The following is a 576,716-nucleotide window of genomic DNA, read 5'->3' as shown; positions in this document are numbered from 1 at the left end:
CTCGCCTCAGATACCAACTCCTGAAGTTTGCTCTTTTGGTTTTCAGTATCCCATCTCTGTCTTTGGCTCTAATGCCCAGCTGTTGGCTGTGGAGAAGCTTTAAGAGAGGCAGTGGTCACACTCCAGACCAGAGGCAGACTGGGCTAGGCAGGCTTGCCCCATGTTGTAGGGCCCTGATCATCCCTGCTGTAGTCATTTCTTAGCTGCTCAGAGAAGCTACTATGAAGTCAGTTCCTCCTGGATGGGTGGTTTACAATGAGTGAACAAGAGGTCTCCATGAATGTGAAGATGGGGCAGAAACTGAACAGCTTTGACAAAGGCAGTATACTGTGGTCCTGTTCTGTTCCTTACTTGCTGAATCTAAGCTGAATTTAACAGGGTTGTTTCTGAGGGCTATAAAGCAAATAGTAAATCGGACTTCAGACTGAGCCTTGGAGACAGGAACCTGAGTTGCTGGTGAAAGAGGAGGAGGAGGGGAGAAAAACAAGTGATAGATCTGAGGTGCCACTGCCTCACAAGCCAGTGCCCAATAGCCTAGGCTTTGGCTGTCTAATAGACAAGCTGGCCTAGAGCCCGTCTTCTCACAGACAGTAAAGTCAGGGAGCTGGGGTGGGGGTGGCGGAGTGCTGAGCCAGTGGACTGATGGGAGGGCCAAAGCCAGGACAAGCACAAGGACGGTCCTGCTTAGAAGCCAGAGACACTTATTTCTGCCAGGAATCAAGGGTAGGAGAGGATGTAATGAAATCACATTACGTGAAATCACATTTCCCTTCCAACTCAGGGAAAGAGAGAATAGTGTGATCACATCAAAGCCAGAGTAAGGGACTAATTTGTACCTGATGTGGAGTAAGCAGGTGACTTGGCAATGCCTTGGCAACTGGACGCGAAGGCAAGGAAGGGGGAGGGCTGGTTTGGTGATATAGGGCCTTGCTGGCCCCAGAAATGTCCCTGGGAGCCAAGGATCCCTGCTCCCTGCTACCTCTGGAGGAAGGTGGGGAGAATGAGTTGCCTCCTGAGCCAGAGTGGTGTAGGGCCATTTTGAATGCAGCTATTTGGGGAGAGTTTGTTGCTGCTTTGTGCTTATTTTCAAGTCACTTGGGTCATCCTTTCTCTGGAGACAGCAGCATTTGTTCAATGAGCTTGTCCTGAGCCTCTCTCATGAATTGAATACTGTGAGGAAGGAAGGCCCAAACCTGAACTTGCTCCTGAGGAGCTGATGGCCTCTGATAGGCTGTAAGAGGGAGTGACACAGAGGGGTTAAATGAGTTGAGATGAGAGAGTGATGAAGGTGAGAGCTGGAGAGGTCAGGACTGGAAAGGTAAGCTTGTCTTAAAACACACAAAATTTTCTGAAGTAAAAAGAACTGGAAGAACATTCCAAATGGAAGGGAACAGTATAAGCAAAGACAAAGGTTTGAAGGGGCTGTTCAGGCTTCCCAAATCAAGCTTGTCTGTTACAAGTTTGGATGAAGATGTGTACATAGGGGCACCAAGGCATGGGGAGGTTGGTAGCTGGTTGGTTAGAGCCAGATCATGGAATTTTTTTCTTTGGCTGCATTGGGTCTTGGTTGCTCTGCATGGGCTTTCTCTAGTTGCGGCGAGCAGGGGCTACTCTTCGTTGCAGTGCATGGGCTTCTCATTGCGGTGGCTTCTCTTGTTGCGGAGCACGGGCTCTAGGTGCATGGGCTTCAGTAGTTGCAGCACGTGGGCTCAGTAGTTGTGGCTCACAGGTTTAGTTGCTCCACGGCATTTGGGATCTTCCCAGACCAGGGATTGAACCTATGTCCCCTGCATTGGCAGGCAGATTCTTAACCACTGCGCCACCAGGGAAGTCCCAGAGGGCATGGAATTTTAACGCCAGAGAAGAGGTTGGTTGTGATCCTGTGGGCAGTGAAAGTTGGTGTAGGCTTGGGCACTTGTCCTGTGCTTACATTACTTGGCAAGATCAGACCTGGCCTTGCTTGGGTCTCTATGTTCTGAGGGAAGGATGAAGGGAGGCCAGGGGCCTGATGATAGCCTGTCTTCCTCCACTAGATTGTAAGCTCCAAGAGGACAAGGGTTTCTGTTCATTGAGGTATCTCTGACACTTAGAACCATGCCTCGCACATAGAAAGTAAGGTAAATATTTGTTTGGAGCATGATATAATCCTAGGGCAGCCACCAAAGATCCAGGCCTAACTCATCTCACATGGCTATCAGAGCCCCAAAGTCTGACCACAGGGGTCAGCCCAAGAGTGTGGTTTCACCAAGGAACAGAGGACAAGGTGCCCTGTGGCAGGGAGGGGTGGTGGTAAAGTCTATGGCTGGCTGGTCCCACTTCTGAGCCACATTGTCTTCTTTTTTGGGAACCCTAGAACTGCCTGATAAAGAGGGATGAGAATGGTTACTCTGCAGTGGTAGGTGACTTTGGCCTGGCTGAGAAGATCCCTGATGTCAGGTGGGTAGCCTTAATGGGTGCTGGGGTCACAGAAGGGACTGAGGCAAAGGGAAGACTCCAGCTTCCTTCTCAGCGGCCAGGACTTGGTCACAGCCCAACCTCAGCTCCCTAAATTCAGTCAATTCTAGTGTGTGCCCATCCTTGGGGGAGAGGAATTCCCAGTGGTCAGATATCTCATTGCACCTGCCAGCGGCAAGCTCATTTTCCGTGTAATCTCACCCCACAGCATGGGGAGTGAGAAGCTGGCTGTGGTGGGCTCACCCTTCTGGATGGCACCCGAGGTTCTCCGAGATGAGCCCTACAATGAAAAGGTGAGTCTGGGGACCCCAAGGTCTGGTTCTCTGTAGAATCCATTCTTAGCAGAAAGTGTCCTGAGTCACACTTCATGTATGGGGTGAGGATCTACATCCTTCGTGCCAGAAACAGGGCTGGTACCTGTCAGCTGCCTAGTGAATGAATTGAATGAAATATGGACAATAGGGCCCAGGCCTGGGCTAGTGGACATGGGGGACAGAAACCCCACCTCTCACCCCATTGAGAGGGAAACTGAGATCTCACTTCCCACCAGGCGGACGTGTTCTCTTATGGTATCATCCTCTGTGAGATCATCGCCCGCATACAGGCTGATCCAGACTATCTTCCCCGAACAGAGGTGAGCTCCAGGATGGGATCAGTGCCCCTGGGATGGGGCTGCTTTTGAGGCCATGGAATTGTTTTTTTCTTGGGTGGAGTTGCTGGAACTTAGTCTGTGGTTACTTCTCTGGGGCAGTTCCCACTCTCCTGAGCAGGCCAGGATGGGTGGAGGGATTAATGACCTGGCTACCAATGTCCCCTGGTCTTTCCTCACCATACCCGTCCACAGAATTTCGGGCTGGACTATGATGCTTTCCAGCACATGGTGGGAGACTGTCCCCCAGACTTTCTGCAGCTCACCTTCAACTGTTGTAATGTGAGTATCTTTTTCCTCTGGCTTTGGTTGGGGCTGGCTGAACCCTGTTCACCTGGTTAGGACCTTAGAAAGAGGCTGCTAATTAGCCTCACAGGGACCTGTTTTTCACTGATGAGTGACAGTGCCCACATTCCTTCCTTTAGGCCTGCCAGACTCTGGTCCAGAGCCTTGGACCAAGGAAAGGAAAATTGCTTTGTATTATCCTGTCCTCAGCTTGTAGTGTAGACCTACCACCCCTTGCCTTAGATATTGATGGAGCTCCGGTCAGGTTTTAGTTGGACTGTGCGTCCAGCTGGTCCAAGACCCGTGAGAAAAGCTCTTGTTAGCCTTTATTTTATATAGCTCTGGGGTTGGACCTACCTGTTATGACTAAGGAGGTAGCTGGGCCTTGTCCAGGTAGCTTCCAGAAACATGTTAGCTGCAGAACTCAACAAAGAATAGAATCAACCAATGTGAACATACCCTTTTGGAGGGTTCTCTGCCAAACAAGGGGATAAGACATATACAGAAAGGCTGCTGAGATAGGGGAGGGTATTAGACAATAGCATCTTCCCTGACCTTAATTTTGGGACTCACTCTTGTGGTCTGGGGCCTTCAGAAAAGAACTCTTAGATGCACATCTGAATCTTAAAAGATGCCAGACAGACTCAAATGCCATCCTTGGGATGGAAGATGGGAGGGCAGGGCTAATGGCTGGTGTGGATGACTACAGATGGACCCCAAACTGCGCCCATCCTTTGTGGAGATTGGGAAGATCTTGGAGGAAATTCTGAGCCGCCTAGAGGAGGAAGAGCTGGAAAGGGACAGGAAGCTGCAGTCCACAGCCAAAGGTAAGAGATTAGACCAGACTGTCCAACCTGACCCCAAGGGAGGATATTAGGATGGTGGGGGGAGGGGGATTTCCCTCTAGGGCTGTGATTACAGGATCCCATGTCCAGAAGAAAGGCAAAGGAGCAGGGGATGACTGAAAAAGTCCTGGAGCTGTGGTCTGGCATATTGCCTCCCTTCTGAGTCTGTTTTCTCATTGGTGCAATGGGGACAACAGAACGTACTTTGCTTTCCTGAGTGGTGACACTTTGTGGTATGAAGTGCTGCTTCTATTTTTTATGACTAGTGAGAGTAACACTGACTTGACTCACTATTCTTCAGGACTCTTGGAGAAAGGACCTGGGGTGAAGCGACTGAGCTTACTGGATGACAAGATCCCTCCCAAGTCCCCACGCCCAAGACGTACTATCTGGCTGTCTCGAAGCCAGTCAGACATCTTCTCCAGTAAGCCCCCACGTACAGTGAATGTCTTGGATCCCTACTACCAGCCACAACGAGGTGATGCTGCCCGAGCCCCCAAAATCAACCCTTTCAGTGCTCGCCAGGACCTCAAAGGTGGCAAGGTCAAGTTCTTTGACCTGCCCAGCAAGTCTGTCATCTCCTTGGTATTTGACCTGGATGCACCAGGGCCTGGAACTATGCCCATGGCTGATTGGCAGGAGCCCCTCGCCCCACCTGTTCGCCGGTGGCGTTCTTTGCCTAGTTCACCAGAGTTCTTGCATCAAGAGGCTTGTCCGTTTGTGGGCCGAGAAGAATCACTATCTGATGGGCCCCTACCACGCCTCAGTAGTCACAAGTACAGAGTAAGGGAGATCCCACCATTCCGAGCATCTGCCCTACCAGCTGCTCCAGCCCATGAAGCCATGGACTGCTCCAGTCCCCAGGAAGAAAACGGTTTTGGGCCCAGGTCTCAGGGGGCCAGTCCATGCCTTGCAGGTGCCCCTGAGGAGATGGAGGTAGAAGAAAGGCCAAGAGACTTGGCTCCAGTCCCCTTTTCTGTCTCAGGCATAGGCCTGAAAACCCAGGGAGAGCTGGATGGGTAAGGGGCGTTAACCCCCACCTCACCTTGGGGATTGACCTTCAGCTGAAGCCACAGGGCCCCCTTGCTGCAGAGCCTTGCCTCTTCCCTGGGGCCCACAGAGCAGGCAGGCTAAGCCAAGCCAGGCTCAACTTCGGGGTTCCCAGTGCCCAATGGCTATGTATGAGGTGAGGCAGCAGTGAGACACCTTCCTAGTTAGGGCAAACAGCTAATACCAAGCCTCTGAAATCCAGCAAGGAGCTCTGGCCCCCACCCAGACTTCCCCAGACAGGACCAGAGGACTCCTAGTTCTAGTGTGCACTGGCAGGCAGCTATTACCCCAGGTTCTTCTCCTATCCCAGGTCTGTCTCCTTTCCTTTCCTGGGGCATATAAGCTAAAATGGATGGAACCTGGAGCTGACCAGGAGACCATAAAGGGCATGGCTATTTCTCAGACCTGAAGACTGGGGTGCTTCTTGCCAGAATGTTTAAGACACTTGAATAATTGCTGTTTGCACTTACTGCATGGTCAGACCACGTCACTACACTTTCTATGCAAGGGGAGGGCAAGGCAGAGTGGTGGTCATGGCTCTCAGCTAACCTATTCAAAGATCTTTTCCAGTTGATTAATCTATTTTCATATTTATGAAGGAGTCTTAATGTTCTGCCCTATAAAACTTTCAACTTTGTGTTGGGAGTAGGGCTGGTTTTGTAGGCCCTAGGGCCTGCTCTATGTATTTGTCAACACGTGATACACCCAGTTGGTTAAATGGTTTATACGTGGACTGATTTCTTCCCTTTCTGCTACAGCCGGAGCTATGGGAAGAGTCTGTCCTTATAGAGCCGCAATAAGAAATAACCAAAGATGAAGCTGGTCAAATATTTTCATATCTTGTTTCTGTTGATTTTTTTTTTTTTGAAACTTTCCCAGGACACTTTGAGATTTAAAAATGAATAAAGTCTGTGTTACAGGTGCTGGTCAGCCTTCTTACTTGTATCCTTGTTCCTCATCCTCTGGAGTAAAGGCAAAGGTCCATGAGTGATGCAGCAGTATCTCTGCCAGGACCCTGTCCCCGTCCCCTAGTAGTTGGGAGTAGGACACTCACAGGCTAGAGGGATCCAGACCCCTCTGTTCCACCCTCAGCTTCTCTTCCTGGGCCCTGAGTGCTGGGTAGAAGTTGGGTCAGCTGCTGCCCCAAGCCAGCTTCATCTTCTGGTTGTGGGCTTTGGAAGAACGGGAGAACTGGCTCTTAGCCACTGTGAGGGGGACAGCTTTGCCACTCAGGTATACCTTGTTGTGGCATTCAGGTAGCCATGGTTCAGTGTTACAGGGCTGGGGTCCTTGGCCCACTCCCACGTAGGCCATCACGTAACCTGTCATAAAGGCATCAAAACCAGCCCGATGCAATCCATCCCCAGGCACTGGGTTAGGATTGACTTGACTCTCTGGAGCTTCCGAGCTGGCCATGTCAGCTGTGTCAGGCCTTGCTGCTCTCTGCTCCATCTCCAAGTCATTTTTGTGACCTTGCTTAGAGCCAGGTTGGTTCCCAGTCTCATCCTCAGCCACCTCCTGCTCAATTTCCTCAGGCTTGAGGCCAACCCTACAGACCTGCTTGGTGGGAGGACCATCCTCGGTTTCCCCAGAAGTCTGTTTCTCAGGCAGGCCCAACAAAGACCTCCGCCGTTTCTCTCTACGTCGTCGCCGTCGCCTCTTGTCCTCCACCACAGCTTCATCAGTGTCAATGATAAGGTCAATATCATGGGACCGAGGACACTGTGGTCCCAGGGGGCACCAGCCATAGGCCTAGAGGTAGGAAAAAAGCTTAGAGAGGGGTTCCAGGCATCAAACGTCCCTCCCCCAGGAAATGGGCAGGTGCTCTCACCGAGAAGTTGTCACAGATGCTGGTGGAATGAATACGGTAGGTTGCAGGGGGCATGCAGCAGCGGTAGTCAATATGGGCCCTCATGCTAGAAGGATAGCTGCAGAACTCCAGGGTGAGGTGTGGGCTGCCAGCTGCCCGCTGCTTCCCATTTTCCCGCTCACTGTAACATCGCAAGAGGGTATTGGTCCACTAGCATATAAGCTCCATGAGAGTAGGGGTTTCTGTCTGTTTTGTTCACTGCTGAACCCTCAGCACCTAAAACAGTGCCTGGCACATGATAGGTGCTCACTAAATATCTTAAGTGAATGAAATAGTCAGGCTTATACCAGGCCCCACCCCATTCTCTCAACCAGTTCCTCACCATTTCCGGAAGGCATATTCTAGGTAGGAGGCCACGAAGCGGGCGTGAAACTCAGCAGCATATTTGGTGTCATAAATGCCAGCTGGGAACATTTCACATAGGTCAGCAGTAAAGGTACCCAAGCTCTCAGGCAGGTGTGCATAGAAGTTCTGGTACAGGAACACCAAGTCTATAAGACCGTTGTGTAGTACCAGGGGCCGGCGGGCCCGGATTAGCTCCAGGAATAGTGTCCTCACTGATTGGCTCTGGCTCTCATCACCCTGGGTGGAAAGAAAGGGGTCATCAGGAAGGACAGAGTCCCCTAGGGAGCCTTGCAGGACACTTATCCCAGGGTCCCTCACCTGGAAAGCTGTCCCTTGCTTTCACCTAATTCAATGCTATTCACCAGTGTAACAGTGTTGTTTCCCCAGCTCTGTCACTAGTGATTCCCCATACTCCCTAAGAAGCAGATCCTCCCCATGCACCCAGCCTACAGTAGTAAGAAATGAAGTCACAGAAGGGGCAGTCTCTAGGCTGGAGGCCTACCTTGTCATTGCCCTTGTGGTAGGGGATACCCTGGGCGTACTGCTGGTTGAAGTTGAAGCCATGCTGTACCAGGAACTGCACAGACTTTGGTTCTATGACATACTCTTCCATGCACAGCAGGGTCAGATTGAACACCTGGGCCAGGTATGAGTGTTCACCCTGGGAGAGGAAGAGATTCTGCTACATCCAGCCTTGGGAGAAAAAAACCTCATAGCTGATGTTCCCCAGGATCTCAACCCTCCTCCCCCCAGCCACAGACCTGGGATGCAGGTGAGATCAGCCCATACCTTGTCTGGCTGCTGCTTGAAGCAGGCGAGGCCCAGGGAGAGGATAGAACGGGTCCTGGCAGCATGACACACGGCCTTGTAACGTTCCTCGATGCACCTTGGGGTTGGGTTTGGGGGTGGCTGTGGCTGGGAGTTAGCTTCATGAAAGACCCAAACCACCCAGGACTGTGACCTCCACTACAGGGTTGAGGTCTGCCCCTCCTTCCAAGGCTAGGACTAAAGAGATCAGGGCTTATACTTACTGGTTCAGCAAACTCTTCCTGTCCCCAAGCCCACTCAGTTCCTATGGCGCAGTAAAGGGAGAGTTGTGTTAGGTCCACAGTATCAGCCCTTTCACAACCACCTGCTCTCCCAACTCCCAACTCTCACCGTGTCCACAGCCACAAAGCTAGCCGTCTTTATGGCCAGCAGGAGGGATGGCCACATCTCCTTGAAGTTGTCACTTTGCACATCCACCACGGGAACCTGGACTACTAGCTCCTCCCCAGATTTTGTGCTTTGGCTGGCACCACCTGGGGATAAGGAGGGTGATGGATGTTAATGCTCAGGCAAGGGCCTAAGAGAAAAGATACCAAGCTAGGCCATGGCTGGGGGCAGGGGCAGTTTCCCTCAAGGCAAGAAATGGCAGCTTTCTCCTCAAGCATATCACATATGCTCTATACACAGGCCTTGGAGTGAACAGTGTCCTGAATTTGGGGAGAGAAAGCCTGGGTCTTCCAGTGGCTTATGTGAGACTCTGGGAAAATTTCTTCCCCCTCAGCATGAACACCTGTAAAAGAGGAAGGTAGAACTAGATAGATAATCTGTGAGGTTCCTTTTCCTCACATCCTGCAGGAAATAGTTTGCAAGGCTTGATGATTTCGGCCCCTTTAATATCCCAAAGGCTCTATACTACTGTTCATGGCCACAAGCGGCGGCAGTAGCCAGTATGCCCCAGAGCCTGATGAATAACGCCCCAACACATCCCACTTCCTGTGGACCACAACTCCCAACCTCCTAACTTAACAGAGCCAAGAACTCCAGACTACATCTCCCGACATGCCCCCACATGCCCTGCGCCCAAGACTAGGCTTTTGCAGGCGGAACTGCGGTGCACATCGGGACTTGTAGTCTCCTCGTGGCTGGTTCAGACAGAAGGCGCTAGTCCTCTGAAACTTGAGATCGGTTTCTTAGAACTACGAGCCCGAGACCCTCCCCCCACCGGAGCGCACAGGCTTTTAAAGCGGCCCCTGGGAAGCCACTCACCGTCAGAGACGGCTGGAGCTGAGGCTACGCCATCGTCACCGTCGGCGGCCATGACACCGAGGTCCCTCGCTTGTATAGTCAGTGTGCACGCGGGACTTCCTCTTCGTCTCCTCACTCCGCTCCTGCAGTCGGGGACGGGGCGGAGCTTCGCCCCCGGAATCGCCGACCGGTCGGACTTCCGTTCAGACCTCTCGGGTCTGGCGCGGTGGAGTCAGCCTGGCGCGCGCTAGGAGCCTATTGGCTGGTGTGGGCCGATTCACCGCCCGGATTGGATGGAGCCACGCCCCCTGGAGTTCGTCTGGGAGCTGGGCGCTGGAGATCGCGCAGGAGGTAATTTTTTCTCTGCGTACAACGCAATTGGAACGTGGGCCTTCGCGTTACCCTGTCTTCATCGATTCGGCCACGGGGTGGGGATCCCCGGAGGATGTGGCGCTGCCTGAGCTAAGCTTAAAGCACGCGTAGGAGTTATACAAAGACCCGGGAGTGTAGGGGAAGGAAGGATATTTGGGAAGGGGCAAGCTGCCAGGGAGGGTGGAGAGCTCACGGCGTTCCAGGAAGTGAAAGAAGCCGGGACGGAGACAGGAGATGAGGCTGCGGAGGTTGAGAGCGACCGGCTAGCAGGAACACTTTTGAAACAATCCGTTCGCGTGATAATAGGGATTTGAATTAAGCCTCCGGTAGGGACAGATTGTAAGTAATTAGGAGATATAGTTGACCTTGAGGGGTTTTGGACATGATTCCTGCTACCGTGAGTGTTGTCCCTACCGTAAACTAGCCCTTTCCCAAGGGCTCTGCTTCCCACCAAGGACTCTCAACCCTTTATCTCTTTGATTATTTGCTGTTTCCAGTCCATCTTCAACCTTTCTCTCGAGTCTTTTCATTATTCTGAATTGTTTGGATTTTTCCCATTCTGGAAAAAGGGGAACCTCCTTTTACTCTACCCCATCCCAAATTAGTTAACAAGTATTATATACAATTTGCCTGGCACCGTGCTCGGCTCTGGGGACACAACAGCCAACAAAAGATACCCAGTCCTAGCTTATATGGAGTTTTACAGTTAAGTGGGGGAAGCAGACACTGATCAAAGAATCACAAATAAATATGGAATTAAAATTGGTATAAGGGCAACAATGGAGGGCAACACAAGAGGGTAAGACTGGGGGGGATCAGATTTGGACATTTAAGTCAAGACCTGAAAAATGAGTAACTGTTAGGTAGAACATAGAAGAGCTCTCCAAGCAGAGGAAATGGACTGGGTGAGGCCTCAAGGAGAACAGACACTTGGGGGTTTTGAACCAACTATTTCAGGACAACATAGCTGTTCCGTAGTGAGCGAGGGGGATGGGGCTTGTTGGAGCCTACAAAGCTTATGTTAAGAGGATTGGCTTCTAAGAGAAATGGGTGTGACAGCCAAAGCCCTCTCCAGTGGCCTACAAGGTACTTTGTAGTCCTAGGCTCTCCACTTTCTTTACCTCTCTGACCTCATCAACTCCTCACCCCTTCCTTATTCCATTCTAACCATGCTGGCTTCCTCATTGTTCTACAAACACCAGGCAGCCTCCTTAGGGCCTTTGCACTAGCTTCTTAGGATTCCTTTCCCACAGGTATCCATTCACATGGCTAACTCCTTCAACTGCTTTAAGTCATTGGCCAAATATCACTTTAATAAGGCCCATCTTGACCACCTTCTTTAAAATTGCAACACTCCCACACCCCTACCCACTCATCCCCTTCACTGCTCTACTTTTCCTCTTTATGTTAGTATTTATCACCTAACATCCTATATAATTTACTGATTGTATGCATTATTTATTTCCCGTTAGACCCTAAGCTCTGGGACTTCCCTGGTGGTCCAGTGGTTAAGACTCCATGCTCCCAATGCAGGGGACACGGGTTCAATCCCCGGTCGGGGAACTAAGATTCTGCATGCCACACAGTGTGGCCAAAAAATAAAATAAACCATCTATAGACTTCAAATAATGACATTAAAAAAAATAATTATATAAGCTCCAGGAACCTTTGATGTTTTATTTACTGAAGTATTCCAAGTACCTAAAACTGCTCCATAAATATTTGTTTAATGAGTTAATGGGAAACCATTGAAGGTTTTAAGTAAAAAAGTAACATGATCATGTCTTAAAAGATTGCTTTAGTCTTTAGAGAACGGATTGTAGAATGAATGATGGAAGTCAGCAAGTTTGGTTAAGGAAGATTGGCTAGGAAGTGGAGGGGGTGGGTCTTGTGGAAGGGATTGGAGGAGGGGGAGGGAACATTCCTCCATATAATGGGATAAAGGACAAGGAAAGTGCAGATGGAGGTACGTTTGTACATTCATTCATTCTTTTCTCGGAAGGAGGAAGCAATCTCTTTTGATGAAAATGAGGTGTGAATTAAAAAGTTTGAGGAGAGAGTTTGAACCAGAGGCTCAGCAGGGACTGCAGTATAGCCAGGTGCAAGCTCTGCAGGCAGACCTTCGGAGTTTGAATCGAAAAGTTGCTTAATCACAAGCCTGTTTCCTTATAACTGAAATGGAGGTAATCCTAGAACAATCCTCATGGAGTTGTCAGGAGATTGAGAAATCTGGTAAAGCACTTAGCATAGGATCTGACATATAACACTCACTAACTGTTAGCCACTGTTCTGTTAGGCAGCCAGAACAATAAGGGAAGAGTGAAGATCAACCAGATGTGTTTTCTCATTCATTACTAATGGATAGGTGGCTATGATCTACTAAATCAGGAGATTAGGAATAAAAATAGCTCATCTCCGTGCCCGCCCTGCCTCCCCCGCCCCCCCCCCCCCCCCCCCCCCCCCGCACAGTTTGCCATCTTCTCTCAGGCAAATCTTTCCCCTCTCTGATCCTTGGTTTCTCCTTTTTTTTTTTCCCCTTTGCATTTTATGTTTTAAATCATTATCATAGAGGTTTATCCTTTCCATAGAATGAGGGTTTGGACTAGATGATTACTAAATGCTGTTTCAGTGTAAATGTGCTACATCTCTAAGCAGATAAACCTCTACCTACACCTGTACTCCCAGGGATACACAGGTGCTCCCGCACAGGAGGCTTTGGTCCTTGACTCAGCCCAGCCCTGGCCTCTTATTTTGTTTATGTCTCCAAGACTACACTAATGCTGGTCCCTCTGAGGCCACTTGCAGGACCTCAGCCCTACTGGTCATACCTCAGTGCCACAGGCAGCCAAGAGCAAACCCATGAGCATCTGGGGAGTGCTTGGAGAAAAGCTAGACACTTTATATGAATGGTGTGGGGAGGGAGGTAGCTTTACCTTCTGTGGGGCCCTAAGATTTAGCCTCATGGCGACTGACTACTTTGGCTGGGCCTTTCCGTTCTAGTCAATCATGAGGAAGCCACGAGCAGCTGTGGGAAGTCGAAGTCGTTGCAGGAAGCAGGCATCCAGCCAGGAGGGAAGGGAGAAACGTGCCCTCAGCAGCAGCCAGGCCAAGCTGTCTGCACCTGACGGTGAGGAGCTTGGTCTTAGAGACTCAGGGGCTGGTTTAATTGGCCATGAAAGGGGACAGATTCAGGCTGGGAAGGGAGCGTGGTATGTATCAAGGCATTAAGGAACTAATTAAGGTTCTAATTCTGACTTTCCTCTGTGGCTTTGGGATAATTGCTCTGAATAGCTGCTTTCTTACCAGTGACATGGCGTAGTAGTCTGTGCATTTCCTTCCTCACTTGACTCTCATGGGATCAAATGAGTTTATCAACCTGTCAGTGTTTTGTAAATGGGAAGGCCCTGCACAGGTATATATTATGCTTGGCTGAAATATGGATTTTCATTATGACCCAGAGACAAAGGAGCCAGGGGTATCACCCTGGGAAATGAAGGCCAGAAACTTGGCTAAGGCTACCCAGGGCTAGAGACTCCAGGTCCCAAGCTTAAGCAAGGGCTTGGGGGTGGGGGAAGCTTTAAGTGGAACAGACTGAAACCAGGCCACAGTGCCCCAGATTGCTGGTGCACAGCCTGTGCAAGGACGATCCCTGAGTTTTCTGAGGCTCCAGCAGGCCTGGCCAGGCAGCAGGAGGAGGTGAGATTGCAGGCCCCTGTCTCCCCGTACCATCTATTCGGAGACACAGCTGAGGTGACAGTCTTCCGGAAGAGCCTGCTGAGCTGGTATGACCGAGAGAAGCGGGACCTACCCTGGAGAAGGCGGGTAGGTGGTTGAGGGATGGGGACGGTGGAGTGGGGGAGGCTGGTGCCCAGCCCCCTCCACACTAACTGCCCATCTGGAATTTCATTGGCAGGTGGAGGGTGAGGTGGACCTGGACAGGCGGGCATATGCTGGTGAGTACATCTCCTGAGAGCAGGGCTGCTTTGCCTGGACGCTCTCAGGTCTGGGTCTGTGGGCTAGGAGCAGGGCTGGTTAGCCGTGTCCTCATACCAACCCCTCTTCCCCAGTGTGGGTCTCAGAGGTCATGCTGCAGCAGACCCAGGTTGCCACGGTGATCGACTATTATAACCGATGGATGCAGGTGACTTCAGGGAATGAAGGGGAGGGTCATGGTCCAGACCCCAGATGACTCCTTTGGGGTGGGAATAAAGAAGGCTTCTTCCACCTCCTTCACCTTTGGCCTCATCTCTTTTTGCCTGCCTTCGGGCTGTAGAAGTGGCCAACGCTGCAGGACCTGGCCAGTGCTTCCTTGGAGGTGAGAGCCACCCTAGGGTCGGGGAATGGGGACTACTGAGGACCGACCTCTGATCCCTCTGACCTCTGACCCCACCTACAGGAGGTAAACCAGCTCTGGGCTGGCCTGGGCTATTACTCTCGAGGCCGGCGGCTACAGGAAGGAGCCCGGAAGGTAAGAGGGTGGCGGGGAGCGTGGGAGCCCCAGGGCCTCAGGTATCTTATAACCTTAAGCCTTCGCATCCCAATCAGGTGGTAGAGGAGCTAGGGGGCCACATGCCACGTACAGCAGAGACCCTGCAGTGGCTCCTGCCTGGTGTGGGGCGGTACACAGCCAGAGCCATTGCTTCCATTGCCTTTGGCCAGGTGAGCCCATAGCCCACCCCCATATTGTGTGTGCCCGCCTTCCCTCCTCCCAGACCAGGCTGACTCCTGGACTCCTCTGTGCCAGGCAACCGGTGTGGTGGATGGGAACGTAGTACGGGTGCTATGCCGTGTCCGAGCCATTGGTGCTGATCCCAGCAGCACCCTTGTTTCCCAGCAGCTCTGGTAGGATATTGGAGTAATGGGGGAGATTGGGAGAGTTGTCTCCAAAGGATCTTTGGCTCACAGCAACGTTCCCTTCTTGTAGGAGCCTAGCCCAGCAGCTGGTGGAGCCAGCCCGGCCAGGGGACTTTAATCAAGCAGCCATGGAGCTGGGGGCCACAGTGTGCACCCCGCAGCGCCCGCTCTGCAGCCAGTGCCCTGTGCAGAGCCTGTGCCGGGCACGCCAGAGGGTGAGCCATCTGGGGAAGGGGCAGTCAGGGGTCCTAGGGAGTGACCCCTGCCCCGTGACATCCTGCCCTGTCTCTGACTCTCAGGTGGAGCGGGAGCAGCTCTCAGCCTCACGGAGCCCGCCAGGCAGTCGTGACGTGGAGGAGTGTGGTGAGTGCCAGCCCTAGCCCTTCCCTGTACTGTCGAGGAGCTGCCTGTGGCCGCCTCATTCCATTTCATTCTACAGTCTAAGATTCTACAGAGCTGGGCCAAGGCCTGCTCTCTGGGCTTGGCACCTAAGCGCACCTGGCCTGAGTGGGGCTCTTGGATCTCTGTTCCCAGCTCCCAACACTGGACAGTGCCAGCTGTGTGCGCCTCCCACAGAGCCCTGGGACCAGACCCTGGGAGTGGCCAACTTTCCCAGAAAGGTCAGTCGCAGGCCCCCCAGGGAGGAGTGCTCTGCCACCTGTGTTCTGGAGCAGCCCAGGGCCCTTGGGGGTGCCCGAATTCTGCTGGTGCAGAGGCCCAACTCAGGTACCTTGATCCTCGGAGTGCAGGGAGGTGGCATGAGCAACAAGGAAGAAATAGAGGCATCAGTAGCTAAGGCCTAACGGATACCTGGCTGCCCTCCCTCTCAGGTCTGCTGGCAGGACTGTGGGAGTTCCCGTCTGTGACTGCAGAGCCCTCAGGGCAGCACCAGCGCAAGGCCCTGCTGCGGGAACTGCAGAGTTGGGTTGGGCCCGTCCCGGCCACCCGCCTTCGGCACCTGGGACAGGTGAGTGAGCAGAGGAGGGGCCAGGAATGATGGCTTCTGTGGCCACATCCACAGGTCTGTTTCAGCCTCTTGACGCTCCCCCCAGGTGGTCCACACCTTCTCTCACATCAAGCTGACATATCAAGTATACGGTCTGGCCCTGGAAGAACAGACCCCAGTGGCCATTGTACCACCTGGAGCTCGCTGGCTGACCCGAGAGGAGTTTCACACCGCTGCTGTCTCCACCGCCATGAAAAAGGCACTACCTTTGTTGTCTTCGTTGTACTTTTTGTGTTTCCTACATGTTCTAAGTGAACCTGTTACTATGTAAGCAAACAAAAAAGCATATCTTAAACAAAGGTGCTGGGGTATGAAGTTAAGGGCTCTTTGGGGTCAGATGCCAGCCCTGCACTTTCCTCCTCTCTTCTTGTCTAGGTGTTCCGTGTATACGAGGGCCAACAGCCAGGGACCTGCAAGGTGAGTGTCTTGGCCCTCACCCAGCCATCTCTCTCCAGGACCAAATCCACAGGTTTTCAGTGAGGTAAATGATGCACGTTTGGGTGAACAGTCTCCATGACAGACTTCACTGGGGCGAGAGAAATAGTTCTTGACCAGACTTTACAATCTGGGTCCAGCGTAGAGAGGGGACAAGAGCAAATGATGGAGACAGTAGTGTCACAGGTGTGTGAAATGTTTGTACAAGATTTTGTGGGATATGAAGTGGGGAGCTATCATTTTTATCTAGGAGGCAAGAATCAGGAATGGCTGCTTGGAAGGAGTGGCTGGTAACCTGGGTCCTGGAAATGAATTGTTTTCTCCAGGTTTGGAAGGGGAATCAGCTGTAAAGACGTTCTTTCCAGGCCCAAGAGTAGTGTGAGCAAAGGTGGGGTACAGTACAGTCTGCAGCGCTCAAGGAGCTGTGAGCATTTGGTTTAGTTGGAGCGGTGAGCAGGGCCTGCCCAGGCCAGTCAGGAACGTGAACGCCAGGCCACTGAAGCATTTTAGGTGGAGAGAGGAGTCATCTTTGCATCTTAGGAAGACTGCCTCAGGCTGCCTTTTTAAATTAATTAATTAATTTCTGGCTGCATTGTGTCTTCGTTGCTGTGTTCGGGTTTTCTCTAGTTGCAGCGAGTGGGGGCTACTCTCTGTTGCGGTGCGCGCGCGCGGGCTTCTCATCACTGTGGCTTCTCTCGTTTCAGAGCACGGGCTCTAGGGCTTTAGGTGCGTGGGCTTCAGTAGTTGTGGCTCGCGGGCTCTAGAGCGCAGGCTCAGTAGTTGTGGCGCACAGGCTTAGTTGCTCTGCGGCATGTGGGATCTTCCCGGACCAGGGCTCGAACCCATGTCCCCGGCATTGGCAGGCAGATTCTTAATCACTGCGTCACCAGGGAAGTCCTCAGGCTGCCTTTTAGAGAGTTGATCGAAGAGTTAGATACTGGTAACAGGATGGAAGCTTTACAATGTAAGGCTAGAATCTGAGCTAGATCAGTGGTGTGGGGGGAGGGGTGGAAGGAGAAGATTCTCTGTTGCCGCCTCAGTACCTCCTTCCTTCGGCTTCTGCACAGGGTTCCAAAAGATCCCAGGTGTCCACCCTGTCCGGATGGAAAAAGCCCAGCGCAGGCCAGCAAGTCCTGGATAGTTTCTTTCGGCCCCACATCCCCTGCTGATGCACCCAGCCTCAACAGTGCAACACAGTGATGCCTCTGGAAGCCCCCACCCCCTGAGAATCCTGTTTAATAAAGTGCTGATTTTTGTAGTCATCTGGAGACTTTCCACCTTCTCCTTAGCCCCCTCACTCCTCACCTCTGAGGGACCCAGGAAGTGGTAAAGTCCTGCTTGGTCCTGACTTCCACTGCTGAGCTCCTAGCCAGCCCTGGGCAGATGGAGGAAGGGAGTGTTCTGTCCTGAGTGATCTGTCCTCCTCCAGCCCCAGAAGAGAAGAAGGCAGCTGCAGGGAGCCCCTGCCAGTGGCTGACATCCAGCACTCTCAGTCCATGTCTCTGGTCAGCTCTGATTGGAGTTGTGTTATCACCCTAGAGCAGGTGGTTGAGCTCAGCTCTGACTCAGCCCCTCCCACCTGCAGTGGCTGGTCCCTAGGGAGAGGGGAATCACAGAGGAGGATTTGTTTTGTCTTAGACTCCTACCTCAAATAATAAACCATTTATTTTGGGATACATTACATATGCAGTGAAACAATACAGAAAAGCAGAGGGTTTTTAATCATAATATTGGGAGTGTGGTGGAGAGAAATGGGGTCAGAGAAGGACACAAGGAGGGTTCAAAAATATTGGTTATGTTCTATTTCCTAATTGTGTAATTCCTTTATTCTTTACATTTTGCATATATGTTAGATATAGACAATATGAGAAACGTTTCACAGTTTAAAAAAAAGTCCCATCTCTTTGGACCCCTGTGAGATTCAACTTCTGGCAAGATGAGATGGAGGCCACACCTGGCTCCTAAAGACAAAGCCTTTCACTCCAGGCCTCTGTGGGTGTCTCAGTTCCAGCAGGCCCTGTGCTGGACTCCCCAGTGCTCCAGGACAGGCGGCTACACCCAGCTTCAGCCCTTCTCAGGCTTCCTGGACCCTGGCAGCTTGCTCCTGCATGGACTGCCACAGGGCCCGAATGTTGCCCTGGCCAAATCCAGTGGCCCCCTGCCTCTGAATCAGCTCCAGGAAGAAAGTGTCCTCTGCAAAGAGGGACTTGGTGAAGACCTGAAGCAGAAACTTGCCTCTGTCACCATCTAGCAAGACCCCCTGTCGGGCCAGCAGGCTAGGCTCTAGCCCTGCAGCCAGGATCTGCTTCTCCTTGCCTGGCTGCTGGTAGTAGGCCTCAGGAGGAGTCAGGAGCTGACCCCCGGCCCCTACCACACCCTCAGTGGCTTTCATGATATTTGGTGTGTATAACCCCACGTGCTGCAGTCCAGGTCCCCCGTTCCGGGCCAGGAACTGCTCCACCTGGTCCTGTCGGCTGGTGACCCCCAGCAGGGACTCGGCCAGCACGAGGGTAGGGACAGCACTACCCGTAGGGGCCCGCAGGGCGGTGAGCCTCAGCCCCCCGGGCCCGGACTCTGCTGCCACCTCCAGGCCCAGCTCCGGATCCTCACCTGGGCTCAGCGGCAGGTGGTGAAAGCCTAGACAGTCGTGGAACCAGCGCATCAGTTTTGGGGAGCTGCTGGGGGTGCAGGCCAAGGTCAGGTGGTCCACGTGGCTGACCCAGCCTGGGCCAGGTGCGGAGGGCACAGGCCTAAAGCCGGGCAGAAAGGGCCCGCGGAAGCCAGTGCGGTCCAGCAGCGTCAGGCTGAGGTTGCCGGCTGGCGAGCTGATCACGGCGTAGGTGGCGGCGCCCTGCTCATCCCGCATGCTGACAGGGGGCACCGGCACGCTGCAGCCGAGCGCCGCCAGCGCCCGGGCGGCGGCGCCCGCGTCCGCCACGTCGAAGCACAGGTTCGTGGCACTGGGCACCGCATGATGCGGGTCCAGGCCGTACAGCGGCTCTGCGGGCCCCGCGCCCTCGTTCACCAAAAAGACCGCGTCGCCGCTCCGCAGAGCCAGCTGCCGCCAGCCGTCTGCTTCCCGCACCGCCAGGGGCTGGAAGCCGAAGAGGCGCTGCAGATCCCGGGCGAGGGGCAGCCCCGCCGGCACGTGGAAAGCGATATGGCACAGACGGCGGGCGGGCGCGGCCATGGCGGTCTGGATGGCGTCCCCGGCCTGTCCTTCCCCTGGGGACAATCACTTGTCCGGGACTCGGAGACTCTCAGTCCCTGGCTTGTCGTCAGAAGCCGGTGGAGTCCAATTTTGCCTGCAGACCGCGTTCCTCGATCTTCTTCGGGGAGAAGCCACAAACGGACCACTTGGGGGCTTGCGGTTCCCTCTGCCGAAGCACGCCAAACTGGAGTTGCCTGGAGACCACCGAGTCTGAGCTGCGGCTCTAGAGAACCACGCGGAGCCAGTACAGGGGCGGGGCGAGAGAGGGGGGCGGAGCCAGTGACTGCCACTCTCCACCCTCTCGCTCAGCCTGTGTGGCCGAGAGTACACCGGGGACATAGGACTGACCCTTCCCATGACCTCTGGCTGGGCCTCACTCTTGGACACTGACCTTCCCACGGCCTCTGGCTGGGCCACACACCTTTGGGCACTGAGCCTCCCATCCCCGGACCCTGGAGATCACAATACCTGCCTTCACTAGGTTCCAAGTACTGGGTTCCCACTCATGCCCCAACCTCAGAGAAAAGGGAATCAGCCCTAGTCGGGGGAAGAGTCCGAATTTTCCCTCTACAAGCACGGAATTTCTTAGCAATTTCATGTTTTAGCTTAAAATTTTTGGAGAATTTTGCTTTTAATTGCCTAATGTTCCTTTAAAACTTAAAATAGAATAAAATGCTTTAAGTTACAGATTTTCACTTTTTCCCCAAAATGGTCCAGAGAAATTTATGTTATAGGAAGATAGACCATTTATATAGCTCCTAAATGCATCTCTCTTTTGGGAAAACTTTCAGCTGCACCTTTTCAACCCCACTTCTCCCTTAACATTTTTTACGCCCTTGTCCCAAACAAGATTTGGAGAAAAAAACAGTGGCTCAGGATCTGAAAGGAACAGCTGCACAGGCACCCTTTCTCACCCTCCTGACTCTATTAGGACTAGAATAAGCCCTCTTTGCTCTTTCCAGCTTCCTGACTGGGTATTAGGCCAGAGGAGCTTTCTGGGGGCATTTCTGGCCTTGCCACTGAGAACTGTGTGAGATCACTGGATTGAGGAAATTAGGAGTCTTCTGGAACTTCACCTGGTAGCTCTTGAAGGGTTTGGAAGGACATTCCACGAAGAGCAAATGGCATAAGCAAAAGCTCAGTGAGGAATGTGAGCCAAACCCTCAGAGGAGCAATGGAGCATAAGGTTGGGGAGACAGTTGGGATGGATGCCTGTGGTCTGAGGCAATGCAAAAGAGATTCATTTGTCAGGCAGCCTGGTGTGATGACTTACTGTTGAGTTTCATTGGCAGGAGGGAGAAGGATGTGATGAGGGGACAGGGCTTAGAAAAACACCTGGCTGGGTGTTCAGGCCTACAGCCAGGAAGGCAGTACCTGAAGCAGTGGTGAAAGGTACTTGGTGCTACTCTGCACTCCAGTGAATTGGAGAACATGGACTCCAAAAGCCAGACAGACCTGGGTTTAAAAATCTACCTCCAACACTTATTAGCACATGTATAACTTTGGGCAAATTGCTTAACTTCTGAATCTTAGTTTCGTCATCTATAAAAATGGGAATAATAATAGTACCTACTTCGTGGGATTGTTTTGATTAAATGAAATAGTATATGGTGCAGCCTGGCAAAAGATCCAGGTTTTAGCCTGTGAACCTGGGCCTGACTGTGGGGTCAGGGCATACAAAGGGCTACTCCTCCGTAGTCTTGAGCACTGGGAAGGCACTGGGAGGGCTCTGGCTTTGGTGGTGGATTCTGGGGGAGGGGGCCCTGGGAATAGGGATCTGAGAGGGCTGGTACAGAAAAGACAATGCTCTGCCCGAGCTATCATGATTGGGGCCCCAAGGGAGCAGCTTCCAGGCCTTTGGTCCGGGAGAAGGAATTTCCACTCAAGGGCTCCAGGTATGGACAGAGGGAACAGAAACAGGACCCCTGACCAATCACTTCTGACCTGGGGGAGGGTAGATTTCTGGAAGCTAAGTGGGGGTTGTCTTAAAGAAAAGGATGGGGCTTCCCTGGTGGCGCAGTGGTTGAGAGTCCGCCTGCCGATGCAGGGGACACAGGTTCGTGCCCCGGTCCGGGAAGATCCCACATGCCGCGGAGCGGCTGGGCCTGTGAGCCATGGCCACTGAGCCTGCGCGTCCGGAGCCTGTGCTCCGCAACGGGAGAGGCCACAGCAGTGAGGGGCCCGCGTACCGCAAAAAAAAAAAAAAAAGAAAAAGAAAAGGGTGACCTTGTCTGGGGTACACTGCCCAGCAAGGGCACTGTGCTTGACTTTGGCCCAGTGCACAGACGGCTCTGGAGACCAGTTGGGGTTAGAGAACTAGACTCTACTTCCTGCAGCCCTGCTGGCGTCTTGGCCGTGACCTCCTGGGATCAGACTGGTGTCCTCCTGCGATCAAGACCCTGCGGAACTTTCCCAAGATAGGTCCTCCGAGCCTGGCCGCGGTTGCACTCCTGGAGCTATTGATAACGAGGGTGGGCGCGCAGGTCGAGACCTGAGGGAACCGGCCAATACCACTGGAGGGCGCGCGCGCGGGTCGGAGAGTTTAGGTGGTGACGCCTCTCCTATACATCCGCCTTCTACAACGACAAGGTCAGCAGAGGTGGAGGTGGGGGCTGTGGAGGGCGGAGGAGTTGAACTCCCGGAGCTCGCAGACCCGAGGCACACTCGGCCCCTACAGAAATCCTCACCCCCGCCCGCTCCCCGCTCCTTCCTCTCCCCTTCTCCCTTCTCCCTTCTCCTCCACCCTCCCTCTCCCAGCCGCAAAGGAGGCCCCAAAGCTCGCACCTTTCAGGGCCCACCTCTCCCCTCCCCTCCTCCCTCCCCTCCCCTCCTCCCTCCCCTCCCCTCCTCCCTCCCCTCCCCTCCTCCCTCCCCTCCCCTCCTCCCTCCCCTCCCCTCCTCCCTCCCCTCCCCCCCTCCTCCCTCCCCTCCCCCCCTCCTCCTCCCCTCCCCCCCTCCTCCTCCCCTCCCCTCCCCTCCCTTACCTCACCCCGCCCCGCCCCTCCCTTACCTCACCCCGCCCCGCCCCTCCCTTACCTCACCCCGCCCCTCTCAAGTTCCCTCCTTCCTTCCTTCCCCTGAAATCCGCTCCCGGAAACTCCCGCCTTTCTGGCCGCGCCCATCCGGAGCTCCCTCCCCATCCAGGAGGCGACCTCAGATGCTCCCTCCTTTCTGGCCTTGCCCTTGCCCTGCCTCCCCGTGATTCTGTTCTTCTCCTTGAGCCCTTGACTTTTTATAAGGAATGACCTGGAAGACCTCAGAGAAGGTGACTTTGTGTGTTTGTGTGTGTGTGTATGGTAAAACACACATAATATTCACCACGTTACATTTTTAAGGTACGGTTCAGTGGTATTAAGTACATTCATGACGCGCAACCATCACTTCATCCATATGCTGAACCCTTCCTCCACAGCTGACACTGTACCCTTTAGATAGCTCGCCACTCTCCCCTGCCCCCGCCCCTGGCAACCACTGTTCTATTTTCTGTCTCTGTTATGATTTTGACTACTCTAGGTACCTCATGTAAGTGAAATCGTGCAGTGTGTGTGTGTGTGTGTGTGTGTGTGTGTGTGTGTGTGACTGGCGTATTTCACTTAGCATAATGCCTGTAAGTTTCATCCATGTTTCATCCATGTTGTAGTATATGTCAGAATTGCGAGAAGGTGACTTTTGAGTTAATTCCTGAAGGAAGTGAAGGGGCAAGAGGAACAAATGTAAAGGCCCTGAGGCAGGAATGGGGCTGGTGTAATGGAGCAAAAGTCCAGTGCAGCTGGAATAGGATAGGGAGGAGGGGGAATAGTAGCCATAAGGCAAACTTTGGCCTCTCAACAAGATAGGAAGCCACTGGAGGTCACCTTTAAGCTGAAGGGTGACCGGATCAGACTCCACATTTCTATTGAACCTCGCTGGCTGCTGAGTTGATAATAGGATGGAGGGTAGCAAGGGCAGAATGGGGAGGCCAGTGAAGAGGCTGTTGCTTCTAACATTGTCTGGAGGACTAGGGAAGGCTTCCCAGGAGAAGCTGAGACCAGAAGTTTGAGTAGGAATTGACAAGGTGAGGGGTACCTTTATGTGTCAGAGGTTGGGAGTGAAGTATTCCAGGTGGAGGACACGGCTTATACAAAGGTGTGGAGGTGAGAGCAAGTGTAGTTGATTGGCAATTGTTAGTACAGTTGGCCCTTTTCTTAAAAAAAGTTTTTGGCCGCACTGTGCAGCATGCAGTTTATTAGTTCCCCTGACCACGGATTGAACCCGCATCCCCTGCAGTGGGAGTGTGGAGTCTTAACCACTGGACTGCCAGGGAAGTCCCAGTTGACCCTTGAATAACACGGGTTTGAACTTACATGCGGGTCCACTCATATGCAGGGTTTTTTTTCAGTAAATACATACTACAGTAGTACATCATTCGTGGTGCGTTGAATCCGAGGATGCGGAACTGCAGGTGTGGAGAGCTGACTCTAAAGTTATATGCAGATTTTACAGGGATTTCCAACTGCACAGGGGTTGGCCCCCTAACCCTACCACCCCCCACCACGTTGTTCAAGGGTCAGCTCATTAAACCCCTAGATTGGGAGCTTCCTGGGGAAGAGATGTATTTTCATTTCCATAGGGCAGGGCCTCTACAGGCGCTCTGAAGACCTGCTGATACCACCCTCTCCTCCCCTGTCACTGTGAAGTAAGAGTGCCACCTGGGTTAGACTAACCAGGGCTCTGGGTCTCACCAACACTCACATCATCAGTGAGCTTGCTTTACTGATTTTCCTCTCTCTCCTATATATCTTCATTCTGTCCCTTTTAAGAGAGATCATCAGGTCTCTTTCATCTTAAAAAAAAACAAACCAAAAAGCCCTCCCTCTATCCTGCTTACTTCTACAACTATTTTTGTATAACTCTCCTACCCTTCACAGCCAAACTTATAAAAATAAGGATTTTTAAAAATTAAAGTATAGTTGATTTACAATATTGTGCTAGTTTCATGTGTACAGCAAAGTGATTCAGTTATATATATATATATATTTTTTCAGATTATTTTCCTTCATAGGTTACTACAAGATATTGAATATAGTTCCCTGTGCTCTACAGTAAATTCTTGTTGCTTATTTATTTTATGTATAGTAGTTTGTATCTTTAATCCCACACTCCTGATTTATTCTCCTCCCGACCCCCGTCCCTTTCCCCTTTGATAACTATAAGTTTGTCTTCTATGTCTGAGAGTCTGTTTCTGTTTTGTATATATATATTCATTTGTGTTATATTTTAGATTCCACATATAAGTCATATATATTTGTCCTTCTCTAACTTCACTTAGTGTGATATTCTCTAGGTCCACCCATGTTGCTGCAAATGGCAATATTTCATTATTTTTGTGGCTAATATTCCATTGTATATATATATATATATATATATATATATATATATATATATATATATATATACACACATATATATATGTATACCACATTTAAAAAAAAAGATATTTATTTATTTGGTTACACCGGGTCTTAGTTGCGGCAGGCGGGCTCCTTCATTGCGGCTCCAGGGCTCCTTAGTTGCGGCATGCATGTGAGATCTAGTTCCCTGACCAGGGATCAAACCCGGGCTCCTGCAGTGGGAGCACGGAGTCTTATCCACTGTGCCACCAGGGAAGTCCCATATACCACGTTTTTTTTTAATTTAACATTTTATTTCATGGAACTAACATATACAAAGTAAAAAAAAGTGTCTGAGAACAAAAAATGATTTTCCGAGTACTTTTTTCTTTCTAGTGTTTCATTTATTTAATAAATATTTGTTTTATTCATACTACGTATGGGGAACTTTGCTATCTGCTAAGAACACACATACACACTTGGCATTGCCCCTACTTTTAATTTAATTATGGATAATGGCTATTTGTAATAAGAACAAAGGCTTCTATGCTTAACACACATTAACTCATTAAACAAAAATACTATAATCATGTCCACTTTGTAGTTGGGGAGACTGAGGCAAAGAAGAGTTAAATAATTTGTACAAGGCAGACAGCTGGTAAATGGAGAGGATGGAATTTCAAATCTGGCTTAGTTTTTAGTTTTTAGTCTCTTAACCATTATAGTGCATTTATTCTCTTAGCTCCCCGCCCAACGCTGGCGCCTCTCTGCTTGTGGGATCTTAGTTCCCCAGCCAGGGAGTGAAGCCAGGCCCACGGCAGTGAAAGTGCTTTCTTAACCACTGGACTGCCAGGGAGTTCCCTGCATGTATCTTTTTGAATTAGAGTTTTCATCTTTTCTGGATATATGCCCAGGAGTGGGACTGCTGGATCATACGGTAGCTCTATTTTTAGTTTTTTAAGGAACCTCCATACTGTTTTCCATAGAGGCTGCACCAATTTACATTCCCACCAACAGTGTAGGAGGGTTCCCTTTTCCCCACACCCTCTCCAGCATTTATTGTTTGTAGCCTTTTTGATGATTTGATTTTTGACCATTGTGAGGTGGTACCTCATTGTCATTTTGATTTGCATTTATCTAATAATTAGTGATGTTGAGTGTCTTTTCATGTGCCTGTTGACCATCTGTATGTCTTCTTTGGAGAAATGTCTATTTAGGTCTTCTGCCCATTGAAAATTAGTTTTTAAAGACATAAATTATGTAAAATTTCACTGTACATGCTTGCAATAAATATCCAAACATACAGGGACTTCTCTGGTGGTCCAGTGGCTAAGACTCCACGTTCCCAATGCAGGGGGCCTGGGTTTGATCCCTGGTCAGGGAACGAGATCCCACATGCCTCAGCTAAAAACCCCACATGCCGCAATGAAGATCTTGTGTGCTGCAACTAAGACCCAGCACAGCCAAATAAATAAATAAATATTTTAAAAAATCCAAACATGAAAAAACATAAAATCAAAAGTAAAATTCTCCTTCGCTGACTACCCTGCAGAAATAACCACTGTGAAGAGTTTCTTGTGTATCCTTTTTAAGCATTTTCTATGCATTTATACAAGCATATATGGCTGTCCTTTTTCCTTGATGCATCCAGTCTTTTTTTTTAAATTAATTAATTAATTAATTAATTTATTTTTTTGGCTGCATTGGGTCTTCGTTGCTGCACGCGGGCCCCCTCTAGCTGTGGCGAGCAGGGACCACTCTTCATTGTGGTGCATGGGCCTCTCAATGCGGTTTCCTGTCTTGTTGCAGAGCATGGGCTCTAGGCGCGTGGGCTTCAGTAGTTGTGGCACATGGGCTTAGTAGTTGTGGCTCACGGGCTCTAGAGCGCAGGCTCAGTAGTTGTGGCACACGGGCTTAGTTGCTCCACGGCATGTGGGATCTTCCTGGACCAGGGCTTGAACCTGTGTCCCCTGCTTTGGCAGGTGGGCTCCCAACCACCGCGCCACCAGGGAAGTCCTGATGCATCCAGTCTTGATGCATCCATTTCAATACATATAAATCTAGCATGTTATTTTTTTAAATTTAATTTATTTTTTTATACATCAGGTTCTTATTAGTTATCTATTTTATGCATTAATGTATATATGTCAATCCCAATCTCCCAATTCATCCCACCAACACCACCCCCAGCATGTTCTTTTTAACAGATATATAATATCCTGTTGTGTGGCTGTTTTATAGCTAATTTAACCAGTCCCCTGTTGAGTATGCAAATTGTATTTCACTTTAGCTATTTATAAAATGCCACAGTAAATATCCTCTCTGTAAGTCTTTGTGCATGGGTGAAGTACATTTGTAGGCTAACTTCTTGGAAGTAGAATTGTTGGGGTAAAGGCTGTGTGTATTTTTAATTTTCATAAATTCTGCCTAATTGCCATTCAAAAAAGTTGTACCTAATTACACTCGCACTGATAACTTTGATAGTTTAGCCACATTTATTGAAAGAGTTGTATACAGTTGCTTTCTCCACCTCTTCACCTCCTACTTACAGCACAACTCACTCTAACTTGGCTTCTCTCCACCACTTCACTTTAAAAGGATCTAAGGAGAGGTTGACTGCTCTCTCCTTTCTGAAACACTCTTGCCCTGGCTTTTTTTTTTTTTTTTGCGGGACACGCAGGCTCAGCGGCACATGGCTCACGGACCCAGCTGCTCCATGGCATGTGGGATCTTCCAGGACCGGGGCACGAACCCGCGTCCCCTGCATCGGCAGGCGGACTCTCAACCACTGCACCACCAGGGAAGCCCTTGCCCTGGCTTTTATAATACCGTACTTGCCTGGTCTTCCTCTGCCGACTTGTGAATGTTGGTGCTGCTTAGGGCTTCAGTTACAATCTGCATGCAGATGACCCCGACATTATTTCCTTCTTCCTAATCTTTATCCACCTGCTTATTTGCCATCTTGATGTGCACGCATGACCCACAGGCACCTCAGATTCAACATGCCCAACATCTTCCTCCTCTGGTGCTCCCTTCTCAGCAGCTGTTCCACTGCTGTCCAGTGGTCCTAGCCAGAAACCTGCAAGTCATTTTTGAACCTCACTGTCCCTCAACCTTCACCTCCAGTCAATCACCATGTCCCTGCCCATTCTATCTCCATAATGCCTCTCAAACTATCACATCTCTCATCATCTCCCCACACTACCCAAGTCCAGGTCCTCACTGTGTACCACCTGGACACTGCAATGACCTTCTAATTGCCTCCCTGGCTTTAGACTTACTACTCTCCAAACCAGTCTCCACCCTGTAGCCAGAGTGAGCTTTGAAAAATGCAGATCTGATTATGTTACAGTCCTGCTTAAAACCCTTCACTAAGTTCTGATTGCACTTAGGGTAAAGACAAATAAACCTCCCTTGGCTGATGAGGCCTTGGCAACCTAATTGTCACCACTAACAATTGTTAGTCACCAACTGTTGTCACTACTAACCTCCTCCTTCATACTGTAATTAGTTTCTTGAATGTTTTATGCTCCTTCCCACTCAGAGTTTTTGTCTTTGCTGTTCCTTCCTGCCTGGAATACTCTCTCTTTCCCTCCTGCCTTGACCTGGCAAACACCTTCTCAATAAGTAGGTCTCAGCGTAAATTTAACTTGTTTGAGGATGCCTTCCAAGACCCTGAGACTTATGCCCAGTGCCTAACACAAGTGTTGGTACGTGTTGAGAGCTCAATAAATATTTACTAATGAACAAGCGAAGGCCTCAAGGGCCAGGTGGGTGATTACCAGACTGCAGTTTTTCACATGACCTCTGGGTGTCACCCTTGGCCTCAACTTAACCAGGTCTTGGCTGGGAACCCAGAAGGAAGGGCAGATTTGATGCCCAGCCTGGCCCCATCCATCCAGCAAACTGGGAAAGGTTATGGGAAGCCCAGCTACTTCCTGGGTCTGACACGTTCTCCATCTGCTGTGGGTCAGCTGGCTTGATAGGGTGACCGATCATACCAGTTTTCCCAAGACTGAACTGCCTGTGCTCCCAGGATGTGGAAATTTTAGTCGTAAATCTGGGACAATCCCAGGCAAATCAGGATTGGTCACTGAACCATGGACAGAGGGGTTGAAACCCCCACCAATGCACTAGACTAAGGTCTAGGCCTAGCAGCAGAGCTGGCTCCAACCCAGCCAAGCTCCTTGCAGCAACACCACTGGTGGGCTGACCCTGTAGCCTGGTGGTTGTAAGAATTTAGGGAGAGAAAGTATATATACTTTAAAGGAATATAAAGAGACCAACTTATGTCTGACAATGTCTACCATTTATTCAGTGCTGCTGGGCATAACATACTTATACATATCTTTTCTAATCCTCACAGAAACCCTAAGAGTACAGAAGATTATTTTCCTTTCAGAGATTAGAAAACTGAGACTCGAGACCAGACTCAAGTAACCAGACCAAGTCACGCAGCTGTTAAGTAACATGGTGAAATTCAAACCCTTATCTGTCCGAGTACAAAGCTTCAGCTATTTTCACTGAATCTTTAGCCTGGCCATTTCCTTCCTTCTCTAGTCACCATTTGAGAGCCCCAGGAGTGTGAGTAGGAGGCAAGAGGCAGGTGTGGGTGGAAAGGGTTGAGGAAGAGGGTCTGTGATCAGGGCCTGAGTGGGGGGTAGGGGATCCACATAGCATTGACAGCTTGCCTGTCCACATCAGAGAAGTCTCTGCTGTCTTGAACTAGGTGTGGGCATAGCCTGGGGACTCCAGGGAGGCCCCTTCACAGGCTGTCATCCTGACACCAGGCTGTATATTCATCAAGAAGCCAAGGCTATGTTTCCCAGAGTCCAGGATGAACCCAACCAGGCCTTATCTGATTGCAAATGGACATCTGGACATGAGAGAGGCACAAGGGAGGGGCCATCAGGAGCTAGCCATAAACTCAAGAGATAAGTGAGGGGTGGGGGGATGGGTGGGGATGTGACAAGGGTCATGGTAAGTACAGTGCCTTGCCCAGAGTTTAGGCTCAGTGAGTGTTGCAATTAATGAGATAGCCAACTGCCCCTCTTTCCTGGAAATATTTGTAAGGCTGAGTTTTATTTTTGCCCAGATGGTTGTTTAGGAATTGAACTGCTTTTGAATACAAAACAAGAGTTGGTTGTGTAGAAGCATGAGCAGAGGCCTGACTTTGGTTGTGTGGAAGAATGGGCAGAGGCCTGACTAGGCTGTGCAGTGGTTAGAGCCCTGATGAACACTTATTGGTCTGGCAACCAGATATCCGCTCCACAGGAGGTGTGATAAGCCAGACTCTGGGATTCCTTTACATTAAAAGACAAAATGCAGGCATCCTTCAAGAATTTTAAGTTCTCCGGCAGGAAGGTGCTTTGGGCTGTGCTGTTTTACTTTATTTTATTGGTGATGTCCAAAGATTTTTAGGGTGCAAGATCTGTCCTGGATCATCTTGGCCTCAAACCTGCCAGCCCCTGGCACTGGTATGGCCTGGCACCCCATGGCCAGGTTCTTCCCTGTGGCTCCACTCTGCCAGCCAAGCCATCAGATGGGTGGTACTTGAGCAAGTCTTACCCAGAGTTGGGCCATGTCTCTGCTCTTCCCTAGCTGGCTTTCCAGCTTCCACTAGAGAACTGGACCTTGTACATTCTAGGGAAGGCTGAGGATCTGGGCATAAAGCAGGGGCAGAGAGAAGAGAAACTTTGCTTAAGCTGCCTTGTCCACAGGATTCCTCTTTCCTTCATTCTGAAAATACCTAGTTCCAACTGTGATGAAAGGGAAGAGGAATTTGTGAAAGTTACCAATACTGTACCATCACATTGATGTGGGACCTCTTGCCAAGAGCTCATGGAAGACAGTGACCTGGTGCAGTGGAAAGCACAAGACTTTAGGGTCAGTCAGAATTGGATTCTGTTACTTTCTTGCTGGGTAACCTTGGGAAAGTTATTCAACCTCTCTGAGTCTTGACTTCCTCAATTGATAAATAGGGATAATAATAATAATGATAATGTCTACATCATATGTTTGTTTTGAGGTCTAAATTTGCTGACCAATGTATATAAAAATATAATATTTATTGAGTGCTTATTATGTGGTAGGTCATGTTTAAGTGCTTTATAAGCATAATATGAACTCACATAACCCTATGAGTTGTGTACTTCCATTGTCCGTGCTTTATAGATACAAAACTGAGACTCAAAGAGCGTGAGTAACTTGCCCACACTGGTAAATAGCAGAGCCAGGATTTGGACCCAGGCAGTCAGGCTCCAGTTCACATGTACTTAACTACTAAGCCATGATGCCATATGGAGTAGGACTGAATAAAGAATAGCTATTATGATCATAGTAATTTAGTATTAAATGCTTTTTATATCCATGGTGTTAAGTGTTAATTATTAGCATATTTGGATGCAACGTTTATCCCTTTTGTTCCTATTTCTTCCACAGCCATGGCAACAAAGGGCCTTGTGCTCACTACAGCAGAGCATCCTGTCTTTGTCCAATCCAGCCCAGAACATCAGTCTCTGCAAATAACAAAAGATGTGGCCACTCGGCCGCCTGTCGGTGCCCCCACCGGAGCACTGAGAAAGGTTGAGGCCTCTCCAACTGGAACTGAACTAGGAGAGCAGCAGACAGGTACTACATATCGGTTGACTGGGAGCAGGGCTTACAAAAGAGAGGTCATGCTTAATAAACCTGATTAATTTCTTTGAGTGGCAACAATGTAATCAGACAGGAGTGAAAGGAGGGATAGTAATTTATCCTAATTCCAAAGCACAGGAGTGCAGCTAAAACCAACACACAGATTTTATGGAGATGCTGCTGGGGCCTGGAGGGTTCTGGTGGCATTCAGCCTTGGGGGCAGCCAGAGGGAAACTCAGTGAGTTGCTCACAGTGACCTAGTGAAGAGGAAACCCAGAGCAGGGACAGAGCACAACCTGCCTAAGCCATCTAACCTAGACACAAATCTGCCTGTTAATTCCCTTCCAGTGGCTTCCTGCCGCCTATATATAATAATGTGGATGATAATAAAACAATGATGGCTGCATTTATTTGATATCTACTATGTGTACGGTACTATACAAAAAGGAAACTGAGGCAGAAAGCTTAAGAAACCTACCCAGTCACATACGTATTAACACACAGCTGGGCCTCCAACCCAGTCTGCTCTCACATTCCAGTCCATTTGCAACTGTGTTTAATGATGCGTCTCTTCCATCAGACAGGAAGCCCCTCTGTAGCAGGAACTGATTCAACCTTTGCTCCTTTAGCCCTCAGTAGATGGAAATGCTGAAGCTCCCACGTCCTCTGTGCTTCTCTTTCTGAACACTCTTCCCTGGGTGAGCTCATCCTTGCTTTTGGCTTCAGGTCCCACCTCCTGGAGGAAGACTTCTAGAGAAGAGAGTCTAGAAGACTCCCTAACCTCTGACGCACCCCAGATGAGCACCCCAGTCTGAGCCCATCGTATAAATTCCTTCCTTCTTGCCAGTAACTGGTTTAGGAATGGGGTTATACCCAGTGAGACTAAGAGGACACTTGCTGGGGGGCTTCTGGGAAAGGTTTTCTCACTCCTAGGAGAGAATCACTGGAAGCGACATTCCCAGTGGCTCTCTTCCTGGGAATGTTGTCAAGTCTAGATATGTCCTGGACCTACTGAAGCTGGTGTGCTCCCAAGCTGAGAATGGAGCCAACAGCAGGGATGGCAGAGTGGAGAGCTGGAAGAAGTCTTTGTCCTTGAGGGCATGGGTGCCCTGCCATCCCTGGAGGCCACCCTAATGCTGAACAAGGGAAATTAAATATTGTCACTGCTGAAGCTATTGAGAGTGGACTTTCTGATATTTTGTGGTAGAAAGCATCCTTACTAATATAACCAGGGCAGCAATACGACTTTTGTGGGCCCCTTCCTACAGAACAATTTCATTTTTTTTTTTTTTTTTTGCGGTATGCAGGCCTCTCACTGTTGTGGCCTCTCCCGTTGCGGAGCACAGGCTCTGGACGCGCAGGCTCAGCGGCCATGGCTCACGGGCCCAGCCGCTCCGCGGCATGTGGGATCTTCCCGGACTGGGGCACGAACCCATGTCCCCTGCATCGGCAGGCGGACTCTCAACCACTGCGCCACCAGGGAAGCCCAAACAATTTCTTTTTAAATTATGTTTTATGACTGCATTGGTGTAAAGATGAATATATTAATATTATCTATTAAAACATCTTTATTAAAACTTTTTTCTGGGACTTCCCTGGTGGTGCAGTGGTTGGCAATCTGCTTGCCAATGCAGGGGACACGGGTTCAAGCCCTGGTCTAGGAAGATCCCACATGCCGCGAAGCAACTAAGCCCATGCGCCACTACTACTGAGCCAGTGCTCTAGAGCCCGCGAGCCACAACTACTGAGCCCACGTGCCACAACTACTGAAGCCCATGCACCTAGAGCCCGTGCTCTGCAACAAGGGCAGCCACCGCAGTGAGAAGACTGCACACCACAACGAAGAGTAGCCCCCGCTTGCCGCAACTATAGAAAGCCTGCACGCAGCAACGAAGACCCAAGGCAGCCAAAAAAAAAAAAAAAAGAAATAGAAGTATCTTTAAAAAAGTAAAATAAAATAAACTTTTTTTCTGATTTAAAGGAGATTAAAGCATTTTTTTTTTTTTTTGAGGAGCCCTAAGAGTATTGGGGCACTAATAGGCCTACCCATGCCTAGTAGATAGACTGGTCCTGGATACGACTCCCAAATAGTCATGTCCAGGCCATACCTCCCTTTTGACCTTCAAACCTGCGTACCCCACTGCTTATTGGATAGTTCCACTTGAGTGTATTACCCCAAATTCAGCATACCTAAGGCTGAACACACAGTTTCTCCCACACCTTTTCTTTGTCCAGTGTTCCCTGTCTGAATGAACTATGTACTGACCAGCTAGTTGTACCAGCCAGAAACGTGGGACCTCAACTTCTGCCTCACCCTGTGTCCAATCTATCACCAAATGCTGTCACTTTCCCTCTTAAAGGGCTCTTAAAAGCATTTATTTATTTCCCTCTCCATTCCTTTTTTTTTTTCTTTTATTTATTTGACCATGCCATGTGGCATGCAGGATCTTAGATCCCCAACAGGGGATTGAACCCGTGCCCCCTGCAGTGGAAGCACAGAGTCCTAACCACTGGACCACCAGGGAAGTCCCTCCATCTACACTCCTACCTCCACTGCTATTGTCCTAATCCATGTTACCTGGATTACTGCCATGGACCCTAATGCTCTCCCTACACTCTCCCTGTAATCTTTTATCTACACTGTCCTCAGAAAGAGTTTTTTCGAACGGCAAACCTGATTCCGTCATCTCCCTGGTTAAAACCTGATGGCTTCCTGTTGCTCTTATGACATAGACCCAAACCTTCAGCGAGGCCTCCGAGGCCCTGCCTAGCATAGCCCCTGCCTCAACTTACCCTTCTCTCCTCTTACTCTGGGCTTCAGGCACATGATCTTCCCTTAGCGCCTCACATGCAAAGGCTCCATCCTGCCATTGGATCTTTGCACATGCTGTTCTTCCATTTTCTAGTCCTCTCTCAGCTCAAATGTGCTTTCTCAAGGAGGCCTTCCCTGACTCTTAGGAAGGTCAAGTGTCACTATGTGGTATTGGGCAAGTTTCTTAATTGCTTGGTGCCTCTGTTTTCTCATCTGTAAAATGAAGATGATAGTAATGCCTAACTCAGGTTTGTTGTGAGGATTAAGTAAAATGCTGCATGGGAACCACCCTGAGGTCGGACTGGTACAGTGCTCTGCTTGGACAATTGTCCTGCCCTCTGGCTAGCTTTCTAGATGAGGACAGTAGTGGAGAGACCCCGCCCCCACCTCCACTAACTCTAGTTCATGATATTGGGGTGAGACAGACCCTAAAATGTTAGGGCTTCAAGAAAGAGCATCTACACAAGGGTACTCAAAGATTTCTGAGTGTTTTGAATGAGACCAAGGAGCTAGTTGTGCCAGGAAGTCATTGACAATGCCTGAGGTTAGGGTGGGGTGCTCAGAGAGAGGGAGACATCAAGGGAACCCTCAAAGGTCAAGGAGAGAGGAAAGGTCAGTGGGAGCACACCACAGTTTTGTCAGATCTCTGAGTGGCCCAGAGCCCTGAGAATGAAGGACATTGGTTACCATGGGGTCTCTATGTTGGGTAAACCTAGGCTCCCATCCCACCCTGTCACTTGTGGGCTGGAAGATGGGGAAGTCATTTCACTTCTCCTTGCCTCAGTTTCCTTATCTATAAAATGGAGCTAATAATTTATTTTTTAGATTGATAGGAGGATTAAATGGGACTGTATTAACTTGCTTGGGCTGACATAACAAAGTAGCACAAACTGGGTGGCTTTTTATTTTTTTGCGGTACATGGGCCTCTCACTGTTGTGGCCTCTCCCGTTGCGGAGCAGAGGCTCCGGACGTGCAGGCTCAGCGGCCATGTCTCATGGGCCCAGCCACTCTGTGGCACGCAGGATCCTCCTGGACCGGGGCACGAACCCGTGTCCCCTGCATCAGCAGGCGGACTCTCAACTACTGCGCCACCAGGGAAGCCCTAAACTGGGTGGCTTAAACAACAAATTTATTGTCTCATAATTCTGGAGGCTAGAAGTCTGAGATCAAATTTTCTGTAGGATTGATTGCTTTTAAGGGCTCTCTCCTTGGCTTATTGATGGCCATGTTCCTCCTATGTCTTCACATGCCCTTTCCTCAGTGTGTGTCTCTGTCCTAATCTCTTCTTATAAGGACGCCAGTTATATTGGATTAGGGCTCACCCATATGACCTCATTTTAGCTTAACTACCTCTTTAAAGACCCTATCTCCAAATACAGTCTCATTTCAAGGTACTGGGCATAAGGACTTCAGCATAGGAATTTTGGGGGCACACAACTTAGCCCATAACAGCGATGTAGACATAGGTTAAGTAACCAGCACGCAGCAAGGGCTCAGTAATGCTAACTCTTTTTTCTCTGTCGTGGTAAAAGCAGACAATGGCAATGCACTCAGCCCCAGAACTCCACAGATAAATGTGGCTTTAAGCCATTTGGTGCCTATGACTTTCCCAAACACTGGAGGCAAGGACTTTGTTCTTCCTCTCTCCTCCTTGGGCTGGGAATTTTGATAAATCACATCGTGTCCAAAAGCAATTGGGAACTCTGGGAGTTATTTTTAGTATATTGACTTAGCTAAAAAAATCTAAAACATTACACTGCCAATCACCAAAGCAATTCTACTCTGACAATATCTGCTTGCAGCCTTTGCTAAAATGAACCTATAACTGATTTGAGTAAGGTAGCCCAAACTCAACCCACTAACTAGTCAGTGTTTACCAAGTGTGAGTTTTTGTGCCAGATGCTGTGGAAGACACAAAGAAATCCAGGACACAGTCCCTGCCTCAGGACCTAGAGGCTTTGATTGGGATGTTAGCTCGTGTCTCTAAAAGAGAATAGAAAGCAGCCCCTGATGTGAGTGAAATGAAGGATCAGATAGAGTTTGATGTGCCTGTGGGACATCCAAGTGGAGCTGCCCAGGGGCCGGTTGGATGGACACCTGTGGAGCTCCAGAGGCTGGTCTGCTTATAGATGTGGGAGTCATTATAATAGATGAAGCCACGGGGAAGGGTGGTAGCTTTGAGGGATGGTATGGTACGTGTGGAGAGAAGAGGGCCAAAACTAAGTCCCAGTTTCATGGGAGAGAAATCTGACTGGCCCAGCTTGAGTCCAGTCAGCTGGGGTTAAGGGGTTAGAGTCAAGTCAGATAAACATGGCTTCCAGGGCCCCAGGGCTCCAGCTGTGTAGGTGGATTGGGAAAAGGCTATTCTCAGGGAAGGCAGTTGGTGAGCTGAGTTCGCATCTAAAAGATGGTTACCAGAGAGAGCATGCACTGATGGAGTTGGCACTCACGTTTAGTAAACACTCAACAAACATATGCAGAATCAGTGAGTATATTAGCAAATCAATGAATTAATGAAGGGATGAGTAATCCTGCCACAGACTTTTTGGTAACACTATTTTTTCTTTTTTTTGGCCGTGCCACGTGGCCTGCAGGATCTTAGTTCCCTGACCAAGGATTGAACCTGGGCCTCTGGCAGTGAAACTGCCAAGTCCTAACCACTGGACCGCCAGGGAACTCCCAGTAACACTATTTTTTAAAACTGATTTGCAGTTCACACACTATAAAATTTTCAGGAATTCCCTGGCGGTCCAGTGGTTAGGACTCAGCGCTTTCACTGCTGGAGGCCCGGGTTTGATCCCTGGTCGGCGAACTAAGCCATGTGGTGTGGCCCCCCCAAAAATTAATTTTAAATTGTACAGTTCAGTGGTTTTTAGTATTACCACATATATTTGATTTCGTGCTTCCTTCTATGAGACACAGATTTGACTAGAGTCCTCTGTGGACATAGAGTACCAGTATGACTTCGTGTTTAGTTTCCCTTACACAGAAGGCAGTTTAAGGAAAGGAACCCCCTTCCCTTCTTTGGAGGATGCCTAAGGACAGGAGCTGGAGAAGGCCCAATGTGGGAAAGCTACAGAAGGGCAATGAGGAGTCCCGAAGTTGCACACAGCATCATTGCACAGTGTCACTGCCCCCAACCCATCTGTGAGGCTGCAGCAGGCAGGATGTGCAACCAGATGGCCCTGGACAAGGAAATACCCATGGACAGCAAGACCTTCCTCAACAGTGGAGGCTGGGACATTCAGAGAGCATGGACGGGCTTGGAAAGAGTTCATATTTATTCCTTTATCCCCTCCGTTGGAAGAGTAATGGACCCTCAAAGATATTCACATCCTAATCCCTGGAACCTGTGACTGTGTTCTGTTATATAACAAAGGGGAATCAAGGTTGTTAATTAGCTGATTGATTATCCTGGTGGGTCCAGTGTAATCACAAGGGTCTTTAAAAGTGGAAGATGGAGGCCAAAGAGGAATGAGAGTCAGAGAGGGAGGTGTGACAATAGAAGCAGAAGCTCAAGTGATTCTATGTGAGAAATGATTCAACCATCGCTGGCTTTGAAGATAGGAGGGAGCCACATGTCAAGGAATGGGGCTGCCTCTGGCAGATGGAAAAGGCAAGGAAATGGATTCTCCCCATTTCCACAGTCCTGCCAATCAGTCAGTTGATTTTAACCCCGTGAGACCCTTGTCAAACTTCTGATCTCCGGAACTGTAAGATAACAAATTTTTGTTGCTTTAAGCTACTAATTTTGTGGTAATTTGTTCCAGCAGCAATAGGAAACTAACACACCCTCCTAGATAACTAAAAGGGACAACAACAAGATTCACTTTTAGATCTTCGTTTCTTTTTATTCCTTTTGAGTAGTCTCTATTTTCTCTAAGATCTGCTCTTTTGTCCTCCTGGTCCCCATTTTTCACTCCAGGCAGAGGACCTTTTGGGATGTTGCTGAGTCCTTGATCCCAAGAACATGCCTACCCAAGTCCATTTGTCCTTCCAAGGCCTGTCCCCAAATGCCACCTTCTGCTTGAAGCCCTCATCATTTTCCCCAATGAATACGATTTCTCCCTCTCAATCTCTGCACCACACCCCTCACTGCGACACCTCTACATTCATGACTCGACTCTTCTAGGAGTCTACAGTTATTTTTCCTTTGCTATTTTAAAATGCCAGGGACTTCTCTGACAGTTCAGTGGTTGAGACTCCACGCTTCCACTGCAGGGCGGTGTGGATTTGATTCCTGGTTGGAGAACTAGGATTCTGCATGCTGCATGGTGTGGCCAAAAAAATAAAAATAAAAAAATAAAGCCAGCCTTTGTAATCAGGGGAAGTCATGTATGGATGTCCCTCATTATCTGTGGGGGATTGGTTCCAGGACACCCCCCTCCCCTGTGTGTACCAAAATCCATGGATGCTTAAGTCCCTTATATAAAATGGCAGAGTACAGTCAGCCCTCCAATTCCACGGATGTGGAACCCGTGGCTTTTGGGGGGCTGACTGTACTTGGTCTTCAGTTTGGAGAGAGAGCTCAGCACAAGATAAAGAACAGAGATATGTTTCCTTAGGACTCTAATCTAGCTGTTTCTTGTCCCTGCCAGCAGACGAAGTCAACCACCATGAAAAGACAACAATTAATCCCATGCTGAAGGCCAGCTAGTGTTGGCTATCTCTTGTGCTCACCTCATATCCTCTTGGTCCTGTTTTTTTTTTTTTTTTTTTGCAGTACGCGGGCCTCTCACTGTTGTGGCCTCTCCCGTTGCGGAGCACAGGCTCCGGACGCGCAGGCTCAGTGGCCACGGCTTACGGGCCCAGCCGCTCCGCGGCATGTGGGATCTTCCCGGACTGGGGCACGAACTCGTGTCCCCTGCATCAGCAGGCGGACTCTCAACAACTGCGCCACCAGGGAAGCCCCTCTTGGTCCTGTTTTGACACCATCATTGCTGGGGAAGCAGCTTCACACATGTGTCATGTAACGGCACCTCACCTAAGCTCCTCCAGGCATCTCTCTTTCCTTCTCAGGCTTCTGTGGGAACCACCTGGCACTCACACTGGTGCTTCTGGAAGTGTGAGGGTACTAACAATTCATGAGAAAACCCTTGACCCAACAGGATGGGAGTTGAAGGATAAATTCTCCCCTCCTCTGGCCTATAGGCAGATAATTTTGAGGTGGTTTTCACAGTTCTTCAGAAGGTTCCAGCACGATCAAGCCCCAGTTTCCACAGCTGTGATCAACTCAAGTATGGACCCTTGAATTAGCTTTCCCTTCTGTGTTTCCCTATCCCTAGTCACCCCCTTTGGTCCCTGGGATTGCTTCCTATAGTGAACTACTTGCCCCTGAACAGTAATCTCAGGCTGTACCTTCTGGGGGAATCCAGCCTAAGGTGTCCACCTTGTGGCTAGAGTCATAGCTGTACCACATGACTGGACTGACCAATAGGTGAACAGCCCAAAGCCATTTTGAGTGTCAGCCTTGTAGGTCTGACCCAGATACAGAGTCTGTAGGAACCACTTATCTTCATATATCACTTCATCTAGATGCAGCAGCCTCTGAGGTCCCTTTTTTAAACACATTTTAAGGACCAAGTAAGCCATCGACAATTTCAGCAAAGGCAGAAAGAGCCCCAGGCTATTCCTTACTATTTTGGAATCTTCTGTATTTTATTGCATGTATCAGGTACTCAATCTAAGTAAACTGAAATACCATACCTATTACACAGTTCCCTTCACGTGTTTCCAGGGAAACGTGTTTCTATTCCTGCCTAACACAAACAGTATGGTAAAATAATAATAATACTTTTGAGTATTTATTATGTTCCAGAACTAAGTGCTTTATGAACATTATCATAGTTATTGTTAACAACCTCCCTTTGTAATAGATATTATTTTTAACACCATTTACGGATGTGAAAATTGAGGCTCTGAGAGGTTAAGTAATTGCCTAAAGTTGTACAGCAAGTAAGTAGTAGAGCCAGGATTCAAATTTAGCATTCTGACCCCAGAGCTCAATGACAATGATCTACTGTCATGAAAAGAAAGACTACTGGAATAGATCAATGGAATAGAATTGAGAGCCCCACAAAAACCCATACAACTGTGGTCAATTGAGTTTTGACAAGGATGCCAAGAGTATTCAGTGGGGAAAAAAGTTTTTTCAGTAAATGATGCTGGGGCAATTGAACGTCAACAGCAAAAGAATAAACTGGACCCCTAACTCTCACCATATAAAAAATTAACTCGGGCTTCCCTGGTGGCGCAGTGGTTGAGAGTCCACCTGCTGTTGCAGGGGACACGGGTTCGTGCCCCGGTCCGGGAAGATCCCACATGCCGCGGAGTGGCTCGGCCCGTGAGCCATGGCCGCTGAGCCTGCGCGTCTGGAGCCTGTGCTCCGCAATGGGAGAGGCCGCAACAGTGAGAGACCCTCATACAGAAAAAAAAAAACAAAAAAAACAAACACCTCAAAATGGATCAAAGACCTAAATGTAAAACTCTTAGAAGAAAACATAGTATAAATATTCTTGATGTTGGATGAGGCAATGGTTTATTGGATATGACACCAAAAGCTCAAGCAACAAAAGGAAAAATACCCCAGATAAATTGGACTTCATCAAAATTAAAAATTTTTGTGATTCAAATTACATTCCCAAAAAAGTGAAAAGACAGCCACAAAATGGAGAAAATATTTGCAAATAATATATCTGATGAATCTAATGTCCAGAATAAATAAAGAACTCATAACTCAAGAACAAAAAGACAAATAACCCAATTTTTTAAATGGGCAAAGGATTTTTTTCTGTGTGGAAGAAATCTAAATATATTCATAGGGCTTAAAATTTTTTTTAATTTATTTTTTAGTGTGATGCACTTTATTTCCTAGCCTATTCAAATTTATTGGGGATTGGGTCAGTTTTACATTATTAATTTTTATTATTTATTTATTTTTATTTGGCTGCACTGCGTGGCTTGTGGGATCATAGTTCCCCTGACCAAGGATTGAACCTGGACCCGTGGCAGTGAAAGCCCAAGCCCTAACCACTGGACCGCCGGGGAATTCCCATTACATTATTATTTTTTTATTGAAGTATAAGTATAGTTGACTTACAATATTATATTAGTAACGGGCAAAGGATTTGAATAGACATTTCTCCAAAGCAGCTCAGTATCATTAGTCATTAGGGAAATGCAAATCAAAATCACAGTGGGATACCACTTTACATCTCCTAGGATGGCTGTAATAGTTTTTAAAATGGAAAATAGCGAGTGTTGATGAGGGTATGGAAAAAATTGGAACCTTCATACATTGGTGGTGGGAATATAAAATGGTGCAGCTGCTGTGGAAGACAGCAGTGTTGTAATAATAATTGCTATCATTTTTTGACCACTCTCCATATGCCAGGCACTGGGCTGATTGCTTTAAATGCTTTATCTCTTTAAATCCTCAAAAAAGCCAATGAGGTTCAGTATAGGAAACAGAAACCATTCAAATGGAACAAAAAGGAATTTAATGTGGGGAATTAGATGCTTACAAAAGAGCACCTGTAGGATGAGAAAAATCTAGGATAAGCCTCAAGGAATGATCCTCAGAATACTGAAGAAGTGACTTGCCACGGAAGTTACTCTGTCACAGTAAGGTAGGTGGGGAATCAGAAGTCTGTCACTGGAATCACTGAGTTTGAGAACACATAATTGTAGATGTATTCTGAGGACCAGGAAGCTGCTGTAGCTGTTGCCACAATGGCTGTTTAACTCATCAAGCTGATGACTGGACATTGGAACATGTAGTCCAGTTATCACCTTTGCTGCTACTATTTTTTGACCCCCACTATGCAGACTGGAACTGGAATAGTGCTGTGGTAAAACTCCATGTTACCATAACCTTGAAAACAGCCAAAAGCCTAAGTTGACTTCCATTTTATGTAAGTGCGTTAATTAATGGAACCCAATTCTCATCCAGAACCCTACCTGCAAGGACATTTGGGAAATATAGTTATCTCTGTGGTACAGAAGGCATGCTAGAGGGAGACAAAAATGGATTATGAGTGAAATTGACTAAATCCTGATGTATCTGCTCTTCAGGTGAAAAAATGAAAGGCTTATAAGCATCAACTACTTTGTCCAAGATCATGCAGTCAGTCGGTGGCAGGGTTGGGATTTGAATCTAGATGTTTTCCCAAGACCCATATACCTTAGAAGACTATCTCTGCTGGGTTTCTGTTTGTGAGTGGGGAGTGGGAGCACTGGGACCATGGTGAATAGACACTTTCCCAGCATCCTGACTGAGCATAAACCATTGTAATAGGCATGCAGTTATCATGTGTACCCTAGAGCACATCAGAGGTGACATGTATGACGCTCTCTAGAGGGAAAGGCTCAGTAATTTGTAAAGGATATTGAAGAAACTGTGCAAAATAATTTTCTTTTTTTCTTTTCTCATTCAAAAGACAGCAGGCTTTGTGCTTTGATGCTTTGGGAGAGGTTTGGGACAAACCTTCCTGGTTTCTCTTTCCATTGAGAGAATAAGGCTGGAGGAAAGAGACATGTCCCCCAAACTAAAAATAGATTCTCTTGGTATGAAGGAAGGAGAGGCCTGTGTTTTCCCCAAGTAAAAGGGCCTCTACCCTCCCCTCCAGAGGTGGCAGGACTCTGAGGGCATGGCTGTGTGGTCATCCCAAGACTATGGGCCTAGGCATAGTCCTATACCCCAAGCAGGGCAGGAAGCAGCCGAGTGGCAGATCTGAGAGGGTTTGTGAGCTGTGTCTTCACAGAGACAAGCCATATGGGCAAGGGACTGATCACTGATGACCAGAGGGGACTTCTGGACACTTTGACCCTGGAATCTTCATGTAACCCCACAAAGGTTACACAGGTTAAGTTTCCTACATGCCCATTAGGAAGTTGCTTTATAGAAAATAAAGAAATGTGACATCTCTTTGAGGAGACAGAGACTTACCAGTACAAAAAGGCTTTATACAGATCTTACTCTCCTCCTCAGACTTCACTACAATCCCAACCCCCCCAACAACTCAGCAAAAGGAAGAGTTATATGTAACTATTTAGTAGTATTGGATCATTGCTGTTTCTTTTAAGTACTGTATGTCTCTGAAATAAAAGAATAAAAATATGCATATAATTGAAAAACAGAATGCTCTCTATCCATTTGTATAAGAGAAGGAATAATTTCATTACTTTTTTGTTTATGGGTACTGTTTTGTTACTTTTCTTTCATTTTTAAAAAATGGGGATGAAATTCATATAACGTACAATTAACCATTTTGAAGTGTCCCTTTTGGTGTCATTTAGTGCATTCACAATGTTGTAGACAACCACCTCTCTCTAGTTTCAAACTTTTTTATCACTCCAGGAGACACCCATTGAGCAATCCCTCCCCATTCCTCCTCTCTTCCAGACCCTGGCAACTACTAATTTGCTTTAATGTCTTTATAGATTTCCCATTCTGGATATTTCATATAAAATGAACCATGCAGTGTGTGCTAGTTTCTGTCTGGCTTATTTCATTTTGCATGCTTTTGAGGTTCATCCAAGTTGTAGCATGTATCAGTGCTTCATTTGTTTTTATGGATAAATTATATTCCACGGTATGGATATACCACAATTCTAAAAATCCATTCATTCACCTTTTTGGCTATTGTGAATAGTGCTGCTGTGAACCTTCATGGACAATTTTCTGTTGAAGTACTTGTTTACTTTTTCTTTTTTTTTTTTAATGTATTTTTTAAGAAGTCTTTACTGAATTTACCACAACACTGCTTCTGTTCCATGCTTTTTGGTTTTTTGGCCACGAGGCACTCTGGTATAAAAACATTTCCAAACTGAAAGTTTTTCTGAGAAAGAGACAAAAAGCTCCAGTCCAGACAAGACATTTACAAACACTGACACATGAAATGTATAGTTCCAGTTTACATTCAGATGGCCACCATCTCATGTACTAGTGCTGGCTACACACATTAAAAATCTTTCATGGCTATGGACATGGTGTTCTTGCTCTTCCTAGCATTCTCTGCCCAGAAGTCTCCTCTGCTCCCTTACATCAGCATCATTAAAAAGAATTGCCCATTAACATCCTCAGGTGAATAATTGTTGCAAAAAATTGTTAGTGGCATTAACTTTAGAAATATTGTCAAAAGTGCAGTAGGGGTAGTTCTTGACTTACTTACAACCTGTACTTTTGTACGTTACACTTTGATACCTCTAAATAAAGCATTTTGAATGTTTGCACGTTTGCTGATAAATGAACGTTTTGATCCATCACGCAATGCCAAGCAACAGTTTGGTCTTTCCATTTTTGCTGGTACAGTAATATTTGTCCAACGTTGAATTTTTTATGTATTTTACTGGTATTTTATATAAATAGGTGGAAAATTGAAAAATGAAATTGCTGATAGTGGTGATAAAATATAAACATATTGCAGTTGAGATAAAATAGTTACCATTCAGTTAAGCTGGAAGTGCTGACTTTATTCTCATTTGGATGAGAATGTAACTCAGTTCATTTTGTGTTGATTTGGATGGAAAAATAATTAAAGAATAGGTTAAAAATGCTGGAAATATATCATCAGATATGTAATTTGAGATTTTATACATATTTATACACATATATTTGCACATTAAGAATAGATGTCTTTCTCTTCCTTGATAAATAGAAAGTTAAATTTTCACACATTTAATTTTTATACAAGATTTTATGAACAAATCATGTATGAAAGTAGATTATTTACTGCTTACACTTTTTCCTGGGACAGCACTGATCAAAACAGGCAAGGAAACTTGAGGGGAAATTGGGAATTTTTCAGATCCTAAAGGCACAATAATAATAGTAGTAGAGGTAGTAGAGTAGTAACTCCTGTTTAAGTGCTTGCTGTGTTTCAGGCTCTATGCTTGCTGTGTCACAAGTCTAAAATCATTTCATTCTTACAATCCTTAGTTGAAATCCTTAGTTATTATGTAACCTCCCATTTTATAAAGTAGCATCCTAGAGTTCATAAAATTGAAATGACTTGTCCAGAGTCACAGCCAGTATGTAGAGGGGTTTATTGATTCCAAAGCCCATGTAGTAATCACTACCTTGTTTTACTCTTCTGTTTGCTCAATAGTCAAGTTTGAACAAACCTCTTTTTTTTTTTTTTTTTTTTGAACAAACCTCTTTTAAAGTCAGATTATGACCAGATGATAAAACCTGTGTGAGAAAAAAAAACGGCATAAGTCTCTGTGTCTTGTACGGATAGATGAAACATTTTCAGGAACAAGAAATAATAAGCTTTGTTATAACACCTCAAAATAATTTTAATAAAAGTATTGAAAAGGGAAACAACAGAACACCCAATATATTATGAGTTAATGATAGGACATTTTGCAGAAGACTGGGGCCAATGAAACATTTGCTTTGCTAACCTGCAATATATATAGGAATGCTATAGGTAAATAGAACCAAAAACACAATAAGTGATTATCAAAATATTACTGTCATGTTGCATAGTTACCTGTCTCTACCTTAAGAGTGAATCTGATGCAACATTGTAAAACAACTATACCCCAATTAAAAAAAAAAAAAGACTGAGTCTGAATGAATGTTTGCATTCCTTTTTTCTAAATTGGCCTCTTACTTACAATGTGAAAGCAGCCCTTTTCCAAACTTATCTGGAGAAGAATTTGTAAGAAATGGAAGAACTGTGTTATTAGCTAATAGCCACTGTTGCAGCTATTCCACTTGCAGAGGCAGAAATGCAAACCCCAAATGTTGACCAAATGAAAACATGCCAGAAAGATTTTGAAAACGGTGTACAGACCACAGGGAGGCAGCTGGGTTTCTGATGAGCAGCATACTCCATCAAAAGCCATTTCCATTCCTTCTGGAAATACATCAATTAAAGGAGCAAAGGAACATGAGGGAGGAAAGAGCATGTTCCAGTCTTGGCTAACCTTCTACTTGGAGGAGCCAATGCAAATTCTAGAAATAACAGCAGCAGAAGCAGAAACTGATGGCAGTAGTAACTCAGAATATGAGATCCATTAGATTAAGTCTGAGTCAATCTTGCTCTATTTTTCTTAAAGATCTTTTCTAGAAACGAATGCTGTTTGTATTTGACAGTTGAGAAGACATAATGAATGTATTTATTCAGTCAGTAAACATGTACCAAGTGATGGGGATGGTGATGCTTGAGTGAGACTTGAAGTTGGGTAGGATGTGTGGGCCATGAAGGGGATTGGGAGGAGTGTGGAGGCTGTTCCAGGCAGAGGGAACAGTATATGCTGAGGCACAGAGGCAGATGTTGATGTTAAAGGAATGATTTTCTCTCTGGAGTGGGAAGAAATTGCTCTTCAGAAAAAAAAATCATGGCTCATTTTCACTTTCAGGAGATAGATAGCATTTCATGGCACAGATAGGTGGTTCTTTTGGTTGAGGAAAACGATGTGTGATTCTCAGGGGAGGGAAGAGGAATGGTTAGGGAGAGAGGAGGGCAGAAGAGATGAGATGAAGATGGAAAAGTTGTTCTGCCAGAGAAAGTAAGAAGTGAGGGGAATTTGGAGTTTGGGGGCAGCCTAGGGGAATTGGCCTGGACAACTTGGAGAGACTGGAACTTTGAGAAGAAATGAAAAGATGGCAAGGCCAGGTCCAAGAAAGATACTTGAGCAAAATAAAGAAGTCCTTGTGAACTGGAGAACAGGACAATCAGTGATAAGGAGAACATGAGTTCTTCCCAAGGAATATACAGAACACTGCCACAGACTTCTACATTCTGTGGGGCAGTGGCTTGAGTAATCTTTATTTGGATATTAAAGAGTAACTAATCCCAGCAGGCAGGAGGACTCAGGGTGGTTGCCAAGTGACATCGTATTCTTATATTTGTAAATTTTGATGGCTTTTTCTGACTGGCAAACAATACTCTGTTCTTAAAGTTCTGCAGTTTGTGGGCTCCATTTTTTTATATTTAAAAATAATTTAGGGCTTCCCTGGTGGCACAGTGGTTGAGAGTCTGCCTGACGATGCAGGGGACACGGGTTCGTGCCCCGGTCCAGGAGGATCCCACAGGCCGCGGAGCGGCTGGGCCCGTGAGCCATGGATGCTGAGCCCACGCATCCGGAGCCTGTGCTCCGCAACGGGAGAGGCCACAACAGTGAGAGGCCCGTGTACTGCAAAAAAAAAAAAAGGAAAAAAAAAATTTAAATTAGTGAATTTGTAATTTATGTTCTGAATTTAAAATGTTTTAAAACATAATATGTAAAATAAAATAATCTTTTTCTTTTTTGGCTGCCCTGCACAGCATGTGGGATCTTAATTCCCCAGCCAGAGATTGAACCCATGTCCCCCTGCAATGCAAGTGCAGAGTCTTAACCACTGGACCGCCAGGAAGTCCCTAAAATATAATAATCTTGAACAAATAAAGTTATATACAAGCTTATGTTCTTAACCGAACAAAAAAGAATTCCATGTATTTAAAATATTTTCCCCAATGTCTGGTTAAAAAGCACCTTCTCTCTTATTTAAATATTTCTTCGGAATTTGCAAGCCTAACCTGCAGGCTGAATCAGTTCTCTGATCTAGAGGAAGGGCATTACAGATGAAGGATGAAGCAAAATACCTGTTACTGTGTCTCTGCTTCATTAGTCCCTTAAAAGAGACTGAACCATCCAGGCTGCATGCTCCAGGGACTATAAAACAGTGTATTCTCTATGTTCTCCGTCCTCTCCACTCCCAGTCCAACCTGTCCCTCCTGTTTGATTTGGACACACCAGCATTCACTCCCACTTCTCTGACCCTGGACTCTTGTTCTGTCTTCAATGCCATGAAATGAGTAAGCAGAAAATGTCAAGTAGACAGAGTGTTCAGAGCTCAGAAGGGAAGTCTAGGTTGGAAACATAAATTTGAATTATTGATATATAGCTAGTTATTAAAGATATGGGTGTGGATGAAATTGTGTAGAGAGAGAAGGTTGAGTGAGAAGGGAAATGCAATAAAAATATTTACAGTCCGGGTCAGGGAAAATGAGTTGGCAATGGAGAAAGAGAAGGAGTAGGTACAGAGGTGAGAGATCAACCAGAAGAGTGTGGTGCCACAGAAAGTAAGAGAAAGTGTTTCAGGAAGGAAGGGGTGACCAGCTGAGTCATACTGCTGAGACATCTAGTAAGATGGACCCTGGAGTATGTCCATAGGACTTGGCAATGTGGAGGTTATTAGTGACCTTGGTGAGAGAAATTTTGGTAAAGTGGTGTGGGTAGGAACCAGGTTGAAGACTATCAAAAAGTGAGTAGAGGGCTTCCCTGGTGGCGCAGTGGTTGAGAGTCCACCTGCTGATGCAGGTGACACGGGTTCGTGCCCCGGTCTGGGAAGATCCCACATGCTGCAGAGCAACTAAGCCCATGCACCACAACTACTGAGCCTGCGCTCTAGAGCCCACGAGCCACACTTACTGAGCCCATGTGCCACAACTACTGAACCCCGTGCTTCTAGAGCCTGTGCTCCACAACAAGCGAAGCCACTGCAATGAGAAGCCTGTGCACCACAACGAAGGGTAGCCCCTACTCGCTGCAACTAGAGAAAGCCCGCATGCAACAATGAAGACCCAAAGCAGCCAAAAATAAATAAAATAAATAAATTTATTATTTTTTAAAAGTGAGTAGAATGCAGAAAATTGAGAAAGTATGAGAAGATAATTCTTAACAAAACTTGGCTGTTGAGGGGAGAAGAGAGATAGGCTAGTAGGTGGAAGGGGTATTGGATCAAGGGAGGGATTTCCTATTTTAATGAGAGGATCCTAGCCTTTTGAGTTCTGACGGAAACAATTCAGTAAAGGATGTATTAGTTAAGATAATGTTAGCTGCCAGATAAACCTTCCCAATTACGCATAATGGCTCAAACATGATGGAAATTTATGTCTTTTTTTTCTTTTTTTTGCTTCTTCCTCGTTCCTTGTCAGAGTTCAGGGAATGTGATACATTTTATTGATAATACAAGCTTTAAGGAGTTTTGTTTTTTGAATTTTATTTTATTTATTTTTTTATACAGCAGGTTCTTAATAGTCATCCATTTTATACACACCAGTGTATACATGTCAATCCCAGTCGCCCAATTCATCACACCACCCCCCCATCCCCTCGCCGCTTTCCCCCCTTGGTGTCCATACTTTTGTTCTCTATGTCTGTGTCTCAATTTCTGCTGTGCAAACTGGTTCATCTGTACCATTTTTCTAGTTTCCACATATATGAGTTAATATACGACATTTGTTTTTCTCTTTCTGACTTACTTCACTCTGTATGACAGTCTCTAGATCCATCCATGTCTCAACAAATGACCCAATTTCATTCCTTTTCATGGCCAAGTAATATTCCATTGTATATATGTACCACATCTTCTTTATCCATTCATCTGTCGATGTACATTTAGGTTGCTTCCATGACCTGGCTATTGTAAATAGTGCTGCAATGAACAATGGGGTGCATGTGTCTTTTTGAATTATGGTTTTCTCTGGGTATATGCCCACTAGTGGGATTGCTGGGTCATATGGTAATTCCATTTTTAGTTCTTTAAGGAACCTCTGTACTGTTCTCCATAGTGGCTGTATCAATTTACGTTCCCACCAACAGTGCAAGAGGTTTCCCTTTTCTCCACACCCTCTCCAGCATTTGTTGTTGTTTGTTCTGATGATGCTGATTCTAACTGGTGTGAGGTGATGCCTTGTCGTAGTTTTGATTTGCATTTCTCTAACAATTAGTGATGTTGAGCAGCTTTTCATGTGCTTCTTGGCCATCTGTATGTCTTCTTTGGAGAAATGTCTATTTAGGTCTTCTGCCCATTTTTGGATTGGGTTGTTTGTTTTTTAGTATTGAGCTGCATGACCTGTTTATATATTTTGGAGATAAATTCTTTGCCTGATGATTCATTTGCAAATATTTTCTCCCATTCTGAGGGTTGTCTTTTTATCTTGTTTATGGTTTCCTTTGCTGTGCAAAAGCTTTTAAGTTTCATTAGGTCCCATTTGTTTATTTTTGTTTTTATTTCCATTACTCTAGGAGGCGGATCAAAAAAATATTTGGCTGTGATGTATGTCAAAGAGTGTTCGTCCTATGTTTTCCTCTAAGAGTTTTATAGTGCCCGGTCTTACATTTAGGTCTCTAATCCATTTTGAGTTTATTTTTGTGTATGGTGTTAGGGAGTGTTCTAATTTCATTCTTTTACATGTAGCTGTCCAGTTATCCCAGCACCACTTATTGAAGAGACTGTCTTTTCTCCATTGTGTATCCTTGCCTCCTTTGTCATAGATTAGTTGACCATAGGTGTGTGGGTTTATCTCTGGGCTTTCTATCTTGTTCCATTGATCTGTGTTTCTGTTTTTGTACCAGTATCATATTGTCTTAATTACTATAGCTTTGTAGTATAACATGAGGTCAGGGAGTCTGATTCCTCCAGCTCCGTTTTTTTCCCTCAAGACTGCTTTAGCTATTTGGGGTCTTTTGTGTCTCCATACAAATTTTAAGATTTTTTGTTCTAGTTCCATAAAAAAATGCCATTGGTAATTTGATAGGGATTGCATTGAATCTGTAGATTGCTTTGGGTAGTAGAGTCATTTTCACAATATTGATTCTTCCAATCCAAGAACATGGTATATCTCTCCATCTGTTGGTATCATCCTTAATTTCTTTCATCAGTGTCTTATAGTTTTCTGCATACAGGTCTTTTGTCTCCTTAGGTAGGTTTATTCCTAAGTATTTTATTCTTTTTGTTGCAATAGTAAATGGGAGAGTTTCCTTAATTTCTCTTCCAGATTTTTCATCATTAGTGTATAAGAATGCAAGAGATCTCTGTGCATTCATTTTGTATCCTGCAACTTTACCAAATTCACTGATTAGCTCTAGTAGTTTTCTGGTGGCATCTTTAGGATTCTCTATGTATAGTATCATGGCATCTGCAACCAGTGACAGTTTTACTTCTTCTTTTCCAATTTGTATTCCTTTTATTTCTTTTTCTTCTCTGATTGCTGTGGCTAGGACTTCCAAAACTATCTTGAATAGTGGTGAGAGTGGGCTTCCTTGTCTTGTTCCTTGTCTTAGAGGAAATGCTTTCAGTTTTTCACCATTGAGAATGATGTTTGTTGTGGGTTTGTCATATATGGCCTTTATTATGTTGAGGTAGGTTCCCTCTATGCCCACTTTCTGGAGAGTTTTTATCATAAATGGGTGTTGAATTTTGTCAAAAGCTTTTTCTGCATCTATTGAGATGATCATATGGTTTTTATTCTTTAATTTGTTAATATGGTGTATCACACGATTGATTTGTATATATTGAAAAATCCTTGCATCTCTGGGATAAATCCCACTTGATGATGGTGTATGATCCTTTTAATGTGTTGTTGGATTCTGTTTGCTAGTATTTTGTTGAGGATTTTTGCATCTATATTCATCAGTGATATTGGTCTGTAATTTTCTTTGTTTGTAGTATCTTTGTCTGGTTTTTATATCAGTGTGACGGTGGCCTCATAGAATGAGTTTGCAATTTTTTGGAAGAGTTTGAGAAGGATGGGTGTTAGCTCTTCTCTAAATGTTTGATAGAATTCACCTGTGAAGCCATCTGGTCCTGGACTTTTGTTTGTTGGAAGATTTTTAATCGAAGTTTCAAATTCATTACTTGTGATTGATCTGTTCATATTTTCTATTTCTTCCTGGTTCAGTCTTGGAAGCTTATACCTTTCTAAGAATTTGTCCATTTCTTCCAGGTTGTCCATTTTATTGGCATAGAGTTGCTTGTAGTAGTCTCTTAGGATGCTTCGTATTTCTGTGGTCTCTCTTCTACTTCTCCTTTTTCATTTCTAATTTTATTGATTTGAGTTCTCTCCCTCTTTTTCTTGATGAGTCTCCCTAATGGTTTATCAGTTTTGTTTATCGTCTCAAAGAACCAGTTTTTAGTTTTATTGATCTTTGCTATTGTTTTCCTTGTTTCTATTTCATTTATTTCTGCTCTGATCTTTATGATTTCTTTCCTTCTGCTAACTTTGGGTTTTGTTTGTTCTTCTTTCTCTAGTTCCTTTAGGTGTAACATTAGATTGTTTATTGGAGATTTTTCTTGAGGTAGGCTTGTATAGTTATAAACTTCCCTCTTAGAACTGCTTTTGCTGCATCCCATAGGTTTTGGACCGTCGTGTTTTCATTGTCATTTGTCTCTAAGTATTTTTTTTTTTTTTTTTTTTGTGGTATGCGGGCCTCTCACTGTTGTGGCCCCTCCCCGTTGCGGAGCACAGGCTCCGGACGTGCAGGCCCAGCGGCCATGACTCACGGGCCCAGCCGCTCCGCGGCATGTGGGATCTTCCCGGACCGGGGCACGAACCCGTGTCCCCTGCATCGGCAGGCGGACTCTCAACCACTGCGCCACCAGGGAAGCCCCCTCTAAGTATTTTTTGATTTCCTCTTTGATTTCTTCAGTGATCTCTTGGTTATTTAGTAACGTATTGTTTAGCCCCCATGTGTTTGTGTTTTTTACGTTTTTTTCCCTGTAACTGATTTCTAATCTCATAGCGTTGTGGTCGGAAAAGATGCTTGATATGATTTCAATTATCTTAAATTTACTGAGGCTTGATTTGTGACCCAAGATGTGATCTATCCTGGAGAATGTTCTGTGCGCACTTGAGAAGAAATTGTAATCTGCTGTTTTTGGATGGAATGTCCTATAAATACCAATTAAATCTTTCTGGTCTATTGTGTCATTTTAAGCTTCTGTTTCCTTATTTATTTTCATTTTGGATGATCTGTCCATTGGTGTAAGTGAGGTGTTAAAGTCCCCCACTATTATTGTGTTACTGTTGATATCCCCTTTTATAGCTGTGAGCAGTTGCCTTATGTATTAAGGTGCTCCTATGTTGGGTGCATATATATTTATAATTGTTGTATCTTCTTCTTGGATTGATCCCTTGATCATTATGTAGTGTCCTTCCTTGTCACTTGTAACAGTCTTTATTTTAAAGTCTATTTTATCTGACATGAGTATTGCTACTCCAGCTTCCTTTTGGTTTCCATTTGCGTGGAATATCTTTTTCCATCCCCTCACTTTCAGTCTGTATGTGTCCCTAGACCTGAAGTGGGTCTTTTGTAGACAGCATATATATGGGTCTTGTTTTTGTATCCATTCAGCAAGCCTGTGTCTTTTGGTTGGAGCATTTAATCCATTCACGTTTAAGGTAATTATGTATGTGTATGTTCCTATGACCATTTTCTTAATTGTTTTGGGTTTGTTTTTGTATGTTCTTTTCTTCTCTTGTGTTTCCCTCTTAGAGAAATTCCTTTAGCATTTGTTGTAGAGCTGGTTTGGTAGTACTGAATTCTCTTAGCTTTTGCTTGCCTGTTAAGCTTTTGATTTCGCCGTCGAATCTGAATGAGATCCTTGCCAGGTAGAGTAATCTTGGTTGTAGGTTCTTCCCTTTCCTCCCTTTAAGTATATCATGCCACTCCCTTCTGGCTTGTAGAGTTTCTGCTGAGAAATCAGCTGTTAACCTTATGGGAGTTCCCTGATATGTTATTTGTCATTTTTCCCTTGCTGCTTTCAATAATTTTTTTTTGTGTTTAATTTTTGCCAATTTGATTACTATGTGTCTCAGTGTGTTTCACCTTGGGTTTATCCTGTATTGGACTCTCTGCACCTCCTGGATTTGGGTGGCTATTTCCTTTCCCATGTTAGGGAAGTTTTCAACTATAATCTCTTCAAATATTTTCTCTGGTCCTTTCTCTCCCTCTTCTCCTTCTGGGACCCCTATAATGCGAATGTTGTGTTTAATGTTGTCCCAGAGGTCTCTTGGGCTGTCTTCATTTCTTTTCATTCTTTTTTCTTTATTCTGTTCCACAGCAGTGAATTCCACCATTCTGTCTTCCAGGTCACTTATCCATTCTTCTGCCTCAGTTATTCTGCTATTGATTCCTTCTAATGTAATTTTCATTTCAGTTATTGTATTGTTCATCTCTGTTTGTTTGTTCTTTAATTCTTCTAGGTCTTTGTTAAACATTTCTTGCATCTTCTCGATTTTTGCCTCCATTCTTTTTCCGAGGTCCTGGATGACCTATCATTATCCTGAATGCTTTTTCTGGAAGGTTGCCTATCTCCACTTCATTTAGTTGTTTTTCTCAGATTTCATCTTGTTCCTTCATCTGGTACATAGCGCTCTGCCTTTTCATCTTGTCTATCTTTCTGTGAATGTGGTTTTTGTTCCACAGGCTGCAGGATTGTAGCTCTTCTTGCTTCTGCTGTGTGCCCTCTGGTGGATGAGGCTATCTCTGAAGTATATGTCTTGAAAACTTAAAATCTAAAGCATCAGATTTGCTCCAGACTGTAATTCAGGACCATGAACTCCTACATCTTGTGACTCACTCACCTTGAACAAGACTCCTATGGTTCCAAGCTTGTTTGCATCAAGCCATGAAAGGGAAAGGAGCATGAATGATATCCAAGGGATGTTTTTATGGGTCTGGCCTGGAAGTTGCAGCTATCACTTCAGCACAGATAACATCAGTCACACGGAACCATACTCCATACCTAACTGCCAGAGAGGTTGGAAAATTTAGTCTAGCTGTGTGCCCAGGAAGAAGAAGTAATGGGTTTGGTGAACAGCTAGCAGTCTCTGCTATAGAGAGAGAAGTTAAAGATGTGTGAGATGGTGTGGGGGTCGGAGGAGGGGATAATAGAAAGAGTGAGCTTTCTGAGAAAGCAAGAGAGATAGAAACTAGGCTCTAGAGCCCATGAGGATAGATTTTTTTTCCCAGCCAGGAAAAAGGGGTAGGGTGGTCAAGGGTATTTACAAGAGAATGATCACAAAGATAGAACAAGGAGGGTGCTGATGGACAGAATGGAGCAAAACTAATAAAGTTGGAGGTTCTGATAAGGCCAAGAATGGCTTCCATGGGGATTCTTAAATAAATAAGCTGGAATGAGAGGGTCTTGTGATGTTTGCCCTCTCAAAAATGAGATGTTTGAACAAGTTATTTAGGCAGTGATCGGATTCTGATGATGACAAGGTCCATATGTAACCATGGATGTGGGAGGCTGAGATGGAATGGAGAAAATAGTCATTGACAGTGAGGAAGTCAAGGAAACTGAGAGCCCAGGGCATTTGAAGGTTTAGCTGTGTGGGTACTGGTACTACCCAGAAGGGTAATAGGAGTTGTAAATAAGAGGAAGTCTTGAATCATATGCCAAAGTCTTTAGAGGATGGAAAATGATAGTTTTGTGGCGGGGGAGAAGATGGTGGTAAACCTGGATGAGGTGAAACTTCAAAGGCACATAATTTTTCTTTTACAAGAGGGAGAAGTAGTAACGGTCTGGAAGTTGTACATGGTGGTGAGAAGGACATTGATTTCACTTTCCAATTTTCAGTAGATGATCAATTAGAGAGGAAGCTTTGGCAGCAGGCAAGGGTTGGGGAGGGGGAGAGAGAGAGAGAGGGAGAGATGTGGTACTCCCAAGGGGCTACCAGGCTTTAGTTAGGCAGAAGGTAGAGGTTCCAGTCTAAGAAAAACTTGGGAATGTAGGTATCTAAGGGAGTTTATAGGTTTCAGAATGGAAGTTCAAGAAGATACAAAGGAATGATTGGGGAGCAAGACCAGGAAGGAGTGCTGGATCAGTTGAGGGGATATAGAGAATAGGTGAGAAGGAGAGTTCCAAAGGTAGGGTGACCCTTTTGGATCGGATTCGTCCTGAGAATTCCTTGGTGAAAGAAGTACACACCGGTTGAGCATAGCTGGGAGCCTTCTTGTGGTGATTTGGCAATAATACAGTACTGTGACCCCTGCAGCTTCACATGGGGGTGCAGCACGCAGAGGGAGGTTAGACGACTCAGGGCATCTGCCCCCAGGTTCACGTGGAACAGCCACTCAGACCCAGAGCCCAACTCATGGTAGGTCCCTGCCTCTCTCACCACCCTCCTCTCACTTCATTGCTCTCTCTGCTCCAGACACTGCAGCCACCATTTAGGTCCTCCATCCTCGGATGTTCTTCTCTTCTCACAGGAGAACATGCCCTTCTCTCTGCTCTCTCTCTCTCTCTCTCTTTTTTTTTTTTTGGCCTCGTGGCATGGCATGCAGGATCCTAGTTCCCTGACCAGGGATCGAACTCACACTCCCTGCAGTGGAACCACAGAGTCTTAACCACTGGACCACCAGAGAAGTCCCTCTCTGCCCTCTCTTATTCATCCTTCAGATCTTGACTAAAACATCCCTCCTTCAGGACACCCCAGGCTCCCCTATTATTCTCTCTTATTCATCACATTGTGTACTTTTCCTTCACAGAGCTTATCACAGTTGTAATTTTGCAATTTTTTTGTGTGCTCATTAAATTAAAGCCTCTCTCCTCCTCTTGTCTGTAAATTCTACGAGGGTCATGTCTGTTTTATACACATGGTATTCTAGTATTTGCACATAATAGGTGTGGTGGTTTTAAAATATGTCCACAAATGCTTTGACACTCCCCTTTCAAGGCAGAAGTCTAATTTTCCTCCTCTTGAATGTGGACCAGACTTAGTGACTTGCTTCTAACAAATAGAATGTGGTAGAAGTGACAGTGTATGACTTCTGAGGTTATAGAAAGAATACGGCTTCATCCTGGTGCTTTCTTGCTCTTGGATCACTTGGTCAGGGAGAGCCAGGGCATGCTGTGAGGTCACTCAAGAAACACTGTGGTAAGGCCCACGTGGAGAGGAACTGAGGTCTCCCACCAATAGTCAGCACCAAGTTATCAGTCATGGGAGGAAGGCACCTTGAAAGTAGATCCTCCAGCCCTGGTCTAGGCTTCAGATAGATGCAGCTCTGACCGGCATCTGACTACAACCTTATGAGAGAATCTAAGACAGAACCACTGCAACAAGTTGCTCCCTATGTGAGATAATATATGATTATTATTGGTTTAAGCATCTAAGTTCTCGGGAAATTTGTAACACAACAATAGATAACTAATATAATAGGTTTTTAATGAATACTTACTGGATGAATGAATCAGCAAATTCATGAACACCTTTGTTGTTTGTTTTCTTTTTTTTTCTGGTTTGGCATCAATCAATAATGACATCAGTAATGATTCTAATTGGTGCCTGAAACTTCCTGTTACATCTTCTCTGCATTTCACTTTGTATATATACTTTTCATCCTTATGAATGGGAGGAAAAAATGCAAACAAGTCAGCAAAAATACTTAAACCTTAAAGACTGCATTTATCTGAGTGATTTCAGTATAAGGAAAGATTAATTATATTTGCTCTTCCATTACACACTATCAAAGATTAGTTGGCATAAAAGTAAAGCAGACAAGGCAAAATTCTTAAGGATCTTCAAATCATGATGAAATTTTGGTCAAGAGAGGTTTTTTAAAAAAAAATCTCTAGGGACTTCCCTGGTGGCACAGTGGTTAAAGACTCTGCACTCCCAATGCAGGGGGCCCAGGTTCGATCCCTGGTCAGGGAACTGGATCCCACGTGCATGCCGCAACTAAGAATTCACATGCCACTACTAAGGAGCCGGCGAACTGCAACTAAGTAGCCAGTGAGCCACAGCTAAGGAGCCCACCTGCTGCAACTAAGACCTGGCACAACCTAATTAATTAATTTAAAAAAATCTCTACTGTAGATTTTTTTACACAGTTTTTATGTCAATAAAGTTGACTTACATGTTACTGTATGCTTTGATCAAATGTTTGCACCTTTTGGGTTTAAAAGGCCAAGTACTTAAGGGTCATTAACCATTGCAACTGCTTTGTTTTTGCCTATGTCAGCAGAACCCCCAGGATCCTTTCAGTCTCACAGAGACAGAGGGAATTTTCAAAGGGAATCTTGACCTAGTAGGATGTAACATTCATTGTTCCCTGTTATAGCCGCAGCACAAAAGCAATGGCTGGCACACAGCAGGCATTGAAAACATATCTGTTGAATAAGTGAATGAGTGAATAAATCTCTTCACTTGTCATAATGATTGAGATGTTACAAGCTGTTTCAGTTGCCTGAGTAGGCAAGAATACACAACTAATAATGCTATCTGGCAAAAAGAGAGGAAGTCTGAATTATGTAGCATCAGTCTGACAAGTGCAGTGAACTACTGTGTTATTGTTTGCTCATATTTACATTTTCTTCACAAAAATATAATTTCTGTTTTACAACTGTGTGGTCGATTAGGAGTGTGGCTAATTCTGTGGACTGGCTCATTCATCATCTGTTCCAGTCTCATTACTGTGTGTCTTCCTGGAAAGAAGAGACTGAAAAGTTTAAAACTACATTTCCCAGAGTCCTTCGCTGCTAGGGTTCTGAATGAGACAAAGGTTCCTTCATTCACATGCATTCACCGGGAACCTGAAAATGAACAGTTAAGAGGGAGAGTTTGAGGCATCTGTCTTGCTGGTTCTGATGGTTTAGAGGGAAGCAGTTTGATCTGGACCTGCAAGCAGAGGTGATGGCTCCCTAATTTGGCAGGTAACTTCCTGGTATGGAAGAGGTGGCAGGATTCCAGAGCTAGTGCCTATGGGCGGTTACTCCCTGATTCAGCAGGTGAGTCTCCTGTTTTGGTAGGAGCAGCAGCCTCCTTCACAGCCCAGTTCTGCCAGGTGCATTGGAGAACTCACCCATGATGATCAGCCTGGAATCTGTTTCCTTAGCCCATCTAGCAACATTGTAAACCATTTAATACCTTGCACTAAATCCCTTTCTGCCCAAGTGAATAGTTTTCTCTGCCGCTGAACCCTAACCAAAGCAAGGGGCCAAGAATTATTATACAAGTGACAAAATGACGTATTACTATGTGGATCATTAGAATATGGATGTACTTTAATATTTATGAAATACCACATACTCTATTGTCAGGAAGATCCAGTTTCAAACAAAAATATGTGCTCTTGCTCAACATCATTAATCATTAGAGAAATGCAAATCAAAACTACAATGAGATATCATCTCACACCCATCAGAATGGCCATCATCAAAAAATCTACAGACAATAAATGCTGGAGAGGGTGTGGAGAAAAGGGAACACTCTTGCACTGCTGGTGGGAATGTAAATTGATACAGCCACTATGGAGAACAGTATGGAGATTCCTTAAAAACTAAAAATAGAACTACCATACGACCCAGCAATCCCACTACTGGGCATATACCCTGAGAAAACCATAATTCAAAAAGAGTCATGTACCAAAATGTTCATTGCAGCTCTATTTACAATAACCAGGAGATGGAAGCAACCTAAGTGTCCATCAACAGATGAATGGATAAAGAAGATGTGGCACATATATACAATGGAATATTATTACTCAGCCATAAAAAGAAACGAAATTGAGTTATTTGTAGTGAGATGGATGGACCTAGAGTCTGTCATACAGAGTGAAGTAAGTCAGAAAGAGAAAAACAAATACTGTATGCTAACACATATATATAGAATCTAAGAAAAAAAAAAAGGTCATAAAGAACCTAGGGGTAAGACGGGAATAAAGACACAGACCTACTAGAGAACGGACTTGAAGATATGGGGAGGGGGAAGGGTAAGCTGTTACAAAGTGAGAGAATGGCATGGACATATATACATTACCAAATGTAAAATAGATAGCTAGTGGGAAGCAGCCGCATAGCACAGGGAGATCAGCTCAGTGCTTTGTGACCACCTAGAGGGGTGGGATAGGGAGGGTGGGAGGGAGGGAGATGCAAGAAGGAAGAGATATGGGAACATATGTATATGTATAACTGATTCACTTTGTTATGAAGCAGAAACTAACACACCATTGTAAAGCAATTATACTCCAATAAAGATGTTAAAAAAAAATGTGTTCTTGCAACAATCTATACATTGATTTAAAAAAAAATCCTACAAAATTTGAATTCTACTGAAGAACTTTTTTGTTACTTACTAATGCTATTAGGACTGTAGTTTGCATGCTACAGAGTTCTACTGGATTTAAGCAAAAGAAAAATGAATTTATATAATGTCCTCTCCTAGAACCCAAGGGCAAGGATGCAGCTGGACCTCAGGACTGACCTGGAGCCGGTGATTGCAAAGCTATTGAAAACCCAGGAATCCCCTCTCACCAGCTCTCACCATTGTTTCTCTCTGAATATATGCTTCATTCTTTCTCTCTACTAACTTTCTGTGTATTCCAATAAACAAGAATTAAAAAAAAAAAAAAGCTCCATCTCCACGTATGTATCCTCCATTTAAGAGAACAGATGGACAGACTAAAACAGGAGTCTCCTAGACCTAATTCTAGAATCTTAAGGAAAGGCTATGAGTAGTCCACTTTAGTCAGGTACCCAGTTCAGCCAAGTTCACAGCTTAAGGAGGCCTTCACCTTGTTTTCCATGTAAAGGGCAGCCCTGGGGCACAACATTCTGTGGAACAGAATGTGAATGATGCCCCTTGGAGCTATGCCACCACCCTGAACCAATCTGCTGGAGTCCGGAGTCAGAGTCCCGTTATGAGAGCCTGGTAGTGGGTGCTCTGCTCCTGGCATCATATAGATTGTGGGGAGGGGGAGGTAGATCTGGAGGAAGGGGAAGTTACCACATAAGAGGGAATTATTGGGCGCTCAGGTGACAAGCTCACTGATGTCCATTACAAGAATGATATGCTGATTTTAACTATATTAGATAAAGGGTAGGTAAACTACAGCCCACAGGCCAAATCCAGTCTGCCCCAGGTTTTTGTAAATACAGTTTTATCGGAACACTATCATGCCTATTTATTTGCATGTTGTCTATGGCTGCTCTTTTTCTGTACTGGCAGAGTTAAGCAGTTGCAGCAGGAATCATACAGTTCACAAAGCTACAATATTTACTGTCTGGCCCCCTACAGAAAAAGTTTGTTCACCCCTGTATTAGACCCCTGCTACTCAAAATGAGGTTCCCCAAGCCAGCAGTCTCAGCATCACCTGGGAGCTTGTCCGACCTTCACTTGGAACTACTGACTCAGAACCTGCTTTTTTATTCCCCATTGAGGCATTTTATTTGCATTGTATGTATTACATCCCTAGAAAAAGAATCCCAAGATTTTTCCTCCCGTGTGTTTTCGTCTCGCTTCTTCGTGGTTCATGCTGCTGGCTAAGGTTATCAGTATAATGAAACCAAACTGTCTGGATGGGAGCAGGTTATTCTGCCATTTTTCTAGATCTTTGAGGTATATATCAAACATGGGGCTGATCTCCGCACTTGTGTAACCTGCCTGTGAGGTTCACGACAATTTTCCAAGCCCTGTGATCATCAGTGATTTCAAATTGGCCTATATAACCACGCTTCATCATCACAGCTAGAAACTGGACGATGGCTTTGGAGCACAGCCTAATAAGAACCTAGCATTTGCCTTTCTTTTTGGCATTGTTGATGCTCTTGAGAATATCAGGCAGGACATTCATGTGCACCATTATGACGGCACAGAAAGATGGCAGGCAGAACCTGCATTCTAACAAGAGCCCTAGGTGACTTGGAGGCACGTTAAGGTTTGAGAAGCGCTATATTAAACTCCTCAGTGGCACAATCAATATTATTGAAACGTTTGTTTCACACAAGCCCCTTTAACCTGTGGGACATGATGCAATCTCCCAGGCACATTAGACTAGTGTGCCACCATCTCAGGATTCCATTCAGTGAGGGTTTTTGGGACTGTGTCACGGCAGAGTATCATTGCAATCAGCCAGAATCAGTGCAGACAAAGGGATACCTGGCTACGGTTTGTTAGTTACCTACTCATTCATTCACTTATAACAAGTATTTATTGAGGGCACACTCTGTGCCAGGCATTGAAGTACAAATGGTGAACAAATTGGCCCAGTCTCAGCCCTCACAGCTGTGAGGCTTTCACACATCACCTCACTTAATTCTTCCTATAATCTGTGAGGTGGGGACTTCAATCCCCATGAGTACACTGAGGCTCAGAGAGGTTAATGACTTGCTCAAGCTCATGTGACTGGTGAATGGCAGAGCTGAAAATAGAACCTATGTCTATCTGACACCACAGTTTATGCTTTTTCCTATGTGGCACTGCTAGACATGGTTCTAGGAGATTATAATCTAAATTAGGTCTACAGCCAGAGAGCCAGTGTTCTATAGATAAGAAGCAGAGTACTCTTATCTCCCACTTCCCAGATACAGCCAAGGTGATGCTGCAAGATTGGGGAAGGCTGGAAACTAGAGGACCTTCTCTTCAAAGTGGCAGACTTGGCACCTTTATCTGTAAGAAAGACAGATGACTTTGGTTCAATTACTTCTTCCAGACACTTAGAATGAGGGATTCACCTAAGGTCCTAGGGTAGGACAAGAATAGCACTGCCCTGGGGAGAAAAGAGTCAGGGTTAAAGCTTCCTCCTCCAAGAGACTCTCAGGATGAATCCCATTCACTGGTGTCCCCCTGCCTTTCTGACCCTCCTCTAACCTGTTCTATACATCCCCTCCACTGACCCAGCCCTTCTTCCTTGCCTTGCTTCTCCATCATTCCATTGTACCCTCTTGAACTTCCATTCTGAGACCTACAAATATACCTCTCCTATGTCCCTATATCCTCAACTAGAGGAGAGAGATGAGGTAGGGAGAAGGAGGTGAGAGAGGTGGGAGGGACCACAATGGAGAGAGATCTTGGGCTAGGCCCGGGTAGTGAGGGAAGGGACATGAGTTTGAGGAAGTGGCTGGATAGGAGGAGGGGGAGGGAAGTGCAGGAATGACAGGCATGTAGTAGGGTGCCGTCTGCTGGAGCAGGAGGAAGGCAGTGAGAAGCCTGCAGGGATGAGCGAAAAACAACAGCAAGATTATCATCCCATCCCCATCTCAGTAACAGCAACCTTGTGAGATAGGTACTATTACCAACTCTAATTTATAATTGAGGCAACTAATAACTAGATGGATTGGGTAAATGGTTCGAGATCACATGGCTGTAAGTGGTGAAAGCAGATTGAAAACAGAGGCAGGCTGGCTTCAAAATCTGCCATTTTATATCTACCATTTTATATCGTTTCATAAGGGTACCTCACGGAAAGCAGAAAGACGTGTTTCTCTTCAGCTACCTCTGGTCCCGGACTAGCCTGCTTGCTTTCATTTCAAGCAGTGCATTTGCATTTTATTAATAAGCAGAAATTAAAAAACAATTACCTCAGTTTATTGTCACAACCTAAATCAAAGCACCCAGCATAAGCAGTGGTTTTTTTTAAACGAAAACTGTCAAAATTTAAATATCTAAATGTAATAAATTATTGGATTTGTTTTTCTAGCTGATTTCTGGTTCACACTGAAGAATTTATTCTGACACTGTTACAACTTTATGTATCTTGATTTGACCTGTATATAGTTCTCAGTTAAGGGGTAATACAAGGTTTCCTGGGAGGTGATGAGGATTAATCAGATCAAATGTAAGAAGGACTTCCAACCATTCAGCCCATTCAGCAGACATGCAATGAGCAGTTCTGGTGTGCTGTGAGCAAGGAAGACAAGGAAGACCAGGGCATCAGCTCTGAGCTGTTCAAAGTGGGCCAGGCAGACCTGCAATTAGAAAGGCTTCAGGATAGTATGAAGAAGCCTCCAGGAGTTGGAGCAAAGCAGGTGGAAGGAGGGAGCACAAACTGTGCCTGGGCTTGAGGGAAGGCTTTGCTGATGCTGCACAAGGAAGACCCTCTGTCTTAGTCTGTGCTCCCCTAAGTAGCCCCGGAGAAAGCACAAGGAGCTTATTTGAGGGTAATCCCAAGAAGTATGGTGAAGGGGTAGGAAAGTGAGACAGAAAAGGTAAGAAAGCCAATAAAATGTTCATTCACAAGATGGTTACAGCTATGGGCAACTAGGGCTCCATCCTGCTGGGTGCCCTTGGAGGGAATGTGTAGAATGTACCTCCAAATTGTCCCATCAAAGGATGAGGAAGCTGGGGTATTTTCCACCAACGGCCACCCCGCATTGGTTGAGGATTGCTCCTGAGGGTGCTAATTCCCTATCACCTCAGCCTGCTCCCCACATGGGCCGAGTCCTCCTGCAACAAGATAAAGCCTTCAGGCCTAGAGATGCCGGTGTGTGTAGCATAAGGCATCCATAGTCTTCAGAAGCTGCAGGTGCCTCTGGGCTGAGCCAAGGGCACATAGATGGAGCACCAATACCTTTGGTTACACCCTCAATTAATGTTTGTTTGTTTGTAACATCTTTATTGGAGTATAATTGCTTTACAATGGTGTGTTAGTTTCTACTTTATAACAAAGTGAATCAGCTATACATATACATATGTTCCCATATCTCTTCCCTCTTGCATCTCCCTCCCACCCTCCCTATCCCACCCCTCTAGGTGGTCACAAAGCACCAAGCTGATCTCCCTGTGCTATGCGGCTGCTTCCCACTAGCTAGCTATTTTACATTTGGTTGTGTATATATGTCTATGCTACTCTCTCAGTTCGTCCCAGCTTCCCCTTCCCTCTCCCCGTGTCCTCAAGTCCATTCTCTACATCTGCATCTTTATTCCTGTCCTGCCCCTAGGTTCATCAGTACCCTTTTTTTTTTTTTTTAGATTCCATATATATGTGTTAGCATACAGTATTTGTTTTTCTCTTTCTGACTTACTTCAATCTATATGACAGGCTCTAGGTCAATCCAGCTCACTACAAATAACTCAATTTAGTTTCCTTTTATGGCTGAGTAATATTCCATTGTGTGTATGTGCCACATCTTCCTTATCCATTCATCTGTCGACGGACACTTAGGTTGCTTCCATGTGCTGGCTATTGTAAATAGAGCTGCAATGAATCCTGTGGTACATGACTCTTTTTGAATTATGGTTTTCTCAGGGTATATGCCCAGTAGTGGGATTGCTGGGTCGTATGGTAGTTTTATTTTTAGTTTTCTAAGGAACCTCCATACTGTTCTCCATAGTGGCTGTATCAATGTACATTCCCACCAACAGTGCAAGAGGGTTCCCTTTTCTCTACACCGTCTCCAGCATTTACTGTTTGTAGATTTTTTGATGATGGCCATTCTGACCGGTGTGAGGTGATACCTCACTGTAGTTTTGATTTGCATTTCTATAATCATTAGTGATGTTTAGCATCCTTTCATGTGTTTGTTGGCAATCTGTATATCTTCTTGGGAGAAATATCTATTTAGGTCTTCTGCCCATTTTTGGATTTGATTGTATGTTTTTTTGATATTGAGCTGCATGAGCTGCTTGTAAATTTTGGAGATTAATCCTTTTTCAGTTGCTTCATTTGCAAATATTTTCTCCCATTCTGAGGGTTGTCTTTTCATCTTGTTTATGGTTTCCTTTGCTGTGCAAAAGCTTTGAAGTTTCATTAGGTCCCATTTGTTTATTTTTGTTTTTATTTCCATTTCTCTAGGAGGTGGGTCAAAAAGGATCTTCCTTGTCACAAAGAAAGAAAACTACAGGCCAATATCACTGATGAACATACATGCAAAAATCCTCAACAAAATGCTAGCAAACAGAATCCAACAGCACATTAAACGGATCATACACCATGATCAAGTGGGGTTTATTCCAGGAATGCAAGGATTCTTCAATATATGCAAATCAATCAATGTGATACACCATATTAACAAATTGAAGGAGAAAAACCATATGATCATCTTAATAGATGCAGAAAAAGCTTTTGACAAAATTCAACACCCATTTATGATAAAAACCATGCAGAAGGTAGGCAAAGAGGGAACTTTCCTCAACATAATAAAGGCCATATATGACAAACCCACAGCCAACATCGTCCTCAATGGTGAAAAACTGAAACCATTTCCACTAAGATCAGGAACAAGACAAGGAAGCCCACTCTCACCACTATTATTCAACATAGTTTGGGGAGTTTTAGCCACAGCAATCAGAGAAGAAAAGGAAATAAAAGAAATCCAAATCAGAAAAGAAGAAGTAAAGCTGTCACTATTTGCAGATGACATGATACTATACATAGAGAATCCTAAAGATGCTACCAGAAAACTACTAGAGCTAATCAATGAATTTGGTAAAGTAGCAGGATACAAAATTAGTGCACAGAAATCTCTTGCATTCCTATACACTAATGATGAAAAATCAAAAGTGAAATTAAGAAAACACTCACATTTACCATTGCAACAAAAAGAATAAAATATCTAGGAATAAACCTACCTAAGGAGACAAAAGACCTGTATGCAGAAAATTATAAGACACTGATGAAAGAAATTAAAGATGATACAAATAGATGGAGAGGTATACTATGCTCTTGGATTGGAAGAACCAACATTGTGAAAATGACTATACTATTCAAAGCAATCTACAGATTCAATGCAATCCCTATCAAACTACCAAAGGCATTTTTCACAGAACTAGAACAAAAAATTTCACAATTTGTATGGAAACACAAAAGACCCCGAATAGCCAAAGCAATCCTGAGAATGAAAAATGGAGCTGGAGGAATCAGGCTCCCTAACTTCAGACTATACTACAAAGCTACAGTAATCAAGACAGTATGGTACTGGCACAAAAACAGAAATATAGCTCAATGCAACAGGATAGAAAGCCCAGAGATAAACCCACGCACATATGGTCACCTTATCTTTGATAAAGGAGGCAAGAATATACAGTGGAGAAAAGACAGCCTCTTCAATAAGTGGTGCTGAGAAAACTGGACAGCTACATGTAAAAGAATGAAATTAAAACACTCCCTAACACCATACACAAAAATAAACTCAAAATGGATTAAAGACCTAAATGTAAGGCCAGACACTATCAGACTCTTAGATGAAAACATAGGCAGAACACTCTATGACATAAATCATAGCAAGATCCTTTTTGACCCACCTCCTAGAGAAATGGAAATTAAAACAAAAATAAACAAATGGGACCTAATGAACCTTAAAAGCTTTTGCACAGCAAAGGAAACCATAAATAAGACCAAAAGACAACCCTCAGAATGGGAGAAAATAATTGCAAATGAAGCAACTGACAAAGGATTAATCTCCAAAATTTACAAGCAGCCCATGCAGCTCAATAACAAAAAAACAAACAACCCAATCCATAAATGGGACAAAGACCTAAATAGACATTTTTCCAAAGAAGATATACACATTGTCAACAAACACATGAAAGAATGCTCAACATCATTAATCATTAGAGAAATGCAAATCAAAACTACAGTGAGATATCATCTCACACCGGTCAGAATGGCCATCATCCAAAAATCTACAAACAAGAAATGCTGGGGCTTCCCTGGTGGCGCAGTGGTTGAGAGTCCGCCTGCCGATGCAGGGGACGCGGGTTCGTGCCCCGGTCCGGGAAGATCCCACATGCCGCAAAGCGGCTGGGCCCGTGAGCTATGGCTGCTGAGCCTGCGCGTCCGGAGCCTGTGCTCCGCAACGGGTGAGGCCACAACAGTGAGAGGCCCGCGTACCACCAAAAAAAAAAAAAAAAGAAATGCTGGAGAGGGTGTGGAGAAAAGGGAACCCTCTTGCACTGTTGGTGGGAATGTACATTGATACAGCCACTATGGAGAACAGTATGGAGGTTCCTTAGAAAACTAAAAATAAAACTACCATATGACCCAGCAATCCCACTACTGGGCATACACCCTGAGAAAACCATAATTCAAAAAGAGTCATGTACCAAAATGTTCATTGCAGCTCTATTTACAATAACCAGGAGAGGGAAGCAGCCTAAGTGTCCATCAACAGATGAATGGATAAAGGAGAAGTGGCACATATATACAATGGAATATTACTCAGCCATAAAAAGAAACGAAATTGAGTTATTTGTAGTGAGGTGGATGGACCTAGAGTCTATCACGCAGAGTGAAGTAAGTCAGAAAGAGAAAAACAAATACCGTATGCTCACACATATATATGGAATCTAAGAAGAAAAAAAAAAGGTCATGAAGAACCTAGGGGTAAGATGGGAATAAAGACACAGACCTACTAGAGAATGGACTTGAAGATGTGGGGAGGGGGAAGGGTAAGTTGTGACAAAGTGAGAGGGGGCATGGACATATATACATTACCAAATGTAAAATAGATAGCTAGTGGGAAGCAGCCGCATAGCACAGGGAGATCAGCTCGGTGGTTTGTGACCACCTAGAGGGGTGGGATAGGGAGGGTGGGTGGGAGCGAGATGCAAGAGGGAAGAGATATGGGAACCTATGTACATGTATTACTGATTCAGTTTGTTATAAAGCTGAAGCTAACACACCATTGTAAAGCAATTATACTCCAATAAAGATGTTAAAAAAAAAAGAATAGGATCTTGCTGTGATTTATGTCATAGAGTGTTCTGCCTATGTTTTCCTCTAATCAATTAACATTTGAATGAATGAATAACTGAATCAGAAAATGGAGTTGACATTTGAGCTGGGTCAAGGAATGGAAGCTGAGTGCAGTGGGGCCAGAGTGGGAAGGTAGGACAGACTGCTATAATGGAAAGACATGTTTTAAGTTCAGATGAACATGGATTTAAATCTCAGCTTTACCGTTTCCTGAGTGACCTGGAATATTACATTTAAACTCAACTTTCTCATTTGTAAAATGAGAATAACAATATCTACTTCATAAGTCTGTTGTCAGGATTAAATACAATAGTATCTGTAAAGTTACTGGCACATGGTAGGTGTTCTATACATAGTGACCAGGATTGCAATAAGTTGTCACAAAATGGCAGCTACAATTGTTAATCCCTGGGAGCAGGACTGATGCAAGCAAATATTTAGTTCAGGGAGCAAGTGAGCTATGTCTTGGGCATAGTGACCTGTTTAGCTTGGCTAGAGGCTGGAAATACAGGTTGAGGCCTTGCATGTCTTTTTTTTTTTTTTTTTTTTTCATCTTTATTGGAGTATAATTGGTTTACAATGGTGTGTTAGTTTCTGCTTTATAACAAAGTGAATCAGTTATACATATACATATGTTCCCATATCCCCTCCCTCTTGCATCTCCCTCCCTCCCACCCTCCCTATCCCACCCCTCTAGGTGGTCACAAACCACCAAGCTGACCTCCCTGTGCTATGTGGCTGCTTCCCACTAGTTATCTATTTTACGTTTGGTAGTGTGTATATGTCCATGCCACTCTCTCGCTTTGTCACAGCTTACCCTTGCACGGCTTTAAGACTCAGCTCAAATGGTACCTCCCCTTCACTTCTCACCACTGCATTCAGCCTTTGCTCCCACCTCCTATTAACACTGCTCTTACTAAGGCCAACTACACCAATTTAACAGTCTATTTCAAAAGGTCCTTTCTTCCCAACTTTAACAAATTATGAAATATCACTGCATGCAAAAGACAATAGAAAATAAAATAATGCTTCTCCATGTGTTCCACTATCCAGTTAAAGAAGTGAATTATTACAATATGTGAAGCCCTCCTGTATCCCTTTTTTCCTCCAATCTTCCTGCTCTTTTCCGGAGGTAACCAAATTCCTGAGTGGATTTAGTATTTAATATTCACGTGTATATTTTTATAATCTTACTACATAAGTATACCAAAGTAATGTATGGTATTATTTTACATATATTCAAACTTTATGTAAGTGGTATCATACTATACTTATCCTTCTGCGACTTTTTTCATTCAACATTCTAGGTTTGAGATTTATCTACATTGGTGTACATCCTCTGCTTTAGTCATTTTACTGCTGTGTAGCATCATTCTAAATGTAACTAGGGACTTACCCGGTGGTCCAGTGGTCAAGAATCCACCTTCCAATGCAGGGGACGTGGGTTCAATCCTTGGTTGGGGAAATAAGATCCCACATACCATGGGGCAACTAAGCCCACATGCCACAACTACTGAGCCCACGCGCCTCAAGTAGAGAGCCCACGTGCTGTAAACTTCAGAGCCCATGCACCACAACTTAGGGAGAGAAAACCCACATGCCACAACTAGAGAGTAGCCCTGCGCATGGCAACGGAAGGTCCTGACGCAACAAAGATCCCGTGTGCTGCAAGTAAGACCCGACACAGCCAAAAATAAATAAAAAAGGTAAAAAAAAATACAAATGTAACTAATACTTTGAACAAGCACAACATTTAGGAGGTCACGTTAAAGCAGCTTTATTTTTGTTTTCCACTGACCCCTTAAATTTATTCTACAGAGTTACTTCTTCCCTTGCTCCTAGATAAAATTTAGGGTGGGCCCCCTAACTTTTCTGATCACACTTGGGTAGTGAAAAGTGTCCTGGTCCCTTTAGTTACAAAACACAGTCTCAGAAGGCATTTGAATCTGTGTCATGCGGTGCTTTGGTGAGTTCTTTGGAGACTCACCTGCCCATAATGGAGATCTCTCACTGGCATTTCTCTGATGTGGGCAAAAACACCTTTCTCAAATCTGGACAGCCGCATGTAAATCAATGAAGTTAGAACACTCCCTCACACCAAAAATAAACTCAAAATGGCTGAAAGACTTAAACATAAGACATGACACCGTAAAACTCCTAGAAGAGAACATAAGTAATACATTCTCTGACATAAATCACAGCAATGTTTTCTTAGGTCGGTCTCCCAAGGCAATAGAAATAAAAGCAAAAATAAACAAATGGGACCTAATCAAACTTATAAGCTTTTGCACAGCAAAGGAAACCATAAACAAAATGAAAAGACAACCTACAGAATGGGAGAAAATGTTTGCAAATGATGCAACTGACAAGGGCTTAATTTCCAAAATATATAAACAGCTCATACAACTCAATAACAGAAAAACAAACAGCCCAATCAAAAAATGGGCAGAAGACCTAAATAGACATTTCTCCAAAGACATACAGATGGCCCATGGGCACATGAAAAGATGTTCAACACTGCTAATTAGAGAAATGCAAATCAAAACTACAATGAGGTACCATTTCACACCGGTCAGGATGGTCATAATTTAAAATGTCTACAAATAATAAATGTTGGAGAGGGTGTGGAGAAAAGGGAACCCTCCTACACTGTTGGTGGGAATGTAAGTTGGTACAGTCACTATGAAAAACAATATGAAGATTCCTTAAAAAACTAAAAATAGAGTTGCCATACGATCCAGCAATCCCACTCCTGGAGAAAATATATATCTGGAGAAAAGTATAATTCAAAAAGATATGTGCACCCCAATGTTCATAGCAGCACTATTTACAACAGCCAAGACATGGAAGCAACCTAAATGTCCATTGACAGATGAATGGTTAAAGAAGATGTGGTATATATACAATGGAATATTACTCAGCCATAAAAAAGAATGAAATAATGCCATCTGCAGCAACATGGATGGACCTAGAGATTATCATACTAAGTGAAGTAAGTCAGACAGAGAAAGACAAATGCCATATGATATTACTTATATGTGGAATCTAAAATATGCTACAAATGAACTTATTTACAAAATAGAAACAGACTCACAGACATAGAAAACAAACTTATGGTTACCAAAGGGGAAAGGGGGTTGAGGGGGATAAATTAGGAGTTTGGGATTAGCAGATACAAAGTACTATATATAAAACAGATGAACAAGGTCCTACTGTATAGCACAGGGAACTATAGTCAATATTCTGTAATAAGCCATAATGGAAAAGAATATGAAAAAGTATGGCTCACACGTGCATTCTTTGCCCAGACCAACTCCTAGAGCACAGGTCCATTCTAACATGATTTCCATACCTCTCCTCTTTCCATCTCCAATTCCCAAGCCTTTTGTTACCCTCAATGTGGTACAAAGTAAAGAATTAGGACTGGTTTTCAAAAATCTTTTTGACAAGCCCTGCATGGTGATTCTGCATTTCACTTTGGAATGAGACTAAAACAGTTCAATTTTAACATCTGTCACATATTTGATAAAGATACTATATTTATCCAGTCTCCTGATTATCATTTAAATCATTTGCAATGTTCTACTGTCATGAATAATGCATCAAGGAATAGTTCTGACTTCTTTTATTCATATCTCACATGTACATATACATGCAATTTTATTTTGCATATATATCTAAGAGTATAGTTGCTTGACCAGAGGTATGTATATCTTAACTTTTACTAGATATTGTCAGATTGTTCTTCTAGATGGTTTTATGAGTTTTTACTCTCTAGAGCAATGTATGAGAGTTCCAATTTCTCCACATCTCCAAAACTTGCTCTTGCTAGACTTTTAGATTTTAGTCAATTTGATGATGATGAGGTTTAGGGCAGGCCACCCCCAAATATGCCACTTTGGCATAATGATTATTTTAAATTAAATTGAATTACTTAAGAAACAGCTGATGCAAAAAGGACCTTCTGGGGGACTTCCCCGGTGGTCCAGTTAAGACTCTGTGCTCCCATTGTGGGGGGCCCAGGTTCGGTCCCTGGTCAGGGAACTAAGATCCCACATACTGCAACTAGAGAGCCCACACACTGCAGCTAGAGAAGCCCACGCACCACAATGAAGACCCAGTGCAGCCAAAATAAATAAATAAATAAAGAACAAGGACACTCTGACCCTCCTTTGTATCCCTACAAATAGAAAGTAAATCTCCCAGGTGAAAGGTACCCACCCTGTACCAGGAGGTAGAGAGAAATCCTCATCATCAGCGATAGAGAATTTAGAGCCAAGAAGGCTGTATAAACAAAGCTTGTTACTTCTTTACTAAATTACTACCCCAAGACCAAACTTCTTTGTCTTGTCAATTCTTCACAAATTTATTTTTTTTCTGTTTGTTTGTTTTTGTTTTTTGTGTAAAAGGTATAAAATTTGCCTTCTTTGGTCATGTCTTTGGGTCCTATACTTATGAGACCTCTGTATATAAAAAATTAATTTTTTTCTCTGGTTAACTTGTCTTGTGTCAATTTAATTATTAGACCACTCAAAAGAACCAAGAGGAGTAGGGGGAAATTTTCCCCTCCCTGACAATGGTATGTTAACATATTTCACTCTTGTTTTAATTTTCAGATTTATTCATCATTTATTTTGTGGTTAGAACTTTTGGAGTCTTGTTTAAGAACTCTTACTGTACCCTGAGGTCAAAAATATTCTAGATTGACCCCCTTTTTTTTTTTTTTTTTGCTGCATTGGGTTTTCGTTGCTGCGCGGGCTTTCTCTAGTTGCGGCGAGCAGGGGCTACTCTTCACTGAGGTGCACGGGCTTCTCATTGCGGTGGCTTCTCTTGTTGCAGAGCAGGGCTCTAGGTGCGGGGGCTTCAGTAGTTGCAGTGCATGGGCTCAGTAGTTGTGGCATACGGGCTTAGTTGCTCTGCAGCATGTGGGATCTTCCTGGCCCAGGGATCTAACCCGTGTCCCCTGCATTGGTGGTCAGATTCTTAACCACTGTGCCACCTGGGAAGTCCCCAAAAAATTCTCCCATAGTTTCCTCTCAAACGTTTATATACTTTTTTTTCGTATCAAGTCTGATCTACCTAACATTGATAAGGATCTACTTTCCCCGCATATGGGTAAGTAATTGCTCCCAAAATATTTGTTGAATAATCCATCATTTTCCCCACTGATTTTTTTTTTTTTTTTTTTTTTTTTTTGCGGTACGCGGGCCTCTTGCTGCCGTGGCCTCTCTCGTTGCGGAGCACAGGCTCCGGACGTGCAGGCCCTGCGGCCATGGCTCACGGGCCCAGCCTCTCCGCGGCATGTGGGATCCTCCCGGACCGGGGCACGAACCCGTGTCCCCTGCATTGGCAGGCGGACTCTCAACCACTGCGCCACCAGGGAAGCCCTTCCCCACTGATTTTTAAGGCCACCTTGCTATATATTAAGTTTCCATTTAGGTGTTGGTCTTTTTCTGGGCTTTTTATTCTATTTCCTTGTGGACATTTAAGTCCTTACCTTACTAGACTTCTTGGCATTGGATCCTACTGACACTCTCCTAAACATTACTCTCCTGACCTCAGTAATGGTTCTTGTCTTTTTTCCTTTCTCTAATTGCCATGTACATGTTGGTTTTCCCCAGGGGCAATTCTCTGTTCATGGCTTTTCTCACTCTACACCCATGGAGAAAAATCTTTTTTGCCTAAAAGCTAATTCAAGGAAAACATGTTTACTGACTACATTTAAAAACTACACTTTTTGTTTTGCAATAGTTTTAGATTTGCAGAAAATTTACAAGGATTGTACAGAGACTTTTTGTAGACCTTCACCCAGTTTCCCCTACTGTTAACATCCTATGTCACCATGGTGCATTTTTTACAACGAACTAACCAATATTGGTACATTACTATTAACTAAAACACTTTATTTGGCTTTCACCTACTTTCCCCCAAAGCCCTTTTTATGTTCCATGATCCCATCCAGGATATTACATTACATTTAGTCATCATGTCCCCCTAACCTATTCTGGCCTGTGGCAGTTGCTCATACTTTCCTGTCCTTGATAACTTTGACAGTTTTGAGGAGCACTGGCCAGGTTTTCTTGCAGAATGTCTCTCAGTTTGGGTTTGCCTGATGTTTTCTCATGGTTAGAGTGTAGTCATAGGTTTTGGGGAGAAAGACCACAGAGGTGAAGTGCCATTCTCATCACATCATATCAAGGGTACCTGTTTTTAACATGACTTATCACTGATGATGTTAATCTTGATTGCCTAGCTGTGTCAGTGTTTGACAGGTTTCTTCACTGTAAAATTGTACCCCAGCCTCTACCTCCATCACCCCTTTCTAAGTGCATTTTAAAAACTCAAATGGAATGAAAAATGAAATAAATCTTCATTCAATACCATGGAGAAAAAAATTATCATTATTTAGGTTACTCACTTTATTGACCAGAAGATTGTCACAAAGAAATTGACATTCCTTTTTATCCATTAATATTTTAATGTCTGGGCATATTTGATTTATCATTTATCCTGCTTTTAACTGTACCTATATGCTGATGACTCACAAATCTTTCCCAGCCTTGACCTCTCCCCAGATCTGCCACTTCATGTATTCAAGTTCCTGCTAACTATTTCCCCTCTGATGTCTCAGAGACACTTCAAACTCAATATACCCCAAACTGAATTTTCATATCCCCTCCATTACTCTCCCGTCTTCTCCTTCAATGTTCTCTTGCTCAGTAAATGGCACCAAGTCTAACCATTTGCCCAAGCCATAAATCCACCCTCCACCTCATAGGCTGAGTGACTTTTCTAAAACACAAACCTGTCTATAGCACCACCTCCTTGGTTATAATATTTAATCCCATTCTAGGCTTCTGTTTCCCTCTTTGGTCTCATCTCTTAGCACTCCCGGTCTGTCCTTTACCCTCCACAAATAACAAAAGGCATGTGGTTCTTTGCACAGGTCCTGAGGTTTTGTGCCTCTGTGTTTTTATTCAGGCTGTTACCCTGCCTGGATGAGTTCCCTCCTCCACCTCTGCCCTATATCTTCTTATCCTTCAAGACTCAGCCTAGCCATTTCCTCTTTGTAAGCCTCAAGGCTTCTTACCCCATTCAGTCTCTTCCACTATACTGTGACTCCTGAAGGTGGGGACCATATGTGATTCATCTTTGTACCCGCCTCCCTCTCAGCTCAGCATAGGGCCTGCCAGTCAGACTGAAGTCGCTCAGAAAATGTTTGTGACCAAGCCGGTCTTCCATTGTGCTCTCGGGACACTTAGAACAGTCATTACCTCCTACCGTAATTATTAGTCAAAATGCCTGGCGTGCCACTGGAGGGGAGCTCCAGGAAGACAGGCTGAGTCTGATTCATCCTAAAGGCCCAGTGCATGGAATGCTTAATAAGTGTCTCTTGGATGAATGCTTAGAGTAGGAACATTAAAAATTGAATTGCTATGACTCTTCAACGAAACTTCAGCCAAACCATACTAAGGGAATTTTTCTTTGTCAGGAAGGCATTACCCAATCCACTTAAGTACATAAGAAATACATAGCTAAACATGGTGTGAAAATGGCTAAATAGGTAATGTGAGCATCACTGGGCAAAAAAATTTAAAGCTAAATTATTTCTCATAAAAGTAACATTACAAAATAGGCATCAGGGCTTCCCTGGTGGCGCAGTGGTTGAGAGTCCGCCTGCCAATGCAGGGGACACAGGTTTGTGCCCCGGTCCAGGAAGATCCCACGTGCCGCGGAGCGGCTGGGCCCGTGAGCCATGGCCGCTGAGCCTGCGCGTCCGGAGCCTGTGCTCCGCAACGGGAGGGGCACAACAGTGAGAGGTCCGCGTATGGAAAAAAAAAACAAAAACAGAAACAAAATAGGCATCAATTTCCTTTCGCCAGCTACAGTAATCCACAATAAGGTAGAATTAATCTATGCCTAAAACATTACTGTTCAGAAAAAGTAAAAAGGTAATTGAAAAGTTGCAAAATTCAGCAACTGGAATCAGGAGTGCTCCAAGAATTAGATCTAAAGGCGACTGAGAATCCAGCACTCGGAAAAGGAGAGGCTGGGCATGAATGGGAGGAGATGAGGGTAGGGGTGATGTAAGACTAAGTAGAAGAAAGTTTGGCAATCAGGACAGGAAGGAAATAGTTTGACGGTGGAAAGTGCCTCGCAAGTAAAATGAGAACCTGGCAAGGGCAGGACAGGTGACAAATCAATTACAACAGATCTTGCCTGCCATTGTCTGGGCTTCGGAAATAAGTTGATGAGGTTTGGATTTAATAAATATTAAAATTCTAAGAACACTTAAGAACTGCTGAGGGAGGCTGTGGAACAATCATCATATGAGTAGATTTCTAAGCCTAGACTAGAACCCATCTATTATGGATGGTTTGAGACCAACACATCCATCCTGCTACCACAGAGAGAATTTAATGACCCTGCAGGCCTTCTTTTCAAACTTCTGAAAGGCTGGGGTGGGCAGGGAGTAAGGTTAAATGGTGCTAACTTTCATTCTTCTGTTTTATCATGGATTCCCTGCTATGATTATTGTATTAATTCAGGTACAACTGACAAGCATTTTCTCTCTAAACAAAAGAAGAGATTTTTTTTTTGACGAATCCTTTCCAATTTTATTTTTATTTATTTATTTTTAATTTTTATTTTATATTGGAGTATAGTTGATTCATGATGTTGTGTTAGTTTCATGTGTACAGCAAAATTATACATATACATATATCTATTCTTTCTCAGATTCTTTTCCTATATGGGTAATTACAGAACATTGAGTAGAGTTCCCTGTGATATACAGTAGGTCCTTGTTGATTATCTATTTTATATATAGTAGTGTGTATATGTTAATCCCAAACTCTTAATTTATCCCTCCCCCTGACCTTTCCCCTTTGGTACCCATAAGTTTCTTTTCGAAGTCTGTGAGTCTGTTTCTGTTTTATAAGTAAGATCATTTGTGTCATTCTTTGGATTCCACATATAAGTGATATCATATGATATTCGTCTTTCTCTGTCTGACTTCACTTAGTATGATAATCTCTAGGTGCATCCATGTTGCTGCAAATGGCATTATTTCGTTTTTTTTTATGGTTGAGTAATATTCCACTGTATATATGTAACACATCTTTTTTTTTTTTTTGCAGTACACGGGCCTCTCACTGCTGTGGCCTATCCCATTGTGGAGCACAGGCTCTGGACGCGCAGGCTCAGCAGCCATGACTCACGGCCCCAGCTGCTCTGTGGCATGTGGGATCTTCCCGGACTGGGGCATGAACCTGTGTCCCCTGCATCAGCAGGTGGACTCTCAACTACTGCGCCACCAGGGAAGCCCTTTTTTTTAAAAAAAAACATCTTTATTGGAGTATAATTGCTTTACAATGGTGTGTTAGTTTCTGCTTTATAGCAAAGTGAATCAGTTATACATATGTCCCCATATCTCTTCCCTCTTGCGTCTCCCTCCCTCCCACCCTCCCTATCCCACCCCTCTAGGTGGTCACAAAGCACGGAGCTGATCTCCCTGTGCTATGCGGCTGCTTCCCACTAGCTAGCTATTTTACATTTGGTAGTGTATATATGTCCATGCCACTCTCTCACTTTGTCACAGCTTACCCTTCCCCCTCCCCATATCCTCAAGTCCATTCTCTAGTAGGTCTGTGCCTTTATTCCCGTCTTACCCCTAGGTACTTCATGACCTTTTTTTTTTTTTCTTAGATTCCATATATATGTGTTAGCATACAGTATTTGTTTTTCTCTTTGTGACTTACTTCACTCTGTATTACAGACTCTAGGTCCATCCGCCTCACTATAAATAACTCAGTTTCGTTTCTTTTTATGGCTGAGTAATATTCCATTGTGTATATGTACCACATCTTCTTTATCCATTCCTCTGTTGGTGGTATTTAGGTTGCTTCCATGTCTTAGCCATTGTAAATAGTGCTGCTATGAACATTGGGGCACATGTATCACTTATTTTTAACATCTTTATTGGAGTACAATTGCTTTACAATTGTGTGCTAGTTTCTGCTGTCTAACAAGGTGAATCAGCTCTATGTATACATATATCCCCATATCCCCTCCCTCTTGCATCTCCCTCCCACCCTCCATATCCCACCCCTCTAGCTGGGCACAAATCACCGAGCTAATCTCCCTGTGCGATGCAGCTGCTTCCCACTAGCTATCTATTTTACATTTGGCATGTGTATATGTCAATGCTACTCTCTCATTTCATCCCAGCTTACCCTTCGCCCTCCCTGTGTCCTCAAGTCCATTCTCTACGTCTGCATCTTTATTCCTGTCCTGCCCCTAGGTTCGTCAGAAACTTTTTTTTTTTTTTTAGATTCCATATATATGTGTTAGCATACGGTATTTGTTTTTCTCTTTCTGACTTACTTTACTCTGTATGACAGACTCTAGGTCCATCCACCACACTATAAATAGCTCAATTTTGTTTCTTTTTATGGCTGAGTAATATTCCATTGTACGTATGTGCCACATCTTCTTTATCCATTCATCTGTTGATGGACACTTAGGTTGCTTCCATGTCCTGGCTATTGTAACTAGTGCTGCAATGAACATTGTGATACATATCTCTTTTTGAATTAGGGTTTTCTCAGGGTATATGGCCAGTAGTGGGATTGCTGGGTCATATGGTAGTTCTATTTTTAGTTTTTTAAGGAACCTCCATACTGTTCTCCATAATGGCTCTATCAATTTGCATGTATCTTTTTGAACTACGGTTTTCTCTGGATATATGCCCAGGAGTGGGATTGCTGGATCATATGGTAGCTCTATTTTTAGTTTTTTTAAGGAGCCTCCATACTGTTCCCTATAGTGGCTGTACCAATTTACATTCCCACCAAAATAAAAGATTTAATTGTTGGTCTTTATTGCTGTCCAATTTTTGTATATGGTCTTTGCCCTACATTTACATACCCATAACAGTAAAATTCCACTTGATAAGTATATTTGGAATTTGCAGTAACTTGATCAGGGGCTGGGTTAAAGTTGAATTTTGCTTAGCAAACCCTTTCCATCATGGATTAAAATTCAGATTTAAACAAAATTTGAGAGTACATAGGATCACAGGTATCCTTGAACACTCTGAGAGCACTATTTCTTGATAGGAAACTGAGGTGATGGTTACCCTCTGCAGCAGCATTTTAGGAGAGATTGTCTGTTCCCATGTTTATCTTCCCACTAGACTCTGAACTCTACAAGGGCAGGGGCTCTGGTTTATTTGCTGGGTGTTCCCACCATTTAACCCAGGCTGGCACATAAAGAGTGTACAGTGAGTTTTCTGATAAAATCAGTCAATCAGTAGAAAACCTGCTGGGATTTGGAAGTCCTGTCTTAGGACAGGATGAGAACTATCTTATTTTAGGGAATTTTACTAAAGTTTATATCCAGGTTCCAGCAATTACTGACAAATGTGTGATCTAGGACCTTCACTCAACTTCAGAGCCTCAGTTTTCTCATCTGTAAAGTAAGGATAGTGGTAGTACCTATCGCATAGAGTTATTTTGAGGTTTCAGTGAGATAATGCAGTGTCCTATCAGATACCAAGTCTTCTATAAAGCAGGGTCTCTCTACCTCAGTGCCACTGACACGTGGGGTGGGATAATTCCTTGTTGTGGGGACTGGTCTGTGCATTGTAGGGTGTTTAGCAGCATTTCTAGCTTCTACCCTTAGATGCCAGTAGTAACCCCAGCCCCCTTTATGACAGCCAAAAGTGTCTCCTGATTTGACAAATGTCTCCTGGGAGGTAAAATCACCCTTAGTTGAGAACCACTGCTATAAAGTTACAGTAATTGATGTGTAATTGGTGCAAGGATAGACAAATAGATCCATGGAACAGAAGAGAGAGATCAAAAATAGACTCCTGAATATATGGAATGTGATATATGATAGAGATGGAATTACATATCAGTGGAGAAGAGACAGACTGTTTAGTAAATGGTGCTGGAGCAATTGCCTGAAAAAATTTACAATTCTATCTCATACCATTCATAAAAACTTATAGAAGAAAATAGGGGAGAATATCTTCATTATTTCAGGGTAAGAAGTATTTCTTAAACAGGACACAAAAAGCACAAAACATGAAGGAAAATGTTTATATCTTTTATGTCAAAAATTATGTAGGTCAATGGCATCATAGACAAAGTGAAAATCTAAGTGGAAAATTGGAAGAAATTTTTTGTGACCTGGTATCCGACGAAAGATATGTATTTAGAATATAATGATAAAGTACCAATCAATACCTAAAGGCTGCTGTATTAGTTTCTTAGTCATGCTGTAACAAATTACCACAAACTGAGTGGCTTAAAACAACAGAAATATACCCCCATAGTTCTTGAGGCTAGAAGTCCAAAATCAAGGTGTCAGCAGCTCTGGTTCCTTCTGGAGGCTCTAAGGGAGAATTGTTCCATGCCTCTTTCCCAGCTTCTGGTGGTTGCCAGCAATCCTTGGCATTTCTTGGCTTATAGCTGCATAACTCTAATCTCTGCCTTTGTTTTTACATCTTCTTCTTCTTGTGTCTCTGTCTGTGTCTTAACACGGGCTTCTTAGGACACTAATCATTATATTTGGGGCCACCCTGATCTAGTATGACTCCAACTTAACTTGATTGCATCAACAATGACCCTTTCTCCAAATAAGGTCACATTCTTAGGTTCTGGCGGACATGGAGTATTTATTTACTTACTTATTTATTTATTTATTTTTAGCTGCCTTGGGTCTTCATTGCTGTGCATGGGCTTTCTCTAGTTGTGGCGATCAGGGGCTACTCCTCGTTGCGGTGCATGGGCTTCAGTAGCTGTGGCTCATGAGCTCTAGAGCGCAGGCTCAGTAGTTTTTGTGCATGGGCTTAGTTGCTCTGCGGCATGTGGGATCTTCCTGGGCCAGGGATTGAACCTGTGTCCCCTGCATTGGCAGGAGGATTCTTTTTTCTCTTTTTAAAAAAATGTTTATTTATTTATTTTCTTATTAGTCATCCATTTTATACACATTGGTGTATACATGTCAATCCCAATCTCCAAATTCATCACACCACCACCGCCACTCCCTGCCACTTTCCCACCTTGGAGTCCATACTTTGTTCTCTACATCTGTGTCGCAATTTCTGCTCTGCAAACTGGTTCATCTGTACCATTTTCTAGGTTCCACATATGTGCATTAATATACAATATTTGTTTTTCTCTTTCAGACTTACTTCACTCTGTATGACAGTCTATAGGTCCATCCACGTCTCTACAAATGACCCAATTTCATTGTTTTTTATGGCTGAGTAATATTCCATTGTATATATGTGCCATATCTTCTTTATTCATCTGTCGATGGGCATTTAGGTTGCTCCCATAACCTGGCCATTGTAAATACTGCTGCAATGAACATTGGAGTGCATGTGTCTTTTTAAATTATGGTTTTCTCTGGGTATATGCCCACTAGTGGTATTGCTGGATCATATGGTAAATCCATTTTTAGTTCTTTAAGGAACCTCTGTACTGTTCTCCATAGTGGCTGCATCAATTTACATTCCCACCAACAGTGCAAGAGGGTTCCTTTTTCTCCACACCCTCTCCAGCATTTGTTGTTTGTAGATTTTCTGATGATGCCAATTCTAACTGGTGTGAGGTGGTACCTCATTGTAGTTTTGACTTGCATTTCTCTAATAATTAGTGATGCTGAGCAGCTTTTCATGTGCTTCTTGGTCATCTGTAGGTCTTCTTTGGAGAACTGCCTATTTAGGTTTTCTGCCCATTTTTAGATTGGGTTGTTTGTTTTTTAGTATTGACCTGCATGAGCTGTTTATATATTTTGGAGATTAATCCTATGTCTGATGATTCATTTGCAAATATTTTCTCCCATTCTGAGGGTTGTCTTTTCATCTTGTTTATGGTTTCCTTTGCTGTGCAAAAGCTTTTAAGTTTCATTAGGTCCCATTTGTTTATTTTTGTTTTTATTTCCATTACTCTAGGAGGTGGATCAAAAAAAAATCTGGCTGTGATGTATGTCAAAGAGTGTTCGTCCTATGTTTTCCCCAAGAGTTTTATAGTGCCCGGTCTTACATTTAGGTCTCTAATCCATTTTGAGTTTATTTTTGTGTATGGTGTTAGGAAGTGTTCTAATTTCATTCTTTTACATGTAGCTGTCCAGTTATCTCAGCACCACTTATTGAAGAGACTGTCTTTTCTCCATTGTGTATCCTTGCCTCCTTTGTCATAGATTAGTTGACCATAGGTGCGTGGGTTTACCTCTGGGCTTTCTATCCTGTTCCATTGATCTATATTTCTATTTTTGTGCCAGTACCATATTGTCTTGATTACTGTAGCTTTGTAGTATAGTCTGAAGTCAAGGAGTCTGATTCCTCCAGCTCTGGTTTTTTCCCTCAAGACTGCTTTGGCCATTTGGGGTCTTTTGTGTCTCCATACAAATTTTAAGATTTTTTGTTCTAGTTCCATAAAAAAATGCCATTGGTAATTTGATAGGAATTGCATTGAATCTGTAGATTGCTTTGGGTAGTATAGTCATTTTCACAATATTGATTCTTCCAAACCAAGAACATGGTATATCTCTCTATCTGTTGGCATCGTCTTTTATTTCTTTCATCAGTGTCTTATAGTTTTCTGCATACAGGTCTTTTGTCTCCCTAGGTAGGTTTATTCCTAGGTATTTCATACTTTTTTGTTGCAGTGATAAATGTTTCCTTAATTTCTCTTTCAGATTTTTCATCATTAGTGTATAGGAATGCAAGAGATTTCTGTGCATTAATTTTGTATCCTGCTACTTTACCAAAATCATTGATTAGCTCTAGTAGTTTTCTGGTGGCATCTTTAGGATTCTCTATGTATAGTATCATGCCATCTGCAAACAGTGACAGTCTTACTTCTTCTTTTCCCATTTGTGTTCCTTTTATTTCTTTTTCTTCCCAGATTGTCGTGGCTAGGACTTCCAAAACTATGTTGAATAATGGTGAGAGTGGACATCCTTGTCTTGTTCCTGATCTTAGAGGAAATTCTTTCAGTTTTTCACCATTGAGAATGATGTTGGCTGTGGGTTTGTCATATATGGCCTTTATTATGTTGAGGTAGTTCCCTCTATGCCCACTTTCTGGAGAGTTTTCATCATAAATGGGTGTTGAATTTTGTCAAAAGTTTTTTCTGCATCTATTGAGATGATCATATGGTTTTTATTCTTCAATTTGTTAATATGGTGTATCACATTGATATATTGTGATCAAATATTGTGATCACATATATATCACATTGGCATATGGTTGCTTATAGTAATCTCTCATGATCCTTTGTATTTCTGTTGTAACTTCTCCTTTTCATTTCTAACTTTATTGATTTGAGTCCTCTCCCTCTTTTTCTTTTTTTCTTTTTTTTTGCGATACGTGGGCCTCTCACTGTTGTGGTCTCTCCCGTTGCGGAGCACAGGCTCCTGATGCACTGGCTCAGCGGCCATGGCTCACAGGCCCAGCCACTCCACGGCATGTGGGATCCTTCCGGATTGGGGCATGAACCCGCGTCCCCTGCATCGGCAGGCAGACTCTCAACCACTGTGCCACCAGGGAAGCTCTCCTTCTTTTTCTTGATGAGTCTGGCTAATGGTTTATCAATTTTGTTTATCTTCTCAAAGAACCAACTTTTAGTTTTATTGATCTTTGCTATTGTTTTCTTTGTTTCTATTTCATTTATTTCTGCTCTGATCTTTATGATTTCTTTCCTTCTGCTAACTTTAGGTTTTGTTTGTTCTTCTTTCTCTAGTTCCTTTAGATGTAACATTAGATTGTTTATTGGAGATTTTTCTTGAGGTAGGCTTGTATAGCTATAAACTTCCCTCTTAGAACTGCTTTTGCTGCATCCCATAGGTTTTAGATCATTGTGTTTTCATTGTCATTTTTCTCTAGGTATTTTTTGATTTCCTCTTTGATTTCTTCAGTTATCTCTTGGTTATTTAGTAATGTATTGTTTAGCTTCCATGTGTTTCTGTTTTTTATGGTTTTTCCCCCTGTAATTGATTTCTAATCTAAACGCATTTCTAATCTAATAGCATTGTGGTAGATGCTTGATATGATTTCAATTTTCTTAAATTTACTGAGGCTTGGTTTGTGACCCAAGATGTGATCTATCCTGGAGAATGTTCTGTGCTCACTTGAGAAGAAATTGTAATCTGCTGTTTTTGGATGGAATGTCCTATAAATACCAATTAAATCTTTCTGGTCTATTGTGTCATTTTAAGCTTCTGTTTCCTTATTTATTATCATTTTGGATGATCTGTCCATTGGTGTAAGTGAGGTGTTAAAGTCCCCCACTATTATTGTGTTACTGTCGATATTCCCTTTTATAGCTGTGAACAGTTGCCTTATGTATTAAGGTGCTCCTATGTTGGGTGCATATATATTTATAATTGTTGTATCTTCTTCTTGGATTGATCCCTTGATGATTATGTAGTGTCCTTCCTTGTCTCTTGTAACACTCTTTATTTTAAAGTCTATTTTATCATATATGAGTATTGCTACCCCAGCTTCCTTTTGGTTTCCATTTGTGTGGAATATCTTTTTCCATCCCCTCACTTTCAGTCTGTATGTGTCCCTAGACCTGAAGTTGGTCTCTTGTAGACAGCATATATATGGGTCTTGTTTTTGTATCCATTCAGCAAGTCTGTGTCTTTTGGTTGGAGCATTTAATCCATTCATATTTAAGGTAATTATCGATATGTATGTTCCTATTACCATTTTCTTAATTGTTTTGGTTTTTTTTTTTTTTTCTTTGGCGGTACATGGGCGTCTCACTGTTGGGACCTCTCCCGTTGTGGAGCACAGGCTCCGCACAGGCTCTGACGCACAGGCCCAGTGGCCTTGGCTCACGGGCCCAGCCACTCCGCGGCATGTGGGATCTTCCTGGACCGGGGCACGAACCCACATTCCCTGCATTGGCAGGCAGACTCTCAACCACTGCGCCATCAGGGAAGCCCTTGGGTTTGATTTTGTATGTCCTTTTCTTCTCTTGTGTTTCCCACTTAGAGAAGTTCCTTTAGCATTTGTTGTAGAGCTGGTTTGTTGGTACTGAATTCTCTTAGCTTTTGCTTGTCTGTAAAGCTTTTGATTTCCCCATTGAATCTGAATGAGATCCTTGCTGGGTAGAGTAATCCTGGTTGTAGGTTCTTCCCTTTCCTCCCTTTAAGTATACCATGCCACTCCATTCTCGCTTGTAGAGTTTCTGCTGAGAAATCAGCTGTTAACCTTATGGGAGTTCCCTTGTATATTATTTGTCATTTTTCCCTTGCTGCTTTCAATAATTTGTCTTTGTCTTTAATTTTTACCAATTTGAGTGCTATGTGTCTCGGCATGTTTCTCCTTGGGTTTATCCTGTATGGGACTCTCTGCGCCTCCTGCACTTGGGTGGCTATTTCCTTTCCCATGTTAGGGAAGTTTTCAACTATAATCTCTTCAAATATTTTCTCGGGTCCTTTCTCTCTCTCTTATCCTTCTGAGACCCCTATAATGTGAATGTTATTGCGTTAATGTTGCCCCAGAGGTCTCTTGGGCTGTCTTCATTTCTTTTCATTCTTTTTTCTTTATTCTGTTCCGCAGCAGTGTATTCCACCATTCTGTCTTCCAGGTCACTTATCCGTTCTTCTGCCTCAGTTATTCTGCTATTGATTCCTTCTAGTGCAATTTTCATTTCAGTTATTGTATTGTTCACTTCTGTTTGTTCTTTAATTCTTCTTGATCTTTGTTAAACATTTCTTGCATCTTCTCAATGTTTGTCTCCATTCTTTTTCTGAGGTCCTGGGTCATCTTCACTATTATTATTCTGAATTCTTTTTCTAGAAGATTGCCTATCTCCATTTCATTTAGTTGTTTTTCTGGGGTTTTATCTTGTTCCTTCATCTGGTACATAGCCCTCTGCCTTTTCATCTTGTCTGTCTTTCTGTGAATATGGTATTTGTTCTACAGGCTGAGGACTGTAGCTCTTCTTGTTTCTGCTGTGTGCCCTCTGGTGCATGAAGCTATCTAAGAGGCTTGTGGAAGTTTCGTGATGGGAGGGATTGGTGGTGGGTAGAGCCAGCTGTTGCTATGGTGGGCAGAGATCAGTAAAACTTTAATCCACTTGTCTGCTGATGGGTGGGGCTGGGTTCCCTCCCTGTTCATTGTTTGGCCTGAGGTGACCCAACCTGGGCTCTGTGGTGGGGCTAATGGCGGACTCTGGGAGGGCTCATGCCAATGAGTACTTCCCAGAACTTCTGCTGCTGGTGTCCTTGTCCCTTGGTGAGCCACAGCTGCCTCTACCTCTGCAGGAGACCTTCCAACACTAGCAGGTAGGTCTGGTTCAGTCTCCTATGGGGTCACTGCTCCTTGCCCTGGGTCCTGATGTGCACACTTGTTTGTGTGTGAAACTGAGTGGAGTCTCTGTTTCCCCCAGTCCTGCCGAAGTTCTGCAATCAAATCCCACTAGCCTTCAAAGTCTGATTCTCTAGGAATTCCTCCTCCCATTGCCAGACTCCCAGGTTGGGAAGCCTGACGTGTGGCTCAGAACCTTCACTCCAGTAGGTGGACTTCTGTGGTATAAGTGTTCTTCAGTTTGTGAGTCACCCACCCAGCAGTTATAGAATTTGATTTTATTGTGATAGCACCCCACCTAACGTCTCATTGCGGCTTCTCCTTTGTCTTTGCATGTGGGCTATCATTTTGGTGAGTTCCAGTGTCTTCCTGCCGATGATTGTTCAACAGTTAGTTGTGATTCCAGTGTTCTCGAAAAAGGGAGTGAGAGCATTTCCTTCTACTGCACCATCTTGAACCAATCTTGGCAGGTGAATTCTTAACCACTGCGCCACCAGGGAAGTCCTTGGACATGGATTTTTGAAGGACACTATTCAACCCAGTACAGTCTGCTCTTTGAACCCCCAAATTCACATCTGTGCCATGTGCAAAACACCTTTACCCCGTCCCAACATCCCCAAAAGTCTTAACTCTTTCCAGCATCAACTCTAAGTCCCACATCTCATTGTCTTAATCATCTAAATCAGGTATGGGTCAAACTCTGGGTATGCTTCACCATGGGACAAAATTCCTCTCCATCTGTGGACCTGTGAAGTTAGAAAACAAGCTTCTTGTTTCCAAATACGAGGGTGGGACAGGCATAGGATAGACACTCCTGTTCCGAAAAGGAGAAAACTGAAATAATAAACAAGTCACTGATCTCAAGCAAGTTCAAAAACTAGCAGGACAATTTCCATTAGTTTTCGAGGCCTGAGAATCATTATTTGTGGCTCTGTCTGCCCTCTGAGCCCAAGGAGGTCTCTTCAGCTCCTGATTCTGGGTGCATCTCTCTGGCCTCTCCCTCTGTGTTCAAGGTACTGTCCTTGGAATCATTCTTCCTTTTACTCGAAGGATAGCACATATTTGCAGCGGAGTAATTCTGGCAGCTCATTTCCTGCCTGTAGAACCCCTGAAGTCTGACAGCCTTCCTTCATTTCATTCTGTCTCTGTCCCCTTCAGTCCAGGTTGGCAGTACATCTGTTGATATGACATTCTCAAAAACCTTTGTTAGTCTTCTGTGTATGTCAAGGGGATCCATGCCATTACACAAGAGGGTTCTCCACAGATCCCTCATGGATAACCCATCTGTATTCCTGGATTCTGCTGAGGTGGTTGATTTGATCTGTAAGTCACACATCTAAACTCATCCACAACAGTGTGTCCAGCTACACCCTTGGCTCTGTTTCCAGAGTGTACATGTTATCTGAATATGCTGAAAAATTTCCCAAGTCATCAAGTGTTTGTTCCTTTTTGTTTAATACTTCTTTCCTCAATTTATATCTTTCTGCTTACATTTTACTGTAAGCAGCAAGGAGAAATCAGGTCACACCTTCCACACTTTTTCTTGGAAATCTCTTGAGCTAAATATGCAAGTTCATTGTTTACAATTTCTACTTTCCACCCAATAGTAAAACACAATTCAGCTAAGTTATCTGCCATTTTATAATTAGGATTGCCATTTCTATCTGAGACCTCACCAGAAGTACCTCAACCTCTGTATTTCTAAAACAGTCTTTTCATGGCAATCTAGGCTCAAAATTCTTCTGGCCTCTACCCATTACCCAATTCCAAAGCCATTTCCACAATTTTAGGTATTTGTTACAGCAGCACCCCACTTCCTAGTACCAAAATCTGTATCAGTCAGGGTTCTCTAGAAACACAGAACCAATAGGGGAGATTCTCTCTCTTCCCTCCCATCCCCCATATATGTTACTCCCACATTAGTGGGTGTAACCTCCTTTACTTAAAGTCAACTAGTTGTAGATGTTAACTACATCTACGAAATATCTTCACAGCAATACCTAGATTAGTGTTTGATTTAAAAACTGGGTGTTATAGCCTAGCCAAGTTGACATATAAAACTAACCATCACATAAACCTTGGAAAAATGGACAAATAATAAGAAGAATGGCTGATTCATAAAGGGGGAAACTGAAATAGTCAAAGCACAGTAAACTGGTACAACCACTTGGAAATATAGTGAAGTTAAAGATTCCTGTGTAAGTCGGGAAAACAGGAACCATTCTATGTTTTCCAGGTATGAAAGGTTTAATATATGAATTAGGGGCTTATACTAGGCTAGGTTAGGAACACTTTTCAAGCACTCAGTATTTCCTCTTTATAATAATTACATTTATAATTACTATTCCGTGTTTCATTTCCCACTAAACTGTAAGCACCTTGAGAACAGGGGCAGTGTTAATACCTAACATAATCCCTGGTATGTGAGTGGTGCTCAACAAATATTTATAGATTATTCATAGATGAATATGGAAGTAAAGGTCAAATTTGATTTAGTTCAAATTGTTGAATAACTGTGGCTCAACCTTATTTGTTGATTAATCTATACATTACCTATAATTTATAATAACTCCTTTTTCTTGTATTCTTATATACTAAGTCTCTTTCCAGGCAATATCTTCAATCCCATTGCTCTATTTCCATGTAATTATGCCAACATCATGCTGTTTTTAAAAAAATAAACGTTTATTTTGGGATAATTTTAGATTTACAGAAAAGTTACAGAGAGAGTACAGGGAGTTCCCACACACTCCACCACCCAGTTTCCCCCACTGTCAAAATCTTACATTACTGTGATACATTTGTCAAAACTAAGAAACTAACATTGGTACATTATGGTTAACTAAATGCTAGACTTTGATTTTCACCAGTTTTTCCATTAATGTCCTTTTTCTGTTCCAGGTCCAATCCAGGGTACCACATAGCATTTAGTTGCTATGTTTTTTCAATCTCTCTGGTCTGTGATAGTTTCTCAGTATTTCTTTGTTTCTCATGACCTTGATGGTCTTGAGGAATACTAGCTAATTATTCTGTAGAATGTCCCGCAATCTGGGTTTGTCTGATGTTTTTCTCAAGATTAGACTAGGCTTACGGGCTTTTGGAAAGAGTATCACAGAAGTGAAGTGCCCTTCTCATCATACTCTATTGGGGTAAATGACACTCATATGACATCTCTGATGATGTTAAGTTTCATCACTTAGTTAAGGTCATGTTTGCCAGTTTTCTCCACTACAAAGTTACTATTTTTCCCTTTCCCTGTCCTGTCCTTTTATAGAGGGTCAGTAAGTACAGTCCACTCTCAGAGCAGAAAGGGCAGGAATTAAGCTATATGTCCTAAAAGTGGGATTTGCATTTACATAATTATTTGAAATTCTTCTGAAAGGGAGACTTATCACTGTATTAATTATAGCTTTTACCACATTTAAAGTTTCTGTGAAGAGGTAACCGTCACTCATTTTTTATTTTATCTTCCTGCAGAAGATAGTCAAATTATCTTTAAATCATGTTATAATTTAAAAATCAATTAATATGATGACTGATTAGAATTGCACTTAACAATATATTAATTGGGGAAGGACTGACATCCAGGAGTACAGTACCTGTCTCCATTTAGTCAAATCTTCCTCTGGATCTCTAGGAATTATTATGTGCTAATAATTAAATTCTGGAAGCACATAAGCAGATATGCAAGAATCTGTTTTGTAGTCAGACACTGCAGTCCCGTGGCTTGACGGTCATTCTGAAGACAATAGAAATGATGTCCAGGCCACCCCAGGGAAGAAACTTATCAGAGATATAAAGTTTGATGTTGTTACTGAATTTTGCTACATCAAAGTAAAATATACAGAAAACAAGATTATGAAACTCAGAATGAAGTTTGGGGAAAAGGCTGCCAAAAAAATGCATTCAGTGAGGTCAGGGACCAGAATTGATTCATCTTTGTATTCCCCACTCTAGCACATGCTGGCACACATGAGCACTTGCTGAATGTCTGTTGAATACATGAACAGATCAGTGAATAAATATTCACTTACAGTCTTGGCCTTAAATTGTTGGCCACACCAAAGACGTGTTTTGATCCTTGTTATGATACAGCAGCTTCCACGGATGATCCATTTTACATGCTCATATTATTTGAATGACTTGTCTGATTTTTCATTAGCGTCAAGCGTATTTCACATGCAAGTTTAAATGATGACAGAATCACTAAAAATGGCATAAATTTAACAGCATTAAACGTATGCCTACTACCAGTCCAACATATTGAGATATAATTCTATAGAAAATTGTGTTTAAAAAGCAGCATCTAAGATCACATCCAAACGGTTATTTTAATGACAAAACAAGTCGTTTGCACGTGGTAACAGGCATGTATTGTTTATGCTGCTTAGCATCCATTTTTTCTTTTTCCTAAGAGCACATATGTTTTGTTTTGAAGGAAACCACTTCTCACCAGTTCTCAGCCATGTGTTGGGTCCTGATAATTCAGGTCAGTCTGAACATCACCTCGCTGGCAATAGTGGCTGGCTCAGGGTTGGACAGGTAACCCAGTCGGAGCCTATTTGCTAGGGCTTGTTGAGGTGTGAGGATGTGGGGTCTAGAACTTCTGCAGCTATTTTGCCACCACACTGGGAGGGCCTGGAACTTGCTAAGGTCACCATATGGAGCCTGAGGATAAAGCAACACAGTGGTAGGCAGAACAGTGTAGTTGAAAGAAACGTGGTACTTACTTGGTGACTTAGTTCAAGCAGCTGGGTCAAGCCTCATATGAAACTAGACTTATCAACAACCCCTTTATTGTTTAGTCATTTGCAGATGAAATACCTGATAGATATACAGGCAAGGACTTGAAGGGAACAGGGGAAAATGAAGAGAGTTTTCATTTGTTGCAGTGCTGAGACAGAGAAATTTTTTTCTTTCCTTGACTTCTACTAATGTCCTTTATATGACTGACAAGGGTTTCTGGATGTTAAAAACAAAATCTTAAAAGACAAAAGGTCATAATAGGCATAGTATTATAAATGTTGTACATTTAAAATATAGCATTTACGTAAATATTATGACAGTTCTCTTAATTCTAACTATATTAAGCAGGAACAAGCAGGAACAAGCAGGAGGCTCAGTGTTAGATCACATGCCCTCAGAATGGAAGCAATTACACAAGTGCATATACTGAATATATAGCTTACCAGTGGCCTTACCAGTATTCGGCCCTTTTCGAATCTTAATAGAAAAAACAAAGACTGTAAGCACTAAATTTTGGTTTGTCAGTACACTAGAAGAATAGAATGCAACTGCACAGCAAACATTTCACAAGTAACCATGCTTCATTTTGCTCTCAGATCCCTGCATCGCTGACACCTCTGCTGAACACCAACTCCAGCTCCCAGGAGTCAAGGGCTGAGCCTCGCTCTCTGGCATCCTCCTTTATGAGGTATGATCCAAAGTAGTCCCTTACCCCTTTCAGCTGTCCGAGAGCTGCATTTCAAAGATACTTTTGGCTTCTGATTACTTAGGAGAAGAGGGGGAATACAAGACAGAAGAAATACTCCAGGGACAGAAAACGGAGGGAAAAGTGACAAGAGCCTCTTTAAGTAGAAATGCTTAAAGTGAAGGACACTAAGAAATGACAAAAATACTTTGTCTTTATAAAGACTAAGCAGTTTATAAAAGCAACACAGGCATCTTTGAAATGTTACTGGATTTTGTTAACACTGTCTCCAAAATACAGTATACGTAAATTCAACTAACAGAAGTAACCCTAGGAGTGAAGAAAAGACAAGACCTTGTAATTTCAATTCCTCACTTTGTATATATGGACATTAGCCAAGGTGCCTTTAGGTGTGCTCAGTAGCAAAGCCACTCTACCCACTCCGAGGGCTGTGTCTGTCTCATTTATGGCCATGATACTGGACACTTTGAGGTTACATCTTTGAGTTTGACCCATTCGGTTTGATTCGAGCACCAAAGCCTTTATCACTTCTCAATGAATTAATATTTCTATTATTATTTATGTTTAAAACTCTTAAATATTTAGGCCCTGTACAAAAACCCCACAGCAAGAACCTGCACTCTGTTTGACCTAAAACTTGACTAAAATAGTGAATGGTTTTAGTGAATCACTGAGTTTGGAAGGATCTGAAAATGTGAGGTTTTTTCTGGTTTGTTTACAGAAGTTTCATGTATTTAACAACATAATTATATCATTTAGCTCATGCCTCCCCTTAACCCCTTCAGCACCCAGACTTTCCCTCTCAAAATAGCACATAACAACACTTTAGATTTTATTCAAGTATTTGAGAAGCATTTTTTTTTTTTTTTTTTGGCGGTACGCGGGCCTCTCACTGTTGTGGCCTCTCCCGTTGCGGAGCACGGGCTCTGGATGCGCAGGCTCAGTGGCCATGGCTCACGGGCCTAGCCGCTCCGCGGCATGTGGGATCTTCCCGGACCGGGGCACGAACCCGTGTCCCCTGCATCGGCAGGCGGCCTCTCAACCACTGCGCCACCAGGGAAGCCCGAGAAGCATTTTTTGATTGCCCATTTTGCCCAGTCCTTGACTTATAAGTATTCACAGTCTGCTAAACAATATGGACAGGTAAACAGACAATTTCCATACAAAGCGACAGAGATAGGAGCACTATGCTCTCTTAGCCCTGGAGAGGGAAGGCTTCCCAGGCCACAGGACAGGATAGAATAAATGGGAATTACCCAAGTAAGGAAGGGGAGAAGGGTCTTTTGAGTCAGAAGAAGCAGCATGTACCAGACTCGAGAATTAAGTTCACAGAAATCGTGGGTACTTGTTGCTGATTTAGCAAGGCCAAATCGTAGTTGGGGGAGGGGGGATAGGGTAGGTCAAGGGATAGTGACGGCACTTTACTCATTGTTTTTTAAACTGCATAAGACCCATGAATGGGTCATTAAAACAACATATTTTTTGAAAAAGGATAGAATAGAAAATATCAGAATGCTTCACATGCAATAAAGGTAACTACTGGTAAGTGAATCTGTTGTTTTATAGTTATACGTGTGTGTGTGTGTGTGTGTGTGTGTGTGTGTGTGTGTTGGGTCACAATGTAAAATATATTTCTCACTGTGGGACATGGCCAAAAAAGTTTAAAAGTCACTGTTTACAGTATAGTACATTTTATTTATAGTTTACAAGGTGCTTTTAGGTATCCCATTTTTATTACACGGCCCTGCCTCCATTTTAAATTTTATTTATTTATTTAATTTATTTATTTTTGGCTGCGTTGGGTCTTCACTGTGGTGAGCGGCCTTCTCATTGCGGTGGCTTCTCTTGTCGTGGAGCACAGGCTCTAGGCATGCAGGCTTCGGTAGTTGTGGCTTAGTTGCCCCGCGGCATGTGGGATCTTCCTGGACCAGGGCTCGAACACGTGTCCCTACATTGGCAGGCGATTCTTAACCACTGTGCCACCAGGGAAGCCCCCTGCCTCCATTTTTATTTGCCATTTACTCATTCCTTGAATATTTATCACGTGCATATTTTATGCCCAGTGCTAGGAAACTCTCTGAGAGGAACTCACAGTCTATGGCAGACAGACAAGTAAAGAGATAATAGAGAATTCCCTGGAGGTCCAGTGGTTAGGACTCCATGCTTTCACTGCTGAGGGCCCAGGTTCAATTCCTGGTTGGGGAACTAAGATCCCGCAAGCCGTGCAGCATGGCCAAAAACAAAAAAAAGTAAAGAGAGAATAATAACAGCTACTGTTTATCACAATCCTCAAAGTGTGTCTTGTGAACAACTGACTTTGGAATCCCCAGGGGGAAGTGCTTATTGAAACACAGGTAATGGGCTGTGCACCAAACCTGCTGCATCAGACTCTCTAGGTGAGGATCAGGGATCTGCATTTTTAATTAGAGGTTCTCAAGAAAGTCTTATACACCTTCAGTTTGAAAAAGATCCATTTCCTGAGTGTGTGCTGGAAGCCAACGTTGTGCTCAACACGTTGTGCTCAGCCACAAGGATCTTGTTTCATTTCCTTCAAAGATCCAACACCCTTGCCACACAGAGGCTTCCCACATACTGGCCTTTGATCTGGAATACTCTCATGCTTCCCAGGCCAATTTTAATCTGTCCAACAGGCCTTCATTATTTGTTTGTTTGTTTATTTATTTAGGTCTCTACGCGTGGCTTGTAGGATCTTACTTCCCAGACCAGGGATCAAACCCGGGCCCCTGGCACTGAAAGTGCTGTGTCCTAACCACTGTACCTCCAGGGAATTCCTAGGCCTCAATTTAAATGTCACTTCCTTGGGAATTGTCCCTAATCCCCTAGGCTTCAGTGGGGACTTTGGTTATATGCTTCCTGGTGGCAGATGCTGAATGGCTGCTCCCCCTTCAAAAAAGAACTGTTAAGAATAAGGTCAGTTGACAACCTACAGCTGTTAACTCCTTCAGTTCCACCTCAGCTTGTGAGAGGGGGTTACCGTCTTCTCTGGTAGCCCCAGCCAGTGACTAAGACTGCGGTGTAAAAGCCTGGCCATTTCCATCCAATATGGGGTCCTGTAATGTGCAGCCTTTGCTCCAGAGCTCCCCGTGGTACTGGCAAAGATTGTGACAGATCTGTATTGTGGTTCTCGTGGCTACCCCTGCCCAATCCTGCTTCCTCCTTTTCCTTTTCATAGGTTTTACTCCCCAACAAAGCTTTCGCTGTCCTGACTACATCTCAGCATCTACTTACTGGAGGATTCAGCTGCCACACTTGTCTTGGTGTGGCTGGAAGATAGAGACTGAAGGGGAGAGACGTGAGACCAGGCTGTAGAGGTAAGCAAAGACGGAACGGGCAGGGCTTTATAGGCCATGCTAAGTATTTTTTTAAAAATAAATTTATTTATTTTTGGCTGCGTTGGGTCTTTGTTGCTGTGCGTGGGCTTTCTCTAGTTGTGCTCTCTAGTTGAGGCGAGTGGGGGCTACTCTTTGTTTTTTGTTTTGTTTTTTTTCGGTACGTGGGCCTCTCACTGTTGTGGCCTCTCCCGTTGCGGAGCACAGGCTCCGGAGGCGCAGGCTCAGTGGCCATGGCTCATGGGCCCAGCCGCTCCGTGGCATGTGGGATCTTCCCGGACCGGGTCACGAACCCGTGTCCCCTGCATCGGCAGGCGGACTCTCAACCACTGATCCACCAGGGAAGCCCGGGGGCTACTCTTTGTTGCCGTGCCCAGGCTTCTCATTGTGGTGGCTTCTTTTGTTGTGGAGCACGGGCTCTAGGCTCACAGGCTTCAGTAGTTGTGGCACACAGGCTCAGTAGTTGTGGCTCGCAGGCTCTAGAGTGCAGGCTCAGTAGTTGTGGCGCACGGGCTTAGTTGCTCCGCAGCATGTGGGATCTTCCCGGACCAGTGCTCGAACACATGTCCCCTGCACTGGCAGGCAGATTCTTAACAACTGCGCCACCAGCGAAGTCCAATGCTAAATATTTTTCACTTTACCGTTAGGGCAGTTGGAAGACACTGCATGTTTTTAAGCAGTCTGGGGAGGAGTGGGGAAAATCATCAAATATAAATGTAGAATTACCACTCTGGCTGTTGTGTGTAGGAAGGGCTGGAGGATTGTGAGACTGAAGACAATTGCTAGAGCCTAAGAAGAGGGGGTGGTGTCTTGGACTGGGATGAACCAGAGATAACAAAGATTTGAGAGATATTTAAAAGGTAGAATCTCCACTATTTGGTGTTTTATTGGATGTGAGTGGTAAGGTAAAAGTCAAGGATGCCCAGACCTCTCTCTGGCTTAAGCTATTGTGTGCAGAGTGGTGCCAGATATTGAAACAGGGAGTCCTGAGGGAAGCAGGTATGGGAGGAAAATCAAGAGTTCAACTTTGGACATGCAGAATTTCAGATGCCTGTGGTACATCCAGGAGCACTATAGAGAGTCGAATATATGGTTTTGGAGTATGAAGGGAGATGCAGGCTGGTTATATCCATTTGGGTGATCTCAGCATATAGTTGGGAGCAAATGAGATCACCCAGGAGAGGTACAATGTGTTGACAGAGGTCTAAGACACTGACCTTAGAGACTCCAGCATATAGCGTTCTGGTAGAAGACAGGTTAGCAGATGAGACTTAGGCTAGGGAATATGGTGTCACAGAAACTTTGAGAGGGTTTTTGATAAAAAGGGGATATCAAATGCTGCTGAGTGTCTAAGCAAGGTAAGGACTGAAAACTCCTTTTGTTTTAGTGACATGGAGGTCATTGGTGGTCTTAGTAAGAGCCATTTCAATGAAGTGGTAGAGATGGAAGACAGACTGAAGTGGGCCAAAGAGTGAGGGAAATGGAAGAAGTTGAGACAGTAAATGTCACAACTCTTTCAAGAAATTTGTTCCTGGAGGAGGAAGGAAAAAGGCAGTAGTTAGGGGGAAATGTGGAGATAAGGTTTTTTGTTTTTAACATCTTTATTGGAGTATAATTGCTTTACAATGGTGTGTTAGTTTCTGCTTTATAACAAAGTGAATCAGTTATACATATACATATGTTCCCATATCCCCTCCCTCTTGCATCTCCCTCCCTATCCCACCCCTCTAGGTGGTCACAAAGCACGGAGCTGATCTCCCTGTGCTATGCGGCTGCTTCCCACTAGCTATCTATTTTACATTTGGTAGTGTATATATGTCCATGCCACTCTCTCACTTTGTAACAGCTTACCCTTTCCCCTACCCATATCCTCAAGTCCATTCTCTAGTAGGTCTGTGTCTTTATTTCTGTCTTGCCCCTAGGTTCTTCATGACCTTTTTTTTTTTTCTTAGATTCCATATATATGTGTTAGCATACGGTATTTGTCTTTCTCTTTCTGACTTACTTCACTCTGTATGACAGACTCTAGGTCCATCCACCTCACTACAAATAACTCAATTTCGTTTCTTTTTATGGCTGAGTAATATTCTATTGTATATATGTGCCACATCTTCTTTATCCATTCATCTGCTGATGGACACGGGTTGCTTCCATGTCCTGGCTATTGTAAATAGAGCTGCAATGAACATTTTGGTACATGACTCTTTTTGAATTATGGTTTTCTCAGGGTATATGCCCAGTAGTGGGATTGCTGGGTCATATGGTAGTTCTATTTTTAGTTTTTTAAGGAACCTCCATACTGTTCTCCATAGTGGCTGTATCAATTTACATTCCCACCAACAGTGCAAGAGTGTTCCCTTTTTGGAGATAAGGTTTTATGTTTTGCTTTGTTTTTAGGAGAGGAGAGACTTGAGTGTGGTTGAATGTTGACGGGAAGGAGCCAGTGCAGAAGATAGAGGAGAAAGTGGTAATCAAAGGCACAAGATCTCTGAGAAAGTGGCATGGTGGTGGGGACAGGGTTCTAGGGCCCAGGAAGAGGGACTGACATTGGAGAGAAAAAATGTCACCCCTTTCTTTGGAACAGGAGGGAAAGAGAAAGGCGTGGATACAGATTCTGTTGAAGCTGTAGGTTCAGTGGTGGGAGGTGACTAGGGGCAGGTGGAAGTTTGGAGGAGAGTGGAGGAGGAGGTTTGAAATCATCTTTAGATAGTGAGAAATGAGCTTTTTGATGGACTACCAGGGGTCTTATCAGGAAATGAGGCAGGCCCAGCTAATTTTTAAAACTTTTTATTATGAAAAATTTTAAGCATATACAAAGTAAACAGAATCGTATAATGAGCTCAATGTAACTATCACCAGCTTCAACTATTATTAACATTCTACCAATCCTGTTTCATCTTTGCTTCCACTCACTCACTTCCCATTGTTGTTTGACCATTTTGTTTTCTGCGGTTATTTTTAAGGCGAGATTTACAAATATTGACATGCAAAAAAGTTAATTACATAATTTTGACACATACACCTGTATAACTCACACCCCTATAATAATATAGAATGTTTCAATCTCCCCCAAAATCTCTATCCTCTCTTTTCTCCATCAATCCCTCCCTCTGTCCCCCAGAGGGAACCACCGTTCTGATTATTTTCACTTTAGTTTTGTCTATTCCAGAACTTCTTACAAATGGAATCATACAGTATGTACCCTTTTGTGTATAGCTTGTTTTGCTTAGCATTATGTTTGTGAGATTTATCCATGTTGGTATATATCAGTAGTTTGTTTCTTCATATTTCTGAGCAATTTAAAAAATTGAAGTATAGTTGATTGACCAAGTTATGTTAATTTCTGCTGTATATCAAAGTGATTCAGTTATACATATATATACATTCTTTTTTATACTCTTTTCCACTACGGTTTATCACAGGATATTGAATATAGTTCCCTGGCTTTGGGTGAAATAAATAGTTTCCATAGACAGAGGCCATGTAAAAAATTTTTTTCCAGTACCCTGAACTCCCTAGGGGCAGCTCTGGCTGGAGCATGACTGTCCGCCTTAGAGGAGAAAAGAAACAGCATATCAGAGGAGTTCTCGTCTCTTCTATTGTGATATTCATTCTGGCAAGAACCATTACACTCTGTATCTTTCTGAGACCTGAGAGGAGGGTAGTTCACTATTGTTCCCCATCACTACCACCAACAGAGCCTCTGAAATGGGTCACTGTATTAAAATAATTTATTCCAAGGTCACACTGCATCGTTGGTCAAAAATTTACCCCTTATTTCTATTTAAGTACACATGATAACATGACCAAAGTACATTTCAGGAAAACTGATTTCTTACCCCTGCAGCATGCCATCTGTTGCACAAGAACTAGTTATATATCTGAAGTGTGGTTGGACCCATTTCAGTTTTATGCTGACTTTCTATCACATTGAACTTCAAAGACTTTTTAAGTCTGTGAAGTTGAGATGGGAACCATTGTGAAAAGTTAATGTGAATGTTCTGTTTACTCATGGCTTTTATATAATTTATTCATGCTCTTTTAGGCTAGCAAAATTATTCCCATGTTATTTTAGTATTTCTAATTAACTAAAGTGAACATCACTGGTGAGTGGCAGGGCCTATCAAGTGAAGGATGTTCCTAGGAGGAAAGAGTAATTTTATTTCTAGGTCTGAATATGTATTCAACCTATATTTAAAAATATTCATTCTCGTGGAACTTGTGGCCACAAGCAAACTGCATTTGAGGTAACTACAAAGGAATTAGCTGGCTAGATATTTTTTAGTAAGGAATTCTGATGTCCTCATGGTCAACACTCCACTCGCCATATAGGTAACATGTTGAAAGGACATCTGCATGGGTAAAAGTGAGAGAGTTGTGGTTGGAATATAAGAAGGAAAACTAATTCATAATTTAGTTGAAGGTAGATGCAGGAAACTAAAGAACATGGTTAAGGTGCCCAGAAAATATGTATCCTCTAATGTGTAATTCATAGAGTGTAACATTAACCAAAAAGAAGGTATGAACATATTCAATTCACAGATTACAGATGTACCTTTTATTCCAAAATTTTTTGATATATTCTCTTATGAATACGTTACTTGTCTATTTTTCCCTCTTCAGATCTCTCACTTTAGCCCAAGCCTACTGAAAATACATGATCATTCCTAGAAATTTCACATGACTCGATTATGTTTCTAATACTACTTCTCCCATAGCACTACTTCTCCATTTCTACTTGGACCTAAAGCAACTGCTACTTATCACTAAACGTGATCGTGAGTGAATTTTAATAGTTGTCTTTTCTTTAAACTCCTCTCCCCCAAATTTTAGCCATTAGTCCAAGATCAGAGTGTTCTTCTTCAACAGGGCAACTGAGACAAATTTAAACCTATTGGATTCCCTCTACTCAAATAAATTCCATGTCCCCTTATATTTTCAGCATTTAAAAAAGTCATACTGGGAATTCCCTGGTGGTCGAGTGGTTAGGACTCTGTGCTTCCACTGCAGAGGGCATGGGTTCCATCTCTGGTCGGGGAACTAAGATCCCGCAAGTTGCCCAGTGCGGCCAAATAAATAAATAAATATTAAAAAATTAAAAAATAAAAAGTCATATTGATTTGGGAAAGTGTGACGAACACTGACGGGGACAAGTGGCAAGAGTGGGTAGTATATATTAATGGCAGTGAGAGACTGCTTCGTGCTGCTGATCTGCTTTAGGTGGCGGTAGCAGCCCAGAAGGAAGGACCAGAGAGAATTTCCTGAGCAGTGATCAGCCTCCTACCATCCCCTTCTTCCTCTGGTAGAGGGGTGGGCAAAGCCTTAGGTAATGAAATTATTTTTTCTTAATTAAAATTTTTTTCTTTTTTAAGCCTCTTTATTGAGTTTAATCCTCTTTATTGAGATTTACATACAGAAAGCTGTACATATTTAATGTATACAACTTGATGAGTTTGGAAATGAGTATATATCCATGAAACCACTGCTACGGTTAATGTCATAAACATATCCATCACCTCCAAATAACAGGACTCTGAGGTAACTAGCCTAGTTTTGTGTGAAAACCTGGCAATAACGTGACCAGGGACAGATGCCTTGCATGGGGATACGCATCTTCCGTAAGGACCACCACAATCATACTTGGCTGCCGCTAGAACCATAAGTAGGATCAAATCTCAGTCTGCTCTAGGGAGTCTGGTATACAACATGACCCAGAAAGGAGTAGCTAATGCATCAAATGAATTATTACAAGGTTTAGCTAATATATAATGTAACAAATGCCTGGGAACATGTGTAGGAGTAGATTCTAAAGGTATCAGGCCAAAGAAAGCAAAATGTAACTAGATCAGGAAGAATTCATTGATATGGGGCTGCTAGCTAGAGATTCCAGGTTTTGGGGGGTTTTTGCTTTTGTTTTTCTAAATTTTATATATATAGAAGTATAGTTGATTTATAATGTATCAGGTGTACAGCAAAGTGATTCAGTTACACATATATTTTCTTTTTCAGATTCTTTTCAAGATTCCAAGTTTAATGTGTTAATTTATGCAAATGAAAGTGTCTCTAATAGCTCAGTGGATTGGTGGACTAAAATTTTGATTCATTGGTGGCCTGTGTTTAATGAGGGTAAGACACCAGAGCTTCAATGGCATGAAATAAAGAAGGGAATCCAAAGACTTTAGGAGATTAGTAGGTTGGAGAGGATTTATCATGTGCAAACTGTATACTCATCCCCCCACTATAATTCCTGAAAAGGCCTGGAAGGCACTCCTGTCACTAAGGCATTGAGAAATTAGCGAGAAGAGAAATACTAAGGCACTGAGAAATAAATTAGAGAGGTCTGTGGTTACTTTCCTTTGTGGGAAATGTATGACCATGTAAGATACTGCCATTGAGAGAACTCCCTGACTTCACCAGAAATGATATGGGCTCTCAAGTAGCAAAGGTCAAGTGACAGCACTTAACCATAAAAGACAAGGTAGGTGTGTTTACTATAGAGGGGAGCAGTAATAAGAATTCTTATCTGTAATAAGAACGTTTTGGCTCATAGGGACCTTTGGTTGTGGTTAATTGATCATGATGTCCCTTGGAGTGAAATAGATGAACAGCCTGGTCTATGTCTGGTGGTCAAAACCTGACTTTGAGTTACCACAATGGAGAGTCATGGTCTCTTATTCAGTTTCCAACCTCAAGCCAATGCACAAATGTAGAGCTCCTTAATTGAATGGGAGGGTTCTTTCCCTTCAGGAATGATTCTGCAGCATTGCTGCATGAATACATCATAAATCTTCCTCCAGGCCTTCTCCAAAGGGACCTTTATCCATTTGCTTGAGTGGGTGTGCATTGGAAAAAAAAGGAATATCCAGATCTTTCAGATGTTAATGAACACTGACTCTGAATTGATGCTAATTACTGGGGATCCAAAATTACACGCAGCTCACAGTGAGGGCTATTGTGGTAGGTGATAGATGGAGTCTTGGCCTAATTTAAGGTGGGACCAGTTGGTCCACAGATACATCCTATGGTTATTTCCCCAGTTCCTTAATTGGAATAAACATGTTTATGAGAGTCATTGTTGTAGAAAGGCTAACCCTCTCTACCAAATTAGCAAACGAGAAGCAAACTGCATCCCTGTAGAAACAGTAGATATGAGTGCCACAATCAAAGACTCGAAACATGCTGGGATGCTGTTACCTATCACACCTGCATTTAATATACTTCTTGGCCTCTGCAGAAGTTGGATGGACTCTGGCAAATGACTGGATTTTCAGGTTGGGAGACATCATCGTGAAAGAATGGGATTCTGTCTTCTAGCATGCAGTATATGCTTTGAATCAGAGACCATTATGTGGTGCTGTCTCCTTCATAACCAGAATCTAGAAATAAAGGGGTGGAAGTGGGAGTGGCTCCTCTCACAATTAATACCTAATAATCCACTAACAGGTTTTTGCCTCCTCTTTCAGCTGCTTTGAGCTCTATTGGTTTGGAGATCTTTGTTCCTGATGGGGAATACAAATACAACAATAGTTCCATTGAATTAGAAGGTGAAACTCCATTTGGCTATTTGGGCTTCTTATGTCACTGAACCAGCAGGCAGGTAAAAGAATTGCTCCACTGGATGATTGCTCCCTGATTACCATCGGTAAATCAAGTTGTTGCTACACAGTGGAGCGATAAAAATGATTCTGGAACCAAGGTATTCCCTGGGGCTACTCTTAATACTTCCACACCCAAGTAAAAGTTATGGAAAACTATAGCAATCAAAAAAGTGCTGGGGGCTTCCCTGGTGGCGCAGTGGTTGGGAGTCTGCCTGCCGATGCAGGGGACGCGGGTTCGTGGCCCGGTCTGGGAGGATCCCACGTGCCGCGGAGCGGCTGGGCCCGTGAGCCATGGCCGCTGAGCCTGTGCGTCCGGAACCTGTGCTCCGCAACGGGAGAGGCCACAGCAGTGAGAGGCCCACGTACCGCAAAAAAAAAAAAAAAAAAAAAAAAAAGTGCTGTACTATTGAGCTTTCCAGTATGAAGGTTCAGGTCACCCTACCACATAAAAGACTGGAATGGTTAGTGTGGTTAGTGGAAGAAGGAAGTCATAGATATCAACTATGGCCTCATGGCCAACTTTCGAAATGAAGATTGTGGTAGCTTTGCCTATTTTCTCTTCACTTATTATGTACATATTTATTAGTATATTTAACTACTTTATTATTATTTATTCCTCTATTATTTTCTATACAAATTGCTGGAGGTTAACTTTACGATTGTGTCTTTAGGTAGCAGAATATTCAGTGAAACTGTGACTGAATTTGAGGAGTAATTAATCTAGCCAATAATGGATATGAGTATTTAAACTATGTGTCTCCTTATTTTGGGGAGAAGGTGAGAATTCCACTTGTATGAAGAATAGCTGTTGGGACTTCCCTGGTGGTCCAGTGGTAAAGAATTTGCCTTACAATGCAGGGGATTCGGTTCGATCCCTGGTTGGGTAACTAGGATTCCACACGCCGCGGGGCAACTAGGCCCATACACCACATATACTGAGCTCACGCACCTCAACTAGAGCCCATGTGCTGTAAACTACAGAGCTCACGTGCTCTGGAACTCGCGTGCCACAACTACAGAGCCCACAGTGCCCTAAAGCCTACGCGTCACAACTAGAGAGAGAAAACCTGCACACCACATCTACAGAGAAACCCGTGCACCACAACAAAAGATCCCGCCTGCCTCAGCGAAGATCCTGCTTGCCTCAACTAAGACCTGACGCAGCCAAAAATAAATAAATAAATAAACAATAAATCTTAAAAAAGAATAGCTGTTGCTTTATTGTTGTATGGAAGTTTGTGGGAAGAAGGGTGCATGTGGAAATCAAAGGGATGAACTGTGCCAGTTATTAATTTGTTGCTTCTCAGATCCAAATGCACTCTTCTTTGTCCTGTTTTTGACACTGGACTCTATGAGCATTTCTACTTTGTCTGTTGGCTTGATATTAGCCTTTGTCAACAGAGAGTTCTGGAGGGACACTGCAAGGTCATTGGAGATAGAGACTTCGTTTCCTGGTTCCAGCGAGCTGGTTTTTGACCGCATGAGGAGGGCTGGTAGTGCTCATTTCAGCAGTCCTCACGGACCAGCTACGACCTGCATCCTCAACATATTTCTCTTCCCACCCAGCAGGCTGCTCCCACTGCCAGCTACAACCAACCTGTACCCTACAGCAAGTTTTTCCACCACCTAGCTGGTCATTCCTGTAGACCAGATTCAGCCCACTTGCATAGTTTGGCAAGTTTCTCCGCCATCTACTGGGCCAGTCCTATGAACCAGCTCTGGTCTGCTACTTCCAGCAAGTTCCTTCACCACCTGCAGGCCTCATGTTCCTGTGGCAGCCAGATCCTCTCCTAAAAGGTCTGAGTCTTAGCTTAGGAGTGGGACTCTTCTACGGTCTTTGTTCTTTCTCAGCCTTAGAGATAATAACTGCTTTTTGTACTTTGCGACTTGTGTACCCCTTAAGTCCTCTTTTACCCTTTTAATAGTTAACCTTTTACTAATTAGTAAAAGGTTATTAGTTAGTAAAATATTAAATTTTCCCTGTTCTAATTACTCGTGTGGTTTCTGTTTCCTTACTGGACTCTGACTGATAGAGAGGAAATTGAATTCTTGTGTCCAAATTAACAGCTTGAAATGGATCAGTCTTAGTCCTTCAGTGTCAAATTTTAATTGCTTGCATCTATCATCATAACTGATGTTTATTTCTATTTTTAATACCTATGTATTTGGCTCTTATGCTTCCTTGACATTTCCTTTATTTACTTTTTAGTCCTTTTATTAAACTGAACTTCCAATTCTAAAAGGATAATTTGGTGCAGAGACAATGTACTTGCTGTTTTATTCAGTGCTTAATTCGTTGTCCTTAATCTAGCAAGAACTCTCAACTAACACTGCATAGGTTCACATAATATCTCTGTCATTTACCAACCATGTTACTTTGGGCAAGTTATTTAGCTTCCAAATCAGTCTCCTCATCTGTAAAAATATATATAAAAAATTTAGCACCTTACTGACGCATAGTAAGAGCTCAGTTTATGTTAGTTATTATTATTTTTCTCTACATTTCCCACCTATCTCCAGCCTCTTATCTGCCTTGGGACATTTGAAGACACTGAAAAATGTTTCCAGCTGAATTCGGTGGTTTGCTACAAATCCAGAAATCTTCTGGGAAAGAACTTGAACTCAGCTCATGTTTGAGTTCTGGCATATACATATCTCTCTGCAGGACAGGATTGGAGGGAAGTTCATAGAGCTTCTGAGAGGAAAAACATCATGAATGAAGAAGTCTGGCCCAGGGGCCTAAACCGATTGATAAGCCCTGGAGAGTGGTGGCAGTAGTGGTTGCAGGTGTGGGGAAAGTCTGACCATAATTTAATCCAGCCCTTTCCAACACCTTCTGGAGTGCCTGTGTGTTCTGGAAAGCAGAGGGCTGAATGGAAGAAAGTCCTGCATACTAGGGGTCCATCAGCTATGCTGAGCTTGGTCCTTGGAAGCAGAGTGTGCTCTCCTATTGAATGGGCAAGAGGAGGACCACTGGAGCTTGGGACATGGGCAGCATTGTCTGGGTAGCTTGGAGGCCCGCAGTCTGAAGGTAGGCAGCTACCATGCAGACAGTTGACTGTGAGCAGCAAACCAATGGCAGATAGAACATAGTTTTATCTTCTAATACTATATACACAATGCCTTGTATTACAGTTACTTGTGTTTACAGGTCCTCATTCCTTCCCCTCATTCAATCCTTAATAAACTAAAATCTGGTGTATGACCCACGACAATATTGCAACTGAATCTCTTAATAATCAAATCCAATTTTTTTCTATCTTTATCCTGTGTTACCTCTTCAATGCTTGTTTGTTTGTTTTGCCTTTCCTTCTTAATTTTCATTCTTCATTTGGCTTGTATGATCCCATTCTCTGCTTCTTGTATGGCTCCACTCTCCTTTGCTTGCTTCTCCCTGTGTGTCCACCCCTTAGTTGCTGGCGATCACTTGGTTTCATTCTAGTTTCTCCCTGTCTGCTCTGCTCCCCATGTACTTGCTCTGGGTGATCCCATTTCTTCCATAAGACCCCAGTTCTTACCCTAACCAAATTCTCTCTTGTCCATTTATGCCTGGATGTCTCATAAGCACCTCAAGCTTAATATGTTCCTACATGAACTTGTCATCCTTTCCTTTAAATTTCCTACTCCTGAATTTTCTATTTTGGTTATTGACTTTAACTTTTATGATGAAATTCAATTTAGAAACCTGGAAAACATTTTTTTTTAGCTGCACTGAGCAGCTTTTAGGATCTTAGTTCCCTGACCAGGGATGGAACCCAGGACCTCGACAGTAAAAGCACAGAGCCTTAACCACTGGATTGCCAGGGAATTCCCCTGGAAAACATTTCCTACTTTATTCTCCATTAAATTGTCTTTATGGCTCCAAGTCTGCCTAGTCCACCTCCTAAATAGCTCTTAAATCTGCTTCAGTGTTCCTCTCCTTTTTAACCATTTAAAATAGCTTTGGAACTTTTCTCATTGCTATTATTCTCTCTCCTCTCCACACCATTGTTCATCCTATTACCACCTTTCCCCCACTTAATATATTGATACAATCTAGTCATTTCCTACTTAAAAATCTCTGCTGGCTCCTAAGTGCCTACAAGATAAAATTCTAGCTCCTTGGAATGACTTAAATCGTCCTTTACCAGGTGGTACTAACCCTCTCATGCTCCAGTCACATAAAACTTTTTACCATGGCTTTTTCAAATCTAGATATTCACGTACCTCAATTCTGGGAAATTTTCTTGAGTCATTTTATTAATGATTCCCTACCTTCTACTTTTTCTGAGATGTCTATTATTCTGATGTTGTGCCTTTTGGACTGGTCATCTGATTTTATGATCTTTTCTCTCCTACTTTTCATCTCTAACTCATTTTGCACTATTTTTAAGAGAATTCTTTAAATTTATCTTTTAATATTTGGATTTTGGCTATCATGTATTAAATTTCCAAGAGGTTTTTCTTTTCTTTTTTTTTCAATTGAGGTATAATCGACATACAACATTATATTAGTTTTAGGTATATTCAATATTTGTATATATTGCAAAATGATCAATACAATAAGTCTAGTTGACATCCATCACCATACACAGTTATAGAATTTTTTTCTTGTAATGAGAACTTGTAAGATTTATTCTTAGCAACTTTCAAATATGCAATACAGTGTTATTAACTATAATCACCATGCTGTACATCACATCCCCATGACCTATTTGTTTTATAACTACAGAACTTTGTAACTTTTGACTCCCTCCACCCCCAAGAGGTTCCCCCTCCCCTGAATGCTCCTTTTATTGATTTGTTTATTAATGACATCTTATTCTTGTTTTATGGATGTGTTATTTTCTCTTCTCTCTGAGGAAATTTCTTCTCTATGCAAAGACCTTATTTTCTGAGAGATGTTTTTTCTCTGGGTGTATTTGGTTGTTTTGATTTATGTCTTTCATGTTAGAGGCTTTCTTTGGAGATATGATAATTCTTGGTTGTCTGCTCATGATTACAAGTTGAAGAGCTCATTGGAAGCTTGAGCGTGAGGTGGGGCTTATTGACTTTGAGTCTCCCTATGGACAGATCTGGACAAGCCATTTGTTGGGGAAACCCCTGATGTTAGTGTATTTAGGTCTTTCTCTTGGGATAGTCAGATTCCCCAGAGAAGAGTCTTGCACTGCCTGTCTGAGGATTAGAGGTCCAGTGGTCACCAATGTTCTGGGAGCAGTGTGGGGGATGGGCTAGAGGACTCTCAGCATTTAGTATACAAAACATATTGTCATCTGATCTCCCTGTTTTTGCAGGGTACCCAAGCTCTTAACTGTGCCTGGCATCCCCCAATCCAGAGATTCTCATCATATCTTCTCCAGAAAAATCAGTCTCCAGGCTTTTGCTGTGGCAAAGGAGGAACAGTTATGCATTCTCATGGAATTTGGGAGATCTAGGGTAGTAATCACTTCTCAAACAGCTTTTATCCGACTCTCCTTTATCCCTAGTTTTGGAAGTACTTGGTGCTGCCAGTTTTCCTTAATGCCTGGACTGTAGGGTATTAAAGAAATAGTGGTGAGGAGATATAGACTTTATTATTATTATTATTTAAAAGTTTTTATTTTTGGCTGTGTTGGGTCTTCGTTGCTGCACGCTGGCTTTCTCTAGTTGTGGTGAGCGGGGGCTACTCTTCGTTGCAGTGTGCGGGCTTCTTGTTGCGATGGCTTCTCTTGTTGTGGAGCACAGGCTCTAGGCGCAGGGGCTTCAGTAGTTGCCACACGTGGGCTCAGTAGTTACGGCATGCGGGCTCAGTAGTTGGGCTTGCACGCTCTAGAGCGCGGGCTCAGTAATTTTGGCTCACGGGCTTCGTTACTGGGTGGCAGGTGGTATCTTCCCAGACCAGGGATCGAACCTGTGTCCCTTGCATTGGCAGGCGGATTCTTAACCACTGCACCACCAGGGAAGTCCCGAGACTTTTAAGTATATCATATCTATTTAAAAAGTGTGATAATGAAAAGAGAGTGTGAAATATAACAGGAGTTAGGGATGACTGAGGAGCCAAATGAAGGCTACTGTTCCCTTAGAATAAGAGATTTTGTACATAATTGAAAGGCAGAGTGAAAAGACCAAGGGGAGAGAGAGAAATTGAAACATCTGAAACACCTGAAAAACGGGAAAATTGTGGCTGGAAGATCCTAAAGAACCTAGAGAAGGTAGGTTTGAGGACATAGGCAAAGAGCTTAACCTTGGTAGGAAGCAGGATGAAAGGAAAGCAGAACGCTGTAATCTTTAGAGATGAAAAGGAGGACAGATGGAGGAAACCAGCCCAATGGCCTATTGTTTTTGGTAGAATAGGTGGATAACTCATGAGAATGGCAAATAGAGTCTTGATGAAGAAGATTTGGAATGGCTACAGTGAGAAGTAGATCAGAGAATTAACCAAGTTAAAAAATATTTTAGGGACTTCCCTGGAGGTCCAGTGGTTAAGACTCCATGTTCCCAATGCAGGGGGCCTGGGTTCTATCCCTGGTCATGGAACTAATCCTGCATGCTGCAACTAAAGATCCCGCATGCTGCAACTAAAGATCCTGCATGCTGAAATGAAGATCCCACAAGTGGCAAAGAAGATCCCATATGCTACAACTAAGACCCAGCACAGCAGCCAAATAAATAAATATTAAAAAAAAAAAGAAACTATAGTGCAGTGATTAAAGCAGGATCCTGGTTCCTCCTTAAGAGATATAAATAACAGTATCTTTGAGTTCTTCTGCAGGAACTAAAAGTCCCCCACCCAGGTGGAGGATGGCAACTTCAGGCTGAGCATGATTCCTGGAGCACTGCCCTGTTACCTCATCACCAACCAATCAGAAGAAAGTCATACACCCTGCAACCCTCACTCCAAATTTTGCCTATAAAAAAATTTCCCCCCAAACCATCTGGGTTTTTGAGCATCAGCAACCTTGCTTGGTGGAGAACTGCAACCAGCAGTTCTCCTTGCTTGGCACTACAGTAAACCTTTCTCTGCTCTAAACGCCAATATTTTGATTTGTTTGGCCTCACTGTGCATTGGGCACATGAACTTGTGTTCAGTAACACCTTGGTAACAATAGCAGTTACACTGGTAGTCCAAAGCAGGAACACAGCTCTACACTGCAGGAGCTTTTGGCTGAATGATCAGAAGAAAAGAGATTTGGAATCTAAAACTTTTGGTTAATAATCATACCAGGCAGAAGGGAAGAGACAAGAGATAGCAAGAAGCCAGCATCCTTGTTTTTCCTGGACAAAGGACTGTCTCTGGGATCTTTGATACGATCTCTCCTTCCTTTCTCTCTCATCCCTGGATCCCTCCTTGACCTGCATTTTGTTCTCACCTGCTGGGCAGCATTTTCAGGCTGCCTTTTCAGCAAAGAGAGCCTTCACTGTTACACAGACTATGGAGATTTCTGAAGACGCAGTGCCACTACAAGCCTGTGAAAACTGAACTTGAAGTGAATAGGTGAAAACTGGGCATAGTACTTCTCTAACGGTGTTGATTCTCATCTTAGTGGCCTCTTGGATTGGCTTCTAAAGAACAACAATGGCTCCATCATTATTCAAATTACAGTGGAATTTTAAATAACAGTGTGGTTGAGGTGATGTAAGTGTTGCTGCAAAGCAGGGGAAATTGAGTAAAAGTCTTTTATGCTCTTTGAGATATCACAACAGTTTTTTCACAGAATGTTTTGGAGGTGGTACATGGTGATTAAAGGCAAAAGCTTGGAGTCAGTCATGTGGCTTTGAGTTGTAATGCACCAATGTGATCTTGGACAGGTCAGCCTCTTCAAACCTCTTTCCTCATCTGTCATGGCTGAAATAGGGTTAATCTGGTTGATATATGAGATAACATAGTGAAATGCTTAGTATTGATATATTGTGTGGCACATAGAAAGTGCTCAATAAAGGCCAGTCAGTATTATTATCATTTTAACCTGTAGCAGAATCTTAACTACACTAACTGATCTGACTTTAACAAGGTGACTGTCTGCTTGGTTCACTTCCTATATATCTACGTGGCTGGGGGCTCCTTTAATCCACCCGTATGTTCACCTATGTTCCAGATCTCAGGACCCATTCAATTGATAGATATGGTTATATCAGAAGCCCTGGGCTAGGAGCTCATTGACTTGGGTCTAGACCATCTTGTGATCTCTTTTTGTATATGGTTCCAGTGATTATTCCTTATTCCTTTTCAGAAACAGGGGCAGACCTAAGTTTTGTGTGGCCAGGAGCCTATGCAATCTTAAGAAAAAACCCACAAAATTATGAATATAAAATTAAGTACAAAAACAAGTTGAAATCACTTCAATTAAAAGTAATAATCTTTTGCCCAAGTTTTAGGCCTGAGCCAGTTTTTAGACCTGGAACCTATGGACTGAAAGGTGACAGAGTTCCCAGGAAGAAGGACCCTGCCACATCCCAGCAAATATATGCAATAATAATTCCCCCAACTCATTCTTTAAAGAGACCTATGAACATTTATTTGAATAACTGTATACTGGGAAATGAGGAATAACCAGATGTTTTGAGGAATTTTGGACACAGAGTTTGAATTCATATTGATATCCAGAGACATGAGGTATTATCATGATCTCCATGTTACAGTGGGGACATATGGGTGTCAGGTAATCAGTGGAATCCTGGACAAGGTCCTCACTACAGTGGGTCCACAGGAGACAAGGACTCATCCAGGCATTTCTAGTCATCTCCCTGGTCCTCAAATGTGTAATTGGAATTGATATACTTGGCAGTTGGAGTATACCCCACATTGGGTCCTTGGCCTGCAGTATAAGAGTTATTCTAGTAGGAAAGGCCAAGTGGAAGCTTCTGAAAATGCTGTATGCCCATGTATATTTAGTATGTGTGTGTGTGTGTGTGTGTGTTGGGGGGTGGGGGTGGATGGAGGAAATTAGTGCCACCTTTATTTTTTATTTATATATATTTTATAGAGCAGGTTCTTATTAGTTATCTATTTTATACATATTAGTGTATATATGTCAATCCCAATTCATCACACCACCACCACTCCCCTTGGTGTCCATATGTTTGTTCTCTACATCTGTGTCTCTATTTCTGCCTTGCAAACTGGTTCATCTGTACCATTTTTCTAGATTCCACATATATGCGTTAGTATACGATATTTGTTTTTCTCTTTATGACTTACTTCACTCTGTGTGACAGTCTCTAGGTCCTCCCACCTCACTACAAATAACTCAGTTTCGTTTCTTTTTATGGCTGAGTAATACTCCACTGTATATATGTACCACATCTTCTTTATCCATTCGTCTGTCGATGGGCATTGAGGTTGCTTCCATGACCTGGTTATTGTAAATAGTGCTGCAATGAACATTGGGGTGCACGTGTCTTTTTAAATTATGGTTTCCTCTGGGTATATGCCCAGTAATGGATTGCTAGGTCATATGGTAGTTCTATTTTTAGTTTTTTAAGGAACCTCCATACTGTTCTCCATAGTGGGTGCATCAATTTACATTCCCACCAACAGTGCGAGAGGGTTCCCTTTTCTCCACACACTCTCCAGCATTTGTTGTTTGTAGATTTTCTGATGATGCCCATTCTAACTGGTGTGAGGTGATACCTCATTGTAGTTTTGATTTGCGTTTCTCTAATAATTAGTGATGTTGAGCAGCTTTTCATGTGCTTCTTGGCCATATGTATATCTTCTTTAGAGAAATGTCTATTTAAGTCTTCCACCCATTTTTGGATTGGGTTGTTTGTTTTTTTAATATTGAGCTTCATGAGCTGTTTATATATTTTGGAGATTAATCCTTTGTCCGATGATTCATTTGCAAATATTTTCTCCCATTTTGAGGGCCGTCTTTTTGTCTTGTTTGTAGTTTCCTTTGCTGTGCAAAAGCTTTTAAGTTTCATAAGGCCTCATTTCTTTATTTTTGTTTTAATTTCCATTACTCTAGGAGGTGGGTCAAAAAAGATATTGCTGCGATTTATGTCATGGAGTGTTCTTCCTGTGTTTTCCTCTGAGAGTTTTACAGTGTCCGGTCTTACATTTAGGTCGTTAATCCATTTTGAGTTCATTTTTTGTGTATGGTGTTAGGAAGTGTTCTAATTTTATTCTTTTACATGTAGATGTTCCGTTTTCCCAGCACCACTTATTGAAGAGACTGTCTTTTCTCCATTGTATATCCTTGCCTCCTTTGTCATAGATTAGTTGACTGTAGGTGTGTGGGTTTATCTCTGGGATTTCTATCCTGTTCCATTGATCTATATTTCTGTTTTTGTGCCAGTACCATATTGTCTTGATTACTGCAGCTTGGTAGTATTGTGTGAAGTCAGGGAGCCTGATTCCTCCAGCTCCATTTTTTCCCCTCAAGATTGCTTTGGCTGTTTGGGGTCTTTTGTGTCTCCATAAAAATTTTAAGAATTTTTTTGTTCTAGTTCTGTAAAAAATGCCATTGGTATTTGATAGGGATTACATTGAATCTGTAGATTGCTTTGGGTAGTATAATCATTTCAACAAATTGATTTTTCCAATCCAAGAACATGGTATATCTCTCCATCTGTTTGTATCATTTTTGATTTCTTACATCAGTGTCTTATAGTTTTCTGAGTACAAGTTTTTTACCTCCTTAGGTAGGTTTATTCCTCGGTATTTTATTCTTTTTTTTGCAATGGTGAATGGCAGTGTTTCCTTAGTTCCTCTTTCTGATCTTTCATTGTTAGTGTATAGGAATGCAAGAGACTTCTGTGTATTAATTTTGTATCCTGCTACTTTACCAAAATCATTGATTAGCTCTAATAGTTTTCTGGTGGCATCTTTAGGATTCTCTATGTATAGTATCATGGCATCTGCAAACAGTGACAGTTTTACTTCTTCTTTTCCAATTTGTATTCCTTTTATTTCTTTTTCTTCTCTGTTTACCGTGGCTCGGACTTCCAAAACTATGTTGAATAATACTGGCGAGCGTGGACACCCTTGTCTTTTTCCTGATCTTAGAGGAAATTCTTTCAGTTTTTCACCATTGAGAATGATGTTTGCTGTGGGTTTGTCATATGTGGCCTTTATTATGTTGAAGTAGGTTCCCTCTATGCCCACTTTCTGGAGAGTTTTTACCATAAATGAGTGCTGAATTTTCTCAAATGCTTTTTTTGCATCTATTGAGATGATCATATGATTTTTATTCTTCAATTTGTTAATATGGTGTATCACACTGATTGATTTGCATATATTGAAGAATCCCTGCATCCCTGGGATAAATCCCACTTTATCATGGTGTATGATCCTTTAAGTGCGTTGTTGGATTCTGTTTGCTAGTATTTTGTTGAGGATTTTTGCATCTATATTCATCAGTGATATTAGTCTGTAATTTTCTTTTTTTGTAGTATCTCTGTCTGGTTTTGGTATCAGGGTGATGGTGGCCTCGTAGAATGAGTTGGGAGTGTTCCTTCCTCTGCAATGTTTTGGAAGAGTTTGAGAAGGATGGGTGTTAAGTCTTCTCTAAATGTTTGATAGAATTCACCTGTGAAGCCATCTGGTCCTGGACTTTGGTTTGTTGGAAGATTTTCTTTTTTTTTTTTGCGGTATGCGGGCCCCTCACTGTTGTGGCCTCTCCCGTTGCGGAGCACAGGCTCTGGACGCGCAGGCCCAGCGGCCATGGCTCACAGGCCCAGCCGCTCTGCGGCATGTGGGATCTTCCAGGACCGGGGCACGAACCTGTGTCCCCTGCATCGGCAGGCGGACTCTCAACCACTGTGCCACCAGGGAAGCCCTGCTGGAAGATTTTTAATCACAGTTTCAATTTCAATACTTGTGACTGGTCTGTTCATATTTTCTTCTTCCTGGTTCAGTCTTGGAAAGTTATACCTTTCTAGAATTTGCCCATTTCTTCCAGGTTGTCCATTTTATTGGCATAGAGTTGCTTGTAGCAGTCCCTTATGATGCCTTGTATTTCTGCAGTGTCCATTGAAACTTCTCCTTTTTCAGTTTATTGATTTGAGTGCTGTCCCTCTTTTTCTTGATGAGTTTGGCTGAAGGTTTATCTTCTCAGAGAACCAGCTTTTAGTTTTATTGATCTTTGCTATTGTTTTCTTTGTTTCTATTTCATTTATTTCTGCTCTGATCTTTATGATTTCTTTCCTTCTACTAACTTTGGGTTTTGTTCTTCTTTCTCTAGTTTCTTTAGGTGTAAGGTTAGATTGCTTTATTTGAGATTTTTCTTTTTTCTTGAGGTAGGATTGTATTGCTATAAACTTCCCTCTTAGAACTGATTTTGCTGCATCCCATAGGTTTTGGATCGTCGTGTTTTCATTGTCATTTGTTTCTAGGTATTTTTTTATTTCCTCTTTGATTTCTTCAGTGATCTCTTGGTTATTTAGTAACATATTGTTTAGCCTCCATGTGTTTGTGTTTTTTACAGTTTTTCCCCTGTAACATATTTCTAATCTCATAATGTTGTGGTTGGAAAAGATGCTTGATACTATTTCAATTTTCTTAAATTTACTGAGGCTTGATTTGTGACCCAAGATGTGATCTATACTAGAGAGTGTTCCGTGTGCGCTTGAGAAGCAAGTGTAATCTGCTGTTTTGGGGTGGAATATCTTATAAATATCAGTTAAATCTATGTGGTCTATGGTGTCATTTAAAGCTTGTGTTCCCTTATTAATTTTCTGTCTGGATGATCTGTCCATTGGTGTAAGTGAGGTGTTAAAGTCCCCCACTATTACTGTCAATTTCCTCTTTTATAGCTGTTAGCACTTGTCTTATGTATTGAGGTGCTCCTATGTTGGGTGCATATATATTTATAATTGTTGTATATCTTTTTGGATTGATCCCTTGATCATTGTGTAGTGTCCTTCCTTGTCTCTTGTAACAGTCTTTATTTTAAAGTCTATTTTATCTGATATGAGTATTCTACTCCAGCTTTCTTTTGATTTCTGTTTGCATGGAGTATCTTTTCCTATCCCCTCGCTTTCAGTCTGTATGTGTCCCTAGGTCTGAAGTGGGTCTCTTGTAGTCAGTATATATATGGATCTTGTTTTTGTATCCATTCAGCGAGCCTGTGTCTTTTGGTTGGAGCATTTAGTCCATTGACATTTAAGGTAATTATTGATATGTATGTTCCTACTACCATTTTCTTAATTGTTTTGGGTTTGTTTTTGTATGTCCTTTTCTTCACTTGTGTTTCCCATTTAGAGAAGTTCCTTTAGCATTTGTTGTAGAGCTGGTTTGGTGGGCTGAATTCTCTTAGCTTTTTCTTGTCTGTAAAGCTTTTTATGTCTCTGTCGAATCTGAATGAGATCCTTGCTGGGTAGAATAGTCTTGGTTGTAGGTTCTTCCCTTTCATCACTTTAAATATATTGTGCCACTCCTTTCTGGCTTGTAGAGTTTCTGCTGAAAAATCATCTGTTAACCTTATGGGAGTTCTTTTGTATGTTATTTGTCATTTTTCCCTTGTTGCATTTTTTTTAACATCTTTATTGGAGTATAATTGCTTTACAATGGTGTGTTAGTTTCTGCTGTTTAACAAAGTGAATCAGCTATTCATATATATATATCCCCATATCTCTTCCCTCTTGTGTCTCCCTCCCTCCCACCTTCTCTATCCCACCCTTCTAGGTGGACACAGAGCACCGAGCTGATCTCCCTGTGCTATGCCGCTGCTTTCCACTAGCTATCGATTTTATATTTAGTAGTGTATATATGTCCATGCCACTCTCTCACTTTGTCCCAGCTTACCCTTCCCCCTCCCCGTATCCTGAAGTCCATTCTCTAGTAAGTCTGTGTCTTTATTACTGTCCGGCCCCTATGTTCTTTTTTTTTTTGACGTGTGAAAAAAAATTTATTAATATCAACACTAGGAAAGAAACAGCTTTGACAATTGTCTCTTTAAAACAGGGAAAGAGCTCCCAGTGACCAAACCTGGAACAGTTTGAACAACAAATAGTGTGGTTTTGGATTATAGAAGTTACCTTTTTGTAAGAGACATTTATATTTATACTTTGGAATAGGAGAGGGTTTCTAAAGGAATAAGACACAACAGCACTAAACACAAGGGGAAATTTTTTTCTTTTTAAACACCTTTATTGGATATAATTGCTTTACAATGGTGTGTTAGTTTCTGCTTTGTAACAAAGTGAATCAATTATACATATACATATGTCCCCATATCTCTTCCCTCTTGCGTCTCCCTCCATCCCACCCTCCCTATCCCACCGCTCTAGGTGGTCACAAAGCACCGAGCTCATCTCTCTGTGCTATGCGGCTGCTTCCCACTATTTTACCTTTGGTAGTATATATATGTCCATGCCACTCTCTCACTTTGTCCCAGCTTATGCTTCCCCCTCCCTGAATCCTGAAGTCCATTCTCTAGTAGGTCTGTGTCTTTATTCCTGTCTTGCCCATAGTTTTCGCATGACCTTTTTTTTTTTAGATTCCATATATATGTGTTACTTTAAGGTATTTGTTTTTCTCCTTCTGACTTACTTCACTCTGTATGCCAGACTCTAGGTCCATCCACCTCACTACAAATAACTCAATTTTGTTTCTTTTTATGGCTGGGTAATATTCCATTGTATATATATGTCACATCTTCTTTATCCATTAATCTGTCGATGGACACTTAGGTTGCTTCCATGTCCTGGCTATTGTAAACAGAGCTGCAATGAACATTGTGGTACATGACTCTTTTTGAATCATGCTTTTCTCAGGGTATATGCCCAGTACTGGGATTGCTGGGTTGTATGGTAGTTCTAATTTGAGGTTTTTAAGGAACCTCCATACTGTTCTCCATAGTGGTTGTATCAGTTTACATTCCCACCAACAGTGCAAGAGGGTTCCCATGTCATGTGCATACGGTGACAGTTTTACTTCTTTTCCGATATGGATTCTTTTTATTTCTTTTTCCTCTCTGATTGCTGTGGCTAAAACTTCCAAAACCATGTTGAATAAGAGTGGTGAGAGTGGGCAACCTTTTCTTGTTCTTGATCTTAGTGGAAATGTTTTCAGTTTTTCACCATCTAGAATGATGTTGGCTGTGGGTTTGTTATATATGGCCTGTATTATGTTGAGGTAAGTTCCCTCTATGCCTACTTCCTGGAGGGTTTTTTTTTAATGGGTGTTGAATTTTGTCAAAAGCTTTTTTTGCATCTATTGAGATGATCACATGGTTTTTCTCCTTCAGTTTGTTAATATGGTGTATCACGTTGATTCCTTTGCATATACTGAAGAGTTGCATTCCTGGGATAAACCCTACTTGATCACGGTGTATGATTGTTTTAGTGTCCTGTTGGATTTTGTTTGCTAGTATTTTGTTGAGGATTTTTGCAGCTATGCTCATCAGTGATATTGGTTGTAGTTTTCTTTTTTTGTGACGTCTTTTTCTGGTTTTGGTATCAGTGTGATGGTGGCCTCATAGAATGAGTCTGGGAGTGTTCCTCCCTCTGCTATAGTTTAGAAGAGTTTGAGAAGGATAGGTGTTAGCTCTTCTCTAAATGTTTGATAGAATTTGCCTGTGAAGCCATCTGGTCCTGGGCTTTTGTTTGTTGGAAGATTTTTAATCACAGGTTTGATTTCAGTGCTTGTGATTGGTCTGTTTATATTTTCTATTTCTTCCTGGTTCAGTCTCAGGAGGTTGTGTGTTTCTAAGAATTTGTCCATTTCTTCCAGGTTGCCCACTTTATTGGCATATAGTTGCTTATAGTAATCTCTCATGATCCTTGTATTTCTGCAGTGTCGGTTGTTACTTCTCCTTTTTCACTTCTAATTCTATTGATCTGAGTCTTCTCCCTTATTTTCTTGATGAGCCTGGCTAGTGGTTTACCAATTTTGTTTGTCTTCTCAAAGGACCAGCTTTTAATTTTATTGATCTTTGCTATCGTTTCCTTCATTTCTTTTTCATTTATTTCTAATCTGATCTTTATGATTTCTTTCCTTCTGCTAACTTTAGGGGTTTTTTGTTCTTATTTATCTAATTGCTTTAGGTGTAAGTTTAGGTTGTTTATTTGAGATGTTTCTTGTTTCTTATGGTAGGATTGTATTGCTATGAACTTCCCTCTTAGAACTGCTTTTGCTGCATCCCATAGGATTTGGGTCTTCGTGTTTTCATTGTCATTTGTTTCTAAGTATTTTTTGATTTCCTCTTTGATTTCTTCAGTGATCTCTTGGTTATTTAGTAGTGTATTGTTTACCCTCCATGTGTTATTATTTTTTACAGATTTTTTCCTGTAATTGATATCTAGTCTCATAGTGTTGTGGTCGGAAAAGATACTTGATACGATTTCCAGTCTCTTAAATTTAGCGAGGCTTGATTTGTGTACCCAAGATATGTTCTATCTGGAGAATGATCCATTGGCACTTGAGAAGAAAGTGTATTCTGTTGTTTTTGGATGGGCTGTTCTGTAAGTATCCATTAAGTCCATCTTGTTTAAAATATCATTTAAAGCCTATGTTTCCTTATTCATTTTCATTTCGGATGATCTATCCATTGGTGAAAGTGGAGTGTTAAAGTCCTCTACTATGATTGTGTTACTGTCAATTTCCCCTTTTATGGCTGTTAGCATTTGCCTTAAGTATTGAGGTGCTCCTATGTTGGGTGCATAAATACAATTTTTATATCTTCTTCTTGGATTGATCCTTTGATCATTATATAGTGTCCTTCTTTGTCTCTTATAATAGTCTTTATTTTAAAGTCTATTTTGTCTGATATGAGAATTGCTACTCCAGCTTTCTTTTGATTTCCATTTGCATGGAATATCTTTTTCCATCCCCTCACTTTCAGTCTGTATGTGTCCCTAGGTCTGAAGTTGGTCTCTTGTACAGAGCATTTATGGGTCTTGTTTTTGTATCCATTCAGCCAGTCTATGTCTTTTGGTTGGAGCATTTAATCCATTTACATTTAAGGTTGTTATCAATATGCGTGTTCCTATTACCATTTCCTTAATTGTTTTGGTTTTGTTATTGTAGGCCTTTTCCTTCTTTTGTGTTTCCTGCCTAGAGACGTTCCTTTAGGATTTGTTTTAAAGCTGGTTTGGTGGTGGTGAATCCTCTTAGCTTTTACTTGTCTGTAAAGGTTTTAATTTCTCCGTTGAAATTGAATGTGATCTTTGCTGGGTAGAGGAATCTTTTTTGTAGGTTTTTCTCTTTCATCACTTTAAATATGTCCTGCCACTCCCTTCTGGCTTGCAGAGTTTCTGCTGAACGATCAGCTATTAATCTTATGGGGATTCCCTGGTATATTGTTTGTTGTTTTTCCCTTGCTGCTTTTAATATTTTTTATTTGTATTTAATTTTTGATAGTTTGATTAATATGTGTCTTGGTGTGTTTCTCCCTGGATTTTTCCAGTATGGAACTCTCTGTGCTTCCTGGACTTGATTGACTATTTCATTTCCCATATTAAGGAAGTTTACAACTATAATCTCTGTGAATATTTTCTCAGACCCTTTATTTTCTCTTTGTCTTCTGGGACCTATATAATTCGAATGTTTCTGCATTTTATGTTGTCCCAGAGGTCTCTGAGACTGTCCTCAATTCTTTTCATTCTTTTTTCTTTATTTTGCTCTGCAGTAGTTATTTCCATTATCTTATCTTCCAGGTCACTTATCCATTCTTCTGCCTGAGTTATTCTGCTATTGATTCCCTCTAGAGAATTTTTAATTTCATTTATTGTGTTGTTCATCATTGCTTGTTTGCTCTTTATTTCTTCTAGGTCCTTGTTAAACATTTCTTGTATTTTCTCCATTCTATTTCCAAGATTTTGGATCATGTTCACCATCATTACTCTGAATTCCTTTTCAGGTAGACTGCCTATTTCCTCTTCATTTGTTTGGACTGGTGGGTTTTTACCTTGCTGCTTCAGCTGCTGTGTATTTCTCTGTCTTCTCATTTTGCCTGATTTACTGTGTTTGGGGTCTCCATTTCTCAGGCTGCAGGTTCGTAGTTCCCATTGTTTTTGGCGTCTGCCCCCAGTGGCTCTGTTTGGTTCAGTGGGTTGTGTAGGTTTCCTGGTGGAGGGGACTGGTGCTTGTGTTCTGGTGGTTGAGGCTGGATTTTGTCTTTCTGGTGGGCCAGACGGCATCCAGTGGTGTGTTTTGAAGTGTCTGTGAACTTATAATGATTTTAGGCAGCCTCTCTTCTAATGGGTGGGGTTGTGTTCCTGTGTGCTGGCTGTTTGGCATAAGGTGTCCAGCAGTGTAGCTTGCTGGTCATTGAGTGGAGCTGAGTCTTAGCATTGAGATGGAGATCTCTGAGAGAGCTTTCGCCGTTTGATATTACATGGGGCTGTGAGGTCTCTGGTGGACCAATGTCCTGAACTCGGCTCTCCCACCTCAGAGGCTCAGGCCTGACACCTAGCTGGAGTACCAAGACTCTGTCAGTCACCTGGCTCTGAAGAAGAGGGAGAAAAACAATAAATAAATAAATAAAATAAAACAAACTTATTAAAATAAAAAATTTCAAAAAATTATTTTAAAAAAGTAATAAAAAAGAAAGTAAGAAAGAGCAACCAAACCAAAAAACAAATCCACCAATGGTAACAAGTGCTAAAAACTATACGAAAGAAACCCAAAGAAACAAAAAAAACACAGACAAACAGAAGCCTAGGAGAAAGGGTAAAAGCAAAGTTTTACAGACAAAATCATACACATACACACTCACAAAAGGAGAAAAGGGAAAATATATATATATATTAACAAAAGAAGGAAGAGAGTAATCAAATCAATAAACAAATCTACCAGTGATAATAAGCTTTAAATACTAAACTAAGATAAACATACAACCAGAAACAAATTAGATGCAGAAAGCAAACCCCAAGTGTACAGTAGATCCCAAAGTCCAACGCCTCAATTTTGGAATGATTTGCTGTCTATTCAGGTATTCCACAGATGCAGGGTACATCAGTTTGATTGTAGAGATTTAATCCACTGCTCCTGAGGCTGCATGGAGAGATTTCCCTTTCTCTTGTTTGTTAGCACAGCTCCTGGTGTTCAGATTTGGATTTGGCCCCACCTCTGTGTGGAGGTCGCCTGAGGGCATCTTTTGGGAAATCTGAGGCCTTCTGCCGGCGTTCAGTAGGTGTTCTGTAGGAACTGTTCCACATGTAGATTTTTTTTTTTTTTTTGCGGTACGTGGCCTCTCACTGTTGTGGCTTCTCCTGTTGCAGAGCACAGGCTCTGGATGCGCAGGCTCAGTGGCCATGGCTCACGGGCCCAGCCGCTCCAAAGCATGTGGGATCTTCCTGGACCGGGGCATGAACCCGCGTCCCCTGCATTGGCAGGCGGACTCTCAATCACTGTGCCACCAGGGAAGCCCTGTAGATGTATTTTTGATGTATTTGTGGGGAGGAAGTTGATCTCCATGTCTTACTCCTCTGCCATCTTGAAGCTATTCTCTCTTTTTTTTTAAATAAATATATTTATTTTTATTTATTTATTTTTGGCTCTTTTGGGTCTTTGTTGCTGCGTGCGGGCTCTCTCTAGCTGTAGCGAGCTGGGGCCGCTTTTCATTGCAGTGCATGGGCCTTTCATTGCGGTGGCTTCTCTTGTTGCAGAGCACAGGCTCTAGGCACTCAGGCTTCTGTAGTTGTGGCACATGGGCTCAGTAGTTGTGGCTTGCGGGCTCCAGAGTGCAGGCTCAGGAGTTGTGGTGCGCAGGCTTAGCTGCTCCACTGCATGTGGGATCTTTCCAGACGAGGGCTTGAATCTGTGTCCCCTGCATTGGCAGGGGGATTCTTAACCACTGCACCACCAGGGAAGCCCAAGTGTGATATAGTCTTAAGGTGGAATATTTTACAGCACTTAAAGGAATTAGATCTCTGTGTGTCAGTATTCACAGGAAAAAGAAAGTTAGCAATGTGATGGTAGGCAGCTGTAATAACATTTAATTAAATGAAATATACACAAAACAATGTTACATATGTACACACACATAATTTACAAATGGACTCCAAACTCAGGTTGTACTTGCTCCCAGTGATGCTATATGGAGGTGGTTAAAGTGGACTTCTGATATATTAAGTAATAACTATTAATTCTGAGTGGTGAGTATATGGGCATAGATTGTGCTATTCTTTGTGCTTTTCTATAAAGTTTAATGTCTTCCAGATAAGGAAAAATCACCTAGTTAAATCAAACTTGTAAGAATCAAACTTGACTCTTAGTAAATATATTTAGTAACATTTCTTCATATATCCCAACCTCTATTAACTATATTTTCCAGCAGTTGAGTAAATCAGAGTAATGTATTCATTGATTCAGAAAGCAAATGTTTTTTTTTGGCGGTACGCGGGCCTCTCACTGTTGTGGCCTCTCCCGTTGCGGAGCACAGGCTCCGGACACGCAGGCTCAGCGGCCATGGCTCACGGGCCCAGCCGCTCCGCGGCATGTGGGATCTTCCCAGACCGGGGCACGAACCCTGTCCCCTGAATCGGCAGGCGGAGTCTCAACCACTGCGCCACCAGGGAAGCCCAGCAAATGTTTTTTGAGCATCTTCCATGTGCATGCATTATGGTGAGTGTTGGGACAGGCCTTTATATAGAAATATTTTCTGCCCTTACGTAGCTCATAATCTAATCAGAGAGAAAGGCATTAAAGGGATACGCATGCCCCAAATAAACTCTGATAAGTTCTAGGAAAGAAAAGATTGGGTGCCATGAAAGTCTATAATTGTGGTACCAGATTTAAGGGGCAGTAGGGATTATGCTACTTCACAATAATCCATTTAGATATTTACAGATATAAATCAATTAACAGATGTAAACATATTTATTATCTACTACACTGAATAAGCACTAGATTTGAATTACTTCTAATAAATTATACGTATAGACATTATTACTAGCTCACTTTTACACATGACTTGAGTCATGATTAGCGTCACACAAGTAGCAGGGGTGATTTACACCCAATTCTGACTCTACTGCCTATGCTCTTTAATTCTGAGATTACAGCAGAAGCAAACTACTTTGGCCCATATCCATCTCCAGTAATTTACTCCCTTATCCTTATTTTATACTACACTCTAGAACTCTTTCATTTTGAAGGGAGAACGCAACTGAAGGAACTCTCAAGACAGTTGTTGGAACATTTTAACGTTTTAGAGATTAGTTTGTCAGCAAATCTGAAATAATAAATTTTCCTGACTGAGCAACATACCGTTGCTTACAACTCAGTTTTGTTTATTGAGGAGTTAGTGGTGAAGTTGCTGTTATGTCAGGCGGAGGATAAATTATCGAGAAGAAAATAGACATGATCTTTGCTCTCGTAGTGTTTACAGTCAGTTGGGCAGTCAGACATTACACAAATATATAAAAATATGTGTGCAACTTGTTATAATTAACATGAAGGTGTAGAAAGACTGAGCCAAGTGAGGAAAACATAAAAGACCTAATTTAGACTGGAGGCAGGGGATCAGAGAAGTCTACCAGAAATCACACAGAAAAGTTTTTTTTTCCCCCCTAGGATGCAAGGTGCTAAAACCCTTTAATATCCACGGAGGCTGCAGCCGCCGTGGCGGTGAGATCTTGGCGCCCCATAGTCCAGTCGGGGGCTGATGCGACTTTGCCCGGCTCCGGAGGGGACCGCCGACTTCATTCTACATTGCTGTGGTGTGAGGAGAGTTTTCATCACTGGAACTTCCCGATTTTTTCCTAGTGTCTTCCTAACGTCTTTCTGCCAGATCTTTCGCTCCGCTGTGACCGTCGCGCGTCTGGTCAATCTACAGAGGACCCCGATTTTGAGTTTTCTCTTCCTCCACTCCGCAAGCCTAGCACTTCACAGCGGCTCCTCGCGTGGCTCGCGCCCGGCCGTTGCACTTGGCCTCCCAGTCCACTCCTCTCCCTCCAGGCGGCAGGTGGGTTAGAGGTGAGCGAGCTGGCGAGGGTCCGGCGCTCCTAGCCCTTGGCTGGCCTCTAGGTTGAGGTCGGCCCAGGGCGAGCGCTCGGTGCGCGTTCTGGGCCGTCTGCGCCTGGCGCGCGCCGCCGGCCCGCGCTCGCTCCCGTCCCTCCTCGAGCTCGCGGCGGCCCGGACGGCGCGCGCCGCCTCTCTCTCTTCCTCAGTCCGCCCCCGTCGGCCCTCGCGGAGCGCGCACCGGACCGGCCTAGACTCCACACTCAGGCCGGCAGCCTCGCGGGTTTGCTCGCCCCGCCCCTCCCCCCCCCCCCCCCCCGGCGCCGCAGCTGGGCGCTTGCGCGGGGCGCGTGGCCGTGGCCAGGGTCTCCGCAGCAGCCGGTGCAGCCGCCGCTGCTGCCGCTGCCGCTGCCGCCGCCTCAGTCAGTCAGTCAGTCCCCAGCAATGGCGGAAGGAGGTGAGCGAGAGGAGCTGCTCTCGCCACCGCCGGTCTCTCCGGCCAAGCGCCTGTGCTCGTGGCCCAGTCCGCAGGCTCACCACCCTCGCGGTTCGCCCGGGGCGGCCGGCGGCGGGGTGGGGGGCGTCGGCGGCAGCTGCCTGCCCCTGGGGGCCCGCCCCCACCTGCAGCCCGAGTCCTTGCTGGACTGTGCCGCCAAGACGGTTGCGGAAAAGTGGGCGTACGAGCGGGTGGAGGAGCGCTTCGAGCGGATCCCGGAGCCCGTGCAGCGCCGCATCGTCTACTGGTCCTTTCCGCGGAATGAGCGGGAGATCTGCATGTACTCCAGCTTCCAGTACCGCGGCGGCCCTGGCGCCGGCTCGGCTGGTGGCGCCGCGGGGGCTTCGCCGGCCGAGGAGGGGCCGCCGCCACCCCCCGGGGCCGCCGCTCCGGCCGGCTCCGCCCCCGGGGCCGGCGCGGCGGGGGCGTCCCCAGGACTGGGCTCAGGGGCAGGAGCCGCCGGTGGCGGTGCTGGCGAGGGGCTACCGTTCCGCCGGGGCATCCGTCTGCTGGACAGCGGCTCCGTGGAGAATGTGCTGCAAGTCGGTAGGTGCTCGCTTGACTCCTCTCGGGTCCCCGGCTTCCTCTTCCGCAGGTGCCTTCTCTTTGCACAAGCCCAGGGCCAAGACCCCGGCTTTCTGCCCAACTCCTGTTCTCCGGTGAAAGGACAAACTAGTCACATAAAAAACTTTTCTTAACATTTCGTTCAGGTCCACTGCTGCTCTTTCCTCCACCAGCCCAGTGCCCGCTTTTCTTTTTGTTTGAAGAGCGAATAGATCTCTTTTTTACTCTTCGTTCTACACCCCAGGCCAAGGCAAGAAGGATGGGGAGGTATGGCTTTCTGGATGTAATAATTTCTGAAATGCGTTTTTCTAATTTAAGTTTAGAGAGGAGAGAATTGTTAGTGAATCTGGAGCAAGCGGTCTTGCAGGGAATGTTTGAGGGACAGGCTGTCAATCTAGTCTTCGCAGATTGAAGCTGGGTATAATTAACTTTAAAAATGGAAAAAATCAACAAAATACTGTGCATTTCAGACAATTTTAATTACCTGCTTTAATATTTCCCCCCCTGGACCAGTGATACTTGGGAATCTAGGCTGTGGACTTAACAATAACCGAAGATGGAAATGTGACAGCTTCTCTTTTCCACACTCCCACCCAAGGAAAAAAAAAAGGCACAATCTGGAGTGGGGGTGGGGTCTATCTTCCTTGTCAGACTGGGGTAAATCAAAAGCTGGTCATATTGGGTTTTTCAAATGCTTCTCATTTAACAAGTCTTCATATTTGCTTTTGTTTTATCTTTTTGTTTGTGGGAAAATGAAAAGGATTTCTTTCTCTTGTACTCCTCCAGAGCTTCTAGTCAGTTTGTTCATCTTATTAAATATACAAATACAGTAGTCCTGATTTGTGGAATGGTTAGGAAGAAAGGGAAAAAAATGACATTGTTTAACATTGACTTGCTATGTGGGAAATTAAAACACTGATTTTTTTTTTTCTATTTGGACTGTTATAGCATTTTGGAAGTGCATCTTATCTTTATGCATTTTATTGTACAGTATATGCTCATATTTATTGAAAAAATATTGATTTTTGAAAGGAGTTGGAGAGAGGTTGTTTTTAGAATTAAACAAGCACAGGAACACACATACACAGGAACCCTAGACATCTAGCTGTCTTCTCCCCAGGTAAAACTGACATATTTGAAATTTTCTTTTCATTTTAAGAGTAGTACCTTGTGGTGTTTCATATAAGGTAGTCTACTTCTTATTATTGAGAGTCACTGAACCCTGTGTTTCTTTTTAAAACAACATATACCACAATTTGTTTTGCAAATGTGAAGTGTAAATTTATCTGAATTTATCCTGTGTCAGAATATAGTGACAGTAAGTTGAGAAAGTTTTGTTTATTTGAGGCTAGTCCTTTGTGTGTTTGTGTGTATTTTTGAAATAATTAATTGAATAATCAGATAATTAAGGTGTACAGCTTTAATACTGAAAACATGAAAATGAATATAGGCATTTCTTTATTCGTCTGTAGACCTTATTCTTTGTATGAGTTTCTATCAGTTAACTTTTAAGATTCTTGTTTAAAATATTTTGAATTGAAAAGTGTCAATTTAAGTGGTCATTTTATAGTAAGAAATATTGGGTTTGAAAGAATTTTCAAACTTTGGGGGGGGCAGATGAGAGAGAGGAAGAGGTTTAAAGAGGTATATATTTTGAAAGTGACTATAATGTCAAGTTACAAATGAAATCAGATTTTGTGGGTGATCCAGGTCATGTTTAAATCAGATATTTTTCTTTTATAATAAGATAGCTGGCATGCTTATTAGGGTGATGAGCTCTTGTATGATAGTTTTCGGGACTGGAGAAAGGACATATATAAGCATATTTTCTGACTCTTTGGATTTCATAGATGAAGGTAGGAGAATGAATTAATCACTTTTAAGTAATGCTATTTGAGAACCATGAGCTGTGTAATCTTTATTTTTCTGACTTTAATTTATGCTAGTAAGTGTGGAAGAGAAGGATGTTCCATTCTCTATCATTCTGAGTTCTGTATCTTGGCATGAACCATCTTTTAATATGTAAAGTTAGAGACCCATCCCTCATCTCTTAAACCTAAAATGTGAGTATGTGACTTAATCTAGATGATAGGTTTTATAAAAGTATTGCCAAGAGATGAGTGAAAAAGTGATTTGTATGTAGAAAGATGGTAATCATGTTCTTCACTTTATAACTTCACTTCAAACTCAATATAATTACTCAGTGGTATTAATAAAAATTCTACATATTTCCTTACTGTGTCCAAGCCATAGTTGTAACCTCAGAATTGGGAAGTTACTAAAGGCTGATACTTTAGGAAGGAAGGGATGTTAGGGTATTTCTATAACAACATCTTTTAAAGAAAAGATTCATAAGGGTATTTAAATAAGGAAAACAAGAATACCTTAAAATAAATAAAATTAAAGAGAACAGCACAACACAAAATTTGAAGGAAAAAAAATTAGACAACAACAAAAACTTGTACAAAGTGTAGGTATATTAAATTCGGTAACTTCTGATTACTTTCCACATGGAATCTGGTAATAGGGAGTCATGGCCTGGTTGAAAAGCAAATGCTCTGTAGAAAACATCAGATTTGGTATGAACTAAAACTTTCCCAGCTTGATGTAAGCAAATGGGAGGACTAGGTTGTTATGCTCAAAGGATACATTTCTTTTCCATGACAGTACTGAATCAGAAGTATTGTTCCTTTTAAAAGGGGAAAATTGTAAATTAGTGTTTTCATGGACGTCTGTAAGCTTGAAGCTCTGTGAATAGACTTTTCTGATCTCTCAGTATTATGAGGGTAATAGAGTTAAGGTGTTTTAAGCATCTGCATTTTTAACCTGTTTAAGAAGCCCATGGAAATAGTGGTAGTATAAACCTTGGGAAAATACTCACTCAGGAATCTGCAGATGTTATAAGAATGGTACAACTATAATTTACTAATAATTTTAAGATGTTGACCCTTTTTCGCTATCCATCATATTTTAAATGGATTTCTCTGTGTTTGGTAAAACTTAAAGGAGGTTTGTGTCTTCTCAGGGAAATCTGAATTGATTGAGGGAAAAGAAGCATTAACAGTTTTTCTCTTGTATGCAGAAATATTATATTTATTTGAATATTTAGATTTTCAAAAATTGGATAAAGGCATACAGGGTCCTTCAGTGCTGGTATTTCTTAATTATATAAATATCCAGAAATTATCATAGATTCTGACAGTTGAGCCCCATATTTTTAGCCTACATGTTTTCTAATAAACACATAATTTGTATGTGGATAGTCTTCAAGACTAGAGCCACAATGCTAAGTACTACTTTATGTGGAAGAAGTGTAATTACAAAGTTGATAATAATAAAAAGGTCCATTTCAGGAAGTTATCCATAGCTTAAACGTTAACTAGTAAGTTTATAATTATGAGCATGTATATATTATCAATAAACATCTATGAAATTTTTCTGTAGTACAAACTTTTGTGAAATACAGCAGTAACAAGTATTATAGGTATTGATTTTTATATATAATTTGTTTTTAATCTCTATTATTTAGGGGAACAAAAGATATCCTCATCTAAAAAGCTTTATAGCATTGTGTATAAGTTAGAATAGATATAAAATCATAATAAAATTTCCATGTGGGGAAAAATGACTTACTTATATGTGAGATATTCCAGCAGGGAAAGCAGCTGCATACCTTTAAAGATAAGTGGTAACATTTTTTAGAGTAGAAACTTACCAAGTTTTAAAATCACATTGCTCTTTTACTTATTTTTTTGATCAATGAAGTCTCTCCTTCCTCCTCCACCACAGTGCCTCACACACACATCTTAATATTTAGTAAATGTTTGTTAATTTCCAAAATATACAAACAGCTCAATATCAAAAAAACAAAAAGCCCAGTCGAAAAATGGGCAGAAGACCTAAATAAACATTTCTCCAAAGAAGACATACAGATGGCCAACAGGCACATGAAAAGATGCTCAATATCGATAATTATTAGAGAAATGCAAATGAAAGCTACAATGAGGTATCACCTCACACCAGTCAGAATGGCCATAATTAAAAAGTCTACAAATAATAAATGCTGGAGAGGCTCTGAAGAGAAAGGGACCCTCTTACACTATTGGTGGGAATGTAAATTGGTGCCGCCACTATGGAGAACAGTATGGAGGTTCCTTAAAGAACTAAAAATGGATTTACCATATGATCCAGCAATACCACTAGTGGGCATATACCCAGAGAAAACCATAATTTAAAAAGACACATGCACTCCAATGTTCATTGCAGCAGTATTTACAATGGCCAGGTTATGGGAGCAACCTAAATGCCCATCGACAGATGAATAAAGAAGATATGGCACATATATACAATGGAATATTACTCAGCCATAAAAAAGAATGAAATAATGCCATTTGCAGCAACATGGATGGACCTAGAGATTATCATACTAAGTGAAGTAAGTCAGACAGAGAAAGACAAATATCATATGATTTCACTTATATGTGGAATCTGAAAAAATGATACAAATGAACTTATTTACAAAACTGAAATAGACTCACAGACATAGAAAACAAACTTACGGTTACCAAAAGGGATAGTGGGGGTTGGGGGGAGAGACAAATTAGGAGTTTGGGGTTAACATTACAGACTACTGTATATAAAGTTGGTAGACAACGAGGACCTCCTGTAATAGCACAGGGAACTATATACAATATCTTGTAATAACCTATAATGGAAGAGAATATGAAAAAGACTATATATGTTCGTGTGTATAACTGAATTGCTTTGCTGTACACTTGAAACTAACATAACATTGTAAATTAAGTATACTTTGGTAAAAAAAAGCTTGTTGAATAGTGACTGTTTAGAAGTTTAAAAACAGACTTCCCAGTATTCTAAAACTAAGAGAGAGAGACATGAATTTTTATAATGAATGCAGTGTTAGAAGACATGGGGAAAACTCCATACTTGCGCATATAATAGACTGATAACAGTAAGTGGTATGAACGTTGCAACAGTGTGTATCTTTTACGTTGACTGTCTGTTTTATGTGAAGAATGGTGATTTATCAGTTTCTTCAAAACTTCAGATGAATTCTTATTGAAAGTGACTTTCTCAAGGAATAGAGCTTTAGATTTTAAAGATAATGAATAAACTAAAGATAGTGGACTTTTAGAGGTTATCTTTATTTTAGGAATTAAAAAAATATATTATTGAATGTGAATACAAAGTCTAAATTTTGAAGTGAAAGGGCTGGAAATTTACTTAAGTAAGCCTATGTGAAACAATTTCTTTGCTCTTGTTTCAGTAATGGCTATTAAAAATCAAGACACTGAGACTTCCCTGGTGGTCCAGTGACTAAGACTCTGTGTCCCCAATGCAGGGGGCCTAGGTTCGATCCCTGGTCAGGGAACTAGATCCTACATGCCACAACTAAAGACCCCGCATGCCACAACCAAGAAGATCCGCATGCCACAACTAAAAGTCCCACGTGCTGCAACTAAGACCTGGTGCAGCCAGATAGATAAATAAATAAAATATTAAAAAAAAAATCAAGACATTAACCGTCAGTATCTTATGGTTGATGGCTATATATATACACACACGTGTTAAAATGTATACCGCTATACCCCCAAAAGTCACATTTACTGTATTATTTTAGAAAATAATTTTTAAAAATCAAGATGTTAATATGTCAGTAAATTAATGTATAAGAGAAATACTGAAAATGCTGTAGTAGTTTCCTATGGCTGCTGTAACAAACTGCCACAAACTGCGTGGCTTAAAACAACAGAAATTTACTGTCTCACAGTTCTGGAGGCTGGAAGTCTGAAATCAAGGTATCGGCAGGGTCATGCTCCCTCTGAAACCGATGGGGAAATCCTTCCTTGCCTCTTGCTAGCTTCTGGTGGTTTGCCAGGAGTCTTTGGCATTCCTTGGTATACAACTGCATAACTCCAATCTCTGCCTTCTTTGTCACAGGCGTTCTTCCTATGTATCTCTGTCTTCACATGGCCATTTTATAAGGACATGGATTATTGGATTAGGGGCCTACACTGCTCCAGTATAAGCTCATTTTACCTAATTACATGTGCAACGACCCTATTTCCAAAAAATATATCACGTTCTGAGGTACTGGGGATTAGGACTTCAACATACCAATTTTGGAGGACACAATTCAACTCATAACAGCTTCTCATGCTTGTTTTTTGTTACATAACAGAGTTTCATGTGAATTTTAAACTTATATGTTGGATATAGCTTAAATTAGAAATCACCAAATTCACTTTATTAGGTAAGCATTATTTCAATTTAATTGATTCAATTTGCATGATGATTATTTAACATTTTTAACACATGTGGGACTTTTTTGACAAATAAGTGGTCATTTAAAGGTTAAACCTGTCATCCTTCTTTATAAAAAATGATAACTGTGCAATATAGCACTCAGGGTACATGCATGGATGAACAGATTACTGTGGAATTTTTTTCATGCATAGCATTTATAACTCGTGTATAGAAATAGGTAACCCTCAGTTGTCCAGAGCCTCTTCAGCATCTCCTCCTTCAGTCAGATCACCAGTGGCTTGAGTGTTCTGCCAGTTCTGCATCATCCACTGTACAAGAAGGTATGAGACCTCGCTGATAGCTTAAGGGCATAAAGAGCTCAGTGCTTGAAGCTTATCATGGAGAAACAGGAGGACAAACTGGAGATGCTGTACAAGCTCATCCTGGTGGAAAACAAGAGCCTGAGCTGAGGGGCACCTTGCATGGACTTTCTCTGTCATATGTACAAGGAAGTTCAGCAGCTACTGAGCTAGAGTAAGTGGGTAAACAGAATAGGGTCCTAGGCCAGCTTCCAGAAAGTACCCCAGGAGAGCAGAGAAATCTGGACAGTTGCATATCTTATAAGTCATGTAAGCTGACCTCAGTCTCTTTGCTGGGAGGGGGAAGTTTAAGGAGATACTTTCTTTTCTAGGCTGAAGTATCCTACCACTCTGTCATGTCCTACTGATGGAAGGTGCCCCTAATCCCATCACTTTATCTTGCTTTTCCTGTGGTAATGCATGTATTTTCTCAGTTCACTTTATGTGATTTGGTGTTGGGGGAGTTTGGAGGCACTCAGACCCTGGCAATTTTATGTGCCCCTTTGGACCAGCCTTCAAGAAGAGAGGGGCAGGCAGGAAGGAGTGGGGATCCCAGGATTACTACAGGGGGAGGGCCTGCTAATTTAGCTCTGTGTTAGCAACAGCTTCCTCTATTAGGGATAAAACATACACATGGCACAAGAGCTGGGGTATAGACCATAGGTGGTGGAGAGAAAAATGATCTGTCCTTCTTGGGCCTGGAAGTCAGCAGCAACATCAGAGTGGTTGATTAGCTTCCCTCTCTGCTTCCACTCTTCTTTCTCTCTCCTGCAATGATTGGTGATCACCCCATGGATAGAGATGCATTGTCAGGGATGAATAAGTCTGGGAACTGAGTTACAAAATAAATTAAGATCTGGGAGAGATACCAGCCTTCTTTCCAGCTGGAGAGGCCCCAACACTGAATGGTTCTGTAGGGAGTCTGATCATCAACTTGCAATACCTCACAGAGCCAGCCCATTTCCCACTCTGAGCTCCTACTGGAAACACTGCTTCTCCAAGCTGGGGGTTCTTGAGGAGAGAGGCAGAGGTGCCTGGAGCAGGTCTCTCCTGCCTGGACACCACTTGGGCTTTGGTATTGACAGAGTGGCTGACAGTTATCTTCCAACCCAAACTGGCTGGGACAGGACAAGGGCTAGCCTTGATGGTGGCCAGGCTCACCTGCTCCCAGCCTGGGATACCCCTGCTCTGGACCTCTTATTTCTCTTTATTGGTTTATTTTTCAATGCATCTTTAATTTGTAAAGAAATAAAATAAAGATATAAAAGAAAAAGAAATAGGGAACCCTGAAAGCATATGAACCATGTCTTAACCTTTTTCCAAACCCCAAGTTAATATGGTTCAGAATTGTGTTTGATATTAGAAATAGACTGCAGTCTATTCCAGATTACTTTTATGTGAATTTTCTACCTTGTGGTTTATTTATAGGGTTATTTCTTCCCTCATATAGGCAGCATGCTTCTTGGCCACTTTTAGCCTGTCATGGAGCTGGTATGCCAAGGAAATCACACTCATTTTAACATTAGCTTTAGCATTATATTATCATATGCTAAATTACTCTGATACTTTTCATAATCACATGTAGCCAACTGATTAATTTTTGGTTCTCAGTATTGAGAAAAATTGTCCTCCCTCTTAGGATGTATAATGTGATATGCTGTAAATTGGTACTCGGTACATGCTTATTGAATGAATGAGTAAACTGTTGTATAATTTAAAAAATATTTATGTAGTATGGAAATCTCTCTTCCTTGATTTATATGTAACTGGAGCCTAGGAGATATACTGGCAAGATATATAAATAAAATAAAGATGTAATTTCTGCATGTTTTTGATTTTTAAAACATATATAGATTAAAAAATACCATTGAAGGTTATTATTAACTAGTTCTTGATTCATTCATTGAACATTTAGCCACTTGTTTTGTGTAAAGCTCAGTAAATAATTGTTTACTTATTTTGAGTAGAAATCATTCCAAAATACTTTGTTTTTCCCTATCTTAGAATACAAACCCAAGTTGGGCACTAAATCCTATGCTTCTAGAACTGCATTATATTGCCGTCTGTATGTAGGTGGGAAGTTGTAAACTGAGTGGGTACTTGACCCTAAGAAATTCTCTGAAACCTGCTTTAGAAAAGCTTTTTCGGTCATTTGCTTCTTTCTCATTATAATGGAGTGATGAATGTGGTAAGCAAGGCAGTATAACATAGTTACCTTCTTTAAAAATACATTGTTGAATCAAAAGATGAAGTACCCTCTACCTAGTGGTTTTCTTACCTCAAGAACAGTTGTTTTTATATTTATTTAGTCCTTAGGGAAATGCAAATTAAAACCTAAGGAAATACTATGCACACACTAGAATGTGTAAAATAAAAGACTGACACTGCCAAGTACTGACAAGGATGTGGAGCAACTAGAACTCTCTTACATTGCTGGTGGGAATGCAAAATGATACAGCCACTGTGGAAAACAGTTTCTTTCTTTTTTTAAAAAAAATTATTTATTTTATTATTTGGCTGCATTGGGTCTTTGTTGCTGCGCGCGGGCTTTTCTCTGGTTGCAGGAGCACCGGCTATAGGCGTGTGGGCTTCAGTAGTTGTGACTCACAGGCTCTAGAGTGCAGGCTCAGTAGTTGTGGCGCAAGGGCTTAGTTACTCTGTGGCATGTGGGATCTTCCCAGAGCAGGGATCGAACCCATGTCCCTTGCATTGGTAGGCAGATTCTTAACCACTGTGCCACCAGGGAATTCCCGGAGAACAGTTTCTTATAAAATTAATCATACTCTTAATCATAAGATTCAGCAATCTATTACTAGGTATTTACTTTAAAGAAATGAAAACATATGTTCATATAAATATTTGTACTTGAATATTCACAACAGCTTTATTCAGAATAGCCCTAAACAGGAAACAACCCATATGTCTATGAAATGGGTGAATAGATAAAGAAATTGTTGTATATGCATATAGTGGAATACTATTCAGCAATAAAAAAGAACAAACTGATGGCCTAAAACATGGATGATTCTTAAAAGCATTATGCTAAATAAAAGAAGCCAGACCAAAAAGAGAACATACAATACAATTCCATATACATGAAATTTTAGAAAGCCTTAAGCTATAGTGACAGAAAGTAAATCAGTGGGGCATGAGGAAACTTTTTTGGGTATTGGAAATGTTCTATGTTGTGATTATGGTAGTGGTTACATGGCTGTATTCATTTGTCAAAACTTAATTGTATACTTAAAATTGGTATATTTTATTGAATGTAAATTATGCCTCACAAATTGATTTTAAAGGAAAGAGTGGTGGGTTCCAATCTTGGCTTCACATTAAAATCACCTGGGGAGATTTTTAAAAAAATAGTGCCAAGGACTCACCCCGAATTAATTAAATAAGAGTTTGTTGAGAATAAGGACTGAACTTCAGAATTTTTAAAAAGTTCCTTGGTTGTTTTATGTGCAGCCAAGGTTTGAAAACACTGTTCTAGAAAAATGATTACCTTTATTAGTGTTGTCAGTGTTTTTAAACTTATCATAGGCAGTCAAAACATTATATAATATTTATTACACAAATGCTATGGACTACGTCAACTTTCTTTTCTACTTCAGTCTATTTTCTTTTATCTATCTTTAGGTTTATTAATGGATCTCAAGGAAAATTATTCTCTTACTACTTAAAATGTGTGTCTGTGTTTTGGAAAGATCTTATGCAAAAGTGTATAAATTCTTACCATCAAAAGACACTTGTATAAATGTAATGCCAACATATAATTTTATTCATGTTTGTTCATTCCTCCATTCATTTATAAAACTTATATTTAACATTTTTAAATATTCTGTGCAAAATAGAATATAAATTCTGTATTTAAGGAGTATACAGTTTAGTATAGGATACATGTTAAAACAGCACTTAACACAGTGTTCTGTAATAATAGAGGTAGTTACTGTGGAGGCAAAGGGTAGAAAGTGATTAGAGAAATGAGGACAGCTGGGTAAATTGCTCTATTTTAATATTTTAATTATAAGAAATTTAAAAATTATGTCTAATATTGCAATATTAGATTGAAAACACTATTTATTGCTTACAAGTTAGATTGACCCTTCATGAAATTCTTTCTATATTGGCATTTCTCTGCCCTATAATACTCTAGCCCATAGTTGATTCAAAGGGGTAACATTGGCAGGCAGGAAGATGACAAAAATACTGCAGATATTCTTTTTTTTCAGAATAAATTTTATAGATTTCTGTCTTTAGAATAGCTTTGTTTTATCTTCATAGGATCCTTTTTTTCTTTTTTAAAGAAACTGTTGCTTTTTTAAGGTACAAATATGATAGAGCTAATCAGTAAAATAGATTTTGGTCCATCCATCCATTCATTATCTTGCATTCTGTAAGCAACAGGAGAATGTATTATGCCTTTGAAAGCCTTTGGAGATAATTACATTTTTTCCTATTCATTCATGGATTTACTGAATGCAAGCCTGCCACGTTAATACATTCAGGAAATCAGCCTGTTTTTATTTTGCTTAAATCTATCAACACCTGGTAAACGGACATGACTGTCGAGCATCACCAACATACATTGATGTTAGTGGTATAAAATCCTTCCCCGTGTTATGGTTCTTGTGAAAAAATACTTTTGCTAATCTCTTCTCTCACTCAATATTATATTATTATTTTTATTTTTAATTAAAGTATAGATGATTTAGAATTTTATATTGTTTCAGGTATACAATACAGTGATTCAGTTTTTTATAGATTATACTCTTAATATTATTGTACTCTTTACTGTCATGTATATTTGCATTTATATACTATATATTATATTATTACACATTATATATTATATAATATGACATATGATATATATGTGATTATATTATATATTATCACATATATGCAGCGACTATGCAGCAGGTAGCCTCAGAATTCTGGCTTCTCACTATGTCTCAGTTTCCTCAACTATAAATGGACCAGAATGATGGTCCATTTGTTTTATACTCAAAAAGAATTATTTTGAGTATAAATTAATTAACATGTTAAGTATTTAGAACAGGACCTAGCACTTATCAGGTATTACGTAAATATTCATTCACTATTATTCTTGTATCAAAATTGTTGAGAGTATTCCATACTTGTTACCTTTCCTTCTTTAACTTTCTTGCCACCTTTTCAATCTGACTTTTGCTTTTGCTCACTATGTTAAAATTGATCTCTTAAAGGTCACCAATGACCTCATGATTGCCAGACACGGTATCCTTTTTCCAGTCCTCATCCTTCATGACCTCTGTATAGCATTTTCTGTAGTCTTCTGAACCTTCCTGTTGAAACGTTTCTTCCTAGATTTTTGTTTTACTTCACCATTCTGGTTTTCCTTCTACCTTTCTTTTTTATTCTCTTACCCCACAAAAGTAGGATTACCTTCTTGCCCCAAGTTTTCTAATTAAGCAGTCTTATTTATTTCTACAGCTTCAATAACTATTTTAAGAACATAAGTTAGTATCATATAATGTAATGGTTTCAAATTTGTTTCAAGCAACTCTACTTATTTTCAAATGAAATCTTACATAATATTCCAGTTTTTGCAGCAGAAAAATTTGAGATGTTTGGGGAATTGGGATAGGGCCCAAAACTCAGGCAGCTTGGCCAGCTTCTTCCCTTTGATCCCTGAAGCACTTCCAAATAATCTTAATCTTGGGATTTGTAGTCCGGAGATCTGCCTGAGATTTCTCATCTGAACAAGTGTTAGGATTTTTGTGAGATTCTAAAGAAACTAATATACATGAAAGTACTTTATAAATGTCACTGTGCAAATACTATGACTGTTAAGTGTATATCATTTTTTCTCCCTCTTGAATTCAAGATCAGCATGTGTAGTTGCCTGCTAGATATTTCTAAATGGATACCCTAATAGCCACTCAAAGTGAATATGTCTGATAAGGGATTAATGTTCAGAATATGTAAAGAACTCCTACAACTCAACAACAAAAAGCAAACAACCTGATTAAAAAATGGTCAAAGGACTTGAATAAACACTTCTACAAGGAAGATATGCAAATGGCCAATAAGCACGTGAAAAGATGCTCAACATCACTCACTAATTATTAGGAAAATGCAAAAAACCACAATGGGACATCATATCCATTAGGATGACTGTTACAAAGAAAAAACCCCCAGAAAATAACAAGTGTTGGTAAGGATATGGTGAAATTGGAACCCTTGTGCATCACTAATGGGAATATAAAATGGTGCAGCTTCTGTGGAAAATGTTATGGTAGTTCCTCAAAAAACTAAACATAAAATTACTGGATCCAGCAATTCCGCTTCTGGGTCTGTGGCCAAAAGAATTGAAAGCAGGAACTCGAACAGATATTTGTACACCCACATTATAGCAGCAGTAGTCACAATTGCCAAAAGGTGCAAGCAACCCAAGTGTCCAACGACAGATGAATGGATAGACAAAATTTAGTATATACATACAATTTACTATTATTCAGCCTTAAAAAGGAAGGAAATTCTGACACTTGGTACAACATGGATGAACCTTGAGGACATTATGCTAAGTGAAGTAAGCCAGACACAAAAGGTCAAAAATTATATGATTCCACTTATATGAGCTACCTAAAATAGGCAAATTCATAAGAGACAGAAAGTAAAATAGAGGTTACCAGAGGCTGGGGGGAGAGGGGAATGGAAAGTTATTATTTAAGGGGTACACAGAGTTTTATTATGGGATAATGAAAAAGTTCTAGGGACTTCCCTGGTGGTGCAGTGGTTAAGAATCCGCCTGCCAATGCAGGGGACACAAGTTTGATTCCTGGTCCGGGAAGATCCCACATGCTGCGGAGCAGCTAAGCCCATGTGCCAAAACTACTGAGCCTGCGTTTTAGAGCCCGCGAGCCACAACTGCTGAGCCTGCGTGCCACAACTACTGAAGCCCGCGCACCTAGAGCCTGTGCTTCACAACAAGAGAAGACACCGCAATGAGAAGTTCGCACAATGCAACGAAGAGTAGCCCCTGCTCGCCGCAACTAGAGAAAGCCTGTGTGCAGCAGCGAAGACCCAGTGCAGCCAAAAATAAATAAAATTAAATAAATAAATTTATAAAAAAAAGAAAAAGTTCTAGAGATGGATAATGGTGATGGTTGCACAGCAGTGTGAATGTACTTAATGCCACTGAACTGTACACTTAAAATGGGTAAAGAGTACATCTTGTTTATATTTTACCACAAGAAAAAATGTTTTAAAAAAGGCTACATGTCATATGATTCAGTTTATATGAAATGTCCAGAATAGGCAAATCCTAAAGACAGAAAGTAGATTCGTGGTTTTCAGGACCTGGCGGTAGGGAAAGTAATTGCTAATGGGTATGGGGTTTCCTTTTTGGGTGATGAAATGTTCTAATGTTAGATAATGGTGATGATTGCACAAATCTGTGAATATACTAAATACCACTGAATTGTACACTTTAAAAGAGTGAGTTTTGTGATATATGAATTACATCACAATAAAGCTGTTATTAAAAAAGCAAATATTCCAAATAGGAAAAAAAAAACTTCAAAGACATTCTTTTTCTTAGGAAATGAGGTCTAAATTCCTAAGCCTTATTATTAGAGACTGGGGTTCAAATTTCAGTTCTGCTACTTTCTAGCTGTGTAACCTTGGATGACAAGTTACTTAACCCTTCTGTGCCTCAGTTTCTTTATCTCTAAAATGGAGACACCATCTCAGAATGTTTATATCATAGTTAAATGAGGTAATGTATTCAAAGTCAACTTGGAATTTCTTACACATTGTAGTGTAGTACTATGAATATTAATTCTCTTTGTTTTAACCTTCCCTGCCTCTTAATAGTCTATACATCTGTTCTTTTTTTTTTTTTTATACATCTATTCTTAACAGTGCCTTTTCCTTATCTACTTAGTTGAAATTAAACCTTCCATTAATTTAGTCCTATGCATTATTCAGCAATTGTTTATTAAGTACATATTATGTGTTAGGCTCTTGTCTAGATGCTTGGAGATAATGGCAGTGAATAAAAGAGAGTTCCCACTTTCATGGAGCGTACGTTTTAGTTAGGGGACAGACAGCACTTTCTACTTTCAGCTTGTGTTATAATTATTTATTATTAGGTATGATTTTCTCTTCCAGTCTGTAAGCACTTCTAGGGCAAGGACTGTATCCTACAATTTATTCAGCATCCAGTACAATACCTAGTAGAATTCATAATGGACTTTTAAGAGGTCTTTGTGGAAATGAATTGAAACCATTATCTTTTTAATTTCTATGATTTTCATAATAGTGATTCCGAACACTGCTGCTGTATATTTTACTCACATCACTTGAGGAACTTTGGTAAAATACATTCTGGGGCTCCACCCTTGTAAATTCTAGTTGACTAAAATTGGAATGGGGCTCAGGAATCTGTTTCTTTGACAAGCTCTCCAGGTTTAAATGTTTGGGATCCAGTATTCCATAGTACTTAGCACAGTGATTTACATGGAATATGCTTAGTAGATGTTGATTGAATTGCTCTATTGATTGATTTATACACTAGTTTTTTCCAAACCAGATTTGGAACTTGTGGTTAAATTGAAAAAAATGGATAGAGTGGTTATAGGAAAGCATTATATGAAAAAGTCAATAATCTTAGCAGCACTGCATTTGCTATTAGGAAAACTACTAATATCTATCCATTGTTCTTTTTATTTATTTATTTGAGTAATTTTTAAAAATAAATTTATTTTATTAATTTATTTTTGGCTGTGTTGGGTCTTCGTTGCTGTGCATGGGCTTTCTCTAGTTGCGGCGAGCAGGGGCTGCTCTTTGTTGCGGTGCGCGGGCTTCTCATTGCGGTGGCTTCTCTTGTTGCAGAGCATGGGCCCAAGGAGTGTGGGCTTCAGTAGTTGTGGTGCATGGGCTCAGTAGTTGTGGCACACGGGCTTAGTTGCTCTGTGCATGTGGGATCTTCCCGGACCAGGGCTTGAACCCGTGTTCCCTGCATTAGTAGCAGATTCTTAACCACTGCACCACCAGGGAAGTCCCTATCTTTTGTTCTTTTTATTTCTTTATTATTTTATTTATTAAAAAAATTTTTTTTACATCTTTATTGGAGTATAATTGCTTTACAATGGTGTGTTAGTTTCTGCTTTATAACAAAGTGAATCAGTTATACATATACATATATTCCCATATCTCTTACCTCTTGCGTCTCCCTCCCTCCCACCCTCCCTATCCCACCCCTCTAGGTGGTCACAAAGCACCGAGCTAATCTCCCTGTGCTATGCGGCTGCTTCCCACTAGCTATATATTTTACGTTTGGTAGTGTATATATGTACATGCCACTCTCTCACTTTGTCCCAGCTTACCCTTCCCCCTCCACATATCCTCAAGTCCATTCTCTAGTAGGTCTGTGTCTTTATTCCTGTCTTACCCCTAGGTTCTTCATGACAATTTTTTTTCTTATATTCCATATATATGTGTTAGCATACAGTATTTTTCTTTCTCTTTCTGACTTACTTCACTCTGTATGACAGCCTCTAGATCCATCCACCTCACTACAAATAACTCAATTTCATTTCTTTTTATGGCTGAGTATTATTCCATTGTTTATATGTGTCACATCTTCTTTATCCATTCATCCGATGATGGACACTTAGGTTGTTTCCATCTATCTCCTGGCTATATTAAATAGAGCTGCAATGAACATTTTGGTACATGACTCTTTTTGAATTATGGTTTTCTCAGGGTGTATGCCCAGTAGTGGGATTGCTGGGTCATATGGTAGTTCTATTTTTAGTTTTTTAAGGAACCTCCATACTGTTCTCCATAGTGGCTGTACCAATTCACATTCCCACCAGCAGTGCAAGAGTGTTCCCTTTTCTCCACACGCTCTCCAGCGTTTATTGTTTCTAGATTTTTTGATGATGGCCATTCTGACGGGTGTGAGAGGATATCTCATTGTAGTTTTGATTTGCATTTCTCTAATGATTAATGATGTTGAGCATTCTTTCATGTGTTTGTTGGCAATCTGTATATCTTCTTTGGAGAAATGTCTATTTATATCTTCTGCCCATTTTTGGATTGGGTTGTTTGTTTTTTTGTTATTGAGCTTCATGTGCTGCTTGTAAATTTTGGAGATTAATCCTTTGTCAGTTGCAAATATTTTCTCCCATTCTGAGGGTTGTCTTTTCGTCTTATTTATGGTTTCCTTTGCTGTGCAAAAGCTTTTAAGTTTCATTAGGTCCCATTTGTTTATTTTTGTTTTTATTTCCATTTCTCTAGGAAGTGGGTCAAAAAGGATCTTGCTGTGGTTTATGTCATAGAGTGTTCTGCCTATGTTTTCCTCTAAGAGTTTGATAGTTCCTGGCCTTATATTTAGGTCTTTAATCCATTTTGAGCTTAATTTTGTTTATGGTGTTAGGGAGTGTTCTAATCTCATACTTTTACATGTACCTGTCCAGTTTTCCCAGCACCACTTATTGAAGAGGCTGTCCTTTCTCCACTGTACATTCCTGCCTCCTTTATCAAAGATAAGGTGACCATATGTGCGTGGGTTTATCTCTGGGCTTTCTATCCTGTTCCATTGATCTATCTTTCTATTTTTGTGCCAGAACCATACTGTCTTGATTACTGTAGCTTTGTAGTATAGTGTGAAGTCAGGAAGCCTGATTCCTCCAGCTCCATTTTTCTTTCTCAAGAATGCTTTGGCTATTCGGGGTCTTTTGTGTTTCCATACAAATTGTGAAATTTTTTGTTCTAGTTCTGTGAAAAATGCCAGTGGTAGTTTGATAGGGATTGCATTGAATCTGTAGATTGCTTTGGGTAGTAGAGTCATTTTCATGATGTTGATTCTTCCAATCCAAGAACATGGTATATCTCTCCATCTATTTGTGTCATCTTTAATTTCTTTCATCAGTGTATTATAATTTTTTGCATACAGGTCTTTTGTCTCCTTAGGTAGGTTTATTCCTAGATATTTTATTCTTTTTGTTGCAGTGGTAAATGGGAGTGTTTTCTTGATTTCACTTTCAGATTTTTCATCATTAGTGTATAGGAATGCCAGAGATTTCTGTGCATTAATTTTGTATCCTGCTACTTTACCAAATTCATTGATTAGCTCTAGTAGTTTTCTGGTAGCATCTTTAGGATTCTCTATGTATAGTATCATGTCATCTGCAAACAGTGACAGCTTTACTTCTTCTTTTCCGATGTGGATTCCTTTTATTTCCTTTTCTTCTCTGATTGCTGTGGCTAAAACTTCCAAAACTCTGTTGAATAAGAGTGGTGAGAGTGGGCAACCTTGTCTTGTTCCTGATCTTAGTGGATATGCTTTCAGTTTTTCCAAAAAAGGGGAAATCGACAGTAACACATTCATACTAGGGGACTTTATCACCCCACTTTCACCAATGGACTGATCATCCAAAATGAAAATGAATAAGGAGACACAAGCTTTAAATGATACATTAAACAAGATGGACTTAATTGATATTTATAGGACATTCCATCCAAAAACAACAGAATACACATTTTTCTCAAGTGCTCATGGAACATTCTCCAGGATAGATCATATCTTGGGTCACAAATCAAGCCTTGTTAAATTTAAGAAAATTGAAATTGTATCAAGTATCTTTTCCGACCACATGCTATGAGACTAGATATCAATTACAGGAAAAGATCTGTAAAAAATACAAACACCTGGGCTTCCCTGGTGGCACAGTGGTTGAGAGTCCGCCTGCCGATGCAGGGAACACGAGTTCGTGCCCCGGTCCGGGAGGATCCCGTGTGCCGTGGAGTGGGTGGGCCCGTGGGCTGTGGCCGCTGGGCCTGCGTGTCCGGAGCCTGTGCTCTGCAGTGGGACAGGCTGTAGTGGTGGGAGGCCCATGTCGCGAGAAAAAAAAAAAACAAACAAGCACATCGAGGCTAAACAATACACTACTTAATAACGAAGTGATCACTGAAGAAATCAAAGAGGAAATCAAAAAATACATAGAAACAAATGACAATGGAGACACGACGACCCAAAACCTATGGGATGCAGCAAAAGCAGTTCTAAGAGGGAAGTTTATAGCAATACAATCCTACCTTAAGAAACAGGAAACATCTCGAATAAACAACCTAACCTTGCACCTAAAGCAATTAAAGAAAGAAGAACAAAAAACCCCCAAAGTTAACAGAAGGAAAGAAATCATAAAGATCAGATCAGAAATAAATGAAAAAGAAATGAAGGAAACAATAGCAAAGATCAATAAAACTAAAAGCTGGTTCTTTGAGAAGATAAACAAAATTGATAAACCATTAGCCAGACTCATCAAGAAAAAAAGGGAGAACACTCAAATCAATAGAATAAGAAATGAAAAAGGAGAAGTAACAACTGACTGCAGAAATACAAAAGATCATGAGAGATTACTACAAGCATCTATATGCCAATAATATGGACAACCTGGAAGAAATGGACAAATTGGTAGAAAAGTGCAACCTTCGAAGACTGAATCAGGAAGAAATAGAAAATGTAAAGAGACCAATCACAAGCACTGAAATTGAGACTGTGATTAAAAATCTTCCAACAAACAAAAGCCCAGGACCAGATGGCTTCACAGGCAAATTCTATCAAACATTTAGAGAAGAGCGAACACCTATCCTTCTCAAACTCTTCCAAAATATAGCAGAGGGAGGAACACTCCCAAACTCATTCTATGAGGCCACCATCCCCCTGATACCGAAACCAGACAAGGATGTCACAAAGAAAGAAAACTACAGGCCAGTATCACTGATGAACATCAATGCAAAAATCCTCAACAATATACTAGCAAATAGAATCCAACAGCACATTAAAAGGATCATACATCATGATCAAGTGGGGTTTATTCCAGGAATGCAAGGATTCTTCAATATACGCAAATCAATCAATGTGATACACCGTATTAACAAATTGAAGGAGAAAAACCATATGATCATCTCAATAGATGCAGAAAAAGCTTTCGACAAAATTCAGCACCCATTTATGATAAAAACTCTCCAGAAAGTAGTCATAGAGGGAACTTTCCTCAACATAATAAAGGCCATATATGACAAACACACAGCCAACATCATCCTTTGTGCTTTTTAAATGCTAGTTCTTAACATAGTGTGTCCAAAATGATTCTCCACATTTTAATAGGTAGTACGTTTTTGAAAAAGCACTGGAAAAGTCTGAAAGGATTTACATCAAACTTATAAATAATCTCTGTGAAGAGAAAGGGGAATAGGGATGACCAAGTGGAAATTTAATCTGTATTGATTTAATTATTTTATAGTGAGAACCTATTTACATATTCCTTATATAATAATGTAATTAAAATAAGTTAAAGACAATATGATTTATTCAGCTGCATTTTGGTCAGCATCTTTGTCTTTTAAGTTAGCATGTGTTGGACAGATGTCATTTTACCTTTATAAACGTGATTTATTTTAGGGGTTCTTAACCTGGCGCCTGTAAATGGCTTTCAGGGATCCAGGAACTCCTGAAATTATTTTCAGATTTTACAAATGCGTATGGACATTTTGCAGAGAAGACAGTATATAACTTTCATTTGATACTCAAAGGGATCCGTAACTCAAATAAGTTCAGGAACCACTAATTTATGCAGAAGAATCTGCCTTATTTGATAAAAATCCTGCAATAAGTTCCTCTATTGCCTTTGAGCCTTGATATGTATAATATGAGTGGATGTGATTCATTAACCATTTTTATTCTACCCATTTCAGGTTATGAATAGGATAGTTACTTTATTTTCTTATAGGTTAACACAGATCTACTATTTGCTATTTCTACTGAATATTTCAATTTTGTCATCTTTTATATATTCTGTTTTGCTACTTATCTAAATGCTACTAAGGTCCTTTGTTTTTGTTTTAACAGAATGATGGCTTGACATTATTGTGCCATAGACAGTTAAGTTTTAATGATTTGCACTAGCTGAAATAATATCCTGTGAGGTTACTGAATAGAGTAGATCATAGCTACCTCTTTATCGAATTTTCCTATGGAATCAGATTTTTTAGGTTATGTTTCCTGGGAAATAGACTCTGAGATGGAGATTTGCCTGCAGAAGGTTTATTGAGGAACAATACTTGTAATGGAACGAGGGAAGCAAGATTAGGAGGGCAGAGAGATTGAACCGATGCAGTTGCAACAGAGACTTTAGTCAGTCCTTTTGGGAACTCTGGAGCTTGGATGACACTTCAGAGCTGTCAGGAGTTAGATGTGGGCTGACATGATGGCGTAATCTTGGGTGGCGTAGTTTCTTTCTGTGGAGGAGATGGAACTACACAGTTCTCCTTCCCAGTTGCAGAAGGTGCTTTAAGCAGATGGCTTTCAACTGTCAGCTGGTTCAGGGTCTGCCTCAGCTACAGAGAGCTGCTTCACCTGAGGTCACAGTCTTCTAGGGGCAGCTTGCAAACGGCTGAGGAAGGTGCGGGTATAAAGGTCTAGCTATTTTTGACAGGCAGTTCTTGCTCCAGGGAACTGTACCTGCTTGTCAGGCCTGCATTACAGTTTGACTTCTTCCTCTTCTCAGTCCTGCTTCTGTTGCCTTTCCTTCACAGGTATTGATTTCTAATAAGCATCTTGCATCCCAAATTCCCTCTCAGTGTGTGCTTTCAGAGAACGCAACCCATGATACTTTGGTTGAGGGCCGTTTGTGGAGGAGGACTTGGCTGTGAGCTACTAGCAGCCAACTCTCCTGGCAGTTAGAGGAATGAATGCCTTGGTCTTGAAGGGAGTATCTGGTCACTGTATTCCTTGTGCCTCTTGGATTCATTTCATATAGTAATTTCACCCCATGTGGAAACAAATTCTCCAACATTCTGTTTGGTCTCTTATAAAATGTGGGGAATTTACAAGAGTGAGATTAGCAGATGAATTACAACCTCTTCCACTACAGCTAGTCTCCGGATAACAACCGATATTCACTGTCTCCCTCCACTAATTTCCAGTCTAGATTCTTGGCTAGCATCTCTTCCTGTCTTACCAGATGGGGTGACTGTCATGACTGAGGAGTCTGAGCCTAGTTACCATGCCCTTTTTAGGTCTTGGCCACTATACTTGTTCATTTACTGTCAACATTGGGCAAGGGGGAGTATCAAGAGATGCTGCAGTGATAACCTTGATGCTAAATGTCAGGTACTTCCTGATGTTACTTTTCTCTGTGTTGGTAAATCTGCTTAATTTCATAAACACCATATGTTGCTAACGTAGCACATTATATTTATGCGACATTAAAATCAGATCTATTATGTGGGTTTTAAAGATCAAATATAACCTTGTTGAATCTGCTTTATTAATGTTTCTTTGATACATTATGGGAATGATTATTGCAGAAGTTTGTCACCTCTTGTGTTGTCCCTTGCAAATATTATTAATATATCATCAGGATAATTAGCAACAAAAGAAGTTACTTATCCAAAATCTTACGTTTTTACTTGTAGTATTTTAGTATAGTTTTATTTAGAACTTTAGTTAGTAGTGAGTGGTTTTTTTTAGCGCTTTCTCCCCATTACCTATTCACTTAGAGATTAGAACTGAAAAAATGAGAAGGAGTTGGATTTTAACTTACTGCAGTTATATAGCCATGTGATAATTATGTCATTTAGCAAACCATCAAGACAAGTTAGCATTACTGGGAGGTTTTAGTAAGGAACCTTCCTTCTGCTCTGAAGCCAAGGCTGCTTGATGAGGCCTTGAAGGTGAGAGTGTTGGCAGTGTCCCTGAAGAGACTTAGTATTTTGGAACTGGGGGGCTCTCTTAGCAGACTTCCTTCCTCCCTCCCTCCCTCCCTCCCTTCCTTCCATTTTTGCTTAACACTTTTGGTAAGATATAATTCACATACCATACACCTCACCCATTTAAGGTGTATATTCACAGATACAGGTAGCCATCACCACAGTCAATTTTAGAACATTTTTATCATCTTAAAAGAAACCCTAGGGGACTTCCCTGATGGTCCAGTGGTAAAGAATCTGCCTTACAATGCAGGGGACGTGGGTTTGATCCCTGGTCAGGGAACTAAGATCCCACATGCTGCGGGGCAACTAAGCCTGCAAACCACAACTGCTGAGGTTGTGCACCTCAACTAGAGAGCCTGCGTGCTGCAAACTACAGAGCCCATGCTCTCTGGAACCCGTGTGCTGCAACTACAGAGCCCACGCACCCTGGAGCCTGCACGCCACAAGTAGAGAAGAAAACCTGCACGCCACAGCTAGAGAGAAGCCTGCGTACCACAACGAAGAGCCCTCACGCCGCAAGGAAAGATCCCATATGCCTCAACGAAGATCCCCCGTGCCGCAACTAAGACCCGACACAGCCAAAAATAAATTAAATAAATAAATAAATAATAAATCTTAAAAAATAAAAAAGAAACTCTATACCCTTTAATAGCACTACCCAATCCTATCATCCCCTCTAACCCTAAGCAACCACTAATTTCTGTCTCTATGCCTATTCTGGACATTTCAAATAAATGGAATCATATAACATGTAATCTTTTGTGACTGGCTTCTTTCACTTAGCATAATTTTTCAAGGTTCATCTGTGTTGTTGCACACATCAGTACTCCATTCCTTGTTGTGGCTGAATACTACTCCATTGTATGTATATACTACATTTTGTTTATCCATTCCTTAGTTGTTGGACTTTTGTGTAGTTTCCCTTTTGGTTAAGGATAATGCTGTGATGAACATTCATGTACAAACTTTTGTGTGGACATATGTTTTCATTTCTTTTGGGAATAGAATTGCTGGGTCATATGATAACTCTATGTTTAACTTTTTGAGGAACTGCCAAACTGTTTTCCAAAGTGGCTACACCATTTTATAATCCCCCCAGCAATGTATAAGGATTTCAATTTCTCTGCGTGCTTGCCAACAATTGTTATTATCTATCTTTTTTATTATTGCCATCCTAGTGGGAGTAAAGAAGTATTTCATTATGGTTGATTTTGATTTGCAATTCTCTGATGACTAATGATATTGAGCATCTTTTCATGTGCTTATTGGTCATTTATATATCTTCTTTGGAGAAATGACTATTCATATCCTTTGCCCATTTTTAAGTTGGGCTGTCTTTTATTGCTGAGCTGTAAGTGTTCTTTATTTATTCTAGATAGTAGTCTCTTATCACGTTTATGATTTGCAAACATATTCTTACACTTTGTGGACTGTCTTTTCACTTTATCGGTCATATCCTTTGAAGCACAAAAGTTTTTAGTTTTGATGAAGTATGGTTTATTTTTTTCTTTGTTGCTTGTTTTCTTGATAACATTTCTAAGGAAACATTGCCTAGCACAACAACATGAAGATTTACTCCTATGTTTTCTTCTATGAGTTTTATAGTTTTAGCTCTTCTACTTCTATGTTCCATTTTGAGTTGATTTTTGTATATGGTATCAGAAATGTCTTCAACTTCATTCTTTTGCATGTCACTATCCAGTTGTCCCAGCATAATTTGTTTAAATGACTATTCTTTCCCCAGTGAATAGTCTTGGCACTCTTGTTGCAAGTTAATTGAAAATTAATTAAATTTATTTCTGGACTCTCAGTTCTGTTCCATCGATCTATATGTGTGTCCTTATGTCAATATCACACTATTTTGGTTTGTATTGCTCTGTAGTAAGTTTTGAAATCGGAAAGTGTGAAATTGGAAAGTGTGAGTTTTGAACTTTGTTCTTTTATTTCTTTCTTTTCCCAGCTTTACTGAGATAATTGACATATAACATTATACAAGTTTAAGGTATATAATGTGATGATTTGATACATGTATATATTGTGAAGTGTTTACCACAGTAAGGTTAGTTAACACATCCTTCACCTCACATAATTACCATTTTGTTGCTTTTATGGTGAGAACGTTAAAGCCCTTTCTCACAGCAACTTTCTTTCTTTTTTTTACATCTTTATTGGAGTATAATTGCTTTACGATGATGTGTTAGTTTCTGCTTTATAACAAAGTGAATCAGCTATACATACACATATATCCCCATATCCCCTCCCTCTTGCGTTTCCCTCTCACCCTCCCTATCCCACCACTCCAGGTGGTCACAAAGCACCGAGCTGATCTCCCTGTGCCATGTGGCTGCTTCCCACTAGCTATCTATTTTACATTTGGTAGTGTATATATGTCCATGCAACTCTCTCACTTTGTCCCAGCTTACCCTTCCCCCTCCCTGTGTCCTCAAGTCCATTCTCTACGTCTGTGTAGAGAATGTCCTGCCCCTAGGTTCCTCATGTCCTTTTTTTCTCTTTCTGACTTACTTCACTCTGTATGACAGACTCTAGGTCCATCCACCTCACTATAAATAACTCAATTTTGTTTCTTTTTATGGCTGAGTAATATTCTATTGTACATATGTGCCACATCTTCTTTATCCATTCGTCTGTTGATGGACAATTAGGTTGCTTCCATGTCCTGGCTATTGTAAATGGAGCTGCAATGAACATTGTGGTACGTGCAACTTTCAAGTATATAGTACAGTATTGTTAACTATAGTCATCATGCTGCACATTAGATTCCTGGAACTTACTCACCTTATAACTGAAAGTTGGACTAACATATCCCCTTTTCCCCCACCACTCAGCCCTTGGCAACCACCATTCTATTCTCTGTTTCTATGAGTTTGATGTTTTTAGATTCCACATATAAATGAGATCATACAGTATTGGTCTTTTTCTGTCTGACTTATTTCACTTAGCATAATGCCCTCAAGGTCCATCCATGTTGTCACAAATGGCAGGATTTCCTTCTTTTTTATGACTGAATAATACACATACACATACACACACACACACACACACACACACACACACACACGCACACACACCCCACATTTTCCTTATCTGTTCATCCCTTGATGGACACTTAGGTTGTTACCATGTCTTGGCTATTATAAATAATGCTACAGTAAACATGGGAGTGCTGATATCTCTTCGAGATAGTGATTTCACTCCTTTAAATATGTACCCAGAAGTGGGATTGCTGGATCATATGGTAGTTCAGATTTTAATTTTTTGAGGAACTTTCATATTGTTTTCCCATAGTGGCTATACCAGTTTACATTCCTGCCAACAGTGCACCATGGTTCCCTTTTCTCCACATCCTGGACAGCATTTGTTATCTCTTTTTTTGATAATAGCCATTCTAACAGGTGGGAGGTGATATCTCATTGTGGTTTTGATTTGCATTTCCCTGATGACATTGAATGCCTTTTCATGTACTTGTTGGCCATTTATATGTCTTCTTTAGAAAAATGTTTATTCGAGTCCTCCACCCATTTTTTAATCAGACTGTTTGTATTGAGTTGTATTAGTTCCTTAAACATTTTGGATATTAACCCCTTATCCAATATATGGTTTACAAATATTTTCTCCCATTCCATAGTTTTCCTTTTCATTTTGTTGATTATTTCTTTAGCTGTACAGAAGGTTTTTAGTTTGGTGTAGTCCCACTTGTTTATTTTTGCTTTTGTTGCTTGTGCTTTTGGTGTCATATCCAAAAAATCATTGCCAAGACTCAGGTCAAGGAGCCTTTCCTCTATATTTTCTTCTAGGAGTTTTACAGTTTTAGGTCTTAAGTTTAATTCTTTTTTTTTTAATTAAAAAAAATTTATTTATTTATTTATTTTTGGCTGCGATGGGTCTTCATTGCTGTGCGTGGGCTTTCTCTAGTTGCAGCAAGCAGGGGCTACTCTTTGTTGTGGTGTGCTGGCTTCTCATTGTAGTGGCTCCTTTTGTTGCAGAGCACGGGCTCTAGGCATGCAGGCTTCAGTAGTTGTGGCACGTGGGCTCAGTAGTTGTGGCTCCCAGGCTCTAGAGCACAGGCTCAGTAGTTGTGGCGCACAGGTTTAGTTGCTCTGCGGCATGTGGGATCTTCCTGGACCAGGGCTCGAACCCGTGTCCCCTGCATTGGCAGGCGATTCTTAAGTTTAATTCTTTTTGAGTTAATTTTTGTGAGTGGTATAAGATAGGGGTTCAGTTTTTCTTTTGCATGTGGATATCCAGTTTTCCCAACACCATTTATTGAAGAAACTATCAGTAAATATAAACGATTTTTCCCATTGAGTTTTCTTGGCTCCCTTGTCAGAGATCAATATTAGTTGACCATATATGCATGGGTTTTTGATTTTCTGGGCTTTTGATTTCCATTGGTCTGTAGGTCTGTTTTTATACCACTACCATATTGTTTTGATTACTATTGTTCTTCTTTTTCAAGATTGTTTTGGCTATTCTGGTTCCCTTGAGTTTCTGTACGAATTTTAGGATCAGCTTGTCAATTTTTGCAAAAAAGCCAGCTGTGATTTTGATAGGGATTGCATTGAATTTGTAGGTTAATTTGTACAAATCAGTATCGCCATTTGTATTAGTTTTCTATTGCTGCTGTAACAAGCACCACGAACTTGGTGGCTTAAAACAACACATATTTAATATCTTATAGTTCTGGTAGTCAGAAATCTGAAATGGGTCTTTCTGGGCAAAACTCAAGTTGTTGGCAGAGCTTTGTTCCATCTGGAGGTTCTAGGGGAAAATCTCTTTCCATGCTTTTTTCCAGCTTCTAGAAGCCACATCTACATTTTGTGTCTCATGGCTCCTTCCTCCATTTTCATAGCCTATCACTCCAACCTCTGCTTCCATTGTCACATTTTCTCTCTCTGACTTTAAGCCCCTTGCCTCCCTCTATTTTTAAAAATTAATTAATTAATTAATTTTTGGCTGCGTTGGGTCTTTGTTGCTGCATGTGGGCTTTGTCTAGTTGCGGTGAGCGGGGATACTCTTCATTGCAGTGTGCATGCTTCTCATTGTGGTGGCTTCTCTTGTCGCAGAGCACAGGCTCCAGGGCCTGCGGGCTTCAGTAGTTGCAGCCAGTGGGCTCAGTATTTGTGGCTCATGGGCTCTAGGGCATGCGGGCTTCAGTAGTTATGGCACACGGGCTCAGTAGTTGCGGCTTACCGGCTCTAGAGAGCAGGCTCAGTAGTTGTGATGCATGGGCTTAGTTGCTCCCTGGCATGTGGGATCTTGCTGGACCAGGGCTCAAACCTGTGTCCCCTGCATTGACAGGCGGATTCTTAACCACTGCTCCACCAGGTCCCCTTGCCTCCCTCTTATAAAGGACCCTGTGATTACATTGGGCTCATTCATATAATCCAGGGAATCTCTATATCGCAAGAACCTTGATTTAATTACATCTGCAAAGTCTCTTTTGCCAAGTTCAGAGAATCAGGACGAGGACTTTCTTTTGGGGGGGGCATTATTTTGTCTATCATACCATTTTAACAATATCTTGGGGTATTTTCCTATTTATTACATCCTCTTTAATTTCTTTCAACAATATTTTGTAGTTTTCTAAGTACAAATTCTCTACTTGCTTGGTTGATACTCCTAAGTATTCATTTATATACTGTCATAAATGGAATTGTTTTCTGAATTTCATTTCCAGACAGTTCATTTCTACTGTATTTAAATACAATTGATTTTCACATATTGATCTTGTACCTCTTTGTTGAGCTCATTTATCAGTTCTGTCAATAGAGATAATTTTTCTTCTTCCTTTCCAATCTGGAACCTGTGGTCCTTATTTTTGCAAGTCACAAAACTCAGTGTTGTTTGTGCCATAGAATGTACTGGACTAAGGGAGATTTCCTGCTTTTCATTGAACTTGGAAAGGCTTTTTAATGTGCTATTAAATTATGTTATTAGAGAATGCAATCATAGGGAAGCAAGAGTGAAAGTAAAGGGAGTGAGATAGGAAATGAGGGAGAAGTAATATAAAGGTGTGTATAGAGCCGGTTACCATTTGGTATCAAGTGGCAACTGATTGCTCAATCTCCCTGAATTGCCTTATAGAAAAGGGGTGGAGAATATCCTCTGGCTCCCATTTTGCATTTAACAAGTTCAGAACTGGGAAATATTTTGCTATTAAAGGTATATTTTGCATATTCTTCTCTAACTTTAACCATTATTTGATGAGAAAAAGGGATTGGCCATAGTTCATAGCCTTGTTATAATCTGTGACAACACTTAATGGCTGGAAGCATAAAATAAAGTAAGAACAAAGATTAAGTACATTTAAGAAAAATGCTTTTTTCTTTTTCGGTATCATATTCTTTTTTCTTTCCTATTATTTTTCTGTACTATTTATTTTCTATTTTCAAGATAGGTTTTGGGAGCATAAGGAGTTGTAGTATAGCAAAATAGCTAATTGTAAGATATAATAAAATACTTGCTCTTCCTCTTTCCTCTTCTCTCTAGTCTCTGAACCCTTAACCTTTTCTCTCTTCTGCCTTACTTTCCTGAAAAATTCAGTCCAAACCTTCGTGAAGCAAGAGAGGAAAGGAAGTTAGACAAGGAAAGAGGGAACGAAGCAGCACCAAGTGGCAGCAGCCTAAAAGGGAGTGTTAGAGGCCAGCAACTTAGATGTTCCATAGATTATTTGGGAATCCAAAAATGTCAGACTCATAGAACCGGAGAGTAGAATGGTGGTTGCCAGGGGCTAGAGAGTGAGGGAGCAGGGAGATGTTGGTCAAGGGGTACAAACTTTCAGTTGTAAGATGAATAAGTTTTAAGGATCTAATATATAGCATAATGATTATAGTTAATAATACTGTATTGTATACTGGAATTTGCTAAGAGAGTAGATCTTAAGTGTCCTTACCATACATACACATACACACACAGACACAAATGGTACTATGTGAAGTGATGGATATGTTAATTAACTTGATTGTGGTAAGCATTTCACGATGTATATGTATATTAGATCATCACATTGTATAACTTAAAAAATCATGTTGTACAACCTAAATATATACAATTTTTATTTGTCAATTATACTTCAATGAAGTTGGAAAAAAATTAGAAAATATTCCCCCTTCCAAAAAATTATTTGAATTGTACTTGCACCTATTTTGCAAGTTTGAGATTATTTCAAAATAAAAGGAATATATAACGATATTTAATCTCATATGAACTTTATTTAATAATGAGTGCTTCCATATTACCTATTTACTTTGAGCTGTTTAAGAGAATATTTTTTGTTTCTTAGCTTAACATTAAAGTTAAAGTTATTTGGATAATTGAGTCATTTTTAATATTTTAGTTTTTTTTGAAGACCACAGAAAAAAGCAATTGCCTTTTTTTCTATGTTTGGGAAATAAATCTACCTGTAGAAAAATAGGAAAAAAACAAAAACAACCAACCAGAACAGCAGAAGGTGACAGTAGGAAATGTACCAGAAAAAGAAAGAGATTATCACATTAAATGTAAATGAGGTAAATTTTTGAAATGAAAAAGTGTACTTTTCAGTTTCCTGGGCATTGGGGATGTTGAATTGTAGTTAGATGCATAAACCCTGAGGGGCTAATATGCATAAAAGTCATAGGCAAGGTATAGCTGCCTCCAAGAGCAAAGTATATAATGCTTGACCCTTAGTAACTTCTCAGTTCTTTCTCTCTCATTTGTCAAACTACAGGACAATTAAATATACCCTGATAATATAGGCAAATAGTAAACTGGGTAGAGGTGTTTGATATTTAAAATAATCCAAATATTACTAATATTACCAAGCCACCTGCCACTAAAAAAAAAAAATAATTCTAACCGACAATGGAACAAAACTGTCCACATTTTCACACAATTCCACCCTTCAAAAATATAAAGAAAACTACATGGTTTTAGCTATTTAATATAAATAAGAAAAATCTTGTTTCCTTTGGCATCTTTAGAAAGTAACTAAACTACAACAAAAGGAGGTGATTGTATAAAGAAATTTATACTGAAGCAAGCATATAGGGGAAAAACCCAGCAACTTGTGTTTAGTATGCAATAAAATCAACTACAAGAGTTTATTATTCGTTAGGAAAGCCTTACAAGTTTTTGGAAGAACCGCCACATCTTAACATTACAGTATATTTAATAATGGTTCTTTTATTGCTTCTAAGATTATTGAGAAGTCAAATGAAGTTATGCTGAATTTATGGTTCAAAACTATTTTCCAAACACTTCACTATTATAATTTAGGATAAGTAACGCTTGAAGAAAGCAAGCCTTTTATAATATGACTTTCAATATACAGCCTTACTTTAATTCATTCTGATTCCATTACATTTTTGTTATTTTTCCATTGGCCCTGAATATTTAATAAGAACTGTGTTTCTATGTATAGAACAGCCTACACAAATCCATTTCACCCTTCATAAAATGGTCACATTAGTGTTTGAGCTTGCAAAACTAATAATTTTCAAACTTTTGAACTTAGAATGAAATGTTTAGAAAGTCTGACTATGTACAAGAGAAGGTAAAGTTTTCAATTCTCATATTATCAGAAACATCATAAAGAAAGCTAGATTTATAACGCACTTCTATTCCTATGTGCATTTGAAGTATGTAGAGTAAAATACCAACACGGCTTTCATGTGTCAATAGGGGGAAATGCAAGCAAGAGTGACTTTTAAAGGATCCAGGGGGCTTCCCTGGTGGCGCAGTGGTTGTGGGTCTGCCTGCCGATGCAGGGGACACGGGTTCGTGCCCCGGTCCGGGAAGATCCCACATGCCGTGGAGCGGCTGGGCCTGTGAGCCATGGCTGCTGGGCCTGCGTGTCCGGAGCCTGTGCTCCGCAACGGGAGAGGCCACAACAGTGAGAGGCCCGCGTACCGCAAAAAAAAAACAAAAAAAAAACCCTGCAAACAGTTGTACCTAAGAAGTTAGGTACAAGCATGCAAATAAATTCACAGCCACAGAGGATCCATGTTAAAAACAATTAAGGTAGCTGTGATGCAACACCAATAATTTGAATGGCTCTGACACACTCAAAATATTATCTTATTCAACGAAATCCTGAAGCAAACTCTTGCTAGTCTTGGTACACTGCTAAACACTAAAGTAATATGTTCTTTCCATGGTTTTACCTTAGCTCAAAGAATTTTTACACTATTAAATAAGAAAAAAAGTATTTCCCCTTTTTAAATTTACAGACGTTTAATTAGCTTTATTTACAGATCAGGGATTTTTTTCAGTCTCCAGTGGTGCCTAGGAAACATCATTAGGCAAGAATGCCAGTTTAAAAGAAATCTATGCAGAATCCTAAAAATAACAGATGTTGATGCTCCTCAAGAAGGGGCAAGCTTGACTATATCAGCAGCTCTATGTCTCAGTTACTACTCAGAAGCAATTCTGTTGCAGTCTCTACATCTCGTGATTCTGAAGACAAGGCCACTATTACCGCATTCCTATCAAAGCCCATAGCACATAGATTTTCTGTTTTTTTGGTGTATTCTGGACTAGAAACTGGTGCTCCAGCATACACATGTGCCCAAAGTCGAGGTGTCTATTTGAACATTTCGGAATTTTGTTTGTACTGATTTGCTACTACTGCATCTTGTGGATCATCTGGTTCTGCAGCTGCAGTAGTGCTTGCAATGACAATAATACCGTGCGGAGAGTCATTGCTGCTGCCCATTGATCTTTCAGGATATCGAAACAAATAGCCCCTGTGATGGAACCAATATTAGGATGCCATATTTTAGTGATAAACCGGATCTTAGGGGGATTAAATGGATATGTTTCAGGTATTTTAATCTCTAGTTGATATCTTCCTCCTTCATATGGTGTGTCTGGAGGTCCTGCTATTTCTCCTCTTAATTCTGTAAAATTCTCATCTACAAGATCTACTTTAATTTGATTTTTGCTCGTAAAGATCCTGATTTGATTAAAAGGATGTTAATATCAACAGCTCTCTGTGGTTGATGAGAGACTGTTGCCTAATTTGTCATCTTTGTACATTTCTTCTCAATTCTTGTAGAAGAGCAAGGGGATAGGATTAGGACTGCCTCTGTTCCTGACAAATATTAATAGACTGTAAGCTCTTATCCCCATAATCATACCCTTGATTTTGTCGTCACCTAAACCTGCACCTTCTCCAAACTCCAATTTTCTCAGATTTCCAACCTCCATGGATTAAATAAATTCCCTTTGGTACTCCAAACCCAGTTATTAGCTGGCTTCATCAAAACCAATATTTTAGTTTTATTTTATGTTCATTTAAAGGTTAAATTATCAATAGTACAAACATGTATAACTCATCATTTATTTTATTTATTAATTTTAAAAAATTTATTTATTTATTTGGTTGTGCTGGGTCTTAGTTGTGGCTCACCAGCTCCCTTGATGGCAGCATGTGGGTTCCTTAGTTGTGGCAGGTGGTCTCCTTAGTTGTGGCTCACAGGCTCCGTAGTTGTGGTATGCATGTAGGATCTAGTTCCCTGACCAGGGATCGAACCCGGGCCCCCTCCATTGGGAGCACAGAGTCTTAACCACTGTGCCACCAGGGAAATCCCTCATCATCATTTATTTTAAATGATACTTGGTTATTATTCAAATGATAAGCTAAAGTTTTGAGTTTTTAAAAAATTATGTCTTTCTTGGTTGTATAAACTTATAGTCTTATGATTTTTAAAGCTTTGTAAATATTGTTAATTAGTATACCAATAATATATAACTTATTTTGCGTAACAGTGGCAACAATAATAGTAATAGCTAATACATATATAGTGAACATTTACTATGCTAGCTTTGTGCTAAGTGTTTAACATGTTTTAACTTATTTCATTCTTACAATAATCTTTTAGAGGTGTGTATTTTATTCCAATTTTACGGATGAAGACGTGATTCCCACATAAGAATCTGTCCAAGGTCACACAACTAGTTAAGTGGCAGAGCTGAGGTTACAACCAAGGCAGTCTGGTACCTGTGTCCAAAATCTTAATCATTATGCTATATTCAATTATGCATAGTGAAAAATAAAATGAATAACTTAAGTCCAAAATAGTGATTGAGAAGGGCAAAACAAATCAATTAAGTGAAAACATTATATACTGAAATTATTTTTCCTTTCCTGTCCATAAATAAGAAAATTCAGACATAGATTTTATATATAGACTATGACAAATCTTTATTGCTTTTAATAACACCCATTCTTGCCTTATACATTATATCACATCTTTAATGCATAGACTTAAAAAAAAAACTAGCTGCTGCTGTACTAGAACAATACATCTATTGTTGAGCCTAGTATATTAAATTAATATATCATGGATCTATTATATATTCCTTTTTTGTTTTTAATTTATTTTTTCCATATTGGGTCTTTGTTGCTGTGCGAGGGCCTTCTCTAGTTGCAGCGAGCAGGGGCTACCCTTCACTGCGGTGCATGTGCTTCTCACTGCAGCGCATGTGCTTCTCACTGCAGCGGCCTCTCCCATTGCGGATCATAGGCTCCAGGCACGCAGGCCTCAGTAGTTGCGGCACACAGGCCCAGCAGCTGTGACTCGCGCTCTCTAGAGTGCAGGCTGAGTAGTTGTGGCGCATGGGCTTCATTGCTCCGTGTCATGTGGGATCTTCCCGGATCAGGGCTTGAACCCATGTCCACTGCATTGGCAGGCGGATTCTTTTTTCTTTTTCTTTTTTTTTTTTTTGCAGTATGCGGGCCTCTCACTGCTGTGGCCTCTCCCGTTGCGGAGCCCAGGCTCCGGACACACAGGCTCAGCGGCCATGGCTCACGGGCCCAGCCGCTCCGCGGCATGTGGGATCTTCCCAGACCGGGGCACGAACCCGTGTCCCCTGCATCGGCAGGCGGACTCTAAACCACTGCGCCACCAGGGAAGCCCGGCAGGCGGATTCTTAACCACTGCCCCACCAGGGAAGTCCCTCATTTTTTAAAAAAAATTTATTTATTTATTTGACTGCCCTGGGTCTTAGTTGCGGCACACGGGAATTTTGTTGCCATGTGCAGGATCTTTTTAGTTGCAACATGTGGGATCTAGTTCCTTGACCAGGGATTGAACCCGGTCCCCTGCATTGGGAGCTCAGAGTCTTAGCCACCTGACCACCAGGGAAGTCCCCCTATTATGTATTCTTACAAGATTAACTTTTTCTCCAGTAGTATAAAATGGTTGAAATTAGTGATAGTTATTTTTATTTATTTTTTTGCGGTACACGGGCCTCTCACTGTTGTGGCCTCTCCCGTTGCGGAGCACAGCCTCCGGACGCGCAGGCTCAGCGGCCATGGCTCATGGGCCCAGCCACTCCGTGGCATGTGGGATCTTACCGGAACGGGGCACGAACCCGTGTCGCCTGCATTGGCAGGCGGACTCTCAACCACTGCGCCACCAGGGAAGCCCTATAGTTATAATTTAAATGAAGGAACTAATTCACTTTGCAGTACAGATAGAAAAACAGGGCTTCCCTGGTGGCGCATGGTTAAGAATCCTCCTGCCAGTTCAGGGTGCACAGGTTCGAGCTCTGGTCTGGGAAGATCCCACATGCCGCGGAGCAACTAAGCCCGTGCACCACAACTACTGAGCCTGCGCTCTAGGGCCCGTGAGCAGCATATACTGAGCCCACGTGCTGCAACTACTGAAGCCCACGTGCCTAGAGCCCGTGCTTGGCAACAAGAGAAGCCACTGCAATGAGAAGCCCATGCACCACAGCAAAGAGTAGACTCTGCTCGCCGCAACTAGAGAAAGCCCGTGCGCAGCAATGAAGACCCAATACAGCCAAAATAAATAAATAAATTTAAAAAGAAAGAAAGAAAAACAGGTGACTTCATAAATGGGGAATATATTGTTGATTTTCTTCACCTTATTTTTAATTGTCTTTATGGTTTACCAGTAGCAATTTAGTGAGTTTCAGTTTTCATTACATTATGGAATTTGTTAGAAAGCAGTAGAAGGAAGAAAAGAGGCCGAACATTTAGAAGTGTTACTGATGAGTGGTTTATAAAACTCATTTTAAGAGTGATTTACGGGAATTCCCTGGCAGTCCAGTGGTTAGGACTCTGTGCTTTCATTGCCAGGGCCTGGGTTCGATCCCTGGTTGGGGAACTAAGATCCTGCAAGCTTCACGGCCCAGCCAAAAAAAAAGAGTGATTTATATGATGGTTGTAATCTAAATATGCAGTTCATTTGCTCTGCTCCAAACCCTGTGATCCTAGAGGTTCTGGGAAGATCATAAGGACATGCTGTGGGAGAAAAAAGTGTGCAACAGTCTTTGTAGCTCCTTTTATGGCAGAATATTTTCTCCCAGAGTTCAGTTGCAGGAGGTAATATATCTGAAGTGCTTGTTGAAGTATAAAGTTCTGTATTGATATTAGTTGTGACTTGTCTAAGGTCGTGTGTGGTATATTTGCTACAGAACTGTAAGTTAGAAATTTTTTCAGTTGTCTGCAAAGTAAAATATATCATATTTTTAAAGAACATATTCATTTTAGCTCACTCCACTAAGAATATATTTGTAGTACTAATTTGGCACTGGGTTCTTCAGTTATTATAATGTTGCTTTTAATGAACATATATGGTATTTATTACAGCTGAGGTTGGCATTTTATCTCCTTTTTTGGGCAGATTAATTTTTTTGAGAGGAAAGTACAACTATTAATATTCACTCAACAAGTATGGTCAAAATAAAGTATAGCGTAGCCCCCAAACAGAATCCTGTTTGTTCATTTTTACAACCCTTTGGGTTACATTTTGGATTTAGCATTGAATGCATCATCTTTCCTTTAATTTGAACGTTACATCTGTGTACACACCTGTAAGCATTCTTATAATATGAAAAGCTGTCCCCCTGCATTTATGGATATTATGAATTTGGGCAGATTTTAAAAAGAATTTTAAGGCTGAAAAATTCATATAATGAAATTTATGTTTCTTTAAAGCAGCAGGTGAGTGTAAAAGGTAAACGCTTACTTGAACAGCCTCATTTAAATATCTTTTACCTTTTTTGTGTTATAAAAACAACTGTAATTCCTAATTTGTAAAAATTTTCTTAAAATAATTTGCTAAGGGCTTCCCTGGTGGCGCAGTGGTTGAGAATCTGCCCGCCAACGAAGGGGACACGGGTTCGAGACCTGGTCTGGGAAGATCCCACATGCCACGGGGCAGCTGGGCCCTTGAGCCACAACTGCTGAGCCTGCGCGTCCGGAGCCTGTGCTCCGCAACAAGAGAGGCCGTGACAGTGAGAGGCCCGCGCACCGCCATGAAGAGCGGCCCCCGCTCGCCGCAACTAGAGAAAGCCCTCGCACAGAAACGAAGACCCAGCACAGCAAAGATAAATTATAAATAAATAAATAAATTTATTTATAAAAAAAAAAAAATAAATAATTTGCTAAGCAGTTGGTTAAATTTCTTTGAAAGTATATTTGTTGAATTATTCATAATTAACTAAAACTGGTTACAGTGATATAATGTTCCATACAGCATATGATATTCCTCACCATTTTTCTTGATAGTATTGGTTAATGTTCACTCTCAGGAAGCCCCTTAGATCATGCTTTATCTCCTTTGTACTTTTGTGATCCTTATGGGGTTATGGAATATAACAATATGACCTTCTATCTTATAAAAATAGACTGAACTATTTCTGGAAGAAGTGTAATAGTCAGCAGAGCTGCAGCAAGAGAGGCTTTCACAGGGTTGATAGGCTGTGAAACTGTTGAATGGACTTTGGTTTCAAAGACATCTGTTTTAAATTAATCTTGGTCAGATACATGCCATTGTAGACAATTCAAATGCAATTGACGTTCTGACCTTAGAACAAAGAAATACCATACAATACTTTTTTTCAGTATAAAATTAATTTTTTTGAGTCTTAGTTGCTGTGGTATAGTACTGGAGCTCACTGAAAAGACAATGGAGGAAGGTATTTGACATTTTATTGATTTTTTTAAGGAAAGCTTGATTTTAGGGAATTGAAAATGTGTATGGAGGAACGTAGGCCATTCTGGAAGCCAACATGTAGAAGTTGTTCCATTGGCAGCATTTTTCAATAACTGATATAGCAGTTTTAATTGTTTGAATAAATCCTTGTGTTGAAATTTCTTAGTTCTACACAATGTTCTTTGTTGGGTTTTTTTTGGCTGCACTGGGTCTTCATTACTGCACTCGGACTTTGTCTAGCTGCGGTGAGTGGGGGCTACTCTTCATTGCAGTGCGCAGGCTTCTCATCGTGGTGGCTTTTCTTGTTGCTGAGCACAGGCTCTAGGCACGTGGGCTTCAGTAGTTGCAACCCATGGGCTCAGTAGTTTTGGCTCACAGACTCTAGAGTGCAGTCTCAGTAGTTGTGGCGCATGGGCTTAGTTGCTCCGCGGCATGTGGGATCTTCCCGGACCTGGGCTTGAACCTGTGTTCCCTGCATTGGCAGGCGGATTCTTTTATTTTTTTTAACATCTTTATTGGAGTATAATTGCTTTACAATGGTGTGTAAGTTTCTGCTTTATAACAAACTGAATCAGCCATACATATACATATATCCCCATATCTCCTCCCCCTTGCGTCTCCCTTCCATCCTCCCTATCCTACCCCTCTAGGTGGTCACAAAGCACTGAGCTGATCTCCCTGTGCTATGCAGGTGCTTCCCACTAGCTATTTTACATTTGGTAGTGTATATATGTCCATGTCACTCTCTTACTTCGTCCCAGCTTACCCTTCCCCCTCCCGTTGTCCTCAAGTTCATTCTCTACGTCTGAGTCTTTATTCCCTTCTTGCCCCTAGGTCCCTCATGACCCTTTTTTTATTTTTTTAGATTCCATATATATGTGTTAGCATATGATGTTCTTTCTTTCTGACCTCACTCTATATGACAGACTCTAGGTCCATCCACCTCACTAAGATAACACAATTTCGAGTCTTTTTGTGGCTGAGTAATATTCCATTGTATATATGTGCCACATCTTTTTTTGGGGGTGGGTGCATGTATCTTTTATTTTTTTATTTTAATTTAATTTTATTTTTAAACATCTTTAATGCAGTATAATTGCTTTTCAATGGTGTGTTAGTTTCTGCTTTACAACAAAGTGAATCAGTTATACATATACATATGTCCCCATATCTCCTCCCTCTTGCGTCTCCCTCTCTCCCACCCTCTCTATCCCACCGCTCTAGGTGGTCACAAAGCACCGAACTGATCTCCCTTTGCTATACGGCTGCTTCCCACTAGGTATCTATTTTACGTTTGGTAGTGTATATATGTCCATGCCACTCTTTCACTTTTTTTTTTTTTTTTTTTTTTGCGGTATGTGGGCCTCTTACTGCTGTGGCCTCTCCCATCGTGGAGCACAGGCTCCGGACGCGCAGGCTCAGCGGCCATGGCTCACGGGCCCAAACGCTCCGCGGCATGTGGGATCTTCCTGGACCGGGGCACAAACCCGTGTCCCCTGCATTGGCAGGCGGACGCTCAACCATTGCGCCACCAGGGAAGCTCCCACTCTCTCACTTTGTCCCAGCTTACCCTTCCACCTCCCCATATGTGCAAGTCTATTCTCTAGTAGGTCTGTGTCTTTATTCCCATCTTGCCCCTAAGTTCTTCATGACCATTTTTTTTTTTTAGATTCCATATATATGTGTTAGCATATGGTGTTTGTTCTTCTCTTTCTGACTTACATCACTCTGTATGACAGACTCTAGGTGCATCCACCTCACTAAAAATAACTCAATTTCGTTTCCTTTTATGGCTGAGTAATATTCCATTGTATATATGTGCCACATCTTCTTTATCCACTCGTCTGTTGATGGACATTTAGGTTGCTTCCATGTCCTGGCTATTGTAAATAGAGCTTCAATGAACATTTTGGTACATGACTCTTTTTGAATTATGGTTTTCTCAGGATATATGCCCAGTAGTGGGATTGCTGGGTCATATGGTAGTTATATTTTTAGTTTTTTAAGGAAACTCCATACTGTTCTCCATAGTGGCTGTATCAATTTACAATCCCACCAACAGTGTGCCACATCTTATTTATCCATTCATCTCTCAATGGACACTTAGGTTGCTTCCATGTCCTGGCTATTGTAAATAGAGCTGCAATGAACATTATGGTACATGACTCTTTTTGAATCATGGTTTTCTCAGGGTATATGCCCAGTAGTGTGATTGCTGGGTCGTATGGTAGTTATATTTTTAGTTTTTTAGGGACCCTCCACACTGTTCTCCATAGTGGCTGTATCAGTTTACATTCCCACCAAGAATGCAAGAGGGTTCCCTTTTCTCCACACCCTCTCTAGCATTTATTGTTTGTAGATTTTTTGATGATGGCCATTCTGACTGGTGTGTTGTGATAACTCATTGTAGTTTTTTTTTTTTTTTTTTTTTTTGTGGTACACGGGCCTCTCACTGTTGTGGCCTCTCCCGTTGCGGAGCACAGCCTCTGGACGCGCAGGCTCAGCAGCCATGGCTCACGGGCCCAGACGCTCCGCGGCATGGGTGATCTTCCTGGACCAGGGCATGAACCAGTGTCCCCTGCATTGGCAGGCGGACTCTCAACCACTGCGCCACCAGGGAAGCCCTCTCATTGTAGTTTTGATTTGCATTTCTTTAATGATTAGTGATGTTGAGCATTCTTTCATGTGCCTGTTGGCAATCTGTATATCTTCTTGGGAGAAATGTCTATTTAGGTCTTCTGCCCATTTTTGGATTGGGTTATTTTTTTTTTTGATATTGAGCTGCATGAGCTGCTTGTAAAGTTTGGAGATTAATCTTTCTCAGTTGCTTCATTTGCAAATATTTTCTCCCATTCTGATGGTTGTCTTTTCATCTTATGTTTTCCTTTGCTGCGCAAAAGCTTTTAAGTTTCATTAGGTCCCATTTGTTTATTTTTGTTTTTATTTCCATTTCTCTAGGAGGTGGGTCAAAAAGGATCTTGCTGTGATTTATGTCATAGAGCGTTCTGCCTATGTTTTCCTCTAAGAGTTTGATAGTGTCTGGCCTTACATTTAGGTCTTTAATCCATTTTGAGTGTATTTTTGTGTATGGTGTTAGGGAGTGTTGTAATTTCATTCTTTTACATGTAGCTGTCCAGTTTTCCCAGCACCACTTATTGTAGAGGCTGTCTTTTCTCCAGTGTATATTCTTGCCTCCTTTATCAAAGATAAGGTGACCATATGTACGTGGGTTTATCTCTGGGTTTTCTATCCTGTTCCACTGATGTATATTTCTGTTTTTGTGCCAGTACCATACTATCTTGATTACTGTAGCTTTGTAGTGTAGTCTGATGCCCTGGAGCCTGATTCCTCCCGCTCCATTTTTCTTTCTCAAGATTGCTTTGGCTATTTGGGATCTTTTCTGTTCCCATGCAAATTGTGAAATTTTTCGTTCTAGTTCTGTGAAAATTGCCTTTGGTAGTTTGATAGGGATTGCACTGAATCTGTAGATTGCTTTGGGTAGTATAGTCATTTTCACAATGTTGATTCTTCTAATCTAGGAACATGGTATATCTCTCCATCTGTTTGTATTATCATTAATTTCTTTCATCAGTATCTTCTCGTTTTCTGCATACAGGTCTTTTGTCTCCCTAGGTAGGTTTATTCCTAGGTGTTTTATTCTTTTTGTTGCAATGGTAAATGGGAGTGTTTCCTTAATTTATCTTTCAGATTTTTTCATCATTACTGTATAGGAATGCAAGAGATTTCTGTGCATTAATGTTGTATCCTGCTACTTTACCAAATTCATTGATTAACTCTAGTAGTTTTCTGATAGCATCTTCAGGATTCTCTATGTATAGTATCATTTCATCTGCAAACAGTGACAGCTTTACTTCATCTTTTCCAATTTGGGTTCTTTTTATTTCTTTTTCTTCTCTGATTGCTGTGGCTAAAACTATGTTGAATAATAGTGGTGAGAGTGGACAACCTTGTCTCATTCCTGATCTTAGTGGAAATGTTTTCAGTTTTTCACCATTGAGAACGATGTTGCCTGTGGGTTTGTCATAAATGGGCTTTATTATGTTGAGGTAAATTGCCTCTATGCCTACTTTCTGGATGGTTTTTATCATAAATGAGTGTTGATTTTTTTTTTTTTTTTGGCGATACGCAGGCCTCTCACTGTTGTGGCCTCTCCCGTTGTGGAGCACAGGCTCCGGACGCGCAGGCTCAGCGGCCATGGCTCACGGGCCCAGCCGCTCCGTGGCATGTGGGATCCTCCCAGACCGGGGCACGAACCCATGTCCCCTGCATCGGCAGGCGGACTCTCAACCACTGCGCCACCAGGGAAGCCTGAGTGTTGATTTTTGTCAAAAGCTTTTTCTGCATCTATTGAGATGATCTTATGGTTTTTATCCTTCAGTTAATATGGTTTATCACATTGATTGATTTGCGTATTTTGAAAAATCTTTGCATTCCTGTAATAAACCCCACTTGATCATGGTGTATGATCCATTTAATGTGCTGTTGGATTCTGTTTGCTAGTATTTTGTTGAGGATTTTGCATCTTTGTTCATTAGTGATATTGACCTGTAGTTTTCTTTCTTTGTGACATCTTTGTCTGGTTTTTGTATCAGGGTGATGATGGCCTCATAGAATGAGTTTGGGAGTGTTCCTCCCTCTGCTATATTTTGGAAGAGTTTGAGAAGGTTAGGTATTAGCTCTCCTCTAAATGTTTGATAGAATTTGCCTGTGAAGCCATCTGGTCCTGGGCTTTTGTTTGTTGGAAGATTTTTAATCACAGTCTCAATTTCAGTGCTTGTGATTGGTCTGTTTATATTTCCTATTTCTAACTGGTTCAGTCTTGGAAGGTTGTGCTTTTCTACCAATTTGTCCATTTCTTCTAGGTTGACCATTTTTTTGTCATATAGTTTCTTGTAATAATCTCTCATGATCTTTTGAATTTCTGCAGTGTCGATTGTTACTTCTTTTCATTTCTAATTCTATTGATTTGAGTCTTCTCCCATTTTTCTTCTTGATGAGTCTGGCTAATGGTTTATCAATTTTGTTTATCTTCTCAAAGAACCAGCTTTTAGTTTTATTGATCTTTGCTATCATTTCCTTTATTTCTTTTTCATTTATTTCTGATCTGACCTTTATGATTTCTTTCCTTCTGCTGACTTTGGGGTTTTTTTGTTCTTATTTCTCTAATTGCTTTAGTTGTAAGTTTAGGTTGTTTAGTTGAGATGTTTCTTGTTTTATGAGGTAGGATTGTATTGCTATAGACTTCCCTCTAAGAACTGCTTTTGCTGCATCCCATAGGTTTTGGGTCATTGTGTTTTCATTGTCACTTGTTTCTAGGTATTTTTTGATTTGCTCTTTGGTTTGTTCAGTGATGTCTTGGTTATTAAGTAGTGTATTGTTTAGCCTCCATATGTTTGGATTTTTTCCAGATTTTCTCCTGTAATTGATATCTAGTCTCATAGCACTGTGATCAGAAAGATATTTGATATGATTTTATCTTGCTTGAATTTACCAAGGTTTGCTTTGTGACCCAAGATATGATCTATCCTGGAGAATGTTCCATGAGCACTTGAGAAGAAAGTGTATTCCCTTGTTTTTGGATGGAATGTCGTATAAATATCAATTAAGTCCATCTTGTTTAATGTAATCGTTTAAAGCTTGTGTCTCCTTATTTATTTTCATTTCGGATGATGTGTACATTGGTGACAGTGGGGTGTTAAAGTCCTCTACTATGATTGTGTACTGTCGATTTCCCCTTTCATGGCTGTTAGCATTTGCCTTATGTATTGAGGTACTCCTATGTTGGGTGCATAAATATTTACAATTTTTATATCTTCTTCTTGGATTGATCCCTTGATCATTATGTAGTGTCCTTCTCTGTCTCTTGTAATAGTCTTTAGTTTAAAGTCTATTTTGTCTGATGTGAGACTTGCTACTCCAGCTTTCTTTTGATTTCCGTTTGTATGGAATATCTTTTTCCATTCCCTCACTTTCAGTCTGTATGTTTCCCTAGGTCTGAAATGGGTCTCTTGTAGACAGCATATATACGGGTCTTGTTTTTGTGTCCCTTCAGCCAGTCTATGTCTTTTGGTTGGAGCATTTAATCCATTTACATAAGGTAATTATCAATATGTATGTTCCTATTACCATTTTCTTAATTGTTTTGGGTTTGTTATTGTAGGTCTTTTCCTTCTCTTGTGTTTCCTGCATGGAGAAGTTCCTCTAGCATTTGTTGTAGAGCTGATTTGGTGGTGCTGAATTCTCTTAGCTTTTGATTGTCTGTAAAGGTTTTAATTTCTCCATCAAATCTGAAAGAGATCCTTGCTGGGTAGAGTCATCTTGGTTGTAGGTTTTTCCCTTTCATCACTTTAAATATAACCTGCCACTCCCTTCTGTTTTGCAGAGTTGTTGCTAAAAGATCAGCTGTTAATGGCAGGTGGATTCTTAACCACTGCGCCACCAGGGAATTGCCTACACACTGTTAAGTGTGTCTTTTTTTAAAAAAAAAAAATGAATGTAGAGTGGATGTGAAATATATATGATCTCTGAAGAAAATGATTGCTGTATTATGAGATAAATGTAATTACTTTTCAATAATCATGTGACATAATGTAAGTTCAGTACTGAGCTATAAATATTGGCAATTCTCCAGTCATTTTTAACTTAATAAGAAATTATTTCAGGGACATTGAGTATATAACATGTCTTTTAAAAATTAAAACTGTCTTCTAATTTATGTAGTTACCTATTCTTAGGACTTAAATATTTACTTCCTAAATGTGATTTGGTATGTTTTTGAGTGAGGTGGGAGGGATTATGATTAATCCCCTTACTCTTGAGGATTCAAAAAGGATTATTTCTTAAAATAGCTTTGTTTTTTAAAAAATTACATACTAATTAATTACAAGAAAATATAAAAGTACAGCAAAAAAAGGTAAAAGCCATCTGAACATCCTTCCAGATAACTTTTCCAACAACAGAGCAAAATAAACAAATGAGACCTAATCAAACTTACAAGCTTTTGCACAGTAAGGGAAACCATAAACAAAATGAAAAGACAACCTATGGGGTGGGAAAAAGTATTTGCAAATGATGTGACTGACAAGGGCTTAACTTCCAAAATATGCAAATAGCTCATACAGCTCAATAACAGAAAAGCAAACAACCCAATCAAAAATGGGCAGAAGACCTAAATGGATATTTCTCCAAAGAAGACATAGAGATGGCCAATGACCACATGAAAAGATGCTCAAGAACGCTAATTATTAGAGAAATACAAATCAAAACTATAATGAGTTACCACCTCACACTGGTCAGAATGGCCATTATTGCAAAGTCTACAAATAACAAACGCTGCAGAGGGCATGGAATAAAGGGTACCCTCCTGTACTACTGTTAGGAATGTAAATTGGTACAGCCACTCTGGAAAACAGTATGGAGGTTCCTTAAAAAACTAAAAATACAGTTAGCATATGATCCAGCAATCCCAATCCTGTGCATATATCTAGAGAAGACTCTAATTCAAAAAGATACAAGTACCCCAAGTGTTCATAGCAGCACTATTTACAACAGCCAAGACATGGAAGCAACCTACATGTCCATCGACAGATGAATGGATAAAGAAGATGTGGCATACACACACACACACACACAGAATGGAATACTACTCAGCCATAAAAAGAATGAAATAGTGCCATTTGCAACTACTTGGGTGGACCTAGAGATTATCATACTAAGTGAAATAAGTCAGAAAGAGAAGGACAGTTACCATGTGATATCACTTTTATGTGGAAAATAAGATAGGACACAAATGAACTTATCTATGAAACGGAAACAGACTCATAGAAATAGAGAACAGGCTTGTGGTTGCCAAGGGGGAAAGCAGGGGGAAGGGATAAATTAGGAGTATGGGATTAAAGATACAAACTACTATATGTAGGGACTTCCCTGGTGGTCCAGTGGTTAAAACTCTGTGCTCCCAATGGAGGGGGCCCAGGTTCGATCCCTTTTCAGGGAACTAGGTCTCGCATGAGCAACTAAAGATCCTGTGTGCCGCAACGAAGATCCTGCATGCCACAAGGAAATCCCGCACATGGTAACGAAGATCCTGCGTGCCGCAGTAAGACCTGGCACAGCCCAATAAATATTAAAAAAACAAAAACAGCGCTTCCCTGGTGGCGCAGTGGTTGAGAGTCCACCTGCCGATGCAGGTGATGCGGGTTCGTGGCCTGGTCTGGGATGATCCCACATGCCGCGGAGCGGCTGGGCCCGTGAGCCATGGCCGCTGAGCTTGCGCGTCCGGAGGCTGTGCTCCACAACGGGCGAGGCCACAGCAGTGAGAGGCCCACATACCGCAAAAAAAACAAAAAAACAAAAAAACAGAAAAACTACTATATGTAAAATAGATAACAAGGTCCTGCTGTATGGCACAGGGAACTATATTTAATATCCTGTAATATTCCATAATGGAAAAGAATATGAAAAAGAATACATATATGTGTATAACTCAATCACTTCGCTATACACGAGAAAGTAACACAACATTATAAATCAACTTTACTTCAATTAAGAGAAAAACAATTGGATTAAAAAAAATCCTATCAACAGTGAAAAAAAGAAATTCCAAATGTGTCACTAGCTCCTTGGTCTTGATTAAGTTACTTACTTTATTTAGGCAACAACATCCTTGTCTGTAATATAGGGTCATAATACCTACCTCTTAGAATTGTTGTATGGATATCTAATGAGAGGTTACTATATGCCCACCTCTGTGCTACATGCATTATCTCATTTCGAGGAGTAGAAGCATTCATTTCCTGGGGAAACAAATGTGGGAAGGACATTCCAAGCAGAAGGAACTAAATGTACAGCCTACAAGGTAAAAGAATGTGTGAAACAATGTGGTGTTTTTGAAAAGTGATGACTATAGCACATGTGTAAAGGGAAAGCATAAGAGAGATGATGGGAATTGAGAGGAAATTTATCTTGAACCCAGATCATCAAGAGTCTGTCTTTCTAAGGAGTTTAGAATATATCCTGTAAAGCAGGTAGCACAAATTCAGTTGTTTATGGGGAGCCAGGCAGGTAAGGTACTTGAATGAATTGAAGTGGAAAAGGACTGTGGTAAACTGGAAATCACAAATCACATATGCCCTGTCTTATCTAGGTGTCCTGTCCTCTGCTCCAGCACAGTTTTCTATGTGGAAATTTGGGCCTAGTGTTGCTGAATTTTCTGATTTTTTGAAGAGAAGTTACATATCCATATTTTCAATATGAAATCATATTTTCAAAGCACCTGTGTGTGCGGAAAAAAAACCTTCATCGTTTTTTTTTTTTTTTGGCGGTACGCGGGCCTCTCACTTTTGTGGCCTCTCCCATTGCGGAGCACAGGCTCTGGACGCGCAGGTTCAGCGGCCATGGCTCACGGGCCCAGCTGCTCCGTGGCATGTGGGATCCTCCCGGACCGGGGCACGAACCCGCATCCCCTGCATCGGCAGGCAGACTCTCAACCACTGCGCCACCAGGGAAGCCCCCTTCATGTTTATTTTTTACTCAGTCTGTAGGCTATCAGTTTATGGCCTCTGCTGTAGATAGATGGGAAGCCATACAAGCTTTTTAATAACAAGGGTGGTGACATGGCCAGATTTGATCTTGAGATAGATCATTCTCGCCTCAGTGTGGAGAATGGATTGGTGAGAATAAAGAATGGACGTAGAAGGCTATTGTAATAGATAGAAAAAGTGAGAGAAGTGGCTAGTTTAAGGCAGTGGCATAGGGCTGGAAGTGGGAGTGGGAGATGAATTGAAGAGCTCACTTCAGTGCCGTGCTTCCCAATATTTTCATTTTCACAGACCATTGTGGATTTACTGTTTGGAAAGATTTATGTCTTGCAAGTAAGACATAATAAACAACAATAACATAGTAAACAACAATAACAAATAACTAATATTATTGATCACTTACTATGTGCTAAAAGTATTCTGTGCTAAGGGCTTTATACACTTACTTAAGCCTCATAGCAGTGATATAAGATAGATAATATTACCATCTCCATTTTACAAATGAAAGGAATGAGATTTAGAAGAGTTAACTTGCTTGACTAGTAAACCAAGGGGGCAGAATTTAGATCCAGAACCTGAAATTTTTTATAGCAACAAATATAGGAACAATAAAGCAAGTTCTGTACTGTATAATAACAATTATAGTAATTACTAGAACTGAATTAGCTTATTTATAGGAAGTTATTAGCACAAATTTTACATAAACATTATTATGTTGAAGTTTTTCTGTAAAAATGTTTTTTGGGTTAAACGTATTTTTATGTGAATTTCTGTAAGAGATGAGATACAACTAACTCTGGTGTAGATGGGATTTAGTACAATTGTATTTGCAATAGCATGTTATTTAAATTTTCCACATGCTATAACAGATGACTTAGCACAACACAATTTGAATTTTTCACCTTATTCTTTTCAATTTTACCTCCAGATGAATTTCATTTGATTTAGCTACTTTTAGGTTCAGCCTTATTTTGAATATGTTATTGAACTAGAATAAAAGAAAGATACATTACGCTCTTCCCAGGAGCCTTAATTCTTTATGGTTTCCACTATTGCCATGATTTTTACCATTGTGAAAATTCAAATTTTTATAGAGTTTTACAGTGTAAGAATTGCAGCTCAGCTATTTAAGGCAGCAATTGCCATATTATCATAGAACTAAAATCAGAAAAGAATGGAACTAACATTTATTGAAAACGTTTTATATGCCAGATATGTCTAAATCCATTGTCTAAATCATCACAACAACCCTATAAAGGTAAGTGGTGTCTCTGTTTTACAGATGGAAAAAAATGCCCCCGAAGTTAAATACCTTGCTCAAATTCCCACAGCTAGTTACAGGTAAAGCCAGGATTTAAATCCAAATCTATTTGATTTCAAATAGAGAAGTTCTGTAGCATTACTTAAAAACTATAAGCAACTCAGTCCATAAGTACTTGTCACCTGGGATAATATTTGCCAAACATATGTTGACTAAAGATTGGCATCAAGATATATAAAGAACTCTTGCAATTCAGTAATAAGACAAGCAACCCAATATAATATGGGCAAAAGATGTAAACAAACACATCACAAAGATTATGCTCTACAAATGGCTAATAAGCACAATAAAAAGCACTCAACATTATTAGTCATCAGGGAAGTGTAAATTAAAACCACAATGAGATAGTATTACTACATTCCCACCAGAATGGCTAAAATTAAAAAGCCAAATATGGGTAAGGATGTGGAGCAATCAGAAGTCTTACACATTATTTTTGGGAATATAAAATGGTATAACCACTTTGGACAATGGTCTACAGATACACCTACCCTATGATCAGAAATTCCACTCAAGTATTTACTCAAAATAAATGAAAGCACATTTCAAAATTGTCAACAAAGGGACTTCCCTGGTGGTCCAGTGGGTAAGACTCCACACTACCAATGCAGGGAGCCTGGGTTTGATCCATGGTCGGGGAACTAGATCCCTCATGCATGCTGCAACTAAGAGTCCACATGCCCCAACTAAGAGTCTGTGTGCTGCAACTAAGAGTCTCCATGCTGCAACTAAAGATCCCACATGCAGTGATGAAGATCCTGCATGCCACAACTAAGACCCGATGCAGCCAAAAAAAAAAGATGTCAACAAAAACCATGTACAAGAATGTTCATGGCAGCTTTAGTTGTAATAGCCCCAAACTGGAAAAAGCCTTGTTGTGCGGGAACAGAAGGATGGCTAAACAAACTGTTATATTCATACAATGGACTACTACTCAGCAATAAAAAGGAACAGACTGGGGGTGGGATGAACTGGGAGATTGGGATTGACATGTATACACTACTATGTATAAAATAGATAACTAATGAGAATCTACTATATAGCACAGGGAACTCTGCTCAGTGCTCAGTGGTGACCTAAATGAGAAGGGAATCTAAAAAAGAGGGGATATATGTGTACGTATGGCTGATTCACTTTGCTGTACAGAAACTGACACAGCAGTGTAAAGCAACTATACTCCAATAAAAAAAATAAAATAAAGTCAGCTTTGTTTGACAGTAATTTTTTAAAAAAAGAGCAAACTACTAATATGTGCAACAACATGAGTACATCTCAAAAATATGCTATGTGAAAAAGCCTCACTCAAAAGAGTGCATGTTGTTTGATTTTATTTATTTATTATTTATTTATTTATTTTTTAACATCTTTATTGGAGTATAATTGCTTTACAATGGTGTGTTAGTTTCTGCTTTATAACAAAGTGAATCAGTTATACATATACATATGTTCCCATATCCCCTCCCTCTTGCGTCTCCCTCCCTCCCACCCTCCCTCTAGGTGGTCACAAAGCACCGAGCTGATCTCCCTGTGCTATGCGGCTGCTTCCCACTAGCTATCTGTTTTACGTTTGGTAGTGTATATATGTCCATGCCACTCTCTCACTTTGTCACAGCTTACCCTTCCCCCTCCCCATATCTTCAAGTCCATTCTCTAGTAGGTCTGTGTCTTTATTCCCATCTTACCCCTAGGTTCTTCATGACCTTTTTTTTTTTCTTAGATTCCATATATATGTGTTAGCATACGGTATTTGTTTTTCTCTTTCTGACTTACTTCACTCTGTATGACAGACTCTAGGTCCATCCACCTCACTACAAATAACTCAATTTCGTTTCTTTTTATGGCTGTGTAATATTCCATTGTATATATGTGCCACACCTTCTTTATCCATGTTGTTTGATTTTATTATAGGAAGTTCTAAAATAGGCAAAACTAATCAATCATTAAAAAAAAAAAATCAGGACACTGGTTGCCTCTGGCGGGGATTGAGTGGTAAGGGGCATGAGAAAACTTCCTGGGGTAATGGTAAGGTTTTATATCTTTGATTGCTTTTTAAAATTTCATCGTTCGGTGCAAGTGCATATAAGTACAATTGATTTTTGTGTATTGATCTCGTAACCTTGCTGAACTTGTTTATTTTTCTCTAATAGTTTTTGTGTAGGTTCCTTAGGATTTTCTATATATAAGATCATTCCATCTGTAAATAGAGATAGTAGTTTTACTTCTTCCCTCCCAGCTTGAATGCCTTTTATTTCTTTTCTTTGCCTAGTCACCCTTTCTCAATCACCTTTGCAGTCTGTTTCTATTCTATCCAACCTTGGTATAATTAACTGCCTTCTGGGTGTGTCCACTTACGTATCTCTTTAGATCGTCAACCTCACTATGTCCAAGACTGAACTCATTGCTTCTGTCAAAGTCTTCTTCCTCTAGAGTCCCCTGTCTTGGTAGTGACATCACATCCAACTAATTGTTTAGCCAGAAAACTGAGAATCATCCTTGACTCCTCCATTTTCCTTACCCATCATATCTAATTCACCACTAAGTCCTGATGGTCCTGCTTCCTAAATCTCTTGAATCAGTCTAAAACTTATCCTTTCTGCTACCACTACCCTTGGTCAAACTACCATCATGTCTGGCCAGGACTGTTGCACTTGCTTAACTGGTTCCTCCAGAAGCTACTCTTGACTTTCACTTACCTATTCTTCACATTTTTGTCAGCATGATCTTTCTGAAAAGACAAATGTGATCATGTCACTGCCCTACTTAAAACATTCTTAAGCCTTCCTGTTCAAGTCCAGCATGGGCTGTATCCCTGCCTGCTTGCTTCCCATTACTCTTTGTATTAAGATCAAAATACGGTCTGTGAGGCCTTGCAAGTATGGCCTCTGCCTATTTTCCCAGACATTGTTACACTGGCTTTCTTTTGCTTCCTTGAACCAGATACCTGTTGAACTTTAAGTACCAAAGGGCAGGGATCATATACCAGTTTATACTCAGGGCCTGACACGTGGTTAGGTACCAGTAAATATTAGTTGAGTAATTACAGATTATGTGCCAAGGCAGAGATGGATATGTTCATTATCTTAATTGTGATGATGGTTTCATGTATGTATGTCAAAACTTTTGTCAAACTTAATATGTCAAATGTAACCTATTGTACACTTTAAATAGGTACAGTTTATTGCATGTTAATTTTTTCTCAATAAAGCTGCTAAATAAACACCTATGTTCCTTTTTAGGGTCTTGGCACATTCTTTTTTTTTATATAGATTTATTTTATTTATTTATTTGTTTGTTTGTTTGGCTGTGCTGGGTCTTCGTTGCTGTGTGCGGGCTTTCTCTAGTTGCGGTGAGCAGGGGCTACTCTTCGTTGCGGTGTGTGGGCTTCTCATTGTGGTGGTTTCTTTTGTTGCGGGGCACGGGCTCTAGGAGCGCGGGCTTCAGTAGTTGTGGCACGTGGGCTCAGTAGTTGTGGCTCGCAGGCTCTAGAGCGCAGGCACAGTAGTTGTGGCGCACGGGCTTAGTTGCTCCGCGGCATGTGGGATCTTCCCGGACCAGGGCTCGAACCCGTGTCCCCTGCATTGGCAGGCGGATTCTTACCCACCGCGCCACCAGGGAAGCCCCAGAACATTCTTTTTATTTGTAATCTTCTTTTGCTCTTCTTTGCTCACCTAATTCCTACCTATTTTTTAGTCTTTGCTTAAATATATTTCTTCAGGATCTAGCTTGGAATCCCCCTTCATATCCACCTAGATTAATTCTGCCTATTACATATCCTATCCTTCAGAGCATTTCTCATAATTATGCATAATTATGTAGTATTTGTTTAATGTCATCTTTTCACCTAAACTGTAATCTTCATGAGGATTGGGACCATGCCTTTCTTGTTCAGTAATGTATATCCTAGGGATGTATTATAGGCACTGAAATATTTGTTGACTGAATTAACAAATATGTATCCATTTATTTATTCTGCACATATCCATTGAGCCCTACCAGGAACCAGGTACTATTCTAGGTTCTGGAGTTACAGCAATGAACAAAACAGACCAAGAATAATCTCTGCACTCATAGAATTTACATTTAAGTGTCAGGACACAGGGCTTCCCTGGTGGCACAGTGGTTGAGAGTCCGCCTGCTGATGCAGGGGACACGGGTTCGTGCCCCGGTCCAGGAAGATCCCACAGGCCACGGACTGGCTAGGCCCGTGAGCCATGGCCGCTGAGCCTGCGCATCTGGAGCCTGTGGTCCGCAACGGGAGAGGCCACAACAGTGAGAAGCCTGCATACTGCCAAAAAAAAAGAGTCAGGACACAGACAGTTAAATAGTCAGGTGGTGGTAAACACTGTGGAGAAAAATAGAGCAGGGAAGGGGAGTAAGTGGTGCCGAGGCATGTGGAGAATTGTCTCATTGCTCTTAGAGACCTATAGGGATTAGAATCTGGTCATTGAGGGATGACCTAGGAGCTCTGGACTCCTTGGAGTGGTGGGGCATAAAGGGCATTATGAGATTAGTCTTGAAGGTCTCAAGGCAATTAGTGGAAGTTGTGAGTGTCGAACAATAGGAGGATCAGGAATCTTGCTAGGATCACACAGAATCCTTGGTTCCTTCTGTTCATCCTGCGGACAGTGATGTGGAAGTTTAGGTGTTGTATCTAGAGCACACAGAGTACTGAATGCTTCCCTTGATTGCTGCTGATAGATTTGTAAAGTACCAACCACCAGCAAGATTCTTTAGGAAAAACAAAAGCAATCTACCGACTTTAATCTCTCCCTGCTCTCAAGGAACTCACAATCTAGTTGACAAGACATATATGTAGAAAAATAATTATGATATAAAATAGAATGTAATAAGAGTAATAACAGAAATACAAATGTACTACAGGATTGAAGAAGGCAAGAATAATTGCAAAGGTGTAGGGGCAGAAAGGAAGCTGGAAGGTAAAACAAGGTAGAGGAAGGACAAGATTTCAACCAGCAGAAATGATAGGAAGTTGCATCTTAAGCAAATGAACGTCTCTATTTGGATGCCTTTATTCTACCCCAAACTCAGCGTGTGTGTGTGTGAAGCCAGTTATTCCCCACAAACTCTGACCTTTCTCCTAATTTCCCTGTTTGTGATCATTCTCCCTAATATTCAGACTATAAATGTTATAACCACCTTTGTTTCTCTCTTCCTCTAAAATAATAACCACCACAATGACTACCATTTATTGGTTAATCGCAGTGATCCAGACTCTGCTAAATCTTTTACATACAACTGGTGTGATCTGCTTCATAAAACTCAAAGTGAAAATGCAGTCTGTGTCTTATTCTCTAACAAATTAAAGCCAACCCAAGTCCCTATATGCTATATTTAGCAGAATATCACCCTTTCCCACATAATATCTGAAATACAGGCATTTCCCTTTCCACTGTATTGTCTGAAAGCTTCAAAGGGTTTGTTCATTCTAATCAGAAGGTGTATCTGATTCCCACTTCTAAGCAGGGAGGAATCTTGGTGACTCTCAGTCTGGTATCATTGTTGTTCTTTGTTGCTAGGTGGTACAGGTGTCAAATAGTCATTTCCATCATCTGGTGCTGCTGGTCCCCAAACAGCAAAATTTCACTGGCAAAAGCTTTTGGCAAAAGCTGGTAAGCTCCTTTCAAATGATGATGATTCCATGGAAAATTTACTGTCTCAGTGCTCCAGCTGACTTACGGTATCCCTCTTTATATACTTTTAGTTCCCAATCCTTTCAGGCATACAACACAATCCATTCTTTTATGAGACTCTGTTGTCACAGAGAAGTGCCTAGCTGAGTTTGAGTACCCTCTCAATGCAGAGCCCACAATCAATGTCTTTTTATGAGAATCTCCCATGAATTAAGCAATTTTCCCCCTACCATCCAAATGCAAAAGGCCTCTTACGAAGTTCCTCCCAGAAAGTCTTGGTTTGTTTAAGCCAATTAATTCTCCCTGGTAACCAGAGATGGAGTGTGTTATCTATCATTGAGTCTCAAGGTATTTTGCTAAACTCTAATCACTAAACAAATCTTCCAGCTTTCTTTATATTTATATAAAAAATTAAACTACTTAAGTGACCCTTTTTAGGATAAAGGTCAGTTTCTCTCTATTAAAAAAAATTATTACCTACAATTCTTAAACGTTGATGTGCATAAGCTCTCTTGGGTTATTACCCACAATTGCATATTACTGGGCACCCAATTCCAGAGATTCTGATTGATTAAATCTAATGTCTGGTTATTCTGAAGCAGATGGTCTGCAGACCACCCTTGGGAAATACTGGACGCTGTCTCACACACTCTTGTACTCGATGCCACTATAATACAGAATTACTTGTCCCTGACCTCCCTCCTTCACCTCTTCCTCATGCCCTGCACATGTACATGTTCATATATCTGTTTGGATACCATCCTCTCACATCTTTCCCTCCCTGTGTATGTATTTTTGGGGGAAGAGAGGGCGTAGTATCCTTATCATTCTGCCAGACCTCTCTTCATTCTTTAAAACTATCCAGATGTCACCTTCTCTGTGACTCCCACATATAGGAAAAAAACCCACAAAACTCCTTTCTTATGTGTTTATTTACATTACATTGTAAGTTCCTTGAGGGCAGGGACACTACAGGGTAGGAAACAAATGACATCAGGCTCTTAACTATTCTGAGAAATAAGATAGAGCCCAGAGTAAGTGATGTTGTATTTGAAACCTGAAGTTTGAATAAGAGTTAACCAGATTAAGAAGTATAAGGAAAGTATCTCAAGTAGAGAGAATAGTGTTTGCAAAGTCCTAGAGGTGAGAGAGTGACATGTTTGAGACTGAAAGAAATTTAGTAAAGTTGAAGAGTTTGGCTAGGGTTAGATCAAAGAGGGCCTTGTAAGAGTCTTAAGCCAATTAGAAAGCTAACTGCAGTTTGGAGAAAGAATTAGAATTAGAGTAAGAGTGGAGGCAGGGAGGTGGGTTTTGAAAAACTATAAGCTGTTAGAAAATAATATTTATCTGGGCTCATGGAACCCATGAAAAAAGTGGTTGGATTCTACACGTACATGGAAAGTAATGAACATGATTTGATGATTGATGTGATATTGGGAGGGTTGCTGGTAAGGCAGCAGTTGGAGACAAGGATGACTGCCAGGTTTCTGGCCTTATGGTGGTGCCATTACCAAGGTAAGGGGGCTGGAGAAGGGAGGGAAAGTATTTGGATAGTTGAGGGAAGTGCTGGGTGGGAAAGATGTTGAATTTAGTCTTTAACATGTTGAATTTGAAATATCTATGTGGCATCCAAGTGTAGATAACAAGTGGCATTTTGAAGAAAGAGGATGAGGTTTGATGCTGAGAATGGGAGAAGAAGCTGATGAAGAAAACATAATAAGAATGCCTGACAATATTGTGAGCTCAAATAGAATTGGTGAACCTGAATTTTCAGTAGCACCAGTCAATCTAAATGTGTGATTTTTTACTCATCAGTGTCTGTCAATCAGGTATGGAGAAGGCGAATAGTTCTAGGATTAAGGTTTTGCCAGGTAGCTGTCAAATAAAGGTAGTTGAGTAACAGGTTTTAGGATGTTGGCAAAAGAGCAATTAAAATAATGGACCAAGGAATCTAAGCTGGATGATAATGATAATTTCATTTATCATTATTTATTAAGTGCTTACTATGTACCAGGCACCTAGGAGAGGAGTGAAGAATAGGTAGAGAAAATTAAATTGATTTTTATTAGAAGTGTCATATGTCTTTTGAGTTTATGATGTTTGGAACCATGCAAAAATGTTTTCATTTTTATGTAGTCAAACTTAACAATATTTTCTTTTATTCATCTGGATTTTGAGTTATAGCTTCTCCCTACATCTGCATTATAGAGAAACCTATGCATTTTTTTTCTAGTACTTACATAGTTTCACTCTTTTACATTTAGATCTCTGATCTATTTGAAGTTTATTCTTGTATATGGTATGAAGAGTGGATCTAATCTTTTTTTCAGTTGTCCCAACACCATTGATTAAAAAGTCCATCTTTGTCCTTGTGATTTGAAGTATCGCCTTTATCACATACTTGTGAATTGAGTCAGTTTCTGGACGTGCTGTTTTATTCCATTGGTCTTTCTGTGTACTCATGTGCTGGTACTATGCTGCTTTACTTTTAAAGACTTTGCAAGTTTTATATCTGGTAGTAATTTCTCCTCACAGCTTTCCTTTTTCAGTGTTTTCTTAGCTATTCTTTTGTGTCTGTTTTTCCATATGAACTATAATATCAACTTATCTAGCTCCAGAAAAAAAGCTTGGTATTTTTATTTGGGTTGCATTAAATTATGTTCATTTAGGGAGCACTAAAATCTTGGTGATGTTAAGATATCCTAAGAATGAGATACATCTTTGAACAAGCACTTTTGTTCTTTCCATAGTGTTTTATGGGTTTCTTCATACATTTCTTAAGTTTATTCTGAGTATTTTGCTTTTTTTGTGCTCTTGTAATGGAGTTTTTTCTTACCTAGTCTATTTTGTTAATTTTTTTCAAAGAGCCAGGATTTTAATTTATTAATTTCAATAACTAATTTCTGTTCTCTGCCTTATTAATTTCTGCTTTCATCTTTATTATTTACTTTACTGTGTTTTCTTTCTGTTTATTTTTTGTTCTTTTTCTAGCTTTTTGATATGGGAATTTAATTAATTTTCATTATTCTTATTGATATAGGTGTTCAATGCTATGAATTTTTTTCTTTTGAACAGTGCTTTAAATGGATCCCATAGATTTTGATATGTAGTGTTTTGTTGTTATTTTTCAAAATTCTCTAATTTCTGTTTGTATTTTGCCTTTCACTCAAGAGTTTTTTAACAGAAGGCCTTTTCATTTTTAGGTCAAAGGGACTTTTTGTTTCTTTAATTATCTTGCTTTATCAGAGCATGTTGTTTTTAATATTGCTACTTTATGGAATTTGCTGATGTTTTCTGATCACTTTTTGTGAACATTCCATGAGCGCTTGAAAAGAAGATATATTCTCTATTATTAGAGTGTAGTGTTTTAATTATATCAATATCTCCATAAGATCTTATTGATTATATTGTCACATTTTTCTATATCCATTCTTGTTTTTTGTTCACTTCACTTGTCTTTTACTAGGAGTGCTGTTAAAGCTTTCCACTAGTAGTGGTTTCTATCAATTTCTTATTTTGTATCCTGGTGTTTCTGCTTTATATGGGTGGTTTTTGTCTTTTTTGCTGGGTAGATATAGAGATCTGTTATGTCTCCTTTTTAATTTTGGCTTTTAGCATTATAAAATATTCTTCTTTGTTTCATTTAATCATTTTCACCAAATTCTGCTTTGTCTGATATCAGAATTGCTTTTTATTTTTTCCATTTGCCTGTTATATCTTTGCTTATTTCTTTATTTTCAGTATTTCTAAATCTCTGTGTTTTAGATGTATATAGCATAGATTTAGATTTTGTTATGACCCAATTGAAAATCTTTCTCTTTCAATAAATGAATTAAGCCCATTTCCATTTATTGATGTAACTAAAATGTTTGATCTCAGTGCTGTTGTATGAGTATTTTATGTTTTAATTACTGCTGTATTATATTTCCTGGGAGTTTTTCCTATGTCTGTTATTCTTTTAAGGTTTCTTTTGGTATATGGAAAGGTCTGTTTTTTTGTTCTAGTGATTATTTTTATGTTTATATCTTTTACCATGACCACAATCATCTTTTTTTAACTTAACCTTTTACTTTGTGGTTTGTCAGTTGTAAATGGTATCCTTTGAATCTCACAATTACCTTTACAGTAGTTAATGATCTTATTTTACTGTCCACTTTCTCTGTTCCTTTTCCTCACATAACATATAATATTTCTATACTATTTTAAGTCCTAATTTTTAAAAATATAGAAGCTTTCCCTTTTTAAAAATTGACGTGAAATTCACACAACACAAGTACCCATTTTAAAGGATAAAGTTTAGTGGCATTTGATGCATCCACAGTGTGTGCAACCACCACCTTACTCTTGTTTTTAGAACTTTTTCATGAACCCAGAAGAATACCCTGTACCGATTAACTCATCTCCCCCATCCTCTGGAAACCTCTAATCTGCTCTTTGTCTCTGTGGATTTGCTCACTCTGGATATTTCATATAAGTGGAATCATACGATATGTGACCTTTTGTGTCTGGCTCCTTTCTCTTAATGTTTACGAGGTTCATCCAGATTGTAGCATTGTGCCTTTTTATGGCTGAATAATATTACACTGTATGGATATACCACAGTTTATCTACTCATCAGTTTATGGACATTGGATTGTTTTCACCTTTCAGTCATTATGAATAATGCTGATATAAACATTTTTGTACAAGCTTCTGGATGGAAATATGTTTTCATTTCTCTTGGATATATACTTAGGAGTGGAATCGCTGGGTCATATGGTGATTGTTTTCAACTTTTTAAGGAACTGCCAAATTGTTTTCTGCAGCAGCCACAGCATGTTATATTCCCACCAACGATGTACAGGGGTCCTATTTCTCCACATCCTCTCATCACTTGTTATCTTCCTTTGATTTGATTATAGCTATCGTAGTGGGTATGAAGTGTTATCTCACTGTGGTTTTGATTTACATTTTCTTAATGATCGATGATGTTAAACATCTTTTCATGAGCTTGTTGGTCATTTGTATGTCTTCTTTTTTTTTTTTTGTGGTATGTGGGCCTTGCTGTTGTGGCCTCTCCCGTTGCGGAGCACAGGCTCCAGACACGCAGGCTTAGTGGCCTTGGCTCACGGGCCCAGCCGCTCCGTGGCATGTGGGATCGTCCCAGATTGGGGCACGAACCCGTGTCCCCTGCATCAGCAGGTGGACTCTCAACCACTGCGCCACCAGGGAAGCCCTGTATGTCTTCTTTATGGCAGCTTTTCTATGGTAGTCTAAAAGTTAATATGTCATTAATTTGTGCTTTAAAATGATTTATATGGGAAAATGAACAAAATATTGTTTTGTAAAGAGTGTGATAGACTTGAAATAGATATATTACAAAGATACATGTCATTTTTCAATATAAACAAATGTTTAACTCTGTTTATTTTCTGTACTCTCACGTGGGTGCCCTGGATGATACACTTGTTATAAATAAATGAAAGCAAGATTTAATTCATATAGTACTGTTTTTTATGTTCTTTTATTCTTAAATTATTGATTTAATTTGGTTACTTTAATACATTTTGTTAGGAAGGTTTCAAAAGGCTGTATAATCAGTCTCATATAGATATTGCTGTATAACGTGACAATATGTAAAATTACTTTCACCAATGAATCATAAATATAGCAATGTTATAGTGTTTATGTATGCCTTATATGAGCATAGTTACTTCATAAAGATTTATACTAAATTGTATATTTAGTTGATGACATTTATCATTAAGCCTGATAAAGCAGTGTTAGTTTTCAGTAAGTACTTATAGATTATTGTGTTTTTAACAGTTATGTATTTTGAAGAGTTTGTTTTCTTTTGTCACTCCCCTAAGCAGCTGTGACCTTGTAGTGTGTTGATATAAATTTAAGGGAGAAAAAAATTAGTATAAATACTATAGGACAAGTACTATAAAGATTACAAGAAAAAGTGTCTATTTGGTGTATTTTAAAAGGTTTCAATGTCTACCTTTGAGAAACGAGGGTCTACTCAACATTACTTATCCAAGGGAGGCTATCACTGTATATCACTTTGTCTGCTTCCTTTTAGAGAACCTCATGATGCTCTAGGATATGCAGTTAGCAAAGCTTTGGATCTCACAAAAGCTTGAATACATCTTTGATTGGTTATATATTAAAGGAAATAGCCCACAGCATGGTGCCAGACAAGTGTAGAGCCCAACCAATTTGATCCTTAAGCAGGGAGAAGAATTCTATTCATCATTAAGAGGTTAGACTGTAAAATGTTGTAATTATTTCAGCCTAAATTGGTTTAAAGCTATTTTTTTCCAATAAAACTTCTCTTCAAATTTTGAGGCAAGAAGACAGTTTTCATTTTGACGACCTTTCCTACATTGCGTTTTTCTTCAAGTCCTCCCACCCTACCCTGTGGCCTACTCTGTTTGCTGTTCAAATCTGAATCATAATGTGCATCTGCAGGGATCCTGAATCATGTGACTGAGTGAAGTGTCTCTTGTCATTTATTAATGTTCTTTGAATATCTAATTTTGACATAGTATTTGGCTATATCATGAAGAAATTTGCTCCTGCTCTTGACTATTTCAGAGGTGGGTGCATATGTAGAAATTTTTTTTTTTTCTTTTTCATCTATACACAATTGTTTTTGTTTTTGTTTTTTAGTTACAAAATGGAACAAAGAGCACATTGGGCCTTGGCAGGGATCCTTTTACTTGAAGGACCACTCCTATAATGAATGATTTTTATTCAAGTGAATATTCATATATTTCTCTGACTCTAATTTGTATGAAATGACAGACCGCAGACCATTTTATTTGATTACAGTCCCTTCACCTTCATTATCTTTTATGTCTATTTAAACTCTGGACTTGCCATATCCATCTTGACCCTCCCCCACATCTCTGTTTTTATTTTCTTTCATTGCAATTTTCCTCTTTTCTCTTCTGTGGGCATTCACAGATTGTTTTTGGAGTTCATTAAAAAGGGAGTGTGTTGTCTGGGTAGAAAATTACATTTGCATGCTTGAGAGAGGCCTAAGGGTTTTTGTGGGGTTTGGCAAGGATCCTGGCTTCTTTTTTCTTTTGGGAGGGAGGAATGAGAAAAGGGGGTAATGATAAGAAGAGATTTTTGGAAAGGAGAAAAGTAAGAGTTGTTGAGGTGATTTCTTTCCTTATTTCTTTCCTTCCCATTTTATATATATCTAGCTCATTTTCATTTTTTTTTCCTGCATGTATAAACCACTTGACTAACAATGGAAGAGATTAGAAGCCTTTCTTAGAACTGTTTTTGAATGCACAGTAGAGTTCTGCAAAGCAGAAACCTCTCCTATGATGGTAATTGTACATTTTCGAGTGAACCTGGCAAGTTGAAATATGTATACCTATATATTTTTTTCTCCTTTTCTTTGTGGTAAATGCAGTGGGTTTTATATAGGAAAATTGTTTCTTGAATTAATATGACATTTCATTTAAACTGGTATCTACATCTAGTTACGTTTTGAATTAGGATTTCCCACTTTAAAAACATAGGTTTTTAGGTATAATATTTAGCACTTTTTGAGGTTGATAATGTTTTTTATTAAAGATGATGTCATTTGTTATTTAGAACTTGTCGTTTGTGCCCATTGGGATGTTAGGAAACCATGGAACATTTATAATAAACGGACTATATTTTATAGCAATGAAAACTCAGAAGAATTTGTCTAAGTTCATAGTTAATACATGTGGGTAGTGTAGGACTGAGGATAGTTGTGTGGGTCAGATTGATCAGGAAACTCAGGGAGTTACTTAGTGCTGTATTGGATATTCATAGGAAAATAAATTGATTTATTGTAGAGCTGGCCCATAGAGTTGAATTCTTTTTTTTAAAAATCTGACTGACTTATTATGTACTATAACCATTCAGCAAATATTTTTAATTGAATACTGACTCTGTTCCATAGGGATTAGGTCTAAAAAAATGAGTAAGATATAATAGTTGTCCTTAAGGAGCTTACAGTCACTATTACTTTGTATATTTGCAACTGTGTGTGTATGATATCCATAAAGTCTGGAAACAGACACTTTTATTTTATATATACATGTTTTTAAGATCCAGGAAGCCCTTGTGAAAGGTGTATTTCCCTATGTTTCCAGATTTTATGGTTACCATATGGAGAGAGAGAGAGAGAGAGAGAGAGAGAGAGAGAGAGAGAGAGAGAGAGAGAGAGTGTGTGTGTGTGTGTGAACAATTAGTTATAGTATAAGTGCTGGAAAAAAGCTGTATGCAAAATAATTTGAACTACATCAACTTTTCATTCTCTGTTGGATGTTCCCATTAGCATATAAACATACTTTTATTTCTTGCTTCTTAAAAAATTATCTTCTCTTAACTCTACTAAATTCTGTCAACTATTGTTCTATTTCTTTCCTATCCTGTTTACTTGTTAATTCCAATTTTTCTCTTCCCATTTTCTCTTAAACCCATTTCAGCCAGTGTTGACCATTCTATTCCAAATCTGTTCTCATCAAATTCACTGATGACCCCTACATTGCTAATTGTCATTTCTCATTCCTTGTCTCACTTGATTATCAGTAATATTTGATATAGATTACTCCCTCATCCTTGATTTTCTTCACAAGGTTTCCAGGATACCACACTCTCTTAGTTTTTCTCCTACTTCATTGGTATTTCCTTCTCAGCCTCTTTTGCTCATTCTTCCTCTTCTTTTTTGTCGCTCAACTTTAGAAAAGTATTTTAAAAAATCACATAGTAAAAAAAAATGGACTCTTCTTTCTTTTGATGTATACAGTTCTATGAATTTTAACACATGTATAGATTTGTGTAACCAGTACCATAATCAGGATATAGAACAATTCTATTACCCTAAAAATCTTCCTGATGTCATCCCTTTATAGTCACACATTTATCGCCTGGAAACCACTGCTGTTCTCCATCATTATAATTTTCTCTTTGAGAGAATCTCATATAAATGGAATTATACAGTATGTAACTTTTCTAGACTGGCTTCTTTTACTCAGTATAATGCCTTTGATATTCCTCTAAATTGTTGCATGTATCTTTTGTTTCTTCCTCCTTGTTAATCCTTTATATGGATGTACCACAAATTGTTTATCCATTCATCTGGTGTAAAGGACATTTGAGTTGTTTCCAGTTTGAGTTGTTTTTGGCAGTTGTGAACATAACTGCTATAAACACTGATAATCAGGTTTTCGTGTAACATAAGTTTTCATTCTCTAGGGAGAAATCCCCCCCAGCAGTAGGATTTCTGGGTAACATGGGGGGTATAGGTTTATAAGAAACTGCCAAATGCTCTTCCAGAATGCCTGTACCATTTTGCATTCCCACCAGCAATGAATGAAAGTCCCAGTTGTTCTGCATCCTCTCCAGAACTTGGTATTGTCAATATGTTTTTTCTTTTTCTTGTTTTGCTTTTTGTTTGCTTGTTTTGTCATTGGCCATTCTCATAAGTGTATATCTCATTACTGTTTTAATTTGCATTTCTCTAAGGACTAATGATGTTGAACATCTTTTCACGTGCTTACTTGTCATTTGCATGCTCTCTTTGGAGAGGTGTTCAAATCTTTTGCCTAGTTTTAAATTGGGCTCTTCGTTTTCTTATTTTGAGTTTTGACAGTTCATTATGTATTCTAGATACAAATCCGTTATTGGATATGTGCTTTGCAGGTATCTTCTCCCAGTCTTTTGCTTGTTTTTTTCATCCTTTTAACAGCATCTTTGGTAGAGCAAAGGTTTTTAATATTAATAAAGTCCAACTTATCAGTTTTTTCTTTTGTGGATTGTGCTTTTACTGACATGTCTAAAAACCCTTTCACATAGAATGGGTAAACAACAGGGTCCTACTGTTTAGCACAGGGAACAATATTCAATATTTGGGGATAAACCATAATGGAAAAGAATATAAATAAGAATGTATATATGTGTATAACTGAGTCACTTTGCTGTACAGTAGAAATTAACCCAACATTATAAATCAACTATACCTCAATAATAGTAAAAAAAAAAACCTTTGCCTAACCCCAGGTCACAAAGATTTTCTGCTATGTTGTATTCTAAATATTTTCTATTTTTACATTTTACATTTACTCTGTAATCCATTTTGAGTTAATTTTTGTACAAAATATGAGGTTTAGGTTATGGTTCTTTTTGGTTTTTTTTGCATGTAGATGTTCAGTGTCCAACCCTAACCCTGTATGTTGAAAAGACTGTCTTTTCTCCATTGAATTGCTTTTGCAGCTTTGTCAAAATCAGTTGGTCATATTTGCATGGGTCTGTTTCAAGACTCTATTCTGTTTCATTGATTTATGTGTCAATCCCTTTACTATTACCACACAGTCTTTATTACTGTAGCTTTATAGTAAGTCTTAAAATCACTTAGTGTGATTCTTCTATCTTTATTCTTATCCTTCAGAATTGTTTTAACCACTCCAGTTCCTTTTTTTTTTCTTTTATGGTACGCGGGCCTCTCACTGTTGTGGCCTCTCCTGTTGCAGAGCACAGGCTCCGGACGCGCAGGCTCAGCGGCCATGGCTCACGGGCCCAGCCGCACCGCGGCATGTGGGATCTTCCCGGACCGGGGCACGAACCCGTGTCCCCTGCATCGGCAGGCAGACTCTCAACCACTGCGCCACCAGGGAAGCCCTCCAGTTCCTTTTTGAATCAATATTATATTAAAAAAATTTTTTTGCTAGTATTTTGATGTGTATTGTATTAAGCCTATATATCAATTTTGGGAAAATTGAAATCTTTACTGTGTTGAATCTTTAGTCTGTGAACACAGTATCTCTATTTATTTAGATCTTCCTGGATTTCTTTCATCACTCTTTTGTGGTTTTCAGCATACAGATTCTGTACATGTTTTTTCTTTCTTCCTTCCTTCTTCCCTCCTTCCCTTCCTCCCTCCCTTCCTCCCTTCCTCCCTCCCTTCCTTCCTTCCTTCCTCTCTTTCTCTCTCTCTCTCTTTCTTTCTTTCTTGCTGTGTTGGTTCTTCATTGCTGCGCACAGGCTTTCTCTAGTTGCGCCAAGTGGGGGCTACTCTTCTTTGCAGTGCACGGGCTTCTCATTGCAGTGGCTTCTCTTGTTGTGGAGCATGGGCTCTAGGTGCGCAGGCTTCAGTAGTTGTGTCACGCGGGCTCAGTAGTTGTGGTTCACGGGCTCTAGAGCACAGGCTCAGTAGTTGTGGTGCACGGGCTTAGTTGCTCCACGGCACGTGGGATCTTCCCAGACCAGGGCTCGAACCCATGTCACCTGCATTGGCAGGCAGATTCTTAACCACTGCGCCACCAGGGAAGTCCCCAGATTCTGTACATGTCTTGTTAGGCTTATCCACATATTTTACTTTTTCAAAGTTCTTATAACTGGATATTTTTTAAAATAAATTTATTTATTTTTGGCTGCATTGGGTCTTCGTTGCTGCGCAGGGGCTTTCTCTAGCTGCAGTGAGTGGGGGCCAGTCCTCATTGCGGTGCATGGGCTTTTCATTGTGGTGGCTTCTCTTGTTGTGGAGCATGGGCTTTAGGCGCGTGGGCTTCAGTAGTTGTGGCACGCCAGCTCAGTAGTTGTGGCTCACGGGCTCTAGAGCACAGGCTTAGTAGTTGTGGTGCACCGGCTTAGTTGCTCTGCAGCATGTGGGATCTTCCTGGACCAGGGCTTGAACCCGTGTCCCCTGCATTGGCAGGCAGATTCTTAACCACTATACCACCAGGGACAGACTAATATAATTGAATATTAAAAAAAAATTATTTTCCATTTGTTTGCTAGTATAAGGAAAGTTGATTGATTTTTGTATGTTGACCTGTATCCAAGTCCTTGCTAAATATATTGGGTTGGCCAAAATGTTTGTTTGGTTTTTTCTGTTAGATGGCTCTAGTGGCGCTTAGTTGGTGAATTTTTGTGTAGCCATTTTAATATTGAAGATGGAGGAAAATGAGCAACATTTTCGGCATATTATGCTTTATTATTTCAAGAAAGGTAAAAATCTAACTGAAAAGCAAAAAAGATTTGTTCAGTGTATGGAGAAGGTGCTGTGACTGAGCGAATGTGTCAAAAGTGGTTTGTGAAGTTTCGTGTTGGAGATTTCTTGCTGGACGATGCTCCATGGTTGGGTAGACCAGTTGAAGTTGATAGGGATCAAATCAAGACATTAATTGAGAACAATCAACATTATACCACACGGGAGATAGCCGACATACTCAAAATATCCAAATCAAGCGTTGAAAATTATTTGCAGCAGCTTGGTTATGTTAATCACTTTGATGTTTGGGTTTCACATAAGTTAAGTGAAAAAAACCTTCTTGACTGTGTTTCCACATGCAATTCTCTACTTAAACGTAATGAAAACGTTCTGCTTTTAAAACAAAGTGTGACGGGCGATGAAAAGTGGATACTGTAAAAGAATGTGGAACGGAAGAGATCATGTGGCAAGCGAAATGAACCACCACCAACCACACCAAAGGATGGTCTTCAAGCAAAGAAGGTGATGCTGTGTATATGGTGGGATTGGAAGGGAATCCTCTATTATGAGCTCCTTCCGGAAAACCAAACGATTCATTCCAACAAGTACTGCTCCTAATTAGACCAACTGAAAGCAGCACTCCACGAAAAGCATCCAGAATTAGTCAACAGAAAGCGCATAATCTTCCATCAGGATAACGCAAGACCGCATGTTTTTTGATGATCAGGCAAAAACTGTTACAGCTTGGCTGGCAAATTCTGATTCATCTGCCATATTCACCAGACATTGCACCTTTAGATTTCCATTTATTTGGGTCTTTCCAAAATTCTCATAGTGAAAAAAATTTCAGTACCCTGGAAGACTGTAAAAGGCACCTGGAACAGTTCTTTGCTCAAAAAGATAAAAGGTTTTGGGAAGATGAAATCATGAAGTTGCCTGAAAAATGGCAGAAGGTAGTGGAACAAAATGGTGACTACGTTGTTCAATAAAGTTCTTGGTGAAAATGAAAAATGTGTCTTTTATTTTTACTTAAAAACCGAAGGAACTTTTTGGCCAGCCCAGTACTTATTAGTCGAGGAGGGTTTTTTGGTAAATTCTTTGGGAGCTTCTATATAGACAATCGTGTCATCTTTGAATGGTTTTATTTCTTCCTTTCCAATATATATGCTTTTTTTTCTTCCAGTTTTATTGAGATATAATTGACATACAGCACTGGATAAGTTTAAGGTGTACAGCACAATGATTTGACTTACATACATTATGAAATGATTATCACAATAAGTTTAGTGACCATTATCTTATATAGATATAAAATTAAAGAAATAGAAAAAAAATTTTTGTGATGAGAACTCTTAGAACTTACTCTCTTAACAACGTTCGTATATAATGCATAGCAGTGTTAACTATATTTATCGTGTTGTACATCACATCCCTAATACTTACTTATCTTATAACTGTAATTTTGTATGTTTTGACTGCCTTCATCCAGTTCCCCCTCATGACATTCCCTGCCTCTGGTAACTAAAAGTCTGATTTTTGTTTCTACGAGTTTGTTTGTATATTTGTTTGTTTCTTTTTGAAGTATAATTGACCTACAACACTATGTTAGTTCCTGTTACACAACATAGTTATTTTTTTCTATACATTTCAAAATTATCACTATGATAAGTCTAGTTACGATATGTCACCTTACAAAGATAATATTGGTACTTAGTTACTGACTATATTCCCCATGCTGTACATTTCATACTTGAAACTCATTTATTTTGCTACTGGAAGTTTGTAGGTCTTAATTTCCCTCACTTCTCTCCCCTGCCCCAGGTAACCACCTTTTCGTTCTCTGTATCTGTAACTCTGTTTCTGTTTTGTTAAAATTGTTCATTCGTTTTGTTTTTTAGATTCCACATGTAAGTGAAATCATACAGTATTTGGCTTCCGCTGTCTGACTTATTTCACTTAGCATTTCACTAGGTCCATCCATGTTGTTGCAGATGGCAAGATTTCATTCTTATTTATGAATGAGTAATATTCTATTATATATATAATATATATGATATATATACACACACCACATCTTCTTTATCCATTCATCTATTGATGGGCCCTTGGGTTGCTTCCATATCTTGGCTATTGTAAATAATACTGAGATGAACACAGGGGTGCATAAATCTTTTCTAAGTGTTCTAGTGTTTCTGTTTTCTTTGGATAAATAACAGGAGAGGAATTGCTGGATCACATGGTAGTTCTATTTTTAATTTTTGGAGGAATCTCCATGCTGTTTTCCATAGTGGCTGTACCAATTTACATTCCCATCAGTAGTGCATGAGGGTTCCCTTTTCTCCACATCCTAGCTAACACTTCTTATTTGTTGTCTTTTAAAAAAAATTTATTTTATTTTAATTTATTTTATTTTTGGCTGCATTGGGTCTTTGTTGCCATGCGTGGGCTCTTCTCTAGTTGCAGCAAGCGGGGGCTACTCTTCATTGTGGTGCACAGGCTTCTCATTGTGGTGGCTTCTCTTGTTGCAGAGCACAGGCTCTAGGTGCGTGGGCTTCAGTAGTTGTGGCATGCGGGCTCCAGTAGTTGTGGCACGTGGGCTCAGTAGTTGTGGCTTGAGGGCTCTAGAGCGCAGGCTCCATAGTTGTGGCACACGGGCTTAGTTGCTCCACGGCATGTGGGATCTTACCAGACCAGGAATTGAACCCGTGTCCCCTGCATTGGCAGGCAGATTCTTAACCACTGTGCCACCAGAGAAGCCCTATTTGTTGTCTTTTTGATAATAGCCATTTTGACAGGTGTGAGGTGATAGCTCATTACGGTTTTGATTTAAATTTTCCTGATGATTAATGTTGTTGAGGATCTTTTCATGTGCTTGTTAGCCCTTTCCAATATGTATGCTTTTTATCACTTTTTCTTACCATGTTATACCAGTTAAGATTTTCCATTCTGATTGTAAGAGTATACATTCTTGCCTTGTTATGGATTTTAGGAGGAAGGCATTAAATCTTTCATCATTTAGTATGATTCTAGCTGGAGGATTTTTGTATATAATACCCTTTATCAGGTTGAGGAAATTTCCTTCTATTTCTGGTTTGCTAAGAGTTTTTTCTATTTTTTTGTCATGAATGGATGTTGTATTTTGTCAAATGCTTTTTTTCCCTATATCAATTGATATGATCATTTAAAGGAATCTAGACTGTTAATACAGTGGATTACATAGATTGAATTTCAAATATTGAACCAGCCATGCATTCCCAGGATAAAGCCCACTTTGTTGTGGTATATTATTCTTCTGTATTCAATATACTAACTTTTTTTTTTAATATACTAACATTTTGATGGGAAGGTTTGTGTCTGTGTTCATGAGGGATATTGGTCTGTAGTTTACTTCCCTTCCTCCATTTTTCTTACTTTCCTTTCTCTGATTTTGTTTACCTTTAGTACCAAATAGTGCTGGCCTCATAAAATGAGTTTGGAAGTATTCCCCCCTTTTCTGTTATCTGGAGGAAATTATATAAAACTGGTGTTATTTCTTCTTTGAATGTTTGGAAGAATTTGCCTGTGGAACCATCTATTCTTGGAAATTCATTTTTCAGAAGATTTTTTTAAAAAACATCTTTCTTGGAGTATAATTGCTTTACAATGGTGTGTTAGTTTCTGCTTTATAACAGAGTGAATCAGCTATACATATACCTATATCCCCATATCTCCTCCCTCTTGCATCTCCTTCCCACCCTCCCTATCCCACCCCTCTAGGTGGTCACAAAGCACCGAACTGATCTTCCTGTGCTATGCAGCTGCTTCCCACTAGCTATCTATTTTACATTTGGTAGTATATGTAAGTCCATGCCACTCGTGCACTTCGTCCCAGCTTACCCATCACCCTCCCCATGTCCTCAAGTCCATTTTGTCGTAACTCTGTGTCTTTATTCCCGTCCTGCCCCTAGATTTCTGTGGATTAATTTTATATCCTGCTACTTTACCAAATTCATTGATTAACTCTAGTAGTTTTCTAGTAGCATCTTTGGGATTCTCTATGTATAGTATCATGTCATCTGCAAATAGTGACAGCTTTACTTCTTCTTCTCTGATTTGGATTCCTTTTATTTCATTTTCTTCTCCAATTGCTGTGGCTAAAACTTCCAATACTATGTTGAATAATAGTGGTGAGAGTGGACAACCTTATCTCATTCCTGATCTTAGTGGAAATGGTTTCAGTTTTTCACCATTGAGAATGATGTTGGCTGTGGGTTTGTCATAAATGACCTTTATTATGTTGAGGTAAATTTCCTCTATGCCTGCTTTCTGGAGGGTTTTTATCATAAATCGGTGTTAAATTTTGTCGAAAGCTTTTTCTGCATCTATTGAGATGATCATATGGTTTTTATCCTTCAATTTGTTAATATGGTGTATCACATTGATTGATTTGCATATATTGAAGAATCCTTGCATTCCTGGGATAAATCCCACTTCATCATGATGTATGATCCTTTTAATGTGCTGTTGGATTTTGTTAGCTAGCATTTAGTTGAGGATTTCTGCATCTATGTTCATCAGTGATATTGGCCTGTAGTTTTCGTTCCTTGTGACATCTTTGTCTGGTTTTTGTATCAGAGTGATGATGGCCTCATAGAATGAGTTTGGGAGTGTTCCTCCCTCTGCTATAATTTGGAAGAGTTTGAGAAGGTTAGGTGTTAGCTCTTCTCTAAATGTTTGATAGAATTTGCCTGTGAAGCCATCTGGTCCTGGGCTTTTGTTTGTTGGAAGATTTTTAGTCACAGTCTCAATTTTAGTGCTTGTGATTGCTCTATTTATATTTTCTATTTCTTCCTGATTCAGTCTTCAAAGGTTGCGCTTTTCTACCAATCTGTCCATTTCTTCCAGGTTGTCCATATTATTGGCATATAGTTGCTTGTAGTAATCTCTCATGATCCCTCGTATTTCTGCAGTGTCAGTTGTTACTTCTCCTTTTACATTTCTAATTCTACTGATTTGAGTGTTCTCCCTTTTGTTCTTGATGAGTCTGGCTAATGGTTTATCAATTTTGTTTATCTTCTCAAAGAACCAGCTTTTAGTTTTACTGATCTTTGCTATCATTTCCTTCATTTCTTTTTCATTTATTTCTGATCTGACCTTTATGATTTCTTTCCTTCTGCTAACTTTGGGGGCTTTTTGTTCTTCTTTCTCTAATTGCTTTAGGTGTAAGATTAGGTTGTTTAGTTAAGGCGTTTCTTGTTTCTTGAGGTAGGATTGTATTGCTATAAACTTCCCTCTAAGAACTGCTTTTGCTGCATCCCATAGGTTTTGGGTAGATGTGTTTTCATTGTCATTTGTTTCTAGGTATTTTTTTGATTTCCTCTGATTTGTTCAGTGATCTCTTGGTATCAAGTAGTTTATTGTTCAGCCTCCATGTGTTTGTATTTTTTACAAATTTTTTCCTGTAATTGATACCTAGTCTCATAGTGTTGTGGTCAGAAAAGATGCTTGATATGATTTCAATTTTCTTAAATTTACCACGGCTTGGTTTGTGACCAAAAATACGATCTGTCCTGGAGACTGTTCCATGAGCACTTGTGAAGAAAGTGTATTCCCTTGTTTTTGGATGCAACATCCTATAAATATCAATTATATCCATCTTGTTTAAAATATCATTTAAAGCTTATGTTTCCTTATTTATTTTCATTTTGGATGATCTGCCCATTGGTGAAAGTGAGGGGTTGAAGTTCCCTACTATTATTGTGTTACTGTCAATTTCGTCTTTTATGGCTGTTAGCATTTGCCTTAAATATTGAGGTGCTCCTATGTTGGGTGCATAAATATTTACAATTGTTATATCTTCTTCTTGGATTGATTCCTTGATCATTAAGTAGTGTCCTTTTTTGTCTCTTGTAGTAGTCTTTATTTTAAAGTCTTTTTTGCCTGATGTGAGAATTGCTACTCCAGCTTTCTTTTGATTTGCATTTGTATGGAATATCTTTTTCCATCCCCTCATTTTCAGTCTGTATGTGTCCCTAGGCCTGAAGTGGGTCTCTTGTAGACAGCATATATATGGGTCTTGTTTTTGTAACCATTCAGCCAGTCTATGTCTTTTGGTTGGAGCATTTAATCCATTTACATTTAAGGTAATTATCGATGTGTATGTTCCTGTTACCATTTTCTTAATTGTTTTGGGTTTGTTATTGTAGGGCTTTTCCTTCTCTTGTGTTTCCTGCGTAGAGAAGTTCCTTTAGCATTTGTTGCAAAGTTGATTTGATGGTGCTGAATTCTCTTAGCTTTTGCTTGTCTGTAAAGGTTTTAATTTCTCCGTCGAATCTGAATGAGATCCTTGCTCGGTACAGTAATCTTGATCGTAGGTTTTTCCCTTTCATCACTTTAAATATGTCCTGCCACTCCCTTCTGGATTGCAGAGTTTCTGCTGAAAGATCAGCTGTTAACCTTATGGGGATTCCCTTGTATATTATTTGTCGTTTTTTCCTTGCTGCTTTTAATATTTTTTCTTTGTATTTAATTTTTGATAGTTTGATTAATATGTGTCTTGGAGTGTTTCTCCTTGGATTTATCCTGTGTGGGACTCTCTGTGCTTCTTGGACTTGATTAACTATTTCCTTTCCCATATTGGGAAAGTTTTCAACTATAATCTCTTCAAATACTTTCTCAGTCCCTTTCTTTTTCTCTTCTTCTTCTGGGACCCCTATAATTCGAATGTTGGTGTGTTTAATGTTGTCCCAGAGGTCTCTAAGACTGTCTTCAATTCTTTTCATTCTTTTTTCTTTATTCTGCTCTGCAGTAGTTATTTCCACTATTTTATCTTCCAGGTCACTTATCTGTTCTTCTGCCTCATTTATTCTGCTATTGTTTCCTTGTAGAGAATTTTAATTTCATTTATTGTGTTTTTCATCGTTGTTTGTTTGCTCTTTATCTCTTCTAGGTCCTTGTTAAACGTTTCTTGTATTTTCTCCATTCTATTTCCAAGATTTTGGATCATGTTTACTATCATTACTCTGAATTCTTTTTCCCGTAGGCCGCCTATTTCCTCTTCATTTGTTTGGTCCGGTGGGTTTTTACCTTGCTCCTTCATCTGCTGTGTGTTTCTCTGTCTTCTCATTTTGCTTAACTTACTATGTTTGGGGTCTCCTTTTTGCAGGCTGCAGGTTCGTAGTTCCTGTTGTTTTTGGTGTCTGCCCCCAGTGGCTAAGGTTGATTCAGTGGGTTGTGTAGGCTTCCTGGTGGAGGGGACTAGTGCCTGTGTTCTGGTGGATGAGTCTGGACCTTGTCTTTCTGGTGGGCAAGACCATGTCCGGTGATGTGTTTTGGGGTGTCTGTGCCCATATTATGATTTTAGGCAGCCTCTTTGCTAATGGGTGGGGTTGTGTTACTGTGTTGCTAGTTGTTTGGCATAGGGTGTCCAGCACTATAGCTTGATGGTTGTTGAGTGGAGCTGGGTCTTTGTGTTGAGATGGAGATCTCTGAGAGAGCTTTCACTGTTTGATATTATGTGGAGCTGGGAGGTCACTGGTGGACCGATGTCCTGAACTTGGCTCTCCCACCTCGGAGATGCAGGCCTGACACCCCATCGGAGCACCAACACCCTGTCAGCCACATAGCTCAGAAGAAAAGGGAGGAAAAGAAAGAAAGAAAGAAAGAAAAAATAAAATAAAATTATTAAGATAACAAATTTTAAATTATTAAAAATAAAAAAATTAAAAATTAATTTAAAAAGAAGAAAAAAAAGAAAGAAAGAAGAGAGCAACCAAATCAATAAACAAATCCACCAATGATAACAAGCACTAAAAACCATAGTAAAACCAAAAACGGACAGACAGAACCCTAGGACAAATGGTAAAAGCAAAGCTATACAGACAAAATCACACAAAGAAGCATACACATACACACTCACGAAAAGAGAAAAAGGAAAAAAATATATATATTTAAAAAAAAGGAGGAAGAGAGCAACCAAATCAATAAACAAATCTACCCATGATAATAAACTCTAAATACTAAACTAAGATAAACATAAAGCCAGAAGCAAATTAGATGCAGAAATCAAACCCCAAGTCTGCAGTTGTTCCCAAAGTTCACCACCTCAATTTTGGGATGATTCGTTGTCTGTTCAGGTATTCCAGAGTTGCAGGGTACATCAAGTTGACTGTGGAGATTTCTTCCTCTGCTCCTGAGGCTGCTGGGAGAAATTTCCCTTTCTCTTCTTTGTTCGCACAGCTCCTGGGGTTCATCTTTGGATTTGGCCCCGCCTCTGTGTGTAGGTCGCCTGAGGGCGTCTGTTCATCACTCAGACAGGAAGGATGAGGTTAAAGGAGCAACTGATTCGGGGGCTCTGGCTCCCTCAGGCAGGGGGAGGGAGGGGTTCGGAATATGGGGCGAGCCTGTGGCGGCAGAGGCCAGCGTGACATTGTGCCAACCTGAGGCGCGCCCAGGGAAGTTGTCCCTGGATCATGGGACCCTGCAGTGGCGGGCTGCACAGGTTACCGGGAGGGGAGGTGTGGATAGTGACCTGTGCTTGCACACAGGCTTCTTGGTGGCTGCAGCAGCAGCCTTAGCGTCTCATGCCCGTCTCTGGGGTCCGCGCTGATAGCTGTGGCTAGCGCCCATCTCTGGAGCTCGTTTAGGTGGTGCTCTGAATCCCCTCTTCTCGTGCACCCCACAACAATGGTCTCTTGCCTCTTAGGCAGGTCCAGACATTTTCCTGGACTCCCTCCTGGCTAGCTGTGGCGCACTAGCCCCCTTCAGGCGTGTTCACGCAGCCAACCCCAGTCCTCTCCCTGGGATCTAAGCCTCAGTGCCCAAACCCCACCCACCCCGGCGGGTGAGCAGATAAGCCTCTCAGCTGGTGAGTGCTGGTCGGCACTGATCCTCTGTGCGGGAATCTCTCTGCTTTGCCCTCTGCACCCCTATTGTTGTGCTCTCCTCCATGGCTCTGAAGCTTCCCCCCCCCCCCCCGCGCCCACCCACCATCTCCACCAGTGAAGGGGCTTCCTTTCCTAGTGTGTGGAAACTTTTCCTCCTTCACAGCTCCCTCCCAGAAGTGCAGGTCGCATCCCTATTCTTTAGTCTCTTTTTTTTTTTCTTTTGCCCTTCCCAGGTACGTGGGGAGTTTCTTGCCTTTTGGGAAATCTGAGGTCTTCTGCCAGTGTTCAGTAGGTGTTCTGTAGGAGTTGTTCCACGTGTAAATGTATTTCTGATGTATTTGTGGGGAGGAAGGTGATCTCCACGTCCTACTCCTCCGGCATCTTGAAGGTCCTCTTTTATTCAGAAGATTTTTAACTGCACATTCAATTTATTTAATAACAGGACTATTGTGGTGACTTACTCTTTGGAGGGTTTTGGTAGTTTGAATTTTTGTGAGATTTATTTGTTTAAGCATATTTGTTGAGCTTGTGTGTATAGAATTATCCTTAGTTATTCTTGATTCTTTTAATGTCTGCATGGTCTGTGGTGATAATCTCCTTTATTATTACTGAAGTTGGTAGTTTGTGTCTTCTTTTTTTTCTTTATCGATCATGGTAGAGATTTACCCTTTTTAAAAAATCTTCCAGAGAAATCAGCTTTTGGCTTTGTTGATTTTTCTCTATTGTTTTTCTGTTTTCAAACTTGCCAAGAGTTTGGAGATTTTCCTTATTTTTCTATTATTTATTTCTAATTTAATCCATCATGGTCCAAAAACGTACTTTGTATAATTTAATTCTTTTTTTTTTTTTGGCCGTGCCGCGCAGCTTGCGTAATCTTAGTTCCCTGACCAGGGATGAAACCCAGGGCCCCGGCAGTGAGAGTGCCAAGTCCTAGTCACTGCACTGGCAGGGAATTCCTTGTCTAATTTAATTCTTTAAAAAATTGTTAAGCTTTGTTTTATGACTTTGGATATGAATTATCTTTCTTTCCACATGCATTTGAAAAGAATGTGTTTTGCTGTTGTTGGGTGGTATTTTATAAATCTTAATTCCATCTGGTTGGTTGACAGTGTTGTTCAGTTGTCTATATCCTTGCCCATTCTCTCTACTAGTTCTACTTGTTACTGATAGAAGAATGTAGAAGTCTCTGATTATAATTGTGAATTTGTGTATATCTCTTCATTTTTTGCTTGTATTTTGAAGCACTGTTGTTTGGTGAATAGACATGTAGGATGGTTATTTTCTTGGTGAGTTTACTCTTTCATTACTACAGAATATTCTTAATTATTGGTAGTATTTTCTTTGTCCAAAGTCTATTTTGTCTTAGGTTACTATAGCCATGCCAGGTTTATTTTGATTAGTATTTACGTAGTATATCTATTTTCTATTTTTTTACTTTTAATCTTTCTGTATGTATCCTTATATTTAAAGTGAGTTTCTTGGAGTCAGTTGGATCTTGTTTAAATCTTATGGAGAATGTTGGTAGCCTAACCTAGTTACGTTCAGGCCCCAAATTCCAACCAGGATTCTCAGGAATCATTTGACAGTGATTGCAATGTCAGTTTCATTTTTAAAGTCAGTATGTGTGCCACTCAGTGACCACCTGGGACTTGGGCAGTGTTCTATTTGTTAGTTCAGTTCTCAGAGTCTTTCGTATGCTGCATGGAATCAGGTCTATACCTTTTTTGCTTGGGCTGAGCCCATGAGTTCATAAACAACTTTATGGGGTTGCTCTCCTGAGTTTCTCCATCTCTTTATTCTTCCTAGTACTTTCTGGTTATCTGGTGCTCCTCTTTTCGTTCTCCAGCCAGAAGTTTGGGGCACTAGTTAGCCTAGTGACATTATACACAGTGTTCTGCTGTATACTTCCATATCCAGGACCAAGCAGTATGAGAACAGAGAAAGGAGAAAAACAGTGGGAGTTAGTCTTACCCTCTTAGAACCACAGCTTCACCAAATACAGAAGAAGATCCTTTTTTTAGAGTTTTAGCTTCTAATGATTCCCATTACCACCGGTGTTGCTGCTGCTGCCTTTACTGCCATCACTGTAGAACTGCCTGGGAGTTGGGGTGAGAGAATGGAGAAAAAAAAAAGAAAAAATGAGGGATTTTCACACTCCGTGTCTGAGCATTAGGAGTTTTCTTTACCACTTTGAGCCAGAACAAGAGAACTTCTCTTGGAGCTCTGTGTACACCAGTACTGACTGCTAGGTTTTTTTTTTTTTTTTTTTTTTTTTGCGGTACGCGGGCTTCTCACCGCTGTGGCCTCTCCCATTGCGGAGCACAGGCTCCAGACGGGCAGGCTCAGCGGCCATGGCTCACAGGCCCAGCCGCTCCACGGCATGCGGGATCCCCCCAGACCGGGGCACGAACCCATGTCCCCTGCATCGGCAGGCGGACCCCCAACCACTGCGCCACCAGGAAGCCCGACTGCTAGGTTTTTTGATGTGTTGAACTCAGGCTATAGGATACTAGAGGGAAAAAAAGGATAACTTTGAATTCTTGTCTTCCTCAAACTGCCTGCTAATAATGGCTTCTCACAATCCTCAAATACTACTTCATGCATTCAATCTAGGTGTTTTGTTTTTTTTTTTCCCCATACATGGGCCTCTCACTGTTGCGGCCTCTCCCGTTGCGGAACACAGGCTTTGGACGCGCAGGCCCAGCGGCCGTGGCTCACGGGCCTAGCCACTCCACGGCATGTGGGATCTTCCCGGACCGGGGTACGAACCCGTGTCCCCTGCATCAGCAGGCAGACTCTCAACCACTGCGCCACCAGGGAAGCCCCAGTCTAGGCTTTAAGGCTTTCAGTAGGAGAGATAGAGTGAAGTATTACTCTCCAGAACCAACCCTGATCATTTTTTTAAACCTATTTATATTTTAAATGGTTCTTGTAAGCAGCATATCTTTGGGTCTTGCTTTTTTTTTTTAATTCTTATTAGTCATCCATTTTATACACATCAGTGTATACATGTCAATCCCAATCTCCCAAATCATCACACCACTACCACCACCCCCCGCCACTTTCCCCCCCTTGGTGTCCGTACGTTTGTCCTCTACATCTTTGTCTCAATTTCTGCCCTGCAAACCGGCTCATCTGTACCGTTTCTCTAGGTTCCACATATATGCGTTAACATGCGATATTTGTTTTTCTCTATCTGACTTATTTCACTCTGTATTATAGTCTCTAGGTCCATCCACGTCTCTACAAATGACCCAATTTCGTTGCTTTTTATGGCTGAGTAATATTCCATTGTATATATGTACTACATCTTCTTTATCCATTCATCGTCGATGGGCATTTAGGTTGCTCCCATAACCTGTCCATTGTAAATACTGCTGCAGTGAACATCGGGGTGCATGTGTCATTTTGAATTATGGTTTTCCCTGGGTATATGCCCAGTAGTGGGATTGCTGGATCATATGGTAATTCTAATTTTAGATTTTTTAGGAACCTCCATACTGTTCTCCATAGTGGCTGTATCAATTTACATTCCCACCAACAGTGCAGGAGGGTTCCCTTTTCTCCACACCCTCTCCAGCATTTGTTGTTTGTAGATTTTCTGATGATGCCGATTCTAACTGGTGTGAGGTGATACCTCATTGTAGTTTTGATTTGCATTTCTCTAATAATTAGTGATGTTGAGCAGCTTTTCATGTGCTTCTTGGCCATCTGTATGTCTTCTTTAGAGAAATGTCTATTTAGGTCTTCTTCCCATTTTTGGATTGGGTTGTTTTTTTTAATATTGAGCTGCATGACCTGTTTATATATTTTGGAGATTAATCCTTTGTCCGTTGATTCGTTTACAAATATTTTCTCCCATTCTGAGGGGTGTCTTTTCATCTTGTTTATGGTTTGCTGTGCAAAAGCTTTTAAGTTTCATTAGGTCCCATTTGTTTATTTTTGTTTTTATTTCCATTACTCTAGGAGGTGGATCAAAAAATATCTTGCTGTGATTTATGTCAAAGAGTGTTCTTCCTGTATTTTCCTCTAAGAGTTTTATAGTGTCCAGTTTTACATTTAGGTCTCTAATCCGTTTTGAGTTTATTTTTGTATATGGTGGTAGGGAGTGTTCTAATTTCATTTTTTACATGTAGCTGTTCAGTTTCCCAGCACCACTTATTAAAGAGACTGTCTTTTGTCCATTGTATATCCTTGCCTCCTTTGTCATAGATTAGTTGACCATAGGTGTGTGGGTTTATCTCTGGGCTTTCTATCTTGTTCCATTGATCTATGTTTCTGTTTTTGTGCCAGTACCATATTGTCTTGATTACTGTAGCTTTGTAGTATAGTCCAAAGTCAGGGAGCCTGATTCCTCCAGCTCCATTTTTTCCCCTGAAGACTGCTTTGGCTATTCGGGGTCTTTTGTGTCTCCATACAAATTTTAAGGAATTTTTGTTCTAGTTCTGTAAAAAATGCCATTGGTAATTTGATAGGGATTGCATTGAATCTGTAGATTGCTTTGGGTAGTGTAGTCATTTTCACAATATTGATTCTTCCAATCCAAGAACATGGTATATCTCTCCATCTGTTGGTATCATCTTTAATTTCTTTCATCAGTGTCTTATAGTTTTCTGAGTATAGGTCTTTTGTCTCCTTAGGTCGGTTTATTCCTAGGTATTTTATTCTTTTTTTTGCAATGGTGAATGGGAGTGTTTCCTTAGTTTCTCTTTCTGATCTTTCATTGTTAGTGTATAGGAATGCAAGAAACTTCTGTGCATTAATTTTGTATTCTGCTACTTTACCAAAATCATTGATTAGCTCTAGTAGTTTTCTGTTGGCATCTTTAGGATTCTCTATGTATAGTATCATGGCATCTGCAAACAGTGACAGTTTTACTTCTTCTTTTCCAATTTGTATTCCTTTTCTTTTTCTTCTCTGATTGCTGTGGCTAGGACTTCAAAAACTATGTTGAATAATAGTGGCGAGAGTGGACACCCTTGTCTTGTTCCTGAACTCAGAGGAAATGCTTTCAGTTTTTCACCATTGAGAATGATGTTTGCTGTGGATTTGTCATATATGGCCTTTATTATGTTGGGGTATTTTCCCTCCATGCCCACTTTCTGGAGAGTTTTTATCATAAATGAGTGTTGACTTTTGTCAAAAGCTTTTACTGCATGTATTGGGATGATCATATGATTTTTATTCTTCAATTTGTTAATATGGTGTATCACATTGCTTGATTTGCGTATATTGAAGAATCCTTGCATCCCTGGGATAAATCCCACTTCATCATGGTGTATGATCCTTTTAATGTGTTGTTGGATTCTGTTTGCTAGTATTTTGTTGAGGATTTTGCATCTATATTCATCTGTGATATTGGTCTGTAATTTCCTTTTTTTGTAGTATCATTGTCTGGTTTTGGTATCAGGGTGATGGTGGCCTCGTAGAATGAGTTTGGGAGTGTACCTTCCTCTGCAATTTTTTGGAAGAGTTTGAGAAGGATTGGTGTTAGCTCATCTCTAAATGTTTGATAGAATTCACCTGTGAAGCAATCTGGTCCTGGACTTTTGTTTGTTGGAAGATTTTTAATCACAGTTTCAATTTCAGTGCTTGTGATTGGTCTGTTCATATTTTATATTTCTTCCTCGTTCAGTCTTGGAAGGTTATACCTTTCTAAGAATTTGTCCATTTCTTCCAGGTTGTCCATTTTATTGGCATAGAGTTGCTTGTAGCAGTCTCTTATGATGCTTTGTATTTCTGCAGTGTCTGTTGTAAGTTCCCCTTTTTCATTACTAATTTTATTGATTTGAGCCCTCTCCCTCTTTTTCTCGATGAGTCTGGGTAATGGTTTATCAATTTTGTTTATCTTCTCAAAGAACCAGCTTTAAGTTTTATTGATGTTTGCTATTGTTTTCTGTGTTTCTGTTTCATTTATTTCTGATCTGATGTTTATGATTTCTTTCCTTCTACTGACTTTGGGTTTTGTTTGTTCTTCTTTTCTAGTTCCTTGAGGTGTAAGGTTAGATTGTTTATTTGAGATTTTTCTTGTTTATTTATTTAGGCTTGTATAGCTATAAACTTACCTGTTAGAACTGCCTCCCATACGTTTTGGATTGTCATGTTTTCATTGTCATTTGTCTGTAGGTATTTTTTGATTTCCTCTTTGATTTCTTCAGTGATCTCTTGGTTATTTAGTAACGTATTGTTTAGCCTCCATGTATGTATGTTTTTTACGTTCTTTTCCCTGTAATTGATTTCCAAACTCATAGTGTTATGGTCAGAATAGATGCTTGATATGATTTCAGTTTTCTTAAATTTACTGAGGCTTGATTTGTGACCCAAGATGTGATCTGTCCTGGAGAATGTTCCATGCGCACTTGAGGAGAAAGTGTAATCTGCTGTTTTTGGGTGGCATGTCCTATAAGTATCAATTAAATCTGTCTGGTCTATTGTGTCATTTAAAGGTTGTGTTTCCTTTTTAATTTTCTGTTTGGATGATCTGTCTATTGGTGTAAGTGAGGGGTTAAATTCCCCCACTATTATTGTGTTACTGTCGATTTCCTCTTTTATAGCTGTTAGCAGTTGCCTTATGTATTGAGGTGCTCCTGTGTTGGGTGCATATATATTTATAATTGTTAGATCTTCTTCTTGGATTGATCCCTTGATCATTATGTAGTGTCCTTCCTGGTCTCTTGTAACAGTCTTTATTTTAAAGTCTATTTTATCTGATATGAGTATGACTACTCCAGCTTTCTTTTCATTTCCGTTTGCATGGAATATCTTTTTCCATCCCCTCACTTTCAGTCTGTATGTGTCCCTAGGTCTGAAGTGGGTCTCTTGTAGATAGCATATATATGGGTCTTGTTTTTGTATCCATTCAACAAGCCTGTGTCTTTTGGTTGGAGCTTTTAATCCATTCACGTTTAAGGTAATTATTGATATGTATGTTCCCGTTACCATTTTCTTAATTGTTTTGGGTTTGGTTTTGTAGGTCCTTTTCTTCTCTTGTGTTTCCTACTTAGAGAAGTTCCTTTAGCATTTGTTGTAGAGCTGGTTTGGTGGTGCTGAATTCTCTTAGCTTTTGTTTGTTTGTAAAACTTCTGATTTCTCTATGGAATCTGAATGACATTCTTGCTGGGTAGAGTAATCTTGGTTGTAGGTTCTTCCCTTTCATCACTTTAAGTTATCATGCCACTCCCTTCTGGCTTGTAGAGTTTCTCCTGAGAAATCAGCTGTTAACCTTAAGGGAGTTCCCTTGTATTTTATTTGTTGTTTTTCTCCTGCTGCTTTCAATAATTTTTCTTTGTCTTTAATTTTTGCCAATTTTATTACTATGTGTCTTGGCGTGTTTCTCCTTGGGTTTTATCCTGTATGGGACTCTCTGCGCTACCTGGAGTTGGGTGGCTATTTTCTTTCCCATGTTAGGGAAGTTTTCAACTATAATCTCTTCAGATATTTTCTCGGGTCCTTTCTCTCTCCTCTCCTTCTGAGACCTCTATAATGCGAATGTTGTTGCGTTTAATGTTGTCCCAGAGGTCTCTTGGGCTGTCTTCATTTCTTTTCATTCTTTTTTCTTTATTCCGTTCCACAGTAGTGAATTCCACCCTTCTGTCTTCCAGGTCACTTATCCGTTCTTCTGTCTCAGTTAGTCTGCTATTGATTCCTTCTAGTGTAATTTTCATTTCAGTTATTGTATTGTTCATCTCTGTTTGTTGTTTAATTCTTCTAGGTCTTTGTTAAACATTTCTTGCATGTTCTCAATGTTTGCCTCCATTCTTCTTCCGAGGTCCTGCATCATCTTCACTGTCATTATTCTGGATTCTTTTTCTGGAAGGTTGCCTATCTCCACTTCATTTAGCTGTTTTTCTGTGGTTTTATCTTGTTCCTTCATCTGGTACATAGGCTTCTGCCTTTTCATCTTGTCTATATTTCTGTGAATCTGGTTTTTGTTCCACAGGCTGCAGGATTGTAGTTCTTGCTTCTGCTGTCTGCCCTCTGGTGGATGAGGCTATCTAAGAGGCTTGTGCAAGTTTCCTGATGGGAGGGACTGGTGGTGGGTAGAGCTGGCTGTTACTCTGGTGGGCAGAGCTCGGTAAAACTTTAATCCACTTGACTGCTGATGGGTGGGGCTGGGTTCCCTCCCTGTTTTTTGTTTGGCCTGAGGCAACCCAACACTGAGCCTACCCAGGCTCTTTGGTGGGGCTAGTGGCGGACTCTGGGAGGGCTCACGCCAGAGAGTACTTCCCAGAACTTCTGCTTCCAGTGTCCTTGTCCTCAAGGTGAGACAGAGCCACCCCCCACCTCTTCAGGAGACCCTCCAACACTAGCTGGTAGAGCTGGTTCAGTCTCCCCTGGGGTCACTGTTCCTTCCCTTGGGTCCCGATGCACACACTACTTTCTGTGTGCCCTGTAAGAGTGGAGTCTCTGTTTCCCCCAGTCCTGTGGATTTGCAATCAAATCCTGCTAGCCTTCAAAGTCTGGTTCTCTAGGAATTCCTCCTCCCGTTGCTGGACCCCCAGGTTTGGAAGCCTGATGTGGGGCTCAGAACCTTCACTCCAGTAGGTGGACTTCTGTTGTATAAGTGTTCTCCAGTTTGTGAGTCACCTACCCAGCAGTTATGGGATTTGATTTTATTGTGACTGTGCCCTTCCTACCATCTCATTGTGGCTTCTCCTTTGTCTTTGGATGTGGGGTATCTTTTTTGGTGAGTTCCACTATCTTCCTGTAGATGATTGTTCAGCAGTTAGTTGTGATTCTGGTGTTCTCGCAAGATGGAGTGAGAGCACGTCCTTCTACTCCTCCATCCTGAACCAATCTGTGTCTTGCTTTTTAATCCATCCTGATAATCTCTTCCTTTTTATTGAAATGTTTAGACCATTTTTGAAGATCATTGATGTGGTTGTGATTAAATGTATCAAATACTATTTGTTTTCTCCTTGTCCCATCTGTATTTTGTTCTCTTTTTCTTAATTTTCAGGCTTCTTTTTGGTTTGAGTATCTTTTATGATTTCATTTTGTCTTTTTTGTTGGCATATTAGCTATAACTCTTTTTGTGCTTGTTTGAGGATGTATAGTGTATACCAAGTCAGCAAAGTTTTTCTGTAAAGATCCAGGTAGTAAATATTTTTCTGTAAAGGTCCAGGCAGACTGTAGTATCACTGTCACAACTATTTGACACTGTCGTTGTTGCACAGAAGCAGCCAGAGACAATATGTAAATGAATGACTGTGGCTGTATTACAATAAAACTTTATTTACAAAAACAGGTGGCAGGGCAGATTAGGTCTGTGAGCTGTAGTTTGCCAGCATATGGTTATACTTTTAACACAATCTACATTCAAGTAGTACTAAACTTCATCACTTATAGTATTAGAACCTTACCACAGTATACTTCCATTTCTCCCCTACCAGCCTTTGTGCTATTGTTTTCATACAATTTACTTTTACATACGATATAAACTTTATAATATGTTGTTATTATTTTTTCTTTGAACAGTCAATTATATTTTCAGGAGATTTAAATAAAAAATTAAGTCTTTGGTTTATCTACATTGTTACAGTTTCCAGTATGCTTCATTTTTTGTATGTAAATGCAGGTTTCCATCTGATGTAATTTTCCTTCTGCCTGCAGAACTTCATTTAAAATTTCTGCTGTTGATGAATTCTTTCAGCTTTTGTAAGTCTGAAAAAGTATTTCACTTTTATTTTTGAAAGATATTTTTGTAGGGTATATAATTCTAAGTTTATTTATTTTTACTTTCAGTACTCTAAAGATGTTTCTTCATTCTCTTCTGGCGTGTACTCTTTCTTTCAAGAAATCTATGCTCATCCTTTTCTTTGTTCCTCTGGGTCTCATTAAGATTCTTTCTCTCTTTCTTTCTTTTTATAAAAATAACAGCTTTCTTGAGATATAATTCAAATGTCATAAAAGTTACCTTTTTACCAATAAAAAGTATATAATTTAGTGGCTTTTAGTATATTCACAAACATGCACAACTATCACCGTTAATTTTATTTGCTTATTTACTTTTTTATTTTTATTTTTATTTATTTTTGGCTGTTTTCGGTCTTTGTTGCTGTGTGCAGGCTTTCTCTAGTTGCGGCGAGCGGGGGCTACTCTTAGTTGTGGTGTGCGGGCTTCTCATTGTGGTGGCTTCTCTTGTTGCAGAGCATGGGCTCTAGGTCCCCAGGCTTCAGTAGTTGTGGTGTGCAGGCTCGGTAGTTGTGGCACACGGGCTTAGTTGCTCTGTGGCATGTGGGATCTTCCTGGACCAGGGCTCAAACCAATGTCCCCTGCATTGGCAGGTGGATTCTTAACCACTGCGCCACCAGGGCAGTCCCACCATTAATTTTATAACATTTTCATCATCCAAAAGAGAAACTCTGTGCTTATTAGCAGTTACTCCCAATACTCCCCCTCAGGCAACCACTGATCTAATATGTGTCTCTATGGATTTGCCTTTTCTAGGCACATCATATATATGGAATGATACAATATGTGGTTTTTTGTGACTGATTTCTTTAAGCTGGAACACTGTTTTCAAGGTTCATTCATTTTGTAGCAGAACTTCACTTCTTTTCATTGCCAAATAATGTTCCATTATATGGATTTATCACATTTGTTTATCCACTCATCAGTTGATGGACATTTAACTTGTATCTATTTTTTGGCTTTTATGAATAATGCTCACATAAAAGTTTTTGGTGGGAATGTAAATTGATACAGCCACTATGGAGAACAGTATGGAGGTTCCTTAAAAAACTAAAAATAGAACTACCATACGACCCAGCAATCCCACTACTGGGCATATACCCTGAGAAAACCATAATTCAAAAAGAGTCCTGTACCAAAATGTTCATTGCAGCTCTATTTACAATAGCCAAGACATGGAAGCAACCTAAGTGTCCATCAACAGATGAATGGATAAAGAAGATTTGGCACATATATACAATGGAATATTACTCAGCCATAAAAAGAAACGAAATTGAGTTGTTTGTAGTCAGGTGGATGAACCTAGAGTCTGTCATACAGAGTGAAGTAAGTCAGGAAGAGAAAAACAAATGCCGTATGCTAACACGTACATATGGAATCTAAGAAAAAAAAATGGTCATGAAGAACTTAGGGGTAAGACAGGAATAAAGACACAGACCTACTAGAGCATGGACTTGAGGATATGGGGAGGGAGAAGGGTAAACTGTGACAAAGTGAGAGAGTGGCATGGACATATATACACTACCAAACGTAAAATAGATAGCTAGCAGGAAGTAGCCGCATAGCACAGGGAGATCAGCTAGGTGGTTTGTGACCACCTAGAGGGGTGGGATAGGGAAGGTGGGAGGGAGGGAGACGCAAGAGGGAAGAGATATGAGAACATATGTATATGTATAACTGATTCACTTTGTTATAAAGCAGAAACTAACACGCCATTGTAAAGCAGTTATACTCCAATAAAGATGTTAAAAAAAAAGTTTTTGTGTTAACATGGTTTTTTAAAAATTAATTAATTATTTTTGACTGTGTTGGGTTTTCATTGCTGTGCGCAGGCTTTTTCTAGTTTTGGCGAGCAAGGGCTACTCTTCATCATGGTGGGCAGGCTTCTCATTGCATGGCTTTTCTTTTTGCAGAGCACGGGTTCTAGGCATGCAGGTTTCAGTAGTTGTGGGCACGGGCTTAGTTGTTCCACAGCATGTGGGATCTTCCTGGACCAGGGCTCGAACCCGTGTCCCCTGCATTGGGAGGCAGATTCTTAACCACTGCGCCACCAGGCAAGTCTCTTAACATATGTTTTTTTTTCTCTTGGGTAGATACCTAGGAGTGGAATTGCTGGGTCAGTATGGTAACTCTATGTTTAACATTTTCAGAAAGCCTGTTTCTGGAACTTAACTGCACTATTTTATGTTTCCTTCAGCGTTCCAGTTTCTCCACATGCTTGTCATCACTTACTGTTGGCTGTCTTTTAATTTTAGTCATCCTAGTAGGGGTGAAAGTGGTATCTTATTGTGATTTTGATGTGCATTTTTCCAATGGCTAATGATCTTTAACATCTTTTTTTTTTTTTTGGCGGTACGCAGGCCTCTCACTCACTGTTGCAGCCTCTCCCGTTGGGGAGCCCAGGCTCCAGATGCACAGGCCCAGTGGCCATGGCTCATGGGCCCAGCCGCTCCATGGCATATGGGATCTTCCAGGACTGGGGCACGAACCCGTGTCCCCTGCATCGGCAGGTGGACTCTCAACCACTGCACCACCGGGGAAGCCCTCTTGAACATCTTTTCATGTGCTAATTAAATATTTGTATATCTTCTTTGGAGAAACATCTAGTCACATCTTTTGCCCATTTTTAACATTGAGTTGTCTTTTTATTGTTGAACTGTAAGAGTTCTTTATATATTCTGTGTACCAGTCCTTTATCCCTTATATGATTTACAAAAAATTCTCCCATTCTGTGTGTTGCCTTTTTATTTTCTTAATAGTATGCTTTGAAGCCAAGAAGGTTTTAATTTTGTTGAAGTCCATTTACCTATTCTTTCTTTTGTTGCTTTTGTTCTTTGTGTCATACATGTCTAAGAAAACATTGCCTAACCCAGGGTCACAGAGACTTACTCCCATGTTTTCCTTTAAGAATGTTGTAGTTTTACAGACTCAAAGACATAGAAAACAAATTTGTGGTTACCAAAGGGGGAAGGGGGAGAGTTAAATTAGAAGTATGGGATTAACAGATAAAAACTACTCTACATAAAATAGGTAAGCAATAAGGATTTACTGTATAGCACAGGGAACTATATTCAATATCTTGTAATAACCTATAATGGAAAATAATCTGAAAAAAATAAGTTACTGAATCACTTTGTTATACACCTGAAACTAACACAATATTATAAATCAACTATACTTCAATTTAAAAAAAGGATGTTTTAGTTTTGGCTCTTGCTTTTAAGTGTATGGTCTACTTTGAATTCCTTTTTGTGTATGGTATGAGGGCATAGTTCAACTTCATTCTTTTGCATGTGGATATCCAGTTTTCCCAGTGCCATTTGTAAAAAAGACTTTTTTTTTCTACATTGAATGGTCTTAGCAGCCTTGTTGAAAACCAATTTACCATAAATGTAAAGGGTTTATTTCTATGTTCTCACCTATATTCCATATCTATCTATCTATCTATCTATCTATCTATCTATCTATCTATCTCTTTATGCTAATATCATACTGTCTTGATTACTGTAGCCAAATAGTAAATTTTGAAACTGAGAAGTGTGTGTTCTCCAATTTTTTTTTTCTTAAGATTGTATTGGCTATTGGGGGTGCTTTGAATTTCTGTATGAATTTTAGAATTAGTTAATTTCTCCAAAAATGACAGCTGGGATTTGGCAGGGATTGTGATGACTGTGTAGATCAATTTGGGTAGTATTGCCATCTGAACAATACAAGACATAAGCAAAAATCCATTTATGGTGCCTTTTATAGTTACCTAGGCAGTTACCTTTATCAGTGTTCTTTATCTTTGTGATCATTTGAATTAATGTCTAGTGTCCTTTCATTTCAGTCTGAAGGACTTCCTTTACTATGTCTTATAGGGCAGATTTGCTAACAGTGAATTTTGGTTTTGTTTATCTGTGACTGTCTTAATTTCTCCTTTTTTTAAATGAAATTTTTATTGTGGTAAAATACACATAACAAAATCTACCATCTTAACCATTTTAAACTATACAGTTCAATGGTATTAAATATATTCATGATTTTATGCAACCATCACCACCATACATGTTCATTAAATCTTTTCGGTTTGTAAAACTGAAACTCTCTACGCATTGAACAAAGACCCCCATTCCACCCACCTCCCTAGCCCCTGGCAACCACAGTTCTACTTCTTGTCTCTATGATTTTGACTGCTGTAAGTACCTCATATAAGTGAAAATACACAGTATTTATTTTTTTATGACTCATTTTACTTAGCATTATGTCCTCAAGGCTCATCCATGTTGTAGCACATTGCAGTCTTTCCTTCTTTTTTAAAGTTGAATAATATTCCATTGTGTGTGTGTATGTATGTGTGTGGGGGTGTGTGCACATATATATACATATATAATACAATATAATATAATATATATGGACACACACCACATTTTGCTTATCTATTTATTGGTCGGTAGACACTTGGGGTGCTTCCATGTTTTAGCTGTTGTGAATAATGCTGCTATGAACATGGATATACAGATACCACTTTGAGAAGTGTAATTGCTGAATAATACGGTAATTTTTTTTTGTCTATAAGACACTCATTTGAGATAGTTGATATATAATATTGTATTAGTTTTAGATTTATAACATAATGATTTGAAATATGTATGTATTGCCAAATGAGTAACTAGAATAATTTGTTAAAAATCCATCACCACAGATAGTTACAAATTTTTTTTCTTGTGATGAGAACTTTTACTCTCTTAGCAGCTTTCAAATGTACAATACAATTTTGTTAACTATAGTTACCATGCTATACATTACATTCCCAGGACTTACTTATAACTGGAAGTTTATACCCTTTGACCACCTTCACCCATTCCCCTTACCCCCTGCCTCTGGCAACCACCAATCTGGTCTCTGTATCTTTGAGATTTGGTTTCTTTTAGATTACACATACAATCATACAATATTTGTTTTCCCCTGAGTTATTTACCTAGCATAATGCCCTCAAGCTCCATCCATGTTGTCACAAATGGCAGGATTTCCTTCTTTTTATAACTGAATAATGTTCAGTTATTCAGTTATGTGTGTGTGTGTGTGTGTGTGTGTGTGTGTGTGTGTGTATCACATCTTTATCCATTCCTCCATTAATGGACACTTAGTTATATCAATGTGTTGGCTATTGTGAGTAGTGCTGCAGTGAACATGGGAGCTATCTTTGAGATAGTGGTTTCATCTTCTTTGGATGTATACCCAGAAGTGGAATAGCTGGATTGTATGGTAGTTCTATTTTAAACTTTTTGAGGAACTTTTCTACTGTTTTCCATGGCGGCTGCACCAATTTACATTCCCACCGGCAGTGCACAAGGGTTCCTTTTTCTCTGCATCCTCACCAACACTTGTTATTTCCTGTCTCTTTGTTAACAGCCATTCTAACAGGTCTCATTGTGGGTTTGATTTGTATTTCCCTGATGATTAGTGATATTGATATTTCATGTACCTTTTGTCTGTTGTGTGTCTTTGGAAAAATGTCTATAAAGAGCCCTTGCCCATTTTTAAATCAGATTGAATTTTTGCTCTTGAGTTCTTAATATGTTTTGGGTATTAACCAGATGTAAACAATTCCCTTAATGAATTGTTTTATTATGTATTGTAGAATAGTTATTTTTCTAAGTCCATCATTCCTTCTACATTTATCAGCTGGCATTCTGCAAAGAGAATGTTTCCTGATAAGTGCTGGATAGTTCCTACTGAAACATCATTGTTACTGCTAATTTTTTCCCCTTTAATTAAAAAGTTCAGATAAGGACTTGGTTCAATAGTTACCTCCAGTGGTGGCAAATGCGGTTTTTCTTTTTTTTAAAGTATCTCTATGGATGCATAGGTTTTGTTTTTTGGTTTTTTTTAATCGATATTTATTGGAGTATAATTGCTTCACAATACTGTGGTAGTTTCTGTTGCACAGCGAAGCAAATCAGCCATATGCATACACGTCCCCATATCCCCTCCCTCTTGAGCCTCCCTCCCATTCTCCCTATCCCACCCCTCTAGGTCATCGCAAAGCACCCAGCCAATCTCCCTGTGCTACGCTGCTGCTTCCCACCAGCCAACTATTTTATATTCGGTAGTGTATATATGTTGATGCTACTCTCATTCGCCCCACCTTCACCCTCCCGTCCCATGTCCTCAAGTCCATTTTCTGTGTCTACCTCTTTATTCCTGCCCTGCAACTAGGTTCATCAGTACTTTTTTTTTTTTTTTAGATTCCATATATATGCGTTAGCATACAGTATTTGTTTTTCTCTTTCTGACTTACTTCACTCTGTGTGACAGGTTCTAGGTCCATCCACCTCACTACAAATAACTCAGTTTCGTTTCTTTTTATGGCTGAGTAATATTCCATTGTATATATGTGCCACATCTTCTTTATCCATTCATCTGTTGATGGACATTTAGGTTGGCTCCATGTCCTGGCTATTGTAAATAGTGCTGCTGTGAACATTGGGGTACATGTCTCTTTTTGAATTATGATTTTCTCAGGGTATATGCCCAGTAGTGGGATTGTTGGGTCATATGGTAGTTCTATTTTTAGTTTTTTAAGGAACCTCCATACTGTTCTCCATAGTGGTTGTATCAATTTACATTCCCACCAACAGTGCGCGAGGGTTCCCTTTTTACCACACCGTTTCCAGCATTTATTGTTTCTAGAATTTTTGATAATGGCCATTCTAACTGGTGTGAGATGATATCTCATTGTAGTTTTGATTTGCATTTCTCTAATAATTAGTGATGTTGAGCATCTTTTCATGTGCCTCTTGGCCATCTGTATGTCTCCCTTGGTGAAATGTCTATTTAGTTCTTCAGCCCATTTTTTAACTGGATTATTTGCTTTTTTGATATTGAGCTCCAAGAGTAGTTTGTATATTTTGGAGATTAATCCTTCGTCTGTTGTTTCATTTGCAAATATTTTCTCCCATTCTGAGGGTTGTCTTTTTGTCTTGTTTATGGTTTCATTAAGTCCCATTTGTTTATTTTTGTTTTCTTTTCCATTACTCTAGGAGGTGGGTCAAAAAAGATCTTGTTGTGGTTTATGTCAGAGAGTGTTTTTCCTATGTTTTCCTGTAACAGTTTTATAGGGTCTCGTCTTACATTTAAGTCTTTAAGACATTTGGCGTTTATTTTTGTGTATGGTGTCAGATAGTGTTCTAATTTCATTCTTTTATATGTGGCTGTCCAGTTTTCCCAGCACCATTTATTGAAAGGCTGTCTTTTCTCCTTTCTATGTTCTTGCCTCCTTTGTCGTAAATTAGGTGCCCATATGTGCGTGGGGTTATCTATGGGCATTCTATCTTGTACCATTGATCTATATTTCTGTTTTGTGCTGGTATTATACTGTCTTGATTACTGTAGCTTTGTGGTATAGTTTGAAGTCAGGGAGCTTGATTCCTCCAACTCAGTTTTTCTTTCTGAAGATTGCTTTGGCTATTCGGGGTCTTTTGTGTTTCCCTAAGATTTTTTAAATTTTTCGTTCTAATTCTGTGAAGAATGCCATTGGTAGTTTGATAGGGATTGCACTGAATCTGTAGATTGCTTTGGATAGTATGCTCATTTTCACAATGTTGATTCTTCCAATCCAAGAACATGTTATATCTCTCCATCTGTTTGTATCATCTTTAATTTCTTTCATCAGTGTCTTATAGTTTTCTGCATACAGGTGTTTTGTCTCAGGTAGGTTTATTCCTAGATATTTTATTCTTTTTGTTGCAATGGTAAATGGGAGTGTTTCCTTAATTTTTCTGATTTTTTGTTGTTAGTGTATAGGAATGCAAGAGCTTTCTGTGCATTAATTTTGTATCCTGCAACTTTACCAAATTCATTGATTAGCTCTAGTAGTTTTCTGGTGGCATCTTTAGGATTTTCTACGTATAGTATCATGTCATCGGCAAACAGTGACAGTTTTACTTCTTCTTTTCCAATTTGTATTCCTTTTATTTCTTTTTCTTCTCTGATTGCTGTGGCTAGGACTTCCAAAACTATGTTGAATAAGGGTGGTGAGAGTGGACATCCTTTTCTTGTTCCTGATCTTAGTGGAAATGCTTTCAGTTTTTCAGCATTGAGTATGATGCTTGATGTGGGTTTGTCATATATGGCCTTTTTTATGTTGAGGTAGGTTCCCTCTATGCCCATTTTCTGGAGAGTTTTTATCATAAATGGGTGTTGAATTTTGTCAAAAGATTTTTCTGCATCAGTTTAGATGATCATATGGTTTTTATTCCTTAATTTGTTAATGTGGTGTATCACATTAATTGATTTGCATATACTGAAGAATCCTTGCATCCCTGGGACAAATCCCACTTGATCATGGTGTATGATCCTTTTAATGTGCTGTTGGATTCTGCTTGCTAGTATTTTGTTCAGGATTTTTGCATCTATGTTCATCAGTGATATTGTTCTAGAATTTTCTTTTTTTGTGGTATCTTTTTCTGCTTTTGGTATCAGGGTGATGGTGGCTTCGTAGATTGAATTTGGGAGAGTTTTTCCCTCTGCAATTTTTTGGAAGAGTTTGAGAAGGATGGGTGTTAGCTCTTCTCTAAATGTTTGATAGAATTCGTCTGTGAAGCCATCTGGTCCTGGACTTTTGTTTGTTGGAAGATTTTTAATTACGGTTTCAATTTCATTACTTGTGATAGTTCATTTATATTTTCTAATTCTTCCTGGTTCAGTCTGGAAAGTTGTACCTTTCCAAGAATTTGTCCATTTCTTCGTGGTTGCCAGTTTTATTGGCATTTAGTTGCTTGTAGTAGTCTCTTACGATGCTTTGTATTTCTGCAGTATCCGTTGTCACTCCTCCTTTTTCATTTCTAATTTTATTGATTTGAGTCCTCTTCCTCTTTTTCTTGATGAGTCTGGCTAAAGGTTTATCAATTTTGTTTACCTTCTCAAAGAACCAACTTAATTTTATTGATCTTTGCTATTGTTTTCTTTGTTTCTATTTCATTTATTTCTGCTCTGATCTTTACGATTTCTTTCCTTCTACTGATTTTTGGTTTTCTTTGTTCTTCTTTCTCTAGTTGTTTTAAGTGTAGGGTTAGATTGTTTATTTGAGATTTTTCTTTTTTCTTGAGGTGAGAGTGTATTGCTATAAACTTCTGTCTTAGAACTGCTTTTGCTGCATCCCATAGGTTTGGGTCATCATGTTTTTGTTATTTGTTTCTATGTATTTTAAAATTTCTTCTTTGATTTTTTCAGTGATCTCTTGATTATTTAGTAGGTCACTGTTTAGCCTCCATGTATTTGTGTTTTTTACAGTTTCTATACTGTAATTGATTTCCAGTCTCATAGCTGTGGTCAGAAAAGATGCTTGATACGATTTCAAGTTTCTTAAATTTTTTGAACCTTGATTTGTGACCCAAGCTATGTTCTCTCCTGGAGAATGTTCCATGTGCACTTGAGAAGAAATTGTATTCTGCCACTTTTGGGTGCAATGTTCTATAAATATCAATTAGATCTATCTGGTCTATTGTGTCATTTAAAGGTTGTGTTTCCTTATTAATTTTCTGTCTGGATGATCTGTACATTGGTGAAAGTGGGGTGTTAAAGTCCCCTACTATTATTGTGTTACTGTTGATTTCTCCTTTCATGGTTGTTGGCATTTGCCTTATGTATTGAGGTGCTCCTATGTTGGGTGCATAAACATTTAAAATTGTTATATCTTCTTCTTGGATTGATCCTTTGATCATTATGTAGTGTCCCTCCTTATCTCTTGTAACAGTCTTTATTTTAAAGTCTGTTTTATCTGATATGAATATTGCTACTCCAGCTTTCTTTTGATTTCCATTTGCATGGAATATCTTTTTCCATCTCTTCACTTTCAGTCTGTGTGTGTCCCTAGGTCTGAAGTGGGTCTCTTGTAGACAGCAGATATACGGGTCTTGTTTTTGTATTCATTCAGCCAGTCTGTGTCTTTTGGTTGGGGCATTTAATCCATTTACATTCAAGGTTATTATTGATATGTATGTTCCTATTACCATTTTGTTAATTGTTTTGGGTTTGTTTTTGTGGGTCTTCTCCTTCTCTTGTGTCTCCCACTTAAAGAAGTTTGTTTAGTATTTGTTGTAAAGCTGGTTTGGTGGTGCTGATTTCTCTTGGCTTTTGCTTGTCTGAAAAGCTTTTGATTTCTCCATCAAATCTGAATGAGATCCTTGCTGGATAGTGTAATCTTGGTTGTAGGTTTTTCTCTTTCATCACCTTAAGTATATCTTGCTACTCCCTTCTGGGCTGCAGAGTTTCCACTGAAAAATCAGCTGATAACCTTATCAGGATTCCTTTGTATGTTATTTTTTTGTTTTTTCCTTGCTGCTTTTAATATTTTTTCTTTGAATTTAATTTTTGTTAATTTGATTAATATGTGTCTTGGTGCATTTTTCCTAGGGTTTATCCTGGACTTGGGTGACTATTTACTTTCCCATGTTAGGGAAGTTTTCAACTATAATCTCTTCAAATATTTTCTGAGAGCCTTTCTTTTTCTCTTCTTCTTCTGGGACCCCTATAATTCAAATGTTGGTGTGTTTAATGTTGTCCCAAAAGTCTCTGAGATTGTCTTCAATTCTTTTTTCTTTATTCTGCTCTTCAGCAGTTATTTTGACCATTTTGTCTTCCAGCTCACTTACTCGTTTTTCTGCCTCAGTTATTCTGTTAGTGATTCCTTCTAGTGTATTTTTCATTTCAGTTATTGTGGTGTTCATCTCTGTTTGTTCTTTAGTTCTTCTAGATCTTTGTTAAACATTTCTTGTATTTTCTCAACTCGTGCCTCCATTCTATTTCTGAGATTCTGGATCATCTTTACTATCATTACTCTGAATTCTTTTTCAGGTAGGTTGCCTATTTCCTCTTCATTTATTTGGTCTTGTAGGTTTTTACCTTGCTCCTTAATCTGTGACCTTTTTTTGCCATCTCATTTTTTTTTTTTTTTATGAGTGGGATTGTGTTCCTGTCTTACTCGTTGTTTGGCCTGAGGCTTCCAACACTGGGGTTTGTAGCCTATTGGGTAGAGCTGGGTCTTGGTGCTGAGATGAGGAACTCTGTGAGACCTCACTCCGATGAATATTCCCTGGGGTCTGAGGTTCTCTGTTAGTCCAGTGGTTCGGACTCAGAGCTCCCACCACAGGAGCTTGAGTCTGATCCCAGTCTCGTGAACCAAGATCCCTCAAGCCGCCTGGGGTGGCAAAAATAAATAAATTTTAAAAATAACAAAGTAAAAAATAAAATTACACTAGGAAACTAATAGGTAAGTTAGGAAGAATATAAAAATAAAAATATAGATGAATCAACAACTGGAAGGTACATCAGTACCACAATAGTGAAAAAGTAGAGCAGGGAAAAGAAAGAAAAGGTGGGGGGAAGGCCTTGACTGTGGAGGGTGGGGCCTATATAAAGGAAAGGTTTGGGTGGTGGGCGGGGCCAATGCTGAGGAACCACAGGGCTGGAAAAGTCCCTCGGGGCTGTGGGGGGTGGAGCTTAGGCTCAAGGAACAGAAGGGGCCCCGGCGTGCCCCCCACCCCTGGTCTCAGAGTGCAGGAGACCTCACCTGGGAGCACAGCAGGCTTTCTGGGCTCAAGTGGGCAGGGCAGTCGTCCTCTGCTCCTCTCCCACTCCTCCTGGATGGCCCCTACTGCCTGCCACTCAGGACCCACACAGTCTGGAGGGTCTTTGGAGGGCAGGGGATCAGCCTGGGAGCTCAGCAGGCTCCCTGAGCCCAAGTGGGCGGGGCAGTTGCCCTCCGCTCCTTTCCTGCTGTTCCCAGAGAGTCCCTCCTGCCTGCCTCTCCTGATATCCCTGGCCTCAGAGGTGCCAATCCTGTCCGGCCTCCACTTCTCCTCCCCCCTCGGTCCCCCTACATCCTTCTGGTTCACTTTGGAGTTCCACCCGTCTCCTTGGGTGTCAGAGTCCCCCACCAGCAGCCAGCAGGTGCCCTAGTTGTGGGTAGACCCTAACTCTGCGTCTTCCCACACTGCCATATTGGGTCCGCCTCCTAGGCTTCGACACATAGGTTTTAAAAAATATTTTACAGTCATAGTCATTTTTCTTTTTGATATTCATATTGTCCTTTATTTGGCTAATGGAAGTCCTTTCCAGCTGGCTGTCGTCTTCTTTTAACACTTGTCTTTGAGTGCCTCCTTGATTTCAGGCAATAAAAAATGACCCAGAAAAAAATTGGCACCTTCCCTGCCTAGTCCTGGAATTCACCACGGAACTCTGGTTACTTTTGGTGAGAAATGGTTTTTAGAAGCAAAGATCTAGGTGCTTTATATGCTTGTTGCCTCTGTGACAGTTTTTCTAGGCCTTTTCACTACGCTGGGAAATAAGTTTTAAAATAATGAATTCACATTGATATTTCTAAATCATATTTAATATTACAGGTTTATTTCTTTAATTTCTCTAATTTTACATTTTATCTTTTTCTGTTTCACAGAAAAGCTTGGTTCTCAATAACATTAACATGTTTACTTGCTTACTTTATCTCCAGTGTACATAAAGAGGTTTTAAAATTTTTGTACCAATATTACTTCTAACAATAAAGTTACTGTGTGAAGATTTCCATACAGTTATTTCTTTCTTTAATTTATATCCTACTATGGATAATTAGAAGGAATTCATGTTTAAAAGTTACTTATGGGACTTCCCTGGTGGCACAGTGGTTAAGAATCTGCCTGCCAGTACAGGGGACATGGGTTCGAGCCCTGGTCTGGGAAGATCCCACATGCCACAGGGCAACTAAGCCCATGTGCCACAACTACTGAGCCTGTGCTCTAGAGCCTGTGAGCCACAACTACTGAGCCCGCGTGCCACCACTACTGAGCCTGCGTGCCTAGAGCCTGTGCTCTGCAACGAGAAGCCACCGCAATGAGAAGAATGTGCACTGCAACAGAGTAGCCCCCACTCATCGCAATTAGAGAAAGCCCACATGCAGCAACAAAGACCAACACAGCCAAAAATAAATAAATAAATAGTCCTGTCTACTGTATTTAAAATGATAACTTACCTTCCAATTATTTTTTATCCCCAACCCTAATATTCTTTTTCCTTTTTTTTCCCTTTGTGTAGCACCTACGATCTTCTAACATACTGCAGTTTACTTATTCATTATTTTTATTGCCATTCTTTTCCTACTAAAGTGAAAACTCCACACAGGACAAAATATTATTTCTTTAGAAATCTTTGAAAGCATCAGAAAATACCAAGGCAGGGCTTCCCTGGTGGCGCAGTGGTTAAGAATCCACCTGCCACTGCAGGGGACATGGGTTCTAGCCCTTGTCCAGGAAGATCCCACATGCCGTGGAGCAACAAAACCTGTGTGCCACAACTACTGAGCCTGTGCTCTAGAGCCCACGAGCTACAACTACTGAGCCAGCGTGCCACAACTACTGAAGCCTGTGCGCCTAGAGCCCATGCTCCACAACAAGAGAAGCCCATGCACTGCAATGAAGAGTAGCCCCTGTTTGCTGCAGCTAGAAAAAGCCTGAGTGCAGCAACAAAGACCCAATGCAGCCAAAAGTAAATAAATAAAATTTTTAAAATGTTCCATCTCAAAGGTCACCAGACAAATGCAAATTTTAAAAAAAAGAATAAATTAAAAAAAAAAAGAAAAAACCAAGGCAGCGAGCATTTATGAGGTAGAAGATCTGGTAGAAGAAAGAAGCCAAGGGAGGTGAGGCCAACGTTTGGGGCCACTCAAGGTGATTGCTCTTTTCTAAAGTCAATGGCAAAGAGACTGAGAAGCTGAATAGAGCTTTCAGCGGTCTCATGGTACTAAAAGAACAAAAATTGAAGGGATGCCAAGGAGGAGAGGCCCTGGTAAACACCCCTGGCTTTTGACTTGAAGAGCTACACCCTAGGAGTAAGGGTAAACCAGAAATACACTAGTATTCTATGATCGTAGAAGGCTGTGTAGGCTGTAAAGGGTGTATTAAACTGGGACTATTTTCTGATGTACGTGGCTTGGACTGGGATCGTAATAATTTGACCAAAGAGAAGAAGTCAGATTTATGTTATATGTTGGATGTGTTTTGGAGTTAAGAGCAGAAAGGAATTATTATAGTTATTACCAAAGGTTGATTTCCCTTTTTTGCTGAAAATGCACTATCCTCATTCTTTCTTCTCTATCTAAATCATAACAGTTTCTCAAATACTACTCTTTTCAAGAAGCACCTTACAATTACACGTCACTTTTTTCGACTTTTTTGCTCCCCAGCAAGTATCCAGTGAAATATATCCTCTCACTGTTCTTTGAACACATCTACTCCCCCAACCCCCAGACACATACTTCCTTTTTTTTTTTTTTTTTTTTTTTTTAGTGGTACGCGGGCCTCTCACTGTTGTGGCCTCTCCCGTTGCAGAGCACGGGCTCCGGACGCGCAGGCTCAGCAGCCATGGCTCACGGGCCCAGCCGCTCCGCGGCACGTGGGATCTTCCCGGACCGGGGCACGAACCCATGTCCCCTACATCAGCAGGCAGACTCTCAACCACTGCGCCACCAGGGAAGCCCACATACTTCCTTATGATGGACATTTTTCAGAATTATTTTAGCTGTCCAGCTGTCCACTTTAGAGGGAAATCCAAATATGTAAAGTTTTAGTTGGAGAGAATAACTCAGAATCCACTTCAGAAGTGAAAAGAGCTGGGTTCTTCCTCTTCTTTCATTCCCCTGGCAGCTAGGATGAAGGGCATGATTTAGTCTTAGCCAATCAGTTGTTGCCACCTGAGAATGTGAATAGCAAGCTATAAAGTTTGTGAGGCAAACGTTGTTTTAATTTTAAGGAAATGTAGTGCATTTATATGTAACTGAATCACTTTGCTCTACAGCAGAAATTAGCACAATATTGTAAATCAACTATAGTTCAATAAAATAAATTTTTAAAAAGAAGAAAAAAATAGAGTAATAAGGGGACTTTTTTTAGTATAAAGATAATATATATCACAATTAGTTCTTAATTATGCATTCATGGATTGATCATTCAGTGTATGGATTAACCAGGTAATTTGTTTCTGATTTCCTTTCACCTCCCTTCTGTTGTTTACGCTTTGCTTATTTCATACCTCCAAAAGAGGTTGGGCAGGAAAACAGATCAGATGAAAATCAAAAAGATAACAATTTTTTTCTGGTTAGCAACTGTGTTCAGAAATTTTATAAGTAAGAATATGAAACTATGACTGAGACTAGTTTTAAAAATTTCCAGTTGTTTTCAGTATTTGCTGCTTTAATGTTCATTGCCTAGGTTGTTTCTTATTATAGAAGGAGGGTATTGGAATTTCAGGTTAGTAAAGGAAGACATCAATGATATTCATTATATATCCTTAATTTTTAAAGTTAGAAAATACCAATGCCATATTGTTCTGAAATAAGAATAGGGTGGATTCAGGCAGTTACGAATAATATGATAGCTGTGTTTTTATATATTGCTAATAAATGGAATTTTGATTTATCTTTTCTTTTCATCCCTTCTCTATGTACTATTTTCGCTGAAGGTATTGGTAAAAAGGTTTCTCTTATTCATCTATGATCTGCCTAGGAGTTACACATAAAACCTATTTGATAGATTATTTCATTTGTTAGTATCTTACTGTCAAGGGAGAAACTCAGAAAAGCACTAATATCATAGTGAAGGTTTGCCCACCTCAATGCCACAATTTATATTACCTAGATTATCTATTTTGCCTTTTGCTAATACTTTTATTGCTTAACGTGTTCTCCCTTTAAAAACATGGCTAGTTTCAAACTTATTAAAAGTGGATCTTAGAAAGTACTAACATTTACTTAGGAATTTCTCCTATAGAGTGTTTGAACTTTACTTTAGATGTAAGATCCTAATACAGCATTTAAAGAAATACTCCAACTGAACTTTCCTCTCTATATTATTCATGTAAGGCATGGCTCTGTAGACCCTTATATAATACCTCTTTCTTTATTTTTATATATCAGTATTTTTATTTTATTACTATGATTTTTATTGAAGTATAGTTGATTTACAATGTTGTGTTAGTTTCAGGAATACAGCAAAGTGATTCAGTGTTTTATATATATATATATATATATATATATATTCTTTTCCAGATTCTTTTCCATCATAGGTTATAACAAGATATTGAATATAGTTCCCTGTGCTATACAACAGATCCTTGTTGATTATCTATTTTATATATAGTAGTGTGTATCTGTTAATCCCAAACTCCTAATTTATCTCCCCCTTTCCCCTTTGGTAACCATAAGTTTGTTTTCTATGTCTGTGAGTCTATTTCTGTTTTGTAGATAAATTCATTTGTATCATTTTTTAAGATTCTGCATGTAAATGCTATCATATGATATTTGTCTTTCTCTGTCTGACTTACTTCACTTAGTGTGATCATCTCAAGGTCCATCCATGTTGCTGCAGATGGCGTTATTTCATTCTTTTTTACGGATGAGTAATATCCCATTGTGTGTGTGTGTGTGTATGCCATATCTAAATGTTGATGGACATTTAGGTTGCTTTCGTGTTTTAGCTATTGTAAATAGTGCTGCTATGAACATTGGGGTGCATGTATTTTTTTGAATTAGAGTTTTCTTCTTTTCTGGATATATGCCCAGGAGTGGGATTGCTGGATCATATGGTAAGTGTGTTTTTAGTTTTTTAAGAAACCTCCATACTGTTTTCCATAGTGGCTGCAGGTGATGCCATTTCTTGAGGTGGAGAAGAATGGAGAAGGAGCAGATTTGGAGGGAAGCGGTGCCAGGAATGAGGGTTAGGAGAAGGCACAGTAGTACAGATTTGCGAAGTATGATGTGCCTGTGAGGCATCTAAGTGGCGACATCGGGTAGGCAGTTGAATATAAGGATTTCAAGTTTAGAAAAGTGTCCTAAATTATAAATGTAAATAATTATGGAATAGTCAGTGTAAACCTGGGGCTTCAGTTTAAAACATACAGTTCAGGGCACAGTTGAATAAAACATCTTAGCATACTTGTGTACTTCATCATCAGAAAACTTCCACTCTTGTGACTTAACCTTGGCTTTACTCTGGTTTAACAAGAATTCTTACTTTTCTTCTCACTTGTAGGGATGAAAAGCTAAGAAAAAGTACTGCTCTTAGTTGATCTTCTATTAGTGGGTCCCACTGGAGGCTATTTCTTTCCTGCTACCCTAGCTCAGGTTTTGCTTGCTTCCCCTCATCTTTCAGCATCCTGCTCTTTCCATTTTAAACCAAAAAGAAAGGAAATGATTTTGTTTACATATACACTGTTTTCCTGAGATTACCTTCTGCCACTTTTTCCAGTCTGGATGGAAATTCTTTCTTTCTTTTTTTCCCCATGTTTGCTTTATGTCCCTTTGATTTTTTTTTAACATCTTTATTGGAGTATAATTGCTTTACATTGTTGTGTTAGTTTCTGCTGTATAATAAAGTGAATCAGCTATACATATACATATATCCCCATATCTCCTCCCTCTTGCGCCTCCCTCCCACCCTTCCTGTGGAAATTCTTGAATTCTTTTCTGCCGCTTCCTGTCCTTTGAAGGCTGGAACTGTTACAAAAGCTTATTGGCATCAGACACAAAAGATTATTCATTAACTTTTCTCTAAGACCTACAGCTCCCTCCAAGCCTGATTCTAATTTTTTTTTAAAGGACCCATCCCTTTCTTTCTTCTGAAGAGACATTTTAGAATACATTTGAACAGAGTATGCACAATTTTTAAACAATTGCTTTATATGCCATATTTAGTTTGAAAGTTATTTTCCCATAGAAACAGTATTGTAAATGGTGGTTTGGTTTCCCCAGCTAACTCTAAAGCCTTTTAAACTTGTGCCACAGTGGTATTTCATTTATAATTGATAATAGCTATATCCTTGTTTCTTGGGCACAGTGACACATTTCACATAAGTTACTCTAGTATTGCATAGAGACAGGACTGTACCTAAACCACCCCAATAATTTAACTTTGTACACTAGCAGCATAGAATCATAGCCTGTACGAGCTAGAAGGGACTTTAGATATAACACAGTCCAAACTACTTATTTTATGAGGGAGAAAACTGAGATCCTTAGAGACGAAATGACTTGTCCTCAGTGGCATCTTCTTATCTCACATCACTGAAACTTGCATATGTTGATTCCTTCGGTCAGAATTTCCAGATAAACTCCTTAATATCCATCAAAATTCTGTTCTGTGAAACTTTCTGCATCAACCTTTGTCTCTTTGGATATAGTGGGTCACTCTAATCTCTGTGTTGTCTCCATACATTGTATATAGCTTCTATAGCACTAGTTAGCTGCAAGTTGTGTGACCTTGTATAACTCACCAAATATCTCTGTACTTTAGTTTGTTCATCCATAAGATAATAATAATCATACATCATAATACCTCATAGGATTGATATGAAGACAAAATGAGTTAATGTATATAAAGGGTTTATGACAGTGTCCGGTGCATAGTAAATGGATATAGCTATTATTATTATCATAATGCATTGTGATTTTTTACTTGAATACTTGTTTTACCTTCTGGCCTGTCAACTCATCAGCTCACCAAAGTCAGAAATATTATATATTACTCACTATGTAAGCATTATATAAGTTTTTAATGAAACTTTTTACTTTGAGATGATTGTAAATTGGCATACACTTGTAAACAATAATATAAAGAAATCCCCTATGCCCTTTACCTAATATCCCCCAGTAGTAAACCTTGCAAAACTATAGTACAATATCAAAACCAGGATATTGACATTGAGACAGTCAAAATTCAAAACATTTCTATCACCACAAGGATCCCACATATTGTCCTTTTATAGCCACACTCACTTCCTTCCCATATCCCTTTCCAAGAGACATTCTTAATCCCTGGCAACCACTGATCTATTCTCCGTTCCTATAATTTCATTATTTCAGGAATATTATATAAAAGGAATAACATAATATGTAACTCAGTATAATTCTTAGAAAATTCATCCAAGTTGTTGCATTTATTAATTATTGCTAAAATTATTGTTGTGTTTGACAGTATGGATATACATACTAAACATGGCATGGATGCTACATGGTATGGATAAATATACTAAAGCTTAACTATTCGTCCATTGAACGACATCTGAATTATTTCTAATTCCTAGCTATTATGAATAAAGCTTCTCTGAACATTCATAGACAGGTTTTTGTGTGAACCTAAGTTTTTATTTCCCTAGGATAAATGCCTAGGAGTGCAATTGTTAGATCATTCTGGACATGGTGGTTGCATGTTTAGTTTTTAGAGAAACTGCTGAACTGTACCATTTTACAGTCCCACCAACAACTTAACAGGTGATCCATTTTCTCCACAGCCTCACCAGCGTTTGGTGGTATTGCTATTTTTTGTTTTACCCAGTCTGATAGGTATATAATGGTATCTCATTGCAGTTTTAATTTGCATTTCCCTTATGGCATGTGATGTTGAACATCTTTTAATGTGCTTATTTTCCATCTGGGTATGGAAAATATTCAGATATTTTTGCTGTTCATGTCTTTTTCCCAGTTGATAATTGGATTTTTTTTAACAGTTGAGGCTTAAGAGTTTTTAAAAATATATTCTAAATACTAGTCATTTGTTGGCTATGTGATTTGCAATATTTTCTCCTAATCTGTAGCTTATTTTTTTTATCCTGTTAACAGGTTCTTTCATAGAGCAAAAGTAATAATTTTGATTAAGTCCAATTTACAATTTTTCCTTTTATGGATTGCCCTAAGAACTCTTTGCCTAGCTCTCAATCCTGAAGATTTTATTTTTTTCTAAAAGTTTTATAGTTTTACATTCACATTTAAGTCCATGATCCATTTTGAGTTAATTTTTGTATAAGGTGTGAGGTTTAAGCTGAAGTTTATTATTATTATTTTTTGCCTGTGGATATCCAAACATATCATTTGTTAAAAAGACTTTCTTTCCCCCATTGAATTGCTTTGCACCTTTGTGAAAAATAAGTTAGGATTAGAGCGATATTGAAGAAAACAAGGTTAATATACAAAAGTCAGTTTCTTTTCTCTAGACCAGCAATGAGCAATTGGATTGAAATAAAAAATACAACACTATTTACATTAGGAAAGAAAGAGAGAAAGAAACAGAAGGAAAGAAAGCAAAAGAAAGAAAGAAAGGAAGAAAGAAAGAAAGGGGGGGAGGAAAGAAGGAAAAAAGAAAGAAAGACTTAGGCATAAATCTAAGAAAATATATACAAGATCTATATGAGGAAAATTACAAAATTCTAAAGAAGGAAATCAAAGAAGAACTAAATAAATGAAGAGAGATTTCATGTTCATGGCTAAGAAGACTCAGTATAGTTAAGATGTTAATTCTCTAGATTCAGTACAAGCCCAGTCAAAATCCCAGCAAGTTGCTTTGTGGATGTTGACAAATTGATTCTAAAGTTTATATGGAAAGGCAAAAGATCGAGAAATCTTTAGTTAGAGGACTGACACTACCTGACTTAAGACATACTATAAAGCTACAGCAATCAAGACAGTTTGAGGGACTTCCCTGGTGATCCAAAGGTTAAGACTTTGCCTTCCAATGCAGCAGGTGCAGATTCAATCCCTGGTTGGGGAGTTAAGATCCCACATGCCTTGTGGCCAAAAAACCAAGATATTAAGGAAAAAAAGAAAACAGAAGCAATATTGTAACAGATTCAATAAAAGACTAAAAAAATGGTCCACATCAAAAAAAGAACTTTAAACAAAAATTTTTTAAAAAGTTTGATATTGGCAAAAGAATAGACAAACAGATCAGTGGAACAGAAGAGAGAGCTCAAAAATAGACTCACAGAAATATACTCAGCTGATCTTTAACAAAGGAGCAAAAGCAATTCAATAGAAAAAGGATAGTCTTTTCAACAATTGGTGCTGGAAAACCTGGACATTCACATGAAAGAAATGGATATAGACAATGACCTTATACCTTTCACAAAAACTAAACCCAAGTGGATCATAGACCTAAACGTAAAATGCAAAACTATAAAACTCCTAGAAGTTACATAACAGAAAATGTAGGTGACCTTGGGTTTGGCAATGAGTCTTTAGTTATAGCACCAAAAGCATGATCTATGAAAGAAAAAAATTGCTAAGATGGATGTCCTTAAATTAAAATCTTCTGTTTTGTGAAAGACACTGTTAAGAGAATGACTAACTAGATAAGCCACAGACTTGGAGAAGATATTCGCAAAAGATATACCTGATAAAGGACTATTATCCAAAAAATACGAAGAACTCTTAAAAGTGAACAGTAAGAAAACAGACAGCCCAATTAAAAAATGGGCAAAAGATCTGAACAGATACCTCATCAAAGAAGATATACAGATGGCAAATAAGCATATGAAAAGATGCTCAACATCATATGCCATAGGCAACTGCAAATTAAAGCAACAATGAGATACTACAGCACACCTATTAGAATGGCTAACATCCAAAACACTGACAGCAACAAATGCTGATGAGGATGTGGAGCAACAGGAACTCTTATTCATTGCTGGTGGGAATGCACTTCCAACAACTTTGGAAAATGTTTTTACAAAGCAAGGCATAGCTTTATCATACAATCCAGCTATTGTTTTCCTAGGTATTTATTCAAATGAGTTGAAAACTTATGTCCACATAAAAGCTAGTACAGGAATGCTTATAGCAGTTTTTTTCATAATTGCCAAATTTTGGAAGTAACCAAGATGTCCTTCAGAAGGTGAGTGGATAAATAAACTTTGGTATATCTATACAATGGACTCTTATTCAGTATAAAAATGAAATGAGCTATCAAGCCATGAAAAGACATGGAGGAACCTTAAATGCTTATTGTTAAGTGAAAGGGCCAGTCTGAAAAGGCTATAGACTGTATGATTCCAAATACATGACATTCTGGAAAGGCAAATCTATAGAAACAGTAAAAAAAAAAAAAAATCAGTGCTTGTCAGGGGCTTGGGGAGTGGTGGTGGCTGGGGAGGAAAGGGTGAATTACTGGAGCACAGGGTATATTTAAGGCAGCGAAACTACTCTTTATGATACTGTAATGATACATACATGACATGATGCATTTGTCAAACTCACGGACCTATACAACTCAAAGACTGAACCTTAATGTAAACTGTGAATTTTAAAGCATACAAATAAATATCAGTCAGTCATCATATTTGTATGGGTCTATTTCTGGCTTCTCTATTCTGTTCCATTGATTTATGTGTCTATCTCTCTAATACCACACCATCTGGATTACTATAGCTGTGTAATGTCTTAAAATAGGATAGATTGTTTCTTCCCAATTTATTCTTCTTTGAAAAATTTGTTTTAACTATTCTAGTTCCTTTGCCTTTACATTAAAAGTTTAGAATAATTTTGTCTATATCCATAAAAAATCTTGCTGGGACTTTTATGGGATTTACAGTAACTGCATTTAGGGAGAATTGAAATCTTTACTGTGTTGAGTCTTCCAATCCATGAATGTGGAATCTCCCTCCATTTATTTAGGTCTTTTGTGTTTTCCTTCATCAATGCCTTGTAGTTTTCAGAATGCAAGTCCTGCACATGTTTTATTAGATTTACACCTAAGTATGTCTCTCTTTCTTTCTTTCCTTCTTTGTTTCTTTCTTGAATTTTATTTTTCTTATAGAGCAGGTTCTTACTAGTTATCTATTTTATACATGTTAATGTATATATGTCAGTCCCAATCTCCCAATTAATCCCACCACCAACCCCCCCCACCCCCCAACTTTCCCCCCTTGGTGCCCATATGTTTGTTCTCTACATCTGTGTCCCTATTTCTGTCTTGCACACCGCTTCATCTGTACCATTTTTCTAGATTCCACATATATGCGTTATTATATGATATTTGTTTTACTCTTTCTGAGTTACTTCACTCTGTATGACAGTCTCTAGGTCCATCCACATCTCTACAAATGACCCAATTTCGTTCCTTTTATGGCTGAGTAATACTCCATTGTATGTATGTGCCACATCTTCTTTATCCATTCGTCTGTCAATGGGCATTTAGGTTGCTTCCACAACCTGGCTATTGTAAATAGTGCTGCAATGAACATTGGGGTGCATGTGTCTTTTTAAGTTATGGTTTTCTCTGGATATATGCCCAGTAGTGGGATTGCTGTGTTACATGGTAATTCTATTCTTAGTTTTTTTAAGGAACCTCCATACTGTTCTCCATAGTGGCTGCATCAATTTACATTCCCATCAACAGTGCAAGAGGGTTCTCTTTTCTCCACACACTCTCCAGCATTTGTTGTTTGTAGATTTTCTGATGATGCCCATACTAACTGGTGTGAGATGATACCTCATTGTAGTTTTGATTTGCATTTCTCTAATAATTAGTGATGTTGAGCAGCTTTCCATGTGCCTCTTGGCCATCTGTATGTCTTTTTTGGAGAGATGTCTATTTAGATCTTCTGCCAATTTTTTGATTGGGTTCTTTGTTTTTTAATATTGAGCTACATGAGCTGTTTATACATTTTGGAGATTAATCCTTTGTCCATTGATTCATTTGCAAATATGTTCTCCCATTCTGAGGGTTGTCTTTTCATCTTGTTTATAGTTTCCTTTGATGTGCAAAAACTTTTAAGTTTCATTAGGTCCCATTTGTTTATTTTTGTTTTTATTTCCCTTACTCTAGGAGGTGGGTCAAAAAAGATCTTGCTGTGGTTTATGTCAAAGAGTGTTCTTCCTATGTTTTCCTCTAAGAGCTTTATAGTGTCTGGTCTTACATTTAGGTCTTTAGGTCTTTAATCCATTTTGAGTTTATTTTTGTGTATGGTGTTAGGGAGTGTTCTAATTTCATTCTTTTTTTTTTTTTTTTTTGCGGTACGCGGGCCCCTCACTGCTGTGGCCTCTCCCATCACAGAGCACAGGCTCCAGACACGCAGGCTCAGTGGCCATGGCTCACGGGCCCAGCCGCTCCATGGCATGTGGGATCCTCCCCGACCAGGGCACGAACCCACGTTCCCTGCATCAGCAGGCGGACTCCCAACCACTGCGCCACCAGGGAAGCCCTAATTTCATTCTCTTACATGTAGCTGTCCAGTTTTCCCAGCACCACTTATTGAAGAGACTGTCTTTTCTCCTTTGTTTATCCTTGCCTCCTTCGTCATAGATTAGTTGACCATAGGTGCGTGGGTTTATCTCTGGGCTTTCTATCCAGTTCCATTGATCTATATTTCTGTTTTTGTGCCAGTACCAAATTATCTTGGTTACTGTAGCTTTGTAGTATAGTGTGAAGTCAGGGAGCGTGATTCCTCCAGCTTTGTTTTTTTCCCTCAAGATTGCTTTGGCTATTCGAGATCTTTTGTGTCTCCATACAAATTTTAAGAATTTTTTGTTCTAGTTCTGTAAAAAATGCCATTGGTAATTTGATAGGGATTGCATTGAATCTGTAGATTGCTTTGGGTAGTATAGTCATTTTCACAATATTGATTCTTCCAGTCCAAGAACATGGTATATGTCTCCATCTGTTTGTGTCATCTTTGATTTCTTTCATCAGTGTCGTATAGTTTTCTGAATACAGGTCTTTTACCTCCTTAGGTAGGTTTATTCCTAGGTATTTTATTCTTTTTGTTGCAGTGGTAAAGGGGAGTGTTTCCTTAGTTTCTCTTTTTGAGTTTTCATTGTTAGTGTATGGGAATTCAAGAGATTTCTGTGCATTAATTTTGTATCCTGCAACTTTACCAAATTCATTGATTAGCTCTAGTAGTTTTCTGGTGGCATCTTTAGGATTCTCCTTGTATAGTATCATGTCAGATGCAAACAGTGACAGTTTTACTTCTTCTTTTCCAATTTGTATTCCTTTTATTTCTTTTTCTTCCCGGATTGCCGTGGCTAGGACTTCCAAAACTATGTTGAATAATGGTGAGAGTGGACATTCTTGTCTTGTTCCTGATCTTAGAGGAAATGCTTTCAGTTTTTCACCATTGAGAATGATGTTTGCTGTGGGTTTGTCGTATATGGCCTTTATTATGTTGAAGTAGGTTTCCTCTATGCCCACTTTCTGGAGAGTTTTAATCAAAAATCGGTATTGAATTTTGTCCAAAGCTTTTTTTGCATCTATTGAGATGATCATATAGTTTTTATTCTTCAGTTTGTTAATATGGTATATCACATTGATTGATTTGCATATATTGAAGAATCCTTGCATCCTTGGGATAAATCCCACTTTATCATGGTGTATGATCCTTTTAATGCATTGTTGGATTCTGTTTGCTAGAATTTTGTTGAGGATTTTTGCATTTATATTTATCAGTGATATTGGTCTGTAATTTTTTTTGTAGTATCTCTGTTTGGTTTTGTTTTCAGGGTGATGGTGATTTTGTAGAATGAGTTTGGGAGTGTTCCTTCATCTGCAGTTTTTTGGAAGAGTTTGAGAAGGATGGGTGTTAGCTCTTCTCTAAATGTTTGATAGGATTCACCTGTGAAGCCATCTAGTCCTGGACTTTTGTTTGTTGGAAGATTTTTAATCACAGTTTCAATTTCATTACTTGTGATTGGTCTGCTTATATTTTCTGTTTCTTCCTGGTTCATCTTGGAAGGTTATATCTTTCTAAGAATTTGCCCATTTCTTCCAGGTTGTCCATTTTATTGGCATAGAGTTGGCTGTAGTAGTCTCTTATGATGCTTTGTATTTCTGAGGTGTCCGTTGTCACTCTTTTCTCATTTCTAATTTTATTCATTTGAGCCTTCTCCCTCTTTTTCTTGGGTCTGGCTAAAGGTTTATTAATTTTGGTTATCTTCTCAAAGAACCAGCTTTTAGTTTTATTGATCTTTGCTATTGTTTTCTTTGTTTCTATTTCATTTATTTCTACTCTGATCTTTATGATTTCTTTCCTTCTACTAACTTTGGGTTTTGTTTGTTTTTTTTTCTCTAGTTCCTTTAGGTGTAAAGTTAGATTGTTTATTTGAGGTTTTTCTTGTTTCTTGAGGTAGGATTGTATTGCTATAAACTTCCCTCTTAAAACTGCTTTTGTTGCCTCCCATAGGTTTTGGATCGTTGTGTTTTCATTGTCATTTGTCTCTAGGTATTTTTTGATTTCCTCTTTGATTTATTCAGTGATCTTTTGGTTATTTAGTAATGTATTGTTTAGCCTGCATGTGTTTGTGTTTTTTATGTTTTTTTCCCTGTAAGTTATTTCTAATCTCATAGCGTTGTAGTTGGAAAAAATGCTTGATATTATTTCAGTTTTCCTAAATTTACCAGAGCTTGATTTGTGGCCCAATATGTGATCTATCCTGGAAAATGTTCCGTGTGCACTTGAGAAGAAAGTGTGATCTGCTGTTTTCGGATGGAATGTCCTATAAATATCAATTAAATCTATCTGGTCTACTGAGTCATTTAAAGCTTGTGTTTCCTTATTAATTTTCTGTCTGGATGATCTGTCCATTGGTGTAAGTGAGGTGTTCAAGTCCCCCACTATTACTGTGTTACTGTTGATTTTCTCTTTTATAGCTGTTAGCATTTGCCTTATGTATTGAGGTGCTCCTATGTTGGGTACATATATATTTATAATTGTTATATCTTCTTCTTTTATTGATCCTTTGATTATTATGTAGTGTCCTTCCTTGTCTCTTGTAACATTCTTTATTTTAAAGTCTATTTTATCTGATATGAGTATTGCTACTCAGCTCTCTTTTGATTTCCATTTGCATGGAATATTTTTTTCCATCCCCTCACTTTCAGTCTGTATGTGTCCCTAGGTCTGAAATGGGTCTCTTGTAGACAACATATATATGGGTCTCTTTTTTTAAAATTTATTTTTGGCTGCATTAGGTCTTTGTTGCTGTGCACGGGCTTTCTCTAGTTGTGGCGAGCAGGGGCTACTCTTCGTGGTGGTGTGCACGCTTCTCATTGCAGTGGCTTCTCTTGTTACGGAGCACGGGCTCTAGGCATGCGGGCTTCAGTAGTTGTGGCTCACAGGCTCTAGAGCGCAGGCTCAGTAGTTGTGTTGCACGGGCTTAGCTGCTTCGCGGCATTTGGGATCTTCCCAGATCAGGGCTTGAACCCGTGTCCCCTGCAGTTGCAGGCGGATTCTTAACCACTGTGCCACCTGGGAAGCCCTATATATGGGTCTTGTTTTTGTGTCCATTCAGCAGTGAGCCTGTGTCTTTTGGTTGGAGCATTTAATCCATTCACATTTAAGGTGATTATTGATATGTATGTTCCTATTACCATTTTCTTAATTGTTTTTGGTTTGTTTTTGTAGGTCCTTTTTTTCTCTTGGGTTTCCCACTTAGAGAAGTTCCTTTAGCATTTGTTGTGGAGCTGGTTTGGTAGTGCTGAATTCTCTTAGCTTTTGCTTGTCTGTAGAGCATTTGATTTCTTGGTCGAATCTGAATGAGATCCTTGCTTGGTAGAGTAATCTCGGTTGGAGGTTCTCCCCTTTCATCACTTTAAATATATTATGATACTCTTTTCTGGCTTGTAGAGTTTCTGCTGAGACATCAGCTGTTAACCTTATGGGAGTTCCCTTGTATGTTATCTGTCGTTTTTCCCTTCTTCTTTTTTTTCAGTACGCAGGCCACTCACTGTTGTGGCCTCTCCCATTGCGGAGCACAGGCTCCGGACGTGCAGGCTTAGTGGCTATGGCTCACAGGCCCAGCTGCTCCGCGGCATGTGTGATCCTCCCGGACCTGGGCACGAACCTGTGTTCCCTGCATCGGCAGGCGGACTCTCAACCACTGCGCCACCAGGGAAGCCCTCCCCTTCTTCCTTTTAATAATTTTTCTTTTTTTTAAATTTTTGTCAGTTTGATTACTGTGTGTCTCAGCATGTTTCTCCTTGGGTTTATCCTGCCTGGGACTCTCTGCACTTCCTGGACTTGGGTGGCTATTTCCTTTCCCATATTAGGGAAGTTTTCAACTATAATCTCTTCAAGAATTTTCTTGGGTCCTTTCTCTCTCTCTTCTCCTTCTGGGACCCCTATAATGTGAATGTTGATGCATTGAATGTTGTTCCAGAAGTCTCTTAGGCCCTCTTCATTTCTTTTCATTCTTTTTTCTTATTCTGTTCCACAGCAGTGAATTCCACCATTCTGTCTTCCAGGTCACTTATCCATTCTTCTGCCTCAGTTGTTCTGCTATTGATTCCTTCTAGTGTAATTTTCATTTCAGTTATTATATTGTTCATCTCTGTTTGTTCCTTAATTCTTCTAGGTGTTTGTTCTTTAATGCTTCTAGGTCTTTGTTAAACATTTCTTGCACCTTCTTGATCTTTGCCTCCATTCTTTTCCCGAGGTCCTGGATCATCTTCACTATCGTTATTCTGAATTCTTTTTCTGGAATTTTGCCTATTTCCACTTCATTTAGTTGTTTTTCTGGGGTTTTATCTTGTTCCTTCATCTGGTACATAGTCCTCTGCCTTTTCATTTTGTCTGTCTTTCTGTGAATGTGGTTTTCGTTTCACAGGTTGCAGAACTGTAGTTCTTGCTTCTGCTGTCTGCCCTCTGGCGAATGAGGCTATCTAAGAGGCTCGTGCAAGCTTCCTGATGGGAGGGACTGGTGGTGGGTAGAGCTGGTGTTTCTCTGGTGGGCAGAGCTCAGTGAAAGTTTAATCTGCTTGTCTGCTGATGAATGGGGCTGGGTTCCCTCCCTGTTGGTTTTTTGGCCTGAGGCGACCCAACACTGGAGCCTACCCAGCTCTTTGGTGGGGCTAATGGCCGACTCTGGGAGGACTCACGCCAAGGAGTACTTCCCAGAACTCCTGCTGCCAGTGTCCTTGTCCCCTTGGTGAGCCACAGCCACCCCCTGCCTCTTCAGGAGACCCTCCAACACTAGCAGGTCGGTCTGGTTCAGTCTCCCCTGGGGTCACTGCTCCTTCCCCTGAGTCCTGATGCACACACTACTTTGTGTGTGCCCTCCAAGAGTGGAGTCTCTGTTTCCTCCAGTCCTGTCAAAGTTCTATAGTCAAATCCTACTAGCTTCCAAAGTCTGATTACCTGGGAATTCCTCCTTCCATTGCTAGACCCCCAGGTTGGGAAGCCTGACGTAGGGCTCGGAACGTTCACTCCAGTGGATGGACTTCTGTGGTATAATTGTTCTCCAGTTTGTGAGTCACCCATGCAATGGTTATGGGATTTGATTTTATTGTGATTGAGCCCTCCTCTCGTCTCATTGCGGCTTCTCCTTTGTCTTTGGATGTGGGGTATCTTTTTTGGTGAGTTCCAGTGTCTTCCTGTTGATGATTGTTCAGAAGTCAGTTTGTGATTCCCGTGCTCTTGCAAGAGGGAGTGAGCGCATGTATTTCTACTCTGCCATCTTGAACCTCTTTCTTTCTTTAATTTTAATCAATACTGTATTTTAAGTTTTTATTGTTCATTGCTAGTATAGAGAAATACAGTTGATTTTTTAATATTTATCATGTGTTATGTGACATTGCTGAGCTTATTTATTCACCATTACTTTGTAGAATAAGAGTGATGAGAGCTGACATCTCTCCTTGTTCCCTATCTTAGGGGAAAGCATTCAGTCTGTCACTATTAAATATAATGTTAGCTGTAGGGTTTTTATTTTTATTTATTTATTTATTTATTTTGTCTGCACTGGGTCTTTGTTGCAACTCTTGGGCTTCTCTGGTTGTTGTGTGTGGGCTTAGTTGCCCTGCAGCATGTGGGATCTTAGTTCCCTGACCAGGGATTGAACCTTCATCCCCTGCATTGGAAGGCAGATTCTTAACCACTAGACCACCAGGGAAGTCCCAAGACATAGGGTTTTTGTAGATGCTCTATTTTATTGAGGAATTTCTCCTTTGTTGCTACTTTTTTTCCAAGAGTTTTTATCATGAATCTGTGTTGCATTTTGTCAAATACATTTTCTTCATCAATTGATAATGATTGTGTGATTTTTTTTTTTGGCCTGTTAATATGGTGGATCACATTAATTGATTTTCAGGTATTGAATCATTTTCAAATATTGAATCAACTTTGCATCTCTGGAATTAACTCTTCTTGGTCATGGTGTATAATTCTTCTTATATAGTGCAGAATTCTATGTGCTCATGTTTTGTTGAGGATTTCTGTGACATAGATACAAGAGTTATTGGTTTTTAGTTTCCTTTTTTGGTACTGTCTTTGGTTTTGGTATCAGGATAATACTAGCTTAGTAAGATGATGTGTAAAGTGTTCCGTTCTCTTACATCTTCCTTATATAATAGATTGTGTAGAATTGATGTTAATTCATTTTAAAATATTTGGTAGCATTCCCCAATAAAAACTTCTGGGCATAAAGATTTCTGTCTGGGAGTTTTAAAATTAAGAATCCAATTTTCTTAACAATTACAGGGTTATTTTAGTTATCTGTTTCATATTGGATAGCAGTTTGTGCTTTTCAAGGAGTTGGTTTTATTTCATCCATGTTGTCAAATATATGTATGTAGAGTTGCTCATAGTATTCCCTTATTATCCTTTCAATGTTTGCATGGTCTGTAGTGAAAGTACCTGTTTCACTCCTTATATTGGTATTGTGTCTTCTCTGTTTTTTCTTTGTCAGTCTTGCTAGGGATTTGTCAATTCTTTTGATCTTCTCAATGAACCAGCTTTTTTTTTTTACTGATTTTTCTGCTTTCAGTTTCATTCATTCGGCTTTTATCTTCATTATTTCCTTCCTTCTGTTTTTTTGGGGGTTTATTTTTCTCTACTTTTTCTAGATTCTTGAGGTGGGAACTTACGTTAAGAGTCTTGAGCTTGTTTCTAGATAGAAGAAAGAGCCAATTGAAACAGCAAGAGTAAAGTTACCATATGAGAGAGGATATAATTTGATGGAGCATCATCATTTAGGGAATGGGAGGAGATGGGATCTAGATTTCAATGTACTAATTTTGAACTAGATTGCGTAGGGACATGGGTACTTTTTTATTTATTTTTTTCACCTATGTAACAAAAATTTATGATATCTACCATGTAACCATGTATCAGTACAACCGTGAACAGGACAGAGTCTTTGCCCTTATGGACCTACTTAGTCTAGTGCTAGTGGTGTGATAGGAGTACCATGGTAGTGGAAGTGCATGATGCATGAAAGCACATAATAGAGACATAATAGAGACCACTATCTTTATCTAGGACTCTGGTATAGCTTCTCAAAGGAAGTGACATTTAGCCGTGACTTGAAGAATTAGCCCAAGTTACCCAGGGAAAGGGGTGAGAGAGAGAATTTTCCAAGAGAAGAAATAGCTTATGTGATGGCCTGGAAGCAAGATAAAGAGTAGGGTGTTCAGGGAACTAAAAACTATTAGGTAAGCTGGAGCATTGGGTTTTAGGGAGGGAGTGATATGAGAAGATGCTAGGGAAAGGTCAGGCATTTGCAACTGTCACTTTAAGGATTTTGGATTTTGTCTTAAGGGAAAGAGGTTTTGAAAGAGACTGTTGTCACATTTTTCTTTTAGAAAGGGAGGTTGGTAGTATAGAGGGAAGCAAGACCAGAGGCAAGGAGACCAGTTAGGAGACAGTGCAATAATCCAAGCAGGAAATAATGTCTGCCTGGACTAGGTTATTGGCAATGAGAATGGAGGGAAGAGGTCAGATTTGAGAGAGATTTGACATGCTGACTGATTGGATAATGGAAATAAGGAAAAACAGCATCAAGAATGATTCCTACCTATAAACAAATTGAATGGATAAACAAGTTTGGGATGAAGAAGAAGATGTTTTAAGACTAAGTCTGTCTCTGTAAGTTTAAGTCTCTATGGAAAATCCAAGTGGTGATGAAGTTGGTTATATGAGTTTGGTAAATGAAACCATGGGATCATGAGAGAGAGGTTAAGAGGAGAAGACAACTTAGGACAGAGGAATAGTAAAGGGATAGGCAGAGGAATAAGAGCCTACAGAGGAGACTGTTGAGCAGAAGCCAGTGAACAAGGATAGCTGACTATATGAGAGGAAATAATCCCAAGGGTTAAGGTAAAAGGTGACAGAGGTAGAACGGTTGGCTTTAGCTAGGAAGAGAAACATCTATTTTAATAAAAAGAAAAATGAAAAGGAGGGCTGCAGATGGAGAAAATTTATAAGCTTAGAAGCAGAAAGCTGGTGACTCCAGTTTCTTTGTGAAGTGTGAGGTAATGTCATTTGTCACAAGTGAGATAGGATGTGGGAGGTTGGAGGTTTGAGGATGGTGGAGAGTGTTTGAGTGTTTGAAACAGCCCCGGGGGAGTAGGATAGAAAGCTGGATATGGAAAACATAGAATGGTATGAGGCAGAATTGACGGATTATTTGAGGTTGTAGCTATAATTAATATTTCAGGGTTAATTTGCACAGTTGTGTGATTTTTGACAGCAATGTTCAGCAACTCTGAGGGGATTTAGAAAGGGCAAGCAATTAGATTCATCTAGAGTTGGAGTTTTATCAGTTTGGTAAACTAAAAGGGTGGTTGTGCAAAGGAGAGTTTAGGGCAATAGAAAAGGATGGATGTGATAAAGTTAATTTTGTGCTTAGAGCAGTAGGAAATGACTGTTAGCTTCTAATTTCTCTGGGAAATAGGAGGTGAGATTATCAGCTAAAAATGAGAAAACCAATAGTTTTGAGGTTCTGAGTGAAAACTGAATTTTAATGTTTAGAAAAGAGTAAAGTGCAGTAACTGAAAGGGTGGGCCTGAGTGCTTATCTTCTGTGCTCAAATATAGGAGCATAAATGGTGGATTATGTAATCATTTCTCAGGGACTCCTGTGATCCAGTGAGCATTATCATAAGATTTGGGATAAGAACAGGGGTTTAGGGTGCTGGTGAAGTAAGGAGGACTATGAACTTGGAGAAGAAAAATGGGTAGGAGAAGATGGTCTTAACTCCAGATTCAGCTTTTCTCAGGTTATGATAGATGCTAAAGAATCGCGTCATTTCCCTGTTTAAAGTTCTTGAGTGGCTTTGTTTTGAACTATTGCTACTTTTCTTCTAGTTTCAGTTAAAATATCATCTCCTTAGGCTGTTCTTCAACTATCTAAAGAGGTTACTCTGCTCTCCTCCACTCTGTATAACCCTGAATGTAGAGCACATTGTTTCTTTTATAGAACGTATTACAGGAGGAAATTATTTTATTTGTCTATTCACTTATTGCCTGTCCCTCTCTATTATACTATGAGCTCCATGAGGGCAGGACACTCTCTTATTTTCTACTATATTATACTATGTACCTAAAATAGTGCCTAGCACATAGTTGTGCTCAGTAAATATTAATTGTGATTAATTCATTAATTAAGTGATTAATTCATTAAGTGATTAATTCATTAATTCAAGAAAATCAGTAATATTTTGCCTGAGTTTAAAATTTTTCTTATACTGAATTAGGATGTTAGTATCAAATTAAGTATCATCTACAAATTACCGGAATACTTAGCAGTGATATAGCCACAAAATGTTTTTAAGGAATGAAATCATCTTTGACTAAAATATATTTCTTAATGGCAATACCTGTGGGGTTAGTTGTACTTTAAAGCATTTAATATAAATAAATTTTCACATGGAAGTATCATAAGAGGGATATTGATTTAAAACTTTAAAATCAGTGGTTATATAGATTTACAAGAAGAATTTGAAGAGATTTAATGCTGCAAGTGCAGGCAAAGGAGGATAGTAACCTGAGTATTTGAACAAATATATTGCTAGTGGGGTTTTTTTTTGCCAAGCAACATATAACAGTGCGAGTTACAAATTGACGGTAGCTGGGAGCTACTTCTCATTCACATAAAATGTTTGATATAAGCTCTCAGTTTCATAGTTTGTGAAGGCAAATGAATTATTTTGTTGTTGTGCAGAGAGACTGTATACTTGGATAAGCTGATGAGCTGAACCATCCCTTAAAATACATTTATAGTGATCTTAGACATTTTAAAATACTTGCTTTTGTGAGTAGTATTGACTCAAAGTCCATTGCACATATCTACCTGTCTCTTGTAATTAATAGGGATGGTCCCTCAACCAGCGTTTGAATACTACTCTCCTCTACCTTCAACCAGCACTCCTACCAGTGCCCCTGTGTGACCTGCTCTTAGATACAGCCCTCAAAAAGTGTCTGTCCTAAATGATTTGCATGTGCTTTTTCATACAAGTTGGTTTAGATTGAGCTACCACTCTCTTCTATGAAAGCTACTGAGTGTTTTCTGTGATCTCTGCTGAATTTAAACCAGGCCACTTCAGTTACAGTGACCAGTCTCTATGCCAGTATGCACTCATACAACACAACCCTATTGGTTAAGCTTGTGTAGGAGGTGATTGAGAATGGGATCCCTAAGTTACTTTTATAAGGTGAATTTAAGTGGACAGTCATATAACCAGGGAAAGTTTTATGGGATTTAATCCCTCTATGATACTCTGAATTATCTGCTAATGATCCCCTCTAGCAGTTGAAAGACAGTTTTAAAACCAGTGATTAGTACAAACGTGACTACATTTCTCACTTCAATTATTGCCCAACCTTCACCTTCCCACCCCATGCACATTCTTTTGTATCATGCTCCTTCTGATTAGGATCTTAGTCATGAGGATTAGTTATCAAACTTATAAACATCCATTTTCCTGGCTTTTGAGCTTCCTCTGGCCCTCATGCAAATAAAACACAGCCTGCCTTCTGCATACACCTTTCCTATGGATCTCTAACTACTTAATAAAATGACTTGAATTTCCTCAGTAATTCAAATGTTTTTATTAAATGTATTATCTTTGGCTTATTTAACTGTAAATATTCTTAACTATACTAAATATAACTCCTCAAAATAAAGTTCTTTTATTATGTTCCTTTTTTTTTGTTTTTGTTGTTTGGGGCGAGCCACGTGGCTTGTGGTACCTTAGTTCCCCTACCAGAGATTGAATCCGGGCCCTCAGCAGTGAAAGCACAGAGTCCTAACCACTAGACTGCCGGGGAAATTCCTGGTTCTTTGGTGTTTCGTACATATTTTTCAAATTCTCCCATCCAAAGGGGGATGTGAACCAGGGTGAGGAGCAAATGTAACATAGTATTCTAACTTATCCCTTGGAATTCATGTTGCCAAGCAGTATACCCTTGCTGACCGCAATGAATAGTGTCATCCTTTTTTTTTTTTTAATAGTCCTAAACAGTCAAAGCTAGGCGATAACTAAGTATGTATATATGTATTTATTTATTAAGTTCCCAAGGACACTGCTTGTTATATTCAGAGGTTAGACTATTTGTTCAGTGGTTTTTCAACCGTACCTTGGTGCCTTGAGTTGTATTCTGGCCTTGTCGGAGATGTTTATTCTGCAGCTTAACATTACTGAAGAGAAGCTTTGTCAGTAAATCTTGAAGTGGTTTTGTTTTGTTTGCTGTTTTCATTAGAGCCTACTATCTATACTTGCAGCTTCAGACTCTATACCTGTGTCATTAAATAAGCATTTACTAGTAAGGAGAAAGGAGATAGTTCTTGAGGTGCTTCTCTGGGTAAAAAACGAATTACCGTACTGATAGCTCAAGTGCCAGGTATAGATTAAAATCTATGCTCTCTTGGAGAAAGATATGAGGAATTGAAACTAGTTCCTGGGACTTCCCTGGTAGTGCAGTGGTTAAGAATCCGCCTGCCAATGCAGGGGACACAGGTTCCAGCCCTGGTCCAGGAAGATCCCACATGCCGCGGAGCAACTAAGCGCATGCACCACAACTACTGAGCCTGCACTCTAGAGCCTGCGAGCCACAACTACTGAGCCCACATGCCACAACCACTGAAGCCTGCGCGCCTAGAGCCCATGCTCCACAACAAAGAGACGCCACCACAATGAGAAGCCTGCGCAGTGCAATGAAGAGTAGTCCCCGCTCGCCACAACTAGAGAAAGCCCACACACAATGAAGACCCAACACAGCCAAAAATAAATAAATAAATTTGTTTAAAAAGAAAAAGAAAATAGTTCCTTATTTCTAATTTTGTAAGTCATGGAAGCAGTAAAACTCATTGCTGTAGTATACAGAACTTCATTGAACAGAATGATACAGGATGAATATGTTTGGCTACAAAAAGAAAAGTCATGGAGTACAAATGTGCTTTGTACAATACTTAACCAGTTGTCAGTTGAAAAGAGAGCAGAACTATGCATTCTTGTTCTACCAGTTATTGATTAAAGAGTATTGAAATATCAAACTAAATTTTTTGATTTGCCCACATCTTCTTTCAATTCTGTCAGTTTTTGCTTCATATACTTTGGAGTACTATTATTAGGTACCTATACATTTATGATTTTTTTTATCTCCTGCTGTATTGATCCTTTTTGTCATTGTAAAAATGTCCCTCTTTATCTCTAGTAATACTCCTTGTCTTAAAGTCTATCTTGTTTTATACTAATATAGCGATTCCACCTTCCTTACAATTATACAGAACAATAGGTAATAAACCCAACTTCTACCAGGCAAACTGGTTACTCTCATTATAGCGCTTTTCATGCAATTCTCCTGCCCCATGAATGGTCTTCTCCTCAACCTTCATGCAGAGGGATAATTATTTAGGTTGATTTCTTCAATGAAACTGGCATCATATGATACTCTGAACTTTCATGACTCTGCACTTGCTCACCACCACATCCAGGATAGCCTAGAGAAACAGTACATTGATAGCTTGAGTCTTTTCCTCTGTACCTAGGAGTACAGATATACCACTCAAGGGAAGCCCCAGTCCTGGGGTGCCAACATTCTACATGTATCTTTACTTCAAGGATGTATAGTGGCTTTTGAATGTTTTTCCATTATTAAGGTGAAAATTCTCCATAATTAACACCACCCTTGACTGACATCCTGAAAACAAGGTATGAATTCTCTTGGATCCCATCTATAACTTCAAGATGCTGATGGTCCTTATAATTTCTTCCTCTCTGTAGCTCATCCTGTCCCACAATACTTGCAGATATTTTATAGATGAATATTCTTAGAAACGTGGGGAGAGCAGTTCTTTCAAAGAACTTCCAGAGCAATGGCCTACTGCCCCTTGTATATTTCTCTCACTAATTGATGTGACTGAGTCAGTTATTCTCAACCTGTCACATCCAGTATGCCCATTTATGACACATATTTTATAAGGCTCCCTTTATTCTTTTAAAACTGAATTCATAGATAATATAAACTACTTATCACATAATTTCTGAAAAATAAGTATAATATACTAACGATATGTAAAACAAAGATAATTTATAACAAGATGATATATTTCAATATATAAATGCTTGGGCATCTGAAAGACATCAGAAAACATGATAAAGTATTCACATATTTGTACCTATTTATAATTTAATTCATTAGTATATTTAGCACTTACTATGTGCTAAGAATATAGCAGAGAATGAAAGAGATTTAAAAAAAAACGACAAAGCAACCCTGTACTCATGGAGCACACATTCTACTGGGGAGAGATAGATAATAAATAAGAGTAAATGAGGTGATAAGTGCTAAGGAGAAGAAATAGCCCTAATGAGGAAGATGAATTTATAGTTAAAAATCATCCCACTAAAAATTTTGGGTGAACACAAACATTCAATCTATAGCAATACTGAAGAAAATTGAAAGCACGTGTACACACAAAACCTTGTACATGGATGTTAATAGCATCATTGTTCATAATAGCCCCAAAGTAGAAACCACCCTAATGTCCATCAACTGATGAATAAGTAAACAAAATAAGGCAAAAAAATACTGGAATATTATTTAGCAATAAAAGGAATGAAGTGGATACTGTAAGTGAAAACACAATCCGTATAATGGGAGAGAATATTTACAAATCATACATCTGATAAAGGCTTAATATTCAGAATATATAAAGAATTCCTACAACTCAAAACAACAAACCAAAAAACAACCTAATTTTATTTATTTTGTTTCATTTTTTTATTGGAGTATGGTTGATGTACAGTATTATATTTACAGGTGTACAATAAGTAAGTGATTCATTATATTTTAAGTTTATGTTCCATTTATGGTTATTATAAAATATTCACTATATTCCCTGTGTTATACAATATATCAAAACAACCTAATTTTAGAATGGACAAAGGATTTGAGTAGACATTTGTCCAAAGATATACAAATGGTCAGTAAGCACATGAAAAGATGCTCAACATCATTAGCCATTAGGTAAATGCAAATGAAAACCACAATGAGATACCACTGCACACCCACTAGAATGGTAATAATAATAATAGTAGGGCTTCCCTGGTGGCGCAGTGGTTGAGAGTCCGCCTGCCGATGCAGGGGACACGGGTTTGTGCCCCGGTCAGGGAGGATCCCACATGCCACGGAGCGGCTGGGCCCGTGAGCCACGGCTGCTGAGCCTGCGCGTCCAGAGCCTGTGCTCCGTAATGGGAGAGGCCACAGCAGTGAGAGGTCCATGTACTGCAAAAAAAAAAATTAATAAATAATAGTAATGGAAATATAAGTGTTGGTGAGTATATGGAGAAATTAGAATATTAATACATGGCTGGTGAGATTTTAAAATGATGCATCTCGTACGGAGAACAGTTTGGCTGTTTCTCAAAAATGTTAAACATAGAATTGCCATACAACCAGCAGTTCCACTCCTAAGTATTTACCCAAAAGAATTGAAAACAGGGAATCGAATACTTGTAGGTCAGTGTTCGTGGCAGCATAGTTCACCATAACCAAAAGGTGGAAACAACCCAAATATCCATCACCTGTTGAATGGATAAACGAAATATTGTATATTCATGCAATCAAATATTATTTACACATAAAAAAGAATGGAGTATTGATAAATGCTACAATATGGGTAAACATTGAAAACATTATGCTAATTGAAATTATTATGCCAGTCACAAAAGGACAGATATTGTATGATTTCCACTTATTTGAGGTGTCTAAAATAGATAATTTCTGAAGACAGAAAGTAGAATAGAGATGACCATTAGTTGGAGGGAGTGAGAAATGGTGAGTGATTATTTAATGGGTACAGAGTTTCTGTTTGGTATGATAAAAAGTTTTGGAAATAGGTAGCGGGGGTGGTTGAACAACATTGTGAATGTACTTAATGCCACTGAACTGTCCACTTTAAAATGATGAATTTTATGTTATGTGAATTTTACTTCAGTTTTTAAAAAGGAATGAAGTATTATTACATATTAAAACAAGGATGGGGCTTCCCTAGTGGCGCAGTGGTTGAGAGTCCGCCTGCTGATGCAGGGGACATGGGTTCATGCCCTGGTCTGGGAGGATCCCACATGCTACGGAGCGGCTGGGCCCGTGAGCCATGGCTGCTGAGCCTGCACCTCCGGATCCTGTGCTCCGCAACGGGAGAGGCCACAACACTGAGAGGCCCACGTACTGCAAAAAAACAAAAACAAACAAAAACAAGGATGAACCTTGAAAACATTATGCCAAGTGAAAGGCACAAAAAGCCACATATTGTATGATTTCATTTATATGAAATGTCAAGAATAGGCAAATCCACAGAGACAGAAAATGGATTGGTGGTTGCTAGAAGATGGAGGCAGGAGAGATTGGGACTGGCTCTAATAGGTACAGGGTCTCTTTTGAGGGTGTTGGATATGGGGAGGGGGAAGGGTAAGCTGGGACAAACTGAGAGAGTGGCATGGACATATATACACTACCAAACGTAAAATAGATAGCTAGTGAGAAGCAGCCGCATAGCACAGGGAGATCAGCTGGGTGCTTTGTGACCACGTAGAGGGGTGGGATAGGGAGGGTGGGAGGGAGGGAGATGCAAGAGGTAAGAGTAATGGGGACATATGTATATGTATAACTGATTCACTTTGTTATAAAGCAGAAACTAACACACCATTGTAAAGCAAGTATACGCCAACAAAGATGTCAAAAGAAAAAAAAAAGAATCCGCCTGCCAATGAGGGAACATGGGTTCAAGCCCTGGTCCAGGAAGATCCCACATGCCACGGAGCAACTAAACCCATGTGCCACAAATACTGAGCCTGTGCTCTAGAGCCCACATGCCACAACTACTGAAGCCTGCGCACCTAGAGCCCATGCTTCGCAACAAGAGATGCCACTGCAATAAGAAGCCTGCGCACCGCAATGAAGAGTAGCCCCCCCTCCCCGCAACTAGAGAAAGCCCACACACAGCAACGAAGATCCAATGCAGCCAAAAATTAAAAAAAAAAAAAGAAGTGTGGTGTTGGTGTAAAGATATAAAAATAGATCAGAGGGCTATGGCCCAAGATGGTGGAGTAGAAAGACCCTGAGCTCATCTCCTCTTACAGGCACACCAAAATCACAACTGTTTGCAGAACAACCATTGATGAAAAAGATTGGAACTTAGCAAAAAAGATCTACAGTTAAAGGTACAAAGAAGGAGCTACAACAAGATGGGTAGGAGGGGCAGGTTTGTTATATAGTCAAGTCCCATACCCCCAAGTAGGTGACCCACAGATGGGAGAATAATTACAATTGCAGAGATTCTCCCAAAGGAGTGAGAGGTCTGAGCCCCACATTGGTCTCCCCAGCCTGGGGGTCCTGCAGTAGGAAGAGAAGCCCCCAGAGCATTTGGCTTTGAAGGCCAGCAGGGCTTACTTTCAGGAGTTTCAGAGGTCTGGGGGAAAAAGACTTCACAAAGAGGGCATTACAAAATCTCACATGCTCTGGGGCCCAGGGCAGTAGTGATAACTTGATAGAAGCCTGGGTCAAGCCCAACCTGCTGATCTTGGAGAGTGTCCCAGAGAGGCAGAAGGCAACTGCAGCTCACTGTGGGGACAGAGACACTGGTGGCAGCCATTTTGGGGAGATCCTTCTACCCTGTGGACACTGGTATGAAAAAGTACCATTTTGGAATCCTCCCTCTAGCTTATTAGTACCAGGGCCTAGCCCCGCCCAGACTCAGAGGTCTGTAGGCACTCGTGCTGGGACACCTTAGGCCAAGCAACTCACTGGGCATGGACACAGCCCCACCTATCAGCAGACAGGCTGCCTTAAAACCCTCTGAGCCCTCAGCCACTGCTGGACACAGGCTTGCTCCCCAGAGTTTCGAGGACTGGGCCCCACATACCAGTGGGCAGGCACCAACCTCAGAATCCCTGGCCCCCAGCCTTACCCTGCAGGGAGCTTGCTTTAGCATCAGGACAAGCCTCACCTAGCAGGGGCAGACACCGGCCACAAGAAAACCACAGTCTGTGGACCCAGTCTGCCCACTAGCAGACCAGACCCTCCCCTGGGGCTGGCTGGGCTCCATCCCTGTGCATCAGCAACCCTGCTGTAACCTCAGGCCCAGCTCTGCCCACCAGTAGGCATATACCAGCCACAAGAAAACTACAGCCCCACAGCATGTGGACCCAGTCTACCCACTAGCAGGACAGATCCTGCCTTGGGGCCAGTGGGGCCCTAGTTCCACCTTCTAGCAAGTCAATGCAAGCTTCAAAACACCAAGGGCCCCACAGCCAACTAACTGTGTCAGTAACCAGCACCACCCATCAGTGACCTGACATCAGGTCTGAGACCCCTGAGCCCTGCCACCAGACCCCAAGACCCAGCTCTTCCTGCCAGCTGGCCAGCACTAGCTCCAGGACCTAGCTTCACCCACTGGTGGGCAGGCAGTAGCCCCAGGCTCTCCTGGATCCTGACTCTGCCCACCAATAACTCAGCACTAGCCCCGGGGCTGCCTGGGGTTCCACAGTCAGCCACCTAGTGACCTGGCCCCACCTATCAGTGGCCAGCAGCCTCCACACAAGGCAGGACCTAGCAACCAACTGGACTAGGGTCTAACAAAGCCTACCAGACTGTCCACATAGTCAGCCCACCACAACAGAAAGACCCATGCAACCCTCATAGGGAGAACCCCTAGAGCATATAGCTCTGGTGAAGAGAGGGGAGTGCACTGCTGGGATGCATTGGACCTGTCCTACAAAAGGCCACTTTTGCAAGGTTGGGAAACATAATTAACCTATCAGATAGATAAAAATAGAAACAACAAGTTAGGCAAAATGAGGTGAAACAGGAACATTTTCCAAACAAAGGAACAAGATAAAACCCCAGAAGAAGAACTAAATGGAGTGGAGATAGGCAGTCTACCTGAGAAAGAGTTAAGGATAGTGATCATAAAGAGGAGAAGAATGGATGCACAGAGCAAGAGGTTAGAAGTTTTTAACAAAGAGAAAATATAAAGAACAACCAAACAGAGATGAAGAATGCAATAACTGAAAGGAAAAGTACATTAGAAGGAATCACCAGTAGACTAAATGATACAGAGGATCAGATCAGTGAGTTGGAAGACAGAGTAGTAGAAATCACTGATGCTGATCAGAAAAAAGAATGAAAAGAAATGAGGACAGTTTAAGAGATCTCTGGGAAAACAAGTGCACTGATATTCACATGATAGGGTTCCAGAAGGAGAAGAGAGAGAGAAAGGGGCTGAGAGCATAACTGAAGACGTAATAGCTGAAGAATTCCCTAACTCGGGAAACAGACATCCAAGTCCAGAAAGCACAGAGTACCATACAGGATTAACCCAAAGAGGACCATGTCAAGATACATTGTCATTAAAATGGCAAAAATTAAAGTTGAAGAGAGAATGTTAAAAGCAGCAAGGGAAGAGCAACAAGAAACGTACAAGGGAAGTCCCATAAGGCCATGAGCTGACTTTCCAGCAGAAACCGCAGGCAAGAAAGGAGTAGCACAATATATTTAAAGTGAAGAAAGGGAAAAATCTACAACCAAGAATACGCTACATGGCAAGACTCTTGTTCGGATTTGATGGAGAAATCAAAAGCTTTACAGACAAGTGAAAGCTAAAAGAGTTCAGAACCACTGAACCAGCTTTACAAGAAATGTTAAAGAAACTTCTCTAAGCAAAAAGAAAACAAAAAGGCCACAAATAGAAACATGGAAATTACAAAAGGAAAAAGCTCATCTATATCTACAATAAGCAGTTAAGGGATACATAAAATAATTTGATGTAAAATATGATATCAAAAGCACTAATTGTGAGGGGAGGAGAGTACAAATGCAGGGTCATTAAAATGCATTTGAAATTAAAAGATCACTAACTTAAAATAATCATATATATATGGTACTGGCACAAAAACAGACACATAGACCAATGGAACAGAATAGAGAGCCCAGAAATAAACCCATGCACCTATGGTCAATTAATCTGTAACAAAGGAGACAAGAATATACAATAGGGATGAGACAGTCTCTTCAATAAGTGGTGCTGGGAAAATGGACAGCTACGTGTAAAAAAATGAAATTAGAGTATTTTCTAACACCATATACAAAAAATAAACTCACAGTGGATTAAAGACCTAAATGTAAGCTTGGAAACCATAAAACTTCGTGAAGAAAAAATAGGCAGAACACTCTTTGACATAAGCTGTTAGCAATATTTTTTTGGATGTCTCCTAAAGCAAAGGAAATAAAAGCAAAAATAAGTAAATGGGACCTAATTAAACTTAAAACCTTTTGCATAGAAAAAAACAAAAACACTAATTCGAAAAGATGCACACACCCCAGTGTTCATAGTAGCATTATTTACAATTGCCAAAATATGGAAGCAACCAAGTGTCCATCAACAGATGATGAATGAAGATGTGGTATGTAGGTGTGTGTGTATGTATACACACACACACACGATAGAATACTAATCAGCCATAAAAAAGAATGAAATTTTGCCTTTTGCCACTACATGGATGGACTTGGAGGGTATTATGTTAGGTGAAATAAGTCAGACAGTGGAAGACAAATACTGTATATCATTTATATGTGGAATCTAATGAGTAAAACAAGCTAGTGATTATAACAAAAAAATGATTATAAATCTTTTCATTTATCTTCTGGACATTTGGATATCTTCTTTGGAAAAATGTTCAGTTCCTCTGCTCATTATTTAATCAGATTATTTGTGGTGTTGTTGTTGTTGAGTTGTATGAATTCTTTATATATTTTGGATATTAATGCCTCATCCAATCTATGGTTTGCAAATAATTTCTTCCATTCTATAGGTTGCCTTTTCATTTTGTTGATTGTTTCTTTTGCTGTGCAGAAGTTTATTAGTTTGATATAATCCCACTTGTTGATTTTTGCTTTTGTTGCTTGTGCTTTTGGTGTCATATCCAAAAATTCATTGCTAAGACCAATGTCAAGGAGCATCTTCCCTATTTTTCCTCTAGGAGTTTTATGGTCTCCAGTTGTACATTTAAGTCATTTAACTCCATTTTGAGTTAGCTTTGTGAGTGGTGTAAGATAAGGATCCAGTTTCATTTTTCTGTATGTAGTTATTCAGTTTTTCCAACAACATTAATTGAAGACACTGTCATTTCCCCATTGAATGTTCTTGGCTCTGTTGTCAAATATTAATTGACCATATATGCCGTTATTTATGGGCTGTCTATTCTGTTCCATTGGTCTAGGGGATTTTTTTTGTTGTTTTGTTTTGGTTTTGTTTTTGTTTTTGTTTTTATAATGTCAGCACCCTACTGATTTAATTACTATAGCTTTGTAGTCAAGTTTGGAATCAGGAAATGTGATGCCTCCAGCTTTGTTCTTCTTTCTTAGGATTGCTTTGGTTATTTGGGGGATCTTTTGTGGTTTTGTACAAATTTTAGTATTGTTTGTCCTATTTATGTGAAAAATGCCATTGGAATTTTGATATGCATTGCATGAACCTATAGATGACTTTGAGTAGAATGGAAATTTAACAATACTAATACTTCTGATCCATGAACACAGGATATCTTTTCATTTGTTTGTGTTTTCAATTTGTTTAATCAGAGTCTTTTAGTTTTCATTGTATAGGTCTTTCAACTACTTGGTTAAATTTATTCCTAAGTATTTTATTGTTTTTGATGCTCTTGTGAAGGGGATATTATTCTTTATTTCTTTTTCAGGTATTTCATTGTTAATGTATAGAAATGCAACTGATTTCTGTGCATTGACTTTGTATCCTGCAACTTTACTGAATTTGTTGATTAATTCCAACAGCTTTTTTTTTTTTTTTTTTTTGCGGTACATGGGCCTCTCACTGTTGTGGCCTCTCCCGTTGTGGAGCACAGTCTCCAGACACACAGGCTCAGCGGCCATGGCTCACGGGCCCAGCCGCTCCACGGCATGTGGGATCTTCCCGGACTGGGGCACGAACCCGTGTCCCCTGCATTGGCAGGCGGACTCTCAACCACTGCGCCACCAGGGAAGCCCCCTCCAACAACTTTTTGATTGAATGTTTAGGATTTTCTTTATATAAGATCATAGCATCTGCAAACAACAGCAATTTTATTTCTTCCTTTCCAATTTGGATGACTTCTTTAAAAAAAATCCTGTTTTATTGCTACAGCTAAGACTTCCAGTACCATGATGAATAAGGGTGGTGAAAGTGAGCAGGCACCCTTATCTTGTTCCTGATATTAGAGAGAAACCTTTCAACCTGTGATCACTAAGTATGATGTTAGCTATGGGTTTTTCATATATGGCCTTTATTATATTGCAGTATGTTCCTTCTATACCCAACTTGCTGAGGCTTTTTATCATGAAAGGATGTTGTACTTTGTCAAATGTTTTTTCTGCATCTATTGAGATGATTACGTGATTTTTATCTACATTCTATTAATTTGGTTTATTACACATATTGATTTGCATATATTGAACCATCCTTGCATCCTGGAGATAAATACCAGGTACTGGTGATGGTGTATGATCCTTTTAACGTGTTGTCAGATTTGGTTTGCTAATATTTTGTTGAGAATTTTTATTTCTGTATTCATCAGGGAAATTGATCTGTAGTTTCTTTTCTTGTAGTGTTCTTATCTGGGTTTGGTATCAGGATAATGCTGGGCTTGCAAAATGTGATTGGGAGTGTTCCCTCCTCTTCAGTTTTTTGGAAGAGTTTGAGAAGGGTTGGCACTAATTCTTCTTTAAATGTTTGGTAGAACTAACCAGTGAAGCTATCTGATCCTGGGCTTTTCTGTGTTGGGAGGTTTTTGATTAGTGATTTAATCGCCTTACTCATTGTTGATCTGTTCACATTTTCTATTTCTTCATGATTCAGTCTGTGGGTTGTGTTTCTAGAAGTTTATCTATTTCTTCTAAGCTATCCAATTTGTTGGCATATAATTATTCACAGTAGTCTGTAATGATCCTGTGTATTTGTGTGGTATGGGCTGTAATGCCTCCTCGTTCATTTCTGATTTTATTTATTTGAGTCTTTCTTTTTTTCTTAGTGAGTCTAGCTAAAGGTTTGTCAATTTTCTTTATCTTTTTTTTTAAAGCTCTTAGTTTCTTTTATCTTTTCTATTATTTTTCTAGTTTCGTTTCATTTATTTCCACTCTGATCTTTATTTCCTTCCTTCTGTTAACTTTGGGCTTCATTTTTTTTCTTGTTCCTTGAGGTACAAAGTTAGGTTTTTTCCTTGAGATCATTCTATTTTCTTAATATATGTATTTTATCACTGTAAAATTCACTCTAAGAACTGCTTTTGCAGCATTCTATAAGTTTTGTTGTATACTTTCATTTTCATTTGTTTCAAGGTGTATTTTTATTTCTCTTTCGACCATTGGTTGTTTAGGAGTAAGGTAGTTTCTACATACTTATAAAATTTCTAACTTTCCTTTTGATATTGATTTCTCCAGGACAGAATGATTTCAATCTTCTAAAATTTGCAAAGCAAAATTTGTTTTGTGTCCTATCATGATCTGTCCTGGAGAATGTTCTGTATGCACTTAATATGTATTCTGCTGCTTTTTTTTTTGGCCATGCCATGGGGCATGCAGGATCTTGTTCCCCGACCATGGATTGAACCTGTGCCCCCTGCATTGAGAGTGCCGAGTCTTAACCACTGGACCACTGGGGAAGTCCCGGTATTCTGCTGCTTTTGATAGAATGTTCTATAAATGCTGTTTGGTCCATTTGGTCTAATGTATCATTCAAGTTCAGTGTTTCCTTGTTGATTTTCTGTCTGGATGATCTACTCTTTGCTGAAAGTACGGTACTGAAGTCCCCTGGTATTATTGTATTGTTGTCTGTCTTTCCCTTTAGATCTGGTAGTATTTGCTTAACATATTTAGATACTCCAATGTTGAGTGTGTATGTATTTATGATTGTTATATCTTCTTGATGAATTGACCCCTATATCCTTATACGATGAACTTCTTTGTCTCCTCTTACCTTTTTTGGCTCAAAGTCTGTTTTGGCTTATTTAAGTATAGCTACCCCTGCTTTATTTTGGTTTCCACTTGCATGGAATAATTTTTCACTTTCATTTTAAGCCTATATGTGTCCTTATAGTTGAAGTGAGTCCCTCGTAGGTAGCATATAGTTGTGTCTTGTATTTTATCCATCCAGCCACTCTGTGCCTTTTGGTTGGTGAATTCAATCCATTTACATTTAGGGTAGTTATTGATATGTAAGTACTTACTAATACCATCTTATTAATTGCTTTCTGGCTGTTTTGTAGTTCCATTGTTACTTTTTATTTTCTCTGTTTTGTGCCTACTTTAGTAAATTTATGATTTTCCATGGTGGTATATTCTGATTTCCCTTTCTTTATCTTTTGTGAATCTACTCTAGGTTTTTGTTTTGTGGTTACCATGAGACTTACATAAAACATCTCATAGATAAAACAGTCCATTTAAAGCTGATAGCAGTGTAACTTTGATCACATATAAATGCTCCACCCTTATGCTCCCCCCTTTTATACTTTTGGTATCACAATTTACCTCTTTCTGTATTGTGTATTCCTTAATAAATTATAGTAGCTATAGTTATTTTAAAAACTCTTTTCCTTTAAACTTTATGTTGTTAAGTGGCTGACGTACCATCCTATTACAGTTAGTATTCTAAATCTGACTCTGTATTTACCTTTACCAATTTGTTGTGTATTTTTGTATGTTTTTATGTTACTAATAAGTGTTTTTTTCATTTCACCTTGAAGAACTCCTTTCAGCATTTCTTGCAAGGCAAGTCTATTGCTGATGAAGTCCCTCCGCTTTTGTTTGTCTCAGGAAGTCTTTATTTCTCCTTCATCTCTGAATGATAACTTTGCTGGATATTCTTGGCTGGCAATTTTTTTCTTTCAATTATTTTGAATATGTCATTTCATTCTCTCCTGGCCTGTAAAGTTTCTGCTGAGAAATCATTTGATGTTCTAATGGGGATTCCTTTGTATGTTACAGTCTTCTTTCCCTTTGCTGCTTTTAGGATTCTCTTTTTGTGTTTGTTTTTTGACAGCTTCATAATGTATATTGAAGAAGGTTGTTTTGCATTGAGATAGTGAACCTAGTTGTCCAATTTTCTCCTCAAATTTGGGAAGTTCTCAGCTATTATTTCTTTAAATAAACATTCTGTCCCCATTTCTCCTTTTGGTACTCCAGTTATTCTAATAACTGAACACTGTTGGTGTCATATGGATCACATAGGCTTTCCTTCCTCTTTTTTCCTGTTGTTCCCTTCTGACTATCCTCTAGATCACTTATTTCTATTTTCTGTTTGGTCTATTCTGCTGTAGATTCTCTCTATTGAATTTTTCATTGCATTCATTGGATTCTTCAGCTCCAGACTTTCTGTTTGTTTCTTTTTTACGATTTCTATCTCTTTGTTAAGTTTCTCATTTTGTTTAGGTATTGTTTTCCTGACTTCATTGAATTATCTTTTCTGTGTTTTCTTCTAGCAAATTGAGTTTCCTCAAAACAACTATTTTGAATTTTTTATCATTTAGATTGAAGAATTCTGTATCTTTGTATTCAATTATTGCAGGATTATTGTTGTCTTTTAGTGATGACATGTTTCCTTGATTCTTTAGGTTCCTTGGTGTTCTGTTGCTGCTTTCCCATTTAGAGTAGCAGACACCTCCTCAAATCTTTACTAGTTGCCTTCAGGTGGGATATACTGTTTGTTGGTCCTATTGTATCTGGGGCTTTCTCCGACCTTGAATGGGTACACCTGTTTCACACTTCTTGCTCATTCTTTTTTTTTTTTTTTTTTAACATCTTTATTGGGGTATAATTGCTTTACAATGGTGTGTTAGTTTCTGATTTATAACAAAGTGAATCAGCTATACATATACATGTGCTCCCATGTGTATTCCCTCTTGCGTCTCCCTCCCTCCCACTCTCCCCCTCCCACCCCTCCAGGCTGTCCCAAAGCCCCGAGCTAATATCCCTGTGCCTTGCGGCTGCTTCCCCCTAGCTATCTACCTTACTACGTTTGTTAGTGTGTATATGTCCATGACTCTCTCTCGCCCTGTCAAAACTCACCCTTCCCCCTCCCCATATCCTCAAGTCCGTTCTCCAGTAGGTCTGCGCCTCTATTCCTGTCTTATCCCTAGGTTCTTCATGACATTTTTTCCCCTTAAATTCCATATATATGTGTTAGCATACGGTATTTGTCTTTGTCTTTCTGACTTACTTCACTCTGTATGACAGACTCTAGGTCTATCAATCTCATTACAAATATCTCAATTTCATTTCTTTTTAAGGCTGAGTAATATTCCATTGTTTATATGTGCCACATCTTCTTTATCCATTCGTCCGATGATGGGCGCTTAGGTTCTTTCCATCTCCGGGCTATTGTAAATAGAGCTGCAATGAACATTTTGGTACATGACTCTTTTTGAATTTTGGTTTTCTCAGGGTATATGCCCAGTAGTGGGATTGCTGGGTCATATGGTAATTCTATTTGTAGTTTTTTAAGGAACCTCCATACTGTTCTCCATAGTGGCTGAACCAATTCACATTCCCACCAGCAGTGCAAGAGTGTCCCCTTTTCTCCACACCCTCTCCAGCACTTATTGTTTCTAGATTTTTTGATGATGGCCATTCTGACTGGTGTGAGATGATATCTCATTGTAGTTTTGATTTGCATTTCTCTAATGATTAATGATGTTGAGCATTCTTTCATGTGTTTGTTGGCATTCTGTATATCTTCTTTGGAGAAATGTCTGTTTAGGTCTTCTGCCCATTTTTGGATGGGGTTGTTTGTTTTTTTGTTATTGAGCTGCATGAGCTGCTTGTAAATTTTGGAGATTAATCCTTTGTCAGTTGCTTCATTTGCAAATGTTTTCTCCCATTCTGAGGGTTGTCTTTTGGTCTTGATTATGGTTTCCTTTGCTGTGCAAAAGCTTTGAAGTTTCATTAGGTCCCATTTGTTTATTTTTGTTTTTATTTCCATTACTCTAGGAGGTGGGTCAGAAAGGATCTTGCTGTGATTTATGTCATAGAGTGTTATTCCTATGTTTTCCTCTAAGAGTTTGATAGTTTCTGGCCTTACATTTAGGTCTTTAATCCATTTTGAGCTTATTTTTGTGTATGGTGTTAGGGAGTGATCTAATCTCATACTTTTACATGTACCTGTCCAGTTTTCCCAGCACCATTTATTGAAGAGGCTGTCCTTTCTCCACTGTACATTCCTGCCTCCTTTATCAAAGATAAGGTGTCCATATGTGCGTGGGTTTATCTCTGGGCTTTCTATCCTGTTCCACTGATCTATCTTTCTGTTTTTGTGCCAGTACCATACTGTCTTGATTACTGTTGCTTTGTAGTATAGTCTGAAGTCAGGGAGCCTGATTCCTCCAGCTCCTTTTTTTGTTCTCAAGATTGCTTTGGCTATTCGGGGTCTTTTGTGTTTCCATACAAATTGCGAAATTTTTTGTTCTAGTTCTGTGAAAAATGCCAGTGGTAGTTTGATAGGGATTGCATTGAATCTGTAGATTGCTTTGGGTAGTAGAGTCATTTTCACAATGTTGATTCTTCCCATCCAAGAACATGGTATATCTCTCCATCTATTTGTATCATCTTTAATTTCTTTCATCAGTGTCTTATAATTTTCTGCATACAGGTCTTTCGTATCCTTAGGTAGGTTTATTCCTAGGTATTTTATTCTTTTTGTTGCAATGGTAAATGGGAGTGTTTTCTTGATTTCACTTTCAGATTTTTCATCATTAGTATATAGGAATGCCAGAGATTTCTGTGCATTAATTTTGTATCCTGCTACTTTACCAAATTCATTGATTAGCTCTAGTAGTTTTCTGGTAGCATCTTTAGGATTCTCTATGTATAGTATCATGTCATCTGCAAACAGTGACAGCTTTACTTCTTCTTTTCCGATGTGGATTCCTTTTATTTCCTTTTCTTCTCTGATTGCTGTGGCTAAAACTTCCAAAACTATGTTGAATAAGAGTGGTGAGAGTGGGCAACCTTGTCTTGTTCCTGATCTTAGTTGAAATGCTTTCAGTTTTTCACCATTGAGGATGATGTTTGCTGTGGGCTTGTCATATATGGCCTTTATTATGTTGAGGAAAGTTCCCTCTATGCCTACTTTCTGGAGGGTTTTTATCATAAATGGGTGTTGAATTTTGTCAAAAGCTTTCTCTGCATCTATTGAGATGATCATATGGTTTTTCTCCTTCAATTTGTTAATATGGTTTATCACATTGATAGATTTGCATATATTGAAGAATCCTTGCATTCCTGGAATAAACCCCACTTGATCATGGTGTATGATCCTTTTAATGTGCTGTTGGATTCTGTTTGCTAGTATTTTGTTGAGGATTTTTGCATCTATGTTCATCAGTGATATTGGCCTGTAGTTTTGTTTCTTTGTGACATCCTTGTCTGGTTTTGGTATCAAGGTGATGGTGGCCTCGTAGAAGGAATTTGGGAGTGTTCCTCCCTCTGCTATATTTTGGAAGAGTTTGAGAAGGATAGGTGTTAGCTCTTCTCTAAACGTTTGATAGAATTCACCTGTGAAGCCATCTGGTCCTGGGCTTTTGTTTGTTGGAAGATTTTTAATCACAGGTTCAATTTCAGTGCTTGTGATTGGTCTGTTCATATTTTCTATTTCTTCCTGATTCAGTCTTGGCAGGTTGTGCATTTCTAAGAATTTGTCCATTTCTTCCAGATTGTCCATTTTATTGGCATAGAGTTGCTTGTAGTAATCTCTCATGATTTTTTTTATATCTGCAGTGTCAGTTGTTATTTCTCCTTTCTCATTTCTAATTCTATTGATTTGAGTCTTCTCCCTTTTTTTCTTGATGAGTCTGGCTAGTGGTTTATCAATTTTGTTTATCTTCTCAAAGAACCAGCTTTTAGTTTTATTGATCTTTGCTATAGTTTCCTTCATTTCTTTTTCATTTATTTCTGATCTGATTTTTATGATTTCTTTCCTTCTGCTAGCTTTGGGGCTTTTTTGTTCTTCTTTCTCTAATTGCTTGAGGTGCAAGGTTAGATTGTTTATTCGAGATGTTTCCTGCTTCTTAAGGTGGGCTTGTATTGCTATAAACTTCCCCCTTAGAACTGCTTTTGCTGCATCCCATAGGTTTTGGGTCGTTGTGTCTCCATTGTCATTTGTTTCTAGGTATTTTTTTATTTCCTCTTTGATTTCTTCAGTGATCACTTCATTATTAAGTAGTGTATTGTTTAGCCTCCATGTGTTTGTATATTTTACAGATCTTTTCCTGTAATTGATATCTAGTCTCATGGCGTTGTGGTCAGAAAAGATACTTGATACAATTTCAATTTTCTTAAATTTACCAAGGCTTGATTTGTGACCCAAGATATGATCTATCCTGGAGAATGTTCCATGAGCACTTGAGAAAAATGTGTATTCTGTTGTTTTTGGATGGAGTGTCCTATAAATATCAATTAAGTCCATCTTGTTTAATGTATCATTTAAAGCTTGTGTTTCCTTATTTATTTTCATTTTTGATGATCTGTCCATGGGTGAAAGTGGGGTGTTAAAGTCCCCTACTATGAATGTGTTACTGTCAATTTCCCCTTTTATGGCTGTTAGTATTTGCTTTACGTATTGAGGTGCTCCTATGTTGGGTGCATAAATATTTACAATTGTTATATCTTCTTCTTGGATCGATCCCTTGATCATTATGTAGTGTCCTTCTTTATTCCTTTTAATAGTCCTTATTTTAAAGTCTATTTTGTCTGATATGAGAATTGCTACTCCAGCTTTCTTTTGGTTTCCATTTGCATGGAATATCTTTTTCCATCCCCTTATCTTGCTCATTCTTGTGGCAGAATTCTTAAGCTTTTATGTCTTCTCTGATTTTTACAGCTCACAAAGCCAATTACTGGAAACCTCTCTTTTATTTTCCAGAAGGTGGTGCTACAGCTTAAGTTTGTGGTTTCTCTTGCACACAGACCCTGGTCTTATTATCTGAGTCCATTCCACTGGATCTCACTCTCACTGGGCTCTCATTTGGGAATATGCAGAAGGAGCTAACTGTGGAGATGGGGGCTGTGGGTTTAGCACTTGGGATCTTGGGGTGCCTGTGGGCCAGGTGGGGAGATCATTAGGTGAGGTTCTCCCAGTAGCTCATGGGTGGGCAGATTGCAGGAACCATGTCCCTTTTAAACCCTTTGATATTCTTTTTTTTTTTTTTTTTTTTTTTGTGATACACAGGCCTCTCACTGTTGTGGCCTCTCCCGTTGTGGAGCACAGGCTCCGGATGTGCAGCCTGAGCAGCCATAGCTCACGGGCCCAGCCGCTCCGCGGCATGTGGGATCTCCCCGGACCAGGGCACAAACCTGTGTCCCCTGCGTCGGCAGGCAGACTCTCAACCACTGCGCCACCAGGGCAGCCCCCCTTTGATATTCTTAACTGCCTCTTTCCTAGTCTCCTCCTTATCCCCAGGCATGGAGGTCCAACCTCAATACTCTGGGTACTGCTGAAGAGAAACAGGTTTCTCCAGCAGTGTCTGCACAGCTAGAGTAGCTAAGCACTCACTCATCACTGTCCCTTCCCCCTACTGTATCGCCTTGGGAGAGTGATAACACTGACAAAGTTCTAATTACTCTCTCTGTTGCATCCAAATTTGTTTTTTGTTTTGCTTTGTTTTGTTTTTGCTCCAGTGTAGTTCTAAAATCTCCCATCAGGAAGTCTGGACTCTGCAAACATTTTCTTATCTGTGGGTGAATTCCACATTAGCACTCTGGGTTTTTACCAGCTGTAGCTAAGAGGGTCTGGGACCAGTTTGCAGAACTCCTCATTGAGTTCTGTCTGCCTGTTACCTGATGCACAGGTAGGCGAGACTCCTTCCAGGTCCCTTGGGATATGATGTTGGATCTCACAACTCCCAGAGGTACCTTTATTTGTGGATGGATGCTGACTTTTTCTTGTTAAAAGGGGGAACAAGAAGGAGCAACATCTTATGCTACCATGATGCTGATGCTGATGCTCAGGGAAAGTCTTTCGACCTTGAGTTAGGCAAAGATTTCTTCAGTACATCAACAAAATCATGATCTATAAAAGAATATAGTGTTAAATTGGACTTTATCAAAATTAGAAACTTGTGCACTTTGAAAGACATGTTAAAGAGAATGAAAACAATCCACGTACTGGGAGAAAATATTTGCAAATTGCACACCTAATCAAGGACTTGTATCCAGATAATAGAAAGAACACTCAAACTCACTAATGAGAAAACAAACTACCCAATTATAAAATAGGCAAAATTTTGAGTAGATACTTCACCAGTGAAGATATATGGATTGCAAATATGCACATCAAAAGATGCTCAAGTTTATAAGTTATTTGAGAAATGAAAATTAAAATCACAGTGAGATACCACTACACACCTATTAGAATGACTGAAATTAGAAAGCCTGACTATACCAGTTGCTGGCAAGAACGTGGGACTCTTATATTTTGCTGGTGAGAATATAAAATACAACCACTTTGGAAAACAGTTTGGCAGTTTTTTTTTTTAATAACTCCTTTCCAAAATTGCACTGGAAGTCCTAGCTAATGTAATAAGACAAGAATAGGAAAAAAAAAAAGCTATACAGTTGGGAAGGAGAAGTAAAACTGTCTTTGTTCAGAGATGACATGATCATCTACTTAGAAAATCTGAAAGAATCAATTAGAAAAAAAACCTCCTGTAACTAATAAGCAGTTACAGCAAGGTTGCAGGATACAAGATTAATAACCAAAGTTGATCATTGAACCTGTATACCAGCAATGAACAGTTGGAATTTGAAACTAAACACAAAGTACCATTTCCATTAGCACTCAAAAAAATGAAATACTCAGATTTAAATACAAAAAAATATGTAGGAGATCTATATGAGGACAACTATACAATTCTGATGAAAGAAATCAAAGTAGAACTAAATTAATGGGGTGATATTCCATGTTCATGGATGGGAAGAATCAATATTGTCAAGATGTCAGTTCTTTACAACTTGATCTAAGATTCAACACAATCCTAATCAAAATCTCAGTAAGTTATTTTGTGGGCATTGATGAACTGTTTATAAAGTTTATATGGAAAAGCAAAAGACCTAGAACAGCCAACACAGTAATGAAAAAGAACAAAGTTGGGGGAGTGACATTACTCAACAGCAACACTTATTATAAAGCTACAATGTTAAGACAGTGTAGAATTGGCTAAAGTATATAGACAGATCAGTGGAACAGGATAGAGAGCCTAGAAATAGACTCACACAAATATAGTCAACTCATCTTTGACAAAGGAGCAAAGTCAATAGAGTGGTGCAAAATAGTCTTTTCAGCAAATGGTGCTGGAACAATTGGACATCCATATGCAAACAAACAAACAAAACAAAACAAAAAAACCTAACATGGATATTACACCCCTCACAAAAATTAACTCAAAATGGATCATGGACCTCAGTGTAAAGTGGAAAACTATAAAACCCTAGAAGATATTGTAGTAGAAAACCTAGGGGACCTCAGGTATGGTGATGACTTGTTAGATAGAACACCAAAAGCACAATTCATGAAAGAAAGAATTGATAAGCTGTTTTTCATTAAAATTAAAAACTGCTTTGTGAAATACACTGTAAAAAGAATGAGAAGGTGAGCCACAGACTGGGAGAAAATATTTGCAAAATATTGAATGCATATTTTAAGAGAAAGAAACCAATCTGAAAAGACTACATACTATGTAATTCCACGTATATGACATTCTGGAAAAGACAAATCTATGAAGACAGTAAAATGATCAGGCTTTGGGGGGGGGGGGTGGGATGAACAGGCAGAACACAGAGGATTTTCAGGGAGTGAAACTACTCTGAAAATAGTAGTATGATACTATGTTATACTATAGTATGATGGTATAATGTGGATACATGTCATTACACATTTGTCAAAACACATAGAATGTACAACACAAGAGTGAACCCTAATATGAACTGTGGGCTTTAGGTATAATGTATCAGTGTAGGCTCATCAGTTGTAACAAATTACCACTCTGGTAATTTTAATAGTGGGGGAAGGATTTTAATAGTGCGGGAAGCTTGCATATGTGAGGTAGGGTGTATAGGAGAAATTTCTGTACTTTCTGCTCCATTTTGCTGTGAACCTAAAACTGCTCTAAAAAATAAGGTCTATTTTTTTAAAAAGTTAAACAGACATCTACTGTATGATATAACCATTTTTCTTCTACGTATTACTCAAGAGAAATGAAAGTATATATCCATATAAAAACTGCCACACAAACATTCAGAGCAGTTTTATTTGTAATAACTGAAGACTAGAAATAACCCAAACGTCTCTCAACAGATAAATGGATAAACAAAAGTGTGGTATTTCCATACAACGGAGTACTTAGTCAGCAATATAAAGGAATGAACCTTGCTGTTGATACATACATGGATGAACCTCTAAGTAACTATGCTGAGCAAAGTAGACCAGACAAAAAAGAATACATACCGTAGTGGCTCCATTTATGTAAAATTCTGGGAAATACAAGCTAATATACAGTGACAGAAAACAGATCAGTGTTTACCTGCAATCCAAGGAGAGGTAAGGAGGAACATAAGTTAGGTACTACAAAGAGGCATGAAGAAATTTTGAGGGTAATGGATATGTTCATATCTTGATTGTGGTGATGGTTTTACAGATATTTACATGTGTCAAAACTTATCTAATTGTACCCTTTAAATATGAGCATTTTACTGTAGGTCAGTTATACCTCAGTAGAGCTATTAAAAATAAACTTAAAAGTTAGGAATGTTATTAACTTACATTTTTTGAAAGACAGTTGTGTTATAGTATCTGTATACTTGCATTACATATTTTTATTCTTTAATCCTCACAGTAATCCTCTGAGGTAGTTCTTATTTCCATCTTACAGATGAGAACACTGAGGATAAGGCTAAATTAAAATGTCCAGTCCTGATCACAAGCTGACTTCAGACTATACTACAAAGCTACAATAATCAAAACACTATGGCACAGCACAAAAAACATACACATAGATCAATGGAACAGGATAGAAAGCCCAGAAACAAACCCACGCACTTATGGTCAATTAATCTATGACAAAGGAGGCAAGAATATACAATGGAGAAAAGACAGTCTCTGCACTAAGTGGTGCTAGGAAAACTGGACAGCTACAAGTAAGAGAATGAAATTAGAACATTTGCTCACACCATACACAAAAATAAACTCAAAATGGATTAAAGACCTAAATGTAAGACCAGATATACTATAAAACTCCTAGAGGAAACCATAGGCAGAACACTCTTTGACATAAATCACAGCAATATTTGTTTGGGCCTGTGTTCTACAGTAATGGAAACAAAAGCAAAAATAAACAAATGAGACCTAATTAAACATAAATGCTTTTGTACAATAAAGGAAACCATAAACAAAACAAAAAGACAACTTTTGGAATGGGAGAAAATATTTGCAAACGATGTGATCAACAAGGGCTTAATTTACAAAACATACAAACAGCTCATACAGCTCAATATCAAAAAAACAAACAACCCAATCAAAAATTAGGCAGGGACTTCCCTGGTGGCACAGTGGTTGAGAGTCTGCCTGCCGATGCAGGGGATGCAGGTTTGTGCTCCGGTCCAAGAGGATCCCACATGCCGCGGAGCGGCTGGGCCCTGTGAGCCATGGCCACTGAGCCTGTGCATCCGGAGCCTGTGCTCTGCAATGGGAGGGGCCCCGACGGTGAGAGGCCTGCGAACCGAAAAAAAAAAAAAAAAATTAGGCAGAAGACCTAAACAGACATTTCTCCAAAGAAGACATGCAGATGGCCAACAGGCCCATGAAAAGATGCTCATCATCGCTAATTATTAGAGAAAAGCAAATCAAAGCCACAAATGAGGTATCACCTCACACTGGTCAGAATGGCTGTCATCAAAAAGTCTACAAATAATAAGTGCTGAAGAGGGTGTGGAGAAAAGGGAACCCTCCTACACTGTTAGTGGGAATGTAAATTGGTGCAGCCACTATGGAAAACAGTATGGAGGTTCCTTAAAAAACTAAAAATAGTTACCATATGATCCAGCAATCCCACTCCTGGGCCTATGTCTGGAAAAGACAAAAACTCTAATTTGAAAAAATATATACACCCCAATGTTCATAGCAGCACTATTTACAATAGCCAAGACGTAAGCAACCTAAACGTCCATCGACAGATGAATGGATAAAGATGTGGTATATATACACCATGGCATATTACTCAGCCATAAAAAAGAATGAAATAATGCCATTTGCAGCAACATGGATGGACCTAGAGATTATCATACTAAGTGAAGTCAGACAGAGAAAGACAAATATGATATCACTTACATGTGGAATCTTAAAAAAATGATACAAATGAACATATTTACAGAACAGAAAACAGATTCACAGACATTGAAAACTTATGGTTATCAAAGGACAGAAGGGAGGGATAAACTAGAAGTTTGGGATTAACATATACATACTATTATACATAAAATAGGTAAACAACAAAGACCTACTGTATAGCACAGGGAACAAATAAATTCAATGTCTTGTAATAATCTATAATGGAAAAAAATCTGAAAAAGAAATATATATATGTGTGTGTGTATATATATATATGTAAAACTGAATCACTTTGCTATACGCCTAAAACTAACACAACATTGTAAACTATACTTCATTGTAACTATACTTCAATTTTTTAGAAACGTCCAGTTCTGGACAGTAGAGTAGTCCTAAAATTTCAAATTTACTCAGTCAAAATTAGAGGAGTCAGATACAAACTCAGGCCACTTTGACTTCAGAATCTGTTTTTTTCATTACACCAACTATTTTTTATTAGTAATAGAACCCTTTTTTTAAAAGATAGCATATTATATAGGACCATAGTATGTAATATCAGTAAAATAAGATCTGCTCTGGTTGAAACAGGGAACTTTCCTGCACCTCCCTTGGCAGCTCTTGAAGCACTTCCTGTGGAAGTCAAAAACTTTAGAGAAAGTAGTGAATACTAAATGAATACTTATTGACCTACTAATTCTGGGTGAGTCACTGTTTTTTAATTAATCAAAGATTAATGAAAAGTGATAGTTGAGTAGGATCCACGTGTTGGCATAATTCTCTCTTCTCCACTACGGAGTTGAAAATACAAAGAGAGGAAATTAGACTATCCTCAAACTTAGTTGTGACCTTTCTTATTGACGAGGGAACTCAATTTGTGACTTTTCTGAGATTACTCAGTTAATTAGTGGCAAAGCTTGGATAAGAAATCAGATCTCCTGAATTTTACACATGATATTTTAAAAATTAATTTCAGATTAATAATAAAATGAGTTCATACAGTCTCCCTTGATTAAAATATTGAAGACCTTGAAAAAATATACTGAAAGGTATACCGACATATTTTTAGGTGATTATCATATAATTTACTTCTTACTGTGAAAAAAACTTTCTTGTTCCCTTGTTCTGCAGTAGCTGTAAGAGGGTACTAAAACAAGTGTTTAGTATTATGAAAATCACCTAACGTAGAAAAATAGTCCTCTGTGTTAATAATTTGGCATTAATTGATATCCAGTCTTATCTATAGAAGTCTTTCTACCTTGAGCAAATTCTTTATTCTTCAATTATTATTTAACAGTTTTATTTTATTGAAAAAGGAACCATAAGTCCATGATTTTTTAAAGTTTAAATCAGTCATACTGGAGATATAGTTTTTATATCAGTTCATTTTGGAAAAGTGACCTTGTAGCATTCAAGTCAAATAAACTAGTTGTCTTCTGTTTGTGAAAGTAATTCAGTTTCCATAGTGCCTTTACTCTATCTGAGAAATATAAGGGAGGAGTTTAATACTAGATTAAATATTTGTCAATGCACTTTAGAAGTGTTGTAATTTGGGGGGAAACAAAGGATGCCGAGTTACTTTTTTTTTGGCTTTTATTCTTAGTTTATTATTTTATAAGCTTCCATGTTATTTAAATGTTACAGCAAGCTGATATTATTATTTTCTTTTTTAAAATGTGCTTTTCCTTTTTTTAAAAAATTGAAGTATAGTTGATTTAGACGTACAAGTACACTGTTTCAGATGTACAGCAAAGTGATTCAGATATAAATATGGAAACATTTGCAGAGGATAGAGCATGTTTTCTATCTTTAAGTGGTTTTATAATTCATTGTTTCTTTGAGATTAGGAGAATAGCTTGTTTAAAATATTGTTGGAATATATTAGCACAAAATATATACAGGACTGAAAGACTAATCTACAAATTGGACTCCACGTTTCAGCAAAAACTAAGCCAGTTTGGAAAATGAGTAGAAAAGAAAGAGGAGATGAGGTGAGGTAGCTGGCCCAGAATCATATTGCTACAGCTAGTTGCAGAAGCAGAACTAGAAGATCTAGCTTCCAGAGACTACCGGTATTCCTTGGCTTACTTCCTCCATTTTTGGAGCCAGCAGCATTGCATCTCTCTGACCTTTTTTCCATAGTCACATCTCCCTTTCTGTCCTCTTCTGTTTCACTCTTTACTTTTAAGGACCCTTGTGATTACATTGGGCACTCCTGGATAATCTCCCCATTTCAAGGTTCTTAATCACATTTACACAGTCCCTTATGCCATGTAAGGCATAGTCATAGCTTCCAGGGATTAGTAAGTGGGCATTATTTGGGGGAGGGAGGCATTATTTTACCCGTTACAATACTCATCACTATCCTATACTTGGTCTTCTTTGATGTTGCAGACACCAGTACTTTCACCTCTAATTCATTCCATTTCAGCTACCCACTTCCATCTCCATTATATTTAACTCTTCCTTTGAAATCTTAAGGTTTTAATAATCATGGTCTCTGGCCATTACCCCCATCCTTTTGTCTTTTCATTGTTTACTCCCACTACATGTATTGTACACTTGGTTAGAGGCACAGGGTTGTAGTGGGGAAAGGATGGACTTTCTGGAAGAAGAATTTTGAAAGGTGTCCTTAGGTTTGATCCAGGCCCTCCTATTTACAAATTATGTGGCCTTGGGAAAGTCACTGAAGTTTACTGAACCTCAAGATATTCATATGGAAAACGATACTAATTATTATGGGGTTGTTGTAAGAAGATAGATAGGTATCTAGCTCATAAAAGACACTCAGTTTAAGGGAGCTCTTATATTTCTTTCACCTTATCAAGTGCTCCATTTTATCCATCTTGTAAAGACTTGCTGTCTGATTAAGATACATGGCCTCCTGAGAAAATACTGGATAGTCAGTTGGTAACATGGTTTTATAATCTTTCCTTTAGAATCCTAGTCGTCGGCATATTTTAGACTGTATCAAAACCACTTGAAAGGCTTATTTAAAATGCAGACTATAGGCCCCAGGCCAAGAGATTTTGAGTCAGTGTATCTGAAAAGAGCCCTAGGAATATGCATTTTATCCAACACATTCTTTTTTTTTTTTTTTTTTTTTTTAAATTTTAGTTATTAAAAAGTTTTTATTTTATTTTGTGGCTACGTTGGGTCTTCGTTGCTGTGCGCGGGCTTCTCATTGCAGTGGCTTCTCTCGTTGCGGAGCATGGGCTCTAGGCACGCGGACTTCAGTAGTTGTGGCGCACGGGCCCAGTTGCTCCACAGCATGTGGGGTTTTCCCGGACCGGGTCTCGAACCCATGTCCCCTGCATTAACAGGCGGACTCCCAACCACCGTGCCACCGGGAAGCCCCCCCAACACATTCTTGAAATGCAATTAGAGTAGTGGTTTTCAGCAAACCAACCTATCTGGGGGACTTAGATGTGGTCAATGTATTTTCTTAAATTAAGTATTCTGATCTTTTTTCTTTTTATCCTATTCAAAGGAACAGCTACTTAGAAGTGGGGAAAGTTTAGTAAATTTTAGTCATAGATATGATGACGCTAAATGAGGGCTAGTCACGCATGCGGCATGTGGGATCTTAGTTCCCTCGACCAGGAATCAAACCTGTGCCCCCTGCAGCAGAAGCGTGGAGTCTTAACCACTGGACCACCCCAGAAGTACCCTGAGGCTAGTCTTAAGGTAGAGTCCAACCTGGCTGAACAAAAAAGCAGAGCTGCCTTAATTAGGATCCAGGGTAGAGTATGTTTGATATGCAGCATGCCAGTTCTTTAGCAAGGGCTTGAGTTTTTGTTTTTTGTTTATTTTTATTGAAGCATAGTTGATTTACAATATTATGTTAGTTTCCAGTATACAACGTAGTGATTCTATATTTTATAAATTATACTCCATTTAAAATTATTATAAAATATTGACTATATTCCCTGTGCTGTACAATATATCCTTGTAGCTTATTTATTTTATACACATTTGCTTGTACCTCTTAATCCCCTACTCCTATCTTGCCCCTTCCCTTTTCCCTCTCCCCATGGTAACCACTGGCTTGTTTTCTATATGTGTGAGTCCGTTTCTGTTTTGTTATTTTCATTCGTTTTATTGTTTAGATTCCACATGTAAGTGACAATATATGATATTTGTCTTTCTATATCTGACTTATTTCACTAAGCATAATACCTTCCCAGTCCATCCATGTTGTTGCAGATGGCAAAATTTCATTCTTCTTTATGGCTGAGTAATATTCCATTGTATATATTTACCACATCTTCTTTATCCATTCATCTACTGATGGACACTTAGGTTTCTTCTGTATCTTGGCTATTGTACGTAATGCTGCTATTTTTTTTTTTTGCAGTACGTGGGCCTCTCACTGTTGTGGCCTCTCCTGTTGCAGAGCACAGGCTCCAGACGCACAGGCTCAGCGGCCATGGTTCATGGGCCCAGCCGCTCCGCGGCATGTGGGATCTTCCCGGACCGGGGCATGAACCCGTGTCCCCTGCATTGGCAGGTGGACTCTCAACCTCTGCGCCACCAGGGCAGCCCTGCTTTTAGTTTTTTGAGGATCCTGTTTTCTACAGTGGCTGCACCAATTTACATTCCCACTAACAGTGTTATTAGGGTTCTCTTTTCTCCCCATCCTCGCCAACATTTGTTATTTATGGTCTTTTGATGATAGCCATTCTGACAGGTGTGAGGGGATATCTCACTGTGGTTTTGATTTGCATTTCCCTAATGATTAATGATGTTGAGTGTCTTTTCATGTGCCTTTTGGCCATCTGTATGTCTTCTTTGGAAAAATTGGTATTCAGGTCTTCTGTTCCTTTTTTAATTGGGTTTTCTATTTTGATGTTGAGATGTATGAGCTGTTTATATATGTTGGATATTAACCCTTATTAGTCATATCATTTGCAAACATTTTCTCCCATTCAGTAGCTTGTCTTTTTATTTTGTTATGTTTTCCTTTGCTGTGCAAAAGTTTTTAAGTTTAATCAGGTCCCATTTGTTTATTTTTGCTTTTGTCTTTTTTGCCTGGGAAGACAGATCCAAAAAAATATTGCTATGGCTTATGTCAAAGAGTGTTCTGCCTATGTTTTCGCCTAGGAGTTATATGGTTTCTGGTCATACATTTAGATCTTAAATCCATTATTTGTTTATTTTTGTATATGGTGTAAGAAAATGTTCTAATTTCATTCTTTTACATGTAGCTATCCAGTTTTTCCAGCACCACTTATTGAAGAGACTGTCTTTTCCCTATTGTGAATTCTTGTCTCCTTTGTCACAGATTAATTGAACATTGGTGTCTGGGTTTATCTCTGGGCTCTCTATTCTGTTCCATTGTTCTATGTGTCTGTTTTTGTGCCAGTACCATACTGTTTTGATTACCATAGTATTGTAGTATAGTCCCTGAAGACAGGGAGTGTGATACCTCCAGTTTTGTTCTTTTTTCTTAAGATTGCTTTGGCAATTCAGGGTCTTTTGTGGTTCCATATAAATTTTAGGATGATTTGTTCTAGTTCTGTGAAAAATGTCATGGGTATTTTGATAGAGATTTCATTAAATCTGTAGAGTGTTTTGGGTAGTATTGACATTTTAACAATATTAATTCTTCTAATCCAAGAGCAAGGAATATCTTTCCGTTTCTTTGTTATTATCTTCAGTTTTCTTCATAATTGTTTTATAGTTTTCAGAGTATAGGTCTTTCACTTCCTTGGTTAAGTTTGTTCCTAGGTATTTTATTCTTTTTGATGTGATTTTGAATGGGATTATCTCCCTGCTTTCTGTCTGTGATAGTTCATTATTAGCGTATAGAAACGCTAATTTTGTGTCCTGTGACTTTACTGAATTCATTTATTAGTTCTAACAGCCTTCTGATGGAGACTTTAGGGTTTTATATATAGGTACCATAGTACCATGTCATCTGCAAATAGTGACAGTTTTACTTCTTCCCTTCCAATTTGGATGCCTTTTATTTCTTTTTCTTATCTGATTGCTGTGGCTTGGACTTGCCATTAAATAGAAAGGGCAAGAGTGGGCATCCATACCTTATTCCTGTTTTTAGGGGAAAAGCTTTCAGCTTTCCACCATTGAATATGATGTTAGTGGTGGGTTTGTCATAAATGGCCTTTACTGTGTTGAGATATATTCCTTCTAAACCAACTTTGATGAGAGTTTTTGTCATGAATGAATATTGAATTTTGTCAAATGCCATTTCTGCATCTGTCGAGATGATCATGTGATTTTTATCCTTCCTTTTATTAATATGGCGTATCATGTTGATTGATTTGTGGTTATTGAACCATCCTGGAATAAATCCCACTTAATCATGGTGTATGATTGTTTTATATAAAACAATTGTTGAACTTGGTTTGCTAATATTTTGTTGATGATTTTGGTGTCTATATTCATCAGAGATATTGTCCTGTAATTTCCTTTTTTTTTTGGACTGTCTGTCTGGTTTTGGTATCAGGCTAATGGTGGCCACAAAGAATGTATTTGGGAGTGTTCCCTCCTTTGGGAGTGTTCCCTCCTCTTCAATTTTTTTGGAATAATTTGAGAAGGATAAGTATTAGCTCTTCTTTATATATTTGGTAAAATTCTGCTGTGAAGATGTCCAGTCCTGGACTTTTGTTTGCTGAGAGTTTTTTGATTACTGATTCAACAAGGGCTTGAGTTCATTCTACTTCTGAGTGGCCATCCATCATCCAGAGCTCCTTCTAGCTTGCTTTCCCTAATGTCCTTCTTTTCCCCTTTACTTTACATTTTTTACTTCTATGTCTATAAGATGGAGAGGAAACAGTGCTAGACTAAATTCACATTCTCATCCTGCCACTTACTAACTGTGTGACCCCAAGAAAGTTCTTTAATCTCTGTAAACCTTAGTTTTTTCATTTGTTAGATGAAAATAAAAATAACAGTGCAAGTACTTATTATGTTATTTCCTTTCTTTTATTTCTTCCTTGCCTTTTTTCTTCTTTTTTCTCTTCTATATACCTCTTAACCTCTTCCCAACCTATAGTTGTGGGTAGTAGCCATCAGTTTAGTCTCCAGTTTGACTGTTATTTATCACCCCTGATTTACAGGAGACTAAAAGAACTCCATATTTAGAAGAAATCTTAGACGTCATCTAGACCATCCGCATCAGAATCAATGCTAAGAGGAGAAATTGTTCTTGTCTTCTTCACTACTGCATTCCCACAGTGCCTGGCACAGAGTAGACAGTCAATAATGTAATTTAAATGAATGAATGGGGACTTCCTGGTTGTCCAGTGGTTAATTAAGAATCCACCTTCCAATGCAGGGGCCATGGGTTTGATCCCTGGTCAGGGAACTAAGATTCCACATTGCCACGGGGCAACTAAGCCCACATGCCGCAATGAAGAGCCCGCGCGCCACAGTGAAGACCCAATGCAGCCAAAATATTAAAAAAAAAAAAAATGAACGAATGAAAAAATGAACTTTATCATATGATTCAAAATCTCATTTACTAATCTAAACTCACTATATCCCCTTCAAGTACTAGACAGTGAGATCAATGCTAGGGATTATACCATACTCATCACTATATTTTTAACACTAAGTATTGGATCTTGCATACAAATGATGATTGGAATTAATAAAATAGTTGGTCACATTTTCTTTAGTATTTCCAATGACAGGGAACTTTTGATCTTTCAAGGTAATCAAATAAAAAGTAACCAGCTATTTCGTTCATTCAGTCTGACATTTCAAACGGTGATGTAGTGATCCATTAGTGTCTGAGTGAAATATGAGGTTTATCCATGGTCTTCTTACAACTTCAAGACTCCCAGTCATCTTCTGGTACCCCAGAGCTGATCATAAGAAAGTCCACAGGGATCCCACATGCCACGGAGCAGCTTAGCCCACAAACCACAACTACTGAAGCCCAAGTGCTCTAGGGCCCATGTGCCGCAACTACAGAGCCCACGTGCTGCAACTACTGAAGCCTGCGCACCTAGAGCCCATGCTTCGCAAGAAGAGAAGCCACCGCAATGAGAAGCCTGTGCACCACAACGAAGAGTAGCCCCTGCTCACTGCAACTAGAGAAAGCCTGCACGCAGCAATGAAGACCCAACACAGCCACAAAAAAAAAGAAAGAAAAGAAAGTCCACAGTTTATGTAGAAGACAGATTGAAGCAAAAAAGAACTGTCTGTATAGCAGTTGATCATAAACCAAAAACAGAATAGGCCAACTAGTCATCTGCCACAGAAATTTGAGATACTTCATTGTACTATGGCAGTGAGGCTCAGGGTCAAGAGATGCCCCTAGACCTAGAATTAAGATGATTATTAAAAATTTACAAACTTCCCTGGTGGCACAGTGGTTAAGAATCTGCCTGCCAATGCAGGGGACAGGGGTTCGACCCCTGGCCCTGGAAGATCCCACATGCCGCAGAGCAACTAAGCCCATGGGCCACAACTACTGAGCCTGCATGCCACAACTACTGAAGCCCACGTGCCTAGAACCCGTGCTCTGCAACTAGAGAAGCCACTGCAATGAGAAGCCTGTGCACCGCAACGAAGAGTAGCCCCCGCTCGCCACAACTAGAGAAAGCCCACACGCAGCAACGAAGACTCCATGCAGCCAAAATTTTAAAAATAACAAATAAATAATTTTTTTTTTAATTTAGAGAATGTTAAATAATGATTTAATGCAGAAGACACCTCTGACTTCTAAGGGCTTAGTCTCCAACTTGGGTTCTTAGAACAGAAAGATGAAAGATTGTAGGAAGAATGAAGCTAAAATAGCACCTATAAAACTATTGGTTTTATTTGCTAGATGTCTCCCTAGAGTAGACTGTGCACTCCTTAAAGGCTAGGACTGGCCAAGTGCCAGACACAAAGTATATATTTAGTGAGTGTGTGGATGATTAAGCAAGCCACCCTGATAAGGTGATTAATTAAGCAAGCCACCTTGTAGTTCTTATTCTTTGTAGTGTCTCACCAAGCCTCAACTGCTATGATTCAGTTGCTGTGATGAGGAATACTTTGCTCCAGTCAATAATAACAACAACACCGATAATAATGGCTAACATTTCCATAGTGCTTACTATATGCCAGGCCCTCTACTAAGTGTTTTTATATGCATTAAAACTAATTTAAGGGAATTCCCTGGTGGTCCAGTGGTTAGGACTCCACCCTCTCACTGCCAAGGGCACGGGTTCAATCCCTGGTTGGGGAACTAAGGTTCCACAAGCTGTGCAGTGCGGCCAAAACAAAAAAGAAAAATAACTAATTTAATACTTATAACAACTCTATGAGGTAGTTATTAGTTTTATTCCCCATTTTACAGATGAAGAAACTGAGGCACAGAAGCATAAATAATTTGCCCAGGGTCCCATAGCTAGCAAGTAGCAAGGCTGGAATACAATTTAGGCTTCCTGATTCCGGAGTCTGTCCCTTAACCACCCTTAACTACAATACTATACATCCCTCCAGTTGTGCTTTTTTGCCTACCCAACATGCTTTCCCTTACCTTGTCTTCTGATAATGCCGTCCTTCATTCTTGTGAGGAAATCATTCCATGTGGTTCAGATAGGGTTGACCACTTCCCTTCTTACCACACATGAGGGTACGTGAGAGGCCCGGCTAACTGAATACCCCACCTCCTGACTAGGATGACTGATTCAGGATTCAATCAAATCCATGTGCTTTTGACTGGTAGTGTTAATCATAAGGGTTCCACAAGTCTAAAGCAGCCAATGGGTATTTATTCCACAGTTAACAAATATTTTTGAATGCCAAGTATTATAGGCACGTAAAATACATTAATGAATAAAGTAAAGGTCCCTTCTCTTGTGGTGGCTTACACCGTAGCAGAGGGAGACAATTATTTATGCATAATAAGTAAATTGCATAGTGTGTTAGAAAGTAAGTGCTGTAGAAAAAAGGAACAGTAGAATAGGGTTTGAAGGAATTTGGAGTGCTGGGATAGCAGTGGGGAGATGGAACATTTTCAGTATTTAATGGGGTGATCTGGTAGACCTCATTGAGAAGGTAACATTTGAGGAGACTTAAAGAAGGGAAGGATATTAGCCAAGCAGATATTTGGAGGGAACGGCTAAAACAAAAGCTTTATGGTAGGACTGTGCCTAATGTTTGAAGAGCATCAAGGACTGCAGCAGAGTAGTAAAAAAAGAAGTCGAAGAAGTAGGTGGGATCCAGATCACAGAGAGCCTGTGTAGACCATTATAGGAATCTCAGCTTTGAATGAAATGGGAAAACATTGGAAGTTTCTGAGTAGAGGAGTGTCAAGGTCAGACATATTTTTAAAGGACCTCTCTGACTGCTGTATGGAGAATAGATTTGAAGAAGGAGTGGAAAGGTAGAGCAGGTAGACCTGTTAGAAGGCTAGTGATATAATCCAGGCTTGGACCAGAGTAGAAATAGTGGAAATGTTGAGAAATGGTCAAATTTTGGAAATATTTTATAAGAAGAAGTATGATTTCCTGATGGATTGGATGTAGGATGTGAAAATCAAGGATGACTGCAAGGTTTTTGGCCTGAGCAATTGGAAGGATGAAGTTTGCCATCAATTGCAATGGGAAGGCTACAGGGGAAACAAATTTTGCATTTGTTAAGTCTGAGATGTTTATTAAGACCTCCAGGTGTTTATGTGGACCTCCAAGTAGGGAGTTGGATGTACGAATCTGGAGTTTGGGAGAGAAGTTTTTATCTGAGATATAAATTTGAAAGTCATTGGCATATAGATGTTATTTAAAGCAAAGGCACTAATTGAAATAACCAAGAGAGTAAGTCTAACTAGAGAAAAGGACCATGGACTGAGCCCTGGAACATTCTAACATTAAGAATTGGGGACAAGAGGAGGAGTCAGCAAAGAATATTAAAGGGGGGTGGCTCAATAAGATAAAAGGAAAACCAAGACAGTGTGGGGTCCTGGAAGCCCATGAAGAAAGCATATCAAAGATGAGGAAGCTGTTAATTGTGTCAAATGTGAGATCAGGGCTGAGAAATGCCTATTTAATTTAGCAATGTGGAGGTCATTGATGACTTAGATGAAGTCATTTTTTTCACTGGAGAGGTGGGGGCCCCTGATTGGAATGGATTCAGAAAGCATGGAAGGAAAAGAATTAGATACTTTAAACAACTCTAGTCTTGCTCCAAAGGGAGCGAAGAAATGGGATGGTGGATAGCAGGGAAAGTAGAGTCAGTAGGAGGTGCTTTTGTTTTTAAAGATGGGGGGAAATTACATCAGGTTTTTATGTTGGTGGGAATGATCCATTTTTGCCATCATGAAAGCAGAGTCAAGACAGATTTTTTTCATGACATCATCTGAATCACTGTATCCACCCATACCTATAGTTGGAGTCACCCACTTGAACTTCCTGGTTAAATGAGTGAAGACATTTCCTTTTTTGTTTAAGCAGTGTGAGTTGAATATCTGTCACTTTCAACGAAAGGAGTCCTAAACTGGTTTTTCTTCCTGTCTTCAAGATGGTCTTCATAATATTTTTAAAGTTAATTTTTCCTGGGTTTCTATTATTATTTATATTATTTATTTGCTACCTATTACTTACATTGATATACATGCACATCTTCTTGTAAATAAAAAATGTTTTGCAGTTTTACAAATTGAAAATGAATTTATTATAGAGAAACTTGGAAAAATCAACTGCTATCCTCTGTTTAGTTAAAACATGGTATTTTACCATGGTTTTATTTTGTATCGCTCAGTGTTTTATTTCAAAGCAAACATCCATTTAACCACTACCAGGACAAGAAATAGAATATTGTCAGCACCCTGTCTCACTCATGCTGCCTCTCAGTCACTATCTCCACCCTCCACACAAATATAACTACTACCCTGGATTTAATGGTAATCAGTTTCTTGATTTTCTTTGTTCTCCCACTTAAGCATGTAACCCTAAATACTACAGTTTAAATTTGCATGGTTTTTTGAACTTTATATAGGTGTACTCATGCAGTATACTTTTTGTCTAACTTACTTTACTCAGCATTACATTTATGAGATTCATTCATATTGTTAAATGTAGTAATACTGTAGTATAATCCACAGATATCATGATATAGCATATTTTCAAGTCTCCAAAAATTTCTCTCAGGTGGCTTTTTGTCAATTTCCCCACCTGCCAAGAGACAACCACCGTTTTAATATTTTTCACCTTAGATTAGTTTCCCTGTTCTAGAACATCATATAAATGGGATTATGTAACGTGTCGATATTGAGCATTATATTTGTGAGATTTGTTACATTATTCTGTGTATCGGTAGTTCATTCCTTTTTAATGCCAAGTGGTATTTGATTGTATGAATATACCACAATTTATCCATTCTTCTTTGAATAATATTTGAGATTTTTCAGACTTTTTACTGTTGTGACTGTAGCTGCTATGAACATTTTTTTTTTTTTTTTTTTTTTTTTTTGCGGTTCACGGGCCTCTCACTGTTGTGGCCTCTCCCGCTGCGGAGCACAGGCTCCGGACGCGCAGGCCCAGCGGCCATGGCTCACCGGCCGAGCCCCTCCGTGGCACGTGGGATCTTCCCGGACCGGGGCACGAACCCGTGTCCCCTGCTTCGGCAGGCGGACTCTCAACCACTGCGCCACCAGGGAAGCCCCTATGAACATTTTAATACAAGGGCATGTGAACGTTTTTTTATATTTCTGTTGGCTAAATACCTAGGAGTGCAATTGTTGGGTCAAAGTATACAGAGGTGTAAGTAATTATTATTTTGGAATTCATCAGTTTATTTATGGTTATTTCCACTAGCATTACATCAAAGTTGCTCACTTCTTGGCCAACATTTTGTGATGTCAGTCTTTCTAATTTTAGCCATTCTAGTGAGTGTGTTGTGGTATCTAATTATGGGTTTAATTTACATTTGTCTAATGACCAGTGATGTTGAGCACTTTTTCATGTGTTCATTAATCATTTCTATATCTTCCTTCATGAAGTAGCTGTTCAAATCTTTTGCCCATTTAAAAAAAATTTATTTATTTGGCTGCGCTGGGTCTCAGTTGCCACTTGCGGGATCTTTGTTGCGGCCTGCGGGATTTAGTTCCCTGATTTAGTTCCCTGACCAGGGATTGAACCCAGACCACCTGCGTTGAGAGCACGGAGTCTTAACTGGTAGACCACCAGGGAAGTCCCTCTTTTGCCCATTGTAAAAAGTTGGGTTGTGTGGGGGTTTTTTTAACTGTGTTTTAGGAGTTCTCTATAGATTCTGGATACAAGCCCTTTAGCAGATGTGTTTGTCAGATATTTTCTCCTTGTCTGTGTCTTGCCTGTTCATTTTCTTAGTGTCTTTTGTAGAGCAGAAAATTTGACAAAGTCTGATTTATCTGTGTTTTTCATGATTATTACTTTCTCAATTATGTTTTTATAGTTTTTCTGACAGCCTCATCTATATCTTTAGTTAGATTTATTTCTAAATATTTGAAATTTTTATGCTGTTGTAAATGGTATTTTACAATTGCATTTTCTAATTGCTGCTCTGTCAAAATACAACTGATTTTTATGTATTAAATTGCTATCCAGTAACCTTAAATTCATTAATTAATTTTTTGTAGATTCTTTTGGATTTTCTACCTCCACAATCATATCCTCTACAAATAATGGGAGCTTTTTGTTTTTCTTTCTAATCATTATACTTTTATTTTCCCTGCCTTTCTGCACTGGTTTGGACCTCCAGCACAAAGTCAAATAAAAATGGTGCTAGTAGTATCCCTTTCTTGTTCAATTATCTTTTAAAAATAACCATCACCACCAACAACAAACTTTCAGCATTTAGTTTGATGTTTAATGCAAGTTTTTATTGATACCCTTTATCAGATTAAGGAAGTTCCTATGTTTTCCTATTTGCTTACAGTTTTTATCATGATTACAGATTGAATTTTATCATTAGTTATTCTAAATCAAGAGGTTTTATCTGGACATTTAATTTTCTGTGTTGCAGAATTTACTTAACTAATTTTTAAGTTGTCCTCATAAAATCTTTACTTAAACTATTCCTCCAGGTGTTGATACATGTGGATACTTAGAGTGGGCTGAAGCCTCTGACTTCTGTGGTTGAGATTTTGGTGTCTGGGGTTTTGCTCCTTCTAGGATGTTGCTCCAGCTCAGCTTATTTTTAACCAGATGTACTCCATGTTACACTTTACTTATGCCTTAGTGTAATCCAGTGAAATAAATAGATTGGTATCATTTAATAGGACAGTATGATGGAAGGAGTAGCTCTCTGATTAGGGCTTGCCTAAGATAACCCAGCTAGTGAGTGGCAGGACCCAGACTTAAACACATAGCTTTTGATTTAAAGCGTAATGTACTTTCCATCATACCACAGCCACCTCTACTTGTGCCTAAGTGTTGGTTAGTTTGGAGAAAAGAGACTAGTTTAGAGATTATTGGAGGTAGTAATCTAGATAAGCAGTAATGAGGTCCTGAACCACTAAAGTGGTTGTAAGGATTAAAAAAGGAAATGGCATGCCACTTGTATTTTTGCCATTCCCTTTACTATTTTTCTATAACTTTTTCTCATTTCTATCATAGGAGTTTTTTACCATGTATTATAATTATCTATTTATATGTCTCTCTTTATTTTTACATTATAATATACTCAAGGACTGTGTCTAATTTTGCATCTTTATTGCTCAACTTTAACACATTGTTCAGAAGATGTTATTTGATTGTCTATTTGCTTGACAGAGTGAATGAATAGATTATAGAACCATTTTTAGAGAACTTTGTAAACTTTGTATGTAGGAGGCAAGGAAGAGAACAAGTTGTAGAACATTCGACCAAAGTTCAACACTGAATGACCAGGATGTTTTCTTTTTTTTTTTTTTTTTTGCTGTACGCGGGCCTCTCACTGTTGTGGCCTCTCCTGTTGTGGAGCACAGGCTCCGGACGCGCAGGCTCAGTGGCCATGGCTCACGGGCCCAGCCGCTCTGCAGCATGTGGGATCTTCCCGGTCCGGGGCATGAACCCGTGTCCCCTGCATCGGCAGGACTCTCAACCACTGTGCCACCAGGGAAGCCCAGGATGTTTTCTTTAATAGGGTCTGGGAAATCAGAGTATAATTCTGGGGGGAAAGATGATGAGTTCAGTTTGGAACATGTTAAGTTTAAGTGACTTCCTTAGGAGATGTTCAGCAGGCAGTTGCAAATGTAGATCTGGAGCCTAGAAGATTTTTAGAGATAATCCTTTTGGGTGTTCCAGCAAAAAGTAACCATTGAAATTACTTGACACTATCCTAGTTCTCACCATCGCTTCTCTTCTATAAGTAACTTTAACAGCTTCCTAACTAATCTCTCTGCTTCTGTTCCAGCCTCTCTTTCAATTCATCCTCCACATTCCTACCAGAATGATCTTCCTAAAACATAAATCTGATCATGATATTGTCTTATTAAAATAATCTTTTAGGGCTTCCCTGGTGGCACAGTGGTTAAGAATCTGCCTGCCAATGCAGGGGACACGGGTTTGAGCCCTGGTCTGAAAAGATCCCACATGCCACGGAGCAACTAAGCCCATGCGTCACAACTACTGACCCTACGCTCTAAAACCTGCAAGCCACAACTACTGAGCCAGCGTGCCTAGAGCCCGTGCTCTGCAACAAGAGAAGCCACCATGATGAGAAGCCCGTGCACTGCAACAAAGAGTAGCCCCTGCTCGCTGCAGCTAGAGAAAGCCCATGCACAGCAACAAACACCCAACGCAGCCAAAAATAAATTAATTAAATAAATGTATTTAAAAATATAATAAAAATAATCTTTTAAAGGCTCTTCCTTGCTTTCAGAAAAGAATCAACACTCTTTACCTGTTTCCTTTTTAGTCTCATCCCTCCTTACCTCTTTGGACACGTCTCTCCATCCTCTTCTTTACACTCTATCCTGGAGCCATACAAAACTGCTCAAAGTCCCATGTAGAGGCCACCATTATAGAAGAATAGATGGTGGAGATGGTGGTGATACTACTACTAATAGCAGTATTTTTTCAACAAATGTCAGGATTGTGCCAGTCATTATTTTAAGGATTTATATATAATAATAAAATAGCTAACACTTAATATAGCACATACCATGTAGCAGCACCTTTCTAAGAGCTTAACACTTTGCCACATCAACCAGAGAAGGGTGTCTTCTTAGGTTCAGTTAAACATTCAGACTCAAGACTGTAATAGGCAAAAAAAAAAAGACTGTAATAGGCTACACTTGACATTAATCTACTCAAAAGTATATAGGACATTTCAAAACTTAACTGTAAAGCTACATGAGTCAAAATAGTGTGGTATTGGCACAAAGACAAACATGCAGACCAATGGAATAGAGTATAGATCCCAGAAATAAACCTTCGCATGTATGATCAAACAATTTTTGACAGGGGTGCCAAGACCATTCAATGGGGAAAGGACAGTCTTTTCAACAATTGGTGCTGGGACAAATGGATGTCCACATGCAAAAGAAGGAAGTTGGACTCTTACCTAATACCATATAAAAAATTTGACTCAAAATGGATCAAAGGACCTAAATGTAAGACCTAAAACAATAAAACTCTTAGAAGAAATCATACAACAAAAGCTTCATGGCATTGTATTTGGCAGTGATTTCTTGGATGTGACACCAAAGGCACAGGTAATAAAAGAAATTGGATTTCGTAAAAATTAAAAATTTTGTACATCAAAGGACACTATCCACAAAATAAAAAGGCAATGCACAGAATGGGAGAAAATATTTGCAAATCATATATCTGATAAGGAATTAATATCCAGAATATATAAAGAACTCCTAAAACTCAACAACAAAAGACCAAACAACTTGATTAAAAAATGGGCTAAGGACTTGATAGACATTTCTCCAAAGAAGATATACAAATAGCTAATAAGCATATGAAAAGATGCTCAACATCACTAATCATTAGGGAAATGAATGCAAATCAAAACTCTAATGAGATACCACCTCACACCCAGTAGGATGGCTATTATTAAAAAACAAAAAACAAGTGTTAACAAGGACGTGGAGAAATTGGAACACTCGTATACTACTGGTAGGAATGTAAAATAGTACAGCCGCTCTGGAAAATAGTATGGAATTTCGTTTAAAAAATTAAAAATAGAATTGCCATATGGCCCAGCAATTCCACATCTGGGTATATACCCAAAAGAATTGAAAGTAGGGTCTCAAAGAGATATTTGTTCACCCTTGTTCATAGCAGCATCATTAGCTAAATAGCTAAAATGCATAAGCAGGACTTCCCTAGCTGTCCAGTGGTTAAGACTCTGCGCTTCCACTGCAGGGGGCATGGGTTCGATCCCTGGTCAGGGAACTGAGGTCCTGCATGACACAGGGCAAGGCCAAAAAAAAAAAAAAAAAAAGTGCAAAACCAACTCAAGTATCATTGATGGATAAATGGATAAGCAAAATGTGGTAATACATAAAATGGAATGTTATTCAGCCTTAAAAAGGAAGAAAATTCTACAATATGCTGTAATATGAATGAACCTTGAGGGCATTATGCTAAGTGAAATAAGCCAGTCCCCAAAAGACAAATACTGTTTGATTCCATTTATATGAGGTACTTAGAGTAGTTAAGATCATAGAGACACAAAGCACAATGGCAGTTGCCAGGGGCTTGGGGGAGGGAAGAATGGAGAGTTATTGTATAATAAGTACAGAGTTTCAATTTTACAAGATGTAACAAGTTATAAGGATGGATGGTGGTGATGTCCGCACAACAACGTAAATGTATTTAATACCATTAAACTGCACACTTAAAAATGGCTAAGATGGTACATGTCTCTTTTTGAATTATGGTTTTCTCAGGCCATATGCCCAGTAGTGGGATTGCTGGGTCATATGTACCACAGAGTTCATTGCAGCACTATTTACAATAGCCAGGACATGGAAGCAACCTAAATGTTCATCGACAGATGAATGGATAAAAGAAGATGGGGCACATATATACAATGGAATATTACTCAGCCATAAAAAGAAACGAAATTGAGTTATTTGTAATGAGGTGGGTGGACCTAGAGTCTGTCATACAGAGTGAAGTAAGTCAGAAAGAGAAAACCAAATACTGTATGTTAATGCATATATATGGAATCTAAAAAGAAAAAAGTGGTACTGATGGGGACTTCCCTGGTGGCACAGTGGTTAAAAATCCACCTGCCAGGGACTTCCCTGGTGGCACAGTGGTTAAGAATCCTCCTGCCAATGGAGGGGACATGGGTTCAACCCCTGGTTCGGGAAGATGGCACATGCTGCAGAGCAACTAAGCCCATGTGCCACAACTACTGAGCCTGTGAGCCACAACTACTGAGCCCACGTGCCACAACTACTGAAGCCCATGCTCAGCAACAAGAGAAGCCACCACAACAAGAAGCCTGCGCACTGCAACAAAGACCCAACATAGCCAAAAATTTAAAAAATAAGATAAATAACTTTTTAAAAAGTCAATAGATGGATTTAAAAAAAAAAAGAATCCACCTGCCAATGCAGGGCACACAGGTTCGAGCCCTGGTCTGGGAAGATCCCACATGCCACGGAGCAACTAAGCCCGTATGCCACAACTACTGAGCCTGCGCTCTAGAGCCCGTGAGCCACAACTACTGAGCGCACTTGCCACAACTACTGAAGCCCACACGCCTAGAGCCCATGCTTCACAAGAAGAGAAGCCACCACAACAAGAAGCCTGCGCACCGCAATGAAGAATAGCCCCTGCTCTCTGCACCTAGAGAAAACCTGCGCAGCAACAAAGACCCAACACAGCCAATAAATAAATAAATAAAAATTTTTAAATGGTACTGATGAATCTAGTGTCAGGGCCGGAATAAAGACGTAGACTTAGAGAATAGACTTGAGGACATGGGGTTGTGGGGAGAAGCTGGGACAAAGTGAAAGTAACATCAACATATATACACTATCAAATGTAAAATAGCTAGTGGGAAGCAGCAGCATAGCACAGGGAGATCAGCTTGGTGCTTTGTGATGACCTAAAGGAGTGGGATAGGGAACGTGTGAAGGAGGTTCAAGAGGGAGAGGATATGGAGATATATGTATGCATGTGGCTGATTCGCTTTGTTGTACAAGAGAAACTAACACAGTATTGTGAAGCATTTATACTCCAATAAAGATCTATTTTTTAAAAATGGCTAAGACGCAATGTTATGTGTATTTTAACACAATTTGAAAGAAAACGAAGTATATAGGATAGGATCCAAAGCTTGCAAGCAAGACAGCATCGGGCATTCTTCTTCATTGAGAGCTTGTAGCAGTTTATAGAGCTGTCTGTACAGCAGTTCAGGAGCTAATCTTGCCCTCATTCCTCTAGGTGATGCTCAAGTATAAAGAAATGAGATCCACATTGGACAGGTCTAGGAGGTGCCCTGCCTTAAAAGGCTCATGTCCCCAAGGAGTCAGTATCTCTTATAGCAGTTCCATAGGCATCGTGTTTAGGGTTCCCATAAAGGTTGTGCCAAGTTACAAGAGTCACCACTCCAGGGAGCCCAGAGATTTGGCATACAATTAGGTATTTATAATTCTTCCAGTTCTAACCAATCAGGTGTCATTTTTAACCATAATGTTGCTTAGGAACATAGTTGACATTTTACCTTTTCCAGGTCTTCAGGGAACATAGTTAAAATTTTAATCAAAGATCAGGGCTTCCCTGGTGACGCAGTGGTTGAGAGTCCACCTGCCGATGCAGGGGACACGGGTTCGTGCCCCGGTCCGGGAAGATCCCACATGCCGCAGAGCGGCTAGGCCCGTGAGCCATGGCCGCTGAGCCTGCGCGTCCGGAGCCTGTGCTCCGCGACGGGAGAGGCCACAACAGTGAGAGGCCCGCGTACCGCAAAAAAAAAAAAAAAAAAGGTCAAAGTCTCATGAAGAAAGGGAGTTTTGTTAACCCTTTACCCACACACATATTAACCCATTTATACCTCACTACAACAAAATACAGTAGTTAGTATTATTATCCCTTTTTACAGATAAGGAAACTGAAGTACAGAGAAGTAATGTAACTTACTCAGGGTCACACAACTATTAATAAAGATGCTAGAACATGAACCCAGGCAGTATGACTCTGGCATGTACACTCTTAATCATTGTATTAGGCAGAATAATAGCCTTCCAAAGATGACCACCTCTCAGTCACCAGTGGTAAAGAGGAATTAAGATTACAGAGGGTTAAATTTGCTCATCAGCTGACCTTGAGATGGGAAGATTATCCTGGATTATCCAGGTAGTCCCAGTGCAACCACAGTGGTCCTTATAAGTGAAAGAGGGAAGCAGGAGATACAGTGTCATATTGACACAGTGGAGGTACAGCCATTACTAATGCTAAAGATGGAGAAAGAGGCCACCAGCCAAGGAAAAGGCAAGAAAATGGATTTTCCCCTAGAGCCTCCAGAAGGGTTGCAGCCTTGCAGACACTTTTTTTTGGCCTCACCAAGTGGCATGTGGGATCTTAGTTCCCCAGCCAGTGATCGAACCCGTGACCCCCTACAGTGGAATCACAGAATCTTAACCACTGGACCACCAGGGAAGTCCTGCAGACACTTTGATTTTAACCTAGCAAGACCTGTTTTTGGACTTCTGACTTCCAGAACTGTAAGATAAGAAATTTGTGTTGTTTTAAGCCACCAAGTTTATGGTAATTTGTTACAGCAACAATAGGAAACTAATACAATCACTATATTACTGCATCTCACATACTATACTTCTTGCTGCCAGGCCATCCCACATTGCTGGTTTGCTTCTGCATATGACATTCTGCCTCCTTTGCCCACTTCTGAAAGCCCTTTTCCGGCCCCCTCTTCAGTCTAGATTGGTTGTTTCACCCCTGTGTTTCCATCTCACTCTATAGCACTTCTCATATTGCATGTCAGGTAATGTAGATCTTAGCTACCTGTCCACCTCCTTTTCACCTTTCCAGATTTAACTCAAATGTCACTACTGCCTGGAAGTTTTTCCTGAACCCTAACCCCTCAGCCTGGACTAGTTGTTCCTGCTCTGTTTTCCTTTAATACCACTTAGTGATCTTTGTCATAACATTTACTTTCTCAATTATAAATGTTTACCTGTCTGCTCTCCCACTAGACACTGTACCTTCTTATCTTAGTATCCTTGGTACCCAGCCTAGTACCTGCCCATTTAAGAGCTTAAATAAAGTTTGGTGAATGAATCAATGAATCAGTTATTCTATCACTTAGAATTGCCGTTGGAATATTACATTCATCCTGAGGTTGAAAATCTATTTTTTTCTTCATCAGAGTATGAAAAATAAGAAAAATAGCTCACTGTGGCTGCCATCACAAATATGGTAATAACCCTGCTGATCTGAGGTTTATCCCTTTCAGCATTCATTGCCTCAAATGATCATTAAATTTTAGCACTATTTCCCTAGATAACAACCTGATTGTTTTTCTTTTTCCCTTCAGTTTTGCATGAGGAAAAAATCAAATATTTTACCTGGCATAATGTTTTGGTGTAGACTGGGATTCCACTGTACAGTCTTAGACCTTTGAGCCAAAGAAACTTCTTTGGCTCTTAGTCTTTGTGTACCGTCTAGATTTTTATCTTTTAGCTACCTCTCAGGTAAGAGTATTTCTACTCATCTTCCAGGCCTCTGCACTTCCATGCCTACAAAAACATTCTACAGCCCTCTTCTTCACTGTATTCTTGGTTTTGAGAGTCCCGACATGAACCACAGAGGAACTCTTGAATATAGACCTGGGTTATATGGGAGAAAATTTCATCTAGCTTTTTTGTTTCTCCTACAGGCTTCTCAGTAAGCAACTTTGCTGACTCACAGAAGGAAGCTTTTCTTTTCCTTGATGTCTATACCTTCTGAGTTCTAATGTGCTATAATTCTGTGACTAAGCCAGAGTACATTGGACTTTAGCTCAGATCATGACTTTTATAAACAAATTTAAACTCAGTTTAAAGAAGAGAAAAATAAATTACATCACACAGAGCATAAGAACCCATAAATGCACAAATTCACAATTTAGATATTCCAAAGGTGATTCAGGGAATCTTTCTAAAGAAGTACACACGAGGAGGAACATTCTGGTTAGCGGTTTTGTTCTCTGCCTTTGGGGTTGGAGCAGCAAAGGAGTTAAAAGTCATATGAGAACAGTGGGGACGGGACTTCCCTGGTGGCGCATTGGTTAAGAATCCGCCTGCCAATGCATGAGGCACAGGTTGGAGCCCTGGTCCGAGAAGATCCCACAGGCCGTGGAGCAACTAAGCCTGTGCACCACAACTACTGAGCCTGCAAGCCACAACTACTGAGCCTGCAAGCCACAACTACTGAAGCCCAGGTGCCTAGAGCCCATACTCCGCAACAAGAGAAGCCACTGCAATGAGAAGCCCGTGCACCACAACGAAGAGTAGCCCCTGCTCACCGCAACTAGAGAAAGCCCGTGCACAGCAACAAAGACCCAATGCAGCCAAAAATAAATAAATAAATTTTTAAAAATTAAAAAACAAAAGAACAGTGGGTGCAAGGAAATGCTGGCCAATTGATGGGATTGTACAGTAAGAACGTAATTTTGATTCAGAAGAGTTGCTGACACTAGAGATTTTTCCAATGGAGAACTGCTCCTTGGATCCAGTGGATGATGTGAATGCATTTAGAACCCTGAGTGAAGACCTAATGAGAATGTCTTCTTTTTGATTGGTGTTTATATGGAATCAGGTTACTGTAGAATGTGGAAAAATGCTTTTCTCCAGTTTCTAAACAAAATGAAAAGCATTGTCCTAATTGAATTTGTTTTGACATCCTTGCTGCCCCACACAGGTCAAGTCTCAAGATGGAACAAAATAATAAAGCTAGAGTGTAATATGAGGCCTTGACCAAAATATCGTAAATGTTAGGAATGGTGTTCTTACTAGCACATGAAACCTTTAAATAAAGAATGTTGTGTGGGATATACATTCATCTCCATATTAAAAAGACCATGTTGGAAATAAAATGTCATGGAGTTTAATAAAAATGAGGATTAAGATTGCCTGAAAATTAGTCTTTTGATTGCTGTAAGAATTTGATTACAGTTCAAATGATATTTATGCATAGGCATTTTCTTTAAATCATTTGAGGTTAAGGCTCAGCTCAAAATGAGGGGGTCTTTAGATATTGGAATAAAGGAGTTAACTGCAGTTATAGTTGGAATACTAACATAATAATAACATTTTTTGAGTATTTATGGTATGCCAGACACTATTCTAAGTGCTATATATTACTTCATTTTAGTATAATTTCAGTATATTCTGATGACTTGATTCAGTGTATACAGTCTCAAAGAAGTAGCCAGAAGTTTTTCCTCTTGGAAAAGAATATCTGGGTAATTTTTAATGCTTTAATATAAATCTGAATACTCTTTTGAAGACTCTCAAAAATAAACAGTTCATCACTCAATATTGTGGTTGATCAAAACCACCTATGGGTATCCTTTTCTTTTTGTGTTTTGTTTTTTTAAAAAATATATTTATTTAGCTGCGCCGGGCGTCCATTTGCGGCACGCGGGATCTTCGTTGCGGCATGCAAGATCTTTTAGTTGCGGCATGCAGGACCCAGTTCCCTGACCAGGGATCAAACCCGGGCCCCCTGCATTGGAGTGTGGAGTCTTAACAGCTGGAGCACCAGGGAAATCCCTCCTTTTCCTTTTGAAAAACAATTTATTGTTTGATTTTTATTTTCCCCCATTGATGTAGACTACTAAATGGAGTAAGGTAATTTCTGAAATCATTTTACAATTGTATGTTGCCCTTTTCTCTGTTCAAATCAATAACCCAGGTGGTAATTATTAGCCTATAACATCCCTTTTGGCAACATGTGTACCTTGTATATGTACACATTGTTTCTGCGGATAACTGCTTAAAGGGTGTAATATTTTTTCCCAATCTGTGAACTGAGGAGCGCATCTGATCTGCAGTTCTGAATAGATTGATTGTCCATCAATATACAAGACAACTTGTTCTATAAGTCTTCTGCTCCACAGAGTGGTTGGGGTAGGGGGAATAAATTTATCATGAATTTATCGTTTTTAAAGTGATTATGTTTTATGCATATTAGATTTGTAAATGAATCTTCCGGACAAATCATTCCCATTTTATTTTTTCTAAATAAAATGTTTCTAAAATAACAAAAAAATAATTTAATCTTTTAAAATATACACCTAATCCCCTTAATAGAGATCCAAGTAAAAGAGTACTGGAAAACTAGGTAATGCACGGGTATCTCTAAGTGAGTACCTGGGCTTGGGAAGCCTCATTGTTCTTTAACTGTGTTGCTGGGACAGATGGAGAGCGGAGACCATTGCTTGCTGAAGTTGATGCTGAGAAGGACCTATGGCTGCTCTTCAGAGGTTAATACAAGGAAAACCTCTTGATTTGCCAGAGGAGTCTGGGAGGGGAGCAGATGGCCACAAGAAGGGCCCTCCAGCTTACTCAGCTGCTCTGAGAAGCTTAGGGTGACCTCTCTAATACAAACAAACCAAATAGCTCTCAGGGTAATAGGGCAGCATCATTTGTATTCCCGAATAACAATACTGCTCCTCACTTTGCAATCTCTTGCACCCTCACCCAGTCTGTGGGCGCCATCTGCTTCTTGTGAACTTACATAGGTGCTGGCTCTGGCCAGTTGGGATCACTATTGAATGATAGCAAACACATTTCTCTGGGAAATGTGTTCTTTACAAATTACTTTCACATGAATCTGGTAGGCATATAAGTATTATAATGTCTATTTGCATAATTAAGAAACTGAGGCAAAGAGCAATTGAGGGGTATTGGAATTAGACCTCAAGCACCCTGATTCTTTAGCTCTGTATATAACAGTGTGAGTCCACAGAGCCATTCCAGTGCTCTTGTTTAGGCAGTAGTTACCCAGCTTTTGAGTAAGGTTTTCTAGAAGGGAAATTAGTTATTTTGAGGATGTCACTTGCACTGTTTTAAGCCTTTGTGTGACTACCATTTTGCTAGGTGACAGAAAGGAAAAAGAGTGGCTGCTAGTATACTGCTTTGGCCTTCCAGGAGACAAGAATTAAGTGAGAAAGTCTAATCTATACTATATAGTTTCATCAAAACCAAATTTATTCAAGAGGAGAGCGTTCTCATTCAAAGGAGTTACCTAGTTTGTATATCTGTCTGTGTGTATGCACTTAAACTGACTATAAGAAAAATTATTCTTTTTGTAAACCACAGCTCTCCTTTTCCCTGCCATTGGCTGAAACTACATTCATTTTCATGCATTAGCACCTGCTCAAGGGTCTGGTGAATCAAAAGAGCAATGAGCAAAGTGGTTTTAATTGCCCAAGCTTTACTAGAGGCTTTCTTGCACTCGGAAACACAAAAGACTTTGAATGGTGTCAGAGGGCTGTACTGAGAAGTGCTTTCCTTTAGAACTTTCAGGTGATTCACTCACTGTGCTGAGACATTGTCTTGTACAGATAAATTCATAAACCTATCTTCATTCCAACTGTGAGAGCATCACAGAGCACTTGTCAGTTTCAGTTGCCTTGAACAAATTGCCCAGGAAACCAGGCAAACATCAGAGTTTACTGACTTGTCATTAGTGCATCTTTGTAGAACTGTGCTTGCTAATTACTTTTATAAAATTTTGTATACATAATTTAAACTGCATAGTCATATTCCATATATTGTACTAGCTAAGAGTGCAAATCCCAACTCAACCTTTTACAGAATGTGTGCTCTTAGACAAGTTCCTTTACCTCTCTGAGCCTCAGTTTCCTCATCTGAAAAAGGTGACTAATAAATAAACCTATCTTGTAGAGCTGTTGTGAGGGTTTAATTAGTTAATACATGGAAAGTATCAATACTTAGAACGCTCCCTGGCACATAGTAAATATACAGTAATTGTTAACTAATAAATTGCTCATAGTTTATATTTTAAAAAAGGGTTTGAAAATTGGCGGAAGCATAACAGCTGTCCATTTGAGGCATAAATATGAATTATGGAAAATAATCTTATGCTTCACTATTATTAACTTGTTACTTTGCTCACCATCCCAGCAAAATTGTTTAATTATTCACTGATTTTTTTAAATCATAAAATCAAGAATTTTATAAACATGTTTAATTCTCTGTGAATCATGAATGTGGATATATAAAGATTCAGTTTAGTGTTCATGTATTCATTCATCCATAAACAAATACTTATGCAACCCTTAAAATGTGCCTGAAATGAAAATATAGAGGTGAAAAAGACATAACCTCTGCTTTCAAGGAGTTCACAATCTAAAGGGAAAAGGCAAATATAAAAACTATTAATTACACTGATGCCAAGTGCTGTAAGAGATATGACTGATAAAAATTGAGAACTCAAGAAGAAGCATTTAATTCTCCAGGGAGATCAGGGAAGATTCCCCAGTGTAGGTAACATTTGAGTTGAGAATTAAGGATAAGGAGGTGAGAAGGTCACACCTGGTATGGGGACATAGAGGCTAAGAAAACACTGCATAGTCAAGAATCTGCAAGTAGTTTAGTGTGTTTAGTGCTTTGAGAAGTGGCAGGAAGCAAGTCTGAAGAGATATACAGAGGCCACATCATAAGTTTGAACTTTACCCTATAATCAGTGAGGAACCATTTGAAAGATTTTAAGGAAACATTTTTATAAATGTTTTTTCTATGCCAGACTCTGTGTTAGATACCAAGACTGTGAAATGAATAGGTCACAGTTTAGTAGGAATGACATGATTTTGTTTTAGGAAGATCATTCTGCTGATCTTATGGAAGGTGGGTAGAGGGAATAAGACTTGCAGGCAGGAAGATTAGTTAATCCAAACAGGAGATTATTATGATCTTGGGCTGAGGCAGTGTTAGCGGAGTTAAAGGAGAGGCACTAGAATGGAGAGATACTTAGGAGGCAGAATCCACAGGATTTAGTGACCCTCTTGGATATGGAGCAGAGGCAGGAGCTAGGATGCATCCCAGAGCCATGGCTCCTGCCTGCTTCTCCAGCCTCATTGTATGCTCCTTTACCCCGCTCCCTGTTGGCTTTCCAATGCTGGTCTTCTTTCCGTTCTTTGAACATTCCATGTTCCTCTTGGCCTTAGCACCTCTGCATAGCCTTCTTTTCCCCTCTGCATATGTACTTTTTGTTTTCTACCTGGAGTCCTCTTTACCACTACTCTGCATTCTCCATCCTTTCACCTGGTTAATTCTGATTTATTCTATAAAATTCTGCTCAAAATGCTAAACCAGGTCAGGTCTTCCATATTATATGCTATTCTATCATTCTGTACTTCTTCACAATTAAAATTAAATAATTTTCTGTGGACTTAGTTGTTTAATATCTGTCTCCCCAGCTACACTATAAATGCCATAAAGTCAGGGATCATTTGGTCTTTTCACAGATGTATCCTTGGGACCTAACATAGTAGATCTTAAATAGTTATTAGTTTAATGAATGAATTAACCTTAAGATACTTTTTAAAAAGAGAGAAATTAACATCTTTATGTGTTTTGGCTCTTCAAATTTCTTGTAGTCTCTAAGGGGAAGACATGTGCTGTAACTTTTGGGTTACCAGATTGAATACATTTTGCATATTCTCTGCCATTTGTCCCTGTTAGGATTCCATTTTTCTATCAGTTTGGTAACTTAGTATCATAGTAGCTGACTGTATGTAAACAAAGGATGAAAATTGAATTAGTATGATTTAGCAATGTACTAATTTTTACAAAAAAAGTTTAAGGAGCAGTACCAAACATCACTCCGATTTTCCTAAGCCAGGAAAATGAAGTTGGTGTTTGGGAAACACTATAATAGAAATAAAATGTGGTTGTTAGGAGCTTAGACTCTGGAGCCGGAATGCCTGGGTTCAAATCCTAGCTCTGCCACTTACAGGCTGTGTAAACTTAGGCAAATTGAATAATTTCTCTAAGCTTCAGTTTCTTCACAAAAAATGGGGATAATAGTACTAAACACATAACATTGTGGTGAGGATTAAATGATGCAATGTTAGTAAAAACACATGGTAAGTGCTCAAAAACTGTTAGTGATTAAAAGTTATTTATTTTGGTTCTTTTTAGATCAAAATAAGCAGTTTGACTGTATTCAGGAAGTATATTAATTTGAAGGAAACTCTTCACAAGTTTATTTTTCCTAGTCTTTAAAGCCTAAAATGTTTCAGAATGTGAATTTATGGTCATTTTAATTTCTGTTATCATGACTATAATCGTGTAAATGATTACAAGCTGCAAATTGCATAACATCTCTGAGCCTGTTCTTCATCTGTGAAATTATTATCTCTTCGGTCCTTTATTAGTTGATTCTGGGTAAAATGCTCTCTTGTGAACTAAACTGTAAGCTCCATAGGCACAAATGTTAAAGTTTCTTCATTTAATATGATTCAGTTTATCACTTTGCTGTACACCTGAAACTATCACAACATTGTTAATCAACTATACTCCAGTGTAAAAAACAAAAAAAACATGATTCAGGGCTTCCCTGGTGGCGCAGTGGTTGGGAGTCCGCCTGCCGATGCAGAGGACGTGGGTTCGTGCCCCGGTCTGGGAAGATCCCACATGCCACGGAGCGGCTGGGCCCGTGAGCCATGGCCGCTGGGCCTGCGCGTCGGGAGCCTGTGCTCCGCAACGGGAGAGGCCACGGCAGTGAGAGGCCCGCGTAACACAAAAAAAAAAAAAAAAAAAAACATGATTCAGTTTAGCAACTGGGGCATCAGATAGAGTTTCATATGGAGGTGATATTTGAGCAAAGCCATGAAGAACATAGGATTTCCTTATTTGGGAAAGAGACATTTTATTTATATTTTCCTCAAGTATAAAACTGGTCCTTGGTACTTTCTGTTTAGTCCAAGGTTGGGTCCAGCCCATGCCCTGGATTCCCCAGCACTGATGCTGGAAAAGAAATGTTAAGTAAACAATTTCAGTCTTTTCAATTTCCTCTTGTGCCACCGTTTAGTTTAGAAGGCAGGAGAATAAGAGCTCTTAAGCCATGAGCACTCCTGGAGTTTTTTGCGGGGGCTGCGTTGGGTCTTTGTTGCTGTGCGTGTGCTTTCTCTAGTTGCGGCAAGTGGGGGCTACTCTTCATTGCGGTGTGTGGGCTTCTTATAGTGGTGGCTTCTCTTGTTGAAGAACATGGGCTCTAGGCGTACAGGCTTCACTAGTTGCAGCACTCGGGCTCAGTAGTTGTGGCACACGGGCTTAGTTGCTCCACAACACATGGGATCTTCCCGGACCAGGGATCAAACCCATGTTCCCTGCACTGGCAGGCGGATTCTTAACCACTGCACCACCAGGGAAGCCCCCACTCCTGGATTTTTAACAATTTCTTGCTAATCTTGAAGTTCTCAGAGCTCTTGTTGCACATTTAAGCATGACAAGCTCTAGCAAGGACTGCCTGCAAAGAACTCAGTTATTAGGGGCCCATGAGGCCATTTCTGCACACTTTTTGAATCTTTTCCCACTCCTAAATGGTACTTGGGGCATGTTGAAGGCAAGGAAAACATGGCACACTTATAGGATAACATTCTGGTAGGGGCTTACCTCATAGCAGGCATTTATAGAAGGTCATTTTTTTCCTGGAAGCTGAGACATCAGAGCCATTGTGATATGTAGTGGAGTACTGCAGTACAATTTTATTCTAAAATTTCTAAACAGTGTAGAGGCCAGGTAGGAAAGGTGCCTCAGCCACAGAACAGGAAGTTGAAATTTTTTCAAATCTTTTTCTCAGGGCAAAGCTAGCTTTGTGATTTGGGGGTGGGTTGGAGGGATGCAGTGCTTGCAAAACTAAACAGGAACTCCTTGAAAGTATATGGTGCATTCAGGGCTCACTCAGTGTTAAAGCACTTGAGGTTTTTTTTCCCCCTGTGTATGAAGTTGATAGAGCCACAAGGGGAGCAGCTACCTGATTGACTGACTGTTTCTTCAAAAAGCCAGGTCTCTACTAGACCCACCATCCCTGACTGCTTTGCACCAAAAGACATGCTGTAAGGAAGAAGGAAATATGGGCATTTGACCTTTACGGCCTACGGGAGCCACTAGTGAAGCAAGCACATGTTGCTTCCCTATGTGCCTGACTACTCCCTCTCCCACCAGTCCATCCATTATCTTAATCATTTCAAGACTTACAAATGATAAAAAGAGACTGTTTTAAAGTCTTTGGGGCATTTTGATAAGCAGGATGATTTGGGCATTTTGATAAGCAGGATGATTTCACAATATATGTGTTTTCTTTTTATATTTTAAGAAAATGTGAATGAAGGATCATCACAAAGCTGATATTCAGGAAAACTTTGTCTATAAAGTAGTTGTTTTTCCTATGAGTTCTAAGCAATTTTTGTGGTTGTTTCTGTCACTTTTTTTGTTAAAAGCCCACCATGTTCCAGGCACTGAGCTAGCCATTTTATGTTTTTTTCCTTATTTTACAGTTTAGGGTGTTAAGAGTCAGAGAATGCGAGAGAGCCAAATTTCTTTTTTAAAGTAAAGCCACCCAAGTGAAATAATATCAATAGATCAAGGCAGTGATCATCAATGACTACTAAAACTGTTACATGAAAAGTTGATGAGGAACTTTATAATGGATGGAGCAGGCTAACAACACCTGAACCCAGTGCTGAATTCTAACAGCACAGGAAGAAAGATCATCGGGCATGATGTGTCTCCTGATGTGATGTATTAGAAAGTATGCAACACAACCTGTGAAGTAATTTTACCAAAACTCTGAATCTGGTCAAGTCTCTCTAGAGCTAACTATTATTTTTCAGTAAATAATTGAAGGGGAAGAGGAAGGAGAAGGAACTTGTAGCTTAAGAGACATTATCAACCAAGTGTAATATCTGGACCTTGTTTGTATTCTGATTTGAACAAACTTTTCCTGTTTTTTGTCCTGTTTTGTTTTTGAAGTCAGTTGTGGAAATCTGAATACTAGATATTTGATATTAAGGAATTATTAATTTTTAGTTCTTGTGGGACTTCCCTGGTGGTCCAGTGGTTAAGACTCTGTGCTTTCAATGCAGGGGTAGCAGGTTTTTGATCCCTGGTTGGGGAACTAAGATCCCACATGCTGCATGAGGTGGCACACACAAAAAAAATAAGTTCTTGTCTTTTAGAAATGTATACCGAGGTATTTACTGATGAAAGGATATTTATGGGATTTACTTCAATATAATTAATTGAGGCGGACAGGGAAGGAGCTGGGAGAGGGTAAAGGTTAAACAAGTTTATCTTTGTATTGATAATTGTTGAAGCTGAGTGATGGATGTAGAGGACTCATTATACAGCGTTCCCTCTACTTCTTTGTATGAAAATCTCCAAATAAAAGAGTTAAAAAGAGCACACAGTGGATATTCAATAAATACATGCTGATTCAATAGAAATTTTTTATTATTTATTTATTTTTTATATTATGCAATGTTTCTTTTTTTTTAACATCTTTATTGGAGTATAATTGCTTTACAATGGTGTGTTAGTTTCTGCTTTACAACAAAATGAATCAGTTATACATATACATATGTCCCCATATCTCTTCCCTCTTGCATCTCCCTCCCTCCCACCCTCCCTATCCCACCCCTCTAGGTGGTCACAAAGCACCGAGCTGATCTCCCTGTGCTATGCGGTTGCATCCCACTAGCTATCTACCGTACGTTTGGTAGTATATATATATCCATGCCTCTCTCTCACTTTGTCACAGCTTACCCTCCCCCCCCCCCATATCCTCAAGTCCATTCTCAAGTAGGTCTGTGTCTTTATTCCTGTTTTACCCCTAGGTTCTTTATGACATTTTTTTTTTCTTAAATTCCATATATATGTGTTAACATACGGTATTTGTCTCTCTCTTTCTGACTTACTTCACTCTGTATGACAGACTCTAGGTCTATCCACCTCATTACAAATAGCTCAATTTCGTTTCTTTTTATGGCTGAGTAATATTCCATTGTATATATGTGCCACATCTTCTTTATCCATTCATCCGATGATGGACACTTAGGTTGTTTCCATCTCCGGGCTATTGTAAATAGAGCTGCAATGAATATTTTGGTACATGACTCTTTTTGAATTATTGTTTTCTCAGGGTATATGCCCAGTAGTGGGATTGCTGGGTCATATGGTGGTTCTATTTGTAGTTTTTTAAGGAACCTCCATACTGTTCTCCATAGTGGCTGTATCAATTCACATTCCCACCAACAGTGCAAGAAGGTTCCCTTTTCTCCACACCCTCTCCAGCATTTATTGTTTCTAGATTTTTAGATGATGGCCATTCTGACTGGTGTGAGATGATATCTCATTGTAGTTTTGATTTGCATTTCTCTAATGATTAGTGATGTTGAGCATTCTTTCATGTGTTTGTTGGCAATCTGTATATCTTCTTTGGAGAAATGTCTATTTAGGTCTTCTGCCCATTTTTGGAGTGGGTTGTTGTTTTTTTGTTATTAAGCTGCATGAGCTGCTTATAAATTTTGGAGATTAATCCTTTGTCAGTTGCTTCATTTGCAAATATTTTCTCCCATTCTGAGGGTTGTCTTTTGGTCTTCTTTATGGTGTCCTTTGCTGTGCAAAAGCTTTTAAGTTTCATTAGGTCCCATTTGTTTATTTTTGGTTTTATTTCCATTTCTCTAGGAGGTGGGTCAAAAAGGATCTTGCTGTGATTTATGTCATAGAGTGTCCTGCCTTTGTCTTCCTCTAAGAGTTTGATAGTTTCTGGCCTTATATTTAGGTCTTTAATCCATTTTGAGCTTATTTGTGTGTATGGTGTTAGGGAGTGATCTAATCTCATACTTTTACATGTACCTGTCCAGTTTTCCCAGCACCACTTATTGAAGAGGCTGTCCTTTCTCCACTGTAGATTCCTGCCTTCTTTATCAAAGATAAGGTGTCCATATGTGCGTGGGTTTATCTCTGGGCTTTCTATCCTGTTCCATTGATCTTTCTATTTTTGTGCCAGTACCATACTGTCTTGATTACTGTAGCTTTGTAGTATAGTCTGAAGTCAGGGAGCCTGATTCCTCCAGCTCCGTTTTTCGTTCTCAAGATTGCTTTGGCTATTTGGGGTCTTTTATGTTGCCATACAAATTGTGAAATTTTTTGTTCTAGTTCTGTGAAAAATGCCAGTGGCAGTTTGATAGGGATTGCATTGAATCTGTAGATTGCTTTGGGTAGTAGAGTCATTTTCACAATATTTATTCTTCCAATCCAAGAACATGGTATATCTCTCCATCTTTTTGTATCATCTTTAATTTCTTTCATTAGTGTCTTATAATTTTCTGCATACAGGTCTTTCGTCTCCTTAGGTAGGTTTATTCCTAGGTATTTTATTCTTTTTGTTGCAATGGTAAATGGGAGTGTTTTCTTGATTTCACTTTCAGATTTTTCATCATTAGTGTATAGGAATGCCTGAGATTTCTGTGCATTAATTTTGAATCCTGCTACTTTACCAAATTCATTGATTAGCTCTAGTAGTTTTCTGGTAGCATCTTTAGGATTCTCTATGTATAGTATCATGTCATCTGCAAATAGTGACAGCTTTACTTCTTCTTTTCCGATTTGGATTCCTTTTATTTCCTTTTCTTCTCTGATTGCTGTGGCTAAAACTTCCAAAACTCTGTTGAATAATAGTGGTGAGAGTGGGCAACCTTGTCTTGTTCCTGATCTTAGTGGAAATGCTTTCAGTTTTTCACCATTGAGGACGATGTTGGCTCTGGGTTTGACATATATGGCCTTTATTATGTTGAGGAAAGTTCCCTCTGTGCCTACTTTCTGCAGGGTTTTTATCATAAATGGGTGTTAAATTTTGTCAAAAGCTTTCTCTGCATCTATTGAGATAATCATATGGTTTTTCTCCTTCAATTTGTTAATATGGTGTATCACGTTGATTGATTTGCATATATTGAAGAATCCTTGCATTCCTGGAATAAACCCCACTTGATCATGGTGTATGATCCGTTTAATGTGCTGTTGGATTCTGTTTGCTAGTATTTTGTTGAGGATTTTTGCATCTATGTTCATCCGTGATATTGGCCTATAGTTTTGTTTCTTTGTGACATCCTTGTCTGGTTTTGGTATCAGGGTGATGGTGGCCTCATAGAAGGAGTTTGGGAGTGTTCCTCCCTCTGCTATATTTTGGAAGAGTTTGAGAAGGATAGGTGTTAGCTCTTCTCTAAATGTTTGATAGAATTCGCCTGTGAAGCCATCTGGTCCTGGGCTTTTGTTTGTTGGAAGATTTTTAATCACAGGTTCAATTTCAGTGCTTGTGATTGGTCTGTTCATATTTTCTATTTCTTCCTGATTCAGTCTTGGCAGGTTGTGCCTTTGTAAGAATTTGTCCATTTCTTCCAGGTTGTCCATTTTATTGTCATAGAGTTGCTTGTAATAATCTCTCATGATCTTTTGTATTCCTGTAGTGTCAGTTGTTACTTCTCCTTTTTCATTTCTAATTCTATTGATTTGAGTCTTCTCCCTTTTTTTCTTGATGAGTCTGGCTAGTGGTTTATCAATTTTGTTTATCTTCTCAAAGAACCAGCTTTTAGTTTTATTGATCTTTGCTATAGTTTCCTTCATTTCTTTTTCATTTATTTCTGATCTGATTTTTATGATTTACTTCCTTCTGCTAACTTTGGGGGTTTTTTGTTCTTATTTATCTAATTGCTTTAGGTGCAAGTTTAGGTTGTTTATTCGAGATGTTTCCTGTTTCTTAAGGTAGGATTGTATTGCTATAAACTTCCCTCTTAGAACTGCTTTTGCTGCATCCCATAGATTTTGGGTTGTCGTGTCTCCATTGTCATTTGTTTATAGGTATTTTTTAATTTCCTCTCTGATATCTTCAGTGATCACTTCGTTATTAAGTAGTGTATTGTTTAGCCTCCATGTGTTTGTATTTTTTACAGATCTTTTCCTGTAATTGATATCTAGTCTCATAACGTTGTGGGCGGAAAAGATACTTGATACAATTTCAATTTTCTTAAATTTACCAAGGCTTGGTTTGTGACCCAAGATATGATCTATCCTGGAGAATGTTCCATGAGCACTAGAGAAAAATGTGTATTCTGGGTTTTTTTGGATAGAATGTCCTATACATATCAATTAAGTCCATCTTGTTTAATGTATCATCTAAAGCTTGTGTTTCCTTATTTATTTTCATTTTGGATGATCTGTCCATTGGTGAAAGTGGGGTGTTAAAGTCCCCTACTCTGAATGTGTTACTGTTGATTTCCCCTTTTATGGCTGTTAGCATTTGCTTTATGTATTGAGGTACTCCTATGTTGGGTGCATAAATATTTATAATTGTTTTATCTTCTTCTTGGATCGATCCCTTGATCATTATGTAGTGTCCTTTGTCTCTTCTAATAGTCTTTATTTTAAAGTCTATTTTGTCTGATATGAGAATTGCTACTCCAGCTTCCTTTTGGTTTCCATTTGCATGAAATATCTTTTTCCATCCCCTTACTTTCAGTCTGTATGTGTCTCTAAGTCTGAGGTGGGTCTCTTGTAGACAGCAAATATATGGGTCTTGTTTTTGTATCCATTCAGCCAATCTGTGTCTTTTGGTGGGAGAATTTAGTCCATTTACATTTAAGATAATTATTGATATGTATGTTTCTATTCCCATTTTCTTAATTGTTTGGGGTTCATTATTGTAGGTCTTTTCCTTCTCTTATGTTTCTTGCCTAGAGAATTTCCTTTAGCATTTGTTGTAAAGCTGGTTTGGTGGTGGTGAATTCTCTTAGCTTTTGCTTGTCTGTAAAGGTTTTAATTTCTCCATCAAATCTGAATGACATCCTTGCTGGGTAGAGTAATCTTCTTTGCAGGTTTTTCTCCTTCATCACTTTAAATATGTCCTGCCAGTCCCTTCTGGCTTGCAGAGTTTCTGCTGAAAGGTCAGCTGTTAACCTTATGGGGATTCCCTTGTGTGTTATTTGTTGTTTTTCCCTTGCTGCTTTTAATATGTTTTCTTTGTATTTAATTTTTGACAGTTTGATTAATATGTCTTGGCGTATTTCTCCTTGGATTTATCCTGTATGGGACTCTCTGTGCTTCCTGGACTTGATTAACTATTTCCTTTCCCATATTAGGGAAGTTTTCAACTATAATCTCTTCAAATATTTTCTCAGTCCATTTCTTTTTCTCTTCTTCTTCTGGAACCCCTATAATTCGAATGTTGGTGCGTTTAATGTTGTCCCAGAGGTCTTGGAGACTATCCTCAGTTCTTTTCATTCTTTTTTCTTTATTCTTCTCTGCAGTAGTTATTTCCACTATTTTATCTTCCTGGTCACTTATCCGTTCTTCTGCCTCAGGTATTCTGCTATTGATCCCATCTAGAGTATTTTTCATTTCATTTATTGTGTTGTTCATCATTATTTGTTTCATTTTTAGTTCTTCTAGGTCCTTGTTAAATGTTTCTTGCATTTTGTCTATTCTATTTCCAAGATTTTGGATCATGTTTACTATCATTATTCTGAATTTTTTTCAGGTAGACTGCCTATTTCCTCTTCATTTGTTAGGTCTGGTGGGTTTTTACCTTGCTCCTTCATCTGCTGTGTGTTTTTCTGTCTTCTCATTTTGCTTATCTTACTGTGTTTGGGTTCTCCTTTTTGCAGGCTGCAGGTTCGTAGTTCCTGTTGTTTTTGGTGTCTGTCCCCAGTGGCTAAGGTTGGTTCAGTGGGTTGTGTAGGCTTCCTGGTGGAGGGGACTAGTGCCTGTGTTCCGGTGGATGAGGCTGGATCTTGTCTTTCTGGTGGGCAGGTCCACGTCTGGTGGTGTGTTTGGGGTGTCTGTGGACTTATTATGATTTGGGGCAGCCTCTGTGCTAATGGATGGGGTTGTGTTCCTGTCTTGCTAGTTGTTTGGCATTGGATGTCCAGCACCGTAGCTTGCTGGTCGTTGAGTGAAGCTGAGTACTTGTGTTGAGATGGAGGTCTCTGGGAGATTTTCGCCATTTGATATTATGTGGAGCTGGGAGGTGTCTTGTGGACCAGTGTCCTGAAGTTGGCTCTCCCACCTCAGAGGTACAGCACTAACTCCTGGCTGCAGCACCAAGAGCCTTTCATCCACACGGCTCAGAAGGAAAAGGAAAAAGTAGAAAGAAAGAATTAGTAGAAGTAGGAAGAAAGAAAGAAAGGAGGGAGGGAGGGAGAGAGGATGGAAGGAAGGAGGGAAGGAAAGAAAAAAAGAAAGAAAGAAGATTAAAGTAAAATAAAATAAAGATAAAATATAATAAAGTCATTAAAATAAAAAAATAATTATTAAGAGAAAAAAACCAAAAAAAAAAAAAAAAAAACGGATGGATAGAAAACCCTGGGGCAAATGGTGGAAGCAAAGCTATACAGACAAAATCTCACACAGAAGCATACACATACACACTCACAAAAAGAGGAAAAGGGGAAAAAATCATAAATCTTGCTCTCGAAGTCCACCTCCTCAATTTGGGATGATTTGTTGTCTAAAGGAGGGAAGGAAGGAAAGAAAGAAAGAAGATTAAAATAAAATAAAGTTATTAAAATAAAAAGTAATTATTAAGAAAAATATTTTTTAAAAAACAGACGGATAGAACCCTCGGACAAATGGTGGAAGCAAAGGTATACAGACAAAATCTCACACAGAAGCATGCACATACACACTCACAAAAGGAGGAAAAGGGGAAAAAATCATAAATCTTGCTCTCAAAGTCCACCTCCTTAATTTGGGATGGTTCGTTGTCTATTCATGTATTCCACAGATGCAGGGTACATCAAGTTGATTGTAGAGCTTTAATCCGCTGCTTCTGAGGCTGCTGGGAGAAATTTCCCTTTCTCTTCTTTGTTCTCACAGCTCTCAGGGGCTCAGTTTTGGATTTGGCCCTGCCTCTGCGTGTAGGTCGCTGGAGGGCGTCTGTTCTTCGCTCAGACAGGAAGGGGTTAAAGGAGCCGCTGATTCAGGGGCTCTGGCTCACTCAGGCCTGGGGGAGGGAGGGGCACGGAGTGCGGGGCGAGCGTGCGGCAGCAGAGGCCGGCGTGATGTTGCACCAGCCTGAGGTGCGCCATGCGTTCTCCCGGGGGAGTTGTCCCTGGATCACGGGACCCTGGCAGTGGCGGGCTGCACAGGTTCCCCGGAAGGGGGTGTGGATAGTGACCTGTGCTCGCACACAGGCTTCTTGGTGGTGGCAGCAGCAGCCTTAGCATCTCAAGCCCGTCTCTGGGGTCCGCGCTGTTAGCCGTGGCTCACGCCCTTCTCTGGAGCTCCTTTAAGCAGCGTTCTTAATCCCCTCTCCTCGCGCACCAGGAAACAGAGGGAAGAAAAAGTCTCTTGCCTCTTCGGTAGGTCCGGACTTTTCCCCGGACTCTCTCCCGGCTAGCTGTGGCGCACTAACCCCCTGCAGGCAGTGCTCACGCCGCCAACCCCAGTCCTCTCCCTGTGCTCCGAATGAAGCCCGAGCCTCAGCTCCCAGCCCCGCCCACCCCGGCGGGGGAGCAGAGAAGCCTCTCGGGCTGGTGAGTTACGGTCGGCACCGATCCTCTGTGCGGGAATCTCTCCGCTTTGTCCCCCGCACCGCTGTTGCTGTGCTCTCCTCCGCGGCTCCGAAGCATTCCCCCTCCACCACCCGCAGTCTCCGCCCACGAAGGGGCTTCTTAGTGTGTGGAAACCTTTCCTCCTTCACAGCTCCCTCCCACTGGTGCAGGTCCTGTCCCTATCCTTTTGTCTCTGTTTATTCTTTTTTCTTTTTCCCTACCCAGGTACTTGCGGGGTTTCTTGCCTTTTGGGAGGTCTGAGGTCTTTTGCCAGCGTTCAGTAGGTGTTCTGTAGGAGTTGTTCCACGTGTAGATGTATTTTTGGTGTATCTGTGGGGAGGAAGGTGATCTCCGCGTCTTACTCTTGCCAGAAATTTTTTAAAATTAGGCTTCTACATGTTTGCTTAAATCAGCAGATTATTGATGGCAGTTAGGTTTGCAATGGGAAAGAAATACTACATTGAACCTCTATGTAGCTTTATTCTCAGGAGTAATTAATCTTGAAAATAGTGTTACTAGGTTATAATAAGGGAAAAAGGAACTCCCAGCAAGGAAACTTCCACGGAGCCACCCAGAACCTTCTGCCTTTCAAATGGGCTTAGGCCTGGAGCATGAGCTATACCGCTGTTAATACAGCTGGTGGAGCCCAAAGATTTACCTAACTCAAATGAACATGATCCCAAGAGCATCATGGACCTTAATCAAAGCCCCTAGGGAGCCATGTCTAACTAACTTTTGAAAAATATTTTTCAGAAAGTTTCTCAGTTGTTTTAACATTGACCTGCTGTGGAGACAGATGGAATCTAAATTGATATTCAACATTTTGTCTCTAATTCCAGATTAAGCTAGAAGTTCAAACCATTACCAATGCTATAAAAATTGAAATTGAAATTGTAGAATTTCAGTAAACATAGAAATTATTTTCTAATAATGTTTCTAGTTTTATAGTTGTTTTACAGTTTATATAAATATGGTATTGATTGCCATACAACACAGTATTATACAGAGACAGTATAATGTAATAGTTCAGAGTATGGGCTTTTGAGCCAGACTGCTGGCTGTGTATCTTGGCTTTGCCACTTACTAGCAGAATGACCTTGAGCAAGTTACTTAACCTCTCTGTGCTTGTTTCCTCATACATAAAATGGGAATAATAATAGTAACCAGTCAGGGTTTTCCAGAGAAACAGAATCAGTAGGAGATAACTGTATATACGTATATAGTATACATTTCCAGGCCATCAGGCTGGAAATTCTTGGTCAGAATCTGATGCTATAGTCTTAAGGCAAAATTTCTTCTTTCACAGAGAAACCTCAGTTTTGCCTGTAAGGCCTTTCAGCTGATTGAACAAGACCCACCCACATTATTAAGGATAATTTCCTTTAGTTAAAGTCAGCTGATTGTAGATGTTAATCACATCTACAAAACACCTCCACAGCAACACCCAGATTAATTAGTATTTGATTGAATAACTGGGTTCTGTAGCCTAGTCAAATTGACACATAAAGCTTACCATTATACCTACTATCAAATTCATAAAAATTGTGAAAATTTAATGAGTTAATGCATGTAAAGTACTTAGAACAGAGCCGAACACATAGGAGGCACTCATAAAGTTTAGCTATTATTATTTTAAATCCCAAAAGTACCCTGGTTCTAGAAAAGATAATAAGATTTAGTGATAGTTACTATGAAATCATAATATATCTGTGCTAGATAGAACCTTGGAGGTCTTCTAGGCCAGCCTCTCATCTTAAAAATATGGAGGCCGAGGTCCAATCTGTTTTTTGTTTGGTTTTTTCCCATAAATTTATTTATTTATTTATTTTTGCCTGTGTTGGGTCTTCGTTTCTGTGTGAGGGCTTTCTCTAGTTGCAGTGAGCGGGGGCCACTCTTCATCACGGTGCGCGGGCCTCTCACTGTCACAGCCTCTCTTGTGGAGGACAGGCTCCAGACGTGCAGGCTCAGTAGTTGTGGCTCACAGGCCCAGTTGCTCCACGGCATGTAGGATCTTCCCAGACCAGGGCTCGAACCTGTGTCCCCTGCATTGGCAGGCAGATTCTCAACCACTGCTCCACCAGTGAAGCCCTGATCTGTTTTTCATAGTGCAGCCATAGTGATTTTGCTTTTTCACAGTAAGCAGTATACAGAGAAAGCCCTCATGTGGCTTACATCTTAATAAGATACCCATAGTTTCTGTCCCAACTCTAACCAATATTCTTATTCATTTTCATGCAGGAAAGGAATGACAGAATTGGGTTCAGAGACTGTGCTACAGGCCAAGTGCCCCCAAACAAGTAGAAATGTTTATACTCAACTTTTAGATTCAAAGGCTTGGAACCTAACGTTTTCCCACACTGGCATCATTATCTTATTTGAAATTTTAAAGTAGTTCTTCTAGGGACTTCCCTGGTTGCGCAGTGGTTAGGAATCCGCCTGCCAGTGCAGGGGATGTGGATTCTAGCCCTGGTCTGGGAAGCTCCCACATGCCACGGAGCAACTAAGTCCATGCACCACGACTACAGAACCTGCACTCTAGAGACCGTGAGCCACAACTACTGAGCCCGCGTGCCACAACGACTGAAGCCTGTGCTCCTAGAGCCCGTGCTCCACAACAAGAGAAGCCACTGCAATGAGAAGCCCACGCATCACAACGAAGAATAGCCCCCGGCTCACCACAACTAGAGAAAGCCTGTGCGCAGCAACGGAAGACCCAACACAGCCAAAAATTAATTAATTAATTTAAAATAAAAGTAAAAAAATAAAGTAGTCCTTCTATTGGGTCTCTTTTCATCAGGACTTAAGTCATTTCTCAAGAATATACTAAATACTCCTGAGGGCCTGAGGGAAATAAAAAATGTACTTTCTTAGCCCCTGATTTTCAACCACTGTGAAACTTGGCCACTGGGGAAGTTGTCTCATGCCCTTGACATGAAGACCCATTAACAAAAACTGCATAAAAGCATGAATAATAAATCTGTAGGACATTTACAGTTTGACAAAGCACTTTTAAGAGCTAGGCAGAGCAAGGATTATTATCCCCACCTTATTAAGGAGGAAGCTTAGGCTCAAAATTGTAAAGTGAGTCAGTCGCCCAAAACTACATAGTAAATAACAGATCGTGGCTGCCTAATTCGTAGTGTAATGTGCTCTCTGTTGTGTTATTCTACTGGCTATGTCCAGGGGATAGAAATCTGGAGAAGAGTTACTTCTCAACTCTGCAGAAGGTTCTCTTCCTTAGTTCTAAAGTGAAGGCAGTCTTTAGCCATACTTAATCACATTTAAGTATAACTTTTCTACTTTGCTTTGAACAAATGACAATCAGTATTTTTAAATCTGCAACTAAGTTTAACTGAGAAAAAGCCTCTGTGAAGTTAATATACCTGAAAGCTATGAAGTTAGCAAATTAATTTTGATATTTTTCTTACTCTGGAAATTAATATTAACTTTTTCAGTAATGTGCACCTTTCTTTGGATTGGACCTAAATATGCCTTTAGTAATGTTAATTTTGCTAGATTTTATGGGTATGCTTATAAGTTTAGGACTTATTCTTACTTTAATTAGCCATAATTATCTGAAACTTGAACTTTGGAATGTTTTTTCTCCTCATTTTTTAATTCCGCCAGGTCACGATGGTAGCTCTGAAACTAACATATGCACCTTTTATTATTTGGCAAATATTTCTCCAGCAAATATAAGATTATTTTAAATTGCTTTCCTATTCACAGTGTGGAGTGCAGTAAAACAAGAAAATCTATGAAATTAGCTTCACCTTTGTTCCTGTCTCTACTATACCATTTGGTATATTATATTGTAATCATTTATTTGTCTGTGGTTTTTGAGGATAAGGACTTTGTCATGGCATTTTCAGAGGTAGTGTAGTATAAATAAAAGAAAATAAACTTTGGAGTCAGTCAGACCTGACTCCAAATCCTAGGTCTATCACTTTCCAGCTGAGGGCCCTTGGGCAAATTCCTTCACCTCTGAGCCTCAGTTTACATACCTTTAAAATAAGGAAAATAATACCAACTTCATAAGGTTGTTATGACAAATTATTAAATGCACCCAACACAGTTCTGCTACATAATAGGTGCTTCACAAATATTTGATATTCCTCTCCTTTTCGTGTTAGCATCCCTAGGCTAACAGGGATACTTAAAAAAAAGTTTGTTACTGGGCCTTCCCTGGTGGCGCAGTGCTTGAGAGTCCGCCTGCCGATGCAGGGGACGTGGGTTCGTGCCCCGGTTGGGGAGGATCCCACATGCCGCGGAGCGGCTGGGCCCGTGAGCCATGGCCGCTGGGCCTGCGCCTCCGGAGCCTGTGCCCCGCAACGGGAGAGGCCGCAACAGTGAGAGGCCCGTGTACTGTAAAAAAAAAAAAAAAAAGTTTGTTACTTAAAGTCTTATTAAACTTTTGTTGAATGATTGTTTGAATACATATTTTGTCAAAGAAGAATCATATTTAAAGAATAAAGTTATTATAGAATGAATTTTCTATTGGATTTAACTTTTTTCAGTTTAGTTGTAACTTAAAAATGTATTCTCTCTACATTTCAAAATTATTGGTGCTGTGTGCTAGTGAGTGGAGGTTAACACTGCATAGTCTCATTGTACCAAGCTCTCTGCTTTCTACGACTTATGAGGCTTCTTGCCTTTTAAGTATTCCACGTGGTTACCGTTTTGGAAGTGTTTGTTTTGAGGAAGAAATGTTGCCCTTATCTTCCTTGTCTTTCCTTGTGGCATTCTTTTGATTTCTCTCGTTTATAATGCTCACCTTACTCTAGATTGTACTGACATTATTTGTAGACTTGTCTTTGGCCGCAAAGAGCTCAAAATCTACTACCGAGGTTCTTAACTTATTCAAGGTTCTTGAATAATCTTTTTGAGACTATGATAAAAGGTATGAAATGTACTCCCAGAAGAATGTACATATGTACAAACAAAAGTTTTCTTATTAGTTCTGGAGGTTCATGGACTCCAGGGTAAAGACTCTTTTTCTAGATTGTGTGTTTCTTAAGAGCAATACCTGGGGGGACTTACCTGGTGGTCAAGTGGGTAAGACTCCGCACTTCCAATGCAGGGGGCCCGGGTCCGATCCCCGGTCGCGGAACTAGATCCCACGTGCCTGCCGCCAAGAGTCCACATGCTGCAACTAAGAAGATTGCAAGCCGCAACTAAGAGCCCGCATGCCTCAACTAAGACCCGGCGCAGCCAAAACAGATAGATAGATAGATATTTGTTTTAAAAAAAAGCAATACCTGGGTTTCATTGACCTTTGACAGAGCCTACTGTGTATGTAGGAGATACTCAGCAAATAGTTTCTGAATTTATGAATTTAAATGCAAAATGAAAACCTTCAGGTTTCTTACTACAGAATCTCTAAACATGTCTTTTTTGTTTCCTTAGGCTTCCATCTCAGTGGCACAGTAACTGAGCCGGCCACTACTTCTGAACCAGCAGTGACTTATAAAGTTGCCATCAGTTTTGATCGATGCAAAATCACTTCAGTGGCGTGTGGCTGTGGGAACAAAGACATATTCTACTGTGCCCATGTGGTAGCACTCTCACTCTACAGGATCCGTAAACCAGACCAAGTCAAACTGCGTCTTCCTATCTCAGAAACCCTTTTCCAGATGAATAGGGACCAGCTACAAAAGTTTATTCAGTATTTAATCACGGCACACCACACTGAAGTTCTTCCTACTGCACAGAAGCTGGCAGATGAGATTCTATCCTCCAACTCCGAAATCAACCAAGTAAACGGTAATTGTACAACATTTTTGTTGCTAAAAATATATTTTGTTGCTTTATTGCATGTTTAGAGATTGGGATACATTTGCCATTGTAATCACTCAACCTTAATCAGTTCATTCTATCCAAACTATTTATTAACTCTGTTTCTTAAAGCAATCCAATTGTCCACCTCATAAAGGTTTGGCAAAAAAGGACAGAGAATGTTAGAGTTACATATTGATCTAGTTTATGGACTTCATTTGTCCTTACAATCCCTGCCCCAGGAGCCTGGGATATTCAGGAGTGAGAGAAAGCATAAAATAATTAGTGCCATTCAGTGAACTGAAATGGATATGAGAATTCCTTAACATTTCAGGAACCTGAATAGCATCAGGGTTATTCCAAAGAGCATCTGCTAGCATTGTGTTTATGAGCTATATAATGGGAGGGTTTATGAATGGGGAAAGATATTATGTTCACTTACTCATTCAACAAGGATATGTTGAGTACCTACACTGTGCAAGTGGTAGCGCTGATTGTTGAGAGCATAAAACAGACATGGTTCCTGCCTTCAAATAGCTTATAATCTAGTAGAAAAGACAGCTAAGTCTGAAATAAATGCTTGCATTTATTATGAAGCCAGGTTGTAGATATTTAATCACAGGAAACCGTTGAAGAATTTTGAGAAGAGGAGCTATATGAGCCAATTTTTCATTTTGTTGGTTAGGTCCTACTATGTTCCAGGCATCATGCAAGAGATTTTATACATGTTTATATATGTTAATTCATTTAGTTTTCAAAACTACTCTGTGAGGTAGGTATTATAACCATTTCCATTTTATAAATAAGGAAATTATTTATAACCTAGGCTCACCTGATTTCAGAACTCAGGTTTTTAATGCTTCTCTATACTACCTCTCTATTTTTAGAAGAAACTTTGGTATTAGTGTGAACAAGGCAGTGAGGCCAGATGAATGGCCTGTATAATACTATAGTATGTGCCAAAGGGCCTGCTTTTCCCAGTTGCCCAATAGAGCTAATCAAGTCCTACACACAGCCTCACCACTCCTCAGAAATAAGGATAGTCAGACAGGCTTCCAGGAACTCTCGCTAACTAGCCGAAATAATCTTCTGTTGTTTTATCCTCAAAGTTGTAGTGTTTACATGGTAACTGAGCTCTATTTGAGAGATACTGTTAAAGAGTAACTATATATATATATATATATATATATATATATATATATATATATATATCTTCTTTTCCCACATAGGGAGCCTGTTCTATTTCTATGACCTCCTTAAGTCTAGAGTTCTTAGGGACCTGAGTTCAGCTCCAGGTCTGTAACACCACAGCTGGGTTATGACCTACTTTCATGCATCATTCCCACTAGCTCTTTCTCAGAATTTTTGCCTATATCCAAGCTCTCTTGCCTTTTTCTTGAACTAACCACCTTGGTTGAGTGCCTGTATTGCACCTGCCTTGTTCATCACCACTGTCACCAAAGCAACCCTCTTTCCCCTTTACCACTGTGCTGAAGCAATCTTTATTCCTCGTTATACCTCCCATCTCAGCATCTTATTATATGTCTGAAATTAGTCTAAGCTGCCAGAGTGAACTTGAGATGTTATTCTCAACCTTCCCCAGGAACTACTACTTCTGTACCTGTGTTTATTCCAGACTAATATTAGCTTTCTACCCCAAGTTCCCTAGTTTTCCACAAGGTCTTTCTTAATATATTTCTAATAACCAGTGCTGATATAGGCAATGATACTGAAAATGATGAGGGCGAGGAGTGGAGATATCTTAGAGGCAAGGTGGACTGGATTCAACATCCAGGTGTGTAGGATGGGTGGGGAGTGAAGAAGAGGAAGATGAGAAAAAACTCAGTTCCAGAATGTCCAGCTACGATGGCTGGATTTGACAATAATGTTGCCATTCACTTAGGGAACGTAAGGGGAGGGATAAATTTAGGAGGAAGACGAATTCAGTTTAAGTTTGAGGTGCTTGTAGAACACTTAGGTGAAGATTTCTGGTACAAAATTAGGTATTGGATCTGGAGCTAAGGACAAAAGTCAGAATTTTGGAGTTATTAGCATAGAGATGATCTTTGAAGTCCTGTTTCTGTTCCCTGCTAAATCTATAAACACCTAGAACATCTTCCCTCTCCTCTCTCTCAAGCCCTACTCTTCACCAAAACAGACTTTAAAAAGCAGGAATAAAATTTCTAAAACTGCTAGCTACCTGCTTTTTTTTTTTTTTAATTTTGGTTGTGTTGGGTCTTCGTTGCTACATGTGGGCTTTCTCTAGTTGCGGTGAGCAGGGGCTACTCTTTGTTGTGGTGAGTGGGCTTCTCATTGCGATGGCTTCTCTTGTTGTAGAGCACGGGCTCTAGGCGCATGGGCTTCAGTAGTTGTGGCACACGGGCTCAGTAGTTGTGGCTCATGGGCTCTAGAGTGCAGTCTCAGTAGTTGTGGCACATGGGCTTAGTTGCTCCACGGCATGTGGGATCTTCCCAGACCAAGGCTCGAACTCATGTCCCCTGCATTGGCAGGCGGATTCTTAACCACTGTGCCACCAGGGAAGCCCTAGCTACCTGCTTTTTTTTTTTTTTTTTTTTTTTTTTTTTTTTTTTTAAATTTATTTATTTTTATTTTTTGGCTGCGTTGGGTCTCCGTTGCTGCACGCAGGCTTTCTCTAGTTGCGGTGAGCGGGGGCTACTCTCCGTTGCAGTGCGCGGGCTTCTCATTGCGGTGGCTTCTCTTGTTGTGGAGCACGGGCTCCAGGGGCGCGGGCTCAGTAGTTGTGGCTCGCGGCCCCCAGAGCGCAGGCTCAGCAGTTGTGGCGCACGGGCCCAGCTGCTCCGCGGCATGTGGGATCCTCCCAGACCAGGGCTCGAACCCGTGTCTCCTGCGCTGGCAGGCAGATTCCCAACCACTGCGCCACCAGGGAAGCCCCTAGCTACCTGCTTTTAATCCCAGGAATGGATCCAGGTATTGCTCTGCTCCTCATGTCCCTGAAAACTTTTATTAGTCCCTGTAAGTGGTTTTAGCTAGACTTTGCCTTGTCCCCTTTGGATTGGTGATTCAATTTGGACTATCTTTCCAACTCTTCATCTAGCACTGCTCCATGCTCTGTTTGTGATTTTCTCTGGTAACTCCATACCCCGAGATTCTCTGGCATATAGCATCCAGGCTAGGTCTTCAGTTGCTGTTTATCCATACAGAGAGTTTGGATAACAAGAGAAAATTACGATAACTTGAGGAGTTAGGTCAGGAACCATGTCTTACAAATTTCTGAGTCTCCATCACCAAGCATGGTACCTGGAAAATAATAAGGATTTGTTGGATGAATACAACAAATCCTTATTATTTGTTGTATTCATGCATATACAGGTGATGAAACAGGGGCCAGTGTAGGAATTAGCAAAGTAGAATGAGAAATGAGGAGAAGCTAGCAAGTAACTATAAAATTGAGTTTTAAGTATAAAATTGAGTTTTAGGAAGTAAATGGTCAACAATGTTGAATATTGTGGAAGATACAGACCAGAACTAACAAACATAGAACAGCAATTTGGGGGAAATAGAGACTATGCAGAGAGAAGAAAACCTTGAAAAATTATTATTAATATCATCATAGGAATAGAAGATATTTTAACCATGAAATAAAAACTGGATACTATAAAAAGAAATTCACAGAACAGAAAGAACTAATGAATATTACAAATATAATGGCAAAAAATATATATAACTAAGTGATGGAAAATAAAGGTAAGGAAACTTCCTATAGAGTAGAGCAGAAAGACAAAGAGATTTTTTTAAAAAAAGAAGATGAAGAGATGAAAAATAGGAAGAAAAAAGGCTGTTAAAAATTAAGAGGGGCTTCCCTGGTGGTGCAGTGGTTGAGAGTCTGCCTGCCAATGCAGGGGACACAGGTTCGAGCCTTGGTCTGGGAAGATCCCACATGCCGCAGAGCAACTGGGCCCGTGAGCCACAACTACTGAGCCTGCACGTCTGGAGCTTGTGCTCCGCAACAGGAGAGGCCGCGACAGTGAGAGGCCTGTGCACCGCGATGAAGAGTGGCCCCCGCTCGCCACAACTAGAGAGAGCCCACGCACAGAAACAGAGACCCAACACAGCCAAAAATAAATAAATAAATAAATTTAAAAAAAAAAAAAAAAAAAAAATTAAGAGAATGGGGCTTCCCTGGTGGCACAGTGGTTGAGAGTCTGCCTGCCAATGCAGGGGACATGGGTTCGTGCCCCGGTCCAGGAAGATCCCACATGCCGCGGAGCGGCTGGGCCCGTGAGCCATGGCCGCTGAGCCTGTGCGTCCGGAGCCTGTGCTCCGCAACGGGAGAGGCCACAACAGTGAGAGGCCCGAGTACCGCAAAAAAAGAAAAAAAAAAATTAAGAGTATGAGTCCTGGAATTCCAATGTTTGAAAAATAGGGATTCCAGAAATAGAAAACAGAGGTAAGGAATTCATCAATAAAATAATTAAAGAATGTTTTTTAGAACAAAAACGTGTGAGTTTCCAAAGTGAAAGGATTCTACTAAATGCCCAGCAATGGGAAAAGAAGAATCTTCTGAATAAATAAGGCTGGATCAATTGGAAATTCATTCTGGAGAAAAAAAACTTGATTCCTACCTCATGCGATACAGAAAAATTAATTGCCATTGAATTGCAGACATAAACGTGAAAAGTAAAACAATAAAGCATATAGGAGATAATATGAAAAAATATTTTCATGTTCTTGAGGTAAAAAAAAATTTAAGTAGGAGAAGATTGATAAATTGAACTACATTAAAATTTTTAAACTTCCGTTTATCAAAAGGCACCATTAAGAGACTAAAAAGGCATGCAAATAGTGGGAGAAGATATTTACAATACATACAGCTGACAAAGGGCTTGTATCCTAAATACCTTAAGAACCCTTACAAATAGTAAAATAGACAGAGACACAAAAAGGCACTTGGCAAAAAGGTTATCCAAGTGGCTAATAAACATACTAAAAGGCACTTTAACTAATTAGTAATCAGGGAAATGCAAATTAAAACCACAGTGAGATTCCACTACATAGCCACCAGAATGGCTAAATTTTTTAAACTATCAGTATCAAGTATTGGTGAGGATATTGAGCAACTGGAAATAATATATTGCAGGTAGGAGTGTAAATTGTTACAGTCACTTTGGGAAACTGTTGGGTATCATCTAACTCAAGTTGAACCTGTGTGTACCCTACGACCCAGAAATTCTTCTCCTTGATGTCTACCCAATGGAAATGAGTAGCATAATATGTGAGAGCCTGAAATAGAAACAATCCTAATGTCCATCAGTAGTAGAATGGCTCAATAAATTAATACGTTCATGTAATGGAATACTATATATCAATGAAAATAAGTTGTTTTGCTAAACATAATAATATGAGTGAATCTCACAAACATTATGTTGAGTGAAATAAGCCAGACACAAAAGAATAAATGTTGTATGATTCCATTTATGTAAAGTTCAAAAACAAGTCCCTAGTGTTAGAAGTCAGGTTAGTGATTAATTTGGGAGAAGAGGAAGGGAGATGGTGTTTGCAAAGGGGCTTCTAGGCTGCTGGTAGTATTCTGTTTTCTTGACTTCAGTGGTAGTTATTATAATCACTATGTGATAATTCATCAAGCTTTACAATTAAGATTTGTGCACTTTTCATAATTCATATTTCAATTAAAATGTTTAAATTTAATTTAAAAAGCTGTGTGTGTGTGTATGCATGCATATGTGTATACACATATGTGTATGTACAGAACAAAAAGACGGGAAGAAAATACACCATGATATTAACAAGAGAACTTATGGCTGGAGGCACTATGAGTGGATTTTTATTTTCTTCATTCTTTAGTATATTTTCTATGATAAGCATGTATTGTTTTTATAATTTTAAAAAGGATGTTTAAGAATGAAAGAAAAATTGATTCCACAGACTTATCAGTTCCCTCAGGACAGGTCTCACTGTTACAGTCTTAATGCTAACTTGGAGCCTCAACCCACATGATAGTTTGTTTAATAATTATTTATAAAAACATCCTTTCGGGCTTCCCTGGTGGCGCATTGGTTGAGAGTCCGCCTGCCGATGCAGGGGACACGGGTTCGTGCCCCGGTCTGGGAAGATCCCATATGCCGCGGAGCGGCTGGGCCCGTGAGCTATGGCCGCTGAGCCTGCACGTCCGGAGCCTGTGCTCCGCAAAGGGAGAGGCCACAACAGTGAGAGGCCCGCGTACCGCCAAAAAAAAAAAATCCTTTCATTTTATCTTCACTTGTTACCGTTTGTCTTATAATCCTGTGGAAATTTTCATACGAAAATGTCAAAGTATCATTTATATTGACCAAGTCCACTTTACCACTACTGAGGGTAATTAGTTTCATACTCATCTCTTTTTATAAAAAGACTAAAATGTTCTAGCCAGTGAACACATATAGGGATATTTTTATCTTTTGTTTTTAACCAAAGGATCATTTTTTTTTTTAAGATTTTGCCTGGGAGTTAGTGAGAGAGCTAGAGAAGCTGCTTGTGAACTCCAGGCCTGGTTTATCTAGTTAAAATTATCTGTGCTCTTATTCGTTCATTCCTAAATGCTGTACCCTTCTCTGCTATCTGACCTTTAATGTTGCTATTTCTTAAAAATTAATCTTAAATTTTCTCCTCTTATTCTATACGATCTCTGCAGGCAGTCTCAGCTACCTCCTTTACCTTAATGTCATCTATGTATTATGACCCACAGATTTACTTCTCCTGTATCCAACTGACTATTCTATATCAAAGACATCCGCAAATCAACATATCCAAACATGAATTTATCTTCTTCCTCAAATTTGCACAATAAATAGCACCACCATCTAGCCACTGGATCATGATAGAACACTTCTTTTCTCATAATCCACATGCATTCCAGTGCAAGACCTGTTAGTTTTACCTCTCAAGTATCTTTCATCATTTTCCACTTCTCTCTGTTGATACTCTCATCACCCTAAATAAAACCACTGTAATCTCCCACCTAAATTGCTACTATAGCCTTCTAACTGATCTTTCCATATCCACTGTTGCTCCCTTCTATTCCATTCTCCACACAGCCATCCAAAGTAACTTTTCTATAACTACAGATTTTGTCATATCACTTCTTGTTTAAAATCCTTCAATGGCCTCCTGTTGCACTTAGGGTAAAATCCAGATTTCATACGGCCTACAAAACCTTGCATGATCTGGCTTTTGCCTTCATTTTCACATGATATTCCCTCTGCTTGGAATACTCTTCCTATCCTCTCCCCGTTGTTATAGATGTACTTAATTACCACAATGATTTATGGCTTCATGCTTTTTGAGCAAAAAATACACACAGTATTTCCTCCACTCCCTGCCAGGCTAACTCTTATTCATTCCTCATTATTCACTTAAATGTTACTTTCTCAGGGAAAACTTATTTGACCTTTCTTTACACACAGATATATACCTGGGTGATTATTTGCTTGACATTCCTTTCCCCAACTAGTCTATCAGCTCCACAAGGACAGGGACAAAACTGCTTATTTAACACTGTCTATCCAGTGTTTGGCACAGACCCCTGGCACATAGGAGGCTCTCAATAAATATTGAATAAACGGAAATGTCTTAGAAAATCCTTCTCGGGCCTTTTGGGTTTTTTCCCGCCATGCCTCAAGGCTTGCAGGATCTTAATTTCCAGACCAGGGATCCAACACAGGCCCTCAGCAGTGAGAGCCCGAGTCTTTACCACTGGACCGCCAGGGTACTCCCATGACTTTGATTTCTTCAACAGCCACACCAGCTCCATATAGACTGTTACCTGGATGTCTCAAATACTGACTTACTCCCTTTTTTTTCCTGCAAGCACCCATTTTGGCAGCTCAGTTTCTTGTCTCCTGGATTCCTTATAGACCAGAAAACATTTACACAGTTTACCATCCTTTCTTTCCTATCAGATAAACAAACCCTTTTGAAGTTTTAGGTGAAATTTTACTGTTAATAACTCTCTAGGCTTTGCCTTATCCTAGCCTAATGTAAGGTACCTAATGCCGTGCCTGGCACATAGTAGGGACCTAATCACTGCTTGCCGTTATTATAATTTTGAGCTCTCATTTTCAAAATCCCCTCCTGGTATTCCAGCAGTAATTGCGCTATCCCAGAAGTTTTCCATCATGTGCACACTAGGTATTAATAAACTGTGCCTGATTTCTTCCACAGCTGCTGCTACTACCACCAGCTGGGCCCAAAAGATTCACCAGTTCGCTCCATACCCCTTCAAATCCTTAGAGGGGGTGTCACTCCACACCTCCAATCTGTTGACTAAGGCCAGCTCCCCTGGGAGACTGGGTCCTGCTCCTGATTTTTCTTTTTCTAGTTGAACCACCCAAGGGTAAGAATTGGTATTCAAACCATCTCTGCCCCTTGCTTTCGGAGCACCATTGCTATTCTTTCCTCATCAGCAAGGTACTCAGAGGCCCAGTCCTTGGTTTATACCTAGTTTATCTTATTTTATCTCAGTTCCATCTCTGTAGAGCTAGTGAAAACTAGAATCAGAAGTGAGACTCTAATCTGCATTTTTAACAACAAACCCCAAGTGATTAACATTTGAGAATCACTGTACTGGTGAGAACTCTTGTTATTCTCACTGTGGGGAAAATGCGTTATTCTGACTTACCCTATATTCTGTGTGGTAGAATAAACCAAGAAAGGATTTGGCTATTTTCAGACACACCATCCAGCTTACATTCAGGGCCTGAAACCAGGTGGCAGATCACAGCAATATGAGGCTAGAGGCCAAAGTATAGCTTTGTAGTGAAGAACAAGATTTTGAAGAGAGACCAACATATAGATTCTAACTCATATACTTTCCATCTGTTATATTACTTACCTGTATAAGCTTTAGTAGTTTTTGCTTTAAAATTAGGATAATAATACCACCTCATAGAGTTGTTAGGAGAGTTCACTGGAATATACTCAACAGATATTCATTGAGCATCTACTATGTGACAGGCACTGTTCACATGTTGCAAATATACCAGGAAATAAAACAGTTTATGCCCTCAAGGAGCATACATTCTAGTGGGGATGTGTATAAAAAGTGCTTAGACTCTGGCGTGGAGGAAGCATTCAATAAATGGCTGTTACTAACAAATATTTAAGGATAAGGAGTGTATTTGTTTTTCTTTGCCACTTTCAGTTTACAGAAGAAGTATAGGATATATTATTTGCCCACCTGGAGCTTAGATCAAGGTGGTCAATAGGACATTCTATAAATATTTTGTTTGTTTGTTCATTCTATAAATATTAACTCAGTGCTGTAATGATCCAGGCACTGTGAGGTATAAAATGAGTCTGTACACTAGGCTTTAAAAACTTCAATCTAGTTGGGAATATATGAGAAGTGCACAATTCCAACATAAAATAAAATGCAACCAGTCTTCCGAAAGGCCAAAGTGATCTTTTTTTAAAAATATATATATATATCTTTAACATCTTTATTGGACTATAATTGCTTTACAATGGTGTGTTAGTTTCTGCTTTATAACAAAGTGAATCAGTTATACATATACATTTGTCCCCGTATCTCTTCCCTCTTGCGTCTCCCTCCCTCCCACCCTCCCTATCCCACCCCTCTAGGCGGTCACAAAGCACTGAGCTGATCTCCCTGTGCTATGCGGCTGCTTCCCACTAGCTAGCTGTTTTATGTTTGATAGTGTATATATGTCCATGCCACTCTCTCACTTTGTCCCAGCTTACCCTTCCCCCTCCCCGTATCCTCAAGTCCATTCTCTACTAGGTCTGCGTCTTTATTCCCGTCTTGCCCCGACGTTCTTCATGACCTTTTTTTTTTTTTAGATTCCATATATATGTGTTAGTGTATGGTATTTGTTTTTCTCTTTCTGACTTACTTCACTCTGTATGACAGACTCTAGGTCCATCCACCTCACTACAAATAACTCAATTTCGTTTCTTTTTATGGCTGAGTAATATTCCATTGTATATATGTGTCACATCTTCTTTATCCATTCATCTGTCGATGGACACTTAGCTTGCTTCCGTGTCCTGGCTATTGTAAATACAGCTGCAGTGAACATTGTGGTACATGACTGTTTTTGAATTATGGTTTTCTCAGGGTATATGCTCAGTAGTGGGATTGCTGGGTCATATGGTAGTTCTAGTTTTAGTTTTTTAAGGAGCCTCCATACTGTTCTCCGTAGTGGCTGTATCAATTTACATTCCTACCAACAGTGCAAGAGGGTTCCCTTTTCTCCACACCCTCTCCAGCATTTTATGTTGTGTAGATTTTTTGATGATGGCCATTCTGACTGGTGTGAGATGATATCTCACTGTAGTTTTGATTTGCATTTCTCTAATGATTAGTGATGTTGAGCATTCTTTCATGTGTTTGTTGGCAATCTGTATATCTTCTTTGGCGAAATGTCTGTCTAGGTCTTCTGCCCATTTTTGGATTGGGTTGTTTGTTTTTTTAATATTGAGCTTCATGAGTTGTTTGTATATTTTGGAGATTAATCCTTTGCCCACTGATTCATTTCCAAATATTTTCTCCCATTCTGAGGGTTGTCTTTTCATCTTATTTATGGTTTCCTTTGCTGTGCAAAAACTTTTAAGTTTCATTAGGTCCCATTTGTTTATTTTTGGTTTTATTTCCATTTCTCTAGGAGGTGGGTCAAAAAGGATCTTGCTGTGATTTATGTCAGAGAGTGTTCTGCCTATGTTCTCCTCTAAGAGTTTGATTGTGTCTGGCCTTACATTTAGGTCTTTAATCCATTTTGAGTTTATTTTTGTGTATGCTGTTAGGGAGTGTTCTAATTTCATTCTTTTACGTGTAGCTGTCCAGTTTTCCCAGCACCACTTATTGAAGAGGCTGTCTTTTCTCCACTGTATGTTCTTGCCTCGTTATCAAAGATAAAGTGACTATATGTGTGTGGGTTTATCTCTGGGCTTTCTATCCTGTTCCATTAATCTATATTTCTGTTTTTGTTTCAGTACCATACTATCTTGATTACTGTAGCTTTGTAGTATAGTCTGAAGTCAGGGAGCCTGACTCCTCCAGCTCCGTTTTTCGTTCTCAAGATTGCTTTGGCTATTCGGCGTCTTTTGTGTTTCCATACAAATTGTGAAATTTTTTGTTCTAGTTCTGTGAAAAATGCCAGTGGTAGTTTGATAGGGATTGCATTGAATCTGTAGATTGTTTTGGGTAGTAGAGTCATTTTCACAATGTTGGTTCTTCCCATCCAAGAACATGGTATATCTCTCCATCTATTTGTATCATCTTTAATTTCTTTCATCAATGTCTTATAATTTTCTGCATACAGGTCTTTTGTCTCCTTAGGTAGGTTTATTCCTAGATATTTTATTCTTTTTGTTGCAGTGGTAAATGGGAGTGTTTTCTTAAGTTCACTTTCAGACTTTTCATCATTAGTATACAGAAATGCAAGAGATTTCTGTGCATTAATTTTGTATCCTGCTACTTTACCGAATTCATTGATGAGCTCTAAGAGTTTTCTGGTAGCATCTCTAGGATTCTCTATGTATAGTATCATGTCATCTGCAAACAGTGACAGCTTTACTTCTTCTTTTCCGATTTGGATTCCTTTTATTTCTTTTTCTTCTCTGATTGCTGTGGCTAAAACTTCCAAAACTATGTTGAATAATAGTGGTGAGAGTGGGCAACCTTGTCTTGTTCCTGATCTTAGTGGAAATGGTTTCAGTTTTTCACCATTGAGGACAATGTTGGCTGTGGGTTTGTCATATATGCCTTTATTATGTTGAGGAAAATTCCCTCTATACCTACTTTCTGGATGGCTTTTAATCATAAATGGATGTTGGATTTTGTCAAAAGCTTTCTCTGCATCTATTGAGATGATCATATGGTTTTTCTCCTTCAATTTGTTAATATGGTTTATCCCAATGATTGATCTGCGTATATTGAAGAATCCTTGCATTCCTGTGATAAACCTCACTTGATCATGGTGTATGATCCTTTTAATGTGCTGTTGGATTCTGTTTCCTAGTATTTTGTTGAGGATTTTTGCATCTGTGTTCATCAGTGATATTGGCCTGTAGTTTTCTTTCTTTGTGACATCTTTGTCTGGTTTTTGTATCAGGGTGATGGTGGCCTCGTAGAATGAGTTTGGGAGTGTTCCTCCCTCTGCTATATTTTTGAAGAGTTTGAGAAGGATAGGTGTTCACTCTTTAAATGTTTGATAGAATTTGCCTGTGAAGCCATCTGGTCCTGGGCTTTTGTTTGTTGGAAGATTTTTAACCACAGTTTCAATTTCAGTGTTGTGATTGGTCTGTTCATATTTTCTGTTTCCTCTTCGTTCAGTCTCGGAAGGTTGTGCTTTTCTAAGAATTTGTCCATTTCTTCCAGGTTGTCCATTTTATAGGCATATTGTTGCTTGTAGTAATCTCTCATGATCCTTTGTATTTCTGCAGTGTCAGTTGTTACTTCTCCTTTTTCATTTCTAATTCTATTAATTTGAGTCTTCTCCCTTTTTTTCTTGATGAGTCTGGCTAGTGGTTTACCAATTTTGTTTATCTTCTCAAAGAACCAGCTTTTAGTTTTATTGATCTTTGCTATCATTTCCTTCATTTCTTTTTCATTTATTTCTGATCTGATCTTTGTAATATCTTTCCTTCAGCTGACTTTGGGATTTTTTTTGTTCTTCTTTCTCTAATTGCTTTAGATGGAAGGTTAGGTTGTTTATTTGAGATGTTTCTTGTTTCTTAAGGTAGGATTGCATTGCTATAAACTTCCCTCTTAGAACTGCTTTTGCTGCATCCCATAGGTTTCGGGTCTTCGTGTTTTCATTATCATTTGTTTCTAGGTATCTTTTGATTTCCTCTTTGCTTTTTCAGTGATCTCTTGGTTATTAAGTAGTATATTGTTTAGCCTCCATGTGTTAATATTTTTACAGGTTTTTTCCTGTAATTGATATCTAGTCTCATAGCATTGTGGTCAGAAAAGATACTTGATATGATTTCAGTTTTCTTAAATTTACCAAGGCTTGATTTGTGGCCCAAGATATGATCTATCCTGGAGAATGTTCCATGAGCACTAGAGAAAAATGTGTATTCTGGGTTTTTTTGGATAGAATGTCCTATACATATCAATTAAGTCCATCTTGTTTAATGTATCATTTAAAGTTTGTGTTTCCTTATTTATTTTCATTTTGGATGATCTGTCCATTGGTGAAAGTGGGGTGTTAAAGTCCCCTACTATGTTTGTGTTACTGTCGATTTCCCCTTTTATGGCTGTTAGTATTTGCCTTATGTATTGAGGTGCTCCTATGTTGGGTGTATAAATATTTACAATTGTTATATCTTCTTCTTGGATTGATCCCTTGATCATTATGTAATGTCCTTCTTTGTCTCTTGCAATAGTCTTTGTTTTAAAGTCTGTTTGTCTGATATGAGAATTGCTACTCCAGCTTTCTTTTGATTTCCATTTGCATGGAATATCTTTTTCCATCCCCTCACTTTCAGTCTGTATGTTTCGCTAGGTCTGAAGTGGGTCTCTTGTAGACAGCAGATATACGGGTCTTGTTTTTGTATCCATTCAGCCAGTCTGTGTCTTTTGGTGGGAGCATTTAATCCATTTACATTTAAGGTAATTATTGATATGTATGTTCCTATTACCATTTTCTTAATTTTTTGGGGTTTGTTATTGTAGGTCTTTTCCTTCTCTTATGTTTCCTACCTAGAGAAGTTACTTTAGCATTTGTTGTAAAGCTGGTTTGGTGGTGGTGAATCCTCTTAGCTTTTGCTTGTCTGTAAAGGTTTTAATTTCTCCATCAAATCTGAATGAGATCCTTGCTGGGTAGAGTAATCTTGATTGTAGGTTTTTCTCCTTCATCACTTTAATATGTCCTGCCACTCCCTTCTGGCTTGCAGAGTTTCTGCTGAAAGATCAGCTGTTAACCTTATGGGGATTTCCTGTGTGTTGTTGTTTTTCCCTTGCTGCTTTTAATATTTTTTCTTGGTATTTAATTTTTGATTGTTTGATTAATATGTGTCTTGGCGTGTTTCTCCTTGGATTTATCCTGTATGGGACTCTCTATGCTTCCTGGACTTGATTCACTATTTCCTTTCCCATATTAGGGAAGTTTTCAACTATAATCTCTTCAAAGCTTTTCTCAGTCCCTTTCTTTTTTTCTTCTTCTGGGACCCCTATAATTCAAATGTTGGTGTGTTTTATGTTGTCCCAGAGGTCTCTGAGACTGTCCTCAATTCTTTTCATTCTTTTTTCTTTATTCTGCTCTGCAGTAGTTATTTCCATTATTTTATCTTCCAGGTCACTTATCCGTTCTTCTGCCTCAGTTGTTCTGCTTTGATCCCTTTGAGACAATTTTTAATTTCATTTATTGTGTTGTTCATCGCTGTTTGTTTGCCCTTTAGTTCTTCTAGGTCCTTGATAAACGTTTCTTGTATTTTCTCTATTCTATTTCCAAGATTTTGGATCATCTTTACTATCATTATTCTAAATTGTTTTTCAGGTAGACTGCCTATTTCCTGTTCATTTTTTAGGTCTGGTGGGTTTTTGCCTTGCACCTTCATCTGATGTGTGTTCCTCTGTCTTCTCATTTTGCTTAACTTACTGTGTTTTGGATCTCCTTTTTGCAGGCTGCAGGTTTGTAGTTCCCATTGTTTTTGGTGTCTGTCCCCAGTGGCTAAGTTGGTTCAGTGGGTTGTGTAGGCTTCCTGGTGGAGGGGACTAGTGCCTGTGTTCTGGTGGATGAGGCTGGATCTTGTCTTTCTGGTGGGCAGGTCCACGTCTGGTGGTGTGTTTTGGGGTGTCTGTGACCTTATTATGATTTGGGGCAGCCTCTGTGCTAATGGATGGGGTTGTGTTCCTGTCTTGCTAGTTGTTTGGCCTAGGGTGTCCAGCACTGTAGCTTGCTGGTTGTTGAGTGGAGCTGGGTCTTGGCGTTGAGATGGAGATCTCTGGGAGATTTTCACCGTTTGATATTACATGGAGCTGGGAGGTCTCTTGTGAACCAGTGTCCTGAACTTGGCTCTCCCACCTCAGAGACACAGCCCTGATGCCTGGGTGGAGCACCAAGAGCCTGTCATCCACACAGCTCAGAATAAAAGGGAGAAAAAAAAGAAAGAAGATAAAATAAAATAAAGTAAAATAAAATTAAATAAAGTTATTAAAATCAATTTTTTAAGTAATAACAAAAAGAAAGAAGAGAGCAACCAAACCAAAAAACAAATCCACCAATGATAACAAGAGCTATAAACTATACTAAAAACAAAATAAAAAAAAAAAACAACGGACAGACAGAACCCTAGGACAAATAGTAAAAGCAAAGCTATACAGACAAAATCACACACAGAAGCATACCCACACACACTCACAAAAAGAGAAAAAGGGAGAAATGTATATAAATATCATTGCTCCCAAAGTCCACCTCCTCAATTTGGGATGATTCATTGTCTATTCAGGTATTCCACAGATGCAGGGTACATCAAGTTGATTGTGGAGATTTAATCCGCTGCTCCTGAGGCTGCTGGGAGAAATTTCCCTTTCTTTTCTTTGTTCGCACAGCTCCTGGGGTTCAGCTTTGTATTTGGACCCGCCTTGCGTGTAGGTCGCCTGAAGGCGTCTGTTCTTCGCTCAGACAGGACGGGGTTAAAGGAGCAGCTGATTTCGGGGGCTCTGGCTCACTCAGGCTTGGGGGAGGGAGGGGTACGGATTCAGGGTGAGCCTGCGGTGGCAGAGGCCATCATGACATTGCAACAGCCTGAGCTGCGCCGTGTGTTCTCCCGGGGAAGTTGTCCCTGGATCATGGGACCCTGGCAATGGTGGGCTGCGTAGGCTCCCAGGAGGGGAGGTGTGGATAGTGACCTGTGCTTGCACACAGGCTTCTTGGTGGCTGCAGCAGCAGCCTAAGCATCTCATGCCCGTCTCTGGGGTCTGTGCTAATAGCCGCGGCTCACGCCCATCTCTGGAGCTCCTTTAAGCAGCGCTCTTAATCCCCTCTCCTTGTGCAACAGGAAACAAAGAGGCAAGAAAAAGTGTCTAGCCTCTTCGGCAGCTCCAGACTTTTTCCTGGACTCCCTCCCACCTAGCTGTGGCGCACTAGCCCCCTTCAGGCTGTGTTCACCCAGCCAACCCCAGTCCTCTCCCTGGGATCCGACCTCCGAAGCCCGAGCCTCAGCTCCCAGTGCCCGCCCGCCCCAGTGCGTGAGCAGACAAGCCTCTCAGGCTGGTGAGTGCTGGTCGGCACCTATCTTCTGTGCGGGAATCTCTCCTCTTTGCCCTCCACACCCCTGTTGCTGCGCTCTCCTCCGTGGCTCCAAAGCTTCCCCTCTCCACCACCTGCAGTCTCCACCCACGAAGGGGCTTCCAAGTGTGTGGAAACCTTTCCTCCTTCACAACTCCCTCCCACTGGTGCAGGTCCCATCCCTATTCTTTTGTCTCTGTTTTTCCTTTTTTCTTTTGCCCTACCCAGGTGCATGGGGAGTTTCTTGCCCTTTGGGAGTTCCAAAGTGTTCTGCCAGTGTTCAGTAGGTGTTCTGTAGGAGTTGTTCCACATGTACATGTATTTCTGATGTATTTGTGGGGAGGAAGGTGATCTCCACGTCCTACTCTTTGCCATCTTGAAGCTCCCCGCAAAAACAATCTTGAGAAAGAAAAATGGAGCTGGCAGAATCAGGCTCCTGGACTTCAGACTACACTACAAAGCTACAGTAATCAAGACAGTATGGTACTGGCACAAAAACAGAAATATAGATCAATGGAACAGGATAGAAAGCCCAGAGATAAACCCACACACATATGGTCACCTTATTTTTAATAAAGGAGGCAAGAACATACAGTGGAGAAAAGACAGCCTCTTCAGTAAGTGGTGCTGGGAAAACTGGACAGCTGCATGTAAAAGAATGAAATTACAACACTCCCTAACACCATACACAAAAATAAACTCAAAATGGATTAAAGACCTAAATGTAAGGCCAGACACTATCAAACTCTTAGAAGAAAACATAGGCAGAACACTCTCTGACATAAATCACAGCAAGATCCTTTTTGACCCACTCCTAGAGAAATGGAAATAAAACCAAAAATAAACAAATGGGACCTAATGAAACTTAAAAGCTTTTGCACAGCAAAGGAAACCATAAACAAGACCAAAAGACAACCCTCAGAATGGGAGAAAACATTTGCAAATGAAGCAACTAACAAAGATTAATCTCCAAAATTTAGACACAGCTCATGCAGCTCAACATCGAAAAAAGAAACAATCCAATCCAAAAATGGGCAGAAGACCTAAATAGACATTTCTCCAAAGAAGATATACAGATTGCCAACAAACACATGAAAGAATGCTCACATCACTAATCATTAGAGAAATGCAAATCAAAACTACAATGAGGTATCACCTTACACTAGTCAGAATGGCCATCATCTAAAAGTCTACAAACAATAAATGCTGGAGAGGGTGTGGGGAAAAGGGAACCCTCTTGCACTGTTGGTGGGAATATAAATTGATACAGCCACTATGGAGAACATTATGGAGGTTCCTTAAAAAACTAAAAATAGAATTACCGTATGAGCCAGCAATCCCACTACTGGGCATATACCCTGAGAAAACCATAATTCAAAAAGAGTCATATACCACAATGTTCATTGCAGCTCTGTTTTCAATAGCCAGGACATGGAAGCAACCTAAGTGTACATCGACAGATGAATGGATAAAGAAGATGTGGCACATATATACAATGGAATATTACTCAGCCATAAAAAGAAATGAAATTGAGTTATTTGTAGTGAGGTGGATGGACCTAGAGTCTGTCATACAGATGAAGTAAGTCAGAAAGAGAAAAACAAATACCATACACTAACACATATATATGGAATCTAAAAAAAAAAAAAAAAAGGTCATGAAGAACCTCAGGGCAAGACGGGAATAAAGATGCAGACCTACTAGAGAATGGACTTGAGGATATGGGGAGGGGGAAGGGTAAGCTGGGACGAAGTGAGAGAGTGTCATGGACATATATACACTACCAAAAGTAAAATAGCTAGCTAGTGGGAAGCAGCCATATAGCACAGGGAGATCAGCTTGGTGCTTTGTGACCACCTAGAGGGGTGGGATAGGGAGGGTGGGAGGGAGACGCAAGAGGGAGGAGATATGGGGATATATGTATATGTATAACTGATTCACTTGGTTATAAAGTAGAAATTAACACACCACTGTAAGGCAATTATACTCCAATAAAGATGTTAAAAAATGCAACAGGTGTTTAAGAGAAGTAATTATAAAGTACTAAGAAGAGTGTTAACTGCCTTTTTATGCATATGAGCGTAAGATGGACATAGATTTCATGGTGGCAATTGGGTATATGGCTAATTCAGTGAGGGGGTAAAAAAGTCCTGCCAAGTGAACTAAGCAATAGGTGGATTTTGGTAGCATTAACCTCTCTGTATACTTACTTTATGGTTTCCATTTCTCATTGCAGCCGTGACTGTAGAGCTGAGGCAGTATTGATGAGAAGTAGTGTTTTCTGGCCAAAGAACAGGTTGTGGGGAGAGGAAAGGAAGTAAAGGATAAAAGCATAAGTAAAGTCATAAGGAAATGTCATTGACTTCTGCGAATACTAAGTTTCTAGCTGAAACATAGCGTAAGTATAGGAAAGACAAGGTTAGAAACATAGCGTCAGTATAGGAAAGACAAGGTTAGAAATGAAGGAGCCTGACCGGGGAGGGTCCTGAATGCTAGGCTGAATTTGGACTTCATTTATTAAGAATAGTTTATCACTAAATACTTCTGAGCAGGGAAGTGATATGATCAGAACTCGGTTTAGAATACTACATTTGAAGAAAAGTAGCATGTAGTAGATTCCATAAACTGGATGCTTATAGTGTTAATTAGTATTTATAGAATAAATTAATGTGTGAGCCCTCCTGATTCCCTGGAGAATAAGATGCACTAAAAAAGCTTAGCAGGGGCTTCCCAGGTGGTACAGTGGTTAAGAATCCGCTTGCCAATGCAGGGGACACGGGTTTGAGCCTTGGTCCAGAAGATGCCACATGCCACGGAGCAACTAAGCCCATGTGCCACAACTACTGAGCCTGCGCTCTAGAGCCTGCGAGCCACAACTATTGAGCCCTTGTGCCACAACTACTGAAGCCCGCACACCTAGAGCCCATGCTCCACAACAAGAGAAGCCACTGCAATGAGAACCCTGTGCGCCACAACAGAGTAGCCCCCACTCACTGCAACTAGAGAAAGCCCGTGCACAGCAATGAAGACCCAACGCAGCAAAAATAAATAAATAAATAAATTTATTTTAAAAAGCTTAGCAGAAGAGCAGCTTTTCTCTGCAGATTTCATTTAAGCAAGCCTTTGATCTAAGAGTACAAGAAGGTTGGTAGACGTACTGATGAAACACAACATGAATTTGTAACCGACTGCATGACCACACCTATAGCATATTGACTTACGGTCTTTTGTCACTTGGAGACAGGGTTCTAAAAACTTATCATAGGACTTTGTCTTTGAGAAGGTGACAGAAGAAGATTCAGTTTTCATTCCACAAATATTTCCCAGGTGCTTGCCATATTACCAGCACTGTGCTATAGGTAATTCAACTGTGAGCAAGGAGCTAACAGGCTACTAGGGGAAAGGGATGCGTAAATAACTAAAACTGTGTTTTAAGTGATGTTGCTGAGGTGAGCCCAGATATGAAAGATATCTTGAGTGCAAATTTGTAAAATTATATCACCATGTATATAACTCCGCCTGTGCTTCAGGGGCAAGTTTCTTTTTTCTTTTTCTTTTTTTTTTTTTTTTTTTTTTGTGGCTGCATTGGATCTTCGTTGCTGTGTGCGGGCTTTCTCTAGTTGTGGTGAACGGAGGCTACTCTTCGTTGTGGTGCGCGGGCTTCTCATTGCAGTGTCTTCTCTTGTAGCAGAGCATGGGCTCTAGGTATGTGGGCTTCAGTAGTTCTGGCTCGCGGGCTCTAGAGCACAGGCTCAGTAGTTGTGGCACACAGGCTTAGTTGCTCCGCGGCATGTGGGATCTTCCAGGACCAGGGCTCGAACCCATGTCCCCTGCATTGGCAGGCGGATTCTTAACCACTGGGCCACCAGGGAAGTCCCCAGGGGCAAGTTTTTAGAAATTTAGAAGTTTTGACACCACTTGAGAAGCTACAATTTTATAGTGAACTTTAAAAAGAGAATTTTTTATTTTCTAAGGAAGTATTTTTTAATTTTAAAATAATATGTGCTTTAAGGCTTATTTGAACTTCATAGAAAAACAAAAAAGAAGAAAAAATGTCATTCTCTTAGGGAAAAAAAATACATCACTATTTTCATGTTTGTGTATTTCCTTCTGGGCTTTTCCCCCCAGGATGGTATTTGTAGACTTCGGAAGAGGATACAACTGAGAGTTTAGTGAACATGAAACTAGCATTAGCTCTCTTACATTTGTTTAGGCCCACACAATTGACAAAGCCCAGATTAAGGCAGAATACTCATCTGTTTCTGAATATATTCACAGAGGGCCCCTCCTGCTGAATGTGTAGGGTAGGAACTCAAGGGATTCATTTCATCATTCCCATTCCTCACAGGTGCCCCTGACCCCACAGCTGGGGCCAGCATTGATGATGAGAACTGTTGGCATTTGGACGAGGAACAGGTGAAAGAACAAGTGAAGCTCTTTCTCTCCCAGGGTGGTTACTATGGCTCTGGAAAGCAACTCAATTCAATGTTTGCCAAGGTAAGATATGAAAAGTTTTTTTTTTTTAAGTAAACTGGGCTCACCACACTTCTGGCTTCATGCGTTGTAGCTAGCTCACTTGACCTACCTGTACTGAATGCTTGAAAACTAACTGTGGGGAGGGGAGCTGAGCAGAGCAGACTTGAGCAGGTTGCATCCAGGGACCCCTACTGCCTCACCCTGGCAGTCCTCTTCCTTCTGCTCAGCTCTCTAAGTGAGTTAGCATTCCTAGGGGGATTAGTAATGAAGCTACCTTCCCTCTGCTTTGAACCCAAGGCTGCCCAATGAGGCTTTAAAGAGACTTAGTATTTTGGAACTGGGGACTCTCACAGCAGGCTTTCTCTCTCTTTTTTTTTTTCTTAACACCTTTAGTGAAATATAAATCACATAGCATAAAATTCACCCATTTAAAAAAGTGTACAATTCAATGGTTTTTAATATATTCACAGATATGTACAGCTATCACCACAGTCAACTTTAAAACATTTTCATTATCTTAAAAAGAAACCCCATACCCTTTACCTATCACTCCCCTATTCCCCATGCCCCACTCCCCCAGCCCTAAGCAACCACTAATCTACTTTCTGTCTCTATAGATTTCCCTATTCTGGACTGGCTTCTTTCTCCTGGAATAGTATTTTAAAGTATTTTAAAACACATCCATGCTGTAGCATGTGTCAGTACTTCATTCCTTTTTATGGCCAAGTAATATTCCATTATATGGATACCACACTTTTTGTTTATCCATTTGTCTGTTGATGGGCATTTGGATTGTTTCCATTTTTTAGCTATTATAAATAATGCTGCTATAAACATTCTTGCACAATGTTTCTGTGTGGACATATATATTTTCATTTCTCTCTAGGCATGGAATTGATAGGCCATATGGTAGCTCTGTGTTTAATCATTTGAGGAATTTCTAGACTGATTTCCAAAGTGGCTACATCATTCTACATTCCCGCCAAACAATGTATGAGGGTTCTGATTTCTCTATATCCTTGCCAACACTTATTATCTGGCTTTTTGATTCTAGCCATCCTTGTGAAGTGGTATCTCATTGCCCACAGCAGCCTTTCTTGATGCATGCAAAGAACTTACATACAGAACAAGAGGCCTTCTTTTTGGCTCTTTGGATATGCTGTGCTTAGTTACTTCATCTTCTCCTCCCCCTCCTCCCCTTCTTTCTCCTCCTACTTTGTCATGATGTGCAGTCACCAACTCTTGCCCCTCCTTATGTGTCAGGTTCGAGAGATGCTGCGGATGAGAGATTCCAATGGAGCCAGGATGCTGACGCTAATAACTGAGCAGTTTATGGCTGACCCACGACTCACACTCTGGAGACAGCAAGGAACAACCATGACAGATAAGTGCAGGCAGCTCTGGGATGAGCTAGGTAAGTCCGCATACCTCAGAGAAGTGCTCTGTCTATCCTATCAGCTTGCCCCCTGGCAATAGTTTTAGTGAACATTTGCCATCAGTCATTACGTGGATCTTGCTAAGTGAACTTTAGCCCAATTGGCAGAAGATTTAGGCTCTACAGAGGCTACCCAGAGTAATTCTGAACTCACTTGTGTTTCTTCCACAGCATTGTGCTTTGCTATTGACATCTGCATTCTTTTCCAGATGTTACCACATAGAAGCCTTTGGTGAGAGAAAACCTTTTGCCTTGGCTTCTGTTCCATGGCATTAGCCTGGCTCTCCGGATACTTACCAAACTCACTTTTCTTGCTTTCCCTGGGTCTGCTTTTCTTTATCACCCCCAGACAAACCCCTTAGACATAAGGCAGTTTCCAAGACTTGGGCCTTGGACTTCTATTCTTTCTCTATACTCCTTTGAGAACTCTGTTTTTTCAATAGCATGGCTTCAGAGTTTCCTTTATGATGATCTCATCCTCATCTTCTTTCCACTTATCTGAGTTCCAGTCTCATATTAGCAATTGCCCTATGACCATTTCTCCTGAAAAAAATCTCCTGATTACCTCAAACTTGAGAAACCCAAAAATGAAATCAGGGCTTCTGTGAAAAGAGATTCCCCTGAACCTGGCATTGGCACCACCATTTCTTACTCTACCAAACTTGTTGTCAAGCACTCATTTTTTGTTCATTCCCTACATTCAGTCACCAAATTAATTTGATTCCTTGACCTTCAGAATGCAATTTAGTGTCCATTCACACTTTTTACTTCCCATCACCACTGATCTGGTTGAGGGCCTTGGGACTTTTAGATTAAATTAGACCTGTGGCCCCCTGACTGGCTTCTCTGTTCTAGATTCTTCTCATCAAGGCCATCTTCTTTAGTCATTATTTCTCTTTATCATTCCCCTGTTCCAAGGCTAGTTTTGCAGGGCTAATACTCAGTTCCTCCCCCTGTTTGCAGAATCCTCCATACTCTGAACTCATATCCAAGTCATGGCCCCACTCTTGGGTTATACTGGAAAACTTCCATATGACATATTCTAAAAGTTCTGTTATACCTTCTCCATACTCCCTCCAGCCCAGAAAGCAACGACAAACTTTCCACTCATACAAAATAGCACAAGAAAAAAACTAAAGTTTAGGGGCTTCCCTGGTGGCGCAGTGGTTGAGAGTCCGCCTGCTGATGCAGGGGACGCGGGTTCATGCCCCAGTCTGGGAGGATCCTGTGTGCCGCAGAGCGGCTGGGCCCGTGAGCCGTGGCCGCTGGGCCTGCGCGTCCAGAGCCTGCGCTCCGCAGCAGGAGAGGCCACAGCGGTGAGAGGCCCGCGTACCACAAAAAAAAAACTATAGGATTTTAGTGAATTCCCCTGAAGCATATACAGTATAGTCTTAGGGCTAAAAGCCATGGGGAATGAGGCTTAATGACTCTGGGACTATACTTGGTTACTTTGGGGCTACTGAGGGTGGGATTTTGATTTGGGTGCTAAGGCTTCTTGATATCACCTGGGGCACTAATGGCTTTGGAGTTCTCATTAATAATGAAGAGCTACATTATTGAGCCTTATGTGCCAGACTCTGTGTTAAAGATCGTACACACATTGTTTCCTGTAATTCTCATAACAAACCTATGAGGTAATTGTGTGTTTGTTGCAAAGAAACAGAGACAGCTCTGGTTACTTCTGGATACAGAATAAAATAAAGAATTATAGAAAACTGTCTCTCTGACACAATCACACTTTCTGAAGTACAGGAATGTTGAACTATTAGTCTAAAGTTACTGGTCCAACCAGTTGTGACCAGGGTCACAATGCATGGCATGTTGGGAACAGCTTCTTATACTCTTTCCTCAGAAGGAATTGTAGGCATGGACTTCCTTCTAGGGTAACATATCAGCTTAGGGGAGACAAATGAGCTCCAAAAAGTTACTTGTTCAAGGTCACACACTAGTAAGTGGTGGCTCTAACACCAGAACCCCAATCTGTCTGAATCCAAATCAAACATCCTTCTGTAACATCTCCCTCAATTTCACCTTGTTATGTACTATTTTCCCCCAAAGTGCATGTTTCTTAAGAATTTGAAATTAGCCTTCAGAGAGTCAGTTTCATCTGAGGCCTGAATCTCTTGGGAATAATTTCTGTGACAATCATGGGATTGTTTTGTGGATTTGGGCTTGGCCTTTGGGGCAATGGTAGGTAAGAGGAAGTAAGCAGAGCTAGATCCCAGTGCTTTTAATGCTTTTGTCATATACTTAGGTTCATTATGAAAAGCTCTTGATTGTGATATTTTCATATCTACAAAATTGCTATATCAACCTTCCAAGAAACGCTCAGCATTCTGCAAAGACAGTGGTTCCCAAACTTCTCAAAATAACCTGGAGTACTTGTTTAAACAGATTGCTGGACCCTGTCCCCAGAGTTTCTGATTACATAGGTTGGAGTAGGGCCTGATAATTTGCATTTCTAACCAATTCCCTGGAGATGCTGATGCCATGGTTCCAGAGACCACATTTTGAAAAACACTGCACTAAGAGAAGCCTTATTGGGTCAGACACTAGAGCAAGTGCATTCATGCTTCCCTTGACTACTCTGAGGGTTCCTTACTGGTCACAAGGCCTGCTTCTCTGGGGAGGGCCTCGACAGGGATTGTAGGAATTTAGAGAAGTGGGCTCACTACCTTCAGTTCCTAAACCAGAGATAACAGAAGCAATCAGACATGAAGTTTTCTCATCTCTCCATGTCTGTACACATATGCTTTTTTTTTTTTTTTTTTTTGCGGTACGCGGGCCTCTCGCTGTTGTGGCCTCTCCCATTGCGGAGCACAAGCTCCGGACACGCAGGCTCAGCGGCCATGGCTCACGGGCCCAGCTGCTCCGCGGCATGTGGGATCTTCCCGGACCGGGGCACAAACCCGTGTCCCCTGCATTGGCAGGCAGACTCTCAACCACTGCACCACCAGGAAAGCCCCCACATATGCTTTTAAAAATCTTCTTTTAAAATCTATAAAGTATCTCTGCTCCCATAAAAGGCCACTCCTTACATACTTGCTCTGGGTCCTATGCCATTTCCTTTTCTCAAGAATTTTGCTCCTCAGTTACTCCTTTCTCTGGCGTCATTAATTTCTCCCTCAATACTGGATCAGTTCCATCAGCATACAGATATGCTCTAATAGTGTCAGTTTCAAAAAAAAAAGTGCCTTTGATGGTCCCATCCCCCTCTAATTACTGCCCCATTGCTCTTCTTCCATTCAAAGCAACACTTTCTTTTATTTTTTTTAACATCTTTATTGGAGTATAATTGCTTTACAATGTTTTGTTAGTTTCTGCTATATAACAAAGTGAATCAAGCTGCGCACAGTTCCTCCAGCCCGAGGACAACGGCTGCCTGGGTCCCAGGAAGCGCAGTGCCCAATCTGACCTTCTACTCTAGGTGGGCACCCTCACAGCCTTGTCCCTCAGGGCCCGGCTAAGGCCTGGGTTAGAGCCTTGTGGAAGGTCTCTGGGCGGGGCTAGGGGGGCCTAAAGGATGTAGATTGCCACGTGGATGTGGCACAGGGGGTGCAGTCACCCTGCTTCTCTGGTTGTGTGAAGACTGCAGAGCGTGCAGACAGACCTCTGTTGTGGCTGTTCAAGAAAAAAACCCAGGAGCACCCAGTGAATTTATGGACTAGTGAAAGTAATGGCCATTTATTGAGCACCTGTGAATCAGGTGCCACCAGGAGGCAGCACAAACTTGTTTTGTGATCTCACTCTCAGTGCCTGCAGTCATTCCGTCACTTCCTAAGGCACTGTTACCCATCTGAACCAGTAAGCAGCAGCCTTCTGTTTCCCCAAGAATCTTCATGTAGAGTGTATATGTTGATAAGGAAGCATCAAAGCCAATATTTTACCAGTTTTACAAGCTACCCCCATTTTCAACCATTAGCTCAAAAAAGGAAGTAATGAGATCAAAACCATTCAGTGAGACAGACCTATCAAGGATTTTAAAAGCTTGATGGTTATTTATCAAGATCCTGGATTGAGAAATCGATGCGTGGATAAGTTTTTGACTTGATTTTTGAACAGAATATAATTCTTTCCCCCAAACGTTATCAATCATGAGGTTGGAAGAATAGAAGAAATCAGAGTATGTCACATGTAGTAAGGCCGTGTGGCTGACAGGGTCTTGGTGCTCGGGCCGGGTGTCAGGCCTGCGCCTCTGAGGTGGGAGAGCCGAGGTCACGACATTGGTCCACCAGAGACCCCCTGGCTCCACGTAATATCAAACGGCGAAAGCGCTCCCAGAGATCTCCATCTCAACACTAAGACCTGGCTTCACTCAACAGTCATCAAGCTACAGTGCTGGACACCTTATGCCAAACAACTAGCAACACAGGAACACAACCCCACAGAGAGGCTGCCTAAAATTAGCAGAGAGGCTGCCTAAAATCATAATAAGGTCACAGACACCCCAAACACACCACGGGATATGGTCCTGCCCACCAGAAAGACAAGATCCAGCCTCATCCACCAGAACACAGGCACTAGTCCCCTCCACCAGGAGGCCTACACAATCCACTGAACCAACATTAGCCACTGGGGGCAGACACCAAAAACACCGGGAACTACGAACCTGCAGCCTGCAAAAAGGAGACCCCAAACACAGTAAGATAAGCAAAATTAGAAGACAGAGAAATGCACAGCAGATGAAGGAGCAAGGTAAAAACCCACCAGACCTAACAAATGAAGAGGAAATACGTGGTTTACCTGAAAATGAATTCAGAGTAATGACAGTAAACATGATCCAAAATCTTGGAAATAGAATGGAGAAAATACAAGAAACGTTTAACAAGGACCTAGAAGAGATAAAGAGCAAACAAACAATGATGAACAACACAATAAATGAAATTAAAATTCTCTACAAGGAAACAATAGCAGAATAAATGAGGCAGAAGAACAGATACGTGACCTGGAAGATAAAATAGTGGAAATAACTACTGCAGAGCAGAATAAAGAAAAAAGAATGAAAAGAATTGAAGACAGTCTTAGAGACCTCTGGGACAACATTAAACACACCAACATTCGAATTATAGGGGTCCCAGAAGAAGAAGAGAAAAAGAAAGGGACTGAGAAAGTATTTGAAGAGATTATAGTTGAAAACTTTCCCAATATGGGAAAGGAAATAGTTAATCAAGTCCAGGAAGCACAGAGAGTCCCATACAGGATAAATCCAAGGAGAAACACTCCAAGACACATATTAATCAAACTATCAAAAATTAAATACAAAGAAAAAATATTAAAAGCAGCAAGGGAAAAACAACAAATAACATACAAGGGAATCCCCATAAGGTTAACAGCTGATCTTTCAGCAGAAACTGCAAGCCGGAAGGGAGTGGCAACACATATTTAAAGTGAGAAAAGGGAAAAACCTACAAACAAGGTTACTCTACCCAGTAAGAATCTCATTCAGATTCGACCGAGAAATTAAAACCTTTACAGACAAGCAAAACCTAAGACAATTCACCACCACCAAACCAGCTTTACAACAAATGCTAAAGGAACTTCTCTAGGCAGGACACACAAGAGAAGGGAAAGACCTACAATAACAAACCCAAAACAATTAAGAAAATGGTAATAGGGACATACATATCGATTACCTTAAATGTAAATGGATTAAATGCTCCCACCAAAAGACATAGACTGGCTGAATGGATACAAAAACAAGACCTGTATATATATGCTGTCTACAAGAGACCCACTTCAGACCTAGGGACACATGCAGACTGAAAGTGAAGGGATGGAAAAAGATATTCCATGCAAATGGAAATCAAAAGGAAGCTGGAGTAGCAATTCTCATGTCAGACAAAATAGACTTGAAAATAAAGACTATTGCAAGAGACAAAGAAGGACACTACATAATGATCAAGGGATCAATCCGAGAAGAAGATATAACAGTTGTAAATATTTATGCACCCAACATAGGAGCACCTCAATACATAAGGCAAAAGCTAACAGCCATAAATGGGGAAATCAACAGTAACACAATCATAGTAGGGGACTTTAACACCCCACTGTCAACAATGGACAGATCATCCAAAATGAAAATACATAAGGTAACACAAGCTTTATATGATACATTAAACAACATGGACTTCATTGATATTTATAGGATATTCCATCCAAAAACAACGCAATACACTTTCTTCTCAAGTGCTCAGAGAACATTCTCCAGGATAGATCATATCTTGGGTCACAAATCAAGCCTTGATAATTTAAGAATATTGAAATCGTATCAAGTATCTTTTCCAACCACAATGCTATGAGACTAGATATCAGTTACAGGAAAAAATATGTAAAAAATACAAACACATGGAGGCTAAACAATACACTACTTAATAACCAAGAGATCACTGAAGAAATCAAAGCGGAAATCAAAAAATACCTAGAAACAAATGACAATGAAAACACAAAGACCCAAAACCTGTGGGATGCAGCAAAAGCAGTTCTAAGAGGGAAATTTATAGCAATACAATCCTACCTTAAGAAACAAGAACATCTCAAATAAACAACCTGACCTTACACCTAAAGCAATTAGAGAAAGAAGAACAAAAAAAAAAAAACCAAACTTAGCAGAAGGAAAGAAATCATAAAGATCAGATCAGAAATAAATGAAAAAGAAATGAAGGAAATGATAGCAAAGATCAATAAAACTAAAAGCTGGTTCTTTGAGAAGATAAACAAAATTGGTAAACCACTAGCCAACTCATCAAGAAAAAAAGGGAGAAGACTCAAATCAATAGAATTCAAAATGAAAAAGAAGTAACAACTGACACTGCAGAAATACAAAGGATCATGAGAGATTACTACAAGCAACAATATGCCAATAAAATGGACAACCTGGAAGAAATGGACAAATTCTTAGAAAAGCAGAACTTTCTGAGACTGAACCAGTAAGAAATAGAAAATATAAACAGACCAATCACAAGCACTGAAATTGAGACTGTGATTAAAAATCTTCCAACAAACAAAAGCCCAGGACCAGATGGCTTCACAGGAGAATTCTATCAAACATTTAGGGAAGAGCTAACACCTATCCCTCTCACACTCTTCCAAAGTATAGCAGAGGGAGGAACCCTCCCAAACTCATTCTACAAGGCCACCATCACCCTAATACCAAAAACAGATAAAGATGTCACAAAGAAAGAAAACTACAGGCCAATATCACTGATGAACATAGATGCAAAAGTCCTCAACAAAATACTAGCAAACAGAATCCAACAGCACATTAAAAGGATCATACACCATGATCAAGTGGGGTTTATCTCAGGAATGCAAGGATTCTTCAGTATATACAGATCAATCATTGGGATAAACCATATTAACAAATTGAAGGAGAAAAACCATATGATAATCTCAATGGATGCAGAAAAAGCTTTTGACAAAATTCAACACCCATTTATTTTAAAAACCCTCCAGAAAGTAAGCATAGAGAGAACTTACCTCAACATAAAAAAGGCCATATATGACAAACCCACAGCCAACATTGTTCTCGATGGTGAAAAACTGAAACCATTTCCTCTAAGATCAGGAACAAGACAAGATTGCCCACCCTCACCACTATTGTCGTTTTTTTCTTTTTGCGGTACACGGGCCTCTCACCGCTGTGGCCTCTCCTGCTGCGGAGCACAGGCTCCGGACACGCAGGCTCAGCAGCCACGGCTCACGGGCCCAGCAGCTCTGCGGCATGTGGGATCTTCCCGGACCGGGGCACGAACCCGTGTCCCCTACATCGGCAGGTGGACTCCCAACCACTGCGCCACCAGGGAAGCCCTCTCACCACTATTATTCAACATAGTTTTGGAAGTTTTAGCCACAGCAATCAGAGAAGAAAAAGAAATAAAAGGAATCCAAACTGGAAAAGAAGAAGTAAAGCTGTCACTGTTTGCAGATGACATGATACTATACATAGAGAATCCTAAAGTTGCTACCAGAAAACTACTAGAGCTAATCAATGAATTTGGTAAAGTAGCAGGATACAAAATTAATGCACAGAAATCACTGGCATTCCTATACACTAATGATGAAAAATCTGAAAGTGAAATTAAGAAAACACTCCCATTTACCACTGCAACAAAAAGAATAAAATACCTAGGAATAAACCTACCTAAGGAGACAAAAGACCTGTATGCAGAAAATTATAAGACACTGATGAAAGAAATTAAAGGTGATACAGATAGATGGAGAGATATACCACGTTCTTGGATTGGAAGAATCAATATTGTGAAAATGACTCTACTGCCCATAGCAATCTACAGATTCAATGCAATCCCTATCAAACTACCACTGGCATTTTTCACAGAACTAGAACAAAAAATTTCACAATTTGTATGGAAACACAAAAGACCCCGAATAGCCAAAACAATCTTGAGAATGAAAAACAGAGCTGGAGGAATCAGGCTCCCTGACTTCAAACTATACTACAGAGCTACAGTAATCAAGACAGTATGGTACTGGCACAAAAACAGAAATATACATCAATGGAACAGGATAGAAAGCCCAGAGATAAACTCATGCACATATGGTCACCTTATTTTTGATAAAGGAGAAAAGACAGCCTCTTCAATAAGTGGTGCTGGGAAAACTGGACAGCTACATATAAAGAATGAAATTAAAACACTCCCTAACACCATACACAAAAATAAACTCAAAATGGTTAAAGACCTAAATGTAAGGCCAGACACTATCAAACCTTAGAAGAAAACACAGGCAGAACACTCTATGACATACATCACAGCAAGATCCTTTTTGACCCACCTTCTAGAGAAATGGAAATAAAACCAAAAATAAACGGGACCTAATGAAACTTAAAAGCTTTTGCACAGCAAAGGAAACCATAAACAAGACCAAAAGACAACCCTCAGAATGGGAGAAAATATTTGCAAATGAAGCAACTGACAAAGGATTAATTTCCATAATTTACAAGCAACTCATGCAACTCAGTATCAAAAAATCAAACAACCCAATCCAGAAATGGGCAGAAGACCTAAATAGACATTTCTCCAAAGAAGATATACAGATTGCCAACAAACACATGAAAGAATGCTGAACATCATTAATCATTAGAGAAATGCAAATCAAAACTACAATGAGATATCATCTCACACCGGTCAGAATGGGCATCATCAGAAATCTACAAACAATAAATGCTGGAGAGGGTGTGGAGAAAAGGGAACCCTCTTGCACTGTTGGTGGGAATATAAACTGATACAGCCACTATGGAGAACAGTATGGAGGTTCCTTAAAAAACTAAAAATAGAACTACCATACGACCCAGCAATCCCACTACTGGGCATATACCCTGAGAAAACCATAATTCAAAAAGAGTCATGTACCACAATGTTCATTGCAGCTCTGTTTACAATAGCCAGGAATTGGAAGCAACCGAAGTGTACATCGACAGATGAATGGATAAAGAAGATGTGGCACATATAAACAATGGAATATTACTCAGCCATTAAAAAAATGAAATTGAGGTATTTGTAGTAAGTTGGATGGACCCAGAGTCTGTCATACAGAGTGAAGTAAGTCAGAAAGAGAAAAACAAATATTGTATGCTAACACATATACATGGAATCTTTAAAAAAAAAGTCATGAAGAACCTAGGGGCAAGACGGGAATAAAGACGCAGACCAACTGGAGAATAGACTTGAGGATACGGGGAGGGGGAAGGGTAAACTGGGACAAAGTGAGAGAGTGGCATGGACATATATACACTCCCAAAGGTAAAATAGATAGCTAGTGGGAAGCAGCCGCGTAGCACAGGGAGAACAGCTCGGTGCTTTGTGACCACCTAGCACGGTGGGAGGGAGGGAGACGCAAGAGGGAAGAGATATGGGGACATAGGTATATGTATAACCGATTCACTTTGTTATAAAGCAGAAACTAGCACACCATTGTAGAGCAATTTTGCTCTAATAAAGATGTAAAAATAAATAAATAAAATAAAATAGATAGCTAGTGGGAAGCAGCCGCATAGCACCGGGAGATCAGCTCAGTGCTTTGTGACCACCTAGAAGGGTGGGTGGGATAGGGAGGAGGGGAGGTGGATGCAAAAGGGAGGGGATATGGGGATATATGTATATGTGTAGCTGATTCACTTTGTTATAAAGCAGAAACTAACACACCATTGTAATGCAATTATACTCCAATAAAGATATTTTAAAAAACCCAGTGAATCAGCTATACGTATACATATATCCCCATATCCCCTCCCTCTTGAGCTTCCCTCCCACCCTCCCTATCCCACAAAACAACACTTCTTGAAAACCTTGTCTGCAGTCACTCTTTCCATTTGCTTACCTCCAATTCTCTCCGAACCCACTGCAATTGATCTTCCATTGCTCATTGTTGCCATTCTACTGACAAGTAGCTCTTGCTACAGTCACCAGTGACTTCCATATTGCAGTGGCCACTTCTCTGTTGTTATTTTACTTGACCTCTTAGCAGTTTTCAATAAAATTGACCATACCCATCTTGAAACGTACTCTCTTAGCTTTCATAACCCCACACACCCTCCTGGGTTTCCTCCCACATTCTGGCTACTTTCTGTCAGACTGCTTTGTAGGCTCCTCTTCCTTTTCTCAGTCCTTCTAAATATTGAGTATTCTGCAGTACCCACTGCCCTGTCTACATTCTGTACCTAAGTGATCATATTCAGTCCCATGGCTTTAAATATAATCTAGATGTAGGCAAGTCACAAATTTATGTCTCTAGCTCTCACCTTTCTCTTGAGCTGTAGGCTCAGTGTCCAGCTTCCCACCATGTCTAAGAAACATCTCAAACTTAACATGACCATCACAGAACTCTTATTTTTCCCGCCAAAGCCTAATTTTCCCCATCTCAGTATAGTAGGGTCGTGAGATGTATCTAGCTGCTCAAGAAGAAAATCTGAGTCATCCTAGGTTCCTTCTGTTTTCTGCCTTCTACACCCAATCCAAGTCCTGTTGACCCGCACAGTTGGAAGACTGAATAAGATAATATATATAAAATGCCTATTATAATGCGTAGCCCATAAAAAGAAATAGTCGCTATTATTTATTATATTTAATATATAATAATTATGTAAAATTTTAACTTCCATAGTACCTACACTTGGTTAGAGTTTTTGATGCTTTTTTTTTTAAACATCTTTATTGGAGTATAATTGCTTTACAATGGTGTGTTAGTTTCTGTTTTATAACGAAGTGAATCAGCTATACATATACATATGTCCCCATATCTCTTCCCTCTTGCGTCTCCCTCCCTCTCACCCTCCCTATCCCACCGCTCTAGGTGGTCACAAAGCACCAAGCTGATCTCCCTGTGCTATGTGTTTGCTTTCCACTAGCTATCTATTTTACATTTGGTAGTGTATATATGTCCATGCCACTCTCTCACTTTGCCCCAGCTTACCCTTCCCCCTCCCCATATCCTCAGGTGATGCTTTTTTTAAGTTGCTGGAAAATCTGCTTTTGGATCATGGTAACACAGTCCCTACATGCCTGTTACGTGTAGGCACCTGCAGGATTTTTTGCCTTGTCTCTTTCTTAGAGATGCAGCAATCTCTTGAGTTTGTTTTAAAACAAATCCATAATGACTTTTTTTTTTTTTTTTTTTTTTTTTTTTTTTTTTTTTTGCGGTATGCGGGCCTCTCACTGCTGTGGCCTCTCCCGTTGCGGAGCACAGGCTCCGGACACGCAGGCTCAGCAGCCATGGCTCACGGGCTCAGCCGCTCTGCGGCATGCGGGATCTTCCCGGACCGGGGCACGAACCTGTGTCCCCTGCATCGGCAGGCGGACTCTCAACCACTGCGCCACCAGGGAAGCCCCATAATGACTTAATAAAACAGAAAACTCATTTTAAACTTACAGGTGAAAGTACTCACTTTCTAGGGATCCCCTTTTTAATATTTCAGTGCCTAGGAAATGGTAACTCCTTGATGACTATAGTTAGTTCCCTGCTTTTTTTGCCTCTTAAGCCTCTCTCAACTCACCCAATCTGTTTTCTGTTCCTGTTATCCTATTGATTTTGCCATTCATAAGGCCAAGTTTAATGGCCTCTCTTTGGTTCTCGTTATACTTATGAAGATTAAATGTGAAAATCTTTTACTTCACTATAAACAAAAAGCACATCTTAAACTGTAAAGTAAATGTTTCTTACTAATACTGACACTCTGCCTCATTAGACATTGCTAATTGGCTTGTGTGTCACTAATTTCTCCTGGTTCTTCCATCTCTCTTATCTTTCTTTCTTAATCTCTTTTGCTTATTCCTCCTTCTCCTCTGCTCATTACTTAAATATTGGTGCTTCCTCAAAATTGTGTTCTTAGCGCTCCTCTTCCCGCATCTTAAATGATGAGGTTTTCTTATCTTTTTTGTTTGTTGGTGGGTGGGACCCTATCCCTACATTAATTTTACAAGAACCAGCAAACAGTGTAACACAGACACCATAGGAAAAGACTACAATGTGAAGAAAAAAATTTTTTTCTTGAGGTTTATACAGGCCTTTAGCATTCTTAAATTCTAAAAGTAGAGAAAGTAATTTTTATGATCTGAATATTTGTGCATCTTTCTTACTGTCACACGATTAGAAATTTTTTACCTCCTTTACCTCCTATAAATTAGGGATTTCCTGCCACCTGGTGTTCAGAAAGGACACTGTAATTGGTAGGAACTCACAGTCCCAATAGTACTAAAAGCTAATACGCTAGATTACAAACATTTTCTACCAAAACGAAAAAACATCCAATAGACTTAATATCCAAAGAAACTAAAATGACTCATGAGAACGTCTTTGTCTTCGCTTTTGTCCTTTCTCCTGTTTGGGTATATACCGTCCCTCAATCTCTCCGCCCCAACCACTCCTATTTATCTCTCGTTCTTCTTTCAGAATGAAGTAATACATGTATACAGGTTAAAATGTCAAAGAGTTCTACAAACTTTATAATAAAAAACAATATTCCTATGCCATATTCCTTCACATTGTCAGTTCCTACTTCTCAGAAAGAGCAATTTTAATTCTTTTAGCTGCTTTTTCTGACATGCCTCCACATTTCTAAATAACTGTTCTTTCTTGATTTTTTAATTCTATGTATTCTCTTTTTATCCCTACAATAAAAGATGAAGATTTACCTCTCTAAGGGTCACACCGTTGTATTCTTTCCCAAACAGGCCTTCTCATTCTTTTCAATGTGGATAGGCTAAGCATGTTCCACATCTTTAAGTTGTGCTTCCTTTTTGATTCACAGTTCTGTCTTTAAATAATTTCTTTCTTCTTGCATTTTACTATAAGCAGTCAAGAGAAACCAGGCTGCTCCTTCAACACTTTGCTTAGATATTTCCTCAGCTAATTTTGTTACTCACAAGTTCTACCTTCCACAAAACACTAGGACATGAACACCATGTCTGGATTATAAGCCTGTCACAGTTTTCTCAGAACCAAATAGGGAAAGAGGGTTGGATGGTGGGGGTAAGTGTGTCCATTTGTACAATATGTATATTTTTCTTACTCCCTCAGTTTTTCACATGGAAACCTCACCCTCAGTTGTACACAGTATTCCCAATCCAGAGCCTCTCCGAATCTATCTTTCCAGTGAGTAAAGCTCTGGTTTTCTTCCAGGAGAGAGAATGAACAGGCACTGAGCTACCTTGAATAGAGGAGGAAGTCTGTGATCCTGAGACCTTTGACAAACTTCTAACCTGTTCCACTATATGTCGGCCCCACTTTCAGCAGGGCTCTGCAGCATGAATCAGTCTGCTGCTGGGCTTTCCTAACTGCTGATGGAGTTTTCAACTTTCTTCTGCTATGTCAGCTATCTCTCATCCACATGCCTTCCAGATTCCCAATTTTATGACTCTTCTCTTTTCATCTCTCCCATTCTATGTGTCTATGTGAGTTTATGCCTGTTCTTATCCCTCTACTTTCATTTTAGTGAAGTATCAAGAGGGACTGATGATGAGCATATGTATTTAGTTAGCCATTTTTTAACTAGAATTAAGTCATGTTTATTCTTCAAGGACAAACTCAAATGTTATAACTTTTCCTGACCCCACCTACAGAGTTAATTGTTCCATCATACATATTCTCATAGCATTTTATATGTGGTTATAATAGCATTTACTATGCTTTAGTATAATTATTTTTTGAGGGACTCCTAATTATAATCCCCTTAAGAACCATCATTATATAATACTATTATATTACATAGTGTAGTTTCTTTTTCATTGTGGATTTGAAAAACTGAATTGAGCCAATAGAAATGAATTTTCATCACCTCTAGTTAGTACCTGAAATTGAGGCTTAAATGGTCTTTTAAAACATTCCTATTTGACTTTGAGGGGCCTTGAAATAGTGTCTGAATATACTGCCGTCTATGTATGTAACACCATCCCAAAGGATGTTTAACTTAAGACACTCTGCAGCCAGGCTTATTGTTAACTTGAGATTGAGAATACTTCTGTCTCAGCCACATAGCCAACTTTGAAAATAAGAAGCAGGTTTGCTTGCAAAGAAGGGTGATGTGGTCAAAGAAACAGTACTCATTGGTTATGTGGAATATGTGATACTCTGCTATAGTGACAGAGAAGATCCAAGAATGTGATAGTTTTAAGGCATCACAGCTGATCAACAGTATCAAAATCCAAGTACAAATAAATGATTTTCCCTGGAAAAGGGAAATACTAATTTCCACTCTGTGCCAAATAATATGCTAGGCCCTTTACATTATGATCTCAGTTTTACAGTTGAGGGATTTAAAGCTCAGAAAGTCTAAGGTCAACTAAAATCCTTTTCTGAGCACCTTCCTTCTTATGCTAAATGCCCTTCCTCTGTGCTATTATTGTACCCTGAATATATCTTTATCTTAACACTTATCATATTCAAATGACACCGTGTTTATTTATCTATCTCCCCCATTGGACAGCTCCTCAAGGGTAGGAACAGGGTCTTATTCTCCAATACAAGGTCTTGAACAAGAACTCTCTCAATAAATGTTTGTTGGACTGCAGATCTGAGCTCAGAATTCAAGCCCAAATCTGTCTTGTTCATCATCACAGGCATATATCCAGATATCAAGATAGTCACTCTGCTTTAAGAAACCTTTGGGAAGGAAAAATAAGCATTTCTGAAAACTTTAGCAGATTTGGTTTGGGGGCTGGTTTTTCTTTCTTTTTTTTTTTTTTGCAGTGTGTGGGCCTCTCACTGTTGTGGCCTCTCCCGTTGCGGAGCACAGGCTCCGGACGCGCAGGCTCAGTGGCCATGGCTCACGGGCCCAGCCGCTCCACGGCATGTGGGACCTTCCTGGACCGGGGCACGAACCCGTGTCCCCTGCATCGGCAGGCGGACTCCCAACCACTGCGCCACCAGGGAAGCCCAGGGGCTGGTTTTTTTTTAGATTTGGTTTTTTATATTGAGAAAAGCTGATATTTTGGAAACTTTTCCTACCAACAAAAAATGGAAGAAAAGAGTAAACTGAAAAATTAAGGCTTAGACATACATCAAAGGAGAGATGTCAAGAATGAGGGTTGCTTTCTTTTCCAGGGGCGTTATGGGTGTGCATCATTTTAAATCCACATTGCAAATTGGAGGAAAAATGCTGTTGGCTGCAGCAGCTGCAGAAGTGGAATGACCTGGATGTCTGTCCCCTGGAGGATGGGAACTATGGGCATGAGCTGCCCAACATCACCAACGCACTTCCCCAGAATGCCAGTCACCGTTCAGGTGAGCCAGATATCATTTTAGCGTCTTCATGCCTAGAACTCCAAAAGGTCGGAGGGTAAAGCCTGAGAACAAAGGTGGCTGGACAACTTTTGGACTGTCAGAATTGTCATCCTAAATAAGAAAAGCCTGTCCTTTTGTTTGTCTTGAAATGCCAAACCTTAAATAAGGGTAAGCTTGTATCTTTGACATTGAGGATGCTGTCCTTTTCCACATCTAGAGTGTCCTTACAGTGCCCAGCATAAATTCCTAGAGCCCTCTTCATGAATCCTCTTCAAGTTTTTCATGACTAATGGATCTTGGCCTCAGTTGGGGTTGGTTTTAGCTCAGAAGACGTACCTCAAGGGAATGATAGAAGACCTGGGAGAAAAAAAAAAAAAAAACAACTTAAAAAAATGTCCTGACAGTTGCCTTTCTTACTTACTTTTCTCTGTTTTCCTCAAATTTTTATACAGCAGATTTCTAGGAGGGGGTCATCGTTCCGAGATATGGCTAGGACTCTTGCTCCATTTTAAGACAAATCCAGTACAGTGATATTGTACCCTCTGCCTTTTGAGCCCACTGACCAGGTATCACTGGACATCGACATTCACATCAGCTTTAGTTCATCTAACTCAGGCCATTTGCTGTTGGCAATTGATTGCTCTTTAGCCCATGGGGATCCTTTATTGGTAGATTTTATCAGACATTGATTTTACATGTCCTCCCTTTTATTTTAAGTGATAAATCTACTGATATTTTTAACCTCTAGGAGGAAATCACTTAAATTATTGTTTTTGCTTGGTCTTCGTCTACTGTACCATAATTGATTATCAGTGTATTTAAGGCAACCAAGGTAATGAGAGATGAAAAGCCTATAGCTTTGCCACGTGAAGCTACCCTTTGCTGGCATTCATCTAACCTCCACAACACAGGAATCTATCCTTTTGGTATTGACTTTGGTTTGGTATAGAGAGAGTCACATGTGTATAAACACATGCCTCCAGTCTGGCAGTTTCTTCCTTGTCACAGTATACTGGTGACAGTATATTTGAGAATGTTGTTTTCTCTTAAGTCTTCTCAAGCTGTGGCTGATTTATCTCTCACATCTCTTTACCTTTGGGCCTGATGGAGCAATAGGCATCCTGCTTATTCTTCATTGCCATTTCTACATCATTGTCCTACCCTCCTTCCTAAAATACCCCCCAGCTTTAAAGTCAGTGCTGTTAAAATATGCTGTCTGCTGCCCTCCAGGTTTTGGTCATTTGACCTCTGGGGCAGGCCCCCTCATTCCTTGAAGATTTTTGGTTACTGGCTCACTAACACTACTCTCTGCCTCTACTTCTGTCATGATTCTTGATCATTTAAATAGCCACATGGATGGTACTTTCAGTATTCTAGTCTTTCAGTTCTTTGACCTCCTGTCTTTTAATAGTCTATCTTCTATCATAACTTAGCTATGCAACCCCAAGATCATACCCCAAAGCTTGTCATTACCAATAACTACACCTTCTTCATAGTCGCAATTTCAAGCAGCTCTAATTAGCACCACCAGTCTTACTAGGTTATTTTCTCTGGTATTCCAGTTCCAGTAATTCTTTGACCCACTAGGAATTTTGATCCTATCACTTTTTCATTCTTGTGGTAGCCTCATTTTCCTTCTTATCCCGATTAGATTCCTTGGTGCATCATTATAATCACTACCTTGCATACATACTCAACCCCCTCGTTCCCTTAGTTACACTCACATAGCAAAACCCTAACCTTAGTAGTCCAGTCTAACTTTCTAGTTACTCGGTGCTCACACCCACACAGCTGAACATGGTGGAGAGAAACATGACTATGATAACTGGTCTTATCTTAAGTTTATGACCACTAATCTTAGGTGGGTCCATAGTATTGTCCAGACATCAACTACATTTCCCTAGTCTATGCCTTCTTTCAGTCTTCTAAATTACTATTTCACACCATCTTTTCCTTAAAACTTTCTATACTTTCTCCCCATCCTCACTTTCATCCTGAAGACTTGTTTCCTGTTCACTGAGAATATAGAAGCAATCAGAAGGGAATTTCCAAAACTCTATCACCACATCTGCTTCTGTCTCTACCCATCTACTCTGCCTCTTCTGCTGTTTTTGTTTGTGCTTCTGTCTAAGTCCAAACCCTCCACTTGTTCTTGAGATCTTATTCCTTTAATCTAGGACATCACCCCAGGAACTATCTCTACTCTCTCCTGTGTCACACGTTTTTGTGGATTATTCCTCTGAGTATACAAGCACATTGTTTTATCTTTCATCCCAAAGCAAAACAAAGCAAAAAACATTCTTGTTGACCTCACATGACTCTCTGTCTACCACCTTGTTTCTCTGAGGTAGTAGAAATAAGTGGTAGAATTAAGAAAAATGCTCAGAAGAATATTATATATTTATCTTCTCTACTTCTTCTGCTCTTATTCTCTCTTCAACTCATTCCAGTCAGGCTTTCATCCCTTCAGTACTGAAACATCTCTTGTACTGGTCACTAACGCTAACCATTGCTAAATCTAGTTCTCAGTCAGAATCTTACTTGACCGATCAGCAGTATTTGTCACAATCGATCACTCTCTCCTTCAAGCACCTTATTTCCAAGACACTACTCTCTTGGTTCTCCTCTTCATGGGCCCCTCCTTCTCAGTCTCCTTTACTGTCTCCCCACCACTTCCCAACCTAAAATGCTAGAGTACCCAGGGCTCAGTTATCAAACCACTTCTCTTTCTATATTTACTCCCCTGGTAATTGCATTGTTTTAATAATCATCTATATACTAACAACATCCAGATTTATATCTCTTGCCCAGACTTTTCCTCTCAACTCCAGATTTACATGTTCATCTACCTTTTTGATGCTTCAGCTTAGATATTAATAGGATCTCAGTAGGATTTCTTACCCCTCTAGCCCCACCCAGACCTGCTCCTCCTGCAGTCTTCCCTGTCTCCATATATGACAAGTCTATCTTAAAAACCTTGGAGTCATCCTTGATTCTTCTCTTTCTCATCCCAGATCTAATCCATGAGCAAATCCTATTACCTTTACCTTCAAAATATATCTAGGGTTCATTTACTCTCATCACCTCCACTGCTTATTACTCTGAACAGATTACCATCATCTTTCACAAATTATTGCAGTGGCCTCCTAACTGCTTCCATCATAAAGTCTGTTCTCAATACTGCTGCCAGTTGTCCTTTTAAAATGCAAATCAGATCATATACCTTCAATGGCTCAATGACCTCCAGTGACTTCTCATTTGTGCCTCATGTCCCAGAAGGCCCTCCATGGTCTGGTTTCCTAGTATCTCACTGGCCTCATCTCCTATGACTTTCCTGCTTATTTACTCCATTCTAGGTACACTGGCCTCCTCACTACCCTCAGACACTCCAAATATGTTCCCACCAGTAGCACTTGCTGTTCCTTTTGCCTAGGATGCTCTTCCCGTAGTTATATCTGAGGCTTGCTCTTCAGTTCCTTCAGGTCTCTGTTCAAATGTTACCTTATTAAAAACCATGCTATATAAAACAATAACCCCCACCCAATACCAACTTGCCTTTCTCCCTAACTTTGCTTTAGTCTCTTCCTTAGCACTCATAACCATCTTATATATTTACTATACTATACATTCATTTAACTGTCTCTCCCCATTTGAATATAAAGGTCCATGAAGCCAAGGACTTCTTATATCCTCAATACCTAGAACAGTACCTGCCATGTAGTATAGGAAGTCATTATTTGCTGACTTCATGAAATACAAAACATATTGGGAGCCTAATCCCCACTGTGGGCTGAGCAGACCCACGGTGGATTCTCAGTTTAACGGGAGAGGGGCTCCGACTGCACCCAGTAGAAGGGTCGCTGTGCTTCAACTGAGGGGTGACATGAAGGAGAAGCAATTTCAGTAAATATTGTCAGTGCTATTCTGATTTAATCCTCTGAGCCTGCACTCTAAGGAATATACAGGTTTCTGAAGAGATGACCAGATTCCAAGGACTTTTGCTTAGTAGATGAATATGTTCATTTCTTTCATGTTCAGTCTGAATCCTCTGACTTTCCCTCCCAGTATTTTTGCACAGGCTCAGTAGATGCACAACTCATTTGGGCATCTCTGGAAATACCTGCATTTCAGTTCTTGATCCCAAAATAGTTTCAACTGTTCTTAGTCTGGCAGAGAGTTAAATGATCGTTTATGTTTTTATTTCCTTAAATGTCACTTCCATGAGTCCTTCTATATCCACATTTTATGATTGTATCTTCCATTTGGTCTTCCTACACACCACCCTGAAGAATTGAGCTTACTTTGTCTACTGTTTCCCTGTAGCCCTTTTCCTGAAGAGAGATGGCATGGTAGGACTCCAGTGAGAAAACAATTTAGTCTTTTGTCAGCATCAATTTTTCTTATGGGAGAACAAGGTTGTAAGCTTGCAGACACTAGTGTGATAAAGATACCAGAATACACAGGGCTTCAGCTCTTTTTCAGCTTTTATATCAATGTCACAGAAGTACTTAGTCTGATGTGGGTCATGCTGTAAAAGAAACAGGTTATGGGTTGGCCAGGGACATTACCTAGCTGCTTCTCTGTTCCTCTGGCTTCTATAGAAGCAGTTTGTATCCTCATAATTGAGCAGCTGAGCACCACTGTCCCTCCTCTCTTTCATGTGGCTCTGGGTCCTAGGAGAAATTGGTCTTCAGCCATAGATATAGGTAGAAAGGTTTTCCCATAGAGGGCACAGACACACTAAAAGCTATCCAACAAAGAAGCAACACAATGAACACCCAGACAGATGGCAGAGTGACTGCTGTCACTAACTGTACACTATTCTTCTGCCATTCCTCCCACCCTGAAGAAGACACAGGAGCCAGAGCTTCAGATTACCCATCATTGAACTGCTGCATTTCTTTCTTTCCCCAGATTCTTTATCCAGACCAAGACGGACAGTGTTCACTAGAGCCATCGAGGGCCGTGAATTGCATTGGCAGGACAGCCACTTACAGCGAATAATCAGCAGTGATGTATATATAGCTCCTGCCTGCCAGCAGGAAAGTGAGAGACTACTCTTTAATTCCCAAGGCCAGCCACTGTGGCTTGGTAAGTGTACCTGTCCTACTCTCAGAATTTCAGAGCCCTCTCTCACCTCATGCCAAGCTTGAGTGAGCCATCTGCATAGGTACCAGCAACACAACTACACTTTGGACAGTCTTCATACAGATCTTCTGGGGCCTTGACTAGGGCCTCAGGGTATTTATGTGTAGCTTGGGCAATTTGCATATGTACAAGTGAGGTACAGTAACCTCAAATAGAGGGATTTATATTGTTTCCTAAGTTTGGGGAGGGGAAAGGAGTTAGTAAATCTGAAAGAGTACTAACAAAATCATTAGACATTAGTTCACAGGCTCTCTTAGTCAGCAGTTACTGAGCAACATTGTAATCTACTCTGAAATTACATGTTTTGCTGAAAAGGCATGAACTTTGAAACTTAAATTACTCTGTACTAGTAGCTAAGGCACTATCTGCATTTGTCACCAAGCTGTCTTCCTTTCCTCATTCCTTCCGTCATCATAACAGAATAGAGCTGTTCCATTGTGAGTTTAAACCCTCCTCTAGCCTCTGTCAATCTGTTCTTGACTTTATTACAGAATGCCCATTCCAAACTAGACACTTTTAAAAAATACGCATTTTCTGAGTCTTAACGACAATTGCATACATTTTTATTATCATCTCCCAATTCCCTACCTCCATCCCTCACCCCATATCTTTGTCTTTCACAAGATCTTGCTGAATCCACCTGAAATTCCCTTTGATTATATTTCTTCTTCTCTGATCTAACACTTCTAAAACATATACATAACAAGCATGAGAAAAAATATAACCTCATTAATAAACAAAGATGCAAATCAAAACAACACTGAATTATCATGTTTCAATTGTCAAATAGTCAGAAATTTTATAAATAAAGGTAATTAGGTTTTGGTAGAGGAGAGGTTATATGTAGGAGAGGTAATCTCATATACTACTGGTAGGAATGTAAATGCTTAAAACATTTCAACAACATTTATCAAAAGCCTTTAAAATACATTCATAGCCCTTGATCCAGGAATTCTACCTCTAGGAATTTATCCTGAGCTATAATTAACTAAGAATATGCATAAAGTTATGGGGCTTATTAGAGCATGGAGGTATAATGTACAGAAGAGAAAAATTGGAAGCAATCTAAATGTCCAACAATAGGGGATTGATTGACTTAATGGATAGTATGTATATTCAGTGGAATGATATGTAATCATTTTTAATGTTATAGAAGTGTATTTAATATGGGAAAATATTTACAATATGTTATTAAGTGGAAAAACCTAGTTACAAAACAATAATTAAAATATCCCATTTTTATTAAAATTAAATAGAAAAGTCTGGATATATATTTTTTTCATAAAATGAAATATGAAACTAGAAATAATGGTTATCTCCAATCTTTATTTTGTTTTATCTATATTTTCAAATTTTCCATAACTATTTGTATAATTTTTAATGTTATCTTAAAAGAAATCACAAAATAAACCGTAAATCTCATTATAATCACTTCCCCATTTATAAGCCTTTGGTAGTCATTTGTTATACCTAAGGTAAATCCAAACTCCTTAGTATGGCATCCAAAGCTCTTAACATCCCAGACTCTACCTTTACAGGCTATCTCTAGCCACATAACCTAACTCCACACAGAACTATTTGCTGTACTCTGAAGATGTTATCTAGAATACTTTTTATGCTTTTACTTATATGCCTCTGTTTATATGTTATATATAAAGGCAACCAGGAATGCCTTTCCCTGCTTGTCTACATATTTAGAATATTACTTGCCCTACAAAGGATATAGTTCAAATATTATTTTCTTTCTGTGTATATTTCTATCATGTCATTTCTTTTCAACTGTTTTATAATGATATGTTTATGTATCATTTGTGAGCACTTTGAGGAAAGTGACCATTTCTTATTCATCTTTGTAGCTGCTTTGCCCAGCATGCTACCTGGCATTTAATAGTTTCTCAGGAAGCGTAGGATTAATAAACAAATGAGGCCTTTCCCTCTATAAAGGCAGTTTGTTGATACATTGCCTTCCTGTAGTACATGTTCACAAAGAGGTACAACATTTTATTATCCTAGTTCTTTGTCCCTTTCTACACCAAACCACTACACTGGGGCTGCAGGGTGTCTCCTTGGAGGTAGTACGTGTGACTTATTCAACTTTCTATCCCTAAAAGGTAAGATACAATTTCTGGTACACAGTAGATGTCAGGTTGAATTTGAGGAACTGAACTGAATACAGTCTCCCTTTGTCAAGCATGAATTTTCCTGATTTGAAAATTTAACTCAATCAAAATATTTTCTTCTCATCTGGTAGAGCATGTGCCTACAGCCTGTGCTCGGGTTGATGCCCTGCGTTCCCATGGTTACCCAAAAGAGGCCCTCAGACTCACAGTGGCCATTATCAATACTCTGAGGTTGCAGCAGCAACGGCAGCTGGAAATCTACAAGCATCAGAAGAAAGGTATAGTGATCAAGAGCCATCTTAACTCCTTAGGCTGAGGCTGATGAGGACCCTCAGGGGCTGCAAGGCCTAGTACTTAATTTTCATTAAGTTTCCTGGTGTTACAGCGGCTAGGGGATTCTAGGTCATTCTCCTTGCTGTGTGGAGTGCCTCACTTTACCTCTATGAATATCAGTTTTCTTATCTGTAAAATGGGAATAATAATGCTGGCCTGCCTCTCTCACAGGACAGTTGAATCCACTAAGATCTGGTATGAGAAGATCTGTAAAGCTGTATCTACATATGTGTGCTGTCAGCAGGCAGCCTAAATGCACACCACATGCCTCAGAGCTGGATGATGAGCTTGTGACCAGTCTCATCAACCCAGAGCAAGACAGTGAGGGAAGCTTTACTTTGAGTTTCAGGGCCAGTGTCTGAAAGAGACTGGTGAAGAGACTAATGGAGAGACCGGGCAGGGACAGAGAGCAGTGTGTCTCTTTCACTCTCTGAAACCTTGACCTGCTTGTTTCCAGAACTGTTGCAGAGAGGAACCACAACGATCACAAACCTAGAAGGCTGGGTGGGCCACCCCCTGGATCCCATTGGCTGCCTGTTTCTCACTTTGACTGAGGCCTGCCGCCTGAATGATGATGGCTATCTGGAAGTGTCAGGTACAGGGGTCAGCCCAACGCAAGCTGAAACTGCCCTTGGGAGCTCTCTTCTCCTCCATGACAGAGGCTGTTTTACCCCTCTTGCAGCCTTTTGGTCTCTTATCCAAACTGGACCTCCCCTGAGAGGTTTTCTTGGGATTGCTCTCTTTCCCACCTTCCTTTCCCACTCTGTGGACTGGCCCTGTCCTACTCACCCATTTTACTGTGCCAGCCTCAGTCTTCCTTTGCTCCTTTCACTTCCCTACCGTGTGAATGCCTAAAGAGTAATCCAAGGGGAATAAGAAGGGCTAGGGGGATTTCAGGAGTCAGAGGCCAAGTAGTCCTCAGAGTCTGGAAGGGGGAAAAAACTTCCATCAGCAGTGTGTATACCTTGCGTAATACTCTCATGTTCCCCTTGAACATTCTCCTTTATGGTGGTTTTGTACCAAATTTACAAAACAGAAATAAAAGAGAAGTAATTTAATAAAGTCTCAAAGTAGCAAGGACTTGAGACAGAACTGATTCTTCTTTCCTTTATGCTATCACTGTATTGTATACATACATCTGTTACGGTATTTAGCACACTGCATTACAATCTGTTTACAAGTAAGTATCTCTTACTAGACTGTCAGGTCCCTGAACGCAGAAATTATGACTTATCATTGTGATCCTAGCACTTAGGGCAGTAACTCCCATTTAATAGTCTTCCATAATTATTTACCAGATGGAGGAAGGGGAAAGGAAAGAAATTAAGACTCTGGCTTTTACACCTGTGCTCTCCTCCTGAAACTTTGAACCCAAAGGTGGACCATATAAAGTACTAATAACATAAAAGTTGCAAATGTCACAAAAGTAATAGTTTAACTGGATGGATTTGGATTTCTGTGGGTAGAGATTGGGGGGGTGGCCCCAATGCAAGGTAGGGGCTACCCCATCTTCCCTCTGATCCCCTGAAAAAGGACTCATCATCTTTGGTCTGTTTCATCTGTACAATGACACTTACATCTTGAAAACCTGAAGTTGTACTTGGGGTTTATTTACCATAGACATACACTTAGCTCCTTCCACATACCAGGCCCGGGAGATGCCTCAGGCAGTAAGATAAAGTCTCTTTCCTTTAAGGTTCTTACATTCTAGTGAAGAGACAGACACAAAAATAGTTAATTAGTATTACATAACATTCTAGCAAAAGATTAGTATGATTGTATTCTTCCCCAGCTGGCCTAGCCAGATAATGCATTAGGAAGGAGTTAGGAATCTTTGTAACCCTGTATAACCTTTTTTCAGTATATATGTCTTACTGTTCTGGTGTTTGACTCAGCTTCCCTGTGTTAGCTCTTGACCAAGCTGTATTCCAAAGTGTGGGGGGAAGAGAGGCAGAAAAATCCATGGGGCCTGACCTACTGAATCCGGTGCCCTGTTGTCCTCAGATATGAATGAAAGCAGAGCCCCTGTGTACCAGCATGTGCCTGTGGCTGCAGACTGCCCAGACAGCAGTGAGTCCTACCTGTCATTGGCTATGGAAGTTGCTCTGATGGGGATGGGTCAACAGAGGGTGATGCCTGAAGGCCTCTACGCACAGGACAAGGTGTGCCGTAATGAGGAGCAGCTCCTGAGTCGACTCCAGGAGCTGCAGCTGGATGATGAGCTAGTGCAAACACTGCAGAAGCAGTGCATCTTACTCCTGGAAGGTAAGCAGAGAAGGGGCTATTGTCACCGAGTCTTAGGCCTGTGACTCTGGGTTCCCCTCTTTAACAGAGCACAGATATAGCAACATTTTTGACGTTAAAGTATAGTGAAGGTTCTTATGGCTAGCAAACACATGTGGGATCCTAAGGCTCAAGTCCAGGCAGACAAATAAAAGCATACAGATAAATAACTGGCTGGCTTATCTTCTTCCTGCAGGAGGCCCCTTCAGCGGTCTGGGAGAAGTCATCCACCGAGAGAGTGTTCCCATGCATACCTTTGCCAAGTATTTGTTCTCAGCTCTACTGCCTCATGATCCAGACCTGTCGTATAAATTAGCCTTACGTGCCATGAGGTGGGTAGCCCTTTCCTAGCCCAAATGCCTCCACTAAACCAGAAGTCTCAGATGTTCTTTTTCTTTGTTTATCTCACTTTCTTCTATTTCACTCTTTCTCTATTCGATTGGACCTGCCATCAGCCTGCCCTAAAATACTTCAGATATTTTCATACGATCTAGGATTCCTATCTGGGATGCCTTGCTGGTGACGCACTTGCTCCCTGGCTGCATTCTCAGTGAACTGTCTGAGGAAGTCTCTGAATTTTTAACAGATATGGAGCACCCAAGGCCTGAGTCTCTTTGTTCTGGGCCCAGTTTGGCAGCTTCACAAGGGGTTTGAGCCTTTCCATACCTAACTGAGAAATGGTTCCCAGGCATAGGTCACCAGATACATCTGGGGAAGTAGAAGTAAGTCTTTCTATATCAAGACTTGAGAACAATGAGCTATGGGCATCCTGTTTCCAGACTAGAATAGGATCCTTGGTTCAGGCAGGTGGACCTCTAGGATGCAGCAGAACATACAGAAGAAGAATTTTAGTTAGGCTCTAAGGCTGAGAAAGCTCCTCAGCTCAACCAGAAAGGACTGCTGAGGATTACTTGGCATATATTTCTTATGCTTTTAAAAATAATCTTATGGTTTTTGAACTGTCTTTCAAATCCATTTGCAGTAAGAACTATTCAGCTTGAGTTCTACAAGTGCCCAGGCACTCACCTCATATAAAGTACGGTACCATAGGTTTTAAAACCTTCAAAGTTCTTCATTAACCCTTTCCTGCCCAATTCCTCCCCAGCAAAGAACAAGCTGCTCTAAGGTGGCTCCAGATGGCAAGGGTCTGGGTGATAGCTTATGACTCTCCCTGGGTCTTCTAGGTTACCTGTTCTAGAACACTCAACTTCTGCAGGCGACACTTCCCACCCTCACCATATGGTATCTGTGGTGCCCAGCCGTTACCCTCGCTGGTTCACGCTTGGACACTTGGAATCACAGCAGTGTGAACTGGCCTCCACCATGCTGACTGCTGCCAAAGGTGAGCATAGAAAGACCTAAGGCTCCAGCACCCCCAGTATGCCTGCCCAGAGAAGCTATCTGTCCTCCCCTAAGCACTTATAGTGACAGGGATCCTCACTTTGATTACTGCTATTAGAATGAACACCTGAGTCCAAGCCAAAGTTTTGCTGTAGTTACTAATTGTAGGACTCTGAGTACAGAGAATGAGATCATCTTTAAGGTAACTTCTAAATCTAACCTTCCATATGATAAAGTCACTTTACCTTTCTAAGCCTCTGGTTTAAAAATCTGTAAAATGGGGGGCTTCCCTGGTGGCGCAGTGGTTGAGAGTCCGCCTGCCGATGCAGGGGACACGGGTTCGTGCCCCGGTCTGGGAAGATCCCACATGCCGCGGAGCAGTTGGGCCCGTGAGCCATGGCCGCTGAGCCTGCACGTCCGGAGCCTGTGCTCCGCAATGGGAGAGGCCACAACAGTGAGAGGCCCGCTTACCGCAAAAAAAAAAAAAAAAAAATCTATGAAATGGGGATCATTGTCAATGACCTGTCAGCTTCCCAGGGCCATTGGAAGATCTACTGAAGTGATGGAGCTCCAGATCTCTTTACAGATATGAGAGTTTATGGTTTTTCTAGGGCCCCTGGTCAAAAGATAAGCAGTCCAGAGTGACTCAGGCTTTTAAGCTCACATACTCCATGTTAGTTATGTAGGTTTTATCACAAAGAAAAGTGAAAATAAGCCCCTGAGAAGTTATAATAAAATACTAGCTACCATGGACTATGAATATTTTTCCGATACCAGGAAACTACATGAGTTTTTTAAAGCACTTTTTAAATCTAAAATTACTTTATGTTGTGTCTTATTGCAAAAAAAAAGATACAGATAAATCAATATAAAAATGATCAAAAAGCCAATACAAAAATTGAACAAAATATGATCAGTCAGTTTACAGAAAAGAAGATGCAGATGACTTTTAAACAATTAAAATGCCTGGCCTCACTGGAGAAATACAAATTAAAATTACCCTGAGATAACATTTTTCACAAATCTTATTGGCAAAAGTAATAAATTTGACAATAGTCATCCATGTCAGAAGTGGGGGTGGCAATGGCCTGGCATGGAGTGTCAGATTCCAAGCAGGATAAGGATGACTGCAAATCCAGGATGCTCAATGACCTCAAGCACAAGAAATATGGAGAAAATTATACCAAAACACATCATAATCAAATTGCTTAAAACCAGTGATAAAAGGGAAAATCTTACTTAAAAGCAACTAGAGGGAAAAAATACACATTACATAAAAAGGACAAAAGATAAATATGAGGGCAGGTTTCTCATTAGAGGCAGTGTAAGCCAGAAGACAGTGGAGAAAAATCTTTAAATACTTTTTAAAAAAACTTTTGACCTAGAATTCTATACCAGTGAAAATATCTTTCAGAAACAAAGGTGAAACAAAAATCTTTTCCAGACAACCACAGTTGAATTAGAAATCAATAATAAAAAGATATATGGAAAATCCACCGAAGTTTTGGAAATTAAACCTCACACTTCCATATAACTCATTGGACAAAGGGAAAATAACACAAGAAAATTAGAAAATATTTTAAACTGAATGAAAAAGCACAACATATAAAAATGTGTGGATTGGATCTAAAGCTTTACTTAGCAGGAAATTTTTAGCACTTAATACCTATATTTGAAAAGAAGAAAGGTTTCAAATCAGTGATCCCAGATTCTGCCTTAAGAAGCCAGAAAAGGAAGAGCAAATGAAACCTAAAGTAAGCAAAAGAAAAGAAATAATAGAGATTAGAACAGAAATCAATGAAATAAACTATAGAAAAACAGACAAAATCAATGAGACAAAAAGCTGTTTCTTTGAAAAGATAAATAAAATTGAAATCTTTGTCCAGACTGATCAAGAAAAAATGAGAAGACAAAAATTACCAATATCAAGAATGGGAAAAGTGACATCACAACAAATTCTAAAGGCATTAAAATGTTAATAAGGGAATATTATGAATAACTTTATGCTAATAAATTAAACAACATAATGAAGTAGACTAATTTCTTCATAGACGCAAACTACCAAAGTTCACTCAAAAATAAATAAGAATTAGCTAGGTATATACCCAAAAGAATTGAAAACATGGACTTAAACAGATTATTTGTACACCAATATTAATAGCAGCACTATTCACAGTAGCCAAAAGTTGGAAATAACTCAAGTATCCATGAACAGGTGAATGGATAAACAAAATGGAGTATATGCACACAACGGAATATTATTTAGCCATAAAAAGGAATGAAATTCTGATATATGCTACAACATGGGTGAGCCTTGAAAACATTATGCTAAGTGAAATAAACCAGACACAAAAAGACAAACATTGTATGATTCCACTTATATGAGTTACCTAGAATAGCCACAGTGAAGAAATAGCAATAGATGCTAAGCTAGTGGTTGAACATTTGATGAGGAACAGGATATTTACATAGTTTCAAAGTATCTCTCTACAAATTTGGGATGATGAGAAAGTTCTGGAAATAGTGGTGATGGTTGCACAACAATGTGAATGTTTTTAATGTCACTGAATTGTACCCTTAAATGGTTAAAATGGTAAATTTTATTATGTATATTTTACCACAGTAAAAAGAAAAGAATTTCAAAGAAATTGAATTGGTAGTTAAAAACCTTTGAAAGAAAAGAAAGAAAATCCAGGACTAAATGGTAAATTCTACCAAACATTTAAGGAAAACATAACAATTCTGTATAAACTCTTGCAGAAAATTGAAAAGGAGGAAGTATTTCCCAGCTCAGTCTATAAAATCAGCATTATCCTGACACCAAAACCAGAAAAAAACTATTATACAAAAGAAAACTCAGAATAATATCTCTCATGAGCATAGGTGCAAAAATTCTTAATGAAAATTGTAACAGATTGAATGCAATAATGTATAAAAAAGGATAATATATTGTAATAAGTAGGGTTTACCCCCAAGAATGCAAGGCTGGTTTAACATTCAAAAATCAATCACTGTATTTCACCATACTAATAGAGTAAAAAAGAATACCCATATGATCATCTCAGTAATATGGAAAAAGAACCTGATAAAATCCAACATTTATTCCTAATTAAAACCTCAACAAACTAGGAATAGAAGGGAACTTCTTCAACATGATAAAGGGCATCTATGATACAGCTACCCTTATACTTAATGGTAAAAGACTGAATGTTTTCTTCGTAACATCAAGAACAAGGCAAAGATGTTTACTTTCACCTCTTCTATTTCAATATCATACTGATGATTTTAGCCAGTACAATAAAACACTAAAAAGAAGTAAAAGCTATCCAGATTAGAAAGGAAGAAGTAAAACTGTCTTTATTCTCTGATGACATTGATTGTCTATGTGGAAAATCCTATGGAGTCTACAAAAAGCTATTAGAACTAATAATAGATTTAGCAATGTTTCAGGCTACAAGATCAATATACAAAAAATCAATGGTATTTCAATATACCAGCAACAAACAATCAGAAACTGAAATTTTTAAAATTATCACTATAACATCAAGAAAACATGAAATACTTGAGAATAAACCTAGCAAAATATGTACAAGAAAATCATACAATGAAGATCGTAAAACATTGCTGAGAGAAATTAAAGAAAACCTAAATAAATGGGACATACTGCACTCATGGATTGGAAGACAGTATTATTAAGATGTTGATTCTCTACAATTTGATATATAGATTCAGTGCTATCCTAATAGGCTTTTTGGAGTAGAAATCGATAATCTGATTCTGAAATTCGTATGGAAATTCAAAGGACCTAGAGTAGCCAGAAACAACTTTGTGAAAGAAAAATAAAGTGGGACGACTAACACCACCTGATTTCAAGACTTATTATAAAGCTGTAGTAATCAGCAAAGGGTTATTGGTGTAAAGATACACAAATAGATCACTGAAAGAAAATAGAGTCCCAATACAGATCCACATATATGTGGCCAATCTATTTCAGTAAAGGGGCAAAACCAATTCAGTTGAAGAAAATGAAGGTCTTTCAACAAGTGGTAAAACATATACAAAAATTAGCTCATGATGGATCAAGGACCTAAATGTTAAAACTATAAAACTTTTAGAAGAAAACACAGGACAAAATCATTTTCATTTTTAGTTAGGCAAAGATTTCTTAAATATAACACTAAAAGCACAATCCATAAGAGAAAAAAATTGGACTTACCAAATTAAGAACTTCTGCTCTGTGAAAGTTACTATTAAGAATGAAAAGATAAGCCACAGAGGGGGAGAAATATTTGCAAATCACATATTTCATAAAGGACTTGCATCCAGAATATGTAAAGAACTCTCAAAACTCAATAATAAGAAAATGAACAACCCATTTTTTTAAATGGAAAAATATCTGAACAGACACTCCACCAAAGAAGATATTCTGCTGGGAAGTAAGCACATGAACATGCTCAATATCATTAGTCCTTAGGGAAATGCAAATTAAAACCATAATAAGAGAAAGGCTAAAATTTTAAAAACAAAAAGCAGCTGTAGTGAAGACTGTAGGAAAGACTGGCAAGGATGAAGAGCAACTGGAGCTCTTGTACATTGCAGGTAGAAACGTAAGTTGTACAACCACTTTGGTAAACCATTTGGCAGTTTCTTAAAAAGTTAAATAGACACCTATGCATATGATCCTTCCATTCCACTCATAGGTATTACCCAAAAGAAATGAAAGCATATATCCATACAAAGGCTTCAACATGAACGTTCATAGTAGCTTTATTTTTAACCAAAAACTGGAAACAATCTAAATATCCATCAGCAGGTGAATGCATAAAAACTGTGATACAACCATACAGTAGAATACTACTCAGTAATGAAAAGAAACGAACTAGTAATACATACTACAACATGGATGAATCTCAAAATAATTATGCTGAGTGAAAGAAGCCAGACCAAAGAAAAAACAGTGCCTATTGTATTATTCCATTTGTGTAAAATTCTAGAAATGCACATTATAGTGATAGAAAGATGATCAGCAGTTTCCTGAGAATGGGAGCTGGGACAGGTTAGGATGGAAGGGAAGAAGGAATTACCAAGGGTCCCAGGGAAACTTTGGGGCAATGGATATGTCATCAGTAATGGGTCAAGTCACAATCATATATTACCTAACAGGAAGGAATAAGAATTCAGTATCACTTCTTTTATATTACACCAAAAATACAAGCCTTCATCTAATCATAAGGAAACATTAGGCATACCCATATTGAAGGACATTCTACAAAATAACCAGTCTAATCTGCAAAGGTGTCAAGGTTATGAATGTCAAGGGAAGACTCAGGAATTTTTCCAAATTGTCAAAGACTGAAGAGACATGACAAACTAAAGATAACACATGATCTTGTATAAAATCTTTATATTTGTTTATACAAGATCACGTGTTGCATTAAGTTTGTCATGTCTCCTTTGGTGGTAGTAATACATCAATATACATTTCCTGATTTTGATAGTTATGTGGCAGGTATGTAGAAGAGTGTCCTTGTTTGCCAGAAATAGACTGCAGAGTCCAAGGAGTGATTGTGTATCAAATCAGTTACTTTCAGATGGTTCGGGGGCAAGAAAATTATGATGCTTGTAGTATTCTTGAAACTTCTCTTTGAGTTTTAAATTATTTCCAAATAAAAGAAAACATTTTGATAAAACATTGTGTTTGCAAAGGTGTAGAGTGGGAGTATAGATTGATAATCCTTTGTGGAGGGCAGTTTGGCATATCTATCAAAATTACAATGTACATGTCCTTTGACCCAGCAATTTCACTTCCAGGATTTTATCTTACAAATATATTTATACAAATGTGAAATGGTATTTGTACAAAGTTATTCACTCCAACATTGTTTGCAACTGCAAAATACTTGAAACATTCTAAATAGCCATCAATAGGAGACTGATTAAATATATTACTTTAGCTCCAAAATCTCTTAACATGGAATTCCCAAACCTGAAAAACTTTAAAAATCCAAACTTTTTTCTAAGTTGACAGCAAAACCTGGCCTCAGCTGATATGAGGCATTAGTTGCTTCTCAGCACTCTTACCAGTCACAGACGTCTCTGCTGTTCACTAATATTGTTTGCCTTTTTCGTTTAGATGGTTGTTATTTTGTCAGTTTGAGTTTAATTGCCCTGTAAAAAATGCCCAGAAAATTGAAGATACTCCTGTGGGTAAGAATAAGAAACAAAGGAAGCATCTGTCATTAACAATAGCACAGAAAATAGAGTTAGTGCAAAGTTTGATCAGGTATGTCTATGAGACATCTTACTAAAGAATAAGGTATGGGAATTAACACCACATATGACTTGAAATAATAGAAGGACAAAGAGTTGAAGTTTTACAGGGACAACAATGACCAGAACTAATGAAGAATAGAAATTTTTCAGACGGCAAAAAATGAAGATATTGACACGACCATGATTGAATGGATTCAACAATGAAGCAATGTGAATATGCCACTGACTGGTTTGTTGTTCATGAAACAAGCTAGATTATGCCATGGAAGACTGAACCTTTATGGTGAGTATAGAATATCAGAAGATTGGCTGCATGGGACTTCCCTGGCTGTCCAGTGGCTAAGACTCCGCATTCCCAATGCAGGGGGGCCAGGTTCGATCCCTGGTCAGGGAACTAGATCCCACATGCAGCAACTAAAGATCCCGCATGCTGCAACAAAGATCCCTCATGCCGCAACTAAGACCCAGTGCAGCCAAATACGTAAATAATTTTTTTTTTTTCTAAAAGAAAAGGATATTGGCTGCAGAAGTTTCAGAAGCATCACGGTATAAAATATCTGGACAACTATGATGAAATAGCTTCTTTTCATGAAGAAGATGAAAATTATATTGACAGTTTGTTAAGGTAATTTTTAATGAAAACCTTAGTCTCAAACATGTATATACAGTGGATGAAACAGCTTTGTTCTGTTTTCTTAAAAAAAAATAATTAACAATGATTGATGAGCAAACAAGAGGTTTTCAGGACTCTAAGCACAGGTTGAAAGTTCTGGGATGTGCCAATGCAGCAGACAGGTAAAGCTAGAAAAAGCCAACATCCACAATGGTTCAAAGTCATTCAGGGAATTCCCTGGCAGTCCAGTGGTTAGGACTCCGTGCTTTCATTGCCATGGGCCCAGGTTCGATCCCTGGTCAGGGAACTAAGATCACACAAGCTGTGCGACACAGCCAAAAAAAAGAAAATTGTTCACGATTTATTTATTAGTATATAAGTATATAAACAAAAAAGCATGGGTAATCAAAGAGATAATTTCTACCTGGCTTAATAATCTGTACCAATAGCATGAGCTTATTGCACGCAAGCTGGAATGGAAGAAAACTATCCTCATTCCTGGACCACTATTCCACACACATGCCTCATGAACTTCTTGTGACCAAGAAATTTTACTCCCAGGGAAGAGCAAATATAAATATTTATTTGTTTTCATACTAGATACTTGCAGCAGGTAACTCCCAAGTCTTTCTAAGAGAGTTAGTGTAGAAACTTGTTCAGGTATACCTTAATTATGCCATTTACACAGTTGCTGATACTTGATACATATTTTGCAGAGACTTTGGCTTTTAAAGTGAAGTTGTATATGAAGATATTGAAGGGTTTTGTGTCACTAATGAGAAGATATATAGTGTCATTACTTAAGCTAAAAGTCTAAAGTCACCAACCTTGCTACTCAAAGTGTGGTCAGCGGACAAGCAGCATAAACATGACTTGCAGGACTTCCCTGGTGGCGCAGTGGTTAAGAATCCACCTGCCAATGCAGGGGACACGGGTTCAAGCCGTGGTCCGGGAAGATCCCACATGCCACGGAGCAATGAAGCCCGTGTGCCACAAGTACTGAGCCTGCGCTCTAGAGCCCGTGAGCCACAACTGCTGAGCCCGTTTGCCACAGCTACTGAAGCCCGTGCACCTAGAGTCTGTGCTCTGCAACAAGAGAAGCCCCTACAGTGAGAAGCCCGCACACCGCAACGAAGAGTAGCCCCCATTCGCCACAACTAGAGAAAGCCTGTGCACAGCAACGAAGACCAAACACAGCCTAAATAAATAAATAAATAAAACATGACTTGGAGGGGCTTCCCTTGTGGCACAATGGTTAAGAATCCACCTGCCAGTGCCGGGGACACGGGTTCAATCCCTGGTCCGGGGAGATAACCACATGCCTCAGAGCAACTAAGCCCATGTGCTGCAACTACTGAAGCCCGTGCATTCTAGCACCCACATGCCACAACTCCTGAGCCCACGTGCTGCAACTACTGAAACCCATGCGCCTAGAACCCACGCTCCGCAACAAGAGAAGCCACTGCAATGAGAAGCCTGCGCACAGCATAGCCCCCGGTCGCTGCAACTAGAGAAAGCCCGGGTGCAGCAACAAAGACCCAATACAGCCAAAAACAAAAACAAACATGACTTGGAAGCTTGTTAGAAATGCAAATTCCCAGACCCAACTAACTCTAGACCTACTGAATCAAAATCTCTGTGGGTATAGCCCAAGAATCTTATGCTTTAAAAAATTCTTCAGATGACTTTTATGCCAACTAAGGTTGTAGAAGCACTGAGTTAGAACAAGCTGACATCAAAAAAATACTGAATATTATAAGTTAAATACCTGTTGTACATTCATTGCAAGATAGAAAAATTGCTAAAATAGTGTTAACCCAAATAAGCATGAGGCTAGTAATGATGACAATGATGATATGTAACACAGATGAAAAATAATCTCCATAGACAGTATGGGGGAAATGTATGAGCAGTTAATTGGCCTTGAATAACATGCATTTATCAGTGAAAAAGGGATTATTGCTGCTTACTTAATTGGAAGAGACTGCTTATATAGAAATCTATGTTAATGAGACACATTATCCTAGAAGTACACCTTTTTGAAGGCCATCTATTGTAGCTGCTGCATCATTAATCTCTATCCTGGCCCATCATTAAATATCCAACTCTAATCTTTGGTGACAATAATAACAGTGCAGATGAAGCCTTTTGTCCAAGATCCTCAAGAAACCAGATGGAAGAAGTATTTACTGTATGCATATGTACAGATACTTAGCTCGGTTTGAGGTTTTATTGAATGTTTTCCTTAGAAATAAAAGAGTACCAAGTATTTATGGTCTGTATCACACTATTTCATTCATCAGTTTGTTACTGTATCAAAAAACTACAATACTAATTTTGCTATTTATCCTACCTAGTGTGAATATTCATACTTTCACTGCACAAATAGTAATGTGTTTAATTATGGGATGCTGCCTCAGACCTCCTGTATTATATATAATATATGCACAAATTATCTGTATATAACTTTAAAAATAATGAATTCCAAATGCATTCCACACCCAGAGGTTTTGAATAAGCAGCTGTGGACCTATACGTACATAAATGGGATACTATGCAGCCATTTAAAAGAACAAGAATCTCTTTATGTACTGATGTGGAATAATCTCTAAGATATACTGATATGTAGGGAAAAAATGACATGTAAATCTGTATATACTATGCTACCATTTGTGGATTTTTTTTAAAGGAGAGGAAACAAAGTATTTTCTTGTTATGCATAGAATATCCTGGAAGGTAAAACAAAAACTATTGGTTGTGTACCGAGTTAGAATTGGATGAATGTGGGTCAGAGGTAAGGGGGAGAAAGAATTTTTCATTATTTACCTTTTGTATCTTTTCAACATTGAACCATGTGAATATTTCCAAAATTTTAAATTATAAATGTAAAAAGAAACATCTCAAATTGAAATGCAAAAATTAAAAAAGAATGGGGGTGGGGGAACCCAGAACAGAATATCTGAGAACTGTAAGACAATTACAAAAGATATATTTTCGGTTGGCCAAATAAGATGTTATGGAAAAACCTGAATGAACTTTTTGACCAACCCAATAACATATGCAGTATATTCTGTGATACCCGAAGGAGAAGAAAGAAAAGAGCAAAGGAAATATTTGAAGTAATAATAGCTGAGAATTTTCCAAAATTAGTGACAGAAACCAGAACACAGATCCAGGAAGATCAGAGAACACCAAGTAGGATGAATACCAAAAAGTTTTCTCCTAGCCATGTCCTATTCAAACTGCAGAAAATCAAAAACCAGGAGAAAATCTTGAAAGAAGACAGAGAACAAGCCAACCTTACCTATAGAGAAACAAGGATAAGAATTACATCAGCTTCACTTTATAAACCATGCAAGCAAGAGGGAGTGAAGTGAAATATTTAAAATGTTGCAAGAAAAAAACCACCAACCTAGAATTCAGTATCCAGATAAATTAGCCTTCAAAAGTAAAGGAGAGGGCTTCCCTGGTGGCGCAGTGGTTGAGAGTCCGCCTGCCGATGCAGGGGACACGGGTTCGTGCCCCGGTCTGGGAAGATCCCACATGCCGCGGAGCGGCTGGGCCCGTGAGCCATGGCCGCTGAGCCTGCGCGTCCGGAGCCTGTCCTCCGCAACGGGAGAGGCCACAACAGTGAGAGGCCCGCGTAACGCATAAAAAAAAAAACAAAAAAAACAAAAAAACAAAAAACAAAAAAAAAGTAAAGGAGAAATAAAGACTGTCTCAAACAAAGGCTGTAGACAATAAATTGCAAGAAATCTTTCATAGGGAAGAAAAATGATAGAGCTGAAACTCAAATCTTTGTGAAGAAAGGAAGAGTGTTAGAGAAGGAATAAATAAAGGTAAAATAAATCCTTTGGGTTTTTAAAGAAATTCTTAATTGAACTAATAGATAACTGCTTGTTCAAAATAATAATAGCAATGTATTGGGTTACTATAGCTTAAAGATAAATGAAAGCAGTGATGTTATAGACAGACGGAAGAATTGGGAATACTATTATAAGTTACCTTATGAAGTGGTATAGTTATTTGAAAATGGACTTAGATTAGTTGTAAATGTATACTGCCACTCTAGGGCAAACACTAAAGTAATTTTTTGAAGAAATAGAATTGTGAGAAGAGAAAATTGAATTATGTAAAATGCTCAGTTTAAAACAGAGAAGGCAGAAAAGAGGAAAGTTTTTTTTTTTTAAAAAAAAGAAAAACAAATGCAGTGAATAAAAAACAGTTACAAATATGGTAGATATTAATCCAAATATATCAGTAATCATTTTAAATGTCTTTTAAATGGTCTAAATACACCAATTAAAAGACAGATTGGAGAACTTACATAGTAAAAATTATTTCAGTTTTCTTGATTTATTGTAAGTTTCTTTGTGGTAATCATCCCTCTCAGCATATTTTAATGACATATACCTAGTGACTAATCAACAAACACTAGTCTATAATAGAAACGATGGTTGACCTACTGCATTTACATGGCTATCTGTAGGAATGCTTATGAAGTATTTATCACCAATGCCACTTGCTAGCAATTACTCAATTTTCCATGTCAGCATAATTTTAATAAATTTTGTATCCCAAAAGAGAATGATTGCTTCCTCCCCCAAGAATTTACAGTAGAATTTTTTGCCTTCTTGTTTATGGGGAAAAAAAATAAAAGGAAATTTTGAGATTAGAAGAAAAAAAAGACTGGAAAAGAAAAAGTTAATTCCCTGGTGGTCCGGTGGTTAGGACTCCATGATTCCACTGCAGGGGGCCCAGGTTTGATCCCTGGTTGGGGAACTAAGATCCTGCAAGCCACATGGTTCGGCCGGGCGGGAAAAAAAACCAGACAGACTGACAGTGGATTTAAAAAAAAAAAAAGAAAGAAAAAGACCCAACTATATGTTGTCTACAAGAAACCCAGTTTAAATGTAAAGACACAGATAGAGTGAAAGTAAAGGGAAGGGATCGATGACCTAAATATAAGAGCTAAAGTCATAAATTTCATAAGAGAAAACATAGGAGTAAATCTTCATGACCTTGGATATGGCAATAGAGTCTTAGATTATGATACCAAAAGCATGAGCAGCAAAAGAAAAGAATAAATTGGACCTCATCAAAGTTAAAAACTTTTGTTCAGGGGGCTTCCCTGGTGGCGCAGTGGTTGAGAATCTGCCTGCTAATGCAGGGGACACGGGTTCGAGCCCTGGTCTGGGAGGATCCCACATGCCGTGGAGCAGCTAGTCCCGTGAGCCACAACTACTGAGCCACAACTACTGAGCCTGGAGCCTGTGCTCCGCAACAAGAGAGGCCAGGATAGTGAGAGGCCCGCGCACCGCGATGAAGAGTGGCCCCCGTTTGCCACAGCTGGAGAAAGCCCTCGCACAGAAACGAAGACCCAACACAGCAAAAATAAATTAATTAATTAATTAAACCACATTAGAGAATGGCTGAAAACACTTAAAAAAAAAAAAAAACTTTTGTTCATCAAAGGACATTATCAAGAAAGTGAAAAGACAACTTAAAGGATGGAAGAAAATATTTATAAATTGTATATCCGATAAGGGCTTAACATACAGAATATGTAAAGAACTACAACAAAACGATAAACAACTGAATTTAAAGTGGGCAAAAGACTTGAAGAGACAGTTCTCCAGAGAAGATACACAAATGGCTTATAAGCACATGAAAAAAAACCTCAACATCATTAGTCATTAGGGAAATGCAAATCAAGACCACAATGAGATACCACTTCACACCCACTAGAATGGCGTTTCTTTGGCCATTCTTAGTGGGATCTTAGTTCCCGAAGGACTGAACCCAGGTCCCCCTGCAGTGAAGCGTGGAGTCCTATGGTGAGGATGTGGAGAAATTGAAATCCTTTTACATTGCTGGTGGGAATGTAAAGTGATTCAGCTGCTGTGGAAAATAGTGTGATGATTCCTGAAATTTTTAAATAGAATTAACATATGATCTAATAATTCCACTCCTGGGTATATGCCCAAAAGAATTGAAAACAAGGACTCAAAACAGGTACTTTATATGCCAGTGTTCATTGCAGCATTATTCACAATAGCCAAAAGTTGGAAACAACCCAAGTGTCCATCAGCATATGAATGGATAAACAAAATGTAGCATATATATACAATGGAATATTATTATTAAGTCATTAAAAAGAAATGTTCTGATAACATGCTACAACATGGGGTAACCTTGAAGACATTATGCTAAGTGAAATAATTCAGACACAAAACAAATAATTATTGTATGATTCCACATATAGGTCTAGGATAGACAAATTAATAAAGATAGAGAGTAGAAGTTACCAGGGGCTAAAGGGAGAAACAATGGTGAGTTACTGCTTAATGAGTACAGAGTTACTGCTTAATGAGTACAGAGTTTCTGTTTAAGGTGATAAAAATATTTTGGAAATAGATGGTGCTGGTATTTATACAATGAATGATATTTCACAGTGGTGAATATGATTAACACCACTCAGTTGTACACTTTAAAATAGTTAAAATAGCAAGTTTTATTATATATATATATATATATATATATATATATATATATTTTAACCATAGTTAATTAGATAGGCAGTGTTAAAACAAGCAAATACACCCTAAGTACAAACACTGAACAGCACTGGGCTTCATTTATATCCTGTACCTTTAGGCAGATATTTAACTCTTCTGTGACTGAGTTTGTATGCTTTACCTTTCCATATATTTTGAACTAAAAACAGAGGCCAGGGCTTAAACAAATAAACCACATATATGAGGTGTTGTCAGCACTCTGGCCCCCACTTTCCATACCTTGGAGACTCACTATCAAACCAACTGCACTGAAAGCAGGAAGAGACTGGAAAAGATATTCTCTCAGGAAAGCATGCATACTAGTTGAGGCAGTTTGTTATTTTCATCTTAAAAACTGTTTCTTAACCACAATCAGATCCCTTCAACAACAACTAAGTAAAGTATGGAGAAAAGTATACAATGTTAACACAAATCAAGAGAAAGCTGGAATGCCTATGTTAATCAAACAAAGCAGACTTCAGTACATGGGAAATTATTAGGGATAAAGAGGGGCACTACAGGGTTTCCCTGGTGGTGCAGTGGTTAAGAATCCACCTGCCAACGCAGGGGACACGGGTTCGAGCCCTGGTCCGGGAAGATCCCACATGCCGCGGAGCAGCTAAGCCTGTGCGCCACAACTACTGAGCCTGAACTCTAGAGCCCGCGAGCCACAACTACTGAAGCCCGTGTGCCTAGAGTCCATGCTCCACAACAAGAGAAGCCACCGCAATGAGAAGCCCGCACACCGCAACGAAGAGTTGCCCCCACTCGCTGCAACTAGAGAAAGCCCATGCACAGCAACGAAGACCCAACGCAGCCAAAAATTAATTGATTAATTAATTAATTTTTAAAGAGAGGGGCATTACATAGTGATAAAGGGGTCAGTTCTCCAAGAAATCATAATAATCCTTAATGTATATGCATCTAACAATAAAGCATCAAAATATATGAGGCAAAAAACTGACAGAGGGCTTCCCTGGTGGCGCAGTGGTTGGGAGTCCGCCTGCCGATGCGGGGGACACGGGTTTGTGCCCCAGTCCGGGAAGATCCCACATGCTGCGGAGCGGCTAGGCCTGTGAGCCATGGCCGCTGAGCCTGCGCATCCGGAGCCTGTGCTCCGCGATGGGAGAGGCCGCGGCGGTGAGACGCCCGCATACCGAAAAAAAAAAAAAACTGATAGAACTGCAAGGAGAGATGGACAAATCCACTGAGAATTCACAATACCTCTATCAGTAGTTGGTAGATCAGGCAGGCAGAAAATCAGTAAGGTATACTTGAACTGAACAGCACCATCAATTAACTGGATCTAATTAATATTGGTAAAATACTTCCTCAAACAACAATAGAATACACATTCTTTTCAAGCTCACATGGAATGTTCACCAGGATAGACCACATTCTGGACCATAAAACACACCTCAATACATTTAGAAGAATAGAAATCATACAAAGTATACTCTCAGGTCACAGTGGAATTAAACTAGAAATTAAGAACAGAAGGATAACTGAAAAAACTCCCCCAAAATATGGAGTTTAAACAACACACTTCTAAGTAACACATGGATCAAGATGACGTCTTGAGAAATTTTTAAATATTTTGAACTAAATGAAAGTTAAAACGCAACTAATCAGAAATGTAGGATGCAATGAAAGCAGTGCTTGGAGGGAAATTTTATAGCGTTAAATGCAAATGTTAGAAAAGGAATATTTGCAACCAATAATCTATTACCTCACACCTGTTAGAATGGCTATTATCAAAAAGATAAGAGATGTGGAGTGCACTGTTGGTGGGAATGTAAATTGGTATAGCCACTCTGGAAAACAGTACAGAGGTTTCTCAAAAAATTAAAAAATAGAAATACCATGTATGGTCCAGCAATCCCACATCTGGGCATATATCCAAAGGAAATGAAATCACTATCTCAAAGAGATATCTGCACTCCCATGTTAATTGCATTGCAGCATTATTCACAATAGCCAAGATTTGGAAACAATGTGTCTGTTGACAGATGAAAGGATAAAGAAAATGTAGTATATATACAGACATGTACATACACAATGGAATATTATTCAAACATAAAAAGGAAAGCCAGTCATTTGCAACTTTGAGGGCATTATGCTAAGTGAAATAAGTCAGGGAAAGACAAATGTATGATCTCACATATGTGAGAATCTAAAAAAAGCTGAACTATAGAAACAGAGAGTAGATTGGTGGTTGACAGGGGGTAGGGGGTGGGAGAAATGGGGTGATGTTGGTCAAAGGATACAGACATCCAGTTATATGAATAAGTTCCGGGGATCTAATATGGTAACTATAGTTAACATGGTGACTATAGTTAACTGTATTATATACTTGAAATTTGCTAAAAGAGTAGATCTTAAATGTTCTTGCCTCAATGAAAAAAAGAAAAAGGTAACTGTAAGGTGATGAATATGTTAACTAACCTTATCGTGGTAATCATTTGCAATAAATATATCAAGTCACATTATACACCTTAAACTAAAACAATATTATATGTCAATTATGTCTCAATAAAGGTGAGGGGGAATAAAATAAAATAAGCTTCCACCTTAGAAAACTAGAGAAAGAAGAGCAAAGCTGGAAGAAAAAAAAAAAAAGATAATAAAAAAATTAAAGCAGAAGTCATGAAACTGAAAATAGGAAAACATGAGAAAACCAAAGAAAGCGAAAGCTGGTTCTTTCTAAAGATCAATAAAACTGATAAACCTCTAGCCAGGCTAGCCAAAAAACAAAAACAAACAAATAAAAAAAGATGACATAAATTACTAATATCTTAAATGAAAAGAGGGGCCATCATTATTGATCCATGGATGTTAAAAGGATAATGAAGGAATATTATGAAAAACAGTATTCTCTAAAATTTGATATCTTAGATGATGAAACGGACCAATTCCTTGAAAAACACAATCTACCAAAACTCACACATGGAGAAATAAATAATAAATAAATAAATCTAGGCCTACATCTGTTAAAGAAGTTGAATCAGTAATCTTCCAAACAGAAAGCACTTGGCCCAGATGATTTCACTGGTGAGTTCTATCAAATACTTGAAAAAAATGATACCAACTCTCTGTAGTCTCTTCCAGAAAACAGAAGCAGAGAGAACACTTCCTAACTCATCCTACGAGGCCAGCATTACCTAATACCAAAACCAGATAAAGACAGTACAAAAAAGGAGAACTACATACCAATATCACTCATGGGCATAAATGCAAAAAATCCTCAACAAAATATTAGCAAACTGAATCCAACAAAGTGTGAAAAGAATTATACACCATGACCAAGTGGGATTTATTCCAGGAATGCAAGGCTGATTCAGCACTTGAAAATCAATTAATGTAATCCATTACATCCACAGGCTAAAGAAGAAAGATCATATGATTATACTAATAGACACAGGAAAAAAACATTAACAAAGGCCAACACCTATTCATAATTTAAAAAAAAAAAAACAACAAAACCTCTCAGCAAATTAGGAATAGAAGAGAACTTATTCAACTTTATAAAGAACATCTAGAAAGAACCTCCAGCTACCATCATACTTAATGGAGAGAACATAGATGCCTTCCCCTGAAGATCAGAAATAGGACAAGAATATCACCTCTCACCACTCCCATTCAACATTATACGGGAAGTCCTAGCTAATGAAATAAGACAAGAAAGGAAAGAAAAGGTATATAGGTTGGAAAGGAAGAAATAAAACTGTCTTTGTTTGCAGATGACTTGATTGTCTATGTTAAATCCCAAAGAATCAAGAACAAACTGGAACTAATGACTGATTGTGGTAAGGTTGCAGGATACAAGGGTAATATACAAAAGTCAATTCCTTTCCTATGTACCAGCAATGAGCAGTTGGAATTTTAAGTTAAAAACCACAATACCATTTACATTAGGACCCCTCAAAAAAGTACTAAGAAAAATCTAACAGAATATGTACAAGATCTATATGAGGAAAACGATAAAACTTTGAGGAAAGAAATCAAAGAAGATCTAAATGAATAAATATTCCATGTCCATAAATAGGAAGACTCAATACTGTTATTATGTCAGTGCTTCCTAACTTGATCTATAAATTCAGTAGTACAGTCTCAACCAAAATCCTAGCATTTTATTTTGTGGATATCGATAAACTCTCTTTATATGGGAAAGCAAAAGACCTAGAATAGCCAATACAATATTGAAGAACAAAGTTGGAGAACTAACACCATCTGACTTCAAGACAATATAAAGCTACAGTAATCAAATAGTGTGGTATTGGCAAAAGAATAGACAAATAGTTCAATGGAACAGAATATAGAGCTCAGAAATAGACCCACACAAATATAGTCAACTGATCCTTGACAGAGGAGAAAAGGACAGTCTTTTCAACAAATGGTACTGGAAGAACTGTACATCCACATTTTAAAAAATGAATATAGACACTGACCTTACACCTTTCACAAAAATTAATTCAAAATGTATCAGACATAAAGGTAAAACACAAAATTATAAAGCTTCTAGAAGATAACACAGGAGAAAATATAGGTGACCTTGGGTTTGGCAATAACTTTTTTTTTGGCCACGCCGTGCAGCTTGTGGGATCTTAGTTCCAGGACCAGGGATCGAACCTGGGCCCCCCGCATTGGAAGCGTGGAGTCCTAACCACTGGACCGCCAGGGAATTCCCAGCAATAACTTTTTAGATACAACACCACAATTACAATCCATGAAAGAAAACACTGATAAGTAGGACGTCATTAAAGTTTAAAACTTATGTGAAAAACACTGAAAAGACAAGCCACAGACTGGGAGAAAATATTTGCAAAACAATATCTGATAAAGGACTTGTATCCCAAATACACAAATAACTCTTAAAACTCAACAATAAGGAAAACAAACAACTGAATTTTAAAATGCACTAAAGACCTGAACTGATGCCTTACCAAACAAGATATATAGATGGCAAACAAGCATATAAAAAGATATTCAGCATGATATGTCATTTGGGGAATGCAAATTAAAACAAAGGCTAGAAACCACTACATACCTATTAGAACGGCTAAAATCCAAAACACTGACAACACCAAACACTAGTGAGGATGTGGAGCAGCAGGGACTCATTCATTCCTGGTGTGAATGCAAAAGGTCCAGCCACTTTGGAAGACAGTTCGGCAGTTTTTTTACAAAGCTGCACATAGTCTAACTATATGATTCAGCAGTCATGTTCCTAAGTATTTACCCAGATGAGTTGGAAACTTATGTCCACACAAAAACCAGCACACAAATGTTTATAGCAGCTTTATTTGTAATTGCCAAGAACTGGAAGCAACCAAGATGCCCTGCAGTAGGTGAATGGATAAACAAACTGAGGTAGATCCATACAATGGGATATCATTTCCCAATAAAAAGAAATGAGCTACCCTTCAATAAATGGTGCTGGGAAAACTGGAGAGCTACATGTAAAAGAATGAAATTAGAACATTCTCTAACCCTATATACAAAAATAAACTCAAAATGAATCAAAGACCTAAATGTAAGACCAGAAACCATAAAACTCCTTGAAGAAAACACTCTGACATAAATCGTAGCAATGTTTTTTTGGATCTGTATCCTAAAGCAAAGGAAATAAAAGCAAAAATAAACAAATGGGACCTAACGCTTTTTGCACAGCAAAAGAAACCATCAACAAAATGAAAAGACTACCTACTGAATGGGAGAAAAATATTTGCAAATAATATGACCAAGAAGGGGTTAAATCCAAAATATATAAACAGCTCGTATAACCTAACATCAAAAAAACAAAACAACCTGATTAAAAGATGGGCAGAAGACCTGAACAGACATTTTTCCAAATGTCTATTTGGAATGCTCAACAGGCACATAAAAAGATGCTCAATATCATTAATCATCAGAGAAATGCAAATTAAAACCACAATGAGATAATCACCTCACAGCTGTCAGAATGGCTGTCCTCAAAAAGAACACAAATAACAAAGGTTGGCAAGGATGTGGAAAAAAGGGAACCCTCATACACTGTTGGTGGAAATGTAAATTGGTGCAGCCACTGTGGCATATGATATGGAGAGTTCTCAGAAAACTAAAAATAGAAATACGACATGACCCAGCAATTCCACTCCTGGGTATATATCCAAAAAATATTAAAACACTAATTCAGAAAGATACATGTACCCCAGTGTTCATAGCAGCGTCATTTACAATAGCCAAGAAATGGAAGCAACCTAAGTGTCCATCAACAGATGAATGGATAAAGAAGAGATGGTACACCACCTAGAGGGGTGGGATAGGGAGGGTGGGAGGGAGACCCAAGAGGGAGGGGATATGGGGATATATGTATATGTATAGCTGATTCACTTTGTTATACAGCTGAAACTAACACAACAATGTAAAGCAATTATACTCCAATAAAGATGTTAAAAAAAAAAAGGAAGAGATGGTATAGATAGATATACAATGGAATACTGCTCAGCCATAAAAAAGAACAAAATTTTGCCATTTGCAACAATATGGATGACTTGGAGGGTGTTCTACTAAGTAAGTTAAGTCAGACAGAGAAAGACAAATATTGTATGATAGCACTTTTATGTGAAATCTTAAAAAATACAACAAACTAGTGAATATAACAGAAAAGAAACAGACTCACAGATATAGAGACCAAACTTGTGGGGAATTCCCTGGTGGTCCAGTGGTTAGGCCTCCGTGCTCTCACTGACAAGGGCCCAGGTTCAGTCCCTGGTCAGGGAACTAAGATCCCACAAGCCGCGTGGTGCGGCCAAAAAAAAACAAAGTCTATTAAATGTTTTAATTGTTTTTAAAGATGATAGAAGAAAAAAAGGTAATCTCTCAATCCTGACACCCAAAGATAACTACTACTACTAAGACGGTTTTATAATAAATATTCCCAGGTATTTCCTGTTCACATATGTGTGCACACACATGCTGTACACAGACAGACTGCTACTTATCCCTTTTATATAAAAGTAGAATCATAGGGCTTCCCTGGTGGTGCAGTGGTTGAGAGTCCGCCTGCCATGCAGGGGACACGGGTTCGTGCCCCGGTCCGGGAAGATCCCACATGCCGCGGAGTGGCTGGGCCCGTGAACCATGGCCGCTGAGCCTGCGCGTCCGGAGCCTGTGCTCCGCAACGGGAGAGGCCACAACAGTGAGAGGCCCGCGTACCGCAAAAAAAAAAAAAAAAAAAAAAAAGTAGAATCATAGAATATTAACTATACACAAATTTTTTATAATTCCCCCAACAACCTTAAAAGGTTATTTTTTCCATTACTTCCATGAAGTAACTGATCTGGTAAACGGCTGAACTAGGTTCACTTCCCAATGTATTTTACTCCGAAGTCTGTATACTCTTACCACTGCACCTCTTGGTAAAACATAAGACCTACTTTTTGTTCTATCTTTACTTCACATTTTACCCCCTCAGAAGATACACCAATCTTTCATATACCCTACTGCCATTATACAGTGACCTTCACGTCATATGGTACACATGGCATTCCTACAATGTATTCCTTAACTCTGTGCACTCATACTTGCCTACTGGATAGGAAGTGGTGGCCCAGCTCCTTTTTGCTCCAGGGAGCTGTACTGAGGAACAAACTATGGGACTGGCATACTTTTTTGGCAATAATGTGGCTTCCTTCTCCTGTATACGTAGCTCTCAAAATTCAGGTGTTCTAGAAAATGACTTCTGGGACCTAAAGATCCTGAGGGAAAAGAGGGCGAGGGGTAGAGGCAGATGAAAAGGTGGAGAGAGGTGAATTCATGTGGGTGCCTGGGGAAGGAAGGAGCCTCCAGTGGGTTCAGTGGAGACAGAGCTTGACCACCCAGAAGAGATGGTGGCCTTCAGAAGCACTCAGTGCATTGATAGCCATCAGTTCAACCAGTACCTGTTGTGATCAGCTGACTGTTCAGGGAAGCTTTAAAGAAGACCTTGTCCCTGCCCCTTCTCTCGGCATCTGTAGGAGACACTCTGAGGCTCCGCACAATCCTGGAAGCAATACAGAAGCACATCCATTCTTCCTCCCTCATCTTCAAACTGGCCCAAGATGCATTCAAGATTGCTACACCCACGGACAGTAGTACAGACAGCACCCTGCTCAACGTGGCCCTGGAGCTGGGGTTACAGGTATGGAGGACAAGCGGGCCATCCCCACTTTAGACTTCTGGCCTAGTGACAACTGGTAGAAGATGAGATCCCACGGGGACTGGAGTGGGCATGGGCCAGGACTGGTTCTTTCTCTGTCCCCAGGACACAGCTTCTAGGCTAGACACAAGGTGAGGACTCAACATTGGCCTCTGTTTTGAAGTTACGGCCAGTTAAGCAGTGTAGCCTTAGGCTCCACAGGGTCCCCATCTTCTCCCTACCCCACCCCCATTCCTCCAAGTCAAGCAAGGTGTGGTAATAAGGGCTTTATTCATTACAGGTCATCAGAGGAGTGTTCTATCTGATTGGTAGCAGGGGTGGGGCAGAAATTAAACAAACCCATCTGTAGTTATCAGGGGAGAGATGGCTGTTTAAGGCACCAATAAATACTTGTTGCATAAATGAATGGCAAGGGGGAGTGGGGAGGGGGAGGTTATAGCAATTATGCTTAGCCAACTGGGAAGGCTGCTTTTTTGCCCAGGTGATGAGGATGACCTTATCAACCCTTAACTGGAGGCGCCGGGAGATGGTGCGGTGGTTGGTGACATGTGCTACAGAAGTGGGTGAGTCTCCCAGCTCCCTGTACCCCCAGGGGAAAGGATTCCTAGGCCCTACTCTTGGGACAGGATGACGAATTTAGAGCTCTCATATTCCTATTACTGATGGCTAGGAAAGGATGAGGCTGCTGGTAGGAGAAGATGGCCTCTGTTCAGCCTGACCAAACTCTGCCCTCACTGCTTGGACCATACCCTGCTGTCAGCAGCACTTTGACCCTCTGATCAGAGACATTCTGAGAGAGTGAATTTTCAGCCACAAGTACTCAAGGGTAGCCTTGGGAGGTAGTTGGCCCAGTGGTTTGGTCCCAGTCCCTGTCCATGATTCTAAGAAACCCCAAACAACTTGGGAGGCTCGGGACCCCATCTAGAGCCCAAAGCCCCAGCACAAGACTCTACCCTGAGAGGCCCCACTTCAGCTAGAACCCCCAGGCAGATCTGCGACTCCTGCCTTGCGGCAGGCAAACCACAGGCTCTGTTGCTCCATCCTTGTGAGGGGCTTAGAGCACCTGCAGAAACCTTCAACACTCTCACCTGGGGAAGGAAGGGATGGGAAGAGACCCCAAACAGGGTCTGGGCGTCTGGGTTGTTCCCCTTGCCCTGGTTGCCTCAGATCATCTCAAGGCTGCTGAGAAGGAGGGAGAACTCGTCTCTGCAGGCCAAGTTCTGACCCCAAACGGTAGTCTGGGCAGACCTGGATCAGGACCCACCCGGATGGCCACGGCTGAGCTCAGGCTCTCCCTGACAGGTGTGCAGGCCCTGGTGAGCATCCTGCAGAGCTGGTACACACTCTTCACCCCCACCGAGGCTACCAGCATTGTGGCTGCCACAGCCGTATCCCACACCACTATCCTGCGCCTCAGTCTTGACTACCCACAGCGGGAGGAGCTGGCTAGCTGTGCTCGCACGCTGGCCCTGCAGTGTGCTATGAAGGATCCACAGAGCTGCGCCCTATCGGCCCTCACACTCTGTGAGAAGGACCACATCGCCTTTGAAGCAGCCTACCAGATTGCCATTGATGCTGCTGCTGGCGGCATGACTCACTCACAGCTGTTCACCATCGCCCGCTACATGGAGCTCCGTGGCTACCCGCTACGTGCCTTCAAGCTGGCCTCACTGGCCATGAGCCATCTCAACCTGGCCTACAACCAGGACACCCACCCGGCCATCAATGATGTGCTCTGGGCGTGTGCCCTCAGCCACTCCCTGGGCAAGAATGAGCTGGCGGCCCTGATTCCCCTGGTGGTGAAGAGTGTGCACTGTGCCACAGTGCTTTCAGACATCCTGCGGCGCTGCACGGTCACTGCGCCTGGCCTGGCCGGCATCCCAGGCCGCCGCAGCTCGGGAAAGCTTATGTCCACCGACAAAGCTCCCCTGCGCCAGCTGCTGGATGCCACCATCAATGCCTATATCAACACCACACACTCGCGCCTGACACACATCAGCCCTCGCCACTACGGAGAGTTCATTGAGTTTCTGAGCAAGGCCCGGGAGACCTTCCTGCTGCCGCAGGATGGCCACCTGCAGTTTGCCCAGTTCATCGACAACCTGAAACAAATCTACAAAGGCAAGAAGAAGCTGATGCTGCTGGTGCGAGAGCGCTTTGGCTGAGAGAGCAGATAGCTTGCTGCTGGGGCATCCTGCACTCCCAGGTATCATCCGGTCAGGCCAAGGACACAAACATTTGTCCACCCTGAGAGGACTCTGAGCACCTGTGGCTGAAGCCAGAGGACCACAGGGCTAAGCATGGGGAGAGTCCAACTCTAGCCAACATGCCTTGTCAAGGTTCTCACAACAGCCCACTGTTCCTGGAGGAGCTGGGCCCTGCAGACCGATCAGAAACCCCACACATGCCACCTCACGCCCCGCTATCCTGCGTGTCCTGGGCATTGGCCCTCTCTCCTTGGCAAACACAGAACACTGTTCCGTCTCAGGGATTGCTTAACCAGAGAAACAGAAGCATTTATGGTACTGTAAATACTATAGTATATGTGTTGCCAATTACATTGTAAAATTGTAACTATTTATAATTCTGGTTCTAATCTGATGGGTGGGAAGATAGGCTTGTTTTCTGAGGAGATTCACAACCGTTTCTCAGGTTTCCCTTGCAGAGGATCTGCTATTGGCAGTGGAAGAGTGGGGGTGGCAGAGAGAAAAATGGCCATTAGAGTAAACCCCAAGTCTAGTCTATGCAGAAACCCCGGCCTGCAGATGGGCATTGACAGCCCAGTGATGGGTGAGGGGCAGGGCCCGGTCTTGACTTAGACTTTCACCTCACGAAGCCATGAGGACACAGAAGCTCTTGCTCCTGCCTCACACAGCCTCTCTCTCTGGGAGCCTGCTGAGCTCCTGAGAAACAAGGGCAGGGAGAAGGTGAAGGTCTGGGAGGCCACTGGGCTTATAATGTTCATCTTCTCTGGTCACCTTTGTGTTAGACAGCATCTGGTTTCATCTCTAATTACACTTGTGTGTGTGTGGATCTGGATGGCTACGTACGTGCATCTGTGCGCATAGATACATCTGTGCGTGCCTGCATGTGCACATGTATATTTATGCGTATCTGTGTCAGGTCTGTGTCTGTGTAAAGACATGTCTGTGTACTGGATGGTGGGTTTGTGTGTGAGGGTATACACATTTGTGAACATATAAAAATACATATCTGTGTGTGTGTGTGTGTGTGTGTGTGTGTGTTGATTGTCAATGCATGTGTAGTGTTTGTGTATCTGGGCACATGTAAGTGCATGTGTATAAACATGTCCGTGTCTGTGTGTAACTGTGTATATTTCCACATGTAGGTTTGTCTGTGAATTCATGTTTGAGGATCTGCCTGAATGTGTCCCTTCTCTTTTTGCCAGATCTCTCATCCCCATTTCTCTTATTCTCTCACCAGCTAAACATGTTCATCTCTGGGCCTCCTTTATTCACCATTGTCTCACCAAACAAGCTTCTAAGCACTAGTCTCCCTCTGCCCTGAGTGGCTCCTTCAGTGCCACATTTCTCTTCTTACCCTGTACTTGCTTTCTTCCCCTGCCTTTCTACCTCAAGCTTCCTCTGCCTGCTTCTGTCACAGTCCCATTGGTCATTGGTTTGGAGGCTGCGGCTGGAATGCATTTGGCCTTTTCCTTTCTGACTAGTTTCTAGCTCTAGTGGGCAACCCCTGTCTTAGCCCTGGCTGACCTCCACAGCGTATCATGTTCCTGCTACCTTACTGACCCCTCTGCTCAGCCTGGAATTGTAATAGGAGGTAGCACAGGCATTCGGAAGAGTCATTTAGATGCCAGTGTCTTGGTGGTTACTGTTCCATGTTTTAGTTCCCCAGTAGGGGGTGGGGTGTGACAGGGAAGGGGTGGTATAGTTAGAGTGTGAACCAAGGACCTCTTTGTCTGCTTTACTTTCCTGTCTTTGACAAACTGTTTGTGTCACTTTTCTTTTCTCCACACTAACCAGTAAGTTGCATTTGCTGTTTGTGGCTACCAAAGTCTCACCGTCCAGCTAAGGGCCCAACAACCTCTCAGCCCAATAGGTTGGTTTAAAAAAAAAAAAAAGACAACGCCACTCCCATTTCTGTATCACAATTGCCGTTTTTTAGCAAGTGTGTGAACTCACAGTGCTTTTCTATGAATAAATCCTGGATCACAGAAAAGATCATTTTTCTAAAATCAGAAATTGTGTTCTTTCAATAAATGGGGCCCTTCTCTCTTCTCCATCACCTGGCTGGGACAGGGAGCTGGTTAGGCTATATAGCACAGTGGGTTCCTAATGGTCTAAGATGTGGAATGACAAATGAAGAATTTCCTATTGCACCACACCCCTCTCCAGAGCTCACAGGCCTATCAGAGCCTGATCCCAGGAAATAGGTACCACCATGAAAAGCGGAAACAGCAAGATACTGAGAAAATTAGAGGGTATGCGCAGAAAAGAAAGAATGCAGGGCAACTGGCCCTGTGTCCCACTCTGGTCTATACACCCTTCCCTCCCCAGACGCAAAGCCCTGTCAATTTGGCCTCATATGCTATAGGGACCCCATTTCCCTGCAAATGTCACAGCTCTAGCTCCTAGGAAGATCTGCACAGCCCCATGTAGCTCTGGGGCTTGGAGATCTGAGAGCAAAATGGTGGTAAAGGTCCTGATATTAAGTCCTACATACATATTCACTGATACCCGAGGTCCCATGACTTGTGGGAGAGGATGCAGAAAGAGGCCCAGGGAAGGAAGAGGCTAAGAAGGAACTGAGGATAAGGGCACAGATCTTTCACAAACAAAACCACACGCAAGACTCCAGCTCTGGAACTTTTATTCTCCTGGAAACAATCATCTGTGTTAGTGGTACTTCAGATAAAAGGATTATGCTCAATTCTGTCGAAGCAGGCGTGAGTGTTTGTGCACGGCATCCACAAAGGCTCCCACATGTTCTGGGTCCATGTCAGGGTAAAGTCCGTGGCCCAGGTTGGCAATGTAGCGCCGCGGCCCAAAGTCATTCAGCATCTGCTGCACCAACTGCCCAATCTCCTCCTGGGGGGACCAACAGGGCACTGGCTACAGAGGGGGCCAGCACACCTCTGTCCTCCCTATACATAATAGTGACACACATACATGTAGGCATGCTTCTACTCAGTGTTACTCATACAGTCATTCAAAAAACTTTATCGGGTGCCTAGTATGGGCCAGGCGCTAAGAAAACACAAATGAACAAAATCAATGAGAAGAAACTCCTGCCTTCCTAGAGTTCACATGGTATGAGTGGAGTAGAGGGGAGGGATAAACAGATAATAGAAGCACACACATAGTAATAAACACAACCATATCCAGAACCATGGGAGCGCACAGAAACAAACACAGACACACACAGGGACCTGGCTGTTACCTCAGATGCATATAAGGCACAGGGGTCCAGGTTGCCCTGCAGGGTCACCGTCTTTCCCACGCAGTCCCTGGAAGTAGAGTCAGTGCCCTGTTTTGGTGACTGCACATATGGCAGTTGCATCCCCTCCATCGCACCTTCCATCACTCACCGGGCTTTCTCTGGGGCCACTGTCCAGTCAAGCCCAACCACCTCGTAGCCAGCCTGGGCCAGCTCCTCCAGGGCAAAATGTCCGTCCTTAGCAAAGATGATCTGGGGGAAAGGGCAAATCTCAGGCTGCCGAGGGCTTTGCTATGCCTCCTAATGTAGCTCAGCTGTGCTTCTGCCCTCCAGTGGTCACTTCGGTCCATGCAGGACTTAACCTGATAGTTCCACGGGCCCACCTTCACTCATCTGATCCCCATCCTTACCATGGGCACTGGTGCCAGGCCTGCCTCCTGCAGCCCGGCTTTCACTCGCTTGGCCACATCACGGATGTACGGCAGTGCAAACTTACTGAAGAGTTGTGGGCCAAGATGCCCTGCGTGGGACTCAAAGAGCTGCAATGCCTACAGTTAGAAAAGAAATGCATAACACACAAAGAGGAAGTATCTCGAGCCCCACATACAGAATGTGCCTCAGTTTTCCTTCAGTTTTCCCCAAGTGACTTCAACCCCTGAGACTACCTAAGCCTATAAGCCCAGTTCCAGTCAAAAAGGAACTGCCTTCTCCAGATCCCAGTGCTAGGTTTGGTCTTTGAATACACAGAGCATTAAGCCCCCCTGCCAGTGTCTGGGCTTAGCTGCTCCAGCCAAATCATTTCATGCCAAGCTGCTTTTGTGCCTGGTATTGAGACACCTACCCTCACAGGTATAAGGAACTGTATTGTTTCTGGTCCTGAAAGACTAAACCCCAGGGCTTCCCTGGTGGTGCAGTGGTTAAGAATCCACCTGCCAATACAGGAGACACGGGTTCGAGCCCTGGTCTGGGAAGATCCCACATGCCGCAGAGCAACTAAGCCCGTGCACCACAACTACTGAGCCTGTGCTCTAGAGCCCGCGAGCCGCAACTACTGAGCCTGCGTGCCGCAACTACTGAAGCCCACGTGCCTAGAGCCTGTGCTCTGCAACAAAAGAAGCCACCACAATGAGAAGCCCAGGTACCGCAACAAAGAGTAGCCCCGGCTCGCCACAACTAGAGAAAGCCCACGCGCAGCAACGAAAACCCAACGCAGCCAAAAATAAATAAAGATGAAACCCCAGCCTATTTGTCTCTCCCTCAGGACCTACCTGGGCACCAGCAGCCACTTGTCCCACCAGATATGGGACGAGAGCATCAGTGAGGATGCGAAGCAGCTGGTGACTGGCCTGCGGTCTCTGGTAAAGCCAGCGTTTGGCCTGAGCCATGGTGCTTGAGCCGCCACCCTCAACCATATATGTCATGAGAGTCCACTGCAAAAGGCAGAAGCCAGATAGACACTTCCTTCCCTTGTCTGCACCCATACCTGCCAGAGTAATTTCTCCAAGCCCAAGTCCCTGCCCTGTCCCATATTACCGGGGCACCAGCAAAGCCAATCAGTGGCACACGCCCAGCCAGACGTTGTCGAGTGAGGGTGATGGCCTGGAACACATAGCCCAGCTCAGAGGCCACTGTTGTTGGATCCCGGAGGCGCTGTAAATCCCGCTCTTCTCTTAACGGCTCTGGGAAGCTGGGCCCTTTGCCAGGCACCATGGTCACCTCCATGCCCAGTGCCTGGTGGGGGAGAAATCGTCCAGGTTCCCAACCTGTAACTCCAGGAGGAGGAGATCTGTTCAACCCATGCCAAGAAGGAGGAAAAGGAGAATAAAACTCAGCCAAACTCCATCTCTTCCAGCCTGTTTTCCCCTCTGTCCCATAAGGATAAGTGCTTATCTTGAGCCTTGACTGTCTTTTCCCTTTGTTACCCATTCAAGAATCAGATTTGAGCAGGTACCTGGGGTACAACAAGGATGTCGGAGAAGATGATGGCAGCATCCAGAGGGAAGCGACGCAGTGGCTATAGGGAACAGAAGACAGATTGCTAGGTGGCGAGCTGATAGCATAAATCTCTCCCTCTTTTGTGGACCCCTCACCTGCAGAGTAAGTTCACAGCAGGTCTCTGGGGAGCGACAGGTGTTGAAAAAGTCCTGGGCAGCCCGAGTTTCCCTAAACTCTGCAGACAAAAAAGGGAAAGCAGGGCTCAGCCTTGAGGAACCTCCAAAGACCTCCTCTGCCCCTCAAAAACTTTTCACCCTCCAGAGTTTTACCTAGACTCCGAGGCCCTGACCCTGACCTGGTAAGTAGCGGCCTGCCTGCCGCATGCACCAAACAGGAGTGTAGTCTGTTTCTTCTCCCCAGGCTGCTCGCAGGAAGGTGTCATTCTTCAGCTCCGGAAAACCCTGAGGTCTGGAGATCAGGAGCGGGTAGGGTAGGTGTCAGTAAACCAGGCTGGGGGTTGGGCAGGGCTCGGGTTCTAAAGGCGGATACAGTCCAGCACAGCTATCTGTCTTCTCCAGACCAGCTACCAAGCTGTGACTCCCCGCCGATTCCGCCTCCCCTCTATCAGGTGGTGTACAGGACTAGAAGGGCCGGTGCCGGGGCCTCTACCCTACACATAGTCGCAGCTTCCCCAGGCGCAAAGCCACTGGAGGGACTGGGAGAGAGTGTGTCTGCGAGGGGGGGGGGGGGGGAAGGGGACGAAAGTCCAATTAGGAGAGTTTGGGGGGTCTTTGGACCAAAAAATCTCAGGAACAAGGGTACCAGTGGGCTGGTTTTGGGGCTGGAACATCTCCAGGCTGGGGGATGGGGGGATCAGAGATGACAGTCCGAAAAAGGGATCTTAGTTGAGGATTAGGAAGTCCAGAGGGCATCTCCTAAATAAAGGTCTGGGGTACGCAGTCCAGCTAGGCGGTCCCTGGGATGAACATCTCAGGAATCCATGGTTGGAGGATTTGGGATTCCAGAGACTTGGGTTCTCCGGGGCTGGGGAAGAGGGGTATAGGGACAGATTCCTGAGCTGAAAGACTCAGGTCAGAAGCCCGTATGGCCACACTGCGTGGTAGCACAGAGAACTCACCCACACTCGTTCGCCTCCATGATAAGTTGGCAGTAAACGCGTGCACAGCCCCAGCCGTAGCCTAATTCTGAGCCTGCCCCCTGCCCAGGCTCCGCCCCTTCCTGGAATGAGCCAAGGCTGTCGCCATGTTGAAAGTCACATGATCAGACTCCAGAAATGGCTCCCGGGCTGCCCCGGCTGCTGCCCGTAGGACCCCCAGGTCTCTTCACCGTAAAGTCCTCTGTAGCGACGCAACAACAAACACCTCCCTCCCCCTCCCCCCACAAAAGAACTTCGCTGTAACTATACTTCACGTGGCGTGAGAAATTTGCTCTCCTCTGACGGCCTGGGAATCCCGGAAGACTCGTCCCAGGTCTCACTTTCACTCCCACTCTTCACGATTTTAACAATTTTATGCCTGGCCCAACCAGGCATATGGTGAATTATGGAACCAAGTTGTACAGGGAACTGAAATAATTAAATATTTATATTACCTAGAAAGAGGCGGGCACTACAACAGGTACAGAGATTACAGTGAAGAACAAGACATTTCCTTCCTTTAAGGAGCTACAGACTGATGCGGATACAGAGAAGTCAGCAATCACAATAGTAAATGTTTTTTGTTTTGTTTTGTTTTTTGTTTTTTGCGGTACGCGGGCCTCTCACTGTTGTGGCCTCTCCCGTTGCGGAGCACAGGCTCCGGACGCGCAGGCTCAGCGTCCCTGGCTTACGGGCCCAGCCGCTCCGCGGCATGTGGGATCTTCCCAGACCGGGGCACGAACCCATGTCCCCTGCATCGGCAGGCAGCTTTTAACCACTGCGCCACCAGGGAAGCCCTCAATAGTAAATGTTTTAAAGGGAAAGAGCTAGAAGCAAGTAGCAAGGGCTCCATTTAACTGGGGAAAGCAGTGGGGTATTCCAAGCAGAGGGAACGGCATGTGTAAAGAGAAGACGAAAAAGAGCAAATGGCTTAATGGGAAGCAACATCAAGCTGGTGGAATTAAAGAGGCTGGAGCTGTCTACAGAGTCCAGGTCATGCAGGCCTTTGTTAAGCACATTTGTTCACTTTATCTTGTAGTAGTGTAATAGCATACAAATAGCTTGGAGAGAAGGGAAGAGAGGCACTGTGTTCCCAACTTATTAAGGAGAAAAAAATGGAAAACTGTCATAATTACATGGGATCATTTCTTTCTTTCTTGATAACTTCAATTATTTGAAAACTATATCAAAACAAACTTTCCACCCAAGTGTCCATCAACGAACGGATAAACAAAATGTAGTGTGTGTGTGTGTGTGTGTGTGTGTGCGTATATATATATATACACACAATGGAATATTACTCAGCCATAAAAATAAATTATTCTGATACATGCTACAACATTGTTGTAACATGCTAAGTTAAATAAGACAGACACAAAAGGACAAATACTGTATGGTTCCACTTATATGAAATATCTATAATAGGCAAATTCAGAGGCAGAAAGTAGAGTAGAGTTTACCAGGGACTGGGGAGTGGGGGCAATGAGGAGTCATTGCTTAAATGGTACAGAGTTTCTTGTTTGGGGTGATGAAAAGTATTGGAAATAGATACTTATACATTTAAAGAACGGTTAAGATTGCAAATTTTGTTATATATATTTTCCACTATTGTTTTAAATTAATGTAATATATCAAAAACCAGTGAGTAGTACACTTTAAATGGGTGAATTATATGATGTGAGTTGTATCTCAGTAAACTTTTAAAAGAAACGGGGCGGGACCAAGTTGCCTTTTCCTCCATGATTATACTTCACCAGCAGCTTCTGTCCATGTTTTTTTGCCTCCTCCCTAACCACATCGGCCTTTCATCTCGTTTGGTTCACAATTACTGGGAGAAACTGGATAATGATCACCAGTGTCCTGGGATTAGGAGTAACCACCAGGATCAAGCCTAAATGATTCAAGACTCCTGTCAGCAGCCGAGCTGGGGAGGGGGTTATTTTCCGAAACGTTTTAGTCACACTGCCCCTAGGATGGGGAGCCTGAGAGGATATCTAACAGATTTTTAAAGATTCTTCTGGTTGTAGTGTGACTCACTGGGGGCACGGAGGCAAAACAGAAGGCCGGAGGATCTGAGAAATAGCTGTTGCAACTTTCCGGGCCAGATAGGATGGATGGTGGCTTGAATGGGGTAGTAGCAGTGGGGATTAAATGGTAGATGTAATGGGGTTTGGAGTGGGTAGATTGATCAGGTAGAAACTACTACTGAACTTGGGTCTGGTTGGCTGAGCTGGAAGCACAGAAACAGATAACAGGATTAAGTATTCAAGTACACAGGACGATACGGCGGGAACGTGAGGGGCGTTTAGTCCAGAACTTACGGTGAAGGCTGGCCGAAGGCGGGGCTGAAGGTGATGGGAAGCTTAGTCAGCCTTCCTGGCAGAAGCTCCTGGGGCCGGATCGCCCCTGGGCTTCCCTGGGCCACCAAGCTATGGCGGGCCCGGGCCCGGGCGCGGCGCTAGAGTCTCCGCGGCAGCTGCTGGGCCGCGTGCGCTTCCTGGCGGAGGCAGCGAAGAGCCTCCGCGCTGGACGGCCGTTACCGGCGGCGCTAGCTTTCGTGCCGCGCGAGGTGCTCTACAAGCTTTACAAGGACCCGGCGGGACCGTCGCGCGTGCTGTTGCCAGTGTGGGAGGCGGAGGGCCCGGGGCTGCGTGTGGGAGCCACGGGCCCGGCCACCTGTACCGGCTCCGGGCCCCTCCGCGCCGCCCGCGACAGCATCGAGCTCCGGCGCGGCGCCTGCGTGCGCACCACGGGCGAGGAGCTGTGCAACGGCCACGGGCTCTGGGTGAAGCTGACCAAGGTGCAAAAGACCCGGGACCAGGGAAGCCCTTGGCTGTTCCCCTCCCCTACCCCATATTGAGCTGACATAGCGTTCGGTGCCCTTTGCCGTGGGCTGGGCTGGGCTTGCCGCCGGCAGTTCCCTGACGGCTGTCCCTGTCTGGCGCGTCCCGGCAGGAGCAGCTGGCGGAACACCTGGGCGACTGCGGGCTGGACGAAGGCTGGCTGCTGGTGTGCCGCCCGGCAGAAGGCGGGGCCCGGCTCGTACCCATCGACACTCCAGACCACCTCCAACGGCAGCAGCAGCTCTTTGGAGTGGACTACCGCCCGGTGCTCAGGTCCTGCACTGGGAGGGGCGGGGCTTGCTGTCATACTGCTGTGCCCTAGTGTGGCAAAGTCCGGGTGGTGGGATCTGGAGCGGAGGCAGGGTTTACAGCAGAAAGGGGCGGGACCTGAAGGGAGCTGGGGTGGGGCTTCTGGAGGCGCAGTTTAGAGGAGCTAGAGCTCTGGAGAAGGCTCCAGGGTCTCCTGCTGCTCGCTGATGTCTCCACATCCCGTCCCCTATTCTGTGCGCACAGATGGGAACAGGTGGTGGACCTGACATACTCGCATCGCCTGGGATCAAGGCCTCAGCCGGCCGAGGCATACACAGAAGCTGTACAAAGGCTACTGTGAGTGAGCTGGGATGGGATGGGGAGGAAGGAGCTCCAGGTCTGGGCCCGACCTAATTAGGGACTTGGGGTTGCTTAGCTTTGTGCCCCCGACGTGGACCTACGAGTGCGACGAGGACCTGATCCACTTCTTGTACGACCACCTGGGCAAGGAGGATGAGAACCTGGGTAGCGTGAAGCAGTATGTGGAGAGCATAGACGTTTCCTCCTACACGGTGGGTGCTGGGACTCCTCCCGCCCCAAGCAAGATGTAGTCACATCTTGCTAGATCCAGAACTCTCACCTCTAGGCCAGGGCCAAATCTGAATCCCCACAGGCCATACTCAGTCCAACCCCCCATCTTGGAAGTCATGTAGGAACCCCTAGACACCTCCACACATATCAGATGTGCTTCTAATCCAGCTCCACTGTACTTTCTCTCGTGCTCCCTGGCCCAAAGCACACCCCCAGTGCAGGGAGTGGGGGTAAACACCGATTCCACCTCTCTGCCCCTCCCCAGGAGGAGTTCAATGTGTCCTGCCTGACAGACAGCAATGCGGACACCTACTGGGAGAGCGATGGGTCCCAGTGCCAGCACTGGGTACGGCTTACCATGAAAAAGGGCACCATTGTGAAGTGAGTGGGCTCTGAGTAGGACAGGGTGGGTGAGCCACATACCTGTGAGTGTAAAAGACCCACGTGCACACTCTTAATCCTCAGGAAGCTACTCCTCACGGTGGATACCACAGATGACAACTTTATGCCTAAGCGGGTGGTGATCTATGGGGGTGAAGGGGACAACCTGAAGAAGCTGAGTGATGTGAGCATTGACGAGTGAGTGAACTGGCCTGGGGTGGGAGGTGGGACATGATCCAAGCAGTAGGATCTGGCCCATGTTGGAAGCAAAAGTTCGAGCGAGACCCCAGCAATCCCTGAAGACAAGGGGTCTCCAAAGTGCCTCACGTTCATCCTCTCAGGACCCTGATCGGGGATGTCTGTGTCCTGGAGGACATGACCGTCCACCTCCCAGTCATCGAGATCCGCATCGTCGAGTGCCGAGGTGGGGCTTAAGGCCCTAAGGAGGGAAAGGGAGCCCAGTGTGTAGATGGGGGTTAGCTGGCAGTGAGTGTGGAGAGAAGGAAATGGGCTTGGAGTTGAGGTAAAGGTGATAGCTGAACTAACTCTAGGATCTGAAGCTTTGGGGCCCAAGCCGGGTGGAAGGTGCTGGGTAAGAGGGCTGCCTTAAAGCCATAGAAGTGCTTGGGCTCACCTGGAAGAGGAACGGAGTTGGGACCCTCAGGCATCCCCAAACTATAGTGGTGGACACAGGAACTAGCAAAGAATATAATAATCAGAATCAGGTTATAGGAGGGGATCCCAAAGGTCTCAAGTTTCTAGGGGCTAGGGGTAACAAAAGGCTGAGCATTAAGGAGTCTTTCTCAGGTCTGAGGGCCAAAAAGGCAGCAGGCGCAGTAAGTGATCTCACTCTAACTCCTTCCTCCAGATGATGGGATTGACGTTCGTCTTCGAGGGGTCAAGATCAAGTCTTCTAGACAGCGGGAACTAGGGCTGAACGCAGACTTGTTCCAGCCCACCAGTCTGGTGCGATATCCACGGCTGGAAGGCACTGATCCGGAAGTGCTATACCGCAGAGCTGTTCTCCTGCAGAGGTGGCTATGGCCCTGGGCCAGTCAAGCCCTTCCTTGTCCCCCATCCTGAGCCTTGTATGTCTGTGTGGAAGAGGCCCCCAAAGTCTTGTACTGTAAGCTGTTCCACTTCAAGAGGCAGAGCAGTCCCTGGGCCTTGCCTTCTCCTGTCCCTGTGAGTTGGGGAGTGAGGGGGTTTCGCATCCATACCAAACTCTTGAGCTGCAGTTATCTTTACCCACCCACCCCAGATTCATAAAGATCCTAGACAGCGTCCTGCACCACCTGGTACCTGCCTGGGACCACACACTGGGCACCTTCAGTGAGATTAAGGTGAGCCTGACACATGCAGTGCTGGTCTTGGCATTGGGCACCCCCTTTCTGCTCAGGCAGTCGTTCACTCTTCATCAGAGAGTTCTTAGACCTACTCTAGGCCTGGGCTTTTGCTGGGCTCTGAGAACATAGGAAGAAAGCCAGACACAAATAGTCAAAATTTCGAGTTTGGGGTGCTGTTCCCCAGAGAGCATGTGAAACATACAGAGCTCGGGGAGGAGAGGTTACAGCATGGACAGGGCAGGTTGCATAAAAGGTGGACACTGGGAGTTACCAGCAGCTCAAAATGACATGAGAGAATCCTGCCCGTAGATGTGACTATGACATGGGGATGAGGCTGGGAGAAGGTGGATAGGAAGCAGGCCCTGGTAGCAGACGGCTCTGGGGCCAGACTTTGTTCCTGGTCAGTGGAGCCACTGGAAAGGTTTTATGTAAGGAAATGACAAAGTTGGATTTTTTGTTTTAGAAAGCTCTCCCTGGTGGCCAGACTAAGGGAGAGACTGGAAGCAAGGACCAGGGATGGACTAGGCTTGAACTGGAACCCTGGGATTAGGTCCAAGTATAGAGAAAGGTTCCAGGGCCTGGACAGAGGCTGACTGCCTGCTGGTCCTGGTCTGGCCACCTCTCCTCCCCAGCAAGTGAAGCAGTTCCTGCTGCTGTCACGCCAGCGGCCAGGCCTGGTGGCCCAGTGCCTGCGTGACTCAGAGAGCAGCAAGCCCAGCTTCATGCCACGCCTATACATCAACCGGCGCCTCGCCATGGAACACCGCGCCTGCCCCTTAAGGGACCCTGCCTGCAAGAACGCTGTCTTCACCCAGGTTTGGACCACCTGGGGTCAGACTGAGGGAGGGTCAGTAAGGGGCCTAGGGGTCTGGGCCAACAGGGACCTGAGCAAGGTCTTTGGGCAAGAGTGGGGCCAGGTCTTGACACAGACTTTCCCATAACTCCCTCCCCTTTCCCCTGCCCCTAGGTTTATGAAGGCCTCAAGCCCTCTGACAAGTATGAAAAGCCCTTGGACTACAGGTATGGCATGGGGGCGAGGGACCTGCTCAGGGTATACATGTACACGTGTATACCCACGCACTGCCTCTGGTCCTCTCACCATTACCCCTCTGTAGCCCCTACTCCCGGGTGGACTCTGGGCAGGTGCATCATTCTGAGCCTTGGCCCAGTGTGGTGACAGAGACCCACTCCTACTTACAGGTGGCCCATGCGCTATGACCAGTGGTGGGAGTGTAAATTCATTGCAGAAGGCATCATTGACCAAGGTGAGGCCCTGAGGGACGATAACAAGTGTCCAGCCCTACTTCGAGTGGTAGAGGCTTCTGAGATCACCAGCTAACCAGATAGGGGACTTGCTTATTACCCCATTATGGGGGCTGAGGCTCTTGTGGGCCCCAGCTGAGGGCATCTATCTGTCATTTCAGGGGGTGGTTTCCGGGATAGCCTGGCAGACATGTCAGAAGAACTGTGCCCTAGCTCGGCGGACACCCCTGTGCCTCTGCCTTTCTTTGTCCGAACGGCCAACCAGGTAATCTCCCATCCATGTCTCCCAAATAGTTTCTGCTCTTCTGTCTCTGCGAACCTCCCAGGTACCGGGCTAAGCTAGAGAGTGGGCAGAGGAGAGACTGAGTCGCCTGGGGCAGCCTCTGGACAGGCAGGGAAGGAGGAGCCATTGTATATTCAGAGGGATCATTCAGGGCCCCCAGTGGAAGGTGTTCAGGGAAGTCTCTGAGTCATCTGGGGCAACAAAGTAGGGTCCATCCCATGCCGTGCTGACAGCTCTGTCTCGGGGACAGGGCAATGGCACGGGTGAGGCCCGGGATATGTATGTGCCTAACCCCTCCTGCCGAGACTTTGCCAAGTACGAGTGGATCGGACAGCTGATGGGGGCTGCCCTTCGGGGTAAGGAGTTCCTGGTGAGTAGTCTATTCTGCACCCCACCAGATTAATCCTGGCTCTTGGAAGGAAGAAGAGCCAGCCAAACCTGGGCAGCTCAGGGTGAGAAGACAGTAGTATCTGTCTCACAGGTCCTGGCTCTGCCTGGTTTCGTGTGGAAGCAGCTCTCTGGTGAGGAGGTGAGCTGGAGCAAGGACTTCCCAGCTGTGGACTCTGTGCTGGTGAGTTAGGGCCTAGAACCAGTGTTTCCTCTGCCCGGCCCCCAAGGTTGCTGCTCCCCAGGGCTGTCCTGAGCCTTCTCCTACCACATACATGCTCCCTCTCCAATCCCATGTATTCTAGTAGCTTCAACTACTGTCACTATTCTGGTGACCCCTACTTCCTTATCTCTAGCCCCAACCTCTCTCCTAAGCCTGGGGCTATATATGCATTTACCTGCTGGACATCTGTCCCAACAAGGCACCTCGGGATCAACACACTCTTCATCCTCTCCCCAGTCTACTGCCCTCTAGGGCTCCCTGTCTCACAGTGGCACCACCACCCACCCCTCCCCATGCCAAGCCCTTTCAGGGTCCTTCTGCACTCCTCCTTCTCGCTCACCTCCCACATTCTGTCACATCTGCCTCTGGAATCTGTCCACTTCTTCCATCTCACTGCTTTCCTTCTGGTTCAGCCACTTTCATTTTTGACCCAACCACTGACTGCAAAAATTGTCAGTGTCCCTGTCTCCATTCTTACCCATCTGATCTCCAGCATCCAGAGTAATTCATTTCACTCTCCCTGTTTAAACCCTTCAGTAAATCCACTCTGGGCTTAGGATAAAATGCAGGGTCTGGAAAGGCCTTACATGACCCCTGTATCTCTGGAAACCTGGTTTATGATCAGGCTCCAGCCAGACAGATTCCTAAGGCCTTTTGCTCTTCCCACCTTTTTCCAAGATGTTCTCTCTCCTGACTTCCTGGTGGCCCAGCCAATTCCCAGCCATCATTTGGGTCTCAGCTTAGCTGCCACTTCCTCCAGGACACCTTCCTGATCTCCAAGCCCAGTTAGGCATCGTCTTGATGCTTTCACAGCCCTTGTACTAACCCCGTCACTGCCCTCATTGCCTGCGTGAGGACTGCCTTGCCTGGCTGCCTCTCCCGCTTCCCTGTGAGCTTCTTGAAGAAAAACAAGGACTGTCTCTACAATGAAAAGATGACCTTCCTGCCTCTCTTCAACCCCCAGGTAAAGCTCCTGGAAGTGATGGAAGGAATGGACAAGGAGACATTTGAGTTCAAATTTGGAAAGGAGCTAACGTTCACCACTGTGCTGAGTGACCAGCAGGTGGTGGAGCTGATCCCTGGGGGTGCGGGCATCGTGGTGGGATTTGAAGACCGTTCCCGTTTCATCCAACTGGTGCAGAAGGCACGGCTAGAGGAGAGCAAGGAGCAGGTACTACCCAGAGGCCAGTGGAACAGAGAGCTTTGGGCTCGTTATAACCAGAGCCCAGCCTTATAGGCCACCAGAACCCAGTCCCAAGAATTCCGGCCCCCACCATCCCTCTGCCCCACAGAAATACAGAGACACATTGTCTCCATGAGTGGAGGCCAAGGGTCCCCACCACACACTGAGCTGGGAGTTGTGCCCTCTTCCCCAGCCAGGCCCTTTCCCTCCTCCGCAGGTGTCAGCCATGCAAGCAGGTCTGCTGAAGGTGGTGCCACAGGCTGTGCTGGACTTGCTAACGTGGCAAGAGTTGGAGAAGAAGGTGTGCGGGGACCCAGAGGTCACTGTGGATGCTCTGCGCAAGCTCAGTGAGTGTGGGGCAGGGCAGCGCAGTCCTGGGGTGGGGCTTAAGGACCTAAGAATTAATTCCATCTGGTTTTGTCCCCACCAGCCCGGTTTGAGGACTTCGAGCCATCTGACACACGGGTGCAGTATTTCTGGGAGGCACTGAACAACTTCACCAACGGTCAGTGGAAAGGGCAGAGTAATGTCTGGGTTCGGACTCCACTCCTGGGATACAGAGACAGGGCGGAAGCTGAAGAACTTCTTCCACCATCAGCACACGGGCACTGATTTCCTTCTCCTCCATCTAGAGGACCGGAGCCGCTTCCTGCGCTTTGTCACAGGCCGCAGCCGTCTGCCAGCTCGGATCTACATCTACCCGGACAAGCTGGGGTGAGTGAGGATGGGGAGGGGAGGTCCAGTCGAAAGAGGCTGTGGCTGGCCTTCTGCCCTGCCCCACAAACATATTCACTTGCCCTGTGCCCCTGCAATTGTTTCTGATCTTTGGTCCCTCCACGCCCCCAGCTATGAGACCACAGATGCGCTGCCTGAGTCTTCCACCTGCTCCAGCACCCTCTTCCTACCGCACTATGCCAGGTGGGTTTCCTAGGTTCCAGCCTGGGGAGTGGGGGGCGGGGGGGGCGGGGGAAGGGTGGCATCCTAGGGTGGAGGAGGGCTTCAGGTACTGGGTGCAAAAATTGGAGCCACAAAGCCCCTGGTTGTGAAGGAGGGACCTCTACACCTGGCGCTGATCAGCTCCCTGCCCCCTGCAGTGCCAAGGTGTGTGAGGAGAAGCTCCGCTACGCTGCATACAACTGTGTGGCCATCGACACCGACATGAGCCCTTGGGAGGAGTGAGTCGGCGCCAGGGGGCAGCCGCGGGCCGGCAGGACTGCTCCCGCGCAGGTCCCACTCGGCCTCGCCCAGGAAGCCAGCGCACTCCACCCTTGGGTGCGGTTGGAGTGGAGCAGTGGGTTGACACTGGTGGCCCAGCCCCGCAGACCCTCAAGCCCTACACGTGCTCGGGTTGCTCCCAGCATTATTTCACATCTGTGAGAGGAATCTTCCGCAAGCCCAGCACAAGCTGCCAGGCCTGAGCTACTTGAAGGGGGCCTTCTAGCTCCCCACCCCGTGGACTTCGCTTCAGTTTCCAGCTCATTTTTTTCTCTCCTTGTTCTTCTCTGGTTTCAGCCTGGACTCAAAGCTAAAAACTCAGGGGGAGAGGGGAGGATGGAGGCTCCTCCCCGAACAAGGCTCCAGGGATGGATAGGGAATGATGGCCATCCTCCTTGGTCACCTGAACCAAGAATGAAGAAACTGCTGAACACCCTCTCCCTCACATATTGCTCTTTTCCTCCTCTCCCTCCAACCCCAAGGTGTGAGTTCTGACTTTCTTTCTCCAATTAAGTCTCAACTGACAAAGTGCCACCACCATCCCTGGCTCAGAACATACATGTATCCAACATTCATGTATTCAACATTAAACATACATGTATCCAACATTAAACATACATGTATCCAACATTAAATCTATACTACCACTGCCACCCCGCATTCATCACTTCTGCATCACCTCCAGCCTGACTCCCTGTCTGCTGTCTTATCCCCAAGACTTTGCACAGGCTAAGGCCAGTTATGTCCTCTCTGAAATCTTCAATAGCTCCTCTTTACTCAACTCTAAAATAAAGCCTAAACTTTAAACCTCCACCTAGGCTTTATGCACGTCCCTGCCCCAGCCCTCCCTCCCTTAAGGGCCTCCGTGACACTCCATCAAAGAAGCTCTCGTACATGGGAAAGTTGAATAAATGGATGAATTCATTCCTTCAGAGTGCGTTTATTGGGCTCCCGAGGGATGTTAACGAAGACCGTTCCAGGACTTCAGGGTCCTGCTGGGAGCAAAGGAGATGTGTGTCAACGTGGCAGTGGTGGGGCTTCTCAATGGCAGAGATGAAATCTGGAGCTAAGCAGGGAAATGAGGCGTCCTCTGCCCAGAAGGGGGAAAGAAAGCTGGACTGGCATCTTCCGGGATGGGTGTGGCGATTCAGAGGATGGGAGTCCACCACCTTCAGTAACCAGGTGGGCAGAAGAATCTGACCTCCTAGAGAACAGAGCCTTGCAATGGCTGGGAGACACCCGAATCAGGATGTGACATAAGAGGAGGCAGCGGCACTGCCACCCACCCCCCCACCCCGCCTCCAGGTACCACACAGCTAAGGTGCAGTCTAGAAGAGCATCCGTGCGTGTAGAGTACCCCCGAGAAGTCGCGCTCTCCCATCGCTTCTCCACGCCGTCCTCTAGGGCGCGCCCTGACACTGCCCTGGTGGAAAACTCGGCCTTGGCTTTGAGCGCCTCCCCTGGGGCTGTGCGCACCCCGAAGACTGCCTCCCCGTAATTCGGAGTCTGACTCTCCAGATGAGCCTCGCCGTCAGGACTCGCCTTACGGCTCCCCGACCCCTGCGCCTTGGGTGGTCCACAGGAGACGTGCCCCCTCCTCCGGCAGCCCCTTTCCGCCCAGGGAGCTGGAGGCGCAAGAGCCCCAGAGGCCGCGACTCCCTCGCAGCTCGGCTATCCCGCCAAGCTCCCGCTGACTTGTCCCGCCCGGTGGGCGCGCCTTCCCCCTTCTCTCCTCTTCAGGGAAGGGCGTGGCCAGCACGCGCCTGCAGGAGGTAGTCCGTTTCTGTCTGGTACCGGCCACACGAGTCTTTGGTCCCTCTTTTATTTTGTAGCTTGCTCTTCATTCGTTCATTCATTCATTCATTCAGTGACTGCATGGAACAGCTATGTCAGGCACCACACTAGGTGCAATGGATAAAACGGTGGCTAAACAGATAATTTTGGCCCTCTTGGGATTTAACCTTTAATGGAAAAGACATATTAAACAGATGATGGCATAAACAACATTTAATAACATTTACGTAAGCGGTCCAAAGGAGAAATGAAAGGTTTCATTAAAACACAGAACAGGATGATTCTAACCAAAGTGGCTCAGAGAAATGCTAAATCCTTAGGAAGAATAACGGTACAAAGGCCAGCTGAGAAGCATGTTAACTGGAGTGTGAAGGGAAGAAAGAAATTAAGACTCCAGCCTTGGAGGCTCTTTGAGGGTTTTTCATTGAGCAGCCATGAGAGGGTTAAGCAAGGGAGTGACATGATTAGATTTGCCTTTGGCAGCTGTGTAAAGAATGAGTTGACAGGGAGAGAAACTGGAGGCAAGGAGGAATCCAAGCAGGAAATAATGGTCCCTGGAACAAGGTGGATACTCATTTTAACCATTATTTTTATTGGCTGCATTGTATTACATTGTAAGGAATTTCATAACTTTTATTCATTTAAAACCCTCTACAGATGGACATTAAGGTTGTTTACAAATTTTCATATTGAAAATTACAAATGTTATAATAAACATCCTCATGCAGGTACTTCCCTGGTGGAGCAGTGGTTAAGAATCCACCTGCCAATGCAAGGGACATGGGTTTGAGCCCTGGTCCAGGAAGATCCCACATGCCACGGAGCAACTAAGCCCATGCGCCACAACTACTGAGCCTGTGTTCTAGAGCCCGCGAACCACAACTACTGAGCCCACAAGCCACAACTACTGAAGCCCATGCGCCTAGAGCCCATGCTCCACAACAAGAGAAGCCACCTCAATGAGAAGCCCACACACCACAACTAGAGAAAGGCCGTGCATAGCAATGAAGACCCAACGCAGCCATAAATAAATAAATGAACTAAAAAAAAAACCTCATGCATATATCCGTGCCTACCTATTTATTTTCTTAGACTAAGTTCCTAAAATCACTTCATCAATCTGCCAAATTGCCCTCTAGGAAGGATGTAACAGTTTTCACTCCCTTTATTATCTATTTCCTAAACTCTTACCAACCTTGGGCATTTAGTTTAATGTGCAGAAAAATTATATGATTTTTATTTTAATTTGCATTGCTTTGGTTATTTACTATATTGAACAATTGTTTTTCTTCTTCATGAACTGCTCTTTATGTATTTTTGTCCATTTTTCTATTGTTTTCATTATTCTTTTCTTATTGATTTATAATCATCTTTGCATAGTACTAATATAAGCACAGCAAAGCACTGTGCTAGATGCTATATATATGTTATCTTGTTTTATCTTCCCAGCAACTCTATGGAGTAAGTACTATTATTATGCCCATTTCCAGATGAGAAACCTAGAGCAAAGATTAATTAGTAACTTGCCCATGGTCACGTAAGTAGTAAGTGATGAAGCTACAATTTGGATTGTTGTCTGCCAGCTCCAAAGCCCGCTGACATGTTAACTAAGGCACTATGTCCTGTATATTAACCCCCTTGTTATGTCAGGTGTTATAAATATGTTTTTCCAGTCTGTACTTTGCCATTTAATTTCATATATGTTCTTTCCTAATATACAAAATTTTAAATTTTTATGAATTAAAATTCTTTTTTCTTTATGGAAGAAACCATATATTGGATACACACCACAGGAAGGCAATATAGTATACTAGTTAGGAGCACATTCTCTAGAGTTAGCTTGCCTATATTCATATCCTGGCTTAACCACATGTTGACCATGGACAGTAGACAACAGCCACAGGTTTTCCAAATCCTTTGCCAGTTTCCTCAGCTTCCTTTTTTTTTTTTAACAGTAATTTTTAAAAAATATTTATTTATTTAGGCTGCACCGGGTCTTAGTTGTGGCACGCAGGATCTTCGTTGTGGCACGCACACTTCTCACTGTGGCATGCAAACTCTTAGTTGTGGCATGCAGGATCTAGTTCCCTGACCAGGGATCAAACCCAGGCCCCCTGCATTGGGAGCGCAGAGTCTTACCCATTGGACCACCAGGGAAGTCCCTCAGCTTCCTTTTGTGAAGTACCTATCCTTTACCATTGCTTTGAAATGCTGCGTTTTCACGTGCTTATCATCATTGTATGCTAAATTTTAATATATAAGAAATCTTCGTTTTGCACAGTAATGCCAGGCTGTAGAAATGATCCTGCACTTTGAAACCATGCAAAGAGATCTTAATAATCAAGTGGGGAGAGGGGCTTCCCTGATGGCGCAGTGATTAAGAATCCACCTGTCAATGCAGGGACACAGGTTTGATCCCTGGTCAGGAAGATCCCACATGCCGCGGAGCAACAAAGCCCGTGCGCTGCGACTGCTGAGCTTGCGCTCTAGAGCCTGTGAGCCACAACTACCGAGCTCACATGCTGCAACTACTGAAGCCTGCGCACCTAGAGCCCGTGCTCCACAACAAGAGAAGCCACCTCAATGAGAAGCCTGCGCACTGCAGCAAAGAGTAGCCCCCGCTCACCGCAACTAGAGAAAGCCCGCCCACAGCAACGAAGACCCAATGCAGCCAAAAGTAAATAAATAAATAAACAAAAAACCAAATAAATAAATAACTTAAAAAAAATAATAATCAATGTGGGAAATTACCACTCTTCCGTGACAAATGTTTTGTTAAAACTTAAAAACTCTCCTACAATTATAAATGTACAAGGAAACGAAAAACTAGTAAAACTAATAGTTATTTAGTACATTGAAATCTAAAGCATTTAGAAGATTTAAGAATTAAATTTCTTTCTTTGTAAAACGCTTATCAAGAGTAGTTTGAATAGTGCTTGCCTCTTTTTTCTTGTAATATGGAGCAAGCATCTACTCTAAGTCTTGGTGAATGGTCATACACCTCTCTAAGTTTGGATCACCTTCCAACATTTTATTCTTTGTACTTTCAATCTCATGAAATCTCTCTGAGAATTCTTTTCATGTGAAGTTGTTGCTGACATCACTTCCTCTGGGACAACTTCATCCTTTTTGTCACAGCCACTTTCCTCATTTATGTGGATAAGCTTGCCCTCACTAAGTCCTTCTGGCTGCATATCTATACTCTTTCAAGACAGAAGTGTTAACTTCCCCATGATACAACTCCATTTATGCTCAATTTGAATTTCACTTCCAGCATTATCACTTCTCATTTACTTGCTGCACTTTCATTTTGTTGGCCAGTTCTCAATTCTCCTTTTTTCTTTTTAATGTCACATGGGTTTATCACTGGAAGACAAGGAAGCAACACAACTATATTCTTTGCTGTCTATGAATGAACTGAATAAGAGATGTGCAGTGACTAATTACCAACAGACTTTAAAAAGTGACATGATTGTTCATTCATGGATGCACATCCAACATGATCCAAGTTGATTCTGACAATTTGCTTTTATGGAGGAGAGAATTTTTGGAGGAACTTCACCATTTTTACTGATGTCACTTGTTCCTTTTGTATCTATTTCTGAATTTATTAGATAGAAAGTTGTGGAAAAGGATTTCCCTGATGGCGCAGTGGTTAAGACTCTGTGCTCCCAACGCAGGGGGCCTGGGTTTTATCCCTGGTCGGGGAACTAGATCCCACATGAATGTCGCAACTAAGAGTTTGCATGCCACAACTAAGCTGGTGAGCTGCAACTAAGGAGGTCTCAAGCCACAACTAAGGAGCCCTCAAGCCGCAACAAAGACCTGGCACAACCAAATAAATAAATTAAAAAAATATATTTTTTAAGCTGTGGAAAGATTTAAATGAGACATAGATCACAAATTTCAATAGCCTCTATAAAATTCTAAGACTTTATGCTGTCAATATGGTGTTCTCCCTCTCCCTGTCCCTCCTCCCTGCCTAACTTCTTCATATTCCTGAAGTACTTATCACATTTTAGTATATGGTACAGTTTACTCATTTATTATTTAAACTTCCTTAATAATTTATGCTGCCTCTCCCTGCTGCAATGAAGGCTGGATCCATTTTTGTTCACTAATATATTCTAAGAGCCTAAAACTATTCTTGGCACATAGTAGTCACTCAATAAATAGTTGTTCAATAAATAAATGAACTGTGGCCAATAAACCATACTTTCCAATTTAAAACCAAGGAAAATCAGCCATCTGAAAAGTTTTTCAATAAAGGAAGAAAATTTAAAAATTGATTAAAATCACTTATTTTTAAAGTTGGCCCATCAGTTTAGAGCATAAATGTCCAGATTCTGACCTTCAAAACCATCAACAATGAAAATTCTGTGTGCTTGAAAGGAAATATTGAATTCCTAGTTAATGAAGGTTCTTTCCAAGCTCTTTATGTAAACACTGGAGCATCATTTGGTCTCTAACTTGTCATGAATCTATTAGGAAACTGCTGGGCTTATGTACAAAAATAAAACACAGGGCTTCCCTGGTGGCGCAGTGGTTGAGAGTCCGCCTGCCGATGCAGGGGACACGGGTTCGTGCCCCGGTCTGGGAAGATCCCACATGCCGCGGAGCGGCTGGGCCCGTGAGCCATGGCCGCTGAGCCTGCGCGTCCGGAGCCTGTCCTCCGCAACGGGAGAGGCCACGACAGTGAGAGGCCCGCGTAACGCATAAAAAAAAAAAAAAAAAAAAAAAAAAAAAAAAAAAAAAAAAAAAAAAAAAAAAAAAAAAACACAAATATTTTGGGACCTGCAATTGGTTGCCAAAGTAGAGTTTCTCTTTTCACTTTTATCTTTCACTCAGCACTCTAAGAATAATAATCCCCTGCCCCACTGACAAGTCCTCAGCCAGACGGAGTAGATGAATATTGTGATGTGGCCAGTAAATTCCCAAAGAGAGATCTCTTGCAGACCGTGGGAAGAGTATTTCTGAGCCAAGGCCCAACTTATGAAAGGTTTCTTTTGTCTCCCATAGTTTAAGAAGAACTTTAGAGCTTGACCTTCTTAAACTGTTTCCCCACCACATACAAACACATACACATAAATGTCCCTTAGGGAAGAAATGTGAACAGGAAACAAACATTATGGGGAATAGCCTGTATTCAATAAGCATTTATTAAATACTTCCTATGTAATTAATAATTAAAAGTAAATAATAAGAATGAGGCTAGGCATGAGGGCTAATAGTGTAGATTGACTTAGTGAAAAGAAGTGTTCCGAAGAAGAGATGTTATCAGCGACCCAGGCCCTCAGCCCAGCTTTCCTACCACCAAATCGGAGGACAAGGGGAAATTTCTGAGAAATTTCTAATTTGTTTAATATTATTACTTAGCATGTCCCAGATGCTGTGCTAGGATCTGTGGAGAGAGAAGTAAATAAGATACAGCCTTTGTCCTTAGGGGGCTCCCAGTGTGATACAGAAGATGTGAAAAAGGAGATGACAATCCTTTGTGGTGAGTGTCATAATGTAAGGACTAGAAGCAGTGGGAGCCAGCAAAAAGTCCATGAGGCAGCAGTTCTTAAAGTAAGCTCCGTGGACCTCAGCGAGTCCCCAAGACCCTTTCAGGGGATCTATCAGGTCAAGGCTATTTTTATTTATTATTTTTTTTTTTTTTGCGGTACGCAGGCCTCTCACTGTTGTGGCCTCTCCCGTTGAGGAGCACAGGCTCCGGACGCACAGGCTCAGCGGCCATGGCTCACGGACCTAGCCGCTCCACGGCATGTGGGATCTTCCCGGACCAGGGCACGAACCCGTGTCCCCTGCATTGGCAGGCGGACTCTCCACCACTGCGCCACCAGGGAAGCCCCAAGGCTATTTTTATAATAATACTAAGACACTATCTGCCTCTTTCCCTGCACTGATATCTGCACTGATGGTACAAAAGCAATGGTGGATAAAACTGCTGGTGCTTTAGCATCAATCAAATCAGAGATACTAAACTGTATTAATAGTCACTGTATTCTTCACTGCCACACACTTGCAATAAAAATTAAAATTAAAATAAAAAAATAAAGTAAGTTTCACTTAATGTCTTTGATGAGGCAATAAAATAATTTTATTAAATCTTTGTCCTTGAGTACACATCTTTTTAATATTCCATGTGATGAAACAGGAAGTACACATGTAAAACTTCTGTGCATATATGAAAGAAGTATGATAGTTGTCTCCAGAAAAGCACTTGGGCCATTGTTTGATTTTTGAACTACTGCTTTTTTCACAAAACACTACATTTACTTGAAAGAACAACTGACAAACTGTGGACAAAAAATTAACAAAAATGAGTGAAGCGGGCTTCCCTGGTGGCGCAGTGGTTGAGAGTCCGCCTGCCGACGCAGGGGACACGGGTTCGTGCCCCGGTCCTGGAAGATCCCACATGCCGCGGAGCTGCTGGGCCCGTGAGCCATGGCCGCTGAGCCTGCGCGTCCGGATCCCGTGCTCTGCAACGGGAGAGGCCACAACAGTGAGAGGCCAGCGTACTGCAAAAAAAAAAAAAAAAAAGAGTGAAGTAAGCCAGTCACTTCAAAGAAAACCACTAACAATGATAATATTTGAGCTTTCAAGAGAAAATCAGAAGTCTGGGAAACTTGTATTTGTCATCACAAGCTTGCCAACATTCTTAAGGACTTTTCTAATGAGATTGGTGGTGATATTAACAAATGTGACTTTAAAAATATTGTATAATGAGTCAATATTGGGAAGATCTACATAACCTAGTGAACCAGTATTTTACAAATGATCAATGCATCAGGTTGCAAAATCATGCATGGGTAAAATGCCCATTCAAAATGCAAATATTATAACAGAGTACAAAATGGTCATTGATATAAATGATTCTACATGGCAACTAATCTTTAACAAACTACCACTTATTGAGTTTGGTGTGTAGTATCGAAGAATACCCACATTATCTGACAAAGGCTATTAAAATATCTTTCCCTTTTCCAACGATGTATCTGTGTGAGGTCGGGTTTTCATCACCCAAAACAACTGATGAGAAAATTCAGCTGTTCTCTATTAAGCCAGACATTAATGAGACATGCAAAAAGATGAATGAAACCATTGCATTCTTCTCACTAATTTTTTTGCTTTGGAAACATAGTTATGTTTTCATTAAAATGTTACTGTTACCATGTAATAGGTTTAATTGTTTCAATTTTTTATGAATTACTGTTTTTAAAATTTCTCAGTTTGAATTTTTAATATGATAGATATCAACAGATATAATCTATACAAACAAACGTTCTTTGGGGTTCCCAATCATTTTTTTTTTCCAGAAATTTATTTTATTTATTTATTTTTGGCTGCATTGGGTCTTCGTTGCTGAGCGCGGGCTTTCTCTAGTTGTGGCGAGCAGGGGCTCCTCTTCCTTGTGGTGCATGGGCTTCTTATTGCGGTGGCTTCTCTTGTTGTAGAGCACGGGCTCTAGGCGCGTGGGCTTCAGTAGTTGCAGCATGAGGGCTCAGTAGTTGTGGCTCACGGGCTCTAGAGTACAGGCTCGGTAGTTGTGGTGCATGGGCTTAGTTGCTCCGTGGCATGTGGGATCTTCCTGGACCAGGGTTCAAACCTGTGTCCCCTGCATTGGCAGGCGATTCTTAACCACTGTGCCACCAGGGAAGCCCCCAATATTTTTTTTCAACTAATTTTTATTGGAGTATAGTTGCTTTACACCCAGTAATTTTTAAGAGTGTAAAGGGTCCAGGGACCAAAACGTTTGAGAACTGCTGCCCTAAGGGAATAATTTAAAGTGAGTTTAAACTGAAGTAATCCCTCAACTACTTTCCTCAACTAGAGGAGAAAGTCCTCTAGCTCCCTGAAAAACATTTGCTAGTTTAAACATGAGCATTTAAAATGGGTGATAGGGGCGTCCCTGGTGGCGCAGTAGTTGAGAGTCCGCCTGCCGATGCAGGGGACGCGGGTTCATGCCCAGTCTGGGGAGATCCCACATGCCACAGAGCGGCTGGGCTCATGAGCCACGGCCGCTGAGCCTGCGCGTCCGGAGCCTGTGCTCCGCAACGGGAGAGGCCACAACGGTGAGAGGCCTGCCTACCGCAAAAAAAAAAAAAAAAAAAAAAAAGGATGATGGAACCCTCTTGTACTGTTGGTGGGAATGTAAATTGATACAGCCACTATGGAGAACAGTATGGAGGTTCCTTAAAAAGCTAAAAATAGCATTACCACATGACCCCACAATCCCACTACTGGGCATACACCCAGAGAAAACCGTAATTCAAAAAGACACACGCACCCCAATGTTCATTGAAGCACTATTTACAATAGACAAGTCATGGAAGCAACCTAAATGTCCATCGACAGATGAATGGATAAAGAAGATGTGGTACATATATACAATGGAGTATTATTCAGCCATAAAAAGGAACGAAACTGGGTCATTTGTAGAGACATGGATGGACCTAGACGCTGTCATACAGAGTGAAGTAAGTCAGAAAGAGAAAAACAAATATCGTATATTAATGCATATATGTGGAATCTAGAAAAATGGTACAGATGAACTGGTTTGTAAGGAAGAAATAGAGACACAGATGTAGAGAACAAACATATGGACACCAAGGGGGGAAAGTGTGTGTGGGTGGTGGTGAGATGAATTGGGAGATTGGGATTGACATGTATACACTAACATGCATAAAAAAGATAACTAATAAGAACCTGCTGTATAAAAAATAAATTAAATTTAACAAAATGGATGACAGGGTCTTTGCTGGTGGCACGGTGGTTGGGAGTCCGCCTGCCGATTCAGGGGACGCGGGTTCGTGCTCTGGTCCGGGAGGATCCCACATGCCGTGGAGCGGCTGGGCCCGTTAGCCATGGCCACTGAGCCTGTGCGTCCAGAGCCTGTGTTCCGCAACGGGAGAGGCCACAACAGTGAGAGGCCCGCGTACCGCAAAAAAAAAAAAAAAAAAAAAAAAAAAAAAATGGATGACAGATATGAAGTTGAGTGCTGTTCTTCTTTCGTAACTAGTTCTTACCTCAAAACCATGCTATAATTCCCAAGGCTTCTGCTTGCTTGGGCTAATACCAAGGAAAGAGAGAATCTTGCTGCAGAAGAAAAGGGTAGTCAAGTTGCAGGTCTCTTGTGGCCAAATCAATCACTTCATGGCTTGGCTCCCTTTTACCAACTCAGTGTTTTGAGTTAAAACAAATAATTTTCCAATAACTCATCACCAGCATTCTAAAGTGAAGGAGAGGCAGGGCAGGGATATGCTGGTTTTATGGATGTGGCTCAGGACTTTTTCTTAGTAAGTTCTAAGCTGAGCTCCTATTCTTCTGGCTGAAAGTCTGGGGAAAATTACAAGTCCTATCTTTCTCATTGATTGCTGTATCCCCAGCATCTAGCATCTAAGATAATGGTTGGCACATATTAGGCACGCAAAAAATATTGTTGAATGAAGTCAAACTCGTTTATTTTTATTGCAGAAATTAGACTCTGCCTCCTAACTGGCAGGGAGCTAAGGCAACTCAAGATTTAAGAGATGGATAGAAAAAGAGGAAGCTTCCAAAAGATTAGGAAATTGCAGGAATGTGTGTGTGAGAGAATGACCATTGTTCCTGCAATCCAATGTAGTTTAGGGAATTCCCTGGTGGTCCTGTGGTTAGGACTCAGTGCTTTCACTGCCCTGGCCTGGCCTCAATCCCTGGTAAGATCCCCGCAAGCCACGCAGCAAAGCAAAAAAAAAAGAAAAGAAAAAAAAATCAGATAATGTAGCTTAACAATCTGTGTCAAAATTTACTGCTTAAAACAACAAAAAAATTTTTATTATTATCTCTTACAACTGTTGGAGTCTAGACTCAGGTGTTTGGGTTCTTTCATGCAGTTGCCCCTGCTTCCAGGGAGTCTGTTCTCAACACAGCAACCAAAGTGATCCTTTTAAAAACTGTTATATCGCTGCTCCTCTGCATAATTCAAGGTCCTCACAACGGCCTACAAGACCCACAGGATCTGAATTCTTCACCCTCTCCCCCATTGCCTCTCTAGCCTCCTCTGCCATCACCCACTCTCACCCTGGCTTACTTTGCTTTAGCCATATTGGTCTCCTTGCTGTTCTTTGAACTTGCCATCTCTCTTCAGGGCCTTTACACTTGCTGGCTAGTCTTCTGGGAAGGCTCTTACCCAAGATATACATTTGACTCACTCTCTCCAAGCCACTGTTCAGTGTCACCATCTCAATGAGATCTTCCCTAATCCCACACCCCCGACCAACTGTTTTGATGGCTACAAGTGGATGTTTTTCATACCATAATAGTCTGGTTCAGAAAGCCAACGTTGAGTCGCCATATTAGACCTCACCGGACATAGAAAACCTTGGCAGTCCTTGGTGAGTTCTCCACTGGCCAGCCGCAAACCGCAGCTCCCAAAGAGCTCTCTTTTCGCAGAGTGGCAGCTGAGTCCAGGTCCTAGAAGGAGAACTGCCTGAAGGAAGAGGCTATGACTAGTTCCCCTGCCCTGTGAGGGACGCTCAATGGGCCTTGGTGATGTGTGAACGAACGAAAAGGCTCAGGCGGCCCCGCCTCCTCGCCTCCTCCCCTCCTCCCCGCCGTGCCCTTCTTGGCCGGCATCTATCACTCGGTGCTCGTTCCTTCTCCGCGGACCTGCCCAGCTCGTCCAATCGATCTGCCCGGCCATCGCGCGCCTGCGCTTTTGGGCTGTCAGTCGGCGGCGGCGTGGGGAGCCACCCGAGCGAGCGGTTGTGGCGCGCGGGGACCTGAGGTAAAGCTGCGGCTGGTGCGCTGCCAGGCTGCGCACGAGCTGGCTGGCGGGGTGAGCCGCGCGGTGGAGGCCGCCGGGCCTCGCTGCACCGGAGAGAGGTGGGCTCCTCGAGCCTGGTTAAGGAGGGCCTGAGCGGCTGGCGGGGGTGCAGAGTCTGAGTCGCCAGCTCGAGTGCCTGCCCGACCCGGCCGCAGAGCCAAGTGCCCAAACTAGAAGGAAGCTCGGGGAGAATCCGAGCCAGCCACCTCGTGCAACAGATGGGGAAACTGAGTTTCAGGGAGGGGAGGATCTGCTAGAAGTCTCAGCGAGTGAGCACCAGACCCAGGAGCAGACGCCCTGAGCACAGTGCCTAGTCCTTTACACTGAAGTCCTTCGTTCATTTATTCTGTTTTTGGTTGTTTAGGTGCAAGACAGTGAAATACAGTAAGGTCTGGCTGAGAGATCAGTTATGATACGGTGTTTTATCTTACCAGTTTACAAAGGGAGAAGGCAGTGAGTGCTATGACGGAGGCAGGTCTGGGATGCCATAACACCCCCTTTAAAACTTGAGTGGCTAACGCGTCTTTGCCTTGATTCCCATCACCCAGAGTCGTGGTAGTGACACTGAGACATTTGACAGGCTGCCTGGTATCATGGGTGGTTATGTTCATGGTTATCACCCAGAGCCTCACTGAGAGCAGAACCTCTGTGAACCTAGTGATCTGGGTTCTAATGTTTGAGCTTGAGTCTTACCACGGGGTTGTGAGGTTCACGGATGCTCATTCCACAGAGCACTGATGGAGTGCCTAGCATCTGACGGGACTTGTGTCAAGTACTGGGGATACAGCAGTGACAGTCAAGGAACTCATAGAAAATAGACATTTAAATAAATGCGCAATACAGCCTGTAAAGGTAGAGATGATCTGTACATAGCGTAGAAGCACTTACGGAGGAAAGATTTACTTCTCCAGGAGGGTGGGAACGGATAGGAATGGCTTTTTAGGCAAGGTGGTTCTTGAACTGAGTCTTAAAAGTCTAATAGGTAATTAAATACTAGGCACAGGAGAAGGGCAACCTAGGAAGCAAGAATAGCAATACAGGGACCAGAATTATGGTTCTGCTGGCACAGAAGGCTTCCATGACCTGTCGAATATCAAACACATAATGTTTGTCATGGGATTGACGTTATTATGTGTGCTTTACATAGATTAACTCATTTAATATTTATAAATCTGTGTGAAGTAGAAACTAATTATTCTCATCTTAGAAAATTAAGAAGACTGAGGTGGAGAAGTTATGTAGCTTGCCCTGGATCACACAGCTAATTCATGGTAGAACTAGAATTCAGACCCAGGCAGTCTAGCTTGAGGGCCTGTGAACTTAACCACCAGTCTCCCTTCTAGAAACTGAGGACGCTGAGAGTTTTAAATGTCAGGTCCCTTCTTACCTCACCTGTAAGTGGCAGAACCAGAACTCAGACTCAGGTCTTTTGACCCTTAAGGGTCCAGAGTTCTTTTCAACATAACATCAGATGTTATGGGAGTTATACAGTGCCAGATTGAAGTTAAATTCCAATCTGAGGCAGTGCCTGCTGGAATTGAAATTACCACATCTTTAAGTTGTGGATGTTGGGCAAGAGCCTTCACTTTGTGCTTGGGTGTACAGGGTGTGAGTGTTGTAGATTAGATACTGATGTGAGGAGCACAGCACTGAGCACAATTATGGTAAAGGTGCAACATTATTTGCCAGTTTGGTGTTAAATAATTTTTTTTTCTAAACATTGAATTTAACACTTGTTTTTGAAAGGTTACATCATTGGTTGTAAGTCAAAGAGTACTTTTAAATCAATAAGGATTTCTGATTTTTTTTAACGTCTTTATTGGAGTATAATTGCTTTACAATGGTGTGTTAGTTTCTGCTGTAAAACAAAGTGAATCAGCTATACATATATATATATATCCCCATATTCCTCCCTCTTACATCTCCCTCCCACCCTCCCTATCCCACCCCTCTAGGTGGTCACAAAGCACCGAGCTGATCTCCCTGTGCTATGTGGCTGCTTCCCACTAGCTATTTTACATTTGGTAGTGTATGCATGTCGATGCCACTCTCTCACTTCGTCCCACCTTACCCTTCCTCCTCCCCGTGTCAACTCCATTCTCTACGTCTGCGTGTTTATTCCTGTCCTGCCCCTAGGTTCTTTAGAACCTTTTTTTTTTTTTTTTTTTTTGCGGTACGTGGGCCTCTCACTATTGTGGCCTCTCCCGTTGCGGAGCACAGGCTCCGGACGCGCAGGCCCAGCGGCCATGGCTCACAGGCCCAGCCACTCTGCGGCACGTGGGATCCTCCTGGACCAGGGCACGAACCTGCGCCCCCTGCATCGGCAGGCAGACCCCCAACCACTGCGCCACCAGGGAAGCCCAGAACCTTTTTTTTAAGATTCTATATATATTTGTTAGCATACGGTATTTGTTTTTCTATTTCTGACTTACTTAACTCTGTATGACAGACTCTAGGTCCATCCACCTCACTACAGATAACTCAATTTCATTTCTTTTTATGGCTGAGTAATATTCCATTGTATATACATGCCACATCTTCTTAATCCATTCATCTGTCGATGGACACTTAGGTTGCTTCCATGTCCTGGCTGTTGTAGGTAGAGCTGCAATGAACATTGTGGTGCATGACTCTTTTTGAATGATGGTTTTCTCAGGATATATGCCCAGTAGTGGGATTGCTGGGTCGTATGGTAGTTCAACTTTTAGTTTTTTAAGGAACCTCCATACTGTTCTCCGTAGTGGCTGTATCAATTTACATTCCCACCAACAGTGCAAGAGGGTTCCATTTTCTCCACACCCTCTCCAGCATTTACTGTTTGTAGGTTTTTTTTTTTTTTTTTTTTTTTTTTGCGGTACCCGGGCCTCACACTGCTGCGGCCTCTCCCACCGCGGAGCACAGGCTCTGGACGCGCAGGCTCAGCAGCCATGGCTCACGGTCCCAGCCACTCCGCGGCATGTGGGATCCTCCCGGACCGGGGCACGAACCCATGTCCCTTGCATCGGCAGGTGGACTCTCAACCACTGCGCCACCAAGGAAGCCCTGTTTGTAGATCTTTTGATGATGGCCATTCTGACCGGTGTGAGGTGATATCTCATTAAAGTTTTGATTTGCATTTCTCTGATGATTAGTGATGTTGAGCATCCTTTCATATGTTTGTTGGTAATCTGTATATCTTCTTTGGAGAAATGTCTGTTTAGGTCTTCTGCCCATTTTTGGATTGGGTTGTTTCTTTTTTTTGAAATTGAGCTGCATGAGCTGCTTGTATATTTTGGAGATTAATCCTTTGTCAGTTGCTTCATTTGTAAATATTTTCTCCCATTCTGAGGGTTGTCTTTTCGTCTTGTTTATGGTTTCCTTTGCTGTGCAAAAGCTTTTAAGTTTCATTAGGTCCCATTTGTTTATTTTTGTTTTCATTTCCATTTCTCTAGGAAGTGGGTCAAAAAGGATCTTGCTGTGATTTATGTCAGAGAGTGTTCTGCCTGTGTTTTCCTCTAAGAGTTTTACGGTGTCTGGCCTTACATTTAGGTCTTTAATCCATTTTGAGTTTATTTTTGTGTATGGTATTAGGGAGTGTTCTAAGTTCATTCTTTTACATGTAGCTGTCCAGGCTCACGGGCCCAGCCACTTATTGAAGAGGCTGTCTTTTCTCCACTGTATATTCATGCCTCCTTTATCAAAAATAAGATGACCATATGTGCGTGGGTTTATCTCTGGGCTTTCTATCCTGTTCCATTGATCTATATTTCTGTTTTTGTGCCAGTTCCATACTGTCTTGATTACTGTATGTTTGTAGTATAGTCTGAAGTCAGGGAGCCTGATTCCTCCAGCTCCGTTTTTCGTTCTCAAGACTGCTTTGGCTGTTCGGGATCTTTTGTGTTTCCATACAAATTGTGAAATTTTTTGTTCTAGTTCTATGAAAAATGTCCTCGGTAGTTTGATAGGGATTGCATTGAATCTGTAGATTGCTTTGGGTAGTAGAGTCATTTTCACAATGTTGATTCTTCTAATCCAAGAACATGGTATATCTCTCCATCTGTTGGTATCATCTTTAATTTCTTTCATCAGTGTCTTATAGTTTTCTGCATACAGGTCTTTCTTTTCCTTAGGTAGGTTTATTCCTAGGTATTTTATTCTTTTTGTTGTAATGGTAAATGAGATTGTTTCCATAATTTCTCTTTCAGCTTTTTCATCATTTGTGTATAGAAATGCAAGAGATTTCTGTGCATTAATTTTGTATCCTACTACTTTACCAGATTCATTGATTAGCTCTAGTAGTTTTCTGGTAGCATCTTTAGGATTCTCTATGTATAGTGTCATGTCATCTGCAAACAGTGACAGTTTTACTTCTTCTTTTCCAAGTTGGATTCCTTTTATTTCTTTTTCTTCTCTGATTGCTGTGGCTAAAATTTCCAAAACTATGTTGAATAGTAGTGGTGAGAGTGGGCAACCGTGTCTTGTTCCTGATCTTAGTGGAAATGATTTCAGTTTCTCACCATTGAGGATGATGTTGGCTGTGGGTTTGTCATATACGGCCTTTATTATGTTGAGTTAAGTTCCCTCTATGCCTACTTTCTGGAGGTTTTTTATCATAAATGGGTGTTGAATTTTGTCAAAAGCTTTTTCTGTATCTATTGATATGAACATATGGTTTTTCTCCTTTAATTTGTTAATATGGCTTATCACATTCATTGATTTGCGTATACTGAAGAATCCTTGCATTACTGGTATAAACCCCACTTGATCATGGTGTATGATCCTTTTAATGTGCTGTTGGATTCTGTTTGCTAGTATTTTGTTGTGGTTTTGATTTATGATCTTTTATTGTGCCTCTCTTCTGTGGCAGCTGCTGTAAAGAGATTCTTTTGAATGTCAAACAGGTTCATTTATTACCTTGAGTGTGAAAAAAAGGAGTTAATTTGGTTTGTTTCTGCAATTGGGCTCTGCAAATCTAGGTTAAGATACAAGCCTACCTTTGTGTTTATAGTGATATCTTTCAAGTTGGGGGTAATGAGAAAATGGGAGCAAATGGCTGGATTATTAGAAGAATCTTAACTCATTTCACACTTTTCCGAGATATAATGTGCTGTTAATTCTAGTCAGAAGTTTTAAATTTTTTTCAAGGAATATGAACTCACATATCAGAAAACAACTTGGTAAACTGTTACTCCTTTAAGAGTCAGCTCAAGCATTACTTTCCTGTAAAACCTTCCATCATTTCTAGGAAGACTTAGGTGTTACCGTCACTATACATGCCTACTGCATCTTGGATGTATACCTGCCATGGCATTAATGATAATGTATTGTAATTTACTCTATTTGTCTTCACTTAATTGTGAGCAACTCAAGAACAAGGGCCAGATTTTTTTTTTTCTTAATTCATATTCCTCCTCCAGCCCATCTCCCCAGGCTGGAGCTGAGAGTATATATCCGTGAGTAATAGAATAGGATAAATGTGATGTTTATACTGTAGCTAAGGAGTCTTCCTTATTCTGGTTATTGGAGTTGGAAATGATGTATTTGTCATAAGTGGATATCAATAACCTAACTAAAAATAGGATTAATACTGTGTATGCTTTGATTTTTGTTACTTCTTTTTCTCTTGTTTTTCTCTGTGATTGCAGTTTGTAAAAATGGAATTTCAAGCAGTAGTAATGGCAGTTGGAGGGGGATCTCGGATGACAGACCTGACTTCCGGTATTCCCAAACCTCTGCTTCCAGTTGGGAACAAACCTTTAATTTGGTACCCATTGAATCTGCTTGAACGTATAGGATTTGAAGGTGAGTATGGCAATGAGATGTACTCATAAAACTTTTAGGGTGTTTGATCCCAGTGATTTGTCAGTTTTATGAGGGTGAGACAGGACGAATGAAAGAAGACTAGGACTCAATGTTGGCTGGAGACTGGCCTCTTTAAATTAGGAACTCAGGAGTACTCTATCGCTGTGTGAAAAAAGGTTGAGAAGATAGTGCTAAGTGTTACTTTTTTGGAGCTAGTCTCCACGGTGATCTAAGATGAACCCTGGAAGGATGTCAGAACATGATATGAGGAATACAAGTGCCTCATAGTCAGTACTTACTGAGAACCTGTATGTGCCAGGTAATATATTAAGCACTAGGGTACAGAATTGAAAATATTAACTCAGACCCTGATTTCTAGAACCTTAAAGTCTATTGGAAAGATACACATGTAAACAGATTATCGCCGTGTAATGTGATAAATGTTATAACAGAGGCACATTATAAGTGCTTGTTATAAGGAAGTTGCTGTTTCTACTTGAGGGATTCAGAGAAGGCTTACAGAGTAGCTGACCCTTGAATTGAGTCTTGAAAAATAGATCACCAGGCCTACCAGTGTGGAGAGAGCATTCCATACAGAAGTAATAATGTATGCAGATAGAGAGTCATGATCAGCACAGCATGTTCTGGCAGCTACTTTTCATTTTATTTGGCTGTAATATCAAGTGTAAGGGGGGAGGAGTAGATGTAATGAGAGAAGTAAACAGGGATCATGCTATGAAGGACCTTGTATTGCATGCTGATGAGTTTAGATTCTTTTTTCCTGAAAGCAGTGGGGAACCAGTGAAAGGCTTAAACCGAGGTTTAATATGGTTAAATTAGTGTTTTTTTTGGTTTTTTTTTTTTTTTGCGGTACGTGGGCCTCTCACTGTTGTGGCCTCTCCCGTTGCGGAGCACAGGCTCCGGACGCGCAGGCCCAGCGGCCATGGCTCACGGGCCCAGCCGCTCCGCGGCATGTGGGATCTTCCCGGACCGGGGCATGAACCCGTGTCCCCTGCATTGGCAGGCAGACTCTTAACCACTGTGCCACCAGGGAAGCCCTATTTTTAGTTTTTTAAGGAACTTCCATTCTGTTCTCCGTAGTGGTTGTATCAATTTACATTCCCATCAACAGTGTAGGAGGGTTCCCTTTTCTCCACACCCTCTCCAGCATCTATTGTTTGTAGGTTTTTTGATGATGGCCATTCTGACCAGTGTGAGGTGATACCTCATTGTAGTTTTGATTTGCATTTCTTTAATAATTAGTGATGTAGAGCATCTTTTCATGTGCTTTTTGGCCATCTGACCACAAGGGAAATTAGAAAATATTTTGAAATTACTGAAAATAAAAATTCAGTATATTAAAATTTGAGGGATATAGCTAAAGCAATGATTAGAGATTTTTTAGCATTTTTTAGCATTAAGCACTCTGTTAGAAAAGAAAAAAATGTCTCAAGTTATCATCTAAGCTTCTACTTTGACAAGCTGGAAAAAGAGGCGCAAATGAAACCCAAATAAGTAGAAAGAAGGAGATAAAAATAATAAGAGCAGAAATAAATGAAATAGAAACCAAAAGTGTTAGAGAAGATCAGTAAAACCAGAAGATGGGGGTTTTTTTGAAAAAAATCAATAAAATTATTAAATCTTTAGTTAGACTGATTAGAAAAAGGAGAGAAAACACAAATTGTTAATAACAGGAATGAGAGAGGGAACATCACTATAGATCATATAGACATTAAAAAGGTAATGAGCAGGGGCGTTACCTGGTGGTCTAATGGTTAGGATTTGGTGCTTTCACTGCTGTGGCCCAGGTTCAATCCCTGGTCTGGGAACTGAGTTCCCACAGCCATGCAGTGCAGCCAAAAAAACAAACAAAAAAGATAATAAATAAATATTGTGAACAACTTTATGGTGATAAATTTGACAACTCAGATTTTTAAAAAAATTGCTTTGGAAGCTTTATGAAGAATCAGTGTGGAGGAGTTAAGACTGTAAGCAGGGAGACGAATTAGGAGATTGTTACCAAAGTCCACACTAGCAATGAAGAGGGTCTGAGCTAAGGCATTAGCACTAAGGATGGAGAAGAAGGACCATCTGAAAAAGTTGTTGATTAATGGGGATGGGTAACAGAAAGAAAGGGAAGATTCCTTCTACTTTTTGCTTGGGTAACTAGGTGGATGGTGATGCCAATAATAGGAAAGGGAATATGGGACAAGGAACAGGTTTTTTGTTTTTCATTTCAGGTGACTTTTATTTTATTTTTTTTAATTAATTTTTATTGGAATATAGTTGCTTTACAATGTTGTGTTAGTTTCTGCTGTACAGCAAAGTGAATCAGCTGTATGTATACATATATCCCCTCTTTTTTTGGATTTCCTTCCCATTTAGGTCACCACAGAGCACTGAGTAGAGTTCCCTGTGCTCTACAGTAGGTTCTCATTAGTTTTCTGTTTTATGCATAGTAGTGTATATATGTCAATCCCAATTTTCCAGTTCATCCCACCGCCCCCTTCCCCCCTTGGTATCCATACGTTTGTTCTCTACATCTGTGTCACTATTTCTGCTTTGCGTGTAAGTTCATCTGTATCATTTTTCTAGATTCCATGTATAAGCGATATTATACGACATTTGTTTTTCTCTGTCTGACTTACTTCACTCTATATGACAGTCTCTAGGTCTATCCACGTCTCTGCAAATGGCACAATTTCATTCCTATTTATGGCTGAGTAATATTCCATTGTATGTATGTACCACATCTTCTTTATCCATTCCTCTGTTGATGGACATTTAGGTTGCTTCCCAAGGAACAGGTTTGAGCGAAGACAATGAGTTTGGCTTTGGCCACAATGAGTTTGAGGTGTCCTATAGTTAGATATAGCAAATCAGAATACCAGATGGAGGTGGTGCCAGATCCTGGGCCCCAGGGTTGTGATCCAGTGTTTATTCCACTCATACCTTCTTGAGACAGACCCATGAACACTTCTTTGCAGTAGTCTGTATGACATTGACCTTAAGAGATGTGTTTTATTTTTTTAATTAAACATTTTAAAAAAATATTTATTTTAATAAAATAAAAATATTTATTCGGTTGTGCTGGGTCTTAGTTATGGCTCACGGGCTCCTTAGTTGTGGCATGCGAATGTAAACTCTTAGTTGCAGCATGCATGTGGGATCTAGTTCCCTGACCAGGAGTCGAACCTGGGCCCCCTGCATTGGGAGCGTGGAGTCTTAACCACTGCGCCACCAGGGAAGTCCCAAAGAGATGTGTTTTAGAAAAGGTTTTCTTTTTAGATCTCAGTCTTACAGGTGAAGGACACATCTTAATACACTTTTAAATATACTACTTCCCTTTAGTAAGTTCTTATGGATTTGTCATCTATAACTATTTTTTTTTTTTACTTTTGCTATATATCTTTAGTTATGCTTGGTGATGACCTTTTGTGGTATATAGAAAATTCCTTCTCAGTGAGGCTCAGTCAGAATTTGGAGAATGTCTCCTAAACATGGGATTCTTTAGTTGAACAGTAAACTCTATGTTCACTCTGTTCATGTTGTTTGTGATTTTAGGGAAGTTAACATAGCCCCGCTTAGCATTGGTCTCTCTCCATACGGAAGATTCCTGGTCCAATTATGAGACTGACTGTCCCGTATTTATAGTTACTCCCTTCACTCTACCTAAAATGTTCTCTCCAACCTATGGAAGTGTCACCTTCTCTTTGAAATCATAAAGAGTTTTAATCACAAATGGTTTTAATCAGAGCATAATCATCCTCTATGCTTTCATCACACTTTGTTTTTCTATCTCAGTACCTCTCAAGGCCTGCTTTATGCTGTAGTTAGTGGCATGGGAGACTGATCTCCCTGAGAGCAAGTACTGTGTCTAATTCATCTTTGTAACATCAGCATTTTATGTACAGTATGTACTAAAGAAATTTTTGTTGGACTTGAATTCATCATGGCCTGCCTCAGAGGCGATCCATTCCATGAAGCCTTCCTTAATTAATCATTTCCATGTCTAATTTTTCCATGTTACGTTTCTTAAGAATGGGGACCATGTTTAGTTCATTTCTGAATTTTCAGTGCCTATTTGTCCTTTACATATTAAATGTATTTGTACTTATTGGTTGAATGAGTGAGTTAATGACTGAAAGAAAGCCAAATGGGGAAGGAAGAAAGTGAGAAGGAAAGAAGAAAGGTTAAATGATTTGAAAAAGAAAGAGGAAGAAAGAAGGGAAGAAAATAGAAAAGAGAATGATTATAGTGAAAGGGAGAGATAATTGAGCACTATCATGGAACAAGTAGTGGAAATTGTTACACTTTAGAGGTGCTAAAATCTGATCTTCAGATATCAGCAACACATGTTATATTGCAGTGGGTTACATTACCCTGCCAAAGATCCATGACAAAACCCCAAGTTTTCTGTCATTAATTGATAGCTACATGGATAAGGTGAAGGCATCTATTACGTGGAAACTGCCTGTTACTGGGTTCATTGTGATCCTCAGTGAAGCACTAACGGCAGTCTGATGGAGAGTGGTGATAGCTCTTTCTTTGGAGTGAATGAAGAGTTAAAATGTGATCCTATTTGTATATGCTTTGATAAATGCTCTTCTAATTCTTTACATCAGGAAGAAGTGGTGTGTAATGTATTAGTTAAAGCGTGGGCTCTAATCATACAGACGCGAGTTTTATCTTAGATCTCGTTTACTAGTTTTAGTACCCTGAACAAAGTCACTTCATTTCTTTTACTCCAAGTTTTCTCATTTGTAAAATGTGATTGCTGTAAGAATTAACTGAGAGAATGCACGTAAAATACGTTGAAAAGTCTCAATAATATAAGCTGTTATTACTAAATCTAGAAATAGACCAAATCTAATTGAAAAAGTGTAACTATTGTCTAAATGAATGAGAGTTTTTCCTTCTTTTTTTCTTTCATGCTATAGAAGTCATTGTCATTACAACCAGGGATGTCCAAAAGGCTCTATGTGCAGACTTCAATATGAAAATGAAGCTAGATATTGTGTGTATTCCTGATGAAGCTGACATGGGAACTGCAGATTCTCTGCGCCACATATATCAGAAACTTAAGGTGAAAAACTATTTCTTGATTTTTATTGTTCATTGAAGATAAATATCATCTTATGTTTTCCCAATGCATTGCAGTTTACAGTGCTTTTTTTTCTTAATATTTTATTTTGTTTTATTTATTTATTTATTTTGGCTCCATTGGGTCTTTGCTACTGTGCGCAGGCTTTTCTCTAGTTGTGGCGAGCGGGGGCTACTCTTCGTTGCGGTGCGAGGGCTTCTCATTGCAGTGGCTTCTCTTGTTGCGGAGCATGGGCTTTAGGCATGTGGGCTCAGTAGCTGTGGCTCTCGGGCTCTAGAGCACAGGCTCAGTAGTTGTGGTGCACAGGCTTAGTTGCTCCGCGGCATGTGGGATCTTCCAGAACTGGGGATCTAACCCATGTCCCCTGCCTTGGCAGGCGGATTCTTAACCACTGCACCACCAGGGAACTCCCTACAGTGCTTGCATCACGTTCTTTCTTGCCCATGTTTCAACTGCTTTTTAGTTTGGTTACTAGTGAAGATTTAGACAGTTGTTACAGTCACTAGTTTCCAATATTTTTCAGTCATAGTACATCTTTATAAAAAAGATATACTTCAAATATACTTCAAGAGATTCCATTTATATAAAGTTCCTGAATAAGCAAAACTAATATATAGTAATAGAAATCAGACCAGCAGTTGACTCTGCAGATGAGAGATCGACTGGAAAGAAGTACGAAGAAACTTTCAAAAATTTCAGCTCCCCCACATGATAATATTTGAATGTTTAGTCTCCTTTGATTAAGAAATTAACACGGGTCTATGGATATGAGGGTACAGTCTCCCCAGTGGCCTGTGGCTCATATACTGAGCAAGATCCACTGTCAGTTGTTCTCAAATTGATGTGCTTTGGAAAAAATTCATTCTGTGTGACAATGTTGCTATCTTACTTGAGTTGGGGGGCAGAATTTCTCCTACTATTTCTAGTGACTGCAAACAGATGTATTATTATTTTCAACCTACCTATGCACTAAAGAACAAAAAATTAATGCAGATATGTACACAGCCTTTCCTTCCCTTTATTGGGGAATAATTTACACACAGTAGAATACACAGGTATTAATTATATAATTCAATGAGTTTTGACAATTATATATACCCAGGTTATCATTATCCAAATCTAGAACATTTTCATCACCTCTCAAAGTTCCTTTGTGCTTTATTTTAATCAATCCTGCACCTTTAGGGTCAACTGCTGTTCTGATTTCTATCACCATATATTAATTTTGCTTGTTCATGAACTAGGTATAAATGAAATCATATAATTTTATTGTGGTTTCTTTTGTTCAACATAATATTTTTCAGATTCATTCATATGACTGCAGGTATAATTAGTTTGTTCTTGTTTATTGCTGAGTAGTATTCCATTGAATAAGTATACCACTCTTTACCTATTTTTCTGTTGATGGTCATTTGGATTGTTTCTAATTTTTAGATATGATGAATAAAGCAGTTATGAATATTGTTCTGCAGGTCTTTTTGTAAAAATATTATAGGTTATAGGGTTTACTTTATTGCAGACTGCCAAATAGTTTTCTAAGTGGTTGTACATTTTACACTTCATCAGCAATGTATAAGAATTGTACTTGCTTCACATCTTCATCAACACTTGGTATTGTCAGTCTTTTTAATCTTAACCATTCTAGTGTGTGTTATGTACCACTATCTCATTATGGGTTTTTTTTTTAATAACTGTGTTTATTCTTTTTTTAATGATATTTTGTTTATTTTATTTATTAGTTTTGGCTGCGTTGGTTCTTCGTTGCTGTGTGTGGGCTTTCTCTAGTTGCGGCGAGCGGGGGCTACTCTTTGTTGCAGTGCACAGGCTTCTCGTTGCTGTGGCTTCTCTTGTTGCAGAGCACAGGCTCTAGGCGCACGGACTTCGGTAGTTGTGGCAAGTGGGCTCAGTAGTTGTGGCTCACGGGCTCTAGAGCGCAGGCTCAGTAGTTGTGGTGCAGGAGCTTAGTTGCTCTGTGGTATGTGGGATCTTCCTGGACCAGGGCTCGAACCCGTGTCCCCTGCATTGACAGGCGGATTCTTAACCACTGCGCCACCAAGGAAGCCCTCATTGTGGTTTTAATTTGCATTTCCATGATAATAATGATACTGATCACCTTTTCATGTGATTATCAACCATTTGTATATCTGCATGGAATGTCTGTTCAAGGCATTTGCCTTTTTTTGAGTTGTTTGCCTTGTTATTATTGATTATAGAAATTCTTTATATGTTATAGATGCAAGCCTTTTGTCAGATATGTGTTGTGAATATTTTCTGCCAGTCTGTGGCTTGCCTTTTTACATTTTTTTTTTTTTTTTTTTTTTTTTTTTTTTTTTTTTTTATGCGTTACGCGGGCCTCTCACTGTTGTGGCCTCTCCCGTTGCGGAGGACAGGCTCCGGACGCGCAGGCTCAGCGGCCATGGCTCACGGGCCCAGCCGCTCCGCGGCATGTGGGATCTTCCCAGACCGGGGCACGAACCCGCGTCCCCTGCATCGGCAGGCGGACTCTCAACCACTGCGCCACCAGGGAAGCCCGCCTTTTTACATTTTTAATGGTGACTTTGATGACCAGAAGTTTCAAATGTTGATGAAATCCAGATTACTGATGTTTTCTTTTATGGTTAGTACTTTTTGTGTCCTAAGAAATCTTTGCTTACCCCAAGCTTATAAAGATATTCTTTTGTATTTACTTCTAAAAGTAAAGGTATAAAGGTTTACTTTTTTCTGTATGGATATTCAGTTGTTCCAGCATCATTTGTTAAAAAGACCTGCCTTTCCCCATTGAATTGCTCTGAAGCCTTAGTTGAAAATCAGTTGACCGATTATGTGTGTGCTATTTATTTTTTCATTTTTAAATTTATTTATATTTAATTTATTTATTTTTGGCTGCATTTTTTGGTCTTTGTTGTGGTGTGTGAGCTTCTCATTGCGGTGGCTTCTCGTTGCAGAGCATGGGCTCTGGGCAAGCAGGCTTCAGTAGTTGTGGCCCACAGGCTCAGTAGTTGTGGCTCATGGGCTCTAGAGCACCGGCTCAGTAGTTGTGGTGCATGGGCTTAGTTGCTCTGCAGCATGTGAGATCTTCCTGGACCAGGGATTGACCCTGCATTCCCTGCATTGGCAGGTGGATTCTTTTTTTTTTTTTTTTTTTTGCGGTACGCGGGCCTCTCACTGTTGTGGCCTCTCCCATTGCAGAGCACAGGCTCCGGACGCGCAGGCTCAGCAGCCATGGCTCACGGGTCTAGCCGCTCCACGGCATGTGGGATCTTCCCGGACCGGGGCACGAACCCGTGTCCCCTGCATCGGCAGGCGGACTCTCAACCACTGTGCCACCAGGGAAGCCCTGGCAGGTGGATTGTTAATCACTGTGTCACCAGGAAAGTCCCTGAGTGTGCTATTTCTGTTCTCTCTACTTTGTTCCATTGGTCTTTTTGTCTCTACTTCCTGTACCACATTTAATAAAGTCTTGATTATTTTTAACTTTATAAAGTAGGTCTAGAAATCAGGTACTATAAATCTGCCAACTTTGTTCCTTTTCCTGAAGATTGCCTTGGCTATTCTAGGTCCTTTGGATTTCCTTTTCCTTAAAATTGCCTTGGTTATTCTAGGTCCTTTGCATTTCCATATAAATTTTAGAATTACTTTGCCAGTTTTTATTAAAAAAGCTTTCTGGGATTTTGATTGGAATTGCATTGAATCTGTAGGTCAATTTGGGGAGAATTGACATCTTCATATTGAATCTTCCAATCCTTGAACATCTATTTATTTAGATTTTCTGGAATTTCTCTCAGTAATGTTTTTATAATTTTCAGTATAGAGGTTTTGAACATCTTTCAATAATTTTATTCCTGTTTCATTTCAATGTAATGATATTGTAACTAGTATTTTTTATTCTATTTTCTAATTGTTTATTGCTTGTATATAGCCCTACAACTATTTTTTTGCATATTGACCTTGTGCCCTGTGACTTTCTTAAATTGTAGATTCTTTAGGATTTTCTATATACATCATCATGTTGCCTGCAAATAAAAACAGTATTATAACATATCTTCCTTTCTAATCTTAATGCCTTTTATTTCTTTTTATTGTCTTATTGCCCTGGCCAGGGCCTCCAGTGCAATGTATATAGGCATTTCCTTTTACTTTTTGGCCTCCTTTTTGTCTTTCTCTGCTTCTACCCAAGTAGGCTTTGGTGCTTCTGATTACAGTGGGGATTTCTAATACCATAATGTTGGGTGTGTTGCTTTCTTTAGTGCAGCTGCTTATTTCTTTAGGGAAGATACGGGGAATTTCACTAGGGTCATGAGAACTCTGTTCTTTCACAGGGATAGATGCCAGATTTACCAAGAAGCTAAGGGTGTTTAGTGGTCTTCCCAGGAGCTGTTTTAGTTACTGTCTAACAATTTAGTATGGAGGTATAAACTAAACTCTCTGCTCCCTAATCTATAAATCTTAGAAATGTTATTTTTGCCCTAGCCTAGAACTGGAGATCCTGGGAGTTTCATGCAAATAAGTTCCTATAACTCTTAGAGCCTTGAGAAATAATAGGGCCAACTATTAATAAATAGGAGAGGGTATGAGATGAAGGGTAAAGTAACTGCCAAAAGGACATTTTACTCCCAAGTCACTACCTCTTCTTATGGTTTTGATCACTTACTTCTTATTTTAGGGCTTCTCCTTATACCTAAGATCAGAATCCTCATTAAGTCATTCTGCACAGTCTAATTTCTATTCCTCCCTTACCCCTTTGTTTTCACATCATTTACACGGCATCCTTTATATACAGTCCTGCCTCTGAGCTTTCTTCTCAAGCTGTGACTTTGGCTAGCAAGTCTCTGCTCTCTTTGCTCTCTCCGCTTGGTTTCTCCTATACCAATGGCACCTGAAATCCTGGCTTCACGTCAACTTGCATTCCAACCTGGAACAGAAAGCAGCAAAGCTAACCTGTGGAGGAATGTAAATAGACACCTGAATAGCCATTAAGAACAAAGTAAAACCTGAGCCAAAATTCAGAACCGTCTGATTGGGATCAACATGAGCTTGTCGGAAGCACAATGGAAATACGTATAAACAGTTAAAGTGAGACAGCCTGAGGAGGCAGTTAGTGTTTGCTGAAGGATGACAGGTACCTTGTTAAGGGAGAAAGTTGTACCCACAGGCTGTGCCATGGTTTAAAAGCAGTGCTACTTTGAGCCATTTATTTCTCTTTTCCTGTGCCCACAAAGCAGCGTCCTAAACATTTGGAGACTCTTTTTCAATAAGATTTTAGGTAAGATAAGAATATTCCCTTTGAGAGTTCCGAGTTTGCTTTTGATTCTTTTATCTTTACCTACTTCCTCCAGATTGAGTTCCCCAAATTTACTGTGAGGTTATCCCATGTGGCTTCTGCTTTGCTCAGAGAAAGACCACAGTAGTATATTAGCTTTATTTGGCTTCTTTGTTTAAAATATGTTTTAGTTTATCATCTTTGTCATTTGCCTTGCATTTGCTAAATGTATTACAGTCCTACTTGTATGTGGAAACTTCTGTTGTGTGTACTTATAGAATATTGGAGCTGGACATCATATCTGCTATGTTATGTTTTTTCAACATATTTCATTTGGTTTTATTCTTCTGGCACTGTTTTCTACTTCATTTTGCCTTATCTCATCCCATAATTTTGCTGATTTACTGGCTTTTCACTTTTTGTTTCAGCTTCCCAAACCTCTTTCCCTGACTTATCAAGAGAGATTATTGGCTCATTCATTCTCCCAGGCCCTGGGTGAGTGAGCTCCATTATTATAAATGGTGCTGATAATATAAAAGTTCTTAGATTTTATATTTTCTTCATAATTGTGTTTCCTATTTGCTGATGAATGATTCAGTCTTACCTATGTCTGAACTCATTCATTCGGCAAATATTTGTTCAGTCAACTAATAATAATGATTAAAATTGTTATTTAGGGGGCTTCCCTGGTGGCGCATTGGTTAAGAGTCCGCCTGCCGATGCAGGGGACACGGGTTCGTGCCCCGGTCCGGGAAGATCCCACATGCCGCGGAGCAGCTAGGCCCGTGAGCCATGGCCGCTGAGCCTGCGCGTCCAGAGCCTGTGCTCCGCAACGGGAGAGGCCACAACAGTGAGAGGCCCGCGTACCGCAAAAAAAAAAAAAAAAAAAAATTGTTATTTATTAAATACCAATTGTGGACCAGTTATTTTTTTAAACTTTTTTTTTTTAATATGAAATGCTTCGTGGATTTATGTGTCATCCTTGTGCAGGGGCCGTACTAATCTTCTCTGTTTCGATCCAATTTCAGTATATGTGCTGCCGAAGCAAGCACTTTTAAAAACTTTTTATTATGGAAAATTTCAAACTTGTCCAAAAGTACATGGAGCATTACCTATATATCTGTCACCCAGCTTCAGCAGTTATCAACCCATGGCAAATCTTATTTCACCTGTATTCCCACCCAACTTGCTCCCTCTCATGTTCTTTTGAACGAAATCTCAGACATCATGTTATTTCATCTGTAAATATTTCAGAACATTGCTATATGAGGGCTTTTTAAAAAATAAAAGTATAATGCCATTATACCACCTAAAAAAACAAATTAATAATTCATTAGTGGGCTTCCCTGGTGGCACAGTGGTTGAGAGTCTGCCTGTGGATGCAGGGGACGCGGGTTCGTGTCCCGGTCCGGGAAGATCCCGCATGCCGTGGAGCGGCTAGGCCCGTGAGCCATGGCCGCTGAGCCTGCGCGTCCGGAGCCTGTGCTCCGCAATGGGAGAGGCCATAACAGTGAGAGGCCCGTGTACCGCAAATAAATAAATAAATAAATAAATAATAATTCATTTGTATCATCAAGTATCCAATCAGTACATGAGTTTCTAGTTGCCTCATAAATAGAATTTTTAAATCTTTTTAGTGTGTTTATTAAAATCAGGAAGCAAATAAGGACTATACATTATAATTGATTAAAGTATCTCTTTTAATATATAGATTTCCCCTTCATCGCTCTTTTTTTCCCCTTATAATTTATATGTTGAAGGAACTGGGTATTTTTCTTGTAGAGTTTCCCACAGTCTGCATTTTGCTGATTGTGACCCTGTGGTGTCATGTTTTTTTTTTAATACATTTATTTACTTATTTATTTATACACATTATAATTGATTAAAATATCTCTTTTAATATATAGATTTCCCCTCCATCTTTCTTTTTTTCCCCCCTTATAATTTATATGTTGAAGGAACTGGGTATTTTTCTTGTAGAGTTTCCCGCAGTCTGCATTTAGCTGATTGTGACTCTGTGGTGTCATCTTTTTTTTTAATACATTTATTTACTTATTTATTTATACACATTATAATTGATTAAAATATCTCTTTTAATATATAGATTTCCCCTCCATCTCTCTTTTTTTTTCCCCTTATAATTTATATGTTGAAGGAACTGGGTATTTTTCTTGTAGAGTTTCCCGCAGTCTGCATTTAGCTGATTGTGACCCTGTGGTGTCATCTTTTTTTTTTTAATACATTTATTTACTTATTTATTTATTTATTTTTGGCTGCGTTGGGTCTTTGTTGCTGCACAGGGCTTTCTCAAGCTGCAGCGAGTGGGGGCGGCTCTTAGTTGCAGTGCACAGGCTTCTCATTGCGGTGGCTTCTCTTGTTGCAGAGCGCGGGCTCTAGGCACATGGGCTTTAGTAGTTGTGGCATGTGGGCTCAATAGTTGTGGCGCAGAGGCTTAACTGCTCCAAGGCATGTGGGATCTTCCCGGACCAGGGTTCAAACCTGTGTCCCCTGCTTTGGCAGGTGGATTCTTAACCACTGCGCCAGCAGGGAAGCCCTGTGGTGTCATTTCAAAAGTACTCCTCTCTCTGCATTTTCTATTAATTGGTAGTTGGACCTAGAGGCTAAATTGAATTCCAGTTTGAATTTTTTTGGCAAGATGCTTTTGTAGGTGGTGGTGTCTTCTATCTTGAGGCAAATCATTTCTAATTGTCTTTTTTTGGTGTTAGCAGCTGTTAATGATCATTACCACCAGTCCCTAGTCCTTGTCTCTCTGGTCATTTGGCTGTCTGAAGCTTATTACTAGTAGGTTCCTTAAGAAGTGGTCATGATATCAGTGCTCAACAGATTATCTGCAGCCTTTGTATTCATAAGCCAATTTATGGGGATATAATATCCTTGACTCACATTTTTTCCTTAAATATCTTAAACAAATTCATTCATTATCTTCTATTGTAAAGTGTTGCTGTTAAAACAGTCCAAGTGAAAATCTGCTTTTCTTTCTTTTATGAGTGAATTGGTCCTTTTATCTAGGCTCCCAAAGGAGTTTTTATTTTTCTTTAAAATCTTGTGGTTTTTGGGCTTCCCTGGTGGCGCAGTGGTTGAGAGTCCGCCTGCCGATGCAGGGGATGCGGGTTCTTGCCCCGGTCCGGGAAGATCCCACATGCCGCGGAGCGGCTGGGCCCGTGAGTCATGGCCGCTGAGCCTGCGCGTCCGGAGCCTGTGCTCCGCAACGGGAAAGGCCACAACAGAGAGAGGCCCACGTACGGCAAAAAAAAAAAAAAAAAAAATCTTGTGGTTTTACTACATAATATGTCCCATTGATGTTCTGAATCTTATTTTCTAGATATGTAGTATGTCCTTTCCCTGTGAAGTTTCTGCCTTTTTTATTACTTCAGAGAAGTTTTTTAGAATTACAGTTTTAGGCATTCGTTCTGTTACATTGCTTTGGTTTTAGACTTTGGGACTCTTATGTGTATGCTGGATCTTTGTTGCTTATATTCTCTTTCTGCTACTTTGCCTCAAATCCTTTTTATCTTAAAAAAAATTTTTTTTTTTTTAGGATTTTCTTCCTTTTTTACATTCTGTTTCCCTTAAGGCAGCGGTCCCCAATCTTTTTGGCACCAGGGACCAGTTTCGTGGAAGACAGTTTTTCCATGGACCAGGGGTGGGGGGGTGGGGGATGTGGTTTCAGGATGATTCAAGCACATTACATTTATTGTGTACTTTATTTCTATTATTATTATTACACTGTGTTATACAATGAAATAGTTACACAGCTCACCATAATGCAGAATCATGGGAGCCCTGAGCTTGTTTTCACTTGCCACTAACTGATAGGGTTTTTTTTTTCCTTTCCTTTTCTATTATGGTTTATTACAGGATATTGAATATAATTCCCTGTGCTATACAGTAGGACCTTGTTATTTATCTGTTTTTTAAATAGATCTTTATTGGAGTATAGTTGCTTCATAATACTGTGTTAGTTTCTGTTGCACAACCAAGTGAATCAGCCATGTGCATACGCATGTCCCCATATCCCCTCCCTCTTGAGCCTCCCTCCCACCCTCCCTATCTCACCCCTCTAGATCATCACAGAGCACTGAGCCAATCTCCCTGTGCTATGCTGCTGCTTCCCACCAGCCAACTGTTTTACATTCGGTAGTGTATATATGTTGATGCTGCTCTCACTTCGCCCCAGCTTCACCCTCCCACCCCATGTCCTCAAGTCCATTTTCTATGTCTACCTCTTTATTCCTGCCCTGCAACTAGGTTCAACTGGTAGGGTTTTGATATGAGTCTGCAAGCAGTTGATTTATTATGGTCTCTGGGCAGTCAAACCTCTCTGCTAATGATAATCTGTATTTGCAGCCGCTCCTCAGTGCTCCCTAGTGTTAGCATCATCGCTTCAGTTCCACCTCAGATCATCAGGCATTAGATTCTCATAAGGAGCATGCAACCTAGATACCTTGCATGCACAGTTCACAGTAGGGTTTATGCTCCTATGAGAATCTAATGCTGCTGCTGATCTGACAGGAGGTGGCACTCAGGCAGTAATGCGAGCAATGGGGAGCAGCTATAAATACAGATGAAGCTTCGCTCGCTCGCTTGCCCGCCCGCTGCTCACCTCCTGTTGTGCGGCCTGGTTCCTAACAGGCCATGGACCAGGACCCCTGCCTTAAGGCATTAAGAGTTGTGTTTTATTCATTCTTGTGTTCTTCCTAGTTTAGCTGTTATTTCTGAAATGATATTTTTCTTTTACTTCTAATTCATTCTTGAGTTCTGTCATTTCATTTCTAACTTTTCTAATTCAGATTTATGTTGTTCTTTCACATTTTCTGTCATTTTCTTATTTTAGATAATTTTGAAATCTTAGGCTATGAATTTAATCTGTCTTTTGAGCATGTCTTTCTGACATCTGCTTTTATGGTAGAGATGTTATTCTAACTTTTATTATTATATTTTTCAACAATAACCTTGTATAGGATTTGACTGTAATCCTTTTCTATTACTAATTTTAACCTGAAATTAGTTTTCCTAAATTTTTAGAAGGGAAGGCTGTGTCAGCATAGCTTTTCTAGCTTCATAGCTCTAGAGCCCCCTCTTTTGAGATCTTTCTCCTCTGCTTCATTATCTCCATTTTATCTGGCCTTTCTCTTTCCTTTGCACTGATTATCCCTGTGCTGCCCAGTTTGGATTCTTTTCCCAGTGATTTCTCCTCAGTGCAAGACTTCATGTTGAAAGTATTCGTTAATTTCGAGAATTCATAGGGCCAAGACTACACCAGCCCCTTCAGACCTTACTGAGAATAGATAAGGGGACTGTCTTAGGAGAGTTTAATGGAAGAGTTAGTAATTGAGCCTTAGTCATTTACTTCAAAGCCCATGCTCTTACCTACCATACTGTGCCATATAGTCTGGGATAAAGGTAAGAATAGAATGTATACTTTATCCTGTAGGGATACTTTGAAGGATAATTAACAGGTTGATATTTTAGAACTATTACTGCATGACTGAGGGGAGCTAGAGAGACCCTGGAAGGCTCTTGCAGTAGCCTGGTAAGAAATGAGGAAGAACCAAACCAAGTCAATGGCAGTGGTAATAGAGAGAAGGGAACAAATTGGAGAATATTTAGGAGACCTTTAAGGCTAATTAACTGGATGTGGGAGGAAAAGAAGGAGTGGTCAAGTGTGACTTCCAGGTTTCTAGCAAGAGCAACTGGACGGATGGTGGTGACATTCACAAAGTTAGAGACTGCTGCAGGGCAAGGAATAAATTTATAGGGGTAATATGATGTGTAACTACATTTAGCTTACTAAATATACTCTGCCTTTGCAATTCCACAAATTTGGATACTTGTACATCCACCTGGAACATGTTCAGTTCCCTCTATCCATACCTAAATAACTAATTCCTGATCTTCCTTAACCTGGATTTCCCGCCAAAAGCAGAGCCTGAGATAAGGGTATGTGTATGGGTAGTTTATTTTGAGAAGTGATTCCAAGGAACAGGAGTGGGATTTTTTTTTTTTTTTTTTTTTTTTTGTGGTACGCGGGCCTCTCACTGTTGTGGCCTCTCCCGTTGCGGAGCAACAAGGCTCCGGACGCGCAGGCTCAGCAGCCATAGCTCACGGGCCCAGCCGCTCCGCAGCATGTGAGATCCTCCCGGACCGGGGCACAAACCCGTGTCCCCTGCATTGGCAGGCGGACTCTCAATCACTGCGCCACCAGGGAAGCCCAGGAGTGGGATTTAAAGAGTGATACAGGGAAAAAGGGAATGGCAATCTAAGTGTGTGTTATGGACTTGGTTACCACTGTGGGCAACTGAAGCTTAGCTCTGGAGACCTTCTCAGGGGCCATGTGGAATGTACCTTAGAGTAATTGCCCAAGACTTGGAAAAGAAGTATTTATTCACTAGCTTCCTTTACCCATTGGTCAAAGGTTGCCCCGTGGGTATAAATTTCCTCACACTTTAAGGTTTGTATGTGTGCCAGAATGGCTGAGTGGGTTCCCACAAGTATCCCACATGGTGGTTGCTGGAAATCTCCGGACAGAAAATGAGAGATGACTGGTGCATGAAGTGAAATGCTGTCAGGTTACATAGCTGATGCAAGAGAAATGTCTGGAATAAAAAGATGGACCCACAGAATGCGAGATGGGTCACAAGAGGTGTCTTACTCATTTTTCAGGATTTGGCTAAAACTTTGATTGCCTCTGAAGCCTTCCCTAGCCTCCAAGTTAAAATTAATTGTCCCATCTAATTGTTCCCTAAGCACCCCTGTGTTTTTCCTTATTATATAACTTTTTATATAAAACTGTATTGTAATTCATGTTAATTATCTGTTTCCCTCTCTTCCTATCTCTTGATAGATTGGGATAGAATTAGAGTCCAAGGGAACAATTTTCTTGTTTCAGATGAGAGATACTGAAGGATAGTAAAGGATTAAACCAGCCACTTTAAATATTAAAGGCCATAAGGAGCTAGGTGGTTGGAAACTTACCTTCACTGTAGAATCTACAGTGCTCAGCACAGAATTTGGCACTTATTACTGGTCAAAATTTAAATATTTTTGATGGATGAATGAATGATTACTGACTGACTGAATGAATGAATGGATTGATGGATAAAAAAATAAGAGTTTGGCTTCAGACCTGTTAAGAATTAGATTCAAGTAGGATATCTAGCAGGTAGTTGATAAACTTATGTAGAGTTCAGGAAGAAGATCTGAGCTAGAGATAGAGATACAGGTCTAAGAGTCATCAGCTTATAAGTGATAGCTGAAGCTGTGAATGTGAACCATCCTTCCCACAAGAATAAGTAGAGTAAATAAAAGACGGAGTCCAGAGGACCTTAGGAAACACCAATACTTAATAGACAGTTAGAAGAGAGGACCCTCTGAAAGAGAGATACTCATGATCATGGATGTTTTAAAATAATAGATAGATAATAACTAATACATGTGGTTCAAAAATTTTAAAAATATAGGGCTTCCCTGGTGACGCAATGGTTGAGAGTCCGCCTGTCGATGCAGGGGACGCAGGTTTGTGCCCCGATCCGGGAGGATACCACGTGCCACGGAGCGGCTGGGCCCGTGGGCCATGGCTGCTGGGCCTGTGCGTCCGGGGCCTGTGCTCCGCGGCGGGAGAGGCCTCAGCAGTGAGAGCCCGCGTACCGCAAAAAAAAATTTTTTTCAATATAAAAAGGTTTATGGAGAAATGTTTTCCTTTCTTCCCTATCTACCAGCCATCCAGTTCTCCTTATTAGCCAATGTTATTAGTTTCTTATACTTCGGGGGTGTTTTAGTTTAGGATGGAAGCAACTTGAACATTTTTATAAGAGAGCAAAAGAGACAGTGGAGAAGTACAGAAGAAAGGAGATAAATGATGGATAAGGTTCCCAAGGAGACAAGAAGGAATTAAGGTACAGTTTTGGGCAGGAAGGCTTACATCTTCCACTGAAATGAGAGGACAGGAGGGAAGAAAAGGCTCAAATGCAAATCAAGAAGGAGAGCAGGAATTGAAATAATTCACTCCTGAGGCCTTTATATTTTTGATGAAGTAGGAAGCATAGTTGTCTGTTGAGAATGTAGAAAGAGGAAGGTGATGGGATTGGGACTTGTGAGTAATGAAGCTTTAGAATTGCTACTGGAAAATGGGAGAGAGCTGACCAGAGACACTGAGAAGGAGGTCTAGGCAACATCAGGGGTATAGCTGATGTTGAAGAATATAAATTTATAGTTACTTCAGTTAGCACAATTGTTGGGGGGATTTCTTTTTTTTTTTTTCCCCCTTTCACCATTGCTCAGGTGTCTAGGTGTGGAGAAGACACGTTTGGATTGATCAAGGATATGGGCAAGGTCAGCATTTGTACCCACTGGAGAGAGGAGAAAACTGAGGCTAGGAAGAATGAGATTTGGCTAAGGACTTAACAGACAAAGCCCTTCCTTCTTTTCTTTCTGGCATGATCTTGGCACAAACTTTCCTCCCAGAGCCAGTCCCTCCAGATTGGATCTGAGTCCTGGGTGAGAGTTTATACATTCATTCTTCTTCTGTGGGATAGCTATTTTGCTTTCATTTCTTTCACTCTGTATAGTGCTACAATGAACATCCTTGCACCAGTTTATTTGTGCTCTTGTGAAGGTAGACACCTGAAGTGATATGTGGGTTGTAAGTTATGTGCATCTCCAAGTTTACTAGATACTGGCAAATTGTTCTCCAAAGTAGTCATACTAGTCTACATTCCCACCAGTAGCATAAATGAAGAGTTCTGATTTCTCTGTCTTCACTAACAACTGATGTTCTAAGATTTTTATGTTTTCAGTAATATGATGGGTGTGAAATGGTACCTCAGTGTTGGGGTTTTTTTGTTTGTTTGTTTTCATTTTTGTTTTTTGGCCATGATACGCGGCTTGTGGGATCTTACTTCCCCAACCAGGGATTGAACCCAGGCCCCTGGCAGTGAGAGCACTGAGTGCTAACCACTGGACCGCCAGAGAATTCCCCTTACTGTTGGTTTAGTTTTGCATTTTCTTGATTACTTGAGAATTTTTTGCAAAGTATATTGGCTCTTTTCAATGAATTTCCTGTTCATATCATTTGCCCACTTCTTGTTTGGGTTGTTTGTCTTTTTCTTGCTAATTTGTAGTATATACTCTCTATGCTCTGTATACTAATCCTTTACTGATTATATGGGTTGCAACTTTCCCCCCCAGTGTTACCCCTCTTTTCTCTTTGTTTATAGTATCTTTTGTCATACAGAAGTCTTAGCTTTTTTTTGTGGTGACCTAGATCAATCTTCTCCTTTATAGTTGGTGCTTTTTGTGTCTTACTTTTAAAGTATTAAAGATAGACTCCTGCCATCTAAAACTTTACAATTTTGCTTTTCATATTTGGATTTTTAAATTAGTATTTATATTTGCATATGATATGAAATAGATATCTATTTTTATCTTTTTCCCAAATGAAGAGTTGGTTATCCCAGCACAATTTATTGAATAATCTTTTCTTCCCCGATTTATACCAAGCTCCACATATACATGGGACTATTTCTAAGCTTTCTGTTCTGTTCCACTAGTCTAGCTGTCTTTTCCTTCGCTGATATCCTATTGTTTTAATTACCATAGCTTTATAGAAATTCTGTCTAGTAGGATGACTTCCCTCTACCTCACCTTATTATAATTTTTCTTTAAAGTTGTCTTGGCCACTCTTCACCTTTGACATATGAATTTTAGTATCAGCCATGAAAAAATCTTAGTATTTGATTGGAATTACAGTGATTTTCAGATTAATTTGGGAGAGTTGGCATTTTTTAATACTGAGTCTTTCTATTCCTCGAACATAATATGTCTCTCTTTATTAAGGCTATTTTTGTGTTTTTAAATAAGTTTAATAATTTTCTATAAAAATTTCTTACACATCTTTTGTTGAATTTACTAGTAGATGCTTTCTAGTGTTGTTATTGCAATGGTACTGTTTTTAAAGGTCCACATGTTATATTTGGTTATGCCTTTTTAGTCTCTTTTACTCTAGAACAGTCTCCCCTCCACCTCCTTTTTTTTCTTATGCCATTGACTTATCAAATAAAACAAGTATTTGTCCTGTAGAGTCTCCCACATCTCCGGTATGTCTGATTACTTTCTATTGATGTCATTTAACTTATTTTTGATCGATATTTTGTTTTATTTTTTTATTGAGATATAATTGACATGCTATATTAGTTTCAGGTATACAGTTACAATGATTTGATATTTGTATATATTGTGAAACGATCACCACAGTAAGTCTAGCTAACATTCATCACCATATGTAGTTACAGAATTTTTTCTCCTTGTGTTGAGAACTTTTAAGATCTACTCTCGTAGCAACTTTAAAAAATGTGCAGTACAGTATCATTAACTAGTCACCATGCTGTACATTGCATCTCCATGACTTACTTATTTTATAACTAGAAGTGTGTACCTTTTGACTCCCTTCACCTATTTCACCTACCTTCCACCCCTTACCTCTGGCATCTACTAGTCTGTGAGCTTGGCTTTGTTGTTGTTGTTTTAATATTCCGTGTATAAGTGAGATCATATAGTGTTTGTCTTTCTCTGTTTGACTTATTTCACTTAGCATAATGACTTTGAGGTCCATCCATGTTATTGCACATGGCAAGATTTCACTCTTTTTTATGGCTGAATAATATTCTATTGTATTCATATACTACATTTTCTTTATCCATTCATCTGTCAGTGGACACAGGTTGTTCCATATCTTGGCAATTGTAAATAATATTGCAGTTAACACTGACTAACTTGTTTCTCTTTTTCAGTATTTTCTTGTAAACTGGAGTTTGGCTCTAACTGTTGATTAGATTCAGTTTCAAGGTTTTTGGCAGTAATACTTCATATGTATACTTCATATTTCATTATATTCAGATCTGAAATCAGGCATTTCTTTAAAAAGCCTTGATTTCGATTATGATGTCAGTCATACCTCAAAAAAGTGGTTAAAAAAAAAAAGAGCCCTGGTTTCTTTTTGTGGAACATGGTGTTTATGGACTACAATCTGGGCTCTAGGAAAAATAGAAGCTTTTAAATTTTATTGTAATTGATTTTTCAGTTTTTCTTTTATGGTTTGTGATTTCTGTGCCTTGCTTTAGAAATTCTTCCCTATTTTAAGGTCTTAAAGATATTTTCTTATAATCTCATGTAAAAGTTTAGTCTTGCTTCTCACATTTCAGGCTGTAATTCACTTAGAATCTCTCTGTTTATTTCAGTCTTTTTAAGTATATCTCAAAGTTTTGTAAAAATCTTCATAAAAATCTTATTTACCTTTTGTTAGATTTGTTCCCAGATTGTGTTTTCATGCTCTTTTTTTTAGTATATATACTGTATATGTAAATAATACGTATATAACTTAAAGAATCAAACAGTTCTACAAGACTTAGGGTGAAGGACAAGGGTCTCCTGCATTATCATTCCTCGTTCCTTATTTTTGCTCTTCAGAAGCAACTGCTTTCAACTCTTCTTTTTTTCCTTCTGATAATGTCCTCAATATATATTTTTAAAATAAATTTATTTATTTTATTTATTTATTTTTGGCTGTGTTTGGTCTTCGTTGCTGTGTGTGGGTTTTCTCTAGTTGGGCCAGCGGGGGCTACTTGTCCTTGCCGTGCGCAGGCTTTTCATTGTGGTGGCTTCTCTTGTTGTGGAGCACAGACTCTAGGCGCGCGGGCTTCAGTAGTTGTGGCTCACGGGCTCTAGAGCACAGGCTCAGTAGTTGTGGTGCTTGGGCTTAGCTGCTCCGTGGCATGTGGGATCTTCCCAGACCAGGGCTTGAACCCGTGTCCCCTGCATTGGCAGGCGGATTCTTAACCACCGCGCCACCAGGGAAGTCCTGTCCTCAATATTTTTAAGTATCGTATTTATACTACTATTTTCTTTAATTTTTTAAAAATTATTTAATTAATTATTATTATTATTTTGGCTGTGTTGGATCTTCGTTGCTGCGCACGGGCTTTCTCTACTTGCGGCTAGTGGGGGCTACTCTTTGTTGTGGTGTGTGGGCTTCTCATTGTGTTGGCTTCTCTCGTTGCAGAGCACAAGCTCTAGGCGTGCAGGCTTCAGTAGTTGCAGCATACGGTCTCAGTATTTGTGGTTCGAGGGCTCCAGAGCACAGGCTCTGTAGTTGTGGCGCACAGGCTTCATTGCTCCACGGAATGTAGGATCTTCCCAGAACAGGGCTTGAACCCGTGTCCCCTGCATTGGCAGGCGGATTCTCAACCACTGCGCCACCAGGGAAGTCCTTTTCTTTAATTTTTAGATAATATCTATTGAATTTCTAGTATGGAAAGTAAGGATTTGACTCATTTAACACTTTGCCCCTCTCTGTGAAAGCTCCCCCTTTCCTAATCTCCCAAATATAGTAGCATCATAATTTTTGTTAAATCAATTATGAGGGCTTATTTATAGCTGAGCCTTATAGTGTACGAGTATTATATTTCCCTTTTTAAAAAATCAACTTTATTGAGTTATAATTTGTATACAATAAAATACACCCATTTTAACTTGTACAGTTTGATTTTTTTTTTAAATCACGTTTATGGAGGTATAAGTTACATACATAAAATTCACCCTTTTTGGTATACTGAGTTTTTTTTTAATTTTTAAAAAATTTTATTGGAGTATAGTTGATCCATAATGTTGTGTTACCTTCAGGTGTACAGCAAAGTGACCCAGTCACACACACACATATATCCTTTCCCCTTCAGACTCCCCCACCCACCATATAGGATATCACAGAATACCAAGTAGAGTTCCCTGCGCTACACTTACGTCCCTGTTGGTTATCTATCTTATTATATAGTAGTGTGCATGTAGTATACTGAGTTGTTTTGTTTGTTTTTAATAAATTTATTTATTTTATTTATTTATTTTTGGTTGCGTTGGGTCTTCATTGCTGCACGCGGGCTCTCTCTAGTTGCGGTGAGCCGGGGCTGCTCTTCATTGCGGTGTGTGAGCTTCTCATTGTGGTGGCCTCTAGTTGCAGAGCACAGGCTCTAGGCGCACAGGCTTCAGTAGTTGTGGCACAAGGGCTCAGTAGTTGTGGCTCGCAGGCTCTAGAGCACAGGCTCAGTAGTTGTGGTGCACGGGCTTACTTGCTCTGTGGCATGTGGGATCTTCCCAGACCAGGTCTCGAGCCCGTGTCCCCTGCATTGGCAGGTGGATTCTTAACCACTGCACCACCAGGGAAGTCCCTATACTGAGTTTTGATAAATGTACTGTGGTGGTATAACTACCACCACAATCAAGATATAGAAGAAAAGTTCCATCAATTCTTCCAAGCTCCTACTTTTCTTTAAAAATACAGTGTTTTGTTTTTCTTAGTTATTAATTGCCTCACTTTTAAAGTTGCTTAGTTTTCTGTTTCTATTGCTCATTCATCCTCAGATCCTTTAAAAGGAACATAAATGTATCAGTATGTTTAAACACATCAGGTATTCTGTCAATCACTTTTGTTTTTCCTTTGAGACAACCCTCCTGGAAGCCATACATTCTCTCTTCAGATTTCTACTGGTTGCTCTCTAGCCTGCGGCATATCTGTCATCCTGGGACTTCTCTTCACCATCATTCTGTGAATTCCCTTCTCTCTCCTATTGGATGAGATATTGGATACCCTGGTTCCTAGATCTCACGTTTTCTTCTTTCTTGGTTTACTCCCTCATTTCAAAGGAACCCAGTCCTTATTGGCTTTTTAAAGAGAGCATAGAAGTTAAATATTTTGAGAACTCGCATGTTTGAAAATGTTTTATTCCATCCTTACTCTTGAATGATAACTTATCTTTGTATAGAATTCTAGGTGAGAAATATTCTCTTCAGAATTTTTTGTTCCAAGACCAAACAGACAAATGTCTTTGATGACTACCTGTGCTATAGGTAGATTTTTTTTTTTTTTCTCCAGAGTTTACCCTTTCACTGAGGTCCCATTTATGCAGGATCTCAGTTCAAACTCCCAGGTTTCATACCAGCTTCAAGCTACATCTTTTGGCCCAATGTAACACTTTAAAACCCCAGTTAGGGCAGCCAAGGTTTCAAATTAGTTTTCATTTCCTTCTTCAGTCCTGGCACTTGGTATTTTCCTATTCTTTCTCGTAAGTTTGAATACATTTGGAGTAATTTTTTGTTATTGTCTTATCCAAAATTCTTAGGTGTTTATAACCATTTTTGGGTTCCTAGTCCATTTTCCAACACCAGAAGTCTCTGTACTAAACACTTTATATGCATTGTTTCATTTAATCTTCCAACTATACTCTGAGGTAGATGCCATCTTTATCCCCCCGTTTTTTTTGTTGTTTGGAAAGATATCCCATGTTTATGGATTAGAAAAATGAATATTGTTAAAATGTCCACACTACCCAAAGCAACGTACAGATTCAATGCCATCTCTGTCAAAGATCCAATGGCGTTTTTTACAGAAATAGAAAAAAATCCTAAAATTCATATGGAACCACAAAAGACCCCTAATAGCTAAAATGTACTTTTCCTGAATCATTTTTTTCTTCTTATATTTTTTTCAGTATTTTTTTCAGCCACCTTTATATATATATATATATATATATATATAAAATATATGTATATATAAAACTGAATCTTTATCCCCATTTTACAGATGAGAAAAGTAGGGCTCAAAGAGGTTGAATAACTCACCTAAAGTTCAGGTGGAAAGAAAGACTGTGCATTAGGTGCCAAAGTCTCGGTAAGTGCATTGAGTAATCGAGGGATTAACAGGATCATGTCTGCTAGGTACAGTCAGATGGCACTTATCTCAGTGGAAATTGAATTTTTATTCAAGAGTGCAGTAGTGGAGTGGGTTAGGGACATGGTAAAGAGTTAGAAGAGTACTATGCGCCCTCTAGAGGAGTATCAGGAAACACTACTTGGATCTACTTATTGAAGAGGGAATGCTTTATGAATATCACTTTCTAATTGAGTATTGTGGGAAGAATAGGAATTTGTGATGGTGGGGTGATGAGGAGGGATAGATATTACTTGTGTGAAGGAGGTAGAATAGCTCCAGAAAAAAACATGAAAATGTTGGTAGATTTTGTTGAAGAATTACTACAAAACTGAGATATGGGGGTATTTTTAGCTCCAAATTGTGTGATCTGAAGGCCTCACCCAGTGTTAAGCATATACCTTTAAAACTTATACCCAAGTCTATATTTTTTTTTGAAATATACTAAAGAAGAAAACATGCCAATTAAATAACTTAATTCGTATTCTTTTGTCTTTCTGGGTGGCAGCCTGAATTATATCTATTTAAGGTTAATTTGATCATTTTTTAAAAAGTTGAACAATAATGGGAGAGAACAGAAAAGCAGATGAAAAATGAAATCGAGGGACTTCCTTAGTTGCTCTGTGGTTAGGAATCCGCCTGCCAGTGCAGGGGACACAGGTTCGAGCCCTGGTCTGAGAAGAGCCCACATGCCGTGGAGCAACTGAGACCGTGTGCCACAACTACGAGCTCTAGAGCCTGCAAGCCCACGCACCTAGAGCCTGTGCTCCGCAACAAGAGAAGCCAGCACACCACAACGAAGAGTAGCCCCCACTCGCCGCAACTAGAGAAAAGCCCATGCGCAGCAACGAAGACCCAACACAGCCATAAATAAATTTATTTTTTTTAAAAAAAGAAATTGAAAAGCAACAGTGACCTGCTTTGCAGTAACACCTGATTATTCACACAAGATCTCTATCTGTAGCCAGTTGAGCACTTTTGAGGATAATTAAGTTGGCTAAAGCTTTATAAATGAGTTCATTTGAGAAATTAGTTAATTTACTTCAGAACCTTAGCTTCTGTTCTTAGAGACTACTCTAAAGTAGGGAGTTAATTTATTAGCTAAATATGAGGATGTAAATTTTATTTTCCTTGGAGCTACCTAGAACGTTTGCTCTGAAGATTGCAAGGGAGATCTTTCATATTTACTGTGCGTGTCTGGCCTGGGTTTCTGATCCCCACAGCCACCTTGAAAGGTAGATGGTATTACTCTATTTTGCATTTGAGAAACCTGATACTCAGAGAGCTTAAATAACCTGCCCCAAATCCCACACCTGGTTAGGTGCTGAGCGAGAGCTAGAACCCAGTCCTGGATTTTGAAATGCATTTATTAATTTCAAATGCCTATGCTTTTTTCACTCAATCATGTTGCCTCCAAAAGACAAGTATCAGTAGTCCTTATAGTCTACTCTAACTCTAGACTCTTGGCTTTAGAAGAGGTTTAGTTGGTCTGGTATTTTTCAAAATTATATTTTCCTCTTCTTTTTGGGTCTGTGCGGTTGGTAGTTATTTTTATATATAGAACTCTTTCAAAGTATGCAATTCAGTGGTTCTTAGTATATGTAGAACTCTTTATATATATATATATATATATATATATTTTTTTTTTTTTTTTTTTTGCATTGGGCCTTAGTTGCTGTGTGTGGGCTTTCTCTAGTTGTGGCGAGCAGGGGCTACTCTTTGTTGCGGTGCACAGGCTTCTCATTGGGGTGGCTTCTCTTGTTGCAGAGCACGGGCTCTAGGCACCTGGGCTTCAGTAGTTGTGGCACATGGGCTCTAGAGTGCAGGATCAGTAGTTGTGGCACACAGGCTTAGTTGCTCCACGGCATGTAGGATCTTCCCGGGCCAGGGCTCAAACCCGTGTCCCCTGCATTGGCAGGCAGATTCCTAACCACTGCGCCACCAGGGAAGCCCTAGAACTCTTAAATAAATATTTTCGTGTAAAACATTTAAAAATTAGCAAATCTCCTAACAAGACTCAAGGAACTATGTTGTATCCTTGTCTTCCAAGAGTGCTGCTTTTGCTCGATGATATCTTTCTCTAAGTGGAGGGAGATTCAGTGTTGTAGGGAGACTTTCCATCCTGTCTAGACCATATGAGTAAGAAACCTGGCTCTTCTTGAGCAAGAAGATCTCTTACCTCTTGTGCAGGAAGTAAGGATGCAGTCTGTGATCAGCACATAAAGCAAAGCTGGCTGACTCCTTGGACATTGAGCCTGACTTACATTAGATGCTCCTCTGATTGTCTGAAGTAAGTGGCCAATGGTGCCATTTTTGTGCTTTAGAAACAGTGTATTCCTTAGATACATGTTTTGGGAACAGGTTAGTGAAGTATATTTAAGAGGCCTCAGCAGACTAAATCTGTAATGGAGTTCTGTAGCCTGTGTTTAAAGCACTTATCTTATATTGCAGGTCTCATGGCTTCTCTTAACTTAGGGATTGTGGAGCTGATAATTTACTATCAAATCTAGACAGGAATCTTTCTTTGATGTCAGGCAGACCTCATTTACCCCCTGCCTCAGTTTCACAATGAAGAAAATAGGGATAATGATGCCAACACATTAGTTTTTTAAGTCCTTTAGTTAGTTATTTAAGTCCTTTGATGTAGAAAAAAAACTATTGTCACATGTCTTATGAAACAGCTAACATGCTACAACAAAGAACAAACTATGCTGATGAAATCCCCATTGAAGAGACAGCTTATTAGAAAGACTGAGCATATGTGCTATTTTTAGGTGTTCAAAAAGCTAGGTGCAAGTTGTTTTTAGTTGAGTGCTTGATGTCTTTATCATATTACAAATCTCTGTCATTCTTTCCTGGAATCTTTCATTTTGCCCAAGGATTAGTTTTTGGCAGATTTCTATCTGCTTGAAAAAAATGAGTACAGTTTCGTCAGGGGAAGATCTGAGAACTTGGCCCCAACTTGCTTGAAGAGTTTTTTAAGTGCTCTTGGTGGGCTGTGGTTGCGTGGGAGGGCCTCAGTGTATCCTCGATGATGCCTCCGGTGAGCCTGCTGGTGGCATAGAGAAAACCCCAGGAGTTACGACAGAAAGAAGTTAAAAAGTTAGATGAGGGAATTTTTGAACCTTTTTTTCCATTTCCCATACCCACTCCGGGAAATCTCGATGGAGCTTTTCTCTTGACTGTACTAATCTAGTATATGTGTCCACAAGCTTGAAATGCTTTCATCTTACCCTTGTTGGAACTCTGGTCTGTGGGATGGGATTTCTACAGCCCTATACCACATTTGGTAGCCAGAAAACTTGCAAGTTCTGTGTGAGCTTGATTCCTTTGAGTCTCTTTCCTTCTGTAGGGAAACTTTCATGGAATGAGGGCTGTAGGGTAGGGGGGAAATGTGATCATTAGAATTATGATGGAAAGCCCAGGCTGTCATCACAAACTCTCTTTACCTTTGGGTGACAAGCAGCCCACATAGCTTAGGTTTTTTGAAACTCTTGGTTGAGCCACCTATCCTGCTCTGAATTATAATGTAACACCGTAGCCTGACCAGTGAAATGGACCCATATGTACAATTTGTGGGAAGTCAGTAAGCATTCTGTCATCATGACCAGAGAGTTCATTTGAAGAAGGCTGTAGCTACCCAACCTTCTTTCAGCTCTTACCTTGGGTATCATCTGCTCCAGCAAGCTTTCCCTAGCTTTCTAAGACTGGATTAGCACCATTTTTCTGTAATCACACAGAGGATTTAAATTATCTGTTAAATCATCATCTCCCTGCACTAGACTGCAGAATAAGAACCATATCTGGGCCCCTCATAGAGAAGATGTTCAATATTTGTTTGGTTTTGGGTTTTTTTTAATAAATTTGTTTATTTTTGCCCGCCTTAGGTCTGCGTTGGGTCTTTGTTGCTGCACATGGGCTTTCTCTAGTTCCAGCAGGCAGGGGCTACTCTTCGTTGTGGTGCGTGTGCTTCTCACTGCGGTAGCTTCTCTTGTTGTGGAGTACGGACTCTAGGCACATGGGCCTCAGTAGTTGTGGCTCGCGGGCTCTAGAGCGCAGACTCAGTAGTTGTGGCTCTCAGGCTCTAGAGTGCAGGCTCAGTAGTTGTGGCGAACAAGCTTAGTTGTTCCGAGGCATGTGGGATCTTGCTGGGCTAGGGATTGAACCCCTGTCCCAGGCATTGGCAGGCAGATTCTTAACTAGTGCACCACCAGGGAAGCCCCTCAATATTTGTTTTTAATGAATGACAGATGGAGGTAAGCTCTTTGTAAACATTTGGAACAAGCTTCTTACTCCTTTCATATAGACACAGATGTTTATGTGAGTCTAAGAGTGAGTGGATGAGATTCAGTGATTGTAGACCAGAGAGATCATAACATTGGCCGTCTGGTGTTCACTTTATCTACATCTGTAAGTTCCCACGAAACCTTACGTTTACTGACATGGCTGGCCCTCTACCCCAAGCAGGTTATCCCAGAGGGAGGATTATTTTCTTTTATTTTATTGAACAGGTAGGATGGCATAGTGAAAAGAATACAGACTTTCACAAAAACAGGTAGACCTGGATTCTAATTCTTGTTCCATCACTTACTAGCTATGTCACCTTTGATGATATTACAAGTCCATTCCAAGTTTGCATTTAATTCATCTATAAAATATTTGTATTTTTCATTTATTCACAAATATGTATTGAACACCTGCTATATGCCAGGTGCTATTCTAGAAATACAGTGGTAAACCAGATAAACAAGATCCCTGCCCTCATGGAGTTACTCTTTAAGGAGAGAGAGAGAGATAATAAATAAGGAAACAATAAATAAATAATTTCAGGTGATAACAAGTGCTAAGAAGAAAAATAAAGTCAGGGGACTTCCCTGGTGGTCCAGTGGCTAAGACTCTGCACTCCCAATGCAGGGGGCCCAGGTTTGATCCCTGGTCAGGGAACTAGATCCCACATGCCGCAACTAAGAGTTCACATGCTACAACTGAAGGTCCTGCATGCCGCAACTAAAAAGAACCTGCATGCTGCAACTAAAGATCCCACATGCTGCAACTAAAAGATCCCACACATGGCAATGAAGATCCTGCGTGCCGCAACTAAGACCCGGCACAGCCAAGTAAATAAATAAATTTTTTTTTAAAAAAAGTCTGATAAGGGGTTAAAGAGTGGCAGAGGAAACAATAGCCAAGACATGGAAACAGCCTAAATGTCCATCAGCAGATGAATGGGTAGATAAGATATGGTACATATATACAATGGAATACTACTCAGCCATAAAAAAGAACAAAATAATGCCATTTGCAACAACATGGATGCAACTAGAGATTATCATACTAAGTGAAGTAAGTCAGAAGGAGAAAGACATATACCAAACATATATTTCAAACTTATATGTGGAATCTAAAATATGACACAAATGAACCTATCTATGAAACAGAAACAGACTCACAGACATAGAGAACAGACTTGTGGTTACCAAGGGGGATGGGGGGTGGGGGAGGGATGGACTGGCAATTCGGGGTTAGTAGTTGCAAACTGTTACATATAAAATGGATAAACAACAAGGTCCTACTGTATAGCACAGGGAACTATATTCAGTATCCTGGGATAAACCATAATGGAAAAGAATATAAACAAGAATGTATATATGTGTACACCCAGTTATGTGTATAACTGAGGCACTTTTCTGTACATCAGAAATTAACACAACATTGTAAATCAATTATACTTCAATTAAAAAAAAAGTGGTGGAGGAAGGAGAGCTCTTTTAGACAGGAGATGATATTTGAGAAGAAACCATAATGATGTAGGGTAGTGAGCCATAAGATCTTTCCTTGCAGAGAGAATAGCAAAGACCCTGAGGTAGGAATAAGTTTAGTATGTTTGAGAAGCAGCAAGACTAGTGTGACTGGAGCACAGTAATTAAGTAGTTGAATGGTAGCATATGAGGCCTGAGAGTTGGGTAAGAACCATATCATAAAGGATCTTATAGACTGTAGTAAGAATTTGGAATTTAGATTTTATTCTCTGTTGGGAAACCTTTGGGGGATATTGAGTGACATCATGTGGTTTATGCTTTTAAAAGATTACTTCAGCTGCTTAATGGAAAATAAAACTGTACGGGCATACCTTAGAGGGTTCAGTTCCAGACTACTACAATAAAGTGAATATTGCAATGAAGTGAATTACATGAAGTTTTTGGTTTCCCAGTACACATAAAAGTTATGTTTACACTATGCTGTAGTCTATTAAATGTGCAATAGTATTATGTCTTAAAAAACAATATACAGGGGCTTCCCTGGTGGCACAGTGGTTAAGAATCTGCCTGCCAATGCAGGGGACATGGGTTCAAGCCCTGGTCCTGGAAGATCCCACATGCTGCAGAGCAACTAAACCCGTGCGCCACAGCTACTGAGCCCATGTGCCACAACTACTGAAGCCTGCGCGCCTAGAGCCCATGCTCCACAACAAGAGAAGCCACTGCAATGAGAAGCCCGTGCACCGCAATGAAGGGTAGCCCCCGCTCGGCACAACTAGAGAAAGCCTGCATCCAGCAACGAAGACCCAGTGCAGCCAAAAATAAATAAAATAGATACAACATTAAAGAAATAAAAAATGTTAAAAAAACCCACAATGTACATACCTTAATTTTAAAAGTACTTTATTGCTAAAAAATGCTAACCATTGTCTGAGCCTTCAGCAAGTCGTAATCTTTGCTGGTGGAGGGTCTTGCCTTGATGTTGGTGGCTACTGACCAGAGTGATAGTTGCTGAAGGGTGGAGTCACTGCGGCAATTTCTTAAAATAAGACAACAGTGGAGTTTGCCGCATTGATTGACTTTTCCTTTCACTAGCAATTTTTCTGTTGCGTGCAGTGCTACTTGACAGCATTTAACCCACAGTAGGACTTCTTTCAGAATTAGAGTCAATCCTCTCAAACTGTGCTGCTGCTTTATCAACCAAGTTTGTGTAATATTCTGAACCTTTGTTGTCATTTCAACAATCTTCACAGCATCTCTACCAGGAGTAGAGTCCATTTCCAGAAACCATTTTCTTTGCTCATCTGTAAGAAGCAACTCCTCATCCATTAAAGTTTTATCATGAGGTTGTAGCTATTCAGTCACATCTTCAGGCTCCACTTCTAAATCTAGTTCTCTTGCTATTTCCACTATACCTGCAGTTACTTTCTCCATTGAAGTCTTGAACCCCTCAAAGTCATCCGAGAAGGTAGGAATCAGTTTCTTCCAAACTCCTGTTAATATTGATATTTTGACCTCCTCCCATGAATCATGAATGTTCTTAATGGCATCTAGCATAGTGAATCCTTTCCAGGTTTTCAATTTACTTTGCTTAAGTCCATCAGAGGAATCACTGTCTATGGCAGCTATAGCCTTACGAAATGTATTTCTTAACTAATAAGGTCAAAATGACTCCTTGATCCATGGGCTTCAGAATGGATGTTGTGTTAACAGGCATGAGAACAACATTAATCTCGTACACTTCCGTCAGAGCTCTTGGGTGACCAGGTGTATTATCAGTGAGCAGTAATGTTCTGAAATGAATCTTTTTTTTTTCTGAGCAGTAGGTCTCAACAGTTGGCTTAAAATATTCAGTAAACCATGTTGTAAACTGATGTATTGTCATCCAGGCTTTGTTGTCCCATTTGTAGAGCATAGGCAGAGTAGATTTAACATAATTCTTAAGGGCCCTAGGATTTCTGGAATGGTAGATGAGCATTGGCTTCAACTTAAAGCTGCATTAGCCCCTAACAAGAGTGTCAGCTTGTCCTTTGAAGCTTTGAAGCCAGACATTGACTTCTCCTCTCTAGCTATGAATGTCCTAGATGGCATCTTCTTCCAATATAAGGCTATTTCACCTACATTGAAAATCTGTTGTTTAGTGTAGCCACCTTCACTAATTATCTTAGCTAGATCTTCTGGATAACTTGCTGCTTCACCTTGTACTTTGGTGTTATGGAGACGGCTTCTTTCCTTAGACCCCATGAATGAACCTCTGTCAGCTTCAAACATTTCTTCTGCAGCTTCCTCACCGCTCTCAGCCTTCATAGAATTGCAGGGCCTTGCTCTGGCTTAGGCTTTGGCTTAAGGGAATGTTGTGGCTGGTTGATCTTCTATCCAGATCACTAAAACTTTCTCCTTATCAGCAGTAAGGCTGTTTCACTTTCTTATTCGTGTGTTCACTGGATTAGTACTTTTAATTTCCTTTAAGAACTTTCCCTTTGCATTCACAAGTTGGCTGTGGCACAAGAGTCCAGCTTTCAGTCTGTCTCACTTCTCGACATGCCTTCCTCACTAAGCTTAATCATTTCTAGCTTTTGATTTCAAGTGAGAAACATGCAACTCTGCCTTTCATTTGAACACTTAGAGGCCATTGTAGAATTATTAATTAATTGACCTAATTTCAATATTGTTGTGTCTCAGTGAAGTCCGAGGTAGGGGAGGGCGACCAGTTAGTAAAGCAGTCAGAAGACACACAGCATTTATCTGTTGTTTGCAGTCTTAATGGGTGCAGTTCATGGCACCCCCGAAAAATTACAAAAGTAACATCAAAGATTACTGATCACTGATCACCATAACAAATATAATAATAATGAAAAAGTCAGGGCTGGAGATACAAACCTGGGGATCATCAACAAATTAAATGGTATTTAAAGCCAATGTCGGGACTTCCCTGGTGGCGCAGTGGTTAAGAATACGCCTGCCAGTGCAGGGGACATGGGTTCGAGCCCTGGTCCGGGAAGATCCCACATGCTGTGGAGCAGTGAAGCCTGTGCACCACAACTACTGAGCCTGTGCTCTGGAGCCCGTGAGCCACAACTACTGAGCCCACATGCCACAACTACTGAAGCCCGCGTGCCTAGAGTCCGTGCTCTACAACAAAAGAGGACACTGCAGTGAGAAGCCTGTGCACCACAACAAAGAGTAGCCCCTGCTCATCGCAACTAGAGAAAGCCCATGCACAGCAACAAAGACCCAATGAAGCCAAAAATAAATAAATAAAATTAATTAATTAAAGCCAATGTGAAATCATCTAGGGAGCGTGTGTAGCAGAAGAAGACAAGAGGGCCTAAGTCTGAGCCCAGTATTTAGATACCACAAAGCAGAGGTGGAACAAACCAAAGTGATTAGGAAAGTATGGCCACTGAAGTAGACAGAAAAATCAGGAAATTAAGATGTCATAGAAGCTGAGTGAGGAAAGTGAATCAAGGAGGGAGTGGTCAGTTGTGCCATATACTACTGAGAAGCTGAGTAAAATGAGAGCTAAGAATTTGGCAAGATGGGTGCATTCATGACTTACACCCTTGCTGGAGTGGTAGGGACAGAAGCCTCATTAGAGAGAAGGGGAGGAGGAAGAGGAAATGGAGACAGTGAGACAGCTGTTGTGAGAAATTTTGATATGAGGTGAGAAGAAAATTAGGACAGAATGAAATATTTCATATCTACAAAAGAATATGTGTGATAGAAATACTCCCTTGCTTAGCTTATAAAAATGGCATTCTTTTTTTTTTTAAGATGGATTATATTTTAGCATATGTGTATGCTGATGGGAACGATCTCGAAGAGGAGGAAATTGATGACAGAGAAAAGAAAGCATTCAGCTATTCAATTCAACTATATTTTTCCTAGCTACAATATACTAGTCACTGTGCTGGACTCTTGGGATGAACAGTGAATAAAACGAAGTCCCTGCCCTTATGAAATTTATCGAGTAGATTAGAGGGAATGTGATCCAGTGTGCAAGTGGGTAGGTTTGCCTTAGATTGGGGGAGAGACAGTTAATCCATTATTACAGACAGAATATGTAATATGTAATGCATGTACATTTGTTAACTTTTTGCCACAAAGATGTTCGCTGCTTCTGTTTTCTCATTGAAATAAGAAGTGAAGCCACCAGCTAAGAGTAAGGAAGGGAGAAGATTATTGAAATTTTAAGGAAGGATGAGAAGATATGAAATCATCTCAGAGGATGTAAGAGTTAATTTACTAGAGGGCTTGCCTGGTGGCTCAGTGGTTAAGAATCTGCCTGCCAATGCAGTGGACACGGGTTCAAGTCCTGGTCCAGGAAGATCCTATGTGCCGCAGAGCAACTAAGCCTCTGTGCCACAGCTACTGAGCCTGCGCTCTAGAGCCCGCAAGCCACAACTACTGAAGCGCACGTGTCTAGAGCCCGTGCTCCACAACAAGAGAAGCCACCGCAATGAGAAGCCCATGTACTGCAATGAAGAGTAGCCCCCACTCACAGCAATTAGAGAAAGCCCACGCGCAGCAACGAAGACCCAATGCAACCAAAAATTAAATAAATAAATAAATTTAAAAATAAATAAAATAAGTCTAGCAAATACTGTTATGAGTTTTTTCCACCTGTGTTCAGCTTCTTGGATTCAGGTGTAAAGTAGACAAAGAGCCGGGATTTATCCAACATTGGAGCTTTGCCAGATGAGTACAAGGGATAGAGTGGTGAGGAAGGCAAAGATGTATATAAGGGAGTAATTATAGTGATTGACCACCATAAGCTGTATAAGTGAGGTCAGCAGGGGAACGAGGATGTGAAAAATCAGTGTGGTGAATGAATCAAGGATCCTGTTAGAATCAGAATTGCTGGATTCAGAGTACCAAAGTAAATGAGTTGGGAAAATAGGGGAAGGTGGTGGTCAGAGAATAGGATGTAAGCTCAGTGAGGACAGGGATTTTTGTTTTGTCCACTGCCATATCTCTAGCCCCTAAAATAGTACCTGGTCATATTAAGGGTTCGATATGTGTGTGTTTTATGAATTAATAGGATATTTTAAAATGAGACTTTGGAGATAGTGCAGTTATTGGTAATGCCAAGGAATAGGGTATGACAAAATGGTTGAGTGAGGTGGAGCAAAAAATAATCAGAAGTGAAGTCAAGGAAACCTAACATAAGGATGTTGAAATTACTGAGGTAATAAAAGAAGGAATGAAAGAGAGGAAGATAGTTCTAAAGTCGTTTTTTAAAAATCTTAATAAATATTTATCAAAGTTATGTGTGCACATCATTTAAAGAGTTCAGCAGTTCAGAGTTTGTCCCTGAAAATTTTAGTCCCCTGTCACCCTCTCCCCATAGTCTTTACGATAAAGGTAATCACATTCTCTTCTTTCAGCTAATTATTTTGCCTTTTACCTTTGTATCTCTAAATAACATGCTTAAGTGGTTACTTTCTGTTTTAGACACTACTTACTGATTTCCTACTATGACAGATGAGGATTTTGCTCCTTCTAGTATTGTTATATTGTAGTTTTGGAAGATCAATATTTAGTGTTTGACTATGTAGTTTGACCATGTAAACTGCTGAGCCTTGTGGTCATCTACAATTTTTTTCCTTTGCCACACCATTTTTTTCCCTGCAAGGTAATAATCATAGTTTGTCTTTCCTAGGCTTAGTTTTCTATGAATTTATTGATTAACCCCAACTTTTTACTGGTTGTCTAATCGTCTCTCAAGATATTTAGACTCCTCAGCTATTCTGTCAATTTCATCTTCCTAAAGAAGTCTCTCCCAGAGTAGTAGTGATTGCCTTCCATGCCTGGTGTGTGTGTAGTTATCATTCTGTCATCTCCCTTCGCCATCATGAGGATTTACTTTGCCTCTTTTCTTCAATTTCCTGGAATCCATATTTTCCTTTTTCTTGGTTTACTCCCTTGTTTTTCTGAAAAACATACTAGAGCTTCCTGACAAAATTTGTTTGGGAGCTAAATTTTTTGAGACCTTGCATGCCTGAAAAATCTCTTTATTCTACCCTCATACTTGATTGTTTGACAAGGTATAGAATTCTCAGTTGAAAAGCTGATCCTTAAGAATTTTGAAGGCATTGCTCCATTGTCTTTACCTTCCAGTGTTGTTAAGTCCTAAGCTTTTGTAATTACTAATCTTTTGAATCTGATCACCTTTTTCTCTGGAAATTTGTATCATCTTCTCTTTGTCCCAAGTGTTCTGAAATTTCATGATGATGTACTTTCGTGTGAATCTGTTTTATCCATGTGAGCCCTCCACTCAGTGAAACCTTTCAACTTGGATATTCATGTCCTTCAGTTTAGGGGAACTTTAAAAAATCATTTTGTTGATGATTCTTATCTATTTTTTTCTGTTGTTTTTTTTTTTTTTTTCTGGAAACTTACTATTCTGATAATGGATCTCTTAGACTGGTATTCTAATTTTCTTATCTTTTCTCTCATATTTTCCATTTTTTTATCTTTTTGCTCAAATTTTGTGTATGGATGGAGCATGTCGACTATGAGCTTCACTGTAGGGGGTGATATGGTAATGTGGTTGGGCTCTTTCAGGGGAATCTCTTACATCTGTATCTTTAGGTTTTTTCTCTTTCTGCTGGCATTCTAGGAAATGAATGAGCGTCTGGGCAGGGAGGGGAAGTGGGTGTCTCAGAATCCTGTATATATTCTTTTTAAAATCCCCCCTTTTCTCTAAGGTCCATCCCCTCTCCCTACTGCCAGCTGTGATTATGCTTCTTCCCCAGTCCAGATATCCTCTATTTTATTCTCTTCAGCCATCTACCACGGTGGGACTTGTGCAGTAGTTGGGTTGCACAGAGTAGAAAAGAGGGATCTTTCAAAGGGCCTTTTTATTTTAACCCCTCCCTTCCCAGCTTTCTACTCATATCAATTTCTGAGCCTTTTGGGGAGTCTGGTATAAACTGAGTTGGTTCTCAGTTTTCCTATGACTGACTTAGGAGTCATTGTTTTCAATGTTGTATTCTCTCCCATTTTTCCTGTTTTTGTGCATTTATGCCCATTTAAAATATCCTATTACTATTATTCCATTGATGTTTTGGGAAAGGGAAATATAGTTGTGCCTCTTCAATCTAACATCTTTACTTAAAACTTTCACAATCTCTAATGAGAAGGGTGACAAGGGAGTTCTGTAGCTGACTGCAACAAGGAGGAGTAGGTGATTTTGTCTGTTGTCATGTGCTTCATGTCATGAACTGGGGTAATGGAGTGAGAGAAATGGCCTGGAAATGATAATGAGTAAGGAGTTTACTTACTCCATCTCTGGGCCCTTTGGTTGGAGGACAGTATGAAGGACAGAGAAAATGTCCTAAACAATTCCTTCGGTTCTTTTATAATCAAGAGTGATAGACTGTTAGGACCTTAGAATTAGACATCTAATCTAATCTTTTACCCTCCACAAGAATCTATTCCCATGGAGGTTATGCTAGGCTGTGTTTGAAAACCTCCAATGGGTATTTCTCATGAGCTTCTAGATATCAGAAAGTTTTTTGTAATGTTGAACTCATCACTGCTTCTTTTTTGTTTTGTTTTGTTTTGTTTTTTTGGCCACACCATGCGGCATGCGGGATCTTAGTTCCCTGACCAGGGATCAAACCCGTGCCTCCTGTAGTGGAAGCCCAGAGTCTTAACCACTGGATTGCCAGGAGCACTCATCAGTGCTCCTCTTAAATTTCTACTTTTTGATCATATTCTGTCCTTGAGCAATCAAAACACACGATCTTCCTCATCCAGTGGCAGCCTTTCAGTTATTGGGTCCCCAAGTTCTTCTCTTTTCCTGTTTAAGGATTGCTAGTTCCCATAATTTGTAGACCTGTCAGCATCCCTGTAACTTCCTCTGACCTCTCTGATTTGTCAGTGTCTCTTTCAGAATGTGATGTTCAGAAATGTGGTCTGAACAGTGCAAGTCACAGTGGTATTATTTACATTCTATGATCTGGAGGTCATTATTATAAGAGATTTATTAATTTTTTATTGAAGTATAATTAATAGACTTACAATATCATATTAGTTTCAGGTTGTACAACATAATGATTGATATTTTTATGCATTACAAAATGATCACAGATTTATTAATTTCAATAAAGGCAAAGTCTTATAATCATACAGTACTTTACAGTTTTCAAGTATCATGCATATTATTTTGAAATACAACCTATCTTCTAGTTTTTCATTAAGTATGATTTAGTTTTAAATAGTAAGATGCCTGACCAAATTTAAATGTAACATGGGTATGTATAAAGAGGATATAGATTCGTTTAGCACCACTATTATTGTTAGGGTGTGTGTGTGTGTGTGTGTGTGTGTGTGTGTGTGTGTGTGTGTTGAAAGGCAATGTGATGGCAAAGGGGCAGGTCACATAGTGTTTCTGAGCCTATTTTTTTGTCTATAAAATGAGTTTAACTATATTGATATTTTAGAATTCTGTGAATTTAGAATTAAATGAATAAAGTATATGTAAGAGCTTTGTAAATGGTAAAATGCTGTCTAATTTTAAGTTATTTGTCTTTGCCATCAACTTAGAGATAGCATAGCCTTAGAGAACCAGTTGAACTGACAGTAGCAGGTAGAGTGTAACTAGTTTCTGAACTGGAATCTTTATGGATTGGAATTCTAAAAGTATGTGGTTAGTCAGGCTGTTGCTAAAAAGGTGTTCAGAGACAAATCCTTTAATGAATTAACTTGGATTGTTGCATCCTCTTTAACCAGAATGGTTACCTGATTCTGAATTTTTGTGCCTAGCTGAGAATTGCCATACATGCCATACATGGATTATTCCTTTCAAATTAATTCAAGTTTATTTATTTATTTTAATTTATTTTTTAATTGAAGTATAGCTGATATAAATAGTATATGTTACAGGTGTACAATACAGTGATTCACAATTTTTAAAGGTTATACTCTATTTATAGTTATTATAAAATATTTACTATATTCCCCATGTCGTGCAGAAAGAATTCAAGTTTAATTAAATGTGCTGAGCCTCAAAATTATACTTAGGGACTTCCCTGGTGGCTCAGTGGTTAAGACTCCATGCTCCCAATGCAGGGGGCCTGGGTTCAATCCCTGGTCAGGGAGCTAGATCCCACATGCATGCCACAACTAAGGAGCCTGTCTGCGGCAACTGACAGGGTACAACCAAATAAATAAATAAAATATTTAAAAAAAATTATACTTAACATGATTTAATCTTTCATCATGATTCCCAAAGTGGATTAGAAACTCAGGACTTTAGGGTCACCACCATCATTAATGCCACTGAACCCAGAGCCTAGCTGTAGATAAAGAATTAAGAATAGCTTGACCCTTGTAATCATACAGTTTTATGCCATGAAGGGCTTCAGAGTTGGTACAGCCCTCTCATATTATAGATGAGGAAACTGAGGCCCAAAGAGGGAATGACTTATCAAAGTCACATGTGGAATTAATAGGAAAAATAAACATATCTAATCTTAGAAGTTACTTTTGGGGGGTGATAAAACCTTGATTTTAGTTTCTTTTTTTTTTAACTAGTTAACTGTCTGTTTCTCATATTGTTATAAACTCCCCTCTTTCACAGCCCTCTGCTGATCTTCTTCAGAGCTTTCTGGTTTCTAAGTAAACTAGACACTATTTCTATGTCATATACTTCAGGATAAAATTAATATTCAAGGACTTCCCTGGTGGCACAGTGGTTGAGAATCTGCCTGCCAGTGCAGGGGACACAGGTTCGAACCCTGGTCTGGGAAGATCCCACATGCCGTGGAGCAACTGGGCCCGTGAGCCACAACTACTGAGCCTGCACGTCTGGAGCCTGTGCCCCGCAACAAGAGAGGCCGTGATAGTGAGAGGCCCGCACACCACAATGAAGAGTGGCCCCCGCTTGCCGCAACTAGAGAAAGCCCTCGCACAGAAACAAAGACCCAACACAGCTAAAAATAAATAAATAAATAAAAATTAATATTCAAGTTACAGGCAGAAAATATGTAATGTAAGAGCATACTCTGTGGTCTGAAATGAGGCAATGATGCATTTATCTTGTGGAGTATTTGTGTCTGACATGAAGAAAAAGAATGAAATTATTTAATATAAATTCAGAATAATAAGTTATTTCAAAGCAAAGGTTTGATTTGAGAGAACGAAAAGCTTTTGTTATTTCTCTATTAATGTCAGTGCATTTGGAGATTAAAATTAAATTACAGATATCTAAATCCTGGAAGGGAAGTGACCAGCATTTTTATGCAGAACTCATTTAACAGAAATTAACACATTCTCAGTTAGTTTTTAGTTTCACACAGGAAAGATGAGTAGAATTCTTCTATTTGTTCTATACTGAAGAGGAAAACTTAACGTAGGAAGGTGAATCAACTAAAAATGTTATGACTATAAGTATTGAACCTACATTTTAAAATTAAAAGTGTAGCATATCACCCTCTAGCCATGCTGTCCAGGACAGCAGCATCTGATTTCTTTCCTTTCAAATATCTCTGTCTTTTCTTCTTTGGAGGCAGCAGGTTCGTTCCCTGCCTCATTGCTTTAGGAAGCTGCCAAATTACCTCTGTGATCCCTGTCCTAACTCCGAACAGTCACAATATCTACAAAGGGTACTCAGCTCTGTCAGAAAGTCTGATGTTTCTAAACATCTAAAATTGGATTTTTTTGGACTTTCCTGGTGGTGCAGTGGTTAAGAATCCACTTGCTAATGCAGGGGATACAGGTTTGATCCCTGGTCCGGGAAGATGCCACATGCTGTGGAGCAACTAAGCCCATGTACCACAACTACTGAGCTTGCGCTCTAGAGCCCACGAGCCACAACTACTGAAGCCTGCACACCTGAGCCCATGCTCCAAAACAAGAGAAGCCACTGCAATGATAAGCCCGCACACCACAACGAAGAGTAGCCCCCATTCGCCACAACTAGAGAAAGCCCACTCGCAGCAACGAAGACCCAACGTAGCCAAAAGTTTAAAAAAGAGAATTTTTTTTGTTTATTTAAACAAAAGTGTATATTTGTTGAAATATAATTCACATATCATACAATTCACCCATTTGAATGTACAACACACTGGTTTTTAGTATATTCACAAATACGTGTAACCATCATCATACTCAATTTTAGAACATTTTCAGCACCTCAAAAAGAAGCCCCAACCGTTTCACTATTACTCTCCCTCCCACCCCCACCCCGCACTCCCCGTTCACCTTAAACAACCACTAATCTACTTTCTGTCTCTGTAGATTTCCCTGTTCTGGACATTTCATATGATGGAATCATCCAGTATGTGAACTTTCATGTCTGTCTTCTTTCATTTAGCATGTTTTCAGCGTTCATGCAAGTTACAACATCCACTTGTGGCCCTCCGTATCTGTGGGTTCTACATCCACAGATTCAACCAACCATGGATCAACTATATTCAGAAAAAAATTCTGGAAAGTTCTAAAAGCAAAACTTGAATTTGCCAGAGTTCTTGTATGATTTAGATACTGATTTCTTGTTGGTTTTTTTTAATTGAAGTATAATTGCTTTACAATGTTGTGTTAGTTTCTGCTGTACAATGAAGTGAATCAGCTATATGTATACCTATATCCCCTTCCTCTTGGACCTCCCTCCCACCCCACCCCACCTCCGTCCCACCTATCTAAGTTGTCACAGATCGCCGAGCTAAGCTTCTGTGCTTTATAGCATGTTCCACCTAGCTATCTGTTTTACACATGGTATTGTATATATGTCAATCCTGATCTCCCAATTCATCACACCATCCCCTTCCCCCGCTATGTCCACATGTCCTTTCTCTACATCTGTGTCTCTATTCCTACCCTGCAAATAGGTTCATCTGTACCATTTTTCTAGATTCCACATATATACGTTAATATACGATATTTGTTTTTCTCTTTCTGGCTTACTTCGCTCTGTATGACAGACTCTAGGTCCATCCATGTCTCTACAAATGACCCAATTTTGTTCCTTTTTATGGCTGAGTAATATTCCATTGTATATATGTACCATATCTTCTTTATCCATTCATCTGTCATTGGACATTTAGGTTGTTTCCATGTCCTGGCTGTTGTAAATAGTACTGCAGTGAACACTGGGGTACATGTGTCCTTTTGAATTATGGTTTTCTCAGGGTATATGCCCAGTAGTGGGATTGCTGGGTCGTATGGTAGTTCTCTTTTTTGTTTTTTAGGAACTTCCATACTGTTCTCCACAGTGGTGGTATCAATTTACATTCCCACCAACAGTGCAAGAGTGTTCCCTTTTCTCCACACCCTCTCCAGCATTTGTCATTTGTAGATTTTCCGATGATGGCCATTCTGACCAGCGTGAAGTGATACCTCATTGTAGTTTTGATTTGCATTTCTCTAATAATTATTGATGTTGAGCCCCTTTTCATGTGCCTCTTGGCCATCTGTATGTCTTCTTTGGTGAAATGTCTATTTAGGTCTTCCACCCATTTTTTAATTGGGTTGTTTTTTGTTTTTTTTTTTAAAGAAGATGTTGGGGGTAGGAGTTTATTAATTTATTTATTTACCTTTGCTGTGTTGGGTCTTCGTTTCTGTGCGAGGGCTTTCTCTAGTTGTGGCAAGCGGGGGCCACTCTTCATCGTGGTGCACGGGCCTCTCACCATCGCGGCCTCTCTTGTTGCGGAGCACAGGCTCCAGACGCGCAGGCTCAGTAGCTGTGGCTCACGGGCCCAGTTGCTCTGCAGCATGTGGGATCCTCCCAGACCAGGGCTCAAACCCATATCCCCTGCATTGGCAGGCAGATTCTCAACTACTGCGCCACCAGGGAAGCCCGATTGTTTGTTTTTTTGACCTTGAGCTCCATGAGCTGTTTGTATATTTTGGAGATTAATCCTTTGTCTGTAGCTTCGTTTTGCAAATATATTCTCCCATTCTGAGGGTTGTCTTTTCATCTTGTTTATGGTTTCTTTTGCTGTGCAAAAGCTTTTAAGTTTAATTAGGTCCCATTTGTTTATTTTTGTTTTTATTTTGATTACTCTAGGAGGTGGGTCAAAAAGATCTTGCTGTGGTTTATGTCACAGAGTGTTTTTCCTATGTTTTCCTCTAAGAGGTTTATAGTGTCTGGTCTTACATTTAGGTCTTCAATCTTTGAGTCAAATTTAAACAAGGACAAAGAGGTGACAGGAAGTGTGCCAACATTTACTGATGCTTTTTTTTGCCCGTAGCAGGTTGAACTCTGGGGACACAAAGGTAAAAGAGCTCCTTATGAAGCTTGAAGTCTAGATGGGAAAAAAATTGTAATCCAGTTTAGTGATATAAGGTCAGTAATGGATCAGAAAAGACTTCATCTCTAGATGAGATAATATATTGGCTCTTCCCTTTCTGATAATTGTGACAAGACCAGAATCTTGATTGATGAATGTGTGGTGGGGTAGAAAGAGAGACTAGGGAATGCATTCTTGGCAGTTTACTCTAGCAAATTAACATTAACTATGTGGAGGGAGGATTGTGAGAAAGAAGGCTGAATTAGGTAGGTGGAGTCATATTTTGAAGACGCTTAATGTCATGCTGAGCAATTTGAACTCAATCCTGTGGAGTAATGATCTCCAAAATGGAATGTTCTCAAAGCCAGAGGGTGTGCAGGATGGAGTTCCAGAGGTAGATATTAGAATATCTATAAATAAATACCTAAATTAGAATATCTAGTTCTTTTTAATTTTATCTCTTCTTTTAAATCTATTTTTATTTATGTTATAGAAAGAGCATATTATATCATTTATAGTGATCTGTGTGTTTTGGGTTTTTTAAATTTTTTTATTTTTGGCTGCATTGGGTCGTCATTGCTGTGTGCGGGCTTTCTCTAGTTGTGGTGAGTGGGGGCTACTCTTTGTTGCAGTGCGTGGGCTTCTTATTGTGGTGGCTTCTCTTGTTGTGGAGCACAGGTTCTAGGCATGTGGGTCAGTAGTTACAGCACACGGGCTCAGTAGTTGTGGCTCACGGGCTCCAGAGCACAGGCTCAGTAGTTGTGGCACACAGGCTTCGTTGCTCTGTGGCATGTGGGATCTTCCCGGACCAGGGCTCGAACCCATGTCCCCTGCATTGGCAGGCAGATTCTTAACCACTGTGCCACCAGGGAAGTCCCGATTTGTGTGTTTTTAAATAAATATTTTAAGTGAGAATAAGTGGATAAGTGTTTATCTTTTTTTTTTTAATTTTTTGGTTTGGAGAACACTATTTTAGGGTGTCTTTAAGCAGAAAAATTAAATAAGCAGTGGAAATTGGAGTATGGATTAGAATATGGGAAAACTGCTGTGAGAGAGACCAGTTAAGGGACTGGAAAAGGGCTTCCCTGGTGGTGCAGTGGTTAAGAATCCACCTGTCAATGCAGGGGACACGGGTTCGAGCCCTGGTCCGGGAAGATCCCACATGCCGCGGAGCAACTAAGCCTGTGCGCCACAGCTACAGAGCCTGCGCTCTAGAGCCCGCAAGCCACAACTGCTGAAGCCTGTGTGCCTAGAGCCCATGCTCTGCAACAAGAGAAGCCACCACAATGAGAAACCTGCGCACCTCAACAAAGAGTAGCCCCCGCTTGCCGCAACCAGAGAAAGCCCGCACGCAGCACCGAAGACCCAAAACAGCCAAAAATAAATAACTTTTTTTTAAGTTAAAAAAAAAAAAAAGACTGGAAAAATATTTTGCGGCCTGAACAAAGACAGTGCAGTGGAAGTAAAAGAGGAGGACTTGAGACCAGTGAGATGTGAGGAAGGGGTACTGGGTAGGAAAGAGACTTCAGCCCTAGGCTATGGCCAGCTTTCTGTCTTCAGATCCTGGATAGTGGTGACACTATAAGCTAAGGAGCAGAGGAAGGATATTTCGTTCTAAGCCTAAGGATTATCACATTTCTTATTTACATACTAAGTTGGTAATTCCTTCCTGCAAACCTTAGTAAAAACAAAGTGGCAGTTGGCCCTTTGCTGAACTGGGGACTGCAGACTGGGAATCTTTTCCAAGTATTTCAACCAGAATTGAACATAGTGAGGTCTCTGTTGTAGTTAGCCATCAGTAATTATTAAAGCACCAAACTACTCTTGGGGATTGGATTGGGATTGGACCACATAGGTAATGTAAATTGTGACCATTCACAGTCACACCAAGTAGCTGAATTCATTAGTTCCATATGGGCAGGGGTGGAGTGTAGGGTGGTGATTTGGATCATAGCCATTGTTTGTGGAAGTGCTGCGTGGGTAAAAGCATGGTAAAAAACTGCCCTGACAGTTTTTTTCCAGGAGAGTAAGTGTGTTTTTCTTTCTCCTTTCTGTAGGAAATTGTTTGCCAGATTGTGTTATTTATAACAATCTGTCATGGAACAGCTTCCAGGAAAAGAAAAGAGGCTAGTCCCCATAGCTCTCCCTACCTCCTACCCCAGCATTACCACCACACACACATACATCCGGTTTTGTTTTTTTCTTCTAGTTTTACTCAATGGTTTTGGCTTGATTGAAAATGTTCTTATAATGACAGATTTCTGGGCTTTGCCATGGCTTGGTAATTGGGTTTTCTAAACTTTATTTGTCTGCTTTAGCCAAGGCTAATTGGCAGTAGTTTGAATTTTGAATTCCTGGGTATCTTGAATACTAAAGTACTATCTTCTACTTTCCCTTGAAGACCTTGTATGTTTCCACTTGGTGGAAAATGCACACATTTGCTGTCCTTTAGAGCTGTGCTTTTTGCCCTTGACATTGCCCTGTTCCTCTAGAGGAGCAGGCTTGGGATAAAGCTCACTGAGGACTGTTAGAATAGTGAATAGGGAGGTCTTTGGAGATGGCAGTTGGTCTCTGCAGAAGATGAGGCATACTGTGGTATTAGAAAAGAACTGGTCGCCCAAAACACAAGGCAGCTGAGGGTCGGTGTGTCCCGGGAACTTTCAAGTTAAGATACACAGTTGCTTCACAGTCCAAACAGTCTATGTTTATTCATGGTTAGTGGTCACACATGATCAGAAATACTTCTGGCTCTTAATAGTTTTTCCACTTTAGTAGAAGAACATTTGCATTTCTAGAATGGGCTTTTCATTTTTAGAATAAAAATTACAAAATAGTCATTTAATTTTTTTCCTGTTACAACTTTTATTAAAATGTAAAGAAAAATAGATAGCATTACGAAGATGTAAGGATGATTTCATTTTCCTTTTAGACTTTAGTTTCTTCTTCCACAATTTCTAGCTTTGGAAATGAAGTACAGTTTGTCAGCAGAGACTTTCCTTTGGAAGTGGAATTGCAGAGAAGACGGGAATGTGTTTGGTCTCAGTGAGAGTGGTGCATTCTCTGGGAGCAGAGGCAGGAAGAAGACCTGATGGAATAGCACCTCCATCTGTATCCCAGGCCCTGCCCTTTCAGACTGAAGCCTTTCTTTTCACGCTGAGAACAGATGGCAACCAGACACGGGGGAGGGCTCTGTTCCTTGTGCTCCTTGGGGATTTTGCATTCAGCTTAGCAAAAAGTCATCTAAAAGCAAAGAGGTAAATGAGGCTGCAGACTGTTCACAATTATGCAGGACTTGTTTGACCTTCACTATGCTGACAGATTTATTTTTTGCAGATATTGAATGATAACAGCATTTATTTTCCAAGACAACATTGTCACCACTTGAGAGGCATTGTCACCACTTGAGAGGCATCTGCATTGGGGTTGTTTTCTTCACTCTGGAGTACACTTAATAATTAAATTTATTGTGGAACAGTCAGCTTGCAGAAATCAGTCATCTTATTAAAGAAACTTAGAAAAATAGAAAGGATTTTTTTTCTTCAACAAACTGTCATTTTCATTATAAAGAAATGGGGCAACTTCTGTACTGCTGTAAGTGACATGTCTTTAGTAAATGGTCCATACTTCCTCCCTTCTAAGCATTGTTAACAAGAAGTAGGATTCTGCAAGCTATTTCTTCCTTAGCTTGCATGTATGTGGGCTGATCTGTTAATGTTTGACAGTTCCTGGATGGTGAGCTGCAGACTTAAGGAATTTTTTTTTCCTAAGAAGATGATGTTTATAGGAACTTTTTTTTTTTTTAGCTCAGTTAAGATCCAGAAAGAATTAAGAGAGCCTTAAGTAGAAGAGTAGAAAAAAATCCAAATTTGAACTTCTTAAACTTAAGAGGCCTTCAAAAGGAATTGTTTAAGCTATAAACAATGAGTTAGATGTAGAAAAGGAAATGACAGTTCTGGTACAGATTCTGTATTCGGAATAAGAAATTGCAGGCAGTAAGATAAGGCATTCTGATGGTTGAGTCACTTCCTGAGCAAGTATGATTCTTTGCTTTCCTAGAATGTAAGTTGAAATTATCTATATTTTCCCCCAAAGCAGGAATCTTGATTTTAAATTAAAATCTTAGAAAAGTTGGAGCCACTTACAGAAATTTCCATGTAGATATTTACTTTATTCTTAAATCTGGAATAATTTACTCCAGTGTTTTTCAGACTTTTTAAAATAGTAGAACCTGTACTGTTATGAGGATTAAACGAGTGCTTTTATACATACCTGAGGTTGTATTATAATTGTTTATTAGCTAGACTGATTTTCCAAAGAAGGGCACATTATAATATATTCATGTGTTAGTTATTTCCTAGTATTGTAGAAAAGTGACTTTAAGTTTTTTTAAATTAATTTTTATGGTATTATAGTTGCATTACTATGTTGTGTTAGTTTCTACTGTACAGTAAAATGAATCAGCTATACATATACATATATCCCCTCCTTTTTGGATTTCCTTCCCATTTAGGTCACCACATTGCATTAAGTAGAGTTCCCTGTGCTATACAGTATGTTCTCATTAGTTATCTATTTTATACATAGTATCAATAATGTGTATGTATCAATCCTAATCTTCCAATCAAAGTGACTGCTTTAAAATAAAGTATTTCATAACCATATTGAATCATCAAACTTTGCCAAAGTGCTTTTTGAACTGTAAAGGGATGTATAAATTTAAGGTCATTAACTCCATCGTCACAGAAATAGACAATGTGGTAGTTTTCATACTCTGTTCCTTAGAGCCCAGGATTCCAGAGGTGCCTCAGGGACAGCAGCAGTAAGGCGTACACAAAGGAGAGGTAGGAATTCCAGACCCTCCCCCAACACAGCTCAATTAGAACGACCCCATTTATTTTACCTGTGCTACTGCTATAAAAAGGTTTGAGGGCAAGTGTGCAGTTTGTGTTCTTTGAAGACATTGTAAGTTTATCCTGTGATGATTTGTGTGATCCATTGTCCTTTGTGATATTGACTTTTCCCCTTCTCCATTTGACAGACAGATGTACTGGTCCTGAGCTGTGATCTGATAACAGATGTTGCCTTACATGAGGTAGTGGACCTGTTCAGAGCTCATGATGCATCGCTTGCTATGTTAATGAGAAAAGGTCAAGATGGCTTAGAACCAGTTCCAGGTCAAAAGGGGAGAAAAAAAGCAGGTAAGGAGACTAGAGTTTGATTTATTTGTTTGTTGGGTTCTTATTATTATCATTCATGCTTTCACTTAAGAAACATTTATTGAGAACTGACTCTACTATGCTAGAGGTTGATGACATAAAGTCAAATAAGACACAGTCCCTGATTTGAAGAGGCTTATAACTATTGATTAGATTCTGTACCATCCAAGAGGCTTTTGTCTGCAGAGAGGAGCACTCAGAACTGTTTGCATTGTGTTTAAAACTCAAGTAATTGAATACATATACTAAGAAACCAAAAAATCTAATTTAAAATCAATGTTTAAAAATAATTAAAATTTGATTACAAATTAAATTAGATATCTTTAAGCAATTAAAATTATTACAAATTTAGTATGTTTGATTCTAGTAGTGGGTTATTTTTTTTTTAATCTTCAGAGAGTTATAGTAATCTTACCAGACCAAAAAGAAAAGGAATAATACTCTAGTCCAGCCAGGGTTATAGAATTTGCGTTATTGACTTGTTATTGATTTTTAGTTAAGGCATAGTTCATGATTGCTTTTCCCAGATTATTTCAAACCTGAGTCACTGATTCTATGACTGGGCTACTTTTAATAACTGAACTTATGGGACTTCCCTGGTGGCACAGTGGTTAAGACTCTACACTCCCAATGCAGGGGGCCCGGGTTCGATCCCTGATCAGGGAACTAGATCCCACATGCATGCCACAACTAAGAGTTCGCATGCCACAACTGAAGAGCCCACGTGCCACAACTAAGGAGCCAGCGAGCAGTAACTGAGGACTACATGCTGCAACCAAGACCTGGCGCAACCAAATAAATAAATAGTAAAAAAAAAACAAAACTGAACTTATGACCAAAAAGCTTTGTTAGATCATACTTTTTATATAGGATTTAGTTTTTCCTGGAATGATGTGTTTTTTCCCTGGAATTATGTGTTCTTTAGGTTTTTCTTAGTCAGAATTATGTAACCCATTGTCCTGTCATTATATATTGACGCAGTCTGTTGCAATTATTAGAAGCTATGTATGGCTTATTAGTATCTGACTATTATTAATAGAGCCACCTAGAATGTTCATTCCTAGGATTTGAGTAATGTAGTTTGTACTTTCAGCTCTCTTCTTCAGGGCATTTGGTTAACTTGTAATTTTGGATTATAGCATTGAAACTTCTTTCTAGTTGCTTTTTGTGTTAAAGCAATCACTGGTGCAGATCAATTGTTGAATCCTCTTTCTACCTTGTTATTATGTATGCTTCTCATGTGGATTAGTCCTTTTGTTCTTGACATAGTTTCTACTTCTGTGAGGTCTGGTTTGCTTACTCACAATTCCCTGTATTCAGCCTTTTCTACCTATACAGATAAAAACAACTGTGTATCCAGACTTTATAAACATATGTATATTTTACAAATATTAATGTTTTCTTTTTTTCACACTCCTCTACTTATAACAATTTTAAAAAATCAAATACCCTACTGTAGTTACTCTTCTTGGTATTATAACTTTTTATTACATTACATATTAGCCTTTATCTCTTAAGTATCATTATAAATGTGTAGCTTTTCACAATTTTATTTTAAATTAACTGTAACTATTATCTATCTATTCATTTTTAAATGTTTTGATGCTTAGCACAGGGAGATCAGCTGGGTGCTTTGTGACCGCCTGGAGGGGTGGGATAGGGAGGGTGGGAGGGAGGGAGACGCAAGAGGGAAGAGATATGGGAACATATGTATATGTATAACTGATTCACTTTGTTATAAAGCAGAAAGTAACACACCATTGTAAAGCAATTATACTCCAATTAAATAAATAAATAAATTATGGTATACCCATTCAATGAGAAAAAAAAATGTTTTGATGCTTAAGTTGTCACAGCGTGGTTAGTGGAAGTCCCTTTATGTTGGCTCTTCTATTCTCTTTGAAAAGGTATGATGTATACTGGTAACTTGCTGTATGGTTATAGTGTGAGTATGGAGGGCAGGGAAGCAGGAAATGGTACTGGAGAGAATACAGGGATTAGACTAAAGAGTTTGAACTTTATCCCCAAAACAGTGGGGAGTTGTTTGAGGAATTTTAAACAAGAAAATCTTATAATTAGATTTGTGTTATAGATTTTTCATTCTTAACATGAAATTTTGAACTCCTCAATATCTATATTTTGTTATGTTTGACAGCTAAGTTTCACCTAAATGAGTTTTAAATTCTTACCATGGAATGCTATGCATTTCAGTGATAAGCATTTTTTTAAAAGAATCCTGAATTTCTCATTGTGTATTTGGCATGCCTCTTGGCTGCTCTTATGTGCCAGAACAGCCTGCAGTTCTCTCGTTCTCAGATATGGTTCAATAGTCTAGATCCCTTAGGTCCAAGTTTCCCAAATTGTGTTCTTACTGGCTTATTGGAGAATGCCTAATGGCTAGATGTTTCAGGAGCCATCGTTCTCCCTGTTGCCACTTCCTTCTCAGATTTGTAGGAGCTGTAGATACTGAGGAGGGCAGGATCAAACTTATGTTTGGATTTTTTGGACTGTTTTTTTTTTCCTGCTACAACCCTTTACACATGATGTTCTCTACCAGAAATGCTCTCCCCTTACCCACAACACATGCACTCTAAATCCAGCTTAGCCTTCAAGTTATTTGCTGAGAGAGGTCTTCCTTGACCCTCTAATATGAAATTATAGCCCCTTGTTTGCCTACATATGGCAGCCCTACTCTCTTACTTACTCTCTCCTCTACTGGACTATAAGCTCCGTGAGAATAGGGGTCATGTCCAGTTTGTTCACTTTATCCCCAGCATCTGGCTCAGTTATGGCCGGTGGTGACCAGTCAGTAGATATTAGTGAATGGGTTGAAGGGCCTGCCTATAAAGGTAGCTCTTATTGCCCCTGAGGTAAGAGAAAGTAAATTCAAGCCCTAGATGTTTAAATCCTAAAAATTTGAGTCTGAGCTGTAGTTAGATTCATGAGTGGGTATTATAAGAGCCTGAGTTTCAGCAATATAAGTTTAGCACACTGACACTACATTGCCTATTAATTTTTTTTTCTTTTCTTTTCTTTTTTTTTTTGGCCACACCATGCAACTTGTGGGATCTTAGTTCCCCGACCAAGGATTGAACCTGTGCCCCCTGCAATGGAAGCATGTAGTCCTAAACACTGGACAGGGAATTCCCACTGCCTATTAATTTGTGTTTAGAAATGTTTTCAAGATTTTTAAATTAAACAGCTACTGCTGTAGCATGGTTGTTAAAAGCACAGGTTCTGGAGTTCAGACTGGGTGGGCTTCAACACTCAAAAACTGTGTGGTCTTGGACAAATTGTCTAACTGACCTGAACTTCATTTTCTTTAGCTGTAAAATGAGACTGAATCCTTTGGGGATTTTTGTGTGAGAATTAAATGAGATGTTTGTAAAGCATGTGATCTGCTACTTGACACTATAGTTGGCCCTTTGTATCCAGGTTTCACAATATGGATTCAACCAACCAGTTGTGTAAAGATAATTAATTTTCACTTACCATCTCTTGCTTGTTAGAAAATCCAAGATTTCCTTCTTTCTCAATTTCAGTGAGAACATAGTATGTTTATTTTGCTTAATTACAGATTAACATGTTTACTAAGGGGCTTTTTTTTCTGGACATTCCTGTGTGCAAATATTTAATGCTACTATGATTTTATGACACAAATTATTGACTATTATCTCTATAGTTCCACCGTGTCTCTTGGGATATATGAAATGGAAAAAGTTCTAGGAAATTATTTTTTAACGTATCCAGTTCACTGTAGTATTTCTAAAACTCCTTCCTAGTTCTCAGAGTTATATACAGCTTTGGTTCAGACTAGAATTAATATATATCAAAGTGCTTAAGAATCTCAGAAGTGAAAGCTGTCACTTGGTTGTCACCTCTCAATCAGCTTAGCTCCCTCTGTATTAACAAATGCTGGCAGGCAGTTCTGAGCCTATATTTCTTTTGCTTCAGCTTCCTTGATTTTTCTCAAAGCTCTACTGAAAAAAAAAGAAAAAAGCAAAAACCGTCTATTCCTGCTTAGGCTTCTACTTATCTTTTTTCTCTTCTTAATCCTATTCGCACTGCCCCCTCCCCCTTTTTTTTCCTAATTATATCCAACAGAAGTGACTTGAAATCCCTGCATACTCAAAACTGAAATTCTTGTGATTGAGGAAACAGTATACAGAAATAAGTTCAAATATGCTAGAAATTGTGTGTCACAATGTGACAAGTACAATAATAGGAGCATGTACAAAATGTAGGGAACAGTTTAATGTCTTAGTTACAGGGAAATATGTTTTAAAGACATGATATTTGAAAAAAAAGGAGTTGAGCAATTTACTTAGGTACAGATTGGGTAGTTGGTATGAAATCAGATCCCTGACTAACAAATGCATTAAATTTTGATGTAGTCATTGAATTTAGGACATACTATGTATAAAATCTATGCTAAGTCCTATATGAGAAACATAAATAATCAAGGTTTGCTCATAAGGTAAAATCCAGTGAATGGGGCTAGGTAGTTTTGTTATTTACCAACTTTTATATCCATCTATGGCCTAATAGCACTTTGTGGATAGTTGTTCAATATCACATCAGTGGTAAGTGGTAGAATCAGAACTTGAACCCATGCCTTCTAACTCCATAGCCTGGGCTTTCTACTTCTTTTTTTTTTTAATTTAGTTTTAATTTCTGTCAGTGTTTTATATGCCCATAATTCTTAAAGTAATGTACTTCTCCAAGGTATATTATAATAAATAGCAACCCCCGTCTTGTCTCTCTTCACCTCACTCAGAGGCAGCCACTTTCAACATTTTTAGCTAATTTTTTTTCACATTTAACCCCACCTCTCAAATAAAATGCTTTTGTTCGTTATGTCTTGATATTTTTAGTTTTAGGAATTACCTATTTACTTCCTACTATGAAAGTTAAAGATTTAGTTCTATTTTAAAACACCTTCTGCCCCCACCACACGCATGCAAACTTCCAGTCTCCTCAGCTTCCTAATGTAGTTACTTATATTGCAGTGTTGATTAACTGAATATTTGAGGTTTACATTATTTTGAAAGTATAAATGGTATTCACAGCTGAACCTGTAGTATATTGTTACTTTTTTCTTTCTTCCTTTTATTTTCCTAAAAATTAATTGTCTCATTTTTTCATTTGCTTTGTTTTCTATGTATTTATTACTAATTCAGCCATAACCCCAGTTGTGTGAGTTTCCTCTCATTACTTTCCAACACACTGTTTCCCTCAATTTCAAATTCTTAAAGATCTCTCTCCTAGATTCTGGACTAGTTGCTCTGCTGTGTAACTGTCATTTTAGGTTCACCCTTCACTCTCATATCTTGAACCTCATATTTTCCTCTTTCTTTGTTTATATCCACTTTTTTTGCAGGGGGCGGCTGGGTATAAACTTCCCTTGGAAATCCTGTCCCCTCAAAATTTTGAAAGTATTATTTCAGTATCTTTTAGCTTTTCTCTTAAGTCCAACACCATTGTGATTCTTGATTCTTTTTGTATGAGACCTTTTTTTTCCTTTCTAGAAGCTTATAGGATCTTATTGTTTCTAAACTTCTAAATTTCACATTGATATGCCCTAATATAGTTTAATGTCATCCCCTGTGTTGGATGCTAATGGGCCCTTCAATCTGAAAATTCAAGTCCTCAGTTCTAAAAATTTTTTCTCAGATTAATTACCTTTAAAAAAAATTAAGTGAACGAATACGTTTCATGTTCTCTTAGACTGTAATTCTCTTATTTTGTTTGCCTGTTTTATTTTCAGTGATGTATAGTTGGTTTACAGTATTATATAAGTTTCAAGTATACAACATGGTGATCCACAAGTTTTAAAGATTATACTCCATTTATAGTTATTTTAAAATATTGGCTATATTCCATGTGCTGTACAATATATCCTTTTAGCTTACTTATTTTATACATAGTTCTTCGTACTTCTTAATCCCCTACCCCTATCTTGCCCCTCCACCTTCCCTCTCCCCACTGGTAACCACTAGTTTGTTGTCTATATCTGTTAGTCTATTTCTTTTTTGTTATATTTTCTTTTTTGTTTTATGTTTTAAATTCCACATGTAAGTGGTAACATACAGTGTTTGTCTTTCTCATCTGACTTATTTCACTAAGTAAGCATAATACCTTCCAGGTCCCTCCATGTTGTTACAAATGGCAAAATTTTCATTCTTTTTTGTGGCTGATTAGTATTCCATTGTGTGTGTGTGTGTGTATATATATATATATACTACATCTTCTTTATCTATTCATTTGATGGACACTTAGGTTGCTTCCATATCTTAGCTGTTATAAATAATACTGCTATGAGCATTGGGGTGCATGTGTCTTTTCAGAAATGCAAATGAAAACCACAATGAGATGTTACCTCACATCTGTCAGAATGGCTGTCATTACAAATAACAAGCTTTGGCAAGGCTGTGAAGAAAGGGGAAACTTTGTACACTGCTGGTGGGAATGTAAACTGGTGCAGCCACTGTGGAAAACAGCATGGAGGTTCCTCAGAAAGCTAAAAATAGAACTACCATATGATTCAGCAGTTCCACTCCTGGGTATATATCCAAATAAAATGAAAATACTAATCTTTTTTGTTTTTTAACCCACCACTCAACTCAAACTTTAAAACGTCTACCAATGTGATCTTACCCCCTCCCAACTCACTATTGTCCCCATCTAAGATAATTATCAACACCTTACTGAATCTTGTTTATCATTTTTTTTGGCTTTCCTTTATCTCAGCTTTATGTATTCTAAAAATATATATTGATATATATGTATTTTTAAATTTTTATTTATTTATTTTTGGCTGTGTTGGGTCCTTGTTGCTGTGTCAGGCTTTCTCTAGTTGCGGCGAACAGGGGCTACTCTTCATTGTGGTGCACGGACTTCTCATTGCAGTGGTTTCTCTTGTTGCAGAGCATGAGCTCTAGGCATGCAGGCTTTAGTATTTGTGGCACGCCAGCTCAGTAGTTGTGGCTCACGGGCTCTAGAGCACAGGCTCAGTAGCTGTGGCGCACGGGCTTAGTTGCTCTGTGGCATGTGGGACCTTCCCAGACCAGGGATTGAACTCATGTCCCCTGCACTGGCAGGTGGATTCTTAACCACTGTGCCACCAGGGAAGTCCTGATATATTTTTTAGTTGCTTCTAATTTTATTTAAAAAGATAGCATGATGGATGTAGTCTACTGGGACTTAACTTTTTCCAATATTATATTACAGGCAGCTACAGTTTCTTCATTTTGAGTGCTATACAAAATTGCACTGTATAAATACACTACAGTTTATTTATTCACTTTTCAAGCAATGGGGGTTTAGATTGATTCCAAATTTTTGCTGTTGTCACCAGTGCTGTTATGAACATTTATGTACATATGTTTAATGGGCACATGTAAGAGTTTCTTAATAGAATTGCTGGGTCATAGAATATATGAATGTTCAATTTTGGGGCTAATGGTAAACAGTTTTACTCTTTTCCAAAGTGGTTATATCAGTTTCCCCAACTACCAGAGATTTAAAAGAATTCATTGCTCCATCTACTCTCCAGCACTCCACATTGTCAGATTCTTTGCGTCAGTTGAGCAGAAGTAAAATGGTATCTTATCTCATTGTGATCTTTGTGTACATTCCCTTGGTCTCTCGAGGTTGAATATTTGTTCACTGGTCATATTTATTTTCTCTTCTGTGAAATGCCTGTTTATATATTTTGCCTAGTTTTCAGTGAGTTATTTGCACTTTTCTTACTGATTTGTATTCTTACCACTCATTTGTCAGTTGGATATACTGCAAATATAGTTTCCCAAAAGAAAATGGGAAAACTTTTCTCACTTTCTTTAAAACGTCTTATGAACAAGAATTCTTAACTTTAATATAATCAAATTTACCAAAAATTTTTTTTTTTCTTTGAGGTACGCGGGCCTCTCACTGTTGTGGCCTCTCCCGTTGCGGAGCACAGGCTCCGGACGCGCAGGCTCAGCGGCCATGGCTCACGGGCTTAGCCGCTCCATGGCATGTGGGATCTTCCTGGACTGGGGCACGAACCCGTGTCCCCTGCATGAGCAGGCGGACTCTCAACCACTGCGCCACCAGGGAAGCCCATTACCAAAATTTTAAAAGCATCTTTTGTGTCTTGAACTCCCTACTGCAAGTTCTGAACAATGTTAACTTATATTTTCTTTTTTTTCCCCATTATTTATTTATTTATTTATTTATTTTTGGCTGCATTGGGTCTTTGTTGTGGTGCACGGGCTTCTCACTGCGGTGGCTTCTCTTGTTGCAGAGCATGGGCTCTAGGTGCACAGGCTTCAGTACTTGTGGCTTGTGGGCTCTAGAGCGCAGGCCTCCATAGTTGTGGCACATGGGCTTAGTTGCTCCGCAGCATGTGGAATCTTCCCGGACCAGGGCTCAAACCCATGTCCCCTGCATTGGCAGGTGGATTCTTAACCACTGTGCCACCAGGGAAGTCCTTAACCTATTTTCTAATAAGAATTTTAAAGATTTATGCTTGACACATAATTCCTTGATCCAAATAGAATTGTGTCTTATATATGGTGTGAGGTTGGCATCCAGTTTAATCTTGTTTTCCATATAGATGTCTCTTTTTCCTTCCTCCATTTATTAAATAGACTCTCCTTTCTCCAAGGAGAAAGGGTGAGAATCTTCTAGCTACACATAAGTTATGAACTTATGTAACCTAATCACAAAAGTAACATCTGATAACTTTTGCCACTTTTTGTTGGTAGAAGCAAGTAGCCAGGCCAGCCCATACTCAAGGGGAGGGGATACAGAAGGGTGTGCATGCCAGGAAGCAGTTATCATTCTTAGAGCCAGCCTGCCACAGCTGAACTCACTAGTATGTCTAGGGCCTTAGCTGTGACAGCTGAGTTTCTTTTTCCATTTAGTCTCTTATACAGGAGGCTAGCCCAGACTTGTTCACATGGCAGCAGCAGCAGCAGGTTCTAAGAGAATAAGAAAGAAGCTGCAAGGTCTCTTGAGGCCTAAACTCAGAACTCACACCGTGTGACTTCCTCCGCACTCCTTTTAGTCAAAGCTAGTCGCTAGGCCAGCCTAGATATAAAGGATAAGGAACTAACCTTACTAACCTCATTTCTCTTTCTTTTCTGTGGGCACTTTTTTTTCTTCAGATTTTTTTGTTGTGGTAAAAAACACATAACATAAAATTTACCATCTCTTTTTAAACATAGTTCAGTGGTAATAAATACATTTATAATTTTGTGCACCCATCTCCACAACTCTTCTCATCTTGTAAAACTGAAACTTTATAACCATTAAATATAAATCCCCATTTCCCCTCCTCCCAGCCCCTGGCAAATACCGTCTGTTTTCTGTCTGTATGATTTTGGCTACTTTCAGTACCTTATATAAGTAGAATCATACAGTATTTGTCTTTTTGTCACTGGTTTGTTTCACTTAGTATAGTGTCCTCAAGGTTTATCTATGTTGTAGCGTATTTCAGGATTTCCTTCCTTTTTAAGGCTGAATAATATTCTCTTATGTGTATATACCACATTTTGCTTATCTATTTAATTCATAGATGGACATTTGGGTTGCTTCTACATTTTAGCTATTTTGAGTAATGTTGTTAAGGACATGGGTGTAAAAATATCTCGTCAAGACCTTGCTTTCAATTATTTTGGTTATATACCCAGAAGTGGAATTGTTGGATCATATGGTAATTCTGTTTTTAATTTTTTGAGGAACCACCATACTGTTTTCCACAGTGGCTACCATCTTACATTCTCGACCCTATATCTTGATGGACAAAGCTACAACAAATTTGTAACCCTTTTAAATCTACTACATAGACTGTTAGTTTTGATTTGCTAATGTTTTGTTTTGCCTGTAATTTTCCTTTGTCATATCTTTGTCTGGTTTTAGCATCAGAATCATGCTGGCTTCATAAAATGAGATGGAATTCCCCACTCCAAACATAATGCCTGTCACTGGGGTGGTGCACAAATATATTTATTAGTTGAATGAACGAATGAATAAGTAAATGACTGTAGAGGAGACAGAGAAGTAAAAAACAACTGGAAAAATATATGAATAGTTGATTGTGACAGAATTTTTTAAGATGGAAGTTCATAGTTTTAACTGCCTTCTTAACCTTATTTGTGTAAATCTTTCTCTTAGGATGGACATTCTAATGTTCTTGCTCTGCTTTCCAAGTGGAATTCACTTTGTTAAAGCAGAACAGAAAGAAACCTGTCCAAGTTTCTATAATTTGTATCATATTCTGAGGTCCCAGTTACTATGGTAGCTACGAAGAAGCAAATACAAGGAGGGGGGCCTGAGAGTGAGGGAAATGTGACTGAAGTGCAACATAGCTGAAAAATTGACTTGGAAATTATTGCTCCCAGGACATTCAGTAATTCAAGGTTTTTTGTGGGCCTAAGGAGTTGGATAGGGTAAGCACTCCAAATATATCCAAAAATAACATCTCTGTGTTATTTCTTTTTAAAATGTTGCCTCATAATCAGAGCTTTGCAGACTTTGTTATATTCTCAAATTTGCATGTAATGGATGAATTGATATGTGTCAGAGTTGCTGTGTGACATTTGAAATTCTCTGCAAAATTTAGTTTCAATTGAAATTCTCTGTAAAACTCACCTTCAAATTGGCATTATTTACCCTTCCTTCTTTGGCGTTCACTTATCTTGGTAATTAGAAAAAAACAACATGTAATTTTTTATGATAGTTTCTCCCTATTCAGATTAAAACACTGCCTATGAGATAACCAGAGACCATCTGAAGGAATAGATGCTTTCAAGAACCTGAGCTAAACACATTATACACTTGAGTAAAGCATTGGGTTTTAGGTATATAGGCAGCTGCAGCCAACAGGGAAGCGTGTTCAGTTACATAGTAGCCATTGTCTGTCAATAGGAGGTAGACAGATTCATCTTTAGAGATACCATTTTTCCTAGAGCTCAACTTTTAGTTTCTCCCTTTCAAATAGGTATTAAATCATTGCTTTATTTGATTATTGTGAAGATCAAATGAGAGCATGTATTTTGTTTAATTTTTTAAACTTAAACATTTTATTTAATGTTTTAGTTAATAGCACTAAATAGAGCTTTACAAATATTAACTCATTTAGTTCTAAAAATCCTGTGAGGTAGGTGTAGGCACTATTATCCCCATTTTACAGGTGAAACTGAGGAATGGAAGTTTATTATCTTGCTCAAAGAGATACAACTAATAAGTGGGATTCATACCCAGGTGGTCTAGCTTCAGAGGCTCTCTTCTTAATCATTATGCTATGCTGCCTTTATGTGAAAATGTTTCTGTAGGGCTTCCCTGGTGGCGCATTGGTTGAGAGTCTGCCTGCCAATGCAGGGGGCACGGGTTCGTGCCCCGGTCCGGGAAGATTGCACATGCCGCAGAGCGGCTGGGTCCGTGAGCCATGGCCGCTGAGCCTGCGCATCTGGAGCCTGTGCTCCACAACGGGAGAAGCCACAACAGTGAGAGGCCCGCGTACCGAAGAAAAAAAAAAAAAGAAAATGTTTTTGTAAGCTATAAATAGATTATGGATGTTAGTAGCAGATTTTATTAAATGTTCAACACTACACTAGATGTTGTGGGAGATCTAAAGGAATCATAAGTCTGCCATTGAACAGTGTGTAATCTTGTTGGGGGAAAGAAATATATAACACAGAAGACAGCAATAATGTGGCATCCTATAAGATCATTGTCTACCAGAGAACTCTCCACATCCCATACACAGCACAAAATCTAGTGCATAGTAGACATACAGTTAATGTTGGTTAAATGTGGATGTCCTTAAATGCTATTCCCATTTTCACAGTGAGCAAACCTAGGTTATTACTTACATTGAAACAGTTGCACTTTCTTTCTGTGCCATGCAGTGGGCTTGTGGTTCATCTACTTAATTTGACTAAGCAGTATCTTGACTGGCCCTCTTTTTTTTTTTTAACTGTTAATTTTTTGATATTTACTTGTTTAGGTTTTTAAAATTTATTTATTTTTATTTTTTGCTGCATTGGGTCTTCGTTGCTGCATGCGGGCTTTCTCTAGTTGCAGTGAGCGGGGGCCACTCTTAGTTGCGGTACGCAGGCTTCTCATTGCGGTGGCTTCTCTTGTTGCAGAGAACAGGCTCTAGGCACGCAGGCTTCAGTAGCTGTGGCACTCGGGCTAGTAGTTGTGGCTCATGGGCTTAGTTGCTCCACGGCATGTGGGATCTTCCCAGACCAGGGCTTGAACCCATGCCTCCTGCATTGGCAAGTGGATTCTTAACCACTGCGCCACCAGGGAAGTCCCCTACTTGTTTAGTTTTGACAAATAAAAATTCTGTATTTAAGGTATACAACATGATGTTTTGACATCATATGTAGATGTTGTGAAATGAATACCACCATCAAACTAATTAACATATCCATCACCTCCTTAACTTTTAATTTTTGACACAATTTTACATTTACAGAAGGTTACAGGAGTAGTATAAAGATCGCAGATATCCTTTACCCAGATTCCCCAAATGTTAACATTTGCTCTAGTATTCTCCCACTTTCCCTCTTATAATATATATTCAATGTATATCTAATGAATATACAATATATTATATATGTAATTATTATTTTTCCAAGCTATTTATGAGAATAATTTGCAGATATGATTCCCTTTGCCTTTAATACATCAATGTGTATCTTTCCCCCACACCCCACAGTCTCTTAAAACAGAAAATTACATTGGTACCATACTTTAATCTACAGACTTTATTCAGGCTTCACCAGTTAACCTAATAATATCCTTTAGAGCAATACAAAAAAAAATTGACTGCCCATGTTTTAAACATTGTGGTGAGTATGTGTTACATAGCACTCACTCCTGTATTTGGTTCTAAGAGCAATGTGAGCAGGTGCCCTCTCCCCTGACTTAGTCATACAGGTGGGGCAAATGGCTTTGTTTCATTTTCCTTTTTTGTGTGTGATTCAGTGGAGCAGCGGGACTTCATTGGAGTGGACAGCACAGGAAAGAGGCTGCTCTTCATGGCTAATGAAGCAGACTTGGATGAGGAGCTGGTCATTAAGGGATCCATCCTGCAGAAGTAAGCCCTGGGGTTTTTCTTTTTGGCAACTCTCCTTGTCTTAAAACAAAATAAAACCACCCAGTGGATGGGAAAGAGGGAATGAGAACTAGATTAAACTGTGTGAAATTGACAAAAGTATGTGAATGTTTTCCCATGAGATAGGATGGAGGCTTTTCTTCACCACACAAGCTTAGCTTTTCCCTGTGTCTTTTGCTGCCAAGGTAGAATCAAATCCTGCATAGGAGTGGGGCAGAGCAGCTGTGGGGAGAACAGGGAACAGGACTGTCTTTCCAACAGTGTTATAGAACTTCCTTTTTTTTTTAATTGTGATAAACATACAACATAAAATTTACCACCTTAACCATATTTAAGTGTACAGTTCAGTAGTGTTAAAAGTATGTTGACATTGTTGTTAAGCAGATCTCCAGAACTTTTTCATCTTGCAAACCTGAACCTCTGTATCCATTAAACAACTCTCCCTTATCTGCTCTCCCCAGGCCCTGGTAACCACCATTTGGCTTTCTGTTTTTCTGAATTTGACTACTTGAAGTATCATTTATAAGAGGAATCATGCACTATTTGTCTTTTTGTCACTGGCTTATTTCACTTAATTAGTATAGCATCCTCAAGGTTTATCCACATTGTAGCACGTGTCAGAATTTCCTTCCTTTTAAGGCTGCATAAATTCAATTGTGTGTATACACCACATTTTCTCTATCTGTTCATCTATCAATGGACATTTGGGTTGCTTCCACCTCTTGGCTATTGTGAATAATGCTGCAGTGAACGTGGTTGTGCAAATATCCCTTTGAGATCCTGCTTTGAATTCTTCTGGATATATATCCAGAGGTGGGATTGCTGGATTATTTGATAGTTCCTATTTTTTATTTTTTGAGGAACCTCCATACTGTTTTCCATTTTACAATCACACCAACCGTGATGAGGATATAATTTCTTCATATCCTCATCAAAGCTTGTTATTTTCCATTTTTTTGATAGTACCATCCTAATGGCTGCACATAGGCAACCTCGTCACATTTTCTTCAATCAGCATTTTATTGACTGCTTGCTCAGAAGCCACTATACTCACAGCTTTGCTGCCTGATGCCACTACATAGGAATGCTTAATAAATGTTTGGAGGCTGGATGAAATGAATGTAAGAGGAGTAAATTGCGAAAGAAATGTCTTACTGGTTGGTGGGTTTTTTCCTGCTTGTTTGTTTGTTTGTTTTGCTATCCAGCACAACAGAGGTAGGAGACATATTTCAGAGTATATATTTTAATGAAAATGAAATTAAACTCTAGCTTCAGTTGGCCCAATTACCCCTATGGATAAGAGTTCTATATTACAGCCTTGCATAGAAACACTTGTGGATTAAAGTGGATGCTTCAGATTGCATCACAGAGCTTCCTACTACTAGTTTCTAAGTAAATGTGAAAAATAAATTAATTTTAAAAATGGCAGAAATTTCAACAGTAGCAAACACAGTAAGATAATCAAACATAATAAAGCTTAAAAATTGGTGGCCAAGGACAGAAACAAGATTCTGGTGAGGAACAGAAAGGAATAACAGTAGGCTCCCAACTCCACCCTATCACCACTCCCCAGAAGCCATACTGATGTGTTAATGAAACGCTGCAAATTCTCACTAATAGCTCCAGATCTGGAAAGAAGCAAACTGAGTACATATCTGTACATTTATCTTCTTCTGACTGAGAAGCAATGGGAACAACTGCTGGGGAATAAATGATAAAGCAGGGAAAATGAACAATGAGGTTGACTGTTTAACAGAAACAAAAGATCTAATCCTAAAAAAATGAATAGGTGAAATAATGTGAAGCTGGAGACTGTCCTTCCATAGGAATGGGGTAACCCCTTACGTATGTGGAATGAAACAAGAATATTTAACAGAATCTCAGGAAAGAGAAATAATTGGACAATGACTCTACAGTACCTTGGTGAGTTCCCTATACCCTTTCCAACCCTCCCACTCACATCATTCCCTGAAGCCATAGAAAAGTACACAGAATACAAAATAACCAGCACTCACATGGTAGCCAGTCTCAGATACATGAGGATGAGAGATAAGAATTCATCTATAATATATCAAAATAAATAAAACAAGCATGAACAAGACCAAAAGAATCAGTGTGTCAACTGTGCAAATGTATAGCAAAAATGAAAGCAAGAAAAATGCCCTGCAAAAAAACAAAAACCTGCCCTGAGAAAAACATAACTCAGTAGAATAGAAAGAATTTCCTTACAAATATACAATTCTGCCACTGCAAAACAACTCAGTAGAATATGAATTTCATAAATAAGAGTTCAGTGATGAGATGATAAAACAACAAAATGAGATAAAAGAAGATATTATAGAACTAAGAAAATAAATTGAGGACCAAATAACTTAATTACAGAATTAATTAATTAAAAAATAGCAAAGAGCAGAACTGACACCACTGAAAATCAAATTATATACATAGAGGAAAAGTTTAAGATATTCAGTAATTTAGATGAAAATGAAAATAATTGAAATTAGAATCTAATAGAAATAAAAGACAAAGATGATTCAATATAGTTAACGTCTCTGAAATAGAGAACTGAACATGTGACCAAAAGATGCATTCAAAGATATAAGGGATTCTTGGTAAAGTAATTTAATTTAAGGATTTTAATGTAAAGTTGTAAGGACTGGGTAAATATGACTTCTGAAACCCCACTAAGACAACAGTAAAGGGATTTTAGAAGGGTGTAAATCCAGAAGGCTAAAGAAAATGAAAAAGGAAATAGCAACAACAGAAATTGGGAAACAGAGAAGCAGGACAATTTAGCATACCTGAGAAAGCTGAATGCTAAGCCAGAAGTGGGGAAAGCTGAGATGCAAGCTGATTTGCACTATAAAACTCTCAAAAGAGTTAAGATTCAACAGCACCAAGTACATCTAGTAGTGAGGCTAAAAGCAGGATTACTTCAAAGTTTGTCTAAAAAGTAGATCCTTAGATTTCCTCCCCCAAACCTCACCACTCTAGAAAGAGGCTGGAGATTTATTCTCAGAAGAGGGTAAAATAGAGGATCTCTGGATTGGGGCACCAGGCATAGATGATGTTGGAGGTACCATGCGGAAAGTGGGGATTAAGTGAATGTATGTTCTGAGGTCCTCAGCTTCCTTCTTCCACTTGGCTCCTAAATACTAGCAGCCGGGCTTACACATGTCAAACAAGCACATTAGAAGATTCTTCTCTGTGGTAGCAGAGTCCAAAAGGAGAGACCTAAAGATACAGTCATCAGGGAGTTCCCAGCAGATAACATACTTCTTGGATCTAACTACATTGAATTTCAAAGTTGACAAAGTCCACCACATGTTCAGTGCTCTCAATCACATATTTATTGTGCCAGTCTTAGAAGTTGGACCCCAAAAAAAGCAAGGATTACCAGATTTAGAGGCCAGAACAAATAAACAGGCGGGGAAAAAAAAACAATAATAGGAAAAAAATCAACTTGAAGGAAACAGAAATTATGCAGAGAGAAAAAAACTTCAACAAGGTAATATTTATTATTAATATTTGAGCATCTGAGTGCCACTGTTGTAGGAGCTAGGGACACAGCAGTGAGCAAAGCACACTAAAATCCTTGCCCTCATTGAGAGATGAGAGAATATTGTATTCATGAACCCAAAAGCAGGATGCTATATTTAAAAAGGAACATTTAGAGAACACGTAGTGCTGATATTAAAATGAAAAATTTAATAGAAAAGTTAGGAAATTTTTTTGGAAAAATTTTTCACAAAGCAGAATAAAACAACAAATTGATGGAAAATAGAGAAATGATAAGAAGATTAAAGGAGCAGCCAAGGAGGTCCAATATCTGAATATTAGGAGTTCCAGAAGGAAAAAACAGAGAAAATGAAGAGGGAAGAAATCATCAGTGAACTGTTACAAAAAACATTTCTCAGAATGAAAGAAGCTGGGTTTCTAGACTGAAAGGAAAGTGTGCAGCAAAATGCATGAAAAGAAACATAGCAAAGTTATCATTGTGAAATGTTATAACCCTGACACCAAAGAGAAAATCCTGCAAGCTTCCAGAGAAGAGGGGGGACATCATATATAAAGGAATTAAAATAACTTTCAATTTCTTAACAGCAACACTAGAAACTATAAAATAAGGGAAGAATGCTTTCAGAATTCTTAAATCTATATCTAGTCAAACTATCAAATATGAGAGTAGAGTAAGAACCTTTCAGGCATTTGCTTTCCATGCATCTGTTTCAGGAAGCTACAAGAGGATATAGAACACCAAAACCCTGGCATACACTTAGAAAGAGAAAGACCTAGGATATAGGAAAAAGAATCCCTAGGATAATGATGAAGGGAGATTCCAGGATAACACCTGTGTATCTGGGATAGATGGCAAACAGACCAGATTGGAATAGGTCAGAAAGATTTGAGAAAATTTTCTTCAAAGTGTTCCTATTTCTTCTGATGAAAATGATAGAATACTTGATGTGCGTCAACATTTTGAGAGGAGTTTTGAGCACTTAGTTTGGAGTTGAATTATTGATAAGTATCTAGAAAACTAAGAAACGAAAAGACAAGTAATGCCAAGGCAAACAACAAAAATGTGCAGGAGGGACTTCCCTGGTGGTCCAGTGATTAGGACTCCGAGCTTCCACTGCAGGGGACACAGGTTCAATCCCTTGTCAGGGAACTAAGATCCTGCAAGCTGCATGGCACAGCCAAAAAAAAAAAAAGAAAAGAAAAGAAAAAAAAATGTTCAGGAAAAAAACCATTAGTTGCTAAATGGCTCAGGTGTAACTAATGTTATATATGCATAATAATGTAATCACTGACTAGCCAAAATTATGATATAATTACTTTGGAATAATGGGAGGGAAGGTTAGTCTGTTGGAAGTATGAGGGAAGAAAAGAGAGATAAACTTCCTCTTTCATAGTTAATAGCTAATACCTAAAGCTGAAGTCATAATAACTTAAACATTGATTATTAAGCTAACCAAAATAATGAAACAATTATATTAGAAAGGTAGAGAATACAAGAAGTACAGGTGTATGTAGTGGGGGTAGGCTGGTGATGAAAGGAAGCTAAATCCTCATCTTCCATAGTGGGAAATCAACAGATAATGTCTGAATTGGAAAACCAAGAAATATCAATATTGGAATGTTATTAGAAATATGAGTAGGAATACTAAATGGATTCACTAAAAGAATTGAAATGGTGTGCTTCTGGGGGACAGAAAATGGGAAAGAAAGGGAATGGAAGACTGAAATTTTTCATTGTAAACCTTGAGAGACTATTTACCTCTTTATGTGCATATTTAACTTAAATTTTAATTTTTTAATTAAAAATAAGATATAATAAAATTTTCTGAATCAAGTGGAAAATCTACAGATTTTGAGAGTATATTGTTATTGTGTTCTCTGAAAATTTGGCCAGTTGTATCCTAGTAAACTTACTAAACTTATCCCTAGATAAAGAAAGAGTTCTTCAAGCGTCCAGAGACAAAAAGCTAATCACTTACATGAGAGTAAAAATTAAGTTTATCCCCAAGTTCTTCACTACATTGCATACCAGAGGAACACAATCTGTGTTTTCAGAAAAAGAAAGTGGAACTCACGAATATTATTAATAATGAAGGTATCATTCAAATATAAAAGCAATAATGGGAAGACATTCTCAAACATGAAAGGAATCAAGAATGTGGCACCTATGAGTCCTTCTTGGAGGGGGGGGGAAACAAAATAAAACTTCTTGACAATGAAGGCAGCCAAGAATTCGATCAAAATAAAGAATTTAGTGATAGAGAAGCCATGGTAGTCATAAAACAAATGGGATATTTATGTTAAAACAGAAACAAAAAACAAATAAAACATCTCTGCTGAGACAGTAACAATTAATTCTGGAAGGTGAAAGTATGGATGGTGATTATTTTTTTCTTTGTACTTTTCTGTATTTTAAATTTTCCTCCTATATATATATATTTTTTTTTTTTTCCTGCGGTACACGGGCCTCTCACTGTTGTGGCCTCTCCCATTGTGGAGCACAGGCTCTGGACGCGCAGGCTCAGCAGCCATGGCTCACGGACCCAGCCGCTCCGCGGCATGTGGGATCCTCCCGGACCGGGGTACGAACCTGTGGCCCCCACATCAGCAGGAGGACTCTCAACCACTGTGCCACCAGGGAATCCCTCCAATTTAAAAAGTATTAAAAACAAGAAAAACATGTGCTACCGTGGAGATTAAACCTATGGACCTAAAGTGAGGAGGATTCAGGGTAGTGTTATTTCTAAAGATACAGTCCAGTGAATGAAGACATTTCTGTACAGTAAGTCCCCTTCATATGAACCTTCAAGTTTCGAACTTTCAAAGATGCGAACGTGCATTCCATCAACGTCAGGCGTGACTGAAATTACAGCTTGCCCTCCGTCTCCTATTGCTGATGATCCTTCAGCTCCACCACCATCTCCTCTCCCTCCTCCAGTCGGTAACTTCTTGCCTGTTCACTCGATGCCAGCCCCTGTACACCAGCTGTTGTGTTGCACTACTGTACTCTTCAAGGTACTGTACTGTAAGATTTTACAAGTTTTCTTTGTGTTTGTTTTTTATGTATTATTTGTGTAAAAAGTATTATAAACCTATTACAGTACAGTACTATATAGCCAATTGTGTTAGTTGGGTACCTAGGCTAACTTTGTTGGACTTGAACAAATTGGACTTATGAATTTGTCATCTTCATAAAGATGACAAATCTTTATGCTCTTGGAATGGAACTCGTTTGCGTGTAGGGGATTTACTGTATTTGACTTTGCTCTTGCTTTTGGGAAGTGGCGTTCCTGGTTTAGTAGGCATAGATGCCTGCTGGGGAGTATTGCAGCTGGGGAGAGTCTTTACTCTTGCTGAATTAAAGCACTTTCTGCAGTGGACATGGCTAATGGCTTTTGTTGGATTGTTTATTTCTTTCTTACCCAATTGCAAAAACAAACCTAACTGAACTCCAAACCTTTCTATTCTAATTTTGTGGTAATTTAAAAGATATATTTATAAGTTCTTTGATACATTTCCTCTGAAGAAAACTCCCCTCGAGCATGAGCTGGTCTTAGGAACGTGCTGCTAGTAAATAGAGTGTGGTAGAAGTGATGGGATGTCACTGCCAAAATTAGGTTATAAAAAGACTGCAGCTTCTGTCTTTGGTGCCCACTCATGCTCTCTTGCTCTCTCTTGAATCACTTACTCTGGGGAAGTCAGCTGCTGCGTTATGACACAGCTCTAGGAAAAGGAAAGCTAGCTGCCATGTCATGAGGACATTTAGGTAGGCTATGGAGAAGCCATATGGTTAGGAACTGAGGACTGCCAGCAACCATATGAATGAGCTTGGAAGCAGGTATTCTGAGACCTGTTAACAGCCATGTTGAAAGCAGATTCTTCTCCAGTAGAGCCTTGAGATGACTGCGGTCCTGACCAACAGCTTGACTGCAACCTCATGAGAGAACCTGAGTCAGAACCACCAAGCTAAACCACTCCCCAATTCCAGAAACTGTGAGATAACAAATGTTTGTTATTTTAAGCCTCTGAGTTTGAGGTGTAAAGCCTCAGCCATTCTGACAGGCAATACTTGCTTCAGAACTCTGCTGGATTGGCCAAGGCTTTGTAGAACCTACATCTCAGTTTTTCCTCCACCCAATCTTGCTTCCACCCCTTCCTTACTCAGGTGTTGATCCCTTATAAACATCTTGCTCCCTAAATTCTGTCTCATCATCACTTCTAGAGAATCCAGTCTTCAACACACAGTAACATGGTTTTCCCTGTGGTTTGCCTTGCCTGATAAAGCAAACTTACTCACTCTTGGAGTGATCATTCTTTCAATTGTAGAGTAAAATTTCCTGGATGGTTTTTTTTCTCTGAAAGCACACCTGTTGCACTGGCCTCTGCATGTATAAAAACGGTGATGAATGGTATCTAATAACATTTGTGCCTCTTATAACTCCTGACTGAGAATGTACCAAAAAATGTATATCCATTCAATTAGAGTCTTTCCAGCCTCACACTCCTGTAAGCATTGATTTCTTGTCTGTCCTTCTCACAAGGCCAGCAGTTCTCAACCCTGGGGAGCATATTTTAAAATGTTGATGTACCCTAGAGATTCTTATTTAAATAGTCTGGCATAGGATGAGCGTTTTTTTTAAGTTCCTTGGGTGATTCTAATGTACCAAAGTTGAAAACTACTGTACTAGACACTCCTTTCAATTTACCAGTTTGTGGCCCTATAGTGCTGCTCTATAAATATTTGATAAAGGGATAGTTATTTGGTTTATCAGAGTGCAAAGGAATTTGCCAGCTCCCTAGGAATAAATGGAAGCAGTGATGAAAGTGGATCCAGCACCTGAAACTGCTGCTTGGAACTCTGATTCTCATTCTCCAGGGGCTACAGGTCATGTTCATAGCGGAAGGAGAGGGTTCCAGCTAACGGAGGCAACGTCTGCCGAACACCATAGATATGTTTGCAGGACCAAATAAATCAAATGGCAGCCCACTAGTTTTGTGATGTTGTAGTCAGGCCTAATATGTTGACATTTGAGCATTTCAGGGCTGGGTGATTCTAGAGAACTAAATGACTTGTCAGTTAGAAAGTACTTAGCTGACTGTCTTCCTCTAATAAGGACCCTTGTAATTACATCGAGTCCACCAGGCCACCAGGATAATCTAGGATAATCCACCCATCTCAAGATTCTTAACTTAATCACATCTGCAAATTCCCTTTTGCCATATAAGGTAACATGTTCACAGGTTCCAGGGATTAGGATGTTGACATCTTTGAGGGGCCATTATCCTGACTACCACAGTCTTCTTGGTTTTTTAACATGGTTTTCAATAGCTGTATAATCATCTGTCATATGAATATATATCATTTATTAACCACATCTAGTATTGCTGGACATTTAGATTGTTTCTAATTACCTGGCACTAGATTTTTTTTTTTTTTTTTTTGCGGTACGCGGGCCTCTCACCGTTGTGCCCTCTCCCGTTGCGGAGCACAGGCTCCGGACGCGCAGGCTCAGCGGCCATGGCTCACGGGCCCAGCGGCTCCGCAGCATGTGGGATCCTCCCGGACCGGGGCATGAACCCATGTCCCCTGCATCGGCAGGCGGACTCTCAACCACTGAGCCACCAGGGAAGCCCAGATTTTTTTTTTTTTAAGTTGGGTTTATTGAGGTATCATTTACCTACAGTAAACTTTACTCTTTGTAGTACACAGTTCCGTGTCTTTGAGAAAAGTAAGTACAAATACCTCATGTGTCTATGGTCTCTGGGATGGTATCCTCTCAGGCTAGTTACCACTCAGCCTTTAGAAATGTGTTAAGAATTTTGGAACTTCCTTGGCGGTCCAGTGGTTAAGACTCTGCACTTCCAATGCAGGGGGCACAGGTTTGATCCCTGGTCGGGGAACTAAGGTCCCACATAATGCGTGGCACAGCTAAAACAGAAAGGGGGTGGCGGAGAGAGAGAAGGGAGGGAGGGAGGGGGAAAAGAAACAAAGAAGAAACATGTTAAGAATTTTTTTTATATAAATTTATTTTATTTCTTTTTTTATTTTTGGCTGCATTAGGTCTTTGTTGCTGCATGAGGGATCTTCTCTAGTTGCGGCGAGCAGGGGCTACTCTTCGTTGTGGTGTGCGGGCTTCTCATTGCTTTGACTTCTCTTGTTGTGGAGCACAGGCTCTAGGCGCGCAGGCTCAGTAGTGGTGCACAGGCTTAGTTGCTCCGCGGCATGTGAGATCTTCCCGGACCAGGGCTCAAACCTATGTCCTCTGCATTGGCAGGCAGATTCTTAACCACTGTGCCACCAGGGAAGCCCACTTTAAGAGTTTTAACTGAATTCTTCTTACCTGCTTGTATGGTAGCCCTGTCTTCCTACCATGCTGTGCCATATGTGAGCCAGTGTTGATATCTCATCTCTCCTTGGAGTCTCTTATTTTTCCTTAGATTTCTCACTACTTGGTTGCCCTGTGATGAGCTCAAGAAAAGTTATGATTTTGTAGATGATTCTTTGTTGTTGTTGTTAGAATAAGAGCAACTCTCTTTCCAGCTTTATAAATCTTAAATGGAAGACAGAAGTCCTAGCATTTGATTTTCCCTTTTTTTATAACAGCTTTATTGAAATATAATTCACACAACATACAGTTACCCATTTAAAGTGTGCAATTCCATGGTTTTTAATATATTCACAGAGTTTTGCAACCATCACCACAGTCCATTTTTAAAGCATTTTTACTACCCCCAAAAGAAACCTGGTACCCATTAAGGTACTCCAATTTCTCCCCAGTTCTCCCCTCCTGCCCTAGGCAAGCACTAATCTACTTTCTGTGTGTGTATATATATATATATATATATATATATATATATATATATATTTGCCTATTCTGAACATTTCATAGAAATGTAATCATACAATATGTGACCTTTTGTGACTGGCTTCTTTCACTTAGCCTAATGTTTTGAAGGTTCATCTGTGTTATCGCTTATGTCAGTACTTCATTCCTTTTTATTGTTGACTAGTATTTCATTGTTTGGATATATCACATTTGAGTTATCCATTATTTATCAGTTGATGTTGGCACTTGATTTTAAATCATCTGTGAATCACTTAGGATTCCTATCCAGAATTTTGAAGGCTCCTAAAAAGAACATAAAGCATACTTATTTCCTCAGACAACTTATGTGCATGTTAGAGAGACATGACCAACACTGTAATAGACACCTATTTCAATCCAACATTTGCTTGTTGGATTGAATTAGAAAAAGCTACATACATATTTCAGGCTGTTGGACTTTTTAAAAAATCATAGTTCTCACAAAAAGTGAGAAAATTTGTTTGTTAACAAATCTGGGTAGATGGTTGATTTGGAAGGTAGTGATAAGTCAGTGGACTCATTTAATTTCACATTGTTTTTTAATGTCGCTTGAGTTTGGGACTACAAGCAAGCTCTAAGTCCTCAAGAGAGGTGTTCATAAATTCAAATCATATTTGTCTTCCTGATAAACTCTGGAAAAGATATTGAGTGTCTGTTATTTCTGGTGTCAGAGGCCTATAGGGTCAACTGCCATTTCATATCAAAAGAACATTTCCTGTATTCTTGTGATTGCAGTCTGAGTGCTGTCAACATATAGCTCTTTCCTAAGTATGAAGTCAAGCCACAGAGATGCTAGGATTCTCTCCTTTCACTTAGGTGGTCATGGCCATCAGAGAGAACCTACTTTTCCTACAGCATCAGGAAAGGATGGTGATGGTAGTGGTGGTGGTGGTGGTGGTAGAGATGATGATTATGGTGATGATGATGATGATGATGATGGCAATAGCAGCTATGGTTTTTCAAATTTTGTGCCTGGCATTGTGTTAAAGGCGTTTTTACAATAGCCCTATGAAGTAGATACTATTATATGCCATTTTACAGATGAGGAAATAAATGAAGATTAGATAGTAATAAGAAATCTCAGTGAATATTTGTTGAATGAATAAGTGGGAAATCACCTAGTGACCAGCTATGATTGAGTCTGTAATCTAGGGCTTTGGCACTCTGTGATGAATGTTAAGGTAGAGAACAAGGATTGGCAAACTTTTTCTGTAAGGGGTAAGTAGTAAATATTTTAGACTTTGCAGACCATCTGGTGTCTGTTGCATTTATTCAACGCTGCTGTTATAGCACAAACGCATCCATAGATATGTAACAGGTGAGCATGGCTGTGTTCCAGTAAAACTTTATCTACAAAAACAGGCAGCAGGGTCATCCAACTGGCAGGCTGTAGTTTACCAGCCCCACTAGAGTTGGGGTTTTTTTGTTGTTGTTGTTTTTGTTTGTTTGTTTTTCTCTCCCTCTCTATAAAGAGTATCTATGATGGGACCTTGTTAACACAGCTTGTTTCTTACAGCTGTCAGGATATAGCTGACTGGATCTGGAATTCTTTCTGTGAAAAAAGAAGCAAGGGGTTTGTTACAGATTTTTTTTCTCCTAAACCATTTATCAAAATCAAATTTTAGGAAACAGAGGAGGGTTTCTTTATATTTTAGAAGAGCTCAACATAAAGATGCAATGAAAGGGTATCTCTTAATGTATTGAAAATATCTTATTTACAGATATTTTAGAATCATAAACTGTCACAGCTAGAAGGTCATTTGGTCCAGTCCCCTATATTTCAAATAGTGATACTGAAAACCAAAGGAAAAAGGGTTTATTCCATATCATTATCTAGTTAGTGACAGATCTGGGCCTTTTCTGTTAGCTTATGCTTTCTACTTTTCAGGAACACAGTGTTCATTAGTTTCCTCCTCTTGTTAAACCACTGTTTTGGTATTTAAGGAGGCAGGAGACTATCTCAAAGAGTTCATTAGCCTTGGTGGAATATAAGATTATGCATATAAAAGCCTAACAAATAGTAGCAAACAATATCAGATTCTGAACAATTATGGCCAACAGTGTTCTAAGAACTCAGGGGAAGCATCAAACCCTAGGAGCTGAGGTGGTCAGGAAAATGTAATAGAATAATTTGGACTTGAAGGATGGATTTGGATCTGATATGGAAAGGGACATGGGAAACTGAATCCTATGTGGGGAGAATGCTCTGAGCAAAGGTGTGGAGGCAGGGTATGCAAGACTTGTGTAGGAACAGTTTAGCCCAAATGGAAGATCCCTACTGGGGAGCACTAGGAGATAAGGCTGGGAAGTTAAGTTGGTACACAAATAGAGGGCCTTGGGCTTCACTGGTGGCACAGTGGTTAAGAATCTGCCTGCCAGGGACTTCCCTGTTGGTCCAGTGGTTGAGACTCTGCGCTCCCAATGCAGGGAGGCTGGGTTTGAGCCCTGGTCAGGGAACTAGATCCCGCATGCCACAACTAAGAGCCAGCGCAGCCAAATAAATAAATTAATTAAAAAAAAAAAAAAAAAGAATCCGCCTGCCAGTGCGGGAACATGGGTTCAAGCCCTGGTCCGGGAAGATCCCACATGCCGCGGAGCTACTAAGCCCATGCGCCACAGCTACTGAGCCTGCTCTCTAGAGCCCACGAGCCACAACTACTGAGCCCACGTTCCACAACTACTGGAGCCCACATGCCACAACTACTGGAGCCCGTGTGCCACAATTACTGAAGCCCACACACCTAGAGCCTGTGCTCCGCAACAAGAGAAGCCACCACAAATGAGAAGCCCACGCACCACAACTAACAGTAGTCCCCGCTCACCACAACTAGAGAAAGACCCAACGCGGCCAAAAATAATTAATTAATTTTTTTAAAAAATAGAGGGCCGGGCTTCCCTGGTGGTGCAGTGGTTGAGAGTCAGCCTGCCGATGCAGGGGACGCGGGTTCATGCCCCGGTCTGGGAAGATCCCACATGCCGCAGAGCGGCTCGGCCCGTGAGCCATGGCCACTGAGCCTGCGTGTCCGGAGCCTGTGCTCCGTGACAGGAGAGGCCACGACGGTGAGAGGCCCACGTACCGCAAAAAAAAAAAAAAAAAAAAAAAATAGAGGGCCTTGAATACTGGGGAATTATTAAAGACATTTTGAGGAGAGAAATAATATTTATAATTCAGGATTCTGGAAAGGTAGTCTGACAGCAGTACGCAGGATAGATTTAAGGTATAAGACCTAAAAAGAAACGCAGCGTTGCATTGCTAGATTGACAAAATTCCAAAGGGGAAAGGATTTTGTCCTCTAGAATGCAGAAAGAACTACTTGTGGTCATCTATTGTTATGAGAAACAAGGGACCTGACTCATTTATGCATCCATTAAGCACTGATGTTTATGCAACATTAGATTTGGCAGGTTTAGACATAAAGTTCTTAGAAGCCAGAGTCATATGTTTCTATAATTACAGCTAGAAGGTGGAAATTGTCTCCTGCTTTCTCTTTACCCTCCCTGGGAACTAGTTTATTGCTCCATGTGGTGAACCATTAGTAAATACCATAGTCCCAGTGGTCCCTGCCAAAGAGAGCAAGGTTTGATCATGATATGATCAAAGAAGGTGGACACAGCCAAGAGGTAAGGTGAAAATGAAGAGCAGATGGAGGTATATTTTTCCTTCATACCTATTGAGCTCAAGGCCTTGGGTAAATGCTGGGGCCATTAAGGCCAGATCTTCTACCAGTTTCCTAAGACTAGGTTGCACATTTGATTGTTGGCAGATTTTTTTCTCTCCATTCCATTCTTCTAACTTGTAATCTATCCCCCAGTGATTCAGGGTCTTTGGTGTATAGCCGTAATAGGGCAGCTGGCTGGATAAATGAGCAGTAAAAATGTTCCTCCCATTCCTATGACCCTATTCCTACGGCTCCTCCTCGCCTCAGTGAGATGGTGGGATAGTTAATTAGATTCAGATTTTCAAGCACTTTTTGAATATCAGAATACAATACTTCCTGTCTTTCTTTTCAAACTGAATTTCCAAAGGTGGGGGCTAGTTCCTATTGGGAAGTCACCAAAGTTATATTGGAAAAGGCGTTTGTGTATATAGAGAGCCAAAAACCTCTTGTTTTATAGTTTTCTTACTTTTATAGGTATTGGTTGTAAGAGAAAAAGACAGTGATGATGAAATGTACATCCCATCTGTTTTCTCTGTTTCCAGCAGAGGAGGGAGTATTTGCTTGATTGCAAAGAGAGTGTTCTGTTTTGTTAGGCTTCAGGCATATTTGGTCCTGGAAAGTGAGATAGTGTAAGACACTTGGAATAGGAGTCCTGCTGAGCCTATGGTCAGGTACAGAGGCATTCTCCCTCTGTCATCAGACAGTACTGGTGACTTCACTCCACTGGGCCCAAATTCGTACTACCTCAGTGGATTTGGAGAAAGCACAACACCTTTGCCACATGTCAAATTGATGCATTACTGACTTGGAAAGGCATTATATGTAGTGGAAAAGAATGTTACTGATAGAAAGAAATTGTACTAGAAATTCAAGTCCAGAGAATTCAGAATTTAGTCTTGAGACAAAAGCTGTATGACGCTGAGCAAATCACTTTGCTTCTCTAAGCCTCAGTTTCCCCAGCTGAAATTGGCTTAGTTGTTCTTTAAAACCCCCCCGCACTGCTCAGCTCTAAAATTCCCATTTCTGAAAGACATGTGTTTTTAATAACTTATAAGTAAAGGTATTTGTGCCAAATATTTAATAAGAAAATCATGTAGCCTTTCTCCAATGTTCTGTTGTTTTCTTTTGAATACTAGTCAAGGGTTTTATTACTGGAAGGGTAATGAAAATATTAAAACAAGCTTCTAAACGATATCTTTTAAAATGGAATAAAATGTTCACACGTTCATCTTGGAAAAAAGACAGAAACTTAAGTCAGAGCCTCAAAGATCATGGCCAGATCTCTATTTCTGGGACTACAGATGATGAAAAATGGGTTCACATTCTTGATTATTTTCCTGATGGTGTGGAAAGTCTTGAAATACATGCTGTTTATCTATATTAGTATCCCCACTGCTACTTACCAGCTGTAACTCCTAGAGTACTTCTCCACTTTGCAGTTCTTTGAGGGGAGGGGGGAGGAACCTTTCCCAAGGTGTCTTGTCCAGTATAGGCAGTGAAACTTTAACTGTTCTATACTTTTAACTCTTACATCTATAAAGTGACATAAATAGGGTTATTTATTTATTTATTTTTAAATTTTTACTGGTGTATAGTTGATTTACAATGTTGTGTTAGTTTCAGGTGTACCGCCAAGTGAATCAGTTATACATATACATATATCCACTCTTCTTTTTTTTTAAGATTCTTTTCCCATATAGGCCATTACAGAGTATTGAGTAGAGCTCCCTGTGCTATACAGTAGGTTCTTATTAGTTATCTATTTTATATATAGTAGTGTGTATATGTCAATCCCAATGTCCCAATTTATCCTACCTCCCTTATCCCCTGGTAACCGTAAGTTTGTTTTCTACTTTACTTCTGTTTTGTAAATAAGTTCACTTGTACCCTTTCTTTCAGATTCCACATATAAGCAATATCATATAATATTTGTCTTTCTGTGTCTGACTTATTCGCTCAGTATGACAATCTCTAGGTCCACCCATGTTGCTGCAAATGGGATTATTTTGTTCTTTTTATGGCTGAGTAATATTCCATTGTATATATGTACCACATCTTCTTTATCCATTCCTCTGTTGATGGACATTTAGGTTGCTTCCATGTCCTGGCTGTAGTAAATAGTGCTGCAATGAACATTGGGGTGCATGTATCTTTTCGAATTATGGTTTTCTCCAGTATATGCCCAGGAGTGGGATTGCTGAGGCATATGGTAGTTTTATTTTTAGTTTTTTGTTTGTTTGTTTTAATTTTTTTGGCTGCGGTCGGTCTCCGTTGCTGCACATGGGCTTTCTCTAGTTTTGGCGAGCAGGGGTTACTCTTTGTTGTGGTGCGTGGGCTTCTCATTGTGGTGGCTTCTCTTGTTGCAGAGCACAGGCACGCAGGCTTCAGCAGTTGTGGTACAGGGGCTCAGTAGTTGTGGCTTGCGTGCTCTAGAGCGCAGGCTCAGCAGCTGTGGCGCACGGGCTTCGCTGCTCAGCGGCATGTGAGATCCTCCTGGACCAGGACTCAAACCCGTGTCCCCTGCACTGGCAGGCGGGTTCTTAACCACTGCGCTACCAGGGAAGTCCCCTATTTTTAGTTTTTTGTTTTTAGTTTTTTTTTGCGGTATGTCGGCCTCTCACTGTTGTGGCCTCTCCCGTTGCGGAGCACAGGCTCCAGCCGCGCAGGCTCAACGACCATTGCTCACAGGCCCAGCCGCTCCGCGGCATGTGGGATCTTCCCGGACGGCGGCACGAACCCGTGTCCCCTGCATTGGCAGGCAGACTCTCAACCACTGTGCCACCAGGGAAGCGCCTATTTTTAGTTTTTTAAGGAACCTCCATACTCTTCTCCATAGTGGCTGTACCAATTTACATTGCCACCAACAGTGTAGGCGGGTTCCCTTCTCTCCACACCCTCTTCAGCATTTATTGTTTGTAGAGTTTTTTGATGATGGCCATTCTGACCGGTGTGAGGTGATACCTCATTGTAGTTTTCATTTGCATTTCTCTAATAATTAGTGATGTTGAGCATCTTTTCATGTGCCTTTTGGCTATCTGTATGTCTTCTTTGGAGAAATGTCTATTTAGATGTTCTGCCCATTTTTTGATTGAGTTTTTTTTTTGATATTGTGCTACATGAGCTGTTTGTATATTTTGGAGATTAATCACTTGTTGGTTGCTTTGTTTGCAAATATTTTCTCCCATTCTGAGGGTTTTGTTTATGGTAGATAGGATTATTTATGAGAACCCCCATGTCAGTATTCTTAAGTCTTTTTTTTTTTTTTTTTGGACTGGCTACAGAGTTCAGAGAAAAATCTTCCAATCTCCTTTCTAGGTGATTAAAAGCTGTGCTACCAATTCCTGATCATTTCAGGGCTTCTGCAGTACAAATCAACTTTCCTTATGGCTGGTTTAGGATTCAGCTTTCTTAGATATGCTAAGTCTCTTACCACTATCCTTTACAGTTTCTAAAATTTTGTTACTGTACTCTCCCCTCCTAATCTTTGTCCTTGGGGGTAATGCCTTCAAAAACAAAATCGAAGAACCGTTTACTGGGCTTCCCTGGTGGCACGGTTAAGAATCCGCCTGCCAATGCAGGGGACACATGTTCGAACCCTGGTCTGGGAAGATCCCACGTGCTGCGGAGCAACTAAGCCCGTGTGCCACAACTACCGAGCCTGCTCTCTGGAGCCCGTGAGCCACAACTTCTGAGCCCACATGCCATAACTACTGAAGCCCACCTGCCTAGAGCCCGTGCTCCGCAACGAGAAGCCACCACAATGAGAAGCCCGCGCACCGCAATGAAGAGTAGCCCCCGCTCACCACAACTAGAGAATGCCTGCGCACAGCAACAAAGACCCAATGCAGCCAAAAATAAATAAATAAAATAAACTTTAAAAAAAAAAACAACTGTTTACTGTCACTTTAATGAGCCTTCAAAAGGAATAGGGCTTAATGCCTGTGTTCAGTCTGCCATCTTTACCCAGGATCCTGTTTACTTCATTTCAGTCCCCTTATATCTTTTAGTCACTTACCACCCCTTCCTCCTGCTCTTCCTCCCTCCCTCTCTCTTTCTCTTTTTTCTCTTTCTTACCCTCATTTCCTTCTTCATCTAATCTAGACCTTATATTACTTTAGGCATTTCCTTCCATATCCTCAGTCATTGTTCTTTTGTTATATCTGCCCTCATAACCCTCAACTTTGGGTTACTCTTAACATTTACTTTGTCCACTCCTACATCTGTTCTATTAAAGTCTTCAGGAGAAATACCATGCAGTGTTGTAGACTGGCATCACTATAAATTCACGGTCCCAATCTTGGCTGAGCCCTAAGAACCACTCGCATTCTTAACACCTGTCCTGGACCACCTTTCCGCTTCACTCAGCAGCTATTATCAACCATCCACCACTCTCCTGCTTCAGAAAATGACCCTGCTTTCTCCTTCCTTGAGAGAATCCTAACTAACAGATGCTTATTTCCCCAGCATACTATCCCTTCCCATGATTTTATCTTTACTCAGACCCATCTTCAGTTCCTTTTCTGTAGCCTTAGAAGTTTCCTTCCTCCAATTTAGGACTAGACCCTTCACTTATGTCTTTTATCCCATTTTCTTATGCCTCCCGTGGAATCTTGCTTCGTCAGTTTTTTCAGCATTTTCCAGAATTTTCAACTTTGCTTTCTACTATTTCTTTCTCCTACACCTGTAAACACATTCTTATAGGATAAAGTACAAATTCATAAGACCCTTAGTCATCTAACCGTGCTTACTCCTCCAACCTTATATCTTACCATTACCCCAATACAACCTCACAGTCAACACTCCACCATATGGCTATGGAGAGTTGCTTTTACTTCTCTGACTTATGCATTTCTTTTTACACCTCTGTCCTTTTGCTTTCATCATTCCTGGAACTCCTTCAGCCGAAGTTACCCTTCCATCCCTGGCTAAATACCTGCTCTTCTTTCGAGACTCAGCTAAAATATCACTTCTCTTTGAAGCTTTTCCTGACTGTCTTTGCACTAGACAACATTGACCCTTCTTCCTTTGTATTCTTCTATATACTATACAGATTCTAGAAAACATCTGTAACTTTTGTTGCTCTGGACTATAAGTTACATGAGGACAACAATTGTATTTTATTTGTCTTATTAACCCTAGGATCTAATACGTGCCCTAACATAAGTAGGAGCCATATAACTTTGTTGGAAGAGGACATTAATGGAGCCAGCATGTCATCTTGTGTTTGAATGTACTCTTGGCATGGAGTTTTTAAGGACAGAGCCTAGTAAGACCTTTCAGTCTTATATATTGGAGAAAGGGCTGAAACAGCATCATTCCTACCATATTCTTTTGGTCAAAGCAGTCACAAGGCCAGCCCAGACTCATGGGGTGGGAAAATAAACTTTACCTCTTAATGGGAGGAACTGCAGAGTTACTTTACAAAGAGTTGTGGGTTCAGAGAGGGGAATAATCGTGGCCGTTTTTGAAAATAATCTACCACAGTCCTAACTACCAAAGGATTTTAAGTAGGAGAATAACATGATCAAATTGCCCTTTGAAAAGATAACTTTGGATGTAGTGTGAAGAATGGATTGGAGTTGGGTAAGAGAGGATGTAGTGAGACCAGGTAAGGGAGCGTATTGTAGTAATCCAGGAGAAGTAATGGTAATTTGGACTATGGCATTGACAGTGGAGACAAAGAAAAGTGGATAAATTAGAGAAGGATTTCACAGGTAAAATATGAGGACTTGGTGTGTGATTGAGCCTTGGTGCTGAGGTGTGGAAAGTTGTCAGGACTGACGACATTTTGGTTTGAGCTACAGGATATATAGTGAGATAGGGAACACTGAGTTTGTGGAGGTGAGATCCAACGTTTGGGCTGAATTTGAGGTGTTTTTAAGGCATCCAGGTAAAGACGTCTTTTTTTTTTTTTGCCTGCACTGGGTCTTCGCTGCTGCATGCAGGCTTTCTCTAGTTTCAGCGAGCAGGGGCTACTCCTCATTGTGGCGCACAGGCCTCTCACTGTGGTGTTCTCTCTTGCTGCTGAGCATGGGCTCTAGGTATGCGGGCTTCAGTAGTCAAGGCACGGGGGCTCAGTAGTTGTGGCTTGCAGGCCCTAAAGTGCAAGCTCAGTAGTTGTGGCGTATGGGCCTAGTTGCTCCGTGGCATGTATGATCCTCCCAGACCAGGGATAGAACCCATGTCATGGCATGTGTGACCCTCCCAGACCAGGGATAGAACCCGTGTCCCCTATATTGGCAGGTGGGCTCTCAACAACTTTGCCACCAAGGAAGCCCAAAGATGTCTTAAAGTAGGAAGCTTTATATATTGGGTTGGCCAAAAAGTTCCTTTAGCTTTTTCATAAGATGTTACAGAAAAACCCAAAGGAAATGATTCAGTACAATCCCTACCAAACTACCAATGACATTTTTCACAGAACTAGAACAAAAAATTTCACAATTTGTATGGAAATACAAAAGACCCTGAACAGCCAAAGCAATCTTGAGAAAGAAAAGCGGAGCTGTAGGAGTCAGGCTCCCTGACTTCAGACTATACTACGAAGCTACAGTAATCAAGACAGTATGGTGCTGGCACAAAAACAGAAATATAGATCAATGGAATAGAATAGAAAGCCCAGAGATAAACCCACGCACATATGGTCACCTTATCTTTGACAAAGGAGGCAAGAATATACACTGGAGAAAAGACAGCCTCTTCAATAACTGGTACTGGGGGCTTCCCTGGTGGCGCAGTCGTTGAGAATCTGCCTGCCAATGCAGGGGACACGGGTTCGAGCCCTGGTCTGGGAAGATCCCACATGGCGCGGAGCAACTGGACCCGTGAGCCACAATTACTGAGCCCGCACATCTGGAGCCTGTACTCCACAGCAAGAGAGGCTGCGATAGTGAGAGACCTGTGCACCACGATGAAGAGTGGCCCCCGCTTGCCACAACTAGAGAAAGCCCTCGCACAGAAATGAAGACCCAACACAGCCATAAATATATAAATTATATATATATATATATATATATATATGTATATATATAAAATAAATAAATAAGTGGTGCTGGGAAAACTGGACAGCTACATGTAAAAGAATGAAATTAGAACACTCCTTAACACCATACACAAAAATAAACTTTAAATGGATTAAGGACCTAAATGTAAGGTCAGACACTATTAAACTCTTAGAGGAAAATATAGGCAGAACACTCTCTGACATAAATCACAGCGAGGTCCTTTTTGACCCACCTCCTAGAGAAATGGAAATAAAAACAAAAATAAACAAAAACTGGACCTAATGAAACTTAAAAGTTTTTGCACAGCAAAGGAAACCATAAACAAGATGAAAAGACAACCCTCAGAATGGGAGAAAATATTTGCAAATGAAGCAACTGACAAAGGATTAATCTCCAAAATATACAAGCAGCTCATGCAGCTCAGCTCAATATCAGAAAAACAAACAACCCAATCCAAAAATGGGCAGAAGACCTAAACAGACATTTCTCCAAAGAAGATATACAGATTGCCAACAAACACATGAAAGGATGCTCAACATCACTAATCATTAGAGAAACGCAAATCAAAACTACAATGAGGTATCACCTCACATAAGTCAGAATGGCCATCATCTAAAAATCTACAAACAATAAATGCTGGAGAGGGTGTGGAGATAAGGGAACCCTCTTGCACTGTTGGTGGGAATGTAAATTGATACAGCCACTATGGAGAACAGTATGGAGGTTCCTCAAAACACTGAAAGTAGAACTATCATATGACCCAGCAATCCCACTACTGGGCATATACCCTGAGAAAACCATAATTCAAAAAGAGTCATGTACCACAATATTCATTGCAGCTCTATTTACAATAGCCAGGACATGGAAGCAACCTAAGTGTCCAATGACAGATGAATGGATAAAGAAGATGTGGCACATATAAACGATGGAATATTACTCAGCCATAAAAAGAAACGAAATTGAGTTATTTGTAGCGAGGTGGATGGACCTAGAGACTGTCATACAGAGTGAAGTAAGTCAGAAAGAGAAAAACAAATACTGTATGCTAACACATATATATGGAATCTAAAAAAAAAAATGGTTCTGAAGAACCTAGGGGCAGGATAGGAATAAAGACGCAGACATAGAGAATGGACTTGAGGACACTGGGAGGGGGAAGGGTAAGCTGGGACGAAGTGAGAGAGTGGCACGGACATATATACACTACCAAATGTAAATAGCTAGTGAGAAGCAGCTGCATAGCACAGGGAGATCAGCTGCGTGCTCTGTGTCCACCTAGAGGGGTGGGATAGGGAGGGTGGGAGGGAGATGCAAGAGGGAGGAGATATGGGGATGTATGTATATATATAGCTGATTCACTTTGTTGTACAGCAGAAACTAACACACCATTGTAAAGCAATTATACCCCAATAAAGATGTTTTTAAAAAAACAAAAACACCCAAAGGAACTTTTTGGGCAACCCAATATATACTTGGAGCTCAGAGGTTAGCACTATGCCAAAGATAAAAATTTGTAATTACTCATATATAGATGATGACTGAAGATATGGGCATGGATGAAATCACTTAGGAAGAGAACAGAATGAGGAGGAAAGAGGGTTAGGAACAGGCTTACGCCAGCTAGAGGATCATGAACTTCCAAAGGAATTTAAGTCAGAGAGAGAAAGAGAAAAGGAAAACCAAGAGAACATACGTCACAGAAACCAGAGGAAGAAAGTAACAGTAGTCTTGAATGTGGCTGTGAGGTTAGGTAAGATGATAATTTTTAAATGATCACTGTATTTTACTAAAATGGAAGTCATTAATGACTTTATCATAGTGGGTAGAGTGGAAGATGTTAAATGGTGACAGCATGTTGGACTATGCTTCTGAGAAATTTGGCTGTGAAGGATAAAAGTAGAATTAGAAGGAGGAGAAGGAAAGTTTGAAAAAGAGTATTTTAACTTGGGAAAAACTGAGAACGTTTTAAGGTTATATGAGCCATATTGCATGTTAGGCAGTCCCTAAGGTGGAAGTGAGGTTGGGAGAAGGTCCTCAGCATAGCTAGCTAATAGCTGCTACCCTGACTGTAGGGGGCCTGTCATACTAGGACTAACTGTATCATTCAGTAGTTTGTCCCATTCCTACCCCTTTCTTCCCACTCGCTACTGTGCACCTAACCTTGCCAACTCTCCTGGACCAACCAGGAATATTCTGAAGTACACCCAAACTCGTCAGGACCCTCCTGAAGTCTCTAACATTTGTTTCTGATGAGTCTATATCTCTTATTAGAATGTGTACTCTTCTGGACATTCAGTAAGTATTTAGTGCCTGCCATATAGTACACTGTTCTGGACACACTGTGCTGCTATGATGATCAAGTCTCAAATCTTCCTTCCCCGAAAGAGGTGATAGATATACACAATGCAGAATAGAACATTAGTACTATAAGTGATTTTTCGGGTAAAATTCCATAAGTATTTAGAAAGGGAAAAAAAACCTCAGTAGATTAGGAGAATCTGGGAATTTTTTAAGGAGAAAATTACATTTGAGGCTGGAGCTTTAAGGATTTATACATGTTGAGAGTAGTGGCACACGAGTAGAGGCAGGCATTCCAGAAGGAACCACATGAGCGAAGACACAGAGAAAGGAAAGCAAAAGTAACTGAGTTACGCAGTTTCTCTGAAGCACAGAGAATAATATGAAAAGGTTTCATAAAAGCAAAGGGAAGTCTTACAGGTTTACAAACAATAACGTGATTACTAGATTAGAGCTGTGTTTCATTCAGTATTATATACTTAATACAGCTCAGTGCCTAGCACATCTACCACTCAGGAGAAATTTATTTACCCAACTGTTGAACCCCAAAGGGTGGGAGTGCCTGAGCAGGTTGTCTTGTAAAATCTTCCGAATATGATGTAACTCTAGCCATGCAAGAGCTGGAACCAAGCCTTGAGGGATGAACCCCTGAGTGATCCTTCACTGGGCCTTTGCCTCTCGCTATCTACACAGCCAGCTGGGAACTGGACCTAAAGATAATGGGAATGTTGCTTCATGTTCCTTGGAGAATGAGGACTGAAAGGTGGACCTGCTGGAAGTTCATATTAGCTAGGCCAGTGGGACTGAGTGGAGTGCAGACTAATGTGTCAGTTTCCATCCTCTATACCATTCTATAGAGGATGGTAACTCTTTTTTTTTTTTTTTTTTTTTTTGTTGTGGTACGCGGGCCTCTCACAGTTGTGGCCTCTCCCGTTGAGGAGCACAGGCTCCGGACGTGCAGGCTCAGCAGCCATGGCTCACGGGCCCAGCCGCTCCGCGGCATGTGGGATCTTCCCGGACCGGGGCATGAACCCGTATCCCCTGCATCAGCAGGCGGACTCTCAACCACTGCGCCACCAGGGAAGTCCCGGTAACTCTTTCTTATTAAATTCTTCAGACGTAGTGGACCAGGCAGCTTGGAAGGATATTTTGGGAGAGACAACTCTCTTTCCAGGGTTTGTCTCTGAATAGGAGCCTTTTGTCAATGGAGCTATGCATATTGCTGTGTCAAGCACCTCTTGGGGAAGGTGAGGGATGTTCCACGCTTCAGCAGGTTCCGGCACTCTGGGTTAAGATGACAGGGAGGGTGAGCAGCAGTGTAATCCTGCCTAGGAAGGCTTTGTTGACTTCCGTATTAATGTTAGACATGTGGTTCTCATCAGTCTATGAGGTGGTTATTTTATGTGTCAATTTGGCTATGCTCTAATACCTAGTTTTTTCAGTCAAATATTAACCTAGGTGTTACTGTGAAGGTATTTTGTAGATGTGGTTAATAATATCAACAATCTGTTGATTTTTTTTTTCTTTTTTTTTTGCGGTACATGGGCCTCTCACCGTTGTGGCCTCTCCCATTGTGGAGCGCAGGCTCCGGATGCACAGGCTCAGCGGCCATGGCTCACGGGCCCAGCCGCTCCGCAGCATGTGGGATCTTCCCGGACCGGGGCACGAACCCGTGTCCCCTACATCGGCAGGCGGACTCTCAACCACTGCGCCACCAGGGAAGCCCAACAATCTGTTGATTTTAAGTGAGGGAAATTATCCTGGTTAATCTAGATGGGTGTCATCAGTCAGTTGAAAGGCCTTTGAACCTAATCAAATCAAAGAACTAAGTCCAGATGACACAGAACCAATTCAGCAAACCCATCCTTAAGGTTCTGTTCTTCCAGGACCACTTCTGGTAGCAATTTCTATATCAGAGAAGTAGAACTGCTATGAGTGATATAGAATAAGGGATTATTTTACAGTTGTGGAAGTTGGTAGAGCTCTGTGTGCATGTTGTTGCTTCTGTATAGTGTTGAGCCTGAAATCGCTATCAGTCAGCTAGACCAACAGTCAGAAGGAAAGCTGGATGTGGACAAGAGCAAGAACAAATAGGAACCCACATCTGTCTCTCACCACTTTTAGCTTCATTATTGTGGGTGATCTGCAGGAGAACTGACATCCTTCACCACAGAGCTACACAGTGCTTGGCTCAGGATTCCAGAGAAGCTGAAAGAGGATATCTGGTAGGTTCCGGAGGAACTGCAGGTCTGGGTACTGTTCTCTGCCTGCTAGGTGAGCTAGCATCTCAGTGACATACACAGGTTGCCATAATACTTAGCACCATCCATTGACCTTCAGAGCATTAAAAAATGTGTCTGCTGCTTTCCTTCTGCCTTCTAAATGTCACACAGAATATCTCTTGTAGCCATTTGCTAACTCAGAACGATTCAGAGAAGAGAATTTTGCATAACATAATTCCAGATCAGCTAAGTTAATACATAAGCCAGCATACCATGTATATGTATTTCCTTAAAACAGTAACTTTCCATGGTTTTTCCATCACCTAAGAGACAAAATCCAAGCTCTTTAACATGACATCTAAGCATTGTAGGCGGCTCTCCGTAATCTGGCCTCTGGCTACCCCTCCAGCTTTAACCTTTATCCTAGGTTTTGTTGTTTGTTTTGTTTTTCATACCTATTTGCCTTTGTATATGCTAGTTCCTCAATCTGAAATATCCTTTTCCTGCTTTGTCTGCATAGCAGATTTCTCCTCAGCATTCAGAACTAATCTCAGGCTATGGAACCTTATCCTATCCCTGCTCCCTTAGACAGCTCACTGCATCTTTTTCTGTTCTAGCTTCCTACAGTGTTATCACGTTCTACATAATAGATTAACACATAGTGTTCTCTACTAGATTATGAGTTCCTAAAGGCAACATCTGTCTATTTCAGCTGTGTGTCCCTGGTACCAAGCATGGTACTTGGCCCATGATGAAAATAATAATAGTTATCATTTAATGAGTGCCTAATATATGGCAAATACCATGCAACATACTTTAAGTGCATAATTTCTGATCATCCTAATAACTCTGCAGCAAGGAGATAATATGATGGGCCTCCATGTTTGTCAAATTAATGAATATATTATCTAAGATTAAAAATTGCAATAATTTTCCAATTTTCTCTTAAGGAAGTGGAACTTTTTCTTTAAGTAAAGTCTTACATAGAAGCCTGAGATATGAAACATAGAACAGGGATTTATTCTGATTCAGGTTTCCTGTAGCAGTTCCCAAAGCAGCTCCAGAAAACTCTCTGACTCTATGAAGCACAATATTCCATTTTATAACAAAGAAACTGACATGAAGAAAGATTATGCCATATTTAAGTGATGAAGCCAGAACTAGAATCCTGGCTCCTAGTCCTGTGCTCTTTTTACTACACCAAGCTGCCTTTCAACTTTGACTTAGCTCACTATTAAGCCAGTGGTATCACAGAATACAAGTGGTCATTAGTCTCAAGATTAGAATAAAAACAGAAATCCTTAACAGGGCCTGAAACCTCTCCAGCCTCATCTTGTGCCTCTCTCCATCTTGTTTTCTTTGTTTTAGCGGTCCTGGGCGACTTTAGTTCCTCATACTCACCAGTCTACCTCAGAGTCTTGGCATGTACTATTTTCTCTGCCCAGAGTGCCCATCTCATTTTCTCCACCCCTTTCACCTGGCTAACTCCTGCTTTTCTTTCAGGTTTAAGCTTAAAGGGAAGCTTCCTGTCATCTTCCACCCTGGGCTAGGTCCCCCATTATATGCTTCCGTAATACTCTGTGCTCGCCTTTCACAACTATTGCATACTTGCAATAATGATTTTCCATTCAACTCTAAGCTTCATGCAGGGATCATGTCCATTTTGTTCACTTCTGTATCCCAAGTGCCTGGAATATAGTAGGTGTTCAATGAATATAGGCTAGGGACTGTCTCGTAGAGGAGTGAAGTGACTTTTTTCTTTTTAATTAATTAATTTATTTATTTTTGGCTGCATTAGGTCTTCGTTGTGGTATGCGGGCTTCTCATTGCGGTGGCTTCTCTTATTGCGGAGGACGGGCTCTAGGAGCGTGGGCTTCAGTAGTTGTGGCACTTGGGCTCAGTAGTTGGGGCACGCAGGCTCAGTAGTTGTGGCTCGTGGGCTCTTGAGCGCAGGCTCAGTAGTTGTGGCTCACAGGCTTAGTTGCTCCGCGGCATGTGGAATCTTCCTGGACCAGGGCTCGAACCCATGTCCCCTACATTGGCAGGTGGATTCTTAACCACCGCACCACCAGGGAAGTCCAAGTGATTTGTTTTTGACATGGACTAAAATCATTTCTGTTTTTCTCTCGGTACTATGAGGAACAGCACTTAGAACTCTTAAGAACTCTTCCAGCTCTAGCAGTCTGGTGCTTTGAGTCCAGGGCTTCCACTTCAATACAACTGCTTTTATTGGAGAGGATCTGAGCACCATAGCTCACTCTGCTGCATAGGCAGACCTTTGGTTTGGTAACTCCATATGCACTCCTAACGATCAACAATCTGTCATTCCTGCGACTTACAGTGCCAACAAGATCAGGCATTTGGGGTGGTATGGCAGGTGCCTTCCTATAAAACAGCTACCAGGTAGTCATGTAATAGGTGCTTACTCCAAAATCTGTCTCATTAGAATTATAGATAACTAGTAAGTAGCCATGCTTCATAGATCACGCTCCTTCCTCTACTTATGAGCAACCTTGGTTGTTTCAAGCACACCTTGGTCTCTAGTTTCTTTTAAATTGTAATGATTAGGCAGTAGGGAATTAGCTCTGGCTCTTCTAGTGGGAGAGAAGATGCTTCTTTGTTGGAACATGTTTAAGATTGCCAAACAAAATAGAAGGTGATTGTCTGAAGGTCTTCAGAGAGAGAAGTTGTTTATGTTGTTGCATTGAACACTTCAAGATGGCTAAGTTGTCATAGGAGGCTTTTATCCTCTTTGGAATTGTTGCTTCTGGTTCTTATGAGTCATTGTTTCAAGTTTCAGATATCCTGGCATCTGAATTCAGGAGGCATCCATGACATTTCCTTCATCTGTCAGCATTTATATTTATGCAAAGAGAAGCGTATGTTAGAGTTAAGTTTCTTCTGTATTTTGAGTTTTTGTCCAATTGAATTTTCGTCATTCTGTTCCCATTCCTTGCTATTCTCCTGTCCCCAAATTTGGACTCAGTTTGATTTGGAAAAAGTCATTCTGTATAGCCATATAAACTATTAGAACATACTCAGTTTAGGTTAGTGGAGGCTTTCTTTCTTCACTAGGTTGTTGTGGACTGTCTCAGCATATATGCTAGTTCTCCCACTAGGCTAGAAATCCTTGCAATCCCATTCATAGCAGTGCTGGAAGTCTAATAGTGTGTCCACATGGAGTGTCTAGATGAATTTCACTTTTTAAGCATGCAATTACCATAATCTGTTTCTTTACCTATCTGCCTTTTTCTACTCATTCTTCTAGGTAATGAGCATTGTACTGTGAGCATGTCAGGGAATAGAACTCCCAGTTGGCCTTTGCTGTAACTTATGCAATGAACAGGATAAAAACAACTCAGTTTCTCCTGCACACATGATGATTCTGGGGAGGGAGTTTTGTCTCTATTCTACAGATTTAAAGGAAATGAGCATCTGAATCCCTTAAGATATTTGGGGTTGGGCGTGGGGGTTATAGATCTTGTTATTAACTAAAGGAACTCAGACCTTTTTTTAGAGTTATTAAGAGATTTGGGCATTTAAATTCTTAAGTTTATTCTACTAGGGAGAAAACTGGTATGATTTTAACCATAGTAATTACTTGGTTTGGGGGGTTTGGGTGGGGTTTTTTTTCAGTATTTATCTTCTCTTTCATGGATATATTTCTTTCTTTCTGGGCTGCCTTTCTGAACTGCTTTTTTATTCCCTAGCTCTGTAATTTTACATTGTTTTGTTTTGTACGATGTTGGTACACATAGCTCTGTGTTCAGTTTTCTTTGAGTTAAAGCAAAGCTGTCAGAAAAATCTTAAGTCTTCAGTCCTGCATAATCCTGAAGACTAGTGTCCATGTGGCAGTCTTTCTTCCAGCTTCTCTGGAGATCTTAAACCTTTGTCCCTCACACACATTACTTCAAGTTGTTAATATGAGGGGAAAATTTGGGTAAGTAAATATTGAAACGGGTACAGCTTGGTCTTTGAACTCCTTGACATTTAAAAGTAATTTGCCCCAAACAGGCAGCTGTTTCTCTGATAGCATTTCTTAACATCTGCTTAGAAACTTGGAAGCAGAATGATAAAGAGTTCCTCTAGGCTTGTCTTAGGTCAACACTTAGAACCCCATTCCTTAGCAAATTCCTTCTTGAATGGTACTAGTGGTTGATGAACTCCTAAATAGGGTATTCAGCAAGGGAACAAGTACAAAAGCAGGGATTTTTTTTTAAGTACAGCCAGGCATTCTACCTTTCTTGCCTTGGATTTAGATGTGAGACTGGAACAGGGCTTCATCTATATAGAACTCCTAGGATTATATATGGAGAAAAGAAAGAAGTCGCTTGAGAGACCTTATGAGGTAATAGAAAAGCCTGAGTCACAAATACCTACATTTCCATCCCAGTTCTACTACTGTCTACCTCTGTGACCTAGGAAACTTACTTAACCTCTCTGAGTCTATGTTTTCCTAATCTGTAAAAGGAAGATGGAGATGTTGTGAAGATGTGAAAGCACATTGCAAAATGCCTGGCACATAATAACTATTCAGCAGATGCTGGTTCCAGTCCTTCCTTCCCTTAAGTAACTAGAATCAATTAGAGTATTGGGTTAAAGTTCACACACAGGGAATTCCCTGGTGGTCCAGTGGTTAGGACTCACCACTTTCACTGCAGGGTCCTGGGTTCGATCCCTAGTTGGGGAACTGAGATCCCGCAAGCTGCATGGCGCAGCCAAAAAAAAAAAGGCTCACACATAGCAATATACTGAGAATAGATGTGAGTTGAGAGCATAGGAGAGTCCTGGGTTAATCAGTGTGCTATAGTCTGAGCCACAAGGATCATGTGCTATACATCTTGATTGACTCAAGAAGAAGTAGAAAACCTGAGTAGACCTAGAGCAATTAATGAAATCAACTTAGTAATTTAAAATCTTTCAACAAAGAAACATCTTTGAGGCTTCAAAATGTAAGGATGGCTTCTTTAGTGAATTCTATCAGACATTTTAAAAAGAAATAATACCAATCCTTCACAAAGTCTTCCAGAAAATGAAAGAAGTAATACTTCCCAACTTATTCTATGAGACCAGTATAACTCTTTGATACCAAAGCTAGATAAAACACAAGACCAATATCCTTTATGAATATAGGTGAAAAAATCTTCAACAAAATATTAGCAAAATGAATCCAGCAACCATGTCTAAGTGAGATTTATCCTAAGGGTGCAAGATTGGTTTAATATCTGAAAAACAATTAATATACTATGTTAATAGAATAAAAGATTAAAAACTACATGATTATCTCAATAGACACAGAAAAAAAATTTTTTTAAATGCACCACCCATTCATGATAAAACCTTTCAATAAGGCTTCCCTGTTGGCACAGTGGTTAAGAATCCGCCTGCCAGTGCAGAGGACATGGGTTCGAGCCTTGGTCTGGGAAGATCCCACATGCCGTGGAGCAACTAAGCCCATGTGCCACAACTACTGAGCCCACATGCCACAACTACTGAACCCCACACGCCTAGAGCCTGTGCTCTGCAACAAGAGAAGCCACTGCAATGAAAAGCCCATGCACCGCAACAAAGAGTAGCCCCCACTCGCCACAGCTAGAGAAAGCCTGTGCGTAGCAATGAAGACCCAACGCAGCCAAAAATAAAATAAGTTAGAAAAAAAGAAAAAAAACTTTCAGCAAACTGGGAATTGAAGGGAACTACCTCAGCCTGATAAAGGGTATCTACAAAAAACTTACAGAATACAAAAAACTTAAATAATGTCATATTTAATAGTGAAGGACTGAATGTTTTCCCTTAAGATGGGAACAAAGCAAGAGTGGCCTCTCTGGCTTTTTCTGTTTAATATTATAGGCAGTTCATTCAGGCAAGAAAAAGACATAAATGGCATTCAGATTGGAAAGGAAGAAGTACAACTACCTTTATCTGTAGACAGCATGATCCTATATGTAGAAAATCTTAAGGAATCCACAAAACTACTGGCATTAATAAGAGTTCAACAAGGTTGTAGGGTACAAGATCAATGTACAAAAGTCAATTATATTCCTATATACTGTCAAAGGACAATAAAAATGAAATTATAAGAAAACAATTCCATTTATAATAACATCAAAATGAATAAAATACTTAGGAATAAATTTAATAGAAGATCAAGACATAATACTGAAAATTACAAAACCATGCTGAGAGAAATAAAGTTTGTGGGGTTTTTTTTTAAGTTTAAATTTTTTATTTTATATACAAAGAGCTAGTATTGTGCCTGCATGAGGTAGATGTCCTGGATGACCCATTCAAGGAAGTTCACTTAGTCCAACTTAATGAAGCTGATGTCCTTCATGTACTGGAGGAAACACTGGCAACACATATTGAGGCCTTATTTCTGGATCGTACTGTGCCAGTTTGAGCAGATACGGCAAGAGCGAGAACCATGGCCAAATTTTTTTGGATGGCTCCAGTACAGCTGCTGGTGAACCATCTTGCTTTCTCGGCTGCAATGAGGCAAAAGGCAAGAGAAATAAAGTTTAAGTATATGGAAACACATTCCAGTGTTTCTGGATTGGAAGACTCAATATTGGGTTTTTTTTCTTTTAAGGTTAATATTTTTATTTTTTATTTTTTTATTGACATATAGTTAATTTTAGTTTCAGGTGTACAGCACAGTAATTCAGTTATATATATGTAGTATAGTTCCCTGTGCTGTACAATAGGTCCTTATTGGTTATCTGTTTTATGTATAGCAGTGTGTATATGTTAATCCCAACTCAATATTGTTAAGATGGCATTTCTCCCCAAACTGATCTTTAGATTCAACACAAACCCATCAGAATCCCAGTAAAGTTTTTGTAGAAATTGACAAGTTGATCCTAAATGTTATGTGCAAATTCAGAGGACCCAGAATAACTAAAACACTTTTGAAAAAGAACAAAGAAGTTGAAGAACTCATACTTCTCCAATTCAAAACTTGCTATAAAGCTATAGTAATCAAGACAGTATGGTACTGGCAGAAGGATAGACATACAAAGGAGTGAGACAGAATTGAGAGTGCAAAAATATACCCTTACATTTATGGTCAATTGAATTTCACCAGAGATGTCAAAGCAACTTAATGAGCAAAAGGATAGTATTTTACACAAATGGTGCTGGGACAATTTGATATTCACATGCAAAAAAATTAATTTAGACCCTAACCTCTCTCCATACACAAAAATGAAAATGGATTACAGACCTAATGTAAGAGCTAAAACTGTAAAAGTTTTAGAAAAAAATCTTTGTGAAATTGGGTTAGGGAAAGAATTCTTAGTTAAAACACCAATAACATAATTCATAAAAGAAGGATTGATAAATTTTATATCCTCAAAATTAAAGTCACCATTAAAACCTCAAAAGACACCATTAAGAAAATAAAAACATAAGGACTGTTAGAATTCAAGGAGATGATAACCCAATTTCAAAATAGGCAAAAGATTTTAATGGACACTTCACCAAAGAAAATATACAAATGGCTAATAAGAATATAAAAAGATTCTCAGTATTGTTAGTCACTAAAGAAATGTAGATTTAAACAACGAGATGCTATTTTACACCCACTAGAATGGCTGTAATAAGTTTTTTTAATATTTATTTATTTATTTTGGCTGCACTGGGTCTTAGTTGCAGCACACAGATCTTCACTGAGGCATGTGGGATCTTTTAGTTGTGGCATGCAGACTCTTAGTTGCGGCACATATGCAGATCTAGTTCCCCAACCAGGGATCGAACCTGGGCCCCCTATACTGGGAGTGTGGAGTCTTACCCACTGGACCACCAGGGAAGTCCCTATAATAATTTTTTAAAAAACAGAAAAGGCAAATCTATAGAGATAGGAGGCAGATTAGTGATTGTCTGAAACTGAGGGTGAGAGGGGATTTATTGGTTGCAAACAGTCATGTGAGATTTTATTTAGGTGATAGAAATGTTCTATAACTGGATTGTGGTGATAGTTGTACAGCTCTGTAAATTTTCTAAAACTCGTTCAATTGTACACCTAAAACAGGTGAATTTTATGGTATATAAATTATATACATCAATAAAGCTATTTTAAAAAGACACTCCAACAAAGCAACCAGCCAAATTTAGAGCACGGAGTGTTCTACAAGACAGGTGATCCGTTCTGTCTAATCATGTGGCTTGTCAGGGAAATAAGGAAGGGGAACTTTTTTTTTTTTTTTCGGCTGCGTTGGGTCTTAGTTGCTACACGCGGGCTTTCTCTAGTTGCGGCGAGCAGGGGCTACTCTTCGTTGTGGTGCACAGGCTTCTCATTGTGGTGGCTTCTCTTGTTGCGGAGCACAGGCTCTAGGCAAGCAGGCTCTAGAGCACAGGCTCAGTAGTTGTGGCTCACGGACTTAGTTGCTCCGTGGCAAGTGGGATCTTCTCGGACCAGGGCTCAAACCCATGTCCTCTGCATTGGCAGGCGGATTCTTAACCACTGTGCCACCAGGGAAGTCCCAGGAAGGGGAACTTTTTTAAAATGAAGTTGCCAAATACATTGTGAGGCTTTGATTGAATCCTGATTCAGACAGACTAACTGTGAAAAGACGAATTTGAATTTGGATTGGATATTAGATGACATTATGAAGTCGTTGATAATTTTATTAGGTGTAATAATGACGTAGTGATTATATTTCAAAGTCCTTATCAGTTGGAAATGCATACTACGCATACTGGAATATTCACAGTAAAATGACATTATGTCTGGAATATGCTTTAAAATACTATATTAGTTTGCTATAACAAAGCGCCATAAACTGGGTGGCCTAGAACAACAGAAGTTTATTGTCTTAACAGTTCTTGAGGCTAGAAATCTGAAATCAAGGTATCGGCAGGGTTGGTTCCTTCTGAAGTCTATGAGGGAGAATCTGTTCCACTCGTCTCTCCTAGCTTCTGGTAACCTCAGGCATCCTTGGCTTATAGATAACATTCTCCTCGTGTCTTTATATTGTCTTCCCTCTAAGCATGTCTGTCTCTGTGTTCAGATTTCCCCTTTTTAAGGGTACTATACTAGTCATACTGCATTAGGGGCCCTCTAATGACCTAACCTTAACTTGATCATCTACAGACGTCATATTTCCAAATAAGGTCATATTCACAGGTACTATAGGTTAGGACTTCAACATCTTTTGGGGGGTACACAATTTAACCTATAATAAATACTACAGCAAAAAATTTTAAAAGATTAGAAAATGTTGATAATTTTTGAAACTACTTGATGCACACATGGGAACTTATTATGTTTTTCTCTTATTTTGTGTATGTTTGAAATGTTCCATGATAAAAATTTAAGAAATGTGTGTGTGAAAGCAGAGACTTAAATTGATATTTGTACACTCATGTTCATAGCAGCATTATTCACAATAACCAAAAAGTGGAAGCAACTCAAGTATCCATAGACAGATGAATCGATAAAGAAAATGTGGTACATACATACAATGAAATATTATCCAGAGTTCAAAAGGAAGGAAATTTTAACACATGCTCCAATATAGATAAATTGTAAAGACGTTATGTTAAGTGAAATAAGCCAGTCACAAGAAGGACAAACAAATATTGTATGCTTCCTCTTATATGAGATTCCTAGAGTAGACAGAATCATAAAGACATAAAGTAGAATGGTGGTTGCAAGGGGCTAGGAGGAAGAAGGGAATGGGGAGTTAGTATTTAATGGATACAGAATTTCAACTGGGAAAGATGAAAAAGTGCTGGAGATGGTTGTTGGTGACAGTTTCACTACAATGTGAATGTAGTTAATGCCACAGAACTGTACACTTGAAAATGGTTAAAATAGTAAATTATACAGACCAGCTAAGGACTTTTATGAAGATACTTTAAAAGCCATTGATCTTTTTTTTGTGTGTGTGGTGCGCGGGCCTCTCACTGTCGTGGCCTCTCCCGTTGCGGAGCACAGGCTCACGGGCCCAGCCGCTCCGCGGCATGTGGGATCCTCCCGGACCTGGGCACGAACCTGTGTCCCCTGCATCAGTAGGCAGACTCTCAACCACTGCGCCACCAGGGAAGCCCAGCCATTGATCTGTAGTTAAACAGTAAATGCTTATCCTTGCATCTTTCCCAATATTTATTTCATGTATACATTCCTCATTTATTCTAAAATAATTTTTTTTTAATTTTTTGCGGTACACAGGTCTCTCACCGCTGTGGCCTCTCCCGTTGCGGAGCGCAGGTTCAGCGCCATGGCTCACGGGCCCAGCCACTCCACGGCATGTGGGATCCTCCTGGACTGGGGCATGAGCCCGTGTCCCCTGCATTGGCAGGCAGACTCTCAACCACTGCGCCACCAGGGAAGCCCAGGAATACCAATATTTAAAGCAAGGAACAAAACCAATAGGTAGTAATTATAACAATTATTAATAATATTATTTTAGGGGCTTCCCTGGTGGCGCAGTGAGCCATGGCCGCTGAGCCTGTGCGTCCGGAGCCTGTGCTCCGCAACGGGAGAGGCCGCAACAGCGAGAGGCCCGCGTACCGCAAAAAAAAAAAAAAAATTGGTATTCCTGTTTTTAAGATCATAAAAAGATGCTTGATTTCCCTTAAATTTTAAATATTACAAATTAAAATTCTAAAATATACAACTTACTATTTTAAAAATAGGTCTATAAAAATAATCCTAATGGCTTATATTGTCCTAGGTTTTCTAGACTTTAAAATTTTTGTCCATTATTTGTTCTTCTTTTCTAAGATCTTTTCTTCTCCAATCTCCTTTTCTTTTTTTAGAATAGACCTTTTAAAAGCATTTTTTTAATTCCTTTTATGTTAGATGAAGAGAAGAAAAAGCTTCTTAGGGAGCTTTTTGAAGATCCTATAGACTTTGAAGATTAAAAAATTTATACCATTCCTCTGAGTTTTCATCACTGAAAGGATTCCCACAAATTTTTCATATATATATATTATTTTTATTGTAATAAGCTTTTTCTATGGTTGGCAACTTGTTTTAAATTTTTTTAACATAAAATTATAACTATTTCTAAATGTCTTATCATTTCCATTTACTGATTTCTTACTTTATTTTATACAAATCCAAAACATCTTCTTGGCCCAGAGCAATCAACCAGTTACCCAGATCTTGCCGGTGCCTCTTTGAGGTTTTTTGGTATTGTTTATTTTGTTTTCTTTTAAAATATCAATTCTTATTTCTAATACCATTTAAAAACAATTAAATGGGGGCTTCCCTGGTGGTACAGTGGTTAAGAATCTGCCTGCCAGTGCAAGGGACACGACTTCAAGCCCTGTTCCAGGAAGATCCCACATGCCTCGGAGCAACTAAGCCCGTGCGCCACAACTACTGAACCTGTGCTCTAGAGCCTGTGAGCCACAACTACTGAGCCCACATGCCACAACTACTGAAGCCTGCACTCCTAGAGCCCATGCTCCACAACAAGAGAAGGCAACACAATGAGAAGCTCACGCACTGCAATGAAGAGTAGCCCCCACTTGCCACAACCAGAGAAAAGCCCGTGCGTAGCAACAAAGACCCAACACAGCCAAAAATAAAATAAAATTTATTTTAAAAATAAATAAATAAATGAGAAAAAATAAAATAAGGAAACAGCCTTTTTGGCAACTTCAATGGCATTGATCTCCCAGTCCCAAGATTCACATTCAATACAAATTTAATGCGAAAGAAAAAAAATCTCTGAATTGCCCATCTCTGTTCCTTCATTGTATTCCAGATTTGTATCTAGCCTTGATTATATCAGTTAATTTTTGGAAATTTTTTTTAATGCAAGAACTTTCTGGTTTTACCTACTTTATGTGATGAGAGTAAAAAGCTGAAAAAAAGTTTATAAACTGTAAAATGCTATATGAGTGTTAGTGCCATATGAGCTAGGGATTGGTAACAGTTTAGAAGATGATTACTCAAACTTTTAAGTTATTCCTTTCCCGGGTATATGATACAAGTTGACTTCAGCTATAAATATGAGAGTAATATATCTACTTCATGAGGTAGTTGCAAGGACGAAATAATTTAAGTAGAGTATGTTGAATGATTCAAGGAATTTGTAAACCAAGGAACTGAACAGGAGAGTTCAACTTTCCAGATTGGTTAGATCAAGGGATAGAATTATCAGGGTGTGAACTTCAGATGAAACCTGGGCACCACAAGGCAAGTATCCACATTCACATTTGCAAAATTCTATTTCCTGAAGAATTTATTAGTATTCAATACTCTCAGGAAGTTAGAATTGGGATGTATCTTCTACTTTCTTCTCCATCCTCATCGTATACATTAATTGGCTTAGTGGGATTGTGTAGATTATGAGTGTGAGATCCGAAATCTGACTCTTCTCTTGCTCTTTTGGAAGCATTTTGTTCCCCCTTCTTCCAAAAGAGTGGAAGCCCAGGGTGGTGTACCTTAATCTATTTGATAAATTACTTCTAGGGTATCTAGATCCCATGAGAATAATTTTCCTTAAGACTATAAGCCAGTCAAAGCAGAGTAACACAGAGTAGAAGAAAGATGACAACCAGGCAGCTATGATTGGAATTGCCATTTTTCCACCCTACTCCTTCCCTCCTCTCCTTCAGCTATCTTTTATTTATTTTATTAAATAAAATGACCTTGAACATTATATTCTAAGCATGACATTTCTTAAGGCTGAAACCAAAGGTAACAGACTAAATAGCAACTAGGCAAATGCCTTAATTTGACCTAATTTATTCATGTCTTTGTCTATTGAACAACTCTCTATTAAATATTTATTCTGAGTGAGGTACAATGCTAAGTGCTAAGACTATAAAAATAAATCTCTGCCCTCAGGGAACTTTTATTAGTCTAGTGGGAAAGAGCATAAGTAAGTAAGCTGTTACTTTACTGTATGGTAAGTTATCTAGTAGAGGTGGGCACCAAGTGTTGTGGGAACACAAATTTGGGTTGTCAGGGAAGGTTTTCTAGAGGGAGTATACCTGAGGAGAGCCCTAATGAATAATTAAGAGTAGGGACTTAGAAAGTATTCATAGAATTTTACTTCATCTTCTATGAACGTGGAGTAATACATGCCAAATAGAAAGTATTCATAGAATTTTACTTCATCTTCTATGAACATGGAGTAATACATGCCAAATACTAGAGGAAAGCATGGCTAAAGTATGGCCTGCAGGAAGTGGGGCAGTTGGAGTAGAAGCAGGAAAATGTTAGTTACAAGAATTGTGGGTAGGAATTTGTAGTAAAATAGAAGAATGACTTGTCAATGATTTGATGGTTCACCAATTTTCAATGTCTTTGGAAGCCTGAAGACCTCATAAAGTGTGAGATAGGGCTTATATAAAGAGAAAACCTTTTCTGTGGTAGGATCAGAGCCGATATCCACCTTCTTGGTCTTCCCAGAGTGGGGTATAGGCAGCATGGCTCTCACCCTTATAAACTTTCTAATGCCTACTGCCTAATAATAGGATAGAACTCATGTGACCCTCTTCTCTCTTATTCTTTTTGCAGGCACCCTAGAATACGTTTCCACACAGGCCTTGTGGATGCCCATCTCTACTGCTTGAAAAAATACGTTGTGGACTTCCTAATGGAAAATAAGTAAGAAGGAGGGGGATAGAGTCAAACCCATAGCACTTAAGCTACCCTGTGACTTAATTAACAGTTTTAAACCTTGACAATAACCAGTTATATAAATAATACAGTTTGTTATAGAAATGAATTCATATTACAGCATACTGTTATTTCATCTGTACCAGAGTCTCCTGCTTGTATTTGGGGTACCTGTGCTATGATAAACCAGTAATTTATTTTTATAAAACTAATAGTAACTTATGAAGCATCTTTCTGCAGTTTCAGGCTCTTTTTCCTTCCTTCTGCAAGGGTGAGCTCCTCAGCCCTGGTGCTATTTGTCTCCAAGCAGATGTCCCTTGGCAATTATAGGCAATTATCCTATAGATGGGCCCTCTTAGCAAAGGGCCAGACACTTACCCAAGAGGAGGAAAGAAAGAAGAGCAAGTTTCCTCCAATTTTGGAAAAGTCCTTCACATTGAATAAAGTTTCATGAATGCAGAGAAACAAAATTTGGTACTTTCCCTAATTTTGCTTTGATAACAGAACTGTGGGCCTTAAATACTTCCCAGAGACTGTGTCTGGCAGATCATAGGACATGGATTTCCAGAGAGAAAACTTCCTTTTGTGGTTGATCTCAAGGATTTTTGATAGGAAACGTAACTAGAGTCCTCAGAAGAACAGGAAGGAAAAGATTTAATAACTGCATGGTTAAGAAGAGTAGCAGCTAGTCTTCCTTGATGGCTGCTGGATAAGTTTCTGCCTTGAATAGTGCTGGTAGACTGGAAAGCAATCAGGCTGGTACCACAGCAGCAAGTTCCCTCAGACCAGCTGGGGAAGGGAGTCTGAGAACCTGAGTTTAAGTGCTAAGCATGCACTTAAACTCAGGAATATTAAGGGGAAGAGGAATTGTTCTTCCATGCCCAATATAATATTTCTTGCAGCATTCTAACCCTCACCTGCCTACAACACCTGCTAAACCACTACAGAAAGGCCCATGTAGAGCCAATGGTGAAACAAATCATCTGGACTCCTGGAAAGCTTTCCCAGGGATTATTGTTTCTCTGTTTTTTCTCACCAGGACAGTATTGCCCTGCTCCTCTCTGATTTATTATTCTGTTTTTTCATTCAATCAACACATATTTATTAAGCACCTGTTATGAGGCAGGCATTGTGCTAGATCAACTGTGGGATCCATCGTGAATAAGCAGACATGGGCCCTGCCCTCATGGAACTTACAGCCTTAGCTCCACAGTGGATTGTAGAGACTTTGCTTTTTAAATAGCAAGGAAACTTGCTACCAAGATTAGAGTGATCCAGGACCCATTTTCCACATACCAGTGTAGGCTATCCATATTATAAAAATGAAGTTAACTCTTTGCCATTAAAGGTTTATTTTTTATTTATTTATTTATTTTGTATTTATTTGGTTGCTCTGGGTCTTAGTTTCAGATCGCGGGCTCCTTAGTTGCAGCTCACCCACTCAGTTGCGGCAGGAGGGCTCCTTAGTTGTGGCACGTGAACTGTTAGTTGCAGCATGCATGTGGGATCTAGTTCCCTGACCAGGGATGGAACCCGGGCCCCCTGCATTGGGAGCATGGAGTCTTAACCACTGTGCCACCAGGGAAGTCCCTAAAGGGTTTATATTTTATGCCCAAATGAAAATGAAGTCCTGTGAAATAGATCCTGCCCTTGACATGCTGAGAGGGGATACAATAGTGGTAGAGATCATGATTTTTTTAAAAATTCTTTTCCTATGGAAAATTTCACACAGATACAAAAGTAGAGAAAGTGATGTAATGAACTCCCATGTATCCATCACACAGCTTCAATAGTCACCAATTCATGGCCAATCTTTTTTTTTTTTTTTTTGCGGTACGCGGGCCTCTCACTGTCGTGGCCTCTCCCGTTATGGAGCACAGGCTCCGGACGTGCAGGCTCAGCGGCCATGGCTCACGGGCCTAGCCGCTCCGCGGCATGTGGGATCTTCCCGGACCGGGGCACGAACCCGTGTCCCCTGCATCAGCAGGCGGACTCTCAACCACTGCACCACCAGGGAAGCCCTGGCCAATCTTTTTTTATTTTTTTATTTTTTTTTATATTTGCTACCGCCAATCTTGCTAGTGTCACACCGGATTATTTTAAAGCAAGTCATTATGATATAATTTCGTCTGTAATTATTTCAGTTGTAATTATCTATAAATATTTCAGTATATATCCCTAAAACATAAACAAATACCTCAGTATTACTACCACACTTTTAAAAAAAAAATCTAACAATACTTCCTTAACACTACCAAATGGGATTGTAGCTTTTGGTGTCTGGATATGCAGACAGTTTTGCAACAAAGCTAACCTCATCCTGGCTGCTGTAGCTTATTTGGCCACCACCAGTTAGCAGTTCCCATACCTGGCAAGTGTAGTGTTCCTTGAGGACAAGCCTAAATTTGGTGATTCTGTGGCTCCAGCACAGAAGCTCTGCCAAATGGGACTTTCCCAGAGCTTGCTGTAATAAAGAAGTATACAGAGCCTCAGCTCCACTACCTCCTCATCTCAAGATCTGTTAAAGAGACCCTTATCTCTTCTTCGCCCCATCTACCCTTTACTTCTCAAAGTTGTTGGGATTAAAGGCATTATATTGAAAATTGGTAAATTTCAATATAGAATTAGGAAAAGTATAAAGGCACAGCAGGACAAATTAGAATGGTACTTGAGGGAGATTCTTTATTCCTGGCTGGAATAGTGGAAGTTATGTCTCAAAGCTTTGAGAGATGGGATTGAACAGGTTGGTGGGAGCAGTGTGTACAAGGCCTTAACAGCTGAGCAGGGAGTTACAGGTCTTTAAACAGAATAGTCCCATATGGAATGAGCAACGATTCAACCTGGCAGGGGAACATAGACTATTCCAAATGGGAAAGAGACTCTTTCAAGGTAAGTAAAAGGCATTTGTAGTAATCTGACTATGAGGACTCCTTTAGGGATGGAAAGGAAAAAGTAAACCTAGGAAACATACCTTCAAGAAAGAACTGCTTTAGCAATCCTTTGTTTCACCTATGAAAATTAACATTCTGCCCTGTATATTTTTCTAGTTGTCTACATGTTAATGTCTTCCACCCAAATTCCTTGACATTAGATACCTACCTGGATTGGTAAGGCATTCAATATATGCTTGGTGAATGGAAGGAAAGGAGATGTGGTGACAGTTTAGACAGCAGAAGTAATTTTGTACATCAGTAGTTAGAGAAGAGATGAGTATTTCTGCAGTTGACTAAGTAGAAAAGCTATAGGGAAAACTGTGGAGAAAAGAAAACCTATACTGTCTTTGACAAGAGAAGTTTAGTAAGTGAGCTGTGTGACCCTGGACAGATGTCTACCTTTCTGTACCCCACTTTCCTCATCTGGGACACATTGTACCTGACACATGGTGGTTGTGAAAAATACTTGTAAAGAGCTTAGAGCAGTAGTTGGTACATAGTAAGAACTTTTCATTGATCACCTACTGTGTTGCTAGATGCTAAAGATAAAAAGATGGAGTTTCTGCCTTCAAGTTGCTCACAGTTTAGGGAGAGAGGGACAGATTAAATTATTACAATAAAATGTGCTAAGTAGTATGAGGGTAGAGTAGAGTAGTATACTAGAAGCACAAGGGAATTTGGGGGGGATGATGGAAGTACTCTATATCTTGATTTGGAGTAGTGATTACAGTAGTATACGTTTGACAAAACTCATTGAACTGTATGTTTAAAGTAGGTACATTTTATTATATGTAAGTTAACTTTATTAAAAAAATTGATTTTAAGAGTTTAAAAAATGAATTGGACTTACCACAATTTTTTTAAAATTCAAAGCAACAGACATTTAATATATACCTAAATATATTCTAACTGCTGTGTTGGAGGCTGAGGATACCAAGATGAATACAAAGTCTTATAGGCCATTGTCTCTGTAACCTTGAGAAAATTACATTATGAAACAAGAGAAAAAAAAAAAAGCCAGAGATCCCTAGTCTTAGTAAATGGGAAAAGGGCACCTCAGGTAGCAGGAGTGTCATGATAGCTGGAAGATGTTCCAGCAGCAGTGGGAGGGAGGGAGGGATTGAATGGTTTTTGAGCTGAACTAACATCAGTGGTTCAGATTAACTTTAGTGGCAAAATCCATCACTAAAACTGGGCAGAAATTAATAAAGTAATGTATTTCAATATTGATTTTTAGCTAACAGCCTATCATTTCTCAACTGGCTTAATACAGCATTCTCCTTGGTAGTCTTCTGCCTCCAGACTCTCCCCTTTTAATCCATCCTCCACAAAACTACCAGAGGACTTTCTAAATTGCAAATCTGACTGCATCATTATTTGGTGACTAGCACTGCCACGTCCCAACATTTACCAGTTGAAGTAATGCATGGGCCCAGGAGTAGTGCCTGGGGTAATAAGGATGAGGCAGGAGTTTCCTTAGGGATGCCACTGTTTGGCTTGGATGCTGATACCTTTTGCTGAATGTCTGCTAGTCTACATGTGCATTAAGGCACTTAGCTTCATCAGTATGTGATCTTAGAACTAACTCAAGCTTTCTAAGTATCAAATAAATCTTAGAAGCCATTTAAAAAAAAAAGAGGATTGGTAAGTTTGACTAATAACAAGTTTTAAAATTCTGTATTGTGGGGGGAAAGTAAAACCGAATAAACATAGTATAAAAATAAACAACAAAAGTGGGGGGAGGGGGTATTTGCAATACCAGGATAGCCCAAACACTAGTTTCCTCACATTACAAAGAGCACTTTAAAATCAATAAGGAAAAGACTAATGACTCAAGAGAAAAATGGGTAAAAGTTATAGGTAGTTGGTTCATAGAAAAAGCTAGTACACATATGAAAAGATGCCTACTCTTATAAATAAAAACGAATGTTAAACAGTTTTGGAATACTGTCTTTATTGTATGGCAAAGGTTTTTAAATTTTGTGATGAAGCTAGTAAAACTGTGGGGAAATTCTCTTATACTGTTTTACATAAACTTTTTGTAGGGTAGTTGATGATACCTATCAAAACTTAAAATTATATACTCTTTGACTAAGCAGTTCCTCCCTGAAGAATGTATCCCACAGAAATATTTACTTAAGAGTATGGAAATATTCATTGCAAAATGTTCTTTGCAACATCCTTCATAACAGGGAAAAGTTATAACAATTTAAACAGGGTAATTAATTATATTATTGTGCAACTGTTAAAAAGAATGAAGTATAACTCTGTGTGGTGATATGGAAAGATTTCCAAGATATATTTACTAAAAAAGGCAAGTTGCAGTATTAGCGTGTATTTTCAGTGTAATATGATTCTATTTTTTGCTTTAAAGAAATAAAAAGATACACATATATATGCTTTAGAAGGTCTTTTTATCCATTTCTGAATGCAGTATGACAGATGGATGTTCCAAAGACTGTCTTAAAAATTTTAATTCAAAAATGTCTTGGATTTTATGTCCAGAGCCAGAGCAGAGCTTAGACTGAGTATTGTTACTGTGATGCTCTTGATGCTGAGTGGTGAGCTAAAAGTTTCTCCTCTTTTATAGTGTTATCTGATCTAAGCCTAAGGAAGCTGGCCTCTTAGGAACTTTTTGTTTGGCTTAGCAAGAGTTGCTCCAAAAGGAGACGGGTCCTGTAGAGAACTGAAGCAATATGCTGGCTCTCTGAGCTGAAGCCTGGAGAGACAGGAAGTTCATACCAGAATTAGTCCTGGTTCCCTTTATCACAGAAACCCAGAAAAAATTGTCTTTCTCTCCCTTTTCCTAACCTGCTAGACCTGCTAGCTGTTTAAGAGACCTAGAGGAAATTAATCTTAAAAGGAAGAATTAAAGCTGAATGCTTACTTCCTGTTCAGAAAAACCCAAAGTTATAATTAACCTCTTGTAGTGTTTGAACCCAATCCATCTGTGCAGGACATACAGTCTTAGGGTTTGGCCTTCAGAGCAACAACCATGTACCAGATACTATTCTGGGTACTTTTCACACTTCATTCAGTCCTTAAAATAGTCCTCTCATTTAGGTATTATCTTCATATTTATAGAAGAGGGAAATGAGGCTTAAAGTCATTTGCTTAATGTCATATAGTCAGCACCCCAACAAAATCAGCCACTGTTGGTGAATTGATTGCTAGCAACATCTACCACATATCTCAGATGTCTCTGTGTTACAGACACACACACGTGCACACATACCTGGGGGGATAAGAGAGTAGTCACAGCTTCCTAGTCTTAGCTACACAGGGATGCAGAGGCGTACGGATGGGCTCCACAAACTAAAGTCAGGAATTAGGGATAGGCAGCCATGTTACAAGGTCAGAATCAGGGTGATAAAGCCACACACGAGATGACGTTATAGACTGGCTAGAAACCCATGAGTCAGCGTAGGAAAGCATAGAAAAGAAACAGAGATGAGAGACCATGGGAGATAGGCAGGAACCTTGGTTCCTTACTGTTCAGTTCAAGCATCCATATGACTTAGCTGTACTTGGTTTCCTGTCCTTAGATGTCCTAGAGATTGCATGAAGTATCCTTTACTTAAATAACAGAACAAAATTAAGCTAAGAATCTGTGGTTTACATAACCTTCTAACCGGAGCTGTTATGTGGTAGCTATGTACTGACATCTGAAGATGTAGATGCTACCAAGATTAAACTAGGGTAGTCTCCTCTGGACGTCTTGGTTACATTCATTTTGATCTCTGGGACTTCTGGAAATAACTTGCTGCTGAAAAAGGGACAAAGACCTAGCAACACATTGTATTGGCTTATAGTTAACTTAAATATAAGCCCCCCAGCTGAGCCTTGCCTAAGCTATCATAGGCGACCATGGGCCAGATTATCATAGGAAAGATAACCTTTTTAAAGAAGACTTTTAAACTGGCATAATATTTATAATTAAAGCACTCCTAGGAAGAAGAATCATATGGAACCAGAAAGTCTAAAGCCAGAAGAAAAGATGTGTTTAGTTTGGTGAGGATTTAAAAATAATTTCCCTTTAAGTATAATGCTTAACTGGTGTGCTTGCCTTCTTTCTTCCTTCTCTGACAAATTCTTAAATATCCATTAAAGCTTACCTAGATATTACTCCTTTAGGAAGTTTTTTCTCAATTTTCTTTCCCTTCACCCCCACTTAGAATAGATACCCTTGCTCTGTGCTACCATAGTATTCTGTGCTTATCTCCATTAGGCATGAGATCATTCTCTCTTCTGATCTTGTATAATCTTCAATTATTACATGCATCCTATTAAACTGAATTTGCATGTCTGTTTTTACTACTTTTTTGAACCCCTTGAGGACAAAAACCAACTCTGATTCATCTTGTGACACACAGTAGATGCTCAGTAAATATAAAGGCAGCCAAACCATCAACTTCATATGAGGGCATGGATTTACCTGTTTTGTTTCACTGTCATATCCCCACTGTCTAGAATATGCGTGGCACATTTTGGGTACTCAGTGAATAAATTCAGATGAATAAAATGTTAGTTGAATTGCCCTAAGCCTAAGCAGTCTCTCCAGCCTGTAGGATCTGAACCTGTTTTTCTTTCTCAAGACATATGCACCAACACTGAAAATTTATTCTTATAGAAGCTTTTAGTATTTTTGTTAAAAAGGGGAAAAGGATATCATAGAATACTGTATACCAAATACTTGGTTCTAAAGTCAGTACCTTTTAATCTAAAACAATTCCCTGTTTACTCTTCCAGATTATATCTGTTTTCTTTGAAGGAAAAAAATTAAAAACTGAAAACAAAGCATAGGGTTAACTCAGCAATCACCTTTTCTTCCCAGTTACAGCTCTGCTGAGAGAAGAGGCAAGAAAACCCAAGCCTTTAGTATTCTCCTCTGCAGACTTGAGTTCCAGGCCCTATAAAAGTAGGTTTTCTGTTCTACCTCTTTGCTAACTAATATTTTGAAGGACTGACTTGAAGTGGAAGACATTTAGAGGATTTTAAGTCTCTTTTGATTTACTTACAAAGACAGAAAAGCCAGAATGCAAAAGTAGCCAAATTTTTCCATTTGCCGTGGACATAATTTTTAGACTTCCCCTGAAAACTTAGAGCCACAAGGAGGACCTGATCACAGATCAAGGCAAAATGCTAAAAATAACAGATTTAAGCAGAACTAAACTAAAACATTTCAAATGTTGGATTTTTAATGCTAGTAATATTAATAATACAGAAATGTATTTAGAGTTCATTACATTTCCAAATCAGGAAAGCTCTGCTTCCTATCTCCAAAAATCAGAAGGAAAAATTATTGCCAGCTGTCTGGCCTAGAGGGATTACACTCAATCATTCACACAGTCACTCATTCGTTTATTCAAATAAATATTTATTTAGCACTGACTGAATGTTTACTGGTAGAGATACAGTAAGCAGAAAATTTTAAATCCTGTGGAAAGTGCTGTGGTTGCAGAAAACATGGGATACTAGTTAATATGGTATAGTGGAAAGAGTCATAGGCTTTGAGATAGATGTGGAGTAAGTTTCTGCTCTGCCAGTTATAAAAGCTGTGTTAACCTTAAGAAAGATAATTAACCTTTCTAGGCCTTGATTTCCTCACTTATAAAATGAGGACCATAATACCTACCTTGAGGATTGCTGTAAGAATTTGAGATACGTGTATTAATTTCCTAGCATGGAACTCGCACATGATATGGATTCAAAAACAATACATACAGACCTACTAGAGAATGGACTTGAGGACACGGGGAGGGGGAAGGGTAAGCTGGGACAAAGTGAGAGAGTGGCATGGACATATATACACTACCAAATGTAAAATAGATAGCTAGTGGGAAGCAGCTGCATAGCACAGGGAGATCAGCTCGGTGCTTTGTGACCACCTAGAGGGATGGGATACGGAGGGTGGGAGGGAGGGAGATGCAAGAGGGAAGAGATATGGGGACATATGTATATGTATAACTGATTCACTTTGTTATAAAGCAGAAACTGACACACCATTGTAAAGCAATTATACTCTAATAAAGATGTTTAAAAAATACATACAATTATTGTCTTTGCTATGAGAGTACAGAAACCTACAAGTGCTACAAAAGCCTTCCAATGAGAGATGATATTTGAGAGCAGTCTTATGGCTCCGTAAGTTTTCACAAAGTTAACACTCCCTTGTAACTACTATTCAAGTCAAAAACTAGAACATTACCCAGTTTCCAGACGCTCCCTTTAAACAACTATCCCCCCAACACACAAAAGTAACCACTATCTTGAGCATTAAATAAATTTAAGAAGATAAGACCAGATTTATACTTTAGAAAAATCACTGTGCCTGCAACACAAGAGGATGGATTGAAGGAAGAAGAGACATGATCAAATTGTGCTTTAGAAAGGGTGTTCTGTCTGTAATATAAAGGATAGATTTCAAGAGGTAAGACTGGAGGAAGAGAAACCAATTAAAAGCAGCTGAAGGAATCCAGGCAAATAATGACAGTGGCTTAGACTAGGCAGTAGCGGTAGAGATGGAGAGTTGACAGTTTTGAAAGATTTGGCGGATAAAATCAGCAGTGTTTGGTGACTGGTTGTATGTGAGGAGTGGAGGAAGGAGGAGGAGTCAAGATGATTACCACATTTCTGGCTTGGGTGACTAAATGAATTTCCGTATCACTAAGCAAGGTAATCAGTGTTTGGGGTTGGGGGGAGCATGTTTGAGAGAAAGATGGTGAGTTCAGTTTTAGACATGGTGTTTAAGGTACCTGTGGGTCATCTAAATGGTGGCAGAGTCCATCAGGCAGTTGAAAATGTGAGACTAAACTAAAGAAGAGAGGTCTTGGCTATGCGTCTACCTTTGGAAATGAGCTGCAAAGAAGCCACCAAGTGATCTATCTCAGGGAAACAAATAGCATGAGAAAAATACAGGCAAAAAGAAAAATCCTGAGAAACACCAAATATTTTAGGGGAAACAAAGAAAGAGGTATCAGAAATAGGAACAGGTCAAGAGAGTGATGCCACAGAAAGTAAGGGAAGAATGGCCGATGACTGTGAAATTTGGAAGATTCAAAAAATATTTTTAAAATACTACCCATAATTCTACTATTGTGAGATAATTGGGAACATTTTAGTGTATTTCTTTCCATCATTTTATTTATTTTTATATATACATATACACACTTCAGATTGTGCTGTAGAAATAAGTGCTTTCTGCTTTTTTTTTAATTTTTGAATTTTATTTTATTTTTTTATAGTTATCCATTTTATACATATTAGTGTATACATGTCAATCCCAATCTCCCAATTCATCACACCACCATCCCCACCCCCACGAGTCACTTTCCCCTCTTGGTGTCCATATGTTTGTTCTCTACATCTGTGTCTCTATTTCTGCCCTGCAAACTGGTTCATCTGTACCATTTTTCTAGGATCCACATATCTGCATTAATATACGATATTTTTTTTCTCTTTCTGACTTACTTCACTCTGCATGACACTCTCTAGATCCATCCATGTCGCTACAAATGACCCAATTTTGTTCCTTTTTATGGCTGAGTAATATTCCATTGTATATATATGTACCACATCTTCTTTATCCATTCATCTGTCGATCGACATTTAGGTTGCTTCCGTGACCTGGCTATTGTAAATAGTGCTGCAGTGAACATTGGGGTGCATGTGTCTTTGAATTATGGTTTTCTCTGGGTATATGCCCAGTAGTGGAATTGCTGGGTCATATGGTAATTCTATTTTTCTTTTTTAAGGGACCTCCATATGGTTCTCCATAGTGGCTGTATCAATTTACATTCCCACCAACAGTGCAAGAGGGTTCCCTTTTCTCCACACCCTCTCCAGCATTTGTTGTTTGCAGATTTTCTGATGATGCCCATTCTAACTGGTGTGAGGTGATACCTCATTGCAGTTTTGATTTGCATTTCTCTAAAAATTAGTGATGTTGAGCAGCTTTTCATGTGCTTCTTGGCCATCTGTATGTCTTCTTTAGAGAAATGTCTATTTAGGTGTTCTGTCCATTTTTTAATTGGGTTGTTTGTTTTTTTAATATTGAGCTGCATGAGCTGTTTATGTATTTCGGAGATTAATCCTTTGTCCGTTGATTCGTTTGCAAATACTTTCTCCCATTCTGAAGATTGTCTTTCCATCTTGTTTATGGTTTCCTTTGCTGTGCAAAAGCTTTTAAGATTCATTAGGTCCCATTTGTTAATTTTTGTTTTTATTTCCATTACTCTAGGAGGTGGATCAAAAAAGATTTTGCTGTGATTTATGTCAGAGGGTGCTCTTCCTATGTTTTCCTCTAAGAGTGTTATGGTGTCCGGTCTTACATTTAAGTCTCTAATCCATTTTGAGTTTATTTTTGTGTTTGGTGTTAGGGAGTGTTCTAATTTCATTCTTTTTTTTTTTTTTTTTTGCCCCGGACGCGCAGGCTCAGCAGCCATGGCTCACGGGCCCAGCGTCTCCGCGGCATGTGGGATCCTCCCGGACTGGGGCACGAACCCGAGTCCTCTGCATTGCAGGCGGACTCTCAACCACTGAGCCACCAGGGAAGCCCTAATTTCATTCTTTTACATGTAGCTGTCCAGTTTCCCCAGCACCACTTATTGAAGAGACTGTCTTTTCTCCATTGTATATCCTTGCCTCCTTTGTCATAGATTAGTTGACCATAGGTGCATGGGTTTATCTCTGGGATTTCTATCCTGTTCCATTGATCTATATTTCTGTTTTTGTGCCAGTACCATATTGTCTTGATTACTGTAACTTTGTAGTATACTCTGAAATCAGGGAGTCTGATGCCTCCAGCTCTGTTTTTTTCCTTCAAGACTGCTTTGGATGTTCGGGGTCTTTTGTGTCTCCATACAAATTTTAAGATTTTTTTGTTCCAGTTCTGTAAAAAATGCCATTGGTAATTTGATAGGGATTGCATTGAATCTGTAGGTTGCTTTGGGTAGTATAGTTATTTTCACAATATTGATTCTTCCAATCCAAGAACATGGTATATCTCTCCGTCTGTTGGTATCATCTTTAATTTCTTTCATCAGTGTCATATAGTTTTCTACATACAGGTCTTTTGTCTCCCTAGGTAGGTTTATTGCTAGGTATTTTATTCTTTTTGTTGCAGTGGTAAATGGGAGTGTTTCCTTAATTTCTCTTTCACTTTTTTCATCATTAGTGTATAGGAATTCAAGAGATTTCTGTGCATTAATTTTGTATCCTGCAACTTTACCAAATTCATTGATTAGCTCTAGTAGTTTTCTGGTGGCATCTTTAGGATTCTCTAGATATAGTATCATGTCATCTGCAAACAGTGACAGTTTTACTTCTTCTTTTCCAATTTGTATTCCTTTTATTTCTTTTTCTTCTCTGATTGCTGTGGCTAGGACTTCCAAAACTATCTTGAATAGTGGTGAGAGTGGGCTTCCTTGTCTTGTTCCTGATCTTAGAGGAAATGCTTTCAGTTTTTCACCATTGAGAATGATGTTTGCTGTGGGTTTGTCATATATGGCCTTTATTATGTTGAGGTAGGTTCCCTCCATGCCCACTTTCTGGAGAGTTTTTATCATAAATCGGTGTTGAATTTTGTCAAAAGCTTTTTCTGCATCTATTGAGATGATCATATAGTTTTTCTTCTTCAATTTGTTAATATGGTGTATCACATTGATTGATTTGCGTATATTGAAGAATCCTTGCATCCCTGGGATAAATACCACTTGATCATGGTGTATGATCCTTTTAAAGCATTGTTGGATTCTGTTTGCTAGAATTTTGTTGAAGATTTTTGCATCTATATTCATCAGTGATATTGGTCTGTAATTTTCTTTTTTTTTGTAGTATTTTTGTCTAGTTTTGGTTACAGGGTGATGGTGGCCTCATAGAATGAGTTTGGGAGTGTTCCTTCCTCTGCAATTTTTTGGAAGAGTTTGAGAAGGATTGGTGTTAGCTCTTCTCTAAATGTTTGATAGAATTCACCTGTGAAGCCATCTGGTCCTAGACTTCTGTTTGTTGGAAGATTTTTAATCACAGTTTCAATTTCACTACTTGTGATTGGTATGTTCATATTTTCTGTTTCTTTCCTATTCAGTCTTGGAAGGTTATACCTTTCTAAGAATTTGTCCATTTCTTCCAGGTTGTCCATTTTATTGGCGTAGAGCTGCTTGTAGTAGCCTCTTAGGATGCTTTGTATTTCTGTGGTGTCTGTTGTAACTTCTCCTTTTTCATTTCTAATTTTATTGATCTGAGTCCTCTCCCTCTTTTTCTTAATGAGTGTGGCTAATGGTTTATCAACTTTATCTTCTCAAAGAAACTGCTTTTAGTTTTATTGATCTTTGCTATTGTTTCCTACATTTCTTTTTCATTTATTTCTGCTCTGTTCTTTATGATTTCTTTCCTTCTACTAACTTTGGGTTTTGTTTGTTCTTCTTTCTCTGTTCCTTTAGGTGTAAGGTTAGATTGTTTATTTGAGATCTTTCTTGTTTCTTGTGGTAGGATTGCATTGCTATAAACTTCCCTCTTAGAACTGCTTTTGCTGCATCCCATAGGTTTTGGATCGTCGTGTTTTCGTTGTCATTTGTCCCTAGGTATTTTTTGATTTCCTCTTTGATTTCTTCAGTGATTTCTTGGTTATTTAGTAACATATTGGTTAGCCTCCATGTGTTTGTGTTTTTTACGTTTTTTTCCCTGTAATTGATTTCTAATCTCATAGCGTTGTGGTCAGAAAAGATGCTTGATATGATTTCAATTTTCTTAAATTTACTGAGGCTTGATTTGTGACCCAAGATGTGATCTATCCTGGAGAATGTTCCGTGCGCACTTGAGAAAAAAGTGTAATCTGCTGTTTTTTTGGATGGCATGTCCTATAAATATCAACTAAATCTATCTGGTCTCTTGTGTCATTTAAAGCTTGTGTTTCCTTACTAATTTTCTGTCTGGATGATCTGTCCATTGGTGTAAGTGAGGTGTTCAAGTCCCCCACTATTACTGTGTTACTGTTGATTTCCTCTTTTATAGCTGTTAGCATTTGCTTTATGTATTGAGGTGCTCCTATGTTGGGTGCATATATATTTATAATTGTTATATCTTCTTGGATTGATCCCTGATCATTATGTAGTGTCCTTCCTTGTCTCTTGTAACAGTCTTTATTTTAAAGTCTATTTTATTTGATATGAGTATTCTACTCCAGCTTTCTTTTGATTTCCGTTTGCATGGAGTATCTTTTTCCATCCCCTTGCTTTCAGTCTGTATGTGTCCCTAGGTCTGAAGTGGGTCTCTTGTAGACAGCATATATATGGGTCTTGTTTTTGTATCCATTCAGCAAGCCTGTGTCCTTTGGTTAGAGCATTTAATCCATTCACATTTAAGGTAATTATCAATATGTATGTCCCTGCTACCATTTTCTTAATTGTTTTGGGTTTGTTTTTGTAGGTCCTTTTCTTGTCTTGTATTTCCCACTTAGAGAAGTTCCTTTAGCATTTGTTGTAGAGCTGGTTTGGTGGTGCTGAATTCTCTTAGCTTTTGCTTGTCTGTAAAGCTTTTGATTTCTCCATTGAATCTGAATGAGATTGTTTCCGGGTAGAGTAATCTTGGTTGTAGGTTCTTCCCTTTCATCACTTTAAATATGTCATGTCACTCCCTTCTGGCTTGTAGAGTTCCTGCTGAGAAATTACCTTTTAACCTTATGGGAGTTCCCTTGTATGTTATTTGTCGTTTTTCCCTTGTTGCTTTCAATAGTTTTTCTTTGTCTTTAATTTTTGTCAATTTGATTACTATGTGTCTCAGCATGTTTCTCCTTGGGTTTATCCTGCCCAGGACTCTCTGCACTTCCTGGACTTGGGTGGCTATTTCCTTTCCCGTGTTAGGGAAGTTTTTGATTATAATGTCTTCAAATATTTTCTCTGGTCCTTTCTCTCTCTCTTCTCCTTCTGGGACCCCTATAATGCGAATGTTGTTGCACTTAATGTTGTCCCAGAGGTCTCTTGGGCTGTCTTCATTTCTTTGCAATCATTTTTCTTTATTCTGTTCTGCAGCAGTGAATTCCACCATTCTGTCTTCCAGGTCACTTATCCATTCTTCTGCCTCAGGTATTCTGCTATTGATTCCTTCTAGTGTATTTTTCATTTCAGTTATTGTATTGTTCATCTCTGTTTGTTTGTTCTTTAATTCTTCTAGGTCTTTGTTAAACATTTCTTGCATCTTCTCAACCTTTGCCTCCATTCTTTCTCCGAGGTACTGGATCATCTTCACTATCATTATTCTGAATTCTTTTTCTGGAAGGTTGCCTATCTCCACTTCATTTAGTTGTTTTTCTGGGGTTTTATCTTGTTCCTTCATCTGGTACATAGCCCTCTGCCTTTTCATCTTGTCTGTCTTTCTGTGAATATGGTTTTTGTTCCACAAACTAGAGGATTGTAGTTCTTTTTTTTTTTTTAATTTTAATATTTATTTATTTATTATTCTGGCTGTACCATGTCTTAGTTGCGGCACACATGATCTTTCTTGCAGCATGTGGGCTCTTAGTCGTGACATGTGAATTTCTTAGTTGTGGCATGCATGCGGGATCTAGTTCCCTGACCAGGGATTGAACCCAGGTCCCCTGCATTAGGGTCACGGAGTCTTTACCCACTAGACCACCAGGGAAGTCCCAGGATTGTAGTTCTTGTTGCTTCTGCTGTCTGCCGTCTCTTATTTCTTTATTCAGTATTATTTCATGAGCATTTTCCTGTGTCATTAAAAAATTCTTTGTGATCTAAAAAATTCTTTATGATCAGAGTTTTGCCTATATGCTATTCTATTACCTATGTGTTTGATTGTTCTTCCATTGTTGGATATTTGGTTGTTCTCTATTTTTTAACATTAAACATTTTTGTGCAAAGATTCTTTTTTATTATCTGATTATGTTGTTTATTCAGCAAATATTTATTGAGCATGATGTATTTTCCTTAAGATAGATTTATAGAAGTAGAATTATAGGATAAGATAATATGAATGTCTTCAAGACCTTTGTTATGTATTGCCAATTACTTTTCAGAAAAGATTTTACCAGTTTATACATTGTATGAGAAGCACCCTTATCACTAATGAGAATTATTTTATATCTGCTAACTTGTGAGAGAAACTGCATCTTTTTTTGATACTTATTTCTTTAAAATATTTTTATATAGTTTTGAACATTTATATCTATTTACCTATTAAAAATATTAATCTTTTGTCCTGTATGTAACAATTATTTTGTCTTTTTTATTTGGTGGAGTTATTTGTTTGCATCTGATAGTCAAATCTGTTGTTCTCCTTTGTGATTTCTTATTTCTTAGGAGCTTATAATTTTATGACATGAGGCAGGTGTTTCTGGGAAGACTGTGTATGAGAGGGAAGGGGGAAAGTGAGGTTGCCGAGGCCCAGAACAGTGGACCCAGCTGCTGGTCTTCAGCCCCAAGGTCAGGATGCTCACAGTGGGTCATAGTGGCCTGTCCCACTTCTTGGCACAGCTTTGAGCTACCTCTAGTTTGAGTACAGTGCAGGAAGAGTAATTTTGTCCTCCATTGTGCTGCTAGGCCAACCGCATTATGAGAATTGACCTGATTGCTGAGCCCCAGCAGAGGTAGGTGGGACCTGGCAGGAATGCTTCAGCTCTTCTCCCCAGATCCTTGTCTGGTCTCCTTAAAGGGTTCTGCCTAAAAGGGCTGTGTGCCAAGGCTTGTTTGCTTGCCTCTTGCAGTGAGAGTTCTGTTTGGCCTATAGGGTAAATATCGTGGCTCCAAAATCCCCCAGCTGTCCATGCTTTGTCATTTCTTCAAAGGGAACTGACTTGTTTTCCACCAGAGGGGGCCAAGGAACATTTGCTACCCACACTGGCTTGGAGCATTAAAAGGGGAGAAAAAAGCTAAGAGTAAGTGTTATTTCATTCTTTGAATTTATATGGAAATTTTTAATCTCCATCAAAGGATCAGAAGAAAAAGCACATTGAAATTCAATACAAGAGCTTCCAGCTTACACAGAATTCTTCAAAGATGTTTGACTTGATCTTTTAAAAATGACAAAAGCCATGAACTGTGTAGCTCCAGGGTTCCTAATTTTGCTTACCCTCCTCAGCCTCCACCTCTGTCTTGCCTCCCTACCTACACTCCATCTGTGTGGTCCTGTGTCAGCCTGCAGAGCTTCTTTGAATAGGGGCTGGGAGAGAGGGTGGGAAGTATGAAGCAGCAGTCAGGTTTATAGGGCTGCTTATACATTAACCCCTCTCTCAGGCCACATTATCTCATCTTTCAGAGTCTTGTAACTGGTCTCTCTGTTCATTCTCCTTATTCCAAGCCTATTTTCACTGCTATCAGAATTACCTTATTAAGAAATAAAACTGATCGTGTCACTTTCCTGCTTAAAAACTACCACTGGCTTGTCTCAGTCCAAACTGTCTAGACTGCCACAGAAGGCTTTCATGATCTGGCTCCATTGCCTCCTTAATCAACCTCATCTCCTACTCTTCTCCTTAAATCCATGATCAGGCTACTTTCCACTGGATTTTGAATTCTTTGAGGGCAGAAACAGTATATTTCCAAGGCACAGAACAGTGACTGGCATATTACTACAGTCTTATTAAATGCTAAATTAATTAACTAGTGATTTAAAATTCTAACAAGGTCACAGTATGAGAGAGAAAACTAAAAATCATATGGTAGTCTTTCATTTCCTTTGCTAAGTATAAATCAGAAGCATACTCACTGTGCTAAGGATCAGGTTCCTTCTTCCCCATTACAGATTGTTGGTCATTTAGACCCAACATCCTGGCTCGATACCCATGAGGAAGCACCATGCCTCCAGGGACCCAACGAGGCCAAATGAAAGAGAGCTCCGAAGCTCTTGACCAAGGTTGCTTACTGCTCGTATCCGAGTGATATAGTACAGGAATGTTTTTGCCTTCTGGAGGTTCTTCTACACATTGATCTTTGGTCTGATTTTCTTTCTGTAAGTGGTGTCCTAGACTCATCTGATTTCATGAAAGTAAATTGAAGTTAACTTTGTTGTGGAAATTCTTTGATAGCCATTGATAAATAAGTACAACTGTTATAATGTGAGGGAGCCCACTCTTAAGTAGAAGGGAAGTTGAAATCTGTGTGGGAACTACTTAGTCATCAGAATGATTTTTTTTTTTTTTTTTTTTGCGGTGCGCAGGCCTCTCACTGTTGTGGCCTCTCCCGTTGCGGAGCACAGGCTCCGGACGTGCAGGCTCAGCGGCCATGGCTCACGGGCCCAGCCGCTCCACGGCATGTGGGATCTTCCCGGACCGGGGCACGAACCTGTGTCCCGCTGCATCGGCAGGTGGACTCTCAACCACTGCGCCACCAGGGAAGCCCCATCAGAATGAATTTTAAATTTGCGAAGTCTGAATCAAGCCAGGAGAGTAGTACCATAGAAGCTATGAGAAAATGAAAGACAAGAAACTTAAAGAAGAACCTAAAGTTGTAAAATTTGATAATTTGCATAAAAATAGAAGAATCACCTGTAATTCCTCTACTGTGAGGGAGTGTAGAGTAGAAATTGTGTATATAGCCTTTGAAAAGTATTATTCAACCTGTTAGTGTCAGAAAATGTTTTAATCCATTACCATAACAGAATAAAGGAGAAAAAAAATACAATGAGCTCCATAGATGCAAGAAAAAAATTTTTTTAGTAAAAGTCAGTACCCATTCATTGATGAAAGCTCTTATCAAGTTAGGAATAAAAGAGAAGTTCCTTAACCTGATAAAGGGTATTTATAAAACCAATAACATGTGCCAGGTATTGGCTATAAAGCATGAAGCCCAATATCTACACATAGAGGACAGTCAATAAATGGTGGCTTTGATGATAGGGGAAAAAAACAGTAACAATCATCAGTCTAAATGATAAAATAGAAAAATTCCCTTTAAAATCGAGAATGAGTAAGGATGACTGAAGGACTCGCAGGGTGGCTCACCGCGCTGTGTAAAGTTTTCTCTGCGGGGGGCTGGGTTCACACGGTACATTCGGCCTCAGTGTGAGGGTCAGGACTCTGAGCGGCGGGCTGTCCCGGGGCTCCCGTAGGAGTCTAGGGAGGGGCATGGGTCTGGGGCACCCCCATCACAGGCTCCGGCATTCCTCCCCCTTTCTCGCGAGCCGCGTTTCTAGCCCTGGGGCCTCAGGCTCACCCCACTGGTTGGCCCGGAGCCTCTGTTTCCTCCTAGCTCTGGGCGCCGCAGTCCCCTCCTGAGAGTTCCCCCTCTCCCCATCCTTTCACCGGTGTGACTTTGCCCCCAGGGGACTTTTAGTCACGTGCGGAGGCATTGTTTCTGTTGTTACAAATGAGAGGGGCTGCTAGTGGCATCTAGTGTGTGGAGGCCGCGGATGCTGCTGGACGGCCTACACTGCACTGAACAGCACCTGTGACAAAGCATTATCTATAGTGCCCTGGTTTGGAAACCCTGCTCTACGGTCTTACAGTCTACAAAGCCCTGGAGAACTTAAAGACAAGTTATCTCTGGAGTTCAAGTTTGAGTTGAAACCAGCCTCAAGTTTCACCTGTCCTCACTGACCCGTGGATTTCTGTGTGACCAGGTGGCTTTGGAAGAACTACCAATACGTCCTGGCATTTGTCTTTGCCATTGAGGAAATCAGTAAGGACTCCCATCTGCTCCCCAATCTGTCCTTGGGTTTCAGCCTCTACAATGCCTTTCCCAGTGACCAGAGGACCTTGGAAAGTACCCTGTTTTGGCTGTCTGAAGGAAATCAGACTCTCCCTAACTACAACTGCCAGGGACAGAGAAAATCTGTGGCCATTGTTATAGGAACCGCGTTGGCATTTTCAGCCGAGATTGGAACAGTCCTGGAGCCCTACAGAAGCCCACAGGTCACATATGGTCTTTTGATCCCATCCTGAGTGATAAAGACCAGTTCTCATCGCTCTAACAGATGGCCACTACGGACAGCTCCCTGGCTCAAGGAATGATGTGGTTATTGCTGCATTTTGGCTGGACCTGGGTGGCGCTATTTGTATCTGATGATTTGAAAGGCGAGCAGTTCCTCTGGTATCTGAAAGCAGAGATGGTGAAGAAAGGTAAATGCCCTCCAGAAGCAGGACCTGCATTGATCACCTGATGGCATCTGGAGCTGCATCCGTTTCTGAGGAAAATCCAATTTACCAACAGTGCTGGAGACCACATATCCTTAGATGAAAAACAGAACCGTGTGACACGATAGGATATCCAGAACGCTGTGAATTTTCCTGCTGGTCTTGGGCTGCTGGTTAAAGTAGGAGAGTTTGTCACCAATATTCCATATGGTCAAGGCCTGGTCATCAATGAAGAGATGATAGAATGGTCTGTTGTCTTCAAAGAGGTACAGAGTCATTTCAGTCTTGGAGATAGACATTAAGGAGGTATCTGAAGCATGTCCGGATATATGAGACTGAGTATGCACCTCCTTAACTCAGCCCTAAATTCACATTTCACATTTAAACTTTTTTCTGTGTCATCTTACCCACATATATTCTGAGCTAATGCCTATAGAAAGAACAGGTGTCTGTATAAGCTCTTGTTTTAAATTTCAGGTGTGTCTGTTCATGCAGCGATCGAGTGAATAAAATGAATGGAGTTACGAAGTTAAAAAAAAAAAAAGGATGACTATTAGTGCTTCTATTCAGCATTAGTATATTGGAGGTCTTAGCCAATATGGTAAGATAATGGAAAATAAGGATTAGAAAGGAAGAAAGAAAATTGTTGTTTACACAGTTGGTATGATTGCCAGAATCTACAGATAAAATATTAGTATTAAGATTGTTTATCAAGGCAATTGGCTACAAGATCAAAATACAGTGAATTGAGTTTCTGTTGACCAAGAAGAAGAAAATAATTGTTTAAAAGGCACCATTTATAACAACAAAAAAACTAAGATACTCCAGATTAATCTTACAGAAAATACGCAAGACCTTTATAGAAAATGTTTTATGTTTTTTTAAATAACTTTTTTTCAAAAGGCCAGAGCATTCTACCTTCTCATGGGTTATTGCCAGTTAATAGTCAAAGCACCATGTTAAGATACACACACGTGCACACACATACAAACATGCAGGCACACACTTCATAGATAAGTCTTGTAAAAGACCATTTTCTGCATAGATCAGGGAAAGGGCGTCTCAGACTCAGTACACTACCCTCCCACCTCCAGTCTGAAGCTGATAGAGAATGTAGATCCTCTGCTTCTCCAGAACTGCCAAATCCTTGTCATTTCTAATCTCTATCAGTCCCAAGGTGGCATGACAGGAAGGAATTTGGCTTTTCCTTGGATGCACAGTTTTTGATTCTGATTGGATCCAGATAGTCAGATTTCTCATGTTTGACCACTCTTTCTTCCTAGGTCAATCACTTCCATCCGGAGCGAACTGATTCCATACCTAGTAAGAAAACAGTTCTCCTCAGCTTCATCACAACAAGGACAGGAAGAAAAAGAAGAGGATCTAAAGAAAAAAGAGCTGAAGTCTTTAGGTCAGTGCTTGAGTTGGTGCAGTAAGGTAGGGGTAACAATACCTTTGGAAGAGTGGCTGGGCAACTTAGCCCAGCCCAAGATGCCTGTCTCAAGGCAGCAGGTTTTCATCTAGCCAAGAGTTAGGACAGGCTAGCTGACGCCACTCCCTGAGCTCTGGGTGGGCTTGCTCAAGCAAATCCTGTCACTGTGCTCTTCAGGGACAGGCTAATCATGCCTCAGGTCCATTCTCTGGTTAACAGCTCTGGTTTGGCTGTGTTCCTCTCTAGAACTTTTTGACTTTGAACTCTGCGCACCACTTCTCAGTTCCCCTATTCTCTAGGCTCTGGGGGCCCCACTCCTGACTAAACTCAGCCTCTCCTGTCAAGGGAAGAAAGGTGAAGGGCTGTATAATGACAGTCCAACCAGAGCCAACAGACTATCACCTTTCCAGGATGTAGGGACGAGGTCAGTCTTGTTTGCTCTCATATCCTTGCCTGGTCCCTGGCCCAGTCCTGGGCTCATAGTAGATGTTCCAAAAAATGTACGTATCAAAGGAATAAATGGAGACAGTGTAGCATGATGGTTAAGATATCAGGGCTTAGCACCTCAGACCTGGGTTTGAAATTTTACTCTGCCATTTATTAGCTCTACAACCTAAGGCAGGTTATTTAGTCTTCTGAGCCCCAGTTTTCTTACCATAAAATAAAAGATTTCAAATGATTGTTGTACGAGTTGAAAAACTGAGGCCCAAGTCATGTGCTATTTCTCTTATAGCACAACTATCTGATATGATAATGGAGGCTAGCAGCACAAAGCCAACATGGCTGGTCACTAAAGCCTGGACAGTTGCTTCTGCTACCCCATAGTGTACAAGAGTCATCTATTTTATTTTCCCTAGTAGTGCTTGCCTGTCAGTCAAACTTGCTTATAGGACCTCTTTTTAAGCATTTTTATATCATACAGTATTTCAAATGTACAGGAAGCACATTGCCTCTTTTAATTTGACTTAGGCTTTCAGGTTTTAGTGGGATTTCCCCAGGGTCCATGCGGCATGGGTGCATTGCGGGGGAAGAGGTTTGAGCTGTACCCTCTTTCAAAACTTGACTGATTCTGTATCCTCTCTGTCATGTTTCGCATGTACTTGCTCGGTTTGGGTATTTGTTCTGAAGATATTTACAGTTTTATAAAAGAAGCCAATACGCTGACCTTTGCTCCCTATGATGCCTGCTGGAATGCCTGTCGAGGAGACAGCTGGGAAGATTTGTCCAGGTCACAGGTGCGCTGTTACGTCCACATCATGAAAGAGGGGCTCTGCTCTCGAGTGAGCACCCTAGGACTCTACATGGAAGCCAACAGACAGGTGAGAGGATGGGTTCAGAAGAGAAATCGTGGGAGTTCCTGTCCCAGGAACAGACTGAGCCTTTTGTCTTATTTCTTCATTAGATACACAGTGACTTGTTCAGAATCCCTCTCATTCCAAAGGTTGAACAAGACCTGGCATGTCAGGAGAAACCATTGGGGTACCCAAGTACAGCAAAAGGGGAAGTGAGGGGTCTGGTCCATAGAGGCAGAGCCTCTGTGGCTCCAAAGAAAGGCCAAGATCTCCAAGAAGGCTTAACTTCTGGCCTGTGGGTTGAACAACTTTCTCCTGTTCTGCTCGGCATGGGGATATCTACAGCACTTCATAAACAAGCAGATAAATACTGTGTAATCATTACTGCGATGATGTAAACATAGGCACACAGAGGAAGCTTTCTTAAGGAGGCAAAGGAGCAGAGTATAGAGTAGCCAGATGGCAAAGCATCAAGGAAGGAATGCCCATGAGAGAGAAGTGTCTGGAAAACAGCATTAGAGCATGAGGAGTCTTGCCAATCCACCCTTTTAATCCTGAGGTTTGTGAGATATGAAGAATGAGTAGCTTCTATTTAAGGGGAAGCAGTGCCCTAAAGGCCGGCCAGGTTTTAGTTAAGGCAAGGGGTGAAGAAGGGGGACAGTGAAGAGGCCGAGCATGTGCAGGAGCTCTTTATTGTGTAGCAGGCACAGGAGGAAGGGAACACTGGGATTGGGATTGAATCCCTGAAGAAAACCTGACTCAAGAATCTTCAGGACCCACACCATGTGGTAGATATGGTCCCAGCCCCAGACCTCAATCTGGCCTCAACCTGGATTGGTTAAATCCAAGGGAATCCAAGCTAGAGAGTTTATGAGAAATCACAACTAGTCCCATGTTTGCTCAGGGCAGTCCTGGGTAAAGTTAGCCCCAATTTAGGGTTAAAGATATAGAAAGCTTCCTTAATTTGACTTTTAGTTCTCTTTCTTCAATTCTATGACTAGAGTCTGTCCGACTGGTCTGAAAGCAAGTCCACGGATAGCCTGAGGCCAGAGGAGTATCCTCTGAAGTGTCAGCAGGGGCTGTGCATCAGACAGGCCTGAATGGCCTTGGCTGAAGTGTAATAGAGGAGATCCCAGGGATAGGGACTGAGGGATTAGCCTTCACATCTCCATCGTAGCCAGTCTAGCAAGGCCTCCCTCAGCTAGTGTGACTACCACACACAGTGCTCCAACCAGCATTCTGCCCAGGCTGGAGAATCACAGATAGACACACTATCTGTGCCTTCCTAATGTGTCCAGAGATAAAACACTCCATACCCATAACGTTTTCAGTTTTCTCATACTGGAAAGAGAATAGTGTGAATTTCCCCTTCAGCATTTTATTTTGCCTGGTGAAGAACATGGATGCCTTCTCAGGGTCTGTCCTGATTGTGCAGTTGTCTAACATTACTCCCGTCCTCACCTCATGCATGGCCACTGTAGTCCAGGAGGTGAGCGGGAACCTAGGATGACTGTGGTCAGGCCTCAGGAAGCTTCTTGCTCTCTTTAGGCCTCCTCTCCCAAGTGCTGCCTGGGTATCTCAAAGGCTTGTCTCACAGCCTCCCAGCTGAGGGAGGTGGCATTACTTTCAGGGAGGAGACTCTCAGCTAGGAAACTGAGGATAAGATTATCTAGAAGCTGCTGTGCAAACAATCCCTGTCCTAGGGGAAATGCATCAGCCTGCCTCATCCAGACAGGAGGCTGTGGCTGCAAGCTCCCCACATCTCTTTTGGACACAGGGCTCTACTTAAGGTGCTTTCAGGTGTTTTCTGGTCTGTCTTTAGTGACCAAACCTCTTTCCTCAAGGTGTCCAAATTGCTACCTGTTATCTGTCCGGAAGAATCACTGGTCCATTCATCAGCCCAGATTGTCAGCAAACACCTGGTAAGTGCTAGCTTGGACAGGGCAGTTATGGGACAGTGTCTGGGTATACTGAGGCTTGTTCTTGAGAAGCTAGTTTGGGGCTTCTCCCCATACCAGCTTCTCCCAGCTTCTCCTCAGGTCAATCCCTGAACCTCATTGGCCCCAGGGAAATCCCAAACTGAGTTCTGGTTATAAAATCTTACCTTCCAGCCCAGGCACTCAGGAAGATTGCCTGGACAGGTGCTGAGCCCAGCCACACAGACCCTCTAAGGAAGGTCCGTTATATAGTCTTTGGACTCAGACACAGGAGCTTTCCATCTCTATCCCTCTTCTTACCCTGATTTGAGCACTGTCTTCAGGAGAGCACGTCTATATACACAAGTGCATGAGTGTGTAAGTTTGAGTTGGTCTCAGAGATACTATATGACCTTGTGGCCCTGAGAAACACTGATGATGATCCCTCTTGCTAAAGTGTCTTTGGGAAAGATCCCATTAGACCCAGCTCAAGGGATCTGGAGGGTTGGTTTGCAGTTGGTTGAGATGGGTGGACAAGTTTTTATATTTATATTTGCCTTTTGCAGGTTGGAGTTGACAGCCTCATTGGGCCAGATACACAGGTTGGAGAGAAGTCATCCATTAAGCACTCAGTCATTGGTTCATCCTGTGTCATAAGAGATAGAGTGACTGTCACCAGTTGCCTTCTCATGAACTCAGTTACCGTGGAGGAAGGGTATGTTGCCCCCTGTACCCACTTGAGGCAAGGCCCCTGGTATCTCTGGGAGGCTTTGGAGGCCAGTCCAGCCTAGGAAAGGGGTCAGCTTGGGGAGAGGAAGAAAGGGGAAAGGATGAAAGAAGGAATAGTGCCTAGGCCTTGGTTTTGGCTCCATACTATTTAATGTGGTCTCTGAAAGCATTTCCATCAGTCTTCTCATACTTATGACAATTGTAGTCCTGGGAGAAGCTGCCTTCTCTTGCTTTGATATTCTACTTGATGGGATGGCCACAGTAGTGAGCCACTGGCAGGACTGGAATGACACTGTGCCACTGTCCAAGGGTCACCTTCCCCTATCTCAGTATCCCACAGCAGCCCTGAAGAAAGCAGAGGCCTAGGAGGAATGGACATATAAGACACTTTCCATTTTTGAGGGAGAACTTCTCTGTTATAAGTTATAGAGAATCTTTCCCCATTTTAAGACGCTTTAGAATGCCCTAAAATCTTAGTTTATGAACAGCCTGAACTTGGAGTAAGACTTGAATGATGCTTAATAAAATTCTTCCTCTGTATGGACCTCAGGTTTTTTCCTTGTATAAAATGCAAACATTAGTGGTGGAAGAGAGGAAAGATATTACCAATGGTTTTCAGACTTTTTAGAAAGGAAACTTTCTTAAGATAAATCTTAAGCAGAAACTCATTATTTAAAACTGGTAAAAGCACAGTTGTTTGGAATACAGTGGGGAAGGGGCACTTATCTTTCCTATAGAATGTGAAAACTGATCTATAAAACAAATTTTAAAAACCACTAGGCTAGGGGACTTCCCTGGTGGCGCAGTGGTTGAGAGTCCGCCTGTCGATGCAGGGGACACGGGTTCGTGCCCCGGTCCGGGAGGATCCCACATGCTGCGGAGCGGCTGGGCCCGTGAGCCATGGCCACTGAGCCTGCATGTCCGGAGCCTGTGCTCCGCAACGGGAGAGGCCACAACAGTGAGAGGCCCACATACCGCAAAAAAAAAAAAAAAAAATATATATATATATATATATATATGATAACAAAAAGGAGAACTTCAATAAAAGAATTGGAAGGTAAATTTGAAATTTCACAAAAAGTAGAACAAAAAATAAAGAGATGGAACATAGAAGAGAAATGATAGAAAATTAGAGGACTAGTCCAGGATGTCTAACATCTGAATACGAGTTCCATAAAAAGAGAGCTGAGAAATCAGAGAAGGAAATTGTTTAAGAAGTAATATAAGGAAATATCCCAGGGCTTCCCTGTGGCGCAGTGGTTAAGAATCTGCCTGCCAAAAAAAAAAAAAAAAAATCTGCCTGCCAACGCAGGGGACACAGGTTCGAGCCCTGGTCCAGGAAGATCCCACATGCCATGGAGCAGCTAAGCCTGTGCACCACAACTACTGAACCTGCATTCTAGAACCTGTGAGCCACAACTACTGAACCCACATGCCACAACTGCTGAAGCCCGTGCACCTAGAGCCCGTGGTCCACAACTAGAGAAGCCACCGCAATGAGAAGCCCACGCACTGCAACAAAGAGTAGCCCCCACCCGCCGCAACTAGAGAAAGCCCACACGCAGCAATGAAGACCCAGTGCAGCCAAAAATAATAAGTAAAATTAAAAAAAAAAAAGAAAATGTCCCAGAACTGAAAGATACGAATTTACAGAATGGAAGGGCCTACTAAGGGTCCAGCCCAATGGTAAAAGTAAACCCACACCATTGTGAAACTTCAGAACGTCAGAGACAAAGCATGCTACCAACTTACAAAGAGAAAATAATAGGTCATATACAACTAATCAGGAACCGGAATGGCTTTGGACTTACCAGTAGAAACAATGAAAACTAGAAGATAATAGAACAATGCCTTCAAAATTCTGAAGGAAAATTAATTTCACCCTAGAATTCCGTACTCAAGGTAAGTGTTAATGAAGTGTGACAGTAGAATAAAGACATTTTCAGACATGAAAAGGTGTGTCCCACCAAAATGAAAAGTAAACCAAAAGGAGATAGATGAGAAACAAGAGATCCAACTCAGAATAAGGCAAAAAGAATCCATGGGGTGACGGTGAAGGCAGATCCAAGGGTGACTGCTATGCATGAAGCATAAAGGGAGCAGTTAGTCCAGAGTGGAATCCAGGAAACACTTATTTAGGAAGATGAAACTGAAAAAATGCCAGATATATATAAACATCTTGAAAAATTTAGACAACTGGCTGAAAGTTAGGTTTGAATTAGTAATAACATAGAACACTAACAAAAACAAAACAGTTATTAACACTGTTTTTAAAAAAGTTGTACAAAACAGGAGAAGGCATCAGAGTTTGCTATGTGGCTCAACTATGAAATAGAATTAACATAGTCATAATAAACACTGAACATTGACCAAAATTATGCTATAGCTATATTGAAAGGATGAAGGGTAGGAAGGGAAAAAGGGAGCAGTGGTGGGGAGAAAGGAAAGCTAAATCCTCATCTTCCATTGTGGGAAGTCTATTGACAATGCTTAAAACTGAAAAATTAAGATGTAATATAAGCATGTTATTATCTATAGACATGGAAGTAAATACTGAAATACTCAGCAAAAAGAAGTCAAAGAGTTGTCTCTGGGAAGAAGGAAATGAGTTGAGGGAACAGGGGACTACTATTATTCATAATAAAACCGCCAGAACAATTTGCTTTAAACTTCATGCATGTATAACTTTAATTGCAAAAAAAAAAAAAAAAAAGCTAGAAATTTTTCTGGTACACTGCTACCAGTGGTGTGCTGATAAATTGTTAACAACCAGTTCTCCAAAGGAAAAAATAAGTGGCCTGATTTGTAGCATTTGCCAATTCCCATGATACAAAGTTTCCCCTATGACCAGTGATATCAGTGAACACTGAGTTGGGAAGAGACGCTACCAGTCAGCTCTCCCAAGCAGGACGAGCTGGCTCCAGCACAGCACTGATAATAGAAACCTGTCTCAAGTGATTCCACCCTTTCATCAAACACTTCAGGACTCACTTTATGCTGAAGAATGTAGTAGGCAACTGAAGACAGAAAACTACATAAGGCTCAATCTCTTTCCTCAAGGAACTCATAAGCTATATGCAACAAGAAGTTACAAGTGCTGTGATAGAAATCTGTATGGTCACGGAAGAGGAAAGGGTCAGAGAAGACTTAATTAAGGAAATGACTCTTGAACTGAATCTTGAAAAATGAGTAGAGCCCCCCCAGGCTGGAGAAAGGAGTGTTCTAGATACATCAAGAATATAAAGTGTGAGAGAGCATATCTTATTTCAGAAACGGCTCCTCATTTTGTTGTTAGCTCAGATTTCACCACTTAAAAAGAGGCTCTGCTGACTATCCTCTCAGAAGTAACCTGTCCCAGCACTCCCTGTTACATCTTATTTTCTTCATTATAACATTATCACTGTCTGGCCTTATCTTGTTCACCTGTCTATCACAAGATGTTAGTTTGAGAATGGCAAGTACCTTATCTTTCCGTTTCACTGTTATATCCTGAAGGCCTACGGGAACTCAATAAATATTTGTTATGTGAAAGAATGGTAAATGATTCATAATGACCACAATATAGAATTCAGAAAGAAATGGATATGACAGGAGACAAGGCCATATAAATGGACAAAATGGACTATCCTCTAAGGAGTTTAATGGGTGGTGGTAATTTAAGAGTTTAAAGAAAAGGAATAACATGATTAAATTCCCATTTTATGAAGATCATTTTGGCTGTGGTGAGAAGGATGATCTGTAGAGGGTAAATATGGAGGCAGGAAGACGACTGAAATAATCCTGGTAAAATGGAAGAGGTCCTTAACTAACGCAATAGCAGTGGAGATGGAGAGAAGTAACAGGGTGGTAAAAACTATAAAGCATGATGACTGCCTGGATATGTGAGGTGAAAGAGAGAGAAACTAAGGAAAATTCTTCGATTTCTTGCTGGAGCAATAAGGTTTCTGGTGTGCCAGTCTCTAAGATAGAAATCAGTGGAGAAGGAGCATTTGCAGGGTGGGAAGCAGAGAAATGACACATTCCATCTGTGACAAGTTGAGCTCGTGGCACGTGCAGCACTTGCTGTATAGGACTGGAGTTCGGGAAAGGAGCCTGTGCTTGAAGTACAGATTGGGGGCGGTGGGCATGGAGGTGGTAACTGAATCCGTGGATACAGCTGAGACCACCCAGGAACAGTGTGTGGCACTGAAAGAAAAGAAACCAAGACAAAACCTTGGAGAACATCAGTAATTGTAGACATAAGTAAAGGAATCTAAGGTGACTGACAAGGAACGAGCAAGGAAGGAATGTAAGGGGCAAGGGAGAGGACAGTTGGTCGGTGAAGCCCAGGTTTCTAGTTGGGAAAACAGGGTAGATGATGGTGTACTCACTGAGATGAGGAAGGGAGAGGGAGGAGCAGATTTGTGAGGAGATAAGGCTTGTGCGGGGCACATGGGATTGGAAGTACCTGTAGGACATCCAGGTGTGTGGAGGTAGCTGGTAGCCAGTTTGTGAGTAGAGGTTCGGAAAAGAGGTCAGACCCAGAGACCTCTTCCTGAATCACTGTGTTCTCTAACTTATTTTCCTGTCTCCATTTTTCTTTCTCTTCCAAATCCACCCTTCCAGCATTGGTCCTATGGATGAGAGCATGAGCTTTGGGGTCAGACAGCCAGACGGAATCCTGGGTCTGTCACTTACTAGTCGCTTAGGGGATTGGCTTTACCTCTTTGACCCTGATTTTCTTATTATAAAATGGGGTAAAAACTGGGTTGCCTCATAGGTTTATTGGGAATACTAAGTGAGTTAATAGACATAAAGCACTGAGAACAGTGCTTGGCACAAAGAATGTTAGCTGTTATCATTATCATCTTCTTCATTACTTTATCTCATCTCACAGAGATGACATGTTGCCAGTGTTGTCGTCCTAAAGAATATCTCTGATCATATCCATGTTCTATTCAAAAACTTTTGAAGAATCCCCATTACCTTTAGAATAAAGTTTCAGTCTTTTGGAAGAAGTTGAGAAGGATCAGTTTAAGTTCTACTTTGTACATTTGGTAGAATTCCCCAGTGAAGCCATCTGGTCCTGGACTTTTGTTTGTAGGGAGCTTTTTTTTATTACAGATTCTATTTCATTTCTAGTGATTGGTCTGAGTTATCTATTTCTTCTTGATTTAGTTTTAGAATAAAGTTTCAACTTCAGAGTTTCTCATGTTTCTCATGATCTAGCTCCAACACTGGGTCCTGGAATGTTAGAATGAGATGGGGCCTTAGAAATCATCCAGCTCAATTTCTGCATTTCTACAATGAATAAATCTTGGCAATCCAGACTTTTTTCTTATTGTTCCTGTGCTACTCCATATCCCATTCCAGATTCCTACGTAAGACTGAGAGATGTCACCATTCTCTTAAAAACCAGAACTACACTTGCCTTTATCCATTTGATCACCTGCTTCTAGAGTAGCTCATGAGGCTTTGTAACTTCCACTCTGTCTCCTCTTGCCTCAGACCTTCCAAGGGAGACAGTGCCATAACTTCCTTGTTTGCTCTAATTGGTAACCTCTCCCTCCCCTCCTGTGGGTGGGCAGACAAAGGAGCGGCTCTCTAAAGCCCACTGTTAGTGTTCTGAATTGACATGAACAGACTTGGTAAGGAAACTAAGGCTCTGTAAGGAACTCCAGCTTATTTCTATGAAAGAAGTTCATAGAAAGACCTAGCATAATATCCCAGAGTCAGTTGCTGTTTGGGGGGAGGTATAATCTTGAATAGCCTAATAAGATTTCTAGCTGGGGAAACAGTAGAGATTTAGATGGTGGCTGCTACTATTTTTCCAACTAAAAAAGTTTAGGTGAAGCTATAGGCAGCCCACATGGGACTAATGACTAGGAAGGCCATTAGAGACTACCCAACCCTGCAAGTTAGCTTCTGGTGATAAGGTGAGACATCTTGCATCCCATATGAAATTTTTCCCATTATTTTTGGGTCATTTAGTTTAGTTTTGTTTTGTTTTTTTTTTTTTTTTTTTAATTTTATTTTTGGCTGCGTTGGGTCTTCATTGCTGCACGTGGGCTTTGGTTGCGAAGAGCGGGGGCTACTCTTCATTGTGGTGCGCAGGCTTCTCGTTGTGGTGGCTTCTCTTGTTGGGAGCACGGACTCTAGGTGTGTGGGCTTCAGTAGTTGTGGTACACAGGCTCAGCAGTTGTGGCTTGCGGGCTTAGTTGCTCCGCAGCATGTGGGATCTTCCCGGACCAGGGCTTGAACCCGTGTCTCCTGCATTGGCAGGCAGATTCTTAACCACTGCACCACCAGGGAAGCCCCGGGTCATTTAGTTTTAATTACTTATAGTAAATTTAGGAAAGGTGATTAAATTGCAGTCATGTGAGACTTGATTATCCTCATGCTGTTACATCTGGACTAAATGGCACAGTAGGAGCATGAATTTGTCTAGAAAGGAGTTTCTCATATTCTTAGTCTGCTTGTTTCTGCCAGCATTGGTGAGCTGCTAAGACTTTCTGGATAGTGGCTTGGACACCTGCCCAAGGTCCTCAGGGCTTAAAGGATACTAATAAGACCACCTTGGGGAAGGTGTAGGCAAGACTATGCAGAGAAGCCTCCTGCCTGTCTTTCTGATTTTCTACCATTTCCAATTTATATGACAGCTGATGTTCAGCAATCAAAAGTGAAGTGAAAACTTCATTGTCGAGGCTTCAGTGTCAATCCTGTGTTCTGCATCTTTGGTCCTCTGGTCCTGATTAACATCTCCTGCATTTCCTCCTAGTCCAAGGTGAATGACCCAAGCAGCAGTCTAGGGTAGCACCTTCACATGCAGGCAGGCTGGGGAACCAGGATTTCACCTGGATTTTCCATGCTTTCTGCAGGCAGCAAGTGCAGCCCTCAAAGCCAAACAAGATACAGTATTGCTGCTTCTCATTGTTACCCTGAGTGTCCTCTTTATCAACACTCAACTCACTGCCCTACCCACTGAGCCCCTTACTTTTCCACTCCCCTTTATCCCTGACATTCACTGTGCCTGAATTGCCTCTCTTTAGAGATCTTTACCTGTAGAAATCCTACCCATCTTCCAAGGTCCCACATGTATTCTAACCGCTTCATGCAGTTTTCTTGAATTTTCCTAGCCAGAAATTATCTCTCCCACCTCTCTGTTCCCTGTGCGCCCATCACTTTACTTATGCTCATGTGACACTGCATCTTTCTTTTTTCCTCAACTAGGCTGTAAATTCCTTGAATACAGAAATACTCCTCATATGTCTTTGTATCCCTTAACTCCCAGTACTGTATTTTTTTTTTTCGGCTGCATCGGGTCTTAGTTGCAGCACACAGGATCTGTCGTTGCCTCAACGCGCGGGCCTCTTTCTAGTTGCGGCGGCGTGCAGGCCTCTCTAGTTGTGGCGTGCAGGTTTTCTCGCTCTAATTGTGGCGTGTGGGCTTCAGGGCATGTGGGCTCTGTAGTTTGCGGCACGTGGGCTCTCTCATTGAGGCATGTGAACTCAGTAGTTGCAGCATGCAGGCCTAGTTGCCCCATGACATGTGGGATCTTAGTTCCCCGACCAGGGATCGAACCTGTGTCCCCTGCATTGGAAGGCGGATTCTTTACCACTGGACCACCAGGGAAGTCCCCCCAATACTGTACTTTTTATATACTAGATACCTTGTAAGTATTTACTGAATGAAAAATAGAGATCCCTAATTTAAGCCCTCCTACTGTAACTGACTATCTGTCAAAAGAGCCCTGTCAACTTCTAGAAAAAGTCATGAAGTAAGTGCTTTACTCCTTCAAACTCACCAAAATGAAAACAAACAAAACCAGAAGAGGAAGCTTCATCTGTAATAAAACTAGATAACTGCCATGTACCCATACACAGACTAAAGAATATCTGCCAGACACAATGAAATTTAGGTCAGATCCAAAAAGAGCACCAAGATTTGACCAGCATAAGGAACAGGGGCATGGACGATCTAAAGCAGAAATGGCAAACACCACTTTTGCAAAATCTCAAGGCACATAGAACTGAAGGAAAAAAACATCAAGGCACATAGAAGGGAGAAAAACAGGCTGGCCTCATACTTTTCTGTGACAACATTTAAGGCCAGAAGACAGTGAAACAACATTTAGAAAATTTGGAAGGAAAACAGTTGTGACCTAAGAATCCTATATGGTTGAAATATAAAATCATCAGAAATACTCCAAGGCTCAGGAGATTTGTCACCAATGAACCCTCTGGAAAACTCTACTCAAAGACATAATATAGCCAATAAGTAATGAAACAAAATACTGACAAATGGGTAGGCTGAGTATAAAAGTGAACTCCCTTAAACATAAAATTAAGTCTGTGGCAGTTAGAGTTGAAAAAAGATCATAATTGTTCAAAGAATTCTGTCCATGTTTCTTCAGTCACACTTTTGTTTCGTTTTGTTTTGTTTTTGCGGTACGCGGGCCTCTCACTGTTGTGGCCTCTCCCGTCGAGGAGTACAGGCTCTGGACGTGCAGGCTCAGCGGCCATGGCTCACGGGCCCAGCCGTTCCACGGGATGTGGGATCCTCCCGGACCGGGGCACGAATCCGTGTCCCCTGCATCAGCAGGTGGACTCTCAACCACTACGCCACCAGGGAAGCCCCAGTCATACTTTTAAAAAAACCAAATTATAAAACTTTGGCAAGATCCCCTGGACTTAAGGGACTCCTTCGGACTTTTGATTCATTCCCTACTTGTAACCATTTGCACTAAGCCCATCTTCTTAGACTACTATAACTTATTTCTTTTAAGATTGTTACATCTTGGGAATTCCCTGGCTGTCCAGTGGTTAAGACTCCACACTTCCACTGCCGTGGGCCTGGGTTCAGTCCCTGGTTGGGTAACTAAGATCCCACAAGCCACGCGCAGCACGGCCAAAAATAATAATAATAAATTTAAAAAAATAATATTGTTACATCTTTACTTTTATTCCCCCTGAGCCCTTTTTCTTAGCCTCTGCTTAGGGAATATAATTAGATTTCTGAGGAGGAAGACATTTTTCACTACTAAACCTTTATATAGTAAAGGGAGGCACATAGAACTAAAAGGAAGAAATGAGCTCCAGTACTGCTCACTGGAGCCAGTACATTTTAATCTAGAGGACCCAAGAGTAAGAGTGACCAGAGACAGGAAGAAAGTGAGATGTTTGTTCAAGTATTGTATCTCATTACATGAATTAACCTGGATAAATCTCACAAATATGATGTTGAAGGGGAAAAAAGCAAGTTGCAGAAGGATACATAGAGAATGATAGCATTTATATAAAATTTTTAAACTTTGCAAAAGAATACTACATATTGTCTACTAATATATGTAGTAAAAATGCTTAAGAACAATAAATACCAGAGTCAAATAGTAGTTACCTCTGGGAGGAGAAGGAGGGAAACGTGAAATAAAGAAAAATACTTTATTTTTGTATTGTTTTTTGGTGGGTACACAGGTGTTCTGTATATTCTCTGGACTTTTGCGCATGCCTGAAATATCTCATTAAAAATAATACATGTTCTTCATCTAGAGGAACACCTGGACCAGGGCCTCTTGGGCCAAGATTAGGAGCCTCTGGCATCTGGAGAGATACGGGCAACTCAGCCATAATCTTTGGGCTGAGGGAGACCTTTAGTCACATGCCTAAAAAGGCTACGTGTATCTCCAGTTCCTTGCTCTTTTCTCCCCAAGGTTATGAGTAAGTTTAGAAAGCGTGCCAGCTAATCCCCAGAGAAGAACCTGCTTGTCCTCAGAGTTAACTAAGAAGTTTCATGGCTCTTTACCAAACACTGCCAGTCAGCAGCTGAGGCAGAAGCCCGTGGCACCGTGGAGAGTCACTTACCACTGTGTAGGCTTGGGCACATTGCTTAACTTCTGTGAGCCCCACTTTTATCTGTAAAGATTAGAATAAATACCACCATTCCTGCAGGTTTGCTGAAAGGATTAGGTTACATAATAAAGTGCTTTGTGTAGTGACTGAGCTGTATTAGACATTAGATTTATGTGAGTTCCCTTCTCTCCTGGAATAAACTGAAGAAAGTCCTAACTAAAGCCAGAGGAGGAATGAGAATTTGGAGGCACTCCTGCTTCCCAGGTGAGGGCTTCTTCTTCCTGTCATATGTTATGGTATCTTGGCAGTGATCTTACAATAGGCCTCTGTTTTTCTCATGGCCTCCTCTCCACTGAGGCATTAGGGTTCTTGGGGTAATTTCTCAAGGCTTGCAGCTTTGCTTAAAATTTGACACCACCAAGAAATGAGGACCAAAAGCCCATTAATCTTAGCCATCTCTGAGCAGCTTGTTAGAGAACACAGCCAGGCATCGGCACAGCAGAGTCCTTAGTACCAAGCTGAGAGTTAAAAGTAGGATTCAGAAACTGTAGTTCTGGCACTGGGGCCAGGTCTTTTCATGAGCTGTATAGGAAGTCACCTCCCCTCCTGCTTTAAGCACTGAGGAGAAAAGGCAAAGTCTTTACTGTGGATTGGCGACCTGGAGGGGGGCTTGTTTGATATGGTAGTGTCTGTCCTTCCCCTCCAGCCTGAGCAAACACACATACTACCTGTAAAATCCTGAACGTTGGAGTTCTTTCTGGACAAGAGGAAAGCTAAATTGGCTTAAAATTTTTCCAAAGTACCTCAGCCTTGCTAGGTGACTTGTGACTGCAACAATGATCATGGGAAACAATTGAAGAAACAAGTGGTAGAAAAGATTTCACACTCACTAAGCATTTTGTCGTCTCAAAGCCTTTCACAGATCCACTGAACCAGAACTTCAGAAGAGCCCCCAGTTTCCCATCAATCAACCACTTTTTCCCTATCACGTCTGCAGACTCTCTAGTGGTGGTTTATTTGTCTCAGAGGGAGTTAACACACAAACTGGATGAGACAAGCAATAAAGCAATATGGGGGTTCCTGAGACCTTAATCAGACCTGTTAAACATAAGGAGAACCCAGGCTATCCATTGCTATAGAAATCTGACCTCAGTCATTCCAGATTCTTCCTTCCAGAAATGGTTCCCACTTGTGTCCCAGATTCCAAAATAGCCATTTAGTACTCTCTAATTATGGCTGCTGGAGTTCCTGTTGACGGTTTCTTGTTTGCTGACTATGTTTACCCCTAGCCTAACTCCAGAGCATGCTACTACTCTTAAACGACTAAGTAGGAAGCATCCCCTTTCTCCCACTTTGAAAACAGAAATGAGACTTTTTCAGTGACAAACTAGTAGCCAGTTGTAAGCCTGCTAAGTCTCAGAAGCCTCTGTGTCTGAGGCTTTCTATACTTCCTTACTCTTCTCTTGGGGTGAATTTTCCCCTAGGAGCAGGAGTCACCCTAACCGCTAACTGGACTGCTTTTCCTCAGGCAGAGGGCAAATTGGAAAGTGCTGGAAGGTCCCTTAATGCCCACCCACTGAGTGTATCCTGAGTCTGAGCCAAAAAACAAACTAATACTAGGACTTCCCTGGTGGTCCAGTGGTTGAGACTCACTCCACACTTCCACTGCAGGGGGCATGGGTTCGATCCCTTGTCGGGAAACTGGGATCCCACATGCCGCATGGTGCAGCCAAAAAAAACCTAAAACTGTTTCTACCCATCTCTAGCCCACACCACAGAGGTGCTGTGGCTTTGGCCTTTTGCTGCTTTCCGACAAGCTTTAACCTTCTAGAAGAATAGAGATAAAGAAGGCTCTGGAATGCCATAAAGTGCTAAAATTCCTTTTTGGCAGTTTACTAAAGTTTTGGCATTTGGGAAGAATCTTTTTCTTTTTGATATTTATTTTATTTTATTTATTTTTTGGCTGTGTCAGGTTTTAGTTGCAGTACATGGGATCTTTTGTTGTGGCGTGTGGGCTTCTCTCTAGTTGTGGCGTGCGGGTTTTCTCTCTCTAGTTGTGGTGCGTGGGCTCCAGAGCGCATGGGCTCTGTAGATTGCGGCACGTGCCTCTCTAGTTGAGGCATGCAGTCTCAGTAGCTGTGGTGCACGTGCTTAGTTGCCCCACAGCATGTGGGATCTCAGTTTCCCGACCAGGGATTGAACCCGCGTCCCATGCATTGGAAGGTGGATTCTTTACCACTGGACAACCAGGGGAGTCCCAAGGAAGAATCTGTTTTTTTAATGGCCTGTACATGATAGTTTTAGTCCTTGGAATGGCCTCTTTTCCATCCCCCATGCCTCCTGGGTTGCTTGAGGATTTTTTTTTAGTTGGTGTTTTGTTTTGTTTAAATGGATACTCACATCCTTCCTACTCACCTCTTTCTCCCCTCCAGCTGCCTATTTCTGACTCTTTAGGGTATTAAATATTCCCTTGTTAGGATAGAGCTCCTTCCACAGAGCCATCTTGGCTCAAAAAAACAACTAGGCAGGGCTTCTCTGGTGGCATAGTGGTTAATAATACACCTACCAATGCAGGGAACACGGGTTCAAGCCCTGGCCTGGGAAGATCCCACATGCCGCGGAGCAACTAAGCCTGTGTGCCACAACTACTGAGTCTGTGCTCTAGAGCCCGCGAGCCACAACTTCTGAGCCCGTGTGCCACAACTACTGAAGCCCACATGCCTAGAGCCCGTGCTCCACAACGAGAGAAGCCACTGCAATGAGAAGCCTGTGCACCCATAACCAAGAGTAGCCCCTGCTCGCCACAACTAGAGAAAGCCTGTGTGTGCAAAGAAGACCCAACGCAGACAAAAATAAATTAAAAAAAAAAAACTAGGCAGTCCCAGGCTTCCTCTAGCCTTTTCTCCCCTTAATTTCTTTCTTTTTTTTTTTTTTAACCTTATTTATTTATTTGGTTGTGCCAGGACTCCTTAGTAGCGGCTTGCTGGCTCCTTAGTTGTGGCATGCAAACTCTTAGTTGCGGCATGATGTGGGATCTGTTTCCCTGACCAGGAATCGAACCCAGGCCCCCTGCATTGGGAGTGTGGAGTCTTAACCACTGGACCACCAAGGAAGTCCCCCCTTAATTTCTTTGTATGGCATTATGATTAAATGTATGAATTCTGGAGTCCGGCAGACTTAGTTTTGAAATTGCTACTTGGCAGTTATGTGGTTTTAGGTAAATGGTTTAACTTCTCTTAATCTGTTACCTCATCTGTAAAATGTTGTTATTTTTACTACATCAGAGGTAAAAATGGTACTTCCAGAATGATTTAGGAATGTCCCAAATGATTTTACTGATGAAATGGCTAGATTTGTAGGTCACTCCTGTAATGTGTATAGAATATTTAGCACAGTACCTGGCCTGAGGTAGATATGCAATAAATGCTAGTGAAGATTTTCAAAAGGACTTTCCCCCACCCACCAGTCCTCAGAAGCCAAGAAGATGCTTTTTAAACACATTCAAATGCTAGGAGCCAGTGGAGCTCCTCTTGAGAGTGTTGCTTTTATGAGTAATCTTTTATGTAGCATGGAGTTGGTTTAAAAAGCATCCTTTTTTTTCTAAACGAGTATGGTTTTGATTAACCAGGGTCTATGATGAGAGCTGTGGGGCACCCACTGTTTCCATAGCTGATCTCCTGGGAAGATTCATGGGATCTGAGCCTCCAATGAAATTTGGTATATATTCCCAGATGAGAGACAGGAGCAATGGATCAGCCCAGGGACCAGGGCCAGCTTCCACCCCCAGACCAAAGGAAGAGAGATTGGATGGAATTTAGACCTCCCAGTCTGGGGTGCCTAAAGAACTGAAGGCAGACTGGTTGCTCTTTTCAGGCTTTGGGGGAATATCATTATGAGCATATACAAACTCTGGTCTTCTCTAAAGCCCAGTCCTCTCCTGGCCCAGCTGTGCCATTCTGTCTTCTAATGATAAGCTTGTAGCCATTAACTGGACTGGCCAGCTAGTCCTAGCATATGGAGGAGCCAGAACCCCCAACCCATAGTGACAAGGATAGTGATGAGAGCCAGGGACACTCCCTAACTTGGTTACTGTGTTACAGAAGCAACATCCAGGGCAGCGTCATCTGCAACAATGCTGTAATCGAGAAGGGAGCAGACATCAAGAACTGCCTAATTGGAAGCAGCCAGAGGATTGAAGCCAAAGGTAAACCAGAAACCAAATTACAATCACAGGTGCCATTTTTTACATATCACAGTAACACAGATAATGCTCAGTGCTGGTGAGAATTGGGGAACAAGCATATGCATACACTTCAGGTGAGAACATAAATTGATAAAGCTATCTTAGGAGGGGATTGACATCACTGTCAAATTTTTTAACTTTGACTTTACAGTTCCATTTTTAAGAATTTATCTTGTTAGATAAGCTCATATATATTTATGCAGCCTTACTACCAAAAACTTGAAAACATAACAGAAAGATCTGATGACCCAGATTGGCACCAATACTTTACAGTGGCTGTTAGGCATAAGAGAGAAGGGCCAGTGATCCAACAAAGGCTCTGGAACTAGCTCTGGCCTCCTGCAGTCCTTGAGTACCTCATCTGACCTGATAGTTAAGAGAGAGAGTCCCATAGATTCTTGGCCTGGAAGAAGGTTAGCAGCTTCTTCAGAAGCCATTTTCTCAGAGCCATCCTCAACTGCTTAGCGATGATGCTGTGAGCTTTACTGTTAGCGAGCTCTGCACTGTAGCTGTAGAAAGACTGTATAGTGCTAGAGAGACATGCAGACATCAGGATTTCCCTGCTGGGCTGGTCAAATTTGAATGGTCCATAATTTGGCTGGGTATTTTTAACCAAAAAGTAGACAAAGCTCACGATCAGTAAGGATGGCTCACTCCTTTTCAGATTATTCCTAAACCTAAAATAGGATGGGATAAGGGAGTTGCTCAAGGAACTAAACCCACCAATTCTGAATTGGTGTAAGCCACATCATTTTCCTTCTCCCAGTAAGTAGAGGACTTCTTCAGTTTTTTCTCCTTCCCTTTTTAAAGTTGTGTGCTTCCCTTGTGAGCTTTAGACTGAAACAGACCCGGGTTCAGATCTCAGCTGTGCAACTCACTGGATGTACACCAGGTTAAATTTTTAATTTCTTGGCCTCAGATTTTTGAAACTAGAAAAATTGAGACAATAATACCTATCTTGGGGTTTCCCTGGTGGCGCAGTGGTTGAGAGAGTCCGCCTGCCGATGCGGGGGACGCGGGTTCATGTCCCGGTCCGGGAAGATCCCACATGCCGCGGAGCAGCTGGGCCCGTGAGCCATGGCCGCTGAGCCTGCACGTCCGGAGCCTGTGCTCCGCGGTGGGAGAGGCCGCAGCAGTGAGAGGCCCGCATACCGCAAAAAAAAAAAAAAAAAAAATCCTATCTTGGAGGATTGTTGTGAGAATTAAATACAGTTAAATGTTTTGAGGAGTACAAACAGCTTCTGGAGCATACCAGGGGACTTAGAGCTCCGTATACACACCATGCTCTTGTGCCTCTCCATGCCTTTGCACATGCCCCCTCTCTCTCTGGAATTCTTGATGACTCTGCCCAAGTGCTTTCTCTCCCTGACTCTTCCCATGATTCCCCACAGTCAAAATGAGCATTCCTTCCTCCTCTGCTCCTTTGTCAGTACCTTTATTAAAGTACATACACAAGTTATGGCTATTATTTATGAATCTACCTTCCCTACTAGACTGAGATCCTCAGGCCAAGGATTGACTTATTTCAATATGTATCCCTAGCTCTCAGAACAGGTCCTGGTTTATCGTAGATAGTGGGAAGGGGAGACATGAGTGAATGAATTTTGGATCCATAAAGGGAATATGGGGGCATTTCAGGGCAGAGAGTTCGGGTTCCAAGAAAGGCATTTGTGAGATAGTTGCAGTTATCATGAAATCTCTTCTGGCTTCTCTTCTAAACTTACGCTGATGAAAGAACCACATGCAACACCGATAAATGAACTGGGGAGATGTGGCCTTGGCCTGAAACCACCCTTCAACCTTTTTCTTCACTTGAGACTAGATGCAACTCTCCTCTTCATTGCCTTTCTTCTCACATTTCAAGTGCTTTCTTCTTCTACATGTGAGAATTGTCATTTCTAAGAGGCCTTTCCTGGGTGTCACTAGTTTACCAATAAGGTTCTTTGTTATAAGCATCATAAACTAATAACTCTGGCTGATTTAAGCTGATAAAGAATTCATTGTAAAGGTAGGTAGCTCACAGCTCTAAGATAGTTGCAGAATCAAGCTTAGAAAATGGGTTACAGCCAAGATTTACACTCCAAATCATTCTGGTGAGGACACTGCTGCCATCCTTGCTGAACACTGGTTATCACAGCTGGCAGTGCTACTCCAGCCGCCCAGCAGGTGGATTCTCTCTGGTTCCTACTTTTTTGTGTGGTGGCCCAGCCCAAGGTTTGTGGTGGCTGCATTAACAGGTCTAGCCTAGATCCTATACCCCTGCCCTAGCTGCAGGGAAGGCTGGCATTTTTAGTTCATTTAGTAGGAGACAGACTCCACCCAGCGTCTCACCAGAGAATCTTTGAACAGGAGTGTTGGTCAACAGCAGTGCCCCAGCTATTGGTACTTTCTGCTGTGATCCCGTGCCAGCTGAGAGTATGAGTTTAGGTGAGAGGGCTGAGACACCAGCTTGAACTCCAGCACAGGAGGCATGGATGGCCCTGCCCTCCTAGAGTGCCACTGGCCTACAGCTATTGTTTACAGCTTTAAAATGTTCTCATGTGCATTGTCTTATTGGATTCTCATAAAAGCCATCTAAGGTAGGGATTCATTATTGACCCATTTGGTGAAGTGGAAACTGAGACTTTGAAAAGTTGAAATTTACCCAAGGTCATAGCTAGTACATGACAAAACTGGGTCTTCAGCCTGAACTATCGACAGCCTCCAAAAAGACCAGAAGAAGAAGCCATTCCTGGCTTGCCCAGCAGAATTTAGTCATTGATACCCTTTTTCTCCCTTTAGTCCATCTTTCTCGGACCAATAGGAAAAATATGTTTGGCCTCCATATTATGGCTCTTACTCTCCTCAGGAACATCAGGTCTTAGTTCTTTCCCCTGCTCAGCATACCACTTCACCCAAGCCTACCTTTGGCTTGCAGAGAAACTTGTTTTTTGAGCATCTGAGGCCTGTTGGTTGTTTCTTTTTTTTTTTGCAGTACACGGGCCTCTCACTGTTGTGGCGTCTCCTGTTGCGGAGCACAGGCTCCGGACACGCAGGCCCAGCAACCACGGCTCATGGGCCCAGCCGCTCCGCGGCATGTGGGATCTTCCCGGACCAGGGCACAGACCCGTGTCCCCTGCATCGGCAGGCGGACTCGCAACCACTGCGCCACCAGGGAAGCCCCTGTTGGTTGTTTCTTAAAAATAGGATTCAGAACACCAGCCTTTTCTCTGATTCCATGGAAGGTCTTGGAAGAGATCCCCAGAGCTTCAAAAGCAGCCGCTCAGCTGGTCTGTGGGGCTGCTTTCTTATCCCATCCCCTCCCCTGTCTCCTCATTGCATTTCTCTGTCCTGCTTTGTTCTCTCCTATTTGGGTTTATGGCCCCACACCATGTTTCTTCCACCTCCTTCTTGCTTCTTTGTCTTTGTAAATTATCTCCTGCTCAGCAAAAAGTAGAAACATCCCCTAGTGCTTTTCTTCTTTCAGTGCCTCCTGGAGCCAGGAGCTGCTTCCTTTTGTTGTTTTTACTGGCATATTTGAATGAGTGAACTCCATTTGCCACTGCCCTAGGGTGTCCCTCCTTTCTTATTTGCTGGAACCTGGAAGCTCACAGTTTCTGCTTGTTCTTCTCCCCACTTCCAGCAAAGTATTGGTGCTCCTTTCTTTTACTTTGCAAGGACCCCTCTTCATTCTGTGTGCAGAATGCATGAATGTCAACGGAATGCCAGTATTGAGGCACATCTCCCATCAGGGAGCATAGGGATGTGCCAGCCAAACCCCTAGGATGTCACAGGCTGCGGCGTCTCCTGCGCTTTCTAGCTCTAACTACATGCCCTCTCCTTAACGGTCCTGAAGGAGAGATGGCCAGGGAAGTCATCTGGACTTTAAACTGGAGAACCCCAACATTTCTTGCTCTGTCCTCTATGCTAGAGAGACCAATGCGTCCAGCACAGTAGTCAGTGCCTTCCTGCCACAGGTACTCCTGGCCAGTCACCTGTTCCCACTATCACTTATCTTTTTTTTTTTTAATATTTATTTACTTATTTATTTTGACTGTGCCGGGTCTTAGTTGCTGCACACGGGATCTTCCCTGCGGCATGCGGGATCTTTAGTTGCAGCATGCAGGCTCATAGTTGCCACATGTGAGCTTCTTAGTTGCAGCATGCGGACTTCTTAGTTGCGGCATGCAAACTCTTAGTTGTGGCATGCATGCGGGATCTAGTTCCGTGACCAGGGATCAAACCCAGGCCCCCCGCATTGGGAGCGTGGAGTCTTACCCACTGGACCACCAGGGAAGTCCCCACTATCACTTTTCTTTGAGGCTGAGCCACATTGAGAATGCAAATTCCAAACCATCAGTGCAGCAATCAAGACCTGTTAACTATGGATGACCCAGACAAACATCAACTCAGGTCCTCACTAGCAAAGAGTCAGGAGATGGCAAAGTCCCCTGTCAGTCTTCCTCCCATGGAGGGATTTCAGGAAAAAACATTCATCCTCAGAAGCAATGCCGTCCCCTCTCCAAATCCCAGTCATTTGCATGCCACAGAGTCACCACATCCATAGCAGTCTTCTACACCAAAAGTGGGACTATCGTAACCCAGCGTAGGCCCCTCTGCCCTTTTTTAGCACTACCAGGAGAACAAGGCATTTTCTAACAATTCTGGCTTTACTCACCCCACCCAGCATGCTCAGTTAATGAGATTATCTCTGGCAAAAATCCTGGCAACCAAGTTTGACCTCCTGCTCAAGCCAACTGAAAAACCACAGCCAACAAAGTCAAAACCTGGGAAACTAATTGGACATTTCATCTGAGTCTTTTATTACTGTCAGTGAGAGAACTTGGACCTCTTCCCTGGTCCCGCAGTGACCAGTCCTTTGGCTGTGAAAGTAGACCTGATGGGTACATAGGTCAAGTCCTGGCTAGCAGGAGTCCTCCCCAGCTTCCCAACAGTGCAGCTTTTCATATGTGACTTGTCATTCCCTTCTACCTCACTGGTTTTTTTCCCAACTTACTTTCCTCCCTTGTACTCTTCCCTTTAGGATCTTTCCCGACCTGATTCCAGCCCAGAACTTTTCCAGTGTGTTTATTGGAGCCTCCTTCCAGCCCTGGCCAAGCGGAACTAGTACTGATTGTTTTTCCCCTTCAGGTTTCCTCCACCTTACTGAATCTCCATAAAAATACATCTTCCCCCAAAATGCCAGATACAGTCTTCCTCCCCTGAGTCCCAGTGATGGTGCAGGTATTAATTTGGAGCCTAGCAGAGCAGAAAAAGGTGTTGTTTGCCTCAGCCTAACCCCTCATTAACCCCTCTGGTCTGGAGCACTGAGGACCAAGAAGTGTTAATGAAACTGGCACTGTCTTCAGAGCATTCCAGTGTCCCTGGAAACTAGGAAGAGACTGGGTGAAGGAAGAGCAGATGTCAGAGTCTGGTTATGAGATGATGTGGCTAACTGATGGCTACAGAGGGATAAAGGGCAAAGAGGAGGTTTTGGAGGTGCCCTGGGAAGCTAGCCAGAGAAGCGTTTCCTTTGTTCTTTTCTGGTCAGTCTTACCTCAAGGTAGAGCCTGATTGACAGTCACACTCCAGGACCAGCCCCAGCCCTAGGGAATTTAGCAGCCTGAGCAGTGTCTGGGCCTTCTTCCCATTCCTCTCACTGAAGGAAGCAGATTGCTATAAAGTATAAAAAGAACACCTCCTAGGGCAGGAGTACACAGGCCAGACCCAGCCACGTCCTGTAACTTCCGTTTAATACTTATCAAGCCTCTTTACATCAATTATCTTATTGAATCCCCACAACTTCGTGAGGAAACTAAAGTCCAAAGACATGAAATAATTTGCTCAAAGTCAAATGACCAATAGAATTCAAATCTCTATGGCTCAGAGCTCTCCTATTCTGCACTGTCACCTTTTCTTCTCACATGAGATTGCCTCTGTTAAATACAATGCTGAAACAAGAAACTCTGTGAAAGGCCTAGACCTTGGTTTCTCTTCCTACTGGAGAACATTAGAGAAATAGGCCCGAAGATGCTCTAGACACACTAGGACCTTTGCTGTAACGCACCGGATGTGTCAGTTATATTCTCTTTGACAAGGGGATTGGAGGCCTTCTCCTCCATACATGCTCCTTTTCCCACTTCTCTACCCTCACATAACCCCCAGAACACACACACCTTCAACAAACAATTACTGCCTATCTTCCAGGCTCTGGGAGGCTAGGAGTGTAAAGATGAGTAAGATTTGCCTCTTGCTGTCCAGCTGCTCACAGTCTATTATAGAGACTCAGATGAGTAAAGAAGTAAGTGCAGGGGCTTCCCTGGTGGCGCAGTGGTTGAGAGTCCGCCTGCCGTTTCAGGGGACGCGGGTTCATGCCCCGGTCCGGGAGGATCCCACATGCCGCGGAGCGGCTGGGCCCGTGAGCCATGGCCACTGGGCCTGCGCGTCCAGAGCCTGTGCTTCGCAATGGGAGAGACCACAACAGTGAGAGGCCCGCGTACCGCAAAAAAAAAAAAAAGAAAAAGAAATAAGTGCAGTAAAGTTTCACAGGTATGATGGTAGAAGACTGTCAGGGTTAATTATGGACAGAAGAGAGAAATTGGTCAGTTCCTGGCACAAGGATCAGGAACACCATCTCAAAGGAGAGAATTTAGGCTAAATCTTAAAATTGTTGGCTATTTACCAAATATACAAAAGGGAAGAACCTCTCGAGCAAAGGAGAACCATGTAAACAGGCACCTGACGGCAAAAAACAATCTGATATGTTGGGAATTGAAAATCATTTGGAAAATCTAGAATATAGTGTGTAAGGGAGATATAGCAAGAAACAAAACTGGAAAGGTGGATAGAACAGAGGACATGTCTGAAATCTCAAAGTCTCCACAGCTTCAGTCAGAAAGCCCCTTTCTACTGACAGAGCAGAGGTAGGCTCCAGGCTGTGGGCAGTATGAGCAGAACAAAACATCTCTTTACTGGCAAACTTGGTCCTGTCGTTAACGATCTTCATTTTGCTGCCCCAAACCCTTCTGAGGCTGAAGTAGAGCCTCAGGAAAGTCCGAGTTTCTGCCTCACCTATCAGGGTCACTCTCAAGCCCCCATGTGTGGCAAGAAAGGTGTTGGACCTTTAGAAGCCAAGCTAACCCCGAAGGAATCCATTTTCAGCCAGGTGGTCAGCCTTTTCTGTCTGAGCCAATAGAACACTGAAAGATCTCCTTCCTCCTACATCTGCTCCATACCTCCAGGGAACAAGCAGACAGCATACTCCTGGTTTCCCCTACCCCTTCCAGACCCTTGGTTCACTGCCTCATTTCTATAGCTCTTACTCCTTGAAAGCTAACCCTCTTCTTAGCTTTCACCCCATCGTTGGTAAGCTCCCAAGGCACTCCCCTAAATATATTGAGGGTTCACAGTCTTCCCCTTTCCCCCGTCTCTTTTTCCAAACATCTTGGACAACTTAAACATATTCATCGCTGAACCATCCAGCCCCTCAGCTTCACCATTCCCTGACCTTCTCCACCAACCTTCACTCCCCTGCAACTTTAGCTCTCCACTTACATAACCATACCCTATCCCTGTCATTACCCCAAACCTCTGAAATCTTTCATGTGCCAGTAGCTGTGCTAGACACTGGGGTGTGATCATAAATCCACTGCCCCTGCCCTCAAGATTCTTACAGTGAAGTAGAGATAGAGATACACATCAGGTAGAGTGTTTTCAGAGAGCAGGAAATGGACAGTTTGGAAGGGAAGGCATCACATAGTGGAGGTGCTTGATTAGGACATTTAGGGTGAGTAGGGAGGGAAAGAAAAGCATTCTAGGCAGAGGGAACAGCATGTACTAAGGTCTAGAGCTGTAAAATAACATGGCTTCTAGGTACAAATGGAGAGTGATGGAAGATAAAGCTGAGAGGTAGGCAAAGGTCAGGTCACAGAGGGCCTTACGAGTTTGGACTTTATAAAAATAATACTGACCACTATTTGTCAAACACTCAATGATTCTTTAACTCATTGAATCCTCACAATAACCCTGTCGAGTATGGGGTATTATTTACATGTGACATATGAGGCATCTCCCTTTCTCCTTTGAATATCTCCATCATTTAACTATTTAGTCTCTTTTCTTCTCACTATTTTCCCCCATTCCCTATCCTCTGGCCACACCACAGTTTTTCACATGCCTCTTTCTCACATCTTTATGTCTTTGCTCACGTTGTTCTAACAGCCTGGAATGCCTTCCCCTTGATATACTGCCTAAAAACACTCTATCATTCTTTATGACTCAGTTCCAGTCCCCCTCCTATGTGAAGTCTCCTGAAAGCCAGGTGTATAGAGAGTCAGTCCCCTCCTCCTGTGTGGGAAGATGCTGTCTCTTCCAAAGTCCTTTCGACAAGTTGTATTCCCAAGAGCTTCTAAAGCGTAGAGCCACATAGGAGAGGCATGAATGTTTATGAACACAGAATTAGAAGTAATTGGGTTTGAAATGACATATTTTGCTGCCATTTCTTAAACAATCTTTTCTTTTTCTTTTATAGCCAAACGAGTGAATGAGGTGATCGTGGGGAATGACCAGCTCATGGAGATCTGAGTTCTGAGCAAGTCAGACTCCTTCCTCTTGGCCCCCAGAACTACAGATGTTGGCTGGCCCACCTGTTTGACTCTGTATTTATTTCCCAATAAAAGAAGGGCTCCCAAAGGCATGCTGGAGACTTAGGGAGTAGTCCCAAGCTCCACATCAAATGGGCTCCAGAGATACACAGTGTGTGTTCATGTTGTAGAAACCATCTGGAGCTGGCGTGTGGAACAGTGGCCTAGCTCTTGTACACCGAGGGTATCAGGCAGGGGCAGCAGCTGTCCAGTGGTGAAGTTCCTAGGAGGGCTACTTTCTGACTGGCTGGCCCAGCGTCGTCCTTAAAAGCATCTCCCACCTGAAAGGACCTGAGGGTACTTCAGTCCCTGACCCTAATCAGGCTTTCTAGGCCCATAGGCCTAGCTGCTGTCATTGCGACCTCTGCATATGATGTTCCCTCTACAGCTGTCAGTTTGGGCAGCCTGGCCCCTGAACCTCAGTCCAGGACTTACTGCTCTGCTCCCATACCTACCACACAGATTCCTGGCCCCTGACACCACGCCACCGCCAGCCTCACCTTCTAACCCCTGCCATTTACTTCCTATCCTTCCAGCCTCGGGTCAGTTTCTCCAGCTCAACTATTACACCTTGGAGACCCTAGAGCAATCAGGAGGCAGCCCCTGCCTAGCCAACAAGCCTATCCCCACAGGTTTTAGTGGAAGAAAGAGCAATAAAAGAAAGCCATGGTTTGAGAGAAGCCAGACCCCTTCTCACCTCCTCTTAGTGAGGTCTGCCCAATGTGGTAAGGAAGAGCCCAGCAACCTATATCATCGTTGGAAATTCTTTCTGAGTCTTCTCCAACTGCACTCCTTTATACCCTAGTTACACAGACTCTCCTGCTTCAGATCATTGAGAAGTGACATTTCAGTACTCACAGCTCTTCTGGAGCCCTGTGCACCTTGCCTTCACCACCCCCGCTCCCAAACACACACACTCTGCTTTTGCCTCTCCCTACATTGCTTTTACAGCCTGCAGGTGTTTGGTGGAAGATGAAAGAGGTTCCTGGGGTGAGATTTCATCTCCTAGAATTATCAAAGGAAACGTTTCTCTTGATGTGCTCACTGTGGGTGGCTGTAATTATAAAGAATGATTTGAAATACTGGTTTCTATCTTGCTTCAAAAATCTGAAGTCTCTCAGGTTCATGTGAGTGATCTTGCCTGAATCTTAGTTGCTTTTATTGAACTTGTCAGAGACTAGATGAGCATTCCTACCCTGGGGGATCTCCACCTCCGCCAGCCTTCTTGGTTGCTCTAGAGCTCCACATTCCTCCCACTGGTCAGGACAAGGTTCCTGAAAGTTTGTCCTAATCAGACAGGAGTTGAAATGGCCCAGCAGAGTGGTTGAAACTGATAGGACTGCAGGAGAGGTGGGAATAAAGAGCTGTGGTAGTGCCCAAGATGATCCCCTTTGGAGGTGATATTAAATTTGTGGGGCTCCGATGATGCTAGAGACAGTTCTGGCCTCGATGGAAGAAGACCTGCCCTGTGGAATGTTGTTTGGCTTTGGCCAAATCACTGTCTCTCTCTGTCCCTAAGTTTCTACATCTGCAAAATGGAAAAGTTGGACTGGGTGACTTTTAAGTGACTTTCTCAGGTTTTGTCCCCTCTCAGAGCTTTCTGACCCTTGGGGTCCAGGTGGCCCAAGATGCCAGAAGACTGCTCCTTGACCGCAGAAAGGGGATAGAGGTGGGTGGATTTGGAGGTAGGGTGGAGTAGGGGAAGAGAAGGGATTGATTAAACTGTCCCAGAGCCTTCCCATACCCCTTTCTGATCTTCCCCACTGAGCTCGTGGAACCCCTGACAGTAAAGTAGAGGAAAAGCCTCTCCTCTACCTTCCCTTGCACAAGCCCACGAGCAGCTCCTGCTCCAAGGAAAGGAGGGAGCTGGAGAAAACACAGGGTGGGCTTCCCTGGTGGTGCAGTGGTTAAGAGTCCGCCTGCCAGTGCAGGGGACACGGGTTCGTGCCCTGGTCCGGGAAGATCCCACATGCCGCGGAGCAACTAAGCCCACGAGCCACAACTACTGAGCCCACGTGCCACAATTGCTGAAACCCACGCGCCTAGCGCCCATGCTCCACAACAAAGAGAAGCCACCACAGTGAGAAGCCCGTACACCACAATGAAGAGTGGCCCCCACTCGCTGCAACTAGAGAAAGCCGGCGCGCAGCAACGAAGACCCAATGCAGCCAAAAATAAATAAATAAGAGTTTACAAAAGAAAGAAAGAAAAAGTAGACAAGGTAAAAGTCCCCCAGGGGAAGACCTTGCTGAGTTTGGGTCCCAGCTGGGAGCAGCCCCCAGCTCAGGACACTGCTGTTATTGTCTCCAACAATTCCAGAACGGGCTGAGTGCCCAAGGTGCTTTGATTTCTCTTCTCTTTGTTCTGTTTGTCTGCCAGAAGGCAGGGACAGCTTTTGGCAGCATCTACAGAGGTTTGAAATGTAGTGAGCAACTGCATGTCCACTGGCCAGCTACCTCTCCATGGGACAGAAGCCAGAAGAGCCAGGCAGGCAAAAGAATTGATAGAATCTGCCCTGCCTCTCTCTCCCAGTGATGCTGCATGAGGGAAGTGGAGGAGAGGGGGAAGGGGGCCTTTAATGCCAAATCAAGGAGGACTCTGGGGAGGTGTTGAGGGTTTGGGGTTTTGGGAGCTTGCCAGATCAGACACAGTTTGATGGCTACTGGTGCAAGAACCCCTCCCCCAGTAACCCATCTCCCCTACCTGCCAGCAAGAGCTCCCTGAGCCTGTAAGGGGATTGACCGCCAAGACTGCCCTCCAAGCTATTTCCAAGGAGGGAGGCTGAACTTCCCAGTTCTTCACCATGTTGCTTTTGCTAGCCCACTCCCATCTGCAGTGGAAAGCGTCAGGGAAAACTCTAGCTGGATCCCAAGAGTGATCTAGGGGTCTGCACAGCCTAGTTTAGAAGCTGTTCCTATTTCCAGAGAATTGCAAAGAGTAGACTTTTTTTAATCCACAGGCATCCCTACCCCTAAGAAGGTACATAAGCCAGGTCTTGGTATGCTGCTTTTTAAATAGTTAAATGTGTCTGAGGAAGGGGGAGAGGGGTGTGGGGAAGGACCACCCAGACAGAAGGTCTAGAAAGCTCAGCTCTGATGGAGCTGACAGGGAGATAAAGAGGCTGAGCAGGAGAACACATTCTACTAGAGGTCAGGATGACCTGTCTTCAGCCTGAGCCATCTGCCACCACCCAGAAGGCTTGCATCAGGGGCTCTTCTGCCATGGATAAATGGGGAAATTCTGCCTTGATTCTTATCCTCTCTCCTTCCCTCACCATCAAGGTAAAAGGCCATTTTCTGATCTCTGGTTGCAGCCTGTAGCACTAGAGACTTGACAGGTGCTACTGGAATAAATCTGCCTAGAGGGAAGGGGCATACATTCCCAGGCTTGGCCCCTAAACATAATGGGTGGTGGTAGGGGGCTGCTAGGGCATCTGCTTCCCTCCTCCACATCTCAATGTCAATGACTTTGCCTGGCCCAGGTAACAGAAGCCAGCTCAAAGCATGGTGAGTGAGTAGCTTGGGGAATACCAGGGAAAGAAGGCCTGCCCTGGCTCCTCCCTCATGGACCCTACCCTGATGTGTGTGTGTGTGGTGGTTTGCTTCACTTTTCCTGGCACTGTTCCTCAGCTATATATATTATCTCATTTAATCCTTAGGGCAATGTCAGAGATTATGTGACTTGCCCAAGATCTCATAGCCAGTAAATGAAAGATCCAGACCTTGAACCATGTCTTCTCCTTTTATTTATTTATTTATTTTGCGGTATGTGGGCCTCTCACTGTTGTGGCCTCTCCCATTGCAGAGCACAGGCTCCGGACGCACAGGCTCAGCAGCCATGGCTCACGGGCCTAGCCGCTCCGCGGCATGTGGGATCTTCCCAGACCGGGGCACGAACCCGTGTCCCCTATATCGGCAGGCGGACGCTCAACCACTGCGCCACCAGGGAAGCCCCGTCTTTTCCTTTTAGATTCTGTCACCCTCCCACCTCTCCCATCCAGATGTTCTCACTTCTGGAAACCTCCCTGAGTATTCCAGCTCACAGTGGTTTCCCATGTGGTCTCTGTGCTCCCTCTTAGGCTATGAACTTCTAAAAATCAGGTACTCTGCAACCCCAGAGCTTAGCAGAGTGGTGGCTCCATAAGAGACCTTAAGGAATATTTGTCTCAATCAGTAGTGAGATTTACTCCTTGGTGATAATGAATGATTGCTTTTCTCTTTTTGTTATTCCTTGGAGAATTTCTCTGGTTTGGGCCCAAGACACATACCAAGGTCCAGTGGAAGTGACTGTGAACCAGGCTATTCCATAGTTGAAGCAGGCTGTTTATAGAGAGAAAAGAGCAGTTTCTTCCCTCCCTGTTCCCTGGGGTCTGTGGCTTTAGCTCACCCTGGCTGAGCTCAGCTGTACTTAGGAACTCAACTTTGTTGGGGAGAAGAAAGGTCACTTTGGAGCTCAGAGCAGTCAGAGGGCACTAGGCCCTGGGTTAGAATTGTTGGAACTGCAGACCAGTTTCTCCCACCCTGGTGTTTGGACTTTACAAGGCAAGAAGTTTTCTCAGCAGGCAGGCCCTGCCCTGAAAGCATCCATAGAAGTGCCAGACTTTACCACAGTTGTTAGCAATGGTGGGCCTGCTGTGGAAACAGTCCCAAGGCCCAGGTGATTAGCAATCTATTTCTCCATGGACCTTATGTCTGCAAATCTAGCGAGAAGGAAGGAGGCCTCAAGAACTACTTACAGCAAAGCCTCTCTACTTCCAGTCCTGACGACACCCAGCCATACTCATCTTTTGCTATAGCCGCAAGAGCAATCTGGGGGCCCACACAACCTAGTTTAGAGGCTATTTCTATTTCCAGAGAATTGCTGAGGGTATACTTTCTTTATCCACAACAGGACCCTCTTCTCTATGACAGGGAGGAACAAAGTGCTATGCACATATGCTGCTTTTACTGTGTAGTCACTACTTAGCCAACACCATCACATATGTATTAGTTCCTCCAAGGCATTTTGCTGGATGAATGTACCAATGGAAGTGGCAAACCTGCTAGGTGTTCACCCGCTTGGCCTGAAGTTCCCCTTTCCCCAGAACTGAGGAGAGATCTCCAGGGAGATGATGTTAATTGACACAACTTTTCAAAAAGCAGTTTGGCAATGTGTAGCAAGAGCCATAAAACTGTTCATACATTTTGACCAAACACCCCAACTTCTGGGAATCTGTCCCTAAGGACATTCTCCGAATGATTGATACAAAGACTATGTAGTAACATGAAATGTTTGTGATGTAATCATAAACAAGTCTGGGAGAATTGACCAAGAAATTGGCCAGAGATAATAGTAGTTGTGTTAGAGTAATGAGTTTACTGGAGATTCTTTTTCTCTTTCCCAGACTTTACATGCTAGTATATTGATTTTATCCTCCTCTGCCACTCAGGGTTAATCAGTCAGGAACCTGCAGAAACACACTCAGAGGCCAGACAGTTGAAAGTTTAATAAAGGGACTAGTCTCTGTTTCCAAGTCACTTCCAAGACTGGTTTGTGCAACTCTCAAATTACTCACTCAACAATTTTTTTTTTTTTTTTTTGCGGTACGCGGGCCTCTCACTGTTGTGGCCCCTCCCATTGCGGAGCACAGGCTCCGGACAGCCGCTCTGCGTGGCATGTGGGATCTTCCCGGACCGGGGCACGAACTCGTGTCCCCTGCATCGGCAGGCGGACTCTCAAACACTGCGCCACCAGGGAAGCCCCACTCAACAATTATTGAGCACCTACTTACTCTCTAGTGAGGGAGGCAGACTTTCAAGTACATAAATTGTATCACGTGCAATAATAAATATATAAATTGAGTGTTATAAGGCGCACAAAGAAGCAATTATCCGTTAGGAGGGGTGGTGTGACTCAAGGAAGACTTCAAAGGCGGATGGTTGATGCATGTTCAGTTTTGGGTCTCTTTTTTTTTTTTCCCAGGCCACGCTGAGAGGCTTACAGTATCTTAGTTCCCCGACCAGGGATTGAACCCGTGCCCTCGGCAGTGAAAGCGCGGAGTCCTAACCACTGGACAGCCAGGGAATTCCCTCATGCTCCATTTTGAAGGTGGCCTGCCAAAACAAGAGGGCCACGTGTAAGAAGGCAGAAATACATGGAATAACATGGTGGCTTTAGGAAATTACATGTGGCTCTGCAGGGCTGTAAGGAACATGGGGTGGGTGTGAAGGAACTATGGGAGGGAAGACTTTGATTAGATCCTGCAGGGCCCTGTGCTCCAAGTGGGCTTTGTGTTTTGCAGCTGTCATCAGATTCGCGTTTTAGAGAGATGACTGGCCTCAGTGGAGAGAGTGGACTGACGTGGGAGAGAATGGAGGCAGAGAGTTG

General features: G+C 40.8%; 8 protein-coding genes, 1 non-coding gene and 3 pseudogenes across 15 annotated transcripts in view; 5 read left to right on the top strand and 7 right to left on the bottom strand.

Moving 5' to 3' along the window:
* TESK2 (testis associated actin remodelling kinase 2) overlaps nucleotides 1-5,256 on the top strand; it is a 101,286-nt gene extending 96,030 nt beyond the window's left edge. Inside the window, exons 5-10 of the mRNA XM_065890310.1 lie at nucleotides 2,354-2,436; nucleotides 2,663-2,747; nucleotides 3,005-3,088; nucleotides 3,299-3,385; nucleotides 4,098-4,215; nucleotides 4,535-5,256. Coding sequence (XP_065746382.1) covers nucleotides 2,354-2,436; nucleotides 2,663-2,747; nucleotides 3,005-3,088; nucleotides 3,299-3,385; nucleotides 4,098-4,215; nucleotides 4,535-5,256 — 1,179 coding nt within the window. The remainder of the gene's footprint in view (nucleotides 1-2,353; nucleotides 2,437-2,662; nucleotides 2,748-3,004; nucleotides 3,089-3,298; nucleotides 3,386-4,097; nucleotides 4,216-4,534) is intronic.
* A 1,158-nt stretch (nucleotides 5,257-6,414) lies between these two features.
* Nucleotides 6,415-9,584, bottom strand: TOE1 (target of EGR1, exonuclease). Its single transcript, XM_065889340.1, has 8 exons — nucleotides 9,533-9,584; nucleotides 8,657-8,799; nucleotides 8,530-8,570; nucleotides 8,288-8,384; nucleotides 8,001-8,159; nucleotides 7,476-7,735; nucleotides 7,115-7,274; nucleotides 6,415-7,035 (listed from the first exon to the last, which is right to left on the bottom strand). The coding sequence occupies exons 1-8, from the start codon at nucleotides 9,582-9,584 to the stop codon at nucleotides 6,415-6,417; spliced, it is 1,533 nt and encodes a 510-aa protein (XP_065745412.1).
* Nucleotides 9,585-12,889: 3,305 nt separating this feature from the next.
* Nucleotides 12,890-17,436, top strand: MUTYH (mutY DNA glycosylase). Of its 7 annotated transcripts, none has more exons than XM_065898371.1 (15): nucleotides 12,890-13,010; nucleotides 13,557-13,705; nucleotides 13,797-13,836; nucleotides 13,951-14,024; nucleotides 14,157-14,198; nucleotides 14,280-14,351; nucleotides 14,429-14,542; nucleotides 14,628-14,725; nucleotides 14,808-14,952; nucleotides 15,037-15,100; nucleotides 15,272-15,463; nucleotides 15,568-15,704; nucleotides 15,790-15,942; nucleotides 16,119-16,160; nucleotides 17,246-17,436. In XM_065898371.1, the coding sequence occupies exons 1-15, from the start codon at nucleotides 12,890-12,892 to the stop codon at nucleotides 17,345-17,347; spliced, it is 1,545 nt and encodes a 514-aa protein (XP_065754443.1). In that variant the 3' UTR covers nucleotides 17,348-17,436. The 7 variants fall into 7 exon arrangements, with proteins under 7 accessions (XP_065754443.1, XP_065754440.1, XP_065754435.1 ...); XM_065898368.1 differs by having other exon boundaries at nucleotides 13,554-13,705; XM_065898363.1 differs by having other exon boundaries at nucleotides 13,515-13,705.
* Nucleotides 17,437-18,252: 816 nt separating this feature from the next.
* On the bottom strand, nucleotides 18,253-19,368 carry HPDL (4-hydroxyphenylpyruvate dioxygenase like). Its single transcript, XM_065897283.1, has one exon. It carries the CDS (start codon nucleotides 19,366-19,368, stop codon nucleotides 18,253-18,255), a length of 1,116 nt encoding a protein of 371 aa, XP_065753355.1.
* A 41,811-nt stretch (nucleotides 19,369-61,179) lies between these two features.
* On the bottom strand, nucleotides 61,180-61,570 carry LOC136137467 (small ribosomal subunit protein uS8-like; annotated as a pseudogene).
* A 63,823-nt stretch (nucleotides 61,571-125,393) lies between these two features.
* ZSWIM5 (zinc finger SWIM-type containing 5) lies at nucleotides 125,394-385,979 on the top strand. The gene is made up of 14 exons (XM_065888480.1): nucleotides 125,394-125,991; nucleotides 312,721-313,077; nucleotides 333,673-333,821; nucleotides 335,064-335,214; nucleotides 350,788-350,967; nucleotides 355,882-356,058; nucleotides 358,367-358,513; nucleotides 359,026-359,163; nucleotides 360,573-360,833; nucleotides 361,048-361,183; nucleotides 362,036-362,193; nucleotides 383,633-383,796; nucleotides 384,296-384,377; nucleotides 385,117-385,979. The coding sequence occupies exons 1-14, from the start codon at nucleotides 125,394-125,396 to the stop codon at nucleotides 385,977-385,979; spliced, it is 3,561 nt and encodes a 1,186-aa protein (XP_065744552.1).
* On the bottom strand, nucleotides 157,810-312,459 carry LOC136130456 (ubiquitin-conjugating enzyme E2 K pseudogene; annotated as a pseudogene).
* A 2,666-nt stretch (nucleotides 385,980-388,645) lies between the features above and the next one.
* UROD (uroporphyrinogen decarboxylase) lies at nucleotides 388,646-392,377 on the bottom strand. Its single transcript, XM_065875919.1, has 10 exons — nucleotides 392,303-392,377; nucleotides 391,520-391,632; nucleotides 391,320-391,399; nucleotides 391,181-391,243; nucleotides 390,763-390,960; nucleotides 390,498-390,659; nucleotides 389,640-389,777; nucleotides 389,381-389,481; nucleotides 389,233-389,299; nucleotides 388,646-388,880 (listed from the first exon to the last, which is right to left on the bottom strand). Exons 1-10 carry the CDS (start codon nucleotides 392,320-392,322, stop codon nucleotides 388,719-388,721), a joined length of 1,104 nt encoding a protein of 367 aa, XP_065731991.1. The 5' UTR covers nucleotides 392,323-392,377; the 3' UTR covers nucleotides 388,646-388,718.
* Nucleotides 392,378-394,751: 2,374 nt separating this feature from the next.
* On the top strand, nucleotides 394,752-402,248 carry HECTD3 (HECT domain E3 ubiquitin protein ligase 3). The gene is made up of 21 exons (XM_065883637.1): nucleotides 394,752-395,120; nucleotides 395,276-395,436; nucleotides 395,677-395,769; nucleotides 395,849-395,984; nucleotides 396,269-396,384; nucleotides 396,469-396,582; nucleotides 396,726-396,808; nucleotides 397,253-397,418; nucleotides 397,646-397,727; nucleotides 398,363-398,545; nucleotides 398,698-398,750; nucleotides 398,931-398,995; nucleotides 399,155-399,258; nucleotides 399,527-399,646; nucleotides 399,758-399,847; nucleotides 400,851-401,057; nucleotides 401,287-401,416; nucleotides 401,500-401,574; nucleotides 401,702-401,783; nucleotides 401,916-401,987; nucleotides 402,164-402,248. Exons 1-21 carry the CDS (start codon nucleotides 394,752-394,754, stop codon nucleotides 402,246-402,248), a joined length of 2,586 nt encoding a protein of 861 aa, XP_065739709.1.
* Nucleotides 402,249-414,761: 12,513 nt separating this feature from the next.
* On the top strand, nucleotides 414,762-570,423 carry EIF2B3 (eukaryotic translation initiation factor 2B subunit gamma). Its single transcript, XM_065879906.1, has 12 exons — nucleotides 414,762-414,846; nucleotides 420,510-420,666; nucleotides 425,607-425,752; nucleotides 469,839-469,998; nucleotides 483,001-483,112; nucleotides 522,176-522,265; nucleotides 543,574-543,701; nucleotides 544,851-545,041; nucleotides 546,859-546,936; nucleotides 547,497-547,645; nucleotides 561,587-561,690; nucleotides 570,239-570,423. The coding sequence occupies exons 2-12, from the start codon at nucleotides 420,519-420,521 to the stop codon at nucleotides 570,289-570,291; spliced, it is 1,359 nt and encodes a 452-aa protein (XP_065735978.1). The 5' UTR covers nucleotides 414,762-414,846; nucleotides 420,510-420,518; the 3' UTR covers nucleotides 570,292-570,423.
* On the bottom strand, nucleotides 431,976-432,082 carry LOC136140447 (U6 spliceosomal RNA). The gene has a single exon (XR_010657615.1). It is a non-coding gene; the product is annotated as a U6 spliceosomal RNA (small nuclear RNA).
* Nucleotides 514,997-515,176, bottom strand: LOC136136041 (small ribosomal subunit protein uS14-like; annotated as a pseudogene).
* Nucleotides 570,424-576,716: the final 6,293 nt, after the last annotated feature.

The sequence above is a fragment of the Phocoena phocoena genome, chromosome 1 (assembly GCF_963924675.1).
Source record: "Phocoena phocoena chromosome 1, mPhoPho1.1, whole genome shotgun sequence".
Lineage (NCBI taxonomy): Eukaryota > Metazoa > Chordata > Mammalia > Artiodactyla > Phocoenidae > Phocoena > Phocoena phocoena.
The sequence above is the reverse complement of the archived record's forward strand: the minus strand, read 5'-3'. Positions and strand labels throughout refer to the sequence as shown.

Excerpts from the sequence above, each read along its gene's own strand:
- TOE1 (XM_065889340.1), bottom strand. The coding sequence starts at position 9,584 with ATGGCCGCCGACGGTGACGATGGCGTAGCCTCAGCTCCAGCCGTCTCT. Across the intron at positions 8,160-8,287 it reads TCAAGCAGCAGCCAGACAAG|GGTGAACACTCATACCTGGC; the intron begins GTATGGGCTGAT and ends TTCCTCTCCCAG. Across the intron at positions 7,275-7,475 it reads GAATATGCCTTCCGGAAATG|TGAGCGGGAAAATGGGAAGC; the intron begins GTGAGGAACTGG and ends GCGATGTTACAG.
- MUTYH (XM_065898363.1), top strand. The coding sequence starts at position 12,890 with ATGAGGAAGCCACGAGCAGCTGTGGGAAGTCGAAGTCGTTGCAGGAAG. Across the intron at positions 13,011-13,514 it reads CAAGCTGTCTGCACCTGACG|CCTGTGCAAGGACGATCCCT; the intron begins GTGAGGAGCTTG and ends GCTGGTGCACAG. Across the intron at positions 15,101-15,271 it reads TCGTGACGTGGAGGAGTGTG|CTCCCAACACTGGACAGTGC; the intron begins GTGAGTGCCAGC and ends CTCTGTTCCCAG.
- HPDL (XM_065897283.1), bottom strand. The coding sequence starts at position 19,368 with ATGGCCGCGCCCGCCCGCCGTCTGTGCCATATCGCTTTCCACGTGCCG.
- ZSWIM5 (XM_065888480.1), top strand. The coding sequence starts at position 125,394 with ATGGCGGAAGGAGGTGAGCGAGAGGAGCTGCTCTCGCCACCGCCGGTC. Across the intron at positions 350,968-355,881 it reads GAATGCCAGTCACCGTTCAG|ATTCTTTATCCAGACCAAGA; the intron begins GTGAGCCAGATA and ends TTCTTTCCCCAG. Across the intron at positions 383,797-384,295 it reads CCCTGGAGCTGGGGTTACAG|GTGATGAGGATGACCTTATC; the intron begins GTATGGAGGACA and ends TTTTTTGCCCAG.
- UROD (XM_065875919.1), bottom strand. The coding sequence starts at position 392,322 with ATGGAGGCGAACGAGTGTGG. Across the intron at positions 391,244-391,319 it reads GCTGTGAACTTACTCTGCAG|CCACTGCGTCGCTTCCCTCT; the intron begins GTGAGGGGTCCA and ends TGTTCCCTATAG. Across the intron at positions 389,778-390,497 it reads AAGTGGCTGCTGGTGCCCAG|GCATTGCAGCTCTTTGAGTC; the intron begins GTAGGTCCTGAG and ends TTCTAACTGTAG.
- HECTD3 (XM_065883637.1), top strand. The coding sequence starts at position 394,752 with ATGGCGGGCCCGGGCCCGGGCGCGGCGCTAGAGTCTCCGCGGCAGCTG. Across the intron at positions 397,728-398,362 it reads GCACCTTCAGTGAGATTAAG|CAAGTGAAGCAGTTCCTGCT; the intron begins GTGAGCCTGACA and ends TCTCCTCCCCAG. Across the intron at positions 398,546-398,697 it reads AGAACGCTGTCTTCACCCAG|GTTTATGAAGGCCTCAAGCC; the intron begins GTTTGGACCACC and ends CCCTGCCCCTAG.
- EIF2B3 (XM_065879906.1), top strand. The coding sequence starts at position 420,519 with ATGGAATTTCAAGCAGTAGTAATGGCAGTTGGAGGGGGATCTCGGATG. Across the intron at positions 420,667-425,606 it reads TGAACGTATAGGATTTGAAG|AAGTCATTGTCATTACAACC; the intron begins GTGAGTATGGCA and ends TTCATGCTATAG. Across the intron at positions 483,113-522,175 it reads AAGGGATCCATCCTGCAGAA|GCACCCTAGAATACGTTTCC; the intron begins GTAAGCCCTGGG and ends TTCTTTTTGCAG.